The sequence below is a fragment of the Oryctolagus cuniculus genome, chromosome 11 (genome assembly GCF_964237555.1).
Source record: "Oryctolagus cuniculus chromosome 11, mOryCun1.1, whole genome shotgun sequence".
NCBI lineage: Eukaryota > Metazoa > Chordata > Mammalia > Lagomorpha > Leporidae > Oryctolagus > Oryctolagus cuniculus.
In genome coordinates this window covers 79,880,917-80,457,632 of record NC_091442.1, presented here as the reverse complement: position 1 = coordinate 80,457,632, position 576,716 = coordinate 79,880,917, and the positions used below count along the sequence as shown (strand labels likewise).

The 576,716-nt window shown below is 39.6% G+C and overlaps 1 protein-coding gene and 2 long non-coding RNA genes across 3 annotated transcripts; all 3 read right to left on the bottom strand.

The window, feature by feature from the left end:
* Window positions 1-171,078: 171,078 nt before the first annotated feature.
* On the bottom strand, window positions 171,079-472,447 carry LOC138844494 (uncharacterized). Its single transcript, XM_070053188.1, has 4 exons — window positions 472,260-472,447; window positions 452,632-452,824; window positions 449,305-449,978; window positions 171,079-171,116 (listed from the first exon to the last, which is right to left on the bottom strand). Exons 1-3 carry the CDS (start codon window positions 472,445-472,447, stop codon window positions 449,340-449,342), a joined length of 1,020 nt encoding a protein of 339 aa, XP_069909289.1. The 3' UTR covers window positions 171,079-171,116; window positions 449,305-449,339.
* LOC138844226 (uncharacterized) lies at window positions 251,559-255,359 on the bottom strand. Its single transcript, XR_011379791.1, has 2 exons — window positions 254,720-255,359; window positions 251,559-254,334 (listed from the first exon to the last, which is right to left on the bottom strand). It is a non-coding gene; the product is annotated as an uncharacterized lncRNA (long non-coding RNA).
* Window positions 472,448-505,002: 32,555 nt separating the features above from the next.
* On the bottom strand, window positions 505,003-542,166 carry LOC138844402 (uncharacterized). Its single transcript, XR_011380182.1, has 2 exons — window positions 541,998-542,166; window positions 505,003-505,371 (listed from the first exon to the last, which is right to left on the bottom strand). It is a non-coding gene; the product is annotated as an uncharacterized lncRNA (long non-coding RNA).
* Window positions 542,167-576,716: the final 34,550 nt, after the last annotated feature.

Below are 576,716 nucleotides of genomic sequence, written 5' to 3'. Positions count from 1 at the left end.
TTGGATAGAAATAGGCATTAAGTTTTAACATTATAGCAAGTAAGTAAATTTGTTTATTGCTGGGGCTTATATTTAATTATAACATTTAATTTCTTATACAAACTTTCTTTTTGTAAAATTGATTTTGGAAAAATTCACATAGCTTTCTGCACTCCTGTCACAAATTCTGTAAATCTCTATGATAGAGCACATATGATAAACCATCACCTCAATTTCCTGTTTTCCCTTTGACTACCTTCCTTCAGACTTCACCATCCTATTTCTTTTCTTTCTTTCTTTTTCTTTTCTTTTCTTTTCTTTCTTTTTTTTTTTTTTTTTTTTTTTTTTTTTTTTTTTTTTTGACAGGTAGAGTGGACAGTGAGAGAGAGAGACAGAGAGAAAGGTCTTCCTTTTGCCGTTGGTTCACCCTCCAATGGCTGCTGCGGCCAGGCCACCGTGCTGATCCAATGGCAGGAGCCAGGTACTTATCCTGGTCTCCCATGGGGTGCAGGGCCCAAGCACTTGGGCCACCCTCCACTGCACTCCCGGGCCATAGCAGAGAGCTGGCCTGGAAGAGGGGCAACCGGGACAGAATCCGGTGCCCCAACCGGGACTGGAACCCGGTAAGCCGGTGCCGCAAGGTGGAGGATTAGCCTATTGAGCCGCGCCGCCAGCCCTTCACCATCCTATTTCAACAGTCACGAGTGGCTACTCTACTGATCTGGTGTACAGACCTCATTTTTGTCTTCAAACACCTTTTTGGGGGGGGGGGGGAATTACAATTGCCTCTCTTCTGAGTTTATTCTCCCAATTGGTAAACCGCATACTCTTTTATTCTTGATATATTTCCTTAGTTTGAATGAGCACAGGTGATATGGGTGGAAACATTTTGAGATTATATGTCTTCTAAAGTAATTTTATTTTTCCTTTTGTTTTCAAACCTCATATCACTCAGAGATTGGCTTAACATCAAGTTTCAGGGTGCAGTCATTTCACCTGCTGAGTATTACAGGCACTGCTCTATTTTCTTCTAGCTTCCAGTACTTATAATAGTAGTACTGAATGTGAACTTTCTGAAAGCTTTTAAAATTTTTATCTCAAGTATTCAAAAAAGTAGTGACAATGATATGCAACTCCTTTTCAAATGTATTATACTAAACCCAATGGACACTTTCAGTCTGGAACCTTATTAATTCAGGCTTGCTTTTCCTTGGGGGTGGTGGAGGGATTATTTCATCCCTAATTTTTTGACTTAGATTTTTCAGTTCTATCCTACAGGAACTTCTTATCATTGAATTTTATGTGATCCTACTTTAGTATGCACAACACCTAGAAAATAATAGCTGCATAAGAGGAATCAATAAACATTTACTAACTATATTAATTAGAATGTTAATCAATTTCCTTGGTTTTCTTTAACTTTTTTTCCCTATTTTTATTCTTTGTCTCTTTAAAGCTATTTACAAGTGTTTTCCTTAATTTTAATTTTCAATCATTGCATTCCTGTTAAAAAAAGTGTCTAGGGTCATATTTCCATTTCTAAAAACAATTGTTCATTGAACAGACTTCCTAAATACCAACATATTCCTTCATATGTCTCCCATTTTTCGTCTGTGTATATCAATTATTGTCTGTTTGAAAAACATTCTTGGGGCTGGTGCTGTGGCGCAGTAGGTTAATCTTCTGCCTGCAGTGCTGGCATCCCATATAGGCACTGGTTCTAGTCCAAGCTGCTCCTCTTCCTATCCAGTTCTCTGCTATGCCCTGGGAAAGCAGTGGAAGATGGCCTACGCACTTGGGGCCCCGCACCCAAGAGGGAGACCTGGAAGAAGCTCCTGGCTTCGGATTGGCCCAGCCCCGGCTGCTGCCGCCATTTGAGGAGTGAACCCCTGGATGAAAGACCTTTCTCTCTGTCTCTCCTTCTCACTGTCTGTAATTCTACCTCTTAAATAAATAAATAAAATATTTAAAAATTTTTAAAAATATTCCTTTTTTTCTAAGTGTACTAAATGTTTCTCTATTTATTCTGGGTTATTTTTCCTGAGCTTCCTCTGGTCCTTGTTTCACATTAAAATAATTTCTCTAATGTCCTGATATACTTTACAATCTATATATTCAGGCAAGACATAAGAAGTAAATTGCAAAGTCTGTGTAAATGGGCAGAGTGCACTGGATCATGAGCCAAACAGTCACTGAGTAGAGCCCATGTTTCCAACAACATTCAAATGTCAGTCTCTAGAGATCTCTGCTCCATCGCCCACCCTCCAGCACATATATTCTTCCATGAGAGAGAAATCTGTCATTTTTCTACCTACAGAGCTAAAGTTGGATACAGTATCCCAGAAAAAGAAGGATTTAGTGGTTTCTCTATTTAGTATCTGCATCTTCTATTAATTATCTTGTTTCCAGATCCTCTAGACTTAATAGTATCAGAAATGGTACACAGATTTCTATAGATTGACATTTGAAGCTTGTTGGAAACATATTTGCCCTACCCAATTATTCCTGGTGCTGCTACTGTGGCATAATGGATAAAGCTATGGCTTGCAACACTGGTATTCCTTATAGGTGCCAGTTTGTGCCCCAGCTGCTCCACTTCTGATCCAGCTCCTGCTAATGGCCTGGGAAAATCAGAGGAAGATGGTCCAAGTGTTTGAGCTTCTGCCACCCACATGGGAGACTCAGACGAAGTGCCTGGCTTCCACCTAGCTCAGCTTTGGCTATTGTGATCATCTGGGGAGTGAACCAGCAGATTGAAGATGCCTCTCTCTCTCTCTCTCTCTCTCTCTCTCTCTCTCCCTCTCTCTCCCTCCCTCCCTCTCACTTTTTCTCTCTTCTTCCCTCCCTCCCTCTCTGTGTAACTCTGTCTTTTGAAACAAATAAATCTTAAAAAAAAGAACTGAGGTCATTCCACCCATGTAGGGACACAGGTGTAGTTCTAGGTTCCTGGTTTCCACCTGGCCCAAATCCAGCCATTCTGACCATTTGGGGAGTGAACCAGTGGATAGAAGATATCAATCTTTCTCTGCCTTTCAAATAAATCTTTTAAAAACTACATTTTTTCTTGCCATTAAAATGTATTAATAGTGACATCCTGTGAGTATTCTCATACATTCTAAGATAAACATATTAATGAATGTCAAACTCACATATATCATGTCTAGTCTTCTCTTCACATCAATATATATGTGTTCTGAACATCATTTATAAAACTGGAGCTATTATTTCTCTTTCCATCCTCAAATGATAACTTCTTTAAATAACACTACTATAAATATCTTACTACTCCAGCTAGGAACTTGGGCATTTCTTCCTTCCCTACATCATTTCCATCTAGGAACAAAATTCCATAGGTGTGACTGCATTCATGTGTTTCATTTAACTGTCTACACTCTACCCTCAGGGCTAATATGTAGTCCACTTCTTCATCAACATTTACATATTTACAGAAATTGGCTGATTATTCTGTCTTCAATCTTATCCTTTCCATGTTTTTGTGAGGATGAACTTTTGTAAACACCAGTCTACCCAAGCTATTGCCTGCTTAAAGAAATAAATCACCCATATAAGAGTCCAAACACTTATGATCACAAGTCATAGTAGCAAGCTTAAAAATCTTGGGCATTCTCAAAAGGCTTCCATAGCCTTGGCAGCTCATGACAAGAGCCTCAAGTGATCACTGACGTCATAAATAAGAGTATCAATTGTTAAATCAACAACGGGAGTCATTGTGCACTTGCTCCATATGTAGGACATCTGTACTTAATAAGTTGCACTATGAGAATTAACGGAAACACTTGTATTCAAACAGTACTTTATATTTTGTGTGTCTGTGTGGGTGCAAACTGTTGAAATATTTACTTAGTATAGAGTTGATCTTCTGTATTTAAAGTAATTAAAAATGAATCTAATGAAGAATGGGATGGAAGAGGGAGTAGGCGGTGGGACTGTTGTTGGGTAGGAGGGAATGTATGGGGGAAGAATCGCTATATTCCAAAAGCTGTACCAATGAAACTTATATTTATTAAATAAAAGCTTTCTAAAAAATTTTTAAAAAATCTTAGGCATTTTGTGGTTCATATGACCAAGGTGCTGAAAAGGGAAGCTTGCCCCCATGATACTGGACTGGGCAGGGATTTCGTATAAGACCTGTGTGTGTCTATGTGCGCGCACACACACACGTGTATGCACATGGTGTATGCCTCTATCTCTCTTCCTTTGAAATAAATAAAAATATAAAAACATTAAATTAAAAAGCCTACCTTATCTGTGGATAATCATGAAGAACTTTAACATTGTTTCTTTTAATTTATTCAAAGGAATGATTATGTGAAGCAAACGTTTTCATATCATGTAAGTTACTCTTAAGTTAATTCAATGTGTAAATATAAGTATAAAGATAGTATAATTTATAGAGGCCATAATTGGGACTATTCAACTGGAAAGTCCCTATATTTTATATAATGCAGTGTAGCATAACTCCAAGCACATTGTGACAAATTACTCATATCGTAATATAACAATTAGTAATGAATTAAAACACAATTATTATGTGTCAATCAAAGAAAATCAATGCAACAAAGCAGACTGCTTGTTTTCTAGAGCTACCATAACACAATACTGTAGGATGGGCAACACAAATATCAAAAACTCATTTTCTCATAGTTCTGCAAAATGAAAATCCAGCAAAAAGATGCACACAGGTTTGGCTTCTTCTGAGGTCTTTTCAGTTTAAAGTTGGCCAACTTCTCACTAGATCCTCACATAGGTATTTCCATGTCTCATTCTCTGACCAAAGCATCAGTTGAATTGGATCAGGGCCCACCTCTAGGACCTCAATGAAATTTTAAAAGGCTATCTTTTAAAAAAAAAAAAAAAAGATTTATTTTATTTATTTGAAAGACAGAGTTAGAGAGTTAGAGAGAGGTAGAGAGAGAGGTCTTCCATCGCTGGTTCACTCTCCAGATGGCCACAACAACCGGAGCTGTGCCGATCTGAAGCCAGGAGCCAGGAGCTTCTTCCAGATCTCCCACGAGAGTACAGGGGCCTAAGGACTTGGGCCATCTTCCACTGCTCTCCCTGGCCATAGCAGAGAGCTGGATCGGAAGAGGAGCAGCCGGGACTAGAATCAGTGCCTGTATGGGATGCCAGTGCTTCAGGCCAGGGTGTTAACCCACTGCACCATAGTGCCGGCTCCTTAAAAGGCTATCTTTAAAAAATACTAAATAATTATGCTGATGAGGCCAACTTGGGTTCACTGCCTTTTCCTGTAAGATTGAAAGACTTCCTCAGAATGAAGAGGAGAGTGCTTATGCCCACCTCCACTCCTCTAGAAGAAAGTAATTAAGAGAGTGCCTGGCAATGGCGCTCGTCCACCAGTGAAGACAGAATTCCCAGACATGGATTCTATCACGACTCCCTGTGTGCATGCCACAGGGTTCTTACCTTCCTGGTGCCTTAGTTGCCAGAAATGTGACTATAAAATGAGGGTAATAACAGCTAACCTCAAAGACCTCAGACACTTGCTTATTTAATCAGTGTGACATTTTTGGAACACAGCCACCTCCATCATAAGTACTAAATAAATACTAATCATTTATCAACACCTTAAATTCTTTTTAGCCTGAGCAACAAAGCCCAACATAACCCGGACCTTACTTAATATCTGAGCATTATTTCTCATACCAGTGCTCATATTTGCACTTGAACACTAGGCTTCACAATGCAAATCTCCATGCTTCTTGGCTCTGATCATACTGCTCTCTCTCCCTGGGATGCTTTTCCCTAATTTTTTCTGCCTATATTTCATTTAAGCTTCATTTCAATGTCAATATATTTATATCCTCAATTTGGGAATGTTATTTCTACATGATACAAAAAGCTATCAAGGATCTACACAAAAGCAAATATAACCGTTCCTATTAAGAACCAAAACAGGAAGTCATCCTTTTCCTTCTGCCTCCTAACATCACTCATATGTCTACTGATGCTTCTATAAAGACTCCCACAACCATAAATCAGTGTTATGGGTTGAGTAGGATTTGTCTCTCCAAAACCCATGCAGATGTTTCAACTCTGATGCCTTTTATGTTAGAATTGATAGATTAAGACTAGATTTAGCAGGAAGTCTTTAGGCCATTGGGGGAATGCCCAGGGAGAGTGTTTCTTGTTATGGAATTAATTGATTGCTTGAATTCAATTCAGCCTAGCTGCTCTCGCTCCTGGCTGATCATGTGATTGTTCCTCTGCACCACCACAATGAACTCCCACCAGGCCCCGGACCCTGGGCTGCCTGATCCTGAACTGCAACCTGTAAACCGTAAGCGGAAATAAATCTTTTCTCTCCCAAAAAGCTCCTCTTGGACATTTTAGCTAAAAAAAAAAAAAAAAAAAAAGGCAAAAACCAAAGTAACACAAATAACCTCACTCTGGCATGAAGTTCGGTATTTTCACCTTGGCATATGAAACCCTCCATGACCAGAATCCCACCCACATTTCCACTGTCATTTTGAGCCATTCTCCTCAAGAAACACTTGTGAGTTCGCCCTACTTTGGATTTCTCATTGGGTCAAGTAGCCTGAGCTGTGGCCTTTATTTGTGCAGCTCCCCCACTTCCTTTTTTTTATTGCCTCATATATTCCTTCCTTGTCTCCGAAAGCGAATAAATCTACACATCCTCAAGTCCTGGCTTAAATGTTACTTGATCAGGGAAACACGCCAGGATCTCCACACCAGAAATATTCTTCCCCTTTTTATAGCTGCCTATTCTTCATTCTCATGCCTACTTCAGAATTTTAATTGATATGTCCTGGGACTAAATCCCGACTTTCGTTTCCCTTCTGTTTTCCTGAAAGTCTCCCCAAAGGGGGAGGCTTTGCCCTGGATGACTGAAACCCCATTTCTTTGCAGAGTCCCTGCCACAAACTGCTGCCCAGATTTTTGACCAAATTAAATGGCCAACATTATGTGAATAGGTAAATAAACTACGATCAGTTCTCTCAGAATAGAATTTTGCAATTGTTAAGGCATTCACTTAAAAGTACTGGAGTGAGAAAATGAAAATCACAAGTATACCTGAAAAATGCTAACCACAAACTAAATAGGATTTCAACTATCAAAATGCAAGGAAGATAAATGGTGCAGGCCAAAAAACAGTCCTCTGCCCAAAGAGGTCCATATTCAACTCCCTGGAATCTGTGAACATGTCACATTAGATGAAAAGGGCAACTAAGTGGGCTAACCAGTTGACCTCAAAGTAAGGAGATTATTATGATTCTCTGGATGGACTTCACATTATCACACACCCTTTTAACCTGTGAGATGAGGTAGGACAGGACCGATCAACCATTGCTGGCCTTGAAGATGAAAAGGAAACAAGAGGCAGTGGGCTGGACTCTCCTCCAGAGCCGAAGAAGGAATACATCCCTGTACACACCTTAATTTCACTTCGGCTGGACTTGGTTTGGACTTTTGACTGTTGTTTTCAGTCATGAAGTCACCAGTAATTTATGCCACCAACAATAGGCAATTAGGGCAGGCCTATGGCACAGCAATTAAGACATCCATATCTGACATCAGAGTGTCTGCATTTGAATCCCAGCTGCAGACTGGTTCAGCTTCCTGCTAACGTACACCCTGGGAGGTATCAGGTGATGGCTCAACTATTTGGGTCTCTGCCACGCCAGTCAGGAACCTGGATTAGGTTCCCAGTTTCTAGGTCCTGGCTGTTGTGGGTATTTTGGGGGAATGAGCCCGCAAGTGGAAGAGTGGTCTCTGGGTCTGTACCTTTCAAAGAAATCAAATTTAAAAATTTTAAATTATCTTTAAAACTATTCAACTACTATAATAGCATATATAATTACAGCAGAGGTTATGATTTTTTTCTTTTCAAATTTTGTTTAAATTTCTAAGCAAATGCCAGGACTACTCCTTTTTCTGTTTTCTATTATACTTTAAGGAGTATAATATGCATTGTGCTTTGGACTGTCATATTTTCACTAATCCCATGAAATTAAAAAAAAAAACCTAGAGAAATTATCCTGTGCATGAAGACAGTTATATTAAAACGTAGATGGCAAACGTCTGGAGAAATTTCTTATTTTTTCTACTAAAAGGATGAATTAAATAATTTTCATCAATTATATTAATATTAAAAAAGAACTTCAGAGAATGTCTTTGAATTTTGGTGCATTTTAGTAGTAAAAGAATAGTTCCAAGATAATATTATTATACTTTGACTATTTTTGTCCTCTTCTTGTCCTTTTATAGCAATAATAAAATACAGGATTTTGGAATCTGGGAAGCACACTTTGATTCCTGAATGGTGAAGAAAAGGAAAATCCTCAATGGAAAAATATCTAATGTCAGCATCTCCAAGATGCTTATAATATCTTGAAATAAACTATGAGTAAAACACACACAGACACTTGATAATATTTAGGAAAGCTGTAGAAAAGCAAACTCTTTAAAGGAACTTACAAGGTCATTGTAAAATGGACTCTAGAATTGCACATTCAACAATGTACTTCTTAATTATGCTACAAGGGACTTTATGAAAGATCTGAAATGTAAATTAGTGTAGAATATAAGTTTTCTTTGTAAGACTGACTTGAATAGGCACTCTAAAGCAGAAGCTGTATATTCTCAGTGACACAAATATCATGTTCTCGAATAATTCACACAATTTTATTTCCAAAGGTTTTTCTAGTTATTTTCCAGTGAATAAATAGATTAAAACTATGTTCTTGTTTTTGCACATGCAAATCACTGAGACTTCCTAGATGGGCTATGGATGCCAAATGCAAACCTACCACAGAGGGTAGGAAACCAAAGAGCGAACAAGAACTCTATCAAGAGCGAGTGGGAAAAAGTGAGTGCAAAGCACGCACATAAGCAGATATATTTCTCTCTAGCACCTTCTGGTGGCAAAGATGGTGTATTGCTGAATTCTACAGCACTGGCAGGAAAATTTGCTGCAAATATTATTTGGCATTTGAGGGTTTATGTAATATCTTAATTCTCCTTAGAGCAGCCTAAACACACTTTTAAGTATTTCTGTCTCTCCAGTAATGTCTTCATAATATGATGGTACTCTAAAAATTTCATGTAAAATTGAATTACAAATAAATTTATATTGTTGCAAAAAACTTTAGAAATATATGCACAACATTCTTGCAATGTATATTTTTATAAAGTTTTGGAAGATTCCTCATATGACCATAACACACAAGGCAATTTTTAATTTTATGTCCATAACTGAACACCTTGGGATAACTTTCTTGCAACCACCAGTCTTTGCACTCAGAAGAAAAATGGAAAAGGTAGGCTCAACTGATATGAGTGTAGACAAACAAATTGGACTTTAGCCATATGAATGAAGCAATTTTAAGAGAAATATGCAACACTTTTCCTCTTTATATTTATGATGTGTTTACTTAGTATTATCTTTTCTTTAGACTTTACATGTATACCTGAAATAATGTTAGAATGTATCAATCCATTATCCCACTTGATTACATAATAAACTTACTAGGCATATAGGTATTACTCTATTTAATTGATATTGAAAAGTAATATCTGTGGCATATTTTAAAAAAATAAATTTTGAAAACCTATGAAACAAAGACTCAGTACTTTCATATTGAAAGAAAAAATGAATGGATGCATATATTCATCACTTCAAATTGTCTATACTTCAAAGATCAGACACTGAGTAGCCAACATGTAAAGGGCCTTTCACTATATGAAGTCAATTACTGTGCGAGGTGCAGGTGGCAGAAATCAAATAATTAGAGTATCATAAGAGCAATTATAATAGATGTATGTACAAAATTTCAAGATTGCCAAGAAGGAATACCCCTACATCTGTGTAGAGGCTCAAAAAGAACATCAGTTGACTACTGATTTTCCAGTTAGTATTCCTTTATTTCTATGATCATTAAGCAACCAAGAAATTGTCATTTGGCTTAGCACCTGACGTTCCTATAGGGCAAATCAGTGTGAGTCAAAAGATTCAAGCCCTTTATAGCACTTGTCATAATTTGAAATTTATTTGTATAAATGAATAGAGATCATGTCTATTTTATTTATCATTGATTTCTCCTTTTTTTTTTTTTTTTTAAAGCTTTTTATTCAGTGAGAGAAATGCGCAGGAGAGGAGAGTGAGGGCTTGCTGGCTGGAAATCAGAGCGGGCTGCCCAAAGGCCACATGCCCTGAGGGTGTGGGGCAACAATGGAGGGGCCCACCATGTTCCAGGCCTTTTGTCCACTTCCAAAGGGGAGTGGTTACATAGCCTAATTGGCAGGTGGGCGTACAGGTGGGATCAGGTAGGGGCATCAGATCACACAGGGGTGTGGTGAAGGCGTGGTCCTCCAGCTCACAAGTCCAATGGATCTTATCCTATCTGCCTGCCTGCATCATTCCCCCCTCAGAGAGATTCCAGCCCTTAATCCTAAGGGATATTGAAGGGCATACAATCATATCTTCTTTCCCACTCTCTCATGAACATGTCTTACAGAGATAAATCTCTTTAAAAGTTGTAAGTAGAAAAGTAGATAAAAGTAGTAAAAGTGTAAAGTTGAAAAATACTTCAACGGAAAATCTTTAAAATTACTCTAGCCTATCACAGAAAATCTACAAACCTACAATCATGGGCCAACATGCAGCCGTACTGAGGAGGAGACTCTGTGCACATTCAACTGTACTTAACCTCACCAGGGCTGACGCCACGTGTGCATGGCAAAGAAGGAGGAAAGGAGCAGTCACTTCTGAAGTCGAAGAGTTGAAATCGTGAGTAAGACCTTGGCTGGAAAATTGCTGTTCCCCATAAATACTGCATGATTTCCAAAGAGCAAGACACAATTTCTATCAATAATGCTATAAGATAAATATTTGGTTTAATTTAAGAATAGTTCAGATCATTCCTTTATTTAAACCATTTCCCTATACAAACAAGGCGTGGAAATAGACTGGACGTTCTTCAAAGGACTCCAAAGAACTCAACGACCCATATAATAACATTATTTAACAAAATTTCTCCCAGACTATAGCAGCATATTTTTCATTTTTTCCATTACTGCAACTTATGTGTAATCTGAGTACTGTCCATATTTTTAAAAAAGTTTGATAGCTAGCCCTATAATCATCAAAAGTTACTGCTAAGCAGCATGACCAGCTTAATGCTTTGTAGAAGGAAAAATACAAATATCAAAAAAAGGGAAATATCGCATTTACCATCTTTATATTACCTGGAACTTTAACATATAAATACACAGCATGTACTTATCTTGAAATCAAACAAGTATATTAATTCAGACAAGTGTATTAATGACAGGAAGTCTTAAATCCAGCTTTTCCTGAACAAAGGACATTCAAAATTCCTGTCAAATGAAGCATGTTGGTCACAGCCCAGTACACAGTGTAAAAGAATACCCCGAAACACGGCTGAACTCATTTCAACGTCCTTCCTTGTGTATAGAAATTCCACTCTTACAAACAAGGGGACAAACAAAAATGTACATCCTGTTGAAAGGCTTGTTTACAGGCTTCATTGTTGTTTTTTCTCAATGAAAACATTTGTCCAGCAGAAAGCTGAGTTGGGGTTTTCAGCTCCTTTAAACACACAGTGCCCTTGGTTTATGACGACTGGCTCTGTGTAAAATCACAGTTCTTGCAAGTGTGCAATTCTTGAGTTTCCTGCTCACAAAAAACCTACGTAGGTAGTATGATGTTTTCCAGGATAGGTTAGGATTGGCTCTCCTGAAGCAGAGAAGCCTAATAGGAAACTTTTCCTTCCATTCATAGACTTTGGGATTTCAATTAAATGCCAGGTTTTTAAATCTCCTACAAATCAGATGATGGTCATGAACTGTGTTGAATTCTTTAAGGAAATATACTATATAAATTGTAACATCTCCATAGGACATTTCTCAAAAATGACTGCTCACAAACCAATATAACTTTCAGCATTTCAGGACTTGATGTAGTGTCTTACTTATTTCAACAGAAAAGATGAATAATACAAATTATCAGTTTAGAAATGATAATAACTTCAGTTTACTGTCTTTACCTTTGATTCTATGCTTTCTTCTTTTTTAGCTATTTTTCTTATATTTAGCAGTAAAGTAAATGTAAAATATCTACCTAAGTGAATGAATTTTAGTATTCTAGCAAATCTGAAATGGAAAAGATACATTCAAATATGTGAGGGGATTATACATACATAACGAGGAAATTTAATAAATTTTAATTATCCAGAATTTACAGCAAAATCAAATTTCTTTGCTATGCTTATTATCTTAGGAAAAAGTAGCAGGGTAAAACTGAGCCACATTTATGAATTAGGTTGAAAAAAAAGCTATATGCCTTTTCATGTATTAAACCCAATAAAATACATAAGTGTTTTACAGCCTTACAATGCTCTTACAAAAGTCTTCATAATTATTTGACAGTTATCCACATTTGACTAATGAAGGAATGAAGTTTTAGATAGGTTACATACAGTGGATCGATGGGGTCTGGATATAGACTATGGTCCTCTCACTTAATAGTACATACTACTCACCAAAAACAAGAAACAAATGCTATCTTAAATCAGACTCGCTACATAATGCTAGTTATATTATCAAAGGTACTAAAGAATAAAACATCATGCACAAAATACTGTTCATCAACACACTGAAAAACACAGAGGGGACTGGCACTGTGGCACAGCAAGTTAAGCTGCCACCTGCGACACCAGCATGCCATATGAGCACCAGTTCAAGTCAAGGCTGTTCCATGTCCAATCCAGCTGCGTGCAAATGCACCTGGGAAAGCAGCAGAGGATGGCCCCAGAACGTAGGCCCCTCCACCCATGTGGGAGATGTGGATAGAGTTCCAGGCTCCTGGCTTTGGCCTGGCCCATCACTGACTATTGTAGTCATTTAGGGCATAAACCAGGGAATCAAAGTCTCTCCCTCGTTCTCCATAAATCTGTCTTTCAAAGAAAATGAAATAAAATTAATCTTTAAATAAGGGGCCAGTGCAGTGGAGCAATGGATTTAAAGCCAAAGCCTGCAGCACCAGCATCCCAAATGGGCAAGAGTTTGAGTCCCAGTTGTTCCACTTCTTATCCAGCTCCCAGCCAATGAGCCTGGGAAAGCAGCAGAGGATGGCCCATCCACTCACATGGAGACCTGGATGAAGCTCCTGGCTCCTTGCTTCGGCCTGGCCTAGCTCCAGTTATTCAGGCCATCTGGAGAGTGAACTAGCAGATGAAATATCTGCCACTCTTTCTCGCTCTCTGTAACTCAGCCTTTCAAATAAATAAATCTTTCAAAAAATCTTTTTAAAAAAGCAGAAAAGGGTCTGCTGCTATGGTGCAACTGGTTAAGCTACTGCTTGCAATGCCACAGGCATTCCCATATCAGAGTGTGGGTTCAAGTGCTAACTACTCCACTTCTGATTCTCCTTCCTGCTAATGTGGCCGGGAAGGCAGAGGATGATGGCCCAAGTGCATGGGCCCATGCCACCTCTATGTGAGACCTGGACAGAATTCCAGACTCCTGGCTTTGGCCTGATCCAGAGTTGGATGTTGTGGCCATCTGGGAAGTGAGTCAGCAGATGGAAGTTCGTTCTCCCTCTCCCTCTCCCTCTCCCTCTCCCTCTCCCTCTCCCTCTCCCTCTCTCTGCCTCTTCTCTTTCTCTGCTGTTCTACCTTTCTAAATAAGTCAATCAGTCAGACAGACTGTTTTGGGAAAAAACAAAACAAAACAAAACACAGAACAGAGGCATAATATCAGAAGTATGGTATAAAAGGAAACCCAAAACCTTCATTTCCCCTGCTGAGACACCGATTCAACAACAGCACAATGGACCAATTCCCCTTGCGAGAAATACAGAAAGCAATCAGGAGGCCCCTGCATCACATTGAGCATGAAACCAACTCCATCAAGCAGTCAAGAAAATTTGCTGTACTCACTGGCTACAGTCTAAACCCTGGATCAACACAGAACCCATGAGAGAAATCTGGCTTCTTCCTAGGCCGGAGAAGGGTTGGAGCTTGCATCCAGTATTCTGGGTTTTTGGGAAACTGCTTGAAGGACTGGCTACTATCTCACCAGTCTGCGAGTGACAATGGGGCTGCTGTACTCTAGAAGCTTGGGGACTGCTGAGAACAAGAGTGCAGGGCAGCTTGTGCCTCTCCAGGGAATCTGCAGTACTTTAGACAAACACCAGAGGAAGCCAAAGGTTACAATCTCCTGCAAAAAGAAAGCAGCAATCCCTCTTACTAGGAATCTACTTGAACATTAGAGAAGATGCACACACAGAAAAGTTGTGAGATACCTCTAGAAACTTTAGCCAGAGTGGAGAAGCTCTTCGTCTGTACCTAGCCAGCCCATAAAGAGCAGGAGAGATAGCTCTTTTTCAAATATGTACATCCCATCACAAAGTTACAAGGCATATGAAACATGGAAATATCCCCAGGAATGGGGGAAGTTGGGGAGAGTCAGTGGAGGGGCGGCTTCTGTGGCATAGTAGGTTAGGTCACTTCCCATGACACAGGCATCTCATATGAGTGCCAGTTCCAGTCCCAGGTGTTCCACTTCCTATCCAGCTCCCTCCTAATGTACCTAGGGAAGCAGTGAAAGATGTCCCAAGTACTTAAATCCCTTCCACCCACGTGGGAGACCTAGATGGAGAACTGGTCCAGCCCTGACCATTGCTACAATTGGGGAGTAAACTAGGAAATGGAAGGTCTCTCTCTGTCTCACTCTATAATGCTGCCTTTCAAATCAATCAATCAATATATATATTTTTAAAGAAATCAACAGAACTTATGAGATTTTCTAAAACATTTTATTTCTGAACAGTTTTAAATTTATGAGACAAAAATTGTGGGGTAGTAATACAAAGAGTTCTCACACACCCATCATCCCATTTCCCTTTATTATTAACATCTTTTTTTTTTGTTAGTGTATTTGTCAATCTTTTGCCAGAATAAGAAAAACAGAAGATGCAAAAGGATAAAATCATAAACAAAAGATGACACAGTGTAACTGATGCCAGAAATATACAGATGATACTCAATATATTGTGGGGTAACATCCTAATAAACCCATCATTAGTGGAAAATATCATAAACCTAAAATGCATTTAACACACCTAGCCTACTGAACATCATAGCTTAGCAACACAGTACACTGTACAGTATTTGGATGTTGACCCTTAGGATCATGTATCTAATTGGGAGCTGCAGCTTACTGCCACTGACCAACATATTCAAGTGTACCGTATGTCATATCACTAGATGAATAAAGATAAAAATACATAATTCAAAGTAGTTTGTTGAATGTTTATCACTTTCATACTATCATAAAAAATGTAAGTTGAACCATTGTAGTTGGAAACTATCTATAAAGGATTAATGGAGACTACAATCAACAATTGTATACTAAAAATTTTTTAGCAAAGAAGTGAATACATTTCTAGAACCACAAAATTTATTAAAACTAAACCACTGGGGCCAGTATTGTGTTATAGTGGGTAAACATGGAACCTGCAATACTGGCATCCAGTATGGGCTCTGGTTCACATCCTGTCTGCTCCACTTCCAATCTAGCTCCCTGCTAATGAACCCCGGAAAAGTAGAGGGGGATGGCCCAAGTGCTTGGGCCCCTGCTACCCATGTTGGAGCCCTGGAAGAAGCTTCTGGCTTCAGACTGGCCTTGCCTTGGCCATTTGGGGAGTGAAGTAGATCTATCTCTATCTCTATCTCTATCTCTATCTCTCTATTTCTCTCTCTGCAACTGAGTTTCAAAGAAATACATAAATCTCAAAAAAAAAGACTAAACCACAAAGTAGAAAACATGAACACACCTATAAGTAGGTGAAATCAGATATTGTATCATAAATAAGCCCTCCCAACAAAGAACTGATCGACAAGATGGCCTCACTGAAGAAGAGGACCAAACATTTAAAGAATACTGCCAATCCTTCCCAAACTCTTTCTTAAAAAAACTGAAGGGAAAAAATTTTTCAAACACATTTTATGAGGCCAGCATTATCCTGAAACCAAAGCAACACAAAGGTTTATAAGAAATGAAAGCTGTAAGTCAATGTGCCTGTAGAATATAAATGTAGAAATTCTGAAAACATTCTAGCAAATCAAATTTAACAGCACAGTGAAAGGATCACACAACCTGGCCAAAGGAGATCCATCTCTGGGACACAAGGTTGGTTCAACATATGTAAGTCAGTCAATGTAATTTGCCACTCTAGTATAACAGAAGATAACAAATCATATTACTGTATCAAAAGATGCTCAAAAATCCATTTGACAAACTCCAAAACCATTTCATGATTAACAATTAAGAAACTAGGACTAGAAGTAAAGGACTAGAAGAAAATTTCTTCAAATTAATAAAGACCAAAAATGAAAAGCCGACAGCTATCATAAGAGCCAACTGGTAAAAAAAATTCAGTCTTTTCTCTAAGATCAGGAATAAGGCCAGGATGCACATTTCTATTCAACACAGAAGTTGGAAAGTCCTGTAAGAGCAGTTAGGCGAGAAAAAGAGAAAACAGACATCCAAGTCAGAAAGGAATGAGTGCAATTATCTGTTTGCACATTACATGACCTTAAGCATAAGAAAGTCTAAAGATTGCATGAAAAACATTAAATTTAAGGAACACATTCAGTTTTCGCAGGATACAAAATCAACATGGAAAAAATCTACTGTGTTTCTATATTAATAACAAAGAATCCAATAAGGAAATTAGGAAAGTAATGCCATTTGTCATAGTATCAAAGATAATAAAATATATAGGAATAATCTTCACCAGATAAGCAAGAGTCGTACACTGAAACTACAAAACATTGCTGAAAAGAATTAAAAACACCCCATCTCCATGGAATGAAATATCACATTATTAAAATATCTATACCACCAACGATTGACAGATTCATGCTCTCTCTATTAAGAACCACATGACATTTCTTGTAACAAAAAATAAATTTTTATGAAACTACAAAAGATGTCAAATACCAAAAAAATCTTTAGCAAGCAAAACAAATTTGGAGGCTTCACACTGGCTTTACAACACAACTAAAAAGCTGCAGTAATCAAAATGGTATGGCCCTGATATAAATATAGGTATGTAGACCAATGGATAGAATAAATAAATCGGTAATAAAGCATGCATAAACACTCAAATAATCATTGAAAAGAATGTCAAGATTACATATTGGAAAATGGATGGTCTATTTAATAAACAGTAATGGGAAAACTGGAAAATCCACATGCAGAAGAATGAAATTCAACCCTTATCTTACAATATACCCAAAAAAACATCAAATGTTAGCATTGTGATATAGTAGGTTATGGTTCTGCCTGCAATGCCAGCATCCAATACAAGTTCTGAGTCCCAATTGCCCCACTTCTAACTTCCTATTAGTGCACATGAGAAAGCACTGAAGGATATCCCAAGTGCTTGGGGCCCTGCCATCCTTATGGGAGATTTGAATGGAGTTCCAGACTCCTGGCTTTGGCCTGGCCTAGTCCTGACCCTTATAGCCATTTGGGGAGTGAATTAACATAATATGTCTTTCGGTTAATGGAAAATTTCTTTAACTCTACTTTTCAAGTTAAAAGAAATCTTGAAATAATTTAAAGTCTTAAACATAAGACCTGAAACTACAAAACCTCTAGAAGAAAACATAAGGAAAAATTTTCACAACACAGTCTTGGTAGTGATTTCTTGGATATGATGCCAATAACAGAGGCTACAAAAGGAAAAACAACAACAACAAAAAATGTGACCATATCCAATTACAGCTTCTGTATAACAAAGAAAAAAATAAACAAAGTAAAATGTAAAGGAAGAAAATGATCGCCAACTACATACCTTATAAGGGGCCGAGACCCAAAATATATAATGAACTCTGACAAATTAATGGCAAAAAATGTAAACCAATTTAAAAATAAACAGAGAGCTTGAATACCAAAATGGCCAGTATATATTTGAAAAAACATTCAAAATTACTAATCCTCAGAGAAATTCAAATCAAGACCACATGAGATGTGCCTATATACGTGGTATAATGATAATTATAAAAAAAATCAAAAGATCACATGTTGCTAAGAATATGGGAAACAAGGAGTTTTGTATACTGCTGATGTGAATGTAAAATGGTCCAGTCATTCAGGAAATTGAAAAGTAGAATATATGTGTATATATATAATATATGTAATATATATAATATTATATATATATATATATCTATTATATATAGATAGATAAAGAGAGAGAGAGTACAGCAATCTCATTTTTGGGCATCTATGAAGAATAACCAAAAACAGAATTTTGAAGAGGTATGTGCATTGCATTCATTTCAGCATTATTCATGATAACAAAGATAAAGAATAATCTAAATGCCTAATTATCAATGAGTGAATAAAGGAAATGTAGCATATTTTTATATAAAAGAATATTATCCAGCTGTTAAAAAGAGGGAGGTCATGTCATATGCTTCAGCATAGATGAAATTTGAGGACAGTACATTAAGTCAAATTAGCTAGTGACAGCAGACCAATGCTGCATGATTCCACTTATGTGAGCTACCTAAAGCAATCAAACTCTTAACATGCAGGAGGTAGAAGGGTGGTTTCTGGAAGCTGGGGAGGGGACATGGAGATTTGCTGTTCAATGGGTACAGAGTTCCTCTACATAAAATGAAAGCATTCTGGAATCTACAGTATAACAATATCTGTAGTTAATGATATTCTATTCTACACTTAAAATAGGATAGATTCTATATTATGCATTATCTACCACAATAAACAATGTGGAGTTAAAGGCATTCAATATTTTCCTATACACACCCACCCCCACACATCTACAGACCCGTACACAGACATATACTTGTTTTTTTCAAAAGCCCCAAAGCAGAGTTGCTTTATTCTTCTCATCATAGTGTTCTCTTATAATAAACATAGCAGGCAGTTTCCCAAAATCCTGAACCTATAGGATTTCAGCTGTCAACACAAGGGATCCAATTTGCTTCCCAGATGGAGTCTGTTTCATGCATGACTAGTTTAACATTCATGACAACCTGGTATGATGGCAATTTTATCCCACTTTTCATAGGTTATAAAAATGAGACATCAAACTGTTAGGAGAGAATAATTGGTATAGTTTAGAATGAAATTAAGTATTCTAAACCCCAAAGTCTAGGATTCTATCCAAGGTTTTAATCCAAGAGAGGAACCAAAGACCAACTTATTACCCTGAGATTTGAGTAAGAAAATAATTTCATCCTGCTTATACATTTGCAGTTATAAAATATGAGTAATATATAAAATTAAAGTGGTAGGAAGGCACAGATAAAAAGAAATAAAATATTTTGTTGAAACCTATTTATCATTTAGAAAAATTTTAGCAATACAAAGAATCAGTGGTTATTACTGCTACAAAATACAGGCTGAGCAACCTTATACAACTCATATCAACTATTCATTTCTCCCTCACCACACTGAGTTTCATAAAAACAAAGAATTTTCCTTACACTTTCTTTTTACCTCTTGCACAGGTACAGCATTATAAACTTTGTTTCAATATATTCTTGAACATTTTATACAATGTACACATTTCTACAGAGCACATTTACTAATCAAAATGCCACTGTATTATGGCAGAGAAAGAGATGTATCGTATTTCAATGAAAATCAGTACATATGAATCTTTCATTCTTTGTCTCTGGTTAAAATACATATTAAAAATGATTTCAGTTGGTGTCACACAGGAAATCTAAAGGATATTTTGATTGTGCCATTCCTCTAAATTAAAAAGTGCATTCTAGAGTAGGCAAATATAATTGTCAAAAAACTGAAAAAAAAATAAAACTTCGTGGTTCCTTTCCTGGAAATCAATTACACTTTTAGAACACCAAAGTTTATAAAAACACTAAGCTATTAAGAAATTTAATTTAAAGTCTTATTTTGGAAACATATTTATGAGCTCAAGATTTACACAGTTGGGAAAGAAACTTGAAAAATAAAACGGAATTTTATCCAAAGAGTCTGACAAATTCTAAAGAGGTTGAAAGTTACATTTATAAGTTGTAAACACTGTAAATATAGCTTATAGGTGTGATGTTACAAGCTAACTATAATAATGTTCTGTTTGCCTTTAAATCTTGATAATGGCCTCAGTTCCATACTGGTTTGAAAACTTGACTCTATGAAGCAGTACCTAAGGTTTAACATACCCAAGGTTTACTTTTTCTAAAGACCTTGTGCTCTCATGATATAGCTAAATGGAATTCTGCAACATGATTGAAGGCTGCAATAACTTTTTCTTCACTCTCAGCAAAATGGCATACTGCAGGAAAAAGAAAAAAAAGTACAAAAATCAGCAAAGGTTTGATACTCAGCAAATGTGTGCCTATTTATTTATTATATTTTAAAGATTTATTTACTTATTTGAAAGGCAGAGATACAGAGAGGAAGAGGCAGAGGCAGAGAAAGAAAGAGAGGTCTTCCATTTGTTTGTTCACTCCCCAAATGGCCACAATGGCCAGAGGTAAGCCAATCTAAAGCCAGGAGCCAGGAGCTTCTTCTGGGTCTCCCATGAGGGTTCAGGAACCCAAGAACTTTGGCCAACTTCTACTGCTTTCCCAGGTCATAGCAGAGAGCTGGATCAGAAGTGAAGCAGCCAGGACTTGAAACTGTGCCCATGTGGGATGCTGGCACTGCAGGTGGCAGCTTTACCCTCTATGCCACAGCACTGGCCCCTGTCTACTTATTGATGAGGCATCCGGTGGTATATATGACTAAAGAGTTTGGAAAAAGGACTTTACTTCGAAAATCATAAATGGTTTTATACACATGCACAAAACACACACATACACACACACACACACCACACACACGGTATCCTTGGTAATAGTAGATTCTATTTCACTAATAACATTTTTATCAGAGTAATTCAAGAACTCCATTCTTTGCAAAGTTAGTTATCAAGTATAAATTTTGAACATTACATGGTAAATACTTACATGTATATACATTTTTTAAAGATTTATTTATTTATTTGAATGCCAGAGTTACACAGAGAGAAAAGGAGAGAGAGAGAGAGAGAGAGAGAGAGAGAGGCCTTCCATCTGCTAGTTTTCTCCCCAATTGGCTGCAACGGCCAGAGCTGTGCCGATCTGAAGCCAAGAGCCAGGAGCCTCCTCCATGTCTCCTATGTGGGTGCAGGGACCCAAGGACTTGGGCCATCTTCTACTGCTTTCCCAGGCCATAGCAGAGAGCTGGATCAGAAGTGGAGCAGCCAGGTCTTGAACTGGCACACATACGGGATGCCAGCACTTTTACCTGCTATACCACAGCGCCAGCCTCATAAATCTTTATATATACACACATAAATATTTGTTGTTTACATAAGCTTTAAAATACTGGACATTATTCAAAAGGCAATGCAAATAGAATGGAGAGGGAATATAAAACTGACAGCACAGGCATTGTCCTAGCAGTTAAGACATTTGTGTCCCATGTCAGAGTGCACAGGTTCAATAATCATCTCCATCTCCTGACTTCAGAGTCCAGCTAATGCACATCTCAGAGTCACTGGTAATGGCTCAAGTAATGGGGTTCCTGCCACACATACGGGAGATCCAGGATGAGTGGGCAGGTCTCAGCTTCAGACTCATTAAGTTTCATTTCAGGCATCTGGAGAATGAACCACTGGATGAGGGCTCTCCCTCCCTTTCTATCTCTCTCTGTGTCTGTTTCTCAAAAAATAAAAATTAAAGCAACAGAACAATATATAGAAATAAAAATACATAGACATAAAAAGCAAAGTTTTAAAGTTAACTTTAGTCATTAAAATATGTAACATTAACTGAAGGTGTCACTCAATGTTAAAATAAAGGTAGGGTACATTTTATTCAAATTTCATTGTCAAATCATACTCCCTGTTAAACACCATTTATTTATCCAATGAATTTAGTATCACAATTTCCTGATTGTGTAGACAAATATATCAATATATAAGATTATAACTGGAGCTGGGGCTGTGGTGCAGTGGGTTAAAGCCCCAGCCTGCAGCACCGGCATCCCATATAGGTGCTGGTTCTAGTCCCGGCTGCTCCTCTTTCGATCCAGCTCTCTGCTATGGCCTGGGAAAGCAGTGGAAGATGGCCCAAGTGCTTGGGCCCCTGCACCCACGTGGGAAACCTGGAAGAAGCTCCTGGCTCCTGGATTTGGGTCAGCTCAGCTCTGGCGGTTGCGGTCATTTAGGGAGTGAACCAGTGGTATGGAAGATCGATCTCTCTGGATCTACCTCTCTCGGTAACTCTTTCAAAGAAATAAAATAATTCTTAAAAAGAAAGATTATAACTAATGTTTTTATAGCTTTTGATTTTACAACTTTAGTGAGAAAGCAAAATCAATATCAAGTGTGACCTGCCACTTAGCTATTTAGATATAATATTTATAATATTTAATACTCTAACATTGGTCTATATTACTTATAGGTCAAATAGTGAAAAGCAGCAAAGTTTTAAGGAAAGATATTTTGTGAATCTGAAAATATTATATATTAAAATTCAAGTGTTTAATTCTATTGCAAGTGGAACTTGTAATACTTATCCTTTTTCTACAATCTATTCCAAAATTCTTAAATTATCAGAGTTCCTCTATAAAAGGAATGTGCTACATATCATTGCAATTTTTTTTTCAAATAGTACATGAGTCTAAAGTAAAATCTTTTAATCCTAAAATTTAAATAATGAGTGATACTTGTTTAGAAATTTTATATGCAAAACTACAGGAAAATGTATGTGAATTTAATATATTTCAACCCTTTTTTTTTTTTTTTTTTTTTTTGACAGGCGGAGTGGACAGTGAGAGAGACAGAGAGAAAGGTCTTCCTTTGCCATTGGTTCACCCTCCAATGGCCGCCGCGGCTGGCGCGCTGCAGCCGGGGTACCGCGCTGATCCGATGGCAGGAGCCAGGTACTTATCCTGGTCTCCCATGGAGTGCAGGGCCCAAGTACTTGGGCCATCCTCCACTGCACTCCCGGGCCATAGCAGAGAGCTGGCCTGGAAGAGGGGCAACCGGGACAGAATCCAGTGCCCAGACCGGGACTAGAACCCGGTGTGCCGGCACCGCAAGGTGGAGGATTAGTCTTGTGAGCCGCGGCGCTGGCCACCCTTTTTCAATATATTGTGGACAGATTATCTTTTCTTAGATTCTATTACAGAAGTCCCTAAGGGAATTACTGATCTAAGGTGACTGTTGGCTTTACTCAAATCTACACCATGGGGCAAAGGTAACAATGAAACCTAACCCACAGGTGCGACTGTACCTTCAATTCTAGAACACAAAGGTAGGTAAGATCCAGCAATTCAGGAACTAGATCTGTTAGCATGTGATTTTGCACAGGGCTCTGCACAGTTCAGCATGGAGCTAGCAAGCTGACAATGACATGGTAGTCTCAACTGGTGAACTTTCTAGGGTAAATCTGAGTATGGATTAGAGTTGCATGGGTCCTCTTCCCTACTGTTTATGCAGTATCATTTTGGATATTTCTTCTCGGCTTCACTTCTCAAATTTCAGAGTTCAAGAGATTTGATGTCTCTATAATTTACATCACCAACCTCTGAACAATATTTAGACAAGAGTCTGTAATATCAGTTTCTTTAAATTTTCTCCAAAATGCTAGCCACAAGCCATGTGCTATACAAATAATAAACTATGAATATATTTCTAGAAGAAGCTGAGAATATATAGCTCATTTCCATAAAATAGTGTATTTCATAATGTGCATAGAAAGATAAAGAATTCTCAAAGCATTTATATTATTGTTTAAAAACATAATAGTAACAATAGAAAGTAATACTTTCCAGGAGTTTAATTTTGTTAGGGAATATTGTTCTCCCTCTTTTAGAATCATAAAAATGGATCTACATAATGAACTACTTAGCCTAGGGATAGGCATTTCATGCAGTGGCTAAGACGCCATTTGGGATGCAAACATTCCATAATGAAGTGTCTTGTTCGAGTCTTGGCTCCACTTCTGATCCAGATTCCTGCTAATGTGCACTCCGGTAGGCAGCAGGTGACAACTCAAGTATTTGAGTCCCAGCCACCCACGTGGGACCACACAAGTGGGAGGACCAGATGAAATTCCAGGACCCTGGCTTCAATCCCTGGATATTGTGGGCATTTGAGGAGGGATGTAGCAGAAGGACTTTTTCTGTTTTCCTGACTTTCAAATAAAATGAAAATAAAAACTATAAAATAAAATAACCTAGCTAGTTCACAATAATCAATTAATTGCCAAGTGTTAGAGCTAATATTCAGATCCATATTATCTGACTACAAAACCCATGCCCATAGTCAATATAAAATATGTATTTATATTATTTCTCTTTTTGACACATTTGTGTAGTTAATCTAAGAGTACAGAGAGATAAATAATAAGGGTGCAAATGGGGAAATAAAGGCAGCAGGTCATGGATCTTTGTGGAAAGTGGGACTAGGAGAGAGAGGCCGAAAGGGGATGGAAGCATGGGCAGGAGGGAAGGTATGGTGGGAAGAATCACTATGTTCTTGGATCTGTATATATGAGATGCATGAGATTTGTATATCTTGGTTGAAATTGAAAAAAAATTATTCCAAAGAGAAAAAAGTCTAAGGAAGATTATAAAAGGAAACTAAAACATGATACAGAGTAAAACAGACTAAGCAACACTTTATCCAGCTCTACATATATATATATATATATATATTTCTAAACACCATTAGTATTCTGGCTTTAATCACTTTCACATAAATGTGTGTTCAAGAATGGACATATGATTAAAATTATGTGTTTCAGAATAATGTTTCAGGATGGAAATGTTCAATATGTCAGTCATAAATAATGTATACAATTGAATAAACATTATAGACCCAAATCTTAAGCATTAATCATAGATCAGTACAGATGTAAGCACAGTCGGATAATTTCTGCATACACCATATTTTAGTCAGTAAAAATATCTGAGTATTACATGGAGAAAATAGATATGTACTTAAAAACAGAAACCAGTGTACACACATAACACACATCAACCTCTCTCTTTAATAGGATTGGTTGTTAGTTTTACACCAGATGAATATGTAAACATACAGAGCAAATGCACATAGATGTGCTCTTCAGACAAGTGTAACCAACTGAAGAAAGTTGATTCTCCATCCTGGCTCCATCTTATTTGAAGGAAGCTGAGCTATGCTAGTCATAGAGGACTGGGCTGGCTTCCATGATGACCCTGGTCCGTGAGGGGTCAAAAAGGCCACAGAGGATTCTGAGGGCTACAACTATTACAGGCACTCACAAAGGAAGGAGCGTTCACCTTGGGGAAACCAGCTAATAGCCTTAGAACATGATTTGTGAATTTCAATCACATGTAATTCTGCTAAGTGATATCCATCAATGTGCTTGTCTATTTATCTGCAGGAGTAATTTCCTTGTATAACTTTGTTTTGTTTCAATACAAACTCTGATTGATTGAATCCTAAGGCGATGGTTTCTGTCTTGGAGAGATGCAAATTACTTGACATTTGGTATGAGTTAAAATAAGCTCCATTTCTAAAACACCAATAGCCAGAACTTACTACGACCATCAGCTAATAAGAGCCAACAGGCAAAACAAAGACTACAAGTACTTTAGGGTTACTAAATGCATGTTTTACCTCGAACACTGGGTTAACATTTACCTGAGTGGACTCTCAATTCTAATGAGAAGTAGCCTTTAGTTAAGAGTTAGCATTGTACCCCAAAATATATTGGTCCCTAATTCAAAGACTGGTCTCCTCCCTTTACACAAACTTTGATTGAAAGATAGGGTTTTCAATATATTTCATTGTGGAAGGAGCCTGTGTGCTTTCTGAACACAATATTTTGATATGAAAAACAAATCCAAGAAGGAAAATATTATATAATAAACATAAAATGATATCCTAATATCCTTTCTCTACATAAACTACTATATTTCATTGGGGCCATGATTTTTTTCTCTCTTTCTCTTGGCTTCCGCTTACTCCCTGTTGCTTACGCTCATATAAATGTGTGTCTTTTCTCTTTGAAAAGGAGATTGTGGCTTAGGGGTGGACCCAAGTTAGATATGATAAAAATGCAATAATGGAGAATAATACAGGGCAGCTAAAACTATATTTGCTTTTAACATGCTCAAGTTACAGGTAGTTTAAATGACCTGGGGGTTGAAGGATAGATGCAGACAGACTTAATTCAAAAGAACTAAAAGCTTTTTAATGGAGTTGTGGGTTTTGAAAAAAAGAGAGTGAGAGAGAAGGCAGAATGAGTTCACTGGAAGTAGTGCACTATAAAAACAGCCCACAGAGAAATGATAAAACCAACGACAGGAGGTGAGGAATAGGAAACAGGAAGATCAAGCCAAAGTGGAAAGACAATCTACTCTGTGTGTCATCACAGAGGTTGGGTAGCACAAGGCAAATTAGAAACTTTCCTAAAAGCAAATTTAGTCATTGCTTAAGTAGCTGGCGAGATAGCATCTTTCTTTTTTTTTTTAACTTTTATTTAGTAAATATAAATTTCCAAAGTACAGTTTATGGATTACAATGGCTCCCCCCCCCATAATTTCCCTCTCACTCGCACTCCTCTCATCTCCTGCTCCCTCTCTCATTCCATTCACATCAAGATTCATTTTCAATTATCTTTATATACAGAAGATCGATTTAGTATATATTATGTAAAGATTTCATCAGTTTGCACCCACACAGAAACACAAAGTATAAAATACTGTTTCAGTACTAGTTATAGCATTACTTCACATTGGACAACACATTAAGGACACATCCCACATGAGAAGTAAGTACACAGTGACTCTATTGTTGAATTAACAATTTGACGCTCTTGTTTATGGCGTCAGTAATCTCCCTAGGCTCTAGTCATGAGTTGCCAAGGCTATGGAAGCCTTTTGAGTTCACCGATTTCAATCTTATTCCGATAGGGTCATAGTCAAAGTGGAAGTTCTCTCCACCATTCAGAGAAAGGTACCTCCTTCTTTGATGGCCCTGTTCTTTCCACTGGGATCTCACTCACAGAGATCTTTCATTTAGGTCTCCTTTTTTTTTTTTTCCAGAGTGTCTTGGCTTTCCATGCCTAAAATACTCTCATGGGGTCTTCAGCCAGATCCGAATGCTTTAAGGGCTGATTCTGAGGCTAGAGTGCTATTTAGGACATCTGCCATTCTATGGGTCTGCTGTGTATCAGGTTTCCCATGTTGGATCGTTCTCTCCCTTTTTGATTCTATCAGTTAGTATTAGCAGACACTAGTCTTGTTTGTGTGATCCCTTTGACTCTTAGACCTATCAGTGTGATCAATTGTGAACTGAAATTGATCACTTGGACTAGTGAGATGGCATTGGTACATGCCACCTTGAGGGGATTGAATTGGAATCCCCTGGCATGTTTCTAACTCCACCATTTGGGGCAAGTCCGATTGAGCATGTCCCAAATTGTACATCTCCTCCCTCTTTTATTCCCACTCTTGAGATAGCATCTTTCACCTGAAGCTACAGGTGATGCCAAGAGCTACAAGTGAAGACCTCTCTTCTACTGCTTATGGCTGGAAAAACTCTTGTCCTAGGACCTGTATTGAAAATGTGGAAAGAGGAGTGCACAAGAAGGGTGCCTAGAACCAACAGAAAGGGTAGAATAGCAGGAACCCTGACTTGATTCTGAAGCATTTCATGCCTGTGTCAAATTAAGTATAATCAGGCAAGTATGTATGATTTACTGCAAACAAATACAGTTTCCACTCTGCAATGTCTTCCCTCTGCAAGAAGAATAATGGAGGTACTTCCAGGACAGTATCAGACCCAGGCAGGGAAAGACAGAAACAGAAACAAAAGAGAAACATCAGGGCCTTTCAGGGTAGCTGCTTTTTTTTAAATTTTTTTTGGCTTCTAAGTAATGGAGATAAAACATTATAAATAGATTCACAGCAAAGAGAAGTCGTGACAAAAGCTTCCAGTCAGTAGATGCCTCCCTTCTTTAGCCTCTGTTCCACTGATATCCTGGTCAACTCCCTGCAGGTGGACAATGAAATAAAAGGCAGGTGACCAGTGCCACCTGCCCTTCAGCTGTACTTGACCCTACACTTCATGTCCCCATCAGAAAAGGATAAGATGCTATTTGTAATATTCTCCAGTTTTTAAGGGGTAATTTTAAGATCAGTTCAAAGTTCTAATGCCTTATTCCAGATTTTAAAAGCATAAGGAAGAGAAAATATAGTAACACAGTACTCTTCTAAGCTTTGGCCAATTGCCCTGAAATCAGGGAAAGAGAATCAAGAAAAGTAACAAGGGTTGGCTTTTAACATACTGGTTACTAATCAGGTTAAGTTGCCCGTGTCACATATCATACGATCCAGGATCAATTCCCAGCTCAGCCTCCTGATTCCAGCTTCCCACCAATGCAGACTCTGGCAGTCAATGATGATGGCCCACTTAGCTGTATCCCTGCCACCGAGTGGGAGACATAAATAGTGCCCAGCTCCTGGCTCCTACTCCACTGCTGGCCATTATAAGCATCTGGGATGAGAATCAGCAGATGGGAGCTCACTCTATTAGTCTCTCTGCCTCTTGGATTTAAAAAAAAAATAACAGAAATGGGAATTTCTCATGGACTAGGGATGTACTCCCAGCAAAAGGCAGGGCAAAGGCCATAAGATAAAAATGCCTCTATTTTATTGTATTTTTAAGATTTGTTTATTTGAAAGACAGTGTGAAAGAGGTCAAACAAGAGAGGGAGGGAGGGAGAGAGAGAGAGAAAGAGAAAATATGCTTTTATCTACTAGTTCACTACTCATATAGCTCTAAAAGACAAGTCTGGGCCAGGTCAAAGCCAGGAGCTTGGAACTCCTTCTTTGTCTCCCACACGGAGGTCTGAGTACTTGGGCTATCCCCGATGCATTACCTGGATGCCCAATTGTTCCCAGCAGAACAGCTGAGACTCAAATGAGCGCTTCCATATGGGATGCCCATCTTAAGGTGCTACATCACAATGCCAGACCCTCCAACCCCCCACTTTAACCCAGAGGCAGGGAGTTAGACCACTTGGACAAGAATGAAGACCACAGAAGTTGCTGAAGCTCATTCAGACAGTTCTAATGCAATGAACTGAGAAGACAGAGAATTACTGGGACATCCTAAGTGGGTTTGATGTTTCACAAAACACAAAGCAGTCAAGCAATGTTGTGTGCTGAATCAATTCAATCAGCAATTATTCCCAAAGCACATCATTGACCTACAAATTCATTTCTGTGAGAAATGCAAAGTAAGATAGAATTTGAAAGCTGTTTTAATTAATTTTGTTTTATAAGGTCATTGGTTTGGAATAAAATCAAGAAATATGGTGCAAAGGTTCTGAACGAATACTGAATAACTTAAAAATCATAGAAATAATTTTTGAACTCTGTTTAAAAGTAGCTGCCAAAAATGGGAAAAAGACTCAAAGTAATTTTGCCAAAAATGTTACATTATTTCATTTAACCTACTGCCAAGAGCAAGAACAAGAAAAACAATCAGATTTTTAATAGAAATACTCATGTAGATGCAATATTGTGAAGTGTCATCTTTCTTATGTATCACTATTCTATAAAAATTCAATAGAGCCAAAATGAAAAACTTGAGTCTTAGTCTTGTCAAAGTGTGAGATACCACTCTGGGATTTTTTCCCAAATATTACATAATAACATTTCTATTTATTTGCTCATTAAATAAGAACAGTATTACAGATTATATTTCTAAGCAATTTTAAGAAATTTATATTAGTATTTATGAGGAGGACATAAATTATGTTAACATTCATTTTCCAGATAATGAAATTGTTATAGAGACACTGGCAGATTCAAACTTGAACTCAATTTTCCACTTCTGTTTTTAATCCACTGAGTTGGTAAGCTGCAGGGCATCCAAAATGTTAATTGTTTGACAAGAACTCCAAACAGGTAACAGTTGCCCAGAATCAAGTCCAGGAAAACTCAAGTTTTGGATTCAAAAGCGAAGTCTACATTCAAATTTCTAACTTTGGTTCATAATTGAGAGGCTCTATGCAACAGCCTTTCATTTCTCAAACGGGGATAGTTGAATCTTTTAATGATTTAAGATATGGTTGGCATACATTAGTATACTTGAGAGAAAAAACACTCCAGTAAAAATGATCAATAACTACTGACTTTTAAACTACAGCTTTCTAAGACGTAGACTACCATAATATTAGAAAAAGTAATGCAAGCTGACATTTGTCTCAGGTGATGCTGCTCTTAGGACCATATAAGATGCTTTGATTGCATAATAATTCATCTGGCTTCATAGTTTAATACTGGGTATGTAGAGTTTGGTTTAATCCTCAATACTGAAAGAACACATTTTAATTATGTTTGTATTGAGTGTCTAGTTGATGCCAGGTACAGTGTTAATTTCTAGAAGTACAAAATCAGTATTGAGAAGGTCACGACATAGTAAAAGAGTTAGACAAATGCAGTAATAAATGTGCTTCGATTCAAAGACCTTTGCCAGACTATTGACAAAGCTGATGGGCATGTTGCCTAATTCCTCAACACCTCAGTTTTTAAAATGTCATATGAGGATGTATTTAACTGATCTTTTAAGTAAGAAGAGATTTTATATTTAAAAGATGTTTTATTCTCCAAAACACTACAGTATATTTGACATGATATCTTAATACCTGGAAAATATATTTACAGTGTCTAAAATGTTTTATTGAATTCATATACACCATGCTATTCCACGCTACTGCATGTTTCTTCATGGCTTCCAATATTTCTGAACTCAATATCCTGCAGAATAAGCACAGAGTAGGCATCCAGTCATTGTTATGCAAAGATTCTTTGTAACACAGAGGAAAAGAAAATTAAAACCTTTTGGCATTAAAAGAAAAAAGAAAGTATTTCATGCTGGGTCTGGGAAATGAAGTGGAAGTAAGCAGGTAGACAAGACAAGGGAATATATTCCAAGCTGGGGAAACACACATGGAGCTACTTAACATCAGTGTGCAGAAAGGGTGCACATGGTTTCCCCGTTATTGTGATTCTGGACCTGGTTTACATTTTGATTTCCAGTATAGGGTGATTGATCAGGACCAGTCAAGATAATGATGATAATGTATCACTTGATGGTATTACTGTATGGACATTAAAAATGGAGTTTCAAAGAAGGTATGAATAGGAGAATAAGGGTATATATCAATGTATGGAATTGGTCCCAATTCAATACTTCATTTCAATTAGTCTTTTAATGTGGAAAAGAGAGAACTGTCTGTGAGTAACTATTGGGAAATGCAGTATGAACTCCTGGAAGTTTAATATACTCATTAAAGTTATAGTGTCATTTTTTCCAGCATTCATAACACAGATCTATTAATGTTAATTTAGTTCCCCAAAATGATTAAGTAGGCTCTCTGGAGTAGTTTGCACAGTGATAAGTCTACCTGAAATTTCATTAACTTTTTATTAATTCATATCTCCTGGCCACCCAACAGGGTAATTTTCAATCTGAAGTACGAATCATAAAGCTAGATGTTGCTTAATAATAACTTTCCTCTCTTTATAGAAGAATTGGATTTCCTCAATTACAGATCTCATGGACTATAAGATCACTATCTACTATAACAGGCTTGGAAGGGAAAATACAACCAGATTGGATAAACACATCAAAGATTTATTCCAAATTACAAAAGAAAGACATGCAACTTACAGTTAGAAATAAGGTAGTTATGTAGAATACCTAAAAACTCATAAGACAAAGACAAATATCAGTGGTAATCCAGCTATAGAAATTTTCCATTAATAACAGTGAGTGCTGCAATCTCAATATGTGGCTAGGAAATAAATTACATGGTGGCATAAACTTGGACTACACATTATCAACAGTTAGAATAGTACCTGTACTTTTGGAGAGACTAAATCCATCCTTAGCCACAAGGGTGGCAAAGGATCCACATGAAAGCAAGTAATGTACCCCATCTGGCTGGAGCTGATGATAGTCATATGCACCTCCTTCTTTTTGATCAATGTGTCTGGGAATGGAGCCACACAGAGGCAAGCAATGCCAGGAAATGAAGAGACAGTATCATAATAGTTTAATTTAGAAGACTGTCTAAAGACATTTCATAATTTAAGATTTCTCAGTTTTGTTAACCAATAAATTCCCTTTTACTTTCTAGCTAGTTTGAACTAGATCATTTTACTTTTCTCCCTACCAAAGGTGACAGAGTCCAGGTTCAAATACAAATGTGACAAAGACACATTTTAGGCTTTGTGTAATCTACAGGGAACAAAGGAAGCCCTTCAACCCTTCTTTTCCCTGTCTCTTGCACCTTAAAAAAATGATGTACTACTTCCTCAAAGTGTCTAAAATAGTATCACACAATCTTTCAACTAGTAAATCAGATAAACTATATTTGAAATTTAAATACCCTAGGGAAAAGTAATGCTATTCCAGAAACTCACATTGAATTGAGAAATTGCTAGATGTGTAAAGACTCTTTGATCTGATAGGACAGAAGACAGAGAATGGATAGAAAAATGAATTTTTGAAATGTGGGACTTTATAAATTTCTTGTACATCTTATTTAGTTTATTGATTTTATTTCTTGTATTTTACTAGATTACTAATGTTCAGTTTATTAGCAAAGTGGAGTCTAGTTCAATCCTCTCTATTATTTTTTAAGGATTGTCTCTATTATTCCCCTTAGCATTTAATGATTATGGAAAATCTGAAGACTCATCAAGAAGAACATGCTAACCACAAAAAAATACTAACTTTCGTGCTTACTATAAGACAGCTTTTAATGGCATGGCATAAAATCGTGAAAGGGTTTAAGTGCAACAACTGCAGGGTTATCATGGGATTTCCTAAGCATGCAAAGACAGTATTATTTTGAAAATCAAGAAAATATTCATAAGGGCTACTTCACTGAATAGTATTTGGGATACGGCAGCTCTTACTTGTGCTTCAAAATGTAATCTCTGCGAACAATATCTTAGAAACTGCAGGACGGCACTACTGCTATAAATCCGTCACATGCCAATTATTTTTAAGTGATACACACACACATACACACACACACACACACTTCTAACCTTAAGATCTGAATAACTTTAAATGTTATTAAACTGACAGAATAAATTTCTTTACCCAATTTAAAATGACAGTGAACAAGTATTGAAAATAGAAAGGCCTTCAGCTGCATAGCCTTTGAATGAAGTTCATTCAACACCTTTTATAATTGGCTTTCTATGACTTTGATTAGTCAGATAAGCTCAAATCAGCAGTGACCTCACCAGATCATTCATCCCATTGCCCTAGCACCACAGGTGAGAGTGCTACTAAAAAAAGTCAAATGTGGTATAGAAGGCCATGAAAGTATTTGCAGCCCAGGCATAGTATTAATACCAGGTCCTGGCCAGCGCCACGGCTCACTAGGCTAATCCTCTGCCTGCGGCACGGGCACACCGGGTTCTAGTCCCAGTTGGGGCGCAGGATTCTTTCCCGGTTGCCCCTCTTCCAGGCCAGCTCTCTGCTGTGGCCCGGGAAGGCAGTGGAGGATGGCCCAAGTCCTTGGGTCCTGCACCCCTATGGGAGACCAGGAGAAGCACCTGGCTCCTGGCTTCAGATCAGCACGATGAGCCGGCCGCAGTGCGCTGGCCGCGGCGGCCATCGGAGGGTGAACCAATGATAAAAGGAAGACCTTTCTCTCTGTCTCTCTCTCACTGTCCACTCTGCCTGTCAAAAAAAAAAAAAAAAAAAAAAAAAAATACCAGGCCCTAAGGTCTTACATTCTTTCCACTTCTACATCATTCAAAGTGACTTATGTTGCAAAAGAAATCACTGCTTCAGCCTCCTCAGTAGTCATTCTTCTATTGATATATACCACTGATATGGTCTGATTTTAATTTGGAGGGTTATTGTATTTTCATTGAATTAACTTTCAACAACAGTCAAAAAAAATTTAGTTTCTCTTGACTCAGGAGTATATATATGGTTAAAAGCAGCCAAACAGACATGTTCTTTCGGGAATTTTGACTTTCATATTATGGTTGTGGAAATGCAAAATATTACTGATGCACTGGAAAATTCTGGCAGCTTATTATGTTGAACAACATATGACCTCCCTAGGCTTAACCTAGATATTTACCATGATGAATATAAACATGTCTACAAAAAACTATATGTAAATGTCCATAGTAGCTTTATCCAGAGTAGCCAAAAACCAGAAACAAATGGAGAAAAGAAATGCAGAAGATCCAAACAACAGCATACTACTCATCAATAAAATCAGTGAATCACAGATGCAAACAATAACATGGACGGAACCTATTATACTAGGTGAAAGGAGACAGAAACACAGTCTTTTATGATTCTATTCACGTAAAATTGTAGAATAAGAGACTTTGGGGGGGGCGGCGCTGTGGCATAGCAGATAAAGCCACCACCTACCGTGCCCACATCCCATATGGGTGTCAGTTCGAGTCCCAGCTGCTCCACTTCTGATCCTGCTCTCTGTTATGGCCTGGGAAAGCAGTAGAAGATGGCCCAAGTCCTAGGACCCCTGCACCCAAGTGGGAGACCCAGAAAAAGCTCCTGACTGGATCGGCTCAGCCCCGGCCATTGTAGCCATCTGGGGAGTGAATCAGAGATGCTGATCTCTCTCTCTCTCTCTCACTCTCTCTCTCTCTCTCTCTCTCTTTCTCTCTGTCTTTGTCTCTGCCTCTCTGTAACACTGCCTTTCAAATAAATAAATAAATCTTAAAACAGAGAGAGAGACAGAAACTTTGGGGACAGAAACCGACCAGACGAGGAAGGAAAATAGTACTGACTTCAAAGATGTATCAATAAAGTTCTAGATAAAGGAAGTTACTACTTTATGGCCAGATCGCTGTGGTAGTTTCAGGATCATACTGATTTATCAAAACTTACTGAACCACACAATTAAAATAATGGCTTTTATGTATTTATCTTATTTCTCAATAAAATTGTAAAAAAATTGAGGGAAAAATAAAGAAATTTTCAAATAAAAATGGAGGTAGACAGTCACCTGTATGTCAACCACTTCAAGAAATGTTAAAGTTCTTCAAGGAAATGATGTCTGACAGATTATCAGATTTATAGGTAAGAATAAGGAAAAGTGGAAATTGTGACAAACAGCTAAATATAAAATGCCATCTATTTTTTCTTCTATTCATTTATTTTACAGCCACTTGTCTACTTAAAGCAAAAATAATAATATTGCATGGTAGAATTTTTATCATATGACAATGATAACAAAGAGCAGGGATAAGCATAAATATACTTTAATGTGGTTCTTACACTTTTACCAATAACTAATCATTAGTGAATTATAATTAAGGACAAATATTACAATCCCTACAGCAATCACTAAAAATTCAGAAAACAACATCAAAGGAACTGTAAAGATACATTTAAAAAAACTTCAAATCTTTCTACTTCAAAAAAGCATGAAAAGATGAGAGGACAAAGCAATGAGAGAATGGAAAACCAATGACAAAATGGTAACTTCCGGGGCCGATGCTGTGGCTCAGCGGGTTAACGCCCTGGCCTGAAGTGCTGGCATCCCATATGGGCACCGGTTCTAGTCCCGGCTGCTCCTCTTCCAATCCAGCTCTCTGCTATGGCCTGGGAAAGCAGTAGAAGATGGCCCAAGTACTTGAGCCCCTCTACCCATGTGGGAGACCCGGAAGAAGCTCCTGGCTCCTGGCTTTGGATCTGCGCAGCTCTGGCCATTGTGGCCAACTGGGGAGTGAACCATTGGACAGAAGACCTCTCTCTGCCTCTCCTCTCTCTGTGTTAACTCTGACTTTCAGATAAATGAATAAATCTAAAAAAAAAAAAAAAAAAAAAAAAAAAGATGGTAACTTCTTCCTCCTATAAGAATAAATAAAGTAAATGTAAATATACTACACACTCCACACAAAAGGTATAAATTGATAGGCAAGTTAAAGAAGTGAGACCTAGTTACATCTTCTATAACTGATGTATACATTAAATGGAAACATAAAGAATAAAAGAGGCCGGCGCCACGGCTCAATAGGCTAATCCTCCACCTAGCGGCGCCGGCACACCGGGTTCTAGTCCCGGTCGGGGTGCCGGATTCTTTCCCAGTTGCCCCTCTTCCAGGCCAGCTCTCTGCTGTGGCCTGGGAAGGCAGTGGAGGATGGCCCAAGTGCTTGGGCCCTGCACCCCATGGGAGACCAGGAGAAGCACCTGGCTCCTGCCTTTGGATCAGCGCGGTGCGCCGGCCACAGCATGCCAGCCGTGGCGGCCATTGGAGGGTGAACCAATGGCAAAAGGAAGACCTTTCTCTCTGTCTCTCTCTCTCACTATCCACTCTGCCTGTCAAAAAAAAAAAAAAATAGAAAATAGTTATATCATGCTAAAGAAAGCAGTTCTCACTGTCATGACATCAGACTAAGAAAACTTCAAGAAGAATGTATTACCAGAGTTAATGAAGGACCTTTTGTACTAATGAATGAGTCAAGTCATCAGGAAAACAGAAAAATCTCAAAAATAAATGCATCTAGTGACAGAATTTCAAAATGCATAAAACAGTAGTTGACAAAGAGAAAAATGAATAAATTCAAAATCACAAATGCAGATATTAATACTCTTCTCTTGGTAATTGGCAAAACAAATAAAAAAATCAGTAGATATAAAAGAATGAAAAACTATTACCTACCAACCTGGTTTACTGGTTTATAGAAAAGAATGCTTTAAAATGTTTATAGAACCACACATGTTTTGATCCTGGTATATGTGGAACATTTACCCTTTAGAAACATATGCTGGGCCATAAAATATGCCCTACTGTATTTGAAAAAAAAATCTTACAAAATATATTCTCTAAACTAAAATAGTCGATACGGGCTGGAATCATGGCACAGTGGATTAAGCCTCTGCCTGCGACGCTGGCATTCCATATAGGTGCCGGTCTGAGAGCTGGCTATTCCACTTCCAATCCATCTAGCTGCTAATGCACCAGAGAAAGCAGCAAGGGATGACCCAAGTGCTTGGGCCCCTGCACCCACATGGGAGACCCTGAAGAAGCTCCTGACATCAGCCTGGCCCAGCTCTGGCAACTACAGCCAACCGGGGAGTAAACCAGTGGATAGAAGATCTCTGGCTCTCCCCATCTCTCTGTAACTCTGATTTTCAAATAAATAATAAATCTTTAAAAAAAAACTAAAATAGTTGAAGTTTGGGAATTGATGACAAGATACATAACTATGCTGCCCAAATATGAAAATAACAAACTACTAAGAAACCTAGGAATCAAAGAAGAAATCACAACAAATCCTAGAAAATGTTTTGAATTCAAGGATAATGATAATCCAACATAGCAAAATTTCTGGGGGGTGAGCTCAAATAGTACTTGACAGAGATTTATAGATTTAAATGCTTAGCTTCTAATTTAATTTCCTAGAAAAATGAGCAATATATTGGGAAAGAGCATGTAACAACAAAAGTGGAATTAACAAAGTCAAAAGTTGGTTCTTTGAAAACACTAAAACAAGTGATTAAACCTGTCGCAAAAGTAGTCAAAGAGAGAGAAAAACAGAGAAAATACAAATCAAAAGTATCAGGAATTTAAAAAGCAGTATTATCATAGCTATTTGTAGCGTCCTAATGGGAAGATCATGATTAACATCTTGCCAATAGTTCTGACAACTTATTCAAATTCCTTAAAAATGCAATTACCAAAAGTGACACAAAATGAACAGAAAACCTAACAGGCTTTATGTTGTCAAAGAAATTGAATTTGTACTCAAGCAGCCCACAATGAAAACCCAGTTTCCAGATATTTTCATTAATAAATTCCATTACAACTTTAAAAAGAAACAATATCAATCTTACACAAACTTCGAAAAATAAGGAAGGAGGGAATATTCCCAGCATATTTCAAGAGGCCAAGACAACACTGACACCACAATTCACATTTTTTTCAAACAAAAAACCTCATCATCAATACAAAATTGTTTATTAAAGCTTTAGAAAATTAGCCTCAGAATTGTGTATTCCAGGAATACAAGGTTGCATTTGAAGAGCAAATAATGCAATTAATTAAATTAACAGGATGAAAAGAAAACCAAATTTCATCTCCATGTTTACAAAATGATGTAGCTAAATTAAATACTCATTAATAATCACAAAAACTGTCAATGAAATGGGAATAGACAGAAAAGTCCTCAATCTGATAGTGTTCATTAAAAGCTTACTGTTAAAGCTATATGTAATGGTATAAATTCAATGCTGTCCCATAATGCCTATTCTCATTCTTTTTATTCAGCACTGTCATAAATGTCTTCCCCAGCACAGCAATGAAATAAATTTAAAAATCACAAAGTCTAGAAAGGAAGAATTTAAATTGTCTTTATTCACAAATCACATGACCTTTTTTGTTTAGTATCTTAAGGTAACAAACACAGGTAACTTCAGAATTAATTTTATTTTGTCCTTATTTAATTGCTGTTCACAAACTCTCATTCATTTTCCTTTTTCTACTTAGCATTATATCCTCAGTTTTGTTAATAAAACTATCGCTGCCTGAACCCTCCAAATTCATTTCAAGGATTGGCATTCCTATACTACCTATAAGTCCTACTTTTGTTTACCTCTTACTCTTTCTTCAATGTTTACTAAAAGTATTAACCAATAGTTTCAATACAAAATAGTAGCAGCACAAGACAAAGTCTTGATCTCACTAGGTTTACATCCAAACACAGAAATCAAGTCCTAAATATTGAAAAAGCAAAAGACAAGATAACCAACTGATGCAGCAATTGATATCCACAAACTGCACTCCAGTCCTATGCACAGACAGAACTGGCCATACCAGTACTTTCTGAGTTCTCAGACCATCTGGGGCAATTCAAAAACATGGCTGTGAGGGTGGGCATGACAGCACAGCTGGCTAAGCCTCTGCTTGGGATGCCCACTTCACGTATCACAATATCTGATTTGAGTCCCAGCTGCTCCACACTTCCAAACCAGCTTCCTGCTAACACCTGGGAGGCAGCAAATAATGGTCCAAGTACTTGAGTTCCTGTCACTCATGTGGGAGACCCAGACTGACTTCCACGATCCTGGCTTTCATCTGGCCTAAACTCAGTTGTTGCAGGCACTGGGAAGTGAAGCAGAGGATGAAAAATACCTGTTTTTCTCTGCTTCTTACTCTCTGTTCCTTTTTCAAATAAATCTTTAAAAAACTGTTTTTTAAAAAACACAGCCATAGTTTTTTTTTTTTTTTATATTCATTCTATTAACAGTTTCTGTAACTCTTCCCCCTGAATATGGGCAGATTCCTCCGAAAGAGAGAATACTGTAGAAGGTGTGCCACGTGGTTTTTGGAGGCATACTTATTAAACTCATACAGCCATGGTCTTATTCACTGGGACACCAACTGTTCTGAAGCCAACAAGCTGTAACGTAGCTCAAGTCACACGAAGAAGAAACATGTAGGCGGTCAGATTGAGTCCTGGGTTTTTAAAGTCATCACAAACAAGTGTCAGACCAGGAACAAAGGAGCGCCAGATGAATCTGGATGCCAGCCATTCAACTGAGCCCCAGGCATTTTAAGTCTTGTCAGCTAAGGCCCAGACACTGTGTAGGCAAGATATCCCAGCTGTGCCTTGCCCACGATTCTCATTACAGAATCCAAGAATATAACGAAATTATTATTGTTTTATCCTGTTACATTGTTGGGCGGTTTGTTATGAGCAATTGATAGTTGAACTCAGGATGACTACAGGATTTCTTTGTGGCATCATATTTGAAGACCGCATATCCACAGGCAGTTGTGAGAGCCTGAGTGTCCAGAAGACTGCATAAACGCCTGCCCCTCCTTCAGGCCAAAAGACTCAGGATGGCGTACAAATGAGATGTCAGACAACCCTCGGTCAGCTCCTCCACCATGCCTTCCTTTGCTTCATGTGTGGCATGGCTCCTATTCTGAGAATAAATAATTCTCTGAGTTTTATGCCAGCAATGTCTGTCAAACTAAAGTGAATGAAGCACTAAATAAAACATAAAACTTCTATGAACTAGTAAGGCCTTATATATCTAGTGAGTGTGTGTTACATAGTGAAGTTTATGATTTCAGTTCAGTGATTTAACTACTTAGGAAGAAAACATTTGACATGGAGCACTTAGAAAAAAATTGGACCAAATTATGCTAGAACATTAAAAAATAAGAAACAAAAACTCTGTCATCTTAGCCTCATTAGATATGGCTGATGGATGGGTGAATAATTCGTATTTGAGTTCTAGGACTTGACCGTCAATAGCCATGCCATTCTGGGAACGATGTTGTGGTGCAGCAGGTTATACTGCCACTTGAAAAATGGGCACTCGAGGCACAAACCCCACAAACAGGAAGTGCAATCATACTTATTTTACAGAGGAAAAAATGAGAGATTAAGCAAATTTCTCATGTTTATAATTCATAAGAAACTATATCTAGGATTATTGTACTCTAATATCCTTATTTTCATTCACAATGGACAATTAATTAAACTGTCTACTGTGACCCACTTGTCACTATTACTAAATGCTGTAAGACTGAGGACTGTTTTATGGAGAAGAGTTGAGGGGCAGCTATGGATGCGACACAGTGACACTGCATCTGGAGGAACAGGGATGGCTGAGAGAGTCCTGGGCTCAAGGAAGCCTTAGGGGAGAAGGAATTGGAGAGATTTAACTAGGCACCCCAGCATTCTCTGGGAGGGTTACTTGAGACACCAGGTGCTTCCACTCCTCTGGGAGAAGGAAACTGGGTCAGAGGCAGAGAAACAGAGCTCTCTCATCAGGTGAAGACATCAGTTGCCTGGAGGAGAATCCAAACAGAGGAGGTTTTCAACTGTATCACTAAAGAAGCTAATGAGCTAAATGTGCGCCACTGTGTGAGCGTCAGGTTGTGAACTGGTGCTGGTCATTTCCAGTATGTTTTTATTCAAGGAGCAGATTATAAAAAGATGAACAGGCCAGTGTAAGAAGCCCATGATTATTCTACTCCATGTCATTATTTACTCATCTCATTCTATCAAAGCATTTGCAGCTTTGCTGCCTCAGGCATGAGAGAGGTTATCAGAGAACCAGAGCATCTCAAGTAACAGGGCCTTGCCATATGCCAGCAAGTAGAACAAGTCAGAGCATCAGGTCATATCCATCCTGGAGAGCCAGGATGTTGCTTTATAGCAGCAACTGAGAAAATCTGGTTGAGATATGTTTAGGAATTAAACAAAGGAACTTCAGGACAGGCTGTGACTTGGCAAACTTCCCTACAAAGTATGAGTAGCTACCTCTTTCTGAGAAGTGAGAAAAATTTCTGAAATCATGAAGTGACTAGTTCAGGGGCTTTCTGTGTTAGCCACAGGTCTGGCTGGAAACTCAGAGGATGGAAGGCCTTCAAGCCTTCATTTACTACAAGAGACATTGAGGTCTTATAGGGAAATTGCCTTAGTATTGTCATTCTGTGAAATTCACAGCAGCTCGGTGAGAACTGCTTACCCTCCACTCTGTCCCTACCGTTGAGGAGGCAGCTAGAACAGAATTCATGTCAAGGATGCAGACACTGCCCGGCATGTCCCCACAACTGCAGCTGCCATGGAGAATGCGCCTGACCCAAGGCAGTAAAAGGAGGAGATGTGGAAGGCATATTCGTATGGACAACTCTATTCTACTTACTTAACCTCCCGATTTCCCAGGAACTTGTCTGGTATATATTAGTTACGCCTGCTTAACAATTCACGACAAACTTCGTGGCATAAAGCATCATATGTCTCTTCATTCTTTCAGGGCAGGAGGCCAGGCCCAAGTGAACAGGGTCCTCTACTTTAGCATATCTCAAAAGGCTGCACTGAAGGTGTTGGCCAGGGCTGAGTTCTCATCTGAAGCCTCAACTGGAGACAAACCTGCTTCCAAACACACATGGTCTTTGGCAAGATTCAGTTCCACGCAGGAACTTCTCATAATTCCACACCACATGAGCCTCTCCAACATAGTAACTTCTTTCATCAAAGCATTAAAGGGGAGGCTTTCTTAGCAAAATCAAAGCCACCGTCTTCTGAAACATAATCAGAGAAATTGCATTCTAGGCCGGCGCCGCGGCTCACTAGGCTAATCCTCCGCCTTGCGGCGCCGGCACACCAGGTTCTAGTCCCGGTCGGGGCGCCGGATTCTGTCCCAGTTGACCCTCTTCCAGGCCAGCTCTCTGCTGTGTCCAGGGAGTGCAGTGGAGGATGGCCCAGGTGCTTGGGCCCTGCACCCCATGGGAGACCAGGAGAAGCACCTGGCTCCTGCCATCCGATCAGCGCGGTGCGCTGGCCGCAGCACGCTGGCCGTGGCGGCCATTGGAGGGTGAACCAATGGCAAAGGAAGACCTTTCTCTCTGTCTCTCTCACTGTCCACTCTGCCTGTCAAAAAATTAAAAAAAAAAAAAATTGCATTCTGTCTCCTCTGTCACGCCATCCTTGCAAGAAACAAGTCATTAGTTCAGCCTAGGCAAATGGGGTGGGGAATCACACAAGAACATAGGCACCAAGAGGCCCAACCACAGGGACACCTTTTGTTGCCTGCCATGTATGGTTTGATGCATCTCAGTGTAAGAGAAGTAGGTAAGATTGAAGAAGTAGACTTTATGCTGTATTATTTATTCTCTCTTCTTGCATTGATTTAGTGTCACCCCTACCTACAAAGGTAAAAGTGGACATAAAAGGATTTAATACATAATCTAGAGCCAAAGTTATGACAAATTACAGCCTCAAAGAGAGGAGCAAAGTTTTTTTTTTTAAATGATCTTCAATAGAGCACAAAATATAAGCCATGTTGAAATCGGATCACAAAATTCTGAGCTTTCCTTTGCAAAGGCACTGATGGGCAGGATTTTAAAAAGTCCTCCTGACACAATTAAAGGGAATATATGTATAATTTTTGGCCAGAGTGAAGACTCATTAAAATTTTATAGAGCTTTACACCTCCTTTTCTCATCTTGCAATGCATGTATGTGGAAGGGGTGAGGTGGGTGGACATTTAGAACTGTGTGTATGCTAATTTAGGAACAATACTCAAAAGTTATTAATAACATTTTCTTCTATACATGAGAACAAAGAATAGTCATTTGACCGAATTTACATAAGTCCTGGCCTGTAGAAAGGTTTATAAAGTCCCTTGTACAGCTTCTGACATGTATTAAGTACTCCATTATATCAGCTATTGCTGCCAGTGAAAGTATTATCTATTACCCAACAGTATGACCTTCCCCTTAATGGGATGCACACTGCTGTGTCTCATTGTTCCTCTGTTAGTTTCTCTCCATGTGCAGTCTACTGTCTCACAGCTTAACACTTAAAATATCTCCAACATATCTTGGCATAATTATGCACAAGATCAAGAATGGTAGATACTTGCCTGCCATCCATTGTAACTATCCTTTCTGGTTCCACTTGAAAGGGACCAACACTTATATCCCTGGTGGTAACACCTTAAAGTGCTTCAGCCCTCTAGTGAGGTCATTGTACGTGACATCTGAACTTGACTTTACCCTCTAATTCCGTTAGCTCATTGTCTCCTTAATTCAAAACAATACAAGTAATGGAATATGAGAGGAAAGGATTCCTAATGAGACTAAAGGCCTACATTATCTGGAGTGTTATCTGACTTTTCAGGACACAGTGCCATGATTTTTCTTCTCCTGAATTGCTGTATTCATGAAATGTGAATTTGTATGTGTATATTCATTTATGTAACAAATACATATTGATTCAAGTGTACTCCTTTAAATCTAAGACATACATAAGCATCAGAACAGACAAAGCGCTGTCTTTAAAGACCTTTTATTCAAATAGGTACAGAGCTTCTGTGATGATATGGAGATTTTATTGAAATTTACATTTATTGTATGATTATTGTACACTAGTCAACGGGCTAAATGATTCAGATTCATTTTGTCTTCTGACATGTGTTCCATTGTATACAATTTATCATTTAATACACTTGCATATTAGATACTACTTTATGTCTAGTTTACCATAACCTGTCCATGGTGGCATAATAAGTGACAGCTACATGTTTTAGACTCTGGTCTTTCCGACTTCAGTCTATAACTTTATCAGTTCACATAGCCATTAGTTTGTGAAAAATAGGACTAGAACTAGAAAAAAAGCCCAAAGTATTGGACATTGGCAAATATTATTTACCAGACCAAACTTCAGACAGTCTTCTCTGAACTCTTTTCTCAGTCTTATTTTTGGGTCTTGTCTTTGGGCTGATTAGTCCAATAGCAGCAAGAATCCTGCTATCTCAGTTTAGTGAAAATCTCCTAACACTTGACATCTGCTCATCCTGGCTTGCCTTAAACAAAAATCCTGTTAGATGAGCAAGTGAGGAATCCTCCCATCTATGATGTTGCTTCTTAGTAATTTTCCACCACCAATCACCCAATTATGCTCCTCGGGTTAACAAGTGTCAGAATATTTTTTCTAATGACAATATTAAGCATCTAGAAGAGCTACAGAAACTAGAGATAGTTCAAGGATGGATAAGTCATGTTAAAAGTATCCTGATAGACATGCATTTGTCAATACATGGTCTGGACATGGGAAATAATTATGAAGTTTGTATGTATAACATGTTATAGCTTCAAAGGAATAAGGAAACCAACTTCACAACTTTATCTGGGACAGAAAATATTGGTCAGAACATTCAACCAACAAAACTCTATTGCAGATTCTAAAACCATAGGGAAAATAAGGATATAGAGAAATAGAAATCATAAGTAACATAAGGCTTTATGTTAAGAAAAGTGGGGAGATTCATCGTTATACCAACCCACAGGAAATTACAAAGTGCCCCAGTTATTCTGCTGATAAGGAACACAGATTTCTCATATATCCTATTAGAGCACTGAGTCAGTTGGGATTAAATACTATAAACAGATGCAGATGGCCTTCTATTTTCACCTTTCTATATACATCAAGATAACATATAGAAAAATAAAATGAGGCCGGCGCCACGGTGCAGTAGGCTAATCCTCCGTTTTGCGGCGCCGGCACACCGGGTTCTAGTCCCGGTCGGGGCGCCGGATTCTGCCCCGGTTGCCCCTCTTCCAGGCCAGCTCTCTGCTGTGGCCAGGGAGTGCAGTGGAGGATGGCCCAAGTCCTTGGGCCCTGCACCCCATGGGAGACCAGGAGAAGCACCTGGCTCCTGCCATCGGATCAGCGTGGTGCGCCAGCCGCAGCGTGCCGGCCGCGGCAGCCATTGGAGGGTGAACCAACAGCAAAGGAAGACCTTTCTCTCTGTCTCTCTCTCCCTCACTGTCCACTCTGCCTGTCAAAAAAAAAAAAAAAAGAAAGAAAGAAAGAAAAATAAAATGAACAGACTCTGTGGTTCAGAAAGTCATAGAGAATAATGCCCTTCTGGGACAAGGGGAAGTTCTAGACCATACAAATAAGTGCATTATTTTTGTGAACATATGAAGCAGGAAAAGAAGGCTGTGAACTTGGTACCCCCAGAGCCAACCTGGAGTGTCAAATGGTAATGGGTATTGTCTCGCATCATAGCTAGAGAAATAATTTGTTCTGTCTCAAGCTTCTGTCAAACAAATTAAAGTTTAACTATAATGGGAGTTTCAAGTGTCCCTACTAAAAACTAGAAGTCATAATGAATTACAGGTTATCAGTAAGGGCATTTCCCTCAAGGAGTGATTCTGTGATCAGCATCATGACAGCTTCATAAAGTAGTGTGGATAATGATGTTGGTGTAAATGATTTCTAGATTACAGACCACAGGGTATTACAAAGTAGAGAGAGGTCTGTAGATAGGTTTATTATGCCCTGGTAGTTGGGCTAGTAGATTGAGACACTGGTGTGGTGGTGCTTGTTCATACACTAAAGGGATCAAGATATCAAAACTCAAAATTCTTTATGGATTGGTCCCTCACTCACCTTCCTCTCACCTTTCTTCTCTGTATTCTGGACACCGAGGCTTTCTCCTGTCTTTCAGAGGACCTTAATGCACACTGCTGCTCTGACCAGACCATGCCCTTCTTCTCTGCCATGTTTGGCTGGTTTACTCCAATTCTTCAGATTTTAACTCAGATGTAACCTTCTCAGAGAAGCCTTCACTGATTTCCCATAATAAGGCTTCAACCTACTGTTTTGTTCCAAAAATTAGGATTCTACTTCACAACCTTATGCAAGTTATAATTTCTGCAGTTGATGAACTTCTTTTGTCTCTCAAAGGATGATTAAGCTGTAACAGGGTAGAAATATGTACTTGTCTTTCAAGAATATTGATTTTTTGAACATTATTTCTTTTGAATAGTGGTACTCAGGAACAAAAAAAATGAATGGCTAAATGAACTAATAAAACACAATTACTACATCTTTATATAAACAGCTAAATATTCACTGTTACTGTAAGTACTGCAGTAGCTCAAAACCACTAAGTGGCAAAGAGCTTTTGGACTCACTCTGAGTACTACACAGTGCCAAATTCAAAGTCTACAGTATGCCATGCTCAATAAATTGCCTTGAGAAATTCACTGAATGTTACCACAATCCTACTAGGATCGACAATATAGCTTCCATAATACATGCAGGCCCACTGAGAGTTAGAAAGGAATTGATTTACTGATGCCATAAAGCTATTAAATAGTAGAGTAATCTCTGATCCAATTTGATTGAATCTTGGTATATTTACCCTTCAGGATAATAGTATTAGAGTAGGCATTTGGCATAGTGGTTAAGATGTACTTGAGACACCTGCTTCACATACCTGAGTGCCCAGCTGTGAGTCTCAGCTCCACTTCAGATTGCAGTGTTCTGTTAATGTGCACCCTCGTAAGCAGCAGGTGATGACTCAAATATGAGTCCCTGCCACCCATAAGGGAGACCCAGATTGAGTTTCTGGTTCCTGGTTTGAGTTGGGCCAGTCCTGACTCTTGAGGGTAAATAAAGAGTGAACCATGGAGAACTCTGTCCCTCCGCCTTTCAGATAAGTTAAAGATAAATAGGGGCTGGTGTTGTAGAACAGCAGGTTAACACCCTGGCCTGAAGCACCAGCATCCCATATGGACACCGATTCTAGTCCTGGCTGCTCCTCTTCTGACCCAGCTCTCTGCTATGGCCTGGGATAGCAGCAGAAGATGGCCCAAGTCCTCGGGCCTCTGCACCCATGTGGGAGACCAAGAAGAAGCTCCTGGTTCTTGGCTTCAGATCGGCGCAGCTCCGGCTGTTGCGGCCATCTGGGGAATGAACCAGCAGATGGAAGACCTCTCTCTCTCTCTGTCTCTACTTCTCTCTGTAACTCTTTCAAGTAAATAAAAGTAAATCTTTTTTTTTTTTTTAAAGTTAATAGGGCTGATGCCTTGGCACAGTAGGTTAATCCTCCGTCTGCAGCGCCATCATCCCATATGGGCGCTGGTTCTAGTCCTCTTCCCATCCAGCTCTCTGCTGTGGCCTGGGAAAGCAGTAAAAGATGGCCCAAGTCCTTGGGCCCCTGCACCCACATGGGAGACCAGGAGGAAGCTCCTGGATCCTGGCTCCTGGCTTCGGATCAGCACAGCTCCGGCCGTTGCAGTCATTTGGGGAATGAACCAACGGATGGAAGACCTTTTTTTCTGTCTCTCCCTCTCACTGTCTGTAACTCTACCTCTCAAATAAATAAATAAATAAAATCTTTTAAAAAGTTAAATAAAGGGCCGGCGCCGCGGCTCACTAGGTTAATCCTCCGACTAGCGGCGTCGGCACACCAGGTTCTAGTCCCGGTTGGGGCGCCGGATTCTGTCCCGGTTGCCCCTCTTCCAGGCCAGCTCTCTGCTGTGGCCAGGGAGTGCAGTGGAGGATGGCCCAGGTGCTTGGGCCCTGCACCCCATGGGAGACCAGGAGAAGCACCTGGCTCCTGCCATCGGATCAGCGCAGTGCGCCGGCCGCGGCAGCCATTGGAGGGTGAACCAACGGCAAAGTAAGACCTTTCTCTCTGTCTCTCTCTCTCACTGTCCACTCTGCCTGTCAAAAAAAAAAAATAATAATAATAATAAAAGTTAAATAAAATCATTTTTAGAAAGCAAATATTTATGTAGTAATATCATAAATATAATTTTATCATGAATTTTCAGATAACATTAAAATATAGCTTTTATACTTATATAAAATATGTTCATTGAACAAATATATTTCATATTTAGTACTCTCAATATTCTTATTTTTGTTTCTCAACATTTATTGAGACACAATAAAGCATAGTAATCTTCAGCTTGGTTGAGTGTTAGAATCATTGGAGGAAGCTTAATACAAATATAAGGTATTACATTCATGGAAAAGCATTTGGCATCATTGCTAACAGTGACAACATGGTGTAAGAAGTATAGGCCCTACATTCAAATGAGCTTAGGGTTTAGTAAAAAGAAACACACACACACACACACACACAAAACCCATGTGCCGATTCATTTCTCAAGTAGCAACAATAGTTTGAGCTGGACCAGGCAAAAACCAGGAGCCAGAAACTTCAATCAAGTCTCAGCATAGCAGGGTCCCAAGTAGTTAGGCCATTATTTGCTGTCTACCAGTAAGAACCTTAGTAGGAAGCTGGAGATGAAGCAGAGGTTGGACTAGATCCCAGGCACGCTGATATAGAACATTGGTGTTACAATTGTTAGTGCAATCTGCTGACCAAAGTGTCTGATCTTTTATTTCAAAATTTCAATTTTGTATTTGAAAGTTCAGTTTTGAATATTCTGAAATTTATTATTTTTTTTTTTTGGGAATTGATAATTTCTTTCTTTCTTTTTTTTTTTTTTTTTTTTTACAGAGGATCAGTTTAGTATGCATTAAGTAAGGATTTCAACAGTTTGCACCCCCATAGAAACACAAAGTGAAATATATTGTTTGAGTACTCGTTATAGCATTAAATCTCAATGTACAGCACATTAAGGATAGAGATCCTACATGAGGAGTAAGTGCACAGTGACTCCTGTTGTTGACTTTACCAATTGACACTCCTGTCTATGGCATCAGTAATCTCCCTATGCTCCAGTCATGAGTTTCCAAGGCTATGGAAGCCCTCTGAGTTCTCTGACTCTTATCTTGTTTAGACAAGGTCATAGTCAAAGTGGAGGTTCTCTCCTCCTTTCAGAGAAAGGTACCTCCTTCTTTGATGGCCCGTTCTTTCCACTGGGATCTCACTCGCAGAGATCTTTTGCCAGAGTGTCTTGGCTTTCCATGCCTGAAACACTCTCATGAGCTTTTCAGCCAGCTCCGAATGCCTTTAGGGCTGATTCTGAGGCCAGAGTGCTATTTAGGACATCTGCCATTCTATGAGTCTGCTGAGTATCTCACTTCCCATGTTGGATCACTCTCCCCTTTTTATTTACTCCATCAGTTAGCGTTAGCAGGTACTAGACTTGTCTATGTGCTCCCTTTGACTCCCAGTCCCTTCACCATGACCAACTGTGAACTGAAACTGATCACCTGGAACAGTGAGATGGCATTGGTACATGCCACCTCGATGGGATTGAATTGGAATCCCCTGGTATGCTTCCAACTCCACCACTTGGGGCAAGTCAGCCTGAGCATGTCCCAAATTATACATCTCTTCCCTCTCCCATTCCCACCACCATGTTCAACAGGGATCACATTTCAGTTAATTTTCAACACTTAAGAATAACTGTGCATCAATTACAGATCTAAACCAGTCATATTAAGTAGAACAGATAAAAAAACTACTAAGAGGGATAATGTATTTAGTTGTTCATTAACAGTCAGGGCTATGCTGATCAAGCCACCATTTCCCATAGTGTCCACCTCACTCCAACAGGTTTCCCTCTTGGTGTTCAGTCAGTCGTCACCGATCAGGGAGAACATATGGTATTTGTCCCTTTGGGACTGGCTTATTTCACTCAGCATGATGTGTTCCAGATTCCTCCATTTTGTTGCAAATGACTGGATTTCGTTGTTTCTTACTGCGGTATAGTATTCTAAAGAGTACATATCCCATAATTTCTTTATCCAGTCTATCGTTGATGGGCATTTAGGTTGGTTCCAGGTCTTAGCTATTGTGAATTGAGCTGCAATAAACATTAGGGTGCAGACCGCTTTTTTATTTGCCAATTTAAATTCCTTTGGGTAAATTCCAAGGAGTGGGATGGCTGGGTCGAACGGTAGGGTTATCTTCAGGTTTCTGAGGAATCTCCAGACTGACTTCCATAGTGGCTTGACCAGTTTGCATTCCCACCAACAGTGGGTTAGTGTCCCTTTTTCCCCACATCCTCGCCAGCATCTGTTGTTGGTAGATTTCTGCATGTGAGCCATTCTAACCGGGGTGAGGTGAAACCTCATTGTGGTTTTGATTTGCATTTCCCTGATTGCCAATGACCTTGAACATTTTTTCATGTGCCTGTTGGCCATTTGGATTTCCTCTTTTGAAAAATGTCTATTGAGGTCCAAATTTATAAAAAGACATGAGAGGATCAATGCCAAATCATGCAATAATTATCAGGATAATCTCACTTCCATTGTGTCCATACATGATAGTAGCCAACTTTCTGTTTTATTAAACTAATACACATTTAATGTGATTTAAGTTTTCACTACCAAGATCTGACTGTCAATGTAATCATATATCAAGCAATGTTGCAGGTGCTAGAAAAAAAAGCAGTAATAAGTTAATCTACAATAACTCCTGAAATTTTGTCTTTTGTCTGTCATTAAAACAACTGAAATCCAAAATTCTTATTTTATTATTTCAACAGGAATATTTATTTTAATAATTCTATCTTCATTATTAATATAATGTTAGCTTGCCTTAGAACTAAAGAACTGTAGTAAGCATTTGGTGAAGTGGTTCAACTAACACTGGAGACAGCCACATCCTACACCAGATTGCCTGGTTTGAGTGCCAGGTCCTTTGGCTGTGATCCAGCTTCCTGCCAAAGCAAACCTTGGGAGGCAGCAGATAATTGCTCAAGTTACTTGGGTCCTTGGCACCAATGTGGCAGACCCAAACTGAGTTCCAGATACCTGTCCCAGCCTTGGCTGTTGTGAGCATTTGGAAAGTGAACCAGCAGATGGAACATCTCTGTCTTTATTCTTTTAAATAAAAAGGCCCTGGAAACTTACTCCTTCCTCATATGAATATGTGTGTATGTGTAAGTGTGTGTGTACACATGTATATACATATACATATATATATATATAACACAAAAGAAAAAAAAGACTGTAATTTGTTGTTACTCTTGACGTAGGTGTAATTTAAGATTTCAGTTTTAATTTTCACCACCTTAATTATTAAATAAATTAAGAAAAATTGTTCATACAAATTCTTAGAAAAAGAGAAAATTTGAGTATTTTTCTAGATGGCACATGTATTTGATTAATCACTATCATCCATGCTTACAGTTAAGACAAAATCCACTTGATCAGGATGACAAATGTGGCTTGAAATTGAAGTAGCATTATCCCATTATACTACAGAATTGAGATGGGACTTTTTGCAACACCTCTCATTTCCTTCAATACTATTGCCCCATACGCAGCAGATATGCAATTAGACTACTTTTGACAGTAAATATAAAAATGTATGTTCCAGGAATTTAAAATATTTTAGGCAGGAATGATGTCTCCAAGGTGCATTGCATTATAATGATTTATTGCATTTTAATTAGTTGTTAATAATGATAAACACTATTCTTTCCAAACAGTGAATGTTTCTAGAAAATTTCAGCAGTCTTTTTCTGTGTTTCGAGCTCACACCATCAACAGTAAATGTATCTGCCTCCTTGGGAGCCTCTCATCTGTCATTGTGACTCTCAACTTCCCCAGAGCATCAGGCTGAGACAGGTTGTTTTTCAAGTGCAGTCTAGGAACCGTCTGCCTCAGAGCAACCTGTGACACTGGAAAGCACTGGGCCCTACTGCATCTGAATGTTTGACAAAAGGACTGAAAACCTGCATTTTATAAAGCGCCACAAATTATTCTGATATGCATGGCCCCTAAGGAATCTGGTAAAGCTGAATGCTGTTATATCAAAAGTTGGTAAATCACTGACCTATGAAAGGGAAAAAATAACTCTATATTGGTGATTATTCTCTTTCATTTCAGGAAGACAAACGGATAAAACTGACACCTGATCACATTTATTTCTGATGTAATCATCATTCTCAAACATGGTGGCTATAACTAATATTTAACACTCCAAATATAATAATTGACTATGGTAGATAATTACTCCCAGTGTGATTTCTGAAGTATTAAAATACTCTATTTCATAAAACTGCAAGAGTACAAAATAAATGCATTACTTAAAATGTTGGCACCATATTTTAACTCTGCCTTACCTACAAATACCTAAAAATGAAATGCAATTTGGTAATGGCAATATGGTGATGTCACCTTTATAATAAGTCCTTACTTTAGTTTAAAGTCCTTTTTCTTTTTTTCTTTTTACTACATCTGAAAGCAGAATGATGTTTCTACAATCAGCTTTCAGAGAAAAACATCTAAGTATAGTGCACGGCCACAGTTGCTAGGGTAACCACCATCTGCTCCTCTGTGAAAAGTTTTGAGTTCACAGACATTTTAACACACCTTCCTGAAACATCCAACATAAAAGGCACTGCCTGGAAAAAGTTGGGCTCCCTGGTATTGGTTTTACATCTCAGACTGCAGAATGTATGACATCAAATCAGGCTGGCATTTTTAGTTTACAATTTTCTTCGCACTTCAACCATTTGTAGAAGACAAGACATGCACTAAAATGGGATCTTGAGTGAGCTCATCCTGAATCATTTTGTGATTTCAGTGTTACTTTAACTTAAACACTGGTATATAATATTGATATTTCTCAGAATGTTTTTCCTCCTCGCAGATGTTCAAACCATGAGAACAACATATTTTGCTATGGAAAAGATGGAGAAGTTTTAGCAGGAAGTGTTATCTTTTTTAGGCTTATTAATGTTTTTAAGTATCTGCTGACTGTTGAGACAGTGCATGTCAGTCCTATTGATAAAGTCTTTAATAATGCTATCAACCTTGTCATCTCCTTAACTTTTTGTTGGTATAGTCTCAAATTCTGGATTGTGCTCACAATCCAGTTCCTATTACCCTGGTTTCAAATAAGCCATTTCAGTAACAGTGATGAAGCTATGTAAAGTTGTCAGCCTGATAATTCAGATTTTCCAATTTTCAATTTTAGTTGGTTTCTTGGCAATTCTTTCACTGATTCCTTATTGATCAAGTGGCACAGTGCTCCAAGCTGTTCCATAGCCTCCCTTCTTCCATGCCTACATATTCCTATCCCACTCAATTTTTCTTTTCTTTTACAGACTCTCATTCTTCATTACCCAACAGTCTCTAATATACTCTATAATCTTACTTCCATTAACTGTATTCTACTGAAATCTCATTCTCCAAAGTCAAAAATGACATGCCCACCACCAAATGCAATTGCAATAAATCATTTCTGTAATTGTGCTTTTTATACAGTGGATTTTGTAATATTCAGCTCTCCTCATCCTATTTCTGTCCATGCTTATTCCATCTTCTTTGCTTAATAATTCAATGGAAATCAATAAAACAAATAGGCATTGTGTATCTATTCTTATCATGTTCCTGTACTAGCACTTAGAGATGAAACAGTGAGCCAGATAATATGGTCATTATCCTCATGGTATGCTTAAGGTGAGAAAAGAAGACAAAAGAAAATAAAAATGTTAAGAAATAAATATCATAGGGCATAATGAATGCCTATAGTAAACCAGTTTAACCTCATCAAGTGTCCTTAACCAAATACCAATTTGCCCCACTTCTGCATCTCATTAGGAAATATATTTCAAATTATTTTTACCAATGATAGAAATTTTAAATATATATATATAAATATGGAGTGTTGAGAATAATTGTGTGGGAGTAATGGACTAGAAGGAAAATTTCAACATGGAAAAAGTACATAATTTAGCTTGAACATACATGAATTAAACTGATGTCAGTGGAATTCAGTAATTTACAACATTCATATTCTACTGGACATAAGTGAAAGTATGGTATAAGAGTTTGTGGGAAAACTAACATTGACAACATGCTGAAAATTTTATCCTTATGAGGATATCATGAAAATTGACATGATTGTATTTTGTTTATAAAATTATTTTGAGGAAATATGCTATCAAAAGTGTTTGAAATCCTACAATTTATTTAAAAGTTATTATTAGCTGTAAGATGAGTATAAAACTCTCTCCCTGATCTTGAAAGTACTTTATGATTAAGAAAAGTATTACCATTTCTTGAGTGAGGGAGCTTACTCAAACTATCTAAATTCTTATTACCACTCAAGGGTTGAGTCTAATAATCTGATTTTCCTTGTGTGTTTTCTTTCCTTCTTACTTTTTGGAATACTTTCATGTGCTGCTCCTGCTTTTCATTTATGCTCAGATTTGGTGTGTTATTGAGCAACTAACTAATCTATATAAAATTCTAGCAAATAAACATTTTTTAAGATGTTTATTTATTTAAAAGACAGGTAGAGTTACAGGCAGTGTAACTGTCTGGTTCCCTCTCAAAATGGCTGCAATGGCCAGAGCTGATCGGAAGCCGGGAGCCAGGTGCCTCCTCCCAGCCTTCCATGTGGGTGCAGGGGCCCAAGCATTTGGGCCATCCTCCACTGCCTTCCCAGGCCACAGCGGAGAGCTGGACTGGAAATGGAGTAACTGGGACTAGAACCCAGCGCCCATATGGAATGCTGGTGCCACAGGCAGAGGATTAAGCTAGTGTGCCACAACTCTGTTCCCTCAAATAAACATTTGATTAAGTATCTTTCACTATATTTAGGCATTTCTTGGGCCCATTTCTAAATTCTGAATTGCCTACAGATGCAGGCATTTCAGGTGTTTTCAGATCTTGGGATCCCAGAAATGACTGTCAGAGACACAGAGGAAAAAGGGTAAAGTGTACACTTAAGGTCTCACATGAATATTAACTCTGATATAACCTTCCTTGTGGGGAGCAATCCGGACTGGACTAAGTTACTGGAATTAAGACTTATTCTATGCATCTGCTCTCCCACAATATGGCGTTGGGAGAGAAGTAAACAGCTTCCACACAGCTGCCTCCAGTTCAACCAATAAACTGTAGGACTTGCTCCTGATTGGAGAGCAGCGTACTCGGCGTGTGGGCAGCCGAGTTGGGATTGGCGGAGGAGGACTATAAAGGAGGAGAGAGACGGCATGCACCAGGGAACATCTAAGGGGAACATGTAGCTGAAGGAACACCTGTGCAGCCCCCGAGAAAGCCGGCCGGCGGTGTGCCGCTCCCCTGCGGAAGTGGGGAATGTGGCCAGGGGGAACTGCCCTTCCACGGAGGTGGAAGGGTCGGTAGCCAACCCGGGAAGAACCAGCAGCAAACCCGGGGAGGGCCGAGCAGACGAAAGAACAGCGCAGGGTCCTGTGTTGCTCCTCCACGAAGAGGGGGAGCGACACTTCCTCCCTATGTCTACACACATAACACACACACACACACACACACACACATATACATATACACAGCACATACGTTCTCACCCATGAAAACATAGTGGTACAAATCATTAAACAACAACCCTGATAAAAATCAAGTATCACACTTAAGACATTAAGACATGCCAGGCTACCTATTCCTTTCTTATTTGTGATTGATTATCTGTCATAGCAAAAAAGAGAACACTGCAAGTCAGCTGCTCACGTTCTCCTTGCCTGGAGGTACAGAGGAAGCAGAAACCTGGACTGACCAAAGATAAGACACTAGAAATTGCTAGTAATAACAATCAAATTTTGTAACCCAAGTGAAATCTGCATGTACCTAATACTTATAGGAAATTACAGATTTAATGAGTACAAGATGTACAGAGGCTAATAAGATAGTGAAGATAGAAAGACTGTTAAGGACAAAAGACCCCACCGAGAGGCAGCATTGAGTCATGGACATGTGTATTAAGTAAGGTTTCCTTCCTTCCTTTCTTTTTTTTTTTTAATTTCTCCTACAACTCTGTATATTACAATAAAAATTTTAATCATTAAAGGAAACTGATTTGATAACTTTGTCACAGCTTTTATGTAGAAAGCTGTTTTAAGAGAATAAATGTCTGAAATAGAGAAATACAAAATAATATGTATTATGAACTTGTAAAAATGGACCTGCATAAAAATCTTGCTTACCACGTGCTTGTAATTTGGGTAAGTTACTTCAGCCATCTGAGCCCAGTGTCCTTGTCTCTAAGTGTGGGGGAGTAATACTAAAACAAAGCAATACATGCAAAGTACTCAGTACAGATGGTACAGGTCATTGAATGCATACATGATTTTGAGACTTAAAATATCCTTAACAAATCTAAATGTGACAATTCAAATACTACACATACCCCTTAATAGTCACAGTAGCTTGGTGGTGTATAATAAAATCTCAGGACTGGTAAAATCAAGCATTATGGGGTGGACATTTAGCTTCATGGTAAAGATGCCTTTTAAGGTGCCCCACATCACAGTGCCTGAGTTCAATTGACTCCAACTTCCTGTTAATGAAGATCCTGGATGGCAGTGATTATAGCTCAAGTAACTGGGTACCTGCCACCCATATGGATGACCTGGATTGACTTCCCAACCCCAGGATTTAGCATCCTTGGTTGTTATTGCCATTCAGAGGATGAATCAAGAAATGTGGTGTGTCTGTATCTTTCTCTCTCTCCCTCCCTCTCTCTCTCTCATTTTCTCTCTCTCTCTCTCTCTCTCTCTCTCTTCATCTCAAGTAAATAAATTTAAAAATAAATAAATATGACTATTCAAGAAGCATGATGGAAGAAAAGGAATTCCATATCTAGATACTCAAATAATCCCTTCCCAATTAAATACTAATTTCCAAAAAGTAGACACTTAGGTTAAATAGCAGCTCTAAAAGTAAAATACTATACTGGGTAGAAATAGCTCTGTGCCTATTTCAAATTTTGCACAAGTTTATTAAGCACTCTAAATGGCAAGAATAGAGGAGGCAAAATGTAATCAGTGTGTTTAAATTCTTTTGTTTATAAATTATTTTGTAAAAGGAACTTCGGAAGCTGTGAATGGACCCCATTAGATACAACATGGACTAGTTTATAAATGCTGAAACTAATTACCTTTAATGAGGTTTTAAAAGAATTGGCAATGATCTGACAGAAAGTCATTCTTGCAGTTCTCAGAGCCTTACTAAATGGAGATCTGAATCTTGAGGGCCTTTCTAAAAGTCTCTTGGGAAGGGAAACATGGTCAACTTGGTAGCTGGTTATGAAGAATAAAAGTGGATGGGGGTAAAGATAGAAGTGAGTTACAGAAATGACGTCATGCATATGTCTGTCACTGAAGAAAAGGAAGTCAGTGTTCTCCACCATGATATGATGCCATTGGAAATGTCAATCAGCAGATGGCACATGTGTCAGGAAACCTGTTTCACTGCACAAATGAATTGCTCTAAGACACCTTACAGATTTCATGATATGTCGCATACTGTGTATACAAAGCATAGTTAAAATATTTTTTGCATATTTGAATACTTCAATAACCCACTCACAAAACAGTCATTTTTCAGAGGACATAGAAGAATAGGTTCTACATAAGCACAAAGTAACTCATTAAAAACTCTAGCTTCAGGTGCAGGTGTGGCACAGTGCATTAAGCTACCCCTTGGGATGCCTGAATTCTTTATCAGAGTGCTCGGGGTGGACTCCTTTCTCTGCTGTTAATCCAATTTCTTGCTAATGTACCTGAAAGGCAGCATTTTATGGTTATGCCACCCTTGAGGGAGCCCAAGAGTGAGTTCTGGGTTCCAGGATATGGCCTGGCACAATTCCAGCTGTTCTGGGCATTTGGGGATGAACCAGCAGATGGAAGATCACTGCCTCTTCCTGCCACATCCCTCTGGCTTTCAAAAAGTAAATAAAAATGTAAAAAATAATTTCAGCTTTAGAAAGTTGTAAAGGAAGAACAAAATTAGAGAGTTAATATTACCTGACTCGAAGACTTACTATAAAGCTAAAATAACCATGACATTATTGTGCTGGTAAAGGAAAGGAGCAGAAATTCCATACAAGAAAGGCTTATCAGATAGGTGGCAAAGCCATAATGTAGCTACTAACAGTAAAAATTAAAATACTAGTGCATTTAGATATGAAGCAACAATGTCAGAAAAAGTTAAAAACAAATAAAGCGAAGATCTCAGGACCAGAAATCTAACAAATAATGCAGCCCTCTAAACTCCCAAAAGTTTCTCATCTCACAGTCACAGTCAACCCAAATGAGAAATAAAATGGTAAACTATTTTCATAAGCTCCCATGTCACTGGTCTAAATATTCCAGCCTACGCTCCTTCTAGGTATCCAATATGACCCCCTACTCAGGCACCACTCGCTACCGACCACTTCCTTTCAGGATTTGTCCTTGTCTCCTACATGAAGCCAAGATTCCCTTAACTTTGCATTTAAACATGAACTAAGAAACTTTTATTTATTTATTTAAAAGTCAGAGTTACAGAGAGAGAGAGAAGGAGAGGCAGAGAGAGACAGAGAGAGAGGTCTTCCATCTGCTGGTTCACTCCCCAGTGGGCTGCAATGGTTGGAGCTGCGCCAATCAGAAGCCAGAAGCCAGGAGCCAGGAGCTTCCTCCAGGTCTCCCACACAGGTACAGGGGCCCAAGGGTCATCCTCTACCATGGCAGAGAACTGGATCGAAGGTGGAACAGCCAGGACTGAAACTAGTGCCCAAATGGGATGCTGGCACTGCAGGCGGTGGCTTTACCTGCTGTGCCATAGTGCATGCCCTGAAACATTTTTTCTATTGTTACCCACTTTCTACATATCTGAGAATCAAGGTTTGCTGAAAATCGATAAAGGGCATCAAGAAGTCCCTGCTTGAATTCTGAACCAATGGAGAATAAAACAAAAACAATCAGGTGATGAAGCCCAAAATAACATCTTTCTCATTGATGAAGCTGAAATTGGAGACTATGTCTTAAGGGTAACAGTCAAATAAGGCTTATATTGTTGAAAACAAAAACTAGACATTCTAACCAACCCAGTAACAATCATAGTGGAGAAATAGAGGTAATCTCCAAGAGGAAGGAAAGAGTGATCCATGAAATGCCAGTTTTTCCAAATTGTGAAATTAAGTAATTATGCTTCCCTCTGCCCATGGAGAAGGAATGGGTGAGAAGGTAGAAAGCAGCAGATGATGTCACCCTAAAAGAAAAAGAAGTACTGGGGCTCTTTAAACCATTAATGTAGAATGGAATTTAAAGGGTTAATATTGCTATAAAACTTTTTGAAACACATGTATATGTTGGGTCTTCTAAAAGTTCATGGAAAGTGAATATTATAAACAAACTATACATTGATTTCAGAAATGGTTTGTACCAAAGTAAACTTTTCTTATAATTTTTCCATAAACTTTTTAAAATATCCTCATATACCTTTATCCCCAGGACCCTAAACTCCACTCGCTGCCCATATCCATCCCCACTGATATGAGATTACCTGTCCTAAAAATTTATCAGATGCTGATCCAGGCACTGGGACTCTCAATCCTATAATAGCCTCTGTCTACCCATCAGTCAACTTGCATTTCCTATTTCCTTCTTTGTTCCTCATCTGATACAGCCTCATGTAACCTCTATTGATAACAACTTCATCTTCACCTGATTATTTTCTTATACCCATAAATCCCTTGCTTCCATTCTTGCTTCCATTCAGCTTCTAAAGGAAGACATGAGGTTGATTCCCGCACTGCACATCACTTCTGGATTCATAGTTACCTACCATTTTCCACCCACTGATCCACTGGCAGTGCTATATACTCATATAGTACTGCAATTGCCTCTGAGTAATCAAGGATTATAGGCATATGTCACTCCTTTTCCCACTTGATTATTCTATGACAACTGACAACTTTTGGCCACCCATTCCTTCTCAAACATCTCTTCACTGTTTTTTCCTGATGCTGTCTTTTCCCATTGCCCTTCATCCCTCTTTTGCTGCTGTCTCCCAGTTTTCACAGGAGTTCATTATTATCCCATCTCTAGCCTCCACTCTTCAGCTCCCTTCAGACCTCTTCTGGGTAGTCCCTTTCACCCTGCTGGTGAAAACTATCACTTAAAAATGAGTACCTCAGGCCGGCACCGCGGCGCACTTGGTTAATCTTGCGCCTTCGGCGCCGGCACACCGGGTTCTAGTCCCGGTCAGGGCACCGGATTCTGTCCTGGTTGCTCCTCTTCCAGTCCAGCTCTCTGCTGTGGCCCGGGAGTGCAGTGGAGGATGGCCCAAGTGCTTGGGCCCTGCACCCGCATGGGAGATCAGGAGGAAGCACCTGGCTCCTGGCTTCAGATCGGCGCAGATGTGCCAGCCATAGCATGCTGGCCGTAGCGGCTATTTGGGGGTTGAACCAACGGAAGGAAGACCTTTCTCTCTCTCTCTCTCTCTCTCTCTCTCTCTCTCTCACTGTCTAACTATGCCTGTCAAAAAAAAAAATATGAGTAACTCAGATTTGTAATGGTTTTCTGAGGTTCTCCTGAGCTCCAGACTCAAACATTCTCCTACAAGTGAAGCAGAATCAACAGGACCAGAAAGGAAGTCATCTTTCTTTTCACTGCTTTACATATGTGCTCTATCTCATTAAATGACAGTGAACTCCACCCTCTCATTTCTAAGTTGTCCTAGGAATTCACCCTCTCATCTATCTCATTGCATCCTGTCAAGCCTCCTCCTGATAGCACCATGTTCTTCAGATAGTCCCTATAATTTGTTAGTGCCACAGTAGAGCCTTAATCAACTATGAGACTATCATGATATTCAAATGCGTGACCTCAGGACTATTGCAATCCCGCAGAGATATGTATCCTGAGAAAAATATGCAGAGTTAGGGAACTGCAAAATTCAAAGTGAGTTAACATTGAATAATAACTGCTCAGATGTCCAGAAGACATCTCATTATAGGTAAATCAATGCAAATTTAATTTTTTAAATAAAATTTTTGAATTACTTAAAGGATAATTATCTGTTAAAGTATCTCAAAGGCTCTGGAAACAGAAACCAAAAAAAAACAAAAAACCTGCAAGAACCTGGGCACGCTCTCATAATCTCTCTCCTCTCCCTTTTTATTTCCTTCTCATCTCTCTAGGACTAGATTTCTCTACTTCTTGGTGTACCATATGGTATGAGGCGGTGCACCTGAGCTTTTACGGATCTTTTCATTATAACTGCATTTAGAAACCTACAAAAGTCAATAAAAATCATGAGAAAGAGCAAGCAGCAGAAACAGCCCACCTACAAATTAAAAGTTATTAAAGAACTGAGGTTTCTCAACAAATTGAACAAACTAGCATGTTGCAGAGGCTGCAGAAAACTCCTTTAAGAGAAATCAGGAGTTTCTATTCCTTCTTATAAAAAAAAAACACTGTCAAGACATGAAAGGTAGAGTGAAGACCTTGTGTCATTAATCAAAGCTAAAATGCTTAGTAGAACTTGCTGAATCGAATGTCTGCAATACTTAAGATTTCATTAGAAACAATAATTTCCATTGAAGTAGTCTCCAGTAAACTTCCAAGTTTAAATGCTTATGCCTCAGTTACAAGAAAAGTTTATTTATCTACTTCCATGGTGATGCTGAGCGGATTAAGCATCCTGCCTTCAAACCATTCTCAAATTATACCCTTTCTAAATAGAATACTGCTAGATGATATATATTGCTTCCTTCTAATCTACCATTCTCGTTTTTCTAACAGCCCAGTTTATTTTATTTGCTGGAGAACCTGTGCACTTTTTTTATAAATTAATACTGAATATTAATTCCTTAAAATAGAAAATGTTGCTATTTAGCAGTCTTAAGGTTGTAGTAATAAATTATTCCAAATTTAATTCAAACTTGGGGAAAATCAAGTCTGCCTTTTACTGTAGGAAAACTAACAAGTAACTAGTAAAATATGAAGGCTGGCAGGGTGAAGGTTTAGTGCAGTTGTTAGGATGTTACTTGGGATGCTCACACCCTATACTGAAGTTTCGGGGTTGGAGTCTTGGCTGCACTTCCTATCCAGCTTCCTACTGATGCAGATCCTGGGAGGCAGTGAGCAATAGCTCAAGTGCTTGGGTCCCTGCCATCCATGTGGAAGACCCAGATCAAATTCCAACTTCCTGATTTTAGCTTATCCCAGGCCCAGATGTTGTGGGTATTTGATCTGGGGAGTCAAACAACAGATAGAAGTTCTCTGTATCTCTCCATGTCCCTCTGTCTATTTTTATCTCCCTACCTTCCATCCTCTCTCTCTCTCAACCATCTCTATCTCTCTGCTTTTCAGCTAAAATGAAAATAAACAAGAAAAAATAAAGAAAATTTTAAAGAGCCTGGTATTCAATCCTATGACAATTGTCGCTCCCCCTCTTCGTGGAGGAACGACACTAAACCCTGCCTAGGCTTCATATCCGAGTCACGGCACCATTATGTCGCTCCCCCTCTTCGTGGAGGAGCAACACAGGACCCTGCGCTGTTCTTTCGTCTGCTCGGCCCTCCCCAGGTTTGCTGCTGGTTCTTCCCGGGTTGGCTACTATCCCTTCCACCTCCGTGGAAGGGCAGTTCCCCCTGGCCGCATTCCCCACTTCCGCAGGGGAGCGGCACACCGCCGGCCGGGTCTCTCGGGGGCTGCACGGGTGTTCCTTCAGCTAGATGTTCCCCATAGATGTTCCTGGTGCATGCCGTCTCTCTCCTCCTTTATAGTCCTCCTCCGCCAATCCCAACTCGGCTGCCCACACGCCGAGTACGCTGCTCTCCAATCAGGAGCAAGTCCTACAGTTTATCAGTTGAACTGGAGGCAGCTGTGCGGAAGCTGTTTACTTCTCTCCCAACGCCACATTGTGGGAGAGCAGATGCATAGAATAAGTCTTAATTCGAGTAACTTAGTCTAGTCCGGATTGCTCCCCACAGATCCCCCTTTCTTTTTATTTTTTGGCGTTGATACGCGCCTGTCTTCGGTGTCCCGCAGCACACACTCTGCTCTACTTGCTAGAGTTGCCACAGGCTCTTACAAGTCCTATCCATCAGGCAAACCGAATCCGGGTCCTCTCTTCGCCATGTTGTGAGGAGGTTTTTAGGCGCTGATGCGTGCCTGTGTTCGGTGCCCTGCAGCGCATGCTCTACTCTGCTAGAACTGCCTGCAGGTGCTTACAAAACCTATCAGGCAAACCGAATCCAAGCCTTCTCATTGCCATATTGTGGGGGAGACTTATTAGTGTTGGTTCGTGCCTATCTTCGGTGACCTGCAGCTCATACTCTGGTCGAGCTGCTTGCTGGCGCTTACCGCCTTAATCAGGCAGACCGAATCCAAGCCTCCTAATTGTTGCATTGTGGGGAAGCCTTACTGTTAATAACTTAATACATTATCCCTCTTAGTAGTTTTTTTGTCTGTTCTACTTAATATGACTGGTTTAATTCTGTAATTAATACACAGTTATTCTTAAGTGTTGAAATTTAACTGAAATGTGATCCCTGTTAAACATAAGAGTAGGAATAAGAGAGGGAAGAGATATATAATTTGGGACATGCTCAAGCTGACTTGCCCCAAATGGTAGAGTTAGAAACATACCAGGGGACTCCAATTTAATCCCATCAAGGTGGCATGTACCAATGCCATCTCACTAGTCCAAGTGATCAATTTCAGTTCGCAATTGATCATAATAAAAGGACTAAGAGTCAAAGGGAGCACATAAGCAAGTCTAGTACCTGCTAACACTAACCGATAGAATAAATAAAGGGGAGAGTGATCCAACATGGGAAGTGAGATACTCAGCAGACTCATAGAATGGCAGATGCCCTAAATAGCACTCTGGCCTCAGAATCAGCCCTAAAGGCATTCAGAGCTGGCTGAAAAGCCCATGAGAGTATTTCAGGCATGGAAAGCCAAGACACTCTGGCAAAAGATCTCTGTGAGTGAGATCTCAGTGGAAAGAACAGGTCTTCAAAGAAGGAGGTACCTTTCTCTGAAGGGAGGAGAGAACCTCCACTTTGACTATGACCTTGTCTAAACAAGATAAGAGTCGGAGAACTCAGAGGGCTTCCATAGCCTTGGAAACTCATGACTGGAGCATAGGGAGATTACTGATGCCATAGACAGGAGTGTCAATTGGTAAAGTCAACAACAGGAGTCACTGTGCACTTACTCCTCATGTAGGATCTCTGTCCTTAATGTGCTGTGCATTGAGATTTAATGCTATAACGAGTACTCAAATAATATATTTCACTTTGTGTTTCTATGGGGGTGCAAACTGTTGAAATCTTTACTTAATGCATACTAAACTGATCCTCTGTAAAAAAAAAAAAAAAAAAAAAAAAAAAAGAAAAGAAACTATCAACTCCCAACTTGACTCTCACTGGGATTAAACATGACAATAGGTCTGATCTGATTTCATCATCATTTAAAAAAAATCATCTATTATTTTTCACTTTATGTTTCTGTGTGGGAGCAAACTGTTGAAATCCTTACTTAATGTATACTAAGCTGATCTTCTGTATATTAAGATAATCGAAAATGAATCTTGATGTGAATGGAAGGGGAGAGGGAGTGGGAAAGGGGAGGGTTGTGGGTGGGAGGGACGGTATGGGGGGGAAGCCATAGTAATCCATTATTCGTACTTTGGAAACGTATATTCATTAAATAAAAGTTAAAAAAAAAAAAAAACAAACAAACACAAAAAAAAAAAAAAAAAAAAAAATTCGTGCCTGTCTTCGGTGACCTGCGGCGCATAAGCTGCTAGCCGCCCAGGTGCTCATCGCCTCACTTAATCAGGCAGACCGAATCCAAGCTTTCTCATTGCCATGTTGTAGGGAGGCCTTTCTATTTCTCTATTTCTCTATCTCCGGGCATTCCTATTTCTCCCATTCCACTTCTATCTTCCAGCATTCCTATTTCTCTCACTTTACTTCTAAAACTTCTGTTTCTCTTATCCCTGCGGCTTTCCGGCGCCCGCCCCGAGACTGCTTCTGGGCGACTTCCCGGCTCTGAGCCGCTTCAGCCCGCGCCTCTCTCATCTGCGCAGCTTCCCGGCTTTGCGCGGCTTGGCTTCGCGCGCTCCGCGGTCTCCACGCCCTTCGCGTCTGCACCACGGCCTCACGCCAGCCCCGTTCCCTATCTATTCACGCCCCGTGCTCTCTCTGCACGCGGCGGCTTCCGCGAGTAACACAGCGTAGCTTACGTGTCCGCCACTAGTATTCAATCCAAGTTCCCCGGACTAACCTGGCGAATTCCAACCTGGCGGCCCACGTCTCTGGTTCCAGATCTTCGCCTCTTGCTCCCCGGGGTGACTTGAATTCCAAGCTGGCTTACGTCTCCACCTCGGCCTGCACTCGCGGCTTCATCCTCCCTAACATTTTTCTCTACCCGGTATGTTTCCTTAAGTTTTCTTCCAACAATATTCCTCTCATTTCTCCTGGCTTCTCCCCACAGTCCGTATCCGAGTCCAAGCCTCCTCCAGGTTTCACTTTCGCTTTCAATCTCCTAGCTTCCCCACCATAGTCCGCATCCGAGTCTATGAAAGCTTTCACTTTCGCTTTCAATCCTAACTTCTTTCCCACAGTCCATATCCGAGTCTATGCCTAGGCTTTCAATAGCTTCTTCCGGCACCTAGGCTCTTTGCTAGTCTCTCTCTCCGGTATTTTCCTGCTTCTTCCCGTTTCTTCCCTCCTAAGTTTCCTATCCGTCCTAGGTTTCCTATCCAAGCTAGGTTTCCTATCCGAGTCACGGCACCATTATGTCGCTCCCCCTCTTCGTGGAGGAACGACACTAAACCCTGCCTAGGCTTCATATCCGAGTCACGGCACCATTATGTCGCTCCCCCTCTTCGTGGAGGAGCAACACAGGACCCTGCGCTGTTCTTTCGTCTGCTCGGCCCTCCCCAGGTTTGCTGCTGGTTCTTCCCGGGTTGGCTACTATCCCTTCCACCTCCGTGGAAGGGCAGTTCCCCCTGGCCGCATTCCCCACTTCCGCAGGGGAGCGGCACACCGCCGGCCGGGTCTCTCGGGGGCTGCACGGGTGCTCCTTCAGCTAGATGTTCCCCATAGATGTTCCTGGTGCATGCCGTCTCTCTCCTCCTTTATAGTCCTCCTCCGCCAATCCCAACTCAGCTGCCCACACGCCGAGTACGCTGCTCTCCAATCAGGAGCAAGTCCTACAGTTTATCAGTTGAACTGGAGGCAGCTGTGCGGAAGCTGTTTACTTCTCTCCCAACGCCACATTGTGGGAGAGCAGATGCATAGAATAAGTCTTAATTCGAGTAACTTAGTCTAGTCCGGATTGCTCCCCACAACAATGCCTTGAATTTTAAAAATAATTTTATATTTTTTTGGTTTAGAACTGTGAACTTTATTTGCTACTTATTAGATTGTTCACACCTGAAAAATAGCTTGGTTCCCAAAACACATTCTTTTATGTAGTAGTAACAGCAGTAGCAGCTGCCACCAACACTCATTGCATGCTTGCTAATTGCTAAGTAATGTGATTGTTAAGTGATTACTCCATTCACACATCTCATTTTATATACTCAGCAATCTCTGTAGGCATGGGTATATACCCATTTTACAGATAAGACAATGAGGTTTAGAGTAATAACACACCTTGTCCAAGAGCTAGTAAGTGAATCCAGGACTAAATTTCAAAGCCCTAAGTTCAGGATAAGCTGCATAAATCACTGGGCTCAGTACAAAATGAAAATGCAAGAACTCTTGTTTTAAAGATATTAAGAATTTTGAGAATGCAACAGGAGAGCATTAAACCAAGTGGATGGCCCTTCCTGAACACAACTATGGAGCTGGACCCATCACCTTCACCTCCATCAGGTCATAAAACAGAATTCTGGTTTGTTTTTTTCAATTATCTAAGTGTATTCTTCAAAGAACAAGTCTTCTTAATGGCTAATGAGCCAATTTTACACTGAGACTCAGCTTTCTTGTTACAGGCTATGCCTAGATACACTCCATAAATATTTGTTAAATAGATTTACATTTTCTTGGTCTCCAAATGAACCTTTCTCTTCATAATACACTGAAAACGAACGCCTCTGGAACAGGAACAAGTTAGCAATGACAAATGGATCCTCAGGAATCCACCCACACACTGGTAGAAGCACTTCATGTTCTATTAGTGTGGGCCTATGGATTTTCACAGTGGTGAGAAACTGTTGAAATCTAATTATCATTTCCATCTAGAGGCAATATTTAAATGCTTGAGCGGTAAGCTTGGCTTAAAGAATGCACTCCTCACTTCTCCTCACTTTTTACACAGCCCACCCTCACCTCAGACCTAAGTACAAACTTTCCATAATACCTGTTAATGAGCAGGCAGGCGGGGCAGGGCAGGCAGAGGAAGGGATGGCTTTTCTCCTCACTCATGCCTGGTGAGGGTCAACATGATCGTTACTGTAACTGTGCCTGTCAAAAGACACTGAAGGATTGCAGGCCTCATGGGCCAACTTCTGCTCTAAGTTCTAACCACAGGGAGCTGAGGGTAGTAAAACTAGAAATAAAAGTCAACATATGACACCTGGCTGCCTTGCACTGGGGCAGCACTGAGGACAGCATATCACTGCTAGATGAGGCCTTTTTGGGTTGCCAGCTGGCCCCAGCCACCCTCTGTGCAACTAGGAAGCAGCGATATCAAGGAGGTGCTTCTTCCATTCAGGCAGTCATAGCCCTGGAGTTCACCTTCAAAAGGTGGTTCCCATGTGAAAGTGGATGCAGCTTTGAAAGCCAGTGGGGGCTTCCCCTGGAGCCCTCTTGGAGAGGGAGGGACTGTGCAAACTCCCAAGCAGGAGGGCCAAGGGCAGGGTAGTGTGGAGGTGCACAAGTCCACATTATTGACAGAGAGGCAGAATGCAAGGATCAGGAGCCAAGCACAGGAGAGAAATGAAAGTGGATAGGAGCCAGGAGTCCACCAACACCAGCTTGTGTTCCGATAAGGCCCAGCACAGGCGGGAACTTGATGTTAGGAGATACAACCTGCCCATGACATCCTCCCAGGTACCTGGACACCATCACAGAGAAGGAAGTAGGTTGAGAATGAGGTGCCCTGGTGAGTGTATTTTTCTAAATGAGAAGGTGAGGTTTATCTAAAGGGACTATTTAAGGGTTCAAACTGGCCAAATTATATTGGTGTGTTGGTCATGTCAACTTACCTAGGCACTAATGTAGGTGTAGCTGTGATGGCGTTTTATGGATACCATTAAGAAATCTAATCAACAGTCTTTAAGTAGGAGGAATAAGCCTCCTGGGCTCCTAGGCTTATTCCTAGGCTTATTACCTAGGTATCTTAGGTAAACCTTTTAGTTAAAAAAGAAATCTTGAAAGCAGAGCAGAGGGAGGGAATTCTGCCTTGGGCAGTAGCTTCAGCTCTGGTCCTGGGGTTCCAGCCTATTGTACTTAAAGGCCTGCCCTGAGGATTGTGGACCTGCCTAGCCAGTCACCACTATGTTCAAGACCATTCCTCACAGCAGAGCTCTTAAGATAGAATTACTGGTTCTGTTTCTCTGGCTGAAATCTGATTGATAGAATTGGGTATTCATAAAAACTGATATAAAATACTATATTTTTTCTTCCCATCTGATTTGTAACATGAGTCATTTAATATATATTGAAATATATTTAATATAGGAGTTATTTAATATCTGTTATGTATATAAAACACTCCTGTGTATCTCAAGGAATTTTCAGGCATGGTCCCTCCTTTCCTGAAATTCACTTGCCTTATGAATTATCCTTTCAGTCCCAGTCTAAAAAACTGCTTCCTCAGGAATGCTTTCTTTGTCTGCAGATCCATGAATTCATATCTTGTTATTAGATACATTCATGGCATTTATTTTTCCTCTCATAGCACTTATTACTGTTGAAATCAACATCCAGTTGCCTGGCAGTCATCTGTCTCCCCCTCTGTGAAAAGGCAAAATTTCAGTTGGTCACCAATGTACCCTCACTGTGAAGCATACTGTTGAGGACATATAGTGGTAGCTCAATAAATATTGACTGAGTAAATATTAGATATTTTTAAAAAGCCCCAGTTCAAAATATGAGTAGAATTTGAAAATACCTGCAACTGATAGTTGACCATTAGCTGTATCTTCCAAAAACACTGGGTAGGATTCACAATACTCAATTCAGGAGTAAGAAATATATGTGCCATTTAGCTTTGCGTATGCAGCCCATTTAGTATCCTAAGTTCCTTGTTAGTAAATACAACTCAAGTCACATGGGTAAGGATGGCTCAAAGCCAGTGCTGCATGAAGAAAACCTAATAAGGCTGTTTGCCAATTTTTCATTTATTTAGAAACATGGACTTTATGACTCTTGGACAGCTAAGTGGCACATTTTATGATATTCTGAGTAGTACTTTAAAATCTCTTTGGAAATAATGATTCATCTCAGGAGTTGGAATATTAATTTGGCAGCTAAGATTAGGTAATGAGAATATAGGGAGCTATAAATATTTTCATTAAAACATATATTAATATTCTGAAGCCTAACAAAATTCATGTTCTTTTGATACAAATAAAGTTGACTTTCAACATTAATTACTGCTTTTAAAGAACACATTATACAATGATAATATTAAAAAATAGATATGCAACATAACCTATTTATGATCCTTATCTGTATTTCAGAGTTTAAGAAATGTCATTTTCTGGAGGAAATCCTTAACATGAGAGGATATTCAACTATTTTCTCACTTGTTTCTTTATTAAAGTGGGTAAATCATAGGAGAAATTTAAATCAAATGTACCACACAATAATTCAGGAATATTTACTTTCAAATTACTTTGATATCATTTACATATCAGATTACTTGGATGAGTGCTCAATAAGTTATTCCATCTTTTATATTTAGCAAGATGAATTCCTTTATTGAGTCAATAAGCTTTTCATGCATAAACATAGATTGGTAGGTTTTTGGTCTAGCAGATGCCCAAATCCCTTACTGGAGTTCTTGTATCCAGTTCCTATATCCAGCTCCCATTTCCAGCTCTCCAACAAGGCAGACTCTGATAGGTAGCAGTGATGGCTAACCGTTTTGGTCACTGCCATCCACATTTACATATCTGGACTGAGTTCCTGGCTCTTGGCTTTGGCATGAACCAGCCCTGGCCATTTAAGACATTTTGGGGGTAAACCAACAGATGACAACTCTCTCTGCCTCTCAAATAAGTAATTTTTAAAATATATATATATTAAAAAGTATACTTAAAAACTTGAAAATTTATGTTATATTCTGAGTATGTTATTAAATAAAATCTTATTGGTTATCAATAATGTCTACTAAAGGTACTCTTTTCAATGAACTGAAAGAAATGACTATTATATCTGCTAAATTCTGCTGTGACACTCATAAAACATTACTGAGTACAACTATCTTGCAATGATTATAAAAGAATAGATTTTAAATTAAATAGATGAGAGCATTATAATCAAATTACTTGCCAATGGAGTTTTGAAATAAATGTTTAACAAAAAGAAAGAAAGAGTTGATATTTTAAGTTGCTAATGCAGGTTTAATGATTACATATGAACTTTTCAAAATGCAGAATTTACCAAGAAAATATATTGATTTACTTCTAAATATATGCAAACAGTGGTAAGAACTACTGATTTCCATAAAACTAAGAATCACGAATGTGGAAATATGTATCCAAAAAGCAGTATGGGAAAAACAATAGACAGACCAAAATCCAGGAATACTTCACTAAGAAACCCCTAGCTTTTCTTCTTTTTTTTTTCACTTTTTCTCCTATGACCTTTCAAAACAATAAAAATTTGAATGTATTTTCTTTTTAAAAATTGTATATGTAAGTATTTTGTTGATATAAAGAGATACAATTAATTCATACATACAATTCTAAGAAGATAATCAACAACAAAACTAGTAGCTCCTTTCCAGTAAAATTTCTTGCATTCCTGTTTCACAGTCTAAATTGGGATTGTATTTTTAAGATGTGGACATGGTTCTGAAAAATCTATAAAAAATAAACAGCATAAAGTATCATCTGAATTCTGAAAATTAATCTTTAAACTTTTAGATTTTATTAACTTAGTACTCAAGACACAGAAACTCCATTTTGGCTCTTAAAAGTGTGGTAACAAATTCATTCTTTACGGGATGCCTTTATTTAAAAATTAGCACTAACTTTTTGGCTTTTCTATGAAACATTCAGAAAACAAATCTGCTTCCAAAAGAAAGCCTTTGTTACCCAATGTTATAAACAGCATATGAAAAATGTAGTAGAAATACGACAAATCAAATGAATAGTACAAGAGTTTATTTCAAATTCTATCCTTCTATCTGATCTGAATATCAAAGCAAAATTCTAAATCAAATAAAAATACTTAATCTGACTAGAATAAGCCCAAAGAATCACAATACATCCCTTTCAGTAAGAGGATTTAATTCCTAATTCAATTTAATACTGTTAGAAGAATATTTAGATTTAGCACAAGCCAATTGCTTTACAATCTTTGAATTCATTCTCAGAATGCATAAATTGAAACTGTCATTTTCTTCTGGTGTATTCTTTTTTGCTAATAGATAATATTCATTACATTTGGCTCATTATTTAACAGTAATCAAATTAAATACTTTGTCCCTTCATGTAATTTAAGTAATCTGACATTTTTATACTATAATCATTATAAATGCATTCAATCATCATTCATTCCGAGTGTTTGTTACTTATCTGCTATGGACAAGGCATTTGGTTTAAAAATTAAGAATTATTGAAAACACAGGTTACTGAAACCAAGAACTAATTTACCACCAGTAATTAAAAAAGAAATTGCTAATTGATGATTTGAAGTACTCAATAGAGATGTCTAAGGCTAGATAACAAACCACATGCATGCAATTATTGGAACCACTTAAAACTGGGTGGGACTCCAGACACATACATGAAACAGTTTAACATGGAGCTCTGTAAAAAGAGAAGAAAGCACAAACAAAAAAACTGCACATAAGTTATAATTAATGGATAATCAACTAAAAGTGTAATTATACATGTTTCTTCTTTTTTGTCAGACAAGGATAAATGAGTTAACACTGAGTAAATGACTTAAAATTGGGCATTTAAATATTTTGAGACATCACACATATATTTCCTTTCTAATTTGATAAAAATATCCTTTATTTTGATTCCCAAAATAATTTTAGCTTGAAGTGGATAGTTATGATTGAAGACTATAAAATCAGATTGTCAGGGATCTCAGTGGGCATTCTGTGTAAATGAGGAGTTAGTGATTGAGCCTCAGTTACTTAAACTAGGAAATAGGAATAATCATATATACTTCCAGGGTTTGTATAATGATGAATAAAATGATGGTCATAATGTGCCAGACATGAGGATGACATACAGTGCATTTTTAAGAAAGTTCATTTTAGTATTCACTATCAGCACATCAAACATTTAAAAATGTATAAGGCCAACACATTTTACTTGGGCCCTGCTCCCCATGGGAGACCAGGAGAAACACCTGGCTCCTGCCTTCGGATCAGCGCAGTGTGCCGGCCGCAGCGCACCAACCACGGCAGCCACTGGAGGGTGAACCAATGGCAAAGAAAGACCTTTCTCTCTGTCTCTCTCTCTCACTGTCCACTCTGCCTGTCCAAGGGAAAAAAAAAAAAAAAAAAAAAAAAAAAGTTACTCCTGACGGCGCCTTGGCTCACTAGGCTAATCCTCTGCCTGCGGCCCAAGTCCTTGGGCCCATGCACTAGCATGGGAGACCTGGCTTTGGAATAGCTCAGCTCCAGCCATTATGGCCATTTGGGGAGTGAACCAGTGGATAGAAGACCTTTCTCTCTGTCTGTAACTCTACCTCTCAAATAAATAAAATTTTTTTAAAAAAAAGATTACCCCCTTTTCCATCCTGGGGTGTGTGTGTGTGTGTGTGTGTAATGTTTAAAATTGATCTTCGCACAAAAAAACCCATGAAGACCACAAGACTATTAGATATGTAAAACACAAAAAGGAATCAGATTTCTATGATGCCAACTAAGCACAGGAAATTGTAAATTCTTGATAATCGTTTCTAGTTTCCACAGCAAAAACAGAGTTGGGTGCCTTAGAGAAGTAAGAATTATACTATGGAGTAGGTCCAGTGATATTACCGACACAGATTTATATGCACATCTGCCTATGTGCTTTTTTCTAGAGGAAAGAGTCCAGTTTTCACAGATACAAATGTGAAAGGTCAAGTGTCCTCACTTCAAAGGAGGGCCCAGGGTAACCACTACTTCAAAAGTGTTACAACTCTTTAGTACAGAAGAGTGGAGCAGTGGAAATTTCTTTAGAGAACTGTCACTCAGTGCTTATTTTTATACTACACAGATAATGTACTGAGAAGAGTCTACACTGACTAATAAGTCCTAAGAGTGTTTTAGATTGTTTTTGTTTTTTTAATCCAAACACATTGAAACAAATGGAAGGGTATGAAGATACTGCATCTTAATACTGTGAGAACATTATCATCCATGACTTTAGAAGAGTACTATTAAAAATAAATTTTTTTCACTATAACATCTGTCATTTAACTAGTGATACTGCCAAATTATCTATTGCTTGAATATAATTATAAATGTACATTTAAATGTCAAAAGGAACAATTATTTAAATATTTTCAAGCACTGATATATTTTTTAAGGATTTATTTTATTTATTTGAAAGGCTGAATGACTAAAAGAGATTGAGAGATAGAAAAAGAGATCTTCCACTGGATAGCTCAGACCCCAAATGGTCACAATGACTAGGGCTGGGTCAGGCTAAAGCCAGGAGCCTGGAATTTCATATGGGTTACCTACATGGGTGACAAGGGCTCAAGCACTGGTTTCATCTTTGTCTGCTTTTCCAGGAGGATTAGCAGGGAGCTGGATCAGAAGTAGAGCAAGCAGGACTAGAACTGGAACTTATACATGGGGTGCTTCAGGCCCAATTGGGGTCTTGATAAGCTGCATCACAAGGTAGGTCCCAGCACTGCATTTTAGTCAACTTTTCCAGGAAATAAAACTAGGACTGGGTTAAGCAGAAATTCATTCTTCAATAAATATCACAATCATTTGATTCAATCTAGAAAACATGCAAACTATGTTAAACAGGATGATCTACAAATATTATGAAGAATTTCTATTTCTATTGCTATAATAACCTAGATCAAAACATTTACAATAACTATTAAAATATTAGGTATATCATGTATGTAGTTTATCATCAAAACATGCCAAAATTTGGATAATTTAAAGTATTTTACGTTTATCACTATGCCTATCAACCTTTGTATCACACTGCAGGGTAAATACTAAAAAATGGCTTACAGGTCACAGCTCTGAAAAATTACACCAGATCTTCTCAGTAAGTTCACTAATCATAGTTTAAATATAGTTATGTACTTATGTATATATGTGTATGTTATGTACCTATTAGGTACCAAGCATATATATTGACTTGCCTCATATACTTCAAGGAAATAGTGCCTTAAGTATAATATAATCATTCTCAGTCAAAAAACTAAGCTATATATGTTGTATCTTACTGTTTGTATATCTGTTTTGGAAAACACTTTAGTTTTCTGTCATTAATTTTCACTTGAATTATTTAGTTTCAGAACTGATGAAATGGCACGGCATTTCTGGTTTTGCTTAAAAAATAGGCTGTGTTTTAACACAGCCCACAGTGTAGTCAGAATCTTATATATGTTGACCATATCAGTTAATACTGTGGGGAAAACAGGTATTTATGCTTTGTGCAGTTAAAAATCTTTACCAAAAACTATTTAAAACTAAAAATTCCCCTTATTAAATTGTGAGATATCTAAAATGAATCAGATTGTTAGCTTAAAAACATTGAAGTGAATTAAAAAGGTTTGTGCTTAATGCATTCTTAAAGAGTATAATTTACTGGGGCCTGCATTGTGGCGTAGTGGGTAAAGCCGCTGCCTGCAGTGCCAGCATCCCACATGGGCACTAGTTTGTGTCCCAGCTGCTCCACTTCCAATCCAGCTCTCTGCTGTGGCCTGGAAAGCAGTATAAGATGGCCCAAATCCTTGGGCCCCTACACCTGCGTGGGAGACCCAGAAGAAGCTCCTGACTTCTGGCTTCGGATCAGTTCAGCTCTGGCCATTGTGGTCATTTCAGGAGTGGACCAACAGAATGGAAGATCTCCATCCCTCCCTCCCTCCCTCCCTCCCTCCCTCTCTCCCTGTCTCTCTGTCTCTCTCTCTCTCTGCCTCTCCTTCTTTGTGTAACTCTGACTTTCAAAGAAATAAGTAAATCTTTAAAAAAATTATACAGTGTAATTTACTGCATTTAAGTGAAAATTAAAGGTACATTGTTGCTGTAAATTAGAAATTATGCAAAAAATGTAACATGTAAGCAATTTTCTTTAATGAAATCATATCCTGATGGTAACAAATGCATTATTAATATATTTAGTGTTGATCACATTATCCAGTTAAAATACTTATCCTATGGGGGAAACAAAAGAAAATAGTGAATTTTATCATTAAAATGGTCTTGAAAAAAATCTATTTTATTACCAATTTATATATTTTCCCTTTCTTTTATTCCTTCACATTGTTAATGGAGTTCAAAGCATGAAATATTTACAATTGTAAATTTTGGGAAATAGTATATATATACCATATATATATATATATACACACTATATAAAACCATAAAACTTAAACTGAAAGTATGCCATTTTTAAAATTAAAAGAAAGGATAAGAAAGGAAGGGAAGGAGGTGGGATGGTGGAAATGTGGGTTAGGAGGGAAAGTGATGTGGAAAAAATCATTATGCTTCTAAATCAGTATATATGAAGTCCATGGAATTTGTTCACTTTATTTAAGTAAAAAAAATGGGAAAATGTGAGGTTTTTTAAAGATTTATTTATTTATTTGAAAGGCAGAGTTACAGAGAGACAGAGGCAGAGAGGGAGAGAGGTCTTCCATCCACTGGTTCACTCCCCAAATGGCTACAATGGCCAGAGCAGGGCTGATCTGAAGCTAGGAGCCAGGAGCTTCTTCCATGTCTCCCACACAGGTCCAGGGTCCCAAGGACTTGAGCCAACCTCTACTGATTTCCCAGGCCATAGCAGAGATGGATTGGAAGTGGAGCAGCCAGGACTCGAACCGGCACCTGTAATGGGGATGCCAGCATGCAGGTGTTGGCTCTACTTGCTACACCACAGCGCCGGCCCCCCAAAAATGTGGTTTTTATAAAGTTAAAATACCTACTGGTTATGATTAGAAAAACATAATACTTTGGAGGAACATATATAAAAATCCATCTGTCAAACAACAAGCTTTTATTAAACATCCACATTGTGCCAAGCACAGATATATGCTTCCCAGTAGCATAGTCTGTTTTTGGAAGACATTCAGAATGGAGTGTTTTTAAAAGCCCTCAGATCTCTGAAAATATTCCTCTAGACCCTAAAGATTAACAGAGCAAGTTTATAAGATCAATATAAAAACCAGTTATACCTGAAAAATACTATGATCAATCTGACTCAATTTTCAATAGTATGAAAAGAATGAACTGCTTAGCTATCAAGTTAAGAGATATATAAGGCTATTAAATTAAAAAAAAATACTGGGAGAGATTAACAGAGAAATAAAATGGTAGCTGGCACTGTAGAGCAGCGGGTTAAGTTGCCGCTTGAAATGCTGCCATTCATATGGGTGCAAGTTCGAGTTTGGGTTGCTCCACTTCCTATCCAAAGCCACGTTAATGCACCTGGGAAAGCAATGGAAGATGGCTCAAACCCTTGGGCCCCTGAACCCATGTGAGAGACCCAGGTAAAGCACTTGGCCCCTAGATTCAGCCTGGCCCAGCCTTGGCCATTGCAGCCACTTAGGGAATGAGCCAGCAGATTGAATCTCAATCTCAATCCCTCTCTTTCTCAATCTCTCTCTATCTCTATCTCTCCTTCTTTCCATCCTTTCCTCCCCTGTCACTCCTTCTGTCTAACTTTAAAAACAAACAAAAAAAAGAACTAAAATGAAGTGAGATATGTCAACTTTGTACATTATAAGACTCAGTATTATTTGTATGGCAATTCTTCCAAAATCCATCTATAATATCTATCAAAAAAACAAGCATACATTATTGTACAATTTGACAAGAAATTTTTTGAAGTGGTACAAAAATCTAAAATAGTTAAAATATAATTTTTAAAGGTCAACTTTGAAGAATTTTTTTTGACAGGCAGAGTGGACAGTGAGAGAGAGAGAGACAGAGAGAAAGATCTTCCTTCTGTTGGTTCACCCCACAAATGGCCACTGCAGCCGGCACACCACGCCGATTCGAAGCCAGGAGCCAGGTGCTTCTCCTGGTCTCCCATGCGGGTATAGGGCCCAAGAACCTGGGCCATCCTCCACTGCACTCCCAGGCCACAGCAGAGAGCTGGACTGGAAGAGGAGCAACCAGGACAGAATCCGGTGCCCCGACCAGGACTAGAACCTGGTGTGCCGGCACCACAGGCAGAGGATTAGCCTAGTGAGCCGCGGCGCCAGCCAACTTTGAAGAATTTTTTTAAAGATTTATTTATTTTTCTATTTGAAAGGCAGAGTCACAGAGCGGCAGAGGCAGAGGGAGAGACAGGCAGTGGTCTTCCATTCACTGGTTCACTCTCCAAATGGCAGCAATGGCCAGAGCTGGGCTGATCTGAAGGCAGGAGCCAGGAACTTCTTCTGGGTCTCCCAAGTGGGTGCAGGAGCCCAAACACTTGGGCCATCTTCTACTGCTTTCCCAGGCCATAGCAGAGAGCTGGATCAGAAGTGGAGCAGCCAGGACTCGAATCTGCACCCATATGGGATGCCGGCACTACAGGCAGTGGCTTCACCCACTATGCCACAGTGCCGGCCTGAAGAACTTTCAAAGTTTTATAAAGCTACAGTAATCAAAAGTGTGCTGTTTCCAAAAACTGTGTGGATGTGTGTGTGTGTGTGTGTGCATGCAACTCCATGGAACAGAACAGAATGTACAGAAATATATTTTCCCATTCTATCAACTGAATATTGATAAATGTGCTAAAGTAAGTCCAGGAGGAAAAGAATGCCATTTCAATAAATGAGATTTATTAGAAAAGTAATACATTCAGAATATAGCCTCACACTACAAAATGAATCATACTTCAATGTACAAACTAAAACTATAAAATATCCAGAAGGTAACTGTCGTGGCACAGCACTGTAAACCACTTCTTGGGATGCGCACCTCCTGTATCAGAATGCTGGTTCAAGTTCTTGCTACTCTGCTTCTGATCCAAATTCCTGCTACCATATGTATAGGGAGCAGATTACGGTCCACGTACTTAGCTTTCTGCCACACATACAGGAGACCTGATGGAGATCCTGCACCCTGGCTTCAGCCTGGCTCACCTCTGCCTGTTTCAATCATTTGGAGAGTGAACCAGTACACAGAAGATGTATCTTTCTTTCCCATGTCACTCTGCCTTTCTAATAAATTTTATAAATAATTTTAGAAGAAAAAGGGAAAAATTGCAACCAGATGTTAAGCAAAGATTTCTTGTATATTAATCCAAAAACATGATTCATTAAAGAAACAAAATATTAAATTAAACTTCATCAAAATTAATAACCTATTTCTTCCAAAACACCGTTAAGAAAATAAAAAGACAAGCCACAGAGTGAAACAAATACCTGCAATACTCATATCAAGTAAAGCTCTTCTAGCTACAACATATAAATAATGTAAGGCTCAATTAAAAGGTACAAATTATCTGAAAAGACGTTTTTATTAAGCACAGTATGTAATAATTCCATTATATAATTATATAATAATTCCATTTTCAACAAACATTTAGTTTTCCCATGCACATATATAGTGATACATACAACTGTATACATATCCTCAAAGATATCAAACTTTAAACATACAGTGATGAATTTTTGCTGCAAAAATTATACTTCAATAAGACTGTTAAATGATATCATTAGGGGCTGGCATTGTGGTGTAGTAGGCTAGGCCCTCGCCTGTAGCACCAGAATCCCATATGGGCACCAGATTACATACTGGCTGCTCCTCTTCTGATCCAGCTCTCTGCTATGGCCTGGGAAAGCAGTAGAAGTTGGCCCACGTGCTTGGGCCCCTGCACCCACATGGGAAACCCAGAAGTAGCTCCTGGCTCCTGCCTTCAGATTGGCCCAGCTCTGGCCATTGCAGCCATTTAGAGAGTGAACCAGTGAATAGAAGACCTTTCTCTCTATCTCCCTCTCTCTGTAACTCTACCTCTTAAATAAATGAAATCTTTACAAAAAAATCTTCAGATAATTTAGATAGAAACAATTCTGCTATAAAAATTAATCAAACCCTTTTGAAGCTAGAGAATTGGTTCATAAAAGTGAAACTTTCTGGTCTCTCTTTCTAAACTCTCAGCTCCAATAACTTGGTTTTATGATACCACAACTTCAGACTGAAATGACATAAAACCATTTCTGTTCTAAGCACAAAAATGGGAATAAGGTCTGCTTGGTAAAATTTCCTATTAACAAGTCCTATCTTTTCACTGATGGTGGTAGCTGCATTAATGAACTTAGACTTTGCTCAACTCACTCTGAGTAACTTGCAATAAATTAATTTCACACATGTAATTATCATCAAATTAGATTGCTATCTTATTCCTTACTCCAGGGGATATCTGCATTCTTTTTGATTCAGCAAACTAGATTTTTGCCAATATTCTTCCCACATATATGCATATGTGTTTTCACATATAAATATAAAAACATGCTTGTTTATAGAACTGTACTACAGTTGTGTATGTTATATATCTATATATGAATTGATGCATAAGTACCTATAGATATCTAGCTTTATTTTGAATTCAACTAAAAGTACTACATTGTATTTCAGCAATATAGTACCTTCTAGACCTCCCTTCAAGCAATATCCCACATTAAGAAGAAACTAAAATAGAAAAATGCAACACTTTCATCTTGCACTCATCAATAGGATTATATGATCATAATAATTTCTTAAAATACATCGAGCATAAAATACCATCAAGGGGTTCATTAAATTTTAGTTAATTTTATTACCAAATTCAATTGGAAAATAGAGATGTCTCTTTCTGAAATCAAATAGATCAATGAGAGGACATGAGTAATTTTAAGTCAGTTTTGGATCAGCATCCCCTTTTCAAACACATATTTGATTTTACATTAAGATATTAATAGCACTTTATTTTATTTAGGATTCCACTCCATATTTATTTATTCAACCAGCCAACAACTAATCTGTAAGAGCCCATCTATATCTGATACCAAGCTAAAGCCCAGCAACACTAAAGAAGAAAAAATGGCCCCTGCCATCAAGCAATTTAAGGGTCTGAAGGAGGCTAAGTCTACCCAAGTATCTTGAAATTTGCATCAGATAATCCCCAAGATTCACACACACAAAAAAATTCTATAATCCTTCTTGAAAATTAGCAATATTGAAAGCTCTCAGCAGCTCTGTAGTAACAAAAAGAATGTCTCATTTTTTATATCTCAAAGTTTCTTACATTTATTCATATTTGACTATGTACTTTTCAGTCATGTAACACTTTTAATCCTATTAACAACTACTGAACATACCATGGAAATACTAATTCTAGTCAGCCACTATATCCATTGGCTCTGTATCTCTGGATTCAGCCAACCAATGAATGAAAATACTAGAAAAAACTATGCTTGGGGGCCGGTGCTCTGGCATAGTGTGTTAAGCCACCACCTGCAGTGCCGGCATCCCATACAGGTGCTGGTTTGAGTCCCAGCTGCTCCACTTCCAATCCAGCTCTCTGGTATGGCCTGGGAAAGCAGTGGAAGATGGCCCAAGTCCTTGGGCCCCTGCACCTATATGGGAGACCTGGGGAGGATCTCAGCTCAGCCGTTGTGGCCATTTAGGGAGTGAAGCAGAGGATGAAAGACCTCCCTCTCTCTCTCTCTCTCCCTCTGCCTCTCTGTAACTCTCCCTTTCAAATAAATATATAAATCTTTAAAAAAAGTATGCTTATTTTGAACATGTACAACTATTTTTTCTTGTCATTGTTCCTTAAACAATATAAGCAACTTTTTACACAGCATTTACATTGTACTGAATATAATAAGTAAATCCAGAGATGATTTAAAGTAAATTATGCAAATACCATGCCAAATAAAGGATTTGAGTATCCACAGATTTGGGCATTTGTGGAGGGTGCTGGAACCAATCTCTCAGATACTAAGGGATGACTGCACTTTGCAAATTCCCCACATAAGATGCACAACTCTCATAAAAGAAAAAGAGACATCTAGCATAGCTTTCACTTCCCAGACTCGTGCTGATTATAGTACTTGCGGGTTGACAAATTCTGCTTGATCGTGGGCTTCACCATCTTCCCAGCTGGTACTGAGCATGGAAGTTAAACTGGACAATCTTCAATTTCACAAATCACTCTTCCGTCAGGGGCAGGCTTAACATTTACTTTTTACTAACTCTTAGGTATATCTCTTATCATTTTCCCAAATCAAAGACTAAGATGTTTATTCTCCACTGTTTGTTTAAGTCTTTTATTAGAAGGCAGCAGAGCAGTTTATGGCTTTGGGGGCATTTGCTTTTTTTTAAAGATTTATTTATTTGTTTCAAAGGCAGAGTTACAGAGAGAGGCAGAGAGATGGTGGCGGGGCTGGGGGGGGGGGTCTTCCATCTGCTGGTTAACTCCCTAAATGGCCACAATGGCTAGAGCTAGGCTGATCTGATGCCAGAAACCAGGAGCTTATTCTGGGTCTCCCATGTGGGTGAAGGGCCCAAGGACATGGGCCATTTTCTACTGCTTTCCCAGGCCATAGCAGAGAACTGGTTCAGAAGTGAAGCAGCCGGGACTCGAACTGGCATCCATATGGGATGCTGGCAACCAGAGGTGGCAGCTTTACCCTCTATGCCACAGTGCTGTCCCCAGGGCATTTGATACCGATAGGTGTATTTTCTTCTCTTGGTATTTTAGTTCTACATCATTTTGATGTCCTAGTTTGGTTTTCTATTTATCCTGTCAATTATTCACATCTTTATTGTTTCTAAAAATAAAGGTGGGGAAAAAGCAGAACTTTGAGATTTATGGCTTGAAGACATCTACGCACTCAACCATTATATACTGAGTGCCCTCCAAAGTGATAAATGAACCAGGTGATTAACTCATCCTTCCGGTGCCTACATATTTGGCCTCCTCACCTTCAGAGCATATAATCCAGGGGAAATAGTAACACTAATGTGTTAAGTACCCCTACCTGTGAAATGAGGATAGTTTTAGTAGGTATCTTATGGGGTTGTTGAAACAATCTAGAAAAGTAGCTGGAACTTTCAAAGCATATAATAATGCCATTCTATTTTACAATCTTCTATTCTGCTACTATATACTTTGTATAATATTTATACTAATATTTTTAAAGGTTTTTGATCATTGTTTATTTTTATTTTATTTGAAATATAAAAAGAGAGAGGAAGGAAGAAGGAAATCTAGAAGGAGGGAGGTGAGAGGGAGGGAGGGGAAGGGAGAGAGAGACAGAGACAGAGGGACAGAGACATCCTCTGTCTGCTGGTTCACTGCTCACGACAACTGTGATTTATTTGCAAGGGAGAGGGATAGAGACAGGAAAAGATGATGATCTCCCTTCTGCTGGTTCACTAGCAAATGCCCTAACAGCTAAGCCTGGGCCAGGCTGAAGCTATGTGGGTGGCAGGCACCAAAGTATTGGAGCCATCACTGTGTCTCATGATGCACATTAGATAGCTAGATTCGGGAGCTTAGCTCAAACCCAGGCACTTCAACATGGATTGCACATGTCCCAAGGAGGATCTTAATCATGATGCCAAAAACTTGCCCCAAGGATGAATGCATTCATACAATTATATATGTTGTTCTTGTTAGGGGGATAAAAGGACTACTGTCACACTCTCCTGCTACCCAGGAGGCAGTAAAGACGGTTCACAGGAGCAAGCCTCTAGAATCAGAAAGATCTGAGTCCAAGATGCAGCTGTTTGCCTTACCAATCTATACACTTGCATACAGTATATAATCTCTTTCAGATATATTTTCATGCTCTGTAAAATGAGGATCAGACTGCTGATCTCAACTAGAGACTGTAAAGATGAAATCAAGTACCATATATGTTAAGAAAAATGTTGAGATTTGGTAATGTAATGAGCGTTCAGACTTTAAAGTGGTTAACTATTAGATACCAAGAAGACAGAAGTAATACAATAAAGAGAAAGGTGAACTTTGAGGAATAGGCTGTAGGAATTGTGAAGCAATGTTGGATAATGTTTAAGAGTGCATATTCTGCCATGAAAACATCTGAGTGCCAGCTCAACCAATCCCTATCCATCTGACCTTGGGCAGGTTATTTAAATCCTTCTGAACTACAATTTCTCATCTGTAAAATGGAGATGATAACAACATTCAAAGCTTACTATTTGTTAGGATGCTGCTTTAAATGTTTCTAATTTCACTGTTGTTGGTAACCTATGAGTCAAATAAAGGCAGGATACAACTACTGCTTTTGCCTTCCTTGGTCATCACTACCCTAGTACTGCTCTTCAAGATCCTCTTTCTCTACTAATACCCTGCATTTCTATAGCCACAGGTGGAGAACTGAACAAACACAAACTGGCCAGAGTCTGCTTAAAATTAGATTCTCAAGCTTAGAATACAAATTGCCTACATATACTCCAACACCTTTCATTCTTTTTCCAAAAATTAGATCTCCAGTTGTTCTACTTCACTGATTGCTAAGATTGCTTTTAGTAAATTCATTTTTTGTATAAATGGCCACATTTTATTTGGAGGCAAGCAACTGAAGTAGCCTAAGAACTAATTCCCCATAGCTGAAAACAAGCTGCTGCAATCATTATTCCTATAAGCAACAAGAACTATGAAAGAAAAAGGCATGGGAAAACATTTGAGGAGTGAAAAACTGACCCACCAGCAGTGGAGAATTCACAAGCAGGGCTCAGCGGCATCAGTCTGAAAGGATTAAGAACTCACAGAGAAAATGCAGCTGGAATGTTACTTTGATACTTTTAAAGTCAGTATAAATATGATGAAAAATTCCCTTGTGTTTTAATGCTCAAAATTTTCCAAGGAATTGATAAAGTTATGTTTGCCAAATAGGTAATTATGCTAAGCAGCTGGGCTGAAAGGTAAAAAACTTCTACCATTAATTTCACTCAAAGGAATTGGATAGTCAGACATTTTTTAGGAAAATGCCCATAATGAGCAACATATTTTTGTACTTTGATGAAACCAAAATGCTGACTAACCAGTTTTAATGACTTTCAGATTCATTATCTGGATGGATTCATGTAGATGTAAAATACTTGCTAAAAATTTATGAGAAATGGGGTTTTAATCCTCAGTGCTCATTCAGATCAAATCACTTGAAAACAAATGGACAGCTTTGATGTTGCCCCTGACTTTATGATTATTTTGATTCTAAATCCTGTCGCTGACCTCATATTAGATAATAAGACCATCTCTACAATGCTCATTAATATTATTAAATAATATCAAAAATAGAAAATTTAAGTCTTTAACTTCAATGTTTACCTATAATTGATTTCTGGCTCCAAAAACAATTTCAGGTTTATAACCTTATGATTAAAACATTTTGGGAGGGTAGGCATTTGGCTTAGCCTTTAACACTCTGCTTGGGACACCCACATTCCATATCGAAGTGTCTGGGTTTCAATCCCAGGACTACTCTCTATCTCAGCTTTCTGATCATGCACATCCTGGAAAGCAACAGAGAACACCTCAAGTACTTGGGCCCCAGCCACTCATATGGAAGACCTGGTTTCAGTTCCAGGCTCCTAGCTCTGCCATGGCCTACCTTCTGCTGTTGGAGGCATTGAGGAGTTACCCAGCAGACAGAAGATCAATCGGTCAATCTGTTTATCTCTTTCTAAAAGCAAAATTAATTTTTAAAAATATTCTTTTATAAAAAGGATTTATAAATATGGGTGGTGTGATGCAGAGGTTAAGCTACCAGTTGGGATACCCATATCCCACATAGGTCCACTTGGGATCCCATCTGCACTTTGGTCCAGATTCCTGCTAATGCACCTGGGAGGCAGATGATGGCTCAAGCTGAGTATCTGCCACCCTCATGGGAGACTCATATGGAGTTTCTGGCTCCCAGCTTCAACCTGGCATACCTCTGGATGTTGTGGGCATTTGGGGAATGAACCAACAGATGAATGAGTCTCTCTCTCTCTCTCTCTCTTTTTCTCTCCTCCTTCTCCCTCTCTCTGCTTCTTCCTTTCAAAGCAATAAATACTTTTTTAAAAAAGTGAAACACACTGTACACAATTTTTAAATCAAAGTGACAAAGCACACTAAATAAGTCAAGAACACATAGAAATAGTATAATGGTTCATAACACTTGATAAAATATTTTCTCCATCAAATTTTTGCACTTTAATCTTTTCAATCATGTATTAGATTAATCGAACACAATTAAAACAGGCTTCCAGGGCCGGCGCCGCGGCTCACTAGGCTAATCCTCCGCCTAGCGGCGCTGGCACACCGAGTCCTAGTCCCGGTCGGGGCGCTGGATTCTGTCCCAGTTGCCCCTCTTCCAGGCCAGCCCTCTGCTGTGGCCAGGGAGTGCAGTGGAGGATGGCCCAGGTGCTTGGGCCCTGCACCCCATGGGAGACCAGGAAAAGCACCTGGCTCCTGGCTCCTGCCATCGGATCAGCGCAGCGCGCCGGCCGCGGCGGCCATTGGAGGGTGAACCAACGGCAAAGGAAGACCTTTCTCTCTGTTTCTCTCTCTCACTGTCCACTCTGCCTGTCAAAAAAAAAAAAAAAAAAAACAGGCTTCCAGTTGCATCTCCTTACAACTCTGCATTACATGAAAATATCTCCCAGCAGCACACAAGCGGCAGCTAGGGAGGCTTCTCATTAGGCAGTTATTCTCTTCAACCTCCAGTATGCAGGGCTCAGCTTAAAAGCCAATCTTCCAGGAAGATATTCTTGATCTTCCTCTATGGCAGAGGTAAGTGCCCCTAACCCACTTCTCAAAACACCTCCTACATCTCCTCCAACATATCAAAAGAAGAATTTAGCTACTCTGTGATTATTTTGGGGGACACTTTTCTGATATGCTCCATGGGGCTTCTGATTGACTGCCTGGCTGTATCTGTAGAAGCCAGGCCAGGGCCTGACATTTAGAACATAGCTAAAATAGGAGGGAGAGACAGAAGGTTAGACAAAGGCCAAATCTAGAAGACAGAGAAGGCAGGGTGAAGGGACACCAGGGCCACTTCCCTGGAATGGAACAACCTTTCTCATTGTATCTAAACAAAAAGATCTGTGTGTCCTCATATGCTGGTTAAATGATTCATGAAGGAGCCCAAAACAGAATAAAATAGGTACTCAAGGTCATCATGAAAATAGAGCTGCTGCAAAGAAAAACAGGAGTGGAAACTGTCATTTTTAAAGGAAGGAGCTATTACATCATCCATTTTCAAAGCCAAATGTCAAAATCTTTGGTCACACGAAATATAGCAGAGAAGTACACAGTGAAAATGATCTTATATTTGTCATAGCACAGAAGACAGCTCAAATGTAGTCCTATAATAAAATCAGTTTTAAATAACAATATAAAAGTCACAATAATATGTAGTTATAGTACCCAAGAATGTCACCCTGTTATTTTAAAATTCAAATTCAAAATCTATTTCTGATTTACAGTTCCTATTAGTAGGTTGAATTGTACTTTCAAAATCAAAGATAATCCTAGAACTGTATAATTAATGCAAACAACATGATGTGTTAATTTATGCCTCTTAATTGAACAAGATAAGTTAAAACTTGAAAAAAGTACCAATGAAACAAATCAACACAGCATATGTCATATTACTAAAGGATTGTTACATTTAACCAATTGCCTCTATTTCTGGTTACTAACACTCAAATTAGAAATAAAAACAAAGACCATCAGCTTGTAAAGAAACTAGGGTCAATAACAACCTATGTTCTAGTCACTGTGTTTTCTTCAATGCCTAGTAGAATCTTATGATGGACACTCAATAAACATCTATCAGTGTAACAGTGGTCTCTGTAAAATCACTGGAATACACAAGGTTTAATACAAATTATATTCTGAAATTTGTTTACAAAATTTAGGATGGGACAGCATTGAAGAAGCAAAGATATTACAGATAATCTATGATCAAAGCAGATCACTAGAGATTGATTCCATGCAGACCACTCTCTTGGTACTTTTCTGGTTACCAAATGAGTCATTCTACTAACATGCTGGAATAATTAGTGATGTGACAAACAATATGTGGTACCCATCAGAAGGTCTGTAGTCAACGCTAAAAAAAAAACTGTATCTTTGCCTATAAACACACTAACCAATGAAATCTCTACCAAAAGTAAAAAATTCACATTCTAGGACCAGAGAAACTATAGTTGAAGGATGTTTTGAGAGGCCCTGTCAGGTCTATCCTTACCCATGAGACAAAAATAGAAAGTTAGTGAGAGAAAATGCAGTAACACAGTTTTTACAATGACAGATACTACGATGCCCACTGGTTACAGAGATCTTCATAGTCTCTCCTTAACTGGATGAAGAGTGGTGAGCGTCAGTGATCTTCCAGAGAGTGTGGAGCTCATAAGCAGAAAGTAGAATAATCTATTTGAATAATCAGATGGGCTCTGATTCAACTATTACCATTTAATAACCAACCAGTAATACAGCCTAATAGTCTGTCATTTCTGAGATATAAATGCTGCTATTAAACTACTTTTCTGCAGTGTACACCACCTTTGATGTTCTTGACTTAAAACATCATGCATGACTTAAAGTCCCCAAGCAAGAGCCCAATGAATTAAGCAATATTAGGGGTTTCTGTAAATCTGTGTGCATGAGTGTATGTGTTTCTGAAAAGATAATAAAGTTCAGGTCTCTAACTTCAGCTGAATGATTGCACAATTCAGGATCAGACCCTGTTTGATAATAAATTCCAGCAGCTTCTTGGCTTTTAAACTCCACCAAAGAAATTCCTTTGAAACCAAGCCTTTACTTATACCAGACAAAGCTGAAATACTCAATTTTATTTTGTATGCCTTTCCAAAGAGGCATGATTTTTAACGTAAGCCAAAATCTCTTTGGCCATTGATAAAGAGCCCAACATCAGGGAAAAATCAGGATCTGCTTTCTTTTCTTTGTTATGTCAATATTTTTGAACTGTTGCCAGGTTCTTCCTTGGTCATGAGGGCCCAAAATATAACATTATTGCTTTCCCCATCTGTTTAAGGAGAAGTTGATATGTATACTATAAATTAAGGTATAGAATGCCACATTTTTCTTTTATGTGTTATAGAAATGGTAGAGCTGTGCTTTTAAATCAAGTAACAGGCTATAATTTTTGGCAGTAGTAAAATACAATGTACACTATTGGTGGGAAGAGTGGAGCATCTATATTAAAGTATCCCATTCCTTAGAGAAGGTGGGTACAATACAACAATACTGATGGTAACACATTAATAAATCACTTCAAATTATATCAAATAGAATGGAATCAGAAACAGCATTAACAAGAAGTGGCTTGATTCTGATCAGGTGCCTTTACAAGTGTTTCTACAGGGATGCAAGGAAGCTAAAGTGGGCATAATATCTCAAAGTCCTAAGCTTTCTCAAATTTCTGAGATTAAAAAAAAGTGTGCATCCAGTTGCAGCAAAGAAAAATGTGCTACAAGCCTGCAGCTGGTTTCAGCACAGTACTATTAGAGAAGATGAATGACTTCACCATATTGTGATTTTAGCTGATGCAGAAACAGAATAAAATATACTTTGGTCTATAAGCTAAGACATTTAAAGCCTGCCCATTGCACAGGGAGCTGCTCTCCCTGTACCAAGAAATAAGTCATTCCCATGTATATATATATATATATATATATATATATATTTATATACTGCTTTTTAAATTTATTTTTCATTGTGAAACAATAGCTAAATTTTAACCAAAGTGCCAAAACACTTTTAAGATGAAGATACATATACTTCCTTATATTTTTAATTGTAAAGAGATAATTTCTAATTTTTAATTCTTTTTGGTGTATAGCCTTTCCACATTTTTTTATCCATTCATTTTACATCATTTAGGTTACTGCAGTGTTTTTTTAATATATTTCTTGAACACATGGACAAATTTTCTAAAACAGATGTGTATACACACATATCAGAGTATACATATATACCTGAATATATTTACATATATACATATATATAAAGCCTTATGGAACTGCCATTTTTATAATTTAAACAGCCAAGGGGCCAGCGCTGTGGCCCAGCAGGTTAATGCCCAGCCTGAAGTGCCAGCATCCCATATGGGTGCCAGTTCAAGACCCGGCTGCTCCACTTCCAATCCAGCTCTCTGCTATGGCTTGGGAAAGTAGTACAAGATGGTCCAAGTCCTTGGGCCCCTGCATCTGCGTGGGAGACCCAGAAGAAGCTCTTGGCTCCTGGCTTCGGATTGGCACAGCTCCGGCCACTGCGGCCAACTGGGGAGTGAACCATCGGATGGAAGACCTCTCTCTCTCTCTCTCTTTCTCTCTCTCTCTTTCTCCTCTCTCTGTGTAACTCTGACTTTCAAAAAAAAAAATCTTAAAAATAAAACAGCCAAATATCAGCAGAATCAGATGGTTAAACATGATCCTTCAAAGTGAAATTGCTGGCACACTTCAGGATTTCTGAATTTACCTCAAATTGACCTCAAAAATTGTCCTCAAAAATGGTCTTGCCATATATACTTGAGTAAATTCGTTTTTATTGTATATATTTAAGGTATACAACATAGCATCCTGATATACATACATACACAGATATTATGACTATGGTTAAACAGTATATCCGTCATCTTCTGTAGTTACCTCTTTTGCTGGTAAACACACCTAAAATCTACTCTTTTAGTAAATATTCAGTATCTAATATAGCATTTACATACATTAATTGTGCATTAGGTCTCTAGAGTTATGCATGCTTTTCATTGCCATCTGAGACAGCATGGGTGAACATGACATTACATGAAATACAATAAATGGAGAAAATACTCTGATCTCACTTCTATGAGGAACATAAAAGAGTTGAAACAACAGAAACCAAGAATAGAATGGCAGTCACTGGGTAAAGCAGGAGGGGCAAGAAATGGGGAATAGATGATCAAATGATACAAATTTATATTTTCTTTTTCAAGAGAAATTTTGGGAGTTTTGCTTTATTCCAGTAGGATCTGCAAAATGATTATTCATCCATTCACCAAGAAATTGCTTTATCCTTTGTGATGCACTACAAGTTGCTATCCAAATTCATCATTTCTTTTGTATAGTGCAATTACATCTTTTACTTCCCTCAGTTTAATACCAAAGGATTTAGTTAAAAGAAACAAACAAAAATCTCTATACAACGTGGATGGTGCAAGATACATGGAGAATCGGTGAGCCTTAATCTCTAAGATCCAAATGAAAGAATTCAGATGAAGATTAGGAAGATCCTATACCAACACTTTAGTATACAAACACTTCCTTTAGCCTGAGGTCATTCTCAACTCTTTTCCACAACCAGTGCCCCCTTTTGAAATCTCAGGTCAAACATTTGCTTAGGTCAAAGGTCAGGGTCTTTTCCTGGCTTCCAGTCAGACTGGACTCTTTCCTTCCTCCCTTGTCCTCAGAGTAACTGGTATGTGGAACATTTCTGTGTGTGCAACTGTATCTACACGTGGGATGTGTACAGGTCCAGGAATGGATTAAGAATGTATGGTTTCAGGTTTAAAGGCTATTGAATGAATCAGGCATTCAGACATAATTTTCTTTGTAGCTGTTCCTCACCTCTGAATTCTCAGCTCACTAATCCTCCACTATGCTCTCCTGATGCCCCCTGTTTGTCCTTCTACAGTCAGGGCTGAACACTCATATACTTAACATATGAGTAAGAAATGTACCTTAATTACTCTCCTTCAATATCAAGTTCATACCTGTTCCAACACTGGGTCTGCAACACTGAACTAGATATACTAATCAGCTTTTTATCCATTTAAATAAAATACCATATAGGAGCTTCTTAGAGAGGAAAAGATTGATTAGGGTTTACAATTTGGAAGTTCATAGTTCAAGATCAGGTGATTCCACTTGTCTGGTGAAGACTTGCAGGGTAGAGTTTACATTCACATACATGGTGACTCAGAAAGAGACAGGCATGGGAAACAGGTGTGGCTTATATAACGAATCTTCCCATGAAAACTACCTTCTCAAGGCAAGCTGCCAAAACCTCAAGACCTCCATGAGACCCACACAGCAGATGCCATAATTGCATCAAGTCTCCACCCTTAATCCATCAATGGATAACAGAAGACTTTAGGAATTAGACATCTGCATGAGTCTGGGGAACCAAGCCCTGTTTAGTCAGTTACAGTACACACATCTCTACCCTCATGGAGTTCACATTCTGGTTGGAGGAGAAAGTCAACAACAATAAATATGAGAGCACTTCATAAAGTTTGTGGAGAACAGCATTGAAAGACAAGCATATTTTGAAATTGGGGACCAGCGTTGTGGTACAGTGGGTTAAGCTGCTGCTGGCAACATCAGCATCCCGTATGGGTACTGGTTTGAGTCCTAGCTGCTCCATATCTCATTTAACTCCCTGCTACTGAGCTTGGCAAAGCAGCAGAAGATGGCCCAAGTGCTTGGGCCTCTGCAACCATGTGGAAGACCAAGATTGAGTTCCAAGCTCCTAACATCAACCTGGCCAAGCCCTGTCTGTTGAGGACATTTGGGAAGTGAACCAGCAGATGGAAGATCCATGTCTGTCCCTCTCTCCCACTCTGTATCTCTTTCAAATAAATAAATAAATCTTTAAAAAATCTGGTCCTTAATGGTTTTTTTTTCCGTAATAGGCATCTTTCATGAACTTTTTGAAGTACCTCAAATGTTTTAGGTCATAATGAGTGCTATGGAAAGTAATAAAGAATATTGAAAAGATGAATTAAGTATATGCTTCAATGTTTGTCTTTACATTATAAATTAGCTAACAGTGATATTTCAATCATACACATTACTGAAGCACTTATACTTAACTAGTGCCTGTCACTTAGGTTGTTGACTATGTTAATGAATGAAGAACTCTTATGCACTTCTTTATACAAATCAGATGAAGGTAAATATATACCTATTCCTAGATATGTTCAAATCTAAATACAAATGAACCCAGTCCAGCTGTGAGAAGTCAGATGGGTTGCCAGGTAGTCAGGGTGATCCCAGTGGAATTTGGGGTGTAGAATATTTGTTTCCCCCAAAAGGTTATCTTTAGCAAGAACAGATTCCTTCAGAATCTCCAAATTTACCATGATAATAGCAAGGGTGTGGTGATCACAGTTTATTTTAAAACCCAGGAGCAACCCAGATAGAATAAAGAATTGTAAATTGGGTCCTTTGGTGGTTTTGTCCCTGCCTGGAAACAGAAAGCTGATCTGATTGTCACTTTTTTTTCCCTTTGAAATTGTACTTAAAAACCCCAGTGCCATGGGTTCTTTGGGTTTTGCTTCTCTTGCATCATCCCCCGTCCATGCCATTCTGGGTGGAGGTCTTTGACTCTAATAAATTTTGCTTCTAAACCTTTAAATCTTGCTTTTCTCTTTGCCTTGTCCACTTGGAAATTCTTCTTCCATGTGAGACAAAGAATTGAGGTAATAATAATTTCTCTGCTGCTGTTTTCCTGTAACACGGCAGCTACCCTAAACTTTACTTCAATTGACATTGCACCAGCATTTAAGTCAATGGTTCCAATCCAGCATTCCCATCATTATCTTTAAATGTGCAATATGTGTTTTTAAATGGATAGAAATAATTACCCCCTATTTTAAAAATAATAAATATTTTTAAAAATATTTATTTATTTATTTGATAGGCAGAATGACAGAGAGGAGGAGAGACACAGAGGGACATTTCCCATCTGTTGATTCAATCCCTCAATGGTCATAATAGCCAGCTCTGGGACAGGCTGAATCCAGGAGTTAAGAACTCCATCTTGGTAACCCACAAGGGTGGCAGGGGCCCATGTACTAGGGCCATCTCCTGCTGCCTTCCTAGGTGCATTTGCAGGAAGCTGAATTGGAAGTGGAGTGGCTAGGACTGGAACTGGCACTCTAATATGGAATCCCAAAACCCAGGCTGCTTAGCTCACTGCATCACAATGCCTGACCCATCTCCCATATCCCTAGTTCCTGACAGGCCTTAGCCATTAAAGGTATTCATGGAATAAACCAGTGAATGGTCTCTCTCTCTCTCCTTCTCTCTCTCTCCCTCTCTCCCTCTGTCTTTCCCTCTTCTCTCACTCTCTCTCTGCCTCCCACACAAATCATAAAAAAGTGAAAATTTAAGAAAGAGCATAGATTTAGCATTCTTAATCTGAAAATTCTAAATCCAAAATGAGATGATATCCCAAACTATTTTTATCATGAAATCTTTATTAAAATAGTAATTGCACATGCTTATGAGATGCAGTATGATAAATCACCACATGTATGCAACATGAAGGTTCAAACCAGTATAACTGGCATTTATATCTCCTTAGCAAAATGTGAAACTTTTTGAGCATGTTGACAGTGCTCAAAAGTTTTGTATTTTGGAGCATTCTGAATTTTCAGATTATGGATTCTCAACTAGTAAAGTCTAAGCAAATATTCCAAATCCAAGAACACTCAGAAATCCAAAACACTGCTGGTTCAAGAGTTTGGGATAAGTGATGGTTAACCTGTTTAAAGATCTTGGATCTAGTGTTGTAAAGCAGTGGTTCCTGTCCAGGCTGCTCCTCTTCCAATCCAGCTTCATGCTAATGGCCTGGGAAAAACAGCAGAAGATGGCCCAAATGCCCCTGTTATCAAGTGGGAGACCTGAATGAAGCTTCTGGCTTTTAGCTTGGCCCATTCCCAACCACTGAGCCCTCTGGGGAGTGAACGAATGGATGGAAGATTAATCTCTCTCTTTCTGGCTTTGACTTTAAATACATATATGAATCTTTTAATTTTTTAAAAGAATCTGCTTAAGTTCCTTTATTTTTCTAGAGTATTTTAAGAATATCAGGAAGGTGCTTAGTAGATTAAAGAACTACAGTATGGCCTCTAGGTTCTTCTGAAAGATTGTGTATTCCTATTACAATATCACAAGAAATCATGACTACACATGTAAAGAAGATGACCACAACAGGTCGGGCAGCAAAGGAGAAAATACATGAAGAACAGAATAGGTATGAGGCTTGGAAATTGGACAATAATCACACTGCTTGGAACTCTGGACTTTAAAGAAAATAATGATGAACAGAACAAAAAACCCATGCTTCCTAGAGGCCAGTAAGATTAGTGAAGAGGAATTCCAGGATTTTATCTTTCGTTTTCAAAGAAATCAGGTGAATAATTCCCAATTATTCCTGAGTGGGACTGCATTATGAAGCTTCACAATTCATAAAAATCATTCAATGATTCTATTTTTAATTAACACATTTAATGGGGACAGAAAATTAATTTCTCCCCTAAGACTTAGCAGTACTGTTTTTCAATTAATGACCAATTGCTAAAAGAATCCCTACAGAACAAAAAGATTATCTTCTATGCTCTAGTGCACAAATAAGATGACAAAATGGCATCAAATCACACCACAAAGGTTGCTGTAAGATGCATCAAATATTCTGTTGAGAACACATGACTTGTTAATTACAATGTCAATTAATTCACAAATTTTCTATAATGGTAGTCAAAAAGGACATCCTATTTAAAAGCATAATTCCTCCATATCACAGCACAACTGAAAAAAATAATTATATTTTTGGAAATATGACTGGCATACATTGGTTTCTTAATAGAATACAGAAGGCTGTGAAAATATGTAATACATTTAAAATAAGGACAACACAGTAGTTGCTGTGTAGGTATATGTATGTGTATATGTATAAATATGTATATATACGTAAAAATAACTAAGTCTATTTGAAAAAAATGTTATTTTGGAACCAGCCTTGGACACTGAAACTGTGTAATTCCACAATTTCCCTGATTATGGAGATCCTTTTTCTGCAATCTAATATACATTTAATCTTTAGACTTCAAGTGTTAAATAATTTTTACATCTCAGTGATAGCTTAAATATCGTGAGTTTTGTGACCAATTATTTGTCACGAGCATTATTAATCTCCCATAGTCACATATTTATGGAGTTATTTCACAGGTTAAAGCTATTAAGTGATCCCTGTATGCTTATAAACTTGTTTAATGTTTTTCAAAAAAAATTGATCATGTCACTAGTTCTCTAGCAATAAAGCAGTAGAATATAGAGGACCACAGGCTGACTTTGGAACTCAACTATGATTCAGTATAGTACCAACCTTATACTGTATTAATTTTGTAACTTCAGTATGTTTATTTAATCTCTTTCAGATTCAATTGCTTCATCTTCAAAATACAAATTATAAAGTTATAATTGTTCTTGTTTCACAATTTCATTTAAATTCAAGAATAAGGAGGTAATTAAAGGATAATGTTTATCTCAGATTCAGGACCATAGTAGGTACTCAAGAAATATTTGCTATTAATATTTTATTTGTAATAAAATGTTCTTAATGAACTTTTGATGTAACTCTATAGGTAATCAGACAAATTATTCAGTTCTAAATTCCCAAACCAAGGAGTCCCAAGTAAATTCACTGTTAGGAAAGTTTAGGACATGTGGAAATATTCCCTATTTTACATTTCAATCAAATATTGCCATTGATACAAAACACAGGATGCATCCTTTAAAACTGCCATACCACTATCTCAGGAGAAAATGCAATCTGCAGGGGTTGGCACTGTGGCTTAGCAGATAAAGCCACCATGCAGCGCCAGCATCCCATTTGGGTACCCATTGGAGTCCTTGGTGTTCCACTTCCAATTCAGTTCCCTGCTAATGCACCTGGGAAAGCAATGGAAGATGTCCCAAGTACTAGGGCCTCAGCACTCATGTGGGAAGCCCCAAAGAAGCTTGGGGTCCTAACTTTAGATCAGCCCAGCTATGGCAGTTGCAGTATTTAGAGAATGAACCAGCAGATGGAAGATTTCTCTCTTCTGTCTCTTTCCCTAGCTCTGCCTTACAAATAAATAAATAAATCTTAAAAAAAGGAAAATGATATACACATATACTTTCCCAGGTTAAATTGTATTTCTCATCATACATAACCATTGTCCTTAAAAATATTTCTGCTAGGGCCATAATATGAAAATCTTTATCCATCTTTATCTTTAAATGATTTATTTTCTCATTGCTTTTCTTTTTGACTCCTAGTAAATTTATCAGTCATATAGAAAATGTTTTTAATTACTGCTGAAAGTGAAAAACCAAAAAGTTACTACTAAAATCATAGAATAAAGAATTCCCATAACTAACATGCAGATAATTTTTAAAATTTATTTAATTTCCCAAAGAAATCTTTTATTTAATTAATACAAATTTCACAAGTACAACTTTAGGAATATAGTGATTCTTCCCGCCATACACGCCCTCCCACCCCCACTCTCACTCCATCTCCTCCTTCCTCTCCCATTCCCAGTCCAATTTACCATAAAGATTTTCAATTAATTTTATACACAGAAGATCAACTCTAAAATAAGTAAAATTTCAGCAATTTGTGTGTGCATATACACAACACACGCACATACACACACACAGAAAAAAACTGTTTGGGAACAAGTTTTACAGTTAGTTCTTATAATACAACTCATTGAGGACAGAATTCCTGTATGGGAAGTGACCCTGTTGATAATTTAATAATTAACACTTCTATGTATGGCGTCAGTGATCATTCAAGGCTTTTGACATGAGCTGCCAAGGCTATGGAAGCTCTTTGAATCCACAGGCTTCATCAGTATTTAGACAAGGCTATAAGCAAAGCAGAAGTTCTCTCCTCCCTTCAGAGAAGTCTGCTTTCAGAGGATACCTAGAGGTGTGTGGTGGGTGTGGCCAAGGAGCTCTGTTCAGTGTTCCTGAGTGAAAGGCATGTCTGAGGTGACACACACAGATTTGGTGTGACAATTTTTTTTTAAAACAAAGGGGAGCTTTGTTCTTGTCTGTTTGCATAGACTCAGCTGAGCTCTACTCCTCTCCTCACAGATCAGTGCCTGGGCACCAGCCTCAGTGGGTTTATTTTCCATCTGCTCTTCCACAAGTACCACACAGAGGATCTGTGCAGTCCTCAGTGTAAGTTCAGATTCCCCAGCAATGAACCTCACCAGGTCACCAGGGAGCCCTCATCATGTGGAGCCTCCTGCAATGACTGCCCAATGTCCCAGCCACACACTGAGTCCTCCCATGCTGCTTCAGTGTTTTCACAATCCCGGCACAAAAGCCTCCCACAGTCCTGAGCACACAGCTCCCCACAGTCCTGAGCACAGAGCATGGTCTGTTCTGCCCACCATTCTCAGGAGTCTCCACTTGGCTGGTTACTGGGTGCAGACACCAACTGGCACAACTGTTACATAAGTCCAGAATGGCACCTGCTGTCAATTAGGTTATTAAAGGACACAGTCACAAGGTGATCAGGGAGAGAGAAAACATGCCCTTTCCCCTTTGTGTTTTTTTTTAAGTATTTTTCTTTAATCTTTTTTTTATTTATTTGAAAGTCAGAGTTATACACAAAGAAGAGAGGCAGAGGTTGGGGGGAGGAGAGAGAGACAGAGAGAGAGAGAGACAGAGAGAGAAAGTCTTCCATGCAGCTGCGCCAATCTGAAGCCAGGAGCTTCTTCCAGGTCTCCCACATGGGTGCAGGGGCCCAAGGACTTGGGCCATCCTCTACTGCTTTCCCAGGCCATAGAAGAAAGCTGGATTGGAAGTAGAGCAGCCAGGACTTGAACTGATGCCCATATGGGATGCTGGCACTACAGTTGGTGGCTTTACCCACTATGCCACAGTGCCGGGCCCCTGCTTATTTTTTCTCTAGTTTGGCAGGTACACTAGCCCCCAGGGGCTCCAAGCCAGATTCCCTCTAGGCTCTTCCTGCAGATTTTTCTCCAGTGGCTTGGGCTACTGCAGTCTGGTTCACTGCACTCTCCAAATCTGGTGCAGAGGCTCTTGGCTGCTGGGGTCCTGAGTTGTGCATGTCCTCACCCTCCACGTAGGTCTACTGTGTATCTCCAACTTGCATAGTTTCCTCTGCTGTTTTCTGAGTCTGTACTCCTTCTACTTTTTTTAAAACTATCTTGCCTTAGACTAGAGCAGCAAGCTCCCTACCTACTCCACCATCTTAATCCCTCTCCTTGAGAATATTTTACTACAACTTCAGAACACCCAAAAGATGACTACTACATTGAAGTTTCACAACATGAGTTTCATGTTTTTGTTAAAGAGTACTTATTTTTGTGTTTGAGAATGCAAAAATTAACATCTATTGAAGGTGAAAATGCTGCAAGGAAAAGAACATCTATTTTTTCAATGTTTTTTATAGCCCTCTTTTTCACAATAGTTGTGTACTCAACATAAAGGTTAAATTTGTGATTGGTCCCTTACAATAATGTTTATGATGTGACAGCATTAACAACAATGAGATTATTGCACAGGCTTCTTCACAAAATTATCTAAAAATCACTTTCTATGTAAAATTACCTAACATGAAGCAGCATCGTGTCATAGCAGGTTAAGTCACCTCCTGCAACAAGGCATCCACATGCACAGTGGTTCGAATCCTGGCTTCTTCACCACTGACCCAGCTCCTTGTTAATGCATCTGGGAAAGCAGTGGAGGACAGCCCAAGCGCTTGGGCCCTGCATCCATGTGGGAGAACCTGATGAAAGTCCTGGCTCCTGACTTTTGCCTGGCCCGGCCCCAGCTGTCATGACCATCTGGGGAGTAAACTAGTAGATGGAAGATCTCTTTCTGCCTTTCCCTCTGTCTCTCCCTGTAACTCTTTCAAATAAATACATAATAAACCTTTTTTTTAAATCAACATATAATTGCAGATCCTCACTGAATGCTACTTAAAATTGAACTATTCAAAGTAACAAAGCATATACATTAATACCAGAAAGGATATCCCATAGATACGGAAGTGCACTCTGAAACTGGAATCTAAAATTACTAGAAGAGCCACTGTTTACTGAGGACTTATTGTGTGCCAGGCCGAAGTTAGCTGTTTCAACAGCATATCATTTTTTTTTTTTTTTTCTGACAGGCAGAGTGGACAGTGAGAGAGAGACAGAGAGAAAGGTCTTCCTTTGCCGCTGGTTCACCCTCCAATGGCCGCCACGGCCGGTGCACCATGCTGATCTGAAGCCAAGAGCCAGGTGCTTCTCCTGGTCTCCCATGGGGTGTAGGGCGCAAGCACTTGGGCCATCCTCCACTGCCTTCCCGGGCCACAGCAGAGAGCTGGCTTGGAAGAGGGGCAACCGGGACAGAATCTGGTGCCCTGACCAGGACTAGAACCCAGTGTGCTGGCGCCGCAGGCGGAGGATTAGCCAATTGAGCTGCAGCGCTGGCCATCTTTTTACTCTTCTCAAAAACTCAACTGACTCCTGTGAATCAACCTAGATTAATAAGAGATTGGCCAAAGTGGCTGAAAACAAGATTAAAACACAAATAGTAGAATGAAAAAAATGGAAACAAAAAGAAATACTCCGTTTACATTAGCAAAAACTCTAAATACCTAAGAATAATTTTAATAAGACAAAGATTTAATGAAAAAATATTTTTGAGGATATAAAATAAGATCTGAATGACTGAAACTTGTATCACAGGATGGGAAGACAAACCTTCATGAAAATAATACATTTTCAAAATGCACATGTAATTTGATGATTTTCAATTAGCATTCCAATACATTTTTCAAATAGAACTAAATAAGTATATTTTAACATCCCTATCCCAAAAAATGTGAAATTAAAATGTGAACCAAATAGCCTATTATTCAATGAATAAAGTAGTGACACACAATTGGAATACCAACTTTGAACTTCATATTTATATTTTTAAGAATATTTTTATTTCATTTGAAGGGCAGAGAGAGAGAGAGATGTCTTTCATCCACTATTTCAGAGCTGGGCCAAGTTGACCTAGGAACCAGGAATTCCATCCAATTCTCAGACATGGGTGACAACAGCCCAAGTACTTAGTCACCCTACTGCCTTTGCAAGTGTAGTAGCAGAGAGCTTGACTGGACGCATGGTAGCCAGCAATTGAATCAGCACTAAGATATGGGATGCTGGCATGTAAGAAGCAGCTTAACCTGTTGTGTCACAATGTCAGTACCCATCTTTATATTTAAACCTTATTTTTTGAGGTAGAATTCAATTATATTGCTCTTATCAATCTCTAAATATTTTATTATATTTTTACTTAGGTAGAATAATCACCCTGACAGTCATTAGACTCTTAAGCACTTTCTAGTTTACTATTAATTGTTGGAACAAATGTATAACTACCATAAAATAACATTTCTAAGCTAATGTATAACCATTGTAAATCAAGCACTGTTCTTAAAGAAGACATTGTAGTCATAAATAGGCATTTTTACAGTAAAGATGAAAATTTGGATGAGATTGCTAAAGATCTCTTTCTCAGAAAGCTATATATTATTCTTGACAATTATGTCGGAAATAAAATCTAAAAAATTTCAGAAACATTTTTCAAGTATTAAGTAATCCACTTAAGAAATCCAAGGAGAAACTAAGCCAATTTAAATGGAAAAACAATATTTTGTATATTAAAGTTGGTAAAAGTAATTATTTTCAGTGGATACTTGTTTTTAAAACACACTTAGACTGAGATATTCTGATAAGTGCCTTTTGACTTGTCTCTGAATGTAAACTTCTATATTAAAAGTGAAAACACGAAGAAACATATTTTTCTTCAAATTAGTATCATTACACACAGATAAGAGACCAGTTGCAATGTCAGTTAACAATTTAGGTGCTTACTAGGCATATTGGTAAACAGAAGAAAATATTTTAAATTATGAGACATGCATCTTATATATTCAATATATAATTATCCCATTTATACACACTTTACTAAAATTAACCATAGAGTAAGAAAAAAATCCTAAAACTTAATATACTGCTTTTTTTTTTTTTTTTTGGACAGTCAGAGTGGACAGTGAGAGAGAGAGACAGAGAGAAAGGTCTTCCTTTTGCCATTGGTTCACCCTCCAATGGCCGCTGCAGCCAACGCACCTGCTGATCTGGAAGCCAGGAGCCAGGTGCTTCCTCCTGGTCTCCCATGCAGGTGCAGGGCCTTGGGCCATCCTCCACTGCACTCCCTGGCCACAGCAGAGAGCTGGCCTGGAAGAAGGGCAACCGGGACAGAATCCGGTACCCTGACCGGGACTAGAACCCGGTGTGCTGGTGCCGCAGGTGGAGGATTAGCCTATTGAGACATGGCGCTGGCCAATGTACCACTTTTAAAGGACTATTTGTTACTGGTACAGCCTTTTCTCTTTTCCACATCCAGTAAAGATAAAAGACATAGGACCATGTGTTCAGCTGAGTGGTTAAAATGCATGTGTCCCATATCAGAGTACCTGGGTTTCATACCTGTATTCAGCTCCTTATTCCAATTACCTGCTAATGCATAAGACCCTGGGAGTCAGCAATGATAGCTCTAGTAATTGGGTCCTTGATACCCATATGGGAGACTTGTATTGAATTCCTGTCTCCTGCTTCAGTCATGCCTGGTCATTGCAGGTATTTGAAGCAGTGAGTGCACCTCTGTCTTTTTTCTCTGTTTCTCTCTCTCTCTAATTAAGAATATATAACAGAGATAATATTTGACAATGATTATATGAATATATGAATTTGTCAATTATATAGACTATTGATAATTTTTTTTTTACAAAAAATATCAAAAGCACATTTTATTTGCTTCTCACAAGCTCTTGGAAATATACATAAATATCACCATTCTTAGAGTGGCTAGGTAAGTAGAGGGGTAATATGATTAAGCCCCCAGTTGTGTCACTAAGTGGAATGAATAAGACATACATTAATATTCTTGATTCACCACCCATCTCAATCCTTCCACAAAGCTCTAAATCAAGAAGGCACGACCAAGCCAACTGCTCCTACACTGTTCTCCTCAATATTCCTCTATTTATCCAGTTGACAACTGAGGTGGAAAAGGTCCTAAAGATCTCCAGGTACCTGCAACAATGTTCAAGGCAAAACTGACCATTTATCCAACAGTAAATTTTAGATGAATGAAATTGACCCTCATTGGTCATGTTGCTTCAGACACCTAAGTAGACCTCACTGTGCCTCAGTGTCTCTCTGCCATCAATGAAGCTGAAGTTCAAAAATGGTCAAATACTAACAATTTAGTAAGATTTCACAAAATGAAAGAGGGAAAATCATCCAGCTTAATTCTTATCATCACTGTGCCTCTGATAGAATCCAGGCAAAGGGGAAACCTAGAGTAAGAACCCACTCAATGTCGTCCCCACAATGGTGAAATACAGTGTTTCCAAGTCTTACCTTTAGTACCTAGTGGCATAACAATTTGAACTTGAACCTCAGACTCCATAAGTCTCTGTTCTCTGGTCTATCGCATGTTGTCAGTCACAGTCTCTGATACTCTGCTGATGATTTAAGCTTTTCTTTTCATAAAACTTAAAATAAGACTGATTCTGCTTTTCAGAGATAGTTTCTAAATGAAAGCAACAGTGACTTAACTGCTACAAAACAACCTTTGTTTCTTTTTTCTATTCCCAATCCCTGCCATGATGGATCTGTACCCTAGATTAGCTACTTGCCAAATGGTACCCTGGTGTCCTGAAAAAGTTAAGGCAGTTTGTACATTTGCAAAATTTACTTCCAGGGAATAGCTGGGGGACTGGGAGAATCTGGTTCAGTAGGCCATGCAGAAATCTATTAAAATGGATTCACTCCTTATGCTTTGCCTGAGAATCTTCAGAACAAACATCAAAAAGATGTTTCTAAAAGTAAAGCAGAAAATAAGGTAAAACTGTCTTGCTTACATCTGCAATGATAAATTCTTAATTACTCCATTGTTTGGGGCTTTTTCCTTAAACACAAAATCTTATTCAGATATTCCCATTACGCAGTTAATTGAACAGAATAGAAGTTGCCATGGAAACAGTGTGGTATGCCCTAGTACTTAGTGAGGAAATGAACACTACTAATTATCACCAAATGTATGATATTTCTGCTTTTGTACTCTACAGTTTTTAATACATACAATCTGTTTAATGAGCAGCAAGTTGCTCACCCAGCACGTAGAGGGCTAAGAGGCCTAAAAATAGATGATTAAATCCTCAGGTGTGAATCTGCAAATTTTATTGAAAAAAGGTAATAAAAGAGTTGGCTTTCTCCAATCTATTTTAGCAAGGATGCAAGAGACTTGTGTGAGCCTAAAACCTAAAATGCAATAGGTCCACAAAATATATATGGAAAAATGTGTGTTCTCAAAAAAAAAAAAAAAAAAAAAAAAACCAGTGTAGGCATGGATTTGAAAACAATTTTTGCACCAAAATAAACTTATCTTTTAATTTACTTTTCCATGAACTTTTTGAAATATCCTTATATCAGCAGTTAAGACAATAAGAAAATCCTTAACAGAAAAATATAGCCTATTCTTCCTGCATTTCAAAATATTTCACACCATGAATTACACTCAAAAACATGTATGAAATGCTTTCTGTGGGCAAAGGACTGGGAGGACTGGACACCTGGTTGGAAGGTAGGGGATTTGCTTTGCTACAAAGCCAAATGCATTAGGTTCCATAAAAGGATTACAAAAAAGCATGACACTGGGAGCACAGAAGACAAGCAGATTAAACCTAGCCCAGGAAATAGAAGGAAACAATTTTCAACTGACAGTCTTGAAGGATGGTGGAACTCTTGTCTGATTGAGCTTCTCAGGGCTGCCATAAGTAATAACTTGATTATCTGTAGACAATCTGCTCTGAATGCAACCAGCAAAATGGTACCCAAGACTGAATTAGGGCCGGCGCCGCGGCTCACTAGGCTAATCCTCCGCCTTGTGGCGCTGGCACACCAGGTTCTAGTCCCGGTTGGGGCGCCGGATTCTGTCCCAGTTGCCCCTCTTCCAGACCAGCTCTCTGCTGTGGCCAGGGAGTGCAGTGGAGGATGGCCCAAGTGCTTGGGCCCTGCACCCCATGGGAGACCAGGAGAAGTACCTGGCTCCTGCCATCGGATCAGCGCGGTGCGCCGGCCGCAGCGAACCGGCCGTGGCAGCCATTGGAGGGTGAACCAACAGCAAAAGGAAGAACTTTCTCTCTGTCTCTCTCTCTCACTGTCCACTCTGCCTGTCAAAAAAATTAAAAAAAAAAAAAAGACTGAATTAGGAGCTCCCACACCATGAATGAGAGGAGTCTACAAACGTGTGGGCTGCTGTTCACACTCCCACTCCCCACTGAAAGACAGTCTGGCTGCAGCTTCCATTTGTGACATTTAGACTGTTCATTTAGGTCCTGGAGTCTATTGTGTAGTTCCTGATTGGTATTTTTCTCTTACCTTGCTTCCATAAGATCTTGTGTCAAATTTATGGAAACTACTTCAACATCTATTTATGCAACCATTTCTGTCACAAGTTGCCTTCAGCATAGACTCCATTAAACATACCTTGTTGACACTATGATGGAAGAGCTATCTATCTATCTATCTATCTATCTATCCATCCATCCATCCTTCCATCCATCCATCCATCCATCCATCCATCCAAAAGGGTATGCACCCATATATTGGTTCACTCCCTAAATGCCAGAAACGGCTAGAATCAGCCATAACAGAAATCCAGGAACTCAATTCAGGTGGGTGGAAGAAACTGAATTATCTAAGATATACCACTGCTTCCCAGGACCAGAATCAGCATGAAGCTGGAGTCAGAAGCCGTCACTAGGTTTCAAACACAAGTACTCTAATAGCTAGGCTAATCACCTGCCCCCATAATGGAAATGTTCGGGATTCTGGTCTTTGGAGTAGTATTATTTCAACACCCCATCAAAAAATTCATTCTTTTTTAAGGGCTAACCCTCCTATCTTCCCCATACTGGCTGTTTTCTGTTTTTGACACAATAAGTACACCTAGCTTACCCCAAAAGCCAAAGTCATAAACAGAATGCTGTTTAAGCCCAGGGAAAACGTTAACTAATGTACAAAAGTTAATTTGGAAGATATTTAAGAAATACAAGTACAGTATATCATTATATTAAGATGGATTACCACAAACAGCATCATTCTAAGAAACGTGGATCAGTACCACATTGCAGAAAATGCTTCATGTTTTACAGTTTATTTTGGAGAATTTTTTTAGTAAAAAGGTGTTGCAATACTGTAAGCAAGAGATGAAGAGAGCCAGAGAAAAAATAACCTTATAGTTTAACAGAAGAAATTTCAAGCTCAAATCACAATGCACATAAAAAAACAGGCATCGGATAAACTTTCATAGATGATCACAACATTGCCAGGTCAGCTTCAAAATGTCAGACTAAAGGCCATTTATCACAATTACACTTTAAAACCACATTATTTTCTGCTCTGTGTCATTAATGTAGCATTCTGAGGACTTCTATTTCACTTCTTTTAGCACACAGAATTTATAAATAGATATTAATCAAATTACAAATATTTACTGAATACTTAGGTCCAAGACAGCTGGACTCCTGTTATTTTACTCTAAAGCAAGATCATATTTGTGGGCTTGAAAATGCAACCATCAGGACATGTACTGTGGCATAGCAGGTTAAGTTGCCGCCTGCAGGGTCATACCATATGGGCACTGGTTTTCGTCCTGGCTGCTCTACATCCCATTCAGCTCCCTACTAATGTGTCTAGGAAAGCAGAGGAAATTGGCCCAAGTGCTGGTCTATGTCACCCATATGGGAGATCCAGATGAAGCTCCTATATGCTGGATTTGGTCTGGCCCACCCTCAGCCATTATGGCCATTTGTGGTGTGAACAAGTAGATGGAAGAGCGCTCTGTGTGTGTGTGTCTCCTCTCTGTAACTGTGTCTTTGAAATGAGTAACTATTTTTTAAAAAAAGAAAATACAACAGCCTCATATTTCATAATATTCTTTTCATTCCAGATAGCATTGCTAAATAGTATTATCCATATTAGTCAACATCTATGACCCTATATTTTAGGTAGTTTTAAGAACATCTTTCAATATGATAAAATTATTTGCAAATGAAAGAGCAATTAAGTTTTATCTATTATGCACAGTCAACTTAATATTCTCAATGAATTTGAGAATGCTATTAATAAATTAAAAATTCTGGAAAATATACAAGATATGTTTAAATTTTGGATTCCTGAAAAAACAATTTGCAAATGCTAAAAATTTAACAGAACATGGGTAACACAGAAATAATTTAATGAGACTAATAATAATTGAAAAAAATTTATGGTTTTTAATAACTTTTTTTTCTCAGGTTAAATATCTAAAACATATTGTTAAACAAAAATAGAGTTTTTTTAAAACTTTGTTTCTTTTTTAGTGTAGCTCATTTTTAATTATGTACTTTGGGCTTGTTCATCTTTGGATTATTCAAGCTTCCTGCTTCTGTAATTGCCTCTTTTTAAAATTCTAATCATTGCATATCTGTTCTTATTAGCAATGGTACTAACAGATAGTAAAAATCATTACATTTAATAAGAACTTACTATGGTTCAGGCACTGCTTGGAGCACTTTATATGTAGTGGGCCATTAAAGTCTCACAATGGTCCTCTAACACAGACAGCATTATTTGTCATTCACAAATGAGGGGAAAGATAGTAACAAGTTGCCCTAAAATTTCTGAATTCATTAATTGTGAGCCAATGTTTAAATTTAGGCAATTGACTTCTAGAATTCATACTCAACAACCTTGCTATTATTTATGCAACATTCCTTCACAAAGTATTTGTTTTATGCATTTTAAACTCAGCATATGGGTTGACTACTTTACTACAAAACTATGGAAAGGCAGAATAAAAGGTTGGAAACAATGACAACCTAGAATAAGTCACTGAAACAATGAGAATTAAAGACAACTGCCTTGAATGCTTGAAGTAGTTTGAAGAAGTTCAATCCAATAGATGGATAATGCCCATTTTAATTTTAGAATAGAATACTACTTTCTTAAGTGAACAACTCATAAATTTATAGTAATTCTTACAGCTTAGAGTCTTCTTTTAGTCTTTATCCAACTACTTTCTATTAGCATATCCTATAAACCCTACCTTCAATAGCCACTTCACAGTTTTGCATGTCCTGCATGTGTCCAAGTCTATAACTCATAAACTAAGGTACTAGCTTCTTCAATTCTACTCTTGCTGAACCACAAGGATTTTTACCTTGAATTCAGAGTGTTCCTTTTGAAACACTTGTCAGAGTATATCTTTTTGATACTCAGGGTCTTGAAAGGGTTTCTGAGGTGACTCCAAGACAAAGCTGTTCTACAGGCTGCCACCAAGTTCCCATGTGTGCAACATTTTGGCTACCTGGGCAACTTCACTTCTTGCCCCATCCTTGTTCTCTGGTCTCCTCCTGTTCCTCAAAATTACAATTATGCTTGAAGCATTTGTGCTTGTGGAGAGCTCTGCCAAATTGTTTTCCCTCCAGATATTCACGTGCTTGTAACTGCCCTTTATTTAATTTCTACACAAAACAACCACCTCCTCAGTTTTTTCATGGCCAGCCCATCTAAAATAACATTCCCTATCATCTTCTATCCACTCACCCTGCTTTTCTAGTGCTATGGCAGAACCTAATATTTTTATTTTCTGTTATCCTATTATATGTGACAGTATCATATGCCTGATTCCTAGAGCAGTGCCTGACACACAATGGATGCTTAAAAAACCTTCGTTGAAAGAGTGGATAGATTAATAGATGGAATTTCTTATAATCATTTTACTAGTGTAGTTGGAAATAAATCTAGTTCTTGTAACCTTATTTTCTTTATGGCGATTGATTCATAAATTCATGCCCTGAGTTTTTAAAAGATGCTTTCATCTATAATTCTCCCCTGGGAGATTCTGTCAGTAATTTCAAGCTTGAAGTGTTTGTCTTTGTGTTGCTGATAAGAATTATTCCCTTGATCCTTTTTCAATAGAGAACTCAAGGAAAATCCTGGCATTTGCATATTCTTCAAGACAAGAAGTACATATAGACACTTCTCTCCCAAAGAGCATGCTAGACTCTAATCATCGTGCACAGGAGTGAAGCAGTCTTTCTGACATTTCTTAGTCCACACCACGCTGCCTCCTAGAGAGTACTCCTCCCAGCTCCCCCAGACTCTGCTGCACCCCTGTGCAAGAGCTGCTCTGGCACTTTGAATGCTCGGCAGGTCTCTAGGAATGCAGGATATTTCGCTTGCCTGACTCCCACTGATTCAAAACCAAGGGCATCCCCCAGACAGCAAAAACTAAATAGGTCTCTAAATATCTCCACACTTACAGTTCCAAACCTGGGATAGACAATAAGCCCCTGAGGTTCATTCTTGCTCTTCAGTACTGGTCTCCTCCCAGATGGATTTAAATGTTTCTTTCGAATCCACTGCAAATATTACAGTTGCATTAGCCTGCCTGCAGCACATCCAATCAGAGTGGTCCCTCATGGCTCCCCAGAGCATAAGAGAGATTGAGTAAAAAGAGGCCTTCCTTACATCTTAATTTATTTTTTATTATTTTGTTTATGGTCTTACAGAATTTTAGCATAAGAATCCATCTGTTTTCAGTAACAGAAAAACACTTCATTTTAATTTGAAAAGAACATATTCAAGCTCTTACAAATCTGTTCTAGCCTTTAAGCACCCACCAGTCCCAAGACATACAAGGCAGACACTTTGATGAATCACCCCCCTCCCTGCCCTATGTTTGCCAAGTCACACTTCTGTCAACAGATTTTGGTACCCATCAATTTCTAATATGTTGTCTAACATAAAATTGTATTACAAATATTACTGGCTGAAAATCATTGTGTGTATGCTACATCCTCTGGGCATGTACAAATACGTACTTCATGCCACCATCTACATGGCAAAGGAATGCTACCTCTACACCTATATAAATGAAATATATCCACATGTATATTTTATCTAACTTTGTTTCATAAATTCTTCACATCAACATTAATTATTAAATGCAGCATAGTTAAAGTGATAGATATAATAAAACATGTCAAAGCCAGAAATGAAAACCTGGGCATATTATTGCTCTTCTAAATATTTTGAATATTTTGAAACAAGTACACTCAACTTCTGCATCATGGGGTTGTTTTTTTTTTTTTTTTGGCACTTTTATAATCACCTCTCCAGTTTGCAATTAAAAATTCATACAGATAAAAACCACGCAGAGCATGGTGAACCTTGATCAATGTGGAATAGTGGAAAAATATTAAAGACTTTGAATAGAAACTGTGGGTATCCAGCCTCCTCTACTCAATTTCCTCATCTGTATAATGAAATAACAATGACTTGGGCAAGTACTGTGCATGAAAGAGAATCATAAACACCTCAGGCAAAAATAAACCTTATAGTTGGATATGTCTACCAACCCCCAACAATCCCCACTATATATGCCCACATTCTGTATTCATTCAAATCTTACTCCGCTCATTCCAAGTTATAAAATCAAATACTGGGCAGTGAAATATAAATGATGTATTGTCACTGGGAGGTCATCACCGTTTACTAAAACTTCTTGAGACCAGAGGATATACAATAAATCTTCGTGTTCATAAGAACTAGAGTCCACTATTATGTTGGCTTCTGGTTTCTTCCACAGGATTTAAAGTGACAAATTGTACCCAAAGGTTACAGTTATTCATTTCTCAGATCTGATGAACTGTTAGGGGCTTTGCTGGGCAGGCCATAGGCACTGATATTTGTGTATCTATAGCATTGTATCAAAATGGGGCCAGAGAGCTACAAGAGGGCTTCTTATACTAATCTTCTCCTTGCATCTTTTTGTGATTGGTCCAAAAAATACAGAGGAAATCTATAAATGATAAATCTGTAAGTTATAAACATAGTTGTTTTTCATTTCTCCTTTTTTAAGATTTATTTATTTATTTGAAAGTCAGAGAGAGAGAGGGAGGGAGTAAAGAGGAGAGATACAGAGAAAGATCTTCCATCCACTGGTTCACTCCCTAAATGGCTGCAATAGTTAGGGCCGGGGCAGATTAAAGCCAGCAGTGAGGAGCTTCTTTCAGTTCCCCTACACGGTAGCAGGGGCCCAAACACTTGGGCCATCCTTCACTGCCTTTCCCAGGCCATTAGTAAGGCTCTGTATTGGAAGTGGAGCAACCAGGACAGGAACCAGGATTGCAGGCAGCAGCTGATCCCACAATGCTGACCCCAGTTGTCTGCCATTTCTAACTCATGTAATAAAAAGACTGAATTTTGGAACAAATTCAAACACATCAACCACAAGAAAGCTTATCTAACACATGAAGAAATCTGAAGCCGTTGTTTCTCTTCCACAATTCAGGAGCTTCCCTACTACTAGTGCTTCCACATCCACTCCTGTTTCAGATGTGTACCATGCTGTCACCTGCATTTGTCAACTTCTCAAATTAATCCCAAGTACTTTAGTGTTGAGGTGGATTTGTTCTGAGAGGAGAAGTGTGGTGGGGGCAAGAGGCATGGAGTCATGACACAGACACCAGGAGTCGGGTATAAGTGGGCTAACAGGTGATCAGTCTGCAGACTCATTTATTTCAGTTGGTATAGCAGCTTATATAGCTGAGGCAGCCTATCCAGTAAAGGGGCGGTTTATGCCCTAACCAATCACTGCCTGTTGCCAGGCAGGCTGCTTTGCCAGGTGGGTTCCGAAGCCATTCCTGAGTAACTGACGCTCACTTGCCAGTGGCCATTTTGGCATGGCCTTTTCATTCCACCACACTTTAGTTTTTATAATTTGTTAAAATTTCAACATTTCATTCAACCTTTTCATGTAAATGACAACATACTTACTTTTTCATCTCTTTCAGCATCTAGCTATCCAAGTTTCTCTTTTTAATGGCCCAAAAAGGTATATTCAATATCAAAAGTCTATTTGAAGACTGGGCAAAAGCTCAACTTTTTTTTTTTTTTTAATGAATGAATCTCACTGGGCTTTCTGCATCTTTAACTCAGTACCTGCCATATCATCATGATTACTAGAACATTTATTGAATTACTAGAGATGAAAGAACATGTTATAAGCAATTTTCATCACCTTTCGTCTTCACAAACATCATTATAAAGATGACAAAACTGAGGCTTGGGGAGATAGGTCACTTGCCCAAGGTTTAATAGCTAGCTAGTGAGTGGGAAAGTTGGTGACAGGAGACGGGAAAAGATCAATCTCAGGTGTGCAACTGGAACATCACACCTGGATTTTATTATTTGATATAAATGGTATTCTCTAAATGAATATCCTTTTTTAATTTCACAATCTAGAAAATTTGTTTCCAATTTTGGCAGGAGAAGTAAATCCAGAATTCTCTACCATTCACATTCTTTAATATATCTGGTACTCAAATATGGTGTTTAAACATCTGGAAATTTCCAAATCAGGTTGGTATAGTGTGGGGGGCAGTGGCAGAATGGGGGCGGTGGTGGGCAGTGGCAGAGGCAGAGGAGATATAATGGGTCTATTTTTTGTTATCCCAACTATGACTTCTTCCCTCCCAAAAAAAGAGTATCCTTCCACTACAAAAATCATTTTGAAAGTGGAAATATCTCTTTGCGTGTTCCTTCAAAAAAAACAGACATTTGAAGACAAATGGTGATTTAAACAAAGTAGTTCACATCACAACACCTCTACTCACTCATCTTTCTTCTCCACGTTTCCCCTGTGACAGCAAAAGCATTTATGCCTTCAATATTCCAAAAACAATTAATGCCATGCATCACGTGTGGATCTGCCTGACAGGAAATGCCATCTGCAGCAGCCACACAGAGGCTACTTGGAAAGCCAAGCACACCTGCAGTCAGAGCTTTCAAAGACAAGGAGGAACATTAGAGCCACAGCTAGATTGTTAGTACATATGTTTTATTTACTTTCCCAAAAATGGAATTGTGCAAGTAAGGGTAAAAACAATATGCAATTGCTGTGGTTAGAACCAAGGGTAAGTAGCAAAGACAGGAGTCTGGTTTCTGGATCTGCTGGACATAGTTTATGGCCTTAATCAGCAGAAGCTTATGGAATGAAAGAAAAAATATTACTGATGGCTGTGAAATCTCCTTACATATTTCAAGAAGCTTTGTGGCTTCTGACAGCATTAATAAATTTAAGAGAACACAAGGAGAGTGTTCTACTTTCTGAGAAAGCACAAAGAACCACGGTTGGCAGCATTCATAGGCTATGCTGATATAAGGACAACTTCTTTAAAATAAGGCAAAACTAGGGCCAGCAACCCATGTGCGTGCTGGTTTGAGTCCTGGCTGCTCCTCTTCTGATCCAGCTCTTTCCTATGCCCTAGGAAAGCAGTAGAAGATGGCCCAAATCCTTGGGCCCCTGCACTCACATGGGAGGCCTAGAAGAGGCTCCTGGCTTCAGACGGGCACATCTCTGGCAGTTGTGGCCAATTGGGGAGTGAACCAGCGGATGGAAGACCTTTCTCTCTCTCTGCCTCTGACTCTCTGTAAATCTGCCTTTCAAATAAATAAATAAATCTTTAAAAAAAATAAGACGAAGTATAGGACTCTTTGATGGAGAAAGAACATTATTTTATGTGTTCAATATACCATTAACCTGGTTTACAATAATATAATTTTTTAAAGATTTTTATTTATTTACTTGAAAGGCAGAGTTACAGAGATGCAGAGGCAGAGGCAGAGAGAGAGAGGGAGAGAGAGAGAGAGAGAGAGAGGTCTTCCATCTGCTGGTTCATTCTCCAGATGGCTACAATGGCTGGAGCGACGCTAATCCAAAGTCAGGGGCCTGGAGCTTCTTCCAGGTCTCCCACGCAGGTGCAGGGACCCAGAGACTTGGGCCATTTTCTACCTACCACTTTCCCAGGCCACAGCAGAGAACTGGATTGGAAGTGGAGCAGCTGGGACTCAAACCTGCAACCATATGGGATGCCAGTGCTGCAGGCCAGGGCTTTAACCTACTGCACCACACTATCATCCCTGGTAATATGATCTTTTTAATAACTGTGACAACAAGATTGCTGGTGAGGATGTGGGGAAAAAAGTATCGTAATAGACTGTTGGTGGGTATGTAAACTACAACCATTATGAAAGACTATTCAGAGACTGCTCAGAAATCTGAAAGTAGATCTACCATATTACCTGGCCATCCCACTCCGGGGAATTTACCCAAATGAAACAAAATCAGTACATGAGTTATCTGTGCCCCCATGTTGACTGAAGCTCAATTCATAATAGCTAAGATATGGAATCAACCCAGATGTCCGTCAACTGATGACCAGATAAAGAAAATGTGGTATATATACACTATGGAATAGTACTCAGCCATAAAAAAGAATGAAATCCTGTCTTGTCACAAAATGAATGCAACTGGAAACGATTATGCTTATTATTATGCCCCAAAAGACAAATATCATATATTTTCTCTGACACCTGGCAGTTCATATAGAATACAAAAATGTATAGGGATGAAGCAGACATCTTTTTTTTTTTTTTTTTTTTTTTTTTGACAGGCAGAGTGGACAGTGAGAGAGAGAGACCGAGAGAAAGGTCTTCCTTTGCTGTTGGCTCACCCTCCAACAGCCGCCGCAGCTGGTGCGCTGTGGCCAGCACATCGCGCTGATCCAAAGCCAGGAGCCAGGTGCTTCTCCTGGTCTCCCGCAATGCGGGTGCAGGGCCCAAGTATTTGGGCCATCCTGCACTGCACTCCCGGGTCATAGCAGAAAGCTGGCCTGGAAGAGGGGCAACCGGGACAGAATCTGGCACCCCGACCGGGACTAGAACCTGGTGTGCTGGCGCCACAAGGTGGAGGATTAGCCTATTGAGCCACAGCGCCAGCCTAGGGATAAAGCAGACATCTTATAACTTTATTATTGTTTTTTACTCTTGTTTATACTCCTGTGGAACTGTGGCATTTCTACTATGAGTACAGAGTGGGTATATAGTGGGTTGTGAGTATACAGTGGGTTGAACTCATGTTTTTGTAAAAATTTTAAAAAAGGAAGTGACGGAGGGGGTCTAAAGGAGAGAAGGAAGGAGGGAAATACAGTTATGGTTATTTCCTAGAATTATACCTATGAAATATGTGAAATCAGTTCCCTTTATATTAATAAAATTTTTAAGGGATTCTTATTTTATGAAGAAATATTGTACGCCAACCTTTCTGTCAGTTTAATTCTAAAGCTGTAGTTCTTGGCTTCAGAACACAATGGTTATCCTCACAATGAATGAAACAGTGATGTAAGCCTCTTGGGTATGAGAAGGAACTTGGACCTGGCTACTGACAGTTTATTAGACTTAGTGTGCTCCTGGTATTTGACTTGTAGATGAGGGTGAGTAATATTTACTGCCTTATCCTCCTTGCTTTCTTCTTCCTAGTACCTCTATTTTTCTAAGGTATTACAAAAATCAATGAATAAATTCCATAAAATATTGACATATATGTAACACTCAAAGGTTGCTACCATTTTTATTCTGGCAGAATGTTGCCAAGTTGTTTTATTCATATTGTGAGAAACTATACACACAGGAGTATACTTTAAAAGGTTTCTGGAAAAATAGAATTAAATGTTAACTTTATTTCGATGTAAAAAAGAGTTTAAATGCATGTGCTTTTTTTTGTAATGGACTTGTTTTCATGAGCATTTTGAAGATTCCTTGTAGGCATGTATTTAAGCAAAGTTTTGCACTATAAACTTACTTTTTAATTACATTTTTCATGAACTTTTTGAAGTATTCTTTTAAATGAATATGTCTTAAAATGTTTTGGAGCCAGCACTGTGGCGTAGAGGGTAAAGCTGCCACCTGCAGTGTTGGTATCCCCTATGGGCACCAGTTTGAGTCCCAGATGCTCCACTTCCAATCCAGCTCTCTGCTTTGGAGCCTGGGAATGCACTGGAAGATGGCCCAAGTCTGTGGATCCCTGCACCTGGGTGGGAGACATGGAAGAAGCTCCTGGCTCCTGGTTTCAGATCAGCCCAGCTCTGGCCATTACAGCCATTTGGGGAGTGAATCAGCAGATGGAAGACCTTTCTCCCTCTCTGCCTCTGTTTCTCTGTAACTCTGATTTTCAAATAAATAAATAAATCTTAAATATAAAATAAGTTTTAGGGGCCAGCACTGTGGCACAGCAGGTTAATGCCCTGGCCTGAAGCTCTGGCATCCCATATGGGTGCTGGTTTGAGTCCCAGCTGCTCCACTTCCGATCCAGCTCTCTGCTATGGCCTGGGAAAGCAGTAGAAGATGGCCCAAGTCCTTGGGCCCCTGCACCCATATGGGAGACCCGGAAGAAGCTCCTGGCTCCTGGCTTCGGATGTGCATAGCTTCGGCTGTTGCGGCCAATTGGGGAGTGAACCATTGGATGGAAGACCTCTCTCTCTCTCTCTCTCTCTCTGCCTCTCCTCTCTCTGTGTAACTCTGATTTTCAAATGACTAAATAAATAAATCTTTTTTTAAAACAAGCAAATAATTTTAAAAAGGAATTTCAATCAACAGTTATTACTAACACTTCAATTTTATAAATGCTCTCCACTTATCTCATTTATTATATACTTAGATACTAACAATATCAATTATTATTGTTGAACTGTAATACTGAGCACAGCTGAACAAAGCATTAAGCAGAGCACTTTGCTTTTCACTTGTGTTTGAGGACTAGTATCAACAAGTTTAAAAGCATTCCAAAAAAAAGTACTCTATTAGTCAACTATTGCCCATAGAACAAATTAACCCAAAAGTCAGTGGCTTAAAACGATGAACATTTATCATTTTGCAGTTTCTGTGGGTCAGGAATTTGGTAGCAGCTTAGTTCGTGATTCTAGTCTAGCACCTTTCATGTGGCTGCACTCAGCAGGTCAGCTGCCCTGCAGCCATCTGATGGCTTGACAGGGACTGCAGGATCCACTGCCTAGATGGGTTACTCCCAGGTACTACACAGGTAGCCTGAGCTTCTTCCCATCAGTCTTCTCCATGGAGCTTCCTGAATGAGTACATCCTTAATAGTTCTAATAAATATGATGATGGCTTCTACCACAAGTAACATTCTTTAAGCACTTGGTGAATGCTTTATAGATGTGTTTATGCAATCCTAAAGTAACTATAAAGCAGTTAGTACTGCTACTATTTATGTATGATGAAACTGAAGTGCTCATTGTGGAAGCTTACACGTGCAGAAATGCAGGAACCAGTCTTTCAACACAGACAGCCTGACTCCAGAACTTGTGTCTTAACTGCTAAGTGAATATTGCCTCATCTTCTTTATTTTTAAATACAACTTGCATAGGACTGTCCTTGATCAACATAGGGGTTCAATTTCGTTTTGTAGAGTGAAAATGATAAATGATTTATGATGTATATTATATAGCAGTAACAAATACTTCAAACATGTAAAATGTGTCCTCTCACTTGTATAATCAGACTGAAGACAAAGAGTGCTAGAAGATACTTGTTCTCATTACCCACGTAAAAAGCGCAACCCTTGCACTGTGAAAGGCTACATGTTTAACAGATACCTATACCCAGGCCTATTTGTCCTATGGACTAGTGATTCTCTATCAAGTACAATCTTTGATGCCTGGAGGACATATGGTCCTGTCTGGGGACATTTTTGGTTGCTGAAAATGCAAACGAGAGGGTGGCGGTAAGGGATGCTGCTTAGCTTTCCAAAATGCATAGAATGACCACCCTCAACAGCCTAAAAAAAGTCACAAGTACTACAATCTAATCATGAATATGTATTTCCTCCAAGATTTTAATATACTTTTTAATATTCAGGGAATCTCTATTAACTCCCAGATCTCATGATGTTTTAAAACCTAAGCAGCAGTCAAAAACCTGCTTCAAAGGGTATGACAGAGATGTTGGTATTTAAGAAAATGAGGTTTTGGGCAGAATGAACATGAACCCCAAGCAACACTTGAGCTTCACAAGACTGCATTGGTGGAAAGGAGAATTATCCACTGAACACATCCACTCTGCATTGGCCATAGGCTAGGCCCCTACAAATAGCCCAACATCCTGTGATGTTTCATAAAAGAAGAAACCAAATCCTACAAAGGCAAAGTGGCTTGGCTGAAATCATTTTGCTGAATTCATTATTCAGTAGCAAGACCCACATCATCTGTATCCAAAGTCAATTCATCCCTTTTACTTGGTGTTATAAGGGGAAGTGCAACAGGACTTCCTGGCATGTATCCAATGATCCTGACATGCACCAAATTAACAAACAGCTGTCAAATAAACTTGGTTGGTACTTACGTAAGTGGTCTTTTGGAACCAGCACTGTGGTGCAGCTGGTTAAACTGCCACATGTACCAGAGAGCTGGTACAAGTTCCAGTTGCCCAGTTTCCAATTCAGACCCCTTACAATCTGGAGACAGAAGAAGATGGCCCAAGTACCTGGGCCCCTGCCATCCATGTGGGAGATCTAGATGGAGCTCCTCCTGGCTTTGGCCTGGCCCAGTCCTGGCCATTGTGATCATTTGTAGATTAAACCAGTGGATGCAAGATTGATATCTCTCTCTCTCTCCCTCTCTCTCTCTCTCTCTCTCTCTCTCTCTCTCTGTGTGCGTGTGTGTGTGTGTGTGTGTCTAACAGTAAATAAATAAATAAATCTTTAGAATATATAAATAAATGGTTTCTTTGTTAAAAAATCTGGAATTTCCAAATGGACACAAAGATAAGACCGAGTAGTAACAAAGCGTCAGTAAATTTCTACATGAAGCATAAACCAATGACAGTATGGATGAGTTTATACTAGGAAAAGGCTATTTATCCTCCACATACTACGATACCAGCCCTACCCATAAACACTGACAACACCACCCTTTTCTAACTCACAGGCACTGTGAAGTGCTGCAAAAATACTGACTGCCTTGAACACCAAGAATTTCCCTCTGCTATTCTCTATAATGCAAGCAGCAAAGAATGGCAGGAGAGAATAATGGGAAATGAGAAGGCATACTTCATGACAAAGGACACTCAGGCTTCAGAACATGACTTCCATGTAAAAAGGCTGTTTACCTCTTCGGATGCTAAACACTATTGCTGACCTCATTTCTTAGACTTGACTCTTTACTAGAATGTTCTAGTGTTCCCAAACTGCACCAGTGTGATCAACCTGCTTAGAAACCAGGAACACTGATGAAAATAAATGACATTTGTTAAATTCTTTTCCAACGGAGAACAAATTAAAATATGAGGATACTTTAAAGTGTTCATGGAAAGCAGAATTAAAGTCTTCTTTTTGCTATGGAGAATTTAAAAGTCCATAGTAAGTATTTTCCATGAACCTTTTGAAGACATCTTAAAGTACAAGAATTCCATATACATGAAATCTATGCAATTGCACTTAGAATACTATTTAGAGCAAAGTATGAAAATAATTGGCCAATAACAAACAAAATCCACTTCTTCTGCTTTCATGCCAAAAATTAGTTTAGATGTCAATGAAAAATTGATAATTACTGCTAAAGGAGACTCCTTTCAGAATGCAGAGAATAACCTTTTAAAAGTGAGAGAAAAGAAAGCAGACCATCAAAATATTTCTGGAAAACTGTAATACAAAAAAAAAGTAACAGAAGTGAAAGATATCTCCTTCCTCTAAAGTCTGTTGGAGTGTCTTACGAATCTATAACAAGTCATTACAAATTTAGATAAATATATACCTTCAATAAGCCAAATTATGCAACAGACACAGCACTAATTTGAGCAAAGGGAAGCCCCTCCCTCTTACTGCCACCCACCTCCAAGACAGGTGTGGAAACACTGATTCTGAGGATAAGAGATTACAAGAGCTAGGGCAAGTTAACTCGCCCTCTACCTGTGAGAACAAACTACCTGTCTTCACATAATTCACCTCTGCCAGGAAGAAAGATATAATTATAGAAATCACAGATTCATCTAATAGTGGATCAGATATTTAAGCTTCATTCTATAAAAATTCAAAATTGCATATTTTCTGCAAATTTGTACATCATGATTTGAGATATCTATGATAAATGACTCTTCCATAATCAGGGGCAAATAACAGTTGCGTTCCCATTCAAATCACATAACACAGTATATTTAAAATAGTATCATAAATATAAACACTTTCTCCAGCAGTTTATGTTATACTTCAGAAAGTCCACACTTTATAGTATGGGATTATGACCTCATAAAGTCTAATTTTTTCTTGCAAACCAAAGAATAATTTTTTTCTAATAGTTCATTAGTCATGGGAACTAAACATGTCAATAAACACCATTCAGAAAGGCTGCCATGGGGCTGGCACTGTGGTGAAAAGGTTAAGCCTCCTCCTGCAGTGCAGGCATCCCATATGGGTGTCAGTTTGAGTCTTGGCTGCTCTACTTCCGATTCAGCTCCCTGCTAATGTCCTGGGAAAGCAGAAAATGGCCCAAGTACTTGGGCCTCTGTACTGATGTAGGGATCCAGAATAAACTCCTAGCTCCTGGCTTCAGCCTGGTCCAGTCCTGACTGTTGCTGTTGTAGTCATTCAGAGAGTGAACCAGCAGATGAAAGATCTCTCTCTACTCAGCCTTCCAAGTAAATAAATAAATCTTATTTAAAAAAAAAATGGTGGCCATATGTCCAGGATCATTATCTACTGAACTCATTGACAACATTTATAGGATTATATAAACACAATGAGTGGTAGTACACATCTTTCAGTAAATGAGTTTTAGCTTCTTCATATAATGTACTAAAAAATGAAAAGAAGCAGGGTCCCTTATACCACCATGGGAATAGTACTATTAATTTGTCTGCAGTTAAAATGCAAACTGCTAGAAATACTATCCAGTTATTTCTCTTGTTTTTATTACAGAAGCTTTTGTTCACTAATCAGCAGAAACTAAGGCTCTTTATAAGATGTAGGGCATGATTCCATTTATGATGTTTTTAAATCATGTAATTATATACAATTATAATAGGAGGAGACTTCAAAAAGTTTGTGAGAAGTAGAATTTAAAGTATGATGCAAAACATTTGAAATCCAGGGCCGGCACTGTGGCATAGAGGGTAAAGCTGCCACATGCAGTGCCAGCATCCCATATGGGCGTCGGTTTGAGTCCTGGCCGCACCACTTCCGAACAAGTTCTTTGCTGTGGCCTGGGAAAGCAGTAGAAGATAGTCCAAATCTTTGGGCCCCTGTACTCACATGGGAGACCCAGAGGAAGTTCCTGGCTCCTGGCTTCAGATTGGCACAGCTCCAGCCATTGCGGCCGATTGGAGAGTGAACCAGTGGATGGAAGACCTCCCTCTCTCTCTCTCTCTATGCCTTTCCTTCTCTCTCTGTGTAATTCTGACTTTCAAATAAATAAATAAATCTTTAAAAAAATTTGAAATCCACACATGTTTTTTATTTTTATTAACTTTTTGAAGATCACACAGGTGTGCATGTATGCTATATATAATCATATTTTATACCTATTTGAATGTGTTCTATGTGACAGGCACTATTATTATGGCACTATTACTATGAAGTATTCAGAAATTTCATGGAAAATACACATTATGAATAATAATGCATGGATTTCAATTTTTTTTCCAAAATAATCTTTGAAAACCATTTATATTTTTAACATAAAGTAGTGACTTCATTCTTTTAAAAAGGTTTTATTAAAATTTTTATTAATATCAAGAGAGAATAGAGTCTATATATTTCATAGTTACCATTCTAAGAAGATAACCATACTTACTCCCTATTCTCCCTCCCCCAATCACCCTGCTTCCTTCGCTTTTTCATTAATTTTTGCAGACATAATTTTAATCCACTCTAGAACAGGCTTATTAATTCCATTTTTCAATGAAGATTCTGTCCTTATATATAGGAGGTAAATTTTTTGTTTTGACAGGCAGAGTGGACAGTGAGAGAGAGAGACAGAGAGAAAGGTCTTCCTTTGCCGTTGGTTCACCCGCCAATGGCCACCGTGGTCAGCGCGTTGCAGCCGGCGCACCGCACTGATCCGAAGGCCGTAGCCAGGTGCTTCTCCTAGTCTCCCATGGGGTGCAGGGCCCAAGCACTTGGGCCATCCTCCACTGCACTCCCTGGCCACATCAGAGAGCTGGCCTGGAAGAGGGGTAACCGGGACAGAATCCGGTGCCCAGACCGGGACTAGAACCCGGTGTGCCGGTGCCGCTAGGCGGAGGATTAGCCTGTTGAGCCGCAGCGCCGGCCAAGAGGTAAATTTATAACATAAATTCATTATATATTTTTTCTGATAAAGTAAAAGGACTAACAAATGCTTCACAGTGGTTTCCTCTGGAGTTTAAACCTGGTATGAAATGGAATTTCTAAAAAACTTTTCACTTTATAGTTTTAAAGCGTTTGAATTTCCCATTATATACACACATTTCTTTAAAAATAAAACTTAGTTTAAAACTGTTAATGAAAATAGTTAACAAGGAAGAAGTTGGCAGTATTTATACATAGCATTTATTTTTTTAAAAAAAGTACTTAGTTTTATTTATTTATTTCAAAGGTAGAAGAACAGAGAGGGAGAGGGAGTCCAAAAGAAAGAGACAAACACAGAGACCTTTCCCTCACAGTTTCACTCCCCAAATGCCCTCGAAAGCTCAGGGTGGGGCAGACCAAAGCTGGAAGCAAGGAATTGAAGCCAGGTCTTCCAATTACCTGAGCCATCACCTGCGGCCTTACAGGGCGTGCATGACCAGGATGCTGGAATTCTCATTCGGGATGTAGGTCTCTCAAGCGGTGCCTTAACTGCTGTGACAAATGCTTTTCCCTTCATCTCTCTGATCCTTTCTCACCAAGCTCAGTGCAAATGGTGATTCTTTTTCTAGAAAGTTAAAGGCATCAAAATCTAGGCTTTACAAGTAAATTTCTCCAATTCCAGGAAAAAGCTCCCTGATGTGAGGAAAAGATAAAGAAAACGGATTGTTCATAATAACTGAAAATTAGAAAACAGAACTACTTCCCAGGAAGATTTTTCTGGAAAGCACTGCCTTGAAGAATGCTCGCTGTCTGATGCAGGACATTAGGTATAAAACTAAACTCTTTTCACAATGGCATTCAAAATGAAAAATAAAGACAAATGAACACTCACAAATAGCAAGCGCGAGTACTACTGTTAGGCAGAGCTGAGTTTTTTTTTAAGAGAATATTTAAATATTATCTGAAAATTGGACCTCCTGCATTTTCAAATGTTTCGTTTTTCTACTACTATTTTTTTATAAAAGTTTACAGATCACACACATCTTTGATCAAATATATGGAGGCTATGAAAATGTCTTACATTCCAAATAAAAGATACAACAAAAGGCTTCTCTCTGTACCTGGGGTCTCTACTCAAATTCTCAGGCCCTCCAGCAGATCTTGCCTCTGGCCATGCTCAACAGAGGCAGGAAGCCCTATAGTTCCAAGCACAGAAAAGATATTCTTTGAAATTGGAGACCCACTGATTCCAGAGTCCTAGGATGAACATTTTAGAATCTGGATCACAAAGTTACAGTTCCATCCCTAGGACTATCTGTGACCAGCACAAGTCTTATGGGACCTGGCTTCAGTTTGTTTATTTATGAATGTGAAATGGAGTAGACTCCATCAACTAAAAGATCTTTCCCAACATTAACATTCTGGCTCTGAGTGAATCGGAGTGGCTACTTCCTATATATCTGCCTATTAGCAAAGAGACTTAACAAAACGCCATACAACAACAGAGCTACTTATCCACAGAAATACCCCATAAGTAGAATGTAGAGATCAAATGAAAAGTGCACTTAAAAACAGTATCTGAGGCATGGGAGGTAGAGATAATACCAGACACGTTTCCTGAGAGCCAGCACTTGGGGTTAACTGAGAGGGACTGAAGGAAGGACATATTTTAAAGAATATATACAAGTATTAGTATATCTTAGAAACCAGTAATTCAATAGTACAGTTTATCTTCCTGAAAATAGTATTCAGCAGACATTTTAAAAATTCTTGAATAGAATTATCACTCAAGAATGCCTTATGAGATTAAGAAATACACTGAAAGAGAAAATATAAAGACAGCAATACACTGTAGCAAAAGATTATGGAAGAATAAATTTTCAAGTGGCTGTCATTCATTCAGAAATGTATATTGAAATTTGCTTTCTTGTACCAATCATTGAACCACAGATATGAGGATATGATAGTGTACATGAAATGAAACAAGGTCTCTAAGGGCTTAAGACGTAGTTTTTATAAAAATATGTGATAGTAAGTGAGAGAAGCAGAAAGAAAGTGTTGGGTAGCTCACTGAGAAGAGAGGTCCTTCCCTTGGGACCTCTTAGATTGCTATATGAAAGCAGTATCTGAATAATGGTTAACAGGAGGCATTACAGGGCAAGGTACTAATACAAAGCAGTGGGTCCCAAAGTGTAATTCCCAGGTCAGTAGTTTCAGCATCACCTGGCAGGTTGATTGAAATGCAAATGTACATGTCTCATCCCTAACCTACTTGATAAAAACTTTGGGGCCTGGGCTCTACAAGCTAAATTTTAATATTTTTGAGGTATTGTGCTGTGGACTGAAGTTTGAGAATAGCTGTCATAAATAAAGGCTTAGTGCGGTCAACACAACATTATTCGAACATTTAACCTTAGATCAGCAACATCAGAATCAATAAGGGGGAAAAACAAAGCATTTTCAGTGCCACACTGAAGTTTTTCAAGCTACAGAGACATTCTCTAGGTCATACTGCTGTGCAGCCACATTTGGTCACTGCTGGAATAACAGGAGCTGAAATAGTTGGTGAGGGGCTTTAAATGCAAATTCAATGTATCAGATTTCAGGGTGAGGTCACAGAAAGCATTTAAGTGTCTTGTTTTGCTTTTAACTTTTCACTGAAATATGATACTCGTGTGTATGAAATATTCACAAATCATATGAAAAACACTCAATGAATTATCACAAACTAAATATTGCAGGTTTTATGAGCAGATAAGGCAATGCTTCAGGAAGATTTACATGCCAGTGGTCAGCCATCCTATCTTCCCAGGCAGGCACAAGAGGCAGAGGCACCAGAAAAAAGGTTGTTAACACAACCAAGCAGGATATATCAAAAGGGCAGGTAGAATGGTTTCAAGGGAACCCAGAACCTGATCTGGCAGGACATTAAAACTACACAAACTGAGGCTAACAAATGTCAAGTTTGGTGACTTGACTACGGTCATACCAATGCCTGGGAAAAGAGCCAATGTAACACCAGGCTTTCTGTCTCCCAGTCTGGCTGAATTGCTCCTAAGTCACAGAGCATGTGCATGGCAAAAAATTAAAAAAAAATAAAATAAAAAAGTAGCCAAGATATTTGACAGGAAGGATTCATGGGACTTAACAAATGATTAGATGGTAAAAATGAAATAGAGAAATCCCACTTCACTCTGGAATTCTGGAATTCTAGAATTCTGCATCTGGGGAAATGCTGCTACCATCCTAGATAAATCAGCATACAGACCCAGAAAATATTTTTACTACATTGAAGAGGGTGCGACCTCAGCTGCTCAGCATTTTGAGTCACAGCATAGCCAAATGATTCTCTTATTAGCATCTTGTTATGGCCCAACTCCGTTGTCTCAAACAAAGCAAATGTTTTGCACATAGGATATAACAGTCTACTTAAATTACATAGAAAGGCTAACACTGTCTCAACTGACACTTATGATTAACTCTAATAAGGGCTTGCATTAGAAGGTTTCTGGCAGAACATTTTAAGCTGATAGTTCACAAAAGAGGACGATTTCATTGTTACAACAACAAATATGGGAACAATAATGATATTGCACCATTTTTCTTCATTTCCCTGGATCTGTTTAAAGAAGAATGTTTGAGTAACATTATAGCATGTCCATATCTTGAAAATTTTATGGAAACAATATAAATGCAGTGACACACCCATAAAACTTCTTCCTTTATTATCTGTTTGAAAGTCATTAGAAACCTGGCATCAGAAAAGCAATGAAAACAATTTCAAATGGTTCCATTCCCTTTGAAAATATCTCAACAATTTTGTTTCTAAATTGATCTTTTTCTTTGCATGTTAATATTTAAGTTTTAATATTAGTTTCTCAGCAAAAAAAAAAAAAAAATGCTAACCAAGCACTATTACATCACTGTAATCCAATCACCCTTGCTCAAATCACTGTGAAATAGATCATTTGATCTAATTTTCACAAACACTTCTCCAATGTCAATTATTTATTCAGTAACTTAAAAATGCTGGAGTTAATTCCAGAGAAATGCAAGACAAAGCCCTTGCTCTTAGCATGTTTACATCTGTTTATGGAAGAAGGACAAGCAAATGAAAACCGTTAAGAGATCCTGCAAGGCAGTAAGGGATTCAGAAAAGAAAAATCACATGGTAGGACTTGTATGGGCCTGAAATAAAAGAAAGTGGGACTGCCATGGAGGTGAGCACTGGGTCATCAGACAGCATACCTCGAGGACTTATCCACAGTCAGCACCACTCCCATGGTCAGTCCTGCCTCTGGCCACCCGGCTACCCTCCCCCTTCACTGGCACTTCTTCATTCATCTATCTCCTTTCAAACTGCAAATGAATACACAAAATCAACTTTTTATCAAGTCAGAAATATCAGGCATAGCTTTAGGAAAAATTATGAGGCTTCAAATTTTGGTTCCCTTCATTTTCTTTTTCCATGTTTGTTCTTCTGCATCCAGTTATTCAGTCATTTCCCATTGTCAAAAGAAAAGGCATCCCTGTTGAAGACTAAAATCCCTAATTGATTTAAGGGGATATACTGGTAGGGCTGGGAGTGATAAAAAATTCTTCCTAAATTTCCATATGGTGATTACTGTCTACTGCATCATTTGCTACAGTAAGTCTTGGAGTTTAATTGTGTGCAGCTAGACTTATAACTAACAGACTTAATTATGCTTATGCAAACATGTGAGAAACTTTTTAACTATTAAAGAGCAATACTGCTCATTTCTTTACAATTTTTTGGAAAAAATGTAGTCTCATTTCCTTATACTTTATTTTAAGATATACTAGAGCTGGCGCCGCGGCTCACTAGGCTAATCCTCCGCCTTGTGGCGCCAGCACACTGGGTTCCAGTTCCGGTCAGGGCGCCGGATTCTGTCCTGGTTGCCCCTCTTCCAGGCCAGCTCTCTGCTGTGGCCAGGGAGTGCAGTGGAGGATGGCCCAAGCACTTGGGCCCTGCACCCCATGGGAGACCAGGAGAAGCACCTGGCTCCTGCCTTCGGATCAGCGTGGTGCGCCGGCCACAGCGCGCTGGCTGCGGCGGCCATTGGAGGGTGAACCAACAGCAAAAGGAAGACCTTTCTCTCTGTCTCTCTCTCTCTCACTGTCCACTCTACCTGTCAAAAATTAAAAAAAAAAAAAAAAGATATACTAGAAACTTGGAACTCCACTCATTAACTGCACTGTTTTTATTGCTTCCTTGCATTCATTTGTTATACAAATCCAGTTTTCAGGGGCAGAACACAACACTCTATAAAGCCTATCAGTATATTCTTTGGCTGACTGTAATTACTGGTTCAAGCATGACTTAGGAGCCACAAGAGTCCAGCTGGAGTGAATTTCAGGGCTATTGCTAACAGTTTGGGACACATTTGTTTCAGCCATTTTGCTTCCTTGAGGGTAGCCAGCAAAAGGGTGAAATTTTGGTATAAGATGTAAAGAACTAAATGAACTACAGGAAGTAGTGGCAAGAATCCTGATCTAATTAAGTTTAAAGCATTGAGACAAATTCTTTTCTTGTTCAGTGCATTTGCCTAGGACTTTCCTTCATGCAGCTTACATATCAAATTTTGGTTCCCTTCATATTCCTTTTCCATGTTTTTTCTTCTGTATCCAGTTATTCAGTCATTTCCCTTTGTCATAGATATTCTAGATACACATTATATATATATGTCAATATACTAGATATACTAGATATATCTACGTCAGTACATATACCTGTACATGTAACTCATAAACTCAGTAAATATTCATTGAGTACATCTCATGTATTAGTTCCAGGACTCCAGCAGAGAATGAGATAATTTCTGCTCTTAAGCTATTCATATTCCAGCAGGGAGAAATAAAACCACAACAGGCTATACTAATAAATTACTATAATGATCTAAGGGTAAACAGAGGCTAATAGATGAGGAGAGTGGCACCTTATTCAAAATGGGCATAATACAAATAAGCATTAAGACTTACAAGCATTAAGATCATCATTGTTTCACAATATCTGCCAATTAACAGGAAGTTTGGATAAGTATCAAGTCAGAGTTAGATAGCTCCCACTGTTGTAAAGCACAGTGGGGGGACTCGGGTCCATCATAACCTATTGTGTATTATTGAAGCTGATAGGAAAGATCCAAGGCTGCACTCAAAGTAACAGCAAAGAGGGAAAAATGTTAACTGCCCTGAATTGATCAGTGCAGACTGTATATATGTACTGAAATGTGATACGATATATCATATAACTATGTGCAATTGTCAATAAAATATTTTTAAAGTTATACACTAAATATACTTTTAAAATTCATAGGTCCTTGCTATTCAGTATAAAATCCTTATGGCTTAAATGAGAAATCCTATCTTCCAGCAATGAGACCCTTGAAATCACGGTTTCACTCCTGAAACAAACTGGCATTTATTGCATGGCATGAGATAAACATTTCGGTAGACAAAACATTAAGTATTTTCTTATCAGGTAACTCATTTTATCTGTGAGGTTTTTCAGATGCAATTTCTGGGGACTTGAAACTCAGCAAATTCAGTGAAGTGAAAATCAGCTGCTGTTTTATTTATTTTTTTTTTTTAAGACTTGTTGCATCTGAAAGGCTGAGTGAAAGGGAGGGAGGGAGAATAAGAGACAGACAAGGGTGGTTGAGGATGGAGATATTATCCATTTGCTGGTTCACTTCTCAAATGGCTATAATGGCCCAGGCTGGGTCAGGCAGAAGGCAGGAGCCCAGAATTCCATTTGGGTCTCACACATGGGTAGCAGGCGACCAAGCATTTGGGCCATCTGGGCTAATGCCATCCCAAGTGCATTAGCCGGGAGTGGGATTGAAAGCAGAGCAGCCGGGACTGAAACCTGCACTCAGAGTGGATGCCAGGGTCACAAGCAGCAGATTAACTTCCTGTCCTACAATGCCAGTCCCTCAACTGCTATTTTAAAAAACTAAAGTAGTAAAACAGTGGGTAATTGTTAAAATAGATTGCTGCATCATCAAAATGTTCCCTGTAGAATCACATGCAGTAAAGTATTTGAAAGCAAATCTAAAATTACAAAGAACTTAAGACAAATGCCTGTTTTTGACATTCTTTTAGAGCATCCTCTTCTATAATTAGAGAAGATGGAGGTCTGATTGTCTCATGCACTTACCTCTACAAAAAGGATTTATCTTTAATCTTAGAGGACCAAGTGAACAAGTTAAAGAATTCCCAATACAAATTATCTTTAATCTTAGAGGGCTAAGAACAGGTTAAAGAATCCCCAGTACAAATTAATGTGCTGAAATAAATTTAGCCTAGTGGTTAAGATGCTGTTTAAGATCCCTGAATCCCATATTGGAGTACCTGGATCCAAGTACCTGCTCCACTACTGATTCAAGCTTCCTGCCAATGCAGATCCTGGGAGGCAGCAATGGTGACTCAAGCAAGTGATTGAGTTCCTAGCACACATGGAGGAGGCCTAGATTGAGTTCCTGGCTCCCTGCTTTTACCTAAACAAAACCCTAGATATTGTGGATGTTTGAAGAGGGAACCAGCAGATGGCAGCACTCCCTCATGCTCTCTGGCTCTCACTCTCAGCAAGGGAAAAAGAAGTTACCCCACTCTTTGCCTGGGTTTATACAAATACAACCAAATGGCCTTGATCTTTGTTGCCTGAGTTTTTTTTTTTCCCCACTGAGTAAGGAATATAATGATAATTAATTAATTCTTCTGGTGCAAGGCAACAAAACTAGCATTTATAAATATTTAAAGGTAAGTACTTTTGACTATAGTCTCCTAACTACCTTGTTGGCATAACTATTCCCATGAGAATACAGAAGCTTTAATGATGTGACTGAATGCATGACTTTTAAATCATTTGTTAGGCATGATTTTATTTTAATTATTTTAGAGGTAGAGAGAAAGAGACAGAGAATTCCCATCCGTTAGTTCACTCCGCAGATGTCTACAACATTGGGAAATGACGCAGGAGCCAAAGGCAGAAGGTAAGAATGCAGTCCAGGGTGGCAAAAATTCACATCACTTAAGCCTTCACTGCTGCCTCCCAGGATTATGAGCAGGAAGCTGGAGTCAGGAGCTGGCAATAGAACTCCGTCATTCTGATACAGGGTGCAGGTGTCTAAACCAGCATCTTGCCTTGTAAGCCAAACTACCACCCTTAACTTTAATTGTTTCATTTCGATTTCATGATTACATTAATTAGAATTGCTGTAGCTAAGAGACATTACTACTACAGTATAGAAAACTGAACTGCTTTTGAAATGATTTGTCATTCGTCAAGATCAAGCTCCTTTCTCTCCTGCCCTGTTGAATCCTCAGTCCACCCTTCATAATTTGAGCTTGGTTTAAATATTAGGCTATCTATGTCTAGTGAACAAAGAATTGCAACATGAGGTCAACTCCTAAAGCACTCAATCATTTCATAGTACTCCACTTGTTTTTTAACTGCTGAAATACTGTTAAGCCTATTTAAATTAGCAGCTTAAAGGGACAATGTCTATTTCTGCAAGCAGGATAGTGTTAATACGAGAGTACAGTTCCATGAAAGACAAAGAATAAATCTCTTTAATAAGCTATCTAAATAGCTCCAAGCTTTTTGGAATTTTACTGGCAAGACTGTTTATATACAGAATTTCAGCCTTTCTGTAGGTTTAAGAGTACAAAGAATAAAAGTGAACTATGGACTGCTGATTTATGATGCTTCAGTTTATGATTTTTGACTTTTCTATGGTAAGAAAATATACCCATACACCTAATTATTTCACTTTCAACACAGTATCCCATAAATTACATGAGGTTCTCAAAACTTTATACTAAAATATTCTCCTGCATGATTATGCCCAACTGTTGAGTAACATTAGTGTTCTCAGCATGTTTAAGGAAATCTCAGCTAGGCTGATGTTTAGTAAGTAATGTAAACTAAAGATATTTTCCGGGGCTGGTGCTGTGGCGTAGCGGGTAAAGCCGCCATCTGCAGTGCCAGCATCTCAAACGGGTGCTGATTTGTGTCCTGGCTGCTCCTCTTCCAATCTAGCTCTCTGCTATGGCCTGGGAAAGCAGCGGAAGATGGCCGAAGTTCTTGGGTCCCTGCACCTGCGTGGGAGATCCAGAAGAAGCTCCTGGCTCCTGCCTTCGGATCAGCACAGCTCCAACCGTTGGGGCCAAATGGGGAGTGACCTAGTGGTTGGAACACCTCTCTCTCTCTCTCTCTCTAACTCTTACTTTCAAATAAATAAATAATTTTTTAAAAAAGACAATATATTTTCCACTTATGATATTTTTGACTTGTAATGAATTTACCAAAAAACAATCCTATTGTAAGCTAGAGGGCACAAGTTAAAGTCTTGTAGAAACTCAAAGGAAGGGAGGTCATTGAAGAAAAAAGCAACACACAATTCAATGTCTAGTTTGCATCTCAGCTGCATTCTAAAGAGTTACTTTTCCCTAAACTCCCCACACACAATAACAATCAAAATCACTATATAATCACTACCCCCTACAGCCAGGGAATAGCTATACAGAGATTTATTTGTGACCACTCTGTGCCAATTGTTCTAGGCTATTACATCAACATCTATTCATACTTTAAGGTATGTGTATGATTTTAAGTGCTCATCTTCCTGAAATTACAATACTTTCCCCCCCACTGCTTTTACATTTTAATTCAAACTGCATTTACTTTCCCAGTCAGTCTGGAACTGCTGATTAATTGTTCCAGCATTCTAGATTCACTTCCTCTCTTGTCTTTTATCCAGTGAAAAATGGATATATCAAAAGAAGTATCCAGTCTGTCCTAAGCCTTTAAAAAAAAATTTTTTTTTTATTTGACAGGTAGAGTTTTAGACAGTGGGAGAGAGAGACAGAGAGAAAGGTCTTCCATCCGATGGTTCACTCCCCAAACGGCTGCCATGGCCGGCACTGCGCCGATCTGAAGCCAGGAGCCAGGTGCTTCTTTCTGGTCTCCCATGCGGGTGCAGAGCCCAAGCACTTGGGCCATCCTCCACAACCCTTCTGGGCCACAGCAGAGAGCTGAACTGGAAGAGGAGCAACCGGGATTAGAACCCAGCACCCATATGGGATGCCAGCGTCGCAAGGTGGAAGATTAACCAAGTGAGCCACAGCACTGGCCCAGTCCTAAGGCTTTTAATCCAAAGTGTTGCTACACTTGCAATTGAAAGTGTTCAAGAAAATTGTCTATGCAAATTGGTTGTACAACTGATTGTTTCTGATGACTAGGCATTGGCACTGCTCTGCAATGTTTTATCCTCAGTGAGTCCTTTGTCACATGTCCCACTGCCACTTCCCTTAATTCCTTCACTCCACCTATCCCCTAATATTCAGTTGGTCAGATTTCTAACTCAAAGGAAAAACTGAGGCCGGCGCCGGGGCTCACTAGGCTAATCCTCCGCCTTGCGGCGCCGGCACACCGGGTTCTAGTCCCGGCCGGGGCGCCAGATTCTGTCCCGGTTGCCCCTCTTCCAGTCCAGCTCTCTGCTGTGGCCAGGGACTGCAGTGGAGGATGGCCCAAGTGCTTGGGCTCTGCACCCCATGGGAGACTAGGATAAGTACCTGGCTCCTGCCATCGGATCAGCGTGGTGTGCCAGCCGCAGCGCTCTGGCCGCGGCGGCCTTTGGAGGGTGAACCAATGGCAAAAGACCTTTCTCTCTGTCTCTCTCTCTCACTGTCCACTCTGCCTGTCAAAAAAAATTTAAAAAAAAAAAAAAAAGGAAAACCTGAAACATAAAACAGTAACTTTCCAAACTTGTCCCCTTAAATTCCACTTCTAAACTTACCCAGTATAGATTCTGTGCACAAGGTTTTCACCTATGCTGTGTACTAAGGATTTCCTGAATGCATTAAACATCTCCATCCTGCGTTTTAGCACCTCCCTTAGTATAGCTTCTTCGTTATAGCCTATGAACATGTTTAAAACTCCCACATCGAAGAAAGGAAAGGAGGGAGAAAGAGAAAAAATGTAATTCATCATATAACTGCCCTCAGTTCAGAGTTCTATACTGCCTCTCTTTCCTCTCATTCTGGCCATCTGTCCAGTTTCTGTTCATCATCAAGATATTTGACAAGAGTCTACATTTTCAGTTGTTGCCTTCACTTGATCCATTTTCATTACCCTGTAGATCATTGTGCATTTCTCCACAAGTTATGATCTTCTGGCTTCCACATATGCTGATGTACTAAAATTTTCTTGGGTGAAAACAAAAAAGAGTTCACTACTGTGCTCACTCATGTCCACGTTTTAACTCTTACCTTACTGGACCTCTTTCAGCACTTGCTGCTTCTCAACACTCACTCCTTCCTTTATTTCCATATACCAGTGAGCATGAACTGTGCTTAGTGACCCTAAAGGGAAGCACATTGGAACCAAAGCCAATACCTACCACAAAGCCAGGTTGAGCTTTCACATCTTGAAAGCCAACATGTACAGTACCAGAAAGTCCAGGATACCCTTGGTATTGTTTCTACAATATTTTATTAATAAACAGAAAGGAATAACAAAAGGTTATACGAAGACAGCAGGTGGACACTTTCTGGAAGGCTTGTCTCTCTAGGCAGGGGTTAAATGTGTATTACTGCAGTAAGCTGAGGAAGAATGCATCATTCAATTCTCTCAACTCAGGACCAGCAGCATGTTTTTTCTCCCGTTTGCTTTTCTGTAAGTGCCTAAGGAACTGATAATCTTGGTGGTAAGATCTCTTCAACCACATGGATGTGTTATCATTCTCAGGGATGGTAGATCAACAAGGAAACAACATTGTGGCTACTACACTGAAGCAGCAGATTGCTAAATGTGGAGTATTTGGAAAAGAAATAGACTTCGTCCTCTTCTAAAACACTGTAGTTAAACTGAATCTTTCAGAGAGGCTGGCACTGTGGTGCAGTGGGTAAAGCCACCACCTGCAGTGCTGGCATCCCATATGGGTGCTGATTTGAGTCCTGGCTGCTGCACTTCTGATCCATGGCCTGGGAAAGCAGTAGAAGATGGCCCAACTCCTTGGGCCCGTGCACCTGCATAGGAGACCTGGAAGAAGCTCCTGGCTCCTGGCTTCAGATCAGTGCAGCTCTGATTGCGGCCATTTGGGGAGTGAACCAGTGGATGGAAGATATTTTCTCTCTCTCTCTCTCTCTCTCTCTCTCTGCCTCTGCCTCTCTGCCTTTCAAATAAATAATCTTTAAAAAATAAATTAGTTTAAAATTGAATCTTTCATAAAGCAGCTAAACTAGTATCCTAAATAAATACACAACCCCTACCTTCAATCATATCAAATTTTGTTCATACTATCCAAGAAAAATATCTCAAATTCAATTATTCTACAATTGCACAGGTCTACTTCAGCTCTAGCTGGAAAAAACCATAGTCTTAGAACTTTCTGAGTGTCAGAACAAATGTCCCATACAGTGCAGCTTTCAATCACTTATCATCACAAAATATTCTATCCAAAGCCTCTGACTTCTGCACCAAAACTTCTGAACATCTCCATGTATCTACAAAACAGACTGCAAATTCATTAGACTGGCATAGATGGATCTTTGAACCTTTCTCACTGCTTTCCACTCCTCACTATAAACCATATGCTAAACCATACACAAATCTAAGATGATCTCAATCTTTTTCTGATACTATGCCTTTTTTAAAAAAATAGGATTTCTTCAGTTAAAATGCCCTTTTTCCTCTTCTGAGTCAGGAAAGTGTCAATGTAACCTTCAAGTCCCAACATAATCATAATTCCCCAAGTGAAGTCCCTTAAAAATCTCCAAGTAGAGATTATTGCTGTTTAATCTGTGCTTTATTGAAGATCGTTGGTCATGCTTTTGTAACAGTAATATTTTACCTGTCTGAATCTCTGATTCACTCTAGATTTTTCTAGAAATCATTTCTTGTTCATGTTTGAATCTCTACCATCTGACAAATATTAGACAATAGTAAATATTTTTAAATAGATGAAGTGGATCCTTCAAAAGTTCAATTAGGCTTACAGTTTACTTTAATCAACAGAAAGAAGCATACTGTCCATATAAAAATATACAGTGGTAAAATTCTTAATTTATATTCAGCCTGAAATCCCTCCATTGTAAACACTCCCTTTAGTTTTCAAAGGAAAATACATTAGTGGAGGCCATGCATAGAAATCATATAAAGGACATGAGGGTTTGAAGCCACCATGCCTGCTTCCCAATCCTAACTATACTGCCATCAATTTTGTGACTCTTGTTTTTTAACCTCCTCGTGCTTCAGTTCCCTAATCTGAAATGGGGATTACTGTGGTTTAAACACAATTTGGTTCCTCAAATGCATGTAAACCTTTAAACCCCAAAGCCTTCTTTTTCCCATTAGCAGAATAATAGTTCATGGATGAAGGTGGAGATTTGATTCTATTTGGTGTCTGAAGGTGAGGCAAGAAAGAAAAAGCTAACTCATACAGAAATAATAACTGTTCCTACTGTATGGGGTATTTGTGAGGGTAAGGTGAGTTAACATGAGTTAAGACAGATAAAGTACTCCAAATAAGCACTATAATATAAAGCACTAAGGTCTAACAATTATTTCAATTTCAAAGTTAAAAGGCTACAACGAAGACCAAGGAGGATCCAGGGAGATTTGCACAAACTGTAGGGATGAATGATTGTGTCTGTTCTCTTCATTATCTGGTTGGGATACATTTTTAAGACTCGGAATTATTACATGGATTCTTCATTGGGATTTAAGGGTTATCTAATGTGTAGCAGAAGCCTGTCACTTTTCTTTTGAAGACTTGTATTTATTGATTTGAAAGTCAGAGTTACAGAGTGAGAGAGGGAGAGACAAAAAGAGATCTTTAATCTGGTCGGCGCCGCGGCTCACTAGGCTAATCCTCTGCCTGCGGCGTTGGCACCCCAGGGTTCTAGTCCTGGTTGGGGCGCCAGTTCTGTCTCGGTTGCTCCTCTTCCAGTCCAGCTCTCTGCTTTGGCCCAGGAAGGCAGTGGAGGATGGTCCAAGTGCTTGGGCCCTGCACCCACATGGGAGACCAGGAGGAAGCACCTGGCTCCTGGCTTTGGATCGGCGCAGCACCTGCCGTAGTGGCCATTTAGGGGGTGAACCAATGGAAGGAAGACCTTTCTCTCTGTCTCTCTCTCTCTCTCTCACTGTCTAACTCTGCCTGTCAAAAAAACAAAAAAGAGATCTTTAATCTGGTTCACTTCCCAATTGGCCATAACAACTGTGGTGAGGCGAGACTCAAGTCAGGAGCTCCTTCTAGGTATCCTACATGGGTGCAGGGCCCAAGTACTTGGGGCATCTTCCACTGCTTTCTCAGGCACATTAGCAGGGAGCCAGATTGGGAGTGGACCAGCTGGGACTTGAACCGGCTTCCATATGGGATGAAGGCATTGTAGTTTGTGGCTTAACCCTGTAGGCCACAACACTGGCTCCAGAAACTTGTCATTTCAAGTGTAAAGATACTGACAGCCACAGCCCAGTGTCTGGTAAAATGGTCTCATATGGATCTTCACCCCTATAGAAAAGTCACTCATTATCATCTGTGCTAGAATGAACCTGCTTTATCTCCCCAACCACCTTTCTGCATGTTTATCTCCAGCTCTGCCTTCAGAATGAATGCTTTCCATTTACCAAATAATGTTTAGACTCATTCCTTGATTTATGTCTCTTTTCTTCTTATGAAATAATGTATTTGCAAACTGTTTTCCCACTAAGTTCCTTTGTTTCCTGATAATGATCTCAAAAACCTATACATACTGGGGCTGGCACTGTGGCATTGGAGGTAAAGCTGCCGCCTGCAGTGCCGGCATCCCATATGGACACCGGTTCATGTCCCAGCTGCTCCATTTCCTATCCAGCTCTCTGCTATGGCCTGGGAAAGCAGTAGAAGAAGGCCAAACCCTTGGGCCCCTGAACCCCCATGGGAGACCCAGAAGAAGCTTCTGGCTCCTAGCTTCAGATTGGTGCAGCTCCAGCCTTTGCAGCCAACTGGGAAGTGAATCATGGGATGGAAGATCTCTCTCTCTGCCTTTCCTTCTCTCTCTGTGTAATTCTGACTTTCAAGTAAAATAAGTAAATCTTAAAAAAAAAAAAAAAAAAAAAAAAAAACCTTATACATCCTGTGGCCTTTCCCTAAAGTCAGAACAGCTTATAATCTCACTGCCTTACCAAATTCCTGCATTAAAAATTAGATGTGAAGTTTAGGGATGACTTGCAGTTGGTAACGATGAGTTGGAGAGAGGTGAAGACAGCTAGGGAAAGCAGAAAGAGTTGGGCTGAAAAGCAGTAAAAAGAGAGGTTTGAGAGGTATAGGGCCAGTGTTTAATACTGGATCAGAGGCATAGGTCTAGTAACAGAAATTTGCTTTATGAATGTGAGAATGCCAAAGATATGCTTTTCCAATTCTGCCTAGAGCTGGACCAGGTACTAAATATTTAAGCACAAACATCAGAACTCTAGTTTGCATTCCCGGAGGTAAACTTATACTTATGCTGCATTACTCTGACCACATGTATTACACATTTGCTTAAGCATCAATGTTTCTAAATATATTCTGACAGCAAGTATAGCTACAAAGCAGAAGAAAATCTGTGATGTTCTATAGTTTTTCAAAGATCTGACAGAGTTCTTTAATAATTAAAAAGCTGCTATACTAGCCTAATGGCAAAATAGTCCTGCAAATTGACTTTATATTCACTGAGCAAGAAGATTGGAGTAAAAAAACATATAATCATTAACATGCCTTCCTGCTCTCTATTTCTCAGTTTTCATTTGTATTTGACTTCCTATAAACTAGAAACTAAGCCAGATTAAATATTTACAATGCTTCAAATGTTACTTGTAGCCTTTCATAAAACAAGAAAACCTGATTTTGAGTCTCCTTTTAATAATAGTAGATACACTTAAACAAATAAAAAAATATTGGGACTTAGTAAATTAAGAGGACAATGCTAGCCAAGGATATTAAAAATTGCCTGAAAATTCCTAATCACACAAATCACTATCACTCCTAAATTAGTGTCTCTTGAAATGATTTTCAGCTTACAGATTCTTTTATTGACTAATGAGGAATCCTGGTTTTCAAATTGTATCTTAATAAATAGAATCAGCATGACCCCTTAAAAGGCACTTGTAAGTACACCAAGTAATAAGTCATGAAGTAGCACATTAAAAACTGATGCTTAAATATCACATCTAGGTATATTTCCAAATAGAATTGCCATTAGAATCTGAAAGTGATATCTTCTTTCCCATACTCACCATAGCATTATTTACTATAGCCCAGATATGGAAATAACCCAAGTATTCATTAGTGGATGGACAAATATTATATATACATACAACAGAATATTGCTCAACAATTAAAAAATTCAAGTCCTGCCAAAAATGGTTATGTAGGTGAACCTGAAGGACATTAGGCTAAGAGAAATAAGACACTCACTAAAGTGAAAATGCTGCACAATTCCACCCATATGAGGTTCTAAAATAATTCGACTCACAGAAGCAGAAAATGGAATGCTAGTTGCCAGGAGCCTGACAGGGAAGGAAGTTGCTAATCAATATGTGCCCAGGTGCTGTTGGGCAAGATGGGGAAGTTCTGTAGATCTGCTGGTCAACACACTGCCTGCAGTTAAAAATAGTATATTGTGCTATTAAAAATAGTATATTGTGTAAAATTCATTTAGTGGGCAGATCTCATGTCAAATGCTCTCACCACCAAAACATATACCCCCAAAAAATTGGAAGCGCTGTGAGTAAAATTTTGAGGACAATGAACTTTATGACATGCAAATTTTATTTTAATAAATAGAAACTGGATTAGCATTCCCCTTAGAAGTCATTTTGTAGGCAAACAAATCAGATAAAAGGTAGACTTATATTATCTTGATGACAGAAAGGTTTTATAGGTTTATGTGTTTATGTTTATATCAGCGAGCAGAAATCAGAAGCTATTTATAAAGAGAAAGCATTTAGTAGCACCCAAGACAGTGGCTAACACTCAATAGCTGTTCAATGAATTTTGAATAAAAGTCTATTAAAAATTTCTCCTTGAAAATGCAGCTAAGTAACTCAAGATGCTTTAAAATTTAGTTACCTACATAATCATTATGCTAGCCCAAATCTTATTAAAATGATCAAAGAGTAGTATTCTTCTTCATTTCATAGGAAATAATTAAGCCTTGGAGTTAACAAGTTTGAGTATTTCAGTACTTGCTCTATACACTGGAGCAATCAAGGCAGACAAGTCATTTCATATCATACGGGTAGCACTCCTTAGAGTCAGTGCAATGTCATCTGGGAACACACAGAAACAGAGCAGCTTGGTAATGCCAAGCTTATCCCCCAAAAACAGACTGAAGAAGGAGTCATTGCTTTTGACACAAATATCACTTAATTCTTATAACAGTCACCTTGAAGGAGTTATTCGGGGTTTCCATATGGCATGCTAGACAACACCACATAACCTTCAGCCTGGCAAATGCTTACCAATTTTAGATTAACAACTGACATTTGTCTGGCTTGGTATATAGCAGTTTGAGTTGAAGCAAATGATTGTGACTCAGTTCTTGAACTGGCAGAGAATGGAAGCAATGGATGCACAGAGAAGTATTCAAGCTTTGAGCAGAAAACAGCATGATCTCAGCTTTGCCAACTTTATTGTGCCTTCTCCCATCGCCCTTACGTCTTGCAAGCTAAACTATTCATATAACGTCCCACAAAAACCAACAGCCTAACTCAAAAGTCTATGTACCTTCAAAAACAACCATGACTTTGTTTCCTACAAAATGCCACCCAGCTCCATCCTTCTAATACTTAATCACCATATTCTCTCTGTCACTTCAGTATGTCACTCCAGCTTCTCTTGTTTCATTGATTATTGTGCATTAACTATTCAAATCCTTTTCTGAGAAAATGTCATTTGTATTCTTAGCACCAAATAGAACATGAGGAAATAAATGATTCCTTCACAAATTGATTGTTTAATCTTTAATTTGAAAGTACAAAGATGTGCTAAAATTTTCCAACTTGCCCTTTGTAGTACATATAATTTAGCATATTACCATAAGTTAGTCTGAATATAAACATTCATGAAGCTTTACCTGACAGCTAAGAAACCTGAATCCTGAATATAAGCCTAAGATAGCATTAGATTTTCATATTTGTTCTACTGTTAAGGTAGAAAAAAAATGTATGTTCCAATATACAAGTATTAAGATGGATTTGATAAAATGTCAAACTTTGAGCTTATCCATGTCTAAAAAATTAAAAACAGTTAATTTGACTTGTTCACTAATTAAGTCTTTTTTTTTTTTTTAGTTCTTAGTATGCATTGTGCACTTGCTTAAGGTTTTGTAACACATTTACCTTCCCCCCAACTGTCCTGTGTATACTAACATTATCTTCATTTAACTGAAGAGATTCAGGGAGATAAAGCCTCTTCTTCAGGGTCAAATGGCCAGGAAAATGGTAGAGCTGGGAAATAAATCTAAATTTACCTGACCCTGAAGCCCAGCTTCTCAGTTGCTACCTACCAGTTACCACAGATTGGCAGAAAACATCAATTGAATGAAAGCTTTAAGTTCAGTGAATTCCAAATGTCCTAAGAGTAGTATCCTTCTACTCATGACATAAAATTTAAAAGTTCCTTTTTTTATTAGTTAACTGTATAGGCAAATGCTTCTATCATAGAGTTAATTATAACTGTGAATATAATATTCAAGTTAAACATACACACTGCAAAACAAATGCTCATTACATTTGAATATGATGTTTCATTTCCTTCTACCAACTTTTGCTTGGCCCATGCACTTGGGCCACATTCCACTGCTTTTCCCAGGCACATAAGCAGGGAGCTGGATCAGAACTGGAACAGCCAGGACTTGAACCAGCACCTAGATGGGATGCAGGTGCTACAGAGGGTTAAACTACGTCACATCACTGGCCCTGATGAACTTTTTAAATACTCCTAGAATCTAAATAAATGGACTAGGAAATAACTTTTTATTTATATATTACTACACATTTAGTAAAATTGTATATATTTAAGACATATAATATGATGTTTTGATGTGTGTGTGTGTGTGTGTGTATATATATATATATATATACATATATATATATAGTGAAATGGTTTCTATGGCCAAGCTAATGAAGCTATTCAAATCCTCACAAAGTTATAATTTGTTGGTCTGTGGGAGGATGGTGAGAACATCCTAAATCTCACTCTAAAAATTTCCAGTACACATTACAGTATTATTAATTGTACTCACCATGCTTACATTAGAGCTCTGGACTTACTCATCTTAGATAACTCCAACACTGTATCCTTTGATCAGTATCTAGCCATTTCCCTACCCCTGGCAGCCACCCTTCTATTCTCTGATTCTCTGTAATTGACATCTTGAGATTCACAAAAGAGATAATGCAATATTTGTATACCTCTATATGACTTATTTCAACTAGGATAATGTTCCCCATGAAAACACCCACGTTTTTGTAGATGGCAAAAGTCTCCTTTTTAAGGCTGAATAATAAATGTTTTATACATATACACAGCCTATAACATCTTTACTTTTATCCATCTATCAATGGACCCTTAGATTGTTTCTATACCTTATCTATTGTGAATAATGCTACAATTTCTTCTTGGCACTGATTTCATTTTCTTTGAGTATATGCTCTGAAGAGAATTTGCTGGATTATATGGTGGGTATACTCTTTTTTTAAATTTTTGAGGAACTTATTTTTCTTCATGATTGTACTAATTACCTTTCTCACCTAAAGTATACCACAGTTTATTTTTCTCCGCACTCTCACCATCACTTATCTTTTGTGATGCTGAGCATTTTTTCATCTATCTACTGGCCATTTGTAAATCTTTCTTTTTAAGTTATTCAGGTTCTTTGCCTCTTTTATAAGGTGGTTATTTAGGCATTTTTGTTTGTTTTGCTGTTGAGTTGTGTGAGTTCCTTATATACTTTTATAACCTCTTAAAAGATAAATGGCTTGCAAATATTTTCTCCCAATCTTTGGTTTCATTTTATAGGTCATTTGCTTTGCTGTGCATAAGCATTTTGGTGATCGGATATATTCTTACCACACAGCAACCTAACTCTATTGGGAAGTCTCTCGTAGTGGGTAAAATGAGTTAACCAAAGTAATTTTAGGAACACAAATAAGGAGTCCATGCTAAAATGTCTTAGCATCCGTACTTAGTACAATTGACAGCTTCCTTGGAAAACTTTGTTGATGTTCCACAAGAAAATCTATACTACCACAAAATCCTCATATCTAAATAAACAACAAAAAAATATCTTCAACAACATTTTCTGGTTCTAAGCACAATTTGTAACATATAGCCCACTTAGAGAAATCAGTTGGGGTGACAGAAAACACATGGTGAACTTTTCATTGTTGTTAAAATCACACATTTATGAGAAAAGCAATTAAATCAACCAACTACCCCTACATGTGTCAGACATAGTTGACAAAAAAACAAGCCAAATGACAGTTTTAACATAACCAGAGCTTCATTCCAATCACTTTGGTTTTGCAACATGGAAGCGCCCTGTAAGTAAGTTTTAGTAAGAAATTCTTTTCTCCTCTTAATGGGGGTTTGCTTCTCTGGCATTTATCAAAGCAAAACTGCATTTAAGAAATAGAATAGTTAACTGCAAATAACATGAATTAAAATGATTACTCTACTGTATACACTGGCTACTTTCCATTTTGAACTGCAGTAAGGAGATTCTGGAAAAAAAAAAAAAAACCTCTGTAACCTTCAATCTGCATGTGAAAAGTGCATCAACTCATTCTCATTTTCTTTTATTGACTAACTTTCCTAGTGCCTTCTATGCGCTTTACGCCCAGAGAACACTGATTTGGCGCTTTAGTGCCCTAAAACCCAACAGTGAACTTACTCGGGGTAGAGAGCATTCCTTCCAAGTAAATATCCAGGCTGTTCTGCCAGCTGTTCAGCTAACAAAATCAATTACTGTACAGTATCTCTGTCTAGTCTTGCTACCAGCAGACCATTATTACACAAAAGGATTTTTGACAAGTTGGTGGAAAACAGATCAACTTAGCGGACCCATTTATTCAAACAGTGAAAGAATGAAACTTTTTTTTTCTTTTGTCTTGTCACACGCAGGTAAATGATTATAGTTTTGACTGAATGTTCTTTTCTCCACAACAGACCAGCCACTTCCTCCCACCACCACTCCCTTCTCCAAGAGTGATAGGACTGACTAAAGTGGCCGCAGGTGTAAAGGTGAGATACTGTGCACAACTCCTTTAGTAAAAGATGCGGTATTTTCTAGTGTCTAGTTGCTGCTCCAATGAGCATGGAGCTTGTCAACATTTTCCTTTAATGTTTATTTTTAGTTATTGGCATTCAGCAGACTGGATGAAAATGAGACCAGACATAAATTATATAAAATTTGTACAAAAATTAGTAACTAAACACCATGTGACAGAAGCTGGGTCAGTTTATGTTTCATGTGCTCAGGACGGGAAGACAGATGTATTGTGTGACATCAGGGTGGAGGTGAAAGACCGAGGAAAAAGCATTAAAACATTTAACAAAATAGTATGTTTTAAGCAACTGATTTGTCTGCCTTCCACCTGAAAGAAATCCTCCTTTACACACACAGAATAAGAGCACAAAGAAAACCAACATTTTTCCTGTGTGGGAGAGAGAGAAAGGAGGAGAGAAGGGGAAGGAGAGAAAGAGGTGAATGTGTTAAAGTATAATCAGCTATTTATTGTTTAAATCTAATGGGATTAGATTTAATACACACACAAGCAACACAGAGTGCAATGTGTTCAGAGTCTTGGTGTAACAGTAACATTTCCAACAACCCCATTATTTATAAAACTTGATCAATTGTAGACACCCAAGGGTGATTTGGGTTTCTTTTTTCTCTGAGAGGCACAGTCATCCCTGAAATCTGGCTTCCACTCTGCTAGCAGGCTGGAAAAAAGCAGAACTGTTTGCATGGCACAGCACCAAGCCCTTTAACTCAGAGATTCATGCCATTTAGAGGCTCAGTTTTTACCACCTCCATCTGCTGCCCAAGAGGAATTAGATCCCAATTGTCTCGGCCACTGAGAAAGGATATTTGTTGAATTCCTCTGGCATTTTCTAAGGCCTCTGGCCTTTCCATTCAAATGTCAGCATTTTCTATGCACCCAATAGGCCTTGCTAAACAACAACAAAAAAATGATGCTGTATGAAATGATTTGATAAAAGTAGGACAAATTCAGAATACCCTGTGCATGAACAACCCGGGTATATAAGTGCCGGAAGAATTCACTCAGCCAAAGCATTTAGAGGAACGTAGGAGGGCTGGGCAATGGAGCAAGTCGGTGTAGGCGAACAAGTACAACCTATGTAGGAGCACCGACCGAGGCATCACCCCAAATGACTAGTAACAAGTGCTAGTCTACAGGACATGACAAGAGGCTCTTCATTAAGTGAGGCTAAAAATTAAATGACACCTTCCAGTTTTATTATATTGCAAAATGAATTGGGGTTGGCCTCTGTAGGAAAAGGAAAAGGCAGGGAGGTACTTGGATTAATGCTTCAGATGGCTGAGAAGAGAGGCCTTCATTTCAGCCATAATAAGGCTTAGTTGGAACCAAAGGATGACCATTCTTTTTCTGAAATTTGTTTGACAAGTCCCCAGCTAAAATAGTTATCAAAAATATTATACATTTTTTGTGTGTTTCTTTTCGGGGCCTCCTCTGAGGAAGATGAGGTCCTAGGCAGCCTTAGCACAGCCCCCGTAGGTAACCCATTAGCCAGAAAGGGGACAGTGCCCCATCAGCCCCAGCCAGCCTCCAGCCCGTGTTGACTTTCACTAAGCTTCCTAATGACAGGCAGCAGCTGGCCCTCAGCTTTCTGATCAGGAAAGCTGGGAGGGAAGCCGAATGAGCGAGGCAGGATCCAAAGCGGGTTGCAGAGCCAGACGCTGTAAAAAGCGCCTGTGGAGCCCGCCCATCAAACAGCCCAGGATTTCTTATTTCTAACAACCATGAAGCAACCTATCATTGAATTCCACTTCACATGCCTTGCTTCAGCCAAACAAAAATATATTTCACAATTCACAGACCATCTCAGAAATTGCTAACATTCAATTTTATGTAAAACAAAACATCAGGTGGCTTTCTAAGAGATCAGTAATAAAATAAACCTATCTACTTACACATGCAGGCATATTTGAGGATCAGGAAAAAAATGCAATTAAAAGTGTTTATTTTGGTGCAAAAATTTGCAATCCATACATTTTTCATAATATGCATTTTTCCATTAACTTTTTGAAGATTCCTCTTATGCATGGGTTTCAAAAGTATACTTTTCTTTAAAGAAAGACGGATCATTTTTATTTTATTTATTTGAAACACAGAGATAGAGAGAGATGGGCACAGAAAGATCTTATATCCACTGGTTCACTCCCCAAATACCTGCTAAGCCAGAACTCAGCTCAGGCTAAAGTCAGGAGCTGCAAACTCAAACCAGGTCTTCCACTTGTGTGGTACAGATTCAACTGCTACAGTTATCAGTACTGCTCCTCCAGGGTGCTTATGAGCAGGAAGCTAGAATCAGAAGCAGAGTCAGGGTTTGAATCCAATCCCTCCAAAACAGGATGTAGGTATTCCAAGGAGTGTCTTTATCCACTACGCCACAGTGCTGGCCTCCTCCAAGGAATGTCTTACCCATTGTGCCATACACCCCAAATAAATTTTTGCACCAAAATAAACTTATCATTTAATTCTATGTGTCTTTTAATTATATTTTCAACAGCCTTTTTTAAAACTAAGAAAGCTTTATTTTTTCATTTTTTATTTTCATGAGGAATTTATTAATACTTTTTTTTTGGGGGGGGGGACAGGCAGAGTGGACCGTGAGAGAGAGAGACAGAGAGAAAGGTCTTCCTTTGCCGTTGGTTCACCCTCCAATGGCTGCCATGGAGGCCGCACCGCGCTGATCCGAAGGCAGGAGCCAGGTGCTTCTCCTGGTCTCCCATGGGGTGCAGGGCCCAAGCACCTGGGCCATCCTCCACTGCACTCCCTGGCCACAGCAGAGAGCTGGCCTGGAAGAGGGGCAACCGGGACAGAATCCGGCGCCCTGACCAGGACTAGAACCCGGTGTGATGGCACCGCAAGGCGGAGGATTAGCCTATTGAGCCACGGCGCCGGCCCAACATTTATTAATACATTAGATTTTCAGGGCCGCAGCGAATGCATGGTAATTAGTACAACACAATTCTCATCAATTCTCATGTTAATGTGGTACAAATACAGAGAACAAATTCCATGTAGTTTTTAGACATAATTCTATGACTACAATGTCACTTTCCTCACTCTTTCTTTCTTTAAATGTATGTTATACTCAGTGGCTTCATACTAAATAAAGACAACAATTAACCTTTTTGAAATATCCTTGTACACATAAACACTTGGATTTGATATCCATACACACACATATCACATATGTAAATATATACATAGAAACACATAAATCAATATATCTTTACATAAGGATTGCCTCCTGGATGTGCTCATTTTTAGATATTCAAATCTAGATTAATGTGGTACATGTTTAAACAATTCAACTGACTTTTTTTTTAAGATTTTATTTATTTGAGAGGTAGAGTTACAGAGGGAGGGAGCGACAGAGAAAGGTCTTCCATCCACCGGTTCACTCCCCAAATGGCCTCAACAGCTGGAGCTGAGCCAATTCAGAGCAAGGAGCTTCTTCTGGGTCTCCCACATAGGTGCAGGGACCCAAGCACTTGGGCCATCATTTACTGCTTTCCCAGGCCACAAGCAGAGAGCTGCATTGGAAAAGGAGTAGCAGGGACATGAACCGGTGAATATGTAGGGTGCCTGCACTGCAGATGGAGATGTAGCCTACTATGCCACAGCGCAGGCCCCTCAACTGACACTTTCTAATATGGCTGATCAAATTGCCATGTATAAGATTTCATGATCATTTCATTTATTTAGAGCAGTTGAATCTATAGGTAAGAAATGATTTTCCATTTGAACTTCAGAGTTTGTACAAAATAATTAAACAAAGGATATCATAAGCATTCCCCCACACATTAAATTTCCCATAGGCAATGACCCTAAGAGTCTTCAAAGGAAATATGGATGATATGACTCATTCTATCTTAGGCAAAAACAGACAAATACAACCAAGTATTTGAGATGGATAGAAATAACAAATTTTTTAATAAACCACTACTTTCTTTTAAACAAGTAAGATTTCAAATTAAAGATGATTTATTGAGGAAGTTTATTAAGATTAATTTTGGGGCCAGTGGTGTGGCGTATCAGGTAAAGTCACAGACTGAGATGCCAGCACCCCATATGGGATGGCCCAAGTGCTTGGGTTCCTGCCATGCATGTGGGAGACCCAGAAGATCACCTTGGCTCCTGGCTTTGGAACAGCCAGCTCTGGCCACTGCAGCCATTTGGGGAGTGGACCAGAGAATGAAGATCTTTCTCTGTCTCTTTCTCTCTCCTTCTTTATTCTTTCAAATAAATAAATGTTAAGAGACACATTTTAATTGCAGCATACTTGTATAAACATACTCTATATGAACAGTGTATCTTACTTTTTGCCCCACACCCAAGGTTTGCACTTACATGACAATTATCAGCTATCACAGAGACCAATTCAGTGAAAAGCCAATCTGACAAGGGTATTTCCCCCTGTTCTATTTCTTGAGCCATTCTTACATAAAAGGTACTACAAAGTAGAATCTACACAGTTTAGGGATAAGTGTTCATCCTACTGGCTGATATATCCCCACACAAAAGTACTTGAATTCAATATTTAGCTCCAGCTTCTGACTCCAGCTTCCTGATGAGGCATACTCAGGCCACAAGTATAGCTCAAAAAAAAAAAAAAAACAGTTCCTGCCACCTATGTGGATTGAGTTCCTTGCTGTCGCTCCCCCATTCGCAGAGGAACGACACAGGACCCTGCGCTGTTCTTTCTGCCCGGCTCTTCCCAGGTTAGCTGTCGGTCCCTCACTCGCGGAGGAACGACACTGTCCTGGGTTAGCTACCAACCCCTCCACCTCCGTGGAGGGGCGGTTCCCCCTGCCACTTTCCCCGCTCCCGCGGAGGAGCAGCACACCGCCGGCCAGCTCTCTCGGGGGCTACTCAGGTGTTCCTTCAGATGTTCCTGGTGCATGTTGTCTCTCTCCTCCTTTATAGTCCTCTTCCACAAATCCCAACTCTGCTACCCACACGCCGAGCACTCTGCTCTCCTCCAATCAGGAGCAGGATCAGCTCCTGCAGCTCATCAGTCAAACTGGCGAGAGGCAGCTGCGCAGAGGTTGTTTGGTCTCTCTCTCAGCGCCATGTTGTGGGAGAGCAGATGCACAGAATAAGTCTTAATTCCAGTAACTTAGTCTAGTCTCAGTTGCTCCCCACACCTTGCTCCTAGTGTCTACTCAGTCTTGGCCACTGAAAGCATTTGAGGAGTGAACCAATGGATGGGAGATCTCTATCTGCTCGCTCTGTCAAATAAATAATTTATATGGCTTATCATCTTTGTTCATTATCACAACCAGCTAATAATGAAGGTATTATTATCCTCATCATTAGCACAAGAGATCTGAAAGTAAAAAGGCTGTGACTATGTGGGAAAGACTTATCTCGGCATGCATACCTAGATCTGGAGGACTCTGCAAATTGCTTTCTTCATCATTATGAAATCTTGTGTCTTTGTACAAATTCCATCTAAGCTTCTATCTATAAAGCTTTGATTAGAAATCTTTATGAATGAGCACATTTATGTGAATAATAAAAATCACAATTGTGGTTCTTAATATTTATTTTATTTATTTCAAAGGCAGAGTAACAGAAGGAGAGTCAGAGAAAGATATTCCATTTGCTGGTTTACTCCCCAAATGGCCAAATGGTCAGGGCTGAGATAGGCTGAGACCAGGAGCCAGAAACTCCATTTACATATCCCACATGAGTGGCGCAGGTCCAAGAACTTAGGTCATTTTCTTTTGCTTTCCCAGATGCATAATCAGAGGGCTGGATTTGAGGCAGAGCAGCCTGAATCTAACTGGCACTCCAACATGGGATGCCAGTGTTACAGATAGAGGCTTAACCCATTGAGCCACAACATGGCCACAGAAAGTGGGAGTCTTAACATCATTCATTCTGCTGGTGAATACCCTGTTGAGTCTTCTCATCTCAATAAGGTTTTTTGCCTGATCAAAAGCCAGGCTAGGAGCTTAGCCCTTCACTGATGACTCATCTACGGTTCTGTTCTATGAGTGACCAAGTTCAGTCATGATCCTCATCTAGACAGCCAAGCATGTGTTTAGGTACACCATCTCTACAGGGAATTCTGTTATTTATACTATGGAATGACAACTCTATATATAGATAATTTTTTCTTCCATTGGAGCTTTAAGGCTGTGTTTTAGTCTTGTATCACAAAGCAGTTAAAGTAGCCAACAAATCTAGTCTCCACTAGAATCTTAGTCTGATCCAAGCTTATGTAGGTTATTTCCCTTAATGGCCTTAAGAACACCATTAGAAAGGACCTACTTTATAGAAAAAAAAATATTATTAAGCAAATGGATCAAGGTGATACTGCCAGTAAAGACCAGAAATGGTGGTGAAACTAAGGCTATCTCCAGAGCCCATGAGTCTGTTCTTTATAAATACAATTGGTAGACAACCAAATTCAGGGTTAATTTAAGATGTTACATGTTGTCTCATTTTCAGGGAGAACTATGTAATCTCTAAAGATTTCTGTGGCTTAAAGATTTTTTAACTGTCACATGAAATGTTTAAACTTCAGGCCACCAAAATTTAACATTCTTAATAAATTAATTATTCACGCAGCATCTACTTGCATCATTGTTTAAATGCTACACAACTCATTAATTTTTAATGAATTCACAGTTTCACCAAGCTTTTTTGGAGCCACTTTTGTTTAACATTTTGTACCTTAAGAGCCCTGCTATTAAAGCAATGAAATAGACTTCTAAACTACATATTTTAGAGCAACACTGCCTGGAACACAAATTTAACTAGTAATTTCTTTGCTAACATTTTACTTGTCCTAGCTTTAGTAAAAATTCTTTCCAAGAAGAGCTTAGGAAACATATGGCTTTGTTGATCTTATTATTTGGCAAGAAAACAGTAAGTGTATGTGACAGACGAGTTAAAATACAATGTAAATGGATACAAGCATGATTTTAAATCGTTTGGTAAAATGATGGAAAATATTATCCATGTATTTTTGTTAAGTGTTTTATGATTCCTTTTAAGCTCAATATTTTTGCCTTGATACTCATTTGTTGGCTTATCTTACTGAATTCTAAGATTTGAAACAGCATTTAGCTCCATTAGATCATGGAAAGGAATATTAGAAAGTCTGCATTCTGTTTCTTTTTTTTTCTTTTCTTTTTATTTTATTTGACAGGTAGAGTTACAGACAGTGAGAGAGAGAGAGAGAGAAAGGTCTTCCTTCTGTTGGTTCACTCCCGTAATGGCTGCTATAGCTGGTGCTGCGCAGATTCGAAGCCAGAAGCTGGGTGCTTCCTCCCGGTCTCCCATGCGGGTGCAGAGACCCAAACACTTGGGTCATCCTCCGCTGCCCTCTGGGCCACAGCAGAGCTGGACTGGAAGAGGAGCAACTGAGACTAGTACCCGGCGCCCCAACCAGGACTAGAACCCAGGGTGCCGGTGCCGCAGGTGGAGGATTAGCCAAGTGAGCCAAGGCGCCAGCCCTGCGTGCTGTTTCAACAGCAAAAATTTATTATCAAATAATTTATTATAGCTAATTCATCATAAATCCACTTTCTTATGCATATTATACTCAACTACTTGTTCAAAGCTCATGTATATTGCTTCATAAGGTAGGGAGTTTCCATTTACACTATGTATACAAAAATAAGACAGTTCAAATATTAATTTGCTGATTGGTCTAAAAGGCCTCTACAAGCTTTTGGAACTTAATTCCACTAAGTTTAAAGGAGAAGAAAAATGTCCTGGCCTCCCTCTCATTGAAAAATTCTATTTTGGGTTTCCAAGAGATGGCAAAAAGCCTCCCCTGACTGTTCTTCCTTCGACTTGTACTGGTTTTACTCTGAATCTCCCACTTCCCAATCTCCATTGCATTCTAGTCAGGACATTTTAGCAATGCTGTCCAATAAAACATTTTACAATGATGGAAATGCTCTATATATGTGCTATTTAATACAGTAGCCACGGACCACATATGATGAGTGGATAAAGAAATTATGGTATATATACACTATGGAATACTACTCAGTGGTAAGATAAAATGATATCCTGTTTTTTGAAAGAAAATTGATGCAACTGGAAACCATTATACTTAGTGAAATAAGCGAGTCCCAAAAAGACAGATACCATATGTTTTCCCTGAACTGTGGTAAGTAACAGAGTACCTAAAATGTCATGTATTGGAGTGAAATTGACATTTTAAGATTTGATGATCTTTTTGCAGCCAGTCTCTACTGTTGAGGAACAGTGTGTTTCTCTTTATACTATTTGTTGACCTCTTTGGTTACAGAGCAAATCTTTTGAGTGCAGGGTTAATCTTATGAATATAAAGTAAATTGAAAATAAATCTTTGTAAAAATTGAGAGTGAAAAGGAGAGAGTGGAGAAAGAAGTGTTGGGGCATGGGCAGAAGGGAGGTTAGGGTAGGAAATATCACTATGTTTCTAAATTTGTATATATAAAATACATGAATTTGTATACCTTAAATAAAATTTTACAAAATAATTGAACACCTAAAGAAATATGCTAGTACAACTGAATATCAGTATTTTTAAATTTTGGTTGATTTAAATTTAAAGCTACATGAGTCTACTGTGACAACACATATAGGATACTCAAATCATTTCAATGTTCTGGTTTCCACTTGCAATAATTAGTTGATCTAGTCTTATTTTCTCGTGGAAATCAAGAAAAATTTCTATTATGTGCTGAGACTTTAAGAAAAAAGAAACTAAGTAACACTTAATCAACATTCTATTAGAATTAAGCTCTCCTCTGCAAAAGCCTATTTTTAATTGTTTGCAAACAAAAGTATGAAAAGCCCAATAACATTTCAGAAAAAATAAAACAACAGTGTGTGCTAATGGACCCCTAGTCTTTCTGAGTATTGGAAAGGATGTAACTATATAAAAGAAGCATATAAAAGGCTGATTTCCATTTTCATTTTCTTATCTGGGGAAATACTCTCTTAAGCACCAAAAATAAAGACTGTCTTCCAGGGAAGAATCTTAATACTTCCAGCCAATCACTATTATAAGACTTCACAGCATGAAATCCATGTACAAAGAGCTGGTGATTAGTATAAATTAGAATTTTACAGCAAGCTTTTGAGAATGTCATTTACAGTATTTCAAAGGTGAGGAAATCAACCAACCCAACATTCTTTATAATGGTATGTCCCATCAGAACATAATTTATTTTTATTTTTGTGTGCTCTATTTGCTAGCAAGAGAGCTGCTGGAAATTTATCTTGTAGTCTTTGAAACTGTCTGGGGTCCTAGGAAATCTTACTAGAACCCCATTACCCAAGAACAGAGAATATAAATGAGCACATTGTGTGTGAGAGTGGAACAGTGTTGGCTCACGTTTACTTGTGAAGCCTCTGGAGGAAGACCCGGTAGGTCTGATGCAACGTTCCCTATGCCAACTGATACTTTGGAGGGGGCCGTGTATGTGGTCTGAAAGGGATGTACACTGCAGAGTTACAGTTGCCAAAATACAGGTCTGTTCAGCCCTAGGAAGTAAGATCATCTTTTCTCAGAGAACATCCTGGACCAGGAATGGATGGGCATTACCAGTCAGGCAATGCAGAAACACCTGCCAGCACCATCTGGCAGCGAAACACAATAGCAAGGACTTAGGAGACTGTGGTTTCATCTCAGTTTGTGTGTGCAGCAGGCCTGAGTCCCTCCATTCCTCCTTCAACTCCTTCAACCTCCATGGATCTTGACTAACACTCAAGAAGTAGATCGTAAACCATGTACTAATATGGTAGGTGGGGGCATTCAATTATCTTGCAACCTAAACAAAATTTGACCATCTTTTCAGTTTACATCTGTGGGAAAAAAATAATAAAATCCTAACATGTTAAATTACTTTAGCCTCAGTTTCTGATGTAACCTACATAGGGATCAAAAAAAGGCAAAATATCAGGTATCTGTACCTGCTAGTATCCAGTAATTCTAAGTCCTAGATATGGATCACTTAGGCCTATAAAATATAGATTGAGTTGGCATTCTGACATAGTGGATAAAGCTGCTGCCTGTGATGTGAGCATCCCATACGGGTGCTGGTTAATGTCCCAGCTGCTCCACTTCCTATCCAGCTCCCTACTAATAGCCTAGGAAAAGCATCAAAAGATGGCCTAGTGTTTGGGCTCCTGCCACCCACGTGGGAGACTCAGATGAAGATCCTGGCTTTGGCCTGGCCCAGTGCTGGCTGTTGTGATCACCTGGGGAGTGAACCAGCAGATGGAAGATCGCTCTTACTCTCCGGCTGTTTCTCCCTTTCTGACTTTCAAATCAATAAATAAACCTTTAAAAATGTTATAGGTGGGTTAATGAGTTGGTAGCTAACTTGTAATGGAAACTGTAGAGCTTTCCAATCTATATTATTTCTCACACTTTTGAGAACTGAGGTATCAGAGTGGAAACTGTAGGAGACTGTATTATAGTCTGCTGTGAAAGTTCTCTTCCCTCACATGGAAAAACAAACGTCCACAGTGCATACTGGCAGAGAATATTCCTAAGCATTTACTCTGACCAGATAGACCCTTAACCTGTGTTAAGGTTCTCCTATTTTCACATTTTACATTAGAGTAGTTTGAGAGCTGATTTGAAGCAAGATCACTGTTTCTCTCTTGTGATTCGATTTTTCTCAAAAATTATTCCCTCCCTTCCTAGTTACATAGTGTAGACTCAGATAGCCTTTCTTTGTTCCACAGCAACAGTTCTTAAGTATGTATTGCAAGGTATCCAATACAAGCCAAGCCAGGCAGAGTCTGTGACCAGCAGAGGCCGACTATAAACAAACAACAAACACATGAGTAACAGTATAAACTGAAAAGACAACCAACAGGGTGCTGTAACAAAACATAATGAGGGAGTGGGTGGGAGAACACACTCTTGAGGAAATCACATTACAACTGAATACCTGCATATTAAGAAGCTACCAAGCAAGGAATACAGCAATGAGTATTCCAGGCAGACAAAGCAGTAAGTGTAAGGTCTTAAACTGAGAAAGTACTTTGTTTAAAGAACAAAGAGATGGGTTGCCAGTGAATGAGATAAAGTGGGCAGGAGACTTGGTTCAAGAGGCAACGGGATGGAGGTATGGAGCATTCCATGGCCATGTTCAAGTGTTTCAGACTGTAAACCCTCTAAAAATATACAAAGTTTTAGGAAGGCAAATGATAAATCTGGATGCACTATGCATTTAAAAGGTCATTGCTATATCCATGTATACTCTCAGTGTTACATATGCTTATTTAGTTAGACCTACCTGATGATAGAAAAGAAATCTGTAAAATAGCAAGTGCTGCAGAAATATGGGGCGCATTTTTGCTTTTATTATTTTGGGGTTTTCCTAAAGCAATGTGGGAATTACAGCATCGGCTCATACTTATATAAAAAAATATTTCACAGAACAAAGCAGATTAAGAACATCAATTATGAAGTTTACATTGTTTTTAAAGTACAACCCTGAATTCCTTCCCAATGTTAATTAGAAAATAACAAGTACATTCAAGGTGTTGTTTATCTGTTATTTGCAAACATTACAATTTGCCAGTACCAGCAACTGCTAAAAGATAGAGGCCTTCCTTACCGACACAGCAATAAGTAAAACTACTACTACACAGAAACAAATAATGCTGTTTTACCATGCAGCTGATTAGAGTTTAAAGGAGATGTTTAATTTTAATGAAACATAATGTAGAAAATTAACTACTAGCAGTAAAACTTGAAAAGCAGGCAGAAGCCTCTGTGATTTTTGTTAACATTTTGAAGAAAAGGCAGTCTCACCCCGGAACTGAATATATACACTTTGATGAGCACCTTGCAGCTTACAGCATTTGTGAGAACATGAGTATCAGGAAACTATAATGCTGGTAACTGCACCTACATTTGATAATATTTATTCAAGTAGAAAATCAAAAATGGTCATTTATATTGAACACTATTTTCACCTTCATTTTACATCAGACTAATCAAGCAAACTATAAATTAGGCCCCAAGATAGTCACATATCTATCTTTTAAAAAATATTCTCTGAAATATGATGTGGATATGCCTTGAAATAGCTAACAGCTTCCCCTCTGTGACAGACCACAATTTCCATTCATTTCCAGCAGGATGAGCAAATACTGAATGTGAATGTGGTCCAATAGAACATCCTGCCTCACTACAGGAGAGCAAGGTGGTTCACATACATGCATGTTCTCACATGTGTCACTGGCACTGCTAGGAGACCAACTGGCCAAGCTTTGCAGGTTATCTGGTGGCTGATGAACAGGCAAAAATGAGAAGCTCAAAGCAGTGTGGCCCACCTGTGTGGATGATAGTTTGTCTTTCTGTAGTCTGTCAAACTGGAATGTAACCTATATTCCTCATATCACCTTTTCCTTCTAATTAAAGAAGCTTCCCAATACAATCTGATGAAATCAGTCACCTTTTACAAAATAGGTGAGGAACCTCAAATCTAAGCTCCCATGGATGACAAATGCAATGTGATCAAACCATGCCTAATGCAAACAAAAAACCGGGCTTCCTAAACCTGGACTCTCACTTCGTTGGTACCTTTTCAAAGTCACTTTTGGAATCTATCTATCTATCTATCTTTCTTTTTTTTTCTTTTTTTCTTTTTTTTTTTTTTTTTTGACAGGCAGAGTTAGACAGAGAGAGAGAGAGACAGAGAGAAAGGTCTTCCTTTTCTGTTGGTTCACCCCCCAAATGGCTGCTACAGCAGGCGCACTGCACCGATCCAAAGCCAGGAGCCAGATACCTCCTCCTGGTCTCCCATGTAGGTGCAGGGCCCAAGCACTTGGGCCATCCTCCACTGCCTTTCCGGGCCACAGCAGAGAGCTAGACTGGAAGAGGAGCAACCGGGACAGAATCCGGTGCCCCAACCGGGACTAGAACCCAGGGTGCCGGTGCCGCAGGCAGAGGATTAGCCAAGTGAGCCACATGTTTCTTGAAAAACATGTGCTCATAGATAACACACCCTACTCCAAATCACACAGAAGAAACATTTAATAGTGAAACTAAAAAGTTTCTGTAAATTTACATCCTTTCAGCAACTTTAAAACATATCAATGAATTAGATATAAAGACAGAAACAATTAGATCTCCATGCATGTAGAAAATGTGCTAAGTGAAAGTGAATAAAATACAAAATTATAGACCACTATGAAAAACAAGAAGATGAGTTCTATAATCTTGGGCAAGGCCCTGTCTCTCATACAGACATAAAGAATATCTGATCTTCACACATTTGCAAGAACAAAAGGAAATGAGAGGAAAAGTTCTTTGCAATTGCAGGTTATATGTGTAACCAAATAAGCTCCCTAGTAATGCAGTCAGCATAGCAGCTTACTGTTACCCACCACAGACTACCAGTAACAACTCCACAAATCCATGAAAAATACACTTAGGTCAGCCCAAATCTATGTTTAAAACCTATTTGATTCTTATATTGCTGATTTCCTTCTTCAAGCAAAACATACTATCATACACTCGAGGGCAGAATTAATCACTTCAATGGGCCCAAGGCTGTAGCTCTACATCTGAAACAATAACTTAATGAAACATCCACTTACAGAAAGTGTCTTACTTTATTCAGCCTTATTCAAGAGCTCCCTGTACCGAGCACTAAGGAACTGCTTTAACGTTATTCAAATCGCACATAAGAAATTGGTTCTAAACAGGAGGTAGAACATAGCACATTTTAAGCTGGTTTTCAACATACTATCTTGTATAGTATGTGTCAAAAAGCATTTATAAAGGATAGTCTACTCAACTAAACATGAATAAGTGATCATGAAGAATGTCAAAAACTATAAAAAGCTATTTATGTTTATCATATCAGTGCTTGAAACCAAAATGCCTACATTCAAACTGGACCACAATAAAAGCACTCTATGAAATATACAAAAGATTAAATTACAAATTTGTGTTGGATTTTCCTTTTATTTGAAAGGCAGGGACTCAGAGATAGAGAGATCTCTCCCATCCACGGGTTCCCTCCTCTAAATGTCTGCAACAACCAGGGCTAGACCAGGCCAAAGCCAGAAACCCAGAACTCAGTCCAGGTCCCCAAAGGGTTGTGGGGATCCAAGTACTTGAACCATCATCTGCTGCCTTGCAGGTGTGCATTAACAAGAAGCTAGAATCAGAAGCAGAACCAGGACTCAAACCCAGGTACTCCAATCTGGAGTAAAGGCATCCTAAGAGGCATTTTAACCGCTGTGCCAAATATTTACCCCTAAAATTCATTTTTAAGGCAAAGGAAAAATCAGTAACAAGGAATGAATTCCTAAATTTGCTTTGTAAGTCAGTCTTCAAAAATTCTGGCTATATTTTTCATACATATCAGGTAATTAGTACTGTTCGCGATCCCAGGCCAATCCAAAAAAAAAAAAAAAGAAAAAAAAAGGAAAGGATACCAGATGACTATCTAACACAGCTGAAAGGCTAGAAATAGCAGTCCTGATTCATTCCTCAAAAATCCTTTCAGCTTTTCTGACCCTCAAGTTACACTGAAGGGGAGGATGAAACTTCAGGAAGTATGGCAGGGAAACTAGAAACTACAGATTCCTAGCTTGTAAATATCATGAAAGTAACATATCTATTAACATGTTCTACCATATTGTGGTACACATACTTCCAGATAGACAGATGAAAGGAGTTTAGGAGGTACACAGACATGCCCACCACTGTCATAGTGTTAACATTTTATCGTGCTTGCTATATCATGTAACTTCGTTATACATACTTCCTACATCCTCTCACTTTAGAAAGGACAGACACAAAGCATATGTCAGTTGACATATTAAGAATTTTTCCAAAGTTCAATTTTTTCCCTTAAAACTACAAAGAAAATTCACATGTGTGCTCAAAATTTAGGGAGTACATTTTTAACATGTGGCATGCATTAAGAGTAGCTTGCACATGTCTGTTATATGGGTAGAAATTATTTTGGCTCCTGAATTTTATCATCCTAAAGGAAATACACTCTTTGAACTTACAGATTTCTCTTCCGACTTGCTCCAGCATTTAGCTCTCTTTACATGTGGTGGACACTACACCCATACATTAAGACACAATTTCCTGTGCTCTAACTCTCCTCTCTAATAATCAGGCTGAGTCATGGTCTAAACTGATTCACGAATACCCAACCCAGTATAAACCAGGAAAGAATGTCCAGACTCAGAGGGAGTCTAGGCTAAGAACCTAGAATTGGCTTATTAGTTCTATCTTTGCTTGTATGTGCATTTTATTTCTACCTCTAAGTAAAGAAACTTTTCACTTTGTGGGGAGCCTGGTATGAAACTTTACTTAAATTGACCGTTACCTGTAGATGGAAGAGAAATTTAAATGAGCCGCCCTGATTTAAGGTAAATAGGACACCATGCACCATTAGCACTCCCAGCACCTGGTAAGAGGTCAATGACCACAAGGAAGATACATGCCCTTCGGCTGACATGCAGGTCCCTACATTTGAAACAGATACCACATCCAACTCCTTGGCCCGCCCCCAGGAGCTACCATTTGGTATTCTCTGTGAGACATCGTTCCACATGTTTAATACTATCATATTCAACACCCTCAAACATTTTAAGAGGTAATGCAAATGATAAACCTGGGGGAGGAGAGAAATTGAGTGATTTGCAAAGTAGCAGACTCAAAATTCAAACTCAGGTACTTTTATGTCAGGTTCTTTGCTGTTAACTCATTGTTCCACTGCCCCTGACTAAATTCTTCCACAAGACATTGCTAGCCAAAATGGTCAGGTCTGGCATTCAACAGGGAGTTGTATTTTTTTTTTTAAGATTTATTTAATTAGAAATCAGACTCAAGGGCTGGTGCCATGGCTCACTTGGTTAATCCTCCACCTTGTGGCGCCAGCATCCCATATGGGTGCCAGGTTCTAGTCCCGGTTGCTCCTCTTCCAGTCCAGCTCTCTGCTGTGGCCCTGGAGGGCAGTGGAAGATGGCCCAAATCCTTGGGCCCCTGCATCCACATGGGAGATCAGGAGGAAGCACCTGGATCCTAGCTTCGGATCGGTGCAGCACCAGCCATAGCGGCCATTTGGGGAATGAACCAACAGAAGGAAGACCTTTCTCTCTGTCTCTCTCTCTGTCTGTAACTCTACCTGTCAAATTAAAAAAATAAATAAATAAATCAGACTCAAAGAGAAAGAGAGAGATCTTCCATCCACTAGTTCACTCCCCAAATGTCCATATCAGCCAGGGTTGGGCCAGGCTGAAGCCAGGAGCCCGGAACATTATCCATTCTTGGGCCATTCTCTGTTGCTTTCCTAGACACATTAGCAGGGAGCTGGATCACAAGTGGAGCATCCAGGACTTGAACTGGCACCAATATGGGATGCTGGTACTACAGAAAATGGCTTAACTCTCTATGCCACAATGCTAGCCCCAATCCATGGTTTTTTTGAGTGGGCAGTGTTTTTTTCTGCTAATGGCAGTTACAGTTTGAATGACACCTACAAAAGTCTTATTAAAATCTGACTACCATTTGAACAGCATTTACAAGCGGGACATTTGAAGGTTCCAGCCTCATGGTGGGACTTGTGCAGTTATAAAAAGGGGATTTGTCCCTGTCTTATACTTCTGCTTCCACCATGTGCTGATATAACAAGATGGCATTCCCCAGAGGTGGGTTCCTTGATATTAGACTTCGCAGGTTCCAGAACTGTGAGTCCATAAATTCCTTTTTCTTGTAAATTATCTAGGCTGTATTTTTCTAGTCTGTATTTGCCTATTCTGTATTTTTAAAATGTTTTAAAAATTTTATTTAAGTTATACAAGTTTCATGTATTCCATATATACAGATTTAGGAACATAGTGATACTTCCTGCCATACCCTCCCTCCCACCCACACTCCAATACTTCTTCTTGCCTCTCTCATTCCCACTCAATTTTTACAAAGGTCTGCTTTTAGTTTACTTAATGACCATTAGGTTAACTCTACATGACGTAAAAGAGTTCAACAAATAGTATGAAGAAAACAAAACAATGCTGTTTTAACAGCATGGAATGGACTAGGACCACAGGCATCACCTTTCTTCCTACTGTATCGGTCATTTGTGATAGGTTCACATAAGAGGACCTCCTCTTTGGGCAAGGTCTCTCTGTCCACTTGCATCCACTTGGTCAGTACTATCAGGACAGCTCAGTGAACAGGGGCATCCTGCCTTGAAGAACCAGAAAACACAGATTTGGCTTTTGTACCTAAGGCAGTTACTGAAGAATATCTACTTTCAGGAGAGCTTGGGTGAAATCACACACATACTCTTCTCATAATTCTCGCTCTTTATTCCAGTTTAATCACAGTTTTAGGTATTTTTAGCTTCCTTTGTGGGGAGCACTACAAGAAGTAAAGAATGAAAGGAGATTCTGCCTAAAAATTCCAAATCTTTTGGGACTGGTGTTGCAGCAAAATGAGTCAAGTCACTGCTTGTGACGCTGCTATCCCATATTGGAGTGAAGGTTTGAGGGCTGGCTGCTTTGCTTCTGATTCAGCTTCCTGAATAAGGCAGCGAACAATGGCCCAAATGTTTGGACCCGTGCCACCCATGTGGAGACCCAGATGTAGCTTCTTGTTCCTGGCCTGGGCCTGGCCTAGCCCTGGTTGTTGCAGGCATTTAGGGAGTGAACCAGCTCAACAAAGTGCTCTCTTGTGTGCTCGCTGGCTTCCCACATCCCTGCCTTTCAAAAAAAAATAATAATAAAAGATACATAAATATTAACAAAATGCCCTCCAAATCTCAAACCGTAGACATATGATTCAATGAATGTCTCAGAAGTATGTATTATTTGTATTTTAATGAATATGGTGAAGGTAGGTGATGGAAAGAGACCTGATGGAAGCTCCCTCTGTAATTGCTTGGGAGAAAGCCAGCTACAGAGCCATTAACGATGGGGAGGCAGTGGCTGGGGGCAGCAGCTGTTCTATGTACGGGTCACCTGTCAGGTCAGGGTCAAACTGAGCAAGTGTTGATAGTATCATCAGTCTGGGTATGCACTTAGGATATCCAAGAATAAAACAGGAGTGAATAAAGAGGATGGAAGAATTCTTGGAAAGTTTAAATCCTAAACAGCTGTGTTTACCATACAGTCCAACCCTACTGGACAGAAACAAATGGGTTGTAAGGGTAACAGAATTCTAGATATAGAATATCCTAGCTTAGGTCTCCCCAGAGCAGAACCTGTAGTAACCATCCAAGTCCAAGTAATTTATTTGGCTGACAACTTCAGGAAATCCTAGGAGGGGAGTCAGGAAGGGAGACAGGAATCAGATGATAGAAAATAAAGGACACTATACCAAGCACATTACAATGTAAGTAACTAATGCTGAATCCTCCAGAAGCTCTCAGAAATGGTCTCTACAGCAGCTGGGCTGAAATGTTCCCATGCATTAGCATCACTGGGGACCTTCTTGAAATTCACAGGATGACTCAGTGGTTTTGGTGTGGGACCTGGGATGGAACTTCCTATAAGATCCTGGGTGATAGTGATACTGCTGGTCTTCAGAATACACTGTGAAGATTTTGATGGGTGTCTACTTATTTTTCATTGAGGTTTTCCAAATCTGTATTCAAAACAGACAGGATTACAAAAGCCAACAGCTTTTGCAACATATTATATCTGCTTTGTTTCATATAATTCTTATTCCAGGCCTTCTGTATTTATTGAATATCACCAGGCTCAAAACACTTGGTCAGTCCCTACCAAAGGCAACCACAGAAAGTTTCCGTCCATCCTGTCCGATTGTTATTATGTTAGATGGCCCTGCACACCACAGCCTTCCCTCCCCAGAAACAAATCAGCCAGCTCAGCCACTCCCAGCTCGGGGCTCTTTTTCTCTGCTTACACCCTTTTCTGCTCTCCACTCTACTGTAGTGCCAGATTCTGTTTTGATTTTTCTGATTAGTCTCAAATGCTTGGCCCTTGGAAATGAGCACAGTTTTATTTTCCTGATCATGACATTAAGATCCTTTCATGGAACACTTGCATTCATTTCATGGGCTCTTAATTCACTTGGCACTCTCCCGGTCAGCTTTCTGGAATCTTGGGCCAGCTGGTTATATTCACCTGGAACCTCAAGAGGTGCCATTGGACACGGCTGAACTATTGCTCATAATGACTGTTATATTTGAATGTATATATTTTTATGGCTAAATGGAGAAATTTTTCAGTCCTTTTACAAACACAACTAAAAAGATAAATAAACAATTATGATTGACCATTCAACACATGCCACAAAATATTATAATATTTGCTTTAAAAATAGTGGCTTTAGAAATATACATATACTCTACTAGAAACGAGTAAGTAAAATCTATGTATGTATGTATATAAAGGTATAGGGAAATCAGTATACATTTTGTGTTTTCTGCTTTGGGTATGTACCTAATTTTTTTCAGTGCAGTATAGAAGAAAAAAGTCTAGCCATTTCTTTATGAAGGGATAAAAGCCAGAAGAACTCACCTGTTAGTATCAAGACAGAGGAAGGAACTTATGAAATAATAGAAATTCAAACCTATTAAATCTTGGTGCAGGCATTTGAACATTTGGTGCAGCAGTTAAGCCATCACTTAGGATGCCCACATTCTATTATTGGGAGTGCCCAATAATAGAATGTCCCAGCTCCATTCTTCATTCCAATTTCTTGCTAATGTGAACATATCCTGGAAGGCAGAAGGCAATGACTCAAGTAACTGTATCCTACTGCCCACATGGGAGATCTGAATTGAGTTCCTGGCTCATGGCTTCAGCTTGTCCCAACCGTGTCTGTTACAAACATTTGGGAAGTTAACCAGTAGATGGGCAATCTCCCTCCTCACCCCTTCTGCCTTCCAAATCAATTAAGATGTGCATTTTTTTGAAAAAAATTATTAAATCTTATGTTAGCAATAATTTTATGATTTAGGATTTGTTTATAATTTTTAACTTACATAAGGTGAACAAATTTCATATATACAGATTTGGGAGCATAGTGATACTTTACCCTCCCTCTTCCTCCTTCTTTAATTTTTACAATGACATACTGTTTATTTTATAATCATAAGATTAACCCCACTAAGTATTCAACAAATAGTAAGAAGAAAAATACTGTTCCTTACCAGTAGAGACAAAGGCTATTAACAATAATCACTTCTCAAAATGTCAATCTTGCTCACATACATTACTTTTTTTGTACTCTATTAGTTACCACACAGGGAAAATTTTTTTATTTATTTTTGTTGATTTAAAGGCAGAGAGAGACAAAAAGAAGGTTAGGCAGAGAGAGTTTCCTTTCTCTGTTTCACTCCCCAAATGCCCACTAAAGCCAGGGCCAGGCCAGGCTGAAGCCAGGAGCCTGGAAATTAATCTAGGACTCCCACATGGGTGGTAGTGAGACTTTACCTGCTGCCTCTCAGAGTGCACGTTACATTAAGTTTGAATTAGAAGCAGAGGCAATGCTCAAACCTAGACACCAGGATATGGGATGTGAATGTCCAAAGCAGCATTTTTGAAAAAAAAAATATATTTTTATTTTACTTGAAAGGCAGTTACAGAGAGGAAGAGAGAGAGAGAGAGATCTTCCATCCCACTGGTGCACTGCCCCCAAATGGCTGCAAAGGCCAGGATAGGGCAAGACTGAAGTCAGGAACCAGAAATTCCATCCTTGTTTATCACATGGGTGTCAGGAGTCCAAGCACTTGGATTCTCTTCTGCTTTCAAGTGGAGCAGCTGAGATTTGAACCAGCACTCCAGGATGCCAGAATCACAGGTAGCATCTTAACAGCTGCACCAAAAACCTGTCCCTGTTACAACTGTTATCATTGAGATAATAATTAATGACTACTAGTACATAAAATTGAGTCCAAAATATCTTACAAAGGAACTTCAAAAAGTTCATAGAAATGCATATAATAAAAATCTATGCACGGGTTTCAAAAATTTTTGCATGAAAATAAGCTTATGTTTTAATTATATTTTCCATGAGCTTTTTGAAATACTGGCATATATATCCGGCCTGTTTGTCTAACTACATGAAGATATGGAGTCACTATGTGTTAATATCTTAAGTACCAGAATGAGGAAAAAGCATACAGTTTTTTTCCCAGGACTAAGGAGAACCAACAAGCATGCTTTATCTGTTTCTAGTTCTTTCTGCTTTCTCAAGTCTTTTTATATTGAAAACGTGTGACACAAGGAACAAAAGGCAAGAGGCCAAGTCAATCTTCAGAAGTCTATTTGAGGACTATCTATATATGATTGAGAGAGTTTTAAAGGAGGATCTTTCCAAGTTCAGATCTAAGATCCAAGGGCCTAAAGTCAACTTTGAGACAAAATAAACCCACTTTATCTACTTCACCCTTAGAGAATCAGTTGAAATGGCTGGGGTAGCTGTTTGAGGCAACATTTTATAAAAGACAATAAGGCAGAGGCAGCAATTAGGGACAGTATTAATTGGCTTCATAGTAAGCTAAAATTCTAATGCTAATTTCTTTGGGAACTTGACATTCATATTCACAGTGCACATTAATTTCAGACTTGTTTAACAACATTGCAGAATGGCTGTTCAATATATTTTAAAAATGGAAAGCTTAGATAAGCAGTAACTGGAAAACCAATTTTGTTGAAACCCTCACTGTAATTTATTTATATTAGCAGCCATGTTTTGGGATTGGATGATTCACAAAGAACATGGTTTTGTTTCTGAAACATCATCTTTCCTCTGAGTCCCTTTAACACATCTCAGACACACTAACAAAAAGGAATTCAGGCACATTTATAAAAATAAAGCACCATTTAATGAGTCCCTTCGTGAAGAATATCGAAGAATGGAAGGGCTGAGCCCTGTCTTATTCAGTGACTCATCTTATTTTTTTCTTCAGAAGACAGATCTTTAATCAGCATCCAATATAAACAATTTCAAGTAGTCTACAACACCTGTAAGAATCCCAATACACTTGACTTACATGATGTTGCTTTACCATTACTCCAAGAAAATGCAATCAATATAGTCTAAATTAAAAGAATTAGCATATTGAAAAAATTGCAAGATAAGAATTAGTAGCTTTAAATGGATAAGGTATTTTTATTCTGTAAAACACAGGCAATGTTAAGTGGGTGAGGTCTTTAGTGAAATTATTACCATAGCTTTACAGAGGCAAACAACATATGTGTACCTGGACTAATCCCGAGTTTGATGTTGATTTAAAGAGAAAGAACAAAGCAACCCTAAATGAACAGATACGGATGAAGCATGCGTTGTCACTTGCACATAGTACTTCCTCAAACGCCTGCTTCACTTGATGGTAAACTCAAATATATTGCAGAAGCAACCTTTGTATATGTGATGTATCACATTTATTGATTTGTGAATATCGAATCATTCTTGCCTAACAGGGATAAATTCCACCTGGTCCAAGTGAATGATCATTCTACTGTGTTGTTGGATTCAATTTGCTAACATTTGTTGAGATTTTTCATCTATGTTCATCAGGGATGTTGGTATATAAGCTCTCTTTTTCTATTGTTTCTTTTTCTGACATAAGAATTAAGGTATTGCAGGTTTCATATATTGAATTTGGGAGGATTCCTTCCCTTTCAATTGTTTTGAATAGCTTGAGAAGAATTGGAATCAGCTCTTTTTTAAATGTCTGGCAGAATTCAGCACTGAAGTTGTCCGGTCCTGGGCTTCTCTTTGTTGGAGGATCTTTATTACTGATTCAATTTCCATTTTGTTTATTGTTCTGTTTGGGTTTTCCATGTCTTCATGGCTCAATTTTGATAAAGTGTACATGTCCAGGAATTTATCCATTTCTTCTAGTTTTCCCAATTATAGTAATTGCTGATGATGGAAAGTTTGACTACAATGTGTCATGGTGAAAATCTATTTATGGTCATGTCTGTTAGGAGTTCTATGTGCTTTCTCTTCTCAGATGTCCCTCTCTTTCTCCAAATTGGGGAAGTTTTCTGTAATTATTTCACTAAATAGGCCTTCTAGTCCATTCTCTCTTTTGACTGAAAGATTTCCAAATATTTGTCTCTTAGTTTGGATATTCTTTCTTCTGCCTCTCCAAATCTGCTGTTAAGGCTTTCCACTGTGTTTGTTATTTGATATATTGAATTCTTTATTTCTCATGTTCTATTTTGATTTCTCTTTAAATTCTCAATTTCATGGAAAAATTTTCATTCATGTAACATATAGGTTGCTTTAGTTCATGGATGTGCTTCTGATTGTTTTTGAATAATTCTATAATTAATTTTTAAAATTCTTTTTCTGGCATTTCCTTTATCTTTTCATCTTCACATTCTTTTTTTTTTTTTTTTTTTTTTTTTTGACAGGCAGAGTTAGACAGTGAGAGAGAGAGAGACAGAGAGAAAGGTCTTCCTTCCATTGGTTCACCCCCAAATGGCCACTACGGCTGGCGTGCTGCGCCAATCCGAAGCCAGGAGCCAGGTGCTTCCTCCTGGTCTCCCATGTGGGTGCAGGGCCCAAGCACCTGGGCCATCCTCCACTGCCTTCCCGGGCCACAGCGGACAGAACCAGCACCCCAACCGGGACTAGAACCTGGGGTGCTGGCACCGCAGGCAGAGGATTAATTTAGTGAGCCGCGGCGCCGCCCCATCTTCACATTCCAATATTAAAATATTGTGTTCCTTTTGGGGGGGGGGTGGGAGGTGGTGGTGTCTTCCTTATTCTTGTATCTTTGATTTCTGCATTTGTTTTTAGGCATTTGTGCAGTTGATTTTTTTTCCTCTGATGGCTTTTATCTTTGAGATATGCCTCTGTATCTTAGTGGAATGTCTGCACTTCCAGTGAATATCAAGTGATGGGTTTGGCCAGGGAGCTCTGGTCCGTGGTCCAGTGTGGGACAAGTATCCAGGGTAACAGCCAAGTTGAGTGTGGTAGATCTCAATGCCTGGGTGCTAGTCCCACAAAGTTAACCTTTGAAACAGGCTCTTTTTCTATATCACCATTTCTCTTTACAATTAATACAATTTCTCATTTTACATAATTCCTCACATCTGAAAGTGATGTGCTGTATGCTCAGAGTATGTCATTTCTGAAATAACTGTTATCTACTGGAGAGAAAGATATGATACACAGCAATCTATCTTGAACTTCTGCATGGCAAAAATGAAAATAATGCTAACTGCATATGTAAAAGACATGATTCTAGCAAGTAACACCAGAGATAGCACTAAGCTTAAACATTTCAATAAAAGTAAATACCTCTAGATATATGAGTGTCCACTAATATTCCTCATCCCTGTTGGTTTAGAGAATTCAGTAACAAAACAATTCCAAGTCATAAACCATGTATTTCCTTTCATTGCTATGTTTTCAAGATGTCTATCCTGTTAGCTTTTTGATATTACCAAGTAAATTGTTGAATCCAGCAAATGCTTTGCTTTAAAAATACACAAAATATTCCTGGAGCAACAAAACAGTGCTCCAGGGTGTCTGAATTGCAAAATGCTGCAACTGATTGACAGTCAAATCTACGGAGTTCTGTTTTTTAGTTCAAGCTAACAATTACACAGCACTGACATCTGTGCCTACTGGGCTTTCACTGCTCCGTAGTTTTTGCAACAGTGAACCCAAAAAGCAATCAAAATTAGTGGAAGGTAATCAGCCCACTTCACTGGTATCAACATGCAAACAAAGATCAAAAGGTCAAGTTTCCACAAACAAAACACCTCATTATGGGCATTCAGGATGTTTCAGATTCTATGATCATTGTCCCATTAGAGAGATTATAGAAGCAGAATAGCAAGAGCAGGATTATGGGCTAAGACTAAATGAAAGTTCTATCAACAAAAGTCACATCTATCTATTTAGCCCTACAGTAATTTAAGCTGATTCAAAGTTGTTTCAAATATTCTCTCAAATCTAATCAGATCTTAGAAGTATTTGCTTTAACTCCTGTAAGAACCACACATCTGGTTTATCCATAATGGGGAGAACCTTGGATAGGACTTGTGGATGATTCCTTACAACGTTTCAAGTATGTTTTCCTGGATTCAGCTTAAAGAAGCTGATGATGCTTTATTTAAATGAGACTCATAAATTTGATTCTGCCATCTACAGTAGTCCCTTGGTTCCTATGGGGGTTTGTTCCACAACCTATCATGTATACCAAAATCTGTAGAAGTTCCTTATTAAAGGTTGGTTGCACTTTTGGGAGCAGAAGCTGTAGACATAGAGGGTGCTTTAAATGTGCTTAAAGGACTAATAATTACTTTTGCACGAAGAAAACTCTTAAAGAGGTGAAAGCAGCTTTTATCTTTGTAGGAAGATAATCTTTTAATACAACTGAAAATAATCAACCATTCCTGGCAAATAGAGTTAAGTGCTCCACAGATTTCTTCCCTGACACTCACCTACACATTCACTGCAACACATGCACACAACCTGACCTTCTAAGTGTTCTAAGACTTTCCATTTAGAAACAGAGCATAGGAAGTACAAATCCACATACTTAAAAGCAAATAACAAAAGCTGGTATGCTATTTGTAGAATGAACGAGAAGTTTGCTATGTTATTATTAAAGCAGATAGCTGTATTCAACCCAATTCAATGTACCATACTTTGAATGTTTACCAAACACCAAATACCATAAAAATAAGGCAATATTTCAATAACACCAAAAACATGTGTTCAGCTCTCAATGGAGGCACGAGTAGGACAAATGCATTTTATCTCACCAATGTGGAACACTGCGCCTGTTAACTCATCTTGAAGGACTGTAAACACATGAATGACCTTATAATCTTTAGTAGCAATTATGTGGTGGCAGAGCTTTTCCTACCAAGATTTATGATATGACATTACATTTTTCTCCTTAATACAAACCCAAAGTGTCACTGGGACTAGGTGTCCCTGTTAACATTTCATGCATTTTAGTCACAAGTATGTATGAATGTCTTTATATCTGTCTGAATTTCTGGCTTATTTGCAGAATTTAGGTGTCAGTTTCTATCTTGGAATGCCCACTGGCAGGCTCATTCAAACCCCATTGTCCATTCTTGACCCTCCTCATTGGAAATGTTCACTCTGCCCCATCTTCCCACTGTCTCGAAACTGAAGCTATAGTGAGATAGAGATTGTTGTACCACACTACCCAGCTGGTATTTTTAATTTTCCCATAGAATTCTAGCTCTCCACAGTTTGTCTAAACCCTATTACTGTTAGTACATTATTTATAAGCTGAACAGTCCTTTGTGAAATGGCCTGGGAAACTAAGCATCATTACAGACCATTGTTTAAAGTTCCACACAAGGAATCTTGAGCATGACTTTAAGAATGTATTCTATTCTTCAGCTTGCAATCCGTTTTGTGTTTGCAGAAAATTTTTCTTATTCAGGAAATGAAAAGATAATACTTGCTGAGGTACTTTTTCTTTCCTATTAGAAAAACATGACCTCTATCCAAAATTATAATCCTATAACATTAATCACTCACCTTATTACCCAACTCCCTCTTCGCGTACCCCATATAGCATACAAATTAATACCAGACTTAAAGACATTTTTAACCAGATAGAGAAAAATGATTAAGTGAATACTTAGTCATTAAAGAATTGCAGAGTATGATTCAGATTGAAATTTATCCCACCACCTCTTCTGAAGAACACCCTACTGCTGCCAGGGAAAAAAAAAATTCTGGGTATATCTAATGCCATTGACATTCTAGTAACATGCTTACTTGTGCAGGAATTTTGGTTCCCATGGAGTGAGAACTGATTATAGTCATAGTATTTAGTATTTTCTGAGATTTACTTACACTTAAGGTAAATGATGCCTGAACCACACTGTGCATAAAAAAATCCAACCTTCTCTGCCTCTATTAATGGCAAAGAGATCGCTAGTGCCCTATTCTAATAGCCATAATCAAAATGGCCAAGCAAAATTAATAAGCTATTGACTCAGCACAGACTCTTGTAAATGTCTTACCTCTAAAACTGTCAAAGAGTTAACTGTCTCTTGGGATGTACAAAGTGGCCAGTAGACAAAATCTCTAAGATAGATGTAAAAACAAGCCTTAAACATGCCTTTTAGATCGACCAGTACCTAAACACTTCTTTTCCATTTTCTTATTATCCATTGCTTTTGTGCCCTAGGCACTGGGTCCCCACACACCTCTCTGTACTAACACAGTCAATAAGAGCACCACACAAAATAATAAATTTCGTTATGAGTGGGGCTTTCTCTCTTGGGCACCATTTCTGGATACTTCTGGTAAGTGCTCTCTAGATGGTCCTCACTACAGCGCAGTAGCTTAGCAGGGAAGAGTTTCTAAAAAGTAGAAAAACGAGGTGTATGTACAACACTAGGTATTCAATTTCCAGACTCTTATTTCAAAGCTCTCCCAATCTGTTTTTCAAAAACATGCTAGCACACTCCTCTGTTGATATTTCCCATTTGCTTCTTTGACATCACACATGAAAAGTCAAAGTAAAAGTAAGAAGGTCTGAGTGTATGTACTCCAAGGACATGAAATGAGCAAATTTCAAATGCCACCTTTGCCTTCTAATGACATTTACACAGGTGTTCTCTTTGAGGACAGCTCTAACTTGCTCTATTGTTCCAGAGATGCCCATGATGCAATCTCACCCTGGATCTGAGAACTATTAATCAGGTCAGATCAGTGGGTAACAAGCAGGAAGTCAAGAACATAGTGCAATTCTTTGCCAACTCATTGGACAGAGGTAAATTCAGAAAACTTTAGAAAAAAATCACCAGCTGATAATAAAAATCCAGATATATAATACCATTTTGCTATATAGTAGAACTTACTTCCATGGAATATGTTATTTTATCTCACAAGGCATACTCATTTTTAATTTGCAAAATTCTCCTTAAGCATAAACAAAAGACTGGGCAAAAGGAAATATCTTTCTATTACCTTCTTCTGATCTTCTAGCTTGTGACTCACTGGATTCTTCCCATGTCTGTTCATTTCTGAAGATAAATCCATCACATTAGGTTCTTGTCCTTCAAAATGGAATCTTTTCAAAAAAGCAGCAAACTAATCCAAGATGCAATCACTGGGAAAACACTGGCACACCGCATTTCCCATCACACACCGTCTCTGAACTTCATCGACTCCAAGGAATCATTAAAAAATCCATTGATTGAGTGGAAAAAATAAAGTTTGCAATTTACTCCCAAAATCTTCCAAATCAGCATATCGTTTTTCAATGCTGATTCCTCAAAAGCAAGATAGTCATCCAGGGCTTTTAATTCCAACTGCTATCTTTTTCTTTCTTCACAGCTCTCCATTTTCATAAAAAAAAATCAGAGTTCTTATAAACCTGTGATTTAAAAGAAGGCACACTGTTAATTCCCTCCCACTACTGATAGCACAATCAATAAAATCAATTCCTGTCTCAAATTTTCTATTGCGAAGAAATCACGGGGGGCACAATTTGACTTAAAAATAATAGTTCATGGCCTTGAAATATATCAATTATACACATAAACCAAAACAGAGTATTACAACTGGGGATCCACAGTGCACTGAAGCAAAAAAGGCAACAAGAAATACATACATATCCATCAAACAAGAGAACATACTGCACCATCCTACTCATTAATGTCAGCATTCACAGAGCTACAAGATTTTAGAAGACAGCCCAATGTGATCAGATATTCTGTTAGACATTTTGATGCTTTTATAAACAGTTTATAAATTCAACTTCAAAATGAATATGTAAAAGGTTTATTATAATTCCACTTTATAATGAGGAAGTTGAGGTTGAGAGGATAAATTTTACAACACTAATAATTACTAAAACAGTAAGTATTAATAGTAGAACAAAGTTGCTTGGACTCCAAAACCTGCTCTCCTACATATACTCATCTCAATTCCTATTATATATTTTTTACACAAAGATACCATAGATAAACTTGTTAAGTGCTTTGGGGGATTGCAGATACACTGTGCACAATATTTCTCTAAAATGGTCATCTAATCCAGTGGTTTCCAAATACCCTAAAAAAACACAATCACTTGGGCATTATCTTTAAACATATAAATTCCTGAGGTACGCTCCTGTCCTGTTAATTTAAAAGATATATGGAAGTACGTGGTGGTCTGTATTCTTTTCACCTCTTCTAGGCATTTCTGATGCAGAAAAACCAATGAAGAGGAGAAAAAAAAAAATGAAGAGGAGAAACTTCTACCAATGCAGGACTTCCAAAACTTGTCTGCATATTGGACACACCTGGGAGCTTTCCAAAACAACTGATTCTTGTATGGCAGCCCCACAGGTTTTGCCCCACTGCCCTAATGTATAGATTTTCTTTACAAACTTGATCAATTGCTGCCTGAAAACATATAGTGTCTCCAAAGGCAGTCCTTTCCATATTGAGGCACCTTTAGTCTTTACACTGTTCTTCCCAATTTGGAGACAATGTTTGCATTTCTATACTTCTGTCCATTTGCAGTCATTCATAACCTTTGTATCACCAATGTACACAAACTATCTTCCAATTTTCTTTTATATGAGAGTTTCTTCTGTTTACTACTTTAATGTGACAGTCCTTCATTTATATGGCAGTGTCACCCTAGCCAGGTTAACTATCCTTAGCACCTTCAAATATTCCCGCCCTCCTCGGATACTTTCTTCAGAAGATGATGCACTTTGCATGTGACCCATGCACTCTGCTATCCAGGACTAAGCACAAGAATTAAGCATGGAGGGCCAGCACTGTGGAGTAGCAGGTAAAGCCACCGCCTAAAGTGCCAGCATCCCATATGGCTGTTGGTTCGAGTCCCGGCTGCTCCACTTCTGATCCAGCTCTCTGCTATGGCCTGGGAAAGCAGTAGAAGATGGCTCAAGCCCTTGGGCCCCTGCACCCATAGGGGAGACCTGGAAGAATCTTCTGGCTCCTAGCTTCAGATGGGCGCAGCTCCAGCCATTGAGGCCAAATGGGGAGGAACCATTGGATGGAAGACTCTCTCTTTTTCTCTCTCCCTCTCCCTCTCCCTCTCCCCCGTCTCTCCTCCTCTCTCTGTATAACTCTTTCAAATAAATAAATAAATCTTAAAAAAAAAAGAAGAAGAATTGAGCCTGACTTGTTCCCTTAAACAAGTCTCCTCCAAGTCCCACAACACAAAGCAGAGCAAGCATAAAATAAATGATAAAGTAGAAAGTATTTGAACAACCAAATTCTAAACTCCTTTCTGCACCCCTCTATAAACTGTTTCCTATCTGGCATCCTTTTGCCAATGCATGCTCCTTTTGCAACTCCTATGTTCTGCCACATAGATATTCTAGTTTGATCCTTAATTTTGATCCCTAGTTTTGATCCCTAGTGTGAAGGCCCCAGCTCAGGAAACCATACGGCCAAGGGCTGGGACAGAGAGAGAACACAGCTACTTTGAGGAGCTGAAAGAAATGCCAAGAGGAGAAACTGCATGCAGAATAACAGCTTTGTGATTTTTAAAGTTCATCTTCAATGCAACGTGGAAAATAAATAAGAGGGAGCCAAATCTGTCAGAGAAACCACATAGGCATTATCAGAGCAATCAAAGAAGTAGACACTAACATCTTGAAGAGGTGTAGGAGCTGCCAGGATGGAAAGGGTGACAAAACTGAGAGATATATTATTTAAAAGGTCGTTTTGAAGGAATTGGTAATTGGTTTAATATGGGTATATTCTTTAGGGGTACAAATGGTGTTATCAGTATCTAAGATAGCAAACTCATGAGAAAAGTACTTTGGGCAACAAAAGGAAAAAAAAGATTTTGTAAAACAAATAAAAACCCTTGATAAAAATTACAAGAATGATGAGAAAAATTACAAGCTCATCTCACTGATGGGCACAGATGATAAAAATCCAAACATTAGGTAATTGAATCCAGCAATGTATAAAATGAATCATATCAATTCAAGGTTGATATTATCTATCACAAGAAAAAAATTTTGGTTTATGACTTGAAATAAATCAGTGTTATTCATGACACTAACAAAATAAGGAAGAAAAAATTACATGCTTAGCTCTGTTGGTGCAGAAATATAAAATCTCTTGGGAAATAAGGACTAGAAGGAGACTTACCCATTTTTATTTACCTGAAAAAGCATATTCACACAAAAAACATATATACTGGTGGAAAGTTAAAAATGTTCCATTTGGTCAGGAATAAGACATGAACACACACTACAAAACATCTATTCAACATTGTACTTTTTTTTTTTTTTTGACAGGCAGAGTTAGACAGTGAGAGAGACAGAGAGATAGAAAGGTCTTCCTTCCGTTGGTTCACCCCTCAAATGGCCACTACGGCTGGTGCTGCGCCGATCCGAAACCAAGAGCCAGGTGCTTCCTCCTGGTCTCCCACGCGGGTGCAGGGCCCAAGCACTTGGGCCATCCTCCACTGTCCTCCTGTGCCACAGCAAAGAGCTGGACTGGAAGAGGAGCAACTGGACAGAATCCGGTGCCCCAACCAGGACTAGAACCCGGGGTGCCAGCGCCGTAGGCGGAGGATTAGCCTAGTGAGCCGCGGCGCCCGCCCAACATTGTACTTAAAGTGCTAGCCATACAATGAATCAGGTAAACAGGGGAAGGAGAATGAAGGAGAGAGAGAGAGACAGAGAGAGAGAGAAGGCAGAAGCACTGGAAATGAAGAAATAAAATTGTTTTTATTACAAATGTTATGATGTGTGTTGGAAATATTCAAGATTTGAGAAGTAAATTACTTGGATGAATAACAGAGTTTCATAAGTTTCCTGGATGCAAAGTAAATATCTAAAAATCCTTTATATTTTCTTATAACAACAATCAACATTCAGAAAGTTAAACTTTAAAAAGATACAGTTCACAATAGTATTAAAATATTGAATACCCTGGAATAAATTTCACAAAAGATGATAAAAACTTCATGATAAAGTATAAAATAATATCAAAAGAAAATAGAAAGCCTCACCAAACCTATCAATTAGTAAATAGTGTTATAGAAATGACTGCTTGCCTAATCATGGCACTGCCAATCAAAGTCCCCAGGTTTCTTTCTATCATGAGAAGATGCTTCTAAAATGTAGTATATGACAATGCAAAAGACCAAGAAAATACAAGCCACTAATGAAGAAAATTTTGAAATTATTCGCTCTATACCAAATGTTAAGATATATTTTATATCAATAGTCACTAATATAGTATGTTATGATCATTGTCATGAATCCCTCATTTTGTTGTATTACTATCTCCATTTTCAATAATAAAATATTATCTAGGTATATGTATATAGTATCTCTATATGAAGTGCATTGGAAAAGATTTAAAATTAAACAAACACATTTGAAGAAATGAAAAAAAGAGGTATACAAAATCAATAGAACATAGAACTCTTTAAAACAGACCTCAGTAGGTACCATCCCTTCAATGATTATAAAGGTAGAATCGCAGAGCCTTGGAAGAAATTTTTCTATTCAATAAAGAGTTCTGTGTGAATTGGTCATTGATAGGAAACAAGTTAAACTCAACCTCTACTTCAAACCAATAGTCAATTCCAGATGGACTGCAAATCTAAATATGATAAAATAATAAAGCGTCTAAGAAAATGCTTTCACAATGTGAGGGTAATGAATGATTTAAAGCACCGAATGGAAGGAAAAAAAAACAAATATAATTATATTACAATCAAGCACTTTCATTAGATTACACCAAGAAGGAAATACATACATACATATATATATTCCATAGAGGATGAAAAGGTGCTTATAGATACAATATATAAAAAAATCTAAACATCAGTAATAGAAAGACAAGAGACAAAAATATGTTAACAGACACTTTAAAAAGAAATACAGACGGAGAACAGACAGGGGTTGATATGAATTAGGAACACAGAGGAGACAGGTATATCCCAAAGGGACAAAGTACACCTTGTAGTGATAGAATGACATTTTATCGTGTTGTGGGAGTAGACACATATACATCTATGTGTGTGATACAAATTACACAAAACAAAGCATATACACAAAGAGTATCTATAAACTCGAGAAAAGGACAAGTATTGTGGTGCAGTGGTTTAAGCCATCACATGAAATGCCAGCATCTCATATTGTAGTGCCTGGGATCTAATCCTGTTTCCCATTCAGCTTCTAACCAATGTGTCTAGGAAGCAGCAGAATATGGACCAAGTATTTGAGTTCCTGCCACTCACACAGAATACCTGGTTGGAAATCCTGGCTCCTGGCTTCAGCATAACTGTAGTGGGCATTTGAGGAGTGAACTAGTTGGGGAAGGATATCTCTCTGACTCTGTCATCCTGCCTTTTAAGTAACTAAATCAATCTGTTTTTAAAAACTCATGAAATAAGCCGGCACCGCGGCTCACTAGGCTAATCCTCCGCCTTGCGGCGCCGGCACACCAGGTTCTAGTCCCCCTCTTCCAGGCCAGCTCTCTGCTGTGGCCAGGGAGTGCAGTGGAGGATGGCCCAAGTGCTTGGGCCCTGCACCCCATGGGAGACCAGGAAAAGCACCTGGCTCCTGCCATCGGATTAGCGCGGTGCGCCGGCCGCAGTACGCTGGCCGCGGCGGCCATTGGAGGGTGAACCAATGGCAAAGGAAGACCTTTCTCTCTGTCTCTCTCTCTCTCACTGTCCACTCTGCCTGTAAAAAAAAATAATACAAAAACTCATGAAATTGAAATATGCTTTATGGACTACACCCATGTCTCTCTGGTTCTGGGACTGTACTACCATTAAATAAGACATTATCTCCAGAAGAAACTAGGTAAAAGGTACACAAATCCTCCCTATCTGTTTTTCTTTTTTGTAATTTCATATGATTCTAAAATTCTTTTTTTATATATTTATTTTATTTATTTGAAAGACAGAGTTACAGAGAGGGATAAAGATAGAGAAAGAGGTCTTCCATCCACTGGTTCACTCCCTAGATGGCTGCAATGGCCAGAGCTACACCAATCTGAAGCCAGGAGCCAGGAGCCAGGAGTCAGGAGCCTCCTCCAGGTTTCTCACGTGGGTGCAGGGGCCCAAGGAATTGGGCCATCTTCTACTGCTATCCCAGGCCATAGCAGAGAGCTGGATCAGAAGAGGAGCAGCCGGGACTAGAACCAGAGTCCATATGGGACGCCGGTGCTTCAGGTCAGGGCTTTAACCCGCTGCACCACAGCACCAGCTCCTAAAATTCTTTAAAGATAAAAATAGGGGCCAGTTTTGTAGCATATTTAAGCCACCACCTGCAATGCCCACATTCCCATAGAAGTGCCAGTTCAAGTCTTGGTTGCTCCACTTCCAGGCTCCTGGTTTTGCCTGGCCCTGCCCTGGCTAATGGCTGCTGCAGCCATTTGAAAAGTGAACCAACAGATGGAAGGTCTCTCATCTCTCAACTCCCTTCCTCCCACTCTCTCTGTCTCTCTAACTGTGCCTTTCAAATAATTTTTTAAGTAATATAAAAACATAAGAATATATTCCAATGGAAGGGGGAAAACATATAAAGAAGTGAACACTCTCATGGAGAACGCTAATTAAAACTACATGAGATTAAACTTCTCATCTACTCAGTGAACTGAAAAAAATGACAATACTGAGGCCAGCATTGTAGGGTAGTTGGTTAAGCTACCATCTGCAACACTGGCATCCCATATGAGCTTCTGTTTGAGTCCTCGTTGCTCTACTTCTAATCCAATTTCCTGCCTGTGTACCTGGGAAAGCAGTGGAAGATGGCTAAAGTGCTTGGGTCCCTACTACCCACATGGAAGATGAAGCTCTTGGCTCCTGACTTCAGTCTGACTCAGCCCTGGCTATAGCAGCTATTTGGGGAGGGAACAAGCAAATGGAAGATTTTTCTTTCTCTCTGACTCTGCCATTCAAATAAATAAAATAAATCTTTTCCCAAAGTGATAATACCAATTGTTGACCAAGACATAAGACTACAATGGCATAATTATTTGGAGAAAAATATTAGTATCACCTACAAAGTTTAAAGATTCATATACTTTATGACTCAGCAGTAATATTTCTAGGCCTGTCTTCTTCAGAAATACAGAAATACATGCATAAGTGCACTAAGAAAGTTTTTTTCAGGATGGTAGAAAAATGCCAACAATACAATTAACATATAATGCAATCAACATTAAAATGAATAATCTGTGATATCCTTACATACCGGGTAATATACATTAAATTAAATAAACTATTGGCACACATATAAACACAGATGAATCTCATTTTTACAGAAACTAAATCAGTCCATTTATATAAGTGCTTCATTTATGTTTTATGGTCCAAAAAATTGGCTAAGCAAAAATTCAGATTTCCATGTATCTTTACTATTCTCATGAATAGTTTCTCCAATAAGAAGGAAGAACAAAGATGCTAGGTTAAACCAAAAAAAAAAACTTGTTAGTAATGGGCACAGGTCCTCTTTTTCTTAGGATTCTGGGTCAAATGTTTGTTTATGGAATAACCTAAGTACAATGCCAAGCTTACCAATAGCAAGGACTGTCAAATGTCAGAAAATGGATTCATCCTCTAACTTCAAAAACATCTGCCACTGTCTTTGTAGTAGTGCAGCGTTACAGGCTATCAATCATACTTTCTATACACATGTCTCTATATTATTATGAAATAATATTTCCAAAAGTGTCATCACTTTAAATTATTCAAGCTTACAAACTTAACTCCTTCCCTATAATATAAAACCACATTTAGAGAATATAAAAAGCATTGCATTCCTAGAGTACTTGCAATGCAGTATGAGCCCAAAATAGCCCCATTTAATATCCTATGCCTGTCTTGTCAAGTCTACAGGCCAGTGGGGAGTTAGATGTAACTAAAACTACAGAGCACCAACACATTTTTTTCAATTCCGTCCAATATCAAAACCTTTGAAGGCCAATGAGTTTACATCAACAATGAGAGACAGTTTCACAAGGACAGGATTAATGAATGAAATAATATATACAAAAACATTTAGTTCCTGGGTTTAGGCACCAAAAAAAAAAAAAAAAGTTTAAATATGGTTTCAATTCATCCTAAATTACTAAAGATTCAAATATTATTTATGCTTACATTTTAATATAAAATGAATTGTGCCTAAATGGTAAATCGGGCAGAAAACAAAGTAGGATCTAAATATATGAAGATTTTGAAAGAGAGTCCTCATCTACATCTTACTCCCCAAATGCCTACAAGAGCCAGGTCAAAGCTCCTGTAGGAACACAGTCAAGGCCTCCCATGTGAATAGCAGGTGCCCAATGACTTAGTACACAATAGCAAGAAGCTGTAATCATGAGTGGAGCCGGACTCAAGTCCAAGCACTCAAATATGGGATTTAGTATGTTAACCACTAGGCCAAATGCCCATGCAAGGATAAAAAGATTTTTTTACAATGAAATTTAATGAGATTGTTAAAAGTCACCTTGTGGAATGATTGTGGTATATACTACTTCCTAACTCAGCCTCTGGCATGGGATAGTTTAGATACTGATGAATATTCCCTGTAGTGGAGGGGACATGGAGTCCTAGTCCCCAGGCAAGGTGTAGTAGCCTTGTGGCCACAGGGCAGAGTGATGTACTGAGAGGTATGTTGCAGTCCTTTCAGATCACAGATCAAGGATGTGCAAATCTTAGGGAGAAATATTAAACTTGTAGTAAGAATGTTTGCCTGAATTTGTTTAGTAAAGAGAGATCCTGCTCACAACAATAATTTGCCTAGGGAAGGGGACTCAGGATGAAGGAAGCTGCAAGTCCTACTGGGAGAAGCTAAGTAGAGATTTACATTGAGAAGAGGTCACAATATGGATCAAAGACGGTGACGTCAATGGGGTTCAGCTGTGCTATCTTCAAATTTTTCAAATAAATAACAATGAACATCCCAAGGGCCTAATGTAAATGAGTAATCTTAAAACAATGATACCTCGATACCTCTTCTCTCTACTCCATCTTCCCTTCAAAGATCCTAATGAATGGGAAGGAGGTACAATGAAAAGATCCTTTTCAAAGAGCAGGAATATAGCAGCAAGGAGGTCCAGTCTTGGTTTGAGCAAGGAGGAAGTAGCTTTTGAATAAAGATGTGTGTATAAACATCCTGAAATAAATATCCAAATTCTGAATTAAAACTTGATTTATAATCATAAAGCTAATATCTAAAAGAGGATAAAAACCCAACGATGTAACACAAACCTGCATCCAGGGACAAAAAGGCAATTCCACCAAAAGCTTTCAAGAAACAGGAGAAAAGTTTGGAGTAGATATATTTGGCAGTTCTGAAGAGGAGATCACACACTGACACTACATGGATGAAAAAAAAAGCACGAAGTACTGACCTCTAGGAAAGACTGAATTTCCAAATAGGTCTATAAATGCAAGCTTACTCACACCACCTTAGTTAAAATGCAACAAACATCCCTTAACACCTGAAGCCAAACAAACAAATCACAACTCTTTAGCATATTATTCAACTCTGGACCCACTCTGATCCTTTCTCCCTTTCCAAATTCACATATTACCACTTCCCAGTTCCTGTATTTTGTTGTAGCCATATCAAACAACTTATAGTTCCTAAGTACATCTTTTAGTTTCACAACTGGAATACCTATTGCTCCATTAGTGCCCTATAATTCCCTTGAAAGATGCCCATGTATTCTTAAAGTGTCCTCAAATTCTTTTCCTCCCTTCACTTTGTACCCCTACTTCATCTTCATCCTAAGTAAATTAGGTTCCTTACCCTCACCGTCTAGTAGCATAGCAGTATGCACAGATACCAATGCACAAACACACACCCAAATACTCTTTTACAAAGTTGAATAGTATTGTGCCAAAACTGCTTCATTCTACCAAAAATATAATTGAGAAAAACAACATCCCTTCTGAAGTTGTTTTTGCCATATTCTTTTTGAGATGTCACATGTATATCTACAATTTACAGTGTACAACTAGAGTAAACCCAGATGGGTTTAATCACCACCCATAGCCCCATATCAACATAAGGATTTTTTTTCTCAAACTCCATGAGACTCCCTCATTCCCCCTACATATCACAATTTTAAAAGGTAACCACTATTCTGAGTTTTAACAGATTTTTTTCATATTCTTAAAGCTTCATGTAAGAAGAATTACAAGTATGTGTTCATTTATTTATTCTGTATGTCTTTGTTCAACATTAAGTCCAGAAGACTCATTTGGGTTGCTGTAAGTAACAGTAACTCATTCCTTTTTATTATTTATTTTGGATTGTTATATGGAAGGTATGGCTATGCTTATTTATCCTATAAATGCAATTGGCCAAAACAAAGCTCAATTAAACAACAGAATTTTTAATCATCCATAACTCTACATTCTAATTCAGGCTTTCCTGGCTCCTCATGTTTACAAATAAAGGAAATGAAGAAGCTTTATTTCACTTGCTTTTCCCAGGCTCTGTGACCTCTACAAGTCAACAAGGTTCAGAAGAATCAACAGTTGTGGTCAGACTGTTGCTGAAAAAACAACCAAATCACATATTCAGAAACCACTGAAAAAGCACATCTCATTATAGCAAAAACAATTTTTATTATAATAGCAATATTCCAAGTTTCACCTATGGCAAAAGTGTTTTATTAAAAAATAAATACCATGAAGAAAGGAAATGCATTATATTTTGCAAAGGACTTGTTTTTACCACTCTCTCAAAATGTTCACTTAATAGGGAAGCATTGCAACAAGGGTGTCATGTGCCTGATCATATCCTGGGCAACCTACCCTTCCAAATTTGCATTTATTTAGAACCTAGAGAATGAAGAGACTGTAGAACTCACTAAGTACAAAATGTGTTTGGAGTATAAAAGCTCAGCTAAAACTCTGAGAAATTCACTTAAAGATCTGACACTGAGGAATATTGAGGAGCAAAGCATCCTAACAAAATAAGATTTGTTGGGCCGGTGTCATGGCTCACTTGGTTAATATTCCGCCTGCAGCGCCAGCATCCCATGTGGGTGCAGGGTTCTAGTCCCGATTGCTCCTCTTCCAGTCCAGCTCTCTGCTGTGGCCCGGGAGGGCAGTGGAGGATGGCCCAGGTGCTTGGGCCCCTGCACCCACATGGGAGACCAGGGGGAGGCACATGGCTCCTGGATTCGGATCAGTGCAGCGCGCCGGCCGTGGAGGCCAATTCGGGGGTGAACCAATGGAAGGAAGACCTTTCTCTCTGCCTCACTGTCTAACTGTGCCTGTCAAATGAAAAAAAAAAATGCAAAAAAAAAAACAAAAAAAAAAACCAGAAAAGAAGATTTGTTCCATACTGTTTTTGAAGAAGTAAGAGCATTGATTAATTGATTATTGTATATATCCCTTGTCTCTACTGCTGAGAAACAGTATCTTTCTTCTTACCATGTGTTGATTCTTTACTAAGTGGAGGGTTAAGTTTATGAGGATAAAATAAACTGAAAGTATGTCATTGTAAAAATTAAATAGAAAGAATAAGAATGAGAGGAGGAGGGATGATGGCAGTATGGGTGGAAGGGCAGGAAGTAGCACTATGTTCCTAAATCTGTATATATGAAATACATGAAATTTGTTCACCTTAAATAAATTTTTAAAAAAAGAAAAAAATCACTGGGAATTTCTTTAGGAATTTTAATCATTAGAGATGAAATGGTCATTGTTTATTGTTTGTACTCTAATATTGACGTGTGGCTTCATCTTCATGTGGATAATTAAGAAAAGTGCAAAGAAAAATATCCTAGCCCAAATGAAAAGTTAAAAGGATGTCCCAGTGGAAGAGGGCCTTGGATCCAGAAATTCCACTGGCTCTCCTAACATGTCTCAAATCTGACTCTGTTTTACATATGATAAAGTACTCAGACATTATAAAAATACTATAAACCTTCTGCAAATAATATGACTGCCTCCAAAATATGTTCTTGATGTTTTTAATAAGTAATTTTTTAAAAATATTGTTTAGGGGCAGGTATTTGGCCTTCCAATTAAGATTTCTAGATCCCAACCTCCTGACTGCAGCTTCCCATCCACACACACCCTGGAACACAGCAGTGATGGCTCCAAGAATTGGGACTCTGTCACCCACGTGGACCTGGAGTGAGATCTTGGCTGCTGGTCTGGCCTTGGATTGTTGTGGGCATAGGAAAAACTAGGAGATGGGAACTTCCTGTGTGTGTGTTTATGAGTGTGTACATGTATGTACACATGTGTATGTGTGTGATTAATATATAAAGACACTATTTACATTAAATATAAAACATGTACAATATTAAATATTATTCATCAATAAAATACAGTGAGTATAAAAATGAAGTGATCAATTGCTTAAAAGTATGAAATTAAAAATACTGGTCTCTTGCTCTCTCACTGTCCACTCTGCCTGTCAAAAAGAAAAAAGAAAAAGCAAAGAAATTAAAAATACCGTCTATCTCCATAATGCCATTGAAATCAAACCAGTATAGTATAGGTCCTAATCACTATTATAAAAATAAAATGAATAGGCCAGTGCCGCGGCTAACTTGGCTAATCCTCTGCCTGCGGCGCCGGCACCCTGGGTTCTAGTCCTGATTGGTGAGGTGTTCTGTCCCGGTTGCTCCTCTTCCAGTCCAGCTCTCTGCTGTGGCCCAGGAAGGCAGTGGAGGATGGCCCAAGTGCTTGGGCCCTGCACCCGCATGGGAGACCAGGAGGAAGCCCCTGGCTCCTGGCTTCGGATTGGTGTAGCATGCCTTCTGCGGCCGGCTGTAGCAGCCATTTGGGGGGTGAACCAACGGAAAAGGAAGACCTTTCTATCTCTCTCTCTCTCTCACTGTCTAACTCTGCCTGTCAAAAATAAATAAATAAATGAATGAATAATAATATAAAAGACAGAAAAATATTTGTATATAATATTATTGCCTATACTGAGATTTCAATCACATTTATTAAAAATTGTTTAAACACATACCAATAATATATTCATTTTATCAGCAAAAGCAATAACAATTCTAAAAGAAAATATAATTTTAAAACAAATTCCATTAATAATAGAAAATAGTATCATTAAAGATATATTGCAGGGCCAGTGCCGCGGCTCAATAGGCTAATCCTCCGCCTAGCGGTACCAGCACACCGGGTTCTAGTCCCGGTCGGGGCACCGGATTCTGTCCTGGTTGTCCCTCTTCCAGGCCAGCTCTCTGCTGTGGCCAGGGAGTGCAGTGGAGGATGGCCCAAGTGCTTGGGCCCTGCACCCCATGGGAGACCAAGAGAAGCACCTGGCTCCTGCCTTTGGATCAGCGCAGTGCACTGGCCGCAGCGTGCTGGCCACGGCGGCCATTGGAGGGTGAACCAACGGCAAAAGGAAGACCTTTCTCTCTCTCTCTCTCTCTCTCACTGTCCACTCTGCCTGTCAAAAAAAAAAAAAAAAAAAAACGAGCCGGCGCCATGGCTCAATAGGCTAATCCTCCACCTTGCGGCGCCGGCACACCGGGTTCTAGTCCCGGTTGGGGCGCCGGATTCTGTCCCGGTTGCCCCTCTTCCAGGCCAGCTCTCTGCTATGGCCAGGGAGTGCAGTGGAGGATGGCCCAGGTGCTTGGGCCCTGCACCCCATGGGAGACCAGGAAAAGCACCTGGCTCCTGGCTCCTGCCAGGATCAGCGCGGTGCGCCGGCTGCAGCGGCGGCCATTGGAGGGTGAACCAGCGGCAAAGGAAGACCTTTCTCTCTCTGTCTCTCTCTCTCACTGTCCACTCTGCCTGTCAAAAAAAAAAAAAAAAAAAAAAAAAAAAAAAAAACAGTCAACAAAATTTTGGAAAATGCATGCTTTCATGGAAGCCAAAATTTGTATGCAACAATGATATTTAAGACAGGTATTTTCTGTATTGTAGATTTTAGTGACAGCACGATCTTTCTTTGGTATGCTACATATTATTTAAACAATCATCATTAAAATTATAAAAATTATAAATTATTTCTTTGAAGTCACTTTTTTTTACAAATTAAGAGCAAATAAATGTTGTCATTAACCTTTAAAAAAAAAGACAATATAGTATTGTCCAAGGCAGATTATTAGGATATACTGCTTACAAATAGAAATGCACAGTCCTATAGAGAATATTAATATGCAGTCCAGAGACTAAGGAATTCTCAATTTTAAAAAAGTGAATGTAGGACAACTGAATGTACACAGGAGAAAAATAAGACTAACAGAAAAATTCTTAAGACACACACACACACACGAAATAATATAAACCTTAATGAAAAAGAATGATAAAACTGATAGCCAAATTTAGAGACAACACACAAAGCAGAAAAGCCAGAGACTGAAAATTTATTGATTTTACACACTGATGCACACACACACATAAACTCTCACAATGCAACTATAAACAATGAAGACAAACGGTGCAGTAAAAACCAAGCAACATATTTGATTAGGCAATCCATACTAGAAGAAATAGGCATAGTCAATAAGTAGATGAAAATAATTTTCTTAAGAAGACACTAACAAAGCCCCATATAATAGAATATTTAAAAACTTAAATATTCCCCATGTCAAATGTTGGAAAAGATGGGATAAAACTAAAACTACTTGTGCATATGTAGCTGGTATAAGCCCTCTGAGTTATTTGGCAAAATCCAATAAATCTGAGGATCACCAAAACCCTCTGTTATGTCAATTCAATTTGTAGGGAGAATCTATACACTAAAAATACATGTATGATAACATTCACAAAATCCTCTTTGGCACTGTTGGAAAAAAAAACAGAAATATTCTAAATATTCATCAGAAATTAATAGTAGCATATATTGGTATAATGACATATTCATAATGAATGAACTAAAGTTCCACATATCCAGACAATGTTAATAACATAATCATGGATCAAATAAGAAAGTGACACAAGAATTGAGGATACTGTTTATAACAGCTTTAAAAAATACTAGATACCATTTATATATAAATTTGAGACCTTAAAGGTCATGGAAAATGTGTATAATGAAAAAACAATGAATGGGTTTCAGAAAATGTTTTCACCAAGATGAACTTCTTTAAACTCCATCTTCCTACACACTTTTTGAAGTATCCTCATATAAATATAGTAAAAGTATAAAATCAGAAAAGAGGTGATAAATAATCCAATTAGAATTTGCATTTTTTTCTGTAGTGAACACACCAAAAATAAGGGAGCATTACAAAGAGTGTTTAGGGATAATGCAGTATTTCACATCTTTAAAACATTACTGGAGGCCGGTGCCGTGGCTCACTAGGCTAATCCTCTGCCTTGCAGCGCCGGCACACCGGGTTCTAGTCCCGGTTGGGGCGCCGGATTCTGTCCCGGTTGCTCCTCTTCCAGGCCAGCTCTCTGCTGTGGCCAGGGAAGTACAGTGGAGGATGGCCCAAGTGCTTGGGCTCTGCACCCCATGGGAGACCAGGATAAGTACCTGGCTCCTGCCATGGGATCAGCGTGGTACGCTGGCCGCAGCAAGCCGGCCACAACAGCCACTGGAGGGTGAACCAACGGCAAAGGAAGACCTTTCTCTCTGTCTCTCTCTCTCTCTCACTGTCCAATCTGCCTGTAAAAATAAATAAATAAATAAATAAATAAATAAATAAATAAAACATTACTGGAGTGGAACTAGTGTTGCTGCATTTCAGGAGAAGCTGTCACCTGCAATGCCAGCATCCCATGTGGGTGTCAGTTCATGTCCTGGCTACTCCACTTCTGATTCAGATCACTGTTAATGGCTTGGGAAAAGCAATGGAAGATGGCACACGTACTTGGGACCCTGCCACCCACAAAGGGAGATCTGTGTGAAGCTCCAGGCTCCTTGCTTGGCCTGGCCAATTCTCAGCTATTGCAGCCATCTAGGGAATGTACCAGTAGATGGAAGACCTCTCTCTCTCTCTCTCTCTCTCTCTCTCTCTCTCTCCCCCCCTCTCTCCCTCCCTCCCTCTCTCTCTCTCTGACTTTCAAATACATAAATATTTTTTTAAATATCTGGAGCAAAGTATTAAATATGATAAAGCTGGAAGTACTTAGAAGTTAATCTTTATTGTGCACTCTCCTTTCCTCAACACCTAAAATATTTCACAGTAAAATGAGAAAGTAACACAGTCTAAAATATTTTTAACTGATAATCAACCATACAACCAAGTATTGATTATAGCCTCTGATTTTCTGCAATGATAAGATCTCATAATATGTGGCATCTGGTGGTGTGCTGAGGTGACTCTTTGTGACTGCCCTATAATAAACAGATCATGCTGCTGGTGTTTACTGTAGAATGAGGGGATGATAAACACCCTAGAGAGCATGGGTACCATCACACTAGCCAAAATCGTCCATCAGCCTCTCTCTGATGGACATAGGTACTATATGAAGCTGCCTCAGAACACACTTGACCACGGTGTTAGCTTCACCCTGGAAAGATAGCCTTTTCCTTGGGATCTTTCCTTTAAAAGGATCGTTTTTTCCCCCAGAGCCTCCTATGCATCCGAGTAAAACATTCGTAAGTCTGCCTTTACCAACATCTACAAGGTTGAATTCCCAGCTCGTGCTCTCAGCCAAGGAGTTGAGCTCCATCAAGAAAACACTAGGAACTCCTTATGATCCACCTCATTTAGCTGCATATCACTAAGCAGAACCTTGATGCTACTGGTTGCAGCACATATAATTCTGCATATATAACCTCAATGCAAATATGGCATCATACAGAACCTGGCCATGAAAAAGTCAACATTAATGTAACACAATTTGGTGTGTTTGCTTTCAGAAAACTGCAACCCAATTTTTAAAGACAAAACAAGCTTTTCTCTTAAACACCAAGTGTTCAGAAAGGTGTTTGTAAAACAACAGCCTTGCATGAAGCATCACAAACCAAGTAAGTTCTTGTAAAATTCCATTTTTCCCACTTGTGATACACAGGAGAAATGAAAACAGCAGGAGAAAACATTATGTGCCTTGCAACGTGGTTGCTGTGCTTCCTTTCTGTATCCTGGAAATGGCAGGTTATTTGCCTTTATCAAATAAATTGGCTCTGCATCCCACATTTAAAAGAACATACACTGGTTTTCAGTAGGAAGTTTGAACTTGATTAGTTCAAGATAAAAGGATGCAGGGAAGGTTGAATATCAATCCGAGCCAAATTTCATACAGGGGATGGAGATGGAACAGCATAAAACATTCATATTCTTAGGTACTAATGATAAGTAGAAAAAAAAAAAACTTGCATCTTTTAGCCAAATTTGTTTATTCCCTGAAAACTCAATGTAGTAATACAAGGCCAAGTGACAGGAAATTACAGTTTCCTGGCTGACATCAATTTGATCTTCAGTAATAGTTCTGAAATAGGGTTTCTGAGCTCTGACATGAGGCAAGACACACACACACACATACACACACACACAATTTTCAACAACTCAGGTCACATCCCAGATGATATAGTACTCATTATGTGGATAAAATTATGATGCATGCTTACAAACATGCAATGACTTAAGTAATTTTAATCAAACCTTTCTTATCAGATTCTTAGACTCCAGCTGTAGATGGATTCAGTGATTTAGAGAATACACACTCCCATAAGGCAGATTTGAAAAACATGAGTGTTTCTTGTTGCAACAGCAAATAGACAATTATTTTATCTAGGTAATCATAACACTAAAGATATCAAGAATTGCCAAGTTAGGAAAAGTTTTTAAAAGTTCAATTGAAAACAAATTAATTTCTAGTTTCCTTGCTGGAGTGAGTCTGCATTGTTATCCCTAAGGGAAAAAGAGCATTTCTCAGCTTTCTACCCTTGCTAACGATCCCAAAACTGCAATCATTCCTTCCAACTGTCCTGAGAATAAAACTGCTAATTGTACCCCAATATCCACTCTCCACTTATCCTAGAGATTTTTTCTAAAATAGGGCCTCAGAATGAGAGATCATATTTCCTATTTCCCTATTTGCAAGATCTGACCATTTCATGACGCTGTAGCCAATGGACTGCACACACCAGTGGCACATGGTATTTTCAGATGGCACAACTTCATAATGAAATGGTTTATTCAACAGTTTTCTTCCTCTCTTCCCACGGGCTAGAATTTACATTGTGCTGGCAAGGCAGCTTCGACAACCTGACTAGGACAATACTCTTGGGTGTGACAGAGCAGTAAGATGGGAAGAACTGGGTCCCTGAAAGAGAATTGTTCACCTACCTTGCGCCACTGGCCTCCCTCTCAAACGTAGTAGGAGTGGAAGACTTCAACCTTCTGTGAATACATGGACTTGAATATTAATCTTATTATAGCTGATTCACCTTTCCCATAAATACTACAGACATCTTGGTCTGCTAGAGGATGTGATAGCCTGGATGGTTTTTGGAAAATATTCTCTTCCTCTCTTGCCCCCATGACTTAAGACTTGGCCCATATGATTGGCTTTGCCCAATAGAATATAAGTGAAATGGGGCTCATGTTGTGGCATGGTGGGTTAACTTGCACCTGCAATGCAGGTATACTAGGTTGGGGTGTCGAGTTCCAGCTGCTCCATTTCTGAACCAGCTCCTCACTAATGTGTCTAGGAAAGCAAAGGAGGATGGCCCAAGTGTTTGAGCTCCTGTACTCACATGGGAGTCAGGGATGGAGTTATAGGCTTCTGGCTTTGGCCTGGTCTAGTCCCAGCTGTTGTGGACATTTAGGGAACGAACTAGTAGATGGAAGCAATTCTATGTTTCAACAAAATAAAACAAATCTTTATAAAAAGAAGAGTATGAGTGAAATGATAAAAGCAGGGGTTTTTATAAGGCCTGACCTCTTGCAATCCTCCATGAGAGGAGTGTGCGTCAGGGAACCACTGATCCAAGAATAAAACAGAAATATATGCATATGACCTCAGCCCAACCCTTAACATAAAGCCAAACCTAGCTGAGGCTTAGCTGACCCATGAACAAGAAATTCAGTGCTTGTGATTATACTCCATTGGCTGAAGGAGAAGAGTACTGGGAATATATATATAATGTTATTGCGACAAAGCTAACAAATACTGAAAAGGTCTGATCACATATTACAGGAAACAACCTGGACTTCATGGCTTTGAGATTGGAAGTTTTGAAAACTTGTACATTTGATTCATCATTGTTTCAATTCAGTAAAATGAAAAAAGATGAAGCACACAATCTCTGAGGATACTTACAACTTTAATATTCTAATATATGATAACTGTCTAAGTTCTGCCACATCTTTTGCCAAGGGCCTTCATTTTCTTCCTCGGTGAACCACAACCTACAGCCCCTCTACGTAGAAGCACATTCTCCTTGTTAAGACATGTTCTCAGCGCTCCTGGATTTTAGATCATCATAAGATATGATTTGTTATTATACAAACCTAAGAGTCTCCATTTTACTTTTGAGTACAGTCAATCTTTGGACACTAGTGCAACACCACAGAGCAGATTTTTTCTATTAAATATCAAAAATCTACATAAAATAGTTGATCAGAAATCTGGCCAGTGTACAGAATTGTGGAGATTTTCTATTCAGGGGAGTATCAACAATATATTTTGACAAAAAAGACTGCAGAGAAACTAGTACTCAAGGGAAAGTCATTCCTTTCTGTAGTAAGGTTTTAAGAGGATGGATGGGGGCAAGCCCTTTGGGGAATGGTGGGTAGTGTGTATCCTAAAGAAATCCTGATTTGTGCTTTTTTTCCTTAATAGAGCAGAGTATGTTTATATTTCACTGTTTACAGTGTAGAGAGACTGTGCTACATGTTTACCACAGCATTTTCTCCTCCTGTGCATCCAGAAACATCATTTTAAGAGAGTAAATGATACTGCTCAGGGTCAAAGAGCATGAAAACAAGAAGCATTTGTTAGTAATGGACTTGATAACTCTTATAGAAACCACTTTTCCTCATGAATGTACATCATCCCCTTCTTGCTTTAATTGTAGACATGTCAATTAAAAGTTGAAAATTCAACTGGAAAATAACTGCTCGGCTTAGAGACATTTCCTAGTCTCCTTTGCGGCTAGTGGGTGTGACTGTATGACACATTTCTGGTCAATTGGACCTTGGAGGAAATCTTATGTGCCTCTGCTCTGAGATGAACTGGATATATGCTCACCTGGCCGCTCCCCTTCCCACTAACTGGAGTATATATACCATGGCAAGGTCCATGGATCATGACACAAAACCTCCATGTAGAGAAAGAGATACAATGAGAGGAAATGAGCCCAAGGGTGTGGGAAGTTATATGAGCACTGACACATTATCAGCCCTGAACTATGGGCTGGCACATAAGAAACACATTCACAGAATAAGCCGCTGTCTGCAATGCCAACGTGCAATATTTGAGTGCCGACTGGAATCCTAGCTGCTCAGCTTGATTCAGCTCCATTCTAATGTGTATGGGAAAGCAGCAGAAGATGACCCAAGTGCTTGGGTCTGCAAGCACCCAGCCACCCACATGGGAGATCCAGATGACGTTCCAGGCTCTTGGTTTTGTCCTGGTGCAGCTCCAATCATTGGGTCCATTTGGGAGTGAAACAGCAGATGGAAAATCTTGGTCTCCCTGAATCTCCCTCTCCCTTTCAAATAAATAAAATCTTAAAAAAATGCACACATAACAGGCTCACCCCTACTCCATGACCCATCATTCTAAGAATATTCCAATGACTATCCTGTCTCTTCAGCATTTGGATCCACTCTACTCTTAAGGAAGTTTAACCATTTTATTCCTTCCTACTTTTGCTTGGACCAATCTGTTGATGTGACTCAATTAAGAATCCTTATTTGAGGGGCTGGCATTGTGCCATAATAAGTTAGGCCACTGCCTGCAATGTGGCCATCCCATATGGGCACCGGTTTAAGACTCAGCTAACTCTACTTCTGATCTAGCTCCCTGCTAATGCACCTGGGAAAACAGTGGAAGATGGCCCAAGTACTTGGGCCCCTGCACCCATGTGGAAGACCCAGAAGAAGCTTCTGGCTATGGCCTGGCCCAACTCTCGCTGTTGCAGCCATTTGGGGAGTAAACCAGCAGACTGAAGCAGTCTCTCGCTCGCTCGCTCACTCTCCCCCCCCCCAACTCTGCCTTTCAAACAAATAATTTTCAAGAAAAAAACAGAATCCTCACTTGACCTTGTATTCCCTCACTATCCCCAATCATCACAGGACCAGGTGGCTCGGTGTGTATTTGAGCTGCCACTGATGTACTGCGTCTGGCTGTGACTTTCACATCTTCACAGGAGCAGATGGTCTCATTTGTTTAGGTTCTGATGATTCCACTTACGTCCCCTAGTCCTTCAGCCAGTGCAGCTTTTTCCTTAAACATATGTAACTTAAAAGATTACAATCAAAGAAGACAATGTCCACACTAAAAGTAGTAAGGTAGAATCAGGCAGTCTCATGCTTAATATCTGTAGTTTCACCATTTGTGTTCAATGTCTTGCAATGACTTGATGGGGTCATGGCATTCAATGACCTGTGACTCTCAGTCATTGCTATGGAGTTGCACATTCTGTGACAGAGGAGAAGGAAGGAGGGCAGAGAAATTCAGGAAAGCTAGAGAGAGGAGTGTGAAGACAGAGAGAAAACACAGAACAAGAATTTGAGAAAACAAAGGGAGAGAGGGTGCTGGGAAGGAGATTACAGAAGGAATGGAAGATGAGCCCCTCAGTCAAGGCTTCTACAGGCCCAGGAAACACAAACCTCATCACTCGAAGATGTACTAGGAGGGCAGGTGAACAGTTAAATTGATCTGTACTTCTACAAAGGCCAGAAGTGGAAAGTAATCAAATACTCTACAAATTCCCACTTTCACAATGAAACATAAAGCAATTTTAGAAACCAAATGGAACACCTCCTCATCTCAGAGAGGCCTCTTCTCACTACCTGGACTGAGCAAGCTATTCTTCAGTAAGTGAGAATGCTCAATCTTCCACAAAGGCAACAAAATGCTTTATTGACACAAAAATGGGAAAATAAAGGAGATTCCCTTGAAAAAGTTCCCATTCTGGTTTCCAAGATAAACTTCAATTCTAGAAAGTGATGTGTCTCCCCATGTTAAAGGAATATTAATTTCATAAGGGGAGGAGTATTGTAAAAGTAAACTGTGGCCGGTGCTGCGGCTCAGTAGGCTAATCCTCCGCCTTGCGGTGCCAGCACACTGGGTTCTAGTCCCGGTCGGGGCACCGGATTCTGTCCTGGTTGCCCCTCTCCCAGGCCAGCTCTCTGCTGTGGCCAGGGAGTACAGTGGAGGATGGCCCAAGTGCTTGGGCCCTGCACCCCATGGGAGACCAGGAGAAGCACCTGGCTCCTGCCATCGGATCAGCGCGGTGCACCGGCTGCAGCGTGCCGGCCGCGGCAGCCATTGGAGGGTGAACCAACGGAAAAGGAAGACCTTTCTCTCTGTCTGTCTCTCTCTCTAACTGTCCACTCTGCCTGTCAAAAAAAAAAAAAAAAAAAAAAAAAAAAAAGAAAAGAAAAGAAAAGAAAGTAAACTGTGTTTGAGAAATGAAATCCCCATGGAAATTAAATTCTGAATAGATGTTTTAGATATTGAGTTTGTTGACCTGATAGAAACTGTCCAAAGAGCATTTTGTTTTGGTCTGGCAATGTTTTAAATTACTGCCTTTTTATGAGTGGATCTAGAATAAGAATTTTCAATAAAAAATTACATCAACTCTAAATTAAAAGTATGTGACAACTTACTAATATCCTACTGGGTTTGAGTTAGAGAATTAAAATATTTGTAGATGAAACATTTGCAACATCAAATGATAATTGGGGGAAACATCAAGATTTTTTAATAAGTGTTGAAATACCTCTGATATGAGCAAAGATTTCCAGAACTATAGCAAATTTCAACATAAAACACAAAGGCAATTCCAATAGTTCATGGAAATATAATTTGAAGTATTTTAGTGCAAAAAAATTGAAATCCATGCATGCTTCTACAATATGGATTTTCCATGATCTTTTTAATGAATCCTCAGATGCATGGATTCCAAAATGAATTTTGAGGGTTGGGGCCAGCGTTGTGGCATAGCTGGTAAAGCCACTGCCTGCAATGCTGGCATTCCATATGGATGCTGGTTTGTGTCCCTGCTGCTCCACTTTTCATCTAGCTACTTGCTAATGGCCTGGAAAAATCAGTGGAAGATGGCCCAAGTGTTTAGGCCCCTTTCACCTATGTTGGAGACCCAAATGAAGCTCCTGGACTTGGCCTGGCTCAGCCCTGGTGGTTGCAGCCATCAGCAGAGGGAACCAATGTATGAAAGATCTTTCTTTCTCCCTCTGTCTCTCCCTTTGTCTCTCTCTGACATTCAATTAATTCTGACTCTAAAGTAAATAAATCTTTAAAAAAATAAAATTTTGTACCAAAGTGAATACTTCCAGTTCCATTTTCTTGAAATTTTTGAAGATTCCATATACAGAATATAAAAATACTAGAAACTGGCCGGCGCCGCGGCTCAATAGGCTAATCCTCCTCCGCCTGCAGCACAGGCACCCCGGGTTCCAGTCCTGGTTGGGGCGCTGGATTCTGTCCTGGTTGCTCCTCTTCCAGTCCAGCTCTCTGTTGTGGCCTGGGAAGGCAGTGAAGGATGGCCCAAGTGCTTGGGCCCTGCACCCCATGGGAGACCAGGAGAAGCACCTGGCTCCTGCCATCGGATCAGCGCGGTGCACCGGCTGCAGCGTGCCGGCCGCGGCAGCCATTGGAGGGTGAACCAACGGAAAAGGAAGACCTTTCTCTCTCTTTCTCTCACTGTCCACTCTGCCTGTCAAAAAAAAAAAATACTAGAAACTAAACACTCCTTAGTTGTAGTCAATCAAGTACAGTTAAGTAGATATTAATGAGAAAACTGCTAGTCACAAATTATGCTTGGCTAAACTTTAAAATATCCTATTATTACTTATAATGTTCTAAATGGACACAGGTCACCAATTGTATGGGTGTATTCAAAATATCCATACATCTATTTATTCCAAAGTTCAACAGTAGAACTCACTGAGGCTTTTATAGTGCACATTGTTTATGCTTATCATATTTCACTTTCTTCTTGTATGCCACACAGAACTGCTTTACAAATGTTATCTCAGATTTTATTAATAGAGTATAGGAAAAATAAAACTCAGATATTAATGGGAATACATGCCTAAATAGGCACAAAGAGAATGTATAGTACATGGAAGGTACACTTAGGTTGAGAACTTTGTATTTGACTAATTTATTAGAAAAATTGCTCAAGAATCCATGCAAAGGATAATAAGTCAGAGATACAGGCTGTGGTATAAAAAGGCCTATTAAAATTACACAGCCAACTGTTTTTTGAATCCACACATAGTTCCCATCATGAATACGATAGCTTTCCACACCTGGACTTATATCTTCCTCTTGCATTCCAAATATTATTATGAAAGTGATGAGGTCCAACTCTACCAAAAATCCTTCTCACACACTTCTTTCAAATTTAATGCAATCATGTAAAGTTGGAATTGTTAATTTATGCCAAGGACTAAAGTTAAAAGAACTTTAGATACCTTTTGAAGCAAATAAAAGATTTATAATGAAATAGCTGCATATGAATTAATATTCTATAATTCTCTGGAGGATCCCTTGAGTCATGTCATCTAAGGATTCATTTTATTTTTATGAAAAATATTTCCTTCTTGGTAAATGCAAAATGAAAGGAATGTGACATGCATATTTATTGTTACAACAGAAAAAACAATAAATGCTATCAAATGTATGGGATCCTCCCAGGACCAAGAAACCATTAAGAGCTAAACAGAAGTTGTAAACCTATCAATCTGATAGGAATTATGCCTTACTAAAGTATTAGTGATTGTGTGACTATTTTGCAAATTACTTTATCTGAGTGAAGCTGATGTATTTTCATTTGATTACTGTTTAATGCTCTTGCCTGTTTTCCTGCTAGACTGGTATTTTTACTCATTATTTGTTGAATTCTTTATCTAGTAGAGCCATTAAGCCTTGTACTATAATGTAACTAAAAATATGCTATCTCAAAAAATATTAAGTTGAAAAAAGGTTGTAAACCAATACTAATGAAGAGTATGTTTCATTATTATAACACTTATTGACTTGGCATTGAAGAGCTTGCACTAACATTTCCTATTTCAATTATCTTTTTATCTCTTAAAATTGTCAATTTGGGAAGATAGGGAGGGTTTTGAATTGTTGGTAAACAACATATGAATACAGATAAATATGGCAAGAGTATTGATTTCTTCTTCTGTATATGAATGCATATTTCTCTTCTATCCTTATGCTTCACATTACCAATGTCTGCACGTTTGAACAGCTATTTTCACATCCTTTAAGTAATCCAAAAAAGAACTCAAATGTTACAAGATTCATGATCTAAGGTATGTGTGTAATCAAAACCTACTGAGGCTATTTGCAATTTGCTATGCAGCTTCAAAATACATGTTGTTCAGAAGTGCTATTTGGAAACTGAAATAATGTCACTATTTTTCAGAGGTACATTGCCATGGCCCTTTAAGAATCATGTTAATTCTAAAAATGAAAAATCAGAAGTAATAATGTGAGTTTTTATCTAAAGCTCTATCTATTTAACAATGAAAAATCATCTGTAATAAGTGGGCGACCAGGGAGGCTTCTCATTATATAGTCATCACGGAAGGGATGTGCATTCACTGTATTCAACCCCATTCTTCTGCCATGGCCCAGGTGTCTTAGGGGTCAATTACAGGGAATGATAAAATAAGTCCCAATAAAAGTGGTAGGGAAGGATCCAGTGGGATATTAAAAATGAACATATTTTTTTTAAAAGCTAAGTGACAACAAAAATCTAACCTTTGGCTTAAGGCCATCAGTATAAAGCCAATCACATGTTTTTTCTCCATAATCAACACTTTTTATGAGGAAAAGGCTTGAAGTAGGGGAACAGTAAGTGTGAACAGGAGCAGGAGTGACACCCCCCAGTTCAATGCATTTCCATCAAGCCAGTCTCACTGCCGAGCACTGCAGATTCACAGAGGAGTGAACATCAGGAAACACCCAAAGACACTTTCTAATTTAATGCTGTGAGGCCAATTAAACGCTATGTGCCATTTTAAAATTGTACACTGTGCCTTCTTTATTAGATCTGCTGGAACAACCCAAGTGATGTTGTTAGCATTTCTAATTAACACCAAATGAACCCATGAAACAAGCTGTAAATAAACCTCTCTAGAAGGACCTCTCTCTTGTCATTTGCTTTCCTGATGATGAAAATATGGCCTATGTCACAGCCACGCTCCCTGATGAATAAGACCGTGAAAACTGAGTGTCACCTTGCAATGCTGCTTTTACATTTGGCTGTCTTCAGCTTACAGGCCCAGGTACTGATCTTCATCCAGAGGTGGATTTGATCGATAAGTTACCAAGCACACACAAAAGACAGGGGTCAGATGCATCATCAACCAGGGACAATATAAAGCACACACGGTCGTAACATGGCAACCACAGACCTGCTGATATCACAAACTGAATTCACATTGCATAAAACGGTTAGGAAGACCAGTGCTTAGAGCTGTCGTACAAAATAACACAGACACCAAGTAGTGTATTGTAGAGATATCTGGCGTATTTTTCAGCCAAACAATTTCTTAGGTGGCAACATGTAGAAGAGACAATATATTATTTATTGAACAATCATACTACAAGAGAGCATGAGGGCAAAATGATGTCTTAAATGAAATAACAAATCAATAAAAATTTACTCTCTATTCAAGTAAGAATCTCAGAGGATTATTCCTTGATTCTGTAATCAAAAAGGTATATCACTCTGCTGGCACTGTAATAATGGTTCATCTTCTATATTTCTTGTTATTTCAGTGGAAGGCCAGTAATTCTTACAATGTCAAAATGAATACTGCAGTCAGCAAGGTATACAGCATGCCCACACTCCAGTCCATTCACCTCCATATTTTAGTATCAATTTATAATGGGCAGTCATCAGATCTTGGTATTCTTTTCTAGATCTCATTCTCCAAATGCTAAGGCTGACTTTTCAAAATCCTGCATTCAAGCAGCCTTATAACCACCTAAAATTTCTAGCATATTCTAAATGACATAAAAGTAAAACATTCAGAATACATCTGTCTGCCTACACAACTAGTTTGGTTTTAATAAAAAAAAGCATGCTGTGGTTTAAAAATTATAATATGCATGCTTATGTCTCCTAACAATCAGTACTTACAGACACTGGAGGTCAGCTTTACTGTGCAGAATGAAGCTCTGGGAGCTGGGGCTGGGTAGCTTTTCCCTAACGGGGATTCAGTATTGGTTCCCTGACAGGAATTCTAATGCTCCTGCAAGAATATCAAACATGTTAATCTCAGATGACCTCACACATCACACCAAGTGCATTGACAGTGCACACACTTTGAAGGCAATACTAGAGAGAATAATGCTTTCTATATTTGGATGTGGTGTGTGTCCTTCCTGTGCGAGCAACTGCATTTCTTTTTATAGAGTGATCTCAAATATCTCAGATTTCTTTTTCAGTACAGCCTGTTTTAAATTTATATGTAAAAACACAAATGAAACCTAGCATGTATCAAGCATTCTACTAAGACTGTAAAAATACTAACTCGTCCATGCTCATAGCAACCTTATGAGGCTCTTGCCATTACTAACTCCATTTTCCAGATGACATAAGTGAGACAAAGACTACCAGTTTCACCAAATCTACACAACTGATAATGTGAAGCCACTTCATCTTTTCAAAAAATCTTTTTAGATAAAATGACACTAAAATTCACTTGAAAGCCAAATACACATGAATAGTAAAGAAGATTCAGGAAAAACAGGTAGTGCTTTCCCCTATCAGTCACCTGAAAGACATGAGAATTTAGAATGCAAAGATGATAATTCTAATCAGCAGTAAAAAGACATACTCAATAGGGGAAGAGGAGCAACTGGTCAGTATTAAATCTGGGGAAACAATGTATGATGTCAATTAACGTTTCATATGACACCTCTTATTTTAGTATACTAAAATACACTGACTGCAATGAAAACCTAACATCCTAATGCTCTGAATCCCACATTCTGCAAAGCCAATACCAAATATCCTGTTAGACTTTAGCTGAAATGTTTTTCAGGAATTTCAAGCCCTGTTCAAACAAATACCCAATTTACTCTTAGACCAGACAAACTGGAGCCCATTTTGCCATCCCAAAGGAAACATACGGGCTCTTATCACTAACCCATTGCACTATGGACCAACCAAAGAACTGATAATCCCCAACTTTGAACTCTGACATTCACTGCCTTTATCCCCTTGCAGAGTTCAGGAGTTACGCAGTCATTCTCCAGCTCCCTGTTCTGCACTCTACAATACCCACTTTTTTTCCACCAAAAAAATGTATACACAACACACACACGAACAATCATATCTGAAAAGGTCTTACCACCAAAGACACATGTCAAGTTAAGATGGCATCACTTCCTATACTCAAAACACTTTTCAAAAATAACGACTGACATTGTTCTAGGAGAAATTTCCAGAGGTCACTCATGTCTGGTCCTCTCCTTCCAGGCAACTTCATTTCGGTGGATTAAGTGTGGACCAAATGACTACTTGTGGCCACTGAGGCAGGAGAACTAAGTCACAATGCTGGGATTGAAAATGCAACACATCCCAGATGATGCAGGTAAAAGACAATGGGGCTCCATCAGCTTGGATCACTGAGCAGGGTACTCCAAGACCTTAAATTCAATCTGCATCACTAGAAAAATACACTGTGCTTCATTGAGCCTCAGAGATTGCAGAACTGGTTGTTGCAACATAATAAAAAAATATATCCCTATGTAGTGTCTGCCCCCAGTCTCCCATACATAAGTCCTAACCCTTCCATTTCCTAGAAGAAAGGAGCACCCTTTGTTCAGTGAGTTGACTTCTGGTGAATTCTGCATAGCTTTAGGACAGGGCTGGTTAATAGAAACGATCTGAAGCATAGAGCTTTCATCCCCATCCCTATTCTGGGGCTTGAGATTCAGTTTATAACTCATCATGCCTGTACAAGTAAGCCTCCATAAGAATCCCCAAGTATAGGGATCAGAGGGCATTTGAGCGAATGGATGGTCCTGTATGCAGGACCTTCCAAACCTCACCCCATGGTACCTCTCCAGCTGGCTACATGCTCTGTAATACGTGTTACAACAGAGAACTGGTGTTACCTTAGTTCTGTAAGCCATTCTAGCAAATATGGGAGGGCCTCCAATTTAAATTAAGTTAGACAGAGGCCAGGGGGAATCTGCGGACTCATCATTTGTGATTGGATCTTCAGTGTGGGGCCTCAGTGTGGGATTGAGTACTTAGCCTGTGGGATCTGTTCTAACTTCAGGACACTCCTGGTTGGTGCCCACAGAGACTTGGAAAAATTGCTTCATAGGGGAAAACACTGCACATAACCGATATCAGAAATCAGAATTGTGAAGAGTACATGGAAGACAACAGTTTACTTTTTCCATGCAAGTGTTTATTCCTGCCATGTGGGCTATTCCATTCTGTGTGCTATAGGTATTAGAACAGCAAAACAATACATTTGGGGGCTATATAAAAAATAGGTCACTTATAAACCCATTGTAGAATTTAAAAACATAAGAAGTACTAAACAATAAACATAAAAACCAAACTGGAAATTACAGGTCAAATCTGAAGACTTTCCAGAAATTGGGAAAGAAAATTTAAAAAAATGTGAGCTACCATAAGAAATTTAACAATAAAATTAGAGATAGTTGACATTCTGAGGCCTGCATTGCGGCACAGCAGGTTAAACTACCACCTGTGACACTGGCATCTCATATGGGAGTCAGTTCCAGTCCTGGCTGCTCCACTTCTGTTCAAGCTTCCTACTAATGTTCCATGGGAAAGCAGCAGAGGATGGCCTAAGTGCTTGGGCCCCTGCACCCATGTGAGAGACTCGTGGCTTCAACATGGTCCAGCCCCAGCTGTCTGTTGCAACCATTTGGGTAATGAACCAGTAGATGGAAGATCACTCTGTCTCTCCCTCTCTCTGTGGCTCTGCCTTTCAAATAAATAAATCTTTAAAATAAAATTAAAAATATAGTGTTCTCTTACCCAACATTAAAAAAGATAGTTGACTTTCAATATACAAATGGCAGTGACTTTCCCGAAGTGACTAAGACGAATAGTATAAATATACTAACCCAGCAAGTTCACCATTTTAAGAAATTTAATGATCTGCATGAGCACAATAAAAGACTTAATATCTATAATTAAATTAATAAAAAATACTATTGCTGAAGCATTTTAATAAGGATACAGGCCAAATAGGAAAAGAATATCAAGCAGGCTGCAGACATTTGCTTCAAATGTCAGGCCAGCTGAGGGGGACAGGGAGGCCGGCCGGGCAACCCATACCACATGACCCCACTTAGGAAATACCGAAAACGTCCGTTTCCTGCGCGGACAGAGGGCCACGAGGTGCAAACAGGCCCCTTCCTCGGAGACGTGTGCCGTCCAGGGCGTGTGGGTGACGCCGGCAGAGTTGCAAATAAAGCGCATTTGGAAGTTCAGGGCATATCCTGGGTCTCAGCACAGTTTCACATCTCGATCCGGGGGCTGGGCTGCTCCGCCCCCAGGGACTGCCCCCCAGGCACTCGGTGCCCTCACTTCCCCCACCCGTCCCGGAAGCATGAAGGGGTACAGGTTGCACTTCATGGTCAGGTGGACCCAGGCCCCGTGTACCTGCCGGCTCATGGGAGGGCCCTGCACCCTGAGAAACTTAGGGCATTTGAGGGAAATTTGGGGGACGAAGATCAAGGGAGACTCCCTTTTCCCTGAGAGACAGGAAATTAATCATCGTTTTTCAAAGCATTTTGTGAAAAGTCGAGCGTGCTAGGAGGCAAATTCGATCGAAAGGGAGTTTCAGCGACCAAGCCCCTCGCTTCCTACTCGAGTACATTGAGGTCGTAACTTGTTTAAAAACTTGAAAATTTGCAAAAACCACATTGATTTTAGAAAGTTTAACCCTCCTCTCTGGCCGTCAGTGCCATAGGAGAGCCCCGGGCGGTGCCTGTCCAGGGCTCCTCGCTGCCTCGTACCCCTCACCCTGGGCGGCTCCGGCTGCTGTCTGTTCCCGAGTTGCGTCCTTTACAATATATGGTAATAATTTGAAAGAAAAATGAGGATGGGCGTTTGGTCTGGTGGTTAAGACTCCAGAGCCCCGGCCCTGGCTCCCAGCTCCAGCTTCCTGCTGATGTTGACCCCCGGGCGGCGGCAGCAGCGTTGGCTTCAGTAATGAGGTCCCTGCCACCCACGTGGAAGACCTGGACTGAGTTGGCCCAGGATTCAAGCCCGGCCAGAGGCCACTGCAGGTGTCTGGGGAGTGAAGCAGTGGATGGAGGCTCTGTCTGTCTCTCACATTATTTGAAAAAAAAAAATTTTTTTTAATGACATACAAGACTTGAATAAAGAAAGTATTGATTTGAGCTGTTTTAAAAGTAAATATATATATATATATATCAAGTAAAAAAGATATCAACATGATCTAGTAACTCAAATTTTAAATATAGTCTATCTGAATTCATTTATTTTTCTAGCTTGTCTAAAAATGAAATATTTGTAAGATTTATAGGAGAGCAAGAATCTAATTTCTCTTTTTAAATTAATTTTTGATAAAAATGTTGAAGCCATAAACTATAGTGGGATTCCAGGTACCCTAAGAATAAGCACAAGAAAGAGATCTGTTAATAAAAATAATTGCAAGGTTTAAGGGAGCATAAAACTATTACAGAGCATTTGAACACTAAATCAAATGTGGCTGACGCCGCAGCCCAATAGGCTAATCCTCCACCTAGCGGTGCCGACACACCGGGTTCTAGTCCCGGTCGGGGCACCGGATTCTGTCCCGGTTGCACCTCTTCCAGGCCAGCTCTCTGCTGTGGCCAGGGAGTGCAGTGGAGGATGGCCCAGGTGCTTGGGCCCTGCACCCCATGGGAGACCAGCATAAGTACCTGGCTCCTGCCATCGGATCAGCGCGGTGCGCCAGCCGCAGTGCGCCAGCCACGGCGGCCATTGGAGGGTGAACCAACGGCAAAGGAAGACCTTTCTCTCTGTGCTTCTCTCTCACTATCCACTCTGCCTGTCCAAAAAAAAAAAAAAAAAAAATTAAAAAAAAATATAAATCAAACGTGTTCACATGTTAGTTTTTATATGACTGTCAGTTCTGTAAGCATTTACACTCAGAGAGAACTGAATAAATTTATACATTTTACTCTCTTCTTATGCTTTCCTCATTCTACAATAAAATATCTTTGCAGCTGGCAGGAAGTTACAAGATCACCATCATCAAAAAGAAGGCAACACTGATTAGGATTTACTGATCGAAATATGATTGTGTTTTTATTTCAGACAGCTCTATCTGTTGCACTAATGAGAAAATTACTGTGCAAAAGCTTTATCAAATATTTTCTTCATTAATACTCTGCATATAGTTGATACATAACAAAAATTACAAATGTAGTATTTTCATAATTCTTTACACATTAATGATGAGAATGAGAATTAGAATAATTTCTAACACATTTAACCTTTCTGGAGTGGAGTATGTGTCTGTTGTTTTAATTTCAATCTTTACCCTGGCAAGTAACCATTTTAATTAGTTAAAACCTTTATTAAATCCACACACTCTGATATCCTGATACAATACACAAGGAATGGAAGCTAAAGCATTCCCAAGTTTTCAATAAAATTATAAGGACAAATGTAAAACAAAGACATATGAAAATACAAGCAAAATCCCCATGTAACTCAAAACTGATGTAGTTGTGTACTAATAAATGTTTAACTGCCCAATAAGAAGTTAACAATTTTTAAAAAGACATAATTCAAGAGGACTTTAAGGAAGAGTTGAAAAAAATGTGCATGGAAATGTAATGTTTAAATATATTAGCAGGATCAGCATAACATAAAGGCCAGAAAAAGAGTTGATGGTGTAAAATGGATCACTCTGTCAGGCGCAAGTGTGTTTATCCTCCTGTCCCAGAGATACTGCTGGACAGAGAATGGCCCGTGGCGATCATTCAACTTTATGGCACATGATCAGGTGGTCCGTTTTCCAAGCCGGAAACCTAGGCATTGATCCTAAATGTCTTCCTCTCCCTTAACTCAAACATTCACTTAATCACAAGTCCCCACAGAGCCAACCTCCTAAAATCCTTCAGCCTGGCTTCTTTATAGCTCTGCTGCCTCACAGTGACTTCAGGAACTCCTTCATTCCTCGCTTGGATGAACAAGAACTTCTACCCCGATGATTCACCTTGCCCTTGCCCTACCTTTCTGCAAACCACTATTCACAGAAAGGTAATGTTAGCTTTGGGATCCGCAAGGAGGGAAGGCCTACACTTCCGGGAATGGAGAGTCCCTACCTGTACTTCTGGGGGAGAAAAGTCCTTGTCAAGGTTCCCGCGGGTGCCTAAAGGTCAACCAATGAGGATCAGACCTGCCTCAACCTTTAACCCCCATGCCCTGAATCTATAAAAGAAGCCCTCCCACTCTGATGCGCGACTTCCCCGGCCCCTGCTCTGTTGCTCTGTTGGGACCGGGGAACCTCGCGTGGGAGCGGAATCCCAATAAAAGCCTGTGAATTAATTGATTCATCTGCCTGGGAAGATTTGTTACGCGCCAGACACCTTGCAGGTAAGTCACCAGTTGGAAGTACAGATTGCACAGTGATACCTGTCTTTATATGGCAAGCTCAGCTCCATTTGCCCCCAATATGAGCTTCTAATGCCACTGCATGATTTATAAAGAACTTTTAAAGTCAAAAAAATTAAAAAAAAAAAAAAAAAAAACTGGCTCTCCTCTCCATGGCTACTCTACCCACCACACCATCTCTGTTTCAAGCACCTAAGTATCAGGTTCCCTTAACCAAGCCATGCTCTTCTTTGCCTCTGTGTTTTTCTGAAAATTTTCTTCTCCTTCCTTTATAGCTCATTTCTGCTTCAAGTTCAGGGCTCACCTTAAATGCTACTTCCTGCAGGTTCCTGAAGCTCTCCTTCCATTCCTGGCTAAAGTGCTCCCTACAACCCAGCTCCCAGTGCAGCTCTTATTCCTGTCATAGCAATTACCAAATTATATTTGCTATGTAATGAATGTTTATATTCCCACAAAATTCATATTTTGAAAGCCTATGTACAGGTTGGATGGTATTTGGAGGGGAGGCCTTTGGGAGGTGATTAGGCTTACATGAGGTCATTATGGTGAGCTCCCATGATGGGATCAATATTTAAAAAAAGAGAAGGAAGCACAATGTTGGTATCCCTTCTTCTCCCAACATGTGTGTGTCTGTGTGCATTCTTGCCCCCAGAAAAAGGCCATATGAGACTATGAGGATCTAACTGAGAAGAGAGCCATCACCCAGAGCCCAATGGTGCTGGCACATGGATCTTGGACTTTCTTCCTCCTGGATAGAAAAGTGTGTTGGTTAAGCCTTGTAGCCTATGGTATTTGCTGTGGTAGCCTGAATTGACTAAGATGATACTGTAATCACCTATATACATGTCAAAATCCATAGCTGAGAAGCATGCTCCACAGGCACAGGGACTTGTATATCTGGGTTCAATGTCATTTCATTAGCACCTGCATGGTTTCTGATATAAGTAGTACAAGATAATAATAAGTCAATGGGGGCCAGTGCTGTGGCACAGCAGGTTAAGTCGCCATCTGCAGGGACAGCATCCCATAGGGGCACCAGTTTGAGTCCCAGCTGTTCCACTTCTGATAAGCTCCCTGCTAACCTGTCTAGGAAAGCAGCAGAAGATGGTCCCAGTGCTTGGGACCCTGCACTCCCATGGGAGACCTGGAAGAAGCTCCTGGCTCCTAGCCTTGGCCTGGCCTAACCCTGGCTGATGCAGCCATTTGGGGAGTAAACCAGCAGATGGAAGATCTTTCTCTCCCCCTCTCTCTCTCTGTAACCTGGACTTTCAAATAATAAATAAATAAATAAATAAGTCAATGAAAAAAGTAAACTGAGAATGATATGAGTGTGATTCAGTTACTAAAGTCCTAAAAGAATGTTCATTAACTAATAATAAACTTTCTCTTTGGTGCTTTCCTACTTTTTAGATTTTTGTCTATTTATTTGTATAGCAGAGGGACAAAAAGACAAAGAGAAATCTCTCGTCCCATGATTCATGCATCAAATGCCTGCAATAACTGGAATTGGACAGGCCAAAATAAGGAGCTAGGAACTCAGTCTGGATCTCCCACAAGGGCAGCAAGAACCCAAGTACTTGAGTAATCACCGGCTATTCCCCCAAGCTATGCAGTAGCAGGAAACTGGAATGGAGGGAGGAGCCTCAAACCCATACTCCCACATGGAATGTGGATATCTCAAGTGGCATCTTAAACACTGCTCCAAAGGCCCACTTCACTTTCCTAAGTATTAAAACACTTTGGAGTTTAGAGCATCTGGCCAAGCATAATATTTGGAAAAGGAAAGGAAAGATACTAACAGAAGTGATTTATCAAAGAGGGATAACTCCCATTTGCTTCATTTCACTTAAAAATTAAGCTCACAATAATTTTCCCTTTTCTTAAACAAGGCATTCTAGCCTTCAAATTCTGTAACATAAACCCCATATTGCTTATTTCACCTTCGCACTCTGAGTGGCAGCAAAGCCGATCATAGATCCAAGGATAACAAAGAGTAAGTCCACATCCATCGTGGTCATTCTATTTCCTCTGCCAGCAATTAAAGATGGACCCAAGACCCAATTCTGAACAATGAAATGAAAAGCTTAAGGGAAGGAGTTGCTGAATACAAACGAGGAACAACTTGCAGTTGCAGGGGTCATTGTAGCCATCCTGCTACAGCACAAGTAGCAAGTAGCTTCAGACACCACACAAACAAAAGGCAAGATTGCAGGAACCAAAGTGAGTCAGAGCTGGGCCCTTACCGATTCACACCACAAGGCCACTTCACCTCTGGACTTCCTTCCATGTGAGCCAATAAACTCTCTTACTATTTATCACAGGGGGTGTTATTTTTGTTACCTACAGGTTTCCTGATGGTCATTAACTTTGCCTGGTCTATGGTTTACTCATCTGTTAAATAAGTGCTTGAAACACATTAACTATAAGGTGATGTATTTCCGATGTCCAACAACCATATACATTGAAATCAACTGAGGCATGGTTAAAAAATGCTAAGTTAAAAAAGCACCCCTAGGTGGCAGACAACAAAATTTTAAACTTGACTTGATATATGCATGGATGGAGACATTTGAGTGTCTCTTAACAGTTCTGGGACCTTTTGACTTACGTGTGTCAAAATTGTCCCTCTTAAAATGATTAATGAATACACATATAATAATAAATGATATGTTTAAGAAAATGCAAATTATGTAATTCAAGTGAGCCAACAATCAAGCTTACAAAAGAGCCTTGTGAAATTGTTATTATGAAACTAGCAACATAAACACTTGAAATAGGCACTCTTTTCTTGCCTAACAGCTTTGATAAGAGGTCATTTTAGCCCTAAGTCTTATCAGTAGCAGAACTAACATTAGCCTGGGGCTTTTCTGGCAGGCTTGCAAACTTAACAACCAGAATCCTATTTTTAGTTTTGTGCCTTTCTCATCTTTTATTTTTTAATTAACGGACATATAAACATTGTACATATTTATGAGCAACTATGTGATATTCTGTTACATGTATATGTTGTCTAATGTCTAATCAGGGTAAATGAACTTATCCTTTCAGGCATTTAACATTTCTTGATAATGAAAACACTCAAAATCCTATTTTCCAGCTGTTTTTATACATAAATATACAGTAAATTAACATCATCTATCTTCACCCTACTGTGCAACAGAAGCCCAGAACTTATACTTCTGTCAAGATATAACCTAGTACCTATCAATCAACCTTTCCCCACTTCTCCCTGGCATTCACATCTTCTTGAATAAATAATATGACATAATGATAATATGAAAGATGTAATAAATACTTTATAGGATTTCATCCCATGTGTGTGTATGTGCATGTTAGAAATACAAAAAACAAACAGCTGTGTTACGGAATCAGAACAACGAAATGCTTAAAAATAACTTTATGCTGCTACAATAGATCACTTCAGCAAAGACATAAAAAATAGAAAGACATATACATTGAAGAATGGACTTCAAGTTTCATTTCTTTTTGATATTTATGACCTGCCTTTCTCTAGCAAGGCTGACATCTCTGCTAATGAGAGAAGGAGAAACATGGCAATAAAACTAAGGACCTTAACCCAGCAGCTTCAATTTGAATATTACATTGGAAAATTTTAGGTGCTATCAAATACCAACATTTGAAGATTCTTAGAAATTCCACCTTTATGTCCTTCTCTCCCTGGTAACCCCTGTATCCATCCCTTTGTCAAAACTCACATACTCTTCCCTTAAAAGTTAATCAGGAAAAATTACTCACATTAAATTTTCATTGTATTATACCAGAAACTGGTAACCATTTTTTAAACCCTCAAAACATCAGTGTTAGCGAGATGCTCTAGAGTTAATGCTGCTATTGAATTTCTTCTATTTGGTAGCTTCCTGGACAACCTCTGAAAACACCAAAAATTAATATTCATGTTTTTGTTTGTTTAATGAGAACAGAACTGAGAGCCCTCATATGTTCTAGAGGAAAACTCAATCTATATTATCAGTTAAAATAAAGAAAACTCCCTTTAAATTTTTTTTACCCAATGCAGTTTTTAACATATGGAATTTATCCTAGAGGTATGTTGCCCTGTTTCTAAAAATTGTGACTATTTGCAGATTTCTGATGAAAAGCAAAATTCCTTGGTGCTTCTGTTGACCACTAATTAGGATTTCACAGAAAATTTCAAAATATCGAAGAAATGAAATTCTTTTCTAACATCTTTTATTGGCATTCGAACAAAGAGCACACACACCAGGAATACTGTTTGAAGAATCCAGAGGATTTGTTTAAGAAATAACATTGAGAATGAATTTTATATATAATTTGGTCTCAACAACTACACAATTCAATTTTCAGATGCTGACATTCTATTTTGTGTTAGACTGATTCCAGTGTCTTTTTAAAGGGTAAACGTTCTTTCCACTTTCCATCAGTTGTTCATACTACTGTTGGGAAATTACTCTCCATGAATATTTTCATGTTTCTACATAGTCAGCACTTTCTGAGCAGGACTTCCTAGTGCCATGGCTTAAAGGATAATTTCATAGTAACCACACACTCAAGTTTGAAGATAGCGAACCTCTCTGGAGACTTGAAGGCTTATCTCACTCACAGACACTCGCTCACATTCAAAGGTTAATAAAAATCTAAGGATCTTCCCTTCCTCTCCTCAGATAAGATTTGTCTTTTCTTGGAGAGTGCAGGGGAGAGGCTGCTCTATACAAGATGGAAGATTCCTAAGTCAGGAATTCTTTGGCTTTGGTGCAACCCCTGAAGACACAAATGTATCTGGCTGTCACTGCACTGCCTTCAAGGGGAATTAGACCATGGGGAGCCAGTTCTCTAAGATTTTCTACGAACAAATAGTCTATTCTTGGGGTGGGCACTATGGTTCTGCAGATAAGTCACCACTTGGGAAGCCTGCAACCCATATCCGCTTGCCAGTTCGAATCCTGGTTAAAGGATAAATTCCATATGTTAAAAACTGCATTGGGTAAAAAAATTTAAAGGGAGTATTCTTTATTTTAACTGATAATATAGATTGAGTTTTCCTCTAGAACATATGAGGGCTCTCAGTTCTGTTCTCATTAAACAAACAAAAACATGAATATTAATTTTTGGTGTTTTCAGAAGTTGTCCAGGAAGCTACCAACTACTTCAGATCCAGATCTTTGGTAATGCACCTGGAAAGCAGGAGATGATGCCTCAAGTACCTGTGGTCCTGCCACCCTTGTGGGAGACCTGAATAGAGTTCAGGCTCCTAGCTTCAGCCTGGTCCAGCTCCAGCTCTTGCAGACATTTCGGAGAAAACCAGTGGATAAAAACAACAACAAAAATCCCCAAATAAATCTTTGTAAAAGTATGGAATACTCTGGGGCTGGCGCCGTGGTGTAGTAGGTTGATCCTCCGCCTGCGGCACCAGTATCCCCTATGGGCACCGGTTCTAGTCCTGGCTGCTCCTCTTCCAATCCAGTTCTCTGCTGTGACCTGGGAGGGCAATGGAGGATGGCCCCTGCACCCATGTGGGAGACCGGGAGGGGGCACCTGGCTCCTGATCAGCGTGGCTTCAGATCAGCGCGGCTCCAGCCATTGCAGCCATTTGGGGAGTGAACCAACGGAGGGAAGATCTTTCTCTCTGTCTCTCCCTCTCACTGTCTGTGGCTCTACCTCTCAAATAAATAAATAAATAAAAATCTTTTTAAAAAGTATGGAATATGATTCAGAAGTCTAGGGTTTCTATTAGTATGTACATATACTCCTGTATCAGGCTAGCTTTTTAACTTGTAAGTAGGGTGATAAATTAGATACATACAATTTGAGGGTCCAAGATTTCTTGTCAATGCTTTTATACACACTCCTGACTTTCAACGGCACTGCTGGTATAGTCTATTTTTATCCCAGGAGCTTCTTCCACATAATTTTTATAGTATCTTCCCAATACACATTTCACACTGACCTATAATTCCCTTCCTTAAAAACTGCCATAGACAGCAGGAAAGTACTGCATCATTTAAGTAGAGAAGCTTTGGTGTCTGACACCATGTGGTTCTAAACCCAGCTCTGAAGTTATTTGCAGTGTGACCTTAGTTAAGTTACTGAACCTGTGTTTTGTTTTTTAAAGACTTACTTGAAAGACAGACAGACAGAGAGAGAGAGAGAGAAGAGAACACACAGAAGGGATGGGGCAGGGTGGCAGAGGGGAGAGGGAGAGGGAGAGGGAGAGAGAGAGAGAGATTTTCCATCTGCTAGTTCACTCCCCAAATGGCCGCAATGGTCAGGGCTGGGCCAGGCCTAGGCCAGGAGCTTCTTCCAGGACTCGCACGTGGGTACAGTGGCCCAAGTATGAGGGCCATCTTCTTCTGCTTTCCCAGGTCATTGCCAGGGAACTGTCTTGGAAATGGAGCAGCCAGGACTCTATGGGACATCGCAGGAGGTGGCTTCACCTGCTACGCCACAGAGCCAGCCCCAGTTACTGATCCTCTTTAAATTTCAGTTTTCTTGTCTACAAAATGGGAATAACATAATATATGCAAATACCTTAAATTTTTGCCCATGGTTAGACTTCATAAATGGTGATTATTATTATCATCACTGTTGTTAGGAAACTGGCACAGTTTTATCTATGGTGCGATCTACACCCTGATTTACATCCTAGGCTCTAGCCTCCACCACCATTGCTGGAAGCCAGGTGGCCACATGGCCCAACCACCAGTGTCAAGCTCCACCCCCATCCTAATGGGATTCGCTGCTCCTGCTTCCCTGCCTGCCCTCGGGCAAAGTTTTAAAAGGGCCTGTTCCTGAACAGGTTCTTCTCTCCTGCTCTCTTGGCTCCTCTTGTCTGCTCTCCTCTAGCCCTTTTGTCTCTCTTCTCTATCCTCACTAGCTCCTCTCTTCTCTGTCTCTCTCTCTCTCAGTCTCCCCTTTTTCTCCTCCCTTTGCCGCCCCACCCCTCCAGTCTGCTATGTTTCCCAAAAAACCCTTCCCTTTATTCCGGGGTGGTCGGTGTGCTTTGTGACGGCTAATAACTGTTAGGACAGCTTCTCAATACCTTAAAGTATAAAATGATACGTTATGATTTCCCAGTAGAAGGCATCATCATCTGACTAAAGTTCTCACCCACGTGCCTTTCGCTCCAAACATGTTGCACTTTTTGTCATCCTCAAGGCACGCTCTATATTCACAACTTAAGGGGCTACCCTCTTTCCTCCTTTACCTGAAGCATTCATTATTCTCCACTATGGAAGTGACTTTTCATCCTTTTAATTGCTCTTCTGTGAAACACTGCTTTTGCAGGCCTTGAGCATTTCATTTCATTCTTTAACTCTGAATACATCTGGCTAACTCTCCTATTGTTTAGGCATCAGTCTCCTACATTGGTGGCATGTCAATTAAGACACAGTTAACGTGGCCTGCTTCCTGTCTGTCCATAGCCAATACATTTTTAACTAAAGATTATTAACTGATCAGATTTTGATCACAGAAAATTTTCCTGGAGAATAATCTGCATAGCAACTTTTACTTACTGTTCATTACTCTATCAAGTAAGCTTTTCCTAGCTCAAAATTGCAGTAACAAATTTTCATAATGATGATTCAATCATGTATCATTTTTAATAGATTTATCTATCAAAGGATGGAGAGGGGGAGAGGGAGAAATGAAGAAAGGCAGAGATCTTCCATCCACTGGCTTACTCCCCAAATGGCCACAAAAGTCAAGTCTGGGCCAGGCTCAAACAAGAAGCCAGCATCTATATCCTGGTCTCTTATGGGAGTTAGAGGAAGCCAAGAACTTGGACCATCTTCCACTGCCTTCCTAGGCAAATTAGCAGGGAGCTGGCTAGGTAGTAGAAGAGCCTTGACTCATACCTGCATTCTGATAGGAGAGGCCTCATCCCAAGTGTGAGCACACCCTGCTGCACCACCAAACACCAAAGCAACCATGATGGCTTAAATGACTGAGTTCCCACCACCCCCATGGGAGACCTCAATCCTGATCCCAGCTCCTGGCTTCAGTCTCCCAGCTGGTGTTTGCATTTGCAGATTTGAAGAATGAAGCAGCAAATGGGAACTTTCTGTGTCTTTCAGTCCCTCTATTTCTTGTATCTCAATTAAGTTTTCAAAAAAGACTGTTTAAAATTCTTTTGCACAGTCAATAAAGTGTGACCACATAAATGACAATTTAATAATATACTGTTCAATGATCAGAAATTTCAAATTTCAAATTTCAATTTCTAGTTGAAATGTTCATGCCAATTTATTATTGAACATAAGTGTTTTTGAGCATAGCAACATGGACTAAACTCAGAAAGGTGCATATACTGAACATTTTATATAAATATTTTTCAAAATACATAAATTCTTATGGCCTCATGTTGAATAAACATGTATTAAACTCTACAGGCAGTTTTTTCAGTAAAGCTTCTCTCTCCTCCTCCTCATTTTTTCCCTTCTATTAACCTCTTTACCTTTCTTTCCCCTCACTCATATGCAGGATTTAAGCTACTCACTATAAAATGTTTTGTGATACTTTATTTGTATAATCAGAATCAAACAAATTATATAATATATGGAATTAAAACACTAAGAAATATTCCCTTTTAAAATATTCAAATGATATCTGCCTTTAAACTTTCCTTGTATATAATATTAAGCACAGAGCCTCTATTATTGGCTAATCTACTTTTCATAAAATGTCATCAAGCATGTCAAGGAAATTCCATGATGTTAAACATAGACATAAAACCCAAAATAATGCTTTTCCAATGCAATAAACATATGATAACTGCCAAAATATCCAGAACTAGGAATTTGTTTTATATGCATTTTATAACATTCGCTATAGAGTTGTAGAAACTCAACATATAATAAAATATACCACATAGCATGGAGAGTGAAATACTGAGGCCTTCCTTCAAATACTATTTACAGATAAATGCTGAGTAACATAATACCTCATTATAAAGATGAAATATAATAATTTTCTTTTATTAATATAGGCCATATTATTAGAATAGCTATGGAAATGAAGTAAATTTTACATTTTAGCATACATATAATTTAGTCAACTAAATTATTAATACAAACAAAATAGAATGGTATATATACAAAAACTCGTATTTTTCCCTTTGTGCTAGTAGAACCAGATATGATTTTATTCATCACAGTAATTCCATTACTCTTGGATTTTCATGTATTTTCAAATGAACTATTTACCTATAATACAATCCATTAAGTGTAAAAACTAAATGGGTACACATGCATATATATGGCCGTTTTCAAAAATATACACTGAAAAGGATATATTTTTACCTTTACTGAAATGTTATTGAATATCCCAGAGTCTTATAACTCAAAGGTACAAAAATATCATTAGCAGAAACAGTAACTAAAAGCAACAGAGGAAATGAAAATGTTTCCCAATGCCCCCTACACCTGTTCTTTTACACTTTTCCTAATTTATTCTCCCTACCTTGTCACTGAGCTCATTCAAACTGCTCGGTATAACTCCCCTTCCCAACATGTACATTTTATTTACTGAATACCTGTGTCAAAATAATCTATTCAAATCTCATTCTCTTTATATCTTTGTACAATGAGAACAGTGTATGCATTATTTCTATAAAAGAGAAATAAGAGAATGGAAAGCCACCAGCCATGAAAAGAAAATAGTTTCTGCTTTTAGCTACATTAAATTACAAAACTTGATGTTAATTACTCTCAAAATATAACAAATAGAATTCTGATATGTTTTAAACCTAGAGACTAAAAACAGATCATAACTTTTAAAATCATTTTAATATCCACAAATAGATTACTTCCATTAACAAACTTAACAATCAACTTGTCTTTGACAAAAGAGCCAAGATCAATCCCTGGAGCAAGGACAGTCTCTTCAACAAACAGTGCAGGAAAACTAGACCTCCACATGCAGAAGTATGTAACAAGACCCCTGCCTTACACCTTACTCAAAAATCCACTAAAAATGGATCAAAGATTTAAATCTGTGACCCAATATCATCAAATTACTACAGAACATTGGGGAAACCCTGCAAGACATTGTTGTAGAAAAAGACTTCCTGGAAAACACCCCTGAAGTAAAGGCAATCAAAGCCAAAATTGACAAATGGGATTACATGAAGCTGAGAAGCTTCTACACTGCATAAGAATCATTCAGCAAATGAGGAGGCAACCTATAGAATGGGAGAAATATTTGCAAACTACCAACTGATAAAGGGTTAATATACAGGTTCTAAAAAAAACTCAAGAAATTCAACAACAAAACAAACAATCCAGTGAAGAAATGGGCAAAGGACTTGAATAGGCATTTTTCAAGAGAGGAAATTCAAATGGCCAATAGACACTTGAAAAAATACTCAGGATTACTAGCCATGAGAGAAATGCAAATCAAAATCACAATGAGGGGGCCAGCACTGTGGCTCAGTAGGTTAATCTTCCACCTGCAGCGCCAGCATCCCATATGGGCACAGGTTCTAGGTTCTAGTCCCAGCTGCTCCTCTTCCACTCCAGCTCTCTGTTGTGGCCTGGGAAAGCAGTAGAAGATGGCCCAGATGCTTGGGCCCCTGTACCCATATGGAAGACCCTGAAAAAGCTCCTGGCTCCTGGCTTCAGATCAGCTCAGCTCCAGCCATTGCGGCCATTTGGGGAGTGAACCAGAGGATGGAAGACCTTTCTCTCTGTCTCTCACCCTCACTTTAATTCCATCTCTCAAATAAATAAAGTCTTTTAAAAAAAAAATGAGGTTTTACCTCACCCCAGTTAGAATGGCTCTCATACAGAAAACAACAAACAAGAAATTCTGGCAAGGAGTGGGGGAAAATGTACCCTAATGTAAACTGGTATACCACCACAGAAGACAGTATGGATATACCTCAGACTCTGACTATAAACCTACCATATGACCTAGCCATCACACTCCTAGGAATTTACCCAAATAAAAAGAAATCAGCATATGAAAGAGTTATCTGTACTTCATGTTTATTTTAGCTCAACTCACAAAAGCTAAGATATGGAATCAATTCAGATGTCCATCAGTTGAATACTGGATAAAGAAATTATGGTATATATACGCTTTGGAATACTACATAGCAGTAAAAAAAAATAGAAAAAAAAAAGAGAAACCCTGTCATTTGTAACAAAATGGATGCAACTAGAAACCATCATACTTTGTGAAATAAGGCAGTGCTAAAAAGACAAATACCAAATGTTCTCCCTGATCTTTGGTAACCAATAGAGCACCTAAAAGATAATCTATGGGAATGATATTGACATTCTGAGATGCCACAGTTTTTAGCAGCGCTTGTCTTGACTGTTGAGCTATAAAATGATTTTTTTTCCTTCACATTATTTGTTGAACTCTTAAAGTAGTGTTAATCTTATGAGTATAAATTAAGCTGAAAATAGAAATAGAAATTTTTTTTTAATTTATTTGACAGGTAGAGTTACAGACAGTTAGGGAGAGAGACAGAGAGAAAGCTCTTCCTTCTGTTGGTTCACTCCCCAAATGGCTACTATGACCAGCACTGCACTGATCTGAAGCCAGTAGCCAGGTGCTTCCTCCTGGTCTCCCATGCGGATGCAGGGTCCAAGCACTTGGGCCATCCTCCACTGCCCTCCCGGGACACAGCAGAGAGCTGGACTGGAAGAGGAGCAACCAAGACTAGAACCAGTGGCCATATGGGATGCTGGCACCACAGGTGGAGGATTAACCAAGAGAGCCACAACGCTGGCCCCTGAAAATAGAAATTTTTTAAAAATGTGAATGGGAATAGGAGAGGGAAGAGTAAGAACATGGGTGTGAAGGAGGGTAGGGTAGAAAGTATCACTAGGTTCCTGAATCTGTACACATAAAATGCATGAAACTTGTACACCTTAAATATTTTTAGAAATATAATATACAAAATACAAGGGAAAATGCTCTTTTACTATTGTTGCATTACTCTAAATACCAAATAAGTCACTAGCTACCATAACTTAAAAATTATAGCATTATATAATGAAATTATATGAATAAAGTTATTCCTAACAAGGACATTAATGGTTAGCAGGTAATTCTTGGCTTTTTAAATTCATTTTCGGGACCATCAAAGAAGGAGGTACCTTTCTCTGAAGGGAGGAGAGAACTTCCACTTTGACTATGACCCTGTCGGAATAAGACTGAAGTTGGCAAACTCAAAAGGCTTCCATAGCCTTGGCAATTCATGATTAGAGCCTAGGGAGATTACTGATGCCATAAACAAGAGTGTCAAATTGTTAAGTCAACAACAGGAGTCACTGTGTACTTACTTCTCATGTGGGATCTGTCCTTAATGTGTTGTCCAATGTGAATTAATGCTATAACTAGTACTCAAACAGTATTTTACACTTTGTGTTTCTGTGTGGGTGCAAACTGATGAAATCTTTCCTTAATATATACTAATTCGATCTTCTGTATATAAAGAGAATTGAAAATGAATCTTGATGTGAATGGAATGGGAGAGGGAGCAGGAGATGGGAGGGGTACAAGTGGGAGGGAAATTATGGGGGGGGAAGCAATTGTAATCCATAAACTGTACTTTGGAAATTTATATTTACTAAATAAAAGTTAAAAAAATAAGTATAAGGAAAAAAAACGAAATAAAAATATTTTTGCTTAAAAAATTCATTTTATTATAGTTACTGAAGTGCTATCAAATTTAAATTCAAAACATGGAAATGTCCTCCTCTTGGGTAATCTTTATGAATTTTCTCAGCAGAGGTGAAAAGAGAGGCTCTAAAGTTTTTTGGGTAATGAAAATACATCATAATCATCTTTTTATCTTTTGTGTATCACACCAGTTGCCAATTGTTTAGCTGCTCAATATAAATGCCTGTTGACTTGAAATAAAATCAGATGTTTCTTGAATGATATTTTGTACTTCATTCTATTTGTCATCATCCTGAACAAGAAGGCAGGCTTTCTACGTATTGTTGCCCAGAACCAACACATGGCCAGCAACTTGCTAGGTCCACAGAAACCACACTCTTGAAAATCCACACTAAATGTGCCCTCCTCTCATAATCAAATTATTTTGATTTTACTCTATATTCCCTTCAGTTTTCAACAATTTTTTATATAATTTACATACCATAAATGCATCTTCTTCTGTTGAGGAACAGTGTTTTTTATTTTCTTCATACTACTTGTTGAGCTCTTTTACTTAATGTAGGGTTAACTATACAGTCATTAAGTAAACAAAATAGATCTTTGTAAAAATTAAGAGCAGGAATGAGAGAGGGAGGAAGAAGGAAGGTTAGAGCTTGGGTGGGAGGGAGGGTGAGGGGAGGAGTATCACTAACTTCCTAAATCTGTATATATGAAATACATGAAACTTGTATAACATAAATAAAATTAAAAATATCAAATAACAAAAATGTACAAGTTAGTGGTTTTTTTTAGAGAGTCATAGTTATATAATCATTACTATCTAATTTCAGGATATTTTCATCACCCCCAAAATAAACTTTGTACTAATTTACAATCATTCCATATTTTCTCATCCCCCAAGTATCTGGAAACCACTGATCTCCTTTCTGTTTCTGTGGATTTGCTTATTCTGAACACTTCATATAAGTAATCATATAACACGCAGCCTTTCATTATGTGTATTCTTTTACTTATGCTTTCAAAGTTCATCCATACTATATGATGTTTCAGAACCTCATGGCTTTTCATTAAATAACCATGCTATGGATATATTATATTTGTTTACCCCTTCAACAACTAATAGGTAACTAGATTTTTTGCATTATTTGACTTTATGAATATTCATGCATGGATTTTTGAATGGACATGGTTTTTACTTCTCTTGAGCATATACTAATAATAATTGCTGGGTCATAAGGTAGCATTACTTTTAATGTTCGGAGAGAGCAATAACTGTTTTACAAAGTGATCACATCATTTTACAATCCCATCAGTGATATATAAAGGTTCTAACACCTTTACCTCTTGCCAACACTTGCTATTTTCTTTTTCATTTTAGTTATCCTATTGGGTATGCTGTGTTATCTCATTATTATCATGATTTTCATTTCTTTAAGGATTAGTATTTTCAGGTGCTTACTCGAGAAGTTTTTACAGAAATACCTATTCAAAATTTTTGCAAATATATTAACAGTTGTCTTTTATTGGTGTTTTAAGAATTCTTTATGTTGTCTGGATATACATCCCTAATCAAATAAATGAACTTAAAATATTTGTTGCCATTCTGTGGGTTGCTAATTTACTTTCTTGACATCTTTTGATGCTCAGAGTTTTTTGTGAAAAAGTTTAGCTTACCTGCTTTTGTTTCTTTTCAATCTGTTTTTATATCAAAGAAAAGACTGCCCGATCCAAAATCATAAAAATTTATGTCTTTCTTAGAATCTTAAAGTTTTAATTCTAACAGAACTATGATCTACCTTGAATTAATTTATGTATATTTCATAATTTTGTATGAACTAAGATTCTTAATTATTTTGTATGTAGATACGCAGTTTTTCCAAAACCATGTAAAGACTGTTCTTTTACCATTTTCTTGGCTTGTTGAAAGCTGTATCTTAAAATCAACATGTTTGATAAGATTATATATTTTCTATTTGTTCTATTAATATTTTAGATTTCATTTCATTTCTGTAAGCTTTGCTTGTGTTTCCTAAACCTCCAAATTCTGTATAAACTGGTAGCAAACAGAAATCAATTTTTACCTTACATATGATGCTTTTCAAAGACTTAATCTTTATTTGCTAGATATTACACTAAATACTATATTGACTCTTCATGACACTACAAAAACAGTTCTAAAAAACATGAGTATGTTCATATTGTAATAAGTGGCCCTTATGGTTGTTCACTTACAGGAAAAGGGTCTAAACAGCAGTAAGAGGACTAATCACAAAAGCTCAGAGTAATTTTAAGCCCTTAAACTCATGAAGACAGAATAATCAGTCTAGTAGCTAGCTCTTGCTTTGGAGCTATGTTGATAGATATTTTCCTTTTTAACAGTATAAATTCTCATTTTGAAAAATGGCTTTCTTCCATATATAATATCTTGGTGGTGTGATAAAATGTTCTACCCTCCCAGTAAAAGACTCCCAAGGGTTTCTTTCAAGTCCCACCTAGCTTCTTTCTCTTGCTATTCATAGACAAGTAAGGTGTGGGGAATACTTAAAGCTGAGTCCTGGAAATTCAAGCAGAATGATACAAAGGAAGAACAATTTGAATTCATTTATCCCATAAATCTGCCAACGAAAGATGATTAAAACTTTCCCACTCCCAAGAGCAACGTGGATATGCCTGGCTCCTTTCTATTTGAAGTTTGGTTTGTAATATTCCTTTTAATCCTGATAACTACAACATAAGCTTCAAATAAATTCATGTATCTGCTTAAGCTAACTATAGTAACTCCCTGGGAAAAAATGAACTGTAAGCTTGTATAGTAAATTCCAACAATACAACTGAAGATTTTGATCTTATTTGCTAGTTTTTCCATTTAAGAAAAGTGAAAAACTTGCTCAGAGATTCTGTTTAATAGTTGGATCAACACAAATTATAAAATCACTGTATTTAATGAGCTTGTTCAGCAGAGGGATTCTAACAGCATTAATATTAGAGTGTGTGTCCTTGTCTAAGGAACACCATCTCCAACTCCAATAGAGCTGTGTGTATATTTCTTTAGATACTTTTGGCTAAAGTTAGCAAAGACACTTCCCAAGCACTTTTCAAATAAATTTTAATTGGTAGAAGACATCAAAGCCCAGTAAATAACTGAAATGTGACACTAAATTGAAGGCTTTTTTTAAGCAATGGTTTCTAAGATTTTTTTTTTCCTGCCCAAACATCCTGAATGGAGAATCAGTATGCAGGAACTACCACATTAACCTAGAAAAGTGATTTCCTGATGGACAATTCAGTGCCCTGTGGCATTCATGATGAAGGGTTCCTCACTTCCTGTGGCCACACTTCCCAGTAGCCCCAAAGAAAAGAAAACCTGTGCTGTATGTCCTTGAGCTAACCCATTAACTATCAAGTTTTAAACTCTGTGAATATTTCAGTGGCATACTATTTTTTTCAAATTCACCATAATTAATATATTTGTTTTCATAGGTATGCTAACATAAGACAATGGGAAATAATGGATATTAATGAAGCCCTAGAAATTGACCTAATCTTTTTTTTTTTTTTTTGACAGGCAGAGTGGACAGTGAGAGAGAGAGACAGAGACAAAGGTCTTCCTTTTGCCATTGGTTCACCCTCCAATGGCCGCCGTGGTCAGCACGCTGCGGCCAGCGCATCACGCTGATCTGAAGCCAGGAGCCAGGTGCTTCTCCTGGTCTCCCATGGGGTGCAGGGCCCAAGGACTTGGGCCATCCTCCACTGCACTCCCGGGCCATAGCAGAGAGCTGGCCTAGAAGAGGGGCAACCGGGACAGAATCCGGCACCCCGACCGGGACTAGAACCGGGTGTGGCAGCGCTGCAAGGCGGAGGATTAGCCTATTGAGCCACGGCACCGGCCTTGACCTAATCTTTTGAGAGGTATAACTTTAGCCATCCACCTGCTTTTGAAGCATATACCATCAATCTTCTTGAGCAGTTACAACAAAGCATCACCCATAGCTAGCTTAAATGACAGGAGGCTAGAAGTCTATGGTTGTGTCATCAGGGGTGATTTCTGCTGATATTTTTGGACTGGTACTTCTACCTATATCCTCACATGGGCTTTTCCTCTAGATGGCTTAGAGACACATCTCTGTTATCTGTTGTATTCCCCTCTTCTTCTAAGGACACCAGTCCTATCAATTATCAATTAACAGCCCCCCTCTAATGAGCTCATTTAACCTTAATGATCCCCTGAAAGCTCATCTCCAAACACACTCACGCTGGTGGCTACAGAGTTAATATTTGAATGTAGAGACAGAATGCAATTCAGTCCACAACACACTATTTTGAAATTTTCATAGTATTTATAGTCCCTCTGGTTCTTCTCGCTTTTCAAATTTTCAATAAGCTTACATTCATTGTATTCATCATCATTCCTTCATACAACCTATTTTCTTATTTTTATAGCGATAGATATCACAGAATATCAATAAGCATGCCTCCCTAAGGTTTTCATAATGCTAACATAAACCCATCATTGCTACTCATTAATAAAAGCTAAGCATACCTGTGTAGACACAGCTTGGCATGTGTGTGTGTGTGTGTGTGTGTGTGTGTGTATATATATATATTTAACAAGCCCTTTGTGTCTAGGTTTCTTTTTTTTTCCTGGTATTCCTTAATAAAACCTAGTATTTTTCAATTCAATCATGACACAAATATTCATTAAGCACAATGCATTCATTAAGCACCTGTTATGTGCCAATGAGACAGACACGCATGGTGATATTTCATACAGATACACAGGTTCTTAAATACGACTACGGATTATTTGTCACTGTTCCCATGAAGAATCATGGTGTATATAGCCTTACTTTGTCCATCAGGGTAAGGATCCAGTCTGGGGCTCTGGTCTCTTTGTTGTAATGACTTGCTTGATGTAGGAAAAAGGACTTTCTACCCATGTATGTGAGGGTCTTGTGTGCAGTACTAAGTATCAGAACCTGGTCACTGTCATCAAAAGTCACCTTGAATCCAAGTTGGATTCACTATAAAGGTCCCCATGGATAATCAAATTCCAGTCACAGATGAATATGTTATGGTACACAACAAAAGGAAATTAAGCTTCTAATTAAGGTGTTAATAAGATTACACTGAGCTGAGTACATGATACTGGATTATCTGTGAGAGTCACTGTATTAACAAGGTTCCTTAAGTGAAAAGGGAGGGGCCAGCATTTTGGCATAGCAGGTAAGGTCAATGCCTGTGACAAGAGCATCTCATATGGATGCCGATTCAAGTCCCAGCTGCTCTACTTCTGATCCAGCTCCCTGTTAATGTTCCTGGGAAAGCAGAGAAAGATGTCCCAAATCCTTGGGCCCCTGCACCCAATTGTGAGACCCAAAAGAAGCTCCTCGATCCTAACTTTGTATCAGTCCAGCTCTGGTCATTGCAGAAACCTAGACACAAAGCAGATGAAGATATCACCATCACTATCTAGCTCTTTCCCTCCTCTCCCTCTCTCCCTTCTCCCTATAAAACTCTGCCTTTCAAATAAATTTTTTTAAAAGAGATAAAGGAGGCCGGTGCCATGGCTCACTAGGCTAATCCTCCACCTTGCGGCGCTGGCACACTGGGTTCTAGTCCTGGTCGAGGCGCCAGATTCTGTCCCGGTTGCCCCTCTTCCAGGCCAGCTCTCTGCTATGGCCAGGGAAGTGCAGTGGAGGATGGCCCAAGTACTTGGGCCCTGCACCCCATGGGAGACCAGGATAAGTACCTGGCTCCTGGCTTCAGATCAGCACGGTGCGCCGGCTGCAGAACGCCGGCCGCGGCGGCCATTGGAGGGTGAACCAACGGCAAAAGGAAGACCTTTGTCTCTCTCTCTCTCACTGTCCACTCTGCCTGTCAAAAAAATAAAATAAAATAAAAAATAAAAGAGATAAAGGAGTTTCAAGAGCAAAATTTGAAGATGCTACACTATTGGCTTTGATAGAAGGAGGGTTATGAGCCAACTAATATGGGTGGCCTTTCACAGCCAAAAAAAAAAAAAAAAAAAAAAAAAAAAAAAAAAAAAAAACCAAGACAACAAATGTCTCAGAGTTTCTTAAAGGAACACAGCCTTACTGTCATCTTATATTTTAGTTCCATAAGACCTTTTTGAACTTCTGGCCACCAGAACTAAAAGTTAATGAATTTATATTACTGTAAAAATTAAGAAAGGAAGGAAGGAAGAGGGGGAAAGGGAGGGAGGCATCATTATATTGTTGGAATTGTATCTATGAACTTTCAGTTCTATGAACTATGTATCTATGAACTATGAAGTTTTTAGTGATTTGTAATGGCACTGACAGGAAACTAATACAACTGTGTTGATCAACAGAGTACAGAAGAAATAAGGCTGTGCGAGTTCCCACGCTGAGCCATCAAAGGCCAAAACAGTTTCTATATCCTTCAGGTCTGAAATCCACATGTGAAGTCTAGATATTCTGATTCTACCAACCTCTGAAGACACACATGTCGCACAGAGTCTAAATGAGTCACCTGGTTTGACAGCCTCCAGATGAGCTAGGTCTTCAAGTCATCCGAGCCCAGGTACCAGCCATACATAAGCAGCCCTTGGAGAAATCCATCCCCTAGCCATTAAAGTAGCTCCTTGCCCTTCCAGTCCTTCTGGGTAAAGTCTAAGATTTTAAGGAGCAAATGTAAGCCATCTCTACATTTGGACTTTGCCCTGCTAATTTCCCAGCTATCTAGTCTGTGAGCACAGGAAATTTGGTTTATTCATATCACTCTTTTGAGGTAGATCTTTCAACATAACCAGAAGGTATTTATACTCCTAGAAGTGGCATTCTCCCATAGCAGACCTAAAACATATTGTGGTAGATAATGACAAGAGATATGGTCTCTTTCCTTATGACAGTCAGAGTTTATTAGGAGGTACAGGTAAGTAAATAAGCAACAGCAACAAAGAAAAAAATGCCTCATTATGGGTACAATGTTTATACTGGAAATATGCATCATGGGCACCTAACCTCATCTGTGGGGCTCAGCAAAGGTTTCTATCACATGGTGACACCTCCCGTGAGGAATGGAAGGTAGGGAAAACATGTTCCCAACCAAAGGAAGGCTGCAAAGTCTGAGGGAGCCATCCAGTCACCAAATATCTGAAAAATACAAAGTTTCTGTTTACACTTAAACTTACTACGTGAGGGACTCAGAGGCGAGTCTGAGGCTGAAGAAAGTCAGACTTTAAATACTTTACACTGCATGCCAGATGGCTTCTTTCTTGTCCTAACGGCATGAGCACTGATGTTTAAGCAGGGAGATGACACCACTGTATTTCAAGCTTAGAAACATCACGTTGACTAAAGTAGGAATAGGTTAAAATGGTAGAGAGAGAGAATGCAGAAAGTCATTACAAAAAAATCTAAGATAAGGACCAGCGTTGCAGTGTAACAAGTTAAGTCACCACCTGTGATGCCAGAATCCTACCTGTTGGAGTCCCAGCTACTCCACTTTCCATCCTGCTCCCTCCTAAAGCACCTGGGAAGGCAAAAGAAGATGGTTCAAGTACGTGGGCTCCTGCCACCCACGTGGGAGGCCTGGATGAAGCTCCTGATTCCTGGCTTCAGCTGGCCAGCCCTGATCATTGTGGCCATTTGGGGAGTGAACCAGCAGATGGAAGCGCGCTCGGTCTCTCTCTCTCTCTCTCTCTCTCTCTCTCTCTCTCTCTCGTTTGTGTGTATGTGTGTGTGTGTGTGTGTGTGTGTGTCCCTCTCTGTAACTCTGCTTTTCCAATAAAAAATAAATCTTTAAAAAAATTCTAAGTTGTTCAAGGAGTGGTTAATTAAGTTGGAGAGTACTGCGCAGATTATAAAATGAGTTAAATAACAATGGTTCTAAAATGATTTTAGAAAAGAAAAAAGTTGCCATCAAGAATGAAGCATAGACTTAAGCAAGTGATTACATAGTGGCACCAGCTCCTGACAAAGGGAACAACATCAGGTGGGAAAATATGTTAAGCCATGATGAAATGGTTGGCTCTTTCTTAACAGGAAATAGAAAAGAAGAAATTTCTTACGGGAATATTTGTTCAGAGATTTTTTTAAAAATAGGTGCTTAAAGAAAAAATTTAAAGAATTACATTTACTTGGATATTTAAGATTCAAGCAATAAGTTTACCATGTGGGAAAGTGGTCAAGCCAGAAGAAAAATCAATGGTTACTATTTCCAGCTTTTATATCCAATAAATAAATATTCCCATCAGAAGAGATTGCTCAAAAGCAAAGATACCCAGATTCAGCTCTCTAGTCTTTAAGGAAATGGGAAATCAATGAAAATCTTCTGACTGGTGTTTGAAATTACTTAACAAGCCATCACATGGCCAGTCAGCGAAATTATCTCACATACTGTAGCACGAGCTCCCTATGCTGAGAGGCCAGATTAGTTAATTCATCAACTAAAAATAACACTTCCTTCCTTATCATAATTTCCCTCTTGACTAAGCTGGGTAACACAACACACTATTCACTTTGATTGACAGAACATTTTTAGATCTAATTATAATTTCCACCAGTTTCTGAACATATTGTGTTTGCCATATGAATTCCAACACAATTGGATGATTCGACAATCAATATGAATCTAGGTCATTGGTGATAGCAAATATATGTATTGTATATGCAGGTAATAGATAAGAACACAGTTTGTTTATTTTTATGTCAGAATAATATCAATGAGGGCAAAGTCAAGAGCTTAATCTCTTTTTAGCAAATTTAGAAATACTTCCCTTTAAAAAACAGGTAGTGTATTTATTATTTGAAAGGTAGCCAGAAAGAGAGAAAAACAGAGCCATTTTTCTTCCACTGGTTCACTCCCACAAACACCAGCAACAGCTGTGGCTGGACCAGGCTGAAGCCAGAAGCACCCAGGTCTTCTATGTGGGTGGCAAGAACCCAAACACTTGAGCTATCATCAGCTGCCTTCCCAGGCACATTATCAGGAAACTGGATCAGAAGCAGAGAAGCCAAGACTCAAACAGGCACTCGCATATGGGATGTAGGTAAACTACATCCACTTAACCCACTGTACCACCCATAACTGCATTGTTTAACATACCATCTGTAATACAAACCACTATGTTCACAAATGCACACAATTGATTCCTGGGATATCTGTGCATTGAGTTTACATATGAAGCATCCAATGGCATTTTTAGAAAATCCAGATAATGTTTATATCTGGTGACTGTTTATCAGTAGCTCCTTTCTTGTTCCACTCAGTTCAATCAGCACCACACAAAGTGGTGTTCTATTATCTCAGCATTCTTCATGGACATACTGTTGCAACATTTAGTATGCTTCTTGTCTTACTTCACTATCTCGGATTTCCTTAGACTTCTGATTTTATGATTAATCTTTGCACTGAGAGCTCTACCTCGACCTTGGGACAAGACCATCAGTATCACTTCTCCAGTTCCATCTTTCAGCTTCCTTACTCAACCATGCTTCAGATGTTCCCTCTCTCCATCAGGCCTTCTGCTACTATGACCCCATGTCCCAGATACCCCATTCTGGCTCCACTCTGTCTTGGTTCTAGCCTTCATTACATTCTCTGGTTCATCCAGCCAAGCCTGGCCAACAATGCTCTAAACTCCAGGGCTGAAGTTTCCATGGCCTATTTAAAACTGCTACTTGAATGTCTTTCAACATAAACTTCAGAATGTGTTTGTACTCTATCTTCCAAACCCACCTTGATACGTGAGTCCTTCTTCCTATGGTTACTTACACAAGAAACATGAATTGACATCTTCAGGACTCTCCTTTCCTCCTCATGTATCAAGCCCTGCCATGTTTTTTTGTTTGTTTGTTTTTTTTTTTTTTTTTTTTTTTTTTTTTGACAGAGTTAGACAGTGAGAGAGACAGAGAGAAAGGTCTTCCTTCCACTGGTTCACTCCCCAAATGGCTGCCACGGCTGGAGCTACGCTGATCCGAAGCCAGGAGCCAGGTGCTTCCTCCTGGTCTCCCACGTGGGTGCAAGGGCCCAAGCACTTGGGCCATCCTCCACTGCCTTTCCGGGCCACAGCAGAGAGCTGGACTGGAAGAGGAACAACCGGGACTAGAACCCAGTACCCATATGGGATCCAGGCGCTTCAGGCGGAGGATTAACCAAGTAAGCCACAGTGCCGCCCCGCCCTGCCATGTTAATTGTACTTTCAAAAACCAATTTAAGTATTCCTACCTATTCTCTATTAGTTTATTTAGCAGTCAGATAACTATTCTTCATCTTTTTTAAATGGACTTATCACCATGTTACCCTAATGCTTGCAGCTAATACAAAGTTGATTTCTTGTTTTTCCTTACATTTTCACTGTTGCTACCAAATAGTATACTTAGCAGAGGTCAGTTTTATTTGCTTCTAAACCTAGCCATGCCAGTTTTACTTAAGTTATTGAAATCATCTATCTCAAATATCCCATCACTGATGAAATTTGAATTTCAGAAAGTTTGGTTTTACAAGAACTAGGTAGAAAAATGGTAAATGAATTGTTTTTAAATATCATATGGAAAAACTCATGGGAAAAGTGACAAAGTAAGAAGATACCTGTTCTCATTCTTACTCATTTCATAAACATATTCACTGATGTCCTTAAATTCTTGCTTTACTTTAAGGAGACCAAAACTAGGAACCATACATGATGTACCTGTGGATATGAGTCATACTAAAACCAAACTAAAGAAAATTATTTCAGAGCTCCAATTCATTTCACAGATTCACATTCAACCAGTAGTCCTGACACTACATCAAAACACTGGCAGTCAATATGGAAAAGCTGTAAGTCAAAATAAAATTTTAAAGTCTACATCATTTATCTGTAACCTGCTTTACCCATTACCCAACTAACTCCTACAAATACCACTGAGTAATATAAACATTAATACTAGCTTAATTCTACTTCTATCAACTCTGTACCAAAAAGCAGCTATCTCCATTCTACAGATAATGAAGCTGAGGACTCTGCCTGTAGGCCTCGGTTTTCCTCCCTTCTACCTTCACCACCCCTACCTATATATACTTCATTAGTCTTAATCTATCCTCCATACCTCCAGTCTCACCCCTTCTCTAACTTCCATTAATAAGTGAACAGAGAAAATAACTTGTTTTTGAAAACTGAACTGTTATTATGTCATTCCTCCAACTTAAAATTCTTCAATGTCTTTACACTCAAGAAAATATTTAAACCTTTACAATAGCCTCCAAGGTTCTTCATGACCTGATACATCTCTCTACATGTTTGTCTCACAATGCACTTCCACACTCACTGCATTTTGTTACCTTGACTTTTAGTGCTTACAATATGCAAAGCTATTTCTCATCTCTAAGAGTTTCCCAGTGGTAATTATTTTGTTAGGGGATTTCTTTTTTCCATCTTCTCTTCATTTTTCAGATCTCAATTTAAGCACCAGTTCCTCTCTGCATTCTCAATCTAAATAACCTTCTCTTGTTGATAATCATAGCACCCAGTACTTTTCTTTCACGATTTTACAATTGGTAAATACACAAGTGTATTTTGTGTGATTATTTTGCTTCCATATTTCCAAGGTAACAATGAACAAGTTTGTTTTATTCATCTTTCTAATACCTCCCCCACAGTATCTTTAACCTAGCAGACAAACTCAGTATGCAAACACCTATTGAATGAATCAACCCATCAATGCTTTTATCTGCAGTAGAGAATAGATACACAGTCAAATAGTTTTCAAGCAGTCATCAAGCCCATAAAAATTTCCTCTCTAGAAAGCTGAACATACTTATAAGTTATGCTTTGAAATATCTCCAGGGACTCATCCATGAACTGCTATATTCAGTTTCTATTTTAATCATCGTTATATTCTATTCCTTGAGGCAGGCATTTGGCCTAGCTGTTAAGATTCCAGTTAGGATGCCCATGTCCCATAGGGAAGAATCTTGGTTTGATGTCTATCTCCAATACCTGACTCCACCTTCCTACCGATGCACGCACTGGGAAGCAGTGGCAACGACTAATTGTGTTATTGCCACCAACATGGAGATCTGGATTGAGTTCCTGGCTTGTTGCAGGCATCAGGGGAGTAAGCCAGTGGACGTATAGGCCTCTCAAAAGACAAAAAGAACTCTATTATTCCTTTTTAAGGATTTAGCAAATCTGTCCAATGAGATCTGTGTAATGTTAGAATTTGTGTCCTCATTTAGGTATATACTAAAAATATTAAACATATAGACCTTTTAAAAAACATATAGACCTTTTAACTATATATTAGAATATTGTAACAGAAATCACAGCTACCTACAGGTCCAGTAGCCCAAATGTTGAATACTAACACCTCTTGTGTCCCATGAAACATTAAGCCCTCACTCAGGCACTAGCCTAGTGTTATTTTAGGCACAACTCTGGCAAGCATGGCTTGTAGTCAAAATCAGTAAATGAAGATTGGCTTTCTACACGTAGGTACATTGCCAGCAGTGAGAATAACAGTATACATGAGAATTAAAAAAAAAAAAAAAAGACAGCTGTTGGGATCCATTTAGTACAGAGCCAAGCATGGATACACACTTTAATGCACTGGAGGGAGGACAGTGCTGTAAGCCTCACTGGACAGCATAATATAAGCTCCAAATGATGACCATAAATTATGAGGAAAACTTTTGTATTCTATTCACCATATATTTATCCAGAAGGATTAGACCAACAAATTATAGGGGGAAATCATCTGAAAAGAAACACATTTATCTGGAATACATCATTTCCTGAAAATATCAGAAAATCATGGTATTTCCATATCTTAAAATTTTGCACTCCATGCTTTATTTACATAAAATAAAAAACAGGCTATACAAGACTTGAAACACAAAACTTACTTTCTTAATTTTCCCCTAGATAAAAGGCACAAATATAAGAACATAAATTACCACAATGGAAGATTCATTGCTCTACTCCAGTGATTTTACAATTATGAGTGCCCATCTACTGACAACATGGCTTAGATTCATATAAAAAACAAAAGAAAATTGCTCAATGTACACTTTAAACAAGATTTTCTAAAATAGTAAGGCACTTTAACATGATAATACTCAAGACAGGAAATAGGTTGAAACATTCTAACATTTCAAATTAATAAATCATGCTAAATGATATTTTTATGTTCACTTCTCAAGTACAGTATCTTTACGCTCTCTCAAAGCATGTTCTTTATAAATTACTAAGCTAAAAGCTTAGTAATAAGTAATAAATGGAAATGTCCTTGAGCAATAATCAGGAAGAATAATTCAAATACTTCAATTATTAGAAATTTAATTGTCAATGAAACCCATATGCTGATTACCAAATTTTGGGTGGAAATTATAATAGAAATAATTACTATGTCCAAGACACAGTTCTCAGTAAGTACTTTATTAGAATTACTTCATTAATACTCAGAATGAGGCAAGGATGTATGTATGATTATTAGCTATACTGAATATTAGAAAACCCAATGCACAGAATGGTTTCTAAGTTGCTTCAAATCACACAGCTAGTAAATGGTGAAGATGGTGTGATAATTTTGAAAGTTCATCTTCAGAACTGACTTTTAACCCTGACAAAAATCTTTACTTAGTATAGAGTTGGTCTTCTGTGTACAAAGTTAATAGAAAATGAATCTTAATAGATAATGGGACTGGGAAGGGGAGATGGAGGAGGGGTAGGGGTGGGAGTGGGGGTGGGAGGGTGGGTGGGTGGGAGGGTATGGTGGAAATAAACACTATATTCCTAAAGTTGTACTTACAAGATTTGTATTTCTTATAAAAATAAAAGGTTGTTTTGAGTAGACAGCAAAATTTTGCAGATTTTCTGACTTGTTTATTATATGTGAAGAAAGACATAGAGAAAAACACCAATGATGTAATAGAAAACAAGGTATATTTGATGATCTTCCAAAAAACCCTACCTCAGAAAACTAAAAATACTATTTCAAACAAGAGGTTATAAAAAGAATAAGCAATATGGCCATCTTCAAACAGCTTCACATACCGGCAGCTGATGTGTTTAAAAGTAGTGTGCTACTGTACAAATTAACAATATTACATAGCCATATCAAAGTTTCAGAACCAGTACAGGAAAAAACCATGCATTATAGATGCAAGTAAGGATTGGCCAAATTTTACTTTTTTCAAATTTCAGATACATTTAGGTTCAAGTATAATCACTATAAAAAGACCCATTTGCCTATCACCTAAAATACTGCATTTCCAGCTAAACAACCACACATCTCTAAAAAGCAGGTAGTAATACTAATATATGTTGACAGCAGCATAACACTCCTTGGCTGGAAATTTGCAAAATATTCTGAAGACACAGAATAAAAGTCAGTCTTTTGCTGAATAGATAATTTAAAAGCATTCTGTGAGGTTGATGCCAAGCTTCTTGGTTTGGTTTCTCTATTTTCTTTCATCTAAATATATATTAATGAACCAAATTTTCAGTTTCATATATGAATATTTAAACCCACAGATTATTTATAGCCTTCTTCCCTTTCCTACTTTCCGGCCAATTTCCTTTTTAATTTCCAGGAGAAAAGCAGAAAGGGGCAATCAGAGGATCAAATCTTCAAGCTACCTAAGTACAGTAATAAACACATTCTTTTCTTTGCCTAAAATGCTTTTCCTTTTGTCCTTGCCCAATTCAATTTTTGGCTCCAATGTACATCATCATGCACAGTTACTCCTTCTGATTTCATAATCTTCCTGGAGCCAAATTTAAATAGGCCATTCTTCTTGGAAATTGACTGTTTTGATATTTGAGCTGCCCGGGTTTGAGCAACTCACCAGATTCTGGGCCAGAGAAAGCAAGAACAGAATTGTGTAAGTACAATGTTTTGAAAACCAAATCCACAAGGCCCAAAGATTGATGTGGGCACCTGACAAAATGATCATTCATTACCGACCCTCCCCCCTCCCCTCAATGTCCTCGGGGACAAAACACACTGCTAAGCACTTCTGAGACAAGCCTCGGAGACCTGTAGCTTCCCAAGCATCTGACTCCCATGGTGCGAGCATCTCTGAGAACCTAGAATCCAGTGGCATCATTGGCTTTGAAGGATTTGCATAGATGCTTTGGCACTTGAGAACAGGAAAGAGTTCAGTCACATTCAAGTAAGCACAATCTTATTACTGTAAATAAAGGAAGGGTACCTTGTGGGTAAAGTAACCTAGGGATGGCTGGGTAACAAACCCAAGTAGACAGGGCTAAAGCAATTAATTCATTTGCCCAGTGTTTTATTAGTTAACCATCTATCCATTCACTCTGATGGCCCAGGGAAAAAACACTTCTGGCTTTCAATCCTTATATATTTAAACTCAAATTTGCTTCTACCAAGTACTAGTTAAATGGTGTTATTTGTAAGCTTCAGTTTCAGTAAAGCAGAAACGTTAATATATCTGCTCAGAATTGTTCTGAGGATTAAAGCAATTCTTTCATTTAATAACTACTCATGTACTACCTTTTATGAGCCAGTAAATCCATCAAGGGCTGGGGATATAGCAGTGAACAATACCCTGGCTGCAGAATGTTTATAAAATGCCTGCTAGACTTTTTTAAAATTGTTAAATTTATTTATTTGAAAGGGAGAGAAAGAAGGAAAGGGAGTTCCCGTTTCCTAGTTCATTCCACAAATGTCTGCAACAGCTAGATTGGGACCCAGCAGAAACCAGGAGCCAAGAGCTCTTTCTCAGTCTCCCACATAAATGGCAGGAACCCAACTACATGACCCATCACTTGATGCCTCCCAGGGTATGCATTAACAGGAAGCTGGAATCAGGAATGGAGACAGGACTTGAACCCAGGCACTCTGATATGGGATGCATGTGTCCCAAGGGGCATCTTAACCATTAGGCTAGATGCCTGCCCCATCTGCCTTTCTGAAGCACATGGTAGGTGCTCAATAAATGGAGGCGGCAACTGTCACTAATATTTATTAGTATTACCCTAGGGTCAGCCCAACGCTGATAAAACTGACCTGAGAATTCTTTCATTTGGGGACTAGATGACACCACTGCTCTCTGTGATGTGTCTCAAAAGAAGTTCAAAGGATGATATGTAAACAGGAGATAAGAAAGAAAGATAACCACCAGGCAAGCCCAGTGGAAACCCACAAACAGGGAATGAACTCTAACAGGAAAATCAACTTGGCTTAAAAATCCTCTGTGGGTCTTGTTTTAGGTATAGGGTAAGATTTCTCAAGTACGAGGTTGACAAATGAAACACCGTTTAACCACTCTAAGCCATTATGGCTGCTTACTTTTTCTGTCTCTATATCTTTCTTTGCCTCCACTAGATTTCCAAAGAATAGGACTAGTCCCTTTTATGTAAGGCTGTATGTCTTAACTGGGCAAACAACTGATCTTTCTCAGAAGTCATCTCTTGTCCACATCAAGTACTAAGCTTCTTTTGGGGAACTCACAATGAAGACTCAAAGGGGGCAAAATGATTTGAGAAAACAGGGTCATGTTTCAACCAAACAAACTCCTATAGCAGTTACAAGAATTACCAGTGTATTGTACTGAATTAAAATACAGTAATTGTTTACACACTGCAAACATTATTACCTTGTCTAACCATACCAGACAATCCCGCTCCATTGAGAAACATGAATCAGTTCCACAGGTATATAATCAGAAACATCACCAGGTACAATGAAAGTAAATTAATTAAGGATAACACTATGCAGGATATTTCTCTGTTCATGTTCACTGACTGTTTGAAGTTCCTCCAACATTTACTTCACTGCCATTTATTAGTTTGACAGCTACTGTCAAACTCCAGTAGGACAGAGTCCACATGATTTGAAATTCGAGATCACTAGTGACTGGACAGTTTCAGAAGAGAGATGGCAACACAAGTCAGAATGAAACTGGGTTAAAGAGAGATTGCTAACAGGGCCAGAGAAATAAGTGCAACCTTTTTCTTTGAGAGATTTAGGAGAATTAGTAACTTTGAGACACACAAAGACAAAAGAGTTACAAAAGAGAGAACAGGGGCGTTTGAATGTCATGACATTTGTGTTTTCATGAAGGTCCAAGAATACACGTCTGTGGGCACACATTTTCAGGAAGCTTTTACACACGTTTGTTCAAAAGCTGAGCAACATGGCTCATTCCCTCCTCTGCTGAAGAGCCCATGATAAGGGAGAGGATAGAAAGCAAATAGGAAAAGAACTAATTAAATAAATCAGTTTTTAGAGAACAAAGGAAGGAATTAGACCAAGAGGAATTAGCCTTGGATAGGAGAAGTCTTAGGGGAAATGAAAGCAAAATTCTCAGGGGAAAATATAAAATTTTGATGTATAACGTAAAAAGTATGTGGAGTGAATAAAAATGAAATACTCATTTCTAAGAATAAATAGAACTCCATAAATGGAAATACAAACACATGAAAAGTATTGCTACATATCTTGCCAGATACAGCACAGAACACCATTTATGGCATAGTATTTTTCCTTTATCATGTATTCAAAAGCACTCATAAAAGAGGTTATTGGATTTTTCTAAAAAAACATGATTCCCTTTGGAATGACAATTCTCATACTAACCTCTTCATAGCCACTAATAAAAAACTATCTAATTTACACTGCAATGATTAGTCTGTTCTAACATTCAAAATTTACTTGGTTAAGAATAATTTGTCACAGGGAGGAAAAGATGTTATAATTAAAGGTAAAGAAACTTCTCTAGCGACCATATTCTGAAAATTTATTTGGGCTTAAGTCAAGAATAGAAAAGTCAAAATGTAGCAGTTTTTATCCTGTAGAATTATGTTGTATCTTTCCAAATAATAAAATGAAGAAGAAGAAAAATAATAATTTTTCAGTGAAGAAAGCTGGCAAGGACTACCTTTGCCAAGCGATCAAGTTTAAGGTCATCAGGATTAGTTAGACTGAGACCATATAAATCCTCATTAGCAAAAGGGGACACTGCCTGTGGTTTTCATCCCAAAATTTCCAAAACTCAAGTCTAATTATGATTTTTCTAAAAAAATCACACAAATTTAAACTGTAGGATATACTAAAAAAAATGAAGAAAAAAAAAAAAACAAGGAAAGAGTAAAAAGAAAAAAAAATTTACTGTCCAGAAGAAATGAGGACTTAAAGACTACACGCAATGTGATGACCTCATTAGGATCATCAACCAGAGAAGAGACCTTGGTGGAAACACTCATGAAGACTTAAGTCTGGAGTATAGTTAATACGGATGTACTAAAACTGTTTCCTAGTTTTAATGTATAGGACATGACTAAGACCCTTAGGAGAAATGAATAAGGAATCTAAAAAAATTCTGTCTTTCAGAACTTTTCTACTAATTTAAAGTTAATCAAGGCGGCTGGCTTTGGGGGTTAAACCGTGGCTTCTCTACTTCCAATCCAGCTCTCTGATAATGCACCTGGGAAGGCAGCAGCAGATGGCCCAAGTGCTTGGGCTTCTGCCATCCAGGTGGGAGAACAGGATGGAGTTCCCAGCTCCTGGCTTCGGCCTGGACCAGTCCTGGCTGTTGCAGAGATTTGGGAAGTAAACCAAGAGATCTAAGATTTTGATCCCTGTTTATTTCTCTCTCCTTCTCTCCCTCTCCTGATCACTTTGTCCCCTTCCTTCCTCTATCCCTCCCCAACCATACCCTGCCTTTCAAATAAGTCACTTTAATGTTACCCCCAAACCAAAGATTATCTTATTTTCAAAAAATAAGATTAAATGAAAACCATTCTATTTCTGAATCACCTCGAGCTGCAATTAAACTACTGTTGAAACAGAAGCAATCAGGCCCCCAACTAAATTAGGAGACCAAATCAAATGTTAATTTAGAACTACAGGTTATATAAATCTTGAATCAAAATTAGCCATATGAAACCTATGGCCTACTTTTTAGCAACCACTCTGTTTATAGTTTCTTCCCTTCTGTTCTTGAGCTATTCTTGTCATTTTATCAGGCTTAGTTGGGATGATTTTCTGAAAATATCTCTTTGGGTAATTTAATATATTCTGATAGACCCATATTTTATACCAACATGAGCCAAATTTCTATGATATCTTTGGTCTTGAGATGGTAAGGCTATCTGGGGCAGCAACCCTAATATTAATCTTGTAAACTATAGCCCAAATGCAGATTGTTGCTTCGGTCATCAAAAGACAGCAGTTAGTTAACACTCCAAATTCTAAAATATGTACTTCTTTTTTAATGGATCTATTGAGATACAATTCATCTACTATAATACTCGGTCATTAAAAATGGACAACTCAATGGGTTTTGTTATATTCACAGAATTTTACAATCATCTCCATAATCTAGCTTCATTTTTTTATTATTCTTAAAAGGGTGATAAATTAATTCAGTAAATTTTAGGTGCAAGAACCTACCAGCAATACAAAAAAGCAGAATGAAAGATTTAGGTCCATACTTCATATTATATTTAAATATATATCAAGTATTATTAAAATCATAATAAAATATATACTAAAATAGAATATTTTAACTCTGAAGATTGGGAAGGATATTTTCTGAGAGTTATATTTTAAGGCTTATTAATTTATTTGAAAATCAGAGTTGGAGAGAGGGAGAGAGGTAGATCTTCCAAGCACTAGTTTACTCTCCAAGTGGCCACAATCACCGGGACTGAGCCAAAGCCAGGAGCTTCATCTGGATCTCCCATGTGGGTGTGGCAGGAGTCCCAGTACCTGTGCCATCTTCAATGCCTTCCCTAGCTCATTAGCAGGAAGCTGGATAGAAAGCAGAGCAGCCAGGATCCAAACCAGGTCTCAGACTAGATGCTCCAACAACCTACTGTGCCACAGTGGCAGCCCCTGAAAGTTTTATTTTTAATTTACAAATAATAAGTGCATATATTTTGGGGGTACAATGTGTTGTTTTGATACATATATATATGTTGTGCAATGGTCAATCAAGCTAATCAATATATCCACTGCCACAATCTAATTTTAAAATAGTTTCATCCAGGCCAGTGCTGTGGCTCACTTGGCTAATCTGCCTGCGGCGGCACCCTGGGTTCTAGCCCTGGTGGGGCGCCAGGTACTAGTCCTGGTTGCTCCAGCGGAGGATGGCCCAAGTGCTTGGGTCCCTGCACCCGCATGGGAGACCAGGAAGAAGCACCCGGCTCCTGGCTTCGGATCAGTGCAGCGCCGGCCGTGGCGGCCATTTTGAGGGGTGAACCAACAGAAGGAAGACCTTTTTCTCTGTCTCTCACTGTCTATATAAAATAAAAAATAAATTATTTAAATATATTTAAATATTAAATATTTTTAAATAAAAAATTTTAAAAAAATAGTTTCATCCATCCCCAAAGAAACCTCATATCCATTAAGAACAACTTCTCAGTCCCCATCCCACCTGCAGCTCTAGGTGACCATTAGCCTACATTTTTGCTTGTATAAATTTGCCTACCCTAGACATTTTAATATTAATGAAATCATAAATGGTCCTTGATGACTTACTTGTTTCCATAAATATTCAAGATTCATTCATGTTGTAATATGTATTAGCACTTTTTTATCACTGAACACTCCAAAGAATGAATATACTACTTTTGGTTTATCCATTTATCATCGATTGGTAGACATCTGGGTTGTTTCCACTCTTAAGCTATTATGTATAATGTCAAACATTCATTGTGTGTTAAGTGTGTGGATGCATGTTTTTATTGTTCTTAGGCATATAGCCAGTAATGTGACAGCTGCATCACATGGCGATTCTAAGTTTAACATTTTGAGGAGCTGTCAAATTGCTTCCTAAGTGGTCAAACCATTCCCATTCACAACTTGTTAGTATTCCAAATTCTCTTTACCTTCAACAACATTGTCATTGTCTTAAAACATTTATTTCTTGTACCTGAAATTATTTTTGGTTATACCACTTCCTATTAAAACCATTAATTGTGCTGTGTTTCCCTTTCAGTGTGAAACTCCTATGATGTCATACACCTCTCCAAAACAAACACAAATTAAATGAAACAAAAACACTGAATCCATAATCCATCCTAATCCTATTAGTTTCAAAGGGTTCTTACAACATTCTCTTTTAACCTAATTATTAGCCTTCTTTCATAATTGAGTATCAATGTATTTAATACTCTAGTGACAAAATATAAACTTATACTAAGGTAATTCCTAGTGAAGTTATTAGTATGCCGTTCGTTTATAAATACAATGAAAATAAATTGTTAATTTAGCAAAGTTCAGACTTCCTTTTCTCCAACTCAAAAATAAATATGTAATTGTTTCTCATTTTTCTTTTTTATAAGTTTATAACTTTTTACCTGTAAAATTTAACATTTTCTGCCATTTGGCCACATTTACTTTATATGTGGATACTACATATATGCACATATGTACATTTTTCTTGAAAACAGATATTAGTATCACAAGTGAAGGATTCATGTTAATCCTGACAAGGGCAAAGATATATATTTTGTCAAGTATGTCGCTCCCCCTCTTCATGGAGGAATGACACTAAACCCTGCCTAGGCTTCATATCCGAGTCACGGCACCATTATGTCGCTCCCCCTCTTCGTGGAGGAACGACACAGGACCCTGCACTGTTCTTTTGTCTGCTCGGCCCTTCCCGGGTTTGCTGCTGGTTCTTCCCGGGTTGGCTGCCGTCCCTTCCACCTCCGTGGAAGGGCGGTTCCCCCTGGCCACTTTCCCCACTTCCGCGGGGGAGCGGCACACCGCCGGCCGGCTCTCTCGGGGGCTACTCAGGTGTTCCCTCAGATGTTCCTGGTGCATGTTGTCTCTCTCCTCCTTTTTAGTCCTCTTCCACCAATCCCAACTCTGCTACCCACACGCCGAGTACGCTGCTCTCCTCCCATCAGGAGCAGGTCCTGCTGTTTATTGGTTGAACTGGAGGCAGCTGAGTAGAAGCTGTTTCCTCCTCTCCCAGCGCCATATTGTGGGAGAGCAGATGCATAGAATAAGTCTTAATTCCAGTAACTTAGTCTAGTCCGAGTTGCTCCCCACAAAGTACATGCTATGATTTAATGAAGCAATATTTATAAATATATTCTAAGTGATATAATTCCCAGGCAATTTTTATACTTTCTATATATTAACTTCCACAAATAAGAGAAAAAGTGCCTTTTCTTTCTGGGTCTGGCTTATTTTACTTAGTATAATCCCCAGTTCCATCCATCTATTTTACAGAAAGTCAGGATTTCCTTCTTTTCATGGCTGAGTAATATTACAGTGTATGTGTGTGCGTGTGTGTGTGTACATGGTCTTTATCGAATCACAAGTTAATGGACATCAAGGTTGATTCCCCATTTTTGCTATTGTGAATTGAGCTGCTATACACATGGGAATACAGGCATGAAAGAGGTAACTGTACTTAGTTAGTTAGTTTTCAGATTCACTGAGTCTTTAAAAGGAAGGTGATAGAAGAGAGAGAGGAGAGGAGAGAAATTAATAGAAATGTCAGGGTCCATGCATTATTTTCTGACAGTTTTCACTTACTGTATATGTATTTCTCAAAATAGAGAAGTGCAATGTATTTCTTTCTGTAGATAGTGGCCAAGGAAGTTTGAAAGCCACTAACAGAATTGCAAATTTGGTTTTCCTTTACCTGTTTTCTAAGCAGGAATAATTATTTTCTAAGTTATAAGAACTGAAAAAAATGGAGAAGTTATGCTATTTTTAAAAAAGGCAAACCATCAAAAAGGAATTTGGTATTTTAAAAAGAGTAGCAGCGGCCGGCACCATGGCTCTCTAGGCTAATCCTCCGTATGCGGCGCCGGCACACTGGGTTCTAGTCCTGGTCAGGGTGCCGGTTCTATCCTGGTTCCACCTCTTCCAGTCCAGCTCTCTGCTGTGGCCCGGGAAGGCAGTAGAGGATGGCCCAAGTGCTTGGGGCCTGCACCCGCATGGCAGACCAGGAGGAAGCACCTGGCTCCTGGCTTTGGATCAACGCAGCTCTGGCCGTAGCAGCCATTTGGGGGATGAACCAACGGAAGGAAGACCTTTCTCTCTGTCTCTCTCACTGTCTAACTCTGCCTGTACAAAAAAAAAAAAAGGTAGTAGCACATCAGAGAGAACAGGAAAAATTGATAAATGTTAATTGTGAACTACCTAGTTAACTTCTTCTAATGTCTTATAAAGGTCAGAGCAAGTAAGGAATACAATATATTTTTTTCAGTGATTTATTTATTTATTTATTTATTATTTAACTTTTATTTAATGAATATAAATTTCCAAAGTACAGCTTATGGATTACAATGGCTTCCCCCCCCATAACTTCCCTCCCACCCGCAACCCTCCCCTTTCCCTCTCCCTCCCCCCTTCCATTCACATCAAGATTCGTTTTCAATTCTCTTTATATACAGAAGATCAGTTTAGCATATATTAAGTAAAGATTTCAACAGTTTGTACCCACATAGAAACACAAAGTGAAAAATACTGTTTGAGTACTCATTTTAGCATTCAATCACAATGTACAGCACATTAAGGACAGAGATCCTACATGAGGAATAAGTGCACAGTGACTCCTGTTGTTGACTTAACAAATTGACACTCTTGTTTATGGCATCAGTAATCACCCTAGGCTCTTGTCATGAGTTGCCAAGGCTATGGAAGCCTTTTGAGTTCATCAACTCTGATCATATTTAGACAAGGTCGTAGTCAAAGTGGAAGTTCTCTCCTCCCTTCAGAGAAAGGTACCTCCTTCTTTGATGACCTGTTCTTTCCACTGGGATCTCACTCACGGAGATCTTTCATTTAGGTTTTTTTTTTTTTTTTTCCAGAGTGTTTTGGCTTTCCATGCCTGTAATACTCTCATTGACAAATATCATATGTTCTCCCTGATTGGTGACAACTAACTGAGCACCAAAAAGGAAACCTGTTAAAGTGAAATGAACACTATGAGAAACGGTGACTTGATCAGCCCTTGCCCTGTTGATGAACAACTTAATACGTTATCCCTCTTCGTATTTTTTTTTGTTTGTTCTACTTAATACTTTTGGTTGAATACTGTAATCAATACACAGTTATTCTTAAGTGTTGAAACTTAACTGAAAAGTGATCACTGTTATATACAAGAGTGGGAATAAGAGAGGGAAGAGATGTGCAATTCAGGACATGCTTTAGCTGACTTACTTCAAACGGTAGAGTTAGAAACATACCAGGGGATTCCAATTCAATCCCATCAAGGTGGCATGTACCAATGCCATCTCACTAGTCCCAGTGATCAATTTCTGTTCACAATTGATCATAATGATAGGACTAAGAGCCAAAGAGAGCACATAAATAAGACTAGTGTCTGCAAATACTAGCTGATAGAATAAAAAGGGGAGAGAATGATCCAACATGGGAAGTGAGATGCACAGCAGACCCATAGAATGGCAGATGTCCTAAATAGCACTCTGGCCTCAGAATCAGCCCTTAAGGAATACAATATATTTTTAAGTATTCTTGGTTATACACTCCATGTCTTACATGCCATGTCATTCTGATACTAAGCAATGAGTTACCAGATTATTGAGAGCTACATATGTGATTGTATGCTTGCAAATATATGTCCAAATGTATGTCCAGTTATATAAATACATATTTTTCTTTTTTTTTTTTTTTTGACAGAGTGGACAGGGAGAGAGGAGACAGAGAGGAAGGTCTTCCTTTTTGCCATTTGTTCACCCTCCAATGGCTGCCGCGGATGGCGCACTGCGGCCGGCGCACCACGCTGATCCAATGGCAAGAGCCAGGTGCTTATCCTGGTCTCCCATGGGGTGCAGGGCCCAAGTACTTGGGCCATCCTCCACTGCACTCCTGGGCCACAGCAGAGAGCTGGCCTGGAAGAAGGGCAACCAGCACAGAATCCGGTGCCCCGACCGGGACTAGAACCCAGTGTGCCAGCGCCGCAAAGCGGAGGATTAGCCTAGTGAGCCGTGGCGCCGGCCCATATTTTTCATTATTAGAAAAGCTTCCAGTGGTAAGAGAATTTGTGGGTTTTTGTTGTTGTTAGATATGACAATAGCATGTAGTTAATAGCATAAGCTTTGGAGTTAGCTAGATTCACTTACTCTCAACTTTACTTCTAGTGATCTATGGTACACTGGGCAAATTATTCAACCTTTATGTGACTCAAATGTCTTCTGGAAAACCATTAAGAGGCTTATAAAGAATTAAATGATGTAAGACATATTCAAGAAATTAGAATACTGTCCTAAGACTCAGCAGATGTAGAATGGAAGCCATCTTTTATTAAAATGATTTTATAAGTCATAAAAATATTTCAGACAAGATCATCCAAATATATAGTCAGTCATAATCAAGAGGAAATGAGTATATACAAAAGAAAATTTATCTTGGATAAGTGATTAGACAAGGACCAGCTCCACTGGCAGATTTCATCACTAACTCCAATTCATGTAATTGTTACAAAGGTTCTTCCAAAATTTCATGGAAAGATAGAATTAAAAGATGTTTTATTAGTGTAAAATATTGTTGAAATCCATGCTCCATGCATAACTGTTTCATAATATGCATTCCAGGAACTTTTTCAAGACCCCTCATATGCAAGAATTTCAAATTTTTGCACCAAAATAGTATTTTAATTCCATTTTCCACAAACTCTTGGAAGTATTGTCACGTATTTATAATAATTTTTAAAACTGGCAGGCCACTAGGAGAAAAGGTAGATTGTTCCCTGAAATCCCATTTCTGATATAAAAAGGTAATTTAAGATGTAATCAACTATATCAAATTGAAATAGCTACACTCATGGTCCTGTTGTTATCTAAATGCATTCATATTAACTTTTCTAGAAAAATCTTTGTCCAAGGCCCCATCATATTTGCTTACATAATGAGGAATTCATGTTAGAGAGATTCCATGGTGATCCATGGCCCAAGTCACGCTTCCTGGAAATGTTTAGCTTCTGAGACATTTCTAAGCTGTTTAGAAAGTTGAAAATTCCAATAGTATCCCATTCTAAACAATTCATAGCTAATATGAGCAAAAGGAAACCTGACAAAAACAGTATCTGTCTTGGTACCTGACACCTGGTGCTCCAGATAAAAACAAAACAAAACAAAACAAAACAAAACAAAACAAAACGTATACTACTGGGAAGTATTAAGGTATCAACATTTTCTCTGAAAATTAAAGAGAAAAACTTAAAATTTGTCATTTGTGCAAAAAATTATGCTATTCGTATTTGAACTATATTTCACAGTAACCATGAAAGAAATATAAATGCAGGCAGAAAAATCACAATGCTGCCATTTTTCAACATCTAACAAAATAATTGATTTGGTAACAGTCATCACTGAGAGGTAACAACATTAGGTGCAAATTTGATGGGAAGAGATCAGGCTGTCATCTCCAACTGTATGAATCCAGTCTAAGCATCACAAGCGGAACTAGTAGATATTGTTTACCACCAATTTGATGAAATCAATATATAACATCACTTACAAAATATCTTGCAAAAATATCATACATAACTCTATGTAAGCCTTTCTAAAAACTTCTAGTCTACATGGAGAGTAGGGGAATAAGTAAATTATTACAACAAAGTAGTAATCAGAAAAGTCTAAACTCCAAAATGTAAGACTAACAATGATAAAGTGTTAGCTCTAGGTGTTCTAAAGGAGGAATACCCAACTATAATAGATGACGATTACAAGGTCCCAGAAGGGAAGGATCATGGTTACTTCATCCACTTCTGCCTCCTTAGTGCCCACACACACAATAGGGGTTCACTAGTCTTTGAATGACTCCATCTAGGGTAGTTTGAGGACATCTCAGAAGACTGAGTGAGACTGAACAAGTGAAAAGTAGAAAATAAGGAATCTTTTGAGAGTAAAAGAATTATCTCACATGCCTGGATTTTAAGCCCATTTTTAAGGCAAATCGCGAGATGTAGACAAAATGGTTAAGTAGGTGGCAAATCATAACACATGTCACATGCTATACTGTGAACCTTGTATTTTACCAGATTCAGCAGTCATGTAAGAGTCTGACAATCCACAATGAGATTACAAAATGCTTTCTCTAGACAGGGAATTTTTAATATCCACACTACTGGTATTTGAATTGGGAAATTCCTTCTTACTGGGAGTTCACTATGTAGTATAGGATGTTGAGTGGCAAACATAGTTCCTCCCAACTTCACACCAGTAAAAAAAAACCCTTGCTTGCAACAACCAAAAAGGTCTTCATTCTCTTGAACTCTCTCTTACTCTCTCTCGCTCTCCCCCCAGCCTGTCAGGCTTCCCCCACCTGAGAATAAATCTTTCCTCTAACTCCAGTGTTGGTTGTGTTTTGCAGCGGTCTTGTAGTGGTCTTACAGTGGTGCCATGACTCAGATCCAGGCTCTCTCATAGACCTTACCCTCCCCTCGAGGATCTAAGCTGCTTTGTGGACCTGGATTTCTGCCAACCACAAAGCACACCTCAAGACCTCCGCCATCAAATGCTCTGTGCTCCCCATCCACACACCAACCTTTCAAATTTCTGAGGTAAGATGGGGCAGGAGAGGGATCCTCTCAATGTGACTTTCTTTTTTTTTTTTATTTTTTGACAGGCAAAGTTAGACAGTGAGAGAGAGACAGAGAGGAAGGTCTTCTTTTGCCGCTGGTTCACCCTCCAATGGCCGCCACGGCCGGCACACTGCGCCAATCTGAAGCCAGGTGCTTCCTCCTGGTCTCCCATGTGGGTGCAGGGGCCCAAGCACTTGGGCCATCCTCCACTGCCCTCCCGGGCCACAGCAGAGAGCTGGACTGGAAGAGGACCAACCAGGACAGAATCCGGCGCCCCAACTGAGACTAGAACCCAGGGTGTCGGCGCCGCAGGCGGAGGATTAGCCTAGTGAGCCGTGGCGCAGGCACTCAATGTGACTTTCTTTTTTTTTTTTTTTTAACTTTTATTTAATGAATATAAATTTCCAAAGTACGACTTATGGATTACAATGGCTTCCCCCCCATACCGTCCCTCCCACCCACTACCCTCCCCTTTCCCACTCCCTCTCCCCTTCCATTCACATCAAGATTCATTTTCGATTATCTTAATATACAGAAGATCAGCTTAGTATACATTAAGTAAGGATTTCAACAGTTTTCTCCCACACAGAAACATAAAGTGAAAAATAATAGATGATTTTTTTTAAATGATGATGAAATCAGATCAGACCTATTGTCATGTTTAATCCCAGTGAGAGTCAAGTTGGGAATTGATAATTTCTTTTTTTTTTTTCACAGAAGATCAGTTTAGTATGCATTAAGTAAAGATTTCAACAGTTTGCACCCCCATAGAAACACAAAGTGAAATATATTGTTTGAGTACTCGTTATAGCATTAAATATCAATGCACAGCACATTAAGGACAAAGATCCTACATGAGGAGTAAGTGCACAGTGACTCCTGTTATTGACTTTACCAATTGGCACTCCTGTCTATGGCATCAGTAATCTCCCTATGCTCCAGGCATGAGTTTCCAAGGCTATGGAAGCCCTCTGAGTTCTCTGACTCTTATCTTGTTTAGATAAGGTCATAGTCAAAGTGGAGGTTCTCTCCACCCTTCAGAGAAAGGTACCTCCTTCTTTGAAGACCTGTTCTTTCCACTGGGACCTCACAGAGATCTTTTGCCAGAGTGTCTTGGCTTTCCATGCCTGAAATACTCTCATGGGCTTTTCAGCCAGATCCAAATGCCTTTAGGGCTGATTCTGAGGCCAGAGTGCTATTTAGGACATCCGCCATTCTATGAGTCTGCTGAGTATCTCACTTCCCATGTTGGATCACTCTCCCCTTTATTTATTCTATCGGTTAGTGTTAGCAGGTACTAGACTTGTTTATGTGCTCCCTTTGACTCTTAGTCCTTTCATTATGATCAATTGTGAACTGAAATTGATCACTTGGAATAGTGAGATGGCATTGGTACATGCCACCTTGATGGGATTGAATTGGAATCCTCTGGTATGTTTCTAACTCTACCATTTGGGGCAAGTCAGCTTGAGCATGTCCCAAATTATACATCTCTTCCCTCTCTTATTCCCACTCTTATGTTTAACAGGGATCACATTTCAGTTAATTTTCAACACTTAAGAATAACTGTGTATTAATTACAAAATTAAACCAGTCATATTAAGTAGAACAGACAAACTTTCTACAGGTTGTGGTTCTACTCGACTTCACCTTGAAGTCCTGGTACCAGGCACCACAACTCCTATGGCCTTGTGCCTCTTACAGACCCTGTGTCCAGGCAACAGTGGGTTTGGGTGATGACTTAACCCCCTGTTTCTCTTCTATGGGCTAAGCCCTGGGCTCCAGTGGGTGCATGGGTGATGATCCCACCCTTTGTTTCCACATCCTCCTGTCAGATGGCTGTGATCTCAGGTATGCCCAATATCCACCAATCCAACTCTACAGGTCACCACAGGAGCTTCTCCAAAGCATTCCATCCAACCCTCCTCTCCTTGTCTCCTACCTCGACAACCAGTCCACGTTTGACCCTGACACTATTCAAGATCTTTATCACTTCTGTGAGCATTCAGGAAAGTGGAAGAAAGTTTTCTATGTCTAAACTTTCTCCTATCTCAGCTCTAAATCTTCTCTGGCTCAAGTTTTCTTAACTTCCAAAGCTCTCGCTAAAAAGTCAAAACCCCTTCTACATTCACTGCTCCAGCTCTCACTGTGGCACTGTACCCCCCTGTCCTGCCCAGGAATTCCAACCTTATGTCAGAACCAGCCCTTGGCCGGCACCGCAGCTCAATAGGCTAATCCTCCACCTAGCGGCACCAGCACACCAGGTTCTAGTCCCGGTCAGGGCGCCAGATTCTTTCCCGGTTGCCCCTCTTCCAGGCCAGCTCTCTGCTGTGGCCCGGGAGTGCAGTGGAGGATGGCCCAAGTGCTTGGGCCCTGCACCCACATGGGAGACCAGGAGAAGCACCTGGCTCCTGGCTTCGGATCAGCGCTATGTGCCGGCCGCAGCGCGCCAGCCGTGGCGGCCATTGGAGGGTGAACCAGCGGCAAAGGAAGACCTTTCTCTCTGTCTCTCTCTCTCTCACTGTCCACTCTGCCTGTCAAAAAAAAAAAAAAAAAAAAAAAAAACAGCCCTTGTCCAAAGCCTACTCTCCCTGTCTTATCTATGATCCTCCTCCCAGAGAAGGAAAAGCGAGTTTGGGAACAGGCCCTGTCTCCATGCCTTCACTCTCTGGCCCTCAGCCTCCAACTGGTCTGTGCCCCTCCCCGTCCTGTTCCAATTTTACAATGAGAATAGCAAGGGTGTAGAAATTCCATCCCTGGAGCTCTCAAGCTGCTGTCCCACCCTTCTGTTTTATCATGAACAAGCCAGACAGGATTATCAGGTCTTCTCATGGGTTTTGTCCCCACCTTGTAACTGACCTTATCAAGTCTCCTCAATCTCTACAAACTCGATTTCCTAGTCCCATTTATTTCCCAGATATTTCTCTCCCAACCTAGTGAAATAATGATGAAGACTACTGGAGCTTCAAATCAGCAGGTTCACCAGGTTAATTAATATTTCCAGACATATCTCCTTTTCCCTAACTGCCCCTTACTCTGTCAACTATCAGATTTTCCTCTTTAAAAATCTCTCTCCAACAGAGGGGTGTCTGTGGGGAGCAATCCGGACTAGACTGTTACTCGAATTAGGACTTATTCTATGCATCTGCTCTCCCACAATATGGCGCTGGGAGAGAAGTAAACAGCTTCTACCCAGCTGCCTCTCACCAACTTGACAAGCTGCAGGAGCTGCTCCTGATTGGAGAGCAGCGTACTCGGCGTGTGGGCAGCCGAGTTGGGATTGGCAGAGAAGGACTATAAAGGAGGAGAGAGACGGCATGCACCGGGAACATCTATGGGGAACATCTAAGGGAACCCGTGCAGCCCCCCAGAGAGCCGGCCGGCGGTGTGCCGCTCCCCTGCGGAAGTGGGGAATGCGGCCAGGGGGAACTGCCCTTCCACGGAGGTGGAAGGGATAGTAGCCAACCCGGGAAGAACCAGCAGCAAACCCGGGGAGGGCCGAGCAGACGAAAGAACAGCGCAGGGTCCTGTGTTGCTCCTCCACGAAGAGGGGGAGCGACATAATGGTGCCGTGACTCGGATAGGAAACCTAGCTCGGATAGGAAACCTAGGACGGATAGCAAACTTAGGAGGGAAGAAACGGGAAGAAACGGGAAGAATTGGGAAAATATTGGAGAGAGAGACTAGCAAACAGCCTAGGGAAAAGCCGGACGAAAAAGGAGCTGGAGGAAGCTGTTGAAAGCCTAGGCATAGACTCAGATACGGACTACGGGGGGATGCTGGGAGAAATCTCTAAGGTCGAAAGCGAAAGTGAAAGTTAGAACAAACAGACTCGGACGCGGACTGTGGGGAGAGGCCAGGAGAAATGAGGGAGGAATATTGTTGGAGGAAAGCTTGGGGAAACATACCGGGTAGAGAAAAATGTTAGGGAAATTGAAGCCGTGGGGGGCAGGCCGAGGCGGAGACGAAAGCCACTTTGGGGTTCTCAAGTTAGCCCGGGAATAGGGGGCGAAAAGTTAAAACCAGAAGCTGAGACGCAAGCCAGGTTGGGATCCGTCTGATTAGCCCGGGGAGCAAAGGACGGGAAGCCAAACCGTGGGGCGGAGACGTACGCTGGGTTGAATTCGCCAGGCTAGCCCGGGGAACTTAGATTGAATCCTAGTGGCGGACACGTGAGCTACGCTGTGTTACTCGCGGAAGCCGCCGCGTGCAGAGAGCACGGGGCGTGAGTAGATAGGGAACGGGGCTGGCGTAGGCCGTGGTTCAGACGCGAAAGGGTTAAGCGTGGAGACCGCGGACCGCGCAAAGCCGGGAAGCCGCGCAGATGAGGCGCGGGCTGAAGCGGCTCAGAGCCGGCGAGGCGCAGAGAAGCAGCCTCGGGGCGGAGCCCGCTGGCGGGGCGAGGCGCCGGGAAGCTGCGCGGAGCCGTGAAGCTACCGGCAGGGCGAGGCGCCGGGAAGCCGCGGGGATAAGAGAAAACAGAAGTTTAGAAATGGAATGAGAGCGGGAAGCTGCGGGGATAAGAGAAACAGAAGTTTAGAAGTAAAAGAGAAATAGGAATGTTGGCAGACAGAAGTAAAATGGGAGAAATAGAAATGCCCGGAGATAGAGAAATAGAGAAAAATAAGGCCTCCCCTCAACATGCCAATTAGGAGGCTTGGATTCGGTCTGCCTGATTTAAGGCGGTAAGCGCCAGCAAAGCTCGACCAGAGTATGAGCTGCAGGTCACCGAAGATAGGCACGAACCAACACTAATAAGTCTCCCCCACAATAAGGCAATGAGAAGGCTTGGATTCGGTTTGCCTGATAGGTCTTGTAAGTCCCCTGCAGGCAGAGCAGAGCATGCGCTGCAGGGCACCGAACACAGGCACGCATCAGCGCCTAAAAACCTCCTCACAACATGGCGAAGAGAGGACCCGGATTCGGTTTGCCTGATAGGACTTGTAAGAGCCTGTGACAACTCTAGCAAGTAGAGCAGAGTGTGTGCCACGGGACACCGAAGACAGGCGCGTATCAACGCTAAAAAATAAAAAGAAAGGGGGATCTGTGGGGAGCAATCCGGACTAGACTGTTACTCGAATTAGGACTTATTCTATGCATCTGCTCTCCCACAATATGGCGCTGGGAGAGAAGTAAACAGCTTCTACCCAGCTGCCTCTCACCAACTTGACAAGCTGCAGGAGCTGCTCCTGATTGGAGAGCAGCGTACTCGGCGTGTGGGCAGCCGAGTTGGGATTGGCAGAGAAGGACTATAAAGGAGGAGAGAGACGGCATGCACCGGGAACATCTATGGGGAACATCTAAGGGAACCCGTGCAGCCCCCCAGAGAGCCGGCCGGCGGTGTGCCGCTCCCCTGCGGAAGTGGGGAATGCGGCCAGGGGGAACTGCCCTTCCACGGAGGTGGAAGGGATAGTAGCCAACCCGGGAAGAACCAGCAGCAAACCCGGGGAGGGCCGAGCAGACGAAAGAACAGCGCAGGGTCCTGTGTTGCTCCTCCACGAAGAGGGGGAGCGACAGGTGTCCATCCACCCTGAAGGATGCTATCCCATTAAACCTAACATAATAGTGAACAATCTCCAGTGCAGTTCTTGGCCTTGGCACATTGGTCCCGAGCCTACAGTAACCTTGAGACCTGTCTGGCAGCTGCCTGAACTTTTGTTTCAGAGGCAGTCCCAAGTAGCTGACTGCTGACTATGGCATCTTGGTCTAGGTGTTCTTTGGTTAAAATGAAAAGTAGACTCAGATTCAATTAGAATCTAAAAAGATGTCTTTGGTAAATAACAATATCATGCACGAGAATTTGGTTCAGCTGTAATGACATTGGGTCTAAAGGAATTTCTCTCTTTGAATCTAGGAAGATCACTGCCTTTAAAAAACATCACTTTGTAACTTGCCAAACTTATTTTGCAATTTGTTTTAACAGGTTTCTGATGATATAGCAATGTGTGATCAGTACTTGATGAAACAGCAATGGGTCATCAGTACTCGTTACAGTCCCTGATTTATACACTCACTGATTTATAGCTAGAGTTTTATAAAAGTAGTAGAATTCCATATGAATTCAATTTTGACCTTAATTCAGTTAGAGATATAATACCAGCATCCTCAGTCATCTAGGTGTAAATGCTAAATGTAAATTGAGCAAAGGCAAATGATATAAATGTGTCTAAATGTAAACGCTGGTACAATTAACACCTTATATTCTAAAGAAAAACTATTTGGGTTTGCTAATGTTTTCATAAATTATCCATATGAAAATAGTTCAACACCCACTTGAAAGTAACTAAGTTTGAAATTTGATGTGTTATCTTATTTAGAATATGTTGTCTTCTATCAGTCTATTTTTCTTTGACATAGAACTTGAATCTGATAATCTGCTAAAGCAATGAGGTTTTTGCAATGCATAAATGTTAGTAAATATTTTAAATCATCTTAAAAATCTGTTTAAAACCTGCAGCATCTCCTTTTGATAGTTTTGTCTAATTAGTGACTCTGTCAGTTTTCTAGCCAGCTCCAGGAAGCTATTCTCTTCCCTAGTTCTGACTCTGTTAACACTGTTCCAAGTTATGGGATATAATTCCATGCACTAGCTCTTAAAGTTAAGATTTTATTTCCAATTTTTGAATGGCCAAAGAGAATACTGTTAAAGTAATTTACCGGCCGGCGCCGCGGCTCACTAGGCTAATCCTCCACCTAGCGGTGCCGGCACACCGGGTTCTAGTCCCGGTCGGGGCGCCGGATTCTGTCCCGGTTGCCCCTCTTCCAGGCCAGCCCTCTGCTGTGGCCAGGTAGTGCAGTGGAGGATGGCCCAGGTGCTTGGGTCCTGCACCCCATGGGAGACCAGGAAAAGCACCTGGCTCCTGGCTCCTGCCATCGGATCAGCGCGGTGCGCCGGCCGCAGCACGCCGGCCGCGGCGGCCATTGGAGGGTGAACCAACGGCAAAAAGGAAGACCTTTCTCTCTGTCTCTCTCTCTCACTGTCCACTCTGCCTGTCAAAAAAAAAAAAAAAAAAGTAATTTACCATGTTCTTTACTGTTCCATTAAGCTCTGACTGTTTAGGAACAACTGAGTTTTGAGAGTCACGGTTTGTGGGGCTGATGCCACTGCCTGCATATGGGCGCCGGTTCTAGTTCCCTGCTGTGGCCTGGGAAAGCAGCACAAGATGGTCCAAGTCTTTGGGCCCTTAGACCCACCTGGGAGACCCAGAAGAAGCTCCTGTCTTCAGATCAGTGCAGCTCCAACTGTTGCAGCCATCTGGGGGGTGAACCATCAGAAGGAAGACCTCTCTCTCATTGCCTCTCCCTCTCTCTCTGTGTAACTATGAGTTTCAAATAAATAAATTTTTTTTTAAAGTTAAGGTTTGTTTGAATATACACTCAACATACACTTAATGGGGATGCTCTCCCCATTAAACCTAACAATGATCAAATCTGGTCTATATTATGTCATGATATTAAGGGATCCTATTTCTACCATGTATTTTAAACCTCCTTGGCATCTTTGACAGGCATCCCCCCCAAAAAAAATACACACACACACACACAAAAAAAAATCAAAGTTCCAAATTCTCTGGACTTTGATATTTCCTGTTGGGTCCCTGGAAATACCAAAAAGTATGTCTCTCTTCTTGTAGAGATACTAACTAATCAGGCTACTTGGATTATATTACAGGTACTGTCAAGATGTGAGGTGGTGCTAAAGTTACAATAATGTTAAATGCTACTGATCCAAACGTCCAAAAGATAAAAAGTTTAATGATCTTGTGTTACCAGACATGATGGTTATTTTAATGATAAAGGCCCAGACACCTTAAAGGGATGTTTTATAAAATCCTACAGGTGCTTTCAAAAATATTGCATGGAATAATCAAGTGCCTTTTCTTGTTGGCTAATGAGTTTATAATTTTAAAACATGGCTACTTAAAGCCATTGTTATCCACAGTTTTGTATTCTCCACACCCTCTAAGAATCAGTTACTGCTCATGAAGTTAGAACGTTGTTGATTCTGTGTTTAAATGTGTCCTTTTAGGTTCCAAAGGACCTCTTTCTCCCTAATCTCTATTGTGTTCACACTCGAGGACAGTTCTATAAGCAGATAAGGCAAACACTGTGCTCCAGGTTCCAACTTAGAAAAAGTAGGGTTAATTCAGATTACTAAAAGCAGACAGTAATTCTAATTGGTTGATGGTAATCCTAAAAAACAGCTAAAGATTTTAGGAAACAATTATGGAAGCTGCCTTATTGCACTATCTTGTATGCCATGTTACACATGTGCATATATTGTATGTATACATGGGAAAGTTTAAGAACTGTTTTAATTAGCTTATAGACAAAATATTGCTCATAAATATAAATTGCTAAGTTAATCAAAGATACTTTTTGTTTGCTTTATGTGACCTAAATCTCTGTACCAGATGTTTTAAATTTATTGACATGTTTATACTTGGGTTTGCTGGTCAAACAAGTTACACTTGTGTTAGATGTTTAAGCAATGTTTCCAAACACATGTACTCTTGTCTTGAAATTTATAGAAGGCATTGGACCTTCTGGTAAATGTTTTCTTGAATCATTAATTAACAGTTAAATCACTTGCTAAGTTTTCATTTGATATTGTTATTGTCAGCAAGCGATCTGGGAAGCCTGACTTGTTCTCTCACTTCTCTATTCTACTCAAGGTGGGAAACTGACTCTATACTGAAGGACTCTCCAGGATGTACAGTTTTATCTTTAGATCTTATAAAAGGGATAGCTAACATTTTTCTGTAGCCAAAATGAGAGCTTAAATTATGATTTCACAGCCAGGTTTACTTAGCCATGGGCACAGTAAACAGGCAAAATCTCCCTTTTCAAACCAAAATGAAAGGAGATAAAGTTTTACTAATGATTTCAAATGTTATATATAAGATGGTCATCATGTTTGATGTTAAAGTAAAGTCATAGCTTTCCTCATGGGCATTGTCTACCTTACAGAAAAACCACTATCAGAACATGCCTATGACTAAAGACTTCTAGTTTAGGCCACCAAAGATTAGAGATGGGAATGAGCACCCCCTTGACTTGCATCTTCTTAAAGGCTTCCTCTGGTTGGCTTTAACAAAAACCATAAGGAAAAGAAAGCTAGGCAGCAGGAGCAATGTAAAGATAGGTGGCAGGCCAATTAATGGCTGCTCTACACAGTGATCTGCCATCAAGGAGACCCAACAGCCCAGTCCACTGCAGTAGCTTTCCATGTTGAAAGCCAGGGCTTCAGCAGAAGTCCACTTATGAAGAGCCCTGGCAGCTCTGCCAGCCAAGAGTTGATCACTGGAAATGGAACCGCCCTGGAGTCGAAGGACGCCCAAGTCAGAGCCACAGATCTTCTTGGCTCCAAGCTGAAGAGCCTTCACTTGGCTCAGCTACCAAAGTAACCACTGCAGCTGAGAGAATGGCCAAGTAGGGTCAGCAACATTGCAGGCAAAGCTGTACACTTCCTGTTAGAGATGCCACCTGCCTTTACCTGGCCTGCTCTCCTGCCAGGCCAGCTAGGTAATGGAAGTCAACAGGGTACCTTACTAAAGAGGTTCACGCCTCCCTTATAATGTACCCCATGTGAAGAGATAGATAGGTCTGAGCCTCATAACTGAAAAGGCCTTAAAGCCCACCAGATTATTATCAGGTCCCTTCTGTCAGTTTCTATTTGCCTCTCAATTGGAAAACTTACTCGTGGTTTCAACAGCAGCTTTCTTAGGTCCTCTAATACCCTGTCTAGTTCACTTGGGGCCTCATTTATTTGTTTTTTTTTTTTTTTGTTTTTTTTTTTTTTTTTTTGACAGGCAGAGTGGACAGTGAGAGAGAGAGACAGAGAGAAAGGTCTTCCTTTGCCGTTGGTTCACCCTCCAATGGCCGCCGCGGCCGGCGCGCTGCGGCCGGCGCACCGCGCTGATCCGATGGCAGGAGCCAGGAGCCAGGTGCTTTTCCTGGTCTCCCATGGGGTGCAGGGCCCAAGCACCTGGGCCATCCTCCACTGCACTCCCTGGCCACAGCAGAGGGCTGGCCTGGAAGAGGGGCAACCGGGACAGAATCCGGCGCCCCGACCGGGACTAGAACCCGGTGTGCCGGCGCCGCTAGGCGGAGGATTAGCCTAGTGAGCCGCGGCGCCGGCCGGCCTCATTTATTTGTAATCATAGCCTCTACTCTTACATCAATGGCTCTACTCCTGACCCATGTGTGTTGATGGTCCTCTCCCCCACCTAATGTTGTATGATTGTTCAGAATTTTTCTACAAACCCCTCTATCTGCAAAAGACAAGTGAGCTTTCTCCCAGTCTTGGATGGGATCAGCTTCAAACCACATCCATCAAACAGTCTTCACTAGGGTACAGAGGCCCCTTCATTGCCCCTCTATAAAATCCTTTCATTACTTCGTTTGTACCACTCCTAGGACCATTGGCTGCTATTCTCACCCTGGTCTTGATACTATCTTGTCTGATTAAGTGTTTACAAGAGGTGATAAAGGAATGAACCAAAGCCTTCACCAACCAGGTAGTCAACCAAATGCTGCTACAGGGATATTCTTGGCCCCCACCCAGGAGAATGTAGCTTGAGACATAGCCCTATGCCCACGGAAAGTAACTCATCACCCCCATGTCAGTAGGAAGTAGTTCTAAAGAGAGATCATCGTTCCTCCACTCCTCCTGGACTTTTGGGGCTGATGTAATCCCATACAACACTTGCTTTCTTAAAAACAGAAGGAGGTAATGTTAGTAAAATGGCACAGTCTTATCTATGGCACAATCTACACCCTGACACCTTCCTAGGCTCTAACCCCCCCCCCCCCCGCTGCCACTGCTTGAAGTCAAGTGACCAAATGGCCCAACCACAGGTGTCAGCTCCACCCACCCCACCCTAACCGGATCTGCTGCTCCTATTTCACTGCCCCCTGCAAAGGTATAATAGGACCTACTTCCCATACAGGTGCTCTCTCTTGAACTCTCTGCCTTGACACGCCCCCCCCCCCGACTCCGCCTGTCGGACCTCCCCCACCTGACAATAAACCCTTCCTCTTAAAAAAAAAAAAAAAAAGTGTCCAGACATGTATTTTCCCAACTGAGAATCAAGGCATTATAAAGTCTTACGGAGCACAGCAGAGGGAAACTCAAGGTAGGGAAATGGTTTAGAATGCTACTGCAAAACCATAGTTTAAAAAAACAAACAAAAAAATTCAAACTACTATGGTAACATAGAAACTGAGGGAAAGAAGGATTGAAGTAATATTTCCAAATCAACATAACCAGTCCAACTATGAGAAGTGTGGTTGGACAATGGATCAAAGGCAATGCCCAGATGTCCTAACTGCGTATTTGGATGGTAGAGCTAAATATTTGGAGAGTGAAGGTGAGAGTGGGTTCAATTGTTCACTCATCCACCAAGCACTTACCATGTACCTAAACACTCTCTAGGTGTTAATGTGGTAAACAGAAACAACATCTCACATCTCAACAGAGAAAGGCAGTGAAAGAAAAAATGCAGGGTATAAGTAACTTCCATTAGGATGACTGGTTTTCACTAGGGTGTTCAAGGAGTCTTTTCCTGGAGACACAAAAAGAGGCATTACTGGTATCTAACAGTGGTTTTATCATGCAGGCTTGGAATCAGAAGACTTGATCTTTAATGCCAATCTTGCTGTTAACTGGTTGCTAACCGGTCTCCCCACCTATGGTATGAGGATAATACTTAATAGGATTATGAATTTTAAACAGACAATATATAGTATTTGTGTGTGCATGTGTGTGTGTGTGTATCCAGGCCTGTGTGTCATCTTAGCTCGCTGATTTGTAGCCAAAGCACTCTATAAATAAGAATAATGATCATTAAGGCTAACATTTAATAGCCTTCCCCAGATCCATTCAGCACTTACAGTTTGATGTTTTGTGCCTTCATTCAACAAGTTTGCATGATGTGCCTATTCTGTGGTTGATCTGCTTTAGGAGCCAGCAACCCAGCAGTGAACAAGGCGGAGAAGTTTCCAGGCTTCAGCACCAAAGCTGTTTCTGGCAGCTTTATCATTCTCAGCAGTTGGGTCTTTTCACTTCACAGACTATCTAGGCAGCTCCTTGATGTACAATCAGCAATATCCCCCACCATGATCTCATATTGTTCCATGTCAAGGGCCATATATGACAGCTAACAGCTTCACTAGGGTCACAGAGTAGGGAGAAAATCAGATAGCTGGTTCACCATTGCCCATCTTCGATGATATAAAGTCTCAAGTTGCTTGAGAGAAAAACAAAACGCTTGGCTCTATAGAACGCGTTCCAGTCAACACTAGCAGCCAAGCTGGAATCTCGCTAAAACTGCATCCTGGGGCCAGTTGTACTCTAAATAATGAGGCTTACATCTCCTAAGTGGGAGCAATGGGAGAAAAAGCGGCAAGAGGAGAATGGAGCCAGACCACAGATATTTATGAACCAACAGGCTTCAGAAGATGCAGAGTTGCTAACGAGCGGCCACCATTCATTTCTGAGAGGGCGCTGTGTGAGGGTCTCCAGTCGGGCCTCACAGCTATGGTCTGATTTAGAGCCACTAGGCGTGCTTTTAAAACAGCCAGGCCTGGGCCCTAAGCCGCAGAGATGCCAATTTAACTGACTGGGGTGGAGCCTGAGTATCACTAATTTTACAAAGTAGCCCAGATCATTCTAATCTTGATGATCTTTTTGGTGAACCATGTATCTGAGTGAATAAAAATCAAGGTGTGATTTAAACTACAATATTTGGAACAAGGAAATGGTAAAGTGAAGCAAAATTGTAAAAAAATTCATATTTATATTTTATAGTCCTCCCTGGTTCATCTTCAATTACTATTGTCCCTACAATAAAATGCTGTTTATTGAAATTATAGCCAGCACTGTGACGTGGCAGGAAAAGCTGCTGCCTGTAACTTCGGCATCCCATATAGACTGGTTCGAGTTCCTAGCTTTCCTTCCCTCTCTATCTTTCAAATATGTAAACATTAAAACAAAACGGGGCCAACACTAAATCATAGCAGGTAAAGCCGCTGCCTGCAGTACCGGCATCCCATATGGTGCCAGTTTGAGTCCCAGCTGCTCCACTTCTGATCTTGCTCTCTGCTATGGCCTGGGGAAGCAGTAGAAGATGGCCCAAGTGCTTGGGTCCCTATACCCACATGTGGAAGACCCAGGAGAAGCTCCTGGCTTCAGATAGGCCCAGCTCCGGACATTGTGGCCATTTGGGGAGTGAACCAGTGGAATGGAAGACCTCTTTCTCTCTCTGCCTCTCCTCCTCTCTCTATATAACTCTTTCAAATAAATAAATAAATCTTTTTTAAAAAAAGAAATTACAATCTCAATTGTAATAGATCACATTACACATATAAATATTTCTAATGAACAGCTTTTGAGAGTATACAGTATGAACACAAATACAAATAGAATACATGTGTTAAAATTCCTAAAATAACTATAGCTTTCAGAATTTAATTTTTCACAATTTCTTTTATGTATTTGAAAGGCAGAGGGGCAAAGAGAGAGCTCTCAAACCATGGTTTACTCCCTAAATGCCCATAACATCTGAGGCTGGGCAAGACCCAAGTGAGGAACTAGGAACTCCATCTGGGACTCCCACATGGGCAGCAGGGACCCAATCACCTGATCTATAACCTGTTACCTTCCAGGGTGCACATTAGCAGGAAGCAGGAATTCAGAATGCAGCTGGGGTTCAAAGGCAGGCACTCTGACATGAGATGCAGATATCTCAAGTGGCATCTTAATCATTGTGCCCAACACCTGCCCCAGAATTTTATTTCTTGCTGTCTACCATCTTTCCAAACTTTCTGTTAAATTTGAGCCTGGCATCCAGTTTAATATATAATAGGTGCTCTATATTGTAGGATAATTAGTACCAAAAAGCAGCCAATCAAAAGATGACTATTCTTATAATGAATAGTTTAAAAATGGGTTAATAGCATTCTCTTAAAACTAGAAGAAAAATTATTTGAGAAATATTTTAAAAGGTCCAAAGAGAGATAAATTTTAGTCATTGTATGACAAAATTGTATAAAAACATTGCATGACCTTCTTTACTTCTAATATACTCAAAAACAGGATTCATTTAATCTCCAAATGAGTTGGTGTTGTATTTACATTATATTTCAGCAACAAATGCCCACTGTGGAAGTTAATAACACATGTAGGAGAAAATGGCACCATTAAGCCCAAGAAATATTTGAATGCAAACTAGGTTTTTTCAGATAAATATCTGCAAACGACATGTTGTAAAATTTTTGCTCCATATCCAACTTTACTAATGGATAACAAGTACTCTCTGTGTATTACCCTAAAATTACTATCAGAGCAAAATGAGACAATTAGTCACTGACACCACTAACACCCAAAACATATTAACTTACTTAAAAGACTACACAAAAAATGATTCACACACAAAACAGCCTTAATTCCAACAACAACCTATCTGAAGTTCCAACATAGTTTTGCCATCAATAATTTATCTTAAGTGGATATATAAAATATACTCATAAAATTCAGTTCCAATTAATGCCAAATAAGTATTAATTGATAATTATAAAATAATTTTATAATGCTTTAGTGTTCTTTAATTTAGAGAGAAAGGTATCATCACCCCACTTCTCAAATGTGGAAATTTATGCTCAATAGTGGTAAGTACAGGGGCTGGCACTGTGACACAGCATGTTAAACTGTGGGTTGTGACATCACCATCCGTACAGGAACGCTGGTTACTGTCCAGGCTGTTCTGCTTCCAATGCAGCTCCAGTCTAAGAACATGGGAAGACAGCAGAGGACCACCAAAGTACCTGGTTCTCTGCCATCCATGTGAGAGACCCAGATGTAGCTCCTGTCTCCTGCCTTTGGCCTGCCCCAACCCTGGTGGTTGCGGACATTTAGGGAGTGAATAAGCAGACAGAAGACAGAAATCTTTCTCTCCCCACATCCAACTATTTTTTCAAATAAATACAACTTTTTTTTTTTTAAGTGGTAAGTACAACCACCCAAGAATGTTTGGTTAATAAAAGGTATCGGTAAAATTCAAGTCCTAGGGCTGGCATTCTGGCGAGTTAAGCTGTCGCTTGCAAAGTCAGCATTTCATATCAGAGTGCTGGTTTGAGTACCAGGTGTTGTGCTTCTGATCCAGCTTCCTGCTAATGCTCCTGGGAAGGCACTGAATGATGGCAGAACTACTTGGATCCCTGCCACTCATGTGGGAGACTAAGATGAAGTTTCTGGCTCCTGGCTCCTGCCTGACCCAAATCTGTTTATTGCAGCCATTTGGGGTATTAATCAGCAGAACAAAAATCTGCCTCTAGTTCTTTCACTCTGAGTTTCTTTCTTTTTTTTTTTTTTAACAGGCAGAGTGGACAGTGAGAGAGAGAGAGAGACAGAAAGAAAGGTCTTCCTTTTCCATTGGTTCACCTCCCAATGGCCGTTGAGGCCAGCGCGCTGCAGCCGGCACACCACGCTGATCCGAAGCCAGGAGCCAGATGCTTCTCCTGGTCTCCCATGCGGGTGCAGGGCCCAAGGACTTGAGCCATCCTCCACTGCACTCCCGGGCCACAGCAGAGAGCTGGACAGAAAGAAGAGCGACCGGGACAGAATCCAGCACTCCGACCGGGACTAGAACCCAGTGTGCCAGCGCTGCAGGCGGTGGATTAGCCTATTGAGCCACGATGCCGGCCTCACTCTGATTTTCAAGTAAATAAACCTTTTTTTTTTAAAAGTTCAAAGCCCAATCTTCCTACATATAGTACAAATTTAAAACTTTTGATAGTGTATCAAGATGCATTTAAAGAATATTTATTTATTTTTTTTTTAGGAAGAACAATAGAGAATTGGCTTTCCTTATTACTTCTTGGAATGGGCCCACTTCTCTGTAACTTACACAACAGAAAGAAAAATTAATTTTTATTTAATTCTAGAAGGGTAAAGTGGGAAGTTTTGTCATGAAAAAGGCAGAATTTGTTACAAATGACATTTTAAGCAGTTTCCACCATCTTTGAATCCTTTTGTTCAAATTAAAACCACAAGGAGTAAAGCCCATAAAAATACACTTGAAACAATTTCATCATCATCAAATCTGTATTTCAGCTCCTTTCTAAAGTTTATATAGCCAGAAGCTAACTATTATTTAGGTCACTCTAAAACCCCCCAAACCACTCACCCAACTTACAATCTTTGCATAGTATCCGGGGTGGGAACCGTTATCTACCTATTTAAAATTATCTCATGCCTGGCACAAAGTACTGTGTATCTTTTTAAAGCCAAGTTGTCTTTCTCCCCATTATGGTTTGTGTCCAAGATATAACTTCATATTTGTGTGATTATTTGATGAATGTCCAACTGCTTTCTTAGAGTTGAAACTCATGAGGAAAACATTCAGTACCTGTTTCTCTTAGTATTTATATTCCCATTAATGTGGCATGCTGCTTGGCAGGAAGTTGCTCCTTGTGCTATCATCAATTTAACAATAGTCCAGTCCCTAGGCTAGCAGAATAGTTTCTGGTAAACATGTACCCTAAGTATTGCTATCGTTATTATTGCTGTGTGTTGAACACATGAAAGAATCATTGTCATTTGTACCACAACATAATGTAGCTGACAAATCACCTTTCATAATCTTTATTCTTAATACTTTTTTTTAAAATGAGGCTAAGAATAGTAAGTTGATCAGAATGATTTGGCAATGTTGTGCATGTAATGCCATGTCAGAGACTAAATTAATCCAAATGAGTTCTAATCTGGGCAGCTCCTAAAACACGAAACAAATCAGATCCTCGGGATTTTAAGGAGCCAATAACCCAGTCCTTCAAGGAGTATTTCAGGCCTGACACCCCAACCCTTTTACTCAGCAGGGCAGATTGTGTTTTCCAAAAGTGGTAGCAACAAGGTATTTCTCCCCGTGTCCTCATCTGCAATGTGACCTGCAAATTCCCAAGCCAAGAATTAAAATCTATTTTCCTTTCTCTTGAATCTAAGTTGACTTCAGAGACTTTCGAAAAAGTCTAGTTCTGCTACTTACAAGACTAGATCACAAGAAACTCTACAGCATCTAGCCGAGCTTCTTGAAACCACTAGCTGAGCCTGGCCAACTCACACAACCTTGAGATACCAGTAGTAATTCATCACTAAGATTAGAAATAGTTACACAGCAATAAATAATTTGAAAATTCAGGAAAAATGCATGCAGTCCCTACTCCACACAGTGCAGTATGCTAACTTTTCACTATGTGTTAATAAAAGTCTTTGGCAAATGACAGGGTTCAGAGCATCACCATTAACCAAGTAGTTGCAACTCTTATCCTGTTCCCTTGCACCTGGTAGATGTGCTACTTCTATGCAGGTGACTGTTCTGTAAACTTCCTGGACCCTCTGCCTGGAATGCTCAGCCAATCCCATTTCCTTTGTTTAGCTACCTACCACTCTACTACAAACTGGTTGGTTCTTTTTCACTCCTAACATCCTGAACTTATCAAATGCACTATTTATCACAATTCAAATTACTCAATACAAGTATGTCTCACAACAAAGAACACACATGACTGTTTGCTGCCTCCTTACTACAGTACAGCATCTCCGGATGGCACAGTATTTTGTATAGTTAAAAAAATATCAAATGAATACATACATCAGATATCACAGCTATATGTTACTAGATGAGAGAAAAGGACCTTCTCAAATCTGAGGCTTCCTAACTTTGTTTTTGTCAAAGATGACAGTGTAATCTCCAATGAGCTCTGAAGTTCTGGGAAAGTAACTCTTCTGGGAAGTCTTTGCACAGTAAGGACTGGCTTGGTGACAACAAAACCAGTAATACAGTATCAACCTCATCAACTCCCAAGTGCCCTCTTGGCAAGCCTCCTCACCACCTTTAGCATCCAGCTCAATTTACAGCAGCATTACCCAAGAGTGTGGTGGAGAAAAAGTGTACAGTCTTCAGAATCAGAGAGGATTGTAAAGACCTGCAGGCACATTCTAGTTCTGCAAATTGTAGTTGTGACCTACTGAGAAATTTACTTCTCTGGGTCTCACTTTTGTAATATATAAAAATGGAGATAGTACTTATTTCTGAAGTTATGATACAAATGAAATAAAGTAATGTATAAACAACCTTTACCATGTAGGTTACTCATTTAAGTAAGTTCCTTCTCTTTGAAATGTGTAGCCACCATTTACTTTACTTAAGAATATTCCACTGCAATCATCATGACATTAATAGTAAAAAGGCACATCAGCTTTGCTCCAGAATGTAGAGGGGCCAACTCGTGCAGAGGGTTAAGCCCGAGTACCAGATTGAGTCATAGCTGCTCTGCTACCCTGGGAAGTCAGAGGAGCATGGCCCAATTACTCAGGTCCCTGCCACCCATGGGGGAGACCCGGATGTAGTTCTGAGCTCCTATATTTGCCCTAGTCCAGCTCTGGCTCATGTGGCCATTTGGGGAATGAACCAGTGGAAAGAAGTAGTCTTTCTCTGGCTTTCTATCTATATCACTACGCTTTTCAAATAATAACAATAAAAATATAAAACAGAGCTTCCAGAATGTTGACCTAATTATCCATAAGTAATTGATTAAAAGAAAGGAAATATTTGTGAAGCAGTATGTTTAAGATGTAGGTAGGCAAGAGGCAAACCAGAGTCTCTCTTCTCAATATTCCTAAGACAGGTAAATTTTTGCTTACACATTTCTAGGCTGAAACCAGCATTATTTTTCATGGTTGTAACTGCAATTTTAAGAAAGTTTCTATTCAGAAAAGAAAGAAGTAATACTTTTCACTGGCTAAAAATCCAAGGAAAAAGAATGACAGTCTGATTGCCAAGGCTGCAAAATCTGGAATTAACAATTACATCAAGAAACAGTCATCCTCCTCTTTGTTCTAGTACTACCAATTGGCAACATCATAAGAGAAACATGCTGATAAGACACAGAAGGTTTAATGAGATAAAGTACCTACTTTTTTCTTTTCTTCTTTTTTTTTTTTTTGGACAGGCAGAGTAGACAGTGAGAGAGAGAGAGAGAGAGAGAAAGGTCTTCCTTTGCCGCTGGTTCACTCTCCAATGGCCGCCACGGCTGGCGCGCTGCGGCCGGCACGTAGCACTGATCCGAAGCCAGGAGCCAGGTGCTTCTCCTGGTCTCCCATGGGGTGCAGGGCCCAAGGACTTGGGCCATCCTCCACTGCACTCCCTGGCCACAGCAGAGAGCTGGCCTGGAAGAGGGGCAACCGGGACAGAATCCGGTGCCCCGACCAGGACTAGAACCCAGTGTGCCGGTGCCACTAGGTGGAGGATTAGCCTATTGAGCCGCGGCTCCGGCCAAGTACCTACGTTTGATGTGAGTCTTACCCCTTCCAGATAATAAAGGTCTACAAACTCATCAAAACATTTATCTGCACATGTAACTCTTGTCACTCAGTGTCTAATATTCTTTACTATTTACAATATGTAATCAATCTAATACTTTAAAAATAGGTTTGAAATTTTTCACAATGAAAGCATCTGAAACAAAGTAACAACAGCTAAAACACAAAAATTTCAAAGAAACCATTAGAAGGAAAGATCCTTCAAATGGTATAAAACAGTTCTGCAATTGAAGATCAAATTTAGCATTCAGTTAAATTTTGTAATAGTTTGCAGTTCTCTTTGGCTGCAAGCAAGCTCATTTGAGAAGAAGATTTGCTGGCATCAAGTCCTAGGAAGATTTATTTTGTGGATCCTTATATGGAAGGGGAATGATGAAAATGAGATAGAAAATATCTTTTGAATATGGAATAGAGAAACTATTTTCTTACAATTGTTTCTTTTAACAACTTTTGGTACACACTAAGAACATAAAAAACTATTTTCTTATGAAGTTTAAATATGTTGCTTCCTGAAGATATAAGAGATCTTCAAAAAGTTCATGGAAAGTATCTATTATGAAAAAATATGTATGGACTTCAAAAATGTTTGTACCAAAATAAATTCATCTTTTAATTTTTTTTTTAAAGATTTATTTCTTTATTTGAAGACAGAGTTACATAGAGGGAGAGACAGAGAGAAAGGGAGAGAGACTCTGCCAATCATTGGTTCACTCTCCAAATGGATGTAACGGCTGGAGCTGTACCGATCTGAAGCCAGGAGCCAGGAGCCAGGAGCCAGGAGCCAGGAGCCAGGAGCCAGGTGCTTCTTCCAGATCTCCCACATGGGTGCAAGGGCCCAAGGACTTGGGCCATCTTCTACTGCTTTCCCAGGCCACCGTAGAGAGCTAGATTCGAAGTGGAGCAGCTGGGACTGGAACCAGTGCTCATATGGGATGCCAGCACGGTATTTTTAATTATATTACTACAGTGAAAGCTTTGCCACAGAATAGCATCAGAACACAGATATTTGGGAATCGCTCCCTTACATGACTTCACTGAAGCCAGGGTCAGCTTCAAGGGTGACCTGTACATTTTCTCAGGGCCTCCCATTCAGGAGAACTTTACACTTCGGGTTTCATGCTATGTGGTCATCATTTTGATTGAATGACTGAATTCCTAATACGTTTTTAACAAAGCACCTGGTCTTTTTACTTTGTACGGGGCCCCATAAACCTTGCAGCCAGTCCTGCTGGAAGATATTGTGGACATCATGTGTGTCTCATGGGAGCCTATCAGAGTCATTTCAGCATTTGGTTTCTATTGAGTACCCAAAGTACACATGACACTACCCATGAAAGTAGAGCAAACCCTCCAGAAACAAGAGAAGGAGATGGCAAGTCAATGCTTACAGTGAAATTGTGGCAACTGGTCCATCCCAACTCAAAGTCATGTCAGCTCAGTGAGCATCAGGGACAGATAACTTGAGAGAAATGCTCTAAATCAAAGGAATTATAGTTTGCATCACTCAACTGATGGAGCCAATATTAAACTGAGATTCATTAGAAAATGTACAAAAAGGAGTCCATATTTGGCCTAGTGGCTTATCTGCCAGTTGAGATGCCTGAATTCCTTATCACAGTGCCTGGGTTTGAGTTCCAGTTATGTTCTACCTTCTGAAAGTGATCACTATTCAGTTCTTTTTAAAGTAGATGCTGAATGCTATCAGGTACTTGTCTCCCATGGTCTCCAAGCCTCCCTTCCTTAAAGTTTCCTTTCTCTGATTTTACTAAAATTATCTCACTAAATTGAAGGAGTGGTATAGCTAGACCTGTTGGGTCCTTCATCACAAGACTCACAAAGTCATTTATCTCCCTATAGTAACATCCTGATGCTAGGTCTAGTCTTGATGGTGTTTCCAGAAACCTGAAGACTTGAAAACCAAGTCACCATCACCTAATTGAAGACCATTTTGCCACCCACAAGATTTCCATAAGAACATGATGTGACTAGGCAATCAAAGGCAAGCCAAGAACACTGCACATCAACACAAGCAGAACACAAATCTCTCAACCTCATCTTCAATCTATAAGAAACTTTACCATTAGCACTTCCAGGAACCCAGGATTTAGGGGAAAGCTGTACAGCTCCTTGCTTTGTGTTTTGCAATAAATACCTGGTTTAAAAAGATTTCATTTATTTATTTGAAATGGAGAGATAGAGAAGGACCTTCTTTCCATCTGCTGGCTCACTCTCCAAATATTCAGTACAGCCAGGGCTGGGCGAGGCCAAAACCAGGAGCCTAGAACTCCATCCAGGTCTCCCACGTGGGTGGCAGGGACCTAAGTATTTGGGTCATCTTCTGCTCCTCTCCTAGGTGCATTAGCTGGATCAGAAGCAAGGCAGCAGGGCCTTGAACTGGCACTGCAATATGTGATGCTGCTAAATACCTAATATCTTCTATGACCCTCCTATCAGTAATTGGCTTGCTGTGTGTAAGGCGAGCACACTCAGGTTTTTGGGGTTCTACCACAATTTCAGCTTCCTGATAATGTACATCTTGGGAAGATGAGCAGGTAATGGCTCAGGTATTTGGATCCCTACTACCCACGTGGGAGACCTAGATTGAATTCCTGGCTCTCAGCTTCAATCTGGCCCAGCCCTGGCCGTTGCAGATATTTGTAAAGTGAACCAGCAGATGGCAGAATTCTCTCTTCCTCGCCCCCATCACCAATTCTTTCATAACACAATGTTTTGTTTTAACAACATACAAAAAGCATTGAAGTCATCCTGGCAAATGTCAATGTCCCTTATTATCACTCCCATAGCCTATAATACGTCCACTTCAAGAGTCTGCCAGAACAAACTGGCCCTAACAGCTATACTCAAGTTGTCTTCCCAGCTGTGGTGTTTAAAGATTTAATCTTTTCCACATGCATTTGGACAATTTTTGCCCAGAATATTAGCATAGCTGAAGTAAAAAATGTTCTATAAGACAATAATTAGCCACAATAATTAGCCAAAATGTGTTATGGATAGAATAATATGGAATTAAGTCTAACTTTCTCTGACACTTCAGAACTACATGGTCCTAAGCAAGCTACTTAATCTCCACAAAGCTGAGTAAAATTGGTACAGAACAACTAGAGTAGCTAACTGAAGAGTTTAAGATATAGTTATTTGTTCATCTGAATGGAAGAGGGGGAGGGGGAGGGGAGAGAGAGAGCGAGCGATCGAGCGAGATCTTCCATCTGTTGGTTCACCCCCCAATGCCTGCAGAGTCAAGGCTAGACCAGGAGCCAGGAACCCCATCCAGGTCTCCCACATGAGTGGCAGGGTTGGGTCATCCTTTGCTGCCTTCTCAGGCACACTAGCAGGTAGCCAAATTGGAAGCAGAGTAGCTGGGACTTGAACTAATATTCCAACTTGAGATGCTGGCAGTGTACCACTATAATTGTTCTCAAAATGAAGAGCTTAATGTAATGGTTGCAGCAGCCACTCCAGGGTGATCCCGGCCCTGCTACTTACTGTTGTATAGCCTTTGGAAAGTTTCTCTATCTTAGTGTCCTAAGGGTACCAATTAAGTAGTTTTCAATCCAAAAGATCTGATAAGTAAAAACCCATAACTCTGATCCCCACTGCACTGGTAATGTATCCCAAAGTTGTCGCTGTTCCAAGTTGACAGGGAGGCCCCTGGCTGACCAAACTCTGCATTGCCAGCCCTTCTGTAGATGTCAAATAATGTACCTGTATTTGTTTCCCATACTTTCTCATTCTCCAGCACTCATACTCCACAATATTGACCTTACATAAAGTATTTGGCCCCACATATATCTATTCTGACAAAAAGATGCGTTTCTGACTGGACTTGGGCTGTGAGTCAGGTGTATCATGCATCTGACCTACTACTTACTCTGCTTTGGGTATCTGTAGGTACACAATATAGTCTGAATGTATTCTACCAAAATTCAAACATTGAAATCATAACCACAAGTGCGATAGTTTTAGGAAGCAGTCAGTGATTAGACCTTGAGAACAGAGCTCTCATAAATTGGATCAGTGTCCTTGTCAAAGGGGCTCCAGAGAGCTGCACCACCCTTCCCCCCTGTGAGGATACAGCAAGAAGGTGACACTGTGAACCAGGGAACAGGTCCTAACAAATCACTCTGCCTGCATCTTTAGCTGGGATTTCCCAACCTCTAGAAAATAAAGATGTCCAAAATCCATCTCTGTTGGTAATAATACATAGAGTTTATTTTATATAAAGTCCAGACTAAAACATTATAGATTAATATTCTGGTTAGATTTATATCATTTTATTAAAATTATACTTGTCAGGCCCCCAGTAGAATGTATACCCTTAAAAATAAGGGCAGCACCTGGGTGAGGCTGTGTTCCAGTGCTGTTCATTAAACAGTGCACATCCCTCCAGTCGGCGCCGCAGCTCAGTAGGCTAATCCTCCGCCTTGCGGCGCCGGCACACCAGGTGCTAGTCCCGGTCGGGGCACCAGATTCTGTCCCGGTTGCCCCTCTTCCAGGCCAGCTCTCTGCTGTGGCCAGGGAGTACAGTGGAGGAATGCCCAAGTGCTTGGGCCCTGTACCCCATGGGAGACCAGGAGAAGCACCTGGCTCCTGCCTTCGGATCAGCGCCGTGTGTGCCAGCCACGGTGTGCCATTGGAGGGTGAACCAATTGCAAAGGAAGACCCTTCTCTCTGTCTCTTCAGTGTGCCAGCCGCGGCGGCCATTGGAGGGTGAACCAATGGCAAAGGAAGACCTTTCTCTCTGTCTCTCTCTCTCACTGTCCACTCTGCCTGTCAAAAAAAAAAAAAAAAAAAAAAAAAAAGGTAACTAAGCAAGGGCTCAGCCCAAACCAGACTCTCAGTAACTATCAATGCTCCTGAAAGACACTTTCCTTTCTTTCCTGCAAAGGCCATCTATATGAGGCTTTAAGTCATTTATTTGGGGGTTCAGTATTTTATGAGATTCTTACCCTTTGAGCATAGGTAATCACACATGACACATATGGTGATAATTCAGTTCTGCAATTTCTTTCCCAGTTCTACAGGAAAGAATACCAGCTGCACAATGCTTTCCAAATTCTGAATGCTTGATAAATATTTGATGGATAAGTAAGTGACTTAGGACTTTTCTCTCTATTGCTATAGTACCTCTTCTTCTATTCACTGTGGATATAGCTAAGAATTTATTGCAAATCAATAGTTCCAAATTCAGAAGTACCACAGTATACACACAGATGAGTCGAAGAGGCAACTCCAATTCATACCAATGACAACTCTGAGAGGCAACTGGTTTTAGTTTTCCAAGACTGGGGAGTATCAAACCTAAAGAATTCACCCAGCATTCATGCAAGTTAAAAGATTTATTGTCTAAATTGCAATTAAAGGGGACGCTTCTGAACTCTAAAACTGTAAAACTCCATCATCTTCACTTGAAAGCCCAGTTTGGACCAAGCATTCGGCCTACTGGTTAAAACACCAGGGAACCCTCATCTCACATCACAGTGCCTGAATTTAAGTCCTGCCTCAGCTCCCAATTGGGACTTTCTGCAAATGGGAGCAAATGATAGCTCAAGTAGTTGAGTCTCTGCTACCTGCATGTGGAAGGCACAGATTATATTCTGAGCTCTTGGCTCTGGACCAGACGCAGCCATCAATCCAAGCTTTTGCAGACATTTGAACCAGCAAATAAAAGCTCTTAGTCTGATTTTGTTTCTCAATCTCTGCCTTTCATAAAAAAGTAACTAAAACATCTTTTAAAAAATAAAAGCTCAGATGAACACATCTCCTATCTGACATATTTCAATGACACAAAGTTAAGATAATGTCATAAAACCTCATAAATGAAAACCTCATATTCATATGAGTAAGAATCACAAAGGAGCCACAGCCATGTAAAAGTATGCTAGTGATTGATCATGGCTTCTATTTAGGTTTTCTGTTGCTTTTATAACTCTAGTTCCCAAAGCTGGACTGTCCCTCACAAGGAAGCAATGGATAAACAGGAAGCAAGAGAATGCACAAGGCAGCAGACGGCAAACTCCTCGATTTCCAAAGGCTAAGGATCACCTGGAGAACTTGCTAAACACACATCGCTGGGCTCTACTCCCAGAGCTTCCAATTCAGCAGATCTGGGTTAGTGCCCAAGAATTTGCATTTCTATAAGTTTTCAAGTGGTACTGATGATGCCAGTACAAGAACCACATTTCAAAAGCACTGGCACTAAGCAGAGGCCGTTCTGACAATGCATAGATGCAGCATGATTCAGAAAACACACTGTGGGCCACATATATAGGTAGGAATTCCGATTCCCCCAACTGCTCTAAATACTTATCATGTTAGTGGCCACTCATTTTTCTTTAATTCTTCCACATTTTGAAGTACTCTTATATAATTAATCCCATGTCCCAAATGAGAAAGTCAAATTCCAGTTGCAGCCAGATTCCACACAGGTGACCTGTGCTTCACTAATGAGATTCACCCATTGAGTCATCAATTCAGAAGCAAGCAGAGGAGGGGAAATACTCTTTGGGCAGCTTCCATTTGCTGGCATGGGAAAAGGCAGGAGTCCAGTTTCCTAGAGCCTCAGGCCAAGGTCCTGGCATCCAAGAGGCATCAGCACCACAAGGTCAAGTTTATGGTATTCATCACTTGGTGTAGGAGCTCCCTCAACAAGCCAGTTAAGCAGGAAGTTCCAACAAGTTTAGCTTTGAGTTTCATCAGCAGCTGCTCAAATTTTCAGTGGGCAAACTGATATCCTATAGCACATGGATTTCAAAGTTTGCAACTGGGAATTCTGCCTTACAACACATGCATGCCAGTATTGTCAATCAGTAAATATCATTACAGCCTCAATTGCTTTCTTTGTAAAATCAAACTACTACAATTTTTTAATGATACAAATTAGCAAATTTCGATGTATTGGTTTTCTGAAATATACTTTTAACTTCTGGCTTATTTTTGTTTGGGCAATACTCCCCAATTTCATAACACTTAAAAACCTTATAAAATACAGTAACAAGTATTTTTTTTTCACAAATAAAATACTGCCTTTAGCTGACATCAACTAGCAAGAAAAATGAACTTATGTTGTAGTACTTTTCCTTAATCACTTGTAAAATACTCAGCATTACAACATTAAAAAATCAGCCAGTTGTATTGGGTGAAAGAAACACAATGGTCTTGCAGGTGGTGTTTCCAATGCGAAGCTTTCCTTAGGCTAGCCTAAAAGAGGGGAAGAGAAACCCAAAAGGGCTTTTCCACAACCTCAAGAACTTCCAGCAAAGCCATCTCACCTAATCTTATCTTCCATTCCTGATGCAACTTAGGAACTTCTTGTTTTGCAGCTGACAAGCTCAGAAGCGCAGCTGCAGGTTCTGGTTTTGATTGCCATTTTCTTTTCGCCTCCAGGCCTCAGCACAGATTCTGTTGTGAGATCATCTCCCTGACTCACTTGACTCATGCTGAGTGCCAAGGAGCACGTTGGACCACACACTCATCATTCACCTTGACTTCTCTTCCCACATTTCCTTAACACACTGTGTCCTGGAAAGCCTTGTCAGTTTCAATCAAGAACCAAAGAGGCAGAGTCATAGGGTCATATATTTTAAGGAAAGTCAAACAGGGAGGTTTTATATGTTTACCCAGGATCACAGCTAGAAAATATTGGGGAAATTTCCTCTCGGATCTCCCTGCTTCTAACAGTCACTAATAGTGCCTTTATTATTAAATATGTATTCATTTGAAATGGGAATTATTTTTATTCTGTATACTTCTTGAACATCTTACTTCTTAATGATTGAAACTGTTCTGTAGTACTTAACCAGAAGTCACTTAGCCATGCATTACAATTTCTGTGTGAAGACAGACTGGTATTTTAGTCTTAAAAAATCAAGTCTGAGGCAAATCTTAGACATGAAGGCATTAATGGAAGGAGAAGTTCCAAGGTAACAAGATTAAGAAAAGAAAAGGGGAAAAACTTATAAGGAAGGGGCATTCTGAAGCTTCCACAGGGAATAGTTGCTCAAGCTTGTGGGATGTCTTCAGCATGGTACCGCAGAACCACCTAGAGAGAAACTGATATATGCACTCCTTCTAGCACCCTCCTTCTCATTGCCCACAGTTTATCCCAGGCACTGTCACACCCCTCCACCCCCACTATACCTTGCATTAAATTCTGTCCTCTAGCTGCTGGGACAAAAGGCAGACTGTACATTCTATGAGGACAGCACTCCTTCTAAGCCTGGATGAGGAAGACAATTCCCTGTGAGCCTTGTCTGTTTGGACCAAGATGGTGTGCCTTGGTGTAAGAACTGCTCTGTTAAGGCCTCACGCCAGGAGAGGATGGGTCCCAACGGGAAATGGTGGCAATGGTGATAATACCTTCTACATGGCAAGTTACTAAGGCCTAGTGAGGCATGGCACTGGGTCCAGTACTGACGGGTAAAGAGATCCTTACAGCCTTTCCAATTTTGATAACTTAGGACTCCAAAAGAATCCAGTAGCATTGACAGTTTACTGAAGATCAGTCACCAAGAGGACTGACACTCAAAATTTCTGAGAACAAATCTGGTGTACTTTCCACTATAGCAAATCTTCAAACACCTATGGACCACACAAAAGTGTCGCAAACTGTGCAGTCATTTGCACATCAGACCACACCAAAATATCCTCCCATTTTTCTTAAAACATGTAGTCTTTCAATTTCCTCTTCATGTTTCCAATTTCAATAGGGCAAAGAATGAAATTTTTCATGATAAAAAGTTAATCATGATGATAAATGATAATTGCACATGGTGTGCAACTTTGTGAGTATCTTCCTACTCCTTGTTCCATGTGCTACAAATCAGGGTTTTTATTTTTTAAGAGAGTCAAATAGTAATGACAGACTGACACATCACTGCACATGGCATCATGAAGTTACAGGGCTTATAGCAAAATGGAAAGAACATGCTTTCCTCACAAGGTGAAAATGAGATCAAGCCTTAGAAAAATATTGCCATGCAAGAATACAGGCTCAAGTATAGTTGATCTTCCAATTGTTCCAGAAAGTCAGAAATTCAAGTATTTAAATTTAAACCTCTAATTTTTAGATGTCAGTTTCATCTTTTTTTTTCTAACAAACTGGAACTCTTGGCTTCAAGTTTGCAAATCCCAGTTTAATCAAAGCATGATCCCAAAAGGATCTTCAATTACACAACCAAGTGAAAGATTTGCCCAGAATTGTTTTTCAAAAAAGGGTAACAAGAGACACTGGTTGGACTTTGTCTCATACAAGACAGCCCTTTATCTGATATATCAGCAGCACCAGTCAGCGTTTTTCTGGCTGAGAGAAATGAAGAGGGTTATGGGATATAAACTCTTACATTCTCTTTTCCAAGTTCCTTTGTTGAACAAAATCTATTCATTTTACTTTACAAAGTTTTAAATGACTTCCAGGCTACTGATTTTCATATTAATACCACTTGAGCAGGCTCCCAGTGTGATAATCAGCAACATATGAAACTATTTTGTTATTCTTCAGTAAACATCTTTTATCTAAAAATGACAATAACTGGAAAATAGAGGAAAAAAATCTTGACTCCAAATTTTAAGTTATGTTCTACTGGAAACAATGCTGTTACTTGCAAGCATGTAGTGAAGTCCAATAATTTCTTGTGTTATCAACAGTTATGTCCCCAAAACAGACACTTGAAGGGTGAGTCCTCACCTCATGGCTGGAGCTGCAATTTGCTTAGCTTGCTTCTTTGCTTCTCTAATTTTTGGTCAACTAGAAGCCTTGCCAAAAAGAAGTGAACCATATCCATTGAAATTCCATCCATTTATTCTGTCCCTTGTTCTTTTTAATTCATTCTGGCTCTCAAAAGGTCCCTTTTAGGTCTCTTGCAGTGAGTACAATTATTAATACACTATAGAGTGCCACAAGAATTTGAAAACTCAGGGAAATGTAATTTCACTTTTTGCTGAAGAATAACTGTTCAGCCCCTGAGTATAATCAATATGTCTTTCTCTTTTTTCATGAAAAATTACATAAGCAATCACAAACTCTTTTGTCTCAGAGGAAAGATGATACTCTCCAAATTTCCATTTCTTTTCAGTTTTTTTCTCTACAGTTGGACATGAAAAAAAAAAAAACTAAAGAACAGCAAACTGGACACAACTGGCTTCAGTAGACTACATCTAAGACTTTAGCATCATTACCAATTTTTTCTTTGAGCTTTTGTATAACCAGACAAAGTCAGGGAGAAAGAAGAGACAATAGATAAAAGAAATAGACTATTTCTCAAATGCAAGTATTTTGGCTCAAGTTGAAAGACTATATTGTTTACAGACCCACAATATTTTAAAACAACAAAACCAATATTCTCTTAAAATCTACCGCATCTGAGTAGAAAATATGTAATCTCTTGCATCATTAATCTTTTTTTTTTTTTTTTTTTTTTTTTTTGACAGGCAGAGTGGACAGTGAGAGAGAGAGACAGAGAGAAAGGTCTTCCTTTGCCGTTGGTTCACCCTCCAATGGCCGCCGCTGCAGCCGGCGCACCGCGCTGATCCTGGCAGGAGCCAGGAGCCAGGTGCTTTTCCTGGTCTCCCATGGGGTGCAGGGCCCAAGCACCTGGGCCATCCTCCACTGCACTCCCTGGCCATAGCAGAGAGCTGGCCTGGAAGAGGGGCAACCAGGACAGAATCCGGCGCCCCAACCGGGACTAGAACCCGGTGTGCCGGCGCCGCAAGGTGGAGGATTAGCCTATTGAGCCACGGCGCCGGCTGCATCATTAATCTTAAAATCTGTTTCCCACAGTTCACAACCACGTGCAAGAATATTAGTAAATATACTTTGACAAGATTACAAGAGAAAAACTTTCCATTAGTAAACTTTATTATCCAGAGTGGGATGCATTCATTATCAACATAATCTTATCTGTGAAAAGTACTTTACATTCTACTCAGGTTCTATTTACTCCCCCCCACCCACCCAAAAAGAAAGAAACAAATCCCCTTGCATTTACTAGCTCAATACAATCTGTTAGACGCTGAAGACAGCCTGGATAGGTTTCTTTTTATGACTTAGAATACCATTTAAAGATTATACATACATAAGACAGGAATTTGACCTACTCATCAAAAATGCACACATCCCACATAGAAGGCCAGGTCTTGAGTCATGGTTCCACTCTCTATTCCAGCATCCTTCTAACATGTATCCCAAAAGGCAGCCATTTGGGTCCCTGCTACCCTGCCTGGATTGAGGTGTTGATTCTTTGTGTTGGTCCATCCCAGCCATGGCCATTGCAGGCATCTGGGAACAAACCAACACATAAAAGAGCTCCTTCTCTGTCCTTTAAAAAATCTTCTAAAATTTAATTTTTTTTTTTTTTTTACAGGCAGAGTGGACAGTGAGAGAGAGACAGAAAGGTCTTCCTTTTGCCGTTGGTTCTCCCTCCAATGACTGCCGAGGCTGGCGCGCTGCGGCCAGCACACCGTGCCTATCTGAAGGCAGGAGCCAGGTGCTTCTTCTGGTCTCCCATGGGGTGCAGGGCCCAAGGACTTGGGCCATCCTCCACTGCACTCCTGGGCCACAGCAGAGAGCTGGCCTGGAAGAGGGGCAACCGGGACAGAATCCGGCGCCCCGACCGGGACTAGCACCTGGTGTGCCGGCGCTGCAAGGCAGAGGATTAGCCTATTGAGCTGCGGCGCCAGCCCCTAAAATTTAATTTTATTTGAAGATTAAGCTCATTACCTTTTGCTATCAGGTTTTGCAACAAGGGGAAAATATATTTCTGCGGATATGTCAGAATTAAGTTTATTTTTGCAAACCAAAGTGTCTGAAATTGTTTGCCATTGTTAGTAACAGAAACACACATTGTTACAATGCTCTGAAATATTGTACTTCATCTGCACATGTTTTCTTGAAATGCCAGATAATAGCACTGCTAGACTATCCTTCCTTGGGTATTCAGCTAAATATCCAAGTGCAAAGTAGCATAATTGCCATGTTCACATGTTGAGTTAGGCAACTCAACAAGCCTCCATATGAAAATACTAAGAATCTATATTCCCCTAAAAGATTTGCAGTCATAAGAAATATGTTAACAAGTGACCACATCAATAACTGAAAATTTACTGGTATACCATTATCAAAATTCTGTGGACATTAAGAAAGGCTAGATGTCAATTAATGCTAGAGAAAGGTTTAATGAGATACTTACAAGACTTGCTTCTCTGAACTTCACTTGGGGGTATTAACAGTGCCATGAGTTACAAAGAACCTCATAGTAGAAAGGGAGAGTTATCCCTGGTTTTGTTGACGACCTCTTGGACAGACTTGTCAAAGAATCTATTCAGCTCCCTGACAGGTTCTCATACCAACATGAAGCCGATTCATGTCCCAGGAGTAGAGGTAGGTAAAACAGCAGCAGGGCAATGGCCAGTTACTCCCCCTTTCGGACAACCTTAAGTGAGAGGCACTAATTTCTGAACTACCTGGATTCAGACTTCTCTGGCTGTAATTCTAATAGATCAGTATTTGCTATAAAAATATTAGTACATGACCTGTTAACTCTCTCCTAATAAATCAATATATAGGCAGACTACTCATCTGTCTATGGTTTTGTGTATTTCCCATGAAGCCACCATTATCCTCTCCAGGACATTATTTACACACCCACCTAGGAAGAGCCAAGTAGGGGATAAACTGTGGGGGCGTCAGTAACATTTAAACTGTCAATCAGGCCTTCTCTGTAGTGATAATTCTGACCACCTTACAGCTAAATTGCTATCCACAGCCCAGGTTCCACGAATTAGTCTGTAAGTGTTGTGGAAAAGGCCCTGCCACATCACTTAACTAGACTATCAGATTCAGGCATGACAGCACTGTGGAAGGGATGTGCCTTTCTGATCCATTCAGATTCAGCCAGGAAAATCTCAGGGCTGGTGGATGCAGTGTGAATGTGTGTGTGTGTGTGTGTGTGTGTGTGTGTCTACACTTCAATAGGATTTTCAAAGTTAACTCCTTGAGTAGAATAGGATGGAATAAAAATAGCAGCTACTACTCCAAATCCAATTCTCATCATCACAAGTGTGACTTCAGCCTCCATCCTGTGGAGGAAGTTCAAAGACAGAAGACAGTGGCCATTTTTTTTAACTTTTATTTAATGAATATAAATTTCCAAAGTACAGCTTTTGGATTACCATGGCTTTTTCTCCCCATAACCTACCTCCCACCCGCAACCCTCCCATCTCCCACTCCCTCTCCCCTTCCATTCATATCGATTCATTTTCAATTATCTTTATATACAGAAGATTAATTTAGTATATACTAAGTAAAGATTTCAACAGTTTGTACCCACACAGAAACACAAAGTGTAAAGTACTGTTTGAGTACTAGTTATAGCATTAAATCACAATGTACAGCACATTAAGGACAGAGATCCTACATGGGGAGTAAGTGCACAGTGACTTCTGTTGTTGATTTAACAATTGACACTCTTGTTTATGGCGTCAGTAATCACCCAAGGATCTTGTCATGAGTTGCCAAGGCTATGAAGGCATTTTGAGTTCTCCAGCTGCGATCTTATTTAGACAAGGTCATAGTCAAAGTGGAAGTTCTCTCCTCCCTTCAGAGAAAGGTACCTCCTTCTTTGATGGCCTGTTCTTTCCTCTGGGATCTCACTCACAGAGATCTTTCATTTAGGTCATTTTATTTTATTTTGTTTTGCCAGAGTGTCTTGGCTTTCCATGTCTGAAATATTCTCATGGGCTTTTTAGCCGGATCTGAATGCCTTAAGGGCTGATTCTGAGGCCAGAGTGCTGTTTAGGACATCTGCCATTCTATGAGTCTGCTGTGTATCCTGCTTCCCATGTTGGATTGTTCTCTCCTTTTTAATTCTATCAGTTAGTATTAGCAGACACTAATCTTATTTATGTGATCCCTTTGACTCTTGATCCTATCATTATGATCCTATCATTATTTCAGTTCATAACTGAAACTGAGCATTTTGACTAGTGACATGGCATTGGTACATGCCACCTTGATGGGATTGAATCCCCTGGACAGTGGCCATTTGAAGGCAGCCACTTCCACATCTGGTGCAAAGAGTCTGCCCCCAGAGAGCCCTCTTAGCCAGGCTGTGGTTCTTTGCTCCCATCTCCTCCACTTCCTGCATTTTATTCAGTACCATTTCCTCCTCCTGCCCTCTGCATGACAACTTTTATTTTTGTAAGATATACTTGTATTTGAGTGCCAGAGTTACAGAGAGATAGAGACAGAGAAAAAGAGAGAGAGGGGGAGAGAGGAAGAGGGGGATAGAGAGGGAGAGTAAGAGAGGGAGAGAGAGAGAGAAAGAGATCTTCTATCCACTAAGTCACTCCACAAATCTGTAACAATGGCCAGTGCTGGGCCAGGCCAAATCCAGGAGCTTCTTCTGGGTCTCCTATATGGGTGCAGAGGCCCAAGCACTCAGACCATCTTTTAATGCTTTCACCACGTCATTAGCAGGGGGCTGGATAGGAAGTGGAGCAGCCAGGACCTGAACCGGCAACCATATGGGATGCGGGCACTGCACAATGCGCCTTTATCACTACACCACAGCACCGGCCAACAACTTTTCTTACTACATCTTGGTCCCTTGCAAATGGCACTGTAGCAGACTAGACTTCTCCCCCTCAATCTTCTCCTTGATCTACTAACTGAGAACCCACTCTCCTCTATGAAGTTATTTCACAAGTATTATGGAAATATAGAAATAAAAGATGAATTTATTTTGCTGTTAAAAAATTGTAAAATTTTGAAATCCATGCCTTTTTTCATATTTTAGTTTCTATGAGCTTTTGTAAGATGCTTGGTATGTGTCTCCTTTATGGCCTGTTCATGCAACCTGGCCATTTCTTTCTCCATTTGACCCATTCTTCACACCCCTGTGATCAATGCTTTCTGTTTTATCTTTCTCTGCATGTGATATTATCTGCTTCTACTTGCCCCAAACCTGTTTTCATTTTTTTTTTTTCTGGAAAAAATATCACCCCTAATCCGATTTTCAGCATTTCACATATAAGATATTTTTCCATGATTTATGTTCATGCTGGAATTTATTACACTTATTTCTAGGCAAGTCACTAGGAAATTCACACACAGGTAATAAATTGATAATCACAAATTTTTTAACAAAACATTTTGTACCACGCAGTTAAATTGCACTTAATAATGGAGACTTATTTAGAAAAAGTGTCGCTCCCCCTCTTCGTGGAGGAACGACACAGGACCCTGCGCTGTTCTTTCGTCTGCTCGGCCCTCCCCGGGTTTGCTGCTGGTTCTTCCCGGGTTGGCTACTATCCCTTCCACCTCCGTGGAAGGGCAGTTCCCCCTGGCCACATTCCCCACTTCCGCAGGGGAGCGGCACACCGCCGGCCGGCTTTCTCGGGGGCTGCACGGGTGTTCCTTCAGCTAGATGTTCCCCATAGATGTTCCTGGTGCATGCCGTCTCTCTCCTCCTTTATAGTCCTCCTCCGCCAATCCCAACTCGGCTGCCCACACGCCGAGTACGCTGCTCTCCTCCAATCAGGAGCAAGTCCTACAGTTAATTGGTTGAACTGGAGGCAGCTGTGCGGAAGCTGTTTACTTCTCTCCCAGCGCCATATTGTGGGAGAGCAGATGCATAGAATAAGTCCTAATTCGAGTAACTTAGTCTAGTCCGGATTGCTCCCCACAGATCCCCCTTTCTTTTTATTTTTTAGCGTTGATACACGCCTGTCTTCGGTGTCCCGCGGTACACACTCTGCTCTACTTGCTAGAGTTGCCACAGGCTCTTACAAGTCCTATCAATCAGGCAAACCGAATCCGGGTCCTCTCTTCGCCATGTTGTGAGGAGGTTTTTAGGCGCTGATGCGTGCCTGTGTTCGGTGCCCTGCAGCGCATGCTTTGCTCTGCCTGCAGGGGCTTACAAGCTCTATCAGGCAAACCGAATCCAAGCCTTCTCATTGCCTTATTGTGGGGGAGACTTATTAGTGTTGGTTCGTGCCTATCTTCGGTGACCTGCAGCTCATACTCTGGTCGAGCTGCTTGCTGGCGCTTACCGCCTTAAATCAGGCAGACCGAATCCAAGCTTAATATTGTTGTATTGTGGGGAAGCCTTACTGATGTTAATTCGTGCCTGTCTTCGGTGACCTGCGGCGCATAAGCTGCTAGCTGCCCGCAGGTGCTCATCGCCTCACTTGATTAGGCAGACCGAATCCAAGCTCTCACATTGCAGTGTTGTAGGGAGGCCTTTTTATTTCTCTATTTCTCTATCTCCGGGCATTCCTATTTCTCCCATTTTACTTCTATCTTCCAGCATTCCTATTTTTCTCACTTTACTTCTAAACTTCTGTTTCTCTTATCCCTGCGGCTTTCCGGCACCTCGCCCCGCCGGCGGGTTCCCGGCTCTGCGCCGCTTCAGCCCGCGCGCCTCTCTCATCTGCGCAGCTTCCCGGCTTTGCGCGGCTCGGCTTCGCGCGCTCCGCGGTCTCCACGCTTAACCCTTTCGCGTCTGAACCACGGCCTACGCCAGCCCCGTTCCCTATCTATTCACGCCCCGTGCTCTCTCTGCACGCGGCGGCTTCCGCGAGTAACACAGCGTAGCTTGCGTCTCCACCACTAGCATTCAATCCAAGTTCCCCGGGCTAGCCTGGCGAATTCAACCCAGCGTACGTCTCCGCCCCACGGTTTGGCTTCCCGTCCTTTGCTCCCCGGGCTAATCAGACGGATCCCAATCTGGCTTGCGTCTCAGCTTCTGGTTTCAACTTTTCGCCCCCTATTCCCGGGCTAACTTGAGAATCCCAAAGTGGCTTTCGTTTCCGCCTTGGCCTGCCCCCCACGGCTTCAATTTCCCTAACATTTTTCTCTACCCGGTATGTTTCCCTAAGTTTTCTTCCAACAATATTCCTCCCTCATTTCTCCTGGCTTCTCCCCACAGTCCGTATCCCAGTCTGTTTGTTCTAGCTTTCACTTTCGCTTTCAACCTTAGAGATTCCTCCCAGCTTCCCCCTGTAATCCGTATCCGAATCTATGCCTAGGCTTTCAATAGCTTCTTCCGGCACCCCCCTCGTCCGGCTTTTCCCTAGGCTGTTTGCTAGTCTCTCTCTCCGGTATTTTCCCAGTTCTTCCCGTTTCTTCCCTCCTAAGTTTGCTATCCGTTCTAGGTTTCCTATCCGAGTCACGGCACCATTATGTCGCTCCCCCTCTTCATGGAGGAACGACACTAAACCCTGCCTAGGCTTCATATCCGAGTCACGGCACCATTATGTCGCTCCCCGTCTTCATGGGGGAACGACACAGGACCCTGCGCTGTTCTTTCGTCTGCTCGGCCCTCCCCGGGTTTGCTGCTGGTTCTTCCCGGGTTGGCTACTATCCCTTCCACCTCCGTGGAAGGGCAGTTCCCCCTGGCCACATTCCCCACTTCCGCAGGGGAGCGGCACACCGCCGGCCGGCTTTCTCGGGGGCTGCACGGGTGTTCCTTCAGCTAGATGTTCCCCATAGATGTTCCTGGTGCATGCCGTCTCTCTCCTCCTTTATAGTCCTCCTCCGCCAATCCCAACTCGGCTGCCCACACGCCGAGTACGCTGCTCTCCTCCAATCAGGAGCAAGTCCTACAGTTAATTGGTTGAACTGGAGGCAGCTGTGCGGAAGCTGTTTACTTCTCTCCCAGCGCCATATTGTGGGAGAGCAGATGCATAGAATAAGTCCTAATTCGAGTAACTTAGTCTAGTCCGGATTGCTCCCCACAAAAAGGAAAGAGAAATAAGGCCTGATTGTAATTCTAATAGATCAATATTTGCTAATACTTCCTGCATACAAATTATGGAATATAACCTTTTTTATCACCCTTAAATACATTAGGGTAGAACTACACAAGAGCATTTACCAAAGCTTATGAAAAACACGTTATAAAATAACTGTGCATGTATTTTAAAAATGTTTGCACCAAGATAAACTTTTTTTTTATTTTTGACAGGCAGAGTGGACAGTGAGAGAGAGAGTCTGAGAGAAAGGTCTTCCTTTTGCCATTGGTTCACCCTCCAATGGTCACTGTGGCCGGCGCACTGCGCTGATCCGAAGGCAGGAGCCAGGTGCTACTCCTAGTTTCCCATTGGATGCAGGGCCCAAGCACTTGGGCCATCCTCCAGTGCACTCCCGGGCCACAGCAGAGAGCTGGCCTGGAAGAGGGGCAACCAGGACAGAATCCAGCGCCCCAACTGGGACTAGAACCTGGTGTGCCGGCGCCACGGGCGGAGGATTAGCCTATTGAACCATGGCGCCAACCCAATAAACTTCTTTAAATTCATTTTTTCTGTGAACTGTATGAAGTACAATCATGTTGTAATTCTGAGCACTACTAACAAAGACAATACCTCTTTGAAATCAAAATAACATGAGTTTTAGAAAGAACAAATCATAGAATGAAAGAATTCTGTGTTTTCTTTCTCCCTTGAAATAGACTGAAAATCATTTTCTATAAACTGAACTAGAGATGAAGATTCCTAGATTAACTAAATGTATTTCCATCACATCCTTTGAGTAGGCAACCTTACCAGAAATACGTCATTACAGAACAAAACAGAGAAGCACTTCAGAAGTTATCTAACATGCCATTTACAAGTTCCATAAATACCTCATTAAAACCTGAAAAGGATTAAACAATTGCTTGTCATATTTTCATAACGACTACAATATTGTAGAATCTCATCATTTAATTCATTTTATGCATCAGACAGAGATTCCTAATTATGTGTTTGCTGTAACATGTATTTAATAAAGTCACAATGGCAGGCTTCCCAGTCAATTCTAACTGCAGTCTTGATTTTCACTCCACTAACTTTAATATTTGGGCTCTTGACCTGAAAAAAACATTGTAACCTTTTCATATGGGGGTTGGCAATGGGGGTGTGGCAAGCCAGTGTAGGAGGTCATGACCCCCAACTTCTGTAAGAATTAATAAAAAGGCTTAATTCTCTTCCCACAGAAGCATATTAGAATAGTAGAATACACACATGTATACATTTTATGTCCACAATGAATTTGATCTGTGATTCCAGATACTTCCTCAGGCTTCTAGTTATTGCTGGGTAACAACCCACGAACCACATCTTAAAACTCGGACTATTCTGTTACAATTTCTAAACATCCTTTTATACTCTGAATCACAAAACAAGATCCTTTTAAGATTATAAATGACAAATACAAATACAAGTACAAATGACAAATAAAATAGAAATTTGGTAAACGCTCAAAAATTGCATTTACATTTTCAGATGAATACTTTATATTTTAAAAAGCTGTACCTTCACTATCCTATACACTACTAACTGCCTGGAGATACTGAGAATCTGAAATGTGACTACTCTAAATTAAGATAGATACTAAGTGTTAACTCGGACAGCCAAGACCAAACACTAAAAAAGAAAATATCTCACCAAAATTTTCATGACAATGAAAAATTCTTTTTTTTCTCTTTTTTTTAACTTTTATTTAATGAATATTAATTTCCAAAGTACGACTTATGGATTACAATGGCTTCCCCCCCATAACGTCCCTCCCACCCGCAACCCTCCCCTTTCCCACTCCCTCTCCCCTTCCATTCACATCAAGATTCATTTTCGATTCTCTTTATCTACAAAAGGTCAGTTTAGCATACATTAAGTAAAGATTTCAACAGTTTGCTCCCACACAGAAACATAAAGTGAAAAATAATAGATGATTTTTTAAATGATGATGAAATCAGATCAGACCTATTGTCATGTTTAATCCCAGTGAGAGTCAAGTTGGGAATTGCTTTTTTTTTTTTCACAGAAGATCAGTTTAGTATACATTAAGTAAAGCTTTCAACAGTTTGCACCCCCATAGAAACACAAAGTGAAATATACTGTTTGAGTACTCGTTATAGCATTAAGTCTCAATGTACAGCATGCTAAGGACAGAGATCCTACATGAGGAGTAAGTGCACAGTGACTCCTGTTGTTGACTTTACAAATTGACACTCTTGTTTATGGCCTCAGTAATCTCCCCATGCTCCAGTCATGAGTTTCCAAGGCTATGGAAGCCCCTTGAGTTCTCCGACTCTTATCTTGTTTAGACAAGGTCATAGTCAAAGTGGAGGTTCTCTCCTCCCTTCAGAGAAAGGTACCTCCTTCTTTGAAGACCTGTTCTTGACAATGAAAAAATTCTAAAACATTGTACAAAAGAAATTGCATGACTAAAAATTAATTTCCTGTTTCTTTTTTAGATTTGGATACTAGAAATATTTAAACTGCATATGTGGCTTACAATATTCAAATAAATCTAATGGAAAACGCAGGTCTAGGTAATGGGAAGCAATAGTTATACATAATCCTGCATTAAAATTTGATAATCTCAGGGACAGCGCTGTGGCATAGCAGGTAAAGCCTCCACCTGCAGTGCCAGCATCCCATATGGGTGCTGGTTCAAGTCCCACTTCCTATCCACTTCCTATCCAGCTCTCTGCTGTGGTCTGGGAAAGCAGTGAAAGCCCATTCCTTGGGCCCCTGCATGCACCTGGGAGACCTGGAGGAGGCTCCTGGCTCTGGATTGGTGCAGCTCTGGCCATTGCGGCCAACTGGGAGTAAACCAGTAGATGGAAGACCTCTCTCTCTCTCTCTCTCTCTCTGCCATTCCTTCTCTCTCTGTGGGACACTGACTTTCAAATAAATGGATAAATCTTTAAAAAATTTGATAACCTCACACTTTGGCAATTAATCACATACTGGACATATGAGGCATTCCTGATCTGTGGACCTGAAAAACCGAGACAACACATCTTCCATCACTCTGCTCCTGGCCATGTATCCCATCAGTCACTGTTACTACTGTCCAGCACTGAAGATCAAAGCATCTCTACCCTCAAGGCCACTTTAAACTCTGGCCATGGGGCCACCTAACACTGCTGTCTTGATATTGATTCGCTTTCTCATTTTTTTCTAGGGATGACATAACTTATATTATAGAAGGCTGGCCCCAGAAAACTTGTTAATTGTAGTTATTTTCTATACCCCTTGCCCTAAAAAAATTTGATGGTTATGTATTAGACAAACTATCCAAACATGAAATCAGAAGGCAGAACTAAAAGGAAGAATTCAATCAAATGTTGAATGAGCCATAACCACAGCTCATCAAAATTTCTTTAACAAAAATGTATGAATTAACAGATTTTCTATCCTAAAATGTCACTGATAGGACACAAAGCCAACAAGGTTATGTCTACATGCCTCCAAGGCAATTGACAATGTGAAAATTCCAGGAAATGATGACTTTATAGAAAAGAAGAAAATAATGAAGTTCAACATTTTGGTGACCATAAACACTGACTTGGGAGGCATCTGAGATGTCATAAACTCACATACATTCTCAACACTTTAGTCACATGCAAATAGGATTTTTACATATGAAGAATGCAGATTCTAGAAAACTAAAAAAGATTTTGAATAAGCTTCAAAACAGGAAACCTGAAATATTTAATTTGTGATTTAGAAGCTGATAGAAGCCAGAATTTCAACTGTTATTGATCGAAATAGATAAAATATGTAGGTTCATAAACTTTTGTCAATAATGCATATTAACCACCACCTAGGGGACTTGGGGGGAATAGTTAATGATTTTTCAACCACCTTGTTTACAATTCAAAGAAAAGCATTTAACAAGGAGATATGCCTGTCTGTTACAAAAAAAATTAATCTTCATCACACAAATGTGTGCCATATAACAGGACAAAGTTCACAATCTCCTGAAGTCTTAAATCTCCATCCTTTCTGGAAAATCCATACGTTATATAATATTCTGAATGCAATTCACATTTCAGCTGAACCTTGGCCTGTGGCCATCATCACTAAAAGACCTGGGGACCAGCAGTAATTTGGTTTGTTTCTATCCATGTGGAAGGGCAATCGATACTGCGGTAGCATTTCACACATCTGCGAGAGTCTGCAAAGAGTCATCTATGAACTCAGGAATTTAACAATGCTTGTCAAGAGGTAGACACTCACACAGAAGGTATAGCAATAAAAGCAACACAAAAAACTACAGACTAAGACAAGGATATGAACAGAATAAATTGCTGATTTGGGAATTTACAGATGTGAGACTTTTTTACATCAGTCACAACTTATGATCTACATAATGGAAAATGGTTGAATAAGAAAATTTCAAGGCAGTGTATTACTTGTAATTATACACATGAAGCCTATCTTTTCTATCTTATAATTCTATTTCTGTGTTCTAACTTCCTACATTTTCTAGCTCAAAATATACCCAAAAATACGTTCACTGTAACTGTATACAAATTAAATCTGGGATGCACACATTTAAACTTCTTTAGCAAACTGTTCAGTAGCCATGCTGCATGAAATGCATTTTTATGAATATGGTGTCTGGACAAAGTAACTTAATTGTTGAATGAATGGATAAGTATTAAATAAATATCAAAGTACTAACTTATGGATATTTCTTTAATGTTTAATACAAACTAATAAATTGTGTTCTTCAGGCACAACGTAGATTCTAACACATTCCTCTCTCCTGTAACAGTGATGTTCATGGCACACTCTTAACTGGGGATCAATGGGTGTAACCAGAGGTAGAGGCTGGGAGCATGGAAGACTCATCAAGTTAATTTTTTAACATCTGTTCTCTGTAACAATGATTAGCTCACCAGCAGAACAGCTTTAGGTCTGTTGTTTCCTATTTTTAATTTAATGATTTGGAAAGAAAACATATTTAGCATAACACACTTTCTAAATACACTGCAAACACCAGTGAGATCACAAAAATAAAGAGACAGGAGTCCAATGTCAACAGGAAACAGATCTCAAAACCTTCCTCAATTGAACTGTGGTTGAGGAGAATCCATTCAAAAGTCAAGGAAGTAACACACACATGCACACGCACACACTCATAAGAAAGGTAAAATTAGAAACCAATGCATAATGTGTTCATCAGCTTTTCACTAACCCAACTAAAATACTCAAGAGAAGCTTATAAGGAAGGAAGATTTGTCTTGGCTTACAGTTTTGAAGGTTCACAGTTCAATATTGGCAACCCCATTAATCTGATGGCATCTGATGAATTACAGAATTCACAGAAATGGTCACATGGCGACCACATGGTGAGCCAAGAAGCACAGACACAAAGGAAGCACACTTTTCCTCCACATCTACCTGACACTCCATAGATGCCTAATTCGATCACTTCCCAAAGTCCCCACTTTAGACATCATAAGTGGATCGAGACTCCACCTACATACATCAACCATTAATATTAATCCGTTAACGTAAGATTTTGGAATTTAAACTTCTCATGATTTGGGGGAGACAAATCCTGTTCAAACCACAACTATAGTCATGTAATAAATCATTTTTCTAAGAGTACATATACTTTACTAAGGTGTGCCATAATTTCAATAGTAGACTATGATATAACAAAATTAAGAATATAATTCACAAATATCAAATGGATACTTCCAGTTAAAATATCTATAAATCACTAAATTGACAGTCTTTCCAAAATGTAGCTACTGTGTCTCAGAATTTTCCAAGACCTTTTCTTCAGAAATCCAGCAAAAATCTCTTATTTTCTGAAATGTCTTAGATTTTCTAAACTCATAAGAAAAAAAACACATGGAAAACTATTGTTTATGACAATCCAGTGACTTTAAATAATTTCTCTAGTGCTTATTCACCCCAGGAAAATGTTCTGGTGACTCTTCCTTTAGAAAGTTAAAAATTAACAATTTAAAGATTTGTTACGTATTGGCGGTTTAATATCTAATAGTTTTAACTTTCATTAACACCTCAAAAAGATAATAACACTGTCATCAAAATTAATCAAAAATAATGATACAAGGTTTCATAATGTGCTCAAAAGTAGCATGAGGGTGTGTATCTGGTGTAGCAATTAAGATGCCATTTTGGGGGTCGGTGCTGTGGTGTTGTGGGCTAAGCCTCCACCTCCAGTCCCGGCATCCGATATGGGCACTGGTTCTAGTCCTGGTTGCTCTTCTAATCCAGCTCTCTGCTATGGCCTGGGAAAGCAACAGAAAATGCCCCCAAGTACTTGGGCCCCTACACTCCCCTGGGAGGCCCAGGAGAAGCTCCTGGCTCTTGGGTTTGGATCAGTCCAGCTCTGGCTGTCATGGCCATTTGGGGAGTGAACCAGCAGGTGGAAGACCTTTCTCACTGTCTCTCCCTCTGTTTCTCCCTCTACCTCTCAGATAAATAAATCGAAAAAAAAAAATGCCATTTGGGACCTCTGCATCCCAAATTAGAGTGCTGGGTTTGAGTCGCAGCTCAGCTTCTGATTCAAGATTCCTGCTAACACACACCTTGGGAAGCATCAGTGATGGCTCAAGTACTTATGTCTGTCACCATGTGGGACACCTGGATAGAGTTCTGGGCTCCTGGTTTCAGACCGGGTCAGCCCTGGCTATTGAGGGTATTTGAAAAGTAAACTTGAAGATACAAGATCTATCTCTCACTCTTGAAGAATTGCAAAAACATGTCCTTCAAACAAGTAGCACTAACCACCTTCCAGTATAGAAAACAAAATTCATCGGAGCATACTTTGATTTCAATGAATTAATGTCCAAATTTCTGGTTTAACATTGTGGCTCAGTCTACCTCCAACACTGTAACCTCATTTCAGAGTGCCAGTTAGAGTCAAGGCTGCTCCAGTTCCAATCCAGCTCCCTGCCAATGTGCCTGGGAAAGCAGCAGAAGATGGCCCAAGTACCTAGATCCCTGCCACCTCTATCAGAGACCATGGTGGAGTTCTGACTCCTGGCTTCAGCCTGGCCCAGAATCAGCTGTTGTGGTCACACAGGGAGTGAAACAACAAATGTTAAGATTCTCTCTCACTCTCTGGCTCTTTTTCCTCTGCTTCTCCCTCTGTCACTCTACCTTTCAAACAAGCAAGTCTCCTTTTAAAAAGCTAAAATTATACTAATAAAATAGCAGACAAGAAGGTTTAAGAAAGCAATCTAGAAGTCAGAATCCTGTACATGACCAATGTATTCTCTCTACATCCTTGCAACATGTCCAGTGTAGAAATCAGCCACCAAGGTAGACTTGGTCCTTGCTCAAGTAGTGGTCATCCTTCCTTTCAATAAAATGAAATAAGTGCATGCTCTGGCACTACCCATAATCACTCTTCACGATTTGATAGATGGCATCCTTGCTCAAAAAGCCAAAATAAAATTGTCCAGAAATGAAAACTAGATGCATCATAGTATTTCCACTGGATTGCCAAGGAAAAGAAAAATTTAGCTACAATGAATGACAGTGGGAACTGTGTCAGTATTGAACAACAATGTACTTTATGATGGCCACTTTTGGTGACAGGAGGTGTGAGGATTTTGTAATAATAATAACAGCAGCAACAACTATGAATGTTAACATTTATAGGGTGCTTACTGTGCATTAGGCAGGCCTCCAAGAGATCTATGTCAATTAACTCAGTCCTCATAGTAACTCTAGGGGTAGATATCAATGTTAACACTATTTCTTAATTGAAAAAACTGACACACAGTGTCACACAGCTAGCAAGTGGTTGGAGAAGGATTAAAACCCAGATATCTGGATTTTAAGCATGTGCTACAATTTCCAAAAACATGCTTAATATAGCATGCCTTCAGCCATATGTGTTATTTTCACATGTAAAATATATTAGGTCTATTCTAACAGCCTATGCCTACCATCACCCATTAAAAGCTATTTGAAGAAACCAAAGGAACTTCTTTGTTTATAGCAAGTCAAATCTCTAGGTGTTATTGAAGGCCATGACGATGATCATTTGCAAAAAGTAAAATTGGGCTCTGCATTGTGGTGGGTTAAGCCACTACCTGCAATGCCAGCATCCCATATTGGTACCAGTTCAAGTCTTGGCTACTCCTCTTCCCATCCAGCTCCTTGCTAATTCACCTGGGAAAGCAACAGAAGATTGCCTAAATACTTAGGCCTCCACACCCACAAAGGAGACCTGGAATAACCTTCTGGCTTTGGCCTGGACCAACCCCAACATTTGCAGCCATTTAGGGAGTGAACCAGCAGATCAAAGATCTTTTTCTTGGGGCTGGCTCTGTGGCATAGTGGGTAAAGCCACCACCTGCAGTACTGACACCCCATATGGAGGTTGGTTCGAATCCTGCTGCTCCACTACCAATCCAGTTCTCTGCTATGGCCTGGGAAAGCAGTGGAAATGGCCCAGGTGCTTGAGCCCCTGCACCTGGGTGGAAGACCCGGAGGAAGCTCCTAGCTTCGGATCGGCACAGCTCCAGCCATTGCAGCCATCTGGGGAGCAAGCCAGAGGATGGAAGCCCTCTCTCTCTCTCCCTCTCTCATTCTCTCTCTTTCTCTGCCTCAGCATCTCTGTAACTCTGCCTTTCAAATAAATAAATAAATCTTTTAAAAAAAATAGTATCTAAAAACTTGCAAATCAAGCAGAAGTGGCATACTTGAAAAAGAAGGGAACATAAGATCTGGGGAATACAAAAAAAAAGAAAGGAGGGATATTACTACTATTTACCTTACATTTTAACAGATTCCTGTCTCCAAATAACTCACAGCATTTCTCTTTGCATAGTATCTTCTACTCTTTCCCATTTTTAAGGCCAAAGTAGAGCAATACACCTCATTCATAAGATTAGTCTTTGTAACACAACAGCTTTACAAATTTTTAACTTGAATCCAAATTAATCTTAAATAATAGTGCTGGAGTAAAATGCCCTGTGAATGCTCTGAGCTGTGTCTTTATCTTTGAAGCTTTTACAAAATTTGAGTGAAACCAACAAGTAGCTAACACCCAGGAAGAAGAGAACCAGTAAAATCCTACAGACAGAATTTAGAACTCTTATTGCAGAAAACCACCATTTGAAAAGCATAATGAAGCATTCACGTTTCTCAAAAAAAAGCTTTAATTGCTCCAGTTTCATTATGCTTAACATTTTTCTAACTCAGATCACAGCTATAAATCTTGCCACTGATCTTGGCTTAATATGCTCACAGTAGATCATTGCTAGTCAGGATTGCACCTGCTTTTTGATTGCCTGCACCCATTTCCAAGCTGAAATCAATGAAACCTATTAGCATGTTCTCTACTCTGCACTTTAATTTTGGATAGCAATGTATTATTAATGCAATCATCCAGACAAGCCTGGTTCAGCACTGAAAGTAAAACTGAAGGGCTCACAATAGAGAACTTTAATAAGAACACTTATTAAATTGTATTAAAATCTAAATAATTGAATGCATATTTGATATAAATTTTAAAACGAAATGGATCACATCCAAGGAGAGGGCCATCAATGGAGAACAGAGATCCTTTATAACCATTAAAGACAAAGCATGATTTCAACCATGTTTCATGGCATTCATGAAATATAAACAGGACTACTTATTTCTATATCTGAAGACGACTGCTTCTTTTTTAAAGTTTTATGCCACACTGGATATTTTCAATGAAAAAGAAATTCTCCCCTAAAAAAGGTAAATATGGTGTAATATCTCAATGGCTATTAACCTCAAGCAAGTCTGAATTGCTACATACCAGGTACTTGCTTTATTTGGTAAAATGTAAAAATTTTTGAGAAAAATTAGTGAAGGTATTGATGAACTCATACAGTGCCCAGAAAGAGGGAAATTGTAATACAGTTGAGGTAATAATTGAAAGGAAACATTTGGGTGCAAATGTTTGGTGCAGTGGTTAAGTCACTGCTTCAGATTCTCACACTCCATACCAGAGTGTGCCTGGTTTGAGACACAGTTACTCCACAATAGACCCAGATTCCTACTAATGCTTACCCTGGGAGGCAGAAGATGATGGCTTCAGTACTTGGGTCCCTGTCACCCCATGGAAAACCTGGATTGAGTTCCAGGTTCCTGACTTTGGCTTAGTCCAGCTCTGGCTGCTGCTGGCATTTGAGGAGTGAATAAGCAGATGGAAGATTCAGTCTGCCTGTCTCTCTGCCTTTTAAATTAAAAAAAAAATGAAAATAAATTTTTAAAACATTAAAAGGAGACATTTGGTTAATTTGTTATTTGTCTCACCAAGAACCATATTCTATTTGATTCTTAATGTTCATTTTCCTTAGTACTTCCTTAATATTAATATGAAAACATGATAATTAAAAATAATTTATTAATTTTTAATTTTCAACATTCACCAAGTTGTTTTTAAGCAAACTCGCTTTCTATACTCTGGGTATTTGCAATCTAAAATAGTCACTAAAACAAACATCATAAAAGAGTAAAAAGGGATGTGAAGTCATTGGTTGTCATGTACATAAGAAGCTGCCTGTCTACTGTTAGCATGTCAAAGAGAATAAATTAAGACTAAAAGAGCTATAATTTCACTGTGATATTATTTGAACTTGACCCAAATTCTCAGAGAATTCAGAGTCATTTTACTGGGTCATGGAATTTGAGAAACCTGCCTATCTTGTGATGGCGTTAGCAGCCTGGGATAGAGATTGATGATGTGATAAAGCAATCTTATATACCTATATAAGGGTGAAGGGATCTCTCATTGTGGTTTTGATTCACATTTCCTGATGGTAAGCAATTTTTTCATATATTTGGTGGCCATTTGTATTTATTCTTTGGAGAACTGTCTGTTGAAGTCCTTTGCCCATTTCTCAACTGCAATGGTTGTTTTTGTTGTTGTTGTTAAGTTGCTGATGTATTTGGGATATTAATCCCTTGTCAGATACATAGTTTGCAAATATCTTTTCACTATTCTGTCGGATGTCTCTGCACTCTACTGATCACTTCCTTTGCTGTGTAAAAGCTTCTGAGTTTCATATAGTCTCATTTATTTAGTTTTGCTTTTGTTTCCAATGTTTCCAATGTCTTGGAGTGTTTCCCTAGTTTTCCTTACAGCAGCTTCATAGGCTCAGGTCTTAAATTTAGGTCTTTGATCCATCTTGAGTTGATTTTTGTAAACTGAAAGATATGGATCTAATTTCATTCTTCTACATACATAAATCCACTTTTGCCAGCACTAGTTGTTGAAGAGATTACCCTTACTCTACTATAGTAGTAGAGTAGTATACTCTACTACTGTATAGTCTGAGTGCTTTGGTCAAAAATAAGGCTATATGCATGTGGATAAATTTCTGGACTCTCTATTCTGTTCTACTGATCTATGTACGGGTTTTTATGCCAGTATCATGCTGTTTTAATGACTAAAGTTTTGTAGTAAGCTTTGAAGTCAGGTATTTTAATGCCTCCAGCTTGATTTTTTTTCTTGTTCAGAATCACTTTGGCTATTCAGAATCTTCTGTAATCCCACATGAATTTTAGGGTTGCTTTTTTCTAGTTTTGTACAGAATGTCAATGGTATTTTGATAGGGACTGCATTGAATCTAGATTATGAAGTATAGACATTTTAATGATATTGATTCTTCTGATCCATGAGCAAGGAATATCCATTTTTTATGTGTCCTTGATGAGTTCTATCATCAATGTTTGATAATTTCCATTGATCTTTCACTTCTTGATTAAATTTATTCCTAAATATTATATGTATATATATTTTTGGTGGATACTGTGAATGGGATTTCTTTGAGTTCATCACTGGAATACAAAAAAGTTGTAACCTACAACTCTACAGATTTGGCTTATCAATTCTAATAGCTTTTGGTTGAGTGTTTGGGTGTTTCCATACACAACATCACATCATCTGCAAATATGGATAATTTGACTTCCTCTTTTCCAGTTTTGGTGCAGTTTCTGTTCTCTAATTACTCTTGCTAAAACTTTCAGTATTCCATTGAATAAGAGGGGCAAAACTGGAATACTTATCTTGTTCCAGATCTGAAGGGAAATGCTTTCATCTTTTCCTCATTCAGTATGATACTGGATGTTGGTTTGTCATATATAGGCTTTACAATTTTGAGGAATGTTCCTTCTATACCTAATTTGTGGAGGGTTTTATCACGAGGTGTGTTAAATTTTATCACATGCTTTCACTGTATCTATTGAGATGACCTTATGGGTTTTGTTCTTCTTTTTGTTGATGCTAAGATATTTATTGATTTGCAAATGTTGAACCACTCTTGCATTTCTGAGATAAATTTCACTTGATCGTGATGCATGATTTTTTTATGTGGTTTTGGATTTGATTTGCTAGTATTTTGTTGAGAATCTTTGCATATATGTTCATTTAAGATATAGATCTGTAGTTTTTGTTTTTGTTTTTTCTGTCTTCTCTGGTTGTGGTATCAAAGCAATGCTGGCCTCATAAAAAGTCTGGCAGATTTCCATTCTGTTCAGTATTTTGCAATAGTTTGAAGAGTATCAGAGTTTTAAATGTTTTGTAGAATTTGTAGAATTCAGTAATAAAGCCATCAGGTCTGGACTTTTCTTTAATAGAAGATTTCTGATTATTGCTTCAATCTCATTGCTTGTTACAGGTCCATTTAGGTTGTATATATCTTCTTGATTTAATCTTATGGGTTATATGAATTCAGGAATTAATCCATTTCTTCAAAGTTTTCCAGTTTACTACCATACGTTTCTTCATAGTAGTTTCTTATGATCCTTTGTATTTCAGTGGTGTCAGACGTACTGTCTCCTTTTTAGGCTCTAATCTGTGTTCTGTTAGTCCAGATTGAGGTTTATCTATTTTATTTTCTCAAAAAATAACACTCTTGTTGATGTTTTGTATTTTTATTTTCAACTTAACTTATTTTTGCTCTGATCCTTATTATTTCTCACATTCTGCTTATTTTGGGGTTTGGTTTGTTCTTGTTTTTCTAAGTCTTCAAGATGCATCTTTAGATCTATCACTTGAGACATTTTTACTATAATCACTTAATGCTGTAAACTTTCCTCTTATTACTGCTTTTGCTGTATCCCACAGGTTTTGATATGTTTTCATTTTCATTTATTTCAAGAAGGTTTTTGATTTCCTTTTTAATTTCTTTAATGACCCATTGATCATTCAGTAGCATGTTGTTTAATTTCCAAGTAGTTGTGAGTGTTCTACTGCTCTTCTTGCTGTTGATTTCTAGTTTTATTCCTTTATGGTCTGAGAAGATTGATGGTATGATTTCAATCTTTTTAAATTTGCTGAGACTTGATTTGTGGCCTAATATATGGTCTCTCCTAGAAAACGTTCCATGTGCTGATGAGAAGAATGTGTATCCTGTAGCAGTTGGATGGAAGGTCCTGAAATGTGTTAGGTCCATTTGCTCAATAGTACATTTCAACTCTGATGTATATTTATTGGTTTTCTGTCTTGATGACCTGTCAATGATGAGAATGGGGTGCTAAAGTCACCCACTGTAACTGTATTGGAATCTATCTCTTCCTTTAGGTCTACTAATATTTGTTGTATATATCTGGGTGGTCTTGTGTTGGGTGCACATTTATTTATGATTGTTATGTCTTCTTGCTGAATAGAACCTTTTATCAAAATATAATGTCCTTCTTTATCTCTTTTTATAGTTTTTAATTTAAAGTCTCGTTTATCTGATATCAGGATGACTTCACCTGCTCATTTTTTGGTTTCCATTTGCCTGCTATATCTTTTGGTGACTCTGTAGAGTCTATGTCTATCTTTGTGAAATGAGTTTCTTGTAGGTGGCACAGAGTAAGGTTTGTTTTTAAGTTTTCCTGTATTTCCCATTGGACATGTATTTGAGATAATGTTTTTGAGAGATGCCAAAAGAAGAAAATATTTGAAAGGATCTCAGAGTAGTTCAGTTAAGAAATCACAAAAGCCAAAACCAGGTTAGAAGCACCAAGGATAAAAATAATGTACAATAGTCCTGACCCACTTATCCACAGGAGACATACATTCTAAGACTCCCATTGGATGCCTAAAGCCAAAGATAGTTTGTATAGAGTCTGGAACTATGTTTTTTCCATATATACACACCTATGATAAAGCTTAATTTGTAATTAGGCACAGCAAGAAACTAGAAAGAATAAAATGAACAGCTACAATGATATGCTATAATAAAAATTATGTGAGAATGTGGTCTCTTAAAATCTATTATTGTGCTTTCACATTTTCATTCTAAGCAAATAATTTACAGCTTTTCTTTGGCATATTCAAGTTGCCAAAGTCATTACTCTTATTATGTGCAGCCATTATTAATTAAAAGCTCCTTAAATATAAAAATTATAATGCACCACAGTTGATCTATCAACTGGAAAGGGTATGCAGTCACTGACAGGAAGGTAAACATTTATAGTATGGGGATGGTGGACAGAGAATTTATCAGGTTATTCAGAATGGTGGGCAACTTAAAACTTAAGAATAGTATGCAATTTTTTACTTATTATTTTTGGCCCATGGTTAATTGCAGGAAACCAAAACCTCAAAAAAAGCAGTGGATCAAGAGGCACCATTTTACTTGAAATAATAGTATGAAATCAAGGGCCAGCATTGTGGCATAGTGGTTGAAGCTGCTGCCTGGTATGCTGGCATCCCATATGGGGGCTGGTTCAGGTCACAGTTGTTCTACTTCTGATCCAGCTCTCTGATAATGGCCTGAGAACAGCAGAAGATGTCTCAAGTGCTTGGGTTCTTGTCACTCATGCAGGAGACCCAGATGAAACCCCTGGTTTCCAACGGGCTTAGCCCTGGCCATTGTGGCCACTTGGGAAGAGAACTAGCAGATGGTAGATTTCTCTCTCTGTCTCTCCCTCTAACTTTGACTTTCAACTAAACAAGTCTTTAAATCAGACAGACTAGGATCTGTGATTACTTAGAAATGTGCACAAAAGGATGGAATGATATATGATGTGCAGATCTCCAATTAGGGTGAAATGAAAAGATACTGGATTTCCACCAACTGAGATAAAGAAAACAGGAGAAATAATTCACGAAGGAAATGGTGGTTTCAGTCCACTGCCTCAAGAGATACTCAGGTGGAGACACCTGCCATTTGAAGATTGCAATTCCAGTGAAAACTCTGAACTACAGAAGATTTGATGGTTATGAGCATCTTCCAGTACTGTTTAAAAAAACAATGTATATAAGAAATTTTATGTTTTCAAGTAGCCTCATTTTAGAAAGTTAAAAGAGGGAAAGGCATTTGGCACAGCAGTTAAGTCACTCGTTTGGATGCCTGCATCCCTTATCAGAGAGCCTGGGTTCCCATTCAGGCTCCCCTTCTAACTTCAGCTTTCTGTCAGTGCAACCCTGGGAGGTAGCATGAGATGGCTCAAGTGACTGGGTCCCTGAAACCCACGATGTAGACCTGGATTAAGTTCTAGGTTTCCATGCGTTTTCAGAGTAAACAGGCAGAAGTCTGCTTTCTCTGTGTCTGTCTCTATCTCTCAAGTAAAATTTTAAGAGAATAAACATGTAAAATAAAAAGTCAAAAGGAACAAATGAAATTATATTTTACTCAATATATACGATGTTTTTTTCTACACAGCACTAGCTACATTTCAAGTACTAAGCAGCCATGTGCACCAATAACATAGCACAGACCTGGGGGTAGCTGAAGGCTTGAGATTGATGTGTTATGTAGTAAGTTCAAGTAGAATTACAAAGAACTACTTCACATGGAACCCTGGGTAACACCAACAGAAACTATAGAAAAAACACCTTTAAAATTAAATGAAAAAACACAGAAACCAGGAAAGAGGCACTCATAGAAAAGGAATTAATCGAGACATGGACTAGAAACTTCAGTGAGGCAAAACCTAAAATCCTATAATTACTAATTATTTTAACCTTAGTGAAAACATTTCAAGTAGGTTACAGCAATAAAAGTTGCCAAAGATTCCAATTGTTTGATTTTTTTTAGATTCCCCTTTAAAGGTAGACAATTGTGAATGCAAAATTGTGTACATTGTGAGGCAGACCTAGCAAAGGGCACGAGAGACCCTGTGCAAGTGAGAGACCCTGAGTTTAAGCTTCAGTAGCTTCATGGAAAACCTGCCTCACAGCAGGCTCAAGAATTAAATGAAAGGTATGAATGTGGATATATTTTTCAAACAGGCTAAAATTATATGGAAGGGGACTGGTGCTGTGGTATCACAGGTTAAAGAACTCACTGGTAGGATGCCTGCATCTCCCATCAAAGTTCCAGTTTGAGTCTCAGCTCCTCCATTTCTGGTATAGCTTTGTGATAATGCTCCCGGGAGGCAGCAGATTGTGGCTGAAGTACTTGGGTCTGTGCCACCACACAGGAAACCTGGATTGAGTTCTGTGTTCCCGGCTTTGGCCTGGCTCAGCCCTCACTGTTGCAGTTATCTGTGAAGTGATCCAGGAGATGGAAGATGTCTCTGACAGTCTGCCTGCCTGCCTGGCATTCTCCTACCTTTCAAATAAATGAAAGCTTAACTATATACAAGATATTGAGGAAAACGAACTACATGATTAATCATGGGCATATTAAGGATTAGGATGGAATTTCAAAGAGCCCCAAACTACATAAAATTTAAAATTATTTAAATGGTAAGGAAGTAGGGATGCCACAGAGGCGAGAAAGGAGCTAAGCATGTAGCTTAACACCATTGAAATATGATTTGGGCTAGACTATCTGCAGACTGCACACCCTGTTGGATATTTTAAACATAAAAGAACTCTATGAAGTACTAAGATCCTCTCCTCCCAAGTAATTGAGATCATGCAAAATGTATCTGCAAATAATTTCTATAATGAGACAGTAAACCACAAATATCTCAGATTCTGTCAGGCTTACCCCATGTTCCTCTTAACCCGCTAAAGCCCATGAAACTTTTCTGTCAATGATTTGCTTTGTTTTCAGAGCTCCTAAAAATGAGGTTTTTTTTTTTAAAGGAACTTCTGTGTTCCTAGAATAGTAAATATAGGCTTACGTCATGTAATTTCATTTGGCAAATTTATTCTCAGAATGAAGCTGTATATTATAATTCTATATAATTGAGAAATCCAACCAAGCATAGGCATCTACAAATTTTGGAGTAATGCTTTGAGGGGCTCACATGATGAAATGAATGAAAGATGAGAAATGAAGATTCTTTGCAGTTTCAAAAATAAAGCTTTCATTTAGAGTGGTCCTCTGCCATATGGGACCACCTGGCTGCTTAGAGCAAAATCCTATCACCATGACAACCAAGCTCCAACTTCATAACATCTTTGGGATTCTTAAGATACTATATGCTTTCTTCCAGTCTATTTTTCTCTCTCTGAAAATAACTGTTAAAGCTATACTTCACAATAAACTATTGCTATCCCAAAATACAAACAGCAATGGTCAGACTGCCCTTCAATAAACTACAGGAATAACCAATCCACAAAACAGTCTACAAAACCTCCTCAGCTGAATCTGAATGACCAGAGATTACATGGCAATTTTAACAGTATTCAAACAACCCAAATGTAAAGGAAAAAAAAATCCCAATGTTATAGATCCCCTTAGAATGCACAAAGCAATTTCATTTAATTGACATATTCAGAATTCAAACATCCACTAAGAAATAAGAATTATTTTCCTAAGTGTGTAAATGAGGAAAGGCAGTTCAGAGAATAAATGATTTGCCCTCATTTTGGAAGAAGATTTTGAGATTCTGACATCACAGCTCATGACAGACCTTAGAATTACAAGTATCAATCACTGACTTAATGAATGAGTAGACCAACAAAATAAAAAAAGAACTGGCTCATACATTCACCTGCCAGTTACAAAGTGCTGAATTCCATCAAGCAGGCAAGGTCTATTCTTGCAGAAAGTTGATCAATGTACATGATTTTTTAGTCAAAGAGACACAATATTATACTGATTAATTCCAACAGTATTCTTCACTCCCCAAAAGTGGGGAATTGCCTCATTGGGAAAAAAAAGTTAAGGGTACATCACCTTGATTTCTTTTTTATACTATCCTCCTTCATGTCCATTTTGCATTTTACAGGTTCTGTTACTCTCCCTCTTAAAACATTTTGGCATTTGGTCTTCAGAGTGTTTCAGTCTATTTACACAGAATTTTAGAAACCCTAAAAGAATAATTAACTGGGATAGGATCTTTATCTCACATACATTTTCTAATTTGACATTCAGTGAACAGTAAAATTATAGTTCTACCAGTCATGAGATGCTATACCTAATGTAAGCTTAATCAACAAAAACCTATCAAAGTTAGTACATTGGGTAAATCATAGCATTCAGTCATCAGAAAAATTCCCAGATCAAAGAAAAATTAATTCTCCATTCTCCTGTGCTTTTCAAAGTGAAATTAGATCTAAGGTTTAAGTAACAGTTGAAGCAAGACAAAAGAATTGCCAGAAGTAAACACATTTGAGTAATAGTTACTCTTATCCAAATGCCAAACAAATCTGAGAACATTCACAGTGATGACAAGGAGGAAGAATGAGGGGTGGAGACATTTCTCTAATTAATGGTACATGTACATCAATAGAAAACAAAACCTTCTATCTAGGCCTGTTTCTTATTTCTCTATGGCCAGCAGGTATCTATAGAATTATATTGGTCAACTATCTGTAAGACTCACCTTTTCACCCTTCCAAATGGAGGGAATTGCTCATCAAAGCAATGTTATTTCTGGGGTAACCAGCAGGGCTGCTGTGAAGCTCTCCTCCTGGATTCCTAACCCAGTGGTTCTGCATCATGGGTCAATGAGGGCTATGAGTCACCATCAGTGGGAATGTTAACCACTTTGAGTTCCTTTGGTATCTGTTCATCCACAGAAGATTGGCCATAATAGCATGGGTAACATAAAAGCTTCCCAGTAAAAAATACTTGTTTTTTGTTATTGTTATTTTTATGCTACTCAACTTAACTTTTCTCATGAACAAGGCTCTCATGACAACAGTATTTTCCCAAAAGCATCTCTTGAATACTTCTCTCAACAACTTTGAACATGTAAGATGACCTCCAACCTAGATGTCATCTTAGAAGATGGTATCACCTAAAGCCTAGAATTTACCTTCAAATACCTAGCTATTTACATGAAGTAAGTGAACATAAGTCAAGCTACCTCCTAGGATTCATTTTATAAAAGGTGTTCACTTTCCTGGGACAAAATACTCTTGAAATATTAAACTATGCCATCTTTTGTAATTTTTTTCAATTTATTTGAAAGGCCGAAGGACAGAGAAAGAGGGAAAAATAGATCTTTCATCTGTTGTACACTCTCTAAATGTCTGCAACAATCAGGGCTGGTCTAGGCTAAAGGCAGGATCCTGGAACTCCATTTGGATTTCCCATGTGGGTGGCAAGAACTCATGTACTTGAGCCATCATGTGCTGCCTTATAGGCACGTTACCAGAAACCTAGTTCCCAAGCAGAGGCACTAACTTGGGATACAATTGTCCCAGGTAGTGATTTAACCTGCTGCACTACAAAACTCACCCGCAGGAATTTTATTTTAGAGATTTGGACTGGAGCATTGAGAAGCTCTGAGTTAAGGAAGCAGAACTTCAGACCAGGAGTAGTATAGAAGTCCGAGAATAAGAACCTCATTTTGTATTGGAGAGGTAGCAAGGACTTAGTATGGGAAACAATTTGTGAGACACCAAAAGGAGAGGAAATTCTAGCTACAATGTCTCCTCCTTTCTTAAGTTTATGTAAGATTCCTAGACCCAAATTATAGCATGGAATTGAAGGAATCAGGACCCAAGGGCAATATTTGGTTGGGAAATGAGGGTGTCCTCTGGTAGGCGCCATCACACACTGATGACCAATGACAGCAGAGCCCAGATCATTGTCCTCCTGGGCATGTACAGCGGTTCTCCCTTACCCAGGTCTCACCTTCCAAGGTTTCAGTTACCTGTGGCCAACCATGGTCAGAAAACATTACGTGGAAAATTCTAGAAATAAACTCCTAAGTTTTAAACTGCAAGCTGCTCTGAGCAGCATGATCAAGTTTTATGACATCCCACCATCTGCCCGGGACATATCCAGCATCAACCTATATGTACCACCTGGCCATTTGTAACCATTTCAGTCACCAGATAGAGCATCACACCACAATGCTTGTGTTCCAGTAACCTTTATTTAACTTAATGGCCCCAAGCCCAACAGGAATGATGCTGAAAATTTTATTACAGTATAGTTTTGAAATTGTTCATTTTATTTTTAGTTACTATAGTTAATCTCTTACTGTGCCTAATTCATAAATGCAACTTTATCACAGGAATAGGAAAAATGAAAACAAAAAAGTGTTAGAGGGTTTGATCCAATTGTGTCATACACTCAACAGGGGGTCTCGGAGTGTATCCCCTGCAGCTAAACGGAGAATACTATAAGTCCAGAGTCTCTCACACAATTCTGGAAGAAGAGGAGCACGTAAAACTTTTAAAATTAGCTTCAATTTCCTTCCATGCCACTGTGACATGCAAACTGGAATTCATATGAAGAAAATACAGTATATTCAGTCAATTTTATAGACCATGATTCAGTCTAGCTACCTGGTGTGATATTTTTCTGAGAGCCTGTCAGAAATCAAATACTTGTGATATAAAGGTCTCTCAGCATTTCAGCTTCACTGAGTATTAGTGCACCAGTGATCTTGTTTACTGAAGACACATTTTTCACTTCACATTGCCAACCAAACGGAATCACAGTCACCACTCTAGGTCACGTATGCTTACAGATGACATAAACATGGAAACATTCCAATATGGGCACGTGGGGAATTTCTAACTGTGTTATCTTTGATTTGGTTTCATGTAGAGATCACAAGTAAGCTCTTCCTAAAGCCCTTGATTAACCAAATTTGATAATTTTACCAAGTAAAAAGAAACTTCTGGAAAGACATTACTATATGCTTCAGTAAATAAAGGAATATCTTGTGTAAACAATTGATAAACATAACTTGATAAACTTTGCCAACAGCCAACAAAACACAGGAAATATATTTCATAATATGCCTGAAATTACCACTTGCACAGTCTACAAAAAATCTACAAATAAGGAATGTAAAGTCAGTTTAGCAAATAGAACCACCTTAGATACATTGTCATTCAATGTAATTCAGACTGGAATTCCAAAAGAATCACAGCAAATCACACTAGCAAGCAGTAACTATTCTTAATTAATCATGAAAGCAATGCTCAGAAACTATGCCATGTCCCAGAGAAAAATGCCCCAAGACCTGAAATATAGTCAGCTGCAAAGACTGTAGAATAAGATTGTCTCCACATAGTTCTAGCTTTGCCACTTACCAGCTACATGAATTTTACCAGTACTGAGATCTGCTGAACTTAGTTTCTGTATCAAGAAAATGCGTACAGTATGCCATCTAAATTTTAAGATTATTTTGAGGCTGGCAAGAGAAAACATACATCAAGCACTGTGCTGAGGCTGAAGCCTGGCATACAGCCCTTAAAATATTTCAGATAATGATATGATTAATCATAAATTGTAGTCAATGAAAACCTTTGGGCTTTGTGTTCTGGGTATCAACAAATTTATTTAACAGTTATATTTTAAGCACCTGCTACCTATGGAGGAACTAAAGCACCAGACAAGCTTTGTCCTTTTCCTGGAACTTTCATTCTAGTGGTATGATGGAGACAGACAACAGGTTAACAAGTAAACAGAGTGACAGGTGATATGCCCAAACAGCTGAGGTGACAGAGAGTGACAAAGAGTGCTGCTTCAGTTTGGGGGCAGGATTGGAGAAGTCTCAGTAGAGTAGATATTTGAGCTGCTTTCCATACAGAGGAAAGGCATCTGCCTAGGGAAGATCTGGGTCCGCGTCTTGCCCAGAAGCTGTTAAATGCAGAAGCCCTAAGGCAGAGAAGAGCCTCCAAGCCCTTTAGCAGAGTCTCTCTCTCTCTCTCCCAGAATGATCCTAACACAAGAGTGTGTACCCACAGGCACTGTTTGTTAATGCACAGCATGCATCCTAAGGGAGCGGTTTTTGTTTCTTGTTGCTATACATAGAGAGCCAAAGGCCTGAGTCAAGAACCTATGTCAATTTGCTCAACTGTTCTTTATTATAGTGGAGTGAACCAAACAGACCAATGTGGTTATTCTATTCCAAACCCCTGCAACAATCTCACTTTGCTTTTTCTTTTCTCATCATTGATAAGTATCTACCGCATTTAAAGCCTGGCAATTGGTGAACTTGGACTTTATCCAAGCAAGCAATGGGATAGAGACTATGAAGGTTTCCCCAAAGTTTACTGTTAGAGATGATTGTCTCAAAGATTTTTTAGGTCAACAGCAGAAATCAACCTTGCTGAATTAATTGCAGAACAATTCTCTATCCAGACATTATTTTCAAAAAGCAGGACTAATAACAATGGATTCTGCTCTACCTACCCTTTGTTTTTAACTAGTATCAGGTCTTACATGAAGGACAAGACCTCAACTCCAGAGAATTCACAATCTCTGAAAATAATCTTTTCAGATTGAATACCAAAAGGAGAACTATTAAAAAGTCTCATCTGGAGAGGCATCAAGCTATTGCACCTTTAATCTGCATCATTCCAGGATCCCAAAGAAAAAAAAAAAAAACAGTATTCTTTTTGATCAACTAAAAGTATAATCAGCTGGGATCCCTGACGCACGAATTGCAGAACAGAGGATGGCCCCAATAAAGCAGCAGATTCCACCCCCTCTCCTTTTAATGATTTACTAATTTATTTGAAAGAGAAAGAGATGGAAAGGGAGATAAATACCCCATTTTGGTTCTCTCCCCAAATGGCTAGTTTGGGGCCAGGTTGTAGCCAGAAGCCTGGAATTCCATCTGAATCTCCCAAGTGGATGGCAGGAACCCAAGAACTTGGGACATCATCTTCTACCTTCTCAAGTTTATTAGCAAGGGGCAAGATTGGAAGCAGAGTAGCTGGGTTTCAAGCCTGCACTCTGATACAGGATGCCAGCATTGTAAGCAGCAGTTTAACCCACTGTGCCATAATGCTACTTCCTTCTAAGAGAAGGTAGGCATTATAAATGTGAAAGAGAAAAAAGTTTGAAAACAAGAGAGAAAAAGGCAGATATGAGAATTGATTAATTATCAGATATCCTCTAATTAAATGTGGTTTTGTTTAAATTCACTAAATTTGCATATAAAGGCATATATTACCATGTGATTATAGGGAACCAGACAAAACACTAAATTCATTATAATCCTGTGTTTGTCCTTAAAGCCCATCCAATGACCTCTTCAGGGAATCCATTTCCAGGCCTTGAAACATCCAGACATTATCACAGTGACAAGAGTATCATAAAACATGAATAGTTTTCTAAATGCCTAGTGTCATTTCCTCTCCTTTTTTTTTTGACTAAATAAAGGAACTGAAAGCAGTAGAGTATTAAAAGTGTTCTTTTCAACTGAGTTTTTCAAAATATGAAATATATTTCTTATAACTAAGGTTCTACTAGGTATAAGAACATACAGTCATGCAAAGGAAATTTAGGCACATTCACACTTGACAGCAATTATATCTACAGAAAAATGAAGTCACTGTTCCTATTTGTTCAACGGTGCCTTAATTCTCAGAAATCCCAGAGTTAAGGATGAGCTACATCAGCCCAAATAAGCAAGTAAGTGATGACTTTATCCACATGGATGAAATGGGTGGTACTGGATTTAAAAACACACACACACACACACACAAATACACACCTATACATGGACATATAAACTTCTATGATACTATCTCAGGAATAAAGCCCCAAAATGTCAATTCAAAATAAATGGGACATTCATTTCCCTTAAAAGATTTATCAATTTTAGTATATACTTACAAATGTATATTTTATAGAGTAAAATATTTACCCTATTAGTAATAAAAGTTACCATTAGATACTAATAGTTAACATTTACTGAATACATAATAAAGACACTATTATAGAAAACCTCATTTAATTCTTATCAAGTTCCTATTAAATTAATCCTATAGTTATTCTCATTTTCTAGTTGAAGGATCTGAGAATCAGAGTCTCAGTATTCTTTCTTGGTTTCATCATCTTTATACTGGAGTTAATACTACCTGCAGAAGAAGTAATGGAGTAAGAAGTGAAAGAATTAGTGTTTAAGAATTAGCCATGCGCCAGCACTGCGGCTCACTAGGCTAATCCTCCGCCTGTGGCACTGGCACACGGGTTCTAGTCCCGGTCGGGACACCAGATTCTTTCCCGGTTGCCCCTCTTCCAGTCCAGCTCTCTGCTGTGGCCAGGGAGTGCAGTGGAGGATGACCCAAGTGCTTGGGCCCTCCACCCCATGGGAGACCAGGAGAAGCACCTGGCTCCTGGCTTCGGATCAGTGCGGTGCACCAGCCTCAGCGCGCTGGCCACAGCAGCCACTGGGGGGTGAACCAACGGAAAAGGAAGACCTTTCTCTCTGTCTCTCTCTCTCTCACTGTCCATTCTACCTGTCAAAAAAAAAAAAGAATTAGCCATGCTGGCCGGCACCGTGGCTCACTAAGCTAATCCTCCGCCTGCGGCGCTAGCACCCCGGGGTTCTAGTCCCATTTGGGGTGCCGGTTCTATCCCGGTTGCTCCTCTTCCAGTTCAGCTCTCTGCTGTGGCTCAGGAAGGCAGTGGAGGATGACCCAAGTGCTTGGGCCCTGCACCCACATGGGAGACCAGGAGAAGCACCTGGCTCCTGGCTTCGGATTGGCGCAGTGCCGTAGTGGCCACTTGGGGGGTGAACCAATGGAAAAAGGAAGATCTTCCTCTCTGTCTCTCTCTCACTGTCTAACCCTGCCTGTGAAAAAAATAAATAAATAAAAAAAGAATTAGTCATGCTGCACTGGCGATATGGCACAGCAGGTTAAGCCAGGTTCCCCTACCAGCTGTTGTGCTTCTTATCCAGTACCTGCTAATATGCCTGGGAAAGCAGTGGAGCATGGCTCAAGGGCTTGGGCCCCTGCATCCCACATGGGAGGCTCAGTTGAAGTTCCTGGCTCCTGGCTTCAGCCTGGCCCTGCCCTGGCCATCGTAGCCACTGGGGGAGGGAACAAGTGGATGGAAGATCTGCTTCTCCCTCTAGTACTCTTTCAAAATAAGTACTTTTTTCTTAAAAAATAAAAGAACTAGTCATGCACATAGGTTATGTGCTTGCTCTTATCATCAACAGTAGCACTGGTTATCATGAGCTGACCAATGTGCCACAACTATTACACAACTGCACAACTGCATAATAGCTTCAAGTGAAGTTTCTGTTCCACTCTAGGCCCCCAACAAAGTGGCAGTGTTGAAGGAAAAATTTGTTAAATGAAGTACTTGCAGAACATTCCTAAATATGGTATGAGAATGATGGTCAATGATTAATTGTGCTGATGTTTAAAAAAAAATAGGAGCTAATTTCCGAGGTGAATAAAGTCCAGTTTATTTAGGACTTGATAGACCATTACCAGCTTCCTGAATGGCACTTAAGGCAAATTGGCAGCCAGAGTGAAGGAGTGAAGAGCCTGATAATGTGCTTTGCTGCTTCTTAGCACTTTATGCCTCCAGAGTTTGTTCTGTTTGCTTAGATGTCAATAAAACTGCACAGACCTGCCAGGCATACATAAAACACCAAAGAGACCCAACACATTTAGATAATATAAATTAAAAGTTAAAAGCTGTCATTTTTTTTGTTAAATATGTATTTACTTATTTGAAAGGCAGAGTTACAGAGAGGCAGAGGCAGAGAGATCTTCCATCTGCTGACTCCCCAAATGGCCACAATGGAGCTGGACTGATCTGAAGCCAGGAGCTTCTTCCGGGTCTCCCACATGGGTGCAGGAGCCCAAGGACTTGGGCCATCTTACATTGCTTTCCCAGGCCGTAGCAGAGAGCTGGATCAGAAGTGAAGCAGCTGGGACTAGAACGGGCACCCATTTGGGACGCTGGCATTGCAGGAGGCGGTTTTACCCACTACGCCACAGAGCCGGCCCCTGTCATTCTTTCTGAAACCTCAGGTTCCAGCCAGGGTCCAGGAAGGTCCTACTGACAAAAATATGCCTTAGACATCTTACTGAATACATGCTGATAAACAACTCCCTGTATTATGATTTCAGTTACAAGTCACAGGTACAAACAGTTCCTAGAAGTGGTAACTAAGTGCATTGGATGAGGAGCTACTTTGAAACTACAGAAAGAACAGTTCAATACTTGGCCTTAGACCCTAAAGTACTATTATTGAGTTGTAGATCTTTAAAAGGTGGGGCCTTGCAAGATGCGAATGTGGTTCTCTCAGGGTTGGGTAACTTCTTTTGAGAGTAGGTTACTACACAATGAGAGCACCCGTGTGCTTGGTCCCTTCTGCACATGGCTGTTCCTTTGGGCGGCTTGATCATGTTGTGACACAACCACGGTGTCTTCACCAGACACTGGCACAAATAACATGATTATTTGTACCTTCCTGTAATTGGAATTGAGAATAAGAATCCCACATTGGGTACAGCCATTAAGTTGCTGCTTGGGGGGCAAGATCCTATACAGTCAAGTCCTAGCTCTGACCCACCTGTAGCTTCCTGCTCATGTTCACCCTGGGAGGCAGCAGGTGATGGCTCAAGCAGTTGGGCCCATGTCATCCATGCTGGGGACCTGGATTGAGGTCTGCACGCCTGACTTTAGTCTGGCCCAGCTACAAGCTGTTGTGGGTATTTGGGGGCCATCAAACAGTAAACGAATTTTATTTTACTCAAATAAATAATACTGAAATGTTTTTTTAAAAAAACCTGAAAGATCTGGTGCTGTGGCACAGTAGATCAAGCAGTTGTTTATAACACTGACATTTCACATGCGTGCTTGTTCAAGTCCCCACTGTACCACTTCTGATCTAGCTTCCCTGTTGATGTGCCTGGAAAAAAGGTGAAAGATGGCCAGTGTACTTGAGTCCTTGCCACTCATGTGGGAGACCTGGATGGAGTTCCAGGCTCCTGGCTTTGGCCTGTCCCAGCCCAGGATGTTACAGCCATTTGGATAGTGAACCAGAAGATGGAATAACTGTCTCTGAGACTCATTCAAATTAATTAGTTTTTAAAAACTTTAAATTAGTTTAAAAAAGATTGTGAGTTAAATAAATAAATCTTTTCCAATAGTTTACCTACCACCAGATATTCTGTTGTAGCAACACAAAATGGATTACAACAACCATCCACAAAAATAGAATTGAATAAATGACCTAAACCTGAGAGCCAGAACCATAAAACTACTAGAACAGAATCTAAGGGAAAATTGCTGGCTATGATTTTTGGATACATCACCAAAAGCTCAGGCTATAAAATCTAAAGTAGACAATTCAGCTTACCTCAAACTTCAAAACACCTGAACAGCCAAGGGTGCAAAATAAAAGGCAGCCCAGAGACTAAGAAAAAACATTTTAAACTGTGTATCTAATGTAGGATTAATACCCAAAATATAGAAGAAACTCACACCTCAATAGCAAACCAAACAAAAATCCAAAGTAACTACATTTTAAAAATAGGAAAAGGACCTATGTGAACTTAAAAAAAACCCCATAGAAATGGACAAGTATATGAAAAGGTACTGAATACCACTTAATAATCAGGGAAATACAAGTCAGAAGTACAATGAGATACCACCTCATAAGTATAACAAGTGATGGTGCTATGGTTTGCATAGGACAGAACTCTTGAACTTACACAGATGGTTAAATCCCAAAGTCATAAACTGATGTTACTAAGAGTGTAGAAACCTAATCCCATTAAATGTTCAGGAGGGTGGGCCTAGTGGGAGGCCCTTAGGTCACTGGGGTCATGCCCTCAGAAGGTAATTCTTGCACAATCATTGGTTATATAAGCCTGAGTTAGGGCCAGCCATTCTCTGTTGCTTCCTGGTTTGCCACACAATTGTACCCTCACAAGCACTCTGCCTTTGCCACTCTCCAGCCTTATCAGATGGCCAAACCAATAGAGTCTATCCTATATTTTACTGTGAATCTCCAAAATTATGAACGAAAATGAACTTTTCCCTCACAAGTAGCTTGTCATAGCTATTTTGTTGCAGTAATAACAAACCAACTAGCTTGGCAAGGGTAAGGAGAAAAAAAGAATCTTTGTATATTGTTGGTGAGAATGATGTAGAATGTTAGATCCATTATTAAAAACAGTGTGGGGAGTTCCTAAAGAAATTAAAATTAACATAATATCAATATTGAGCATAATGGATAAAGAAACTTTTGGTATATACTTGCAATGGATACTACTGAGCCGAAACAAAGGAGATCCTGCATTTGTCACAAATTGGATCAGACTGGGGGACAGCACGCTAAAGGAAATAAGCCAGAAACAAATAATCTTTAAAATTTTTAGGATAAAATAAAGAGGTAACAGTTACACATATGTATGCATAAAGAGAGAACAAAATTGTGGTTAACAGATATAGGGGAATGAGTAGGAAACAGGGAAAAGTAAAAAAAAAAGAATTTTTGGGAAATATGAGAATATGGCTTTGAGGGAAATAAATTAATAACATGAGGCTCTAACCCTAATATCATGTACTTTAACACAGATATATCCACCAGGCATACTGTAATTTTACTATCTAGATTTAGAGCTCTCCAAAATCAAGAAGTCTTATCCAAACTTTGGTATATCTTATTCCCATAGCAAAAGTCTCCCAAGCAGGTGACATTAGTAAAGTGCATGTGCCCAAGAGAACATAAACTTAATCAGATCTCAGTATCCTATATACAACTCTAACCATCCCCAATCATCTACAGTTTAATCACTCACACACACACACACACACACACACACACACCACTTGCTATGAAGTGAAAGTAAACTAGTCAATAGCTACCAAGTTTCAGAGTCTTAAGTGACTACAAAGGTCAAGGGATAACAGAATTGTGGTTCCAGTGGGACTCAGTCCGATGCTGCTACCTCTCAGTGGTTAGACAGGAAATGTCCTACTTAAACTGTTACTGTCCTAGTTGTTTTATATGTTCTCACAATTTGGAGTGTGCAAGTTATTAAACTGCCTTGAGCTTAACAGAGTTGTAATGCATCTGATAATCCCTGAGGCTTAAATGCAATAAGGAGGACACTCAGCCACTTTTATTTTTTTCTTAGCTTGGGGAATCCGAAAACCCTCTTCATCAAATGAAGTAAAATTATACAGTCAGAGTAAAAAATGGCTAAAAATAATGCCAAAGAGTCTGTAGATGCCAAACTATCATGGTCAATTTCCTTAGTAAAATAATTGAAATACCTTTGCTCGGTAGAATAGATTATTTCTGATCTATGGAACAGGAGTCTGGAGAAGTTGCTGCTTAAAGCTTATCACATAACAAAAAGACATACAAAATATATATTCCTATTAGAAATGCTTTAGGTTAATAATGAATAAAATGGGACATATATATACCTTCAAATAAGTCAAATAGAAGTTCGATGAGAAATTGATAGATTTCATAAAGAAATATCTCTGCAGTTTCTTATGGTTTCCAAGAAATAAAAAAGCCTCAACAATTTCATAGCACGTATTTGGACAAAGTCTTTTGTTTTTGCCATCTTTCCCACTGTTCTCCCAGCTGTCAAACTGAATCGACCCTAAGAAAGTCACGGCCTTACCATGCCATCTGCAAAAACATAACAAGAATATAGGTACTAATAAAACTAGATTAAATGTAGTGAACATTGTGTCATTTTAAGCTGATCATGATATTTGGTAATCATTGACATCATCTGTTACAATACATATTATACAATGAGTCCTTTATATCACTAATAGGGTATGCAGGAAAGTGGGTTGTCATGTAACTATGTGGTGCTATGTGAATGAATTCCAGCTAATACGACAAGAATAGTAGAGAATTACAAGTGTATCACTGATATACTTGGCCCTCAAATGGCCTGCTTGATCTATATCTTTGTCTTTACTCACTGGCCTTCTACATGTGGAAATACAGTTAAGAATTTCAAGAAAGGGATGGGTATTTGGCATAGCCATTTATGATGTGGCTCGGGGTACATGCAAATCATATCAGAGTACAGGGGCTCCAGTCCCCTATCTGCTCCCAATTCCAGCTGCATGCCAATGTGCACCTTGGGAGACAGGAGGTGACAGCGTAACTACTACTTGAGACCTTGATACCTGTGTGGCAGACCAGGGTTGAATTCCAGACTCCCAGCTTGGGTCTGGCTCAACCTCAGCTGAAGGCATTTGGGGATTGGGCAGTAGAGAGGAGGTTTCTTTACCTTTCCCTCTTTCAAATAAACAAACTTCATAAATCCCTAAAAACAAACAAACAAAAAAACTTAAGGAATTTCAAGGAGGCTATGGCCACAGAGAGCCACAAGATACAGGATCCTGGATTCCTGAGTTACCACTTGAACAAAGAAGTCCATGTAAGCCTCCAAACTTTTTTTTAAGGTTTATTTATTTCAAACATAGACTTTCAGAGAGGCAGAACCAGGAGAGAAAGAGAGAGTGAGAGAGAGAGTGAGCCTTCCATCCACTGGTTCCTTCCCCAAACAGCCTCAACAGCTGGAGCTGTGCCAATCTGAAGCCAGGAGCTTCTTCCAGGTCTCCCACACATGTGCAGAGGCCCAAGGACTTGGGCCATCTTCCACTATCTTCCCAGGCCATAGCAGAGAGCTGGATCAGAGGTGCAGCAACTAGGACTCGAACTGGTGCCCATATGGGATACCAGCACTACAGGCAGCAGCCCTACCCACTATGCCACAGCACTGGCCACTCAACTTTCACTTATACCAAATTACCAATATTCCAACTAATTTTGAGATTTCTAGACTCTTACCAAAATGCAGAGAAGGTGTACCATTATATTCCTAAAGTGAAATCTAATAGTCATTGAGCACTAAATATTTGCCAAGCACTTCCTAAATGACTCTTAGAACATTATCTCAAAGAGTTCTCATAACAATCTTTGAAGTAGTATCTCCATGAGAAAACTGAAGCTGGGAGAAATCCAGTCAATGTCCAGTCTCTCTCCAGAAATCACACAATAGAGTTCATGGAATTTATGTATATGTATATATACACACATATATATGTATACATACATATCTATCTATATATGCATCTCTCTATCTCTATCTATCTATATATCTATCTACCTCTATCTATCTCTATCTATATATCTATCTACCTTTAGATATCTACCTTTAGATATCTACCTTTAGATAGATATATAGATATCTACCTTTAGATAGATAGATATATAGATAGAGATAGATAGAGAGATATGCATATATAGATAGATACATATGTATACATATCCATAGATATGGATATAGATATAGATAGATAAAGATATATAGATATTACCCAGACACTGTGCTAGGTAATTGGGATACAGAGAATAAATGGAGTACAAAACTTTGAGCATTAAGTGGGAGAAAATGATTTGCCTTTCAAAGACTCAATGAACCATCCTAATAAACTAAAACAGAGTCCAAGGCAAATACAGCACAGTGCCTCCTAAAGAGTCCTGTCTTGGGGCCGGCTCCATGGTGCACTAGATTAATCCTCCACCTGTGGCCAGTTCTAGTCCCAGGCTGTTCCACTTCCAGTCCAGCTCTCTGTTGTGGCCTGGGATAGCAGTAGAAGATGGCCCAAGTGCTTGGACCCCTGCACCCACATGGGAGACCGGGAAGAAGCTCCTGGCTCCTGGCTTCGGAACGGCGTAGCTCCAGCTGTTGCAGCCATTTGGGGAGTGAACCAACGGAAGGAAGACCTTTTTCTTTGTCTCTTTCTCTCTGTCTGCAATTCTACCTGTCAAATAAATAAATAAAATCTTAAAAAAAAAGAATCCTGTCTTGATGCTACCTTTGACTCAACAGACCCAATTCATATGCATCAACCTGAGGCCTTCCACAAACTGAACCCTCTTGAGGAACTAAATGAAGAATCCAATCATCCAACATTATTTCCGGGAAACTGACTCTCTTTGAAGGATTATTAAACCTTCTCAGCAGCCGGGGATTTAGCTATAAATTATGTCACCTCTTGATTAATTGTTGCCCGCCCATTGAGTAGACTGCAGCTGATTTCAAGGAAGCAAATACTCTGCTCTTTAGCCTCGAGGTGTGTTTTCCCCACTGCTTTGCTTTTTTTTTTTTTTTTTTTTTTTTTTTTTTTTTTGGTGGTACATCTTATTTGCTACTTCTCTTGCTAAGCACACACACTGCATTTTTCACTTGGTGTCTTACTACTGTGTCTTCCTTCATGCCAATCAAGTTATAGCCAATTATGTGAGCCACTAGCAAAGCATGTGGAATTAGCTTGACACCAGTATCTTTTCCATGCACCTAACTTAAAGTGCACTAAAACATTCATTCATTTAACAAATATTTATTGAAACTCACTATTTCCAAGGCATTGTAACACATAGATTCAGCAAAAGCTGAGCAAACACAAGTGCCTTCCTAGCTGTCTGAGAGAATAATTTATTATTTGACAGTCATTAATGAAATACTACTAGAGGTAAATTAAAATGGATACAGACATAAAGCAGTACAGGATGTATCAAAAGCACAACATATAGTACAGTGGGATTATGACAATAAGCTAGAGACAAAGATTGAGTGAAAAATTAATTGGGCTGAGGTTGAGGAAAGCATTCCATATGGAGGGCCCAGCTTGTGCCAGGGCCCTGTGGCTGGATGGAACATTGTAAACATAGGCTTTAAAGAATTCAAAGAGACAGGAGAAGCCTGCAGCAAGATAATGCTTGAAGAATAAATCAAAAGACAAATTCATTGATTCCGTTAAAAATAGGAGGTCACAAAGTTTTAAGACTTACACACGCTTGTGTAAGCAATGTCAATAGGTCATGTAGATCTCAAATGGTAGGAAACTAAAATGAGGTTACCTTTATTACTTGCGAGAGCTTCTCAGAGGCATAACTGACTTATTTGTACATACCCTTTGGGCAGTTTTCCTGAAACAGGAACTTTCTCAGTGATACCATTTAGACTCTGGAAGGCATCCAAGCAATACTTCACTCACTGACCAAGGCTGTTATAGACAACAGAAGTGCCTTACATTTGCTTATTATGTTCCAAGGCAGAATATACCCAATCATTAATACATCCTGCTGTGCTTGGCTGGATGCCTTAAGAAAGACTAATACAGATATGTAAGGAGAAATCCACTTGGATTTCTAAAGTAGACCATGATGTCTCATGGGATTTTTTGGTGAGCTTTGTTTGGGATTTTGGAGGGCATAACTTGAATCCTGAGTGATGAGATTAACTTAATCACAGCACTTGGAATCCTACTGATGGTAATCCTAAATACTGGGAGACAAACATATATGACTCAGTTTCTACCAGCCAGATCAATTACAATTGCCATTGGAATGGCATACTCATGGAAAAATTCTTCAGAAGTGAGGACTGTATACAAACAAAGGGCAGATATTACTGGGAGACGATTTGCCACGGTTCCCTCCCATTTATGCACAGTTGCAGGCAGAGCCACTAACAACCTTTATTCTGAACTATCTTTTCCAAGAGATGTTTGTGTAGCAAATAGCCTTGAAAGATAGAAACACTATCTCTCTCTGGAGCAAAGGGCATGTCTGTTTACCATCCAGTATAATAAAGATGAAGTCTCTGTGCAAGGCAACAGGCAGGAAGACTTTGAGTAAAAATAAAAGATTCAGGTTTCCATGATGCTGGTTAGGATTCCTTCTCTATAATGCAGCCCACTGCATGTGCTGGCATCACTGGCCCCCTTTACCTTGCCTGTGGCATAGGAGTTCAGAGGCCAAACACAAGTGCTGATACTCCTGCTACTGCTGTTGCTGTGAGGAAGTCCTCTGTTACCTGATTGGTATGTGTCTTTGTCAAGCAGACGTGAATTCCAGCAGGCAGGCGGCCTTGCTCACTTTCAAGCAGGATAAAGTCACTTCGTAATACACATTTTGCAGATGAGAAAATTGAGGTTTTGACACATAAAATTATGGTCAAACTACTTGTTGACTTTTTTGATCAATTCACTTACTTTTTGAAGCAAAGGGTTAGTGCGGATGAACACTAACGCTGTGGTAAGCCACGTGGCAACGGAGATTCCTTCCACCAGAAGCTGGCTTGTGGGCTAACTTGTGTTGAATAACATAAATGCCAAAACTCCTGCTCTAGGTTGACAAAGAGCACTGTCTACACTTTTGCGTCAGGTGGTGTAGGGTATGAGGACTAGAACCAGAAAGTTATCTTCCTTTGAAAGGAAATATTCTGAAGAAAAAACAACTCTAGAAGGAGAACGGCTAAGACAGTCACACAGAAATGGTGGGGGGCCCGGATCATACCATACCTAATGGTAACCTACTGCCACTTTGTGGCTACATGAGCCAAAAAAAAAAAAACACAAAAAATTACTCTGCAATGGTTTAAATGTGGCATCCAAAAGTTCACGTGTTGCAACTTTACTTCACACTGTGGCAGTGCTGTGATGTGTGGACCAAAGGGAGGTATGTCAACATGACAGAACTGTCATAAATGGGCCAACCACATTCTCATGGCAATAAGTTCCCATCAAAGTAGACTGCTACAAAAGTGTATTTTGCTTCTTCCTTGGCTCTTCTGCCATGGTACGAAGCAGCAGGAAGACCCTTACCTGAAGCTGAGCAGATGTGGGCACCATGCTTCTGGACTCCCCAGCCACCAGAACCAGTATCTAAATAAACTTCATTTTACTTTGTAAATTACTCATTCTATGGTATTGTTACAGCAATAGAAAAATGGACACAGAAACTCTTAAATAAACCAACTTACAATGCAGTTTCTGAGACTTATACCTAACTGCTGATTAAAATAATCCATCTTGCTTTAGAATTCATCTTCATAACTATTACCTCTGCTGGTTCTCACTTTTTCTGTTGTCAGCCACCTAAAAACTGGTAGGGTACTGCAGAGTCAAAAATGGTATGCTGTTTTAAAAGATGGCGAATAACTAGGCAAAAGCTTTTACCTATTACAGAAGCCATGGTCTTCTGCCGTTCTGGAATGCTGGCATGATAGTTACTCAAAGCTGATAAGTAACTATTGAGAGCAAAGGAGAAGAAAATAAAAACACTGAAAGCTAGCTCAAGCATCTGGCAGAGAAAGAACAGTATTCAAAGTAGTAATACGCTTATCAGACATCAAAAAATAGATGTCAGGATCCTGCAGCCAGAATCTCAGAGTCAACTTCAACTGATAAAAACACAATGCATTTGAAGAATGTCAAGTAGTGGAATGTTTATTCGGGATATAGCAGTGGGAAATTAATCTGGAGAAGTAGGTATCCAGGGCTAAGATCATAAAGGGCATCATGGTGTGTTGTGTAGACTTACTAGTTTCGTCTTTATCCTGCAAGTCAGATGTTTTAATTTGGAAGACACAGACCACATTTGTAGGATGTGAACATGCTGGGACTATGATTACATCTTAGGTGTCAGGAGAGGTATACACATACTAGGAAGGATCTCTGACTGCCTTTCAATTCCAACAGAGTTCCCTGAGTTCTGTCGAGAGCAAGCATAGCAGCAACTGTCTCCAAGAACACTTGGGGGAGATGAGTCTGGCTCCAAGACTGTGTGTGGACTGGGCAGGTAGTACATAATACTGGGTGAAGGAAAACCAGGCAAAGGACCATGCAAAGTGTCAGAGAGGATACAAATAGCATTTATGCCAAATCAGTTCACAGAAGGAGTTCCTGCTTAGTAAATTCAACAGGCAACAACATCCTTGCTATAATCATGTACAACCATAATAATATAAGAATATGTATACATTTTAAGTCACCAAGGATACATTTATAAGTAGCTTTATAGACATAGGCAGTTTGCTAGTAAATCTCTATGTTAGTTTCTAATACGTCAAAGATCAGTTTCATTTTACATTTTAATAATGTCTTTCACTTTACAGATGAAACTTAGCATTTCTGTCCAGTAAAATGTGAATCTCAGAAATAAACTGCCAGAAGGCAACACAAGGCTTTGGGAGAGGGAAGACATATGAATAAATTGTTTTAGTCACAATAATACAATAATCTAAACAGTATTTATATAATAATTTATAAGGATAGAATATGCAAAAGAGCATTATTGCACTGGAAATGCTCAATATTAATAACTAAGGAGACATAAAACCTCTTAAAAATAAAAACATCAAAATCTAAAAATACCAAGTGTTGACAAGGCAGTTGATCTGCCATTGCACTGCTAAGTGCAAGGAAGACTTAGTAAATCAATTTGGAGAGGAATGTGTTAACACCTAGTAAAGGTGAAGATATTTATATTCATGGCAGGCAGGGTAACAGCCTCCCAATGCTGTCCATCTTCTAAACCAGAAAATCTATGAATAAATATTATATTCCAAAGGGGATTTTGTATATTTGATTAAGTTACAGATGTGCAATGGAAAGATTATCTATCCAAACAGGTTAAGTGTACTCCTAAGAGTCCATAAAAGAGTGAAGAGGCAGGAACGTCTGAGTTAGACATGTGAGATGCTATATTATTGGTTTTGAAAATGGAAAATGGCCAAAGACAAAGAATGCAGGCAACCTTTAGAAGGTGAAGATAAACAGAATGCTTATTCCTCAACTCCAAAAGGAAGGTAGCTATGCCAAAACCTTCACTTCTAGCCATTGAAAGCAATTTTAGACTTCTGATCTCCACAATTAAGAGGTCTATGTTGTTTTAAGTCACTAAATGTGTGATATCCTGTTGCATGTGCAATTAGAAACTAATACAGTACCCCTTCATCTAAAATTTTCACCCATAGATATGGGGTCTTGATAAAATCTCACACAAGTACACAAGAAAACTTACTCAACAATGATTCTTGTAGCATTTCTTGAAAGGTATAAAAATAGAAACTACCAGAATGTTCATAATAAGACCAAATAATACACCAATATATGACCCTGCAAGACAGCATTATGTAGCAATGACAAAAAGATACAGCTGCATGAGATAACATAGATATACTTACATTTATGAAACCCAACACTGAAAAAAAGAATTTAAAACACTCCAAAATACACTCATATACTCTGTGTGTGTATAATACCTATCTATATGTACTGAAAGAAAACTAAATGTGACTAAGAATGATGAATACTAAACTCAGCATGTGATTTGCTCTGAAAACAGGGCATCCTGATTTGAAGAAAATTTGAGGCAAAAAATATACCAGTAATGAGATTTGGTAAAGGTGCTTGATGAGTATACATTTGTTCATCATTCCTTTTCTTTGACTCACTGATGAATACAATTAGATTCACACACAATGATCTGAAGCAAACCACCATCCCCAACTGAATGCCCTTTAACCAGTCAACTGTCCCTGGAAATATATCAGAAGACAATGCTATGTTGTCTCATTTGATAATCAAAATCTGAGGTCAGCATTGGGGTGCAGTGGGTTAAGCCACTGCCTCTAACACAGGCATGCCATGTTAGCAATAGTCTGGGTTCCTGTTGCACTGCTACCAATCCAGTTTCCTGATAATGTGTCTTGGGAAGGTAACGGATCCCGGCCCAAACGCTTCAATGCTTGGGCTCCTAACACCGACATGGGAGAGCCTGATGGAGTTTCAGGCTTCTGGCATCAGCATAGCCTGGCCCAGCCCCAGCCATTGTGACCTTCAGGGAATGAAGCAGCAGATCAAAGATCCATCTCTCTCCCCATCTTTCTCTCTCTCTGCCTTTCAAATAATTTTTTTTGAAAAATGAGATACTAACTAGAAAATAGAAGAGTATTTCAGAAAATTCATGGAAAATGTGAATTATTAAAAAATCTCTGCATGGATTTCAAAATTGTTTTGCCCCAAAATAAATGTGTTTAATTCCATTTTCCATGAACCTCTTAAAGTCCCCTTACATAAACCCCTGTACTCTAGTACTACAGCTCAAAGAAAAGAATCCAGGAAAATCTAAGTTTAGGAGGACTTACAAAAGGGGTAAATGGCAGATTTCAAAATTTTGGTCTTGTGGCCAGCATAGAGGCATAGTGGGTTAAGCCATCTCCTTGTGATGCTGGCATCCCATATGGGTGCGCAAGTCCAGCTGCCCACTTCCAATCCAGCTCACTGCTAATACAGCTGGAAAGGCAGCAAAAGATGGTCCAAGTGTTTGGGCCCCTGAACCCATATGGAAGACCAAGAAGCAGCTCCGGGCTATGGTATGGCCTGGACCCATCCATTTTGGTCATTTGAGGAACAAATCAGTGGATGGAAGCTCACTCATTCTCTCTCTCTCTCTCTCTCTCTCTCTCTCTCTCTCTCTCTGTGTGTGTGTGTGTGTGTGTAACTCTGTCTTTTAAATCAAATCTTTAAAAAAAACTTTTGGTCTCAGAATTCCTATAAACCCTTTAAAATTTAGGATGATAGTGATCTCTCATTTATAGGGGTTTTATCCATCAACATTCACCTTTTAAGAATTAAAACTAGGGTGCTGTTGCAGCATAGTAGTTTAAGCCACTGCCTTACACTGGCATCCCATATGGGCACCAGTTCCAGTCCTAGCCACTCCATTCCCAAACCAGCTCCCTGCTAATGCATCGGGAAAGCAGTGGAAGATAGCCCAAGTCTTAGGGTCACTGCCACTCACATGTGAGAACAAGATGAAGCTCCTGGTTCCAGCCTGACCCAGCCCTCACTAATGTGGCCATTTGAGGAGTAAACCAAAAAATGGAAGATTCTGTGTTGTGCGTCTATAACTGCCTCTCAAATTAAAAAAAATCTTCAAAAAAATTAAAATGGACTTTTTTTTTTGGACAGGAAGAGTTAGACAGTGAGAGAGAGAGACAGAGAGAAAGGTCTTCCTTTGCCGTTGGTTCACCCCCCAAAATGACTGCTACGGCCGGCGTGCTGCACTGATCTGAAGCCAGGAGCTAGGTGCTTCCTCCTGGTCTCCCATGTGGGTGCAGGGCCCAAGCACTTGGGCCATCCTCCACTGCCTTCCTGGGCCACAGCAGAGAGCTGGACTGGAAGAGGAGCAACAGGGACAGAATCCGGCGCCCCAACAGGGACTAGAACCCGGGGTGCTGGTACCACAGGCGGAGGATTAGCCAAGTGAGGCGCTGCACCGGCCTAAAATGGACATCTTTTAAATATTTGTCAGTTGATATAAAATTACCTTACTTTAGCCACTGCAAAATCTTTACTTAATGTATGCTAAACTGATCTTCTGTATATAAAGAGAATCGAAAATGAATCTTGATGTGAATGGAAGGGGAGAGGGAGTGGGAAAGGGGACGGTTGCGGGTAGGAGGGACGTTATGGGGGAGAAGTCATTGTAATCAATATTCTGTACTTTGGAAATCTATATTCATTAAATAAAAGTTAAAAAAAAAGAAAGTAGAATTAAAAAAAAAAGAATACCCAATCATTGGTAATTCTGTTATAGAACATTAGGGTAAAATTGAATTGGGCATATCTTAGGTGATAATCATTTGCTCTGGTATGAATATTTTCATTTAAATGAGTACTTGGTATCTAATTAAGTTCATCTCAGTCCAAAAATCAATCAATGGAGGCATATTAAAAGCAATAATTATGACAACACTGACACAAATGTCACCACTTCCTTGGTGCTTTGAGGAATAAGGAGAGAATTACCATCAAAGAGTAACAATCACAGAGACCCATAAATAAACAACAGCTACAAGTTCATAGTCCATTTCACCTTCTTAGCATATATTTCAGGGTCCCTAAGCCAGTTACAAGCCTGAATCAAGTAACTCCTGACAGAAATTTAAGTGCCTGGGGCTTATTGCTTGAGGTAACGGACCTGGAGCTTAACTGATAAAATTCTAGACAACTTGAGTTGGGATGCAGAGAATTCTCATTTCCTTTGTGTCTTAACCCTATGTCAGTGCAATCACATTTTCTCCAACATATTCTTAGTTTAAACACTGATAGAAAAAAACAAAGTCATGAGATTCCAAGATGGTGGAATAGGGACGGACTGCTCTAGTCTAGGGGAAGATAATTTTAAAAAAGTGGAGAGTACAATCTCAGGGAAGAGTTAGGTGGAAAACTGCAAAAGAAACTCCACGCAAATTAGAGGGACACTGTGGATCCATGTGGAGGGTGTGGATACGCACAGCCAAGGATCCCAGCAGCCGAGAGCCTTAATACCAGCTTTGGAGAGTGAGGCGAGACCAGATTGCAGAAGCCCAAAACACTGGCAAGAAAGCTGCTGAAAGTGCCTGGAGCTAGTCTGGTTTGGAGACCAGTGGGGAACAGTGTACCTGCTAACCTAGAGGGAAAAACTCGGGGGGAGGAGATGTTTTTATCTCCCTGAACACCTGGCACCAGCATCCTATAACTAGCAGAAAGAGGGTGGGCACCACTTTGGACATATATAACAGCAGCAGCAGCTTGTGTCTGTGTGCCTAGAAACCAGCTGAAAAGGAGATGCCCAAGTCTGATTGGGAGAAGTGACAAAGGACTGGGTACTCATGACTGTGAGAGCCTTGTGTGCTGCAATGGACTGTGAAAACATGGTGGCAGTGTGGGAGGGCACAGGGTGTGGCTTGGTCTCTGAACAGTCACTGTGGGTGGCTCCACACATTCAGGATACCCTGACTGCATGCTGAAACTTATTGCAGGGGCCAGCACTGTGGCATAGCAGGTTAACGCCCTGGCCTGAAGCACCGGCATTCCATATGGGTGCCCGTTTTAGTCCCAGCTGCTCCACTTCCAATCCAGCTCTCTGCTGTGGCCTGAGATAGTGGCCTGGGATAGCGGTAGTAGATGGCCCAGGTCCTTGGGTCCCTGCACCCACATGGGAGACCCAGAAGAAGCTCCTGGTTCCTGGCTTCGGATCAGCGCAGCTCTGGCTGTCACAGCCAATTGGGGAGTGAACCAGTGGAAGGAAGACCTTTCTCTCTCTTTGCCTCTCCTCTCTCTGTGTAACTCTGACTTTAAAATAAATAAATAAATCTTTAAAAAAAAAAGAAACTTATTGCAGTGGGAACCGAGCTCACACTGAGAACTTCACAGATTCTTTGTGTGGTCTTTGTGGCAGCACAGATGAATATTGCACCCACTGGGGCTAGCACCCAAGTATTGGTCTCCTTGGAGGAGAGGAGGTGAGCATGAGACTACATCAAAAGACCTGATCAAACCCTCTACTTTGTTTAAAAAAGCTTTACCATGCCCAACTTGGGTGTCATCTTGGACACTCCCTTCACCCTAGAGTACTTAACAGAGCTCGCTGACCACACCAAGCACACACCTCTGGGTACTCACTGAAAGAACAGACACTCCACTAAGCCACAGAGGCTTAGTCCAAAGATAAAAGCCATCGGGGCGGGGGGGATAGCTATCTCCATAAATGCCTAAAAACAAATACAGAAATTCAAGAAACAAGAATAAGAGAGACAACATGACACCCCCAAAGAACACAACAGTACTTCAATAATAGAATGGAAAGATGAAAAGATTGAAGAAATGCTGGAAATGGAGTTTAAAATAAAATGGATCATATGATTACATAGAAGTAATCAGAAGCAAATCCATGAATTAAAGAAATACAGAGATGACATGAATAAAATTTTTCCCATGAAATTGAGATTCTGAAGAGAAATAAATTGAAATACTGGAAATGAGGATTCAATAGATCAAATTTAAAAATGAGGTAGAAAGCCTTAATAACAGACTCAGTGAGGCAGGAGAAAGAATATCCAAGTGATAACATATTAATATGTTATCCCTCTTAGTATTTTTTTTTGTTTGTTCTACTTAATACTTTTGGTTGAATACTGTAATCAATACACAATTATTCTTAAGTGCTGAAACTTAACTGAAAAGTGATTGTTGTTAAATATAAGAATAGGAATAAGAGAGGGAAGAGATGTGTAATTCGGGACATGCTCAAGCTGACTTACCTCAAACGGTAGAGTTAGAAACATACCAAGGGATTCCAAGTCAATCCCATCAAAGTGGCATGTACCAATGCCATCTCACTAGTCCTAGTGATCAATTTCTATTCACAATTGATCAAAATGATAGGACTAAGAACCAAAGGGATCATATAAACAAGAATAGTGTCTGCAAATACTAGCTGATAGAATCAAAAAGGGAGAGAATGATCCAACATGGGAAGTGAGATACACAGCAGACCCATAGAATGGCAGATGTCCTAAACAGCACTCTGGCCTCAGAATCAGCTCTTAAGGCATGTGGATCCGGCTGAAAAGCCCATGAGAGTATTTCAGGCATGGAAAGCCAAGACACTCTGGGGAAAAAAAAAAAAAAAAAAAAAAAAAAAACCTAAATGAAAGATCTCCGCGAGTGAGATCCCAGTGGAAAGAATGGGTCATCAAAGAAGGAAGTACCTTTCTCTGAAGGGAGGAGAGAACTTCCACTTTGACCATGGCCTTGTCTAAATATGATCAGAGTCGGTGAACTCAGGGGGCTTCCATAGCCTTGGCAGCTCATGACAAGAGCCTAGGGTGATTACTGACGCCATAAACAAGAGTGTCAATTTGTTAAGGCAACAACAGGAGTCACTGTGCACTTACTCCTCATGCAGGATCTCTGTCCTTAGTGTGCTGTACATTGTGATTTAACGCCATAACTGGTACTCAAACAGTATTTTTCACTTTATGTTTCTGTGTGGGAGCAAACTGTTGAAATCTTTACTTAATGTATGCTAAACTGATCTTCTGTATATAAAGAGAACTGAAAATGAATCTTGATGTGAATGGAAGTGGAGAGGGAGTGGGAAAGGGGAGGGTTGCGGGTGGGAGGGACGTTATGGGGGGAAGCCATTGTAATCCATAAGCTGTACTTTGGAAATTTATATTCATTAAATAAAAGTTAAAAAAAAGAATATCCAAGTGAGAAGACAATATGTGGAAATTATAGTCAGATCAAAAAAAAATGTGATACTATCAAATGACCCAACACACGGGGCTTAGGAGTTCCTGAAGGTGTGGAAAGATAATGGGTTATGAGGCCTTTTTAGTGAAATAATTAAGAAAACTTTCCCAATTTGGAGAAAAGAGGGGACATCCAAGTACAGGAAACATACAGAACTCCCAATAGACATGACCAGAAAAGATCTGCACCCATGACACATTGTAGTCAAACTCTCCACAGTAAAGAAAAGATTCTAAAATGTGCATGAGTGAAACATCAGATTACTTTCAGAGTATCTCCAATTAGACTCATGGCTGACTTCTTATCAGAAACCTACAGGCTAGGAGAGAATGATGAGATACATTCCAAACCTTAAGAGAAACAAGACCTGTCAACTCAGAAAACTGTTCATTGCAAAGGTCTCATTTATCAATGAAATGGTAAAATATTTAACAATGAAATCAATTTATCAATATTTATCAATGAAGGTAAAATAAAAGCCTTCCATAACAAATAGAAACTGAAAGAATTCATAACTACTCATCCACCCTTACGAAAAATGCTTAAGGATGTGCTACACACAGAAACACAGAAATATGGTCATCACTATGAAAGAAGATGAAGGCAAAAGATCTTCTAGTAAAAGTGCAAAGAAAATCCAAAGTAAACAACAGGAATATTTATGGAAAAACGGCAGGGACAAGTCAATACTTATCAATAGTCACCGTGAATGTAAATGGCCTCAACTATCCAGTTAAAAGATACAGACTGGCTGAATGGATTAAAAAACAAGACCCTTCTATTTGCTGCCTATATGAAACACATCTCACCAACAAAGATACATGCAAACTCAAAGTGAAAGGATGGAAACAGATATTCCATTCTAACAGAAACCAAAAAAGAGCTGGTGTAGCCATTCTAGTAACAGACAAAATAGATTTTAACACAAAAACTGTTAAAAGAGACAAAGAAGGGCACTATATAATGATTAAAGGATCACTTCAATTCAATAGGAAAATGTGACTATAGTACATTTATAACACTGAATTATGGGGCACTTGGCTATTTAAAAGAAATGTAAAGGGATCTAAAGGGAAACATAGACTCCAATACAATAGTAATGCAGAACTTCAATACCCCACTTTCAGTAATGGACAGATCAACCAGACAGAAATTCAGCAAAGAAACACAGTTAATCAAGAGTACAGACCAAATAGACCTAAGGAATATCTATAGAACTTTTCACCCTACAGTTGCAGAATACACATTCGTCTTACAGGTGCATGGAACTTTCTCTGGGATTGACCACATGCCAGGCCATAAAGCAAGTCTCCTAACTTAAAAAGTCAAAACCTCAAAATGCATCTTCTCTGAACACAATGGTATAAAGCTAGAAATCAACAATTCAAGAATCTCTATAACATGTGCAAACACATGAAGATTGAACAATATCCTCCTGAATGAAGACAGAGTCACTGAAGAAATCAAAAGATAATTCAAAAATTTCTGCAAATGAATGAAGATGACAGTACAACTTATCAAAACTTACAGGATACAGCAAAAGCAGTGTTAAGAGCAAAGTTTATAGCAATTGGTGCCTACATCAAGAAATTGGAAAGGCACCAAATAAATGAGCTATCAATACATCTAAATGACCTAGAAAAAAACAACAAACCAAATCCAAAATTAGTAGGAGAATGGAATTAAGATTAAACATATGGATAGACCAACGGAGCAGAATAGAAACACCAGAAATCAACACACATATCTACCATCAATTCATCTTTGACAAATGAGCTAAAATCAATCCCTGGAGCAAGGATACTCTCCTCTATAAATGGTGGTGGAAAAATTGGATCTTCACATGTGCAAGTATGAAGCAAGACCCCTTCTTTACATCTTACACAAAAATCCACTCCAAATGGATCACAGACCTATATCTATGACCTGATAGATATTATTAGAAAACACAGTGGAAATGCAGCAAGACATTGGCATAGGCAGAGTTCTTGGAAAAAGCCCCAGGGGCATAGGCAGCCAAAGCCAAAATTGACAAATGGGATTACAGCAAATTTAGAAGCTTCTGCACTACAAAACAAACATACATGAAAGTGAAGAAGCAACTGACAGAAGGGGAGAAATTATTTGCAAACTATGCAACTGATAAAGGATTAATATCCAGAATATATAAAGAGATCAAGAAATTCAACAATAACAAAACAAACAGCATGGTTAAAAAATGGGCAAAGGACCTAAACAAGCATTTTTCAAATGAGGAAATCCAAATGGCCAACAGACACATAAAAAGATGTTCAGGATCACTAACCATCATGGAAATGCAAATCAAAACCAAAATGAGGTTTCACTTCACCCCGGTTAGAATGGCTTTCACATAGAAATCAACAAGCATCAAATACCAGTGAGGATGTGGGGAAAAAGGTACCCTGATCCACTGTTGGTAGGAGTAAACTGATACAGCCACTGTAGAAGACGTTATGGAGATACCTCAGAAATCTAAATATAGACCTACCATATGACCCAAACATCCCCCTCCTGGGAATTTAACCAAGGGAAATGAAATTAGCATATGAAATAGTTATCTGTATTCCAGGAAAACGGCAACTTATTTCACAATAGTTAAGATAGGGAATCAACCCAAATGTCTGTCAATTGTATAAATAAATTATGGGGTATGTACACTATGAAATACTACACAGTGGTAAAAAAAATGCAATTCTGTCATTTGCAACAAAATGGATGCAACTGAAAACATTATACCTATTGAAATAAGCCAGTCCTCAAAGGAAAAATACCATATGTTCTCCCTGATCTGTAGTAACTAATAGAGCACCTGAAAGGTAATCTTTAGAAGTGAAACTGACACTCTGAGATGCAATGACTTTGAATAGCCCTTGTCTTAACTGTTGAGGAACAGGCTTTTTTTTTTTCCATAGTATTTGTTGAACTCTTCACTTTGCACAGAGTTAATCTTATGAATATAAAGTTAATTGAAAATAGATCTTAGTAAAAAGAAAGGATGAGAATAGGAGAGGGAAGAAGAAGGGTGGGAGTGCAGGTGGGAGGGTGGGCAGGACACCAAGAATTACTATGTTCCTAAAGTTGTATCTATGAAATGCACAAAGTCTGTAGACCTTAAATAAAAAGTTTCTGGGAAAAAATAATCATTAATTGTATAACACTGCCAGAAAATGAATCCCATTTCTTTTATTCAAGTTAGCAGTTATAGGTTTATTTTTTAATAAGCTTTCTTTAGTCCTTTAAAAATTAAGAAGTGTTGGGTGTTTGTACCTGCCATTCCTGGTTTGAGTCCTTGCTACTTCCTTCTGATCCAGCTTCCTAATGGATCAAGTACTTGGGTCCCTGTCATCCATGTGGGTGAGCTAGATAGAGTTCTAAACTCCTGGCTTCAGCCTGGCCCAGCCATGGCTAATGCAGGCATTTGGGAAGTGAACCAGTAGATAAAATTTCTCTTTCCATTCCCCTAACTTTCAAAAAATATTTTTAAAAAAAATCAAGTGAGGCCGGCGCCACGGCTCACTAGGCTAATCCTCCGCCTAGCGGCGCCGGCACACCGGGTTCTAGTCCCGGTCAGGGCGCCGGATTCTGTCCCGGTTGCCCCTCTTCCAGGCCAGCCCTCTGCTGTGGCCAGGGAGTGCAGTGGAGGATGGCCCAAGTGCTTGGGCCCTGCACCCCATGGGAGACCAGGAAAAGCACCTGGCTCCTGGCTCCTGCCTTCGGATCAGCGCGGTGCGCCAGCCGCAGCGCGCTGGCCGTGGCGGCCATTGGAGGGTGAACCAACGGCAAAGGAAGACCTTTCTCTCTGTCTCTCTCTCTCACTGTCCACTCTGCCTGTCAAAAAAAAAAAAAAATCAAGTGAAGAACTTAGCTAGATAAATCACTTGGAGTAGCTAAATTCAAGGTAAAATAAGAAAAAGCATCACTTTTAGTATAATTAATTAAACAAACTAATAAATTAGCCAGGCTGCTAGATAGACACAGTAAAATTTCCCATCCCAATTTGTGTCTAGCATGGGAGTGTTCCAGTGTATCTTTGGGAATCACCACTATTAGCAAAAGTCTTCCAACTTTCAGGTGCCTGTGTTGTTGGAAATTTAAATTCTGGAAAAATGCCCAGAATTTTTTGTTAACTGAAAACCAAACACAGCCTCAAAAGAAAGAGGTTTCCTTCCTCTATGGATAACACACATTCACAGTTAATGCACAGTCTGCTTCTCAATAGTTTTGGTCACACATTCCTGAAGTCTGTATTTCTCTGATCTGGCTCTGCTAGTAGTTGTTTGTTTGTTTGTTAGTTTGACAGGTGGAGTTATAGACAGTGAGAGAGAGACAGAGAGAAAAGTCTTCCTTCCATTGGTTTACTTCCCAATGGCTGCTATGGCCGGCGCTGTGCCGATCCGAAGCCAAGAGCCAGGTGCTTCCTCCGGGTATCCCATGCAGGTGCAGGGGCCCAAACACTTGGGCCATCCTCCACTGCCCTCCCAGGCCACAGCAGAGAGCTGGACTGGAAGAGGAACAGCCTGGACTAGAACCCGATGCCCATATGGGATGCCAGCACCACAGGCAGAGGATTAACCAAGTGAGCCATGGCACCGGCCCCCTGACAGCAGTTTTTAACATGTGTTATTAGCACAACTGGTAGGCAACTTTCAGGAGCAATTTGTATAAAACAAAACATTATTAATTTCAATTTTAAACACATTATTTGACATATAGCATCTTAAAGAACTAAAGATCTGAAAACTACATAACACATAATAGGAGCAAGAGACTAAGGCACTCTGGCTAGAGCCGCGGCTCAATAGGCTAATCCTCCACCTTGCGGTGCTGGCACACCCGGTTTTAGCCCCGGTCAGGGCGATGGATTCTGTCCCGGTTGCCCCTCTTCCAGGCCAGCTCTCTGCTGTGGCCAGGGAGTGCAGTGGAGGATGGCCCAAGTGCTTGGGCCCTGCACCCCATGGGAGACCAGGAGAAGCACCTGGCTCCTGCCTTCAGATTGGTGCAGTGCGCCGGCCGCAGCGTGCCGGCCGCAGCAGCCATTGGAGGGTGAACCAACGGCAAAGGAAGACCTTTCTCTCTGTCTCTCTTTCTCACTGTCCACTCTGCCTCTCAAAAAAAAAAAAAAAAAAAAAAAAAAAAAAAAAAAAGAGAGAGAGAGAGAGAGAGAGACTAAGGCACTCAGGAAAACTTCAACATCCAAAATAAGACTGCTTCAGAGCTAAAAGTTTCACGTTTTAGAAAGGTAATATGATACATATATCACATATTATACAAATCTTGGGTAGCGGAGTTAGTACATGCTATAATCAAACACATTCATATTCTTGAAGTGAAAAATACAATGTGCATTAAGGGGAACAAGAAGTACAAACAGCATCACATCAGTTCAAATTATGTATTATAATTAAATATGAAAAAAATTTTGTTACCCATGAAGTCACTTGGTTTGCAAATGAATACTACAGAAAAACAGATAGAAAAAAAAAGGTGTGAAAGAGAAAAGGAGTATGTTTGAGCAAAAATAAAATAAGGAAATAATGAAGAGATGACAGGTCCAAGCTTTCACGGTATAAACATCTAGGAGAGCAAGATTTAATAATCCAAGATAGGCATATGATGCAGCAGTTAAGATGCACTTGGCGCACTCGCATCCCTTACCAGACTGCCTGGTGTGAGTCTTGGCCCCAGCTCCCTGCTAATGTGCATCCTAGGAGATAGAAAGTGACAGCTCAAGTGCCTGAGTCCATGCACTCAAGTGAAGACCCGTACTGAGTTATGGACTCCTAGCTTCAGCACGGCCCAGTTCTGGCTGTTGCAGGCATTTAGAGAATAAGCCAGTGAATAAAACCTTGTGTGCTCTCTCTCTCTCTAGTAAAATTAAACTAAAATTTTTGAAAAGATTTTATAGGAACCTATCCAATTAACAGAAATATGAAAGCTACACAACTGGTTAGTAAGTATACTACAGAGGACTTGGGTTAGTTCACTAAAAATTGTTCTTATTGCTAGGAGGCAATATTTGGTATTCAAAAAGTGCCCATGACCTAATTCTTGGAACTTGTAAATATCTTAAAGAAGATTTTGAGGATGTGGTTAAGGTTGAAAACATTATATTTGGGACATTATCCTTGAGTATTCAAGTGGGCCAAATCTGATCCTAAACACCCTTGAAACAGATTTCTTTTGCTGGAGTCATAAAGTTATGGCAGAAAAATAAAGCCGAAGATATTTGAAGTATGAGAGGGACCTGACCCACTGTTGCTGAGGCCTGGGGCAGGGGAGAAGACACACAGGAAGTACACAAAGAAAGGCAGACAACAGACCAGCAGCAGAGACTGGTCTAGACTGACAGCCATGAGGGAAACACCCACCCACTTCCTCCAACTGCAGGAAACTTAATTCAGCTAACAGCAAGAATAAGCCTGGAAAAGCATTAATCCTTAGAGTTCCTACAAAGCACTGCAGCCTGCGTAACCACCTTGGTTTCAGCCTTTGGAGAACCCAGCTGGGCCAAACTAGATCTGGATTTGTGCCTATAGAACAGTAAAGTAATAAATGGGTCATGTTTTAAGTCACTACATTTGAGATAATTTGTTATGGCAGCAATAGAAAACTAATATAGCCAGGCCTATGAAAACTAAATGTTGGCCAGCTCCACTTGGTGGCTGGCCATGGAGAAAGGCATTACAAGTATGGGCTTAAAGTGAAGTTCAACCTAAAAAGACAATAAGGATGATTAAAACTGGCAATACTAAAGTGGAATTAAAATATATCAACATATTTTATTATATACTATATGCTAGTAGAGTATGTTGATATCAATTTCAACAACTAGTTGTATTACTTATGGTAATACACTTTCTGATGCATCTGGAATAATCATCAATAGCAATTATAAATTCATGATTATTTAACACAATCCGCTTTATAAAACCAAACACATAAGAGGAAAATAGTGTCTTCTTTTAGTGAAGAACACTGAATATGTGTCAAAGATAAATCAAGTTAGTCTAAGAGTAAAGTTTTTCAAACTAACCTATCTCAGCAATCACATAATACTCATTTAGCAAGTGATTACATGGGAGAATCTTATTTATAGAAGACAGATTGTTATATGATATTCTAACAAACTAAGTTCTCATGTCCAAACAAGCATGAATTGACAAAATTTTATTTTCATTTAATGTATCTTAAACACATAGCAAACTGTGTACATGGCAATGTTATCAAGTAGCCCTAGATCATTTTACCATACTTAAACTATGTTGGGATGTATTGTTTAAAGAACAATGATCTCTCCTAGGATTCTAGATCTTAGAACTCAAAATTTAAGTCAAAAGAAGAACACACAGTAAAGCTGCTTTTCTAAAGAAGGGTTTAGAAAGAAACTTTATCCAATCCCAAGGTTCAAATGCCCAAATTTTGTAGGAATTGTTATAAATATGGTGTTTAACAATTTTCATTACTACATAACACAATTTATGAAGTACACAAAAGTTGAGAAATTTAATAACCAAGTGTATCTAATGTGATTTAACATGACCTGAGTGTTATATAAGACAGTACTATATAAATAACACTTCTACTATTTTCTCATCATGTCTAGAGCCATAAATTTCTGTAAAGACTCTTCAGCAATATTTTGACAAATATCAAATTGACTCCAGTTCTCCTGATCATTTTTAAGACTTTCCTTAGACAGTTTACTTTCCTTTTTGAGATAAATTTTCTTATAGCAAACTTGCACTTGTCCAATCAAGCTGCAGCCTTTTTCAACCATTTTCAACGTAGGAATCATCTTCTCAAAGCTGGCTCTGTGGTGTACATACCTCCCTTATGTTTGCAAAGTCATTATGGGCCCATAAATTTCAAACTGACTATATTTGCTTTTTATCTGAACCATTAACTTATATTTATTGAACTAAAAAATTAGAAAATAAAAAGATAGTAGGCAAAGTAAAATTTAAATCTAACCATAAAATTCTGGGTTTGTTTATTAATATGTATACTGGCTGCTTAGATATGAGGGACATGTCACGGCAACAATGGTAACAATGATATTCTACAGTATATTGGCCATTAAAGCATGTTTAGTAACTACAGTTATATACTCAATTAGAAAGGAAAGCAAATGACAACATTCAGGAAGCATCCTTATTCTAATAGCTAATTCAGCATTAAGCCCAAGTTTATCTCCTCTTTGTTGTTTGACAATAATTTCTCCTGTATCGATGCGGCAAAATAAAATGTACCACACGTCATGCTTCCTTAAGTTCTCTTCCAACTGCATTTGTGATTTCTTAAGTAAAGCTTCTACTGAAAAGGCTTAAAATATTTCTCTGAATAATCATCATCTTCTTTTCCCTTAAAGATTCTATATGTACAACTAAAAATAGTTTCATATCCCCTTACAAATGAATTTAGCTCCAGAGGATGAATCTGGCTAGGCTTGAAAGAGAGCACAGAAAACTAAAAGTATTAATAAAAGATGATGATCTTGCCAGCCCTGGAGCTAATGAGTATGCCTCTGGACTCAGACACTCTCTGCCATATGATTTGGAAAATTAAAAATTAAAATTTTGCAGACTGACCTTTTTCCAGGATTGAATTAGCTTGAAATAACTAAGGAAGGAAGGTTTGATGTTTTCTTGGCATTTCAGGTAGTTTATAGTTGTAGTAAATGTGCACTTTCACTTCAAGGGAATGGTAGCTTGTCCTAGACAGCCAAAACCTATAGGTTTTAGATTGAGAGAAGTTTGCATCATGTTAACTATATCCTTCCCTGACAGGACTCCCTAGCAGGCATTACTTAGACACAGCACACATTCATCAATCCTGGTATCAAGCACCACCAATGCTAGCTTAGCATTTATGTTTCATTTCTTGCTTATCCACTGAAGCAAAAGGCACTTATGTTGTTAATGCCCGATTTTTCTCACATTCACATGAGGATGCCTTACAGAGATAGGCGTATCATCTAGGAGAGAAACCAGCTTTTTATTGCATGAGGCACAATGAGAGAACAAAAACAACCATCATGTACATGAATAAGAAGAAGTCGGAAAAGCAATCGGAAGAAGATCATTACAAAAGTAGCAAACGCTTGCCTCTAAATTTCATTATGGGTAGCTCATGGACTTGAAATCTCATGCAGCTGAAGGTTAAAGATGGGATTAGGGTGCGAAAACTCACTTGTTGATGCTATTCAGAATTGAGAACAGGCAGATAAACCCAAGATTCTTACGACCCCTGGCAGCATTCACATCTCATCACGGTGATGAATGTCCCGTTGATGCTTCTGAGTGCATCGATCACATCAGCGCGGACTGCCCTTGCTGTAAACCATCTTGGTGATTTATAGACATAGGCAGCCTGACTGTGCCCTTTCAGCGCCGTTGGGTGCAACAGGAGGCCTTCCAAGACATTTCAATTAAAGAAACTCTCATTTGCTGTTCCCTTCCATCTTTCTGGCAGCCAAATTCTCATTATCTCAGTACCTTGCAAGGATTTACCTATAATGTTTCCATACCTTTCAAGACCCACCTCGTCCCTGCAAGATACTGCAGAAATGCTTTTCACCAACAGGTTTTGGAGTTTTCCTATGCGTACAAAGAACAATTTGGAGTTTTATTTGTGTCCAGGAACTTGTACTATCAAATTTATTTTACAGATAATCCTTTCTGATTTACTCCCAGTGAACTTTGCCACTCCCTCTTTTAAATAAAACAAAAACCACAATGCCTCTCTGATGTATATGGGCTTTCTAACTCTTTGATATGCATATGGCCTTCTATAGTACAGGATTTCTACTGACATCTGGATCCAAAACATTCTTTGCTGTGCATGACTCTCCCGTACACAGTATAATGCCTAGGAACACCATGGCCGCTTATTATCCAGACGCCAGCAGCATAATCTCACACTCTCCAACTGTGACAACTGAAGATACCTCTAGATATTGCCAGATGTCACCTTGGGGGCAAAGCTGTCCTCAGTGACAATCACTGATCCAGCCCCAAGCCACAGTTCCAGGGTTAAGCTATCAACAAACTCACATAAAAGCTTCTGAGCCAGTTTCATGGGACCTCTCACAGTTATAGTCCACAATACTGCTTGAATCTTCTGATTTTCACATTTTTCTCCAGAATATTCTACGTACTCTCCTTATATTCAGTACTCTCCTTATATTCTAAATCTTCCAAGTGTTTTTTTCTGGATATGTCAACTTGAATCTTAGGGTTTAATTTTTAAAGTTCTTGATTTTACATCTGTTCCTTTGATTACTAACTACAACCTCACATAAATCTCCTAATTTGTATCTTAATTCTCATTGTTTAATGAGAATAATAATGTTGAGTCTGTGTACCTGGTTATTATGAAAAACAAGAGGCTGGTGCCGTGGCTCACTTGGCTAATCTTCCGCCTACAGCACCGTTAATCGGGGTTCTAGTCCCGGTTGGGGCACCGGATTCTGTCCCGGTTGTTCCTCTTCCAGTCCAGCTCTCTGCTGTGGTCCAGGAAGGCACTGGAAGATGGCCCAAGTGCTTGGGCCCTGCACCCACATGGGAGACCTGGCTTCAGATCGACACAGCCCGCTGGCCGTAGCGGCCATTTTGGGGGGGTGAACCAATGGAAGGAAGACCTTTCTCTCTCTCTCTCTCTCTAACTCTGCCTGTCCAAAAAAAAAAAAAAGATGTTGAACATGGATCTGCTTTGACAATTGTGAACAAGAAAACAAATGGAATTTATTGACAATAATCACAAACTACAGAATGCCTTCTGATTATTGTCAGTTAGTGTTACTTAGGTCTTAGTACTCTATTTTACACATGCATATCTCCATCAAATCTTCAACCTCATTAGACAAAGGTTTCCCATAATGTTTCCCAGTTTTCAATAAGACCAGGACAACTTGACATTTAAGATCAGTTAAGTTGTTCAATTTAACCATTTAATCAGACATCTTTAAAGGAAAAGTTCATTTAACTTCATATCCAACTAAAGTTGGGATATTACAAAAGAGTGCTTTGGTCACTTCCATCAGCACCCCGAATCTAGTGTTTCATTAGGAGATCTGAGATCACTTAGAGAATTTAAAAATAGCATTGAGACATATTTGAAGGAAGGAAAGCAAAAATCTGAGTGGCAGGAGAAAGTACACACAGTTCATCCCTCTGCTTAGCAAACAGCAAACTTCCACACTTCTACTATTTTTATCTCCTTTGGTCATGGCAAAAACATTCATATTGGAGACCAGAAGTAGCACCTGGCTCCTGGCTTCGGATCAGCGCAGTGCGCCAGCCGCAGTGTGCCGGCCGCAGTGGCCATTGAGGGGTGAACCAATGGAAGGAAGACCTTTCTCTCTGTCTCTCTCTTTCTCTCACTGTCCACTCTGCCTGTCAAATAAAAAAAATAAAAAATAAAAAAAGCCCCCAAAGTTAGCAATAAATACAGTTCCACAGCAAAACTTTCTGTAGAATGTGCACCACTGTTACAAAAGTATCTTCATTATTTGAAAATGGATTCAAGTTTGGGTTACAACTAAGTCGTTCAAAGACTAGTGAATGAAGTTGGTAAGAAATCTGAGTAACATCGTATTAACAAAAAACATTCTATAAAGTGGTCCTGTGTCAACAGTCTTCTGTACACAATTTCAAAATGGAAGTGACAAAATACTTGCAAGAGTAACAACATTTATTTAGTTTATAAATCTCACAGTGATTTTCAAAGAAATATTAATTTGTATATTTTAGCCTCTACATACCATTAAAAAGTCATACAATAGCTCTTTAAAAGGTGCATCGAGAAGACATATAATGGAAAAAAAACTGCATGTATTTCAATATTTTTGCACCAAAATAAACTTATTTTTACTTTGATTTTTCCATCAGCTTTCTTTTGTACATGAAACCAGAGTTCACCAAGGAAAGAAGCAACTAGTGAGTTCCATCTTTAAAACAGAAGTAATACAAAACCAAGCCAATGATGATTGGCATTTTACATAATAAGGTTTTTCCAGACTAAGTTCTATTTTAATTAAAAATTTACACGGGCCTGCAGTGTGGTGCAGCAGGTAAAAGCCCCAACTTAAAGGGCCAGCATTCCATATGAGTACTGATTCAAGTCCCAGCTCCTCCACTTCCAATCCAGCGCTCTACTAATGCACCTGGGAGAGCAGAAGATGGGCCAAGTGGTTTGGCCCCCGCACCCACATGGGAGACTTGGAAGAAGCTCCTGGCTTTGGATCAGCTTAGCTTTGGCCATTGTGGCAATTTGTGGAGTGACCCAGAGGATGGAAGACCTCTCTTTTTCTCTCTCTGTCTACCTCTCTCTGTAACTCTTTCAAATAAAATCAATCTAAAAAATTATAAATATTTGATGTTAATGCTTTTGAAACTTTAAATACTGTCATGGAATACAGGATTTTTTTCCTATTTGGATTATATGTGATTTATATTCCCATTAAGTTGTTTATCTCATAATAAATAGTAAGCAAGGCTGATTTATTTAGGAAACTTTACCATCTCTTTACGTTGAAATGCATCATTTGAAAACAAATGCCACCCTAATATGGTACCTCCACTTCCTGCTTGCATTGAGCAATGAATACTCATGTGTGGCACATTTTAAAAGCAGACCACAGTTCATGGCAAACTGCACTCCAAAGGTTGGGGGGCTGAGGGGCATCTGAGTTACAGATCAAATCTGTACAGAAATATACAGAGATACTCTTGTGGTTTGTAAGTTCTATCCAGGATAAAAGCCTTTAAAAAAATCAATATGTTCCCTAATTGATCCACTAGAAGTTTGGTTTTGACAGTGAGGAGCAGAGTCAGAAATAGCATCTGGTTGATTTAATTCAGCACTTTACAACCATGGACCACAATTCAGATGTGTATAGAAACAAATCCATTGAGATTTCAACTTGGATTTTAGAGGCTATTTGATTTCTAAGGCAGCAAACTCAACAGCTAATTGATAACTTGGAATTGTAGATGAGTTGTAAAGTTGGGCCAATTTCCCTGGAGTTAGAGAGAGAGGTTACTAACTCTAGTCATCATAATGCATCTGTATAAATAAATTTCAAAAACTTCATAGGATATGAGAACCAAGTCATCTAAATCTGTAAAGATCCAATGGAGAAAATAAACTTCCTCAATTTGCCAGATCAATTTTTTTAAATATTCAGCTAATGCTTTATTGACCCTTAGAAGGTGGTTTCCTGTGTGGCTTGCTTCAATGTTTTAACGTTTGCTAAAGCCAGGAGGATACTTCTAAAATATATTCATAGCAAAAGAGTCTACAAATACTTAACAAGATCAGGTTACAGTGTTCTTATGCTGTGTTAACAAAATCAAAAGAAACCTCCAAACTCCATTTTTATCAAAAAATCACATAATTTTAAAGCTTAAATCTGATAATACTAAAGTGTAGCCTATAAAATGTCACATTAGCCTATAAGAAACTTCCTATAACCTGAGTAAACCTGAAGAAAAGGTGTATTTTGTCTGCAATTTGGTCTATCTCCTCTATTGCCTTTTCTGAGAGTAAAATCTTCCAGGAAAAATGGTATAAGGAAGAAAGGAGTTCAAGGTTAAGGGAAACAAACTCAGTACAAAAGGCTCCAAAGTACCCGAAATAAAATAATCAGTTACATTTTCAGACAGCTTGTCACACTCCAAAAGAGTTCCACAGCTTTGAAATAAAGGACTCTCATAAACTCAAGTTTTAAAAGCTTTCAATAGAAGTTAACAGTAATATGGAGCTTATAATGTGTTGGGTTTTGTTTGTTTGTTTTTTAGGCCTTTATACCTTTTTAAACTCTCCCAGCAACAAGCAGATACCATTAAACCCTGTAAAGCAATGCAGGAAGTGGCACCAGAAGAATTAACCCATGCTCTTAGCCACTACCGTATACTGCCTGTGCTAAGACAACAAGCTGCATAACTATAATTCAAGAATACTGTCTGCCCAAAGCTTTCTAAAATAGCAAAGATTAATAATCACAAGAAAAGGTTTATACCAATATAACACATATGGATGTGAATTCCATTTACCATGAGAGACTTTAGGATATGATCAGTTCTTTGGAGTTTAAAAATCTAAAAACCGTTACTCTTATTTTCTGATGGAAAAGTAGGGAAGTGAAATTTATCAAACAAGAAGAATTTACTCAGTATCTAATACTGTCCAGAACTAGTAAGCATTTCAGGGAATGCTTCATCAAAGAATGTTACTAGCCTTAGGTGATATTAACAAGTTTTCTTGCATATAACTTGCTGGATGCCAAGAACAAACAAGGCCAGAAACAATCAGTAAACTCGTGGGTCAAAAAGTACAAATAAGTACAACACAGTCACTATTCTAAAAATTCTAATTTCAAACGTGGGACAACATTGCTAAGTTGTCAAAGTTTACGTTGACCAATTATAACTAACAAGCTCGATTAAAGTATCAAAAAGTGTACGTGAAACATATTCATAACTTACAATAAATTCCAAGTGTAAGAATAAACACACATTCTAGGCTTATCTACATGTGTATTTTTAAAAATTTATTTTTTATTTTTTTGAAAGGCAGAGTGGACAGTGAGAGAGAGAGACAGAGAGAAAGGTCTTCCTTTGCCGTTGGTTCACCCTCCAATCGCCGCCGCGGCCGGCGCGCTGCGGCCGGCGCACCGCGCTGATCCAATGGCAGGAGCCAGGTACTTATCCTGGTCTCCCATGGGGTGCAGGGCCCAAGCACCTGGGCCATCCTCCACTGCACTCCCTGGCCACAGCAGAGAGCTGGCCTGGAAGAGGGGCAACCGGGACAGAATCCGGCGCCCTGACCGAGACTAGAACCCGGTGTGCCGGCGCCGCAAGGCGGAGGATTAGCCTAGTGAGCTGTGGCGCCGGCCCTATATGTGTATTAACAGAAGATTTGAGGTAATAGTGGTTACCTTCATGATTTTCTTGGTTTTTCCCATCCTTTCCATCTAAAGGTTACAAAGGGTGTATGCAAGATATAGTAAATGAAATTTTCATGAGCTCTTTGTTCCCACAAGGAGTCTACACAGAACTGGAGGAGGTGGTGAAAATAGCTCCCACTTTTTTCTCTATCCTACAGACTTCTTAAATTTTGCTAGAAAATAACTGAAGAAAAATTAACATATGCCTCAAATGCTTTCCTTCCCCCCATTGAATACACTTGCCAGAAAACTCCCACTTAATCTCTATTTCTATCTTGTTTAACAGCACCCCACCTCTTGCCTCCTGGGCACAGAGGAAAATAGACACAGATCTCTCCCACAGTGAACTGGAGCCCACTGCTTTGGCCCAACAGTAATTAGTGATGCAAGAGACTGAGGGGTTTGCAGAAATGTGTAATGACTATTGTCAATCTTCAGGGCGCAGAGCTAGCCACAAACTCTTCTTAACATTCAAAACCTAAAATTCTCTAAGAAAATACAATCACCAATTCCAGACGTACTGACTTCAGTATCAGACTTGTAAACTTTAGCCAAAGCTAATCATTATAAAATTTTGCATGCACTTGGTAAACAGTTTTCATACCTACCCTCAGCAGTTCTTAGTGGTAGCACCAATTCTGTCAGTAGAGAAGAACTCATTTATCAATGATTCAGGTGTATGTACAGTCAAAATGTTTACATTCACTCACTCATCAAAACAACTCAAGAGGATTTTGCCATCAAATGTTACTTCTGAAAGACTAATTATGTTATATACATGTACGTGTGTGTGTATATATATATATATTTATGGCTTCAATTTCCACAGTATTCAGAGGACCTTTATAGGTGAACATTCTTGAATGTGATAGACAAAATGCCTCCACAGTCAAAAACCTTGACCTCAACATGGAAAGGCTCAAGTTCCATCATGAATGAATGAATGAGTGGGACTAGCTAAAACCCCTTCTCAAGCTCTTTTTCAAACACTACAGAGTAGTGGCTTCCCCAAATACACTTCTGTAGAAGTTCAAAAAGACATGATTTTCTGTTGTAGGACCATTTGTGTTGTTCACCCATTTTTGTGGTATTGAATAATTAAGGATGTTATCAATGAGAGCAACGTTCAATTATAAAGCCTAGCACTCACACCTGCTTAATGTGGGAGACCCTGGCATTGTTCTAAGCATGCCCCATACATTAACTCTTGTTAGCTTCACCACAGATGTGTACGACAAAGTGCTGTTATCTCCATTTTACAGTCGAGGACACTTAAGCACACTGGCTAACATCAAGACAGCGACTGACCCAGGATTCAAACTCATTAATGTGAGTGCATGATTTGCACTCTTCATTTCCCACTGTCTATCATCCACACTCTCAAGGTCATCTGGAGCAGATCTTAAGCCTGGTGACTGATATGCAGTTTGGGATGCCTACATTCCCTTTTGGAGTGTCCTAGTTCCATATCTAGTTCTAGCTCCTGATTCCAGCTTTATCCTAATAGGGACTTGGGGAGGCAGCAGTGAGGGCTCAAGTAGTTGGACTACTGTCACTCAAGTGGAGGCCTGAATGAGTTTCAATTCCCAATGGACCAAGCACAGCCCTGGCTGTTGCAGGCATTTTGGAACTGAACCAGCAGATAGCTAGGGGTTGCAGGGAGTGTCTGTCTCTCTCCTCACTAAACTTAATAAATTTCACCTCTACGCCAGCTAAAATTGCTGAACAGAAAAATCACTCAAGATCACATTATTGGATTAACCAGAAGTTTCTTAGTACTAACATTGTTCAGTGTTCACCTCTCAATATCCTTCATGACAATACATCTTCCACAAGACTATGCAATAACATTGGTCTAATGAAGCCAAGGTGTCACAAGAAACTATTATTATCTTGTAGCATAATTGCAGTTTTCTTTTGATGACTGTTTTATAAACCAGACTTGTGGCAGTGAACTACACATTTTATGTTTACCATCTATAGTTTCATCTCCTTCCAATGAATGATAACATGTTCAATAGGCAATAGTGCTCAAAATGCTTGATGACTTAAGCAATAAAAGCTGGCAAAGTCTCCTGACTTTTATATAAAAATCAAAGCATATGTCGAGAACAATGCAATGGTATGCATCTCATTTGAGTTTATGAATTTTAATGCTGCATTCACATTATACTAAACTACTCTGGCGATGATGAAGGTCCAAAAGAACCATTCCTTTGACAAAATGTTGGAATTAGTTCACTAGCTTCAATTACTAGAATTCTAGCAACCTTTTATAGAGTATCTTTTTATAGAAGCCAAGACCAGACACTAATAAGTGGATTAACTGGTCATGATAATAACCATGCATTCATCACACTGACTTCAGCAAGACACACAGTGAGTACAACTTCCTAACCTCATGCACCAGGTATGTCTCACAGAATTTAAAGTTATAGTGCCTCAAGAAAGCACAGTACCTGAAAGATGAAACAAAAGAATGCTGGTTTTCAAATGAAACACTCATTGCAATAATGACCTCAGGAAACTCACTGGGAGCCTCTCTTTAGTCAGAGCTACACACTCAATGAGGAGGAAGTAGGAAAGGATGGAAACTGACATGGATTGGCAGGTACATCAAGGGCATCCAATCTACATGGTTTTAAGCCATGTTTGGTGTAAACTTACACCTCTACAGGCTGAACTCAAAGTGAGTGTCAACTCCTAACCTCTGCTTTCAATATCAGTATTACCATATAGTTTCCCACCAAAGACTTTCTATTTGTTATTTCACCACTCAGAGCCTATACTCTAAAAGAATTTGTCATTCTTTTGTTTGGACTAAAAGTATATTTTAACAGTTTTTGCAGCAATAGCAAACATAGTTTCTCTTAGAGTTTCTAAGATATTACAAATAGTTAATAGACTCTGATAGAGATGGTTAAACACATGCTCTGGAACCAGATTCATCTTGGAATGAATCTCATTTAAGCCAAGATCACACATAACATACACAATATTGGATAAGTCTCATAAGCTCTCTGTACTTAAGTTACTGTACCTATGAAAGGGGGGTACTAGAGTAGGGCTGCTGGGGAGATTAAATGAATAAATAGTTGATAAACCTGGTGCCCAGTAAGTTCTCCACAATGGTGAGCTACCACAACTATTTTGAACATGGATTCCTACCACAGAAAAAAGCAATATTTTGCTTTCAAGATAAAACTTTCCAAACCAGGAAGTATATTAAGAGTCTTTTACTAGTTTATGATGGAACAAAGCAATTCAGTGGGATGACAAGCTTAACAGTGGGCATCCGCATGCAGATGAGAGCTTATTTATGATAAATGGGCTAATCAGTTGTGCTACGCAATCTTGGCAGATGTGTCTTATGCTAACATTGAGTCTCAATCTTTCACTTTTAGCTTCCCCTGTATCTTTATTATTTCATTATAGCAACATATGTTTTCTAAGTGTTAGGCTATGTCTTACACAATTTCTATTACTTTATGCCTCCATGTAGAAGAGCCTTGAATATCATATCCTGTGTTGTAACAAGGACAACTTCTATGAAGGGGCTGGCACTGTGGCATAGTGGGTAAGGCCGCCGCCTGCAGTGCCGGCATCCCATATGGGCACCGGTTCTAGTCCCGGCTGCTTCACTTCCCATCCAGCTCTCTGCTATGGCCTGAGAAAGCAATGGAAGATGGCCCAAAACCTTGGGCCCCTGCAGCTGCATAGGAGACCAAGAAGAAGCTCCTGGATCCTGGCTTCGGATCACCATAGCTCTGGCCATTGCAGCCAATTGGGGAGTGAACCAGTGATGGAAGACCTATCTGCCCCCCCCCTCTGTAAATCTGACTTTCAAATAAATAAATAAATCTTATTTTAAAAAAATAACAACTTCTATTCCCAAATTACATAGCTTTTAGCCACACAACCAGGCTTAAGTCACTCCTGCTATTTCACTTTTTTTTTTTTTTTTTTTTGGACAGGCAGAGTTAGACAGTGAGAGAGAGAGAGAAAAAGAGAAAGGTCTTCCTTTTTCCATTGGTTCACCGCCGAAGAGGCCGCTACTGCTGGCGCACTGCGGCTGGTGCGCTACGCCGATCCAAAGCCAGGACCCAGGCGCTTCCTCCTGGTCTCCCATGCGGGTACAGGGACCAAGCACCTGGGCCATCCTCCACTGCACTCCCCGGCCACAGCAGAGAGCTGGACTGGAAGAGGAGCAACCGGGACAGAATCCGGTGCCCCAACCAGGACTAGAACCCGTGGTGCCAGCGCCGCAGGTGGAGGATTAGCCTAGTGAGCCGTGGCACTGGTGCTATTTTACTTCTTAAAACCAGCATGAGCTACTAGATGCAAAGAATTGATATGTTGGAGTTTGAATGATAGCTAACATCTAGTGCACTAACCAACTACCATGCTCCAGGCCCAGTTGTAAACACTTAGTATGTATTCATTCTTACAAAAGCCCTATACGGTAATCATGTTTATTACACACATAACTGAGAAGAAAGCTGAAACAGAGCTACATATCCTAGCCAAGGCCATAGAGCTAAAAAGTGGCTCGGCCTGGATTCAAACAAGGCAGCCTGTGCTAGAGCCTGTGTTCTTCCCTAGTATATGTAATACCTCCTACTCGTAGTGTGTGACTTATAGCAATGCTAAGTTCCTTGTCTTAAATCTCTTTATCTTAGGATTAAGCATTTAGTCTAGCAGTTAAGGTTCCAACATGCCCTATCAGAACTTCCTGCCAGTGCAGACCCTGAGAGGCAGCAGAGATGGCTCAAGTAACTGAGTTCCTGCTACCCATGTGTGAGACCTGGATTGAGTTTAAAGCTCTGGCCCTGGCCCAGCCCCAGCTCAGTCCTGGCATTTAGGGAGTGAATCAGCAGATCAGAGTGCTCACTAGTGCTCTCTGAATTTATTTATTTAAATTTCTTATCTCACAGTTGGCTACAAAGTATTTAAGACACAAGTTATCACTGATATAAAATGTCTGGGACCAGAAGTTTCTCAAATTTTGTCATTTTGGATTTGTGAATATTTGCATAGATGATCAGTTGAAACCCCTAATCCAAAAATCTGAAATGCTCCAAAACTCTAATATTGTGGATTTTTGGAACATTTTTTATATCAAATCTTCAGATTAGGGATGTTACCCTTATATGAACTGTCTAGTATGATGCCCTAATATTGAGTTGTCATTCAATAGAAGATGAATATGTTTCTAAGTTAGTGGTCCTATGCATATACAGGGTCTTCAAGAAGTTCATGGAAACTAAGCATGAATTTCTACATTTTTTGGATCAAAAGTAAACTCATCTTTTAAGTGCATTCTCATGGATTTTTGAAGTATCTTTATATATGCATATGCTATATATAAGTATATACATAATATATGCATAAGCTACACACACACACACACACACATGCATACCCATACCTTATCACGACTGTAACACAACAGAAAAAATGCCTATGATGGTTCTTGCCTCTGATGGTTTTCGGAGGCATTTGAAGTTAAAAAAAAAAAAAAAAAAAAAAAAAACAGAAATCATAGTAGACTAGATTTCTGCTTTCCCATAGTCTATGTTACCCTTGCCTGCAGGAGGATTGTACACATAGATCCCAACTTGTTTAACTCTGCCATAGCTACATAATTTTGAAGTGTTTAATGCCAATTCCACTTATGAGGACCAGGGCATTGTTCATTAACTCTTTCTTCTCTACTAGGATGCCAGCAACATTCTAATATCCCTCAGCTTGGAAATCATTTGATGGAAATGTAAAAGAGCTGCAGCTCAATCACAGAAAAAAAAAAGCTCTAGTAGCAAGCAACTTTTCCTTTCATAAGCCATTAAGACAATGAGGTTGTAACTCTAACATGGTGTAGCTTATGCTGGCTGATAAAGAGATGTTTCCAACTGAACTTAAAGCTTGGAGGTTAACACATACCTCATCTTCCCATAGTCCTACCAGCCTCTCTCCACCTACACAAGTACCATCTCTGGGGCAAAGAAGTATGTCTTTGAGAATGTGTTTCTAATTTAACCTCCCTAATTTGTATTAATATTTATAACAAGAAAAAATATTGAAATCTTTACATCTAAACTTTTGAAAGTCTTTAGACATTTAGGTGGGTTTTTTTTTAAATATTTATTTGAAAGTCAGAGTTACACAGAGAGAGAGAGACAGAGATCTTTCATCTGCTGGTTCACTGCCCAGATGGCACAACAGGTTGGGTGGGGCTGGGCCTGGCCAAAGTCAAAAGCTTCATCCATCTTTCCCACATGATTGGCAGGGGCTCATACAGTTTGGCCATCTTCTGTTTCTCTCAGGCCATTAGCAGGGAGCTGGAGTGAAAGTGGAGCAGCTGGGACTCGAACCGGCATTCATAAAGAATGCCAGTACAGTATTGTAGGCAACAGATTAATCTGCTATGCCATGATGCTACCTCTGAGGTGCTTTATTTTTCTAAAAGGATGATTAAGCTATAAGTCTAGGATCTAAAATAAATAAGCAATCACTTAAATTTTACCTTATTTGAAAAGAAAATATTTATTTTTTTAATTCATTTTTTGTTTATTTTTTAAGCATTTTTTGAGAAACTTAATTAACTTTGAAGAAGAACCCAAGAATGATATATCTTTTGCGAGCACTTAGACATAACTATACCTTATAAGACATAAGAATATCCTCCACTTAATACACTAAAACAAAGTAAATCTTTGAGAAAAAGTTCTGTTAACTCTCATAATACAACTCTTTGAGGACAGAGGTCCTGCATGGGAAGTAAGTACACAGTGACTTCTGTTGTTAATTTAACAATTAACACTCTTATGTATAATGTCAGTGATCACCAGAGGCTCTTGACATGAGCTGCCTAGGCAATGGAAGGCTTCTGAATCCACAACCCCATCAGTATTTAGACAAGGTCATAAGCAAAGTGGAAGCTCTCTCCTCCCTTCAGAGAAAAGTACATTCTTCTTCTTCTTCTTTTTTTTTTTTTGTTTTGTTTTGTTTTGTTTTTGACAGGCAGAGTGGACAGTGAGAGAGAGAGAGACAAGAGAGAAAGGTCTTCCTTTTCCGTTGGTTCACCCTCCAATGGCTGCTGCGGCTGGCGCATCGTGCTGATCCGAAGCCAGTAGCCAGGTGCTTTTCCTGGTCTCCCATGCGGGTGCAGGCTCCAAGGACTTGGGCCATCCTCCACTGCACTCCCAGGCCAGAGCAGAGAGCTGGACTGGAAGAGGGGCAACTGGGACAGAATCCGGCACCCCACCCAGGACTAGAAGCTGGTGTGCTGGCGCCGCAAGGTGGAGGATTAGCCTATTGAGTCACGGTGCCGGCCAGTACATTCTTCTTTGATGACTACTTTTTTCCACTGGGGTCTCACCCACCAAGGTCCTTCATGTTGGACACTTTTTGCCACAGTATCTTGGCTTTCCATGCCTGAAATGCTCTCATGGGCTTTTCAGCCAGACCAGAATGCTTTAAGAGCTGATTCTGAAGTTAGAGTGTTACTTAAAGTTATTGTCATTCTATAAGTCTGCTGTATGGAATGCTTCCCATGTTGGAACATTCACTCCAGTTTTATTCTATTATTATTACCAAACACTTAATCCTACTTATATGATAACTTTAACACTTAATATGCTATTTTCGGGAACTACAAGACCAGGATATAGCGGCTATAGAGAGGACCAGAACCTATATTTTGAGATGCCAGTTCTCTCCACAGTCCTGTATCTGGAAGTAGCCCCATTCTTCTTCTTGAGCCTTAGTTTTAGCCATGTTCACCACAAGAGAACAGTTATTGTTTATAACAAGTAACTTCAGAAAACCAGCTCCCAATCTCCAGGCCAGACATCATTTGATACAAATGGACTTCAGTTACAAACCTTCAATATTTGTGAGATTGCTTTCTAACAAGTATCTCTACTTGTACTAGATTAAGAGGGTTCAAAAAAATTCAATAGAAATATGTTGCTTGGGTCGGCTCTATGACGTAGTAGGTCAAGCTTCCACCTGCGGTACCAGCACACCCCATGGACACAGATTGTGTCCAGGCTGCTCCTCTTCTGATCCAGCTCTCTGCTAATGACCTGGGAAAACAGTGGAAGATGGCCCAAGTGCTTGGGCTCCTGCACCTATCTGGGAAACCCAGAGGAAGCTCCTGGCCTTGGATTGGTCCTACTCCAGCCGTTACGGCCATTTGGGGAGTAAACAAACACATGGAAGGCCTCTCTGTCTGTCCCTCTAACTGTCTGTAACTCTACCTGTAACTCTTTACAAATTGGGCAATTTCTTTTTACCACATAAGATGGCTTAGTTGTCAAGATGGCAGTATTTATAATGGTAGACAGGAGAATTAATTAAATGCCTTGTAATATTTAATAAGAGGAAATCATTCAGAATAAGAAGAAGTTCTTATTTATTAGCATCAACAAATCTGTTCAGCACTTGAGCTCAGAAATTTTGATATGTAATTATGAGGGGAAAATATATATTGTAGGAAAATTAAGAATTTTCAACATGACAATACATAAGTCATTTCATCTTAGTTTTTCCACACCTTTCATAAAATTAATCTAGAAGACAGAAAACCCAACCCTTTAAGCAGCTATTAATAGTCAAATTACTAGGTTTAATAATAAATGATACATATATATATCAGAGAAATTATCCATTTCATGTCTAGGGTACCTAATGATATCTGAACTTTGACTATTACAATGTAATAAGATTTTCACTTGATTTTCTTTTCAAGCTGCAAGATTATACCACTTTTTAATAATGAATTGAGAGAAGGGGTTTTATGTTTAGGTTTTTTGTTATTCCATTTTTTATTTTGTCTCTTGAAAGTACAGTTTGACACCTTATACCAAAAGTAGGGTCCCTTAGAGAGTATTTTCATTTCAGTAGCTTGTCTTAAGTCCAGGTTTCTTCTTTTATAAATTTGTGCATGGGCAATGTGAAATCCTAATTACAATTCAGGCAAATATAAGGGGATATTGTATAATATCTGACATGAGGGAGATAAAATCATCTGGACACTTGGCAATGCCTCCATGACTATACGTACTCTATCTGCTGTCACAAATCGAGGACTGTAAATGGACATGGAAAGAAGCTGAGACCCCTGCTAGTAAATGAACTCAGGTTAATAGCAGCCATAGGGTTTCTACCTGAGACTAACTTAACCAACACCTGCACCCCTTTGGCCATTTTTAAATGTTAATGTTTTTCCCCTAGGAATTTTGTTTTTTCACCTCTTTATGAATCAATTCTGTTCATTGTTATGTTCTCCTTATTAGTTCCCTTTTCTTTCTACTGTCTTTCTTTCTTTCTTCTTTTTTTTTATTTAGTAAATATAAATTTCCAAAGTACAGTTTATGGATTACAATGGCTTCCCCCCCCAATAATTTCCCTCCTACTCGCACCCCTCCCTTCTCCCGCTCCCTCTCCCATTCCATTCACATCAAGATTCATTTTCAATTATCTTTATATACAGAAGGTTTCAAAATGCATATTCACTGTCAGAAACAAAGTGATATTTCAAAGAAAGCAAAAATCTAAGTGTTGGTTCTTCTGACCTTGAAAGTCCTCAGGTAGAAGAAAATGACACATGGGAATTCCAGACCTCAGACCACCTAACAGCTTTCATAGAACACTCAAATGGCTTAATATTTAGGCCACACTCAGGGTGTTTCTGTCTATTAAATTTTAGGCTCTATTTTTTAGGATATAAAAATGTTTATCTTGAGGGGGAAAAGGCATGAAATATGTGGAAGACTAGGGAAAAAATAAAACACCTTTTTTCAAATAGCAGTTTCATTATAGTGGTCAGTTAGTTTTAGCTTCAATAGAATAATTATTCTTTCATATTCTTATCTGGAAGACTTCTCTAAAAAATAACAAATCCAGAAAATAACAAAATTAGCAAACATCATAGCAGCCATCTCCTATATAGTGCCTACAGCATGTTAAGCATATGGTCAGGTAGTTCATATATTTTTCTCTCCTTCCTAAAGCAACCTAGTGTAGACAGGTATTATCAATATCCCATTTTACAGGCAATGAAGTCATAGGCATAAGGAGACTGCACAGCCTGACCAAGGTCATGCAGCTCATAACCAACAGAGCTGGAAATCAAAGTTAGCTCTAAGCCCTCACCCGACGACCAAGAACTCAGGCACATTGTAATGTGGACATAGAACGACCAAGAGGGGAGATGCAATGAGAAGGTGTAATTTCTCTTCCCTGTGCTACCCTACTCCTGATGTTATTATCTGTTCAGCAGTAGCATTCTCTGCAGCACACCTCTCTAGTGAAACTGTCACAGACATCAGTCAATGCTGGTGTTAACACCAGGTTGCTTGTTAACAGCAGAGAAAACAAAATCTGCAGAATAGCGTGACCTCCTGGAAGACAGACAGGAAGTTAAATCAAATTATATGAAATCGTGCTGGTGAAAAACAAGTGTCAAGGATCATTAATATCTGTTTCTTTCTTCTTCCTTTTTCAATTATGAAGAAAACATCCAAAGCCTCAAGACTTTTAAAACACAGACTTTTGGGGAAATACATTTTTACCAAAATATTATATGAAAGGTATTAACATGAAGCAGGCAGGGCCCAGTGTTGTGGTATAGCAGGGAAAGCCACCACCTCCATTGCAAGCATCCCATATGGTTGCCAGTTCATGTCCCGGATGTTCCACTTCTGATACAACTCCCTGCTAATGACCTGGGAAAAGCATCTGAAGATATTCCAAGTATCTGGGCCCCTATCACCCACATGGGAGATCCAGATGAAGCTCCTGGCTCCTGGTTTTGTCCTGGGGCCACGTTGGGAGTGAATCAGCAGATGGAAGATCTCTTTCTTCCTCTGTCTCTTCTTCTCTGTAACTCAGCCTTTCAAGTAAGTATACAAATGCTAAAGATTTTTTTTTTTTTTTTGCTATGACTTGGATTGTTACTCTCCTCTCCCCACAAAGTGACTTTCCAATGCTTTAGGACATTCTGGATGTTGAAAAAGACATCAAGCTGCCCATAATAACCACCCTAATTGGTTAGCCAAAGAAACATGCAGTTTTCTGATGACAAATGCCTTGGGTGGGAATGAGCTGCATCTATGAAACAGAAGATCTGCAGCTCCAAATGTCAGTATATTTGTATTTAAAATGGGAAGCCTGGTTCAAAGGAAAAGCATCAGTTCTAGTCATCAATGGAACTTCCAACGGAAAATTTAGTCTAAGCATGGATGTGTGAAGCAGATACTTTTCCACAGCTGCTCCAATTAAACGAGGATAACTCAAGTAAACAAAAGCTTTTGCATGTGATCTCCATTAAACAACAGTGTCTTGTGGATTCATGTTGGGATTGAATCAACTACACAGTCATTTCTCCTAGAAACTACAGACACACCATGATCACACTCCTTAATACAACCTCAAATCTGCTTTCTTTTCCGATTCCAAAATGTTAGGAAATGCCTATCATCTGTAAAAATATTCCACCCAGACACAACTGCTTGAATACTCATCAACAATGTGTAGCTCTAAATGAGCTGTATTTCCATTGATCACATATTAAGAACATATGTTGACTGAGTGCAGTGAGTAGAAACACTGGCTGGCTACTGCAAGAAAATATGCAGCCATCCCAGAGGTCCCCCTGCTGCCCAACACTCTGCCTGTTCCCCATAAGCTTAAATAAAACACAGTTCTGGCCTTGTCACTTTACAGGGAGTAGCCTCGCCTAAGACGACAATCAACAACAGCACAACACTATTTTTATGAAGCTGCCAATCTGAAGTGACTGAAAAGTATTAATATAGGAACCTATAGGGTCCATTTTTGAAACAGTCATTATTGAGGCACAATGGACGAACCCATCAAGCCCTACGTATTTACACCGCAAACAAAGAATATCTTAGGCTGGATGACTCAATGGTAGGCCCATGAAACCAAATGAGAACCACTGTCTAGAGCTGTGGTTTTCAAATTCTGAAGAAGTTTGTAACCTCTTAAACTGTCTTCTCACTCCAAAGAGCCATACTTAGCTCTCCTTTGAATCCATACATTAAGAATATTTTCACTCAACTACCAGTGTACCAGGCATGCAAAATGTGGTGGGCATTGAAATTGTGAACTTCAAAACAAATAATGATTTTTATTTAATTGCATAAACATTCACAAAATTCAAAACAGATCTACTTAGTGAGATACTTGAACCTGGAAGTCAGAAAAAAACATTATACCAGAACTTCAAAGTCAAAAGAAGTAATGTTTAGTCCTGCATGGTTGGTTATCGGATTCATGCTTTAAGAAATGTTATCTCTTTTGTGGAACCACAGAGAGCAGGGCATCCCCAAGCTATATTTCAAAGAATTGAATAACAAAGACAAGTGTTTTTCCTTTTAATTCAAGAGTCATACAAGCATAGAGATAGAACCCCCATAACCTGTGTACTCCCCAAATGCCAACAATGACTAGGGCTGGAGCAGGGAGAAACTAGGAGCCAAGAACTCAGTCCAAGTCTCCCATGTGGCTAGTCAAGAATACAACTTTTTAAGCCATCCCTGCCACCAACCAGGGTCTGTGTTAGTAGGAAGCCAGAGCTGGGTATGGAACCCAAGTCACTTTGTTATAGGATGTAGTTATCTTAATTGCTAGGTCAAACAACGACCAATGACTGTAGACTTATGAGAGGGTCCAGGTAATTAAAATTAAGAAGTTACATACAGAGCAATATGGTGATCTGGGGGTTAATCTGGTGTGGGGAGCAACTGAGAATAGGCTAAGTTACTGGAATTAAGATCTATTCTATGCATCTGCTCTCCCACGATATAGCGCTGGGGAGGAGTAAACTTCTACGCAGCTGCCTCCAGTTCAACCAATAAGCAGCAGGACCTGCTCCTGATTGGAGGAGAGCAGCGTACTCGGCGTGTGGGTAGCAGAGTTGGGATTGGTGGAAGAGGACTATAAAGGAGGAGAGACAACATGCACCAGGAACATCTATCTGAAGGAACACCTGTGCAGCCCCCGAGAGAGCCGGCCAGCGGTGTGCCGCTCCCCGGCGGAAGTGGGGAAAGTGGCAGGGGGAACCGCCCTTCCACGGAGGTGGAAGGGTCGGTAGCCAACCTGGGAAGAACCAGCAGCAAACCCAGGAAGGGCCGAGCAGACAAAAGAACAGCGCAGGGTCCTGTGTCGTTCCTCCGCAAAGAGGGGGAGCGACAATCTGGAAATGTGTAGAAAACCTTGATACCCATTTTCCTGTTTGAGGATAGCAAATAGAAGTGAGTCTTTGTTGCTCCTCAGATTGGCTATAACTTCATTAATCTAAAGGCAGGGCAATCATAATAAAACTATTCCTCTCTGCAGTACCTAGAGCCTCTCCAGTCCTATATACAATGTGAACCATGTGGTGCCAAGCTCATCATCTGAGCACTTTCCAGCTTATCTCTGGCTCTTAATGCCATTAAATCTGCCACTAAACCAACTCATTTTCCAGAATCCCCATAGTAAAGACTGTTTTAGATATTCTTCCAGTTCTACATTGCTGACACAAGCATTTTATTCATGGATTTTCTTAGTATAATTTTGTGTACCATGTCAATTTCCTGAAGTTGATATATGACCATTAAATAGGGCATTGCCTCAAAATGACACAGATGTACATGTTTCAAAGCCCAGAATTATGTCTGTGTATCACACTTTCAAACCACAGCAGAATGGGGCATAAAATGCCCCAGGGAGGTTCATTCAAAGTTTAACACTGGTTGATAGAATGCATACTGTGTCTCAAATATGGCAATGAGTACTGTGTTGATAAAGGTGAAGCAAATATGCTCTTTTGCTTTGTTTCAAGAGAAGGTCACCCGTTTTTAACTAGATTTCAAAGCAAGTTGCTGAATTTTCTGGATGAAATGGAATTCAATCAATTCATCAGTATTTTTCTACAACCGTTATGAAACAAACTTCCTTCTTGAAATAATATATTGGTTGTATCTGCCTGAGAGGTCTATAGAATTCTGAAAATCTGTGGTCCTATTTTAAGCACTATGAATTATCTTAGCAGCTGTTAGGTTACTATAACTTTGCAGTGACTTTTTAATTAAGATCACATGGCTTAACACAAAGCTACTTTCAGTACCTAATTCCTTGAGATGATCCACACAGATGAGTAATGATGTCAAGAAAGTTTGGGAAATACTGTTGTCTCCCACTACATATTCTCAAAGCACAATAGCATTCCCAGGCCTCCGAGAAATCTGACAGTGAAGAACCCCATTTAACTATTTAATCCAGCGCTGGTTCTTTACTGCACTGGGATACCTAGAATACCTATTTCTCCCAACTATGGTGCTGCTTTTAATCTATGAGTTTTCTCCGTATGATGTGAGCACTACATAGATAATGAATGATAAAGGTTACTCAAAAGTTGGTCTGCAACTCTATTTTCATCTCCATGGACTGGCTCCAAGCAGCAGGCTGGGAAGGAGTATGTCTCCCTCATGGTTGCATTCCGAGTACAAAGCAGATACTCAGTAAACATAGGCTAAATGAATGAATAAACATCCTCTTTCCAATATCATAGGCTTTTTGAGTCAAGTAGTGCCCCCCTCCCAAATTACATACTGAAGTCCTAATTCCTAGAATCTCAGATTGTTATCTAATGTGGAAATGAGGTTAAAATCAAGTCACTGGGTGTATTCTAATCCAATATGACTAGCATGCTTCAAAAGCAGAGAAATCTAGACACAAAGATATGCAGAAGAAAGATGATATACAAAGAGGGAGAGGATGACCATGTGACTGAAAGTCAAAGAATTCAAGGGCAGCAATCAGCAGCCAGAGAGTTAAGTAAGGAAGACTTAACCCCTAAAACCATTAGTGAAAACACTGCCCCCATCAACGTCTTGATTTCAGATTTGTGAACCCCAGACTATGCTACAAAATGCAGTTCTAAGTCAATAAGATTTTGGCACTTGGTTAGGACATTCACAAAATTTATACAGACAGCAACTCTGTCTATACTTTATGTCTAACTTTTTATATGTGGGCTTAATAATCCACATGGTTAGCAATAAAAAACTTAAACAGCATCCTTTGATTATGCATTATTTTCAAAAGCTGGATGTTTGGTTACTTTCAGCAAATAAATATTCTTTGGAGAAAATTTCAGCTCAAGAAAAATGTTGAAGGAAAAATAGATTAATGTCTGATAAGCATTATTCTGAAACAAGGAATCTACAGAGATGATCACCACCGTACCTAGAAAATTTAAGAATTATTCACCTTTCCAGAAAATAATGGACATTTCACAAAATGTAGCTATGTAGGGCACATTTCAGAAAACACAGCTGTGAGAATGCTGATAAAATTTCTCTTTCTGAAGTTCTAGGACATGATCAGCCTCTGCTGAACCACATACAGTTATGAGAATAATGCAATTATATATTTGCAACTAAAATTTCCCATGTTTGTACAGAGATGTTATTTCACACTGATTGTATTCTTTTCCTTTTCTTAATGCATATAATCAAATTCCTCACAGGAGCAACTCAGGGCAACACTGTTCAGAACTGGCCAAGGCTGGATAGCTGATTAATCCACGTATCTAGGCAGAAATGGTAAGCCTGAAAAGCAGAAACAAAAGATCTTGGGTCTGGCACTGTGGCATAGTGGGTAAAGCTGCAGCCTGCACTGCTGGTATCCCATGTGGGCACTGGTTCAAGTTCCGGCTATTCCATTTCCGATCCATCTCTCTGCTATGGCCTGGAAAAGCAGTATAAGATGGCCCAAGTTTTCCGGTCCCTGCACTGGCGTGGGAGACCCAGAGGAAGCTCCTGGCTCCTGTCTTTGAATTGGCACAGCTCAGGTTGCTGCTGCCATCTGGGGAGTGAACCAGCGAATGGAAGACCTTTCTTTCTGTGTGTTACTCTGGCTTTCAAATAAATAAATAAATCTGAAAAAAAAAAAGAAATAAAAGATTTCATAAAAAGTAGCACCTCCTACTACCCTTCCAAGTATCCAGCTATGGCCAACAAGGGCAGAATTTGCCATACTGTTCTTGTTGCAAACACCCCCCAAATTAGCTGGAGGTGTGTCTAGAGAACCCCCAAATCTGGGTTTGTCCACCCAAAATGCAGGCCATCACTGACATCAGGATGAAAGTGATCTATTGCCAAGCACAGAGTAAGGAGCCAGAAGCTACTGGTTAACTCCCAGGCTCTCAGAAGAGTAAGAGGTCAAGATGACAATTGGAGTCATGAGGCACATGATCAACTCATATCCTAGTTCCTGGTTAACCAGTGAAGCTCATGACCTTTGGCTAGAGATGTGCTCCTCAGCTAAATTTTATGATGGCCATATAATTAAAAATGAACCATAATGAAGAATGGGATGGGAGAGGGAGTAGGAGGTGGGATTGTTTGGGTGTGGGTATCAGGGGAAGAATTGCTATAATCCAAAAGTTGTACTTATGAAATTTATATTTATTAAATAAAAGTTTTCTATAAAAAACAAGAGTTGCTCAGTCTGAACCCATAGGGGCTGTCCATAGTTTGACCATATCATGATAGGAGCTGATTACTGTGTATTTACATAAGTCATCATTTGTATGTATATACAATCATTTTCTGATTCACTCTGGCTGAAGACAACTCATTGAAAAATATTACACAGTGAAGAATAAAAAACATTCTTACCTCAAAAATTAAAAAGAGGGGGGTGGCTGGCATTGTGGCATAGCAGGTTGAACTGCTGCCTGCAGCACTGGCATTTGAGTACTGGTTTGAGTCCCAGGTGCTCTACTTCTGATCCAACCCCCTGCTAATGTGCCTGGAAAGGCAGCAGAAGATGGCTCAAGTGCTGGCACACCTGCACCCACCTGGCAGACCCATAGGAAGCTCCTGGCTTCAACCTAGGCCAGCCCCAGCAGCCATTGAAGCCATTTGGGGAGTGAAGCAGATGGAAGATCTTTCTCCAGCCCCTTAACTCTGCCACTCAAACAAATACATCTTTGGGGGAGGTGGACAGAGAAGGGAAGTATCACTAAAAACTTAGAATTATAACTATAGACTACGTTAAATCTATTCTCTTTATATTAACTCAATAAATAACTGAATAAAAATAAAATAAAACCCAATACTCTAGATTCAGTGTCTCATTACTCATCAATCAGGGATGCATATCTTATGTCTAGGCACCACAATGAGAATGTACTAATGCCAATCTAAGTCTATGACTTATAAATAGTGTGAAATTAAAACCTGCCTCTAGAGAGAAAAACAGTTCAATCACCAGTATTGTCATGATCTTATCACCTTGGGCTCAAAAATGACATTTTGTAGTAACCAGCTTTTTTTAAATGCTAAGATATCAAAATATACTTTTTAAATATCGTTACATTGGAAAAGAACAGGAAATGCCAAGCACTTTACATTTCATGCTACTATTGGCTCTTTAGGATATTACCACTTCAGACAAGATGAGGAATGTCTGAGTAGAGAGAAATCCTAGCAATCTTTGATGTTCCCTAGCAGACAGGGAAATGCTACAGACTGTCTCCTCTACAAACATCAAGCTGCATGGCCTGGAACAATGCCAGCGAGAACCAAGCATTAATGAGTTATTTTCCATTGTTCCTCATTCTATGGCTGTGCCTTATAATTATGCAAACTACCAAAGGGACAATTTAAAATCTAATCAGGATTAGGGAAAAAAATCCTTACATTATCGCATTTTTTTTATAAGCCACTTTTGTTTTAGTATCTACTTAGCTAAGCTCATTCAGAATATGCCCCTCCTATAATAAATCAATTTGAATATATTTTGTCTTTCATGTTTCTTTATGAAGTACAAATAAAGTGAGTTAGAAACTGACCTCCATCAAAAAGAGTAAGTCAGATCTAATTAGTGTATATTAGATTGGTGAATGAGGAGAAACTGAAACAATGTGACTTTTTTAAAGCTATACTTTTCATATTTACTTTAATCATTTGAATCCTTGCAATATATCAAATTAAGTTGTTATGAAAATGCTTAAAACCCAATGTAAAACACCATCATAGAATATACAGTGCCAGAATAATCACTTCTAGATGAAACTCGACATAATCAAATCCAACAGAGTATATTGGCTTCTGAATTAAATTTTGTAGTATGTGCCAGGTGAAACTCCCAAATTATTATACTCTAAGATACTGAGAGTCTTCCTCCAAATTGGTTTTTCCACCCCAAAATTAGAATGTTTAGCTATAAGGCACAACATTTTCTATCATAACTATTTGTATAAATGCTTTGGAAAAGCAGCACCTGCCCTTAATAAAAGTTTCAGACTCTATGTATAAAAGTCTTCTGTCTTCCAGACCCCATTTCTACTTCTCAGGGAGACCCATTTAATTTATTGCATATTCTTTCATACACTGTTCAAGGAAGAGAATCCTCCATGCATGTTTTTCCACTTAATATGTCTTGGATATCCTCTCAAGGATATCTATGTCACTCTGTAATGTCTGCACATCTCCCTGTATGGATTTGCCATAATTTAATCAGCTATTAATTTATGAGCATTTGTCTGCAGTTTTGCCTTTTACAAAACAATGTCATCATGATCACCCTTGTTCATGTGTCTTAGGAATGTATCCTTTGGCTGCCCAAGTACAAGAATGGTAGTACTGCTTCATAAGACTGCCAAATTGCCTTCTATAAATCTTGTCCCGATTAATGCTTCCACCCACCACTGGTACATGCAATTCCCATTTGCCCACACCCTAAGCACTCAGGAAAAAATATGGGTAACTAATGCTTATTGGCCCAGCTTTACATAAACATCTTAATACAGGTCATATAATGTACTCCACTCAACACAATCCTATGAGCTTCCTATTCTCTTCATTTTAACATAGGAGAAAATCAAAGTTTAGAAAAGTGATGGTGAAGAAACATCAAGTTTAAAACCTGGGTTGGGGCTGGCGCTATGGCATAGTGGGTAAAGCTGCTGCCACCACCTGCTGTACCGGCATCCCATGTGGGTGCCGCCAATTTGAGTCCCAGCTGCTCCACTTCCGATCCAGCTCTTTGCTATGGCCTGGGAAGCAGTGGAAAATGGTCCAAGTCCTTGGGCCCCTGAACCCACATTGGAGACCTGGAAGAGGCTCCTGGCTTTGGATCAGCTCACCTCTGGCTGTTGCGGCCATTTGGGGAGTGAACCAGCGGATGGAAGATCTCTCTCTCTCTCTCTCTCTCTCTCTCTCCACCTACCTCTGCCTCTCTGTAACTCTGCCTTTCAAATAAATAAACAAACAAACCTTTAAAAAAAAAAAAACCTGGATTACCCAATTCCTACCTTGATGCTTTTTTTTTGTCAACTAGTTCCATATGAATCAACATATTGCAGGCTCTTAATTAAAATTCTGGATCGTAACACACCAGCTATCTTGGAAGGTTCCACAGAACAAATTAAGCAATGTAAAATTGAGATGCAATGGTCTTTTCCAGAATTTCTTTTGACTTCCCTGTTTTGAAACTTGAAATTATTATTTTTTGTTTGGTAAAAATGGGAGAAAATGCTAATGTCCCTAGCCACAAGGGACCATTTCCACTAAGAAATGAGCAGTGGGAACTCAAAACTTTGAAAACATATGGAGAAAGGGAAAATTGGCTTTCTATTAATTGGCAAATGTTCCAGTGGGTCTCTGCTTTTGCTGGGATGTGTTATGTTGTATGTACACATTTATGGACCAGAGTCTACTGAGGTTACAAGGTTCAGAAAAGATGACTGGTAAAATCTGGATTTTTGTTCCTTTATCTCAATAAAAGCCCACTGGAACTCCAAAAGAAAAAAGTCACTTATAACCAATATTCTTATTCTATGAGCCTTAAAAATGCAAGTAGAAGTAGCAGGGGACTAAGGAAACAAGAATTTTATGTTCTATCTTGGTTCTTTGAAAAAGCTACTCACAAGGTGAGTGTTAGAAGTTAAGACGCCAACTGGGATACCCACATCCCATTCCAGATGCATAGATTTGGGTTCCATCTTTGCTCCCGATTCCAGCTTCGTGGTCATGTCTGCCCTGGGAGGCATCATAGAGTGGTTCAAGTAGTCAGGTCCCTGCTACTCACATAGGAGACCTAGATTAGGATCACGGCTCCTGACTTCTGCCTCGCACAGCCCTAGCAATTGTGGGCATCTGGGGAGTAAACCAGCAGATGGGAGAGTTCTCTCTCACTCTCTGCCTATCTGTGTCTCTGTCACTCAAGCAAAGAAATTTAAACAAAAGCAACTGATGACCACACTTAAGGAAAAGTTACTTCTAAGCATTGACCTTTGCACTCCTGTACTACTAACTAGACGTTTTTACCACCACACTCCTCAATGTACGGTAACAAAACTTGCAGGTGGAAAGCTGTCTCATCATCCTGTAGTTGTTCTGCTGTTCAAGCTTCTGAATCTCCTGGACACCAGCAATTAACACAACTGTAGGCCTAACTGGTCCATATTTCTTAGATAAACACAATGATTTCTAATTTGTTTAGCCAGTTGCTTTGAATTTTCTAACCCATCTACACCAAATTTGGGAATAAAGAATTTCTATAATGTCATGATGTATTATTTGAGTAATTTTCTTAAAGCAGATCTAACTGCCCAATTGAAACAAGTAAAAAAACTGAACAGAAACTCAGTTTTGATGATTTATCTTTAGAGTTGAACTTTTTTCAGAAAGGACTTGTGATTTATGAATATTTAAGAAAGATTTTTAAAGACAGTTAATTTAGGGGCTGACATTGTGGTGTAAAGCTGCTGCCTGTGATGTTGGCATCTTAACTGGGAGCCAGTTCAAGTCCTGGCTGCTCCACTTTTGATCCAGAGCCCTGGTAACCTGCCTAGGAAAACAGCAGAAGATGGCCCCAGTGTTTGGGCCCCTGATACCCACTTGGGATACCTGTATAGAATTCTGGGCTCCTGGTTACAACCTGGCTCAACCCTGGCTGTTTTGACTCTTTAGGGAGTGAACGAGCAGGTTGAAGATGTTTGTCTCCTCTGTCATGCCCTCTCCCTCTATAACACTGTGAAAGAAGAGAAAGAAGAGAAAGAAGAGAAAGGAAGGAAGGAAGGAAGGAAGGCAGGCAGGAAGAAAGAAAAAGAAAAAGAAAAAAGCTGTTTTACCATAGTTCCAGAAACACCAATCTAGCATGTAACCATTTTGACATACAGGGTGTATAAGTTGTCAAGGCATGGCTTATTAAGTAAGGTAAGAACTCCATGGCTAAATAAACTTTAACATGAGATTAAACAAAATTAAATTGTCTTTGCTGTGGGACTTCTCACAGCCTTCAATGTACCTGTTTATCTCCAAAAGCAAACAGGATACTGTTTCAAGGATTTTTGGTGTCCAAACCCTTCACCTTATACCACATGTCAGGGAAGAGTTCTTTGTGGAATACTGAGATGTGAAGTCATTCTCCTAAAGATTTATTTGAGCTGTCTTGATTTTCTAAACATTTGAGAAACACTGATTAAGCACTAATTGAAATTAACCTGTGGTACATTTATTAGCATGACCCTGAATAGTTTCTGAAATTTTAATTTGCAAAAAGTTATTTATATGCTACAAGGAGACTTAGTCTATTAACAGCATAATTTTTTTGACAGTTAAACCTATCACTATGAAACATAATTTAAAAAAAAACTGATATAACATTTACAATTTTATCGTAAGGTTAATTTAGAATTTAATTTAGATAACATATTTGTAACTGTAGAATATTTTCCTCTCATCACTAATGAAATCCATAATGAAGTATTAGCACTCCAGTTGGTATACAAAGTAACTAATTAAGCTGAGTTCTCTTTTTACAAAAGCACACTTCCTTACTTTGTAAGCAATTAGAGATTTACAGAAAAGTTGTGATATATCTGTTCAGTGTCTTAACAGATTTCATCTCTAGTCCTGAAAGAATGTCAGAACAAAGGAAAGTGAAGGTAAAATTTGCCACCAGAACACCAAAAGGCAAAGATGGTCCTCAGTATATTTTCTTTTTTTTTTAACTTTTATTTAATGAATATAAATTTCCAAAGTACAGCTTATGGATTACAATGGCTTCCCCCCCATAATGTCCCTCCCACCCACAACCCTCCCCTTTCCCACTCCCTCTTTGAACCATCACCAGCAGCCTCAATGTCTTTGACAAAAGCCACAGATCCATGTTAATTTCTCTACATTAACATTAGCATGTCTGTATTAATTTTGCCAATTCAATGAAATAGTCCTTTTGCTTTTATTTGGTCATTAGGAAATGATTAAAAGCTACAGCAAGTTCACCAGTTATTATAGCCATAGGAACATACGATATTTTTCATTAAGACATCTTCCACATCTACAATAGCACTTGGCAGATAGTATAGGGTACTTCAAAAAGTCTGTAAGAAAAATCAAAATAAAATGTTTATTGTGGTATAAAATTTTGATGTTCATGAAGAGTTTTTTCATAATATGCATTTTCCATGAATATTTTCAAGTATCCTGGAAAGTGTTCAACAAAGGCTTTACATGAAACACTGTAATGTAAATTGAGCACATAAAAGTGAGATAAATAATCTAAATATGAAGACAAAACGTCATCTTCACAAGTTACCTTTCCAAACTTCTACCCCAACATCAAGAAGTGCCATTCATTAAATAATATGGCTGTGACAGCAACTAGAAGAGATTTAACAAGTTTTCCTTCAGGAAACCAACCACAGTAAACTACTATAAAGCAGTGAATTGCTAACCACACAGGAAATGAAAAATCCCAGCGTTCAAAACAGAAGAAATAACACAGCATGAAAAAACTAAGAGTAGATAAATGAATTCTATGAGGCAAGATATGAGTTTTTAACTTTTGCGCCAATGAGACTACTTTTCCACAGGTTTATTCATTTATTTCCATCTACTTGAAAGGAAGAATGGCAGAGAGACAGAGTGCTCACTCCCCAAATGCCCACAACAGCCAGGTTAAAACCACAACACAGCCAAGAGCTCCATCTCAGTCTACCACGTGGATGCCAGGGGCTCAAGAACGTGGGCCGTCATCTACTGCCTCCCTGGGTACCTTAGTAGGAAGGTGAATCACAGAGTAGCTAGAAATCTAACTGGCACTCCAATTTGGGATGTAGGGATCCCAAGTGGCAGCTTAACTGCTATGCACCGATGCCAGCCCAGAATGAGAGTATTAAGATATTGGTACAGTTAAAAAAAAGAAAAAAAAAAACACTTATCTGTAATGTTAGGATTTACACAGTATTTTAAAGATAAAGAAGAGGTACTTGAGGGGAAAAGGCAATATATACCCATTTTTCTGGACTGATTATATATGGATAATATTATTAGAGAAGAGTATCAGAATATTCACAAAAGATTACTACAAGTTACAATTAGAAAACAGACACATCATATTAATTTAACAGTCAACATCAATACTGGCACAGTAAACCAAAAAATCCAAGCACCTAGAAAATTCAGGATCCTCAAAATTTAAAGCCAATAAATTAATGTTGAGCCAATTCATTCTTATCAAAAGGCAATATTGCCCTTAAGGGCAACAACACACACTGCTGTTCTCTATTACACCTAATGTTCGTCATCTTCTGGAAAAGTTAACTTAAGCTTCTCACCTACTTTGCATCCCAAGGAAGTTACTGGCAAGCAGTTACATTCAGATGCATAAGATCCTCCTAACAAACCCAAGACAAGGTCACAGTGTTGTTAAAAACACAACCGTTAGGGGCTGGCTTTGTGGCATGATGGGTCAAGTCACCACCTGCAACAGCAGCATCCCATCCAGGCACTAGCCTGTGACCCAGCTGCTTTACTTCTGATTCAGCGTGGTGCTGGAGAGGCAGCTGAATATGGCCTAAGAGTCTGGGCCCCTACCACACACAAGCGGGGTGCAGGTGAAGCTCCTGGATCCTGGCAGCCTCACCTGGCCATGGTTGTTCGGTTCTCTGGTGAGTGAATCAGTGGAAGAAATATCTAACTCTGATTTTCAAATAAATATGGTTTAAAAAACAAAGCCAGGAAAATAATCTGCTAATATCCTTTTACACGTAATGTTCAAAATGCCACCCTAGATTTCAGTACTAAATTTTTATTTAAATGGTGTGCAAGTTTCATGATGACAAATTCTCCCCACTGTTTCAAAACATTTCATTTCAGTATATTTGGACTTAATTAAAAAAAAAAAACAACTAGATTACCTCTGTCTCATGTGGCTATAATCTAGGGTTCAATTGTTACATCACCAAAATCACAAGAGCCTTGAAATGATAGGGTGGGGTCCACTTGGTATTTTCACCCACATTTAGTCCTTTTCAGTAATGAAAAAGCCAGAACATTTTAAACACTGTCATTCCTTGGTTTTACAGAACTGCCATGACAGGTGACCCCAATTCCTTGTTTGCATTTTCCTCCCTGCTCTGCCCACCAACACCCTCAAGAAGCTGCAATTTACTTGTTTTTTTTTTCCCTTCTTTATTGTTGCTTTTTTCCTTTTTTTACTTTTACAGTAAGTGAATCCTAGGATCCTCAGACCCAAACTTTTATCACACCTCACAAATCAGTAACATGAACATAGTAAAAAAGAGTGTTTTCTGATCCTTTGATATAGAAATGAGATAGACACTGTCAGGTTTGATCTAGAAACATGTAACTTTATATTCCTCAAACTAACCACATCTACTGAATGAGTCACTTCTTAGCCTGTTTTCTAATATTTAGTTATTTGAAAAGCACAGGTAGGGAGAGATAAAGAATGAATTTTGCATCTGCTGGTTCATTCCCCAAATGGCTCCAACAGCTGGGATGCCGGGGTTGCAGGTAGCAGCTTAGCCCATCATGCCACGCCAGCCATATTAAGTTTTTTTTTTTTTCTAAAAAAGTTAAAAACTCAAAATGTATGTGGTATTGCCTTTAACAAAGACTTAATGACTATTTCAATTTTGCATCATTTTGAAATTTTTACCTATCTTACTTGGTAACATTAAATGAAACAGAAGACTTTATAAGAGAAGTACAGTGTTAAACTAAAAATTTGACATCTAATTATAAAGACAGACACTAAAGTGCAAAGTCTGTCAGTTGAGCAAAATTCAGAAGTTTACTGTGGAGACTGAGCTTCCATATGAATACATATTACTCTTACTAATAAAAGGATATTGAATTATTCTGCTACAGCCTCCTTTTTTGCTTTCCACCATACTAAATACTGCCAAGAATTTGGGTTAAAATCTCTTATTTTAACAGTGGTCATATTCTCTTTGTTAATGAACTCAGCATAGACTGAATGTTCACGGCAAACATCTAGGGGAATGGCATTTAGCACAGATGTTGAGACACAGTTCGGGATGCCCAAATCCCCCATCAGAAGGCCTGAGTTCTGGTCCCCACTTTTCTTCTATGAGAGGTCACTTGGGTTAATAGGTAGTCAAGGTAGTCCCAGTGGCATCTGGGATATAAAACATTTGCTTCCTTTCCCAAAAAACATTATCTTTAGCAAGAACAAACAGGCTGCCCTCCTTCCTTCAGAATCTCCAAATTAACCATGAGAATAGCAAGGGAGCTCTTCCTGAGCTCACAGCTTATTGTGAAAACAAGTTACCTAGCCCACCTTTCTTTTGTTTTATCTGGAGGAGGCAAGACAGGTTGGAGAACTGTAAATCAGGTCCTTTGGGTTTTGTCCCCGCCTGGTAACTGAATGCCAATCTGATTGTCAAGTTTTTTCTTTAAAATTGTAGTTAAAGGGGGGCCGGTGCCAAGTGGGTTAATCCTCCACCTGGGGTGCCCACATCCCATATGGGTGGTTCTAGTCCCGGCTGCTCCTCTTCCGATCCAGCTCTCTGCTGTGGCCTGGGAAAGCAGTAGAAGATGGCCCAAGCCCTTGGGCCCCTGCACCCACAAGGGAGATCAGGAAGAAGCACCTGGCTCCTGGCTTCAGATCGCTGCAGCTCTGGCCATTGTGGCCATTTGGGGAGTGAACCAACAGAAGGAAGACCTTTCTCTCATCTCTACCTCTCACTGTCTGTAACTCCACCTCTCAAATAAATAAATAAAATCTTAAAAAAAAAAATCGTAGTTAAAACCCCAACCACTACAGGCCCTTTTGGGTTCTTTTTTCTCTTAGAAGCCCCCCTCCATGACACTCCAACTGGAGGTCTTTGATTCTAATAAATCCTTTTAAATCTCTCTGCTGTCCACTTGGAAATTCTTCTTCCATGTGAGACAAAGAATCGAGGTAACAATTTCCCTGCCACCATTTTCCCAAAACACTTCCAACTCTAGCTTCCTACTAATGTGCCCCTTAGGAGGCAGCACTTGAGGGCTCAAGTAGTAGAGTCCCTGTCACCTGTGTTGGAGAACCAGAACCAGATTCAGTCCTGGGCTCCTGGCTTTGGTCTGGCCTGGCCCCAGCTGTTGCGATATTTGGGGAGTGAACCAGAAGATGGAAGATCTGTCTATACTTTAAATTAAAAGAAAAAGGGCTGGCACAGTGGCACAGCAGATTAAAGCCCTGGCCTTCAGTGTCGGCATCCCATAACGGCACCAGTTCTAGTCCTGGCTGCTCCTCTTCCGATCCAGCTCTCTGCTGTGGCCTGGGAAAGCAGTAGAAGATGGCCCAAGTCCTTGGGCCCCTGCACCCACTTGGGAGACCCAGAAGAAGCTCCTGGCTTTGGATCAGCACAGCTCTGGCTGTTGCAGCCATCTGGGGAATGAATCAGCGGATGGAAGACCTCTCTATCTCTACCTCTCTCTGTAACTCTGTCTTTCAGATGAATAAAATAAAATCTTTTTTAAAAAAAATTAAAAATAAATTAAAAAATATTTACAGGATTCCCTAGATAACAATAAAAGAATCCCACCTTCAAAAGCTGCTATTTACTTGTTTTATTCCGATAACATTGTTTCTGCTTTCTTTTCTTTTTAAGATTTATTATTTGAGGCCGGCGCCGTGGCTCAATAGGCTAATCCTCCACCTTGCGGCGCTGGCACACCGGGTTCTAGTCCCGGTTGGGGCGCCGGATTCTGTCCCGGTTGCCCCTCTTCCAGGCCAGCTCTCTGCTATGGCCAGGGAGTGCAGTGGAGGATGGCCCAGGTGCTTGGGCCCTGCACCCCATGGGAGACCAGGAAAAGCACTTGTCTCCTGGCTCCTGCCAGGATCAGCGCGGTGCGCCGGCTGCAGCGGCGGCCATTGGAGGGTGAACCAACGGCAAAGGAAGACCTTTCTCTCTGTCTCTCTCTCTCACTGTCCACTCTGCCTGTAAAAAAAAAAAAAAAAAAAAAAAGATTTATTATTTGAGAGGCAGAGTTACAGAGAAATGGAGAGACAGATCTTCCATGCACTGGTTCACTCTCCAAATGGCCACAATAGCCAAAGCTGGACAAGGTCAAAACCAGGAGCTTCAACTGCCATCTCTCATGTGGTTGGCAGTGATCTAAGTATTTGGCTGTCTTCTGTTGCTTTCCCAGGCACATTAGAGGGGAACTGGATGGAAAGTAAAGCAGCTGGGACTCAAACTAGCACCCATATGGGATGCTAGCATCAGAGACGGCTGCTTTACCCACTACACCACACATCTGGCCCCTGTTTATGTTATTTTTCTTTTTTTACTTTTACAGAAACTGGATCCTAGGATTCTTACATGCAGATTATACAGCTCAATAAAATACCATAACAAACAATTATATATCAAATATCAAGAATTTCCATTCATTTATTTTTTTAAAATTTTTTGCATGTTCTTATCTCATCACTAATAAAACTTTCAAGTTGTCTACAAGCAAGGAACAAATTTGGTAAATCTGGCTCAGTTTAAAGCTGTTAATTTCTGAGTGACTCACTTGAATCTTTACTCTGACAATTCATTCTTCTCTCCAGCCCTTCACAACTCTCTCCTCATTCTCCAGCTCCAGTCTAGACCATTCCTGGATTTCAGTTAAGTGATACCTTGAGCTGAAGGGCCTTCCCTAAGAAGGCCCAAAGTGTATTTTCCTCGATTCCTATTTAGAAGTTGCACAAAAAGACAAGCTTCAATTAGATTACAGATTCAAAATTATTCAAAAAAGGATTTCATCTAATTAGATTTTTTGGAGTGTAAAAAAAAAGTGTATTTAGCATGATGAGATGAAAGAAGGGCTCTAAGCAAAGTTACACATAATAATGTTAGAAAGGTTTTACCATGGAAGTGATAATTAAGTCATCTCTGCTTGTGCTATCACAGAACTTGAACGTATGAAAGGATCACATATACAACACTCAACAATGAAAACGATGTAAAATCTGAATGTACTATCTGAGTTAAAAAAATTAAACAGGATCAAAGCATGCTGGTATTAATCTGCTATTTTTGATGTTCATACTGTAACACTTAAAAATATCTGAAGGAAGTAGCAAAGTTTTTTCCTAAAATTTTAACTATAAGTGCGATAACACAGAAGCCATTATATTGTATGCTGGTACATGGAAGAGAATTAACACTCACTTTCAGTTTTACGTAATTTTGGAATGTCAAAATGCATCAGATTTTATTATCAAAGTAAATTATATATGCACATTTGAGTACATGTTTTAAATCACACATATATACTTTTACATCATAGAACTAAGCCAGTTTGAGATCTGGGTCTGAACACACACAAAAAATTCTAACTCCAGATAACTATCCTAGGAGCCCAAACAATGTGCAATCATGGCACAATGATCTTCGTTTGCAGATGTGAAGGTTTCTTTATTATAAGAGCTCTTCTTCAAGATGGGTGCAACAACATGAATCACTCTCTATTCCTGAACCCCCATAGGCACAATGAAGGGATCAGGACTTGAAACTGTGCCATGGAGTAAAAGGGGAAATGATGGAGAAGAAGAAATGGGCTTTGGATTAATGAGCTGGCATACACACCACAGCCTTAATGGGCAGCGCTGACAGGGTTCAATTATAGTGGAGTGTGCAGCCTCATTACTGCCAGTAGCTGTCACTTAGGGCGCTGGTGCAGAGGAGAATCCAACTGACTGCAGACAAAGGCAAACATGAAAACAAAAGCGATTTACAGAGCATCTTCAGGAGCAAAGACCCTGCTCCCTTACCTCCCCAGCCCAGCATGCACACTCATGTGTGCATACTCGCACCAGCCTTTGTATTTGCACAAGGTGGTTTTCCCCTGGCTTGACTTGCTAACTGATTATTGCACCTAGAGCTTTTAGGTGGAAATATAATTGAATTAAGAGCTGGTGTCAAGTCAGTATTTCAAAATGAGGCCTTAAATACTATCCTTCCTGAAAAATAAGCCCATGTTAAAATTCTTACTCTTTGTCCTGGCACTAGTGCTTAACAGCTCCATCACTGTGTGTAGTCTTACCAATGATTATCATCCTTTACCACATTATTTTTATTACAGATTCAAAACAAAATTTTAAGAAGTGTTTTGATTCCATGAAGAGCTATATATAAATTTTCTAGGCTATTTAAGTTATCTTCACGTCCTGGTGTTTAAATGGAAGGGGAAATGCACTAAATGGAAATTTGATAAGGCCAGACTAATGAAACTTTCAACAAGGGGTGGGGATAATGTCTTGCCACAGAAAATCCATTTCTAAAATGTCTTTTGTGAATTTACAGAAAGGATTGCCCTCTTCCTGCTGAAAATTTCCCTTCTGCTTCTATAAAAACAAACTCACCTTTAACAACTGATTCAAAGTGGTGAACGGACATGAACAACAATCACAGGCGTTAACATGAGTGTCTACCTACCATGCATTTATATAAATGTAGTCTATAAATCTTTAACATGTAACATTTGATTGTAATATAATCTTAGCAGCAAATTATAATGCTAACTTCTCTCCTTGGAAAACATCTCTAGGTAAATCTTGAAAACCATCTTTAAAAACTGGGTTTTTTCAATTATAGATGACCATCAGAAATAAAATCTATCTTCGTAGAGATAATTCAGGAAATGTTTTAGTGGCTTTCAAAAAAGAAAAAAAAAACCTCATCACTCCAAGGTTAATTTCCAGCTCCCTTCCTGAACCTCTAATAAACTCATACAGTTGACATTGATTTAAGTTTAGGTGCACCCTTTCCCCCACCAGATCAAAATGAAAAATCCATGAACACAAAGAGAGCAGAATACTGGGTTAAACAAAACTAAAATGAGAAACATCTAAGAGGAAGGGGTCTTAAATGAACATTTTCTATACTAACCAATTCCCTGAAAACGACTAATACAAACTTTCCCAAAGGAAAAAAAGTAAAAAGGTTAAAAGCTGACCTTTTCCTACATAGTGTTTTAATTAAGATTCTTTCTAATATAGGTGAATGCGAAAACTATAGCATAATTATGATTCCGAATAAAAAACATAATGGAAATAGTCAAAAATGAAAGTTTTCTTTTTTTATTTAAGCTTGTATATTCTAACTCTTATAGATAATTAGAATACTAACAGCAACAATAAAGTTGCTTACTTGTTTCAACAAAATAAGCACCCTTTTACCAGTGATAGTTACCCTCTGGGGGCAACCTCCATACTGAAATATTAATTTACACATAGTGTTGCAGGCATCCTAGCTGACCCCAGCCTAAGGGCTCCTGCCATAGTGTTCGACTGTCTGCACTTGACGGCATCACAAGCAGTAAGGACCAGGGCACCCAGCTATTCCTGCCCAGTCACAAAAGCAGGTCAAAGTGCTCTCCTCCCAAATGTGCCTGTAATCTACCAACACCACTCCCTCTCTACCACTTTCATCTCTCAACTCAGATTCTACTCCCCAGTCAATTAAACTGTCAAGATTTTCTGCTATAGGTACCTAACAAAAGGCCCATGAGCAGAAAAAAATTTATCATAAAATACCCACTGTGAAAGGAGAAGAGCCAGGTATCATTGTTTTGGAAGGTATTCCAGATGGCACTGAATAGTCCCATGAATATAAATGAATACAAGTCACTTAATCCAGTCCATTTATTGGTGGAAAAATTAAGGCATTCTTTATACAGTTTTAATAGGCTGTAAATGCAGACATAATTAAATGTATATGAAGCATCTTTGTGCAAAGAGCTTGGCTGTTATAGGATGCTGATTTTCCCCTCCCGACCCTTTACTGTAATGCGTGACTTCATTATGTCCTCAGACCCACAGCACTTTGTGGCTTATGTCCCATCTCAGATCTGCCAAGTGAAGCCACAGGAGTGTAGGATGAGGATTGCCACAGCTTAAGTGCTGTGCAACCACTAACATTACTTTTTATATATACCTCTGGTCTCACTGACGTAACTGGCAGGGACGAAAATATAATGCAACCCATCTCAACATTTCCTGCCTATACAGCTAGCAAATTCACAGAAAGATCTGGTCTTTCAATCCCCTTATTAAAGTATTTAAAAGCCCTGCTTAGTTTTTATTTCAAACATTTGTTACCAAAACATGCTTTCTTTTTTGAAAATTTCAAATATTATCCTAAGATTTGTTTGTACTCCTAAGATATGGAAAGCTACACACCAAGCCATAAGTATGGTTCAATATAAGGGAGGAAAAGGAACTAAGAGTTCGAAGGGAATAAAGGAGTACAGCCTATAAATATGTGTATTCTACAATGTGGATTTATTCAAAATTTTCATTCTTCTGACTTTTTAATGGTCTGATGAATACATGTCCATTTTTAACAAAAATAATAAAAATCAGAGTTATTATTAAATAACCCTACTAGTTTTAGTGAAAGTCATGTGAAACCAAAATTTAAACTTTAAAAAAAATAGTGGGGCGGGCATGCTGGCACAGCAGATTGAGCACCACTTGGGATGCCTGCATCATGTCTTAGAGAGCCTGTTTTGAGTCCCACTTCTATTTTCAATCCAGTTTCTGGCTAATGAGCACCCAGAGAGGCAGCAGATGATGGCTCAAACTCCTGTGTCCCTGCAATCCATGTGAGAGACCCAGGTGGAGTTCCTGGCTCTGGCCTGCCCCAGACCTGGCTGTTTCGGGCATTTGGGGAGTGAACCTGTAGATTCAAATTTTTTTTTTGCTTCTTCTTTCCTTCTCTTTCTCTTACCAACTTCCCCACCCCCATCTTTCAAATAAACAATCTTGAAAAAAATGTGATAATTACTGGCCTTTCTTCAACTATGAGAGAGGTAGCTTCTCGTTTATTTCCAGCAGAACCTGCAGGTACCTGCTTCTTAAACCTCCAGTGAGGAAAATCTCTTTTTAAACCAAGGTTTCCATAATCAGGCTTGCTCCCCCCACCCCAGTCTCTAGTCCCTGGCGTCTGGAGAGAATATTTTCTTCCAATAGTTACCCACCTGACTTGGCAGATGGACACAGGTAAGACAGACTTAGCAAACATCCCATTAATAAGATGCCTTTCCTCTCAGGAGCAAGATTTGCTTGGTTTTCCATCTGCACGAAGCTGATTCCCCTTCACCCAACATTCATTTCCCCAGTCTTGATTCAGCTTGGCTGACTTTCATCAGGCCTCTCATCTATTCCAACACTTAACAGCTGCCACATTCTATAGTCATCCAGGGTCTCTCTAACCAAGGATCACAAACAAAGGCATCCCACACACACTCCACAGATCTCCAAACAACCATGGTGGTTCTAACTATGGCAGTCATGTAAAATACCCTTAATCCTCTCTCTTCTCCAGCCTCCTAACACTAAAGCAAACCAACCAAAACTCAAGTATCTTTCCCCTGATCATGACTTCATTGAGTTACCTGAGCCCTCCACACTCAAGAGCCCTCATTCTGTGTTCCCTAAATTTGTTTTCAATTTCAATTACTGGCCCCATTCCATTTGAGGGACTCCAGGTTTTATTATTCTTGTTCCTCAAACTCAAACCAACAATCTCAGGAACTGCTGAAAATGGTGATTTTGCAGGGCTGGCACTGTGGCGTAGCAGGTAAAGCTGTTGCCTGCAGTGCTGGCATCCCATATGGGCGCCAGTTCAAGTCCTGACTGCTCCACTTCCAATACAGCTCTCTGCCATGGCCTGGGAAAGCAGTGGAAAATGAACCAAGTGCTTGGGCCCCTGCACCCTCATGGGAGACCTGGAAGAAGCTCCTGGTTATGGATCGGCGCAGTTCTGGCTGTTGCAGCCAATTGGAGAATGAAGCAGCGAATGGAAGACCTCTCTCTCAATCTCTCTCTCTGTTTCTCTTTTTCTGTGTAACTGACTTTCAAATAAATAAATAAATCTTAAAAAAAGCAAGAAAATGGCGATTTTTTTTAATCAGCAGAATCAAGGTGTTGCCTCAGATTCTACATTTCCATCAAGTTCCTAGCTGGTGCCTAATTTAAATGGCACATAACTATACATTCTTCTTAGTTTTCTAAGCCTTAACATTCCTAGCTGTTAGGTGTCACTTCCTCTCCTAGTATGCATATTCTTCTAGCTTACTATGCATGTCCAAACCCCTTAAGAGTTAACAATATCCCACAACAAACAGAAGGCTATAGTTGACCATGTGACACCAAGACAGCCATTCTCCACTAAAAAAGTCAGTTATTTTAGGTCCCACAGCCACATTAAAAAAAAATCATCTGAATCACCCTTTCAGTGGGCTACAAAAAAAAATACTAAGTTACATAGTCATTGAAATCAAAATAATTTGTGCTACAAATACAAACTAAGAAATAGAATGCAGGTCTGATTCACATACTAAATCTAACCCAGGTCTGACTCTCATACTAAATCCCATTTACAACACACTGGTCACACATTTGTATTACTGAATTCTATAGGCATGACCAAGGTCTCCCGTAAATTTCCTTGACTAGAGAGCACCTGGACTTCACTCTATAGGAAACAGATCCGTATTATTTTAGCTCAATTGAGACTGCTGCTTCCTCTGACAATTGCACAGGTAATATAATAAAACAGTCCCATGTGAGAGAGAGCCACATTCCTCTTTCACTATCCTCTGAGGACTCTTTGCATGAACATAAAGAATCAGCTATTTTCAAAGGATTTAAGGGAGGGGAGTGTCAAGCAATGTTTAACACCACAGTTAGCAGCTCAGACTGCTCAGAACCCCCTAAGCACATATAAATAAAGCTAGATTTCATTATAGGCCTGACAGCATTGTATAAGCCCTAAATTTTTTTATTTTATTTCAATCTCAGGCAAAAAAAACAGAATAGGGATGCTTATGCAACCAAAGAATGCATCATAAAATAGCATTGTAAGAAACAAAGAGTAGTGCTGAATTAATATGTTCAATGTATTTCTTACCACGTTCTCAAAAATATATAAAAATTATGTACAACATATCATTCCTATTCTCCATATTTCAACATGAACCTCTAATCTGGACAACAGTCTCAGCACTGGATGCCTGATTACAGAGAACAATGCACATTTCCCAATAACTTAAAATGGTTTCTTTCTGCCTGTGAATCTTCTACATTAAATTACGGCTCTCTCGTTACATTTTTCATGTCTCATGACACTGGTGACTCTAGTTATAAACATCTTACTGTACAGATGTTTTACTTGACAGAATACCTACAAATACTCAGTTACAAACCCAGAACAGTCTGACTCCTGGAATTTTTATTCTATAACAACCAATGTTTTTCAAAGATTTATTTATTTTGAAAGAGTTACAGAGACACACAGAGACAGAGACACAGAGAAATCTTTCATCCATGGGCTCACTCCCCAGATGGTTCAGGCCAAAAGCCAGGAACTTCTTCTGGGTCTCCCACATGTGTGCAAGGGCCCAAACACTTCTGCTGTTTATCCTAGGCCATTAGCAGGGAGCTGGATCAGAATTGGAACAGCCAGGACTTGAACCAGCACCCATGTGGGATGTCAGCATCACAGGCAGCAGCTTTACCTGCTATGCCACAAAGCCTGTCATGTATAATCACCAATTTTACATACATAATATTTGTTTCCAAGAAAACCTGACCCTCACATTCTTGCAGAATGAGGGACACAAGTAGTACAAATGTAAAAGAGATGGGTGCATATTGACCACTTCATTGATAAGTGAAAAAAATGCACCACGGGCTTTGGAAACATTTTGATCAGCGTTCAGAATTTTTTTTTTTTTAACAGGCAGAGTGGACAATGAGAGAGAGAGAGACAGAGAAAGGTCTTCCTTTGCCGTTGGTTCACCCTCCAATGGCTGCCGCGCTGCAGCCAGCGCACCGCGCTGATCCGATGGCAGGAGCCAGGTGCTTCTCCTGGTCTCCCATGTGGGTGCAGGGCCCAAGCACTTGGGCCATCCTCCACTGCACTTCCGGGCCACAGCAGAGAGCTGGCCTGGAAGAGGGGCAACCGGGACAGAATCCAGCGCCCCGACCAGGACTAGAACCTGGTGTGCCGGCGCCGCTAGGTGGAGGATTAGCCTATTGAGCCGCGGCGCCAGCCAGCGTTCAGAATTCTAACACAACATAGATGCTTAACTATGAGGGGGACTTTAAAAACTTCATGGAAAATGCTCATTATCTTGTAATTCCATATCCTACCAAGTACTATCAGATTTATCCTTTTTCTATTGTGCTATAGAATTCATAATCTGGGCCATTTTTATTTTTATTTTATTTTCATTTTTATTCCTAACACAAATTTCTTCTGCTGTTACATATGATCTTCCTTACATTTAAAATAGGTGGCATTTATTGTCTTCCTTCCAACTGTTCCTCATGAACTTTACAGCCATTTTTAGTCATTATTTATTTCATCAATCTATGCAATAATTTAATTGCTGTTAACTTTTACTCATCGATCCTATTTCCCAAACAATAAGTCATGTTCCAGATGTTTCCAGTAAAGAATACTGAAGAGGAATCACTTTGTGACTATTGCATGCTGCATTCCCATTAAAATATCCCAACTTCCAATTTAGGAGTCTAAGGAAGGGAAAAGTTACATCAAGGCTAGTTTTACTTGAGTGGTCTGAGGAAGGCAGAAATAAAACAGTTTAATCAGGGGGAAAGATGGGTCTTTAGGAACAGAACCAACTACACAGAGTCAGGAGGCATTACCATTAACTACAAATAAGTGGTTCGGATTCTGATTGCAAATAATGGAAAGAAAAACAAAGTACAAAGAGGTAAAGTTTATCATGACATGAAGAGAGAGAAGTGCAAATGATCTTGTTTTAATTGGTTCCTATGAGTAGTATAACTTTTTTTAAGATTTGCAGAGAAAGAGAAAGCTCTTCCATCCATTGGTTCACTCCCCACTTGGCTGCAACAACTGGCACTAGGCCAGGCCAAAGCGAGGAGCTTCTTATGTGTCTCTCACATGGATTCAAGGGCCCAGGGACTCGGGCCATCTTCTGCTGCTTTCCTAGGCTCATTAGCAGGGAGCTGGATGGAAAGTGGAGCAGCCAGGACTCAAACTGGCATTCACAAAGGATACTGGCGTTGCAGGCAGCTTAATCCGCTGCCCCACAGTGTCAGCCCTTAATTGTTACTTCTTAAAGAGTAAAGAGCCCAAAAGGAAAATCCCTCATCTGTAATTTGGAATTTTAAAACATTTTTAATCACTGCTCTGGAAACTCATATTTAAGATAAATAGATCATTCATGATCCTAAGTACAATAAATTCTGGGGTTTTCTTTCTAAAAATAATAGTATTCATATTCATTTTTTCTAAATAGGAAAAGGGAAATTTTGCTGAAGGAAGCTATAAAATTTGGATTTAATTCTACCAAGTGACATAGTAGGTGGAGCCACACTTATACACCCTTCATGGTTTTGTTCTTGCTTTATAAATCAAAAGCTGGGATGTAAGTGCCAGTGAGACACACTCCATGGGATCTGAAAACACTGCTGTATTCTTCCTGCTTATAATACTGCCACAATACTAGAAGTTCCACAATCATAATTTACATCACTGACAGATTTGGAGATAATGCAAGATAAAGATTCCAGCTATTTCTCTAGAGTTGGATTGCCTGTCTGTTATATGCTAATGATAATGTATACGTATCTTTATTTTTCCTTAAAAGAAGTAGGTATGTATTAAGCACTGTGGCTGATGGAAAAATGCATCACAATGTACCATTTAGACATGATCATCTATCTTAACATTATGATAGTTTAATCTCAAGCCAGCTTTATATTTTCTGAAGATGAACACATAGTTCATTTTTACCCCTTCATTTCCACACAGAAATGTTATCTGCTCAAAGTACCCATTATAGATTGAACTTGGGAGCATACCTCCTCTCTTGGCTGTATTTTCTTTCAAGTTTTGCTAAGAATGACAAGACAGTAATCACAAATTCTGAGGACCAATGCCCATGTCTGCTCTAACAGTATAACAGTAAATCAGTCCACAACCTCTCATTTTATCACTGTTTTGAAAAACCCATCCTGGGCTTTGCAGTAGGACTAATTGGGATCTTTCATCTGGAAGTAGTAAGGGTATTGGCTTTTACCTCTGAAAGGCTCCCCTATCTTTAATGAAAGTTAGGATTTTACATGCAAAATTCAGAATAGAATGTTCTGCATGATAAATGAACTAATTCTTTTTAAAATGAAAGAAAAATAGTAAGGAGGTGTATAATTAGATATTATTTCTCTTTCCATCAACTTAGAAACTTAGATCAACTTTGACCAACTTTAAAAATTATCTAGTCCAGTTTTCTACAAAAAATTTGATTTTATGCCAGAAGTTCAATGTCTTTTTTTCCCCCCAAAACTCAAAGCATGTAAAAGATTTAAGAACTATACCACCTCTAGAGTTTTCTGAACTTCCTGGACATATCTGAATCTAAAACCAGTCTTTCAAGAAAGCTTCCATAGTTGCTGCAAGAATCTACCCCCAAAAAAAACTGAACCCAGAGACACTCTGAGTCACTACTCCACACAGGAATACCATTTTCCAAAGCTATAGGAGGCATTTCTTGCGGTCTCCACCATCATCCCTGCCTCCAATAACGTTTGTGCAGCTGACCCCACATGTTCAGATGTCCAGGGCACAGGGCTCTCAGGCCATTTGTATTCCAAGCCACTGGGTCTCCACTGTTGTGTACTGAGTCTATTATAATCACCATGCTTTTACAAACCGAGAAAGGCAAGCTGTAACTCGACAATGGCCGCTGTTAATTTTCTATCTCTTTTTTACAGCCCTAGCACATAGCAAAATGTTTCATGTACTATAGGCATTTGATAAAGGCTTCCTGAAGAATCTATGTGTGTGTTTTACCTTCCATTTGCAATTACAGGCTATATTCCAATTGCATCTGTACTGGTTCTGATTGCATGTTCCTAAACATTATCCTATACAAACTTTGGAAATATTGAAAAGGAATTCTCACATCTTGAATTCTTGAGAAGCAATGTTTTATATTTAATATCAATAAGGGAACATGCGGACTCTGCTCCCTGTGCCCTGGTACTGTGAGCATCATAGAACAGAGTATAAAGTTTACTTGAGACAAGACCTTGATCATATTCCTTCTCCTTCCTTCATGCTTGAATATATTCTATGTCATAGTCTTATCACTTACTGGTATGTGAGTTAAAGTCAAAAGTGAATTTGTCATTTAAAATGTTTCCATAGGATTAACTGGAGTTCTTGGATCTTATTTGTTTCCTTGGCTATCATAGAAGCAAGTATTCAAGAATCCCATGTGGTAAGAGCAGAGCATTAGACTTGGAAGGCAGTAGGCCGCTGCTCATCATCTCACAGATCCACATAGCTCTCTACTTAGAGGCAAGTCTTCCCATGTGTTTCTACAGTCTCTCATCTTTCTTCAAGCCTTCCTACAATCATCTCTGCTGTGTCTATCTTTCCAGCTGTTTTTTCTCCTATAAAGTTAATTCAGTTTTCAGAATAAATTATACCACAATACTCTATAGAGCCTGTAACACAATTTACACAATTTCTGAACTTAGTTTCCATTAAGTAGAAACTGCACCAGTGAACAATTTGTTCCTCTCATCAACTTTTCTATTCATTCACAGACCCCTACCATGGAACAAAATTACATCAAAACCACCAACAAAGCTACACTCATTAAAAGAAGTGGTTACAGCCAATAGGGAAAAATTCCATGGAACTGGCAACAGGTGCATCAGTCTCTACTTCAAAATCCTTGACATGAATGTCACTGTCACTATATGGAGTGGATTTCTAGGAGATATGACTTATGAGGTACAAGGAAGACTCACAACTAAAACTACCTCACCCATCTGCCAAAATTCTTCATTTCATTTCAGCACAACCCCTGCTCCTTATCCCTTTAAGGCACAGAGCTTTCACTAAACGTAAATGCTAACAGAAGCAATACAATGAATCCCATGAATTATTTCCAAAGTCAAGTAAATTGTATTGATCAACTAGCCCTAATAGTTAGCTGTGTTCTACTATCTAAGGGACTACTTATGAAGTGGAACTGAGAAAAATGATTTGTCTTATATAGGGTTAATAAGGAATAAATTCAACATTTAAAAGGGGAAAATTCAGGACAAGAGCAAGTAAATAAAGTAAAAACGAATGTCACTTGCCCCACAATTGACAAAACTTTTCATTCAACAAGTTAAAGAATAAAAATACTTACCGTGACTTTCTGAGGACTGTTAGAGTCCTTGAGACTTTTGTAATCTTTGAGTGCTTGCAAAATAGCTTTGACTAGAAATGTATGCATTCACATAGAGTTAGTAATTACTTCAACCTGAGCATTAGGGGTCCTCAGTATGAAACAGAAAAGATAGGAGCTTAGACAATGAATGACAGAAACAAAGAAATGAGGAAAAGCAATCATTACTTGAAAGTAGGCAGTATCCATCTGAAAACAACATACCTAGATTTATGCCAGTGGTTCTCAACCAGAGGTAATTTTGTTCACAAGGGGACATTTCGAAAACCTGGAGATATTTTTTGGCTATCAAAACTGGGAAGGGGAAAATGCTTCTGATATGCAGAGGAAGGAGCCAGTGGTGCTGTTAAACATCCTACAGCGCATACACAGCCTCACATAATAAAGAATTATCCAGCGCAGAAAGTCAGTAGTGTTGAAGTTGAGAAACTCTGGTCTAGACTTACAAAACAGCAGAGAAATGGATGCAGGAACCATCAAGCAAGGATGTTTCACCAAGTACAAAAATGTTCTCCAGAGATTTCGCTTTTGCTTCTGACGACTTGCATGGCCCATAGTTAGACTGAAGTTTATACCCAAAATTCATGCAAACAACTACAGATCTAGTGTGAAATCGTCTAGTTGATACCAGGGCTTTAGGTCAAGATAACCAAGGAATATAAGGAAAAGTCAGTGTATAGGTGCAAAGCAATTTGATAGCTAAGAGTTCTAGGTTTAAGAGTTACCAAAATCTTAAGAAGTGCATACCAATTCAGAGATGAAACAGAAAGTATCTTAACCTTGTTTAGCCCATCATATGTACACAATACAAGTCCAAAATCATTATAAGGAGGATAAGGACATTGATTTAAAACTTCCTTTGTGCCTACAGAATGTCATGTCATCATTGTAAACAATTCATTTTAAGGTTAAGAAAACTAAGTCTCAGAGGGGTAATAGAACCAAATTTAGAAATCAAGCTTAGGTATTCCAAAGTCTTGTTATATCCACATCACCATACTCATCTCCTAATGATTTAGGGATTTGATCCAAAACACAAAAAATAAATTCATTTTTCCCTTAATTATTCAAGTGCTTCCTTTGAGCTGAGGATACAACTATGAAGATGTCAGACAGCTACCTTGATCTCAGAGAACTAACAGAAGAACAGAAACACACAATGTCCAGAAAGGTGAATTCACCATATCTCAAACAATTCCTAAAGTTCACAAAGCTGAAGCAGAAACAGGAGGTTTCTATTTAGTCAAGGCATTTTTTTTCATTTCCTTTAAGTAGATCTAATGCAAAGCTCAGTTTAAGCACATGCTGAGTCCTGTTTAAAAAAAAAATCAAAATGAAAAACTCTTCCCTCTTTTGGACACCAAAGAGCACTCCAGCACACCCACGTGCTCTCTCTCCCTTTCTGACCATCTGATGGCCAATGACAAAGATTCTATATAAGGACTTGCCACTTTCTATCCATCCAACTCTAGAGAAAATAGGTTTAGAACTATTCTTGACAGGCATTTGAAGTCCTTGGATCCCAGACCTCCAGTCATACAGAATGATGAGATGCATCAAAACACCAAATCATGACAAGGCTGCAAAGGCAGGTGTCCGATGAGACAGCTGCTGCTTGTACATGAAACAGCCTAATACATTATAAAGAACAGAGGGGAGCAAGAAAATCTTCTGGATTAGGATAAAAAAGATTGTATTTCAAGTCAAAGCTTTATCACTTACTGTTTATGACCCTAGGCAAGTCAATTAACCCTCTCAGAATCTCCATTTCCTCACCTATTAAATGAGAATAAGAGCTTCCCTGCCTGCCCCACAGAATCGCAATAAATAAAATAATACATCTGCAAGAGCACTGTAAATTGTCAAGATTACCCATTATGTGTGGTATCCAATTTCATCCATCTCTAATTGGTAGAGGTCAAACATTAGGTTAGAATCATAGGCACTTATTAGAAAACACCTCCCACACCCACCCCATACACATAACAACGATCATAATACCCCATCACCAAGTGCCAGAGAGGCAGGTACCGAAGGGGAAAACCTGATGGCAATGATCTCTCCACCTGCTGAGGCTAGAGCATCCTCATCTCTAGTCTCCATCTTTATTGTTTTGCTTATAGCCACAAATCCATAAAGCTCACTTATTTATAGTCATGTACTGTAAGGTTACATATGTGTGCACACTTGCCATTTCTAATTAATTGCACACATGCCCCCACCCTACCTCAGCATGTACATTGAGACTTTGTAGTCCAATAGATGGAGGGGCTCTATGTGTAAAAGACAAGGTGATTATCTTTGACCCCTCCTCATATATGCTACTATTACACATCTTTGTAGGGGATAATCCAGGTTAAGTATACAGAACTGTAACAGACATTACAGTAGGAGTTCAGGAAATACTAGCAGTACTAACAGCAACAAAATGATTAGCAACTCAAAGTTGTGAGGTCTTATTTTTCTTAACATCTAAGTGAATTAAAAAAAAAAAACTCCATAACTCAGTTTATGTCCACTTAATTTTAATGCTAAGCACAGATTTTAAAAATAAGCAAGGAAAATTTTTCAGTAAGCATGATCTCTTGCTTGTAAACATAATAAAGTGTAAGATCTACCAATGTGCTTAGAAACCAAGTGACAGTGCGGTAACCACTCAAGGTAAAGCAAGGTTTGGGCAGCAGATGTAAAAGAAAACTGAATTCTTAGCAGCCCCACATTTATGCAGGAAGGACCTGACAGGAGATGATGGAAAGGCAAAGGAAAAGACCAGGCTACGTACAAGGAAGAGGGCAACTCTCAGGATTACCAAGGGACAGCTAGAGACACTATGGTCACAGTGACAACTGCCACTCAGGTGTAAGGTGAGATACTGAAGCCTGAAGCGAACAGAAGTGACAAGGAAACGAGTTTGGGCATGAAAGATCAAACAGACTTACTAGATGTTGGAAGAAATTAGAATGACCTTTTCAAATGGCAAAATATTAAAATAGATGCCGGAGATGGAAATGGAAGTCTGGTTCCAGAACCCCGGCCTAATGCATTTCCTGATGTTACCTAACAAAAGCAAAAGACACCATCAATCCTGCTCTAGGGCTTGCTTGCAAAACAGGAATTTGTTCCAATGTGATTGTGATCTTAGGAAAAAATTTAAGCATAACTAAATATCGCACTTGCTTAGATGCAATTTCATCTGTGGGAAACATCCAGGTGAACAACAACAAAAACTACTTTCAAGCATTGTAGAAACACAAATCAAATAGTCACATTCACACACATCTCCCAACCACATGACTTCTACTGTGTTCATATTAGGAGCAATATCCATCCACATTTCATATTAGAGTTTTCACTCCCATTTCAGATAACCTACCTCCTACCACGTGACAGTAACTCACAAGCTACAACCCTTCTGACATCAACTTCCATGGGCCAACTCCAGATCTTTTTCCAGGTCATGTGCCATATTTATTGTTGGAGTTACATATTCTTGTCAACTTTTAACATGTATAGGGGCCAGTGTTGTGGCATAGCTTGTAAAGCCACCACCAACGACACCAGCATCCCACGTGGCTTCAAGTTTGTGACCTGGCTGCCCCACTTCCAAATCAGCTCCCTGCTAATGGACTGGGAAAGCAGTAGAAGATGGCCCAAGTGTTTCAGCCCCTGCACCCACGTGGGAGACCAAGATAAAGCTCCTAGCTCCTGGATCCTGGCTTCGATCCGGCTCAGCCCTGGCTGTTGCAGCCTTTTAGGGAGTAAACCAGTAGACAGAAGATAGCTCTTTCTCTCCATCTCTCTGTGTAACTCTAAACAAAGAAACAAGTAAATAAATAAATATTTAAAGTATAAAACTGTTTCCTTATTTATTGGCACATAAGGAAAAACCAATAGGTTTCATCAGTTTTTTTAATGCTTTGCTTTTGATGCCCGTTTCTTCATGTACCATGCTGCGTGTGTGTGTATGTGTGAGTGAGTGTGTATATGTGTGTTTAATCATATAATCTCTCAGTAAGAGTTTTTAGGAAGTTTTTGGCAGAAGCAAACCTATCCCATACTGTATATCTGTTATTCAGCACAACCCCACAAATTTCTCCCATTGGCCAGAGATCCACCCTGCCTCCTAAACCCATGTTCACCCCTCTTTTAGCTAAATCATAGTCTCCCTTAAGGCTTAGCTCATCCAGAGAGCCTCTCATGCATGATCGGCTGGGCTACATGCAAGTCCTTGCAGCTTACACAGCACACCCATACACGCCCCTGGCATTACACTTAGCAACATGCACAACAATGATTCTTTAAAACAGATCTCTATTCCCCTCCAAAGCAGGAACTCATATTTTGGGGGTATCTTCAAAACAGCACGCAATAGGCACTAATGATTATTTAATGACACTCTCAGCATTAACAACCCATTTGGAATCTGACCACTCAGCAGCAATATTCATACTCACAGGAAAGAAATGAAGAAAAACTGGAGGAACCAAGGATAACTCAGATCAGGCCGATTGTGTTAAAAACTGCCAGACGGATCAGAGAGGTGTAAAATTAAGAAGTCTACAAAGTCCACACCAAAGGGGACACAAGAGTCATATTTAGGAGGAAAGTACCTGAGAGCACTGGGAAAATATTCTAAAAATGAACTGTGAATTTCATAAATGAAGAGAGCAAGTTTGTATTACACCTACACAGTGATGCCTTACCAGAATTGCAGAATAACTGCTACACATCTTCCCCTTACCACACACTATTTTATCACTTAAGAGAGATTTTGCATGTGTGTTATGAGAAGGGCATTACAGGGAAGGCTTATTAACTTTGACATGAGGTGCATTTAAGCTTCTCTGAGTGAAGATGAAAATGAGACACCTGAAAATTTCCCTTTAGTTTAGACAACGTCAATAATGAGACAAGCTGACATTAAAAGCTTTATCACACATTCAGAAACCACCTATATAACAAAGTACTCAGTGAGCAACACAATCTGGTGACTCTGAAGAGCTTTTGTAGGGAAAAGAATCACAAATTTCACATGACAATTAGCCTTTGTATTGCTCTAAAGCTGAACAGGGCAAGCAACACAACAATCGCCCTTGAACCTAAGAACCACTCACTGCTTCTGCTCCTATGCGAACACAAGTGTAAGACAATGCAGACACTGAATTACATTCACATAAAGCCATTCTTTTATTAGCAAAAAAAAAAGTATGCCTCAATCGGTAAGAAATAAGCAGGGAACAAAAGGACATAAAGCAATGATATAAACAAAGGCAGAGCTCCAATTCAGCAATTAGGTTCAAGCACAAAGAACGTACTCCAAAGAAATAACAATCAAGTAAATAGTCACACAAAGCTAAGTACAAACAAACCAAGACTCTGCTAAACACATTTATAAGACCTGTTTAAGACGAGACTTTCAAAAAGGCTGCCACAAGCAATCACTGGACTGCAGAATCTCAAGGGTGACTTTAATTAATTTTTGTGATTATTAACTACGATAAGTAAATCAGATATTTCAGAGGATAAAAAATGGTCCCTTGCACGTAGAGCAGGGAGAGTGGAGATGATTAACAGGATGAACGCAGTGGACAAAGATTGTGCAGACCTTCCTCAAAAAACCAGGATAATATGTCTGTTATTCTCTTTGATGCAGTAATATTCTGAGTTGGTTACTGTTCAAGATTTCTAAAAGTCCTTGAGCATATTTTCATGCCAGTTACTGTTTTTAGCTTCTTTATGCAAACAGCTCCCCACATTATTTAACTTAAGAATTTTTTTTTTTTTTTTAGTTCATGATAGTGAGAAAGCAATACATTAGGTAGAAACCACACTCCCATTTCAGAGTTTGATCCTTTCCAAGACAAGAAATATGCAGAAAGACATCCTCTTATGATACTGGGCAGCGGCAGTGCTACAGTTCCTGGTCGGGCTATCAAAAGGCTTAATGACTGATACATGGCCCATGCTGCCAGCTGCCATGTTCAATAGGTTAGGTACATCAAATATATTTTCAACTTAAGATATTTTTCATTTATAATTTGTTTATGGCAGCATAATCCCATCTCAAGTGAAGGAGCATATATATTAACTTACTTGATTCTTATAGCTAGTGATTATTTCTGTTCTCACTTCACACATGAGGAAACTGAGGCACTACAAAGCCAGAACTGGCATCCAGATGTCCTGTAGTCACACTACCACTTACTAGTTCAAACAATAGATTATAACTGTCTGAATGTATCCATCCCCCTCAACATACTGTATTTTAATCATCTATTTTACAAGCGATACGCAAAACCAACAGACATGTGCTGCAATTGCTAATGTCCATGTAAGGTTCAAGAGGAGAATGCGTAGCCAACATGACATTTGCAGTTACTCAGAATACCATGGGACTGGATCCAAAGCACTCACCCCAATTTGCTGGAGTGCTACAGCATGTCATTCATCCTGCTAGGAGAGAAACAGAATGTACACAACTATTAGGACCAGGTCCAACACGGGGAAACAGCATGCCTTAAATTATAATTTCTCTAGGGACAACACTTTTTCCTCTCCTCAAAATTGCTGACAAAAGTTCCCTCTTCTGCCTCTGAATAATTTAAGCTACAATTTGTCGATAGCCAAAGAGTTAGCTGGGTGGCATGTAACCTCATCTTAACAACATGCCCCTGTTACACTCCTTCTGGCAATTGCTCTTGGCAAACATTGATGGCAACGCTCTTCCCACTTGGCCTAAGGAAACTGAGAGGGAAGGCACAGAGCTAGGTGCTCGCATCAACATGCCTTTTGGCTTTCATCACGTATCCCCAACAGTTATCTGGATATTCCATGATGTTCAAGATGCAATGCCAGAAACAGAATGGACAGATTTTTCTTTCTTTAAAGATGTATTCATCTATTTGAAAGGCAGAGTTACACCCAGAGAGAAGGACAGAGAAAGAGAGAGTTTTTCCATCTACTGGTTCATTTCCTAAATGGCTGCAATGGCTGGAGCTGCACTGATCTGAATCCAGAAGCCAGGACCTTCCTCTGGGTCTTCTCACACAGGTAGCAGGGGCCCAAGGACTTGGGTCATCCTCCACTGCTTTCCCAGGCACATTAGTAGGGAGCTGGATTGGAAGTGAAGCAGCTGGGACTCAAACAGGCACCCATATGGGTTGCTGGCAATGTAGATGGCAGCCCTCCCCTCTACACCACAATGCTGGCCCCGGACAGATTTTTGTTGTTTATATTGAAATATACAATAGTACGGACATACTTGGAAACACAGTGCTAAGAGCTAACTACTCATATATCTTAAAGTAGACAAGGATTTCTTAAGACATTTATTTGAAATGCAATTACAGAGAGAAGGAGCAGGGGAGAGAGAGAGAGAGAAAGAAAAAGGAGACAAAGAGGGAAAGAGAAAATGAGAGAGAGAGAGAGAGAGAGAAGAAAGAGAAAAGAGAAAGACAAAAGAGAGAGTTTACCTTTACTGGTTCACTCCTTAAATGGCCTGGGGCTGGGCCAGAAACCTGTAAACTCCATCTGAGATTCCCATGTGGATGGCAGGGGCTCAAGTACATGGGCAGTCTTCTGCTATTTCCCAGGCAAATTAGCAGAGAACTGGATCAGAAGTAGAACAGCCAGGACTACAACTGGGGCTCCTATGGGATGCCAGTGTGGCAGGAGATAGCTTAACCCTGTACACAACAATGTGAGCCCTAGAAGGATTTTTATAACCAAAATCATCAATAACATTAACAGCTAAAATTCTCACTGCTTCCAAGAAATCATCCCTGATCCACTAAGGTTACCTAAGCACCCCTAAAAAAATCCTTCACTCACCCTTATCATGGTCCATTTTATATCACAGTATGATTTCCAAGTGCATGTTACCTTGGTAGTTTCATAATGTGGTAGCTTCCCACGTGAAGTATCACATATCTTCCATGTCTGTATTGTATCTGGTTGATAACAGACAATTTTTGTAATCAATGTTGCAGGCCAACCCAGCTAGCAGATGCTAAACCCAAGCTCATATTGATATCCAAACATAATATGAGATGGTGTGGGGTCCTGAGGAACCCATGACCACCTGAAAGTAAGGTATACCAACTATTTTTTTTTTTACTTTTGGATGAATTTTTTTTAACTTTTATTTAATGAATATAAATTTCCAAAGTACAGCTTATGGATTACAATGGCTTCCCCCCCTCAATAACTTCCCTCCCACCCACAACCCTCCCCCTTCCCTCTCCCTCCCCCCTTCCATTCACATCAAGATTCATTTTCAATTCTCTTTATATACAGAAGATCAGTTTAGCATACATTAAGTAAAGATTTCAACTGCTTGTACCCACACAGAAACATAAAGTGAAAAATACTGTTTGAGTACTAGTTATAGCATTAAATCACAATGTACAGCACAGTAAGGACAGAGATCCTACATGAGGAGTAAGTGCACAGTGACTCCTGTTGTTGCCTTAACAAATTGACACTCTTGTTTATGGCGTCAGTAATCACCTTAGGCTCTTGTCATGAGTTGCCAAGGCTATGGAAGCCTTTTGAGTTCATATTTAGACAAGGTCGTAGTCAAAGTGGAAGTTCTCTCCTCCCTTCAGAGAAAGGTACCTCCTTCTTATCAACTATTTTGAAAAATATTTGGAATACTTGGAAAAGATGACATTTTCCCCATGATAGGCCTCTGGATGAGGACTATGGAAAAGCATACCAGGAAAAAAGGTAAAAAGTAAAGATCACAATTCTAATTTGTAACTTTTAGTCCCCATCAATGGGCTGATATCCAGAGAGTACACATAGCTAGACAATCAAGTGAAATTTTTGTCTCAATTTATTTCTGCGTTATTTATGTGCCAGCATTTGATTTCTCAACCTGTTTACCTTAAGTTGAATACCTATTTGGAAATCATTAAAATATATATTTAACTGAGCTTGAACGCATTATATTTTCTGCCAGTAAATTAAGAATGTAGAGAAAAGCCTAAGCAGTATTTTATAGTTGAACAATTTTTTCTTGCCTCAAATGCCCTTTCTCAAATCCTCGCTAATGTATTTTTCATGTTTAATATGTTTTTTGCTTTTCAGGAATGAGACTAAATGATTTTCAGAGCTCTTTAACTGACCAATTGGAAAATAATTTGAAACGGATATTAAAATTTTCACAGGTACAAACTACAGAACTTGGGAAGAGAAAAAATATATAGGGAAAATAGACAACAAAAGCATCGACTCCAGAGTATACATTAGTTATTGCTGTCATTTTCCAGAGCTAGAAATGACTGCTTGAGTCACATGAACTTGTACCTATTTTAACCCTTTAGCTGAAGTATTCTGGATCCTAACACAGCTATGCTCAAAGAACTGTCTGTGCATCTGTAGCCATCACCAGTTAACAAACATGCAAACATGGGGGTAAAAATCAACAAAATAGGCCGGCCCCGTGGCTCACTTGGCCAATCCTCCGCCTACGGAGCCGGCACCCCCGGTTCTAGTCCCGGTTGCTCCTCTTCCAGTCCAGCTCTCTGCTGTGGCCCGGGAAGGCAGTGGAGGATGGCCCAAGTGCTTGGGCCTTGCACCCGCATGGGAGACCAGGAGGAAGCACCTGGCTCCTGTCTTCGGATCAGCACAGCATGCTGGCCGTAGCAGCCATTTGTGGGGTGAACCAACGGAAAGGAAGACCTTTCTCTCTGTCTCTCTCTCTCACTGTCTAACTCTGCCTGTCAAAATAAAAAAATATATGAAGTTCATCTTAGACACTTAAAGCACACTGAATAGAAGCAAGGGCATTTCAGAGGTATTCTTTCATTCATGCATGTATACTTTAATTAAAATAACCAATGTTTCTTAAACTGCTAGCATGAATCATCAGGCACTGTGTTGGGGTTGGGGATACTCATTGAATTATTTCTAGTTTGCACAAGGAAGGGAAAATCTATAGGTAGATCATCTGAATCAGCCAAAACAAATACATACACTGGGCTTGTTGAGGCAAGCTGAAGAAAGTGACACCTGGGAGCTTACAAAGCTATGCTTCTGTGTGGGTGTAAATTATGGGCCAGGAGTGGAGGAGGAAGCAAGTGGAAGGACATGGGAAGGTCATGAATAAAAATATGAAGGGAAACATAGCAAGATATGAATGAACAAGGACAAGGCTGAGGGTGCAGGACACGTTCAGAAATGTGGACTTTTCCCCATGGCTGATGGAATGCAGATAAGGTGGTCATAATTGTGCTTGCCATGTGTCTGGCTCTAATAAATAGAGTAACACTGACAAGAATCATTATTACACTAAATCAACAAGTGATCTAATCTCAGGGAGAAGGTGAGGAATAGCCTACAGTTTTTAAGAGACAGCAAAAATCTGAACCTCAGTAGTTTTGGGGTCGTTAGTGGAGTCTTGACAGGGCCATGGGATTCAGATGAGTGGGCAGAGCCTGATTAGGACATAGATTCCTAAAAAATTGTGTGGACAGCCTTACTTGTCAGGAATTACGCATTCTTACACAGTGCCAGTAGCATAGTGTGCTAGTGAAATGACAGTATTAATCATTAATCATGCAATAGACCCCTTCAAAATTTCGTACCTTTTCCTTTAAGAGCTACACATCAGAAGGACAAATAATCTTAATTACAGAAATGTTCATACATTGAGATGTTAGTCACAGCAAGTCTATGGTAGCTTTTATAAAAACAATCCAAGAATGAAGGAATAACAAATAGTTTATACAATGAACTATCATACACTCCTTTTAAACTCATTTTAAGTATAACCTGAATAAAAAACAGCTTCTTCTATAGCAATTTAAAGAAAATTTTGTATAATATCACTTCTATAAAACAGTTACCTGTACAATAAAAAAAAATGAATGGACTAGATAGACATAAAAATGCTCTGGGTATGTAATTTGAGGTTGTGAGAATATGACTAATTCTGTATGTATTTCCAAAATTTTCTATCACATATATTTTGTTATTGGCATCTTTAAGGAAACCATCTTTAAGGAAATCATTTTGGGCTTCTAATGAAGGCTAAGAGATACAAACCCACTATTCCCCCTCTCCATTTTTCACCCCCATTGATAACTATCAACTCTGGAAAACCACAAATTAAACTCACTGAAAATGCCTAAAAATAAATAAGAGCAGATAATTTAGGAAGAGAAGTCAAAGCTAAGGAACACTCAGTAAAATGATAGTTTCCTGGATTTTTTTCCATCTTTGACATTCCTGCTTTGACCCATGGGTGGGCCTGTGTCCCAGAAGTACATGTTGGGTGCAGATGGCAGAAAACATTGAGACAAACCCCTTTTTCTCCAACATCTACAAACCAGAGTGTACAAATTTTTTTTTTTAATTCCCTCAATCCTGCTAAGAGGCCACCTGCAGTCACCAAGTTGTACTACTGCCACAGCTGTGGAGAGAAAACCATCTCTTAAATTCAGAGGCACTGGGAAAATAAACCCAAATGCTCTGAAGAATGTGAGGGTATCAGCATTTCTCTGCACCACCACACCCCGCCACTCATACCATCCGCCTTTCTTGCTGTAGCAGATTCTTCCCCAGGGTAGCCCCAGATGGGCAGCATTTTACAACAGTACAGGGTGCTGAAGTGAGAGAAACAGTTAGCCATAATAGTCAGAGAAAGAATAAAACAGATCTTTAAAAATCAGAAAGTACTCATATTAGAGAAAATTTGAAGAGGACAGAGCTACAAGATGGGGCTCTTCTATTGTATAAGCCAACACAAGAGCCAGGCTAATCCCAACCTAACTTGCCTGATACAGACACAAAGAACCTCTGCAAAGGTTTCCAGAACTGAGCTATAATTAAAAAACCACAACCCAAACACCAAATAAGACCCATGGTGGTGAATATATTAAGTAGACTCAAAATAGCGTAGCAAAGACTTTGAAAACAAAGCTCGTATTGGGCAAAAGATCCAAAGTGGTGGGCCGGCGCCGCGGCTCACTAGGCTAATCCTCCGCCTAGCGGCGCCGGCACACCCGGTTCTAGTCCCGGTCGGGGCGCCGGATTCTGTCCCAGTTGCCCCTCTTCCAGGCCAGCTCTCTGCTGTGGCCACGGAGTGCAGTGGAGGATGGCCCAGGTGCTTGGGCCCTGCACCCCATGGGAGACCAGGAGGAGCACCTGGCTCCTGGCTCCTGCCATCGGATCAGCGCGGTGCGCCAGCCACAGCGCGCAGGCCACGGTGGCCATTGGAGGGTGAACCAACGGCAAAGGAAGACCTTTCTCTCTGTCTCTCTCTCTCACTGTCCACTCTGCCTGTCAAAAAAAAAAAAAAAAAAAATCCAAAGTGGTAAAAACTAAATGGGTCTGGGGCTGGTGCTTTGGTGTATGGCATCACATACGGGTGCCAGTTCAAGAGCTTCCTGCTCCTCTTCTAATCCAGCTCCCTGCTAATGCACCTGGGAAAGCAGCCCAAGATGGCCTAAGTGCTGGGGCCCCTGCAACCCACATGGGAAATCCAGAAGAGGCTCCTGGCTTCAGATTGTCCCAACCTCTGCCCACTGTAGCCATTTAGGGAATCAAACAGCAGATGGGAATATCTCTCTGTCTCTCCCTCTCTCTCAGTAACTCTGCCTTTCAAGTAAATAAATAAATCTAAAAAAAAAATAAAAACCCTAAATGGGTCAATTTCTTGCTGATATTTTTAATTTTAAGATAAATAAATACTCAAGAGGTTTTTAACAAGACTGATTCCCATATCTGAGAATTCCAGTGTACTATTCAAAATCATTCAACACACAAAGAACCAAGACAGTATTATTAGTTCACAAGGGAACTGACAAATAGGAACTAATCCCAAAATGATCCTGATGTCGAAATTAACAAAGATTTTAAAGAAACCATTGTAACAATATTTAATAGCAGCACTAAAAATGAACTCAAAGTTCTCATAAAGAAACCACAAAAAAGAAATAGATGGGGGCCGGCACAGTGGCGTCATCCCAAATGGGTGCTGGTTCGAGTCCCAGCTGCTCTACTTCTGAACCAGCTCTCTGGTATGGCTTGGGGAAGCATTAGAGGATGGCCCAAGTCCTTGGGTCCCTGCACCCGCATGGGAGACCTGTAAGAAGTTGTTGGCTCCTGGCTTCAGGTGGGTACAACTCTGGTCGTTGTGGCTATCTGGAGAGTAAATCAACGGATGGAACACCTCTCTGCCTCTCCTCTCTCTGTGTGACTCTGACTTTCAAATAAATAAATAAATCTTTTTAAAAAGAAAAATAAAGGTACCATTTTTTCTCCCTTACCACATTTTAACCCAAGAACAAGACAAAACAAAAAAAAACCTACAAAAACATTACCTAATGTTTTAAAATTCAGTGGTTTGTCTTAATAGCAAAAATTGAGATAGAAAAGCAAATGAGGCCGGCGCCACAGCTCAATAGGCTAATCCTCCACCTTGTGGCACCGGCACCAAGAGTTCTAGTCCCAGTCGGGGCGCTGGATTCTGTCCCAGTCACTCCTCTTCCAGTCCAACTCTCTGCTGTGGCCCGGGAGTGCAGTGGAGGATGGTCCAAGTGCTTGGGCCCTGCACCCGCATGGGAGACCAGGAGAAGCACCTGGCTCCCGGCTTTGGATCAACATGGTGCGCCAGCTGCAGCGCTCCAGCCGCAGTGGCCATTGGAGGGTGAACCAATGGTAAAGGAAGACCTTTCTCTCTGTCTCTGTCTCTGTCTCTCACTGTCCATTCTGCCTGTCAAAAATTAAAAAAAAATAAAAAATAAAAAAAAGCAAATGATCAATGAACTTAAGATAAAATCACAAACTATCTAGTCTCAAGAACAAACAGACTGAAAAGTGATCCCTGTTAGGAATTTGGAAAACATTATGCTGAGTGAAATAAGCCAATCCCAAAGGGACAAATACCACTTGTTCTCCCTGATCAGTGACAACTAACTGAGCACCAAAAAGGAAACCTGTTAAAGTGAAATTAACACTATGAGAAATGGTGACTTGATCAGCCCTCACCCTGACTATTGATGAGCAACTTGATATGTTATCCCTCTTAGTAGTTTTTTCGTTTGTTCTACTTAATACTTTTGGTTGAATACTGTAATCAATACACAGTTATTCTTAAGTGCTGAAACTTAACTGAAAAGTGATCACTGTTAAATATAAGAGTGGAAATAAGAGAGGGAAGAGATGTGCAATTCGGGACATGCTCAAGCTGACTTACCTCAAACGGTAGAGTCAGAAACATACCAGGGGATTCCAATTCAATCCCATTAAGGTGGCATGTACCAATGCCATCTCATTAGTCCCAGTGATCAATTTCTGTTCACAATTGATCATAATGATAGGACTAAGAACCAAAGGGATCACATAAACAAGACTAGTGTCTGCAAATACTAGCTGATAAATTCAAAAAGGGAGAGAATGATCCAACATGGGAAGTGAGATACACAGCAGACCCATAGAATGGCAGATGTCCTAAACAGCACTCTGGCCTCAGAATCAGCCCTAAAGGCATTCCGATCTGGCTGAAAAGCCCATGAGAGTATTTCAGGCATGGAAAGCCAAGACACTCTGGGGGGGAAAAAAAAAAACCTAAATGAAAGATCTCCGCGAATGAGATCCCAGTGGAAAGAACGGGTCATCAAAGAAGGAGGTACCTTTCTCTGAAGGGAGGAGAGAACTTCCACTTTGACCATGGCCTTGTCTAAATATGATCAGAGTTGATGAACTCAAAAGGTTTCCATAGCCTTGGCAGTTCATGACAAGAGCCTAGGGTGATTACTGACGCCATAAACAAGAGTGTCAATTTGTTAAGGCAACAACAGGAGTCATTGTGCACTTACTCCTCATGTAGGATCTTTGTGCTTAATGTGCTGTACATTGAGATTTGATGCTATAACTAGTACTCAAACAGTATTTTTCACTTTATGTTTCTGTGTGGGAGCAAACTGTTGAAATCTTTACTTAATGTATGCTAAACTGATCTTCTGTATTTAAAGAGAATCGAAAATGAATCTTGATGTGAATGGAAGGGGAGAGGGAGTGGGAAAGGAGAGGGTTGCAGGTGGGAGGGACGTTATGGGGGGGAAGCCATTGTAATCCATAAGCTGTACTTTGGAAATTTATATTCATTAAATAAAAGTTTAAAAAAAAAAAAAAGAATTCCATTGAAGTCTCCCGTGAGGGTAGCAGGGACCCGAAAAAAAAAAAAAAAAAAAAAAGAACAAACAGACCAATGACTTTTTATAATAGAGGAGCAGATTGTCAGTGACACATGGGGTTATATCAAACTACGTGTTCTTGGAGTTCCAGAAGAAGAGTAGGATGATATTGATGCAGGAAAAAAAAAAAAAAAAACTGAATAATGGCTGAAGCATCTCAAATTTTTTGAAACACATGAATTTACAGATTCAATACTCACAGTGAACCCCAAAGAGGAAATCTACTGAAAATTATCCCAGACAAATCACAATCAATTTTCTGAAGTTAAAGGAAAAAAGTGAACACTACTTACAGGGGAGAATCCAAATTGCTATAGGTTTATCCTGAGTAGCCACTGAGAGCCAAATAAAATGAAACATTTGTAAAGTATTGAAGGAAAATAACACAACCCAGGATTGTATTCAGGAAAAATGTACTTTAAGAATAGTCAAAACAAAGATTCTCAAAGAAAAGCAAACAGAATCTATGACAGCAGACCTGCAGTAAGAGAAATTCTTAAGTTCTTCATGCTAAAGGAAAATGCTATCAGTACTGAAAGAAGAACAAAAATAAATTAATAGTTGGATGGATATTATTTCCTTTGAAGTCTTAAAGGTTTGACATTTAAAACAAAGTCCTAACATCATTTGGGTGGACAGGAAAAATAACTACACATTAAGCATCTCTAATCCAAAAATCCTAAATACAAAATGCTCCAAAATAAAATCTGAGTACATTTCAGATTTTTAGATTAGTGTTGTTCAATTGCTAAGTACTCATAAATATTTAAAATTTAAAAAACTCAAACTGAAACACTTGGTCTCATTTAGGATATAGGACATTCAGCTTGTTATCGTTCTAAGTGTTCTAAGAAGAAAGACTGCCAAAGTCCATTGTGTATACTATACAATCTCTTCAAAACACACACACACACAATCACAACAATCACATACCTACTAATAATATAAGAATATACAGCCAAAAGGAAATTGGTAAATTGAAATAAACTAGTAAGTTTTTTTTTTTTTAATTTTAAGAAGCACCACAGCAAGGAAAGAAAAACATTATATAGAGGAATGAAATAGGAAACCTTAATCTAGTTGTTATTAGTAATTACAATAGACGTAAGTGGCTTAAATATGCAAGTTAAAAGAGAACATGAGACTAAACAAAGTTCTAACTATATGCTGTTCTCCAGACTCCACAGTAAATGGAAGCATGTAAGCCATTAAAAGGTAAAACAAAGGAAAATATAGACCATGCAAACTGCAATCTAAAAGCTGGATTAGCTGATACTGGCTTAAGAGAAAAAGGAACATATAACATTAAACATTTAAACAGATATAAACAAATGAAACTGAATATTAACAGGAACATTTCATGATGATCAAATTATCAATTCAATAAGGAAATATAAATACCTAACGGCGGGTGCCAGCATTGTGGCCTAACAGGTGAAGCTGCCACCTAAGGTGCCTACATTCCTTATGGTCCAGCTGTTCCACTTCTGATCCAGTTCCCTGTAATGGCCTGGGAAAAGCAGAGGATGGCTCAAGTGTCTGGGCCCTGCCACCTATGTAGGAGATCTGGATGAAGCTCCTGGCTTCAGCCTGTCCTAGTCTATTGCAGCCATCTAGCAAGTGAACCAGCAGATGGAAGAACTGGTTCTTCCTCTGAGTCTGTATCTCTGACATGCAAATAAATAAATACATCTTTTAAAAAAATAAAGACAAAAAACATAATGGTAGGGTCAATATTGTAGCGCAGTAGATTAACCCATTGCCTGTAATGCTGGCATCCCACATGGGTGCCTGTTCAAGTGCTTGGCTGCTCCACTTCTGATCCAACTCCCTGCTGATGCTCCTGGGAAAGAGCTCCTTGGAGCTCTGGATTCCAGGATCCTGGCTTTGGTCTTGTTCAGCCTCAGGCACTGTGGCCATTTGGGGAGTGAACCAGAGGATAGATGATTCATTCATTCATTCTCTCTCCACCCCCCTCCCTCCTCTCCTACTCTCCTCCACCCTCCCCCATTCTCTCTGTAACTCTGCCTTTCAAATAAATAAATCTTAAAAAAAAAAAACCTCTAATGATACATGTATGTAACACCAAAATATATAAAGCAAATGCTGTTGGAAAAGAACAAATGAATAGCTATGATCATAATCCTTCCCAGAAATTTCACTATTCTCCCCTCAAATGGAAAAAAAGAAAATTAACATGAAAAACTAAACAAGGGAAGTTCTGTGGTGCAGTGGCTCAAGCCATCTTCTGCAGTGCCAGCATTACATGAGCACCGGTTCGAGTCTTGGCTGCTCTACTTCTGATCCAGCCCCCTGCTAATGTGTCGGGGGAAGCAGCAGAACATGGCCCAAGTCCTTAGGCCCCTGCAGCCATGTGGGAGACCCAGATGAAGCTCCCGGCTCCTCAATTCGGAATTGTAAAGCCCTGGTGGTTGCGGCCATTTGGGGAGTGAACCAATGGAGAGAAGATCTCTCTGTCTCTGCTTCTCGCTCTAACTCTGCCTTTCAAATAAATAAATCTTAAAAAAAAAAAAAGAAAGAAACTAAATAATTCTACTACCAAATTCACCTAACAAGTATACTTCACATAGAACAGAATAAGCATTCCAGCAGAGACAGGAGGTTCACTGAAACATTTCACATTCAACATCCTAAACCATAAAATTAGCAAACTAATTGCAAAGAAATTAAACCATGAAAGTATTCATTTTCTGAGCATAACAGAATTGCATTAAAAATCAATAGCAGAAATGTATCTGGAAAATTCCCAAACATTTGAAATGCATACCACAATTTTAACATAATGTACTAGTCAAATAGGAAGTCTAAAGGGAAATGAGTGTATTTTGAACTAAATGAAATTACAAAATATAAAAACTTGTAGGATTCAGCTGAGGAAGTAGATCAGTGAAATTAATATCATTAAATGCTTGTAAAAGATCATAAATCATTAACGGAAGCTTCTGTTTTGAGAAACACACACACATATACTCATACACTGCATTGGTCAGATTTTAGTTATTTTAATGAGATACCAGTGACTGCCTAACTTTATGAAGAGATTTATTTTGGTTCAGGATTCTGGAGGCTCCTGTTGCAGGATGGGGCAGGACCCACAAGTGTGGTGTCTAGTGATAGAGTTTTTGCAGCCAGAGTCCCGAGAGGCCAAGTGCATCATATGGCAAGGGACCTAGCGTACATGTCAATGTTCATCTTACAAGGCCTCCAGGTTAAATCACAGAGGCTCCACCCTAACAGCCTAAACCAATTGAAGCGCATCCAGCTCCAAACACCATAGTTGAATGAATTTTCTACACTCTCAGTGCCTTTAACCTAAGATTTCTGGGGAATGAACTCCTGAGTTTGGGGGAACAAATATTCTAAATGTAACACACACCTCCAGCACTTAAGCATGCACTTCCCTAGATCATCAATTAAGCATTTTTCCATTTCAACTTGTTAGAAAGCAGTCGAGTGAAACAGATATGGTAGTACGACCAGGATCAAGATGTCTAAATATAAAACTGTATTTTAATCTCGGTCTGGCTCTTCAAACAGTAATGCTTGTTTGTCGATCTTGGAAAGGCAAAGCTGAGATTAAGTAAAACATTTCAGGGAAAAGGTGCATTTTCATCTAACAGAGACAAGAATTTCAAGCTGCTGCCTGTTGTTCAGAATTGAATAGGAATGATAGAAAAGTCAGTGTCATCACAATTTCTCCCCAACACGCCTTACCATGGCAACTCTGCTTTTAGCATCACCCGAGATAACAACAACTACACCATTTTATCTGCTTTCTACACACTTCCACAGGCCTTTGAAATAGAAAGTGTGTACACACATACACACAAACTCAAAACACAGGCAATCAGAGCCAACTGACAGCACTGGACAAAAGTTATTACAAAATTGAAACCTTTTAAAATTTTAAAACCAACCTTTATTATAATAAAGTTTTTTTTTTTTTTTTTTTTGAAAGGCAGAGTGGACAGTGAGAGAGAGAGACAGAGAGAAAGGTCTTCCTTTGCCGTTGGTTCACCCTTCAATGGCAGCCGCGCTGCGGCCGGCGCATCACGCTGATCCGATGGCAGGAGCCAGGTACTTATCCTGGTCTCCCATGGGGTGCAGGGCCCAAGCACTTGGGCCATCCTCCACTGCACTCCCTGGCCACAGCAGAGAGCTGGCCTGGAAGAGGGGCAACCGGGACAGAATCCAGCGCCCCGACCGGGACTAGAACCCGGTGTGCCAGCACCGCAAGGCGGAGGATTAGCCTAGTGAGCTGCAGCGCCAGCCTATAATAAAGATCTTTCAGTTATTCAAATAACTGTCATCATTTCAAAATACTGTTATCACTTTGGCAATAACATTAAGTCATCACTGATATCTTTGTGTAGTGGCCCCAAGTAGCCGGCTGGCTGCCACTCTCCATACCAGGTGGATACTGATCCTTTCTTTATTATATACCTGGAATTGCACAGATGTGGGGCTGGAGAATCCAGACTCTACCACTTAGAAAGCCAACAAAATAACAAGTCAGGTGAAATGTGACAACTACCCACTCTTCAGTAGCTGGGTTTACATAGCACTGGGCTGGGAGGTGAAACCTTTCTACCCTAGAATCTTGCTCCAGTTACAGGGACAGCAAAACAAGAGGCAAATGAATCCTGCACCCAAGTTGTAATGTGATTCCTGGAGAAATAGTAGGAATTAGCATATTAACACCTGCCTTCCGGATTCATCACCAGGACTCTCTTCTACACACACTCCAGGGCCAGGGCCAAGACCCTCAGGGCTAGATTACAGATTTAGATTTGAGGAGAAAAGCGTTTCTCATTTTCTCTTCCACATTTGCCCACAGTAGTCAAGATAACAGCTCAGTTTAAAATGTATAAACCAAGAGAGAAAGTAATCTCTACTAAGAAATAAGCTAGAAATACAGTATCAGTATGAATCACAATCACGACCCATGAATATGAGATACACAGGGGAGTGGCATGAAAACCAAGACTGTCATCTACAATTTTGTAGCTTACTTTAACCTAAACCTTACCTGTTTTATTATTGGAACTGTTAGCAAGTTATAGGAATGAGCAGTCCACATTAGGTCCTTTGTATCCATTACCTCATTCAGTCCTCACTGTCCAGGCATTCAACATGGCAACGTAAGTATCATCACCTCTCTTCAACAGACAAGCAAACTGATCCAAGGGATGAAGCTGATTACCCTAAATTAGTTAATACAGAATGAGACCTTAATAAAACCCCAAATGTAAGGCTAAACTGTGTTTTTCTCACCCCAATTCACCTCTAAGCACCAAGGTTATTTGCCCATCCCTGGTTATCTTAATAGTGATACCAAATGTAATTCCTAGGGCCTGACTTCCCATAGACTCTTCCAGGAGATGCATAGAGTCTGGCACATAGCAAGCACTGAGAAGGTGCTTACTGAATCTAATACAATTCTAAGACAGTATACTACACAGCAACAGCCAAAACACACCAACATAACGGGAAGAAGTTGTGCCTTCTTGTATGTGCATACATGAAACACGGGGCAGGGGGGTGGGGAGGGGGACTAGAAGGAGCATAGGCTTTAGTGTCAGAACAACTTGGGTGGAAAATCCAGCTCAGCCATTTTCTAAGGGTTTGTATCTTTTCCTCAGTCTTCTTATCTGGCTAGCAGGAATTACAATACTTACTTGCTGGAATTGCCTTCAGGATTAAAGAAATAATTTATGCAAATATGTGTCAGAGTACCTAGCACACAGCAAATAAGTTTCATTCACACTGTATAGTTTTCCTGAACATTTCCCACAATTTACATAAACGCTGAGTAGAGTAAGAATCCAAATGCAAACTGAAGCTGACAAGCAACACAGACCTGCTACCTTTTAAACACCAATTCCAGTACAGCCTCGGAAGATGACTCCTCCTCAAAACCTTTCCTTTCCAATCTGCTGCCTTACCTGTGGTCCATAAATGGTGCAAAGTCCTTCCCTGTCAGACAGCTGTTCAGCATCCCACAGCAAACACTGCTCAGATCCAGGGCAGATTCCACTGTGCAGGCCACATCACTAATTTCCACTACACTTCAGTAGCAACAGGTCCTGCTATGAGCTACCATTCAAATAAGGACAACAGGGAGAAACCTTTTTATGAGAACTGTCAAATATTTTCTGTGCCTCTTGCTCTCCAAGTGCCTCTATATATTGATTCAGAACTTAAGCCACCATGCACAAGGAGACAGGAAATGCTCAAGGACTCTCCCATCCTCCCCTCTGCCCTTCTTTCTTTCCTGTCTCCTTTCCTACCTTCCAACATGTAGAGAATACACCTTACAATGGGTTATTCTTGCCTGTGGCTGGACCTGATGTATTCAAGAGTGTAACAGTGGGTACATGCACGTTAGCTAAATGTTGGATCATTCTTTTAAAATGAGGGAAAGAGAAGGAAAGGAAACTCATCTTTATGAGGAATGTGAAGAAGTGTTACCATAGTAAGATCTTCACAAGTTTTATTCTCCTAGACAAAGGGATTATCATGGTTATTGCAATCAACATTTAGTAAATGCCCTTTCAGTCAGTTGGAAAAAGATGTTAAAATGCAATATTAACTATCAAAATACTAATAAGCTTACTACAATAAAAACCTGGGGTTTCCTTCCCCTTCCAATTATTTAGAATATGAGATTTAATAATAAACCATATATTAAAGGTTTGGGTATGTTGCCTTTTATTATGGGTAAATATAGGTGAAATACTAATTATTTTCATATATAATGTACTGGAATATGTATGTCACTCTTAGAGAATATGCTCTTAATTACCTAAAGTTGTGATTACAATTCTGAGAATGCACAATTCATTCTTATAATCAAAATTATTTCTTTTAATAATCTTGGCCTTCGTTCTAATTGCTTCGCAAAACAAACAAAAAAACAGTTTTTCCAAGATGCCATCTATATCTAAATACAGATGTCACATTACAACATCTCAAAGCACAATTATGTACACATATTTAAAAATAAAGGAGGCAAAAAGCATGAGCCCAAGGTTCTACATTTGTTTTTCTGAAAACTGGGCATAAAGGAAATTGCAAACAGTGCTAAATATTAAGTGTTTCTATAGTTAAAATATTAGAATTAAGTGATTTCAATATGCATACATAATTACATATATCTACATGAACAGCCCACCATGAAACATCTCAGTAGAAAAAAAGTGTTTCATTTCATTCAATGGTGAATACTGGGCTTTACCTCTAGAAAGAAAAACTATATGTTATTGTATAATGCAAACTGACAAGTTCAAGTCTACAATCATGAAATGTTCCCTTAAACACAGTATGGTTCCCCCCCCACCCCCGGCCAAGTAGGGTGTGACAGCAGTCCCTCTCAATTCACAAAGACAATAATACGGTCCTATCAAATCTATAGTGCCAAAAGGTTTATGATCACAAACACTTGATGAGCTGAACATTGTACTACCCTTCAATAATGCGCACAGCATGACAGGGCCTGACGGTTACCATAGTGATCAGGTGGCAGCTTCTGATTTATTACCTTGTTCCCCAGGACTGTGATGGCTTTTCGGCTATACCTTCAGCAGCTATTTCAGATTTGAGGGCTCCACTTTGATAAATGTCCACTATCTGAAAGATACACTCAACAGAATGCAACCTTGGAGAGCAGTACTTTAAATGCAAATTGCCAGTTTTGCCCTCCTCTTAGAATATGAAACAGCGATTCAAAACCCATGAAAAAAAGGAGACCTTTACCCTCTGACACAGACATTCTCCTTTGGGACTGTCATTTTCAGGGATACCACCCAGTGAATATTTAAGCAGTCTGAATTAGAAAACGTGGCAATAAATTCTGCTGTAGCCGGTCCAAGCAGCACATTGATTACAAAATAGGGCATGTGTCTGAGCAATTAGTGAGGTATTCAGTTATGTGACGCCAAATGTTCAATGTATTTAGAAAGTTATCACCATTGGTCAATAAATTATGTCATTTCATCTCAACTAATTGACACAGATAATGCTCTCACACAGAAACCCGAAAAGAGCATTTCAGGGAATAAATCTCACAGTAGGGTGTCCATTTGCCAATGCTTCTGAGTTAAACATGCCAAAGGATGCTGACTTCTTATTAAAAATTGCCCAGTTTTATTTAATTTTGCTTTAAAGATATACCACACACAATACCAGTGATTTGTCACAGAAGTTTGTCATGCATGCAACTAGGTTGTCTATAGATTTCAGCTGTCGCACTGCACGTGTGAATTAACATCCTGGAAAGATTACGATATATGTTATTTGATCCTGTTACAGTGTCTCTATCTTTTCTTCCATTTGACTGTGTGGCAATAAAATACTCAGAGAATACGGCCTTTTAAGCTTATCAAGTTCATAAGTACCATACCTTAATTTGTGTATTAGCAACTCCCGCATGGCTACCAAGTAATTGATTCTGCCATCTAATTCTCTTGCTTTGACAGGAAGGATATTGCTTTTAGGATAAATAAAACAATCTCTATAATCATTTATGTTCGGATGTAACAGCTTTGTTTGCAGGAACCTTTCTTAAGGAAGGAAATACAATATTTTCACTACGTAATTGATCAGCACACACAAACACCAGATTATGCTTTCTTACAGGACTGATAATAAAGAATAACCATGGCCAGGGAGGTATTTTTCCTCACAAAGCCAAGAGGTAGAAATGTATTTCCCATTTTCTGATTCGTTGATTCATCAGTTCTGTACAATTCCTGTCTATGGTGCACGTTAATGGGCTCCACAGTAATCATCATTGACTTAATGAGAGAATTACTTAATATTAATTTTTACTGTGTTCTACTGCTGGATATATTTGCAAGATACTTTTAGGAATGATGTTCAGATTACAGATCTTATATCAACAGTCAAATATTTGGGAGGGGATTTGGAGGGAAGAGACAGAAATTGATTGCTTTGAATCAGCTGGTTGGTTCTGTCTTGAGGAAAAAGAAAACCAGGTAGAATTACAGAGAACTCTCCAACTACCAACACACATCAAGCCTCCAGCTCTTTAGAGCAAATGGTTCCACATTAGCAAGCATGCAAGCTAACTGAATCTTATCTCACAACTAGGAATTCACAGATACCTCATATGAGACCAGTTTGAGATTAATATCTTTATTTCAAATTAGATAGGCAACAAGAATAATTCATATTATCAGATCATGTATTAAAAGGTCATAAGACAGGGGCTGGCGCTGTGGCATAGCAGATAAAGCCACCAACTGCAGTGCCAGCATCCCACATGGGCTCCAGTTCAAGTCCCAGCTAATCTACTTCCAATCCTGCTCTCTGCTGTGGCCTGGGAAAGCAGTGGAAGATGGCCCAAGTCCTTGGGGCCCTGCACCCACGTGAGACCTGGAAGAAGCTTCTGGCTCCTGGCCTTCAAATCAGCCCAGCTCCAGCCATTGAGGCCAACTGGGGAGTGAACCAGTGGATAGAAGACATCTCTCCATCTCTTCCCCTCTCTCCCTCTCTGCCTCTCAAATAAATAAATCTTAAATAAAATTTAAAAAAGGATGGCATTTTCATAAAACATCAAGCATCTAACAATAAGAAAAAAAGGTCATAAGACAGCAGCATCTAGGATCGAATATTTCATCATTTTAAAAACTATATCCTTGTATTTGGTATTAAGAACCCCCAACCTTAAGAGGAAGTTGTACATGTTCCTAGCAGGGGTTTTTTTGTGTGTGTGTACAGTAACAGATTAAGCTAATATGTTACTTGCAAAATTGGCTGAGCCTTAGCTGTGAAGTGGCCTAATATTTTCATACAGGTCTCCACTCCACTAATGTCCCTGAAGTTATGGCCTCAGACCCAACATTCCCAAACCTGGTCTTCCAAATCTACCTTACAGGTCTGAATCCTTATCACTAACACTGCATTTCCATCCAGAATCCCTTCTGTAAGCACAGAATTAGGAATATGCTGGTTTGCTGAGCACTACTTTATCCTGTCCTGTTTCCTCCCTAACCCTACTAAGCCATCAAGCACAGTGAAGACAGGTGATCAAAAATTCAGAGTTGTCAACACTATATTAAACAAAAATTGTTAAGATTGACACTGCCCAACTCCAAGAATTACTGTAATGCTACAGTAATCAAGATGGTGTTGTATTGCTGAAAAGATAGAGAAAGAGATTGATGGAATAGCATAGAACACCTAGAAGAAGATACATATATAACCAGTGATTCTTAACCAATGAACAAAGAACATAATGCAACAAGGATACTCTTTTCAACAAATGATCTGAAACAACCAGACATCCATGTGCAAAAAGAAAATCTAGACACATACATCCTTCCCAATAATTTACTCAAAAAAGATCACAGACCTATGTGTAAACCACAGAACTATAAAATTCCTAGAATGAGAAAAAACCCAGATGATCTGGGATTTTATGATAACCTTTTATATAAACACCAAAAGCATGAAAGAAATAATTGAGAATAATTGAGAAACTTGACTTCCTTGAAATTTCTGCTGTGTGAAAGACACTGTTAGAACAAAAAGGCAAGTGGCAAAGTGGGAAAATATTTGCAAAAAAATGTATCTAATAAAGTCTATTACTCAATATATACCAGGAACTAACATTTAACAAGAAAACAAATAACCTGATCAAAAACTTGGGCCAAAAACCTGAACAGACGTCTCGGCAACAAAAACAGATACCTGCAAGTAAGCATATGAAAAGATGCTCTAATCATGTACTCATGAAATGTAAACTAAAATACCAATTAGATACCACTACATATTTATTACAATGACCAAAATCCAGAACATGGACAATACCAAAGGCTGGCAAGGATGTGGAGCAACTGAAACTCATTCATGGGTGATGTGAATGCACAATGGTTGAGCCACTTGGTTGGCAACTTGGAGGTCTCTTAACAAAACTAAATATACTTACTATGTCATCTAGCAATCATTCCCCTTTCTATTTGCCCATAGAAACTGATAACTTTTGTCTATGCAAAACCTGAACATGGATGCTTAGAGCAGCTTTATTCCTAACTGGCAAAACTTAGAAGCAACCAATATATCTTTCAGTAGGTAAATGGATAAATAAAGTGGTATATCTGGACAATAGGTTATTCAGCAATTAAAGAAATGAGCTATCAAACCATGAAAACAAAGATATGGAAGAAACTAAGTTAAAGTTGTTAACCTGAAAAGGGTCTATAATTTAGGATTCCAACTACAGAATACTCTGAAAAATAAACTATGGGGATGGTAAGAAAAAAAATCATCAAATCATCAGTAGCTTCCAGGGATTCAGCAGGAGGGAAGAATGCGGCAGCACATAGGAAAATTTTAGAGCAATAAAACTATTTTGTATGATACTAGAATGGTTGACACACCTCAGCACACATTTGTTCAGACAAAATATATAATACCAACAGTGGACCCTAATGTAAACTTCTATAGCCTTTGGGTAAAAAATTTTTCAACATAGGTTTGCCAGTTGTAAGAACTGTACCACTTGGGGAGGGGGGTGTTGAGTATGTGGGAGGCACTGCATGAGTGTAGGCAGAAGGTATATGGAAATATTTCTATACATTCCACTCAATTTTGCTATAAATCTAAACCTACTTAAAGATAGTCTATTAAAAAAATAAAAGCAAAACAGAATCAAAGTCTAATTCCTTCCTATCATATAATTCTGAATCAAAAATATCTCCACCTAACACAGATCGAATACAAGGAAAAAAAAAATTGAGAGAGGCCCCCAGTCTTCGATGCCTTCTGTTTCATCAGCTCCTGCGAATTCGATCACTTCATTTTTCTTACCTACATAGCCCACTAGGAGTTAACAACTGTCAGGCAGGCAAGAGTCATTGTGGCCCAGAGGTCAGCAATCTTATTAAATCCCTATGCTACCACTGGGACTAAGTAATACCCACACTGCTCAGTGCAAGGCAAGAGGAAAAAATGATTGAAGAGAGTTACGAAAGCCAGAGGGGAAATGAAGAAAGAATAAGAGCTGGATAAGAGCAAGTGGTAAGGAAAAACCAAGTAATTCCACACACAGACAGCCCCTACCTTTCTTCTGAGAATACATTAAGAAGGCGTTGGTGTAATTAGATAACCACTGCAAACAGGAAACTCCTTAGAAAGAGAGCAGAGTTTTACATTTTTGTAATAGATGTCATTCTACTGTGAATACACTGCCCACACCCAGAAGTACTGGTGTAGTCATCCTTTGGCATTTAGTAGACAAGTGCTAAAATTCTGCAAGTATGAAACATATTGACATTTATTTTTATAATGGCAAGGTTCCAAGATAAAATGCACTTTCATTTTAATGAACAAGAATTGGGCTGAAGCAAATACAGATGATACAGTTTCTCAGTTTTAATCTCATTTATATATGCAAATGGCATTATTAAATAATCTTTCTAGCATTAAGTCCCAGCTATGAAATTACAGGTTTATGTCTCTTGTGTTTACAAATGTTTGTGTCACAAACAACCAATGTTCATTGTATATGTTATAAAGACCCCAATATTAGCTGCAGAAACAGTGACCACTGTCTGACATGTGATAAATTGAAGTCATGTTGGAGTTATTTGTTAAGTATAAACTTACTTTATAATACAGAGAACACATACCTCAAGAAAAAAATCTGATACTCTAGAATATGGTCGTATTATGTTTAATACTTGCATTGTCCAGATTTTGTAACGTAATACAAGAGAGATCCAGCTAACCTAAAAATATCAAGATGGTAAGGTCATGGCATGTGAAAAGCAGTTTTAGGTCTGTGGTTATGGAAACTGGGGAAGTGAGTTCAAGTGAAAAAGGGTTACATATGTGACGGAGTTAGACGTGACCTTGATGGCAGCAGATATCAAAGCTCTAACAATGGGAGGGAATTCCGGCCAAACAGATACCAACTTAAAATCGAAGTAATTTGAAAAAATACCACCATTTAAAGATGGAAAGTGCTTTATACATTGGTGAAGATCATCTGGAAAGAACACCAAGAGGGACAGTTATGGGGAAAATTCTAATTTAGGAAAATAACTCCCTAACATTTCAGGGCCTTTGAGACCAGACAGGCTAGGATACTAGATTTCTGGAAATATTTACCAGATAGAGAGTAATGATAATGAAATAGCCTAATGATTAATTACCAATTTATTTATTTGCTGCCAACACCAACAGGTAAAGTACACAATGTAAGTTACTAATATTTATTTACTTTTTCTAGAAATACAGCCCTTGCAGTAGTAACTTTTTGGGGAGTGAATCAACAAATCACTAAATCACTCCCTTCCTCTCTCTGCCTTTAAAATCTCTCTCCCGTGCATCAAATTAATAAATACATCTTTTTAAAAAAAAAACAAAAAATACTCTCAATCTTCAACATGGCACCAAACACAGCTCAGACACTCAACTTCCCTTTCTTTCTCCTAATGCCAAGGCCATCTTTCTGCTGACAGTAAAGATGGAACAGACAGAATAAACACAATCAAGAATTGGTACCAATCTATCAAATCAAGAAGCCACTTCAGTGTCCTCTCACTTCACATCACACAGCACTTTAATATAATTTTCTGCAATTCCTTTGTACACAATGATTTAAGTAGGGAACTCAGAGAAAAAAGTTTTTTTGTGCTGATGTTTCACAGCCATATGCTTCCAAATAATTTCTGAATTTTCTACCTACTGATATTAATGATAGTAGCTGTACTACTATAGAGAAGCTGAACTAGAGAGCTATATCCTCCCATTCAAGTCTATAAATCCATGCAAGTTAAAACTAAAATGGTAGGGCTGGTGCCAGCATCCCAAATAGACACTGGTTCATGCCCTGGCTGCTCCATTCCGATCCAACTGCCTGCTAATGTACCTGAGAAAGCACTGAAAGACGGTTCAAGTGCTTAGGCTTCTGCACCCACATGGGAGACCCAGAAGAAGCTCCTGGCTTCAGCCTGGCCCAGCTCTGGCTGTTGCAACCATTTGGGGAGAGTACCAGCAGGTAGAAGACCTCTCTCTGGGGCTGGTGCTGTGGCATAGCAGGTAAAGCCGCTGCCTGCAGTGCAGGCAACCCATGTGGGTGCCGGTTCTAGTCCCGGCTGCTCCACTTCCTATCCAGCTCTCTTCTGTGGCCTGGGGAAGCAGAGGATGGTCCAAGTCCTTGGGCCCCTGCACCCATGTGAGAGACCCAGAAGAAGCTCCTGACTCCTGGCTTCGGATCAGCACAGCTCCAGTCATTGTGGCCAATTGGATGGAACCAGTGGATAGAAGACCTCTCTCTCTCTCTGCCACTCCTTCTCTCTCTGTGTAACGCTTTCAAGTAAAATAAATAAATATTTAAAAAAAAATTGGAACCTACCCCAACTTAAGAATGGAGCCTTTCAATAAATCTTTAAAAAAAAAATGGAATCAAACTGGAAACAATATACCCAATCTGAAGAATTTCAAAACAATGGCCATTGTCCTCTCCCAGCAAGGTATGATTATAATTACTAATTTATTCAATATTTATTGAAGACTTATTTTGTGTTCAACATTGAGCATACAGCAATAAAGTCAAGAAAGCCAGAGCCCTCATGAGCTTGCATTTTAGTGACACATTTTAAACTGCTCTAAAATTAGTGTACATGTGTTCTATATAAATAGTATGTAAAATATGATCTCAGAAGTCGAGAACACAATAAAGTTCTATGCAAAGTTACTGGATAAAGCACTAGATGAGTCAGCAAGGTATGTAAAACAGAAAAGCTGAAGTTTTGCAAAGTCCAGGCTCATGGGCCCAGCAGGCAGAGAGACCACTTTCTTTGAGCACTTTTCTGTCATGAACCTTTAATCACCAAGCAAGCACTGGATGCCTAACAGACGTAAGTTCTACCCTCACCATGTGCCAGTTACCATGAGAGGATATATAAAAGACACAGTCCCATGATTCAAGTGAATCATATTTTTAAACAATACACAAATACAAAAAATCATAAGCTTAAATATAGTTTAAGATCCCTATAAGACAGGAAGCTGGGGGCAGGCTTTATGAAACAGCAGGTTAAACCTTGGAGTGCCCACATCAGAGTGCCTAGGACAGAATCCCACCCCTCTCCTTCCAATCCAGCTTCCCACTAAGTTCCCGGGAGGCAGCAGATGATGGCCCATGTACTTGGATTCCTGCCAACCACATGAGACCTGGATGGAGTTTCTGGCTCCCAGCTTCAGCCTGGCCCAGCCCCAACTGTTGTAGGACTTTCATAGTGAACCATGAGGTAGACAGAAGATCAAGATCCTTCTCCCTCTCCCTCTCCCGCCCCCCCACTTCTTAAATAAGTAACTAAAAGTTAAACAAAAGCAGGAATCTTGACAATAAGTAGTATGTATTGCATCGAATTTTTATTCAATGCCACCAGTTATAAAACACATTATCTTGTTAAAATAGAAAAGAGCAAGGCCAGCACTTGGCATAGTGGGGAAAGCTGCCACATGTCGTGCCGGCATCCCGTATGGGCGCCAGTTCAAGCCCCGGCTGCACCACTTCTGATCCAGCTCTCTGCTATGGCTGGGAAGGCAGTAGATGATGGCCCAAGTCCTTGGGCCCCTGCACCTGCATGGGAAGACCCGGAAGAAGCTCCTGGCTCCTGGCTTTGGATCGGCACAGCTCTGGCCATTGTGGCCAATTGGGGAGTGAACCAGCAGATGGGAGACCTCTTTCTCTCTCTCTCTCTCTCTCTCTCTCTCTCTCTCTGACTCTCTTTCTCTCTCTGTGTAACTCTGACTTTCAAATAAACAAAATCTTAAAACAAAAAAAAAATAGAAAAGAGCATAAGAAACAATAAGGTAATGATATACTATAATAGGGAAGAAATGAAAAGGATTATCAATTAGCCAAGGTATATTATCAATTCTGAGTTGTATCCTGATTTCAGAGTTTAAAATAGTAAAGAAAAAGATCCCTATCAGCATCAATATCAAACTATTTAAGTTAACAGCATCCTTTAAATACAGGACCATACCTAAAGGGAGTTTATGCATGCTTGCAGTGAAGATTAACTCCATTATTAAACTCAATCACAAAACAGAAATGCACCACTATGTGATGTCCATTTTGGCAGCACATTGACCTTGAATGGGAACTTGGAAGAGCATCCTTTTTACCCAGGCCTTCCTTTTGTACCTTACCTGACTTTCCATAACCTAACAGACAATTACTCCAGTAACAATCTGCACATGTGTTTGTCCAACCTCTTTTCACAAGTTACAGCTGTGCTTTGTAAGCTTTTAAGGACAAAAACTATCCTACTGACTTTTAAATACCAGCTCAATGCCCATTTGGTGGATCAATCACTTGATAACCAACTCCAACATATCCAAAACAAACACAACCAGTTTTAGACAATCATCCAAATAGCATGTACATGTTAGAATGAAAGACAGGGCATAATATGGCAAATATACTAACACTTCTAAGTCCCAGTTACACTAAATATCCAAGAACTGCTGACTGGTATTACCAAATAATTATGAAGTGTCTTTTTTTTTTTTTTTTTGACAGGCAGAGTGGATAGTGAGAGAGAGAGACAGAGAGAAAGGTCTTCCTTTTGCCATTGGTTCACCCTCCAATGGCCGCCATGGTTGGCGCGCTGCGACCTGCACACTGCGCTGATCCGAAGGCAGGAGCCAGGTGTTTCTCCTGGTCTCCCATGGGGTGCAGGGCCCAAGCACTTGGGCCATCCTCCACTGCCTTTCTGGGCCACAGCAGAGAGCTGGCCTGGAAGAGGGGCAACCAGGACAGAATCTGGTGCCCCAACCAGGACTAGAACCCGGTGTGCCAGCGCCGTAAGGCAGAGGATTAGCCTATTGAGCTGCGGCGCTGGCCTATGAAGTGTCTTACTGCCTTATTTACAAACTGCAAGGAACACTGTCACTGAAACAAGGATTAAAACAGTTCTACAGGGCCAGCACTGTGGCGTAGTGGGTAAAATTGCCGCCTGCAGTGCTTGCATTCTATATGGGTGCCAGTTCAAGTCCCAGCTGCTCCACTTCCGATCCAGCTCTCTGTTATGGCCAGGAGAAGCAGTGGAAGATGGCCCAAGTGCTTGGATGTCTGCACCCACATGGGAGACCTGGTAAAATTTCCTGGCTCCTGGCTTCGGATCAGCGCAGCTCTGGCCGTTGAGGCCATCTGGAGAGTGAACCAATGGATGGAAGACCTCCCTCTTTCTCTCCCTTCTCTCCTCCCTCTCTCTCTCCCTCTCTCCTCCTGCCTCTCTGTAACTCCGCCTTTCAAATTAATAAGTAAATCTTAAAAAAATAGCTATAGAGACACAAAGAAATAATAAAATTTTAGACAATCAAATATGAATTACAGGTTGAGACATTCACTTTAAGGATGACATTAAACAGATGTCTACCTCTGCACTGGGTGATGGCATAGAAAAATTAAGACCCTGTAACATCTGTAAATCATTTAATATTACTATCAAGCCATCACTTAATAAAAACACAGGATGGCCATATTTTCCCTAACAAGCAAAATCTAAGAGTCTGCTGTCTTCGAGGGCATGTGTATTTGGAGATCAATCTATACAGAGGTGAAATCCTGAGTTATTATTATTATTACTATCATTATTATTACAAACAGGAATCTCCAAGACGTTCCTATGTTCCTGACTGTCATTGTGGGTAACAACAGAACTGCAATTATCCATTTCCTATGTGCTTGGGTTATACACTTAAAATACATCCACTCATTTCATTCTCATCATCCTTTATTCCCAATTTCTGAAATTACCAGCTCTGGGGGATTACAGCACCTAAATGTCAGTGAAGCCATTCCCAACTCCCCAACCCCAATGCCCCAAAATTAACTAAGGTTCTCACCTTTTTGAGCATAATAAACTGCTAAATGTGTTCCCTAACTCAACTCCTCAAAGTCCCAGCTCTCTTCTCAACCATTCCCTATACTACTTAACCGTGTATCTTCACAAAATCCAGGCCATCACCCTCCTGTGCTAAGGTTCTAAACAGTTAGCACCTTCGCAGAAAACGTGAGTCTCTGCCGAGTAACATCCTTGTCTATTCTAGACTTACATACCATCTCTTCCAACCACGAGCTCTATGCTGCACAGACGTTTTTAGGACTGAGATGGTCCATGCTGCTTCATGTCTGCATAAACCTCCTGTAAACTTTTACACATCTTTAAGACCCAATGTAAGTATTTTCTTCTATGAGGACTTACATGATACAGACTCTCACCCCACGCGCACACTTCAAGAAATGGTAACCAAAGCATAAACATTTCCTCTTCATATCCCCCTGAGTATGAAACACGCATGGCACATTCTGTGTAAGTCAGTGGGTAAAAGCATGGCGTGCCGAGCAGCAATGACTGGGTGTCCACTCAACAGGCAGATTTTAAACTTTCCCACCAGTCCAGGCTGTGGTCCTAATACAACTCAAGCACAAGAGTGACACATTTGACAAGACTAAAGAAGCTAACTTACATTTGCCAACCAAATAAGAAAGTAGGTAGCCAGTGGCTAACCAGGTCAGAAAACAATGGAAATGACAGTGTCAACTAGTTTCTTTTTGTCTTTATTATACCTGATTCTGATTAGGTTCTGATCTTGTTTGTGCCCACTGCAGTTCTTACATTTAGAGCTTCAACGAAGCCACACAGATGATATCTTTGTCCTGCCTTGGGAGATGGTGTTCAAAAAAAGACAAATTATTTTTTCTTTGCATTTAAATCATCATGAAGACATACTTTCATCCCATCATGCCAGGAAATGAGTAACCATGCTAATGGTACCTATGAAAATATGCAAACTCCTGGCATTTCTAAAGCAAAGAAGAATTCTAAAACATTTTTGTTATAAGATTTCCCTCCCCAAAATAAAAACTGAGACTGTATACAGAAAGAAGTGTATTTTCAGTGGGTAAATATGCCTTACGTATGATCTGATTTACTCCAACTCTTCCTAATTTCTTCCTAGAAATTATATACTCATATGAAACTACTTATTATGTTATTGAAAATAAATAAAGTCAGCATTTCAGCAGTCATACACATGAGCAATATTTCTCTTCCCTGTGCTATGCATAAAACCCAAATATTCTAAAACATGTTATATCACTTCGGGTTATTATCCGTTGATTACTAGTAGCTCTATTATATATTTGCAAGGGGTAAAAGTATTGGAAAAAATTAAATTAAATTATATGTTTGGTTGCTCCACTATCAACTTTCCATAGCATACAATTCTTTTGACTAACACTATAGACAGTACCAGAATCCAACCCCTAACTAGGACTACTTTCTATTTTCTAACCAGAAGGTAAAAGCAATCATTAATTCCTTCAAAATTTCAGGCAACGTCGTAGAACAAAGAAAAAAAAATGAGAGAAAGTCAAACAGGCATAAAATTCTAACAAGTGAGACATGCAGAAACTCAGAGAGTCAGCAAGTGGCATTGTTTCTTGAATAATGTTAACCATGGGTAGACAGCACAGTACACAGAGGCTGTTCTTGATTAGAGAAGTTACTGACTCTGCTAAACCACACACAATACACTGACCACTAGAACTCAAGGGATTGTGGTCAAATATCCAGCAAACCAGCTGGGCCAGGATGGATCTCAGAATGTCTACCAAATAAATAGTAGTCAATTATCTGTTTGCTACCTGCCGAGTACTCAAATATGCTTTCTACCAGTGTGCCAGGACTGGAAGAAAATGAGTTAACACTTAATAATATCTTGACTAGGATGCATGCAAGAAATCATCCTAAAAATCCTGTAATAAGGGGTTTGTGTCTTAAAAATAAGCAAAGCATTAGAGAGCCAACTGTGTAGTGAGGACATAGATCTTTCAGTCTTGCCTCTTCAAAAAGGAACACCAAGAAGAGGTTGAATATCTCTTTTCTGAATATCTTTACTTCAATTTCTGAAGATTAACATTCTTAAGACATCAGGAGGTCCAAGGTGTACAATAAATTTTTAACTCAATGATGTTGGCTTACGTTTTCAAAATGGAAACACTTAATCATTGAGAGGTATAACTAGCTTATTCTAATATTGAAATATACACAAAGAGCTTAGATTTTATTATAGTATACCAGTCTTTCCACATTTTTAAATGAAATAACTAGGATAAAATAATATAGATCACAGTATATGTATTGCTTGTTTCCTCGAAGATTAAAGTATAGCCATCCCATAAAAAATGGTAGTCACCATTTTTCTTTAGAATTCTCCAAAGGATACTTCATTATCTCCCTTAAAAATATACTAACATTTGGAAAATGAGAGCTAGACAGAATATAGGACAGATTGCACAAATCAATGTAGAGATGTAATGGGTGCCTTCCAGGATTCCAAGAAATGATCTTTATAACATTTGGGCAAGAAAGCAGAGGAAATATATAATCCTCCCCCCAACCCCTCTAAAAATATTAAATCTCTACCATAGTTGAATCTCTACAGAAAGGATTGGAAATAGAAACTGAAAACCTAACATTAATTTCCTCTTCATTATTACTGCTCTAAATCACCATTTCCCAATCATCGTTCTATGAAATGCTCCCAGTTGCTCACCTGCAAAAGGATCCAATGGCCAAAAACACAGAGAAACAGCTAGTTAAATAGATTTCTCTATTACTACATTCATTACAGCTTTGGAAGGAGAATACAGATCTGTATCTCCAACAAGAATGAAGAACACATCATCAACATGCCTTTGCATATCATTTAAACTCCCCCTTAAAATGTAGAAAACAACACAAAAATCTTGATCTAAGTTTCAAATTCACCTAAGCCCAACTCTTTCCCACATACAAAATTTAAATTATACTGCAGATTATATCCTGTCAATTAACTATTCAGTGGGTTGTTTTCTACAATACAAAATGTTTAAATGAAAGAAATCCTTTTTTGTATTGTTCATACCTTTAACAGAGTATGTCAAATTCACCATCTAAACTAAGATTAAATTAACAACTATTTCAAAGGTTTTGTGTTTGTGTGTGAATGTCAGTATACTCCTGTGATACTGTGATTTTCTGCTCAAGAAACAGGATTCAATCATCTACCCATTGCCTTTCTCCACACCCTGCCCCCTCCCACACACACCCAGGGCGGTGGGGCGATTTCATGATAAAATATCTCAGACAAGAAAAACAGCACAACCACAGCATTACTCTGGTAGCACCTCTTTATACAACCTGCAGCATAAGAGAAGGTCAGGGCATAAAAACAGTGATGACTTTGAAATGTATGTCATCAAACAGAGCTATTTATCAACACACCTGACAAGAATAAGGGGAGAGACCATTTCCTCCAGTCACAATGACTGCTGTACATCAAAGTCTTGGGCAGTAAGCCAAGGCAGAATGAGTATTACCGAGTTGTTATGGTAACTGAATTGTAGCTGGTTCCATAAGACATTTGTTTTCCATCCCAGGGACTGTTTTAAAAATTTAATAAGTCAGGGTCCCTAATTCCAACAAGGCAGCTAGTGGTCACCTCAACCTACAATTAGCCACACCAAGAGAAAATGCCATTTGAGCAGAACACAGTTACAGCCACATACCAGGAAAGTGCAACTTCTCCAGGCCCAAGACTTTCAACCTTGTGACACCACAGCCAAAGTGCCAGCCTTCTCCAGCTGACTCCACTGATAAATAAGCCCTATTCATAAGGGGAAACAAAATGAACAACACAGAAACCACAATTGGCAACAAAAATTAGGTAGAGCAGGCATCTGACATTGGCAGTACATGCAGAACAGCTTTGCAGACTAAGGTTTTGGAATCGAAGACATTCAGTCTGAATATTGATCTCCTTACTGACTACCCCATGTCAGTGGAAAGTGTCCTGTTTTCACTTAAGCCCACCTGTACTAAAGAGGTGGTAATTGTGGGATTGTAGTGGTGATGAGGATGAGTTTTGGCATGAAACAGCTTATAATTTTTGTATTTATATTTATAATGCCAATATAAACCATATAACTATAAGAATTGCCATTTTGTTGAAAATAATGATTATCTACTATTAAATGCACTTACATTCACTTACTGCATCAGAATGTAATTAACCATTACACAGGCACAGTTCACATGTTTTAGCCTTTATATTGTTCTCATAAACAATACAAAAAAATAAGCTTGTAATATGTTGTCTCTTCGGATTATATCTTTTTTTTTTTTGACAGGCAGAGTAGACAGTGAGAGAGAGAGACAGAGAGAAAGGTCTTCCTTTGCCGTTGGTTCACCCCTCAATGGCCGCTGCAGCACCATGCTGATCTGAAGCCAGAAGCCAGGTGCTTCTCTGTGGGGAGCAACTGGGAGCAACTCGGACTAGACTAAGTTACTGGAATTAAGACTTATTCTATGCATCTGCTTTCCCACAATATGGCGCTGAGAAGGGAGTAACAGCTTCTACACAGCTGCCTCCAGTTCAACCAATAAACTGTAGGACCTGCTCCTGATTGGAGGAGAGCAGCATACTCGGCGTGTGGGTAGCAGAGTTGGGATTGTTGGAAGAGGACTATAAAGGAGGAGAGAGACAACATGCACCTGGAACATCTAAGGGGAACATCTACCTGAGGAATATCTGAGCAGCCCCCGAAAGAGCCGGCCGGCGGTGTGCCGCTCCCCCGCGGAAGTGGGGAAAGTGGCTAGGGGGAACCGCCCTTCCACGGAGGTGGAAGGGACGGTAGCCAACCCAGGAAGAACCAGCAGCAAACCCGGGGAGGGCCGAGCAGACAAAAGAACAGCGCAGGGTCCTGTGTCGTTCCTCCACGAAGACAGGGAGCGACATAACGGTGCCGTGACTCGGATATGAAGCCTAGGCAGGGTTTAGTGTCGTTCCTCCACAAAGACGGGGAGCAACATAATGGTGCCATGACTCGGATAGGAAACTTAGGAGGGAAGAAACGGGAAGAAGTGGGAAAATACCGGAGAGAGAGACTAGCAAAGAGCCTAGGGAAAAGCCGGACGGAAAAGGTGCCGGAAGAAGCTATCAAAAGCCTAGGCATAGACTCGGATACGGACTGTGGGAAAGAAGTTAGGATTTGAAGTGAAAGCAAGAAGAAACTTAGACTCGGATACGGACTGTGGGGAGAAACCGGGAGAAATGAGAGGGGAATATTGTTGTTGGAAGAAAAGTTAGGGAAACATACCGGGTAGAGAAAAATGTTAGGGAAATTGAAGCCGCGGGGGCAGGCCAAGGCGGAGATGTAAGCTATCTTGGAATTCTACAAGTCAGCCCTGGGAGCAAAAGGCGAAAATCTGGAACCAGAGGCAGAGACGTGGGCCGCCAGGTTGGAATTCGCCAGGTTAGCCCGGGGAACTTGGACTGAATGCCGGTGGCGGAAACGTGAGCTGGGCTGTGTGACTCGCGGAAGCCGCTGCGCGCAGAGAGAGCGCGCGGGGCACAAGTGCGGAGAGCGCACGGGGCCTGGATAGATAGGGAACAGTGGGGCTAGTGCAAAGGCCATGGAGACCGCGAAGCGCGCGAAGCCGGGCTGCGCTGAGCCAGGAACCCGCCGCAGGGCGAGGCGCCAAGAAGCAGCCTTGGGGCGGGCGCTGGGATGCCGCAGGGATAAGAGAAACAGAAGTTTAGAAGTAAAATGAGAGAAATAGGAATGCTGGTAGATAGAAGTAAAATAGGAGAAATAGGAATGCCTGGAGATAGAGAAATAGAGAAAAATAAGGCCTCCCCACAACATAGCAATGAGAGAGCTTGGATTCGGTCTGCCTGATTAGGGAGGTGGTGAGCACCTGCGGGCGGCTAGCAGCTTATGCGCCGCAGGTCACCGAAGACAGGCACGTTATCAACACCAATAAGTCTCCCCACAATACGGCAATGAGAAGGCTTGGATTCAGTTTGCCTGACTGGTAGGGCTTGTAAGCACCTGCAGGCAGTTCTAGCAGAGTAGAGCATGCGCTGCAGGGCACCGAACACAGGCACGCATCAGCGCCTAAAAACCTCCTCACAACATGGCGAAGAGAGGACCCGGATTCAGTTTGCCTGATTGGTAGGGCTTGTAAGCACCTGTGGGCAACTCTAGCAAGCAGAGCAGAGTGTGTGCCGCGGGGCACCGAAGACAGGCGCGTATCAATGCCAAAAATAAAAAGAAAGGGGGATCTGTGGGGAGCAACTGGGAGCAACTCGGACTAGACTAAGTTACTGGAATTAAGACTTATTCTATGCATCTGCTTTCCCACAATATGGCGCTGAGAAGGGAGTAACAGCTTCTACACAGCTGCCTCCAGTTCAACCAATAAACTGTAGGACCTGCTCCTGATTGGAGGAGAGCAGCATACTCAGCGTGTGGGTAGCAGAGTTGGGATTGGTGGAAGAGGACTATAAAGGAGGAGAGAGACAACATGCACCAGGAACATCTGGGGAACATCTATCTGAAGGAACACCTGAGCAGCCGCCGAGAGAGCCGGCCGGCGGTGTGCCACTCCCCCGCGGAAGTGGGGAAAGTGGATAGGGGGAACTGCCCTTCCATGGAGGTGGAAGGGACGGTAGCCAACCCAGGAAGAACCAGCAGCAAACCCGGGGAGGGCCAAGCAGACAAAAGAACAGCGCAGGGTCCTGTGTCGTTCCTCCACGAAGACGGGGAGCGACACTTCTCCTGGTCTCCCATGGGGTGCAGGGCCCAAGGACTTGGGCTGTCCTCCACTGCACTCCTGGGGCACAGCAGAGAACTGGACTGGAAGAGGAGTAACCGGGACAGAATCCGGCGCCCTGACAAGGACTAGAACCCGGTGTGCCAGCGCCATAGGTGGAGGATTAGCCTAGTGAGCTGCGGCACTGGCCCGGATTATATCTTAAAGGAAAATTCTAAATAGAAAAATTACCAATGGAAGAAGAATTAAATATCTTATGGCTCTTTATAGGTACTGCCAATTTTTCTTACTTAATCTTATTGCCACAAGTGTTTTGGCTTTGCTCTTCCATAATATGCTTTGCATATTAGTATTTTTTAACTATTTTGGCAAAAGTTATTTTTAAATAAACTGCAAATAACCATAAAAACTATTAAACTATAAATAAATTATAAATTTAAACATTCCCCTTGTGTTAACATATTAACTGCACATGACTGATCAGTGGTTTTTCCATTTATTTGATCTCACAATTTTTTAACCTAATAATACCTCTTTATGAGTGTATACCAAGTGTCCAGTACTATTTTTTTGGACACTTCTTCATTTTATTTCTATTTCAGAAACTTTAAGGAATACAAACTTCATGCATTTCATAGATACAGCTTTAGGAATACAGGGATTCTTCCTACCTCACCCACCCAGCAACCCACACTCCCACCTCTCTTCTTCCTCCCTTAATCGTATTTTTATTTTTTACTAAGATCTGTTACCAATTAACTTTATACACATACTGTTAACTCTATACTAAGTAGAGAGTTCAACAAATTGTATGAAGAAAAAAACTGTTCAACAGTCAAGTCAAGGGCTGTTTAAAGTCATTGCACCTTGAAGTGTTAATTTCACTTCTACCGATTACCTTTCAGTTGCTCTATTAGTTGTCATAGATCAAGAAGAACATATGGTATTTTTCATTTTGGAACTGGCTTATATCACTAAGTACGATGTTTTCCAGTTCCATCTTTTTTTTTTTTTTTTTTTTTTTTTTTTTTTTTTTTTTTTTTTTGCAAACGACAGGATTCGAATTTTTTACTATTGTGTAGTATTCTATAGTATACATATCACAAATTCTTCACCTGGGTTTTAGTTGACAGACATTTGGGTAAATTCCATATCTTAGCTATTGTGAATTGAGCTGCAATAAACATGGGGGTACAGATAATTCTTTCAAATGCTGATTTCATTTCCCTTGGGTAAATTCCCAGGAGGGGATGGCTGGGTCACGTGGTAGGTCTATATTCAGATTTCTGAGGTATCTCTACTGTCTTTCACAGTGGCTGCACCAGGTTACCTTTATACCAACAGTTGATTAGGGTACCTTTTTTGCCGCATCCTCATCAGCATTTGTTGTTTGTTGATTTCTGTATGAAAGCCATTCTAACAGGAGTGAGGTGAGATCTCATTGTGGTTTTGATTTGCATTTCCCTGAGAGGTAGTGATCCTGGGCATGTTTCCATGTGTCTATCGGCCATTTGGATTTCTTCTTGTGAGAAATGTCTGCTAAGACCTTTGCTCATTTCTTAACTGGGTTGTTTGTTTTGTTGTTGTTGAATTCCTTGGTCTCTTTATATACTCTGGTTATTAATCCTTTATCCACTATATGGTTTACAAATATTTTCTCCCATTCTGTCAGTTGCCTCTTGACTTTGCTGAGTATTTCTTCTGCAGCACAGAAGCTTCTCAGCTTGATGTAATCCAGTTTGTCAATTTTGGCTTTGATTGCCTATGCCTTTGGGGTCTTTCCAAGAACTCTTTTCCTGTGCCAATGTCTTGCAAGGTTTCTCCAATGTTCTCTAATAAGTTGATGGTATCAGGTTGTACATTTAGGTCTTTGATCAATTTTAAGTGGATTTTTGTGAAAGGTGTAAGGTGGGGTCCTTGCTTCACACTACTGTGTGAGATCAATTTTCCTGCACCATTGGCAGAAAAGACTGTACTCACTCCAGGAATTGGTTTCAGCTCCTTTGTCAAAGATACTTGGTGGTAGATGCATGGGTTGATTTCTAGCATTTCTGCTCTGTTCCACTGGTCTATCCATCTGTTTTTGTGCCAGTAGCAAGACCTGTTTTAACTATAACTCCGCTGGTGTATGCCTTGAAGTCTGTATTGTGATGCTTTCAGCTTTGTTTTTGTTGTGTAAGACTGCTTTAGCTATACAGGGTCACCTGTGTTTCCACATGAATTTCAGCACCATTTTTTTCTATATCTGAGAATGTCCTTGGTATTTTGATTAGTATCACATTGAATCTGTAAATTATTTTTTGTAGTATGGACATTCTGATATTGATTATTCCAATCTATGAACATTGAAGGTTCTTATATTTTCTGTGTCTTTAATATCTGTGAATTCTCATCATAGAGATCTTTGATATCCTTGGTTAAATTTATCCCAAAGTATTTGACTTTTTCTTGTAGCTATTGTTAATGTGATCAATCTTATAAGTTCTTTAACAACCATTCCACTGTGTGTATACAAAGGCTATTGATTTTTGTGTGTTGATTTTCTATCCTGCCACTTTACCAACTCTTCTATGAGTTTCAACAGTCTCTTAGTGGAATCTCTTGGATCTCCTATATATATAGAATAATGTCATCTGCACATAGAGATAGTTGACTTCCTGCTTCCCAATTTGTGTCCCCTGGATTTATTTTTCTTGTCCAATGAATCTGGCTAAAACTTCCAAGACTAAATTGGATAGCAATGGTTAGAGTGGGCATCGTTGTCTGATCCTGGATCTCAGTGGGAATGCTTCCAATGTTTCCTCATTCAATAGGATGCTGGCTGTATGTTTGTTACAAATTGCATTGACAATGTTGAGTAAAGCTCCTTCTATACCTAATTTGCTTGAAGTTTTCATCATGAAAAGATACTGTGTTTTATCAAATGCTTTCTCTACATCTACCAAGATAAACATGATTTTTGTACTTCAGTTTTTTGATGTGTCACATTGACTGACTTGCTCATGTTGAACCATATCATATCTAATTTTATTGATTTGGGTCTTCCTTCTCCTTTTTGTTGGTTAGTTGGGCCAATGGTGTGTAATTTTTTCTTTTCAAAAAACCAGCTCTTCATTTTGTTGATCTTCTGTAATTTTTTGCTTCAGTTTTGTTGATAACTTGAATTTTAATTATTTCTTTTCTCCTACTAGCTTTGGTTTGGTTTGCTAGGTCCTCAAGATGCATTGATAACTCATGTATTTGGTGCCTTTCCAATATCTTGATGTAGATACCAATTGCTATAAACTCTCCTCTAAACAGTGCTTTTGCTGTATCCCATAAGTTTTGATATATTGTACTGTCACCTTCATTTGTTTCTAGAAATATTTTGATTTCTAATTTCTATGACTCACTGTCCATTCAGGAGCATGTTGTTCAGTATCCATGTGTTTGTATATGCTGTAGAGATTCCCGAGCTGCTGATTTGCAGCTTCATTGCATTATGGTCCAAGAAGATGCATGGTATGATTTTGATGTTTTTAAATTTGCTAAGACTTGCTTTAAGGCCCAGTATGTGGTCAGTCCTAGAGAAAGTTCCATGTACTGCTGAGAAGAACGTGTATTCTGAAACTATAGGTTGAAAAGTTCTGTAGATATCCATTAAGTTCTTTAGTCTGTAGTATTGATTACTCTATAGTTTCTTTACTGATTTTCTGTCTGGTTAATCTGTCCATTACTGAAAGTGGACCATGGAAGTCCCCCATTACTATTGTATTGGAGTCTATGTCTCCCTTTAGATGCTTTAACATTTCTTTTAAATAGCCAGGTACCCTGTAATTAGGCACATATACATTTACAATAGTCACATCTTCCTGTTGAACTGATCCTTTAATCATTACATAGTGCTCTTCTTTGTCTCTGTTAACAGTTGTGTTAAAGTCTATTTTGTCTGATATTAGGACAGCTACAATAGCTCTTTTTTGGTTTCTGTTAGCATGGAATATCTTTTCCCATACTTTCACTTTGAGTTTGCATGTATCTTTGTTGGTGAGATGTATTTCTTATAGGCAGCAAATATATGGGTCTTGTTTTTTAATCCATTCAGCCAGTCTGTATTTTTAAACTGGACAGTTGAGGCTATTTACATTAAAGGTGACTATTGATAAATATTGATTTTTCTCTGCCATTTTTCCATAAATATTCCTATTGTTTACTTTGGATTTCCTTTGTAATTTTACTAGGAGATTTTCAACCTTCACCTTTCTTCATAGTGATGACTATGTTTCTGTGTTTCTGCATGTAATACATCCTTAAGCATCTTTTGTAAGGCTGGACAAATGGTGACAAATTATTTCAATTTCTGTTTTTTATGGGAGGTCTTTATTTCATCTTGATTCATAAATGAGAGCTTTTCAGGATATAGTTTTCTGGGCTAACAATTTCTCTTAAGACTTGGAATATATATATCATCATTTTCTCCTAGCCTGTATGCTTTCTGATGAGAAGTCTACTGTGAGCCTAATTGGAGATCCTCTGAGAGTAATTTTGTGCTTCTCTATTTTAGAATCTTTTATGTTTTACTGTGCAGAGTTTGATTACAATGTGTCATAGTGAAGATCTCATCTGGTCATGTCTCTTAGGAGTTCTATGTGCTTCCTGTACTTTGACATCCCTTTCTCCACATTGGGGAAATTTTTTGTGATTATCTCATTAAAAAGCCTTCTAATCCATTCTATTTTTCCATGCCTTCAGGAACTCCTAAATTTCCTAATTTTTTTTGTCTGACTGTATAATTTCCAGAGATTTGTCTTCTAACTCAGATATTCTTTCTTCTGCCTCATAGAGTCTGTTGTTAAAGAATGTAGTCAAAAGCTTTATTTGTTCAATTGAATTCTTCATTTCTACTATTTCAATTTTATTTCTCTTTAAAATGTCAATTCCATGGGAAAAAATTTTCATGTCATGTATGGATTTATTCAGTTCATGAATTTGCTTCTGAAAACTCCTAAGTAATCATACACTCAGTTTTTTAAATTCCATTTCTGGCACTTGTCAATCCCTTCATCTTCACTTCCTACTACTGAAGTCTTATGTTCGTTTGAGGGAGTCATGTTTTCTTCCTTATACTTGTTTTTGAATTGCTGCATTTACTATCAGGTATTTGTGGTGATACTTGTTGGTTTATTTTTTTTCCCATGTAATGGCTTTTATCTTTGGTCTATTCCTCTGTGGCTTAGTGGAGTGTCTGCTCTTTTAGTGAATACCCAGAGGCATGAGCAAGATGTGGTCAGGGAGCTCTATTCAGTGCAGGAGAGTGTGTAAGGTGACATCCAAGTTGAGTATGGTAATTTTTTTTTATTCAGAGGTGAGGTGTGTTCTGCTTTGCTGGCGTAGTCTCACCCTCACCTCCTCTCCCCCAAAGAAACCAATGCTAGCCCCAGTGGGTACAATATTCACCTACACTGCCACAAGAACCACACTAAGGATCTGTGCAGTCCTCCATGTGAGGACAGATTCCACAGTAATTACCTTTACAAGGGAATTAGGGAGCCTCAGAGCCTGTGGAGCTGCCCATGGTGACTGCCCAAAGTCCCAGCCACAACCTGAGCCCTCCCACATGGCCACATTTTTTCTACAGTCCCTCCACACAAGACTCCCACTTTCATGAGCCTTCCACTTCGTATTTCAATAGTTATAGACAGATAACATCTTCCAACCATTCATTCTCAGTTAATTGTTCTTGAAATAGTCCACCTTACTATATGAACCAGAAAGGAAGGTACTATCAACAAAGCGGCAGCTGAATCCAAACGATCAAACCTGGACAAGAACGTAATTACCCCAGGGCTATTTTGTAACTCAGAGCAGAAAAAAAGTCTAGTATTTTTTAAAAGAAATAGCAAAAGGCTTGTCTACCTGCTTCACGTCAAATCTAGGACCATAAGCCTCCAAATGTGATGGCATTCAGCTGATTTCCAGTGAGGTATCAGCCAGCAAGGAAACAAAGCACCAACATTTGAAGTATCATAAAAGATGGTCTTTCCTCCCTCCTGTTCCTGCTCATGTTCAGTGTAGATTGAATACTACAATCTTTTAGCACATGATTGCCAGTACATCAGTGATATTGAAGGGAGGGCTTGGGGTGCAGGCGAGTTCATTCTATTCCCCCCTTGAAAGTCTTGATTTCCTACTGCCAGGATATTTCATGTGTAGAAGAAAAATGGCTTTTTTAAGATTTATTTGGCAGTCAGAGTTACAGAGACAGAAAAGGAGAGACAGATCATCCATCCCTAGTTCACTCCTCAACTGGCTGCAATGCCCAGGGCTGGGCCAGTCCAAAGCCAGGTGCTTCATCTGGGTCTCCCATGTGTGTGGCAGATGCCCAAACACTTCTATTCATCTTCTGTTGATTTTCCCTGATCACTATCAGGGAGTTGGATCAGAAGTACCAGTTCCTGGCCTGGCTTTTGCACCCATATGGGATGACAGCAAGGTTGGCAGTGGCTTTACCAGCTATACCACAACACTGGCCCCCAAGAGATGGCTTTTATTGAAGGAACTGTATAGACATAGTGGTTTGGCTGTTGTTAGGAGCAACACTCCCAATTTATGAAAAGATGGATGGGACATCTTCAATAAAGAGACAGGGAAGGGAATGCAGCAGAGAAAACTCCCCTTTGGAAGTGGGTTAAAAGCCTGGGACATGGTGTATGCGGGCCTTCTCTTCTTCTTTGCCCTGGCCTCTTATCAGGAGGTGGCTGGCTGTAGCCCTGTGCCTCCAGGGTGCATGGCCTTCAGGCCACCCGCCCTAGGCTTCCTGGCCTAGATGCTCCTCCATGTGGCTGGTTTCTGGTGCTCAGTATGAACCCAGATTTACCTCTCTCTCTTAAATAAAGCTCTCACTCTCCTATGCATCTTTCTCACTAAATAAAAGCTTAAAATCCACCATGCTGCCTCATTTATCTGTGCCAGTATTTAGAAATCTTCTCTAAATATTAGGCAAGAACCCTCTCGGACTTATTAATAATGGAGATATGGTAATATCATATGGTACCCCAAATTCCAGTAGCATATGTGGCATCCCAGATGGAACTTCTGGGGAACTTTAAGGGGCCAAATTTTTGTATAGATTTTAGGGGGTCATTCCCGATATCACAGAGAAAAATACCAGAGAGTACAATAATTCCAAAACTCAATGAGAAATGCCTGTTGTAGAAACATACACGGATTCCAAATGTTTCTGAACCAAAATAGATTTACCTTTTAAATCTATTTTCCGAGAATGTAAATACTTTCATAGGGTCCCTATTTCTAGAGTTTGAATTCTCATTTGTTTTAGGATAATTTAAGTAATAAACACAAAAATGATGAAGCCAAGTACAGAATCCACAACCATTTTTAGTAAGAAATATGAGATTTCAGGGTAATTTCCAATGTTTTCCGTAACAGACCTCATGAGCCCTGGGACAAGTATTTACAATTTTCTTCCATTTGTGGTATTGCAAGTTGGCAAGTGTTGTTATAGGTGTTCCCAGCCAATTCCTTGTGGCCGACACTGGTGACCTGCCATGGTAGTTACTATCACTGCTTCTCAGTATATAACCTCATCTTGTGCCTCCCTGTAAACAGCACTGCTGTTTCCTCCAACCCTTAGCCCGATTTGGACTATTCCTATCTAAACTGGGCTTCTTGCTGCCAAGTGCATAGAGATTCGTGAAATTCACTCAAATTGAGATATTGTGCTGTCCTGTAACTGCTGATCTAGCCATGTCATACCTCTGTGCAGTCCTAAGGCCCTCACATCCACAGGCCTGCCTCGAAAATGCAGATGCAGAGAGAAAAGAATAAGTATATGCCAAACGCCTTATCAGTACAGTTCCAATATTGTATGCCCCTGGTTCCTGGCAATATGCTAAGTTGTTGACATGAGAAAATCTTGTCAGCTTCTGCTATCTTCTCAGAGCTCAGATGAAACCCCATTGGTGGCAGAGGAGAACCCAAATAGAAGCAGGCTACAAGCAAGGGCAAAGAGATGGGAAAAGCTGTGTTTTATCTTCCAGCAGTCCCTCGATTGGAATAGTATGTTATTTTCTCAGCTCTCGCAGCTTTCGAAGCATTTATTGTACGTGCTCAGTGTAACAGATGCCTAACAGAGATTTGATTTCCTATTGTAACTGAGACTGCACGCTAAGTAGGAAGATGAATAGATTGTTTCACCTTGGCAACTGCACCTTCTTTGAATTTCTAGTTCAAATCCAAAGATCTGGAAGAAAGACACCTGCAGTCCTGTCTCTGCTCCAACACTAACTTGCTTGTTCCTACCTCTTTGCCTCCCTGTGCCCCAGGAAATGAACATACACAGGGGAGCATCATAACATTCATGGAAAACTGGAAACTAAAGATAAAATTTTTAAAAATGTGGAAAACTTTGATTAAGTTATACAAATTTCATATATACAAATTTAGGAACAGAGTAACATTCACCCTCCTAACCCTCCCCCCCCCCATCTTGAATCCCCACTCTTGATTTTTACAATGATCTATTTTCAGTATACTTAATGATCAAGTAAAAGAGAAAACAAAAAAAAAAGAAACTGTTCCTCAATGAAGGAGACAAGGGCTATAAACAATCATCAATTCTCAAAATGTCTAATTTACTTCAATATGTTACATCTATTTCACTAAGTATAATGGTTTCCAGTTGCCACCATCTTGTTGCAAAAGGCAGGATCTCTTATTTTTTTCTAAACAGCTGAGTAGTACTTCATAATGTATATATACCATAATTTTTTTATCTAGTCAATAGTTGATGGAAATCTGGGTTGATTCCATAAGCTTTTTGAGGATCCCACCACTCTGTGCACTGCTAATTTTGTTGCCTTTCAAGATTTATCTTCTACAAAGGTCTAAAGCCATATACTAAGTATATGTCTTTTATAAAGGACCATAGAAATACTGAACACTGAGAGGACCAGGAAACTGTCCCTATGACAAAATGATGTCACCGATTTTATCTAAGAAGATACTGTTTTTGGACTTCTCTGAGCCTCAAGACAACCAGAAGAAGGAAAGAACAAGCACAGAAAGAGAAATATGGAGATTAATTTAGTAGGAAGGACAAAGGGAAGTAAGGCCAAGCTAATTTTCTTTCCTAGATACGTTCAAGTGTCCCCATATTGTCCCTAAAGTAATGAGAAACTATTTTAAAAATTAAAACCAGCAGACATGTACTTCACACAGATAGGACTTCCTGCTGAAGTTCAGAATCAAACCTACAACTTTGACCCTGTGAACATGGTTTCCTCCATGGATTATTTTGTTGAGGAGAAAAATAAAAGTACAGGGATGTGCATTTGTACAATTACTCCTCCCCCGTCATTTGTTTGGCAGGAAAACCTGATATACTTTATGTAATTAGCTGATTAAAAGTGGTATTCGGTTGAATCCTAGCTATGCAAAAGGATCTTGAGCTGATTGAAGGACGTATTCAAACCCTATGATTGACAACGTTTGTGTTTGAGATAATATATCTTTACTCAAAGAGAGGATAAACATCCCTATTTACACAATTGAAACATCTATAATAATTTATTCACTCCAGAGGTAAGTTTTAGTAATTCATTTTAAGAATGAAAGGACGTATGATGCTTTAAGTAATATACTCCTGAGAAAAATGAGCAAATTATCCACCAGGATCACTTATTTTTCTTTAGTTTTTGTTAATTTGAAAAGCAGAAAGAGAAACATAAGGACCTTCCATTCACTGGTTCACTCCAAATGCTCACAAATGCGTGGCTGGGCCGAGCTGAAGCTGGGAGCCCAGAATTCAATCTAAGTCTCCCACATGGGTGGCAGAGACACAGCACTTGAGCTGTCACTACTGCCTCTCAGGGTAGGAGAGCAGATATTAGCAAAAAGTTGGGGTCAGAGGCAGAGTCAGGACTCAAATTTAGGCACTCTGATATGGGATGCAGCCATCTCACTTGACATTATAACCACTGTACCCAATGTCCACCCCACAACATGATCCCTTATGTTGAGAATGGAAACAAGTTATCATAGTTAATCTACGTATGACACATTAGAGATACATCATGTTAAACATCATTCATCATCACTATCTACTTTGTAGAAGCCTATTTCAACGATCAGGCATGCTAACCCCAAAACACTAATAGGAATGCCTAAGGATAGATCCTTCCATTCACGCCTCCCCAATAAAACTAGACCATGTTCTCTCTCCTTTCACCTGTTGTTACTGATTTCAAATACAGATAGTGTGGCCTATGCTGTAGGGATAACTGAAGTTCTATCCAGGTTTTAGCTTACCTAGAAATAACAATTAAAGAATCCCTGTCCCATTGCTTAAAGCAACTATATGTCTTCTTACTCATAAATTTCAGCTAAATAGTATAGAAATTCATGAATGTGGGTTCTAATTCTATTTTGTCAATAATCACTTTTATTAATGTAAATACACCACTGAACTGTACTCTAAACCTCAGTATAATTACTTATAAATTAGGGAGAAATAAATGTACTACATATCTTCCAAATCTGAAAGATTTTAGTGATAGAAAAAGACTTCTGAAAATATCTGAAGAACTAACTAAATGTAACAAATACCAAATACGTAATTTCTTAATATTAAATTGCCACAGGAACAGTAAAATTTCCTCTCATAATTGTACTAGATATTTTCTATAAACGAATTTGTAGCAAAAGTAAACGACTTATTGCTTCTCCTGTACTTTAAATGCTATTTTTTAGACCGTTTTTAACTAGAGTACAAAATAGAATTTTAGCACTTGCATTCAACAGGCCTTAGGGACTGTTCTATTACCTCCCTAGATGATCTGACCCTGGTCATAGACTATTTTAATTTACCCCCCATTGTCATGGCTGACTCTCATGGCAACTCAGTTGGCCCTTGGTCAAATCAATCAGGCCGTTATGCAGAAAACACCACTGTGAATGAATTTGGTTTAAAAGTCAGATGAACTTGAGAAAAGTCAATTGTATAGAATAGCACACAATTATCCTTTCTTGTACATAAAGCCAGTCAACAAGAAGCAACCTGTTAGAAGGTTTCCATGTGGCTTATTTGAGGTTTCTGAAATCTCCATCTCTAATATACAGCACCAGTCTGTGTTTCTACCACAAACAGAAACTGGCAAATTCTTTGATTCTCCTCTATGTTATCTTCTCCCAGTCCAACCAAACTTTAATACCTGCGCAAAATACAGACATTACACAACTTGGCTACACAGCAAGAATCAACAGCCATGTAACCATGATTCTGACCATAAGGCCATTTGCCCACACAGTATTCCTATCATGGCCAAATAAAGATATAAGCATAATCTGGAAACTGAAATATAAATGGGATTATTTATTTGCTGAACCTTACAGAAGACAAAATGTAATGTAGGACTATCCCCATCACAATTAAAACTCGGGCAATTTAGGCTCCACTGCCTGGATGCTTACTTAAAATCTGTTCTAAGTCAACTCACACACACAAAATAAAAAAGCATCTCAGTATCAGGCATACCACACAAATTCTATTGCACTCAAAGCAAGGAAGACAAATAATGAAATTACTTTCCCCGGATACAAGGTCATCCTTCTAACTCATGGGATTCATTTAATCTGTAGGTCCAACTCAATGTCTGCTACTCTGCAAATAAATCCACACAGGCTTCAACCAAGGGCCCTAACAGGGGGATGCAGAATGCAGATGAGAAAACTAACCACAACATGGCCACAGGTAAAACTGTTCCTTTTGGGTAAGCAACACAAAGAAGTATTTTTCCAATTTAAATATCTTTCAGAGGGCAATAAACTGCCTTCTCAAAAAATTAGACTTACTCTAAGCAAAAAAAATGAAACTAATAACAGGTGCTAGAGGTTAATTTTCAAGGGCTTGGATATATAATTTACCACCCACATCTTTTTCATTAACAGCACCAATTCATCATTAAAAGCTTCTCAACTGCTCCTTCCTTTGGTACTATGATTCACATGACTGGAGAATAACAATTATTCATCATTCAATCTTCAAGTAACTGTTTAGCAAAAAAGGCCAAGGTCTAACTTGTGCTTTGTGTTACAAATGAGAGATTATATGGCAGTCACGAACATTTAAAAGTCCTGCTGTTTTGATTTATCTGATAAAATAGCATGTTTAACTGGGAAGTCAGTGTAATAAAATCAATCTTCCACCAAAAAAAAAAAAAATCACCATAGTCATTACCTTAAAAGTTTGCTGAACTAATAGGAAGATGTACAAAACATTTTTTAAAATTGCTAAGAAAACACAATTATTAAGAAATCCTGGGTTTGGCCAGTTAAGCTGCATACTGTAGCAATGGCATCCCATATGGGTATCAGTTCAAGTCCTGGCTGCTCCACTTCCAATTCAACTCCCTGCTAACTCACCTGGGAAGGCAGCAAAAAAACAGCCCAAAGTGCTTGGCCCCTGCCACCCATATGGAGGACCCAGAAGAAGCTCCTGACTTCTGGATCTAGCTTGGCCTAGCCCCAGCTGTTGTGGCCATTTGGAAAGAGAACAAGCAGATGGAAGATCTCTGTCTCTCCTCCTTTCTCAGCAACTTTGCCTTTCAAAACACACACACACACACACACACACACACAATGAAATAGCAGTCTATCTTTTCATAAATTATTTTCCATTCACAGACTATCATATGATATACTTTGGTATACAAGGGATGTCATCTTGTTAGAATGTACATGGCACTCTTTAAGACAAAAAAAAAAAAACTTTGTATTCATTCCCTAATATTTTTACCAGTGGAAGCACTAAATATCTGCCTCAATCTTTTCTGAAATTTTTAAATTAAATGGATACTATCTAAGTACAGTATGTTTTATGATTATCCACAATTTAGTGATAATTACTCTGCTTTTAGAAGCCAGCAAAAGTCACAGCAAACCTTTATACCATTTGGGTGCTCCACATTCTGGCACCATGCTCTGGACTAATTAAGCCATGGTAGTAAAATTCTTTCAATATCAAACGTTCTCAGGTTTTTTTTGTTTTTTTTGTTTGTTTGTTTTTGTTTTTGTTTGTTTTTGAGATTGCCTTGTGATGAGTCTACCTTTGCTGAGATCAGTACACAGTAATACTAAATGTGGGGTATGGTCTTAATAACTTTACCCAGGCACTGGCATTTAGTCTAGCAGTTAAGACACCTGTGGGTAGGGTATGATGGTTAATCCTCTACCAGGCATGTTTGTATCCTATATCAGAGAGCTGGGTTAGTCATGGCTCTGCTTCCAATTGTAGCTTCCTGCCAACATGCACCTTGGGAGGTGGGAAGTTTTGATTCAAGTACTTGGGGGTCTGTGATACATCCAGTCTTATGGCTTTGGCTTGGTTTAGTGCTGGTTGCTGCGGGCATTTGTAGACTAAACCAACAGAAGGAATATCTCTTTCTCTCTCCCTTTCTCCCTCTCTTACAAATAAACCATATGTGAATATAATGTGTGCTTATATATATATATATATAATTTTTTACAAAAAAAAAGCAAAATATGCTGGGTAAAATACCCACATCCCATATCAGAGTACCTGGATTTGATTCCTGGCTCTTGACTTTAGCTTCCTGCAACTACAGATCTTGGGATGGACTCAAGTATTTGGGTTCCTGCAACCCATTGAGGGGAACTGAGTTTCCAGCTCCAGATCCAGCCAGGGCTTAGCCCAGCCCCAGTCATTCTGAGCATTTATAGAGTGAAACACTGTCTCTTCACCTCCCAAATAGTTTAAAACATAATAACCTCAGGCATACTTGGTTAATCCCAGTCAGGGTCCCACATGCTGTTTGCCATACTCGCAATTCACTTCCCATTTTCTAATTTCCCTTTCTCAGACAAGTAAACAAGACAACTTCAGATCTCAAGAAATATTTAAAATTCAGCACATGGCTTTTTGGCCATTAAAAGAACACCCAATGAAACTGATTTTTAAGTAACCTTCCAGCTCCCACATTACCAATGTCATGTTGGTCACCTAATCACTATTCTTAAAAATTAAAATTCCCAGGAAATATACACAATTACTGCATACATAATGCATTACGAGGTTCATTAGCAGTATAAGCCCATCTAATTCTCACATCAACTCTAAGATGGCCTTTATCATTTCCATTTTGCAGATGAAGAAACTAAGATACAGACAAGTTAATGTGACCACTAACTCTAAGAAGTGTTATGCTTTGAAGATTCAGCTCTTAGCTGACACAAAGGTATTGCTTCTGCATTGAACAATTTTATATTAAAATGTTATAATACTGACATCTGCACTCAAAGGGTATTATGTACACTGTAACCTTGTTTCATAACCAAGAATTACTTCAACCTCCAGAATTGCATATGAACTCTTCTATATAGAAGTCACATTTCATGAGCTACCTATGCTTCCAGCTTCATCATGCTGTACTTGTCCCATGCCTTCATTCCTGCCCTGTGGGAACTGTTCATCCCAACACTCTATGTTCTCTTAATTATTTGTGAATTGCAGAGTAAGATCCTGAAACACTCTTCTTCATTGGGCCCATCTGGCTGGTTCCCATTCATCTCTCCTGACTCAGTTTAAACACCTCTCTGGGCATTCTTCCGTGATGCACAGTCCCCAGGCAGAATTGTCACACCCACCCCTGGTTTTCCATGTACCTTCATTCCTTTACTACAACTACAGAAGTTTCAAACTAAAGTACTGTGAAGTTTTTTTTTTAAATCTAGTTTTTCAGTCTCTTGCCAGCAGTTAAGCTCCTGGAGAGCAACTATTTTGTATTTCATCATTGTCTCTTTGAAACTGAACAGAATACACATACTTTAAGAAAAAAAAAAATGAATGCATAAGTGGCACTAGTGTAATCCAGGAAAGTATTTTTGAAAATAAGAATTTTAGGATTTTGTATTTGTCAAGAATGAACTATGAAGATCCTATTTCTAATGAGTAATTTCAATGTCTTAAAATTAGATTTATAGATAGGGCCAGAGCTGTGGCTCAGTAGGTTAATCCTCTGCCTGCAGCACCAGCATCCCATATGGGTGCCAGTGCTAGTCCTTCTAGTCCCAGCTGCTCCTCTTCCAATCCAGCTCTCTGCTGTGGTCTGGGAAAACAGAAGATGGCCCAAGTGCTTGGGCCCCTGCACCCACACAGGAGATTTGGAAGAAGCTCCTGGCTCCTGGCTTCGGATCAGTACAGTTACAGCCACTGTGGTCATCTGAGGAGTGAACCAGCAGATGGAAGACCTTTCTTTCCATCTCTCGTCTCATTATCTATAATTCTACCTCTCAAATAAAATCTTTTTAAAAAATTAGATTCATAGGAACACTCAGCAACATGAAGAGACAGAATGGGAGGACATATTTGCAAACACAAAACCAATAAAGGGTTGACATCTAGAATATATAAAGAGCTCAAGAAATTCAACAAAACAATCCAGCGAAGAAATGGGCAAAGCACTTAAATAGGCATTTTTTAAGAGGAAATTCAAATGACCAACAGACACTTGAGAAAATGCTCAGGATCACTAGCCATTAGAGAAAAGCAAATGAAAACCACAATGAGGTTTCACCTAACTCCAGTTAGAATGGCTCCCATTAAAAAAATCCACAAAGGACAGATGCTGGTGAGGACATAGGGAAAAAGGTACCCTGATCCACTGCTGGTAGGAATGTAAACTGGTGCAAGTACTATGGAAGACAGTATGGAGATACCTCAGAAATCTGAATATATACATACCATATGATCCAGCCATCCAACTCCTAGGAATTAACCCAAACCAAAAGAAATCAGTGTATCAAAGAGTTATCTGTACCCCCATGTTCACACCAGCAGAAATATGGAATTGATATAGAAGTCCACCTACTGTTGACTGGATAAAGAAATTATTGTATATATAGAGTACTACTCAGCTATAAAAAAAAAAATCTCTTTTGCAACAAGATGGTCACAATTGAAAACCATTATACTTACTGAAATAAGCCAGTCCCAAAAAGAAAGAGATCATGTTTTCCCATATCAGAAGTAACTAATAGAATACCTGAAATGTAATGTATTGGAGTGCAATAGACATTTTTCAGAATAGATGATTGTTTATAGCCCTTGTCTCTTCCATTGAGGAATAGTATTTTGTTTTATTTTGTTTTCTTTCTCTTCATAGTATTTGTTGAACTCCTTTACTTAGAGTAAGGTAAACTATAAGATCATTAATTGTACTGAAAGCAGATCATTGTAATAACTATGAATTGGAATCAGAGAGAGAGAGAGGAAGGGTTGGAGTGTGGGCAGGAGGGAGGGGGGGTTCTACTATATTCCTAAATCTTTATATATGAAATATATGAAACTTGTATAACTTAAATACATTTTTAAAAAAATTAACAGAACAACTCAATATAGCAGTCTCATTGACCAGAAATTTAGGACAGGTCCAAAGCAAAGAGCCTGACACTTGGACATTCCCAATAGCTCAATATGGTTAGAATGTCTGGTGATGATGTCTGGACCCAAGATACAAAGGAGTGAATCTTAGGGGCCCGCATGCCATGGAACAGATAGAATTTGGCTTTAGTATTTCACTACCCCATTTCCTGGTTGGAATATCCTTTTATCTCTTCAGTGAGCATTCTGTGTTTTCTCTACAAGGAAAAAGACTTCCTTTCCTTTAACTGTCCTCTCTACAGACATGCATCCTTGTCAAAAGCACATGCCACCCTTGTACCAGTCTTGCATTCCTAATAGAAAAGTCATTAAGGGCAAGGTCCCCATCCTATTTTCCTTTCTACTCATCCCAGCATCTAGCCCACAGCCCAACACACTACAGTGAAAAAAATGAGGCACTGTAGTGCCTTATACAGCAACCACACATATAAGCTTTATGTACTTTAAAAATTGATGAAACATGTGAGTTAGATATGTCTAAGATACACGTGGTCTCTGCAAAGACAACCCTAACAACAGGTGTTAAATTATTCTCAAAATAACGTATTCCATCCTTAACATCAAATTAGTCAACTCTAACCTTTATATACCAAAATGATCTTTTAATTTCACTTTGCATGAATTACTTTGAATTACCCTTGTATTTCAACTAAAAAAAATCAGTAGAGTCAATAAATAAGCAAAAAAATTCATAGTGAAATATTACAAGTCCAGGATAGATAATAGATGAGAAAAAAATTCTCTACCATTGTGCTAGATTTTTCACTTAGGTCAATGGTCTAGACAAATTATGTCAAACTTTGCATGAAGTAATTCTATTGATTACGTAGACACGAGATCTCAGACAGTGGCTTGTATATGAGCAGGTTGTCAAGCTGTATTTGGATCAAAATCATTTTTGTCAAAAGCTATGAAAATATTTCAAATATGCCATAATGAAAATGTTGGGGAGGGAAAAATACTGTTTGGGGGGTAGGAACAATACAGTATTAGGGCAAAGAGCAGAAAAATGTCTTTACTGAAGAAAAAAGTTTTGATTCACAGATTACAGACAGCCATTTACAACTTATCATTTTTTTCTGGAAAATAAAGTAAAACACTAACACAGGCACAGACACATAGTTGCTGACAGAGTGAGACTGATCCTCTGAGTGCTTATGCATCAAAATCAATAGTACAATTGATATTCCTGAAGATTCAGCTGCAGATCAAGGACGGTGCAAGGTGCATACTTGAAGTTAGCATTTTAATTTGAGTCAGAGTTAGTATCATCATAATGAAACAGTTCACTGAAAGCATAACCTTCAAACATGAATCAGACTACAATCATTGCATAATAATGGAATACACTACAACAGCACAGCATCACAAGAGAAATCCCTTCTGCATTTTTATTGTAAACTGCTACCCCACATGCTGAAATACGCTTTATATTTGTGGGATATTTTCTTGGCAAATTTCCAAAAGTCAACTTCCGCCTGAGTTTTGTCATGAAAAGGACTAAAACTTGGGATAATATTTCTCCTTGTAAAATCTTAATGTTATTAATTGGTTAACAATGAGGTGCACACATGAGGCCAGGCATATTCAGACTTCTTGTGTTGAGGCATTCAGTCCAGTTACTACCTGTCACATTCACAAACTCACCCTGCTGTGTTTGCTTCCTTTCAAGCCCCAACCATCCTCAAAGGAAGGAAGGAGGGACAGGAAGCAGCTGTTCCATAATAAACCTAAGCAGCAAGAACGATGTATATCCCAGTATATTTCAGAGTCTGGGTCTCTTTGTTTACAAATGTATGACCTTAGTCCGATTTTACAGTGAAACAAAGGTCATGGCCAACCTAATTGGTCAGAACCATCATGAAACTAGTTAATATAGATAAATGGAAATGAATCCAAAGAAATCAGCAGAGACTCAAAATATTGGGATAGTAACAACAACAGCAGCAAAACATCCTTCCAAGGAACTCTTCCTCCCATAAATAAAAATTAAGTAACACAAGATTACATTCAGTTAAAATATCAAAATGCCCAATTCCCTGACAGCTTCTCAATCCTTAAATGTGATTCATAATGTAAAACCTCAGAAAAACCAAAGACCTTTCAAAACTGACCCCAAATAAAAAGATTACAGTTTTAATCTCAGTATATTAGTTTTTTAGTGCTACTGTAATGAATTACCATGAACTTTCAGTTCAAAACACCACAGATTTATTATCTTATAGTTCTGGAGCTCACAGGTCTGATTGGTGCTCACTAGGATAAAAACCAAGTTGTCATCATAACTGCTTTCCTCTCTGGAGCTCCTAAAGACCACTTGCATACCTTAACCCATGGCTCCCTTATTTCATTTTCAAAGACAGTAAGGTAGCATCTCTGACTGTCTCCATTACTGCTGAGAAAGATCCTCTGCGTTCCAAAATCCAAGTGATCAGATTTGGTCCAGCCAGACAGCCCCCAACTCAAAGACCTTAAACCTTAACTGCAGTACAAAGTCCTTTTTTGTATTCATAGGTTCTTGGAATTTAGATACAGACACTGGGGGGGGGGGGGGGGGGGGCATTATTCTGTTAACCACACCCACTTTTTTCATTTTATTTTAAAAGGAGAGACAGAGATCGTCATCATCCATCCTCTGGTTCATTTCCCAAATGCCCACAACAGCCAGGGCTGGACCAGGCTGAAGCCAGGAACCTAGAACTCCATCATGGTCTCCCACATGGGTGGGCTGGGACCTAAGTACTTGAACCCTTAATCGGCTGTCACCAAAGGTGTGCATTAGCAGGAACCAGAATTGGAAGCAGAGTAGCCAGGTCTTGAACCAGGCACTCAGATATGGGATGATGGCATCCCAAGCAACAATATCATCACTGGACCACATACCTGCCCCATCACACTCACTTAACTGTGAATTTTTCATCCAGAAATAGTATATTTGACAAAGATGTGCTTCCCCAGTCCACGCCAAGACTGATGCATGATGTACTGCGTTTCAGGATACATGTGAATATATATATATATATATATATTCATATATATATTCATATATATACATGCATCTTTTTAATATATGAAAACATCCAAATCTATAACAATAGTAACTACAGATTTTCAGATAAAAGATTATGACCTGTATCATGAGTTATCCCTTTCACTGATCCTTTGCATCCTCACCGTGACAACCTCTGCCCACCCTCTTCAAAGGAGAAGTGGCTCTTCTGACCAAAAGCATTGATTGGACCACAGTGGTCAGTGGACAAGGTCACTGCATTTTAAAAGCATAAAACCTAATTGCCTCCCTCTCTCCTTTCCTTCTATTTGGATATGGTTGCTAAGTTAAAACTAGATCCCTGGGTTAGTCACAGTTAAGCAAACAGGTAAGAAAGGGAAAAAACTGTCTTGTCTAAAAGAAGAGGGTATCAAAATAAACACTTAATTTATCTGATATATTTTATATATAGAATATATTATAGATATACAAAATATATAAATTATATTTATAAATATATTAGAGGCATAAAATATATCTATAATGTTACATACATATATTATGGCTTCAAGCCTAAGGTATCATGCTCTATATAACCTAAATAAACTTTGTCTAGAGTCTTGCATTAAGGGCAACTGGTACCATCTGAAGCTATTAATAAGCTGGTATTCTTATTACCATTTGGCTTCCCTTGCTGGCATACCTCAGTACCTTCTCTGGGAACCCCTAGATAGAGCTAACTGGCAAGGCAGACTCCGATGTTTCTGGTACCCTACCACACTACTATCAAAACTCTATCTCAATTCTTAAAATACATATTTAGCAAACATATCAGAAGTTGACTTAAAAGTGAATGAGGAGGGCTGGTGCCATGGCATAGCGGGTAGGGCCATTGCCTACAGTGATGGCATCCCATATAGGCACCAGTTCAAGTCCCGGCTGCTCCACTTCTGATCCAGCTCTCTGCTGTGGCCTGGGAAAGCAGTAGAAAATGGTCCAAGTCCTTGGGCCCCTGTACCCACAAGGGAGAGTCGGAAGAAGCTCCTGGCTCCTGGCTTCAGATCGGCACAGCTTCAGCTGCTGCGGCCAATTGGGGAGTGAACCAGTAGATGGAAGACCTCTCTCTCTCTCCCTCTCTGCCTCTCCTCCTCTCTGACTTTTAAGCAAATAAATAAATCTTTAAAAAAAAAAAAAAAAAGTGAATGAGGACCTTTTCCATGTTATGCAGAAAAATAAATGTTAAAATTCCAAACTATGATACACATATGTGCTCTTGGGAAATACCTCAAACAGACATTAGCAGGCAAAGAAAGAAAAGGGCTATAGGTAACGGCCTGATTCCTAATGCAACTTCCTGCGACATTATTGAAAGTTCATCTGCTGTAGGCAGAAAAGCCTTTGTGGTTACTGAGGCTATGTGTAGGAGACCTTCAAAGGAGCATTAGCATTCATTAACAGTGTGGAACTCAGGATAATACTCAATTACGGTAACATAATCCAACCCAACACTGTGTTGAGTACAGGTTGGCCATAATAAATTGTCAAGTTTAGCTATAAACAATTAGAACTTGAAAAAACAAATCTAAAATTTCTTAATTTTTTTAAATTAAAAACTATATATATTCCAGCTTTCTCAAGAGCAAGGATCTTGTTTTATTCATTTCTATATCCCAGGTATCCTCAAAGTGTGAAAAGTAATTAATACTTAAACTTTGTTTTTATTTAAACATGTTTACTTCATGGAACAAATTAATGCAATGTCAAATGTGCAAGGCAGGAGAAAGCACACAAGATTAGACACATTATCCAACAAATAAACCAAAGCATGCTTATCAAAAGACATCTAAGAATACACTCCCGAGTTCTATATGCACATCAGCTATATATATCCATTTTACTGGAGACTAGTAGTTTAATTTCCAGATATTTCATAAGAACAGAAAAAATTGGGTCAGTGTTGTTTATTCTCAATTCTAAAGGTAGTTCTTATTGCACCCTGTGCTCAAACATAAAAATATCAAGAAGAACTACTGACTTCATTAACTTTATCCTGAGGCTTGTGATGCAACTAATTTGTGATGTCCTGAAAACTAATTTCTGAATGACTGCTTATTGGTTTTCTGGAGTCCTCCCAGGTGAAGCTTGTTCAAAGTGTAAATGTGTATGTCAAAGACCAAAAAAAAAAAAGGAAAAAAAAAAAAGGAAAATCGATTTCAATTCCCAGACAGCATGATATTGCTGCATGTCAGTGAATGCTACTGCTTTTTTATACCAAGATAACCTTGGATCTGAAAAAAATTCAAGAATGTTAATTTTATTAGTTACCCCACCTAACAAATTAAACAGAACACACAAAAACTCTATTCTCCAAACATAAAAAAAACTGGTGGGTCGTTTATAAAAACCAATATGCACACCAATCTAAAGGCTCAGAAAACTATTTCCCAAGGTTCCTTAAGTTATATATGCTAAAGATGCTGTCATATTTTACATCTTATGGCATGGTATTGATTTAGATACAATTAAACACATTGATGAAGGAAAAAGTGAGGTTATCATCTTCATATGGTTCTTTAACCCATACCATTTTATCTACCAAAATTTTGCAGTTGTACAGAACCTGTTCCAATCTGCATTGACACTACTTTTAGGTTTCATTAGCCTTAGAATATAACAATGAGAAAAAAACATGGACACACACATTCCAGAACCATGCTTGTGTAGTCCAGCCACACATACACACACACGTAGCAAGAGTATAAATTCATGAAGAATGGCTACAATAGGCAACACATTCCAATACTTGCATCATATTTGGCTCTTTAATCTTACATAGTTCAGGTAGCAAAAGAAATCTTCAACTGTAATAAATGATCAAGTGAGAAATGCCACTGGGATGTCCTAGAAGTCAACCATAATACCATCCCCAAGTTTATCCAAAAGTATTAGCTGAAATACACCCCAGTCTTCAACCCCTGACCCCTAATGAGCTTTCAATTTTCTCAAACAGTTCAATTTTTAACAGACACAAGGCCAAACGCAAAGGCCAGGACTGAGTTTCAGAAGAGTGGCTGAGGAATGAAATATTGTTTGAATATTTTGTCTTCTGTCCTCATTATTTTTAAGATCCACAGAAGATTCACCTTCTCTGGGGTTTAAAAGAATAAAAGACAAAGATGCTAGTTATTCACTGTTGTAAATGTAGATTTAAATAGCATTCTATCAACTAGAACTCTATTAACTGGTACTTTGACATATCTATTAAACAGTGATAACTAGTATTTATAATTACAACCCTGGGGCAGTTTGAGATTTTTTTATTAGTTATCTACTGCTGCTGCTGCATTAACAAATTACTCCAAAACTGAGCAACTTTGAACATTTGATAACTTACAGTTTCTGTGAATTAGGATTCCAGGGGAGGCTTAATTTGGTAGTTCTAGACAGCCCAAGGGCCCTCAGGAAGATACAATGTGTTACCCAGGAATGCAGGCATCTGTGGATGTGGCCAGAGCTATAGGCCCACCCCGGTGGTGGCTCCCCAATACAGCTGATAAGCAGGTGTTGGCTGCTGGAAGAAGGCCACACTCTCTTGCCATGTGATTCCCAATGGCTTGCTCAAGTGTTCTCACACTGTGGATGCTGGAGCTCCCCCAGAGAAAGTCATCCGACAGGAAGGCAGTGTCTTCTACGACTATCTCAGAGGTCATACACCATCGTCCCTTCCATCATACCCTGTTGATCACATGGAATACACCATGCTTGTGTGGGAAGGATAGGGGTTGAGGTGGGCAACTCCACAAAGGCTAGGATCACCCCAGACCAGCTCAGAAGCCAGCAGTTACAATCTTGAAAGAAATTCCAACAGATTGAAAAAACATGAATTCAACACTTTTAGAATTGTTTATCGATGTCCAGTTTCTTTAAAATAATGTTAAAAGATTTATTTAAAAGTCAGAGTTACACAGAGAGAGGAGAGGCAGAGAGAGAGAGAGAGAGGTCTTCCATCCGCTGGTTCACTCCCCAATTGGCTGCAAGAGCCAGAGCTGTGCCGACCCGAAGCCAGGAGCCAGGAGCTTCTTCCAGGTCTCCCACGTGGGTACAGGGGTCCAAGGACTTGGGCCATCTTCTACTGCTTTCTCAGGCCATAGCAGAGAGTTGGATGGGAAGTGGAGCAGCCGGGTCTTGAATTGTGCCCATATGGGATGCCAGCGCTTCAGGCCAAGGCATTAACCCGCTGTGCCACAGCGCTGACCCCCAAAATTATTCTTATATATGATAATATGGTATTAATCAGGCTACTGGAGGACATTTTATAAGCTCTTTGATTCAGCAATATTTATTAAGTGCCTTCCTCAAGCTAATTCCATGTTGCTTAAGCTTTACTTCCTATATTTGCTCAGCTCCAAAGCATTCTTCATGCATCAGTTTATCTTTTTCTTTTACTGACTTGCCATTGAATGCTTAGTGTTACTAGTTAATTATATAATGTTGGTGGCATTGACAGTACAATATTACTTCAAAAATAATAGTAAATTAGAATTTGCATGGTCAGAAAAAAATCATAATCGCTAAGGGAGAAGGGTTCTAAAGAAGTTACCTGGGGGCAGGTGTTTAGCCTGATGGTTAAGACACTTGTTAGGATGGGTACCAGCTTCATTTCCAATTCTACCTCCCTATAAATTAAGATCCTGGAAGGCAGCAGTAATGGAACACATAAATAGGTTCCTGCCACCCACATAGGGGACATGGATTGCACCCTTCTTTGTGTCCAGGACCAGGAAAACCCAGGCAGCCTCACAGCTGCAGGCATTTGGGGAATGAACTGTCAGATGAGAGTAATCACTATTACTCGCTCTCTCTGCCTTTTAATTTTTTATGTATTTACCAAATTTGTTGATGCCCAATGATCCACTAAAATCCATTACATCATTCCTCCTACTTTTATATTTATTTTCCATAATAAAAATCTTTTAAAAAGGTATTCTAACCCACTCATTTTTCAGATGAAAACATTCTCTGCTTATAAAGCAAATTACTTGTGCAATGCACACCTGAATACTGGAACTCAAAGTGGAAAGTAAATGATGTGAGGTATCACATGTTTAACCAAAAGCAATCTTCTCATTCAATGGTAATTCAAGTCAATTTGTGTGTTCACACGTGTAAACACACACACACACACACACACACAATTACTCAGCTATTTCCTTTAGCCAAAAACTTACTTACAAGATTACAGTAAGGGTTTAATAAGCAATTACAGCTTGTAAGTAACCTGCACATTAGCTAGAAACTTTGTCACTTTTTAAAAAGATTACTACCATAGCCAATCCTGATGCACAATTTCAAATTCTGAATGAAAAGAAAAAAAACACACATCCATGACTAACCTTCATACTGAAGGTCAAAAAGGTTAAGAAAGCTTTTCTGGAAAGTAGCAGAATGAAGTTATCCTCTCACCTCTAAAAATGTGTTATCTCCCAAGCACAGATTGAGGATTTGGGCAAAAGCTGAGGAGGGGAAGAGTGGCATGGTTCCCATGTAGCAAGTATTATGTTAACATTAAGACTTGAAAGAAGTAAGTAACTATGACCTCCCTACACCTTTCACTAAAAATAGTAGAAAAGCACTAACAATAGCAATTAATACGTTATGAATATTTGCTACACACTAGGAGCTTTCCTCAATATTCTTTCATTTATTTGTCACCAGAAGTCTTCTCAACAACCATTTACAGACAGGTATACTGAGACTGAGATTAAGAAACCAACCCAAAATTGAGACCAGAATCAAGTTCCCAGCTTCTGGCTGTAGCTTCTGGCTGGGATGTGCATTTGGTGAGTGAACTAAAAGATGGGCAATCGCTGTCTCACCAGGTCTCTCAAATAAACATCCTTAAAATTCTAAATTTATCTAAAGATCATACTAGAGGAAAGAGCTAGAATTTCAACTCAAGAATTTTTTTTAATTGCTGGCCAACACTGTCTTAGAATGGATCAGTCCAATCAGGATTGAACTCAAGGAAACACGGAATTAAAATTTTTCCTGCCAACCAGTTCTGAAATCCAAGCATCACATGCATTATCCATGAACTTGTTGAACCTATATGCACAGATTAAGGTTTTTCAAAACAAATCAAAAGAAACCTACTATCCATTTTCTATGAACTTTTTAAAGTACTCTCATATACATGAAGCAAGATGAAATATAACAAGTTTATTTCCAGCCTCCCTGGCTATCTATACCTGAATTGTTAACACTTCTTGTTGTAACACTGTCTTTCCTTTCTATTATCAAACATTTGGTTCTCTGTCACAAGAATACTTCCAGACTTTCAAATTTCTACATCCCCATTATTAACACGTAATTAAAATGATTACACTCTTATGAAAATGATATTGCATAGATTATCAAGGAATATCATACATTGTACAATCTCTGGAACACGCATCTTTTAAACCCTTACAAGGATGGACTGTATTGCCTCTCAACATTGTAACATTATTCAAAAAATAAGAAAATAGGAACCATAAAGATTTAAAGACCTCAAGTTACATAACTAACTTGAACGATGCATTAAATTTAGTATCTGCTACTGCAATGCTTGTCTTGAGACTTCATCTGGGACAGAGAATGATGATGACCTATGGAACATCAGCACCAGAGGCTCATACCAGATATTATTGTTGACAGTCAGACTAGGGAAGAAAACTGAAATCTAAGCAGAAAGATAGCTCTAGGGATTTCTTCCGATCCTGAGGTCCACTTAACCTCACAGAAAATTACTTTTCCTTACAATATGGGGTATGGGAAGGAGATTTTCAAATGGTTAACAAAGCTGGAGGAAATTTATCCCTCACTTACATTCATGTAACAGGATGATACCTGCTGGGATTATTCAGTTCTACATATTACATTATGTGATTATTCACTGAACATCTATTGTCTACATTAATGGAACAGAAAAAGCAATATATTCAACTTCTCCCAAACAGCAGGAAAAATACAGCATCGTTATCTATCCATCAACGGTCCAAGGAAGCATCTCCATTCCATATTCAAAAGTCTTTTCTGTTGCCTGTGTGTATCTTTCGCATCTACCCTGCTACATATGTACACCTGTGTATATATATATTACTGTCAATACATACAATATTTGAGAATTTAAAAACAGCAAAGAGAATTGTGTACATTTTTCTCCTGCAGAAAACAAAACTAAGTGACATCTGTGAATAAAAAAGCCATTGCAACAACAACTCTGAGACAGTGGAAAGTAGGAACACAACCTTGGCCTCCCAGCTCTCAATTCTATTCATACCCCACGACTCCCAACACTTTAGAAGCTGACACAATGTCCTGTTTGAGTTAATGATATCCTCACCCTGCTAATCTCAGATACACATGGAGTCAAACACCCATACATACCTAAGTTATTTTTTTTTCTGTTAAAAAAGTAACATTCAACTTAAGTGTTTCCTGAGAATTTTTTAGCATCTCCCTCTGAAGTAAGTGAGGAATGAAGAGGCACAGCAAAATACAGCCTGAGAGTGTCCCAACTAAAGTCAAAGTTAACACTCACATTTTCTTAAAGTGGCCAGCACTCCAATTCTTCCGGTACCAAAATGTTCAGAGTGTGGATTTGTATCTACCTTTCAACTTGTACCTAGGCCAACCACTTCCTGTTGTCCTGAGCTGTAGGAGTCACTTGGAGCTCTCCAGACAACTCGAGACATAGTAATGCCAAAACTAACAAAACACATCCTTGGTGGCAATTCGTAGTGTTCAGCAATTCAGGCTACTGAAATATCAGATCAAAAACATTTGATGAGGGCCAGCCTTGTGGTGCAGCGGGGTAAGCCATCCCAGGCAGGCTTCCCATAAGCACCAGTTCAAATCCCTCCAGCTTTACTTCTGATCTAGCTCCTTGCTAACATGTCTGGGAAAGCAGTGCAAGAAGGCCCAAGCGCTTGGGCCCCTGCACCCATGTAGGAGACCTAGATGGAGCTCCAGGCTCCTGGTTCTGGACTTGTCCAGCCCTTTTTGGAAGTGAATCAGAGGACTGAAGGTCTTAATATCTCTTTCTTGTTCTTGTTCTCCTAGCCCCTACCCAGCTATAACTCTGCCTTTCAAATAATTAATTTGATAAGCCCTCTGAAATAGAATAGGGGCTAAGGTAAGCAAATTTGAGGAAATTTTTTGTTCCCGATCATAAAACAGCTCATCATAGACAACCTTTCATTAAATGATGCATATAACATAGACACCATCACAAAGGGGGAGGAGTTCACAATCAATGTACTATAAATAATAATTTATGGTTTGTCACTAAGGTAGCTTTTAGCCTCAAATCATGTAACTATCAGAACAGGCTACGTTAGATCCTTCACGTACACACACATAAAAAGGAGAGGTCACAGGGAAATATTAAGTGGCCAGAAGGCATGCCTCTTCTTCAAACAAGAACAGGAAAAAATCCACACTTTATTGCATCCACCATTAACTGCACATTCAACTTCCACTCAGCCTGTCAGGACCATCTTGTAAATTTATCAGCAGAAACCACCCACCCAGGAAACATCACAACTCTTAAGTCAGGTCAAAACAATACTGCAGACCACTACTGCTATCCCTGTCCAATAGCAAGAAGATGTTGGAAGAAAAACGTGCTTTGTGAATTCCCTTGGCAAGGGAATTTTAAGTATTTTGAAAACAGTCATTCGAGCTGGATAAATGACCTCTGATATGAAGAGTATTAGGTGTAGAATTAAGAAGACGAAATACATTTAAAACATACAATGAGCTATAAACAAAGCCAACAGTGTGGAGCAGCACAGCAATATTTTTCTCCAGGCTTGGATCTGCTTCCCAATCTATCAGCAGTTTCTCTTCTTCTGTGCTCCAGGATTCTTTGCCCACATTAAACAGTGAATTTAAAGACAAACGTTCAAACAAAGGAAAGGAGGCGAAGGGAGCTCTCTTAAACCAAGACCTTTCCTCTCTATAAACTATGTCCACCACTGAAACAGTGGAGGAAAAATGACGATTAGTACCTCTTTCACACAAGAAATATTCTGACCCCAGGAATACTTGAAAGCATCACTACATATATTTTCTTAGAAATTAAAAAAAAATGCACACAAATCCTATTTCTGGTTCAACAGCAGTCACCTTTTTTCCCCTCTTTGTTTTCTCACAATACAGACATCTTACATTTCAAAGATAAAATAAAACCATAGTGAGGAAGCGCTTCAACCTCATCAAGGCAGAATGGGTCCTGAACTACAGCGGATCATTGTTTAAACAGTAAGTATGAACTCATACCTACACATGCTCAGAACCAAAAAACCAAGAAGCCCGATTTTATTGTATTTTCATGCTTTTCAGCCCTGAAGTGTGAACCCGCTTATTTCAGACTACAGTTGCTCTGCCCTTTCAATTCCTTGGCAGGGTCTGTCTTGTCCCTCCGGTTCTCTTAGCACCTTGCACCAGAGGTTGCCACTTCCGCCAGCCTGAACTTCAGGAAGCTGCATTTGAACCTTAATTATGACCTGCTCATTCCGGGGAGTGGGCAGTGCAAAACTGAATGAAGCTGCAAGAGGAGATAATTAAGATAATAGAAGTTGCATGTTCCTCATGAACTGGAGGGAGGGAAAAAGTCTTCCAAGTTCCCTAAAATTCAACGTCAAAGAGGAAAAAGGGTATATCAATCCTTTTCAGAGGTAACTTTCTCTAGCATAAGCCCAAATTTCTTTCAAAGACACGTTTATTTACATCCATGGCTTATGTGATGCCAACCCTTTGCAGCCCTTACAATACATATCCTACTTGGGGGCTGCAGAACCCCCACTCGGACATTCAGACACCCAGCTCAGAATGCATTTCTGCAGAACCCCGGGAGATCAATAGACTCAGGAAACGAGTATGTTGATGGATGAGGACGGGTCTGAAAACGACCAGGTTGAAGCGGCCACGCTGCAGGTTTCACAGCTATTCCCACGGTGGCACAACGGAAGGGTGACGAACGGTTCCCCTTTCTTTTAAGGGGAAAAAAGGGAAATGAGCGGAGGGGGAGAGGGGAGGGAAGAATGGAGTGGGTGAGGAGGAAAGAAAGGAGGACCCGGGAAACAGAGAGAGACCCGAAGAGGGGCGGGGGAGTGGAAGGAGGCTGTGATGTATGGTCGCCCGGCAGCCACCCAGCCAAGCGCTCCATCACCCCCAAGCCTGCATCCTTCCCTCGCTGGTCCAGGGACGGGGGCTCTGGGTCCCGCCGCCCTCCCGTGACCCCGGTACAGGCGACACCGCCTGGATGCTCCAAGTGGCCCACGGCGGCTGAACCGTGGTTCAGCCACTCCCTGAACCGTGCTCGCCACCTCCGCCCCTGACTTGTCCCCGCACCCCCATCCCCAGTCTTCGCGGGGGGAAATAAGCCAAGAAGAGCACAGACATGGGGGGGGGGACCGGCATGAAGGGGATTATTTTACAAAAAATAAAAAGAGGAGGAGAGGGCAGGGGGAGGGGGAGAGGCGACCAGAAAATGTAAATAATAATAATAATGTGACAAGGGGTCCTGGGAGCAGAGGGGAGGGGGCCCGTGGCAAGCACCTGGGAGGAAGGCGCTGTGGCAGCTGCCTCCGGCTGCGTCGGGCCGGGTGGTTTTCCACAAAAGGAACTTTGGAAGGAGCGCAGAGGTTGGCAAGGGAGGAGAGGGAGACCGCAGCGTTACCTGGCCGAGGCGGTGCCGGCGGGCCGCGGAAATCCTCAGGTTTGCGATCCTGAGCCACTTGAGCGGGTTACTATGGAAATCGTCTTAAGGAGACGGGGAGAGCGAGAAAACAAGCCCAGCACATCCTCGTCGCCCCGAAGCAAACTGCTCGGGCCCCCCCACCGAGAGCGGGCGCGGGACCGGGCGCGGCGCCTCTCCCGGCCCGGCTCGCTCTTTCTTCCCCTGCTCGGCCGGGCCGCGCCTCCCCGCCCCGCGCCGCGCTGCCGCCGCCGCCGCCGAACAGCCCGCGGGCCGAGCCGAGCTCTCCGCGGCGCGCAGCCGGGAGCGAAAGCGCGAGCTCGCTCGCCGCCGCCAGCCGGCCTGGGCGGCGAGGGGCGCTGTTTCCCAGGCGCGCAGCTGGAATTTAAAGAGACAGACGCGTCGCCGGGTCTGGGCCCCTGGCTCTGGAGGGGAGCCCGCCGCACGCCCACCGTCTGGGCCCGAGCGCAGTGGCCAGAGCGGGCCCTGCGAGAAAAGTTTCCCGCGGGGACAGCGGGCGCAGCGCGGGAGGGCCAGCCTCGGGCTCGTCTCCCGCAGGCAGGAGGTAGCCTGCAAGGAGAGAGTACGAGGGATTTTTTTCCCCCTCCCTTGGAGACTAGGGGGGAAATGATTTGTATGCTCAACAAGTCATGCACCTATTTCCAGCAGCTCTCGTTTCCGTCCTTGTGCACCGACTTTTTTCATGGAAAGCACATAGACAAATGGAGGCTCACTCCTCGTTTTATGTCAGACAGAGATGCGTGGGCTTGCGGGAAGGTGGTGGCGGGAAGATAGAGCTGTTAAATATCTTGAAATAAGAAAAAAAAAATTCCCTTTCCTTCTCTCAGCTAAGGAAGCGACTCCTTTTCTCTTCCTTCCTGGCCCAGGAGAACACCCTTGAATGTGTACTCCAGCCTCTACTCCCGCGTGAGCCATCCAAAGGCTTAATATTTCCTCTACTGCTGAGACCAAGAGAGACAGAGCAGAAGGAAGAACCCAGCGTAGCCCTTTTGCATCCCCAGGTGAAACCAGCTTTCTGCGAGCAGTTCTGTTGCTAGAAAGAAGGCTGAGATCATATTCCCTACACACAGCCCAAAGAGAATGTGTGAACCCAGTGAGACGGTTTGATGCCACCACATATTTGCTCCAAGAACCAGGTAAATTATGATCAGGCGGTTTATTTGTCGTTGTAAACACTTTTCGCTGTTTGGAATGTTGAACAGTCTCTTTGTGGTACCAGTTCAACCCTAATTTTGCCCTGGAGGAGAGGCAATAAGGGGACTTTGGTTTTCATCCCATTCTTGCCAAAGTGACTCCACAGAGTGACACTTGCACAGAGTTGGAAAGGTTCTATGAGTAAGAACGGTGGGAACTCCACTGGTTGGTGGAAGGCATTCTGAGAAGGAACGAGGGACACCTGGATTCACAGCATCTCGTGGGCAGGGTTTGTGTGTCAGTCCTCTGTGTTACACTGCATAAACCCCCACAGAGCACACACGCCACCGTCTAACTCAAGTTTCTCTCCAGCATCTCCCATGGTCCTTCCTCCCAGCAGTCACATCTCCTCCAGGGTCTCTCACACCCCTCTTTAACTTGCTTCCAGAGTAAACCTTTGAAACAAATAAGTCATGTAAGCCTTGCCTACAAATATTTCCCCAGTTCATGTCCTTCAGGAAAGTGACCAAATGTCTGATTACAGCATAGGATGGTGTCTCAAGTCCACTGGTGCTACTGTAACAAAATACCTGAAACAGGGTAATTTATAAATAACAGGAACATGTTGTTCACAGTTGTGCAGGGTGAGAGGTACAAGGCCAAGTGCTGGCAGGTTCAGTTTTCCAATGAGGACCAGACCTCAGCTTCCAAAATGACACTTCGAACAGAAGGGCAGAAACACAGTGAGCTCCAAGAACCCTCTTTTATAAGGCCCTTAATCCCATCCAGGCAGGAGGATCCCTCATGACCTAATCTGTCTAAAGCCCCCATCCCTTACTACTATTGCCTTGGGGTTTGTTTCAACATGAATTTTGTTGAGATGCAAAATTTCCAGTCATAACCAGCAGTGTTTCTCATACTTCAGCATGCATCACAATCACAACTAGGACTTGCTTAAACAAACATTTGTAAACTCCAGGCCCAGCGTCTCTTATTCGGTGGGTCAAGGTAGCACACACGAAATGTTAAATCTACCAAGCTCCCACGTGGTGCTCATGCTAATGATCTGTGGACCCCTCTTTGAGAAACGTGGGCATAGATCTTGTGTGATCTGGCTTCTGCCTACTCTTCCTGCTTCTTCCCTCACACCTGCTCCTCAGTTCCCATTGGGTCAGAATCCTTTGGGGTGCCTCCCCAAACACACCCAAGCACCAAATCTGAGTTTCAGTACCACTCCTCCATGGCTGACTTTGGACCCACGTTTCAAACCTTAGGCAGAGCAGCTACATGTTTATTTGTCTGCTTCCTCACTGGGTTGTGTGCGGCAAGGGTGGTTTATTTATCCCTGTATCCACAAGTTCTTAGCGTCTTGGCTGAGATGTATAGCAGCTCAAAAATGTTGAGGTGGGTAGAAGAAAGAAGCGAGAGGAATAGGAATAGAGATAATGTTTTTGGTTGTTGATGATCATGATGATGATTTAAAAAGCTAGTAGTAATAAGAGAAAAGATGGGAAAAGGAGAGAATTCATATAGCTGACTCCTTAATATGCAGTAGGTACCAGGTTAAATGCATTGCATGCTACCTCATCTATTCCTCAAAACAATCGTGAGCGACAAGTGTTTGACAAAATGATTAAAAAAAAAAAAAAACACTGCTGGGACACTCACATCACATACTGGAATGCCTGGGTTCAAGTCACAGCTTCACTACAATCCCAGCTTCTTGTCAATGAGCACCCTGGCAGGCGGAGATCTTGGGAGACCTAGGTGGAATTCCCAGCTTCTGGCACTTCCCAGCCTCGACTGTTGAGGGCATTTGGGGAATCCATCAGCAGATATAAAATCTCTCTCTCTGCATTTGAAATACATAATAAATGAAATTTTAAAAAAAGACAAAAATCAATTCATTTCAAATCAGACAAACTTGCAAGGTAAAAATTATCTTACATAGGAGATTTCCAAGGCATGGGAGAGTGAAGCTTGCCAGTGTCACACAGCTGTTTAGTAACTGTTATGGAGCCAATGGAGAGTGAGCGCTTTACTATCAACACCACACAGGCTCTTTTCCACAATTTAGGTAAGTTTTCACATACAGCCTGTTAATGCTCACAAGTGTTTTGTGGCTTTGATGAGTAGCACTTGAACTCGCACCACCTTCTTCCCAAAGGAGTCTGCCTCACAGCCCAGGGTAGGACCTTCTGGAGGTTTAGTGATTTTCCACAATTCAAAGGTCCATCGATATGCAGCTTCCTTGGGCTGGCAGAAGTGGTTTCTCTGGCTGCTGTCATTTCTGTCTGGTCTTGCTCTATCTGTATCCCATATCCTTAATGCTGTGTGAATTTGTAGACTATTCAACCAAACTGGACAGGTCAACATGTGTTATAGTGATGAGGTCAGAGTCCTCTGTCTATATATAGTTTTTCTACTATACTAGATTTATTCTAATAGAAATAACCCTTAAATGGCAAGAAATGTGCAAATTAAAACTATGTGCAAAATAACCATGAGGAATGAAATTATTGGTGCTCCCTTTGGATATTAGTCCAGGCAAACTCACACACACACACACACACACACACACTATAATGAGTACATTGAATCATTATAGGAATAATTGCTTTCCTTAAATGTTGTGTCCTTTATATAGGATTGACTAAAATATGAAATTCTTACAACAAGGACGTATATCAGGAACAGTGGTTCTTAATTTTATCTGTGTATGAGAATCATTTGGGAAACTTTCCAAAGTCCTAATGTCCAGGTTGCACCTCAAACCAATGGTATCAGAACCTCCAGGATTTAGGACCTAGGCAGCAAGGGTTTTAAAGCCAACCAGGCGATCCTAACATAACCAGAACAGAAGAGCACTCTTTTTTTTTTTTTTTTTTTTTTTTTTTTTGGACAGGCAGAGTGGACAGTGTGAGAGAGAGACAGAGAGAAAGGTCTTCCTTTGCTGTTGGTTCACCCTCCAATGGCCGCCGCGGCCGGCCAGCACACCGCGCTGATCCGATGGCAGGAGCCAGGTGCTTCTCCTGGTCTCCCATGGGGTGCAGGGCCCAAGCTCCACTGCACTCCCTGGCCACAGCAGAGAGCTGGCCTGGAAGAGGGGAAACTGGGACAGAATACGTGCCCCGACCAGGACTAGAACCCGGTGTGCCGGCGCCGCAAGGCGGAGGATTAGCCTAGTGAGCCGTGGCACCTGCCAGAAGAGCATTCTTGAGATGATCTTTCGTACACTTCAGGTTTGGCTGCTCATCAGAGCCACCTGGGAAGTGTTAAAGGCGGCCATGCCCACCCCACCTACAGAGATGCAGAGATCAGGGCTGAGGCCCAGCCCTCTCAGTGATTCTAATGATTCAGGGATCACAGCCTGAGAGCCACTCTCCTATCATGGGCCAGGCGCTGAGGCTGAGCAGTAAGAATCATATTAGTTATTTTCTTTTCAAAAGGATTCCAACCCAATATAAAAACCAATGTGTTATAGCTACCCCAAGTAAACAGTTTATTAATTGTCGAAAGAAAGAAAGAAAGAAAGAAAGAAAGAAAGAAAGAAAGAAAGAAAGAAAGAAAGAAAGAAAGCAAGCAAGCAAGCGAGCCGGCGCCGTGGCTCACTAGGCTAATCCTCCGCCTTGCGCCGCCGGCACACCAGATTCTAGTCCCGGTTGGGGCGCTGGATTCTGTCCCAGTTGCCCCTCTTCCAGGCCAGCTCTCTGCTGTGGCCCGGGAGTGCAGTGGAGGATGGCCCAAGTACTTGGGCCCTGCACCCCATGGGAGACCAGGATAAGTGCCTGGCTCCTGCCATCGGATCAGCACAGTGCCCGGGCCACAGCGCGCTGGCCACGGCGGCCGTTGGAGGGTAAACCAATGGCAAAAGGAAGAGCTTTCTCTCTCTCTCTCTCTCTCTCTCTCTCTCACTGTCCACTCTGCCTATCAAAAAAAAAAAAAAGGAAGAAAAAGAAACAGTTTATTAAAAAAGGAAATACTTGTACCTAATCCCCTAAAGTAAAAAACTTATGGAAGGTTTGTGTGTGTGATACATGTTTTTACCTACTCTGACTTAGCTGGAGAAAATACTGATATTTAAAACTAAAAGCTCAGGGCACCACTACTGTGCTGGGTTGCAGGAAAACCTCAAGGTGGGGGGAAAGAGCCCTTCTTTTCCTCAAAATAAGCCACCAGATCCAAGGCATAATAAGCGTCCTAATCAAAAGGTGGTCATTTCTGGTTGCAGAGATGAGATCAATCTACCTTCCAAAGAAGCTGCTCTTCCCTCTGCAGTTGCTTGAAGAAAAAGAAAAATGTGGTTTTGCTCACAAGGCAAATGTTGCTCTTCTTGGTGACTTGGTTTGACTATGACTATGTAACCCTGTCCATCATAACCTACAAATGTTAAAAGGACCCCTGATTCCCAAAGCCTGGGCTTCCTTCCAAGGCGACAAGCTGACAAGCCCAGATCATTGAAGCAAGCACTGTGTGGCTAATCTTTGCCTCTAGCCAGGCAGCCAAGAAAACCTCCAACCAGAGCGCTCAAAAGAAGAGACCCCAGACCATGAAATCTCCTTTCACCCCTTTAACTGTTTGAATTGATTTCAGGCCTATAACCTGGATCCTTCCAGAAGGATCTTTCTGGGATAAACTCTTTATATAGAATGAGACCCTGCTCTACTTGGCGATTGCTTTAGAAAAGTTGAGAAATAGGCATTTTTCTTCCTGAGACTTCTTTAAGATCAATGGAATTTCTCTGTTTAGATGAGCGCTCTAGGGAGAGGATCCTAAAAGAGCTCTGAGTTGCCAGCCACAACATCAGGTGCTAAGTTGCTGATGAGAGAAGGCTTTCTGTGAGGGTACCACTAGCATGTGCTTTGCCTGCGCCTTTTCAAATAACTGCAATGTTAGTTACATTGGCTGCTGCCCTACTCTAGAAAAATCTTAAAGTTTGAATGAAGTCTCCTCCTACCGAGGCTGGAGACTATAATAGTCATCACCAAGGTGCAAAATGTCACCTAGATTTCTTTTTGTAGGCATCTACTCTTAAATAACCAATACAGCTCCCAGAAATGTAATTAAGTTGCTTGGGTGAACAGAGAACAGCAGTAAGTGGCCTTTTAAAAATATCAATTTTGAAGGAGACACGTAAAGGGAACAAAAAGTAGATAGAAATGAAAAGAAAGGGCAGGTAAGAATAATCGGGAGGGAGGCTGCTGTGATGGCAAGGGGGCTTCATTCTGAGAGTGCCAGTTATAGACAGACATCTGGGGCTATTTCATTAAAGAGTTGTTGTTCTTGAAAACAATAATGAAAAGCTAAATTTTCAATCAGAGGACCCTTAAGAAAAGACTGCTGCCTGGATTTCAAAGTAGTGGGAAGGTTACATTTGAGAATATTTCTGTTCTGAGGAGATTTCAGCTCACTTTACACTAACATGGCTGTAAAAATTATTCTATCAGAATGTGTCTACCTATAAGTATATATATACATGTGTCCTTTTATACCTATGTATGGAGAGAGGGTACAAATGAGGCAAAAATAGTAGCTAGAATTGTAAATCAGTGAATTTAGGTGAACTGCAATGTATTTGCAACTTTTCGGCAGATTTGATTTTTTTTTTTTCAAAATAAAAATTTAATTAAAGTAGAATGGATTATTAAAATTACCCAAAGTAGGGGCCGCTGCCATGGTGCAGTAGGTTAATCCTCCGCCTGCAGCGCCAGCACCCCATATGGGCGCTGGTTCTAGTCCTGGCTGCTCCTCTGCAAATCCAACTCTCTGCTGTGGCCTGGGAAAGCAGTAGAAGATGGCCCAAGTCGTTGGGCCCCTGCACCCGAATGGGAGACCAGGAAGAAGCACCTGGCTCCTGGCTTCGGACACAATATGAGACTAGCTTAAAATAAATCTTGCAAACAGGTTTCAAGTATGTGCTGAAACCATTAGCAAGGGATTGGCAACCTGTCCCTCCCTCGTATCACAACTGTTGTCATTAGAGACGTAGCATATGCATTGTAGCACATCATACATTTCGAGCAATGCAACATTCTACTCTGGATCATGGTGACCTTTTTAATATTCTGCAAATTGATTTCCAGGCCATTCCCACTCCTTGGTTATAGCCTTGGTAACCTAGAAGAAAATGAACAAAGAGGCTGGCTGTGATTCCCGCATGTCCGTGCTCATCAGTGTTTACAATCACATTTCTCTCTCTCCCAAGGTCTCCTGACAACACTTATTGTGGGTCTGGAGAGCAGCAGCACCAAGGACCTTCTATGAGTCAGACTTAAGAGCTATCATAGGCTTTGTGAACTCCTTGCAAATTTTCAGTTGAATCAACAACAGCAGCAGCAATTTTATGTTTTCCTATACAGTGAACTATAAACTTTGAGAAAATGTGGAGTGCATGCAACCCTGAAACCACAATCTATCCAGTTTATTAATGAATTTTTCTATCATTAAATCACCTTTACCTGTTCTTTTTGCAAATTTTTCAATCTATAAAAACGCCCTTCCTTATGCTAAATTTATATGGATGCTGATTACAATTATACACGCTGTGGTCTAACACTCCCTGGAACAATTCCTACCCTGGATGACAGGCCCAGATCACAAAATAAGAGGAAGCTGGTACCTGCCTTAAGCTTTAAGATTTAGAATTCTCCTGCAGACACACATTCTCATACATAACCAACAAAAATGGGAATCAAAATAAGCTGAGTTTATTGATTATTTCTTCAGTTCAACTTCTCTCTGTTAGAACATTCTGATTTTCTAGTGGTAGGAACAGAAGAAAGATTTTGATTTCTAGAACTTGGTCAATACTTACTTGCACAAATGTCTTATCTTCTGGGAAAACCAAGCAAAAAATAGAAGAATTGGCATGAAAATAATGGAACAGAGAATGATTTTTTTTTGTATAGCCAAGGATTTAGAGTAAAGGGAAAGTTGGAAAAATTGAATCATTTCTTGCCACACACTGAAAGTACAAATCAAAATTCAAGAGGTGCTTGCTGGGGAGAGACAACAAAAGAAGAGTGTTCATATTTTCTTTCCAAGAACAAAGAATCAGAGAGGGGAACTTCCTCTGGAATGGGTCAATATATAAGGAGAGGAATTATACATCAAGTTGTCCTTATTAGTCAACACAGAAACATACTCTAAATGAGTATAAAATGCTACAAATTAAAAGCTGGTGTCAACTTTTAGTTCTTCAACCTTTAATGAAGTCTAACTTAATATACGAAAAGTTCAGAAACATGAGAGGTTTTAGTTCTCAAATCAATAGGTCTTTGTAAAATTTATTTCCAGACCAGCGCTGTGGCTCTCTTGGTTAATCCTTTGCCTGCGGCACCAGCATTCCATATGGGCGCTGGGTTCTAGTCTCGGTTGCTCCTCTTCCAGTCCAGCTCTCTGCTGTGGCCCAGGAGGACAGTGGAGGATGGCCCAAGTGCTTGGGCCCAGCACCTGCATGGGAGACCAGGAGGAAGCACCTGGCTCCTGGCTTTGGATTGACACAATGCCAGCCGTGTTGGCCATTTGGGGAGTGAACCTAAGGAAGGAAGACCTTTCTCTCTTTCTCTCTGTCTCTCTCTCTCTCTTCTTTCTCTCTCTCTCTCTCTCATTGTCTGTAACTCTACCTGTCAAATAAATTTTTAAAAAAATTATTTCCCATGAAGAGAATCCTTTTTATTTCCACGTATTCAAAGTACCAATCCTAAACCGGAAGTTACATGGAATAGGGAGAAGGAAGCAATGGTCCTGAACTCTTCTAGTAACTGGCAGTGAGCACACACCAGTGGAATTTTGTTCATTTTTGTTCCTTTAAGCATGGTGACAGGAGTGTACTTTTTTTCTCATACCAAGGGATTGGCTAGGGCTAGACTGGGAAGAAATTTCATTAGCTTCCATTTAAGGCTTATAGATTCTTTCTAATGTTTTTGGCAAGGTGCCTTCAGAATCTTCAAAATCAGCACAGATCAACTTATTGATCTATTTACTCCACTCACAGAATCGTTCCTTGACCACAGTGTTGGGAATTTAAACACAGCAACATTAACATATCACAAATAATGTGGATAGTAGGCAAATAGCAGGTATAGTCCTCAAGCAAAATACAAGGGACTTCAACAAATTCATGGAAAAATGAAATTAAAAGATGTTTATTGTGCACAATGAGTTTGAAATCCATGCTTTGGAAAGCAAAGACACTCTGGCAAAAACAAAACAAAACAAAACACCTAAATGAAAGATCTCTGTGAGTGAGATCCCAGTAGAAAGAACAGGCCATCAAAGAAGGAGGTACCTTTCTCTGAAGGGAGGAGTGAACCTCCACTTTGACTATGACCTTGTCTAAATAAGATCAAAGTCTGTGAACTCAAAAGGCTTCCATAGCCTTGGCAACTAATGACAAGAGCCTAGGGAGATTACTGATGCCATAAACAAGAGTGTCAATTTGTTAAGTCAACAACAGGAGTCACTGTGTACTTACTCCTCATGTAAGATCTCTGTCCTTAATGTGTTGTCCAATGTGAATTAATGCTATAACTAGTACTCAAACAGTATTTTACACTTTATGTTCTGTGTGGGTACAAGCAGTTGAAATCTTTACTTGATATATACTAAATTGATCTTTGTATATAAAGATAATTGAAAATGAATCTTGATATGAATGGAATGGGAGAGGGAGCGGGAGTTGGGAGGTTGTGGGTAGGAGGGAAGTTATGGGGGGCGGGGGGAAGCCATCGTAATCCATAAACTGTACTTTGGAAATTTATATTTGCTAAATAAAAGTTTTAAAAAAAAGAAATCCATGCTTAAGTTTTCTCAAGATATGCATTTTCCATGACCTTTTGAAGAACTTTCATAAATAATTTAAAATAGCATGAAGACAGATTTTTCCCACAACTTCCATCTAATCCAGAGCTATTTATCACTGCATGTAACCCCAAAATACTCAAGCTACCTATTACATCTTATGTAATAGATACATGTGTATTATATACATGTATAATTATACATAAAGACACATTGTAGGTCTGAGTACTGCATGGAAATCTTTTAAACTTCATATTTCTTAATATATAACAATGTATGTGTCAAGATTCAGTCTCAAGGCTTGATGAAAATGAGCCATCACATTTTTGATCTACATATATATTTCATTAAAATCTATTTAAATGCCGCCTCATTGGCAATTAAATAGTATCAAAGTGTGTATATCTGCGTATGAGTGTGTGTGTGTGTGTGTGTGTGTGTGTTTTAACTGGTTTTTCTACTCCCCAAAATTTCTCAGATTTTCTGTTACTAAAAGAAATATATTACACAGCATAATTAAGACCCCAACTCTATGACAAACCATGATATTTCATTTTGAAACCACTAGCATTTTACTCACTATGTCTTCAGAGCAAACACTGATTCAGGCCACATTCTGTAATGTGAGATGCTGAAAGGATGGTTAGGGACCAAATTATGTAATATGAAATGCAGAGTCATATCTCAACTCCTAAAATTACTGTCAAGAGAAAGCAGATGTGAAATGCTAATGTCTGTCTCCTTGATGTTTTGCAGACTAGAAGGTTTTGCTAGTAATGTAGGACCTTATTGAAGTCATCAGCTCTTAGGAAGCCATTCCCATTCCCAGCTTTTGTTGGGAATCTTACATAAAAGGGGGGCACCTCCTACTTCAGTCAAGCAATTATGTTTCTTCTGTGTTATTACCAGGTATCATTGATTAACCTGAGAATCAAAGTTTAAATGCCTGCCCCTCAGATGTACATAGGATCCAATTAAAATGTCAGCTACTCTGGATGGGCATTTGGTGTAGCAGTTAAGATATGCCTCTTGGGTTGCCCGCATTCCATAATGGGGGGCTTGCTCTGAGTCCTGGTTCCTCCAGTTTCCCATGCAGCTTACAGCTACTGAGCTCCGTGGTAGACACCAGTGAGAGCTCACCTACTGGGGTCCCTGACACCACGGACTACTTGGGAGATCTGGTCTCCTGGCTTTGACCTGCCCAAGCTTTGGATGTTGCAGCATTTGGGAAGTGAACAAGCAGACTAAAAATAAATCTCTCTCTCTCTCTCTCTTTCATTTTCATTCTCTCTTTCTGACTTTCAAATTAAAAAATGGGGAAAAAAGAATGTCACTGCTAGTGCTGGCAAAACTGAATGATTGCATCTTCACAATCACAACATATCTCTACAACATGTATGTAAGAACCCCATCTTCCTTACTTATGCTACCAAATAGGATATGAGTGGAGAATGCTCAGTTATTTCATTAATTAAAAATAAAACAAAAATCAGGATAAAAATCTCATAAAAATAAGGCATAAATGAGTTCAATTTCTTTTCTAAACTATGAGATCCTTAAGAAGTGATGAGACGTGAGGCAAGGGTTAATGTTATTGCAGGCATATATTTCCCCTGAAAGCCAGTGGAACGCCCTGACAAAGCGCATCATTCTAAAGCACATACATCCAGAAAGTTTGCTCAGGAGCATATGATTTCCTCTGAGAGTCTTAAGGGAAGGCTCAATCAAAATATTCATTTGAAAACAGAGCTAAGAAGTCATTAGTCAAGATTTATAACCATTTTGCTTCTTGTTTTCCCTAAAATTTTCACCAGTTTTCTTTTTTTATAGGCTGTTTTATCTTGATGCCTGTGAGAGGTTTCCAGCTCTATTTCAAAGTTGTGGAGAGCATTTACAGCATGTTTTTCTCTTTTTTAAGAAAATATTTATTAATTTATTTGAAAGGCATTACAGAGAGGGAGAGACAGAGAGAGGGAGAGAGAGAGAAGACATATAGAGTAATCAAAGCAATAATACCTCTTTTCCATAACCTGACTCATAAAGCCTATTTAGACGTGTAATTAATACAGCAAAGACATTTACTTATTGATTTAGGATTGTAATTTACTACTTCAAAGCAGCATTTTCTTCAGATTGGTCAGATTTCCACACCTTCTTGTATTTTATAGTTTTCTTCAAATATGATATGATTGGTCAACCATAAATTAAAATGTATCTCAGGGGCTTCTCATATGATAGAATAGTACAGGGCATGTCTTAAGGATAACCCATCAGCAGTTTGATATGGTCTTAGAACGTGCAAGGTATGGTAGCCCACCTATAAGAGCTTGTGAAAATTATAGAGAACCATGCATCACTAAAAATTTTTCCATCTCCCTGGGTGAGTTGATAGCACATGAGGATGAAACTATTAAACAGTACTACTACTCTTAGAGAATATCTACTTCAAAGGGAGTCAACCATATGCTTCAAAATGACTATAACGATCTGTCACTAAGAACAACTTAAGAAAATTTTGCAACCCTTAATTTGGATGTCTTGAGCAAATAGGGTTAAATGGAGCTGGAGGTTTTTAAGCTTTACAGAACCTCAGTACCCAACATGCATTTCAGAGGAGCTGCAGCAAATGCAGAACCTGGAAACTGGTTAGAAAAGAAAAATCTCGGGGGAAGGGGAGTGGGGCACTGGTGCTGTGGCACAGCAGGTTAAGCGGCTGCCTGCAGTGCCAGCATCCCATATGGGTGCTGGTTCAAGTCCAGCTCCCTGCTACTGTGCCTGGGAAACCAGTGGGAAACCTGAATGAAACTCCTGGCGCCTAGCCATTGTGGCCATTTGAGGAGTGAATCAGCAGAGGAAGATTGATGTCTCTCTTCTTCTCCCTCTCACTCTGTATCACTGCCTTTCAAATAAACAAATAAATCTTCAAAAATAAATGAAGAGTCATAAGCTCCAACCCAGATCTACACATCAGACTCTTTTCATTTTCACCAGACCCCAAGATCATTCATCATTTTAGATGGAATTGTTATAGACAAAGTAATACTTATTCTGGTCCTAAAAAAAAAAAAAAAAAAAAAAAACAAAAAACAAAAAACAAACAAACAAACAAAAAAACAAGAAAGCTGGGATCAAAGTCCAGATATTAAAGGCCTTGGGCATTCAACTGAATTCATTTTGCTGTTTGCAGTGATCAAGTATAGGATGCACAAGCGAAGTAATATGTGACAAACAAGGATACCAGTTAGGAAACCATAGCATGAATAAGTCACATCATCTGTTTTGGGAGTTGTCCATCCAAATTCGATTCTTCTACAAGAAATAGGAGATGAAGGAGAGAAGAGGTAATCCATTAATCAGAACCTGAAAGTCAGAGCTTTGCCTTACAAATAGGCATGAATTCTGTTTCTCAAAGGCATGACTAGCCTAGCTGATCTATCACTAGAGAAGTATCCCATTTTTGTTTCTGAGGAACAAGTACACCAGAGTGCTCTTTGCACATCCACTCATTGAAAGGGAGTGATGAGAAGAAGCCTGCATCCTCCAACTTGTATAAAAATGAATATGTGAGGCAGGCCCATGTTCTTGTTAAGAATCTGACTGGTCAAGGCAATTCAAAATTTGCCGGATGTTTTCTTTTTGTTTTGTTTTGAAGACCAATGTCCAAAGTTTTAATTCATTATGGGAGGTAACAGGACTCTTGTCAATCCAAGACCCAGAATTGGAAGTTTAAAAGGAGAGTAAAGAATATATCATACAAACTAGAACACTTTTCAGAGTGAGAGAATTATTCAGAATTACACCAAGAAAATAGGTTTAAAGAGAGACTATTCTGAGCAATTCTATTTTATCTTCAAAATTATGATGTTCCTGCATAAGAATCTGGTGCAAAATGCCAAATAATTAGAAACTAGCTACAATCAAGTCTCTTTCACTTTCCCCAATGTCTTGAGGCCTTAATTTCTTTATGTGTTCTTTAGAAGCATGTGTGTTCTTTAGAACTCTAAGCATGTTTTAGCTAGAACCCAAAGTCCAACTACCAGAAACCCCAGGGTCCAAACACCTCAACCTGCAAATCCAATCAGCGAGAACTCTGGATTTCTGCTCATTGTTTCTTGTTGCCATATGATGGGCACTCTTGAAACTGTGTTCAACAAAATCCAAGAGTAAGCACCAGTCCACATCCAAGGTGGGCTTCTGCACAGCAGTTAAAGTCACTGTGTTATCTGGCTTCTGGTGCTGGTTCTGCTTCCAGTACTGGCTTCCTGGTAATGCATATCCTTGGAGGCAACAGATGACAGTATTTAGTTCCCTGCCACCCACATGGGAGACCTGGATTGAGTTCTGAATACATGGCATTTCTGGGTGAACCAGTGGATGGAAAAGCTTTCTCTGCCTTGCTCTGCCTTTCAAATAAAATGAAAATAAGTAATTTTTAAAAAAGCAATGTATGCATGCTTTAGATGAAATAAATAAATAACACAGATCCAGATAGAAGCCTCTGTGATTCAACAAGAGAATAGGATCCCACCCACTCAGCACTAAGTAAAGGCAAGAGTGCCCATTGGTTGAACTCCCAAGGCTCTAAGCACTCAGCTCTTTGGAGTCTGGGCTGGTTCAATATCAGCCACAGAGACCCCACACTTCCTTTCCCTCCCATGGGTGTTGGAAAGATTCCCATCTTATATTCTCCCCAAACACAAAATTGTGGCTCTTCTGAGGAATATAACCTAGCCATCAAAGACAGCTTTATTGTGATATAGCCTGAAGAAATCACACTATACATTTTAGGAATTATAACTTTGGAGCAGGACAAATGTTGATTATATCTTTTGTGATTCCAAAGCAAAATTCTGACATCTCTCTTGAAAGAGATTTATAAAACAGGAGAGGGGATAAATTCTGATAAGGTATTCTGCTATGCACAGATTAGTAAATGCAAACACGTCTCACAGTTTCCAAGTGTCAATGTGATCTAACAAAGATTTGGAAAAAGATAACATTATTGGTATTAGGTAGAGAAATGATGGCATATCAAGTAAGGCCATTTCTTAAGAAAAATTTTACTGAACCTAGAGTCTGGTTAGGTTTCTTAATAGGCAAAAAAAGGTAAAATACAATAGGGAAAGAAAAATCAAGTGTGAAAATTTTGAGCCTCAGTGATAAGAATAATATTCTTGCAATGAGCAACTGTAGCTGGTTTAGGTTAAAAGCAATTGGTATAATTAGGTAACTATTGGTCTTGAACTAATAATAGGACCTCCAAGAGGAAATATGTAATGAACAGTTCAAATTTTTAGCCAAATGGAGCATGATTAGGAGATTAGAAGTTACAAGTCACTGTTGAGAGTTCACTTCCTAGAGGATAGATTATAGCTTTCTGGATGAGCTCATCAAGGAGAAAGAGTGAAATGAAATAGGTGAGTCAACAAAGAAATAAAGGAAAGTATGGTCACACAGGTAGTGGAGTGCGTGATTTAGAAAATGAAAATATGTTGGTGTCACACAGAAATCTGAAAAGAGAGATAATATGGAAAACCTGAAGAGAGACATTCAGGTGTTCAAAGTCAACTGTATTCCATGTCATGGAGAGATCAGAGGAGAGAGACAAAGACAAAAAATAATTTTTTTATGCATGAAATTTATGTAGAAGAAAAATGTACAAATATTTGAGTGTCAACTCTAGGTTAGGTACTTTCATTAAATATTTTAAGAAGGAAGAGTTCAGAAGAGATCTTGGAAAGAATTTCATCAAGAAAGACGTGAGTAACATAAAATGTTACCTCGGAGGAATGGTGGGATCTAGGTAGGATTTTTTTTCTTATTTTATTCTTGTGTATCAAGATAAAGCAAACTCTGCTTATTTGGAGACAGGGAAGAAGAAACATACTGGGAGAGAGGTTGGAGGGATCCTGAAAGAAGTTAAGTAATTGTAATGGCAAATGTTGAAAAGTGGAGGTTTTAGCATTAATTACCATTTTTGTGTCCTCTATAAAGAGTTAATTTTGTTATGCATTGGCTGAATCTATTTTTCTATCACAGCTCTCCTTGACTCCCTGCACCCTTTGCTTTTATAACTTTACATTCTTTTTTTTTCATATTTTATTTATTTGAAAGACGGAATTACAGAGAGGTCTTTCATCTGCTGGTTCACTCCCCAGATGGCCACAAGGGCCAGAGCTAAGCCAATAAGAAGCCAGGAGCCAGGAGCTTCTTCTGGGTCTCCACATGGGTTCAGGCGCCCAAAGACTTGGGCCGTCTTCTACTGCTTTCACAGGCCATAGCAGAGAGCTGGATCCTAAGAGGAGCAGCTGGGATTAGAATCAGTGCCCAAATGGGATGCCAGCACTTCAGGCCAGGGCTTTAACCTGCTGTGCCACCGCGCGGGCCCCATAACTTTGCATTCTTAAAAGCTAAATCTTTCACATGCCATTATACCCCTGTGAAGAGTTAACCAATTTTACAAAGAAAACGCAAATTTTGTGTAATCAGCTTAATTGCTGATCCAATCATACATTTATAAATTACTATTTTTCTAATCCACTAGTGAATTTCAAATCTTCCCTGAAAAACAGCAGGGTGTTATTCATCATAATAAAATTTCTAAGGAAGTTTTATCTCATAAAAGTGGTGCTTCTATACTTCTCAAAATCATCTTGCCTCATATGGCATTGTCTAAAAACTACACAAATGTATCTATGAAGTGGAATAACTACCAAAGAATAATTTCTTCATTTCCAACATCATTAAGCTCTTCCAAATACCTAGTATTTATGACAATAGTCTAAACTGGCATTTTCTTTCCTGTGTTCAAAGTAACATGTTGTCTCATTTACACTGATAGACAAGTATCCTGTAGACTTCCTCATTCCTCTGGCATTCACAGCCGAATACTCGGGGGTTGAGATCCAGTCCCAGCTGCATCAGCTGCTCTCTTGACATCTCTTGGCTAACCTCCCATGCCTAAATGTCCCTTGGGCAAGATAAAATTTCAGTGTAATAGGATATCATTTTCTCTCACAATTAAATCCTATCCTAGACACACAGATACAATAGAAACTTCATCTCTGCACAACAGCTAGCTGCTTTTGGGTGATGATGACTAAGTAGAGATATTTCCTCAGAAAGAAGAAGGAGAGAGTCTCAAATGAATCACACGTAGATATTCTATTGCACTCAGAAAGGAGTGGTTGATGTGGAAAGAAGTAACAGCACCTGATTTCTTTGCCACATGGAATAAGATAAAGAGCAAAATTCAGTCAACAAGAACAAACAACCTTCTCTTGTTTGGGCAGTAGTAGTAATACTAAATTGATGGAAAATAAAAAAAAAATTATTGAGTCAATGTCAATAAAAATTATTAAATTTAAATGCAAGCAGACTTTTCCAACTTGAAAAAGGTGAAAATATAAGTGAGGTAATAATTGTAAAATTACTTCACACTTTTTCAAACAACTTAATGAGCTACTGATGTATGTGAAGCTACTTTGAATAGTATAAAGTGACCTATCAATGTTACTTTTGGCATTAGAAAATACGAGATGTTACTATCAAATTACTGTTATTTTAAGCCATTGTATCATTGGCCAGGGGTGCAATTCAATCTAAATAAATATTGAAGTGTTTAGATTACTTAGATTGATATATTCATGGTAATATGTGTATAACACAATTTACAGAAATCTGTTTTTGCTCAAGGATCAGCCAATGTCAATCATGGTATATTGTTATTTAGAAACTGGTAAATCTATAAATCTCTGGGAGTATATATTTCAAAGATAATTATTCGTCAAATGTTATGCAATATTCTAAAAAAAAAAAAACCTTGGTTACAATCTCCCTATTGTGTCTCTTCTGAAGTATTAATGTCAAATAATTATAAGGTTCTTTTGTGCTCTAGTAACATAAATTATAGGCAAAGCCTTCAAAATACTCCAAAGAAATAATCCCCAAGTATAATGTGCACACAAATCACCTGCAGATCTTGTCAACAGGTGGATTCTAATTCAGTTTTGGGGTGGTGCCCAAGAGCCTGAGATTCTGTTTTGCTAAGAAGTTCCCAGGAAATATCAGCGCCACTCACCCAAGGCCCCACTTTGAGTAGCAGTAGCCTCAAAACAATGTTGGAGTACAGAGTTCTTCAGCGAAATAGAACCAAGAGGTTCTATTTATGTGTATAAATATTATCAATCAATCAATCAAGTCCCAGGATCTGTTGTCAGCAAGCTGGAGACCCAGGAACGCTGGCAGGTCTAGCACATAAGCTGACAGACTGTGGACCCAAAAAGGATCTTTCTGTCCAAGTCCAATGGCAGGAAAAGACTATGTCCTAGGCTAAGCAGCCAGGTAAGAACAGTTCTCTTACAGTGGGTAGTCACTCTTTTTGTTCCATTAAGGCCTTCAACTTATTGGATGGGGGTCACACTCATTCAGGAAGATAATCTGCTTTACACAGGCTACCAAATCAAATGCAAAATTCCTTCAAAAGCACCCTCATAGATGCATCCAGAATGACATTGAACCAAATATCTGGGCAGGCCACAGTCCGGTCAAAGTGAACACCAAAGTAATCACACAAGTGCTATTGCTGATTTAACACATGTTATTTATTTCAGTCAAATATTAAAAATTAAAATAATTCCAAACAATTCCATTCAAACCCTAATTTCTTTTCTTTTCTTTTCTTTTTTTTGACAGGCAGAGTTGGACAGTGAGAGAGAGAGACAAAGAGAAAGGTCTTCCTTCCATTGGTTCACCCCACAAATGGCCACTATGGCCGGCGCTGCACCGATCCGAAGCCAGGCGCCAGGTGCTTCCTCCTGGTCTCCCATGTGGATGCAGGGCCCAAGCACTTGGGCCATCCTCCACTGCCTTCCCAGGCCACAGCAGAGAGCTGGACTAGAAGAGGAGCAACCAGGACAGAATCTGGTGCACCGACTGGGACTAGAACCCAGGGTGCAGGTGCTGCAGGTGGGGGATTAGCCTAGTGAGCCGCGGCGCCAGTCGTAAACCCCTAATTTCTTATGAGTTTTACCTACAATAAGTTATGGAGAAAAATAGTCTTGATTGATTGTAGTAACTGTTTATAGAAATAATCAAAGTAATCCTTCTTATTTAAAGAAGACAAATGTTTATCTGAGAGATACAGTTCTAAAAGTTAAGATAGAACTATGCTGCAGCCCTTACCAAAATTGTATTATAAATTGATATTAGGGATATAAAATTAAATCAACCAAGATATAAATTTTATAAGAAAAAGAGAATTATCATAAAATGTACTTAAAATTAAATCTCTTCTCTCTTCTAAAAATTTTTAGTCATTAATATGCTAATTATTTGCATCTCTGTATGCTAATATTAGAGATATATATCCTTCTACCACAAGAGTGAAATATGTCATAATTCATCCTAAAATGCCATATAATGTTAGGGCATATCTCATTTTAAGTACTACTAAATAGGTAATAATGATACCAGTTGAATATGACACAGGGACAGGCCTTGTGGCACTGTGGGTAAAGCTGCTGCTTGGGATGCCTGTAGCCCATTTTGGAGTACCAGTTGTTTTGCTTCCAATCCAGCTTCCTGACTCAAGCGCTGGACTCCTTATACTCATGTGGGAGGTGCAGATGGAGTTCCAGACTCCTGGATTCAGCCTGACACAGCTCTGATGCAGCCCTGGCTGTTGCAGGAGTTTGGAGGGAATGAATCACAGAACATATCTCTCTGTCTCTGTCTCTATCTCTCTCTCCCTCTCTCTGTTGCTCTGCATTTCAAGTACATGAAATTAAATGAGCAAACTTAAATATGACATCATGTTTTTGTAGTCATGATTTTTTGAAAATATTGATCAACTAACTTGTAATTTACACATAGGGTTTAATTATGTATACCATCCACATAAGTATATAAAAAGGAAAATATCAGTAATGGCATTTGATCATAGTATTAAAATTTCTTCACATTCTGAGTCTGACTCTTCTGCATCACTTTTCAACTGACATTCACCATCATTTTTCCTTGCAGTATTTTCTTCTGTGCAATCTAGAGCACTTATGATATAATATTACTTAACAGCATTTCACTATTGTCTGTAGAATATTGTCCAAAGTTACTTATACCTATTTTGGAAGTTTTAACATTTTGCACTTCCTTGATCAGATATCAGAGAAATTTCTAAAGACCAGTCAATAACACAAGTGGTCTCCAAATTGACTGAAATACCCAGAGATTGCCATTTTCCAGCTATAATACCAGGAATAATAATTATATTTGTACTTGCATAGTCTGGGAGAACTGCATCACACCTGCTATTTGACCAATAGCATTTTTAACATTTATCTTGAATTCAGAGATGTTAAAGTTGAAAACACACACATGTATTCTACATCTCAGAATCAGTGGAAATACAGTCTTTTCCAAATTTGCTCAACAAAAGAACATTTTAAAGAACTCTCTAGCAGGACTACTATTTCCTGAATCTTATTTTTGGAAGATGCTCCCCAAATGTATCACTTCTCTACAACACATTATCCTTTGGCATAGGTTGATTGAAATTATTTTTTTCTTGTATCCAACCCTTCTGAAGTAAAGACTGTATCTATTTCTTCTCCCATCTGCTCTCTCTGTAGTGTCTGCATCACCATCCATTATACGTATATGCTCAGTAAAGTTCTGTTTTTTTTCATTTTAACCAAAAGGGAAAGGGAGAGGGAGAAGGAGAGAAGGAGAAAGAGAGAGAGAGAGAAAGAGAGAGAGAGAATATGAATCTTCCATCTACTGTTTTACTCCCCCAAATGACTACAACAGCCAGAACTGGGTCAGGTGGAAGTCAGGAGCTCAGATTTAATTCTTATTTTTCAAAAAACCAGCTCTTCATTTCAATAATCTTCTGTATTTTTTGTTTCAATTTTGCTAATTTCTTATCTAATTTTTAGTAATTGGTACCTACATCAAGAAATTGAAAATGCATCTGAAGAAATTTTTGTTGTCACACTTGGTTATCCCATGTAGTTGGTATCACCCAAGTATACGAACAATCACTTGATGTCTCCTAGGATGTGCCTCAGTAGGAAATCAGAAGGGTAAATTGGACTCTTCCTAAGCAGTCCAATACTGGATGGGGCATCCCAAGTAGCATTGTAACCAGTGTGCCAATGTCCACCCATCAGTTTAACTTCTTAGATGAAGGGCTATGACTGAGCATCATAGGAATTTCCTGAGCCTATGCCTAAAACAAATTTAACTATTATTTTTAGTTTATGGCTTTTATTCCTAGAAATGCCAATCAAATAATTTCTTCTTTTGAGTCTCATATAAATATTCACTTTCCCTTTGTACTTCAGTGATCATGACCACATTCCTTTTCTAATTGCACTGGTGGTTGCAGATACTTCATAGTAGAATAGGAATGATAAAGTTTAACTTAATTATGGCTCTGCCATTTTTTTTTGACAATGTACGTTAGCTCCTCTGAGCATTAGTTTCCTCCTAAGTCAAATGAAGATAACACTCACTCAACTAAGCTTCACAGGACTGTTGTAATAATCATTAGAAATGATATATATATAATAAAAATTATATAAAGCCTTCATAGTGCTGTGTCTGCTCTTATTATATACATTACTTTCAAATTCCAACTCTCTATTTGGGTTAGGTTTTATTATTTTTCTGACATAAACTATAAGCTCCCCAGAGAAACTTTATGAGTATTTCTAGAGTATCTTTGCCACTGGAAAACATAATTAAACAGTAATAGCCATGAAATTTCAGAGACTTATTCTATTTGAGATAATAACCATAAAAGTGTAAAATTTAGTCTCTTGTGACTCAGTGAATGTGTTTATTGTGGACTCCCTACAATATTAATTACAACTCAAAGGTTCACTTTTATTTTCAATAAAGAAATATAGGAATAATAATAATGAAAACCTCTTTGTTACTATTAAGGAATCCATAAAGTATTGTACTTCTTTGACAAACATCTCATTGGAACTTTATAACTTCCTGCTAGGTATAAGTATCACTGTGTTTTACAGATGAGAAAGCTAAATCTTCAAGAGGTTTGCTCACAAATTCATGACACAGTTAAGGTTTTAATTTCACAAAGCAAGGGTTCCTCATACATTAAGGTTTCTCAACCTCAGCACTGTTGACATTGTAGATTTCATAGTTGTGTGGAGGGTGTTCCCTGAGCATTGTAGGATGTGTATTAGCATCCCTCACTCTACTCTCTGGATGCCAGTAGCACACCTTCCCAAGTGTAACAACAAAAAATATTTTTAGATGCCTTTCCAATTTCTTGATGTAGATACCAATTACTATAAATTAAAATTAGAGAAGAAAGAAAGAAAACTGAAACCAAAAATACAAAATATCAGTGAAATAGAAAGCTGGTTTTTTAAAAAATTAAAATTGACACACCATTGGCCCAACTAACCAAAAAGAGAGAGAGAGAGAGAGAGAGAGAGAGAGAGAAGACCCAAATTAACAAAATCAGAGCTGAAAAGGGAAATTTAATAATAGATACCATAGAAATAAAAGAATCACCAGGAATTACTACAAAGAGCTATGTGCCAACAAATTGGGAAATCCAGAAGAAATGGACAGATTCCTGGACACATACTGCAGGGTCTTAGTCCACCCAAACAAGGATGGACTGGGCCCAAGGAAAGGTAAGCATGCAGCTCGCCCGTCCGTTTCCCAGCCTCCTGATCCTGGAGACAATCAGACACAGCGGGGAGTCAAGTCAAGCAGGAACTCATTTATTGCGCCCATAGCAAAGCCTTTTAAAGCACAAAATTGCAGAGTCATTGGGGCAGGGCATAAGGACCAACCAATCACTTAAAAGATCATTTTACAGGGTGATTTTTATAGGACTAGCCATATGTCTATGCACTCATCATCAGTTGTCATCACTTCCCCTGATGCTGCACAGCCAATCAGCCTTAGTAACAAACAACTTTGGGTTCTTCCCACCTTACATCCTCTGGGTACCACCTTCTTTGCCCCTCTCACAAGGCCCACTGGAAAAGAGGCCTCCAGCTTCATCGTTGGCAGCCTGGTCCCTCTCCATAAGGTTCCCAATTGTCCTCTTGCTGGGGGGCTGTTGCGGCTGCGCGAGCTGCTCCAGGATCCACTCCCTCTCCGTGCGTGACAGCAGTTTGCTCATGGCAGCCCTGAGCACAGCTGCATCATAGCGGCAGCTGGGCACACACTCCAGCTTACAGTCCCACTCCTCCAGTGCCTACAGGTTGCAGATGAAGTCCTCCTGCAGGTGCTGCAGCCGGCCCTGTGCCTCCTGGAGCCAGGCGTGCTTTATGGTGACCCCTCCTTGGTGCCACACAGGGCCCCTGTCGTCCGCAACACCCAGGCCCTCGCTGGTGGCCCCAGGGGGACTCTGGAAGTAGATATGGGGCCCTGGGCTGCCGTTGCCCAGTCCAGGGGCCGGAGCCACTACTGCTGCACCCCCGGCGGAGCCATTGTCCACCATGGCAGTGGCCAGGGCCACATGTGCTGCCGTCCTAGGGACACCTGCCGGCTGGCTCCAGGCCCTGGCTCAGACTAGTTCGTGGGCTTGGCTCAGCATGGCTCGGGCATCGGTGGGGATGCCCGAAGGCAGCTGCCCATGTAGAGCCCCCGGGCCAGGCCTGGCCACGCCATGGCCGTGCTCATGCCCCGCAGATACAATCTACCAAAATTGGGTCAAAAAAACATAGAAAACTTAAACTGGCCATTAACCAAGATAGATAATGAATTAGCAATAAAGACCCTCCCAGCAAAGAAAAGCCCAGGACCAGGAATGCTAAATTCTATCAGACTTTTAAAGAACTAAATCCAATTCTTCTCAAGCTATTCAAAACAACTGAATGGGAGGGAATCTTTCCAAACTCCTTCCAAGGGGCCCACATAACCTTATTCACTAAATCAGAAAAAGATGCAACAAAGAGAACTACAGACCAATAACCATGATGAACATAGATGCAATATCCTCAATAAAATACCAGCTAATTGAATCCAACAACATATCAGAAAGATCAGTCACCCAGACCAAGTGGGATTTATCCCTGGTATGCAGGGATGGTTCAACATTCACAAAGCAGGGGCTGGTGCTGTGGCGTAGCAGGTGGGGCCACTGCCTGCAGTGCCATATGGGCACCAGTTCAATTTCCAGCTGCTCCACTTCTGATCCAGCTCTCTGCTATGGCCTGGAAAAGCAGTATAAGATAGCCCAAATTCTTGGGCCCCTGTACCTGCATGAGAGACCTGGAGGAAGCTCCTGTCTCCTGACTTCAGATCAGTGCATCTCCAGCCATTGTGGCCAATTGGGAAGTGAACCAGCAGATGGAAGACCTCTCTCTCTCTCTGACTCTCCTTCTTTTTATGCATAACTCTGCCTTTCAAATAAATAAATAAATCTTTTAAAAAATTCACAAAGCAATAAATGTGATACATCACATTAACAAACTGAAGAACAAAAACCATGATTATCTCTATAGTTGCAGAGAAAGCATTTGATAAAACATAACATCCTTTCATGATGAAAACCTTAAGCAAACTAGGTATAGAATGAACACTCCTCAACACAATCAAAGCAATTTATGACAAACCCATAGCCAGCATCTTATTGAATAGGGATCTGGAACCAGACAAGGATGCCCACTTTCACCATTGCTATTCAATGTAGTCCTGGAAGTTTTAGCCAGAGCCATTAGGCAAGAAAAAGAAATCAAAGGGATACAAATTGGGAAGGGGGAAGTCAAATTATACCAATTTGCAGATAACATGATTGTATGTTATAGGGGAACCAAAAGACTCCACTAAGAGATTATTGGAACTCATAAAAGAGTTTGGTAAAGTGGAAAGACATAAAATTAAAACATAAAAATCAGTAGCCCTTGCATACACAGAAAATGCCATGGCTGAGAAAGAACTTCTAAGATCAAGCCCATCCACAATAGCTACAGAAAAAAATCAAATACCTTAGAATACATTTAACCAAGGAGGTAGAAGATCTCTATGATGAAAATTACAAAACATTAAAGAAATAAATATGACACAAAAAATGGAAAAATCTTCAATGTTCGTGGATTGGAAGAATTAATATCATCAAAATGTCCATACTACCCAAAGCATTGTACATGTTCAATGTGATCACAATCAAAATACCAACAACATTCCTCTCATATCTAGAAAAAAAGATGCTAAAATTCATATGGAAACACAATACATCCCCACACAGCTAAAAAATATTATACAAGAAAACCAAAGCTGGATGCATTATAATACCAGATTTCAAGATACACTGCAGGGTAGTTATAATCACATCATCCTGATAATGGCACAAAAAAAGACATGTAGACCAATGGAACACAATAGAAACTCCAATCCACACATCTACAACCAACTTACCTTTGACAAAGGAGCTAAAGTCAATCCCTGGAGAAAGCACAGACTCTTCAACAAATGATTGTAGGGAAACTGGATCTCTGCATGCAGAAGTATGAAATAAGACCCCTACCTTACATGTTATATAAAAATTAACTCAAAAATGTATTAAGGATCTAAATCTACAACGTGATATCATCAAATTACTAGACGAGAACATTTGGGAAACTCTGAGAGACACTGGAATAGGCAAAGATTTCTTGGAAAAGACCCCAGAGGCACAGGCAAATACAAATGAGACAAATGGGATTATATCAAGCTAAGAAGCTTTTGCACTACAAAGGAAACACTTAGCAAAGTGAAGAGGCAACCAACAGAATGGGAGGAAATATTTGCAAACTGCGAAACTGATAAAAGATTAATATCTAGAATCTATAAAGAGCTCAAAAAATTCAACAACAACAAAATGAACATTCCAGTTAAGAAATGGTGAAAGGACTTGAACAGTTATTTTTCAAGAGAGAAAATTCAAATGGCCAACAGACATATGAAAAATGTTCAGGATCACTAGCCAGCAGAGAAATACAAATCAAAACCACAATGAGGTTTCACCTCACCCCAGTCAGAATGGCTCCCATAGAGAAATCAACAAACAATAAATGTTGGTGAGGATGTGGGGAAAAAGGTACCATAATTCCACTGCTGGTAGGTGCAACCATTGGAAGACAGTATGGAGGCCGGTGCCGCAGCTCACTTGGCTAATCCTCTGCCTGCGGCACCGGCACACCGGGTTCTAGTCCTGGTTGGGGCGCCGGATTCTGTCCCAGTTGCTCCTCTTCCCGCTCTCTGCTGTGGCCCGGGAGTACAGTGGAGGATGGTCCAAGTGCCTGGGCCCTGCACCCGCATGGGAGACCAGGAGGAAGCACCTGGCTCTTGGCTTTGGATCAGTGCAGTGCGCTGGCTGCAGCATGCTGGCTGTAGCAGCCATTTGGTGGGTGAACCAATGGAAGGAAGACCTTTCTCTCTCTCTCTCTCTCTCTCTCTCTCACTGTCTAACTCCGTCTGTCCAAAAAAAAAAAAAAAAAAAAAAAAGACAGTATAGAAATAACTCAGAAATCTGAATATAGACCTACCATATTATCTAACCGTCTCACTCCTGGGAATTTAACTAAGGGAAGTGAAACCAGAATATGAAAGTTTTATCTGTACCCTTATGTTCATTGCAGCTCAATTTGCAACAGCTAAGATATGGGAAGCAACAAAGATGTCCATCTACTGATGACTGGCAAAGAAGCTATGGTATATGTACACTATGGAGTACTACTCAGCCATAAAAAAGAATGAAATCCTTTCACACAAAAAAAATGATGCAACTGGAAACCATTATACTTACTGAAATAAGTCAGTCCCAAAATGACAAATATATTTGACATTTTGAGATTCAATGATTGTTACTACCCTTGTCTCTACTGTCAAGGAAAAGTGGTTTTTTTTTTTTTCCTTCTTGTTACTATTTGTTGAACTCTTCACTTAGTGTAGGGTTAATCTACATTAATAAAGTAAACCAAAAGTAGATCTTTGTAAAAATTAAGAGAGTAAGGAAGAGGAAGGGTGGCAGTTTGGGAGTGAGAGGGTGTAGGGTATGAAGTATCGCTGTGTTCCTGTATCTGTGCACATGAAAATCGCATACCTTAAATAATTTTTTTAAAAAAATATCTTTAGAGGGGCCAACATTTTGGCATGGAGAGTAGTCTCCACCTGTAATGTTGGCATCCCATATGGGCACCAATTCGAGTCCCAGGCCCACTTCCAATCCAACTTCCTGACAATGAGTGAAAAAATCAGCAGAAGTTGGTCCAAGTGTTTGGGCCCCTGTCACCCACACAGTAGACCCAGATGAAGCTCCTGGTTCCTGGCGCAGCCTGCCCCAGTGCTGGCCATTACAGCCATCTGGGGAGTGAACCAGCAAATGGAACATATCTGTCTCTTCCTCTCTTTCTGTAACTGTGACTTTCAAAATAAATAAATAAATAAATATGTTTAAAAAATGTTCTTAGACATTACCAAATGTATCCTGGGGGGCAAAATCACCACCAGTTGAGAATCTGTCATAGATTGTTCCACTTTTATGTTCGTACTGAATAAATTTTCAAATGACTTTAATGTGCTTAATCATGAAGTTAATATTACAATAATTTCTTAGAATCAGATGAGTAAACATGAATTTTAATTTTTTGCAGAAAAATAAACTTTTTTTAAAAAAGACCTTATTTGTTTGTAAGGCAGAGGTACAGAGAGAGAGAGAGAATCTTCCACCCACTGGTTTACTTCCCAAATGGCTACAAGAGCTGAGGCTGGACCAAGCTGAAGCTATGAGCTTCTTCTGGGTCTCCTATGTGGGTTCTGGGACCCAAGCACTTGGGTCATCTGCTGCTGCTTTCCCAGGTGCACTAGCAGGGAACTCAATTGGAAGCTGAGCAACCAGGACTCCAACCAGCACGCTTATGGGATGCTGGCATCACAGGCAGCAGCTCGACTCACCGTGTTGCAGCTCTGGCCACATACATTTATTTTTTAATTCGGTTTTCCACAAAGACTTTGAAGTGCCCTTGTATTCATTTGCTTGGCTGCTGTAACAAATAGTCACACACTCAGTGGCTTAGAACTCAAGATTTACTCCCTCACAGCTCTGGAGGCTAGCCCGAAATCCAGGTGCTGGCAGGGCAGGACTCCTTTCAAATACTCTGGCGGAGTCGTTCCTTTCCACTCCCAGCTTTTGCGGCCTCGGTTTCCCTTGGCTTGTGGCAGCTTCACTCCAATTTCTATTTCCATCTTCACCTGGCCCTCTCTTCTGAGATCTCTCTTTTTCTGTTTCCTATGAAGATACTTGTCATTGGATTTAGGGCCCCTTGAAGAATCCAGGACAACCTCATGTGACAAAGTAGGTCTCATTCACAAGTTTTGGTATGAGATATCTTTTGGGGACCCCTTTTTAATTCAGTCACCGATCATACTTTTTTCCTAAGGACATAAAATACTTCTACATAATCTATCATTTTTTCCATAAATTAAAAATAGAAAATATAGAGGGAGGAGAAAATAAGAAAATGAGACACAAAGACACTATGTGCAACTTTGCTAAAAGCAAAGAGTTGCAGATTTACCAAAATAAGCTTGTCCATGTCCAGGACCTTCCCCACTGGATCCATCACAGGCTGGTTGGGAGAGCTAGTTGATTGCTTCCTGCTTTATGAACCACAAAATTAACAGTGAGCTCTGATAAGAAATTGAAAAGCAAATAATACATGTGGCATTTTCAAGTCCTTGTGTTGATTTTTTTAATCAACCATACACTCCTAAAACAAGCAAGATTTTCTGGAATTGGTGAAAACAAACAAATGTAGAACTCTATGATCATAATGCCATTTAATAAAGTTGCTTCCCAATGCATAAGAATCCTTTCAAATTCACTCTATGTGTTGCATGTTGAACTTTAAGAAACTCTGTGGTTATAGAGCCATGAACAGAAATGTAGTGCATTAGCTTTCATAATGCGCAATATTAATCACACTCTCACATACTAGCACTGATTCTGCAAAAAAAAAAAAGCTATGAGATCATGTTCATTTAACAGAACATGGTCATAGACTAATAGTCTACCGATTTCCCCAAAATACTGCATTTTTTAAACCTCTGCATATTCATTCTAAGTGATGTTGACGTTTTAACCAGAGTATCCAGTAAGTTATGAATCATTCGCAGACACCAAATGACTCAGTTATAGAATTTCAACCATCACTTGTATGAAAAACCTTTTAAAATGTAATATATCATAACTGGACAATCCCCTACTGATTTCATTTGCAACAGTCATGCTCTATCATTTAAAGGTTAACATGAAGATACCCAGTCACTAATTTGTCTTATCTCCATTTACAACTTAAGCTGTAGACACCAAATTATGTCCTAATTATATCATTTGTTACTTGTCCTAGATTTTATTTGAACTTCTTTATTTATTAAAAAGTAAAATATTCACATAGTTTCTAAAATATTTTAAGCATCAAACTGAGATCAAAAAGTAAGTTTCCTGCCAACCCCAGCTATCTGTCCCAGTGTTAATAGCTTTATGTGTGTGTGTATGTGTATATGTGTTCAAGTCTCTTTTTTTAAGAGTCTTTTTTTTTTAATTAGGTGCATATGTACTACTCACATTTTTGTCCTAGGTCGAGGTCTCTGACATGCTTAACCCTCTACTGCCCAAAGTCTTCTAAATAGATTCCATAAAGTTTTTAGACTAAGTAGCTATGACCTCACAAGTTGGAAAAGGAAGTATATTTTTTAAAAAAATGGTTAATGAATAATCCTCAGCAACCTTACCCTTAACGTTTTGTGTATCATAATCAGCTCACAAAACTTTATCCTATAAATGCCTTTTAATGTTATTCTCAGAGAGATATCATGCATTTTTTAAATCAGATTTCAAGTGATAAAATTCCTACCCCAAAAATAAACTAGCCCCAGGATTCTCCATTATATATTACCAGGATCCACTAAACTCTTATTTTTCCATTGAGTTTCTATTTAAGGATAGAAGTTGCTAATGAGCTTATCCATTAAAAAAAAAAAAGCTGGAGGTAAGCTAGATTCAGATTTATACTATATCATAATTAAAGTACACATTATAACCATGGAATCTAGCAAAGGGCCTAAAAGAAATTAGGCAAGATTTAAGCACTGAAAGTTTAGACCTAATAATATGATATATAATAGTAACACAAGTACCATGAATGACATTAAAATTATTCTTTGATTACAGCTGCAGCTGCTTCATATTTTCTGCAACAAATTTATGGTAAAAAAGAGCACGAGAGGTCCCTAGGAAATATCTCACAGCCTTGCCAAGGTATCTGAATGTGAAGGATGCTGTACACCCAGGGGGACCCATCGGGGACCGGTAAGGGGGTTGGGTATGGCTGGAAGACATTGCCTGACTCTGATTTCCTCCCTCCACCCACACATGCACTTAACACACATGCTTCCCATCAGATTCTTCAAGATGCAGACACTGAGACAGGATGATATATGTGAGAAAGGTATTCAAACTTAATGCAGATTAGCCTGAGTGAGGGAGAGAGAAGGAAGGAGGGACGGTTGGATGGATGTGTCTACTCTGCAGTTCATTCTGATGCACATTTGGCAAGGCCGTGGGATGGAGGTGAATGGGAAGGGAGGAATCCCGTGGGACAGGCCCGATGAAGTGTATCAGCTGTGCTCAGGCATTGGTTGGAGCAGCTCATGGGAAGCATGGCCTCAGCAATTTGTTGATGAATTTCAGAGCCCAGCATTTGGTGTGTTTTGTCAGTTGTGCTCCTTGCAATAGGCAATGTGAAAAGCAAACATGCACACCATCTCAGACAAGATCCATGACTCCAAATATGACTTAGACTCATCTCTACTGCTCAGGTCCATTCTTCAGTTCCATCCCCTGTTTTAGAAACACAGAATTTGTCAACCAATGGCTTATTGGTTACTTTCCTGGGAAACCTGAAAGGAGTTTTCTGTCTACAACCTCTGTTTCCCTCAGTTCCCCACGCTGACTCTAAGAAGCCATTCTTGTTATTATTACCGTTGCTGCCCACTAAAAGATGAGGAAACAGAGTCCACCAGTTTATATAATTTTTTCAGGATTGCACAAATTAGCGACTGTTTTCATCCTTTACCTTTTGGGCTTCTTAAAAACACACTACTATTGTTTGACTTTAACACAAGTGGCTCAGCAGACAGCTGACAGTGAATGAACAGACGGATGGATCCCAAGCACACCTTATGGCTTCAAGTTCAGAGGTCTTTTTATTAAGCAGTATATTCTGGAATATTATTTTCCTCATTTCTAAAGACAGAAGGCTAGGCCAGATGACCTCTGAGATTTTGTTCAATTCAGAGAGGCTAATATTCCTTGTGTCTTCCCTCAGTAAAAGCCTTGAAAGAAATGGAATAATTTTTTTCTGTGACAGTGCCTTAGATTACCAAAGGCAGAGATCTGAGTCCTTGAATGCAGGAGGGGAATCTACTGTGACTAATGAGTAAAAGGTCCCATGGGACCAAGTGTGTCAAGAAACAAAGAGCTAGTCGAAAAGTGACTTTGAACACATTCTCCTTCTCAAATAGCACAGGCTGGAAAATCAGATTTCTACTCTTGGTGGGGAAATGGTTAAAAGTTCTAAAAAATCCTTCTCATAGAACGTATAAGCAACTTATTTGCATAGGTGATAACAGAACTGTAGCAAAAATATAAAATATATGTTTGTTTACAGAAAAGAAGAGAAAAAACTATATACCACACATATAAATGAATGCTTGCGTAAAGAAATGTCAGTCATCCCTGGGTCATGCATACAACTCCAGAGTCCCTAACAGAGTCAGGCTCTTCCCTTTCGTTCTTTGGCAATCTCCTTTTTTTTTCTTTCTCTTTTTTTAATATTTAAGGTTCTGATTCCCTAAGTAGGTAAAATTTAGTCAACGGGGCTGGCATTGTGGCACAGTGGGTTAAGCTACCTCCTGTGACACCAGCATCCCATAAGAGCATCAGTTCAGGTCCCAGCTGCTAATGATCCAGCTCCCTGCTGATGTTCCTGGAAAAGCAGTGAAAGATGGCCCAAGTATTTGGGCCCCAGCCATCCATGTGGGAGACCTGTATAGAGATACAGGCTCCTGGCTTTGGCCTGGCCCAATCTTGGCCATTGTGACCATTGAGGAGAGCGTTTCTAATAAACAACAAAAAAAAATCTTAAAAAAAGAAAGCCTTTTTAAAAAGAAGACATTTCATCTGGGTATACAATGCATTATAAACACACGCTGGGATGCTACTAAATTCATTCATTCATTCATTCAATAAACAGGAAATGAGCGACATATGTGGCAGCCATAGTGATGCATGGGGCCGAGGACTTCCTCCCTCCTACTGTGAGGAGCACCATATTCCATCGTTAGGACTCTTTTTCATGTTAATGCCACACCTGGAACCGCTGCTTCTAACTTAGTTGCTGTATCTTTGTTTACTTTCCTCTGACACCTGTCTTAGACGCTCAGCAGTTTCACAGAAAACAGAAAATGTAAAGGCTGGAAGACAAGATTCCAGTGAAAAGCAGAGCAAGATAATAGATGATAGCCTCCTTTTCATTATGAAGGTGGGTTTCACATAGCATCACTCCTAGATTATTTTGTCCACTTGAGTATAACAGGTTAGCCCAGGTACCTATACTTCTTAGGTTGGGGCTTATAAACAGGATATTTGGTCCTTAATAAGAAGGCAAGTCTGAGGAAAGTATCTTCATCCACTGGTTTATAAATATTTTCTTTCAAATCCAAGTCTTGGAACAATCATAGTGCTGCAGATATTTTTGAATGGGAGATTGAGCTTTCATTGTTTAAAGGAAGAATTAGTCATTTTCAAAGAAACCGTCTAGCGAAAGACTGGGTACCTTGATATAGAATCACCAAATCAATTTTTATGTAGTCCTCCACCACCCAAAAATGTAGCATATTTGTTCTTCTTTAAAGCCAATATTAATTAGATTTCCCTTTGACTCCTGGTAATGATCTTCTCCAATGTCTTCACTGCAAAGCAACATTTCTTTTTTGTAAAAAAAAAAAAAGATTCTATTTATTTATTTGAGACGTAGAGTTATAGACAGAGTTAAGGAGAGGCAGAGAAAAAGATCTTCCATCTGCTAGTTCACTCCTCAAATGGCCTCAATGGCTGGAGTTGGGCCAGAAGCTTCTTCCAGGTCTCCCATGCAGGTGCAGGGGCTCAAGCACTTGGGCCATCTTTCACTGCTTTCCCAGGCCATGGCAGGATATGAAGAGGAGCAGCCAGGACATGAGCGGGTGTCCATGTGGGATGCTGGCACCCCAGGCAGAGACTTCATCTACTACGCCACAGCGTCGGCCCCAAAGAACATTTTCTTATATGTTGCAATTTCCTTGTTTAGGATCTTCCTCACTAGAGGTTTTTTAATGTTGTTTATATAGATTAAATTCTGAAACTTTTAATTTCTTGAAGCAATGTATGTATTGAATACTACGTGCTGTCTACGGCCATATCACCCTGAACACTCCTGATCTCGTCTGAATACTATGTGCCAGGAGACGCATTACTGACCACCAAAAAGATTTTGCCTCATGGAATGGGGAAGATAATAGTTATCAAACAACCTTTGATAAATATAATGAAGAAGAATATAGGATAAAGTGAGACTGGGTATGTGAGCTGAGTAAGAAGAACTTGTTCATGGAGCTGAAATCTGAAAGAAGGCAGGAACAGCCTGAGCCAGGCAGAGGGAATATCTGAAATGAGAGGTAAGGATAGATTTTCAGCATGTTCAAAGTCCCTGTGATAGGTGGAAGCAAGGACTGGCACAGATTGAAGGCAGGAAGGTATGGCATGTGCTGGACCCTTGAGAGCTGGGAGGGAAGAGTGAGAGACCCTTGAAAGGAGGCACCTGATAAATCATACAGTACCAAGAGGTGGAGGTATAGACTTGTTTTTTTTTTTTTTTTACTTTAATAATAATGAAAACTCATTGACATAATTAATAAGGGAATTAGAGGTGGAGGATCCATTTAAAATGGTATAATTTCTCTTTGGCTTATTTTCCCAGTTCAAGTTAATACTTGTGAGAAAATTAACTATAGGGTTTTCTATTATTACATACAGTGAGACACTGAAGCACTCAAAGAGCTGTCCTAGACATAAAAATAGGGTCAGTTTTACTCTCCATGGGAGCAAAAGTGTTGTCTTTTCAGAAACAACAGGGTTCTGAATTGAAGAATGAACATACAATTTGTGCATACTGATACCTTCCTCAAAGCAGAAATAAAACAGCTATTCTAAAGATATTAATTGCTTACCTGAAGGACCTTTGAGGTCTTTTCATCATCATCTTGTGTAAGATCATTCAGCTCGATGTTGTGTCTAAGAAAACACTTTGAAGATGGTAATGTTATATTCCCAGTGGATTGAAAGCTGCAGTTTCCATTAAATTATGTAAAGTGAGTTCTCAGATAAGCTTACTGTTCACAGTGATCTCTACCCATAGATTAAATTTTGTGGGCTCTTGTGCAATACAGTAAAGGCATTGAATAATGAATTAGTTCTTGATATTTCACATACAAAGAAAGGAATTTTAAGTTTATCGGTTGTCTAAAATATCTGAGCTGGAAATGCACACATGGATTGGAATCTCAGGATCACCATGATTTCTATTTCATAAGAGAAAGTGGGGGTTTCAATTCTTTGAGAGTTTTTGTCTTAGGAAAAGTCTCTTGGTTGGTATCAGGGACAGTGTCCTGGCAAACCAATGTCTTTAATGATTCATCTGATATAATGCGCAGAAACACTAGAGTTGGGGAGAGGGGTTGTGACACAACAGGCTAAGCCACTAGGACACCCACATCCCATATTAAAGGGCTGGTTCAAGTTCTGGCTACTCTGCACTTCCAAGCCAACTTCTGTTAATGTGCATGAGAGACAGTGGATGGTGGCTCAAGTATTGGAATTTCTTTCACTCATATGGGAAACCCAGCTTCAGCCTGGCCTAAGACCTGCTGTTGTAGGCATTTGGGGAGCGAACCAGTAGATGGAAGAACTAGCTCTCTCTCTCTCTCTCTCTCTCTCTCTCTGTGTGTGTGTGTGTGTGTGTGTGTGATTCTGGAATGATTTCATGAAATTTAGAAGTGAGTCTTGAACTTGGAGCACTTTAGGGAATACAAAGGGTCTAGCAAGAGTAAGTGAACATTAAAAAATATGAAAATTTTAGAATGAATATGAACAAATTTTTAATTAGTAATAGTGAACACTATCCAAAGATTTATGCTAGAAAATAGTTGTAGGGTAAACTTCCATTCTATTTTGGTTTGAATGTATCTTTCTTTATTTTCTAAGTTCTGTTCCTTTTCTATGATTTATTGTTTAGAGTAGACTATTCCGAGAAGCAACACACAGATTGCAGTAGTTTAAGCTAACTAACAAAGGTGTCTTCTGGTGCAGGTCACAGTCAAAGCAGATTGATGGAGGTGGAGGGATGCTCTGTTCCAAACACTTGTTGAAAGACCACACAATCTCCAACTGGTAGTCCTGCTCGGCCCTACTGTAGCAGATTTGGACTTGCAAATGCATGGTATTTACAAAGGACTGCTTTACCTTCCTAAGGCAGATATGGGCCAGTCTGCGATGTGGCAGGTGTCTCTTTTACCCATATTCCATTGGCCAGAACTCAGTCACATGCAAGAGACTTGAGACATTTAGGAAAGAAAAATTGTAGGAAAGAAATTTTGAATAGCTAGCCTGTTTCTGCCACAGAGCCATACGTCCTAGCCTCGTGTTGTCTCGATGTGGGATATCCCTTTTTTCATCAAGGTTGTTATATTCAGTCTCCATTTACGAACTTTCTGAAAATTCAAATTACTTTCAATTATTTATCTATCTTTCATTCTTTTTTTTACAGGCAGAATTAGACAGTGAAAGAGAGACAGAGAGAAAGGTCTTCCTTCTGTTGGTTCACCCCCAAATGGCCGCTATGGCTGGCGCGCTGTGCCGATCCAAAGCCAGGAGCCATGTGCATCTTCCTGGTCTCCCACGCAGGTGCAGGGCCCAAGCACTTGGACCATCCTCCACTACCTTCCCGGGCCACAGCAGAGAGCTAGACTGGAAGAGGGCAACCGGGACAGAACTGGTGCCCCAACCAGGACTAGAACCCGGAGTGCCGGTGCCGCAGGCTATTGTTCATTCTTAAGAATATTTTGAGATGTACAATTTGGGACATGCTCAAGCTGACTTGTCCCAAATGGTAGAGTTAGAAATGTGCCAGGGGATTCCAATTCAATCCCATCAAGGTAGCATGTACCAATGCCATGTCACTAGTCCAAGTGATCAATTTCAGTTCACAATTGATCATACTGATAGGTCTAAGAGTCAAAGGGATCACATAAACAACACTAGTGTCTGCTAATACTAACTGATAGAATTAAAAAGGGAGAGAACAATCCAACATGGGAAGCGGGATACACAGCAGACTCATAGAATGGCAGATGTCCTAAACAGCACTCTGGCCTCAGAATCAGCCCTTAAGGCATTCGGATCCGGCTAAAAAGCCCATGAGAGTAATTTAGGCGTGGAAAGCCAAGACACTCTGGCAAAAAAAAAAAAAAAGGATTTAAATGAAAGATCTCTGCGAGTGACATCCTAGTAGAAAGAATGGGCCATCAAAGAAGGAGGTACCTTTCTCTGAAGGGAGGAGTGAACCTCCACTTTGACTATGACCTTGTCTAAATAAGATTGAAGTCGGCGAACTCAAAAGGCTTCCATAGCCTTGGCAACTCATGACAAGAGCCTAGGGAGATTACTGATGCCATAAACAAGAGTGTCAATTTGTTAAGTCAACAACAGAAGTCACTGTGCACTTACTCCTCATGTAGGATCTCTGATCTCTGTCCTTAATGTGTTGTTCGATGTGAATTAATGCTATAACTAGTACTCAAACAGTATTTTTCACTTTATGTTCTGTTGGGTGCAAACTGTTGAAATCTTCACTTAATATATACTAAATTGATCTTCTGTATATAAAGAGAATTGAAAATGAATCTTGATGTTAATGGAATGGGAGAGGGAGTGGGAGATGAGAGGGTTGTGGGAGGGAGGGAAGTTATTGGGGGGGAAAGGCCATTGTAATCCATAAGCTGTACCTTGGAAATTTATATTTACTAAATAAAATTTTAAAAAAAGAAAGAAAAAAAAGAATATTTTGTCCAACAAATATGCTTGGTAAAATGCTTCCTATCAGTTATTTAATAACCAGGAATATCGTCTCTCTAATTCAACCTCTGCTGTGAGTCTTCCTGGTATTTTCCTGGTTTGCAGTGAGTACAGGGTGCTTGAAGCACTCTCTTATCCAGAAAAAGGGAGCTAACTATGGCTTTTATCCCCACTGAGTAGAAAGATCTATTAAAATGATACCCTCAGTAGCAACAATCCCAAAGTATTCCCTCCTAATCCTTTTATCCTCATCCTACAATTATTCGATATCTATATGTTTGTTTGCTTCTGTCTGAGAGATCTGGGGACACTCACACCTAAAACATGATTCTTCCTTTCTCAATATACTGGTTTCCTAGGCTCCATAAAGCATGAGCTGAAATGGACCTGAGTTACCTGGATGACTTGCTGCAGCATCTTGAAAAGCTCTTACATTTGTGTATATTCAGCTTAGGGAGGGTGGTTAAATGAAACCTTTGCACTTTTTTCTAACCAGAGAAATGAGAAAAGGACTGCACTTTAATTTTATTTCAATGATAAGAAAATTAAAATTATTCTACATTAAGAACCACAGTATGTTCTGAAAATCTCAACAATTTTTTTTTATCATCTGAAATGACTTTAATGGATTTTCTCTAGTATTCCATTATTACAAATCCATTTTGTTTTATTGAGGTCAAACTACATTCCCTTGTCTTGTTCCCTAGGAGAAGGAAATTAAGTAAAAATTAGCTCATTGTGGTTGGGTTCGCTTTATATCGATGCATAAAGGAGAGGGCTAACAACAGGGCAAGCTGGTAGCTCACAGGATCAAGCACTTTATTTTAGGCTCCAGATTCTGGAATGTAAAAGAGAGTATCTATAAATAAAAAGTCCAAGAACTATGGAAGGTAGAGGTTATGGACTTTTGAAATTTTCTAAAAAAATTAGCATATTATTTTTGTACAAATGTGTTGCTTATTAAGCTACATAGAAAGTCAGCTTTGAGTGATTAATTTCCCATATCTTTTTAAATGACAAGTAGCACTAACTACAATAGGGTTGCTTTTTCCCTAAGAGCTTTAAGACTACTTTATACTTTCAGTTGCAAGTTAACAAGATTCTAAACACACACACATACACACACACAATTATACTTTATATGGTACAAATAAATCAATGATACATATCCATGATAGAAACACATTACAAAACTTGCACAAACACTATGCTTGTACATAGAGGATGTTGGAAGCTGCTGGTCTCAAGTTCCATTCTATGTTTCTTATAATTGGAGGGGCTAGAAAGTTTAAAACCAGAAACATGTATGTAGATTCCTTGCATCTAAGAGATGAGAGAGAGAGAGAGAGAGAGGCAGAGGGAGAGAGAGGCAGAGGGAGGGAGGGAGGGAGGGAGGGAGGGATGGAGGAAGGGAAGGAGCAAGGAAGAAAGGAAGGAAGGAGGAGAAAGAGAAACAGAGAGAATGGGAATGAGAGAAAGAAAAAGAGAAAGGAGATCTTTCACTCCCCTACATGGTTGCAACAGTCAGGACTGGGCCAGGCTGAAACCAGGAGCCAAGACCTCCATCCAGTTCTCCTACATGGGTATCAGTCAGGGCCCCAAGTACTTGGGTCATCATCCATTCCTTTCTAGGCACATTAACAGGGAGCTGGGTCAAAAGAGGAGCAGCTGGGACTGGGCACTCCGATATGAAATGCCAGTTATTTCAAGTGGCTGCTTAAACCCACTGTGTCACAGTGTCAGCCCCTAGATTCATTCTCATATTCCTGCTCTGTCTCAGCCCCGATACCACTTGAATGTTCAAGATATTTCCTGATACTTGGTTTTGGCAACTTTAATGAAGCTAAATTTTCCCTCTTTCATTTTGAATGAATACACATTTTACAATAAATGCCTCTGCTTTGGATTAATGAAAAAGAATAATAATAACAAAACAGCAAAACTAAAGTTGTTCAATATGATTTCTATTCCCTGTTGGGAGAAACTAACCAATCAAAATGGTGAAGCAATGATCCATAATTAGATCCAGGGAAAGCTTAAAAGGGGGGAGGGCTGCATTTCTATTTTCTATTTGGAACCTTTTCAGGCATTTTTCTATATCCTTCTCCTTCTCTTGTACTCCTAGCAAGACTCACAGACACAGAGCCTGCCAACACACGAGCTAAGACTCCCAGGGCGAGGCAAGCCTCTGGCACGTCAGGCCCCAGCTATGCCCACAGAGTAGACAGAGTAAATGCAAGATGTCCCAGGAGCAATGGTGGAACAGAAACGCATTCTGGCTGCCCAAACATTTGTTACAGGCGTGCATTTTCTTATTGTGGGGAAAAATACGCCTTTCCTTGTGGTACCTTGTTGGCGGGATCACTGGCAGTGCTCCGCCATAGCCTACCCACAAGATGATTTTTCATTCAGCTTAGATCAGTCATCCTCTGTCTCTCGAGTGTCCAAAAACTGAGGGGAGACTCACAGGGACTGAATACACACACGTGGGGACAGCCACTGTCAGCATGCATCAAGATCACCTGTGCCCCTTTGCTTCCTTCTAGACCTGGCTATTTTGTGAGTATCTCCTTGAATGTGAGCTCCACTTCTGATCCCATTTTTGTTTGAGTTGACTACATTGTGCTTCTTTTCAATCAGAAGACCCTAACTACTCTTTTCTTCCTCCATCCCATCATTCACCACTTGCCTTCTTTATTTTTCAGAGTCTGGTTTACAGTTGACCAGCAGTCAGATAATGCTGAGTAAAAGCATCCTATCTTGTATTCATTCAACAAATCTAGATTGAGATTTTATTAAGTTCCTCAGTAAGCCATATTTTAGCAAGGGATAAACACAATGCCAAATGAAATTTAGGGAAAGGGTTATCAGAGGAAGCAACATCTGAATTATCCAGGAATTTTACCAGGTAGAAATAAAGCAGGAAATACACTCCAGGAAAAGAAAAGAACTTGGGCAAAAGCAGGATATAGCCTTGCATTTGGGTATGCTAGATATGTGTTGGAGCCCAGATTCAAATTGGGAAATGATAGGAAATTGCACAGGAATGGGTAAAGGAGCCATGCTGGTAAAGTGAGGTTATTTCCCTAGAAAGCAAGGAGATAAAAACAGATACTGCTTGAAATGCCCTCTCCCTTGTTCCTTCTCCTCTCTCATGGCATTAGCGTTTGCAATTTTAAACTGAACACATCAATGCATAGAATAAAAACATGCATTTCTGAGCCATGTGACCACATTCTGGCCACAGGGCCACATTTGAATACACCAAAAATTTACATAAAATGTCATATAACACATCTACTAGTGTTCAGCACAAGAAACAAAAATACTCATACCTGTTAGACAGGGAGCTAGTACATGAAATTTGGTGCTATTAAATTATTAGAAGAAAAGAAGATGTGAGTTCTGGGATGGGCCACCAGAACAGATCATAATCTACTTCAAGGATCTCCTACCTCTGACACTACAAGCGGTGTCATGAGTTTAAGAACATTTCATGTGACTGTTGTCTCAAGAGTAAAGAAACAAAGGGGAGGGGTGATAGTAAAGAACTATTTAGATAGTATAATTAACATTAACTAAGACATATCATTCCCATCAGAGTTGTTGAGGTGATAGTAGAACATGAAACACCACTTTCCGCAAACGCCTATGTGTGCGACAAACTGTTAAATTAAAATCATGACCCTTTCAAAGCTGATGCTGTCAAACCCTCTGCTAGGAATTCACCAAGGAAGTTCAAATCCATTACTCTTAGAGAGAGCCTCTCCAAGCTTTCCCAACATTTACTTCCCTCCATGATTTTCAAGTTCAAACTTGACCCTTGGCAGAAATATTCCCTGCTTTAAGTGATGGGATTTCTAGAGCATGTCTTCCCACCCTCCTCACACATAAGCAGCATGACAGCCATCACCCATTTGCAAATAGCTTTGTCAGTGGCCTTTATATTTCAGACTTTAAAAACTTGTTCTTTCCTTCACACCTACGTAATTGCCAGAAAATTTGTTATCTGTGGAAAACCAGAACCATATGAATATTAACTTTACCAGCATACAGGTGCCGTCTACTCTTCTATAAAGAATATCTAAATCATTACATAAAATTGGTATTTTGGGATGTCAGAGTTGTGGTGCAGTTTGAGTCCTGACTGCCCTGATTCCAATCTAGCTCCCCGTGAATGCACCTGGGAAAGCAGTGGAAGATGGCCCAAGTTCTTGGGTCTCTGTCACTCATGTGGGAGACCCAGATAGGATTCCAGGCTTCTGGCTTCAGCCTGGTCCAGCCCCAGCTGTTGCAGCCATTTGGGGAGCAAACCTGTGGATGGAAGATCTTTCTCTCCCCCTCTGTTGCTATGTCTTTCAAATAAATAAATTCATTTTTTTAAAAAAAAATTAATTAAAATTTTACATATAATTTATAAAAGGATATTTAATATGTCACTTGAGATCAATCTATAAAGTCCCATTTTAAAGCCTGCTAATTAATGGTTAGACCATAAGAAAGTGCATGCCTCTCCCCTGCCAGCTGCAGTTCTGATGTGTTATTTGCATCCATGTGACTGTGAAATTAGAACAGAACAAGCCCACCAGAGATGGTGTGTACATGGCTGCAGTTTGTTCATCATTTATTTATCCATCAGCCAGCATTCAAGACATTCTTATGTTCCAGGAGGTCTGTCAGACACGGGGAATACCAGACAGATAGGTATTCTTTCCTTAGACAGTGTATGGTTTAATGAGGGATCCAATCAACAGGCTGTTAAAACGCAGTGTGTGGAGTGCAGAGCTATAGAATTGGGCAATGGATCTAGAGAAAAGAAACACTGAGATCAGAATCGGGGAGGTGGGAGATGGACTCTACTGGAGGTAATGTCTAAACTGAGGGCTGGTGTCCAAGCAAGAGGCATCTATGAGAAAGGGTAAGAATAAGAAAAGGGAGCAGCACGGGCACTTATGGGGAAGAGAGAGAGTGAGAGAATGAATGGTCTCTGATCAGTGTGTAGTCACAGTCTACCATCAGATGAGATGGGCCACTCTTCTACCTTCTTCCCTGCTATGTTCTAAAAAGGTGCTGTTTTTACAGTTGCTCTCGTTAGTCCTGCATACTCTGGCAGCTTCCAGATACACTACCCTTGTAGTAAGTGAAATAAACTTCCTGTAGCTTAAAATCAAAGTGTGATGAGATAAACCATGACAAGGACTGAAGGCACCTAATGCTATTGGGGACTTTTATTTCTTGGCTCTTTCCTTGCTTTGACACCGGTTGATGTGGCTGCTTTTTCCCTGATGCACCCATTCCTGTTCACTGCCTGTTCAGTGTTCCCGCCTGTCACTGGCACTAAACAACATCACACTGGCACACCAATATTGGCACTACTCAGGGGTAGACAGGAAGCGAGTTTCCTGATTCCTCAACCATGTGTGCACCATAACAAGTGGAAAGAAAAACAAATTTGTAGTCATTTTATCATCATTGAATATGTTGTAAACATGAGAGTTTTGTCCTCACTTCTGGATAAAAATTATGTCTTGAGTTTTTCCCTGGAAGAGAGTAGTTTTCTCAGTAAGCTATATGTCCAGGGTTTGACTTCAGAATATCACAGAAGATGGAAAAACATAAAAGAGAACTCAAGTCATTGTTGTTTTGGAATCAGTAGGCCATATTAATGGGAAACTAACCTAGTTTACTTAATTACATTTCCGATGCTGTATCCAACTTGAAGGAAACATTACATCACTGTTACAAATGCCTTATTTGACCTGTTTTTCCCTTATTCTAACATTTAAATATTCTACTTCCTTACTCCTACCTGTGGTACAATGATGTGTATTGTTCCTGAGTGAATTTTTTTTCATAACAAGTAGAGGAAAAAACATAAATTAAGAATTTCCTTACCAAGAATTCAAAAGCAAAGGAACATTTACTGAAAATTGGTTCATGTTTGTAAGTACTCTGGCAAGCTTAATTTTGGAAGCTGTTAATGGCCTGAGAAATAATAATGGTGACTTTTTGTTGAACTTTCTCAGCAGCCACCAATTAAATACCATTTTTATTTGATGGATAGGTAAGCTCAGACTTTAGTGAGTTGATGTGGAAAGAACATAGCTCCCTTCTCTTAATAGTTTGAGACAACCTAGGTGTAAGTAATCAAAACAAATATTCATACAACTTTCAGGTGGCATCTTTATTTGACAGTGCCTAGATGACTCACACTGGAGAATGGATATAGCTATATTTTTTTTCCTACATAGAAGTGGTTAGAATCCCACTGAACTACCAACTGAAAAGAGTGGGAGGCGTTGAAATATAGGTATTGCTAAGTTAGTAAACAGAAAATTTGCAGTTATTTTAAGATCATTGATTAGAATGTAAAACTGAGAAGGTAGTCCTCATTCATTGAAAAAAATAAAGATAAAATAAATTATCTCTTCCGTTTGTTTCTTTCTGTTCATAAAACCAAATACTAGGTTTGGGTCATTGCTTGTCCCCTAAATAAGTGGAAAGTACTGCAGAAACACAATAAAGCTTTTTATGTGATTTTAGTAGACCAATTGTATTGATCAGTCTACTTATTGATATATGAAATTCATATATTGATGCTTACACAATTGAATCAATTCAGTTCCAGATGAGAATAATAATTATAGACGTTCATTTTGCTCTAAAAAGAAATTCATGTATAAGCAGAGGCACATGCACACAGAGTCATGATCCTAAAATTGTTATATTTTAAAATAAAGTTACATTCTAGAAAAAGACATTTTTTGATATTAAGACAAACCTTGATTTTAAGCTATTTTTAATTAATGTGTCTTTATTAATTTCAGGTATAACAGGAAATGGGACAGGGTTTTATTTAAAAAAAAGATTTTATTTATTTATTTGAGAGGTAGAGTTACAGAGAGTGAATAGGAAAGACAGAGAGAAAGGTCTTCCATCCACTAGTTCACTCCCCAAATGGCCACAATGGCTGGAGCTGGGCCAATCTGAAACCAGGAGCCAGGAGCTTCTTCCAGGTCTCCCATGTGGGTGAGTGCAGGTGCCCAAATGCTTGGGCCAGCTTCCACTGCTTCCCCAGGCCATAGCAGAGAGCTGGATCAGAAGAGGAGCAGCTTGACCTAGAATCAGTGCCCATTTGGGATACGGGTGCCGCAGGCAAAGGATTGACACATAGTTGCCACACTGCTGGCCCCTGGGAAGGGGTTTTAATGATGTACTTTACTATGTAATTAAGAATTATCGAGAAAGCTGCCACCTGCTGTTCCAGCATTCTATATAGGCAATGGATGGCGTTCTGACTGCTCCACTTCCAATCCAGCTCCCTACTAATGCACCTGAGAATGCAACAGAAGATGGCCCAAGTGTTTGGGTCCCTGCACCAAGGTGGGAGACCCAGAAGAAGCTCCTGGCTCCTGGCTTTGATCTGGTCTACCTCCTGCCGACCAGCAGCCATACAGCCATTTGGGGAGTGAGCCAGGAGATGGAAGATTTCTCTCTCTGTCTCTCCTTCTATCTCTCTTTGTAACTCTGCTTCTCAAATAAAAAATAAATAAACCTTTAAAAAAAGTAGTATCTAAATTTGATGTATTATTTGTAAACAATGCCACTGTAATGCATTAAAAAGTATAAGATAACCAATTTGTTGAATGCTTACTATAAAGTATTAAAATAATTTCCTTAATATATCTTTTTGTAGATTATAAGGCCTTCTATTTTATGGGTGTTTATAGATTTCAAATCCTTTTACCTACATGTTCTCATTTAGTCCTCACAATAATGCTATGAGACATTTAATTTTCTCTTCTTTTTACGGATGCAAAACTGGAAACTCAATAGTTAAGAAGCTAGCCTAAGGCCACACACACAGAGAAAATTGACAGAATCAATATACAAATCCATTTCTTCTTAATATATAACTCTTTTACTAATGAAACAAAGTATCAGCCCAGTTGGGAACCAGATTATCACCAATTCTTAACTAGTAGAATGAGGTAATGAGGTTTCACTGAATCATTTGTAACCATGGATGCCACTCTAAGGCCTACATAAAAATGACATGCTACCATCATGGTGATACACATCAAGCATCCTCCTGGTTTAGGATTTGGAAGCTTCTCTTGGTTATTTAAGAGAAGTATTATGTTTTGATATATCTGGCTAGATTATACGACATTTCATGACCTCAAAACATTTCAAAAGTGATAAATCCAATTCAGTGGCTCGAATTTCTAGCAAATTCACCTCAACAGCACACTTCCCCTGGTTGCGTGAAAGGAGTAATTCTTAGACACCTTTAATTCAGGCATCTGGCTCTGGTTACAACTTTCCAATCTTGCACATTCCTTATTCAACTACTGCTCCTATGGTCCTTTAACACTGTCAGGCTCTGAGCTATAGGACACTCTTGAGTCTCCTGAGCCCCTGGATTATTATTGTGCTGTCTATACAAATGCCAACCCTATTGCACCCAACCATCTGTTATTTTCATGTTTTCTTTCATTTGACCATCACTGGAGAAAATCACTCAGGAGAGCCACCCCTCTAATTTCCTAATTATCATCTTCAAATTGACTCTCAATATTGCCTGAAGTTCCTTTTAAACTTCTCTGTCTACTCTTCTCCCAATGCTGGACTAGTCGAAACCTTTTCCACTCATCAGGAAACCCCCAACTCCTCCAATTTTCCTTCCATTGTTCTCAGAAGATGACCTTCCTTTGTTCTTTAGAGAAAAAAATAGAATCCAGCAGCAGGAAGCCCTTCCACCTCCCTCTATAAAATGTACAAACAAATGCATCTGCAACTATTCTTGTATTCTTTCCTCCAACATGTTTATTCTTGCTTCCACACCAACTCCAGGTACCATCCTAAAAGCAAAAGCTATACCCATGGACAGGAAGAAGTCCTTCTGTCCCATGGAGTTACCTACAAGTAAACAAATGAGATGATTTTGTAGAGGTAGAAGTGCTGTGAGGAGCAGGATATAATGGGTTGGAGGATGACTGAAGATGACAGAAGAGTGTGGCTCAAGGAAACCCTCTCTGAGGAGGTGCCATTTGATTCATGGCTCAGCCATGACAAGATCAGCAGGGAAAGCGAGAATGATGGTCTTGAAGGACAAGTTTTCCAGATTCCTAAGGAACCAAACACAAATAAAAGGTCCACTCTGGTGCAAAAGAAGCAAGCAAGGGAAAAGTGATAGGAGGCCTGAGGCTGCAGGAGCAAAGTTAATCTGCATGCAGTCTTCCCATCTGGGTTTTGTCACTCACCCTCTCCCTGTCTAAGAATGCAAACACTACCAATCAGATAGATTACCTCTATCTCCTCTTGGATCAGTCAGCATTTAAACGCGCTCTTAAAACATCCCTACTCTCTGTTGCAGACTCAGGGCTTATGCAAACTTCAGAAAAGCCGTTGTTTACATTTATCCTCTCCCTCACTCCTCAACCCACTGCCCTCTGTTTTTCATCTCAACCTTAAGGACTTCCCCTAGGGCAACTTTCTCTAAAGTCAAAATGATGACCATTTCACTAGATCTCCCACCAACACTTGACTCTGTTGACTTTGGCATTCTCCTTGAACTAGTCTCCTCTCTTGTTCTAATGACCTCACATACTCCTGGTTTTCCTTTTACCATTTGGAGGTGGCTCAATGTTAATAATCTTACAGACATTCCATCCTCCACTGTTCAATTACCAGTGGTGCCCAGACTTCAATGTGCATCAGAAATATCTCAAGACTTTTTGTTAGGCATGCTACCTATACTCTTCCCAGAGTTTCTGAGGCAGTAGTTTTATTTGCACTTTCAACAGACCCCCAGGTGATTCTCATGCTGCTGGACTGGAGCGGTGGGTGGAGAGGGGATAGACTGGTTATACAGTATTGCGAGGATCATGTAGTAAGTATTATAGTTCCTCCTGGCATAGTAAGTTAAGTCTCTGCCTGCAGCACCACCATCCTTTGTGGGTACCAGTTCAAGTCCCCACTGCTCCATTTCCCATTCAGCTCCCTGTTAATGTGCCTGGGACAGCAGCAGAGGATGGCCCAAGTCCTTGTGCCCCTGCACCCACATGAGGGATCCGGAAGAGGCTCCTGGGTTCAGATGGGCCCAGCTCTGGCTGTTGTGGCCATTTGGGAAGTGAACCAGCAGATGGAAGAGCTCATTGTCTCTGCCTCTGTCTCTGTGTAATTCTACCTCTCAAATAAATAAATGAATCTTTAAAATTAAAAAAAAATCTATTCACATGTATCAAAGTTATGGCAGACTCAATGTGGATAGCAAAGTGAACTTATAATAACTAGTTATTCTTCCACGATTTGTTATTTAAGGAAATCATGCTTCATCCATCCTACTATGGAAGTTAGAATCTAGTAGTCATCCTCAACACTTCCACTCTTTTATAACCCCACAGCTAAAACTTTATTTATTTATTTATTTGACAGGCAGAGTGGACAGTGAGAGAGAGAGACAGAAAGGTCTTCCTTTTTGCCCTTGGTTCACTCTCCAATGGCCGCCATGGCTGGCGCACTGTGGCTGAAGCACTGCGCTGATCCGAAGCCAGAAGCCAGGTGCTTCTCCTGGTCTCCCAGGCGGGTGCAGGGCCCAAGGACTTGGGCCATCCTCCACTGCCTTCCTGGGCCACAGCAGAGAGCTGGCCTGGAAGAGGGGCAACCGGCACAGAATCCAGCGCCCCGACCGGGACTAGAACCCCGTGTGCCGGCGCCGCAAGGCAGAGGATTAGCCTAGTGAGCTGCGGTACCAGTCCTAAAACTTTATTAATTCTGGATATTTTACATTCCAAATATCTCCCCATGAATTGCTCATGACTTTCTTTGCAAGTCATTGCTACCCTTGGCTAAAGTGCCATATCTTTCCTGGGCCACTGGCTATAGCGATACTTTTGCCTTCTTCTGATCCATTCTTTTTACTTTGTGTCGCTCCTCCTCTTCATGGAGGAACGACACAGGACCCTGCGCTGTTCTTTCGTCTGCTCGGCCCTCCCCGGGTTTGCTGCTGGTTCTTCCCGGGTTGGCTACTATCCCTTCCACCTCCGTGGAAGGGCAGTTCCCCCTGGCCACATTCCCCACTTCCGCAGGGGAGCGGCACACCGCCGGCCGGCTTTCTCGGGGGCTGCACGGGTTCCCTTAGATGTTCCCCATAGATGTTCCTGGTGCATGCCGTCTCTCTCCTCCTTTATAGTCCTCCTCCGCCAATCCCAACTCGGCTGCCCACACGCCGAGTACGCTGCTCTCCAATCAGGAGCAAGTCCTACAGTTAATTGGTTGAACTGGAGGCAGCTGTGCGGAAGCTGTTTACTTCTCTCCCAGCGCCATATTGTGGGAGAGCAGATGCATAGAATAAGTCTTAATTCCAGTAACTCAGTCTAGTCCGGTTGCTCCCCACAGATCCCCCTTTCTTTTTATTTTTTGGCGTTGATACGCGCCTGTCTTCGGTGTCCCGCGGCACACACTCTGCTCTACTTGCTAGAGTTGCCACAGGCTCTTACAAGTCCTATCAATCAGGCAAACCGAATCCGGGTCCTCTCTTCGCCATGTTGTGAGGAGGTTTTTAGGCGCTGATGCGTGCCTGTGTTCGGTGCCCTGCAGCGCATGCTCTGATCGAGCCTGCAGGGGCTTACAAGCCCTATCAGGCAAACCGAATCCAAGCCTTCTCATTGCCTTTTTGTGGGGAGGCCTTACTGATGTTAATTCGTGCCTGTCTTTGGTGACCTGCGGCGCATAAGCTGCTAGCCGCCCAGGTGCTCATCGCCTCACTAATCGGGCAGACCGAATCCAAGCCTTCTAATTGTTGTATTGTAGGGAGGCCTTTCTATTTCTCTATTTCTCTATCTCCGGGCATTCCTATTTCTCCCATTTTACTTCTGTCTGCCAACATTCCCATTTCTCTCACTCCACTTCCAAACTTCTGTTTCTCTTATCCCCGCAGCTTCCCGGCGCCTCGCCCCGCCGGCGGGCTCCGCCCCGAGGCTGCTTCTCGGTGCCTTGCCGGCTCTGAGCCGCTTCAGCCCGCGCCTCTCTCATCTGCGCTGCTTCCCGGCTTTGCGCGGCTTGGCTTCGCGCACTCCGCGGTCTCCACGCCCTTCGCGTCTGCACCACGGCCTCGCGCCAGCCCCGTTCCCTATCTATTCACGCCCCGTGCTCTCTGCACGCGGCGGCTTCTGCGAGTAACACAGCGTAGCTTACGTGTCCGCCACTAGCATTCAATCTAAGTTCCCCGGGCTAGCCTGGCGAATTCAACCCAGCATACGTCTCCGCCCCACTGTTTGGCTTCCCGTCCTTTGCTCCCCGGGCTAATCAGACGGATCCCAATCTGGCTTACGTTTCAGCTTCTGGTTTCAACTTTTCGCCCCCCATTCCCGGGCTAACTTGAGAACCCCAAAGTGGCTTCCGTTTCCGCCTTGGCCTGCCCCCCGCGGCTTCAATTTCCCTAACACTTTTCTCTACCCGGTATGTTTCCCCAAGCTTTCCTCCAACAATACTCCTCCCTCATTTCTCCTGGCCTCTCCCCACAGTCCACATCCGAGTCTGTTTGTTCTAGCTTTCACTTTCGCTTTCGACCTTAGAGATTTCTCCCAGCCTCCCCCCGTAGTCCGTATCCGAGTCTATGCCTAGGCTTTCAACAGCTTCTTCCGGCACCTCTTTCGTCCGGCTTTTCCCTAGGCTGTTTACTAGTCTCTCTCTCCGGTATTTTCCCAGTTCTTCCCGTTTCTTCCCTCCTAAGTTTGCTATCCGACCTAGGTTTCCTAATCCGAGTCATTTCTTCCCTCCTAAGTTTCCTATCCGCCCTAGGTTTCCTATCCGAGTCACGGCACCACTATGTCGCTCCTCCTCTTCATGGAGGAACGACACAGGACCCTGCGCTGTTCTTTCGTCTGCTCGGCCCTCCCCGGGTTTGCTGCTGGTTCTTCCCGGGTTGGCTACTATCCCTTCCACCTCCGTGGAAGGGCAGTTCCCCCTGGCCACATTCCCCACTTCCGCAGGGGAGCGGCACACCGCCGGCCGGCTTTCTCGGGGGCTGCACAGGTTCCCTTAGATGTTCCCCATAGATGTTCCTGGTGCATGCCGTCTCTCTCCTCCTTTATAGTCCTCCTCCGCCAATCCCAACTCGGCGAGTACGCTGCTCTCCAATCAGGAGCAAGTCCTACAGTTAATTGGTTGAACTGGAGGCAGCTGTGCGGAAGCTGTTTACTTCCCTCCCAGCGCCATATTGTGGGAGAGCAGATGCATAGAATAAGTCTTAATTCCAGTAACTCAGTCTAGTCCGGTTGCTCCCCACACTTTGCCCAGAATGACTACTTTGAAAGGCTATGACACTACTGTGCCAAAATTTCAGCGGTTTTCCATTATTCACAGGGTGAAAATTCTTGCGGACTGCAAGGTCTGGTGTCTATCTCAGCATCTCCTTCTCGTTTCATATCTGCCCTCCACGTGTACTGATGTGTCAGTTTCTTACAGCACTACGTTCTTTTGGGTGAAGACTACACATAATTTCCCTACTAATGAGAATTCTCTTGCATTCTCCTTCTCCCAGAATTCCTTGGCTTTTCTCATGTTCCCTTATCTCCCTTTCTGGTCAAGGTCAATTTCTTCTGATAAATGCTTTTATAACATCAGGTACCTTTACTTCAAAGTAGTTCTCACAGTTTGCAAACATACATTTATTCATGTAGACGTTTCATTTTTAAACTCTATGAGGTAAAGGACACTCTGTATTTTCTTACCAGGACATCTGAGGGCCTATCCAAAGTCAGCACAGCGGAAGTCCTCAATGAATATATGTTGAATGAATGAATAAATAAAATTAACTGTTTACCTTTTAAACAAGGAATTTATCCCCATTTTTCCTAGAGAGCTTTGTTCTAAGCCTTGGGGGCCCTTCTTCAGCATCAGAATTTCATTAGCTGGTATCAGCATCTTGGTTATTGTTATGCAAAAGCTACTAAGTGTGTATCCCCCAAAGGCTGTCTTTTGCTTAGACTCTCCTAGGAAATGTGATGTGTGTGCACAGGCTGTGGATATTTAATATTAACTGACCTCCTACCGTGTCATTCTGAAAGCAACTTGTGATTTGCCACAACTTTAATTTTCTTACTAATATTATATCATGACTTCTGAATCCTCAATGGGTTTAAAGCAGCTGTTAGGGAATATAACATGTAAAATTTGATTGTGCAAGGAAAATTGGCTTGCATATTAGACAAATAGCTTTGGTTTCTTTTCTCCATTTACTGTACTACAATTTAGCTGAAATCTCAACCTCATTGGATTGCAAGAATCTGCAGCAGCTTTAATTAATGCTTTTGCCACTGTTCCTATTGATTATTACAAATGTCTGTATGTCTCTCCAAATGTTACTTCTGAGGGTTCTGGATACTTCAAAAGACCTCCACTGTCGCTGCAAGAGACAGCTCATTAAAACTCCTCTAATAAATGACCCCTCCACTCTTCTTTCTCCTTATTCAACATCAGCGAGACTCATGCCAGTTTCAGACCCCATCCCTGCACCTTGTTTGGAGAATTTGTGCTTTTCTTTGACTGACCTTTGTGTTCCTAGTGATCGATTAAAATTTCTTTTGTGTCCACACTGTTTAGGTGACACATGATCTGAGATTTCCGCATGCGCTGCACACAGAATATCATTTTCAATCTGCTAAGCCACATCATTAATTACAAATAAAATCTCAGCGGGATTTTGGCTCAATGTTTTGAAAAAAAGAAAAATCTGACCCTATTTTGAGAAATTTCTGCCTTTTTATTTTAATTCATGCCAACTTGTTTAATGAAGAATATATGAGAACTATAAAATGCATAATTTAAATTTCCAGGTCATCTGTAGCAACCCTTTTTCAGTCTAATTAGGACCAATAGGTTGTGAAATGCCTAAAGCAAATCCATTAACACTTAACTGCTTCTCTTCTGGATCTATACTGCACTGACTGACAGAAGATCCAATCACCACACATTTGATGGAGGCTAATGATTTGGTAATGTATTCCTTGTGTCAGATGTCAGGCATAGAAGTATGACTGTAGAAAACTACAAAGAAGAAAAGAAGAAACACATTTGCCAATGTCTTCCTCCCCGCCCTCCTGTGGTAGTGGTCACAAACAGAGCCAGTTCATAAAGGTGCAGACAGAAGAGGGATGCTGCAGGATGGAGGGCTAAGCCTTTGCAATGATTTCTGTCTGGACTCCAGTTGGAAGGGCTCTTGTTCATCTGCTTTATGTGTGTGAGTATCATCTTTGTGTTTATCAGCTCCATTCTCACTTTTGACCGGTTAGCTGATGAGGGATCCTGAGGTAAGAAAGAGACTGTGTGGTATTCTCAAAGTTCTAAAGGCTCAGGTAAGGTGTTCTCATGCCCTGGTGTCTGGAAAGATAGATGAGATGTAATGAATGAATAGGCAACCTTTTAGAAGAGTAGGTTCTGCTTCTCATGTGAATGAAAGGAGGATTCAATGGTTCTAAGAACCAAGAGGGACCACACTAGAGTAGGAGGTAGAGCAGTAGAGTGCCTGGCAGCTGAGAAGTAGATCAAAGGTCCCCCCCCCCGCTCCTCCTTCTTCCCGCACCCCCAACAAACACACATATACCCTTTCTTTTTCTCTAAATCAGTGGGATTTAGTAATGCAACTTACCATTATAATCTTCAAATTAGAAATTATGAAGTGATAATTATTATGAGCTGTAACCACAAAGTAATAGGACTGAATTTTAAATAAACATTAGTAATTGACTCTGTCCTCTTTAACACAGGAAGCCATATATATTTTATATATATATATATATGTGTATATATATATATATATAAAGGATTCTATTAACTAATCTTCTGCAAACCTTTGATATAGTGTCTTGATATTCTCTTGTGTATTGTCCAGAGTGGCAAGTCATCCTTTCTTCTGGGTAACTCTAATTTGGGAAAACAAATAAAAGTCATTTATGCCTCTGTTCACTGAGGGAAAGTAGGTGATGAGGTTAGGCTTCAGGGGCCAGTGCTGTGGCATAGCGGGTAAAGCCTCCGCCTGCAGTGCCAGCATCCCATATGAGCACCAGGTCGAGTCCCAGCTGCTCCACTTCCAATCCAGCTCTCAGCTATGGCTGCGGAAAGCAGTGGAAGTGTATTAAGAATATACTGTATAAGAATATACAGGTAAGAATATATATACTGTATTTTTTAAAAATAAAAGCACAATAAAATCCTGATTTCTTGTTATTAGAGTTTTTTGAAGGTACACATTATGTTATCTGTCTATATCTCCAATTGCATAGCCTCACGACTGGATTTTTACATTAAATTCATTTTGTTTCCAATTTAATGTCATTCCTTTTCAGTAGAATAAATATGAAAATAGGTTCAGAATAAAATACACTAAAAATTTACAGTTTGGAAGATCTTAATTATAAATCATTATAAGAAATCCTGGTTTAAAAATCAGCACTGGTTTAACCACATAGTTCACAATTTGCAAATTGATTATTGAATCATTTTGAAGCTAGTATGTAAAATATATGAATGCAGCCCCAAAATAACAGGTTAAAATAGTCTTGCTTCATATGGAACTAATTCTATGTTCAAGTTATTCCCCATAGTGAAAAAAATTGAAGAATTTAATTGAGCATTTGGAATAGCAAAAGAGAAAATTAATGTATTTAGGAGTAGACTGACGCAAATAACATTCCACGACATTAGCATTTATTTGTGCAGCAGTCTTCCATTGAGTTCCTGTGCCTTAGCTTTTCAAGGTAAACATCTTCCTTTGCTTTGAAAACAGGACTGAACTCGGATTTAGAAAGTATTCAACAATGCAACTGCTAATATGAAGAATCTTCAAAAAGTCCATGGAAAATGAATGTCATGAAAGAAACATCCAGATTTCAAAAAAATTTTGGCACTAAAGTAAACATGGTTTGTTTCCATTTTTCCACTAAGAATATTTTCTGAAATAATCTTGTGCAAGACCCAATTCTATAGTTCATATTCCCATGTGTATTCCCCACTGACATCAGTGTTAAACCTCCCACCCTTTTATTTTTAAACTGAAGAAATATAGCGTGGTTAACCTTCCTCTAACAACCATGTAGTGTGGGCTTTTACAATATGGCCCACGTGCAAAAAAATTATAGTAGTTACAGCTGAGAGTGTAACATCTTGTAAGAGTAACATAAGAGCAATCACTCAGTACTCTGCAGATTTCTTCTTTTAATGTTATAACCCAGTAAATCATACCACTAAAACACTATAATAATTGCTTTTCTGGACAAAAAAATCCATCCTTTGGTTGTAATGAAAGCTATTCAATAGAGAAATATACATTAATATTTAATATCTGGATTAACACTCCAGCTCAAGATCTCAATAACAACAACAACAAAAAAAACTAGAGGAAATAACAATTTCATGGATTTTCTCCATTACAACCAAAACTACCTCCTAAATATGCCCAGAGAAAACTCAACTTGCTTATTTTCTCAGCCTTCCTAAAAATTTTGTCCAAATATATTCTAGTGGTCCATTTGTGTTTAAGCGCACATGAAGGATTGATTTTTTGCAGGAATCTCAGGGTAATTCCCTTTGAAAACAAAAACCAAAAGAAAGCCCTCTATAGTGTGCTTAATGATCTGTGAGACCGCCTTGTGAGTTCCAGGCTTTGTAGCATAGGTTTTGCAAAAAGAAGGCAACATGTATAGTGCTCAGTATTATCGTCAGATAGAAAATGAATTCTGCAGATTATTTAAAGCAGCTGGACAACTGTAGCCTCTCCACCTGAGGCCTCAGCAGGTTTCTAAGCCATGACAGCCGGGTAATGTGCCAACCGAGATTCAGGCTGACGAATACCAGAAATGAAGGACCTTTTTTTTTAAGCATGTACTTCCTCTCTTCCCAAAGGCAAATGCAACTTATTCTTCCAGTGTCTGTTGTTATGAGAAATAGTATACCCCTCTCTACAACCCTTACAAATAACATTTATATAAGAGAGTAAGCCAGTGTCTGATTGTATAGTTTCTGGTCTTTAGTCGAGCTATTTATCAGGCTTTAAACATTTTAGCTATAATACTGAAATCTAAAAATGTAATGCCCTAAAAGTTACAGAGGTTAAAAGACACTTAGGGAAGATTATACATAACTGCTTGTAGAACACAAGGAAATAAAAGTGATTGAGAGGTTTTTAACACTGGTACTTAGGATTTCTTTTGTTATTTTGTTAGAAAATTAATCATATTCTGCAGAAAGACTATAAAACATTAGTCTCTCAGACTCTAATGAAATAAAATAATCTCTTCAGCACCTAGACAGGAACAATACAAAGTTATTCTAACTGTTCTCTTCCACAGTGTGGACAGAACAAGTCATTTTCTCTACATCAAAATTTGTTTACCTTTTTTAATTTCTTAAAACGAAGAAGGCCTTAAATAAGGAAGGTGCTTTGAAATGACATTTGTCCTTACAACAATATTGCTCAACCAAGAGAACAGTTTCACAGAATGGCCTGAAGTATTCACCACTTATCCAATTTCTTTTTTTTTTTATTAAAGATTTATTTCATTTATTTGAAAGACAGAATTACAGAGAGAGGTAGAGACAGAGAGAGGTAGAGACAGAGAGAGAGGTATTCCATCCGCTGGTTTACTCCCCAAATGAATGTAATGGCTGAAGCTGTGCCGATCCAAAGCCAGGAACCAGGAACTTCTTTTGGGCCCAAGGATTTGGCCATCTCCTACTGCTATCCCAGTATAGCAGAGAGCTGGATTGGAAGAGGAGCAGCAGGGACTCGAACCAGTGCCCATATAGGATGCCGGCGCTTCAGGCCAGGGCTTTAACCTGCTGCGCCACAGTGCAGGCCCCTATCCAATTTCTTAACCACATGGCCCTTCCTGGGGAAGAATAAAAAATAAATTGTTGTTGTCATTTACACTTTCTGTACTTCCATTATTTACCTCAGAATGAAGGCTTTTTGCAAAATTAAAATAAACTCTTTTTCCATAAGTTGTTAAAATATTTCCTTAAAGCTATCCTATGAATAACGATGCTAGGTGGTGTATCTCTAAATTTTCTAACCATGTTAGGTTTAAATTTAATCTATATGCATTCAGATGTATAAAATGTATGCTTAATTTTTTTTTTATTTATTTGAGAAGTAGAGAGGTAAAGGACACACAGACAGCTCCCATCTGCTGGTTCACTTTCTAAATGCCTTCAACAGCTGGGTCTGGGACAGGCCAAAGCCAGCAGCAGGAACTCAATTCAGGTTTTCCACATGGGTGGCAGAGACTCAACTACTTGAACCCTCACCTGTTGCCTCCAAGGGTGCAGGAACCTGGAAGCAGGAGCAGAGCTGGGACTTTAAATCAGGCACTGCACACTGGGACACAGGAATTTAAAGCTCCCATACCTCAAGTAGTGCCTGAACTGTTAGGCCAAACACAGGCCCCATGGTTTAAATTATGTTAAAAGATCATCAGTAACATATAAACAACTAATAACCCCATGTAAAAGAAAATCTTCATTGCAGAATCATGAAGCCAGGATTAAGTAGGGCATAGCATACAAAATGGTTTGTTTTTATTGTTCAGTGAAGCAAAGCTCACAATTGATGACTAGAATATCCTAAGGAAAACTCCCCTCACTGAAAGACTGTCTCTCTGCAGTTGGTATCACTTTTCTCCTTCTACTGACAGATGGCTGGGCTTTAGGCCTTCCTGGTGGGCTGGCACTAGCCTGTCCAACATTTAAAAAAAGAGACAATATTATTTTGACTATAAAGACTCCCACCAGAACATTTAGTTTTTCTATATATAAGAATAAAAAATATATACAGAAATACACAGGAACTGACTGTTTCTATATATACTATAAAAGCTGTATTCTTAGAGGTGCTATTCTAGGAGGTCCACAGAGCCAGCGCTTCTTGCTGTTCCACTGAAGTGTGTAGAAGCTCAGCTATAGGCAGTTTCCACAGCTGTGCCTCAGCGTGACCGTGCATAAAGCAACCGAGCAAGAGGGGGCATTACCCACAAAGCCCAGTGTCATGGGTCCAAACGATGCCTCCTAAATTTTTGAACATCTTTCTTCATTTTCCAGGTGTAAGCATGAATGCAATATTCTTCCATTATGGTATAAGATGTAATCTTACATATATGGGAATTATTTTGCTTTTTATTATTTATTTATTTTATAAGATTGTAGAACAATAGCATTTCTTTTTTGTGTTGTTTGGAGAGGCAGAGAGAGAGAAAGAGGGAGTGAATGAGAGACATGGAAAAGAGAGAGCTCCCATCCACTGCACCCCACCCCTAGCCCTGCTGCCAAATCCCCTCAACTGCCAAGGTTGGGTCAGGCTGAAAGCCCAAGTTAGGAGCCAGAAAATCACTCCAAGCCTCCCTCAAAGGAGGAACTCAATTACTTAGCCATCACCTGCTGTCCCCCAGGGTTCACATCAGCTGGAAGCCAGAACTGGGAGCTGAGCTGGGACCTGAAGCAAGATACTCCAAAATGGGACATGGGTGTCTTAATTTGCATCTTAACTGTTAGGCCAAATACACACCCTGACTTTACTTCTAAGTGTTGCTCACAAAAAATAAACTGAAATGCTGATTTGGGAGAAAGGAGTAGGGTATTTTACATGATGTTACACGAGACAAAATTTCCCACAAATGCTCCACATGATAATTGAACTTGAAGGTAATACAGCCATTTTAACATGCTACTAAAAATCAGAATTCTGTAAAATCCAATGGAGATAAATTCCTTCTATAAGTTAACATCTTCTCAGATGGCACTTTTCTCCAGCGAAGCCAGCTTGTCATAATAATGTTAAATTTAAAGGTGCTTGGAAAACCCCCCTTGGCACACACTGCACTTTTGTCCCATTAAAATATGTGAATGCATGGAACAAGGGAAAAAAAAACATCAAAAAAGAGTTCTGATAATCATTCTGCTTCTATAATCAGGAGAAAATATTCATTGCAAGGTCAAAGAAATCAGAGCAGAAGAAAAAATCCGTGGCTGAACCCTGTCACACCACTAGGAAAGGGCAGACCTGCCTTCCAACAATCAGTAGATGAGACGTTTCTATTCTCTATCTTCACCCTCGATCAGAAAACAAAGTACACTAATCAGAAAACTAAGTATCCATCTTTTTATCAAATGGGTAAATAGGAGAAGTGAAATTATCATTGTTCTTGTTTCCAATGCTGAATCTCATATCTAAATGGAAATTGCAAATACCAAAATACAGACTAGAAAGATGTGCGTGCAGGTGAAGTATGGCTATGATCCTAAGAATCAAAAGAAAACTCAAAATCAATAACCTCATGAACAACAATAAAGCAGATTAAAAAAAACCAATGAAGGTGCCAGTGCTGTGGCGCAGTGGGCAAAGCTGCTGCCTGCGCTAGTTCTATTCCCAGCTGCTCCACTTCCGATTCAGCTCTTTGCTATAGCCTGGGAAAGCAGTGGAAGTCCTTGGGTCCCTGCATCTGTGTAGGAAACCCGGAAGAAGCTCCTGGCTCCTGGCTTCGGATCAGCTCAGTTCTGGCCATTGTAGTCATTTGGAGAGTGAACCAGTGGAATGAAAGACTTCTCTTTCTGGCTCTCTCTCTGCAACTCTGTCTTTCAAATAAATAAAAATAATTATATATATTTATTTATTTATTCAGACCCTAATCACTTTTCACCAGACAGACCGAACAACCTCACCTCATACCTGGATTACTAGATCTGCTAAAACATTTCCCCTTACCCTGCCTGTCTCTTTTATAGTCTCCTCTTCACACTTTGGTCAGTGTGGTTCTATAGAAAATATAAGTCAGATGTTGTTAGGTGCCTTTTCCATACCTTAAAATTCTTTCCCACTTCAGAGCAAAAGTCAAAATCCTACAGTGGCCACAGGACTCTATATAAGCTGACTGACATGCTTGCTCTCATTTGCTACTCTTGCCCACACTCACTCTATGCCTTGCACTTGCCAGTCTGGGGTCTACTCCAGACTCAAAGACCTTGTGTATGATGAATTTTTGCCTAGAATACTCTTTCTCCATATAACCACATAGCTCTCTCCAATATCCACTGAGGACAGGTCTGAAGCTGTCCACATAAGCCATATGAACAGCGATCATTAAAGTCAAGGAGAGTGCAACCCACATAACTGCACATATTTCCAATTACTCTCTCATCTCCTTCTGGGTTTCTGCTCAGTTGTCACTTACTCAGGTAAGCATTGCTTTTTTAAAAAAGAGATTTATTTATTTATTTATTTATTCATTCATTCATTCATTCATTTTAGAGGCAGAGAGACAGACAGAGAGACAGAGAGAGACAGAGACAGAGAGAGCTCTTCCATCTGCTGGTTCACTCTCCAGATGGCTGCAACAGCCAGGACTAGGCTAGGCTGAGGCCAGAAGCCAGGAGCTTCTTCTGGTTCTCCCACATGGGTGCAGGGGCTCAAGCACTTGAGCCTTCCTCCACTGCTTTCCCAGACTATAAGCAAGGAGCTGGATCAGAAATGGAACAACCAGGACTTGAACTGGCACCCATTTGGAATGTTGGTGCTGCAGGCAGAAGCTTAACCTACTATGCCACAGCACTGGCCCCAAGAAAGCATCCCTTGACTGACCTATTTGAAGTTGCAATATTCCTTCAGAAATCTCCACCTCCTTCTCTGTATTATTTTTCTCCACATCATTTATCACCATGTGACATCCTATAATATTTCATTTACAGTAGACATCATTAATTGTAAGTCTCAGCACTTTAAAAATATTCTACCAAAAAAGACATGGCCAATTAAACTATGATATATCATCAGTTGTAAGAGGTATCCTGGTTTTAAGTATGTTAAATTGTTTGGGAAAAATGTATTTCTTTAAATCAAGAAAATATCATCATTTACTTATTGTTTTCCCCATTAGGACTAAGCTCCAGGAAGGTGATTCATCATTGCTTACAAGTTGAACAGTGTCTAGAGAAACATGATAAGTATTCAATAAATGGTCCTGGGTGCAGCTTTTGGTCTAACAGTTACATCACTGGTTGGGACATCCACATTTCAAGTATTTGGGTTCCCTCCCCAGATGAGAGCTCCAGTATGAGTTCCCAGATCCTGGCTTCAGCCTGGCCTAGTCCTGACTGTTGTAAGCATTTGGAAATGAACTAGATGATGAGATTCTCTCTCTCTCTCTTTTCTCTCCCCTGCCATATATACACACACACACACACACACACACATACATATATATGTATCTTGATCAAGTAAGATTGGTTTAAATTATTCATTTTATTATAGGTAAAATTTACTTATTAAAATTTTATTTACTTATATTCATGTTATTTGAAGGAGAGAGAGAGAGAAAGAGAGAGAGAGAGAGAGAGAGATTATCTATGCACTGCTTCACTTCCACAAATGGCTAAAACAGTTAGGGTTCTGCCAGGTAAAAGGTGAGAGCCAAGATCTCAGTCTCAGTTTCCCACATGGGTAGTAGGGACCCAGGTTCCTGAGCTATCATCTGCTGCCTCCCAGGGTGTACATTAGCAGAAAGCTGGTATCCAAAATGGAGATAGGACCTGAACCCAGGCACTCAAATGTGTCCTAACTTTGCATCAAATGTTCACCCTGCAAATTATGGTTTAACCAGTGAAAGTTAGAAAATAAAATAAGCAACAAGGAAAAATAAAAATAAAATTTATGAAATATATCAGATATTACTACATATAACTAATTTAAACCTCTATATTAAAAAAGAATCAAATATTTTATATTTTATCATTAATAGATAAAAAAATACTTTTATTCACCTTCAATAACAGTAGGTTTTACAATTTCACTTATTTTTTTTACCTTTTGTGATATAAACTATCCTTTTGTAAGTTTTTCACATTAGTATTGAAGGCATATATAAATTTTAATGTGATTAGCTTAAAGATACGTTCTAACTAAATATAACCAACACAGGCCAACAAAAGACCTTCTAAAGAGAAAGAAACAGAAAGCTTACAAATAAAATATAGAATAATAAATAAGAGAATAAAAATAACAACAAAATAAACCCAAGGGTAAAGCAAAATTAAAAAAAAAAGCTAAGGGCAGATATTATTCAGAATACAACAAAACAATGGAATAAAAAAGAAGTAGTTTTTTGTATCAAAGAAATGAAATAGATAAATATAACAGGCAAGCGTTTAGGTAGTGATTAAGATGCCAGTTCAGACACACATCCAGCATCAGACTAAGCTAAGTTTGATGCCTAACTCCAGTTCTTAACTCCAGCTTCCTGATAATGCAGACCCCAGGAAGCAGCAGGTGACCTCTCAAGCAGCTGGGGGCCTGCCATCCATGTGAAGAATGTGGATTGAGTTCCTGGTTCCTGGCTTCTGCCCAACCAGTCCCAGCCACTGGGGGCATGTGGAGACAGCCAGTGGATGACAGTATGCTTTCTTTCTATCTGTCTCTTTTTCTCTTAGACTCTCAAATAAATTTTTTTTAAAAATTGCAAAGTAATAGAAAAAGTCAAATACCTAGAATTACTGGATATAATTACTATATCACTATATAAATAAAATAATTACTGGGTATAATTATATGTAAAACAGATGATAAATCAATTCTCAAACTGAAAACCTGGGACAGGGACAAAGATCTCTTCTTTTTTACATCATGGCAGATTAGATCCACTGATTCACACAACTAAAATGCTAGAACCATATAAAGAAAATATTTTAACACGTTTTCCCACTGGCTCAAAAGCAAAAAAATCTGCAGGTCCTCAAAACTCATTTTAAACTGGAATCCTAAAAGAAACTGACATCTAAACTGGCTGTTACCCTAAGAATTTTTGCTGTTTCCTGAGAATTTCTCAACCTCACTTCAGTTCTGCATATAGTGAAGTTGTGGGCCTACTTGAACCTAATAAAAGATTGTATTTAAATTCTGACCTCACAAGCCATCTCTCCATGTAATAATGCATTTAATGAATTTAAAACAAATCCCTATTTCTAACTCTGTAGCATGTCTTAGCTTTTTAAAATATTTGTTTTATTTATTTGAAAAACAGAGTGACAGAGAAAGAGGGAGAGACGAGACAGAGACAGAACTTCTAGGTGCTAGTTCACTCCCCAAATGGCCACAATGACTGGGGCTGGACTGGGCTGAAGCCTTAGCAGGGAGCTGGAGCCAAAGCAGAGCAGCTGGCATTGCGACTGGCATTCTGATATGGAAGACTGGCACTGCTGGTGGTGGCTTAACCTGCGGAACCTCAATGTCAGCCTGGTACATCTTATTTTTCTATTTTACTTTTTAAAAACGATTTATTCATTTATTGGCAAGAGGCGGGGAGGGAGAGGGAGAGACTCCCTCTACTGGGTTCATTCTCCAGATGTCTACAACAGCTGGGACGGGATGAACTGAAGTTGTGAAACAAGAGCTCAATCACTAGAGCCATCAGCACTGTTTCCCAGGTTCTGCACTAGGAGGAAGTTGGAATCAGGAACCAGAGTTGTTTAAATAGGTACTCCCATGTGAGATATGGTCATGTTAACTGATGGTCTAGACCACCACTCTTACATTCTTCTTTATAGATTTTTATATTTATATTCTTATACTTTACTTATCTTCTAACTTTTCTATGTAAGAGAACATTTATTTTATAATTTAGAAAAAACATTTAAATAGTACTTAAGTTGTTTCAGAGAAAAAAGAAACTAGGCATTGAGAGTTGATCATCGGCCATGCCAGTGATATCCCCCTTCTTTTTGGGCTCCTGATTTTCCTTCAGGAACCCTCCTTCTCCACTCGTAGTATAACTACTTCAGTATAAATGATTGCCATCTCCAGTGCTTTCAGCATCACATCCCCTTGGACACAGGATGGGAACCAATCACACACTATCAAAGTTTGTCCCCAAATTTTGCAGGGATGATCAGTAGAAAGACACTCATTTTTGCCAAGAGACCAGGATGCCAATCTGGAGCCACTGTAAGTCATCTTGTACCATAGAAGGAGAGCCCTCCTGACAATGAAGTCAAAACAAGAAAAGAAGAGCTAAGAGGTAGAGAAAAAGAAAGAGCTAATAGCATTTGAGCTCCTGGATTCTGTTGCATCTAAACGAAAACTTGTCTGGACAGCCCATAAATGTATGCCAAAAAGTCTCCTATATTCCTTAAAATAGGAATTGATGGACTAGTTTTCTGCTATAGGGCTGCTATTCAACCAGCATACACCTATACAGGCATGCCATTTATTTATGAACAATTTTGATGGGTTGGTGTCCATTTTTGGACATTCTGATTGTTTGCTACCCAGGTCTTTCTGATTGTTAAATTTTTTAAACATTACCACTGCTTTGAATCAAGCAAGTGTGGGGTGAGGAAGAGGGGGCATTTGTCTTACATGTCAGTTTACCAGTGGATGCCTACATCCCACACTGGAGTCCCTGAATTCAATTCCCAGTTCCAGCTCCTGATTCCAGGTTCCTGCTGATGCAGACCCTAGGAGGAGTGCATGAGGTCTCAGTAGTTGGGTTTCTGCTACTCTGGTGAGGGACCTGCATGAGTCCCCAGCTCCTGGTGTTTGTTCCTCTGCTATTCCAGGCACTTGGGAAGTGAACCACCAGATGAGAGCTCTCTAACTGCCTCTGTGTGTCTCTCTCAACTAAGTAATAATTTTAAAACACAGTTTGAATAAAAAGGTAGAATTTAGAAGCATGAATATATCAAGAGTAAGGATAATGTTTATGTTGAGAAGAAGAGATTGATCAAGGACAAAAATCAATATAGTCACAAAACTGTAGGAATTTTACTATCGAGTTATAAAAAGACACCAACTATCTTCTTAGCATGAGCAAATTATTTGCCCTCCTGAAGTATGTTTCCTCTTTCACTACATGTGCATTCAAAATGGCTATCTTGCTTATCTTATAGAATTACAAGTATTAAATGAAATATCATCTATAAAAATATTCTGTAGAAACTACCTGTGTGAGGAAATAATAAAAGCAAATAAGTGCTTCATAAGTATATTGTACTGCAAATAAGTTTTAGATCTGATGTTGAAGTTATTCCTCATTGTTTTGAAAGTACAATATCAATTCAGTTTCCACAGTAGAAAAGAGATACTTTATCATTATAGATGATAGTAGCATTTTCACATTTATTGTCCTTAAAATAATTTTATTGTAATTTTTGTTTGTGCATTTTTTATTCTTCTCTTATTATTCTGTAATACCAAACAAAAAGTATTCAAATGTACTTCTACCACCATCCCCTTTTTAAAAAAAAATCAAATTCTCTGAGCCACAATATGTTTCAATATTATTTGCTAAATTGAACAAAGAGATATCTTTCTTTATACTTTAAATTTAATAGCTACTTGGTTATTCTTTGAGTGGAATGAATATGTGTTTTTCTTAGTTAAAATGTGGCTCATTCTTGTAGAAATTTTTAAGTATGCACATAAAATGTAAAAAATAATTGTGATCTCCATATCCAGAAATAATGACTAATGTCTTCTAAAAACGTGGAGAGACAGTGCATGGCCTGTGGTATTATGTCCTTTTTGTACTTAAAGCAAACTTACATATTATTATTATAAGGGAGTCTATGAATCATATCCTAATGCAGCACTGATTACCATCACTGTTTCCACTTAACCCAGAACGCATACCAGTGGGGAAAAAGAGACCATCTCTCATGCCAAAGGGTCAATCACACCAGCAGTTCCTAGTCTCCATCAACGCTTTTTATGTCATTTGATATAAAATATGAAGAGTAATGGTATAGGAAAAAAGGTACTAAGTTCTTACATTTTGACCACCCATTACATAAGCACAATTATAATGCCTGTTTTAACTTCAGGAAGATTAAAAAAAAAAAAAAACAAGCCAAACAAAGCATGTCTCCTAGCAGTTGTATGCCCCAAAACTACCAGTTTGAATAGCAATAATCCTTACTTAACAATTATTTACAATAAATCTTAGTTATTGTGACTTACCACATAAAAATTTCTTAGTAATAAACAGACCAAAAATTATTTAAACTAACTTTTTTAAGGTATTAGTATCATTTTTGCTTCATCTGGTGGTAAAGTGTGAGATAATTTGGGACATGCTCAGGCTGACTTGCCCCAAGTGGTGGAGTTGGAAGCATACCAGGGGATTCCAATTCAATCCCATCGAGGTGGCATGTACCAATGCCATCTCACTGTTCCAGGTGATCAGTTTCAGTTCACAGTTGGTCATGGTGAAGGGACTGGGAGTCAAAGGGAGCACATAGACAAGTCTAGTACCTGCTAACGCTAACTGATGGAGTAAATAAAGGGGAGAGTGATCCAACATGGGAAGTGAGAATCTCAGCAGACTCATAGAATGGCAGATGTCCTAAATAGCACTCTGGCCTCAGAATCAGCCCTAAAGGCATTCGGAGCTGGCTGAAAAGCTCATGAGAGTATTTCAGGCATGGAAAGCCAAGACACTCTGGCAAAAGATCTCTGCGAGTGAGATCCCAGTGGAAAGAACAGGCCATCAAAGAAGGAGGTACCTTTCTCTGAAGGGAGGAGAGAACCTCCACTTTGACTATGAGCTTGCCTAAACAAGATAAGAATCGGAGAACTCAGAGGGCTTCCATAGCCTTGGAAACTCATGACTGGAGCATAGGGAGATTACTGATGCCATAGACAGGAGTGTCAATTGGTAAAGTCAACAACAGGAGTCACTGTGCACTTACTCCTCATGTAGGATCCCTATCCTTAATGTGCTGTACACTGAGATTTAATGCTATAACGAGTACTCAAACAATATATTTCACTTTGTGTTTCTATGGGGGTGCAAACTGTTGAAATCCTTACTTAATGCATACTAAACTGATCCTCTGTAAAAAAAAAAAAATAAATAAATTATCAATTCCCAACTTGACTCTCACTGGGATTAAACATGACAATAGGTCTGCTCTGATTTCATCATCATTTTAAAAAATCATCTATTATTTTTCACTTTATGTTTCTGTGTGGGAGCAAACTGTTGAAATCCATACTTAATGTATACTAAGCTGATCTTCTGTATATTAAGATAATCGAAAATGAATCTTGATGTGAATGGAAGGGGAGAGGGAGTGGGAAAGGGGAGGGTTGTGGGTGGGAGGGACGGTATGGGGGGAAAGCCATTGTAATCCATAAGTCGTACTTTGGAAATTTATATGCATTAAATAAAAGTTTAAAAAAAAAAAAAAAAGAAAAACCTGAATATCATTAACTTTATGTTGGGTTTACAGTTGAATCAGAAGTATAAGTATAGTGTCTGTGAAATTTGATAAAGTTCTAGTGGGACAAATCTAGAGCTCTTAAAGTCTAAGTTGTTTGACTCTATGTAAATGCTGTATGTCCACCATGTCTTTCAAGGATAATATTCATTATTTTAATTTAAGCTACATTGGTTAATTTAGGAAACACTGCAACTCATTATATTAATGCAGCAACATTTAGTTATATTTTGAGCCAGAAATCATTAGGGTACTGCTAGTGACATCTAGGTGTGGGTTTATGCCTCTTCTTATTGAGTGTTTATGTTGAGTCACTTTCCTGAATAACATGGTCAAGCAAACGGCTTCTCTGTTCTCCTTCAGACTAAATATGTCTCTGGCAAGGTCATCAGATGCTAACAACTCCTGGCCAACTGCATGAAAGACTTTTACAGAGGCTACAGTTTGTTCAATGAAAGCTTTCTCAAATTGATTTTATAAGTCCTCTTCAATTTTTAAAGCAAAATCAATTTTAGTCCTTAAAAGTTACTAAATCAGATATTCAGAAACATAGACAACATAAGGAAGAACTTGGCATAGTTAATAATTAGCTGTTTAACAACTTTGAGCTTTAGTTTCCTCGTTGGTTAGATAACAGAGATAATATTACCTTTCTCACAGCATGAAAATTAAATGAGCTACCTGTATGGAATTTCACTGAACAATATTTCAGTTATGCAAGTGGCATTGATGAATACTAATGGTCCAACAGGCATGCAGGCACGACAAACTCTTCATTCCATTTCCTAACATGTTCTCATGGCTAGTTTATGGACAGGTAAACATACAATATGGTAAAATTAAATTTATCTGTGGTCCATTAATCCATTAACAAATATAATATATAGACATGAAAAATAAAACCACACACTAATTGTAAATTGTTGGTCAGGTAGATAAATGGCATGTAAAGTTTCATGTTTGCCATTTCTCTTGCTTTAGAAAACATTTAGTATTTCAAGAAATAGTACCACAAATAAAAAGAGATATATTGATCAATTTCTATAATCTTCTCTGAAATAAAAAAAGGAGAAAAAAAAGTTATAGTAAATTCCAAAAAAACCCCAAGTATTTTAATATTTATATTATTATTATAATAATTCTCATAATTTGAAAGCTTCAGGAAATGTTTCACTTTATAAATATCACTCTTATATCTGGTCTAGAAGTCAGAATCTATTACTCGCCATGTGAACTTATGCAACTTATTGCTTACTTGAGCCTATCTCCTCTTTTGTCAGCTGAGAGTATAAACTGTTCTTTTTCAGTTTTATAATGAACATGATGAGTCTATGATACTATTACCAAGTGTCATTACGTAGATGTGATTTGCACTACTAAACATTGGTACTATACGTTTCCAATGATCCCTTGTTGCTACTCAACAATCCTGGTAAGCACCTGTTAGTATAGTTGGCACCTAACCAGTCTCAATCCCCCAAACAACCGTACCATCTACATTAGGCAAATGTGGATCCAAACTGATGCCTCACATAGTGACAGGCCAACTCCTAGTAGCTGGCTTATAAGGAACAAGAAGCATCATGGTGATCACTCAGGATAGTTTTGGTAGAGCTTCCTCATGTACACTGATGATGAATATCATCATTTAGAAGCATTTCCTTTCTACATTTTCATTCATCTATCATTTTTTCATATATGTAAACCAAAAACTGGAAATATTCAGTAATGCCATATTTTAAAAAAGTTGATAACATATCCATTATTGTTAATTAAATTCCATCTCCTTATTTTGCTTGTCTAAGATTTCGCTAAATGACCTAAATGCTAAAATTGAACGCTTGGTCCTGACAGTAGGGCCATTTCACAGTAATGGTGAAATAGAGAAAATATGTTAAAATTAGAATAAGCTAAAGAAAGAATGATACACTCTGACCAAGGTGGGAAAATTAGCTGAAGTATCTGCCAAGGGAAAATGGGAAGTTCTAAGATACCAGATGTCTCTGTGGGTTCCAAATTTGGACTCCTCTGTCGCCTTTTAAATCTTCCCTCTGAAGTATCAAGTCTTACAATGCATGTGGTTTGGCATATGGGTTGTTATTTTGCATTTCTAGACTCTGAGTCTGCCTTTTCAATCAATATGTATTTTGTTCAGTTCTATGGCATCTTGGGATATATGGGTTTCAATAAAATGAGTCAAAGAAAAAAATGATTTGTTATCTTTGTTGTCTTTGCCAGACAAGCTGCAGAGCCCAAGGAACTATAACTGCTGTTTTCCTTTTCTTGACATGGGTCTTTCTGAGTGCTTTCTCTGTGGATGAATAGAATATACCATTGGGCCCACATGTCAAAAGTGCTTTACTTTAAAAAAAAAAAAGATTTATTTATTCATTTGAAAGTCAGAGTTACAGACAGAGAGAGAGAGAGAGAGAGAGAGAGAGAGAGAGAAAGAGAGGGAGAGGGAGAGAGAGACAGAGATCTTACATTTGCTGCTTCACTCCACAGATGGCCACAATGGCCAGGGCTGGGCCAAGCTGAAGCCAGAAGCCAAGAGCCAGGAGCTTCATCCTGGTCCCCCATGTGGATTGCAGAGGCTCAGATACTTGGGCCATCCTCCACACTGTTTTTCCCAGGCCATTATCAGGGAGGTGGATTGGAAGCGGAGCAGCTGGAACTTGAACCAGAGCTCACATGGGATGCCAGCATTGCGGGCAGCCACTTTACCTCTTATGCTACAACACTAGCCCCAGAGAGCTTTACTTTCTAAAAATATTAACTTAAATTTTCATAGAGGGACATTTGGGATCTTCCTCTGCACCTGCAATTCTCTCTTCAAAACCAGCCACTTACAGACCAACTGACACCTGCATTTGGCTTTAGATGATCTAGACAATGAGATAACGTATTAAGAAATGGAAGTATTCATTAAACAATGATAGCTAAACAGAAGATGATTAAATGGTGAGAGAAGAAAGGACAATTAGAATCTAATGAGAAGGGGTGGGCACTGTGACATAGCGGGTAAAACCGCCGCCTGCAGCACCGTCATCCCATATGGATGCCGGTTTGAGTCCCAGCTGCTCCTCTTCCAGTCCAGCTCTCTGCTATGGCCTGGTAAAGCAGTAGAAGATGGCCCAAGTCCTTGGGCTCCTACACCCGCATGGGAGACCCGGAAGAAGATCCTGGCTCCTGGCTTCGGATCGGTGTGGCTCTGGCTGATGCAGCCAACTGGGGAGTGAACCAGCAGATAAAAGACCTTTCTCTCTCTGCCTTTCCTTCTCTCTCTGTGTAACTCTGACTTTCAAATAAATAATTACATCTTAAAAAAATGTAACGAGCAAAACCTCTAACGAGTAAAATGGCAAAAGCAGAACTTCAGTCTACAAACTGAGACATTAATTTTCATTGGATCTTTTTTTGTCATCTTGGATTGCAGAAATATTCAGGATTGTTCAATAAATGAAATATATTATGTTGGTGGCAAATTATTGATTTGTAAACATGACATTGCATCCTTGCATGTAAACAACTTACCAATTTATCTGCATTTTCAATTGTTTTTAAATCAATTGTTAAAATGTAATAAATCCTAAGTGGATAGCTTCATACCTTCCAACATATTAGTCATGTTGAAAGTCTAAAAAATACCTCTTTGTTCTGTCATCGCAAAAATTCTTAGATAAAATGAAGTCTAAAACTAGTTTTTATAAATATACTAAAACACTATTTTAAAAATAGTGACAACCCGTTTGGAAAAATGACTTCTACAATGAATATTCAATTCTGGCAGAAGCATTATGTTTATTAAATGGCTGGCAAGTATTGAATGTAGAAACAAAATCTAGATGCCTAGATCACAAACAGATATTTTTCTCCTCCTTTTAGTCTGTACCCAGATAGCAGCAATAATAGGGGAATGGAAAAAAGGATAAAGGCATATGTTGCAGCTGGCACATGAGGTTAAAAATAAAAATTCCTGAGAAAACAGAGAAGTATGATGTTATGAGTCACATATGACAAGCTATAGAATAAGTTAGACTTTCTGATGAGAAACAAGCTGCCTTTCTCTGTGAATCAATAATCAGGAGGTTCCCAACTGGAGGGCTAGAACCCAAGGTGAGGAAGACCATGTTCTGAAGACCGTCACTGCTGAGTTTCTTAAGAGTGGGGAGACGTCACAGGGGGGGTCACAGACTGGGTCACTGGCAAACCTCGGTTGCTCAGCAGCCCTTCCCCAGGCCAAGGAAACCATAATGTTGCAGGGGAAAGGGGACACATGTCAATGCCCCTGGGAGGACACCAGGTTTCTCTTGTGTAAGCACAGCCATACTCTTCTCCTTTGCTAGTTAGTCATTTTTGTTAATATTTCTTGCATGCATGGAGAGGGAGACCATGTGACCCAATTCTGGTCAATGAGAAGCAAAAGGGAAAGATTTGTATTCCTGACACACCCTTTCCTCCAGTCTGATCTCTGAATCAAACAGGATGGCAGGAGGCCAGAAAGTTTCCTTGGCAGCTATCTTGTAGCATAAGGACCAAAATATGGAGAAATTGAAGACAAGAGAGCAGAAACAGAAAAGTCCTGGTTCCTTGATATGAACCCTGGGCTTCATCACTAAAGCCAGAACTACCTACTCCCAGACTTTTCACTCTATAAGCAAATTAAAAGCCTTCATTTCTGTAGTCTCTGATAGTTGAGAATCATGAAACTTGCTGCGGTGTGAATTCTAATTGGTAGAGACCTTGTAGAAGTAAGAGGACCTCCTCTTCCCATGATCCAGGCAGGACCAGAGCTCCCTTTCCAATGGCCACTATAGAGGGAAATAGAGGTCAAGAAAGAAGGTTCTGCTCTTAAACAGAGGGGAGGGAATCCATGGTTGGGGGTTATCACCAGGGTATCGACCTCTGGTAATGAAGCTTCCTAAAATCCCATGTTGGAGTGCACATGTTCTTCATTAATAGAGGCAATATCAGAAACAAACAAAACCACTGGTATGGTCAACCAACTCTTCAACCACTTCTGTGTCTTGCCTGTGATATTTTTTTCCATTTGGCATATTTATATCAACAAGTTTATTAGAAACAGAGATTTTGTTTTAAGACACATCAGGGAATTCCATAATGCCTAGAAATTTCCCAATTGATACATAGAAACTCACATATGTTTTATGGTTTCATTTAAATATGTTTTCACACACAGAGAGACTATTTTTAAAAATAAGAGTTAATTTTTAAATTCCCCTTAAATTATATATTTCTTAGACTCAGCAAGAGTCCACAGTACAACACACTTACCAGAAAACTAATAGTAATTGACAAAAAACAGAAATTTTAAAAACTCAATAAACTTTATACTATATACACTGTATTATCTAGGTATCATATAAATTCTTGTCCTATATTCAATACAATACTTTGTGTATCCTTAAGATATCTGAAGTAACAAAAGAGTGGTGCTAATAAAATGTAAACATGAATGCAATAAAGATACTTCTCTGCCTATCTCGAAGCTTTGTTTTGTCATCAGGCCTCCATTCCTAGCTTTGACGGTGTTATTAACCTGGGGTATAAATTTGCTGAGTTCTCCCTGTGTCTGCCAAATCTACACCAATGCTCAGATTTGGTCTTTATCCTTTGCCATTTGTATGAGCACAAAAAATAGCCCTGGAGCATCTTTTTTTAGAGTTAAAAAAAGTGTTCAGACTTGCATAGCTCATGCAGTTGAAATGATCTGAAATCAACAGTCCCCAGAAAAGCATCTTTGAAAAGATACCAACCCTGAAAATCAGTAACTGCAAAGAAATACTTTGAAAAGAATGGTAAGGAAAAGTTTTTGTGAAATTCTACCAGAGAGATAAAAATATCCAGACTGAGATATGGAAACGTTCTTTATGGTTTTGAAAGTTTTATATGTCTAAGTTTTTTTTTTTCCAGTCACTAAAATTTTCTTGGGATTACAGATGTTTGAAACTCTGAAATTGGCTGTGCAACTTTTGGTAGGAAAATTAGATTTCCAGAATAGTTTCTCACTGAATAAAATATTAGGATAACTATTTAGAAGAAATGAACAAAGATCGAATAGATCTAAGTCACCCAGAAGGGGTAAAGGAAAAGTCTGGAGACAGACACAAAAGAAGAGCAGGGAGAACACACAGGTGGGCAGGGCAGGCTACGGAAAGGGGAGGATCTGGGGAGGCTGAAAAAGATGCACGGAGGGAAATTCCTCCGTCAGGACATGGTCTGATTGAGTTAGAACTTAGCCCTGTCTCTGTCTCTGTCTCCTATCTCTTACACACACACACACACACACAGACACACACAGACACACACATGACGGGACCCTCTCCTTTAATCCCTGAAGGATCTAGCCTAGAATGAGAGCTTGCCTTTCACTGTCTGTGTGTGGCCAGATAAGAGGAGCCAAGATTTGTGGAAGTGAACATTCCCAAAAAAGCATAGTTGGTCTCCTGCATTCCCCTGGGATGAGCCCTTGGGCATGTCACAGAAAATTGGCAGTTATCTCTTACATTCCCAGATAGTACTCTGAAGAGTCGTGGGAACTTCAATTCCCTTTTTCTCTCTTTCCTATCTGGACAATACTGCAATGTCTGGGTTCACTTCCTACTGCCTCTCTCATGCTGGGTAGGTTTTTTAATTTATTCATTTGACACAGGAAGGTATAGTCTCACCTCTCCCCCCTTCTCTCGGTTGGTAGATGTTTGTGACAACCAACACCCTTATTATATATATATATATATATATATATATATATATTTTTTTTTTTTTTTTTTGAAAACAACTTTGTGGCTGGAACTTGCCTCAGTTCTTATGAAGTTAATGGAAACATATAAACCTCCGAGTCCTCATTACCCAGGCCTGGTACAATTTCAGTGCACACAGGGAAGAATAGAAACCAAGGGACCATCAAATGTTTGAGTAAAGCTAAGCAATGCTTGATTCTTGGAGTTCTGGGGATACTGGAATGGTCCCTACCTCTAGGCTGTGGTACATCAGTAAGGGTCCCTGCCTGAAAGGAATTCTGCTTAACTTAAGCATAAAGAAATGTATTGGAACAATTTGGGAATGGGACTAATATAGCTACAGACTTCACAGAAGATCCAACGTACATGCTCTATGCAGGACAAGAAAGAAAGTTTGGATGGCTAGCAAAGAGAAACCTTAGCAGTAGCCTTTTGTTAGGTATATTCATGTCATCATGCCACCATGCCACTGCAATGAATAAATGCCAAAGATCACTTCCGTCTTTGATTTGATTACTCACACTCGAAGGACCAGTTAAAACCTTCTGATTGAATGGAAGTTGGCTGTGTTCTCTGAGCCTCTAGCCCTGTTGAGCTCCACAGTAAGAGGTGCACAGCTAGATTTTCCTGTCCTGAACAACTACACCGCGCACAGAGATGGTTCTCCAAAATAACATTACAATGTTGTTGAGAACTATAAAGGAAAGTTGGGAAGCCAAATACTACACAAGTACACTACATAGTGGTCTCTGTCTCCTAAGGCTGCATGATGTTTGAGACATGGGAGGAATTTAATAAGTATTTGTTCAATGTTGATTGAGTGGAATACCATAGACTTCCAGAGAGTCTGATGAAAGGTGATACTGAACCGGATTACCCAAACAATTAGTAATTCTCAGAATCGATCATTTCTGGTGCCTCAGTATAGAGGTTGTGATATGATATGGATTAAGGCCAAACAGGGAGAGATGGGATCAAGGTTATAAATCAGGTTCAGGCTCTTTCTTAATAGTAGGCCATACTCTGCTTTCCTTACTTGCCTTTAAGGCAGAAAAGAGTCCTAGCATTATTTACTGTGGACTACTTGATATCCCAGATATTAAAAAAGATCATAGCACAATTGATACTGAAGAATCAAAAAGAAATATTTCCATTATCAAAACACTCATTTGGAGTATAAAATTCAATTGACCAGTAAAATGAATTTTACTTAGCATCCCTTAAAGTATAATTTTCTTTTTCTTAATTGAAACAAAGAGACCACTGGGAAATGAAGATATCTTACAGCAAGCTCTTGTGGATCTAGCATTTGTGAAAGGTTATGTACCCTTCATCACTTCCATGGTATCCTATTGATTTCTGAACGATCACTCAAACATTTTTTGGAATATAACATTTTATGTAAGATTAGTTGTAAATAAGAAAAGCTTCTTCAGCTGTGTGGGTAGCCTTGACCATGAAATAAAAGATATCTTTTGGCCTTCATATAGAACCTGATTAAAATTATCAGTCAGTATTTTTTTCCCCTTTGCTTTTTCCTGCTACTATTTGGTGGTGGTGGTGGTGGTGGTAGGTTATTTCCGTTTTATTTTATTAAGTATATTTTCATTCAACATTTTGTGGACACACATGGTTGGAAGAAATTTTGTTAACAAGAATCAATACTGGGGTGGAGGGGTGGAGTGGGCACACTATGGCATAGCAGGTTAAGCCTCCACCTGCAATGCTAGTATCCCACATAGGCACCAGTTGGAAATCCAGCTGCTCCACTTCCAATACAGCTCCCTGCTAATGCACCTGGGAAAGCAGTGGAGGATAGCCCAAGTCCCTGTGCCCCTGCACTCTCTGTAGGAGACCCAGACGAAGCTCCAGGCTCCTGGCTTCTGCCTGGCCCAGCCCTGGCTTTGTTGTCATTTGGGGAGTGAACCAGCAGATTGGAAATCTTTCTGTCTTCCATCCTCTAATTTGTAACTCTGCCATTCAACTAAATAAAAAATAAAACTTAAAAAAATCAATGCAAGGCATCTTTGACACTTAGGCAATGCTATAACCAATAGTAATGATAGACAAAGAAAGCAAAGTGGAAATGTAAATATAATTATTGCCTTTTATTTTTTCACTAGCAATAAATGTTTAATTCTAAAAACCTAGAGAGGAATATTTTTACTTTAAATGTGATACAATTTTATCCAAGCATACTTTAGAAACTGGTAAAAAATGAATACTATGATCAAGCAACCTCAACCTGAATCTCAATGTCACTAATTACAATAATATTTTCTGTGTTCTTCAGAAGTAAATTCACCTGCTCACTAAGATCACAGAGTCTTTTATTTCAATTAAATTAAACAAGATTTACAAAGTGAAAGTTTGGACAGGGTGCCATATTATGTGGAACAAGACCTGCAAAAAATACAGTAAGTGCCCTGCCCTCCTAAAACTTCCATTTTTTTTTTTTTTTTTTTTTTTTACAGGCAGAGTGGACAGTGAGAGAGAGAGAGAAAGGTCTTCCTTTGCCGTTGGTTCACCCTCCAATGGCCGCCCCGGCCAGCGCGCTGCAGCGCGCTGATCCGATGGCAGGAGCCAGGTAATTATCCTGGTCTCCCATGGGGTGCAGGGCCCAAGCACTTGGGCCATCCTCCACTGCACTCCCTGGCCACAGCAGAGAGCTGGCCTGGAAGAGGGGCAACCAGGACAGAATCCAGCGCCCCGACCGGGACTAGAACCCGGTGTTGCCGGCGCTGCAAGGCGGAGGATTAGCCTGTTGAGCCGCGGCGCCGGCCAAAACTTCCATTCTGATAGTGTTGGAGAGAACAACACAACTGTATGAGGCAAGACTGTAAACTTCAAGGAAAAAGTGTTATCTTTCAGGTACAGAATCTAAATGGGAAGAATTAGTGATGCAAACAGAGACAAACCCATGATGAACGTCCTTTAGTCTCCTCCACATGCAGAACAGGAAGATGAGCCTGAACAATTACTAAATGTCTAAGAATTATGTCTTAATATATAAATGTTGATTCAAAGAGTTGGTACTGAGTTGATAACAAGAGTTTTAAGAGTTAATTAGAAGCTGGTATACAAAAGTTTCTTGAAAGAACTTGTGCTGCAACAGGTTAAGATGAAGCTTGGGACATTTGCATCTTAGATCAGAATTCCAGTTCTGTCGCTCCCCCTCTTCATGGAGGAACGACACAGGACCCTGCACTGTTCTTTTGTCTGCTCGGCCCTCCCCGGGTTTACTGCTGGTTCTTCCCGGGTTGGCTGCCGTCCCTCCACCTCCATGGAGGGGCGGGCCCCCTGCCACCTTCCCCACTTCCGCGGGGGAGCGGCACACCGCCGGCCGGCTCTCTCAGGGGCTGCACAGGTGTTATTCGGATAGATGTTCCTCTTAGATGTTCCTGGTGCATGTTGTCTCTCTCCTCCTTTATAGTCCTCTTCCACCAATCCCAACTCTGCTACCCACACGCCGAGTACGCTGCTCTCCTCCAATCAGGAGCAGGTCCTACAGTTTATTGGTTGAACTGGAGGCAGCTGTGTAGAAGCTGTTTCCTCCTCTCCCAGCGCCATATTGTGGGAGAGCAGATGCATAGAATAAGTCTTAATTCCAGTAACAGTCTAGTCTGAGTTGCTCCCAGTTGCTCCCCACAGATCCCCCTTTCTTTTTATTTTTGGCGTTGATACGCGCCTGTCTTCGGTGCCCCACGTCACACACTCTGCTCTGCTTGCTAGAGTTTCCCACAGGTGCTTACAAGCCCTACCAATCAGGCAAACTGAGTCAGGGTCCTCTCTTCGCCATGTTGTGAGGAGGTTTTTAGGCGCTGATGCATGCCTGTGTTCGGTGCCCTGCAGCGCATGCTCTCCTCTGCTAGAACTGCCTGCAGGTGCTTACAAGCCCTACCAATCAGGCAAACCGAATCCAAGCCTTCTCATTGCCGTATTGTGGGGAGACTTATTGATGTTAATTCGTGCCTGTCTTTGGTGACCTGCGGCGCATAAGCTGCTAGCCGCCCGCAGGTGCTTATCGTCTTACTAATCAGGCAGACCGAATCCAAGCCCTCTCATTGCTGTGTTGTGGGGAGGCCTTATTTTTCTCTATTTCTCTATCTCCGGGCATTCCTATTTCTCCCATTTTACTTCTGCCAGCATTCCTATTTCTCTCATTTTACTTCTAAACTTGTTTCTCTTATCCCCGTGGCTCCCCGGCGCCCGCCCCGAGGCTGCTTCTCCGCGCCTCACCGCCCCGCGGCGGCTTCCCAGCTTTGCGCCGCTTCAGCCCGCGCTTCTCTCATCTGCGCGGCTTCCTGGCGCCTGCCCTGCGGCGGGCTCCCGGCTCTGCGGCTCTGCGCGGCTCAGCTTCGCACGCTCCGCGGTCTCCACGCCCTTCGCGCCCGCACCACGGCCTTCACGCCAGCCCCGCGTTCCCTATCTATTCACGCCCTGTGCTCTCTCTGCACGCGGCGGCTTCCCGAATCACACAGCCCAGCTCACGTTTCCGCCACCGGCATTCAGTCCAAGTTCCCCGGGCTAACCTGGCGACTCAACCTAGCTCACGTCTGCGCCTTTCCGTTTGGCTTCCCGTCTTTTGCTCCCTGGGCTAATCTGACGGATTCCAACCTGGCTTACGCGTCCGCCTCTAGTTTTAGCTTTCGCCTTTTGCTCCCCGGGCTTACTTGAAGAATCCCAAGCTGGCTTACGTCTCTGCCTCAGCCTGCCCCCGCAGCTTCATTTTCCCTAACATTTTTCTCTACCCGGTATGTTTCCCTAAGTTTTCTTCCAACAATATTCCCCTTTCATTTCTCCTGGCTTCTCCCCACAGTCCGTATCCGAGTCTAAGTTTCTTCTAGGTTTCACTTTCGCTTTCAACCTGCAGTCCATATCTGAGTCTAAGTTTCTTCTTGCTTTCACTTTAAATCCTAACTTCTTTCCCACAGTCCTTATCCGAGTCTATGCGTGTTCCATACACTTCTTCCAGCACCTTTTCCGTCCGGCTTTTCCCTAGGCTCTTTGCTAGTCTCTCTCCGGTATTTTCCCACTTCTTCCCGCTTCTTCCCTCCTAAGTTTCCTATCCGAGTCACGGCACCATTATGTCGCTCCCCCTCTTCATGGAGGAACAACACAGGACCCTGCACTGTTCTTTTGTCTGCTCGGCCCTCCCCGGGTTTACTGCTGGTTCTTCCCGGGTTGGCTGCCGTCCTTCCACCTCCATGGAGGGGCGGGCCCCCTGCCACCTTCCCCACTTCTGCAGGGGAGCGGCACACTGCCGGCCGGCTCTCTCGGGGGCTGCACAGGTGTTATTCGGATAGATGTTCCTCTTAGATGTTCCTGGTGCATGTTGTCTCTCTCCTCCTTTATAGTCCTCTTCCACCAATCCCAACTCTGCTACCCACACGCCGAGTACGCTGCTCTCCTCCAATCAGGAGCAGGTCCTACAGTTTATTGGTTGAACTGGAGGCAGCTGTGTAGAAGCTGTTTCCTCCTCTCCCAGTGCCATATTGTGGGAGAGCAGATGCACAGAATAAGTCTTAATTCGAGTAACTTAGTCTAGTCCGAGTTGCTCCCAGTTGCTCCCCACACAGTTCTGTCTCCCAGATCTATTGTATAAGATTTTCTCTCATTAATGATGCTATATATGACTTAGGCAGGTTTTTTAAAAAGATTTATTTATTTATTTGAAAGGCAAAGTTACAGAGACAGAGACAGAGAGAGAGGTTTTCCGTCTGCTGGTTCACTCCCCAGATGGTCACAACGGCCGGAGCTGGGCTGACCCAAAGCCAAGAGCCAGGAGCTTCTTCCAGGTCTCTCACGTGGGTGCAGGTGCCCAAGGACTTGGGCCATCTTCCACTGCTTTCCCAGGCCATAGCAGATAGCTGGATCAAAAGAGGAACAGCTGGGGCATGAATTGGCGCCCATATGGGATGGCGGCTCTGCAGGCAGTGGCCTACTCTCCACAGCACAGCGCTGGCCCCTGCAGGCTTTTATTTTTCCAAGAACAACCTAATATCCATTATTCTATATTATTGTAGTCATTTATCTTTTCAAATCTGGAGATTTTACACTCTACAAATATGGGCCACAGATAAAAGATGTGTGAAGCTACTGAGCTACTAGTTACTGATAGAACTGTCTAGAATCTACTTCATGGTTTTCAACCAGTCCAGTGCTCTTCTCACAATATCATTCTTCCTTACAGGTATAGGTATAGAAGTATGGATAAGAAAAGAATAAACATAGAACATGGAAAATTCTCTCCAATAATAGTGAAAATAAGAAAAACTTGCAGAAAGGGTATTTGCTCCTCAAACTGTAGAAGACGGTAAAGAAAGAAGAACATAGCAAAAAGCTTTGTGTTTCACATTGAGAAAACGCCTTAAAGCTTCAGATGAGTCGAGATGCTGAAAGTGAAAGACATATCTGCCGGCACAATGCATATCCACCTCCTCTTTGAACAAGGAAGAAAGCTTACATTGTCAGAGTAGTAGCATGATTCTTCTCTAGACTTGTTAAGGCCTTCATTAATCATATATTCTTCTTTCTGTATCATTTTTAGATTACATTACTTCTCAGTTGTTTTTCTCACCGAATATTCACAGTAGAATTTTCAGTAAATTGGAAGTACTTGATTAGCCTATGCTCATTTCATAAAGGAGGAACTGCAGCTCGTGAAAGTGATGTAAAGGACTCAGCAGTGGTATATGTCCCAAGTGGGATAAAACAGATGCAATGACTTACAGAGTATTTGTCCTCTCTCTCCTCTCTCCCTCTCTCTCTCCTCTCTCTCTCTCTCTCTGGTACCACACTGACTCACTTCTGTAGACTACAGGGCAAAACAATATAGATAACTTCAAAAGCATGTGCATACTTAGGCATATGTGTGTTCCATACACTATATTTCCTTTATGTGCTAGTCGATTTTTCAAAATAAAAAATATAGCTCAGATTATTATAAACATCACATTCACTTAATCCATCCAAGTAGCAATCTATATAAGGTAACTGAATGGTAAAGAGAGAGACAGAGAGAGAAAGAGAAAGAAAGAGAGAGAGGTTGAGAGACAGAGATATTTGGAGATTATTATATATGTGGTTTAATTTATAGGCTCTTTGAAGAAAGAAAAAATCACCAGATAAAGAGCACTGAATAGACTACATTCACAAGGAAACAGGAGTATAAATATTAATAATTTTAAATGATCCAAAGGCTATGTAAATAAAATATTCTTTTTTGCTTTGGTCTTTTATTTTGCACTCACACCCAAAGATACACACACACACACACACACACACACATTTATATAGCCATTTTTCATATACCAATAATTAAGAATAAAAGGAGTTATTTTCTCATTGGAGATCATGTGTACCAGTAGATCATCCTCACTTTGCAGAGTATAGGGCCAGAGGAAACAAAGAGATTTAATAACAACATTGGGAAGGCTAATATTGAAAGTTCGAGAGACTATCATCATCATTTTATTGAGGTCAAGAAATACAGGCTCCCTAAGAAGGCAGAGTAATAAGGAAAAGAAAAACCTGGCTTACAGCAATTGAAGATGGCAGGTCAAAACTCTCCTTTCAATCTACTGCATTGTTTGAATATAGTAGCAACTCTGGAGGGATAATCTCCCCCACTTGCCATGAATTGCTAAAGCAGGCATGCTGAAAAGAAGGGGACATCTTTGGATTACTTATTTTATCAACAAAAAATACACTTCTTGGTCATAAAAACTAGAGACCACAAAGACTAGTATTCAGAAGAAAACTTTGGGGAAAAATAATCTGCTTCCAAGACGTGCCTCCTGAAAAAAAAAGTCTTTAAAACAACAAAAACCCACAGCAAAATTAAAATGTGGGTAACAGATTGTTAAGGATTAAAGGCGAATTCTAATATGCTGGACAACTGCTTTGTTGAGATGATGGCACATAATGGACAACCTTGGGACCTTCTAACCAATGATGTGAAGGCTGGGTTACCACGGTAACAGCACAATACATGTTCTAGCAAGCTGGATTAAACCAGTAAGGAAGGTATATTTGAAAATGAAATATTGCTTTGATACATACCACTCAACATCATATAATTGTATATGTTAAGCCCTCTCTCTTTTAAATAAAATACACTCCAAGAGAAAATTTATAATATCTAACAAGGAACATATGTACATGCTAGAATGCAGATTGGGCTAACAGTAAAGAAATTATTTAAAATGTATACATTACCCCATCTTAAAGATTGAAGAAACAAAGTCTCTAGATTTAAGTAACTTTCCCAAGGTTAGGCAAGTGGTAGAAATCATTTGACTCTTCTTTCTGATCCAGGGTCTACACTTCCCATGCCAAGATGGCTCTTCCTAGACCTGGTGTTGAAACTGAGGCCAAGGGGCACCTTGTGATTGGACCCCCACCTGTACTGGTTTCAGTGGCTGCAGCTCAGCCTCGGCAATTCTGTTTCTAAGACTTCATTGCTAATGTTGCCATGGCTGGGTTAGATCAAGTAGCTGAACAAAAGGGTCTGGGCTCTAGAAACAGATTTAGAAATCATCTATCAAAAATGATGAACTAAGTCATAGTTTTCAGATATACTAGAGAGCATTTAAATGTGAAAAGACCAAGGAACTCATATAATCTTGGGAGAAACAAATGGGTAAGAGGTTAAAATGGAGGAAACACAAGCGGGGGTAAAAAACTTATGTTCTTAATCATTAAGAAAAATCTTAATAATAGGAGGAAACCTAGGAGAAGCTGGTTTTTAGAATTCCAAGGAGACAATTTAAAAACATAGGAAGTAGTCAACTCTGTAAAATATTCCAGAAAGCTCAATATGATTGCATAGTATTTATAGGATAAAGTCCAAGCTCATAAACCATTCTAAATTTCACATAAAAGATTTTACATTATAATACTCAATCCTAATAAATCCAGAGGTAGTAGAAAGCCCATGAAAAGACCATTCTATCATATTGCTTATAAAGAAACTGACATACCCCTGAGTCAGGTCACAGTTCTCGTGTATAGGAAATTAAATCACACAGGTGTTTTCAGCTCCCTATCCAACATATAGTGCAAGATTTTCAATTCCTCTCAAACCTTCTCTCTTCAATTAGCTTATGAAGCCCCTAACAGCTGTCTCATCCGAGCTCTCTAAAGCCATCCTTTCATCTCGCATGTGGCATGTTAATTTCCTCTTCCTTTGCTCCACATTTCTGAAGTGATGCCTGATCATAGAAACAGTAGTAACAACTCCCATTCATTGAGCACTTACTATCTGCCAAGTACTGCACAATGTCAAGTACTTCACGTGCCTTATTTTTAAAGGTGTATTTATTTGAAAGGTGAAGTGGCATGAATAGTAACTGCACATGAAACTCTCACACCCCATCAACAGCATTAATGTATGCAATTCTCAAAGTCTCCACCACCAACTTATGAAATATGGCCCTGGTGAGCCAGCCCCAGTGGGCCCATGAACTTGTCTAGATGTGTTTGAGTTCAAAAGAGAACACAGCTTAGATTCAAACTAAAATCTCTGACACACAAATCTGCTTGAAGTCTAGTTTAATGGTTCAAAAATGCTGAGTTGCAAAGAAATATGTTTTATGAAAGACAAAATTGGAAAACACAATGGTAAGATGAACAAGAGGACTGGTATCTACTACAGAGAACTGAAGTTGTAAGCTTAGGACAGTCACACTGGGAAAATTTGAGAAGGATCCTCTTTTATAAAGACAGGCTGAGGGGCCTGAATGTAAGGCCACCAAAACACACACCAAACACCAGAGTAAGGCAAAGGGTTTATTGATGGGAAATCTGACAAGTCAGAGGGAAGAGGTGAAGATGAAAGAGGGCATGTGTGGGAAGCAGGTCCTGTTAGACTTTTGCTGGGGCAGGGGGCAGGGAAGTAGGAGCAGTGAATCCTGGAGCTGACACCTGTGGTTGGGCCATGGGGCTTAAGACTGGAGCTTATTGTGCAAAGTGGTGACGGGAGCCAGAGCCTAAGATGGTGTCCAGGGCATAGATGGTGCCACAGATAAGATGGCAGCATATTACCAACACTGAGCTGTGGTGTAATGGGCTAAGTCTGCCCACGGCACTGGCATCCCATATGGTGCTGATTCATGTCCCAGCTGTTGCTCTTCTGATCCAGTTCTCTGCTATGGTCTGGGAAAGCTGTAGGAGATGGCCCAAGTGCTTGGGACCCTGCACCCACATGGGAGACCCAAAAGAAGCTCCTGGCTCCTGGCTCCTGGTTCCTGGCTTCAGATCGGTGCAGCTCTGGCCTTTGCAGCCATCTGGAGAGTGAATCAGCATATGGAAGACCTTTCTCCCTGTCTCTCCCTCTCTCTGTCCATAACTCTACCTTGCAAAGAAAAGATTTTGCCATTATGAAGATTTTGCCATCTGAATGACATCCTCTGTCCCTCCTTAGTCCCATCATCTAGTTTTTTTAACTGGTTCATCCCATTTGTTAGTTAAAAAATGGGGAACCATCTCACCATCATCCTCTCCAACAGAGTTCTACATTTTCCTGCCTATATTCACTAGGTCATTTTAGTTGCCAAGCAAGAATTAGATGATAATCAGAGACAGAGTTACCATCGGGTCCCTGGAATGTCAGTTTCTGCCCCTGCAGATTCCACTAACTGCAGACTGAAAATATTTTTAAAATGTGTGTCTGTACTGAAAATGTGCTGGCTTCTTGTCTTGCCATTATTTCCTAAACAACACAGTGTCACCGGCTGGTGCCGCAGCTCAATAGGCTAATCCTCCGCCTGCGGCGCTGGCACCCCGGGTTCTAGTCCCAGTTGGGGCGCCGGATTCTGTCCCAGTTGCTCCTCTTCCAGTCCAGCTCTCTGCTGTGGCCCGGGAGTGCAGCAGAGGATGGCCCAAGTCCTTGGGCCCTACACCCGCATGGGAGACCAGGAGAAACACCTGGCTCCTGGCTTTGGATTGGTGCAGTGCGCCGGCCGCAGTGGCCATTAGAGGGTGAACCAACGGCAAAGGAAGACCTTTCTCTTTCTCTCTCTCTCTCTCTCACTGTCCACTCTGCCTGTCAAAATAATAATAATAATAATAAAAAACCACAGTGTCACAACTATTCACATACAACTTACACTGTATCAGGGATTAAGATCATCTAGAGAAGTGTGTGTGGGTTATGTGCAAATGCTAAACCATTTTATGTAAGGGACTTGACTACCTGAAGATTTTACTATTGTGGGCTGCCCAGGAGTCAATCCTCTGCTGTTGCCAGGAGATGACTATATCTTGAAATCATATGCTTGAACTTGGGAGGTCTATGGCAGCAGTTGGTACCCTTTGCTGCACACTGGAATCAGCTGGGGAACTTTAAAAAATGCTGATCCCAGTGTTAGAATCACCTAAGGAAGCTTATAAAATTGTGAAACTACTGGTGTTGGAAGTCTTCTGAAAGAAGTTTTCCCAGAGACAAAGAATGTTCCCTTGAAGTGAAAGAACATGATGTCTATAAGAGTTAACTTAAGCTTGTGCCAATCTGAGTTTCTGGATTCAGTGGAGTTTTGTCTCTCTTACTGGTCCTTGTCACAGAACAAATCAGGCAGTTGCCTATGACACTGACTCACCTAATGCACACAGCAGTACTGCTGAGTGGAGGGGAACCCAGGAATCTTGGAATGGGAGATGGGGCTGCCTCTGGGTGTGGGGAAGCTAGGCTACTCTACCTTTCCATCTCATCTCTCCTAAGGACCAGGGCAACTCCAAGTGGGCAATAGGATGGCGAGTCTGCATATTTCATGGGCAACCATGAATTCACTTATGTGTTTTGGTCTGAAGACATATTTGTTTATGATGAAATAACCATCATCTCACTGGAAAGGTAAAGAATTGGGCTAGATAAACACACAAGCAGACAAGTAGTCAAAAATGGAAAATTAAGCCAAAGGCAAAGAACGAAGTATTTGGTGGTATAACTTTGTCTCTTATAAATAAGGAAAATGTTCTTTAGGTTATTAAAATGTTGACAATAATTCTCTACACTAGTCTTTCATTTGAGGATCTTAGAGACCTAAATAACCCAGAAAAGTAACACTTGGATTGAGAGGAGATAATGACCTGCATAATATAGCCAAAGACCCACTTGGCTTAGTTTAATGCAGACTCAGGCTCTTTCACAATAACAATGTTTGGCCACATTTCTAAAGATCTTTCATTTTATGATTTGGTTTCTTATTTGTTTGTTTTTGGCTTGCCATTAATCCTTTCCCTGGCAATGTGACTTGTTCTATTATGTCAGATGTGTCCTTCTCTGCATGGAAGAAGAAAATTAACTGTAAAAACCTCCCCTGACACCATATCTAAATCATACAGGACTAAATTTTCAAATATTCCAGATGAGACAAACTATTAAGCAAATTTAGGAAATTTACACATGGTTTTAAACTGGCAATATGAGCTATTTATATAAAATATTATTTGAAAGTCAGAGTTACACAGAGAAGGAGAGGCAGAGGGAAAGAGAGAGAGAGGGAGGGAGGGAGGGACGGAGGAAGGGAGGGAGGGAGAGGTCTTCCATCCACTGGTTCACTCCCCAATTGGCTGCAACAACTGGAACTGCACCAATCCGGAGCCAGGATCCAGGAGCTTCTTCTGGGTCTCCCACGCGGGTGCAGGGGCCCAAGGGCTTGGGCCATCTTCTACTGCTTTCCCAGGCCATAGCAGAGAGCAGGATTGGAAGTGGAGCAACTGGGACTCGAACTGGTGCCCATATGGGATGCCAGCACTACAGGCAGTGGCTTTACCTGCTATGCCACAGACTTTTATCTTTACCTGCCAGCCCAAACTTCTATCTTTTCTAAGACGACAATGTAATCCCTAAAGGAGCTGATATACGAGCAGCTGACCAACTTGCCTGGTGGAAAGTTGACACTCAGTCATTTTAATTAAATCTGCATCTGAGTATGATACTTATAAGTGATAGAGTTGATTCTAGCCATTAAAATTGAAAGTGAGACTATTTGGGAGAAAATGTACATTCTAGAATTAGAAATGCCAGGGGGCCAGCTGAGGTGCAGCAGGTTAAGCAAACGCCCATGGCACCAGCATCCCATCTGGGTGCCAGTTTGAGTCCTGGCTATTCCACTTCTGATCCAGCTCCCTGCTGATAGCCTGGGGAAGCAGTGGAAAATGGCTCAAGTGTATGGGTCCCTGCACTCACCTGGGAGACCCAGAAGAAACTTCTGGATTCTGGCTTCGGATCCACCAGCTCCAGCCGTTATGGCTGTCCGTGGAGTAAACCAGCAGATGAAAGACCTTTCTTTCTCTCCCTTTCTCTGTCTGTAACTTTGACTCTCAAATAAATAAATACACTTTAAATTTTTTTTAAAAAGAATTAGAAATGCTGGGGTTAGCTTTGTGGCACAGCAGGTATAAGTTTCTGCCTGTGATGCTGGCATTCCATATGGGCTCCGGTTCAAAACCTGGCTGCTCCACTTCCAACCCAGCTCCCTGCTGATGCAGCTGGGAAAGCAGTAGAAGATGGCCCAAGTGCTTGGGCCTCTACACCTTACATGGGAGACCAGGAAAAATCACTGAGCTCTGAGCTTTGGCCTGGCTTAGCTCTGGCTATAGTGGACATTTTGAGAGTAAACCAGTGGATAGAAGAACTCTCTCTCTCTCTCTCCCTCTGCCTTTCAAATATTATAAAACATAAATCTAAAAAATTTAGAAAAGCTGAAAAAGGGATGGTTAGTTAGCCTAGTGGTTAAGATAGTGGTCAAGATGCCGTCTCCCACACTGCAGTGCCTGGGTTCAAGTCCCAGCTATACCACCAATTCCAACTTCTTTTTATGCATACCCTGGGAGACAGCAGGTGACACTTCAAGTAATTGGGTTCTTGCCAATCACCTGGATTTGGTCCTGGTCCTGTCCAAACCATTGGATACACTTATGGAATGAATTAGTGGATGGAAGACCTCTCTCTCTTTCTCTCTCTCTTAACCTCTCCCTTCTGTCCCTCCCTCTCCCTCTTTCTCAAATAAATAAGCAAATACAATTAAAAAACTAAAAAAGTATTAAAATTGAAAAAAAATGGATGGTAGGTTTTATCTGATGCAGTTTGACTATTTCAATAACAGTTTCAAAAAGTTTCCAGGAATCATTAAGGAGATTGGTTTCTGAACAGGTTTCAACCCACAGCTTCATGGCAGAAGCCTTGTCCTGATCCTCTTGCCTCTGTTGACTCATGTTCTGCCTACCTCACTTCTCCTGGATGACACTTTCCAGCTCATGATACTCCTGTCTTCCTCCCAAATGCATTTTCGATTTTCCCCCTGACATGTACTGAAACCTTATTGGTTCTGGTATTTAAAAGGTACCTTAGTGACTCAGCCTAAGGAAACCCATTACCAAGGCTGACTTCAAAAGTAATAGTTGTGATTAATATGATCACCTTCACAGTATTAAATCAAACAATTTCAAACACTCCTTCTAGACATCATATGGCAAGTTTTTTTTTTTTTAAGTTCTAAAAGGAGATAGCATGTGCCACACCAATTTCAAAATAAATGAATGGCCAACAAGGATGGGTGAATTTTTAAAATAAAGTTATATTAACAACATGGAAATATTACTTTTCCTCTTATTTTCCTGAAATTTTAAAAAGATTTATTTACTTATATTTAAAAGTCAGAATTACACAGAGATAGAAGGATAGGCAGAGAGAGAGAGAGAGAGAGAGAGAGAGATATCTTCCTTCCATCCGCTGGTTCACTCCCAAGATAGCTGCAATGGCCAGAGCTGTGCCGATCTGAAGCCAGGAGCCAAGAGCCAGGAGCTTCCTCCAGGTCTTTCCACGTGTGTGCAGGGGCCCAAGGACTTAGGCCATCTTTCACTGCTTTCCCAGGCCACAGCAGAGAGCTAGATCGGAAGTGGAGCAGCCAGGACTTGAACCAGCACCCATATGGGATGCTGGCACTGCAGGTCAGGTGGCTTTACCTGCTATGCCACAGTGCTAGCTCCTCTTCCTGACTTTTAAGACAGAAAGAGAGAGAAGTGGAGAGAGAGAGATCTTCCATCTGCTGGCTCACTTCCCAAATGGCTGCAATGGCTGGGGTTGGGCCAGGCCAAAGCCAGGAGCCAGGGGCTTCATCTGGGTTTCCCACATGGTATAAGGGCACAAGGACCAAGGCCATGCTCTGCTGCTTTCCCAGGCACATTATAAGGGAGCTGGATTGGAAGTGCAGCAGCTGGGACTTGAACCATTGCCAATATGGGATGCTGATGCTGCAAGCAGAAGCTTAACCTTCTATGCCACAGCACTAGCCCCTCTTCCTGACCTTTAAATGTTAGTTTCCTGAGTGTGGTTCTTGGCCATTGTGATAGTTAATTTTAGGTGAGAAGGGGGAATGCCTAGAAATCTAGTAAAGCATTACTTTGAGCATGTCTGGTAGGGTATTTCCAGAGGATAGCCCATGAGTCTGAGTGGATGAGAAGAAGTCCTTCCCTCAATGTGGTAGGACCTTCTAGTAGGCTGGTGGCCCTAACAACACACACACACAGACACACACACACACACGGCATAGTAAGTAAAGCTACCACCTGCATCGCCGGCATCCAATATGGATATTTGTTCAAGTGCCAGCTATTAACACTTCCAATCCAGCTGCCAGTTAATGGTTTGGGAAAGCAGCAGCAGATGGCCCAAGAGCTTGGTCCTCTGCACCCACATGAGAGATCTGAAAGAAACTCCTGGTTCATGGCCTTTGGCCTGGCTGGCCTTTGCCTTTGAAGCCATCTGGGGAGTGATCAGGTAGATGGAAGATGTCTCTCTCTGTCTCTCCTTCTCTCTCTCTCTCTCTCTCTCTCTGTAACTGTCTTTCAAATAAATAAATAAATAAATCTTTTTTCTAAAAAGAATACACAGATTGAGAAAAAGAGCTAGAGAACTATACAGAAAGAGAATTAGTCCTCCTACCAAGAGCTGGGACAGCAGAAATGCCCTGCCTGGGATGCCAGAGGTCCAGGCTGTATAGCTTTTGGACTCTAGTATGTACACCAGCAGCCCCGCTCCCGGGCTTCTCACACTTTCAGTCTCAAATGGAAAGTTCCACCATGAGCTGTATTGGTTCTGACGCCTTCGGAGCTAGATTCCTGGCATCCCAAGTTCTCCACGCTGCAAATATCCTAACTGTGGTACTTTCAGCCACCAAAATCACACAAGCCCACTCCCTAATAAATCCCTTCTCATATATCTATAAATGTCTCTCTGGAGAATCCTGACCAGGGCAGCCATGCACTCATTCTTTGAGTGATTTTATTGAATTGTATAGATATAAACATATTAATTCATTGCTGAATTTCAATTTTATATCTACAGCCTCACCTCCTCCTCTGGGCTCCCATCTTACATAATTCTCAATCTTGATATCAAATAGAGATTTATAAACATTTCAAACATGGCATGTCTGTGTCTGTACTTGGACTCTTGATTTCCCTCCAAATGCTGCTGTTTCACTCAGTCTTGACCATCAAAGGAAGGAAAGGAGGAAGGAAGAGAGAGTGGGGGAAAAGGAGGTTGGGGAAGGCAACTCTTTAATAGGAGGATAATATGGTTATGTGGATTATGTAAACAAAAACAAAACTTCTGAAATAGAATTTTGATGAAAAAAAAATTGCCAAATCTGCCTTCAGGGATTGTTTATGCTTCATTTGTTGGTCTATACTTTAAAGTAAACCTTAAGCCTTGGGGCCAGTGCTATGGTGTAGTGGATAAAGTTGCCACTTGTAGCACCAGAATCCTATATTGTCACCTGTTCAATGTCTGTAAGACATTGGCATAGGCAAAGCACAGGGAATGACAGCCAAAGTAGTCAAATGGGATTAGATCAAGTTAAGAACATTCTGCACAGCAAAGGAACACTCAACAAAGTAAAGAAGCAACAGAAAACAGGAGAAAATATTTGCAAACTTTGTATCTGATAATCATTATCCAGAATATATAAGAGGTACAAGGAACACAACAGCAACAAAACAAATAATCTATTTAAGAAATGGGCAAAGGATGAGAGCAGGTATTTTTCGAAGTATGAAATACAAAATAGTCAGGGCCAGTACTGTGGCATAGCAAGTAAAGCCACCACCTGCAGTGCTTGCATCCTATATGGGCGCCAGTTTGAGTCCTGGCTGTTCCACTTCAGATACAGCTCTCTGCTATGGCCTGGGAAAGTAGTAGAAGATGGCCCAAGTCCTTTGGTCCCTGCACCCCTGTGGAAAGACCTGGAGGAAGCTCCTGGCTCCTGCATTTGAATCGGCACAGCTCTAGACATTGTGGTCATCTAGGAAGTGAACCAATGGATAGAAGACTTTTCCCTCTCTCTCTGCTTCTCTTTCTCTCTTTGTGTAACTCTGACTTTCAAATACATAAATAAGTCTTTTTTTAAAAAAGAAATATAATGGCCAACAGATACATGAAAAATTCTCAGGATCACTAGCCATCAGAGGAATACAAATACAACCCAAAAGCAGGTTTTACCTTACCCCAATTAGGAGGGTTAGCTTCTGAAAATAAAAAATAGCAAATGCTGGCAAGGATATGGAGAAAAGGGTACCATTATACACTATTGGTAGGAATGTAAAAGTACAACCATTATGGAAGACAGTATCAAGATTCCTCAGAAATCTAAAAATAGATCTACCATATGACTCAGCCATCCCATTCCTAGGAATATACCCAAAGGAAATCAGCAAATGAAAAATGTATCTGTATCCCCATGTGTATAGCAACACAGTCCATAATAGCTAAGTTATGGAATCAACCTAGATGTCCATCAACTGATGACCAGCCAAAGAAAATGGGCTATTTATACATGATGGAATATTACTCAGCCATAAAAAATAATGAAACCCTGTCTTTTGCAACAAAATTGATACAACTGGAGACCATTCTGCTTATTGTAATAAGCCAAGCCCAAAAAGGTAAACATATGTTTTCTCTGATTTGTGGTTCTGATATATAGAATACAAAAAAATTGAATGCTTTAGAATTATATTGACATCTTAAAATTTGATTATCATTTATAGCTCTTGGCTGTGTTCCTGCAGAACAGTGGTCTTTCTACTTTTTATTAGTTTAACATTATTTAATGAAGTATTAAGTCTGTGATTGTAAAGTACATTGAAAGTATGTTACTGCAAACTTTAAAAGAAAAAAGAAAGGAAGGGGAAGAAAGAGGGAGGCAAGTATTGTTATGATGTCAGATTTGTATCCTTGAAATACATGAAATCTGTTCTCATTATATTAGTACAAATGTTTTAAGAATGAGAGATAGGCATCATAGAGGGTCTGCACTTTTAAAAATTAACAACAAGGTGGGCATTTGGTGCAGAAGTTAAGGTGCCACATGGGTCTCATATATTCCTTATCTGAGTTCTGAGCTCTCAGCTTGAGTCCTACTTCCAATCAAGCAACACATGATAGCAAATGATGATTCAAACACTTGAGTCCCTGTCACCAATGTGGGAGATCTGAAAGGAGTTCTGTGCTCCTCATTTCAGCCTGGCCCAGCCCTGGCTGTTGTGGGCCTTTAAGGAGTGATTCAGTGGATAGAAGATCTCTTTCTCTCTCTTTCTCTCTCTCTCTTTACCCCTCTATCCTTTCTCTATGACACTCTGCCTTTACAATAAATAAAAATCAGTAAAATTTTTTAAGATTCATTTATTTATTTGGAAGACAACATTACAGAGAGGCAAGTAAAATTTTTTAAAAGCAGAATGCTAGCATTAACGAACACCAGTTTAAATGTCTCTGCTACTTAACGTGCAATCAAGTGTATCAATATTCTGCTGAGGCAAAGATAATTCTACTGATAACAGTACCAGCTATTTCTGAAATGTGATTTGTTGAGATATGGGAACTGGATGAAATCCAAAACTATGGTATATATTAAGGAACATTTGGGTGCAACCATTTGTGAACTGTTATTTTAATATACAGTGAATGGTATTTGCTTATTCTAAGGTAGGTTTTGAAACCAGATATGATGAGTTAGGGCTCCGGATGGAGATAAAAAGGTATGCTAAGAAAGAGGAGAGATTAGGAAGAACCTACCACACCTTTTCCCTTTCTCTCTTTTCATGTGTATATAATTACTGAGTGCATATTTTGCCCATGAACTTAGCCCCTGGATGATCACCAACATCTGGCTATGATTAGCATTTCTACTCCTAGTATATGAAGACAACAATAGAACATCATCTAATTCCCTTCATGCACCATCAGTCAAGCCCACAAACATCTACTGGGTACACCTCTGATGCAAGAGTTTACACTATGCCATGCAAAACACTTTGTTCACTTCATCTTTTCCTGGATGTTGGAATTCTCTATTTTTTTTAAATTAAAATTTGTTGTTAGTTTTAACTAAAAATCTACCCAGCAGGAGCTTTATCAAAATGTACACCTTTAAGGAGTGAATAAACTATTTTATAGCATAATTAAAACTCAGAAGCAGTGCTTTACTCACCTCATCGACTTCTGAGGATATTTTTCTTCCTTTTTTGCTCCGTCATGAAGTCAGAGTACAAGCTGACTCGAGTAATTTCACCAGATACCACAGACTAATGGCTGTGGGACTGCTGCCAGTTGCCCTGTAGACATGTGCTTCCCATTGGCTTATCTTTACTCATTATTCTGTTCTTAATATCATTGTGCAAAGAATCTGAAGATTACGAAATAACAAGGTTCTCCAATATGTTGCTGTGTTTAAACATGTGATAAATTAACAAGGGGATAGTGCAATGAAAGCATTTGCATTTAATTTCCATTCAAGGCACAGAGCTAACACTGCACTAGAGAGACAGAAAGAAACTTGGTGTATTCTCAAGAGTTTGGGTGAGCACAAAAATCAAATAAAACTAAACCACAACATGGCAGGATTTATTAAAACTATACAACCACACTAACTCCCTACACAGTGAATCAAGCTGCCCTTTTCCTCCCTTCCAAATCATCAGAGAATAGATGCAAGATTTCCATGAATCCAGCAGAATATTAAAGTGAAAAAGAGTTTTGTATGACAGTGTCAAATTTTCTGATAAAAATTACAAAATATAAATAGTAATTTTCTTTAAGAAAAGTCTTCATTTAAAAAAAAGTGAATGAAAGTAACATAAAAAATGGAGACGAGAAATTTGATTTGATACCAGTTTTGTCAATTTATGTATTTTACCCAGCATTAATTGTCACCTGTAAAAAATACTACAACTTAAAAACATTCTCTTGTTCACCTCATGGTAAAAATGAGAAGTTTTTCAGGTGACACTTAACAAAGTACATTTGATTTTTTAAAGATCTTTAAAAAAGAAGTATCCGAATAAAGTGGTTGTTCAATTATTCTATTGGAAAATCAGCAATTCTATGGATGTTTGCTATAGGATAGTTTGTATGGGACTAGTTGGATGGATATCACTGTTTTGATAGAACTAGGCATAGGTCCAAGAACAGAGATCTAAATCTTAAATATGAAACAGTCCTTTGTTTTGCTTTTCTCATTCTTTGCAAAGCTCATTTTGTGGCTTTAAAAATATTTACCCAAGGGATGCTATGCTTAGGAACTATAACCAAGAAATTGCCAACTCGATATTATTTGAGAGGTTGCCAAAAAGACCCTTGGAGAAAACATCTCCCCATTCCCTCCATGATGCCTGAAATTTCAACAGTTGTAATTCACTCAGTTGTGCTGATGGCTGACATCTCCCTACATTTTGAGGCAGTGAGGGGTATGATGGCTCAAATAATCACAACATTATCACCACACCATTCATCCTACTGTTGTTCTCCATGTTATTCACAAATATATGCTAGTGTTTTCCAACAATTTGTTGAAACCTTGCAATAGCATGTGTCCCCAAGTTTATTGAGGGGAGGAAAGAAGGTTTTGGGAAGTCCTTGGGTAGAGCCAAAGGGAAATTTGCAACTAAGGTTCTGAGTAGAGAAGAGAAAAGGAAACACTGCCACCCACTGTGTTCCCAGTCCTGGGAAGAGAAGAAAGTCAGATTGGCTTTCAGTGACTAATCCATTTGCTTCTAAATATTAGTGAATCATTTTGGGGAGAAAATCCACTTTAATATTTAACCAGACATTTTCCCTTTTTAAACATACATCCACTCACATTCTGTATTCTCTAGATTTTTAGTGATTGCTAAAAAGTTATAGAAATGAACTTAAAAAGTTACTTCAGTATCCTTAAAGCATTAACATTTGAATTCATCCAAATAGGTTATTGCTTTCTCTTCACACCATAACCTATAATAAACTAATTTCCATATTATCATGCTTAATGACAACTTTTAGGTTTTAAGAATATTGTGTATTTTACAAAAAATGGAAGAAAAACAGAAGTTGATTAACTCTGCTTCTTTTATCCTTTGTTAGCATGTTAATATACCCAGTTCCCCCTAAATTGAGGATTTATTAACTAATTCAAATGTGTATGTATAAATCTGATTCTTAAATGCTACTAAATAAGGAAATAATTAAAAATTAAAAAGATTTAATGGCTCTAGTTTTATATTATTCTGAAGGAATAGGTCCCTTTTTTTTACAAAAAGAAACACTTTCTTTGAAATTGCTAATAACTTATAAGTATGGATTAATTAATTTATTGTTTGCTAAATTCCTGGGACATGCAAATAACAGGGAGCTCTTGAAAGTTAACTTTTTAAAAATATATATATATACACACACATTTATTTATTTATTTATTTATTTTGGGGGCTGAGACACAGAGAGACAAAGAGAGACAGAGAGAGGTATCTCCCATGCACTGGTTTATTCCCCAAATGCCCACAATAGCTATGGACTGGGCCAGGTCAAAGGTTCCAGTTGGGAACACAATTCATTTCTCCCACATGGGTGGTGGGAACCCAGTTACTTAAACCATCACTACTGCCTCTTAGAATCCACATTACCAGAAAGCTGGAATCAGGAGCTGGAGTTGGGAGTCTAACCAGGCACACCAAATCGGAATAAGGGCATTTTAACCAGTCTTAACCTCAACATGATCAACCCTAAAGGACCCATGAAATTTTTTATATAAAAGAGCCCAAAGGTTGTATTTCTTTCTTTTTCTATTCTTTTTCTCAAGAAAAGGAAAGGTGAAAGCTACAAATGATGGAGGTTAAATAATGAAGTCAATAGGTGATAAGAAGAAATCCATTTGTTCATGAACTAAGTGCAAATCAAATAGCATATTTCCCTTATGAGACAATAATTGCTCACAAATGACTAAACTGTTTCTTTTTGCTATCAGCAAAAAAGGGGAAAAAATGAGAAAGCGAGCAGTGATCGCTCTTTCCCTTCACCAAAGGGGGCCTTCCATTTCTCCCCATCTCTGCAGCATTCGCTGTTCTCTGCAGCACTAAAATCTGATAAGGCTCATGAGGGTGGGAAACTGAACTTCAATATTTTCCAGCTGAGTTTGAGAGTGCTTTGCAGACTCCAGCAAGATGAAAATCTTAGCTGCTGCACCAGAAAGAGAACACCTCACTCTACCCTAAATTCCTAACTCTGTCAGGGGAGTAGCTTTAGAGAGTTACTGATTAAGAAATTTGAGGTCGATTTCCCTTCCTGTGTAAAGGGATTAACCGTGAAGATAAATTCATCTGCTTCTTACATTAGCTTTTTATAATTAACATGAGGGTACTTTTAAAAATTCTTGGAAAATGGGATAGAAAATTTATTTTGATGGAAAAAATTTGAAATCCATGCATACAAGGGATTTCAAAAAATTCATGGAAAAGTGAACATCAGGAAAAATTGTGAATGAATTTCAATTTTTGCACACAAAGAAAGTTATCTTTTTTTTAAACTTTTAGTTAGTAAATATAAATTTCCAAAGTACAGTTTATGGATTACAATGCCCCCCCCCAATAACTTCCTTCCTACCCGCAACCCTCCCATCTCCCGCTGCCTCTCCCATTCCATTCACATCAAGATTCATTTTCAATTATCTTTATATACAGAAGATCAATTTAGCACCCACACCAAAACACAAAGTGTAAAATACTATTTGAGTACTAGTTATAGCATTAATTCACATAGTACAACACATTAAGGACAGAGATCCTACATGAGGAGTAAGTACACAGTGACTCATGTTGTTGACTTAACAATTTGACACTCTTGTTTATGGTGTTAGTAATCTCCCTAGGCTCTAGTCATGAGTTGCCAAGGCTATAAAAGCCTCTTGAGTTTGCCGATTCTGATCTTATTTAGACAAGGTCATAGTCAAAGTGGAAGTTCTCTCCTCCCTTCAGAGAAAGGTACCTCCTTCTTCTCTGATGTCTGATGGCCCGTTCTTTCTACTGGGATCTCACTTGCAGAGATCTTTCATTTAGATTTTTTTTTTTTGTTTTGCCAGAGTGTCTTGGCTTTCCATGCCTAAATTACTCTCATGGGCTCTTCAGCCAGATCTGAATGCCTTAAGGGCTGATTCTGAGGCCAGAGTGCTGTTTAGGACATCTGCCATTCTATGGATCTGCTGTGTATCCCACTTCAAAGTTGGATCGTTCTCTTTCTTTTTTATTCTATCAGTTAGTATTAGCAGACACTAGACTTGTTTGTGTGATCCCTTTGACTCTTAAACCTATCAGTGTGATCAATTGTGACCTGAAATTGATCACTTGGACTAGTGAGATGGCAATGGTACATGCCACCTTGATGGGATTGTATTGGAATCCCCTGGCAAAGTTATCTTCTAATTGTATTTTTCCACAAACATTTTAAAGTACACTTGTACCTTCATTTGAAATAGTTTCTTTTTAATATCCTTAAATTGGAGATCTTAAGAAATTTGATTCATTGACAACTTACCAAGAAAGGTGGGGGTAGTATAATATCATTATATATATGAAATTTATATATTCCTGAATAACTATCATATAACTGAGACTTCAAAGGAAGACTTACCTTGTAGGGTAGATCTTCAAAAATATCATGCATAAAAGAATTAAAATTTTTTTTGTTGTTGGTTTTAAAAAAAAATGGAATCCGTGTATATGAGACGTCTTGAAAGAAATGCAAATTTTTGCTCCAAAATAAATTTTATTTATTTATTTATTCATTTATTTCAGAGAGAGCAAGCAAACACACACACATCCACTGGTTTACTTCCCAAATGCCTGCAATGGCTGAGGCTGGCATGGGGTAAAAGCTGCAAGCTGGCAATTCAATCCATGTCTCCTACAATGGGTGACAGAAACCCAAGCACTTGAACTGTCACCACTACTTTCCAGGGTCTGCAGGACACTGGATCCAGGAGCTAAGCTAAAAAACAAACCCAGGCTCTACAATGTGAGATGTCAGTATCTTAACTGCACATCATAACAGCCAAGCTAAATGTCCAGCAGCACGTGCAAAATAAACTGCTCTCTTAATTCTGTTTTTTCCACAAACTTTGTAAAGTCTCCTAAGACATTTATTTCTTGAGCAAGAGACGGGAGAGAAAAGGAACACTCTTAAGATACCCCCACAGACAGCTGCTTCTCAGCTGTGCTGTTAAGTGAACTCCCTTCTCCAAGAGCTGCTTTTTTAAAAATGATTCAGTTTATTTATTTCAAAGGCAGAGTTACAGAGAGAGAAGGTAGAGAAAGTAGGGGGGGGGGAGAGAGAGGAGGTCTTCATCTGCTGGTTCACTCCCTAAATTGCCGCAACAGCTGGGGCTTGGCCAGATGGAAGTTAGGAACCAGGAGCTTCCCAGGTGGGTGAAGAAACCCAAGCACTTGGGTCATCCTCTACTGCTTTCCGAGGCGCATTAGAAGGGAGCTGGATAGAAGTGAAGCAGAACCAGTGCCCTCATGGGACACCCACTGGGCCCTGAGACTCGGTTTTTTCATCTGCAAAGTAGGTTATACTACGAATATCTAAAACCTCATACTAATCTGTGCTAATCTGTGAAGAACAGGAAGAGCTCTTGCCACATATTATGCATTCAATCATGAGTAGATGCAGTTGTAAAATTAACCTGTATTCGGATTCTGACACAAACATTCACTGTCAGACATCTCTCCTGTCTCATCCTCCATATGTTTGCCAACTTAATGGTTTACTGGGAGAATCTCTTAGGACTGAGCATGGGCTCAAGTTAAGAGTGGAAACCTGAGCCTCTAAGAGTTCTGAGGTGTTACAGCTTGGCAAGTAGTAGCAACCGAACTGAAACTCCTGGCCACAGTGAATAAGGCTGTGGAAATGTCCTCAGAGATGCTTATCACTGGGGGACAAAAAGCCTCTGGAGACAGTTATCTTCAATCACTGAGGTAGGGCAAGGCCACCAAGAATACTGAAATGGGCCCATTTTATACTCAAGAAGCTGGGAAAAGGCTTCTAATGGAACAAGTGCTGTGGAGAAGACAGCAAGGTACCCATGTGTGATCATAGCTAGGAAGGCGAGCAGCAAGGGTTCTCAGGGTCCAGTGGGAACCACAAGGAAGCAAAACTGAGTAGTGAGCTTGCAAGAGCAATCTCAGGACTACACTAGAAGGGAAGAGTATGGAGGGAGCAATGCCTGATTTTATTTGTCAACTTGGCTGTACCTTCCTAGATATTTGTTCAAATATTATTCTAGATGTTTATGAGGCTTTGGTGGGGGGATGAGGTTAATATTTAAATCAGTGGACTTTGGGTAAAGCAGATTTCTCTCCATAAAGTGAGTGACCCTTGTCCAATCAGTTGGAGACCTGAGCATAACTATAGCTACTGCACAACTAGCTATCTCCCAGATGGCTCTTCATTTCCCTCCTGGACCCTTGTATTGGCTGTTCACATAATTCTCCCGGCGAGATCAAGAGGAAATTCTGCTAGCAGATAATTCTCTGGACTTGAACTGCAAGAATCCGCAGTTCCCTGGATCTTGCTTCAGGCTCTTCCTGACTGCCTTCGGACTTGAAATACAGATTTTGGATTTGCTAGCATACATAATTGCAAAAGCCAGTTTTTTAAAAAAGAATCTCTCTCTTTTATCTACACATTCTATTGATTCTGTTTTTTTTTTTTTTTTTTTTTTTTTTTTTTTTTTTTTTTTTTTTTTAGGAACCCTGAATAATTCAAAGGGGAAAGGTCTAGGAAGGTAGGAAGGGGCAGTCTCCTGCTGAGAACAGGGCTAGGTTAATGCTAACCATATCATTGTTACCATCACCCACACAACTAGAGGATATCCCCCTCTTCTGATTGAAGTGGCCTGGTTAAGCACTGGCTTCAGCTGGGAAGCAATTATCTACATATTCAGCTTTTCTTATTTATTTCCACTAATTAATATATTTACTATTCTTCCCCAATAAAACAAAGCAGAGTACTACAAAAAAATCATAGGAACAATAGGGCCATTAAAATAAAAAACAAGAACATGACCTAGTATGGGAAAGGAGAAAGAAAAATATCTGGAGGGTAATTAGGGAAATCTTACTGTATGATTAGCAACTCAGCTTCCTGTGGTCAAAGACAGGTAACTAAAATAGTTTTCATAGCATTCATATCATGTATTGAAGACAGCCCCCAAAGATATGATTATTGCTCCTCATTCCTATCTTCCCTGCGTCCTAAGCACAGAGAAAACTGCATCTCTCAACACTCTGACAGCTGAGTAGGGCATGAGACTAGTTTTGGAAAATGAATTTTGAGCCAAAACAATCTGTGGCACTTCTGCACTGAGGTTCTACCAGCCCTGAAACGACCTTGAAAAAGCACACCTTAATTTCGTGGTGCTGCCACATCCAGGTAGCCTGGATCACAAACTTCACAGCCCCTCAGAGGACTGTGTACAAAGGGAAACACACTTTGGGTGTGTATCCATCGCTATTTCAGAACTGTCTGTTACCACACCATGAGCCTTGCCTGTTCTAAATAAAACTTTACAGACAAGGCAGGAGCCCTTTTACTATGCAACCTTTTGACCAAAAAAATGTGTATGTGCTTTTCAAGAACAATATAGACTTTTCTGCAGTTAATTTCTTGAGAGGAATTTTATGCATAAGCAAAGAATGACAACCAATTAAGTGGAAAACATCTTTAAAAGTGATTATATAAGTGGTAGAAATGTCTTTTATATAGACCTTTAATTTAAGAAGAACCTAGGCATAAAGCACTCCTGTGGAGGGTCTCAGGTAATGTGTTCCAGGTAGTTCCTGGTAATCTACAAGGAAGAAAGATGGAGCTGAGAAAGACATCACAAATGTATGGCCTGTGGCCCAAATCTAGACTGCAGCACTGTTTTACTGATCTGCTGTGTTTTCATATTTTTTAAACTAGTAGGTAACACTGGACATCCATATAAAATTTTTGATAATTTCAGCCTCTCTCTCTCTTTTTTTTTTAAAGCAATTTGGGTAAAACCAATGTACATTCTTAAGTGGCAGTTCATCAGCTGGAGCTGGGTGGCTGCTGTCTCTTTAATGGTCGCTTATTCTTCAAGCCCCCGAAGTCTCCCCTAAAGCCCAGTGGTTTTCATTACCTGACTGAGCATGTTTGGCAGTTGTGCTTACGACTCTAGGCTTTGAGAATCTTGAATACTGGACTTCCATAGAGCCTGAAGGGCACTGAGAAAGTTGTGGTAACTGGGCTGCAGACCATACCCCTTACCTTTAACCAGTCAGTTCCAGAGTTCTGTTTTGCACACAGCTGTCCCTCCATATCTTCAATCAACCATGGGTTGAAAATATTCCAAAAATCAATTGCATCTGCACTGAAAAATCTACAGGTTGTTTTGCTAAACAACACAATCCAACAAATATTTACATAGCGTTTAGCTTATACTAGGTATTATAAGTAACCTAGAGAAGATTTAAAGTGTACAGGAAGATATGCACACTTACAGATTACATGAAGATGCTATGACATCTTTTATAAGGGAACTGAACATCTTAGAATTTGTAGATCTACAGGGAGTCCTGGTACCAACAGTCCCATGGGTACCAGGGACACTGAGGGAGGAGGGACTGCATTTGGCTTTTGTGTCCCTCGGGCATTCCAGCAGGACAGAGAAGGCTGATAATCTGAGAAGTAAATCTCATCAGGACAGCATGTGGGCAAAACACAGGGGTTAAGGTAGCATCCTGGAATTGAAAGGTTATGGAGAGAAAATGATCAGAGAGAGGAGGTTGTTTTGGGTGCACAGAGTTAACTGTGGGATCTGTCCTGGCTTTTGGTAGTTTCTTCCCAACTTTGTTGTTCCTTGGCTTGTAGGTGCATGACCCCAACCTCTGCATCTGTCTTTGGATGATACTCTTCCAGTGTATACATCTGTTTCTGTGTACACATTTCTCCTATTTATTTGGGCATCAGTCATATTAGAGCCTATATTAATGACCTCATCTTAATTTGATCATCTACAATCTATTTCCAAATAAGATCCCATTCACAGGTACGAGGTCTAGGATTTCAACATCTCTTAGGGGTACACAATTCAATCTGTAACACTAACAATTCTTACATTAGTAAGTCCCAGTCAGTGCTATATTATCAACTGCATAATGTGAATTTTACTAGGTAGAATGAAAGATTTTCACAAAATTTTAAATGTTCTCTTTTCTCATATTTTCACCTTAGCAATAAAATATATAAAATAAAATAGAATATATCCTGAATATATATATATATACACTGCAACTTACTGTTTTTATTATTTTCAAGATCATCAAAACATTTAATAGTAATGATACTAAAAATATCATTTCAATTTTAAAGTAAAAATATAATATTATTTTTGTTTGTGTACTGAAATTTAATAGTAACTCCAAATAGGCTAACTGCCATTTTTTCATTTAAAAGGCATAAATTATATCTCTAATATAGAATGCCTCTAAACACATAAATATTTTTTAGAAAATCTGAGATTTGCTATCAGAGTGGGATGAAGGTTCTTTGATAGAATCAGTTGCACTCTTTATTTGAAATGTTGGCTTATGTTCTGTTCTAACTCCTTCTGATTTTTGCTGTTATACTAAAAATTAAAGTTTTAATTCAAGTATACGCTCAATAACTCACGTTTAATAGCAATATAATCATCTTTAAAGTCACATATTTAAGAAAACTGCTTCTAAAAGATGACATGAACTGATCGGTGCGAAGTACCAGAGTAGCTTTTATGAAGTACACCCAGATTCCTTTTGAGGTTTTGCTGCCAGATTTGTACCTTCAACAGGAAATACATGGGCAATTGGGCAAGACCTTAGCTGGGAAAAAAAATGCTAGAAAATTTCCATCGACTCAGTCTGGAATGATGAAAGACCTTACTTGAAATATTTCAGTCATTTTAATTGGATATGCCTGCCATTCTAAGAAATAACAATGTTTTGGTACTTATTCTCATATCTCAATGCCATGCTCCAAAGCAGCCAGAGCCTGGTTATTTCTAAGAAAATGAAGGGAAAAAAAGCAGTATATTCTTTTGTTGGTCTACATCCTTAGACACTTAGGGAGATCTTCAGGGCTGGCACTTGGTCTGCCATCCATTCATTCTTTCTGATTTATAGATTGCCTACTACGTGGTAGGTTCTCTTCCGGCTGAAATAACTTCTAAAGATACTCATTCCCTTTCGCGTTGTCCTCTTGTCAGTAACCATTATTGGCCTTTCAGGACATTTAAAGCTGCTCTAAATTATTTCTGCACTTCCAGTTTTATATTTTAAAGGAAGTGAGAACTATTTTGGGACTATGCAAATATTAAACACCATGGGGAATTTGTTGTGATTGATTGTTAATTGCTCGTAAGAGATTTCGGAAGATTTATGCATGAATAGCTGGGAGTGTTTTCTACAATCTCAGTTCCAGTATTACGGGTATTCATTCATCTTTACAGGATAGCCCTGACACTACCAAGTCTCAACTAGGAGAACTAATTGGTTTTAGAAGAAATATACGGTAATTTCCAAAATGGTAAAACATTGGATGTGGAATGCCAACTGAAGTACACTGCCTTAACCTTTCCATTATTGATTATCAATCCCCAAACCTCACAGGAACATCCATGTAAGGATTTATTTTGAATTCTGCTTAACACTAGTACAAAAGAGAACTGCTTAGGTTCATGAAAACATGTATAACATTTGCCTATGAATCTGACAAGTATACTTAGTGCCTACTTCTATGCTCAGTGTTCTGCTGTGGACAAACTGATGAAGAACTCAGAAAGTCACTTGGGCAAGTTAGAGGAAAGCAGACAAGACCAGAGAGGAAAAGCAAAGGACAGATCATGCTGGGTATACAGACCACGATAAAGAGATTTAGATTTCTTCCAAATGCAGAGATTTTAAGACAGATTCATGATTTCTACTAATGTATTTGTTTTAATAAATACCACTTGATCCCTGAGTACAAAATGGAGTGTAGAGGGTGGAAAATGACACCAAAGGCCTCTTTGAAGGTTATTGCAATGATCTCAGCGAGATGTATTGATGTTTCAGACTAGGTTGGTTTCAGTGCAACAGTGAAAAAAATGTGAAAGTAGCACCAACAGGACTTGATGAAGGAGGTAAAATTTTAAAAAGGACTAGGGATTTTCATTCAAATACTTTAATTGATGGCGATTTCACTGTCCAAGATGGAGAAGAGTAGTGAAGGAACAGATCTAGGAGAAAATAGTGGTGAGTTCTACTCAGAGTATATTAATATCGGAATATTAGCCATCCAAAGGATTTGTTTACAGGCCTGGAGGAGAGAGGTGAGGACTAAAGTGAAACTAAGAGTACTCCCCAGTTTTCTTCTTAGTTCTCTTTTAAAATGTCATTTACATTTCTCCTTATGTAATTTATTCATTAGCAAAATGGAATTTGAACAGTATGCAAAATAGAACTTGTTGGATATTTACCAATGCTTTAAAATACTTTATCAAATTTATCCCCCCCAACCAAGATCTCTAAAAATGTGACATGGGAAATCTTTGCTTTTATACAACTAAAGATAGTACAATGAAGATGAGACCATAAATGTCTCATATTTATAGAATTATAATTTAAAAAATAAAATTATGAGATAAATATATTGCCTAGTGTTCATATATATTCTTTCCATAAAATTAACAGAAAGTTATTTCACATATAATTTTTACATAAAGGCATATTTTCACTGTAGACAAAGACAGTTGCTGCCCAAATTAGACAATCATGGATTGATTGCAAAAAATAAACATTTGAAAACAATTTAGTATATGCCTATGTCCAAAACTTACATGAGCTCTGAATATTTCATACCTCCTTAAAACATAGTTCATGCTGAACTAGTCTTTCTTCCCAAAGCTATCTCTACACACATTGAAGCCAGACCTAATAAAATATATATGTCCCATGTGTAACAATGAATATTCATATAAATCCTGACAAGGAGACCGTAAGACGAATTACATCATGCCTTTTTCTCTCTTCTTTCCTCATGAGATCGTCTTCTAATTGACCACATAGAGATAAGAGGGGCCTGGCTGAGTCCTGTTACCCAATCAGGCAAGATTGATTTAACTGTGCTGGCTGAGAGGCAGCTGCCCCCTTCCTCCCTCCCGCCTGTTCATCGACTCCTTGTAGGAAATGAGTCCTGTGCCCTAGAGCAGCGTTCACATCCCTGATGTGGAAAATGCCACTGTTTCTACTGGTAAGTACTCAGTGAAATATAGTACTCCAAAAAACTGAAAAGCCCCCTTCTGCTGGTAAGGAACTCTTTGCAGGACTTGAATAAGACCGAGGAACCACGGACAATTTTAGTTCTAAGAACTGGCCACCCTGAATCATGTTTGAGCCTTCACAGATAGTGTGAATGATTCAACCTACCATGCATTGACTTTCAAGGGAATCCTTTATTCAGCTTCATCAATCACAAGATGAGCCACTGTCTTCACATGATAATTATGTTTACTATTCTTGCTCTTCCTGTGACTAAGAAGATATTTTTATTACTTGGTAAAGGAAACAGAGAATTTGGGAAATACATAAACACTTTGATCTTATTGTAAAATGTACTGTATGTTTGTTTACATATTAATTTGGAAATGGAATTCTGATGAGAATGTATTACTGTATCTAAGAAGATATTCAGAGGATTCCTGCTGCAGTACTTTCCAAAGTTCTCAAGGAATCAACTTTTAATAACCAGAATTTTCCAAAAACTCAGTCTTATTTCCATACTACTATTTTTTGCATTTGCTTAATAGTAAATCAGAACTGTACTTGTATTTTATGTGAGAATATACAATGAAGTTAGGCAGATTTCCCTCACTGTAGCAGTTGGGATAGAGCATCTGGCCCAAAGCTCTTCTGCCTACAGAGTTTTTGTCAAGTTGCACTGTTAACTTCATGGTCCTAGGGAACAAAATTATGGAGAAAATGGAAACAGGATGCTGCATGACATCTATTTCCACCCCACCCTCTTCTTTAGTGTCCCCTTCCATATCTCTCTTCCCCCTCAAGTGAATTTTACCTTGAATCATCTCATTTACTCTTAAAGATTTAACAGATTTACCTACTACTTACACCAGTGGTTTCTTTTGCTTTTTTAATTATTTATTTGAGATAGGGAAAGAGATACACACATAAGATCATATCCACTGGTTTATTCCCCAGATGACCACAAAAGCTAGGGCTGGGCCAAAGGCCAGGAACTCAGTCTAGGTCCCACATGTGCATAGCAGAGACACAGCAATTTAAGCCATCATCCAATGCATCCCAGGAAGTACATTAACAGGAAGATAGTATTGAAAGAGGAGCTGGGACTTGAACCCAGGAACTCCAATATGGGATGCATGCATTGCAAGCAGTGTGTTACCACTAGGCCAAACACCCACCCATTCAGGATATTTTTCATGTGTTCCAAGCTCATCTACCCAACAATCTGCTGTTCACCTGATCCTGGATCTATACAGGCAACCCAAAGTCAACTTCACCAAAGAGGAATTCATTGTCTTGCCCCTCTCCAAACCCTCTGCTCCTAGATTCTCTGGGATAGTAAACCACATCAATACAGAAACCTGGGAGTCATCTCAAACTCCTCCAAATCCTCTCCTCACCAACACCCTTTCCTGACTGAATGCTTTCAGTTCAGCTTTCTGAAAAGTCTTATATCTTTCCCACACTAACTACAGCAATAGGACTTGTATAGATACAGCTAGGCATAAAGAAAGTAGAGTTAGAGCTTCTTAGGGGCAAAGGGAGTGAGGAAAGTCCTCTTGGGGAAGGTGATCTTTGAGCTGAGGCTTCAAGCAGGGAAGGTACAAAGGCCATGTCCAGGACATGGTGGCAACATAACCAAGGGCTGGGCAGGACAGTTTGCAAGCCTGTCGTGGCTGGAACATCAAATTAAGCCCACACGTGATGGGGGAGAACTTGGTAAACACGGGAAATGAAGCAGGGGGCTAGGTCTAGGGAGTCTACATGTGTTCTCACAGGCAGTTGGGGGCCATAGCAGGGATTTAAACAGAGAAACGACAAAATCACAATTGCCTTTTAGAAAGCTCTCTCGCGTGCTGGGGAGCACAGATGAAACGGGGACAGGGCTGGAGAGGAGGCTGCTGCTATAATCCCCGTGATAGGGAACTGACACAGCTGTGAACACCAGGGCAGCTGCAGGGACAGCAACAGAGAGGTGGTGTTGAGAAACCAAGCCTCTAGCTCAGACTCTGGCCCTAAGGAGCTCAGCTTTACCCACACCTGGTGTACATGTTAAGTTTGCACATGAGTTGTTTGTTTGTTTTTTTTTTAAAGGTCCTGCAATTTGAAAATCCCTGGTCCTCAGAGAAAGACATGGCCCACAGAGCCCTCAATGATCTGAACTCTGACTTCATTCTCTACACTGTGCCCGATACTCTGCCTCCAGCTACAGTCACCGCCTGTGGTTCCCGCACACACCCTGTGTGGTCTTGTTTACTGCTGCACCCCTCTGCTGGATTTGTCCTTTTCCAGCACCCATTCTCATTTCCAGGAGTAGCCATCACTACTTCCAAGAAGCCCTCTCTAATCTCAAATGCTGGCCTCCCAGATGGGCACTGGTTTGAGTCCCAGCTGCTCCACTTCTGATCCAGCTCCCTGCTTACGGGCCTGAAAGGACAGCAGAAGATGGTCCACATACTTGTGAACTGCACCTACGTTGGGGACCAGGATGGAGCTCCTGGCTTTGGCTTCGCCCAGCCCTGGCCAATGTGACCAACTGGGGAGTGAGCCAGTGGACACAATATCTGTCTCCTCTCTCTATATGTTACTCTGTGCCTTTCAAATAAACAAATCTTTACAAAAAAAATTCTGTCACTACCCAACTCACCCTACATACTGCTTCCTCTAAGATCAGAACCTTCCTTAATCTTTGGAACTAACAGTGATGCTCTGAACATTAATTGTGCTTCTTGCCTAATCTAATCACTCAATGCTAAAAATATGCTGGCTTCTCTTTTTCATGTGCATGGTTTTTAGCTTATATTCTTCCCAAATCAATTCCAAACCCCTACGGTAAAGTCAATGCGTCTGTGGTTATAGTCAGTTTACTTTAGGGGAGGGAAGATGTGTCTTTCACCACACCTGCCTGAATACCTAACAACCATTCCGCTAAAAACTGCTTATTTAATTATTTTTTCATGCACAAATATTTAATGTCTTAGTTATATTAGAAATTCCAGGTTTCTGTTGTTCACTTCACAATAACAGATTGCAGATGGGATCATGTTATAATAAAATTCTCTCCTAATTCTTCCATTACAGGTGTCCAAACCTCTGGTCAAGAAAGCCCAGAATATACACACATGGTATTTGTCTGCTCTGAATTGTATCCCCCAAAATTCATGTGCTGAACTCTTTATCCTTATGTGATTATATTTGGAGATAGGGATTTTAGAAGATAATTAAGATTTTACAAGGTAATAAAGATGGCAGCCCAATTTGATACAATTGATCATCTCATAAGAAAGGCAAAAAGACTTCTCCCTCTCTCTCTATCACTCTCTCTCTCTCTCTCCGCCTCCCACCATGCACGTGTACCTAGGAAAGCCTATGTGAGTACCAAGCAAGAAGACAGCCATCTGAAAATCAGGAAGATAGCCCTCACCAAAACCTGACCATGCTGCCACTTTGATTAGAACTCCCAGCATCCAGAACTGGGAGAAAATAAACTTTGTTGTTTAACCTCCAATCTTTTATATTATTTTATAGCAGCCCAGGCTGCTATACATACACCCATATATATATAAAATTAACAGCCATAGGAAAGCTTCAAGATGAGGGATTCCAGATTGCTGAGAGCCTCCGTTAAAAGGAATCCAGTTAGAAAAAATTGTAGATACTAAATTCCACTACATCTTCTTTATCTGACAATGCACAATCTAAATTTTCAACACAAATGACACAAGATGATATGATCTTAGAAAAGAAACGTATATTGGGGCCTGTGGTGTGGTACAAGTGGGTTAAGCTGCTACCTTTGTGGCCAGCATCCCGTATGAGTGACAGTTCCAGTCCCAACTGTTCCAATTCTGATCCAGCTCCCTGCTAATGCACCTGAGAAGGCAGTGGAAGGTAGCCAAGTAGTTGAGCCCATGACACCGACATGGGAAACCCAGATGGAGATCCAGGCTCTTGCCTTTTTCCTGGCCCAACTTTTGCTATTATAGTCATTTGGGAGTGAACCAGCAGAAAGATGATCTCTCTCTCTTCCTCTCTCTCTCTCTTCCTCTCTCTCTCTCTTTCTCTCTCTCTGCAATTCTACCTTTCAAATAAGTAATTAAAAAAAAAAGATGTAGGGGCCATCACTGTGGCGCAGCAGATTAAAGCCCCAGCCTCCAGCACCAGCATCCCATATTGGCACCAGTTTCAGTTCCGGCTGCTCCACTTCTGACCCAGCTCTCTGCTGTGGCCTGAGAAAGCAGCAGAAGATAGCACATATCCCACCCACGTGGTAGACCTGGAAGAAGCTCCTGGCTCCTAGCTTTGGATCAGCTCAGCTTTGGCTGTTGCAGTCATTTGGGAGTCAACCAGAGGGTAGAAGACTTCTCTCTCTCTCTCTCTCTGGCTCTACTTCTCTCTGTAATTCTCTTTCCAATAAATAAAATAAATCTTTTAAAAAGTATAAATGTATTTATCAACTCTAAATAACAATTAATGAAAATGCTTGGAAGAAAAATGAAAGTTCTTATAATTAAGTCAATTCAAATGTACTTTTTCCTTAAAAGTAACAGTGATTTCATTCTTCCCAAGTGACAGCGATCAGTTCCCAGGAGATAAGAGGACGCTGTGTTACTTTGCAGATGCTGGGAAAAAGGTTATGGTTTTCCTATAATAGCATCATAGAAACCCAAGATCTTATCAAAAATAAATGATGTTGGAGAGCTGGAATTCCATATCAGCACTTGTTAAAACTACCTGTCGCTCCCCCATTCGCGGAGGAACGACACTAGACCCTGCGCTGTTCTTTCTGCCCGGCTCTTCCCGGGTTAGTTGCCGTTCCCTCACTCGCGGAGGAATGATGCCGTCCCAGGTTAGCTGCCGGCCCCCCGCCTCCGTGGAGGGGCAGCACCCCCCGCTGCTATCCCCGCTTCTGCGGAGGAGTGGCACACTGCCGGCCGGCTCTCTCAGGGGCTGCTCAGATGTTCCTCAGATGTTCCTGGTGCATGTTGTCTCTCTCCTCCTTTATAGTCCTCTTCCACCAATCCATGCTCTGCTGCCCACATGCCGAGCACGCTGCTCTCCTCCAATCAGGAGCAGGATCAGCTCCTGCAGCTTATCAGTCAAACTGATGAGGCAGCTGCGTAGAGGTTGTTTGCTCCCTCTCAGCACCATATTGTGGGAGAGCAGATGCATAATAAGTCTTAATTCCAGTAACTTAGTCTAGTCTCAGTTGCTCCCCACACCACCTTCTTGGGGTCTGGCGCTGTGGAGCAGCTGGTTAAGCCATGGCCTGTGGGGCCAGCATCCCATATGGGTGCTGGTTTAGTCCTGGCTGCTCCACTTCCAATCCAGCTCCCTGCTGATGCACCTGGGAAGGCAGCAGAAGAAGGCCCAAGATGGAGATCCAGGCTCATGGCTTTGTCCCGGCCCAACTTCTGCCACTGTAGCCATTTGGGGAGTGAACCAGCAGATGGAAGATCTCTCTCTTTGTGTCTGTCTCTTGTCTTTCTAACTCTTCCTTTCAAATAAATAATCTTAAAAAAAAAATTACCTTGGGTATGATACAAGGAAAAAGAAAATGAAAAAGACATCTCAATGGTTATCTTTCTGTAGACCAACTAAATTATTTGTGTATTTGAAGCAATTCTAGTGCAAAGGTGTGAAAGAGGTTATCTATCTATAGATAATAGAAAAACCACCTGTGATACCTCTGACAGGTAATGGAGTGTCGCTCCCCGTCTTCGTGGAGGAACGACACAGAACCCTGCGCTGTTCTTTCGTCTGCTCGGCCCTCCCCGGGTTTGCTGCTGGTTCTTCCCAGGTTGGCTACTATCCCTTCCACCTCCGTGGAAGGGCAGTTCCCCCTGGCCACATTCCCCACTTCCGCAGGGGAGCGGCACACCGCCGGCCGGCTCTCTCGGGGGCTGCACAGGTGTTCCCCTTAGATGTTCCCCTTAGATGTTCCTCTTAGATGTTCCTGGTGCATGCCATCTCTCTCCTCCTTTATAGTCCTCCTCTGCCAATCCCAACTCGGCTGCCCACACGCCGAGTACGCTGCTCTCCTCCAATCAGGAGCAAGTCCTACAGTTTATTGGCTGAACTGGAGGCAGCTGTGTAGAAGCTGTTTTCTTCTCTCCCAGCGCCATATTGTGGGAGAGCAGATGCATAGAATAAGTCTTAATTCCAGTAACTTAGTCCAGTCCGGATTGCTCCCCACAATGGAGCATGCTTCTCTTGAATATTTTTAGTGAAAGTAAACACACTGGCTTCTACAACAGAAAATTGCATTGTTGAACAGTTAAATCTTGGGACCTTCTGCTTGGTCAAAAGATGTTTTAAAATAAACAAACAAAAATCCTCCTTCCCACTTGAAGCAAGATAAAATAATGATTCATGGCTTCTATATCTCTACAAATGCCCATCAAGCATCTGCAAATATTTAGAAGGCAAATGTAGTCATTGCCAGGTCAAAGAAAGCCTATTCTTTGTCTTCGCTCCTGGTCTAATTCTTAATGTTAATTGTATTACAGTGGGTGTAAACCCATGCTATGTATTATCCCTTTAATAAATTAGGCTAAAGCGTGATTAACAGTTTTGTGATAGTTCTTAATGGCACACAATCTTTATTTCCTGTTTTGTTTTGTTTTAAGCTTGCACAAAAGAAATGAGAAATATTATTGGAAGGGTGTGGGAGTAGGGAGATTCTCATCTCCTCCTTAGAGTCTTCCCCTGGATCATTAACTATTCATAAACATTCCACATTAGAGGGGGAAACAAGGGAAGAACCACAGATCTAAACATAGAAACATCAGGTTTTTTGGTCCCAGCAGACACTCAAAGGTGTCTGAGTATCAGAAAAGCTTAAGAATCATTGAGGAAAACAGCCTGACACAAACCTGAGATTAGAAACAAAAGAGTTAAACGTACCCAGTCAACAAGTTGGTTTAGAGATAGCAATAAGGAAGTTTCACTGGACTTTCAACCTCTGTAGACAATGGAAGGTGTTTGTTCAGTTAACTTTTCCAGAAAACAACTTCCTGCCAAGCAGTAGGCTACAACACTTGCACACAATGGTCAGCACTTCCCACACAAGCCACTGAGAAAATCCTGATTTCCTTGGACTGTTTCTGAGCACAGCCATTATATTACAGTTGAGAAAAGGAGTGGGAGGCAGGAGGGAAACACTGCATTCAATTCTCTTACAATCTATTTTTAACACTCCTGAGAAGGTTTGGAGCTATTAATGTAATGAGGCTGGATTGAAAAACAAAGAAAGAGCAGCCGGGCAGCAAAGGCCCACCACAAAGCAATGGTGGCTGATTCCTTCAGGAGGCTGTAACAGCTGTCTCCGTATCACAGGAGATGTTTACATTACTCATCACTGATATTTAATTTGAAGAAATCCTGATAAAAAGCAAATGTGTAATATGAATGGATTAGCTTTACCCTGGATACTGGTTTTTCCAGTCTATGGTGTCTCAAAACCCTCTGCTGTCCACCTACTTGATTTTATGACTTTCATGCTTATTGAGGGAAAATTCTGCATTCTTTCAACCTATTGGTGTTCTTGGTTCTTTTTGTTTTTCTTTGTTTTTAATCAAAAAAATATAATATAGACATGATAAGCATGGCTGTGATTCAGGACAGGTATTGATAGCTAGAAAAACCATGGAACAGCTTGAGCTAGTATAGTATCACTCAAGGTCATGATATACCAAATTTTATAATACTATGAAAGCTATACAGTATTGCTGTTAGATCTCAAAAGATGATACAATCAGCTGCCATTACTGAGTGTAAAACTGCTACCTTAAGCATATTTTTCAGATTATTCTTGCAACTTCTCCCTCTATTCATTTTGCAGGAGGCCCACTTGCCAGGATACCTACTGGTGACCTAGGAAAATTGTAGTTTAGCAAATAACAGGGTTTTTTTATTATTTTTTTAACTTTTATTTAATGAATATAAATTTCCAAAGTACAGCTTATGGATTACAATGGCTTCCCCCCCTCCGTAACTTCCTTCCCACCCGCAACCCTCCCCTTTCCTGCTCCCTCTCCCCTTCCATTCACATCAAGATTCATTTTCAATTCTCTTTATACACAGAAGATCAGTTTAGTATATATTAAGTAAAGATTTCAACAGTAGCAAATAACAGTTCTAATAGCAGCTTGAATTTATTAAATGCTTGCTAGTGATCGAACACAATACTGCATACTTTACAAATGGCATCCTGTGTAGTCCATACTTGCAGATAGTGGTTCCAAAAAGTTGGTCACTTACAAGGCAATACTTCTATTTTAAGTGGTAGAGTTGAAATTCAAATCAGAGTCCATTTACCTTCAATTTGTCATGCCCAAGCCCTGTGCTCTACTACTTCCTCCGTGGCCACGGCATACTTTGTGAATCATAAAAATCTTAAACAAGATAGGCCACTTAACTTTTAGATAAAATTTACCCAGCACTGGGTCCTGGAATTTATTCATCTGCCTCTCTCATCTTTCTACTGCAATGAGGATGAGTAAAAGGAAAGGGGACAGGTGAGTGAAAAGAAAAGCCACCCAACAGTTGTCACCCTCAGACAGAGCATGGCCAACTCAGGCTTGAGATTAACTCACAATGCAGAAGAAGCAACTTCATGAAATTTCTCCAGCTCATCTCACTGGCACTTAATTATTTGCCAAATACCAGACAACTGGTATTGTTTCTGCTATGGTCCTTTCAGCATACTGGGTACCCTATTTTATTTTATTTTTTTTTATTTTTTTTAATTTTTTTTTTTTATTTTTTGACAGGCAGAGTGGACAGTGAGAGAGAGAGACAGAGAGAGGAAGGTCTTCCTTTTTGCCGCTGGTTCACCCTCCAATGGCCGCCGCTGCAGCCGGCGCACCGTGCTGATCCGATGGCGGGAGCCAGGAGCCAGGTGCTTTTCCTGGTCTCCCATGGGGTGCAGGGCCCAAGCACCTGGGCCATCCTCCACTGCACTCCCTGGCCATAGCAGAGAGCTGGCCTGGAAGAGGGGCAACCGGGACAGAATCCGGCGCCCCGACCGGGACTAGAACCCGGTGTGCCGGCGCCGCAAGGTGGAGGATTAGCCTATTGAGCCACGGCGCCGGCTCAACATACTGGGTACCCTATAAAATAGGATAATGATATTCCTTACTCAGGGGGTTTTCATTAGATTCCGTAACGTAACTTTATAATAGATGTATAAGTGCAATAAGATAATTCACTAAAATAACTAAAAACAACAACAACAACAACAACAACAACAAAACTAGTGAAACTTGAATCTGTCTTAAGGCTTAAAAATAATTATAAATGGAAAAACTTGAAAATACTTAAGCTTCGGGGCTGGCGCTGTGGCACAGTGAGTTAACGCCCTGGCCTGAAGCGCTAGCATCCTGGCTGTTCTGCTTCCATCCAGCTCTCTGCTGTGGCCTGGGAAAGCAGTAGAAGATGGTCCAAGTCCTTGGGCCCCTGAACCCATGTGGGAGACCCAGAGAAAGCTCCTGGTTCCTGGCTTCGGATCTACGCAGCTGGCCGTTGCGGCCAATTGGGGACTGAACCATCGGATGGAAGACCTCTCTCTCTTTCTCTCTCTCTCTCTCTGCTTCTCCTCTCTCTGTGTAACTCTGACTTTCAAATAAATCATTAAAAAAAAGAAAATACTTAGGCATGAATCAGGAGATGGAAAAAAGAAAAAAAACCTGCAGTTTGGGAGCCAGCGTTGTGGCATAGCAGGTAAAGCAGCAGCCTGCAATGACAGCATCACATATGGGTGCCAGTTCATGTCCAGGGTGCTCCACTTCTGGTCCAGCTCCCTACTAATGACCTGGGAAAAGCAGTAGAAGATGGCCCAAGTGCTTGCACCTCTGCCACCCACGTGGGAGACCTGAATGAAGCTCCTGGCTTCTGGCTTCAGCCTAGCCCAGCCCTCGCTATTGTAGTCATTTGGGGAGTGAACCAATGGGTGGAAAATCTATCTATGTATTTCTCTCTCCCTCTCTCTCTATAACTCTGACTTTCAAATATATAACTCTTAAAAAAAAAAACCTGCAATTTTCCCAGAAATATATGGAATTAGTATCAAGGATAATTCTCTTACACAGGATGTGATTGCCTTACAGTGTCAATCCTCAACTCTCTCAGCTTCTAATACTCCTGCCTTTTGTTTTGAGCCTCCTATACCCATAGAACCTTATGTCACAGTTTTACACCATTGATAAAAAATCATGCTTACTGATAGGTGGATGATATCAATAATAATAAAATTAACAGGTAAAAAACAAAATTTCTGTCTAGTAAAACAATTTTAGAAATTAGTTGTTTTATTAAACAAGGCATATTTATACCTGAAGAACCTTAAAAATCAAACCAAGATGGAGTGACTTAAGCTAACACTTATTAAAAACAAGAAGTCACCTTTGCCCCAAATAAAATTAAAGTTTAAAATTATAGCCCTAAACTTTTTCCCCCAAAGCTAAAATTAGGTGCAGCTATAAAAATAAGGGACCCTATGCTTAGCTAGCTGCGACACTTGTGCCTGGCTGTGCTAAGACCTAACCCAGTTTGTATGCCTCCTAATACTCAGATAACGGTGTGGGAAGCGGGACGCTGCTCTCCCTCCAGGGGAACGAAGGGAGCGAGATGTCACCCCCCCCTCGGGGTGAACAAGATGACGCTGACAGGGAAAGGAACTGCTAAAGAAGTAAACAACAAAATGGTGACGAGGTGCATGCCTCCCATGTGATCCCGTAGCTGATTGGATAGAAGACGCATGCCTTTCACATGATCAGCTCACGGATTGGACTGCTGTGTGCATGGGCACTATAGTGCTTTTGATTGGTCGCTGCAGGTATATAAACCGTGTGGCTTTGTGCTGGGGGCACTCTCTGGACTCCCGAGTTCAGGAGGCCTGTCTGCGCAGACGCTGAATAAATCCTCTTGCTTTTGCATCAGCTGGTCTGGACTCTGAGTCTTTGGGGTGTGCCTCTCGACGTGTTAGCATCCTCACTCTGAGGGTCTAACAATACCCATGGATAATTTAAAAATATAAAAAATAAAAATGAAAAATACCATAACCACAAGAATCGAAGATATTCACTATTAATATTTTCTGTACTCTTTAAAATTTATTTTTCATTTTTATTTGAAAGGCAGAGAGACGGGGAGAGACAGATTAAAATCCTCTATCCACTGGTTCACTCTCCAAATGCCTGCAATAGCCAGTGGTAGGCCAGGCCAAAGTCAGGAACCCAAACTCAGTTCAGGTCTCTCACATGGTTGGCAGAGACCCAAAACACGTGAGCATCACCTGTTACCTCCCAGGGTGATATGAGCAGAAAGCCAAAATCAGAGGTAGATTTGGGACTTAAAGCCAGGCACGCTGATATGGGATGCAGGCATCCCAAATTGGCATTATAACCACTGCATCAAATGCCTGCCCCTTTGGTACTTATTTCTGATGCTCTTCCAGGTATATGTTGACTAGTTTATCCATTTAACAAAAATTGCTGGGTTCATACCATGTTCCAAGAAATGTCCTGGGGGTTGAGGATATGATTTTTTAACTTAACAGAACCTCTGTTCTATATGGAGAAGACAAACCACAAGCCCTCCAGATCAGTAATTTACGTGTTCTACTAGAAAGCCGTAAAGGATGGAGAAAAATATAGTGGGAAGGGTAATAGAGAGGCGAGGACTGAAGCAAGAGCTGGCGTCTTAAACAGAATGAGTCATTTACCTAAAATGTGAGGTTTTTAGTAAAAACTGAAAGGGGTAAATGAGCAAATCGACACAGGTGTCTCCAGAACAGATGTAAAATAACACAGAATACAAAAATAAGCACATAGCACTCAACCACAATTTTTTGAGTTATCTGAGGTAGCTTTGTTCCAGGTGGCAGTCACTGGGTAGATTTTTTGTACCTGTCTCTTATCCTCTTCCTGAGACCAGCGGATTTTCTGAATTTTGTTCCTCGCATAACAAAGGCAGAGGCACAAAAATCCATTTGGTATTTTATACCAAGAGACAGAAGCACTTGAGGGCTTGGAAATTAATCCAATTTATAGCCACTGTTGTCTCACATTTGGTCATCTTTACCCACAGAAGCAGGCTGCATTTTGGTACCTAAACCATTCACTTCTGTTGATCTCCATGAGGGTAACTAATACACCATCCTTTAAGAATATGCTTTAGGGGCCAGCGCTGTGGCTCACTAGGTTAATCCTCTGCCTGCAGCGCCAGCATCCCATATGGGTGCCGGGTTCTAGTCCCTGTTGCTCCTCTTCCAGTCCAGCTCTCTGTTGTGGCCTGGGAGGGCAGTGGAGGATGGCCCAAGTGCTTGGGCGCCTGCACCTGCATGGGAGACCAGGAAGAAGCACCTGGCTCTTGGCTTTGGATAGGCATAGCTCTGGCAGTAGCAGCCATTTTGGGGGTGAACCAACAGAAGGAAGACCTTTCTCTCTGTCTCTCTCTCTTTCTCTCACTGTCTAACTCTATCTGTCAAATAAATAAATAAATAATGTACTTTATTAATTGTTTCCTTAAAATGGTGAAACTGAAGGCTTCAATTGCTGGAGCTTAAATAAATCATGAGTCTTCAGGTGTAATTTCAAGTTTTATTTACCTAAATCTAATTTTTAGGCCCAATTTTACTTTTTTCTCACAGAACCCTTGCCAATTATCTTGATAAGGAGAATACTCTTCAGAGTTTTATAAAGTAGAAAGGGGTGGGATACAAAAAAAAAAAATAGTAACAGTCCATTTCCTCAAGGAGGTTAACATCTAATTGGATAAAGCAAGCGTGTATAGCAAAATTACTTAGAATCTACAATAATAATATTATCAGTATGGTAACTTTTCTTAGGATAAAAATCAAGAAATCTCAAGGAACACAGAGTCTCCCTGTGCAAATTCAAAATCCTGCAGATTCACATAGTACAGGAGGGGCTCTGTTTTCTCCTTCTATTGGGAGGATAGTTTATTTCTTTTTTTAAGATTTACATTTTATTTATTTGAAAAGAGGGGGAGAGAGAGAGAGAGATCTTCCATACACTAGTTAACTCCAAATGGTTGCAACGGCTGGAGCTGGGCCAGGCAGAGACCAAGAGCCAGGAAGTGCCTCTGGGTCTCCTATGTGGGTGCGGGGACCCAGATACTTGGGTCATCTTCCACTACTTTCCTAGGTGCATTAGCCGAGAGCTGGATTGTAAGTGGAGCAGCCGAGACATCCCATTTGGGATGCTGGCATTGCAAGTTGATATGGTTTCCAGAGAGAAACTGCCTGAGTTTGAATTCTAGTTCTATTACTTTCTAGATTGGATAATTGATGGTCTCTGTTAGCATCAGCTGCCTCATCTAAAAAATATGGGGTGAGAATGAAATGATTCATTTCATGTAAAATCTGAAAAGAGTACAGTACCTAGTAACAGCACAACAAATGTCAACTATTCGTATTTTGCTTCTAGCTGCCACATGGTGTTATTGTTGAAAACTTATCTTCCAAAACCTCACAGATGAAACTGCCCACTCTGTGATGACACACCAGGAGTTATTAAAGGTCAGATGCCCCCAGTCTTCCAGTGTAGAACCACCCAACCTCCTCAAGGATGCACTTGGCAATGGATGTCCCAACCCTGGGCTCCCGAAGTTACAGCTATGCTTTGTCAGTGCTTTAGGGACCACTCCCATCCATTCAGAATAATGGCCAGAGTCCAGTGCTCAATTAGGAATGGGTCAGATATTTACTACTTCAAAGACCTAACTTAACTGTCCCTTTCCCTTCCTATGGATCTATGCAGCAGTTCTGAAAACTTTTTAATTTACATATTCAGAACATGACAAATATGATTAAGTCCCTTGCCCTGAAAAAGTGCTTACTCAAAAATCCTGGTGGAATATCACTATGTTGTCCCAAATACAGTGACTTTAAAATGGGGTTACCGTCTGTAATTCAAAAATGATCACTCCCTATACAAGTCCTAATATGCTCCCCTAATCATGCAACACCCATACTTACGGGGCAAGGAGTGGGCAGATAAACTTTCTTTGGTAGTCCTACAATTCTGTCCCCTCTCATGAAGGAAAAAGTCAAGTTTAATCTCTGATGAGATATGCCACTCCCAAAAGAACAAATCTAATTAATACATCAAATTTATCAGGCAACATTTGAAGCATCTGATATGTATCATCTCATTTAATGTCCCAACAATCTTGTCAGGAAAGCATCATTATTATCCTCAGTTTAGAGAATATGAGTAACTTGAAGTCTCATATTTAGTCTATGGAATTCAGATGCAACCATCTGCCCACTCATCCAACTTGAGGCACTCACAGACTGAAGGAAGCTGTGTGTCTATTGAAATTAACCAGGAACAGCTGCCTTTTCATTAGAAAGGATTTTAAAAATGAAAAAAAAATTATTTAGGTATCATATTAGTGCCAAATGTAGGATATATATATATATATATATATATGAAAGGATTTATGTTCATTTGAGAATTCAGGCTGAATTATAAATTAATTTATTAATGTCCATAGATGTTTAATCTTTATCTTTATGTTCAATAAATATTTAGAAAGGAAAACTAAAAATAATTATTCTTGAACAATAGATAGTAGTCATTGTCTACCCATCCGTGGCTTCTTCTAAATAAACCAGTGCCACATCCTCCAAGACCTTATTTGAACCATATCACCTGCCTGCTTCCCCAGGCAACAACCCAGAGATGAACAACTGATCCAAAAGGAACCAGTGTGTAGGCTAAACTGAATGAAGCAGATGGCTGCTCTTAAGTCTGAAGACATATGGCAATTAGGACAATTGGTAGCTGAGTCACATTAATGGCAGAACACAAAAGTAAAGGTCCATGTATGCCAGATAAAATGACTCACTCCCTACCCTTCAAGGAGACATGTTTTTTTTTTTTTTTTTTGTAATAAACTCCCTTTTTTTAATGTTTAACAAGCAGCTTCTATTCTTGTAACCAAATAATCTCTGACCAGGAAATATTAAATAGGCATCTGTTATATATCAAGCTTGGTACTATCCAAAAGAGTACCAGAACACCCTTTTATTAGGCTCAGCTCTTTCAATTCTACAAATTATGAAACTTGAAATTCAGATACAAAAATATTTCAGAAGTCACATCACAAGAAAATGGCAGCAGTAGGATTCACACCCAGGTCTCTCTGTTTCCAAAGGCAAACATCATTTTACTACACGATCAAATGTCTCTATCACTCTTCTTTTTATTCATTGCATATAATATTGTATCATTTCTTATATATTGTATAATATGTGATAAAAATAATACTTAAACCAATGCTACTATGACTTTGTAAAATATATCATTTCCAGGGTGGTATTAATCTAACAAGGGATTTTTAGTGTATAATAATAATTCAAGATGAATTGAATTGAGGTTTCCATTTCAAATTTATAAATCTACAAAAAGTTTTAGAGACAAAAAAAGTCAGAGGATTTATTTCCAACAGAAAATAATTAAGTAAATTCTTTTGATAGGAAAAAAGAATGATAAACAAAGAAGTACAGAGCAATGGAAAAAAACAAGTGGTGGCAATTATACATTTATTTTCTCTTCCTATTTTTATCATGCTGAAAGATTAGCTGTCGAAAGGAATAACAGAATCAATATTTAGGTGTTTATTTATACCTAAAAAACAAAAGAAAATACATGACAACAATAGCTCCAAGTATTGATAATGGCAGGGAATTGGAAGTATGTTGCTATGAGATCATTACATTTCATATTAAGTAATGCAATATTGAAAGTAAGCTATAATTGATTAAAGATGTATATTTTAAAACCTAAGGAAATAAAATTTTTAAAAGGCATAAAAAATAAGCCAATGGGGTGGGCATTTTAGCCTATCAGTTAAGATGCCAGTTAAGACATCTGCATCTCCCATTGGAGTACTGGAGTTCAACTCCCAGCTCCAATTCCTGTGCCCTGAATCCTAATAATGCAGACTCTCCCTGAGGGAGAAGCAGTGATGGCCCAAGTCACTTGGTTCTTGATACCCACATTGGAGAACTGGATTGATCCTAACTCCCAGCTTGGATCCAGAACAACCCTGGCCATTTTGGGGAGCTTTTTCTCTCTTTCTCAAATAGTTAAAGAGCTATTTTTAAATAAGTCAAAAATAGAGATAAAATGGAAGCATAAAAACAATCTTTTAAAGGGGTAGAAAATTAGAAACAATATAAAACATATGGAATAAACACAATATGACACCTTTTATCCAATTATATTAATAATTATAAAACTAAATATAAATAATCTAAACACATTAATTAAAGGAGATTGTCTCATTGAACTCATATTTAGAACTCATTTAAGAATTTAATGAGGAGATATAAACCTGGTATCATATTTAATGGTAAAAGACCAAATAATTCTCATTAAAGACTGAGAAAAAGGCAAACATTCCTTTACACTCTTACTCAACATCATATTGGACCTCCGGAGTAGTGCAATAACAGGAAAAAGGGGTAAACAGCAAACAGATTGGAAAAGAAGAAATAAAACATATCTACTTATAAAAATCATGATTTTTCACATAGAATTTCTCAAAGACCCCCCCTCCTAAAATTCTAGGACTCATAAATGAACTTAACAAGGACATAGGATGCAAGTTCAATATACCTTAGTCCATCAACTTTCTATATACTAACAATGAGCAATCAGAAATTGAATTGCAACAAATAAATAAACTATTGGGAAAATGAACAATATCGTTTCCCAAGTGATCACTTTACTAATTAAAGGAGCTAAAATAGTACTTAATATTTTAAATTTGTATTAAAACAAAAAAAATTTAAGCAAAAAAACCTGAAAGTTTGGAAAGAATTATTCTTTCCTGTATGATGAATTAAACTAGATTATTTGTATTATTTGAGAAATACACATCAAACCATTTCCAGAAAAAATATTTTCTTCAAAACTGTTTCCTATATTAACTCAAGAAATAATTATTTTGATATTTATTTGTCATGTTCAACAGTATTTTCACTAATAAATGTTCGTATCTCTATTTTCTGCATTTGAAACTGTTATAGAAAAAATGTTTTCAGCGTGTATATGGTTTTATCATATTTTTTATAATTAGTTGTTTATTTGAAAGGCAAAGAGTGAGAGAGAGAATAGAGAGGGACTGAAAAAGAGAGAGAGATTGACAGAAAGAGAGACTCCTCCATCTACTGGTCACTCCCAAAATGTCCAGAACAGCTGAGGTTGCACCAGACAGAAACCAGGAGTCTGGAGCTCTTTCCAGGTCTTCTGCATGGGTGACAAGCCCCTAAGCACTTGAGCCATCACCTCTGCCTCCCAGAGGGCACCTTAGCAGGAAGCTGCATCAGAAGCAGAGCTGGGACTCAAACCAAGGGACTCCAATGTAGGATGGAGCCATCCTAAGCAGAACCTTAGCCACTACACTAAATGCCCACCCCTGTTGTATTTCAAGGTGACTTAGCTTTAAAAATTCATTCACAACCTTGTTGTCTACTGCATCCTAGACAACAACACAGCAGTTAATGCCAAATCTACCATTTCTATGTACCTGGCAACATCATTAATTATTATAGCATCTTGTCTTTTAGCTTTTGACTGGCCTTAGACTCCTTAGCACTGCCACTACCTAACAACCACTACCAGTCAGACAGCATGCAATTTGAAATCTAAATGACATCCTAGAGTTATAACACCAACTCCAAATTCATTCCTCCATAATCTAACACACCCTGCCCTGCCAAGCATCCAGAAAATTTTCTTTGGTCTCTCTGGCTTTTCCAAATATGTCCATTCTTCTAGGTCTAGCTCAGTCTCGACCTCAACCATAAAAGCCTTCCCTTAAACACTCTGGGTCCAGGATTCATATTCACTTTTGTGATTTACTTTCCACACAGTAGCAATACTAAGTTTTAATGTTTTATGTGTCCTGCTTTTGAGTCATGAGGGTTTTTTTTTAAGATTTATTTCTTTATTTGAGAGGCAGAGTTATAGGCACAGAGAGGGAGAGACAGAAAGAGAGGTCTTCTATCCCCTGGTTCACTTCCCCAGTGACTGCAACAGCCAGAGCTGGGTCCATCCGAAGCCAGAAGCCAGGAGCTTTCGGTGGGTCACCCATGTGGGTACAGGGGCCCAAGTAATTGGGCCATCTTCCTCTGCTTTCACAGGCCAGCAGGGAGCTGGATTGGAAGTGGAGCAGCCGGGACTCAAACTGGCACCCATATGGGATGCCAGTGCTACAGGCAGAGGCTTAACCTAGTACGCCACAGCTTGGGCCCAAGTCATGTTTTATGACTTGACTCCTCCAGTTGATAGGTGTGTTGTCTTAAGATAATAATAGAGTCATCCACATACAGAAATCTACCAACAACAGATGCTGGCGAGGATTTGGGGAAAAAGGGACACTAACCCACTGTTGGTGGGAATGCAAGCTGGTCAAGCCACTATGGAAGTCAGTCTGGAGATTCCTCAGAAACCTGAAGATAACCCTACCATTCGACCCAGCCATCCCACTCCTTGGAATTTATCCAAAGGAATTTAAATTGGCAAACAAAAAAGCGGTCTGCACCCTAATGTTTATCACAGCACAATTCACAATAGCCAAGACCTGGAACCAACCTAAATGCCCATCAACGGTAGACTGGATAAAGAAATTATGGGATATATATTCTTTAGAATACTATACCGCAGTAAGAAACAACGAAATTCAGTCATTTGCAACAAAATGGAGGAATCTGGAACACATCATGCTGAGTGAAGTAAGCCAGTCCCAAAGGGACAAATACCATATGTTCGCCCTGATCGGTGACAACTGACTGAACACCAAAAAGGAAACCTCCTGAAGTGAAATGGACACTATGAGAAATGGTGACTTGATCAGCATAGCCCTGACTATTAATGAACAACTTAATACATTATCCCTCTTAGTATTTTTTTGTCTGTTCTACTTAATATGACTGGTTTAATTCTGTAATTATCACAAAATTATTCTTAAGTGTTGAAAGTTAACTGAAATGTGATCCCTGTTAAACATAAGAGTGGGAATAAGAGAGAGAAGAGATGTATAATTTGGGACATGCTCAAGCTGACTTGCCCCAAATGGTAGAGTTAGAAACATACCAGGGGATTCCAATTCAATCCTATCAAGGTGGCATGTACCAATGCCATCTCACTATTCCAAGTGATCAATTTCAGTTCACAATTGATCATAATGAAAGGACTAAGAGTCAAAGGGAGCACATAAACAAGTCTAGTACCTGCTATCACTAACCGATAGAATAAATAAAGGGGAGAGTGATCCAACATGGGAAGCGAGATAGTCAGCAGACTCATAGAATGGCAGATGTCCTAAATAGCACTCTGGACTCAGAATCAGCCCTAAAGCCATTCAGATCTGGCTGAAAAGCCCATGAGAGTATTTCAGGCATGGAAAGCCAAGACACTCTGGCAAAAAGATCTCTGTGAGTGAGATCCCAGTGGAAAGAACAGGTCTTCAAAGAAGGAGGTACCTTTCTCTGAAGGGAGGAGAGAACCTCCACTTTGACTATGACCTTGTCTGAACAAGATAAGAGTCGGAGAACTCAGAGGGCTTCCATAGCCTTGGAAACTCATGACTGGAGCATAGGGAGATTACTGATGCCATAAACAGGAGTGTCAATTTGTAAAGTCAACAACAGGAGTCACTATGCACTTACTCCTCATGTAGGATCTCTGTCCTTAATGTGCTGTACATTGAGATTTAATGCTATAACAAGTACTCAAACAGTATATTTCACTTTGTGTTTCTATGGGGGTGCAAACTGTTGAAATCTTTACTTAATGCATACTAAACTGATCTTCTGTAAAAAAAAAAATAAGAAGAAAAGAAAAGAAATTATCAATTCCCAACTTGACTCTCACTGGGATTAAACATGACAATAGGTCTGATCTGATTTCATCATCATTTAAAAAATCATCTATTATTTTTCACTTTATGTGTCTGTGTGGGAGCAAACTGTTGAAATCCTTACTTAATGTATGCTAAACTGATCTTCTGTATATTAAGATAATCGAAAATGAATCTTGATGTGAATGGAAGGGGAGAGGGAGTGGGAAAGGGGAGGGTTGCGGGTGGGAGGGACGGTATGGGGGGAAGCCATTGTAATCCATAAGTCGTACTTGGGAAATTTATATTCATTAAATAAAAGTTAAAAAAAAAAAGATAATAATAGAGTCATCCCATTATAGAGCTGAAAGTAGTACAGGAACTTAACAGTTACTGTGTGTGATTTGTTGGGTTACTGGTTAGTGCTGGTGAGCAAAAGGAAACCCAAGCAGGAGTGCCACTGCAGAACCTGACCCACGGCCACATCCAACCCAGGTGATTCCGTGAAATAACCAGAGCATTTCCCAGAAGGAAGTTCACAGACTTTGGTTTGTGATGAGACCTCTCTGTAACAATCTATTTTTCTTTTTTGTTTGTTTGTTTTTTAATTTATTTGACATGTAGTTATACACAGTCAGATAGAGAGACAGAGAGAAAGGTCTTCCTTCCGTTGGTTCACCTCCCAAATGGCTGCTACAGCCAGAACTGCGCTGAGGACCAGGTGCTTCCTCCTGGTCTCCCAAGTGGGTGCAGGGCCCAAGCACAAGTGGAGGGCCATCCTCCACTGACCTCCCGGGCCACAGCAGAGAGCTGGACTGGAAGAGGAGCAACCGGAACTAGAACCGGTGCCCATATGGGATGCCGGTGCCACAGGTGGAGGATTAACCAAGTGAGCCATGGTGCTGGCCCCAACAATCTATTTTTCTACAGCATTAATACTCTAAGTCATGAAGATTTTTCATGTAGGAATCTGAAAAACTCTAAACAAATTTTACAGAACCCCAGTATGGGACTCTGATTTTTTTTCCAATTCATAGCGGAGAATCAACCACAAAAGAACTAATCTTGATGTAAATGGAGAAACACCAGAGCTAATTAAGATAAATGTCAGGGTTAAATAAGAAAGCTGACAGAAGAGAAAAATCACTTCATGATACCTATATCCTAAGGCCAAACAAGGAAAAATTATAAGTAACCTCTGTAGATGTTAACCAGATGTATTCAAAAATATATAAGGATGAATGAAACTGCAATGCATTTTGTAATAAATTCATAATCTGCAAAGTTTGAACTGGTTTTGGAAAATCTTCTGTCTAAAAATGAAAAAGTTTATAATTGAGGCAACCTGTGCTGGGATGCTGGTGTTTGAAATAGGCTATGTGAATTCAAAATTCACCTGTTGATACCTGCCATGTCAACTCTATACTTGTTTTGAACCTCTTTTTATAAATTTCATACCTTTTGAAGTACAGAAATACAAGGCTATCAACAAATTGCTTTTATTTATCAAAAACAATTATTTAATCTCTTTTTTCTAAAGGCATGGTATATTCCATTCTAAATTTAAACCAGGCAGGGGGGACATAAATAATCATATAGCCTAGATATATAGACATAAATAAAATGTGAATGTCAAGTGAAGCACTACCCTCCTGATTGTGTGTAAATAAAAAGCTGCTGCTGATGAACGTTCACTAATCATTAAAAATACTCTGGAACAACTGACTCATACAGGCTTATATCAAAATGTGTTTGTTCTCCTGAGAAATTCCCATGTCTTCCTAAGACTTTATGGACATCATCTAAATGGGTACTCCACATCATTTACATGTATACTGAGGGAGAGGAATGGGATTGGAGTGAATCAAATGTTAATAGTAATTAACCCTGAGTGGAAAACATAATGTGACATTAATTTTCATCTTTTTTTGTATTTTACAAGTTTCCCACATTTAAAATGTACTATTTTCATACTTGGAAAAACAAAGTTAATTTGAAGAACTTTCTCACTCCTTACTATCTGTGGCTAAGCTTCTTTTTGGTAATACAATCCCATAGTGCACATTTTTAAGATTATGGTTTGGCCAGATACCTATTACTCCTTCTGGTGAGAAGACAGAAAGAGGAGCTGCTGGTCACTTCACTAAAGGAACAGAGAACTTAGCACTTTAAACACACACATGCACACACACATACACACCAGCTTCTTTAAATCTAAATTTAGATTTCTCCTTTCATTTTGCAAATTTCTCATCACTCTTCTTCTGCTTATTACTTGATGGTGGAGAAATATATCATCAAAAGTATTTGGCCAATAAATCATGTGACTATATTTTTATATTCTCAGAAATTTAATAAAAGTGGACTATTTCCCAGTATTTCAGTACCATCACACAGAATTTTGGAAGAAAGTAACTACATAGCTAGGTAGATATATCTCCAATATCAGTTTGCAAGTTTTATCTAATGAATCTAGAGAAAATTAATTTTACTTGGAAATATATAAAAACAATACTTAGAGGTTGCTTTTTTGCTCATAAAGCTTAGAAATGTTTATTCAAATAGCAAGATGCAAATTATAAAGCCAAGGGATGGGACCAGTGTTGCAGCAGTGTATTTTATCACCAAATGCAACACCAGCGTCCCATATCTGAGTGATGGTTGAGTCCTAGCTGGTCTGCTTTTGATCCAGCTCCCTGCCAGGGTGCCTGGGAAGGCTGCAGAAG

What these genes read in the sequence shown, in the direction of transcription:
- LOC138844494 (XM_070053188.1), bottom strand. Translation starts at nt 472,447, where the DNA reads ATGAGCAAACTGCTGTCACGCACGGAGAGGGAGTGGATCCTGGAGCAG. An exon ending in GAAGGTGGTACCCAGAGGAT is followed by an intron (nt 452,825 to 472,259) that starts GTAAGGTGGGAA and finishes TTGGTTGAATAG; the next exon opens with TCTACAAATTCACACAGCAT. An exon ending in CAGACTCCTTTGGGAAGAAG is followed by an intron (nt 449,979 to 452,631) that starts GTGGTGCGAGTT and finishes TGCTGGAAATAG; the next exon opens with GTGCATGACTTGTTGAGCAT.